This window comes from Phytophthora sojae, assembly GCF_000149755.1.
Source record: "Phytophthora sojae unplaced genomic scaffold PHYSOscaffold_12, whole genome shotgun sequence".
NCBI lineage: Eukaryota > Oomycota > Peronosporomycetes > Peronosporales > Peronosporaceae > Phytophthora > Phytophthora sojae.
Genome location: NW_009258126.1, coordinates 5201 through 538548, shown reverse-complemented (window position 1 = coordinate 538548; position 533348 = coordinate 5201). Strand labels below are relative to the sequence as shown.

General features: G+C 53.6%; 192 protein-coding genes and 1 non-coding gene across 193 annotated transcripts in view; 103 read left to right on the top strand and 90 right to left on the bottom strand.

Annotated features, from left to right (window-relative positions):
- The window catches only part of PHYSODRAFT_528273 (hypothetical protein), a gene marked incomplete at both ends in the record, with an annotated part of 6194 nt that extends 3059 nt beyond the window's left edge, over window positions 1–3135 (top strand). Inside the window, 2 exons of the mRNA XM_009538638.1 lie at window positions 1–85; window positions 2893–3135. The exon at window positions 1–85 is cut by the window's left edge and continues 280 nt beyond it. Of these exons, the coding sequence (XP_009536933.1) occupies window positions 1–85; window positions 2893–3135 (328 nt within the window). The remainder of the gene's footprint in view (window positions 86–2892) is intronic.
- A 2582-nt stretch (window positions 3136–5717) lies between these two features.
- PHYSODRAFT_288881 (hypothetical protein) lies at window positions 5718–6209 on the top strand (the record flags this gene model as incomplete). Its single annotated transcript, XM_009538637.1, has 1 exon — window positions 5718–6209. The coding sequence occupies one exon, from the start codon at window positions 5718–5720 to the stop codon at window positions 6207–6209; it is 492 nt and encodes a 163-aa protein (XP_009536932.1).
- A 5882-nt stretch (window positions 6210–12091) lies between these two features.
- Window positions 12092–12670, bottom strand: PHYSODRAFT_262679 (hypothetical protein; the record flags this gene model as incomplete). The annotated part of the gene is made up of 2 exons (XM_009538636.1): window positions 12092–12123; window positions 12235–12670. The coding sequence occupies 2 exons, from the start codon at window positions 12668–12670 to the stop codon at window positions 12092–12094; spliced, it is 468 nt and encodes a 155-aa protein (XP_009536931.1).
- A 1633-nt stretch (window positions 12671–14303) lies between these two features.
- PHYSODRAFT_262635 (hypothetical protein) lies at window positions 14304–14813 on the bottom strand (the record flags this gene model as incomplete). The annotated part of the gene is made up of 1 exon (XM_009538635.1): window positions 14304–14813. The coding sequence occupies one exon, from the start codon at window positions 14811–14813 to the stop codon at window positions 14304–14306; it is 510 nt and encodes a 169-aa protein (XP_009536930.1).
- Window positions 14814–15453: 640 nt separating this feature from the next.
- On the top strand, window positions 15454–17003 carry PHYSODRAFT_262637 (hypothetical protein; the record flags this gene model as incomplete). Its single annotated transcript, XM_009538634.1, has 2 exons — window positions 15454–15765; window positions 15873–17003. The coding sequence occupies 2 exons, from the start codon at window positions 15454–15456 to the stop codon at window positions 17001–17003; spliced, it is 1443 nt and encodes a 480-aa protein (XP_009536929.1).
- Window positions 17004–28516: 11513 nt separating this feature from the next.
- Window positions 28517–28666, bottom strand: PHYSODRAFT_458696 (hypothetical protein; the record flags this gene model as incomplete). Its single annotated transcript, XM_009538633.1, has 1 exon — window positions 28517–28666. A coding segment is annotated over one exon (150 nt), but the record flags the coding sequence as incomplete, so codon positions are not given.
- A 2827-nt stretch (window positions 28667–31493) lies between these two features.
- Window positions 31494–31769, bottom strand: PHYSODRAFT_450188 (hypothetical protein; the record flags this gene model as incomplete). Its single annotated transcript, XM_009538632.1, has 1 exon — window positions 31494–31769. A coding segment is annotated over one exon (276 nt), but the record flags the coding sequence as incomplete, so codon positions are not given.
- A 650-nt stretch (window positions 31770–32419) lies between these two features.
- On the bottom strand, window positions 32420–32608 carry PHYSODRAFT_390341 (hypothetical protein; the record flags this gene model as incomplete). The annotated part of the gene is made up of 1 exon (XM_009538631.1): window positions 32420–32608. A coding segment is annotated over one exon (189 nt), but the record flags the coding sequence as incomplete, so codon positions are not given.
- Window positions 32609–36047: 3439 nt separating this feature from the next.
- On the bottom strand, window positions 36048–36539 carry PHYSODRAFT_402392 (hypothetical protein; the record flags this gene model as incomplete). Its single annotated transcript, XM_009538630.1, has 1 exon — window positions 36048–36539. A coding segment is annotated over one exon (492 nt), but the record flags the coding sequence as incomplete, so codon positions are not given.
- Window positions 36540–36745: 206 nt separating this feature from the next.
- On the bottom strand, window positions 36746–37072 carry PHYSODRAFT_528886 (hypothetical protein; the record flags this gene model as incomplete). Its single annotated transcript, XM_009538629.1, has 1 exon — window positions 36746–37072. The coding sequence occupies one exon, from the start codon at window positions 37070–37072 to the stop codon at window positions 36746–36748; it is 327 nt and encodes a 108-aa protein (XP_009536924.1).
- Window positions 37073–37641: 569 nt separating this feature from the next.
- On the top strand, window positions 37642–38053 carry PHYSODRAFT_262738 (hypothetical protein; the record flags this gene model as incomplete). Its single annotated transcript, XM_009538628.1, has 2 exons — window positions 37642–37704; window positions 37790–38053. 2 exons carry the CDS (start codon window positions 37642–37644, stop codon window positions 38051–38053), a joined length of 327 nt encoding a protein of 108 aa, XP_009536923.1.
- A 329-nt stretch (window positions 38054–38382) lies between these two features.
- Window positions 38383–38847, top strand: PHYSODRAFT_306553 (hypothetical protein; the record flags this gene model as incomplete). Its single annotated transcript, XM_009538627.1, has 1 exon — window positions 38383–38847. The coding sequence occupies one exon, from the start codon at window positions 38383–38385 to the stop codon at window positions 38845–38847; it is 465 nt and encodes a 154-aa protein (XP_009536922.1).
- A 274-nt stretch (window positions 38848–39121) lies between these two features.
- On the top strand, window positions 39122–39562 carry PHYSODRAFT_306552 (hypothetical protein; the record flags this gene model as incomplete). The annotated part of the gene is made up of 1 exon (XM_009538626.1): window positions 39122–39562. The coding sequence occupies one exon, from the start codon at window positions 39122–39124 to the stop codon at window positions 39560–39562; it is 441 nt and encodes a 146-aa protein (XP_009536921.1).
- Window positions 39563–39655: 93 nt separating this feature from the next.
- PHYSODRAFT_528904 (hypothetical protein) lies at window positions 39656–40096 on the top strand (the record flags this gene model as incomplete). Its single annotated transcript, XM_009538625.1, has 1 exon — window positions 39656–40096. One exon carries the CDS (start codon window positions 39656–39658, stop codon window positions 40094–40096), a length of 441 nt encoding a protein of 146 aa, XP_009536920.1.
- A 479-nt stretch (window positions 40097–40575) lies between these two features.
- On the top strand, window positions 40576–40923 carry PHYSODRAFT_394924 (hypothetical protein; the record flags this gene model as incomplete). Its single annotated transcript, XM_009538624.1, has 1 exon — window positions 40576–40923. A coding segment is annotated over one exon (348 nt), but the record flags the coding sequence as incomplete, so codon positions are not given.
- Window positions 40924–41590: 667 nt separating this feature from the next.
- On the top strand, window positions 41591–41911 carry PHYSODRAFT_527911 (hypothetical protein; the record flags this gene model as incomplete). The annotated part of the gene is made up of 1 exon (XM_009538623.1): window positions 41591–41911. One exon carries the CDS (start codon window positions 41591–41593, stop codon window positions 41909–41911), a length of 321 nt encoding a protein of 106 aa, XP_009536918.1.
- A 127-nt stretch (window positions 41912–42038) lies between these two features.
- On the bottom strand, window positions 42039–42525 carry PHYSODRAFT_410352 (hypothetical protein; the record flags this gene model as incomplete). The annotated part of the gene is made up of 3 exons (XM_009538622.1): window positions 42039–42067; window positions 42130–42411; window positions 42480–42525. Coding segments are annotated over 3 exons (357 nt in total), but the record flags the coding sequence as incomplete, so codon positions are not given.
- Window positions 42526–43360: 835 nt separating this feature from the next.
- Window positions 43361–43902, bottom strand: PHYSODRAFT_306548 (hypothetical protein; the record flags this gene model as incomplete). The annotated part of the gene is made up of 2 exons (XM_009538621.1): window positions 43361–43406; window positions 43460–43902. The coding sequence occupies 2 exons, from the start codon at window positions 43900–43902 to the stop codon at window positions 43361–43363; spliced, it is 489 nt and encodes a 162-aa protein (XP_009536916.1).
- Window positions 43903–44343: 441 nt separating this feature from the next.
- Window positions 44344–49318, bottom strand: PHYSODRAFT_348198 (hypothetical protein). Its single transcript, XM_009538620.1, has 4 exons — window positions 48169–49318; window positions 45110–45700; window positions 44931–45065; window positions 44344–44725 (listed from the first exon to the last, which is right to left on the bottom strand). The coding sequence occupies exons 1-4, from the start codon at window positions 49312–49314 to the stop codon at window positions 44618–44620; spliced, it is 1980 nt and encodes a 659-aa protein (XP_009536915.1). The 5' UTR covers window positions 49315–49318; the 3' UTR covers window positions 44344–44617.
- A 1390-nt stretch (window positions 49319–50708) lies between these two features.
- PHYSODRAFT_528474 (hypothetical protein) lies at window positions 50709–51965 on the top strand (the record flags this gene model as incomplete). The annotated part of the gene is made up of 2 exons (XM_009538619.1): window positions 50709–51602; window positions 51684–51965. The coding sequence occupies 2 exons, from the start codon at window positions 50709–50711 to the stop codon at window positions 51963–51965; spliced, it is 1176 nt and encodes a 391-aa protein (XP_009536914.1).
- Window positions 51966–52006: 41 nt separating this feature from the next.
- PHYSODRAFT_565338 (hypothetical protein) lies at window positions 52007–53186 on the bottom strand. Its single transcript, XM_009538618.1, has one exon. The coding sequence runs from the start codon at window positions 53073–53075 to the stop codon at window positions 52098–52100; it is 978 nt and encodes a 325-aa protein (XP_009536913.1). The 5' UTR covers window positions 53076–53186; the 3' UTR covers window positions 52007–52097.
- A 905-nt stretch (window positions 53187–54091) lies between these two features.
- On the top strand, window positions 54092–55528 carry PHYSODRAFT_340450 (hypothetical protein; the record flags this gene model as incomplete). The annotated part of the gene is made up of 1 exon (XM_009538617.1): window positions 54092–55528. The coding sequence occupies one exon, from the start codon at window positions 54092–54094 to the stop codon at window positions 55526–55528; it is 1437 nt and encodes a 478-aa protein (XP_009536912.1).
- A 145-nt stretch (window positions 55529–55673) lies between these two features.
- PHYSODRAFT_528482 (hypothetical protein) lies at window positions 55674–56102 on the bottom strand (the record flags this gene model as incomplete). The annotated part of the gene is made up of 1 exon (XM_009538616.1): window positions 55674–56102. The coding sequence occupies one exon, from the start codon at window positions 56100–56102 to the stop codon at window positions 55674–55676; it is 429 nt and encodes a 142-aa protein (XP_009536911.1).
- A 280-nt stretch (window positions 56103–56382) lies between these two features.
- PHYSODRAFT_288879 (hypothetical protein) lies at window positions 56383–57158 on the top strand. The gene is made up of 4 exons (XM_009538615.1): window positions 56383–56594; window positions 56680–56768; window positions 56850–56932; window positions 57018–57158. The coding sequence occupies exons 1-4, from the start codon at window positions 56403–56405 to the stop codon at window positions 57080–57082; spliced, it is 429 nt and encodes a 142-aa protein (XP_009536910.1). The 5' UTR covers window positions 56383–56402; the 3' UTR covers window positions 57083–57158.
- A 710-nt stretch (window positions 57159–57868) lies between these two features.
- PHYSODRAFT_529536 (hypothetical protein) lies at window positions 57869–58404 on the top strand (the record flags this gene model as incomplete). Its single annotated transcript, XM_009538614.1, has 3 exons — window positions 57869–57952; window positions 58031–58229; window positions 58301–58404. The coding sequence occupies 3 exons, from the start codon at window positions 57869–57871 to the stop codon at window positions 58402–58404; spliced, it is 387 nt and encodes a 128-aa protein (XP_009536909.1).
- A 401-nt stretch (window positions 58405–58805) lies between these two features.
- On the bottom strand, window positions 58806–59201 carry PHYSODRAFT_397414 (hypothetical protein; the record flags this gene model as incomplete). Its single annotated transcript, XM_009538613.1, has 1 exon — window positions 58806–59201. A coding segment is annotated over one exon (396 nt), but the record flags the coding sequence as incomplete, so codon positions are not given.
- A 1044-nt stretch (window positions 59202–60245) lies between these two features.
- Window positions 60246–60908, bottom strand: PHYSODRAFT_528907 (hypothetical protein; the record flags this gene model as incomplete). Its single annotated transcript, XM_009538612.1, has 1 exon — window positions 60246–60908. One exon carries the CDS (start codon window positions 60906–60908, stop codon window positions 60246–60248), a length of 663 nt encoding a protein of 220 aa, XP_009536907.1.
- A 2621-nt stretch (window positions 60909–63529) lies between these two features.
- Window positions 63530–64212, bottom strand: PHYSODRAFT_306539 (hypothetical protein; the record flags this gene model as incomplete). The annotated part of the gene is made up of 2 exons (XM_009538611.1): window positions 63530–63982; window positions 64012–64212. The coding sequence occupies 2 exons, from the start codon at window positions 64210–64212 to the stop codon at window positions 63530–63532; spliced, it is 654 nt and encodes a 217-aa protein (XP_009536906.1).
- A 4545-nt stretch (window positions 64213–68757) lies between these two features.
- PHYSODRAFT_262741 (hypothetical protein) lies at window positions 68758–69243 on the top strand (the record flags this gene model as incomplete). The annotated part of the gene is made up of 3 exons (XM_009538610.1): window positions 68758–68887; window positions 68937–69026; window positions 69095–69243. 3 exons carry the CDS (start codon window positions 68758–68760, stop codon window positions 69241–69243), a joined length of 369 nt encoding a protein of 122 aa, XP_009536905.1.
- A 4767-nt stretch (window positions 69244–74010) lies between these two features.
- Window positions 74011–75383, top strand: PHYSODRAFT_262675 (hypothetical protein; the record flags this gene model as incomplete). Its single annotated transcript, XM_009538609.1, has 3 exons — window positions 74011–74135; window positions 74178–74544; window positions 74619–75383. The coding sequence occupies 3 exons, from the start codon at window positions 74011–74013 to the stop codon at window positions 75381–75383; spliced, it is 1257 nt and encodes a 418-aa protein (XP_009536904.1).
- A 2026-nt stretch (window positions 75384–77409) lies between these two features.
- On the top strand, window positions 77410–78377 carry PHYSODRAFT_250352 (hypothetical protein; the record flags this gene model as incomplete). Its single annotated transcript, XM_009538608.1, has 2 exons — window positions 77410–77989; window positions 78040–78377. The coding sequence occupies 2 exons, from the start codon at window positions 77410–77412 to the stop codon at window positions 78375–78377; spliced, it is 918 nt and encodes a 305-aa protein (XP_009536903.1).
- Window positions 78378–85380: 7003 nt separating this feature from the next.
- On the top strand, window positions 85381–87538 carry PHYSODRAFT_340440 (hypothetical protein; the record flags this gene model as incomplete). The annotated part of the gene is made up of 8 exons (XM_009538607.1): window positions 85381–85398; window positions 85473–85775; window positions 85857–85928; window positions 86001–86192; window positions 86269–86346; window positions 86421–86630; window positions 86724–87065; window positions 87254–87538. 8 exons carry the CDS (start codon window positions 85381–85383, stop codon window positions 87536–87538), a joined length of 1500 nt encoding a protein of 499 aa, XP_009536902.1.
- A 573-nt stretch (window positions 87539–88111) lies between these two features.
- On the top strand, window positions 88112–88759 carry PHYSODRAFT_528454 (hypothetical protein; the record flags this gene model as incomplete). The annotated part of the gene is made up of 1 exon (XM_009538606.1): window positions 88112–88759. A coding segment is annotated over one exon (648 nt), but the record flags the coding sequence as incomplete, so codon positions are not given.
- Window positions 88760–90012: 1253 nt separating this feature from the next.
- PHYSODRAFT_528437 (hypothetical protein) lies at window positions 90013–90570 on the top strand (the record flags this gene model as incomplete). The annotated part of the gene is made up of 1 exon (XM_009538605.1): window positions 90013–90570. One exon carries the CDS (start codon window positions 90013–90015, stop codon window positions 90568–90570), a length of 558 nt encoding a protein of 185 aa, XP_009536900.1.
- Window positions 90571–91344: 774 nt separating this feature from the next.
- On the top strand, window positions 91345–91929 carry PHYSODRAFT_288877 (hypothetical protein; the record flags this gene model as incomplete). The annotated part of the gene is made up of 1 exon (XM_009538604.1): window positions 91345–91929. One exon carries the CDS (start codon window positions 91345–91347, stop codon window positions 91927–91929), a length of 585 nt encoding a protein of 194 aa, XP_009536899.1.
- A 1963-nt stretch (window positions 91930–93892) lies between these two features.
- On the top strand, window positions 93893–94850 carry PHYSODRAFT_390062 (hypothetical protein; the record flags this gene model as incomplete). Its single annotated transcript, XM_009538603.1, has 4 exons — window positions 93893–94003; window positions 94067–94119; window positions 94196–94253; window positions 94386–94850. Coding segments are annotated over 4 exons (687 nt in total), but the record flags the coding sequence as incomplete, so codon positions are not given.
- Window positions 94851–98550: 3700 nt separating this feature from the next.
- PHYSODRAFT_528574 (hypothetical protein) lies at window positions 98551–102531 on the bottom strand (the record flags this gene model as incomplete). The annotated part of the gene is made up of 3 exons (XM_009538602.1): window positions 98551–98630; window positions 100887–101165; window positions 101226–102531. The coding sequence occupies 3 exons, from the start codon at window positions 102529–102531 to the stop codon at window positions 98551–98553; spliced, it is 1665 nt and encodes a 554-aa protein (XP_009536897.1).
- A 2222-nt stretch (window positions 102532–104753) lies between these two features.
- PHYSODRAFT_340435 (hypothetical protein) lies at window positions 104754–105080 on the top strand (the record flags this gene model as incomplete). Its single annotated transcript, XM_009538601.1, has 1 exon — window positions 104754–105080. One exon carries the CDS (start codon window positions 104754–104756, stop codon window positions 105078–105080), a length of 327 nt encoding a protein of 108 aa, XP_009536896.1.
- Window positions 105081–105285: 205 nt separating this feature from the next.
- Window positions 105286–105777, top strand: PHYSODRAFT_402222 (hypothetical protein; the record flags this gene model as incomplete). The annotated part of the gene is made up of 1 exon (XM_009538600.1): window positions 105286–105777. A coding segment is annotated over one exon (492 nt), but the record flags the coding sequence as incomplete, so codon positions are not given.
- Window positions 105778–106050: 273 nt separating this feature from the next.
- On the top strand, window positions 106051–106527 carry PHYSODRAFT_306532 (hypothetical protein; the record flags this gene model as incomplete). The annotated part of the gene is made up of 1 exon (XM_009538599.1): window positions 106051–106527. One exon carries the CDS (start codon window positions 106051–106053, stop codon window positions 106525–106527), a length of 477 nt encoding a protein of 158 aa, XP_009536894.1.
- A 1161-nt stretch (window positions 106528–107688) lies between these two features.
- Window positions 107689–108582, bottom strand: PHYSODRAFT_528554 (hypothetical protein; the record flags this gene model as incomplete). The annotated part of the gene is made up of 2 exons (XM_009538598.1): window positions 107689–107832; window positions 107890–108582. 2 exons carry the CDS (start codon window positions 108580–108582, stop codon window positions 107689–107691), a joined length of 837 nt encoding a protein of 278 aa, XP_009536893.1.
- Window positions 108583–113421: 4839 nt separating this feature from the next.
- Window positions 113422–114387, bottom strand: PHYSODRAFT_340430 (hypothetical protein; the record flags this gene model as incomplete). Its single annotated transcript, XM_009538597.1, has 1 exon — window positions 113422–114387. The coding sequence occupies one exon, from the start codon at window positions 114385–114387 to the stop codon at window positions 113422–113424; it is 966 nt and encodes a 321-aa protein (XP_009536892.1).
- Window positions 114388–114534: 147 nt separating this feature from the next.
- Window positions 114535–114948, bottom strand: PHYSODRAFT_340429 (hypothetical protein; the record flags this gene model as incomplete). The annotated part of the gene is made up of 1 exon (XM_009538596.1): window positions 114535–114948. The coding sequence occupies one exon, from the start codon at window positions 114946–114948 to the stop codon at window positions 114535–114537; it is 414 nt and encodes a 137-aa protein (XP_009536891.1).
- Window positions 114949–128344: 13396 nt separating this feature from the next.
- PHYSODRAFT_340427 (hypothetical protein) lies at window positions 128345–128929 on the top strand (the record flags this gene model as incomplete). Its single annotated transcript, XM_009538595.1, has 1 exon — window positions 128345–128929. One exon carries the CDS (start codon window positions 128345–128347, stop codon window positions 128927–128929), a length of 585 nt encoding a protein of 194 aa, XP_009536890.1.
- Window positions 128930–135046: 6117 nt separating this feature from the next.
- On the top strand, window positions 135047–136547 carry PHYSODRAFT_340425 (hypothetical protein; the record flags this gene model as incomplete). Its single annotated transcript, XM_009538594.1, has 4 exons — window positions 135047–135123; window positions 135173–136190; window positions 136229–136295; window positions 136381–136547. 4 exons carry the CDS (start codon window positions 135047–135049, stop codon window positions 136545–136547), a joined length of 1329 nt encoding a protein of 442 aa, XP_009536889.1.
- A 2076-nt stretch (window positions 136548–138623) lies between these two features.
- PHYSODRAFT_447230 (hypothetical protein) lies at window positions 138624–139004 on the top strand (the record flags this gene model as incomplete). The annotated part of the gene is made up of 1 exon (XM_009538593.1): window positions 138624–139004. A coding segment is annotated over one exon (381 nt), but the record flags the coding sequence as incomplete, so codon positions are not given.
- Window positions 139005–140564: 1560 nt separating this feature from the next.
- On the bottom strand, window positions 140565–140807 carry PHYSODRAFT_529182 (hypothetical protein; the record flags this gene model as incomplete). Its single annotated transcript, XM_009538592.1, has 1 exon — window positions 140565–140807. A coding segment is annotated over one exon (243 nt), but the record flags the coding sequence as incomplete, so codon positions are not given.
- Window positions 140808–144240: 3433 nt separating this feature from the next.
- Window positions 144241–144411, bottom strand: PHYSODRAFT_527987 (hypothetical protein; the record flags this gene model as incomplete). The annotated part of the gene is made up of 1 exon (XM_009538591.1): window positions 144241–144411. A coding segment is annotated over one exon (171 nt), but the record flags the coding sequence as incomplete, so codon positions are not given.
- A 3220-nt stretch (window positions 144412–147631) lies between these two features.
- PHYSODRAFT_306530 (hypothetical protein) lies at window positions 147632–147991 on the top strand (the record flags this gene model as incomplete). The annotated part of the gene is made up of 1 exon (XM_009538590.1): window positions 147632–147991. One exon carries the CDS (start codon window positions 147632–147634, stop codon window positions 147989–147991), a length of 360 nt encoding a protein of 119 aa, XP_009536885.1.
- Window positions 147992–148626: 635 nt separating this feature from the next.
- PHYSODRAFT_262752 (hypothetical protein) lies at window positions 148627–149460 on the top strand (the record flags this gene model as incomplete). Its single annotated transcript, XM_009538589.1, has 3 exons — window positions 148627–148807; window positions 149111–149180; window positions 149232–149460. The coding sequence occupies 3 exons, from the start codon at window positions 148627–148629 to the stop codon at window positions 149458–149460; spliced, it is 480 nt and encodes a 159-aa protein (XP_009536884.1).
- A 333-nt stretch (window positions 149461–149793) lies between these two features.
- PHYSODRAFT_319237 (hypothetical protein) lies at window positions 149794–150355 on the top strand (the record flags this gene model as incomplete). The annotated part of the gene is made up of 3 exons (XM_009538588.1): window positions 149794–149886; window positions 149962–150036; window positions 150059–150355. 3 exons carry the CDS (start codon window positions 149794–149796, stop codon window positions 150353–150355), a joined length of 465 nt encoding a protein of 154 aa, XP_009536883.1.
- Window positions 150356–150844: 489 nt separating this feature from the next.
- Window positions 150845–151642, top strand: PHYSODRAFT_306527 (hypothetical protein; the record flags this gene model as incomplete). Its single annotated transcript, XM_009538587.1, has 1 exon — window positions 150845–151642. One exon carries the CDS (start codon window positions 150845–150847, stop codon window positions 151640–151642), a length of 798 nt encoding a protein of 265 aa, XP_009536882.1.
- A 1344-nt stretch (window positions 151643–152986) lies between these two features.
- On the bottom strand, window positions 152987–153982 carry PHYSODRAFT_340420 (hypothetical protein; the record flags this gene model as incomplete). The annotated part of the gene is made up of 1 exon (XM_009538586.1): window positions 152987–153982. The coding sequence occupies one exon, from the start codon at window positions 153980–153982 to the stop codon at window positions 152987–152989; it is 996 nt and encodes a 331-aa protein (XP_009536881.1).
- Window positions 153983–156967: 2985 nt separating this feature from the next.
- PHYSODRAFT_528593 (hypothetical protein) lies at window positions 156968–157429 on the bottom strand (the record flags this gene model as incomplete). The annotated part of the gene is made up of 1 exon (XM_009538585.1): window positions 156968–157429. A coding segment is annotated over one exon (462 nt), but the record flags the coding sequence as incomplete, so codon positions are not given.
- A 2055-nt stretch (window positions 157430–159484) lies between these two features.
- On the top strand, window positions 159485–159829 carry PHYSODRAFT_431179 (hypothetical protein; the record flags this gene model as incomplete). The annotated part of the gene is made up of 1 exon (XM_009538584.1): window positions 159485–159829. A coding segment is annotated over one exon (345 nt), but the record flags the coding sequence as incomplete, so codon positions are not given.
- Window positions 159830–167294: 7465 nt separating this feature from the next.
- On the top strand, window positions 167295–167750 carry PHYSODRAFT_306522 (hypothetical protein; the record flags this gene model as incomplete). Its single annotated transcript, XM_009538583.1, has 1 exon — window positions 167295–167750. The coding sequence occupies one exon, from the start codon at window positions 167295–167297 to the stop codon at window positions 167748–167750; it is 456 nt and encodes a 151-aa protein (XP_009536878.1).
- A 409-nt stretch (window positions 167751–168159) lies between these two features.
- On the bottom strand, window positions 168160–169858 carry PHYSODRAFT_319235 (hypothetical protein; the record flags this gene model as incomplete). The annotated part of the gene is made up of 3 exons (XM_009538582.1): window positions 168160–169240; window positions 169344–169478; window positions 169554–169858. 3 exons carry the CDS (start codon window positions 169856–169858, stop codon window positions 168160–168162), a joined length of 1521 nt encoding a protein of 506 aa, XP_009536877.1.
- Window positions 169859–170843: 985 nt separating this feature from the next.
- Window positions 170844–174834, top strand: PHYSODRAFT_262749 (hypothetical protein; the record flags this gene model as incomplete). Its single annotated transcript, XM_009538581.1, has 2 exons — window positions 170844–174626; window positions 174784–174834. The coding sequence occupies 2 exons, from the start codon at window positions 170844–170846 to the stop codon at window positions 174832–174834; spliced, it is 3834 nt and encodes a 1277-aa protein (XP_009536876.1).
- Window positions 174802–175707, bottom strand: PHYSODRAFT_348194 (hypothetical protein; the record flags this gene model as incomplete). The annotated part of the gene is made up of 2 exons (XM_009538580.1): window positions 174802–175149; window positions 175230–175707. The coding sequence occupies 2 exons, from the start codon at window positions 175705–175707 to the stop codon at window positions 174815–174817; spliced, it is 813 nt and encodes a 270-aa protein (XP_009536875.1). The 3' UTR covers window positions 174802–174814.
- A 141-nt stretch (window positions 175708–175848) lies between these two features.
- Window positions 175849–176901, bottom strand: PHYSODRAFT_565325 (hypothetical protein; the record flags this gene model as incomplete). Its single annotated transcript, XM_009538579.1, has 2 exons — window positions 176107–176901; window positions 175849–176034 (listed from the first exon to the last, which is right to left on the bottom strand). Exons 1-2 carry the CDS (start codon window positions 176878–176880, stop codon window positions 175849–175851), a joined length of 960 nt encoding a protein of 319 aa, XP_009536874.1. The 5' UTR covers window positions 176881–176901.
- Window positions 176902–178036: 1135 nt separating this feature from the next.
- Window positions 178037–183432, bottom strand: PHYSODRAFT_340414 (hypothetical protein; the record flags this gene model as incomplete). Its single annotated transcript, XM_009538578.1, has 16 exons — window positions 178037–178394; window positions 178504–178754; window positions 179416–179454; window positions 179565–180514; window positions 180601–180790; window positions 180875–180949; window positions 181023–181153; window positions 181337–181677; window positions 181742–181795; window positions 181866–181934; window positions 182002–182106; window positions 182177–182245; window positions 182322–182393; window positions 182467–182538; window positions 182608–182751; window positions 183257–183432. 16 exons carry the CDS (start codon window positions 183430–183432, stop codon window positions 178037–178039), a joined length of 3096 nt encoding a protein of 1031 aa, XP_009536873.1.
- Window positions 183433–183739: 307 nt separating this feature from the next.
- On the bottom strand, window positions 183740–186275 carry PHYSODRAFT_352879 (hypothetical protein; the record flags this gene model as incomplete). The annotated part of the gene is made up of 3 exons (XM_009538577.1): window positions 185022–186275; window positions 184820–184951; window positions 183740–184744 (listed from the first exon to the last, which is right to left on the bottom strand). The coding sequence occupies exons 1-3, from the start codon at window positions 186264–186266 to the stop codon at window positions 183740–183742; spliced, it is 2382 nt and encodes a 793-aa protein (XP_009536872.1). The 5' UTR covers window positions 186267–186275.
- Window positions 186276–187139: 864 nt separating this feature from the next.
- Window positions 187140–188037, top strand: PHYSODRAFT_319228 (hypothetical protein; the record flags this gene model as incomplete). The annotated part of the gene is made up of 2 exons (XM_009538576.1): window positions 187140–187211; window positions 187276–188037. 2 exons carry the CDS (start codon window positions 187140–187142, stop codon window positions 188035–188037), a joined length of 834 nt encoding a protein of 277 aa, XP_009536871.1.
- A 56-nt stretch (window positions 188038–188093) lies between these two features.
- Window positions 188094–190706, bottom strand: PHYSODRAFT_362198 (hypothetical protein; the record flags this gene model as incomplete). Its single annotated transcript, XM_009538575.1, has 2 exons — window positions 188094–190001; window positions 190167–190706. The coding sequence occupies 2 exons, from the start codon at window positions 190704–190706 to the stop codon at window positions 188265–188267; spliced, it is 2277 nt and encodes a 758-aa protein (XP_009536870.1). The 3' UTR covers window positions 188094–188264.
- Window positions 190707–190991: 285 nt separating this feature from the next.
- PHYSODRAFT_340410 (hypothetical protein) lies at window positions 190992–191678 on the bottom strand (the record flags this gene model as incomplete). The annotated part of the gene is made up of 1 exon (XM_009538574.1): window positions 190992–191678. One exon carries the CDS (start codon window positions 191676–191678, stop codon window positions 190992–190994), a length of 687 nt encoding a protein of 228 aa, XP_009536869.1.
- A 496-nt stretch (window positions 191679–192174) lies between these two features.
- Window positions 192175–193278, bottom strand: PHYSODRAFT_528031 (hypothetical protein; the record flags this gene model as incomplete). Its single annotated transcript, XM_009538573.1, has 2 exons — window positions 192175–193028; window positions 193086–193278. The coding sequence occupies 2 exons, from the start codon at window positions 193276–193278 to the stop codon at window positions 192175–192177; spliced, it is 1047 nt and encodes a 348-aa protein (XP_009536868.1).
- A 2778-nt stretch (window positions 193279–196056) lies between these two features.
- Window positions 196057–197955, bottom strand: PHYSODRAFT_340408 (hypothetical protein; the record flags this gene model as incomplete). Its single annotated transcript, XM_009538572.1, has 4 exons — window positions 196057–196435; window positions 196471–196547; window positions 196919–196979; window positions 197045–197955. 4 exons carry the CDS (start codon window positions 197953–197955, stop codon window positions 196057–196059), a joined length of 1428 nt encoding a protein of 475 aa, XP_009536867.1.
- A 2844-nt stretch (window positions 197956–200799) lies between these two features.
- On the top strand, window positions 200800–201840 carry PHYSODRAFT_528849 (hypothetical protein; the record flags this gene model as incomplete). The annotated part of the gene is made up of 1 exon (XM_009538571.1): window positions 200800–201840. One exon carries the CDS (start codon window positions 200800–200802, stop codon window positions 201838–201840), a length of 1041 nt encoding a protein of 346 aa, XP_009536866.1.
- A 1182-nt stretch (window positions 201841–203022) lies between these two features.
- Window positions 203023–205285, bottom strand: PHYSODRAFT_528750 (hypothetical protein; the record flags this gene model as incomplete). Its single annotated transcript, XM_009538570.1, has 4 exons — window positions 203023–204489; window positions 204575–204890; window positions 204960–205055; window positions 205191–205285. The coding sequence occupies 4 exons, from the start codon at window positions 205283–205285 to the stop codon at window positions 203023–203025; spliced, it is 1974 nt and encodes a 657-aa protein (XP_009536865.1).
- Window positions 205286–207062: 1777 nt separating this feature from the next.
- Window positions 207063–207851, top strand: PHYSODRAFT_528728 (hypothetical protein; the record flags this gene model as incomplete). Its single annotated transcript, XM_009538569.1, has 3 exons — window positions 207063–207469; window positions 207543–207651; window positions 207735–207851. Coding segments are annotated over 3 exons (633 nt in total), but the record flags the coding sequence as incomplete, so codon positions are not given.
- A 348-nt stretch (window positions 207852–208199) lies between these two features.
- PHYSODRAFT_527930 (hypothetical protein) lies at window positions 208200–208538 on the top strand (the record flags this gene model as incomplete). Its single annotated transcript, XM_009538568.1, has 1 exon — window positions 208200–208538. The coding sequence occupies one exon, from the start codon at window positions 208200–208202 to the stop codon at window positions 208536–208538; it is 339 nt and encodes a 112-aa protein (XP_009536863.1).
- A 381-nt stretch (window positions 208539–208919) lies between these two features.
- On the top strand, window positions 208920–209781 carry PHYSODRAFT_352876 (hypothetical protein). Its single transcript, XM_009538567.1, has 3 exons — window positions 208920–209106; window positions 209257–209538; window positions 209611–209781. Exons 2-3 carry the CDS (start codon window positions 209265–209267, stop codon window positions 209658–209660), a joined length of 324 nt encoding a protein of 107 aa, XP_009536862.1. The 5' UTR covers window positions 208920–209106; window positions 209257–209264; the 3' UTR covers window positions 209661–209781.
- Window positions 209782–209885: 104 nt separating this feature from the next.
- Window positions 209886–215580, top strand: PHYSODRAFT_528841 (hypothetical protein; the record flags this gene model as incomplete). The annotated part of the gene is made up of 4 exons (XM_009538566.1): window positions 209886–210939; window positions 211033–211212; window positions 213407–213688; window positions 215531–215580. 4 exons carry the CDS (start codon window positions 209886–209888, stop codon window positions 215578–215580), a joined length of 1566 nt encoding a protein of 521 aa, XP_009536861.1.
- A 246-nt stretch (window positions 215581–215826) lies between these two features.
- PHYSODRAFT_459857 (hypothetical protein) lies at window positions 215827–216380 on the top strand (the record flags this gene model as incomplete). The annotated part of the gene is made up of 2 exons (XM_009538565.1): window positions 215827–215874; window positions 215931–216380. Coding segments are annotated over 2 exons (498 nt in total), but the record flags the coding sequence as incomplete, so codon positions are not given.
- A 111-nt stretch (window positions 216381–216491) lies between these two features.
- On the top strand, window positions 216492–216731 carry PHYSODRAFT_448741 (hypothetical protein; the record flags this gene model as incomplete). Its single annotated transcript, XM_009538564.1, has 1 exon — window positions 216492–216731. A coding segment is annotated over one exon (240 nt), but the record flags the coding sequence as incomplete, so codon positions are not given.
- Window positions 216732–218782: 2051 nt separating this feature from the next.
- On the top strand, window positions 218783–219404 carry PHYSODRAFT_529158 (hypothetical protein; the record flags this gene model as incomplete). The annotated part of the gene is made up of 3 exons (XM_009538563.1): window positions 218783–218837; window positions 218993–219027; window positions 219195–219404. Coding segments are annotated over 3 exons (300 nt in total), but the record flags the coding sequence as incomplete, so codon positions are not given.
- Window positions 219405–219565: 161 nt separating this feature from the next.
- On the top strand, window positions 219566–220521 carry PHYSODRAFT_262759 (hypothetical protein; the record flags this gene model as incomplete). Its single annotated transcript, XM_009538562.1, has 3 exons — window positions 219566–219579; window positions 219698–220285; window positions 220479–220521. 3 exons carry the CDS (start codon window positions 219566–219568, stop codon window positions 220519–220521), a joined length of 645 nt encoding a protein of 214 aa, XP_009536857.1.
- A 2313-nt stretch (window positions 220522–222834) lies between these two features.
- On the top strand, window positions 222835–223650 carry PHYSODRAFT_529347 (hypothetical protein; the record flags this gene model as incomplete). The annotated part of the gene is made up of 1 exon (XM_009538561.1): window positions 222835–223650. A coding segment is annotated over one exon (816 nt), but the record flags the coding sequence as incomplete, so codon positions are not given.
- A 416-nt stretch (window positions 223651–224066) lies between these two features.
- PHYSODRAFT_528544 (hypothetical protein) lies at window positions 224067–224860 on the top strand (the record flags this gene model as incomplete). The annotated part of the gene is made up of 3 exons (XM_009538560.1): window positions 224067–224145; window positions 224215–224514; window positions 224673–224860. Coding segments are annotated over 3 exons (567 nt in total), but the record flags the coding sequence as incomplete, so codon positions are not given.
- Window positions 224861–224952: 92 nt separating this feature from the next.
- On the bottom strand, window positions 224953–225839 carry PHYSODRAFT_565311 (hypothetical protein; the record flags this gene model as incomplete). The annotated part of the gene is made up of 3 exons (XM_009538559.1): window positions 224953–225136; window positions 225212–225459; window positions 225527–225839. The coding sequence occupies 3 exons, from the start codon at window positions 225837–225839 to the stop codon at window positions 225026–225028; spliced, it is 672 nt and encodes a 223-aa protein (XP_009536854.1). The 3' UTR covers window positions 224953–225025.
- A 2462-nt stretch (window positions 225840–228301) lies between these two features.
- PHYSODRAFT_306504 (hypothetical protein) lies at window positions 228302–228691 on the top strand (the record flags this gene model as incomplete). Its single annotated transcript, XM_009538558.1, has 1 exon — window positions 228302–228691. The coding sequence occupies one exon, from the start codon at window positions 228302–228304 to the stop codon at window positions 228689–228691; it is 390 nt and encodes a 129-aa protein (XP_009536853.1).
- A 66-nt stretch (window positions 228692–228757) lies between these two features.
- Window positions 228758–229855, bottom strand: PHYSODRAFT_348186 (hypothetical protein; the record flags this gene model as incomplete). The annotated part of the gene is made up of 4 exons (XM_009538557.1): window positions 228758–229063; window positions 229137–229304; window positions 229380–229459; window positions 229546–229855. The coding sequence occupies 4 exons, from the start codon at window positions 229853–229855 to the stop codon at window positions 228926–228928; spliced, it is 696 nt and encodes a 231-aa protein (XP_009536852.1). The 3' UTR covers window positions 228758–228925.
- Window positions 229856–230145: 290 nt separating this feature from the next.
- On the top strand, window positions 230146–231228 carry PHYSODRAFT_528518 (hypothetical protein; the record flags this gene model as incomplete). The annotated part of the gene is made up of 2 exons (XM_009538556.1): window positions 230146–230249; window positions 230322–231228. 2 exons carry the CDS (start codon window positions 230146–230148, stop codon window positions 231226–231228), a joined length of 1011 nt encoding a protein of 336 aa, XP_009536851.1.
- Window positions 231229–233261: 2033 nt separating this feature from the next.
- Window positions 233262–234673, bottom strand: PHYSODRAFT_319218 (hypothetical protein; the record flags this gene model as incomplete). The annotated part of the gene is made up of 6 exons (XM_009538555.1): window positions 233262–233672; window positions 233745–233809; window positions 233884–233996; window positions 234092–234213; window positions 234287–234404; window positions 234474–234673. The coding sequence occupies 6 exons, from the start codon at window positions 234671–234673 to the stop codon at window positions 233262–233264; spliced, it is 1029 nt and encodes a 342-aa protein (XP_009536850.1).
- A 342-nt stretch (window positions 234674–235015) lies between these two features.
- Window positions 235016–236190, top strand: PHYSODRAFT_348185 (hypothetical protein; the record flags this gene model as incomplete). Its single annotated transcript, XM_009538554.1, has 3 exons — window positions 235016–235025; window positions 235154–235201; window positions 235313–236190. The coding sequence occupies 3 exons, from the start codon at window positions 235016–235018 to the stop codon at window positions 236188–236190; spliced, it is 936 nt and encodes a 311-aa protein (XP_009536849.1).
- A 61-nt stretch (window positions 236191–236251) lies between these two features.
- PHYSODRAFT_262632 (hypothetical protein) lies at window positions 236252–236986 on the bottom strand (the record flags this gene model as incomplete). Its single annotated transcript, XM_009538553.1, has 1 exon — window positions 236252–236986. One exon carries the CDS (start codon window positions 236984–236986, stop codon window positions 236252–236254), a length of 735 nt encoding a protein of 244 aa, XP_009536848.1.
- A 6519-nt stretch (window positions 236987–243505) lies between these two features.
- Avh1b-131 (Avr1b-1 avirulence-like protein) lies at window positions 243506–243946 on the top strand (the record flags this gene model as incomplete). Its single annotated transcript, XM_009538552.1, has 1 exon — window positions 243506–243946. One exon carries the CDS (start codon window positions 243506–243508, stop codon window positions 243944–243946), a length of 441 nt encoding a protein of 146 aa, XP_009536847.1.
- Window positions 243947–245037: 1091 nt separating this feature from the next.
- Window positions 245038–246732, bottom strand: PHYSODRAFT_565301 (hypothetical protein; the record flags this gene model as incomplete). The annotated part of the gene is made up of 4 exons (XM_009538551.1): window positions 245829–246732; window positions 245575–245726; window positions 245393–245463; window positions 245038–245332 (listed from the first exon to the last, which is right to left on the bottom strand). Exons 1-4 carry the CDS (start codon window positions 246670–246672, stop codon window positions 245038–245040), a joined length of 1362 nt encoding a protein of 453 aa, XP_009536846.1. The 5' UTR covers window positions 246673–246732.
- Window positions 246733–246874: 142 nt separating this feature from the next.
- On the bottom strand, window positions 246875–252058 carry PHYSODRAFT_528113 (hypothetical protein; the record flags this gene model as incomplete). The annotated part of the gene is made up of 5 exons (XM_009538550.1): window positions 246875–247018; window positions 247337–249274; window positions 249341–249589; window positions 249632–251217; window positions 251374–252058. The coding sequence occupies 5 exons, from the start codon at window positions 252056–252058 to the stop codon at window positions 246875–246877; spliced, it is 4602 nt and encodes a 1533-aa protein (XP_009536845.1).
- Window positions 252059–254877: 2819 nt separating this feature from the next.
- Window positions 254878–255045, bottom strand: PHYSODRAFT_420928 (hypothetical protein; the record flags this gene model as incomplete). Its single annotated transcript, XM_009538549.1, has 1 exon — window positions 254878–255045. A coding segment is annotated over one exon (168 nt), but the record flags the coding sequence as incomplete, so codon positions are not given.
- Window positions 255046–256013: 968 nt separating this feature from the next.
- PHYSODRAFT_340394 (hypothetical protein) lies at window positions 256014–257585 on the top strand (the record flags this gene model as incomplete). The annotated part of the gene is made up of 4 exons (XM_009538548.1): window positions 256014–256603; window positions 256669–256749; window positions 256813–257178; window positions 257267–257585. The coding sequence occupies 4 exons, from the start codon at window positions 256014–256016 to the stop codon at window positions 257583–257585; spliced, it is 1356 nt and encodes a 451-aa protein (XP_009536843.1).
- Window positions 257586–260615: 3030 nt separating this feature from the next.
- On the top strand, window positions 260616–260819 carry PHYSODRAFT_370933 (hypothetical protein; the record flags this gene model as incomplete). The annotated part of the gene is made up of 1 exon (XM_009538547.1): window positions 260616–260819. A coding segment is annotated over one exon (204 nt), but the record flags the coding sequence as incomplete, so codon positions are not given.
- A 1648-nt stretch (window positions 260820–262467) lies between these two features.
- Window positions 262468–262656, top strand: PHYSODRAFT_419219 (hypothetical protein; the record flags this gene model as incomplete). Its single annotated transcript, XM_009538546.1, has 1 exon — window positions 262468–262656. A coding segment is annotated over one exon (189 nt), but the record flags the coding sequence as incomplete, so codon positions are not given.
- Window positions 262657–263572: 916 nt separating this feature from the next.
- On the bottom strand, window positions 263573–263953 carry PHYSODRAFT_340392 (hypothetical protein; the record flags this gene model as incomplete). Its single annotated transcript, XM_009538545.1, has 3 exons — window positions 263573–263697; window positions 263776–263850; window positions 263929–263953. The coding sequence occupies 3 exons, from the start codon at window positions 263951–263953 to the stop codon at window positions 263573–263575; spliced, it is 225 nt and encodes a 74-aa protein (XP_009536840.1).
- Window positions 263954–264809: 856 nt separating this feature from the next.
- Window positions 264810–265864, top strand: PHYSODRAFT_340391 (hypothetical protein; the record flags this gene model as incomplete). Its single annotated transcript, XM_009538544.1, has 3 exons — window positions 264810–265086; window positions 265169–265302; window positions 265349–265864. 3 exons carry the CDS (start codon window positions 264810–264812, stop codon window positions 265862–265864), a joined length of 927 nt encoding a protein of 308 aa, XP_009536839.1.
- Window positions 265865–266182: 318 nt separating this feature from the next.
- PHYSODRAFT_414659 (hypothetical protein) lies at window positions 266183–266422 on the bottom strand (the record flags this gene model as incomplete). The annotated part of the gene is made up of 1 exon (XM_009538543.1): window positions 266183–266422. A coding segment is annotated over one exon (240 nt), but the record flags the coding sequence as incomplete, so codon positions are not given.
- A 117-nt stretch (window positions 266423–266539) lies between these two features.
- Window positions 266540–267082, bottom strand: PHYSODRAFT_419255 (hypothetical protein; the record flags this gene model as incomplete). The annotated part of the gene is made up of 1 exon (XM_009538542.1): window positions 266540–267082. A coding segment is annotated over one exon (543 nt), but the record flags the coding sequence as incomplete, so codon positions are not given.
- Window positions 267083–268069: 987 nt separating this feature from the next.
- Window positions 268070–268729, top strand: PHYSODRAFT_529406 (hypothetical protein; the record flags this gene model as incomplete). Its single annotated transcript, XM_009538541.1, has 1 exon — window positions 268070–268729. One exon carries the CDS (start codon window positions 268070–268072, stop codon window positions 268727–268729), a length of 660 nt encoding a protein of 219 aa, XP_009536836.1.
- A 94-nt stretch (window positions 268730–268823) lies between these two features.
- Window positions 268824–270809, bottom strand: PHYSODRAFT_529368 (hypothetical protein; the record flags this gene model as incomplete). Its single annotated transcript, XM_009538540.1, has 4 exons — window positions 268824–269932; window positions 270004–270285; window positions 270368–270420; window positions 270502–270809. 4 exons carry the CDS (start codon window positions 270807–270809, stop codon window positions 268824–268826), a joined length of 1752 nt encoding a protein of 583 aa, XP_009536835.1.
- A 598-nt stretch (window positions 270810–271407) lies between these two features.
- PHYSODRAFT_306489 (hypothetical protein) lies at window positions 271408–271779 on the top strand (the record flags this gene model as incomplete). Its single annotated transcript, XM_009538539.1, has 1 exon — window positions 271408–271779. One exon carries the CDS (start codon window positions 271408–271410, stop codon window positions 271777–271779), a length of 372 nt encoding a protein of 123 aa, XP_009536834.1.
- Window positions 271780–273131: 1352 nt separating this feature from the next.
- Window positions 273132–274804, top strand: PHYSODRAFT_340385 (hypothetical protein; the record flags this gene model as incomplete). The annotated part of the gene is made up of 3 exons (XM_009538538.1): window positions 273132–274130; window positions 274191–274611; window positions 274686–274804. The coding sequence occupies 3 exons, from the start codon at window positions 273132–273134 to the stop codon at window positions 274802–274804; spliced, it is 1539 nt and encodes a 512-aa protein (XP_009536833.1).
- Window positions 274805–275070: 266 nt separating this feature from the next.
- On the top strand, window positions 275071–276407 carry PHYSODRAFT_529541 (hypothetical protein; the record flags this gene model as incomplete). Its single annotated transcript, XM_009538537.1, has 2 exons — window positions 275071–275646; window positions 275673–276407. 2 exons carry the CDS (start codon window positions 275071–275073, stop codon window positions 276405–276407), a joined length of 1311 nt encoding a protein of 436 aa, XP_009536832.1.
- Window positions 276408–276480: 73 nt separating this feature from the next.
- PHYSODRAFT_528508 (hypothetical protein) lies at window positions 276481–276693 on the top strand (the record flags this gene model as incomplete). The annotated part of the gene is made up of 1 exon (XM_009538536.1): window positions 276481–276693. The coding sequence occupies one exon, from the start codon at window positions 276481–276483 to the stop codon at window positions 276691–276693; it is 213 nt and encodes a 70-aa protein (XP_009536831.1).
- Window positions 276694–277367: 674 nt separating this feature from the next.
- Window positions 277368–277820, bottom strand: PHYSODRAFT_529042 (hypothetical protein; the record flags this gene model as incomplete). Its single annotated transcript, XM_009538535.1, has 3 exons — window positions 277368–277408; window positions 277458–277670; window positions 277769–277820. The coding sequence occupies 3 exons, from the start codon at window positions 277818–277820 to the stop codon at window positions 277368–277370; spliced, it is 306 nt and encodes a 101-aa protein (XP_009536830.1).
- Window positions 277821–282635: 4815 nt separating this feature from the next.
- PHYSODRAFT_415688 (hypothetical protein) lies at window positions 282636–282872 on the top strand (the record flags this gene model as incomplete). Its single annotated transcript, XM_009538534.1, has 1 exon — window positions 282636–282872. A coding segment is annotated over one exon (237 nt), but the record flags the coding sequence as incomplete, so codon positions are not given.
- A 699-nt stretch (window positions 282873–283571) lies between these two features.
- On the top strand, window positions 283572–284153 carry PHYSODRAFT_529537 (hypothetical protein; the record flags this gene model as incomplete). The annotated part of the gene is made up of 1 exon (XM_009538533.1): window positions 283572–284153. One exon carries the CDS (start codon window positions 283572–283574, stop codon window positions 284151–284153), a length of 582 nt encoding a protein of 193 aa, XP_009536828.1.
- A 4035-nt stretch (window positions 284154–288188) lies between these two features.
- Window positions 288189–288947, top strand: PHYSODRAFT_528111 (hypothetical protein; the record flags this gene model as incomplete). Its single annotated transcript, XM_009538532.1, has 1 exon — window positions 288189–288947. One exon carries the CDS (start codon window positions 288189–288191, stop codon window positions 288945–288947), a length of 759 nt encoding a protein of 252 aa, XP_009536827.1.
- A 33-nt stretch (window positions 288948–288980) lies between these two features.
- Window positions 288981–290135, bottom strand: PHYSODRAFT_528906 (hypothetical protein; the record flags this gene model as incomplete). Its single annotated transcript, XM_009538531.1, has 3 exons — window positions 288981–289337; window positions 289404–289732; window positions 289847–290135. 3 exons carry the CDS (start codon window positions 290133–290135, stop codon window positions 288981–288983), a joined length of 975 nt encoding a protein of 324 aa, XP_009536826.1.
- Window positions 290136–290917: 782 nt separating this feature from the next.
- PHYSODRAFT_529464 (hypothetical protein) lies at window positions 290918–291901 on the top strand (the record flags this gene model as incomplete). Its single annotated transcript, XM_009538530.1, has 3 exons — window positions 290918–291049; window positions 291097–291107; window positions 291163–291901. The coding sequence occupies 3 exons, from the start codon at window positions 290918–290920 to the stop codon at window positions 291899–291901; spliced, it is 882 nt and encodes a 293-aa protein (XP_009536825.1).
- A 26-nt stretch (window positions 291902–291927) lies between these two features.
- On the bottom strand, window positions 291928–292218 carry PHYSODRAFT_528319 (hypothetical protein; the record flags this gene model as incomplete). Its single annotated transcript, XM_009538529.1, has 1 exon — window positions 291928–292218. A coding segment is annotated over one exon (291 nt), but the record flags the coding sequence as incomplete, so codon positions are not given.
- Window positions 292219–292804: 586 nt separating this feature from the next.
- On the bottom strand, window positions 292805–293158 carry PHYSODRAFT_319209 (hypothetical protein; the record flags this gene model as incomplete). The annotated part of the gene is made up of 1 exon (XM_009538528.1): window positions 292805–293158. One exon carries the CDS (start codon window positions 293156–293158, stop codon window positions 292805–292807), a length of 354 nt encoding a protein of 117 aa, XP_009536823.1.
- Window positions 293159–293572: 414 nt separating this feature from the next.
- SOL4B (elicitin) lies at window positions 293573–294046 on the top strand (the record flags this gene model as incomplete). Its single annotated transcript, XM_009538527.1, has 1 exon — window positions 293573–294046. One exon carries the CDS (start codon window positions 293573–293575, stop codon window positions 294044–294046), a length of 474 nt encoding a protein of 157 aa, XP_009536822.1.
- Window positions 294047–294161: 115 nt separating this feature from the next.
- On the bottom strand, window positions 294162–295586 carry PHYSODRAFT_348181 (hypothetical protein; the record flags this gene model as incomplete). Its single annotated transcript, XM_009538526.1, has 1 exon — window positions 294162–295586. One exon carries the CDS (start codon window positions 295584–295586, stop codon window positions 294162–294164), a length of 1425 nt encoding a protein of 474 aa, XP_009536821.1.
- Window positions 295587–295864: 278 nt separating this feature from the next.
- On the top strand, window positions 295865–299341 carry PHYSODRAFT_340380 (hypothetical protein; the record flags this gene model as incomplete). Its single annotated transcript, XM_009538525.1, has 1 exon — window positions 295865–299341. The coding sequence occupies one exon, from the start codon at window positions 295865–295867 to the stop codon at window positions 299339–299341; it is 3477 nt and encodes a 1158-aa protein (XP_009536820.1).
- Window positions 299342–299530: 189 nt separating this feature from the next.
- PHYSODRAFT_262700 (hypothetical protein) lies at window positions 299531–301280 on the bottom strand (the record flags this gene model as incomplete). The annotated part of the gene is made up of 3 exons (XM_009538524.1): window positions 299531–300359; window positions 300433–300508; window positions 300578–301280. The coding sequence occupies 3 exons, from the start codon at window positions 301278–301280 to the stop codon at window positions 299531–299533; spliced, it is 1608 nt and encodes a 535-aa protein (XP_009536819.1).
- A 1665-nt stretch (window positions 301281–302945) lies between these two features.
- Window positions 302946–304709, top strand: PHYSODRAFT_366831 (hypothetical protein; the record flags this gene model as incomplete). Its single annotated transcript, XM_009538523.1, has 2 exons — window positions 302946–303733; window positions 303815–304709. Coding segments are annotated over 2 exons (1683 nt in total), but the record flags the coding sequence as incomplete, so codon positions are not given.
- A 303-nt stretch (window positions 304710–305012) lies between these two features.
- PHYSODRAFT_528314 (hypothetical protein) lies at window positions 305013–305522 on the top strand (the record flags this gene model as incomplete). The annotated part of the gene is made up of 1 exon (XM_009538522.1): window positions 305013–305522. One exon carries the CDS (start codon window positions 305013–305015, stop codon window positions 305520–305522), a length of 510 nt encoding a protein of 169 aa, XP_009536817.1.
- Window positions 305523–305784: 262 nt separating this feature from the next.
- PHYSODRAFT_383648 (hypothetical protein) lies at window positions 305785–306833 on the bottom strand (the record flags this gene model as incomplete). Its single annotated transcript, XM_009538521.1, has 2 exons — window positions 305785–306393; window positions 306486–306833. Coding segments are annotated over 2 exons (957 nt in total), but the record flags the coding sequence as incomplete, so codon positions are not given.
- Window positions 306834–307261: 428 nt separating this feature from the next.
- Window positions 307262–307901, top strand: PHYSODRAFT_528689 (hypothetical protein; the record flags this gene model as incomplete). Its single annotated transcript, XM_009538520.1, has 4 exons — window positions 307262–307321; window positions 307416–307563; window positions 307633–307715; window positions 307776–307901. 4 exons carry the CDS (start codon window positions 307262–307264, stop codon window positions 307899–307901), a joined length of 417 nt encoding a protein of 138 aa, XP_009536815.1.
- A 2913-nt stretch (window positions 307902–310814) lies between these two features.
- Window positions 310815–315269, bottom strand: PHYSODRAFT_319201 (hypothetical protein; the record flags this gene model as incomplete). Its single annotated transcript, XM_009538519.1, has 1 exon — window positions 310815–315269. One exon carries the CDS (start codon window positions 315267–315269, stop codon window positions 310815–310817), a length of 4455 nt encoding a protein of 1484 aa, XP_009536814.1.
- A 644-nt stretch (window positions 315270–315913) lies between these two features.
- Window positions 315914–317320, bottom strand: PHYSODRAFT_319200 (hypothetical protein; the record flags this gene model as incomplete). The annotated part of the gene is made up of 1 exon (XM_009538518.1): window positions 315914–317320. One exon carries the CDS (start codon window positions 317318–317320, stop codon window positions 315914–315916), a length of 1407 nt encoding a protein of 468 aa, XP_009536813.1.
- Window positions 317321–318684: 1364 nt separating this feature from the next.
- Window positions 318685–319713, top strand: PHYSODRAFT_340373 (hypothetical protein; the record flags this gene model as incomplete). Its single annotated transcript, XM_009538517.1, has 1 exon — window positions 318685–319713. The coding sequence occupies one exon, from the start codon at window positions 318685–318687 to the stop codon at window positions 319711–319713; it is 1029 nt and encodes a 342-aa protein (XP_009536812.1).
- A 1201-nt stretch (window positions 319714–320914) lies between these two features.
- On the top strand, window positions 320915–321694 carry PHYSODRAFT_262726 (hypothetical protein; the record flags this gene model as incomplete). Its single annotated transcript, XM_009538516.1, has 3 exons — window positions 320915–320985; window positions 321114–321220; window positions 321318–321694. The coding sequence occupies 3 exons, from the start codon at window positions 320915–320917 to the stop codon at window positions 321692–321694; spliced, it is 555 nt and encodes a 184-aa protein (XP_009536811.1).
- Window positions 321695–322125: 431 nt separating this feature from the next.
- On the bottom strand, window positions 322126–323940 carry PHYSODRAFT_528364 (hypothetical protein; the record flags this gene model as incomplete). Its single annotated transcript, XM_009538515.1, has 3 exons — window positions 322126–322467; window positions 322900–323494; window positions 323540–323940. 3 exons carry the CDS (start codon window positions 323938–323940, stop codon window positions 322126–322128), a joined length of 1338 nt encoding a protein of 445 aa, XP_009536810.1.
- A 511-nt stretch (window positions 323941–324451) lies between these two features.
- PHYSODRAFT_306472 (hypothetical protein) lies at window positions 324452–326434 on the bottom strand (the record flags this gene model as incomplete). The annotated part of the gene is made up of 2 exons (XM_009538514.1): window positions 324452–326051; window positions 326202–326434. 2 exons carry the CDS (start codon window positions 326432–326434, stop codon window positions 324452–324454), a joined length of 1833 nt encoding a protein of 610 aa, XP_009536809.1.
- Window positions 326435–327944: 1510 nt separating this feature from the next.
- On the top strand, window positions 327945–328588 carry PHYSODRAFT_340369 (hypothetical protein; the record flags this gene model as incomplete). The annotated part of the gene is made up of 2 exons (XM_009538513.1): window positions 327945–328213; window positions 328255–328588. 2 exons carry the CDS (start codon window positions 327945–327947, stop codon window positions 328586–328588), a joined length of 603 nt encoding a protein of 200 aa, XP_009536808.1.
- Window positions 328589–328723: 135 nt separating this feature from the next.
- Window positions 328724–330282, bottom strand: PHYSODRAFT_262654 (hypothetical protein; the record flags this gene model as incomplete). Its single annotated transcript, XM_009538512.1, has 4 exons — window positions 328724–329278; window positions 329340–329658; window positions 329696–330177; window positions 330253–330282. The coding sequence occupies 4 exons, from the start codon at window positions 330280–330282 to the stop codon at window positions 328724–328726; spliced, it is 1386 nt and encodes a 461-aa protein (XP_009536807.1).
- Window positions 330283–330589: 307 nt separating this feature from the next.
- PHYSODRAFT_340367 (hypothetical protein) lies at window positions 330590–334045 on the bottom strand (the record flags this gene model as incomplete). Its single annotated transcript, XM_009538511.1, has 5 exons — window positions 330590–330852; window positions 332049–332410; window positions 332481–332682; window positions 333483–333699; window positions 333740–334045. 5 exons carry the CDS (start codon window positions 334043–334045, stop codon window positions 330590–330592), a joined length of 1350 nt encoding a protein of 449 aa, XP_009536806.1.
- Window positions 334046–335331: 1286 nt separating this feature from the next.
- On the top strand, window positions 335332–337172 carry PHYSODRAFT_262664 (hypothetical protein; the record flags this gene model as incomplete). The annotated part of the gene is made up of 4 exons (XM_009538510.1): window positions 335332–335400; window positions 335499–336116; window positions 336499–336907; window positions 336946–337172. 4 exons carry the CDS (start codon window positions 335332–335334, stop codon window positions 337170–337172), a joined length of 1323 nt encoding a protein of 440 aa, XP_009536805.1.
- A 783-nt stretch (window positions 337173–337955) lies between these two features.
- Window positions 337956–338720, top strand: PHYSODRAFT_528597 (hypothetical protein; the record flags this gene model as incomplete). The annotated part of the gene is made up of 1 exon (XM_009538509.1): window positions 337956–338720. A coding segment is annotated over one exon (765 nt), but the record flags the coding sequence as incomplete, so codon positions are not given.
- Window positions 338721–344857: 6137 nt separating this feature from the next.
- On the bottom strand, window positions 344858–345550 carry PHYSODRAFT_461742 (hypothetical protein; the record flags this gene model as incomplete). The annotated part of the gene is made up of 1 exon (XM_009538508.1): window positions 344858–345550. A coding segment is annotated over one exon (693 nt), but the record flags the coding sequence as incomplete, so codon positions are not given.
- A 34-nt stretch (window positions 345551–345584) lies between these two features.
- PHYSODRAFT_528599 (hypothetical protein) lies at window positions 345585–346481 on the bottom strand (the record flags this gene model as incomplete). Its single annotated transcript, XM_009538507.1, has 3 exons — window positions 345585–345700; window positions 345846–346237; window positions 346300–346481. 3 exons carry the CDS (start codon window positions 346479–346481, stop codon window positions 345585–345587), a joined length of 690 nt encoding a protein of 229 aa, XP_009536802.1.
- Window positions 346482–354308: 7827 nt separating this feature from the next.
- On the top strand, window positions 354309–363629 carry PHYSODRAFT_306469 (hypothetical protein; the record flags this gene model as incomplete). The annotated part of the gene is made up of 1 exon (XM_009538506.1): window positions 354309–363629. The coding sequence occupies one exon, from the start codon at window positions 354309–354311 to the stop codon at window positions 363627–363629; it is 9321 nt and encodes a 3106-aa protein (XP_009536801.1).
- A 378-nt stretch (window positions 363630–364007) lies between these two features.
- PHYSODRAFT_262769 (hypothetical protein) lies at window positions 364008–365699 on the bottom strand (the record flags this gene model as incomplete). Its single annotated transcript, XM_009538505.1, has 1 exon — window positions 364008–365699. One exon carries the CDS (start codon window positions 365697–365699, stop codon window positions 364008–364010), a length of 1692 nt encoding a protein of 563 aa, XP_009536800.1.
- Window positions 365700–366612: 913 nt separating this feature from the next.
- PHYSODRAFT_529493 (hypothetical protein) lies at window positions 366613–368394 on the bottom strand (the record flags this gene model as incomplete). Its single annotated transcript, XM_009538504.1, has 1 exon — window positions 366613–368394. The coding sequence occupies one exon, from the start codon at window positions 368392–368394 to the stop codon at window positions 366613–366615; it is 1782 nt and encodes a 593-aa protein (XP_009536799.1).
- Window positions 368395–369577: 1183 nt separating this feature from the next.
- On the top strand, window positions 369578–370186 carry PHYSODRAFT_262732 (hypothetical protein; the record flags this gene model as incomplete). The annotated part of the gene is made up of 2 exons (XM_009538503.1): window positions 369578–369756; window positions 369799–370186. The coding sequence occupies 2 exons, from the start codon at window positions 369578–369580 to the stop codon at window positions 370184–370186; spliced, it is 567 nt and encodes a 188-aa protein (XP_009536798.1).
- Window positions 370187–370881: 695 nt separating this feature from the next.
- PHYSODRAFT_417649 (hypothetical protein) lies at window positions 370882–371436 on the top strand (the record flags this gene model as incomplete). Its single annotated transcript, XM_009538502.1, has 1 exon — window positions 370882–371436. A coding segment is annotated over one exon (555 nt), but the record flags the coding sequence as incomplete, so codon positions are not given.
- Window positions 371437–372170: 734 nt separating this feature from the next.
- On the top strand, window positions 372171–375386 carry PHYSODRAFT_528925 (hypothetical protein; the record flags this gene model as incomplete). Its single annotated transcript, XM_009538501.1, has 2 exons — window positions 372171–375305; window positions 375351–375386. 2 exons carry the CDS (start codon window positions 372171–372173, stop codon window positions 375384–375386), a joined length of 3171 nt encoding a protein of 1056 aa, XP_009536796.1.
- Window positions 375387–376073: 687 nt separating this feature from the next.
- Window positions 376074–376598, top strand: PHYSODRAFT_527908 (hypothetical protein; the record flags this gene model as incomplete). The annotated part of the gene is made up of 1 exon (XM_009538500.1): window positions 376074–376598. One exon carries the CDS (start codon window positions 376074–376076, stop codon window positions 376596–376598), a length of 525 nt encoding a protein of 174 aa, XP_009536795.1.
- A 741-nt stretch (window positions 376599–377339) lies between these two features.
- On the top strand, window positions 377340–379068 carry PHYSODRAFT_402638 (hypothetical protein; the record flags this gene model as incomplete). The annotated part of the gene is made up of 3 exons (XM_009538499.1): window positions 377340–378621; window positions 378684–378965; window positions 379037–379068. Coding segments are annotated over 3 exons (1596 nt in total), but the record flags the coding sequence as incomplete, so codon positions are not given.
- Window positions 379069–380948: 1880 nt separating this feature from the next.
- On the bottom strand, window positions 380949–382671 carry PHYSODRAFT_340354 (hypothetical protein; the record flags this gene model as incomplete). Its single annotated transcript, XM_009538498.1, has 4 exons — window positions 380949–380989; window positions 381060–381341; window positions 381401–382309; window positions 382371–382671. 4 exons carry the CDS (start codon window positions 382669–382671, stop codon window positions 380949–380951), a joined length of 1533 nt encoding a protein of 510 aa, XP_009536793.1.
- Window positions 382672–383536: 865 nt separating this feature from the next.
- PHYSODRAFT_306464 (hypothetical protein) lies at window positions 383537–383917 on the top strand (the record flags this gene model as incomplete). The annotated part of the gene is made up of 1 exon (XM_009538497.1): window positions 383537–383917. The coding sequence occupies one exon, from the start codon at window positions 383537–383539 to the stop codon at window positions 383915–383917; it is 381 nt and encodes a 126-aa protein (XP_009536792.1).
- A 1361-nt stretch (window positions 383918–385278) lies between these two features.
- PHYSODRAFT_340353 (hypothetical protein) lies at window positions 385279–385584 on the bottom strand (the record flags this gene model as incomplete). The annotated part of the gene is made up of 1 exon (XM_009538496.1): window positions 385279–385584. One exon carries the CDS (start codon window positions 385582–385584, stop codon window positions 385279–385281), a length of 306 nt encoding a protein of 101 aa, XP_009536791.1.
- Window positions 385585–386409: 825 nt separating this feature from the next.
- Window positions 386410–390156, top strand: PHYSODRAFT_340352 (hypothetical protein; the record flags this gene model as incomplete). The annotated part of the gene is made up of 6 exons (XM_009538495.1): window positions 386410–387255; window positions 387342–387545; window positions 387657–387771; window positions 387838–388094; window positions 388394–389663; window positions 389738–390156. The coding sequence occupies 6 exons, from the start codon at window positions 386410–386412 to the stop codon at window positions 390154–390156; spliced, it is 3111 nt and encodes a 1036-aa protein (XP_009536790.1).
- Window positions 390157–390371: 215 nt separating this feature from the next.
- Window positions 390372–392216, bottom strand: PHYSODRAFT_340351 (hypothetical protein; the record flags this gene model as incomplete). The annotated part of the gene is made up of 6 exons (XM_009538494.1): window positions 390372–390404; window positions 390474–390635; window positions 390711–391543; window positions 391635–391798; window positions 391910–391974; window positions 392058–392216. The coding sequence occupies 6 exons, from the start codon at window positions 392214–392216 to the stop codon at window positions 390372–390374; spliced, it is 1416 nt and encodes a 471-aa protein (XP_009536789.1).
- A 289-nt stretch (window positions 392217–392505) lies between these two features.
- PHYSODRAFT_565275 (hypothetical protein) lies at window positions 392506–397373 on the top strand (the record flags this gene model as incomplete). Its single annotated transcript, XM_009538493.1, has 11 exons — window positions 392506–392646; window positions 392738–392818; window positions 392928–393214; window positions 393922–394267; window positions 394346–394690; window positions 394982–395021; window positions 395186–395644; window positions 395732–395824; window positions 395910–396501; window positions 396570–396669; window positions 396777–397373. The coding sequence occupies 11 exons, from the start codon at window positions 392506–392508 to the stop codon at window positions 397371–397373; spliced, it is 3081 nt and encodes a 1026-aa protein (XP_009536788.1).
- Window positions 397374–398739: 1366 nt separating this feature from the next.
- PHYSODRAFT_340347 (hypothetical protein) lies at window positions 398740–399072 on the top strand (the record flags this gene model as incomplete). The annotated part of the gene is made up of 1 exon (XM_009538492.1): window positions 398740–399072. One exon carries the CDS (start codon window positions 398740–398742, stop codon window positions 399070–399072), a length of 333 nt encoding a protein of 110 aa, XP_009536787.1.
- Window positions 399073–399338: 266 nt separating this feature from the next.
- Window positions 399339–401325, bottom strand: PHYSODRAFT_528823 (hypothetical protein; the record flags this gene model as incomplete). Its single annotated transcript, XM_009538491.1, has 4 exons — window positions 399339–399395; window positions 399438–400745; window positions 400819–400911; window positions 400990–401325. The coding sequence occupies 4 exons, from the start codon at window positions 401323–401325 to the stop codon at window positions 399339–399341; spliced, it is 1794 nt and encodes a 597-aa protein (XP_009536786.1).
- Window positions 401326–401954: 629 nt separating this feature from the next.
- Window positions 401955–406743, bottom strand: PHYSODRAFT_288871 (hypothetical protein). The gene has a single exon (XM_009538490.1). It carries the CDS (start codon window positions 405851–405853, stop codon window positions 404387–404389), a length of 1467 nt encoding a protein of 488 aa, XP_009536785.1. The 5' UTR covers window positions 405854–406743; the 3' UTR covers window positions 401955–404386.
- Window positions 406744–409158: 2415 nt separating this feature from the next.
- Window positions 409159–412330, top strand: PHYSODRAFT_348172 (pepsin-like aspartic protease A1; the record flags this gene model as incomplete). Its single annotated transcript, XM_009538489.1, has 2 exons — window positions 409159–410969; window positions 411951–412330. The coding sequence occupies exons 1-2, from the start codon at window positions 409226–409228 to the stop codon at window positions 412328–412330; spliced, it is 2124 nt and encodes a 707-aa protein (XP_009536784.1). The 5' UTR covers window positions 409159–409225.
- Window positions 412331–413502: 1172 nt separating this feature from the next.
- On the bottom strand, window positions 413503–414946 carry PHYSODRAFT_262757 (glucosylceramidase; the record flags this gene model as incomplete). Its single annotated transcript, XM_009538488.1, has 3 exons — window positions 413503–413596; window positions 413641–414157; window positions 414310–414946. 3 exons carry the CDS (start codon window positions 414944–414946, stop codon window positions 413503–413505), a joined length of 1248 nt encoding a protein of 415 aa, XP_009536783.1.
- A 716-nt stretch (window positions 414947–415662) lies between these two features.
- On the bottom strand, window positions 415663–416166 carry SOL9 (elicitin). Its single transcript, XM_009538487.1, has one exon. The coding sequence runs from the start codon at window positions 416075–416077 to the stop codon at window positions 415721–415723; it is 357 nt and encodes a 118-aa protein (XP_009536782.1). The 5' UTR covers window positions 416078–416166; the 3' UTR covers window positions 415663–415720.
- Window positions 416167–416445: 279 nt separating this feature from the next.
- PHYSODRAFT_529135 (hypothetical protein) lies at window positions 416446–417012 on the bottom strand (the record flags this gene model as incomplete). The annotated part of the gene is made up of 1 exon (XM_009538486.1): window positions 416446–417012. The coding sequence occupies one exon, from the start codon at window positions 417010–417012 to the stop codon at window positions 416446–416448; it is 567 nt and encodes a 188-aa protein (XP_009536781.1).
- Window positions 417013–417454: 442 nt separating this feature from the next.
- Window positions 417455–418156, bottom strand: PHYSODRAFT_319180 (hypothetical protein; the record flags this gene model as incomplete). The annotated part of the gene is made up of 1 exon (XM_009538485.1): window positions 417455–418156. The coding sequence occupies one exon, from the start codon at window positions 418154–418156 to the stop codon at window positions 417455–417457; it is 702 nt and encodes a 233-aa protein (XP_009536780.1).
- A 548-nt stretch (window positions 418157–418704) lies between these two features.
- On the bottom strand, window positions 418705–420581 carry PHYSODRAFT_529150 (hypothetical protein; the record flags this gene model as incomplete). Its single annotated transcript, XM_009538484.1, has 2 exons — window positions 418705–418971; window positions 420423–420581. Coding segments are annotated over 2 exons (426 nt in total), but the record flags the coding sequence as incomplete, so codon positions are not given.
- A 1105-nt stretch (window positions 420582–421686) lies between these two features.
- PHYSODRAFT_528649 (hypothetical protein) lies at window positions 421687–422526 on the top strand (the record flags this gene model as incomplete). The annotated part of the gene is made up of 5 exons (XM_009538483.1): window positions 421687–421814; window positions 421879–421948; window positions 422041–422097; window positions 422173–422254; window positions 422321–422526. The coding sequence occupies 5 exons, from the start codon at window positions 421687–421689 to the stop codon at window positions 422524–422526; spliced, it is 543 nt and encodes a 180-aa protein (XP_009536778.1).
- Window positions 422527–422867: 341 nt separating this feature from the next.
- On the top strand, window positions 422868–423697 carry PHYSODRAFT_262765 (hypothetical protein; the record flags this gene model as incomplete). The annotated part of the gene is made up of 5 exons (XM_009538482.1): window positions 422868–422964; window positions 423050–423132; window positions 423197–423275; window positions 423345–423539; window positions 423573–423697. 5 exons carry the CDS (start codon window positions 422868–422870, stop codon window positions 423695–423697), a joined length of 579 nt encoding a protein of 192 aa, XP_009536777.1.
- A 308-nt stretch (window positions 423698–424005) lies between these two features.
- PHYSODRAFT_565255 (hypothetical protein) lies at window positions 424006–426417 on the bottom strand (the record flags this gene model as incomplete). The annotated part of the gene is made up of 5 exons (XM_009538481.1): window positions 426176–426417; window positions 426000–426112; window positions 425343–425915; window positions 425201–425273; window positions 424006–425130 (listed from the first exon to the last, which is right to left on the bottom strand). Exons 1-5 carry the CDS (start codon window positions 426404–426406, stop codon window positions 424006–424008), a joined length of 2115 nt encoding a protein of 704 aa, XP_009536776.1. The 5' UTR covers window positions 426407–426417.
- Window positions 426418–426584: 167 nt separating this feature from the next.
- On the bottom strand, window positions 426585–428282 carry PHYSODRAFT_528595 (hypothetical protein; the record flags this gene model as incomplete). Its single annotated transcript, XM_009538480.1, has 5 exons — window positions 426585–426829; window positions 427016–427082; window positions 427158–427446; window positions 427534–428097; window positions 428194–428282. The coding sequence occupies 5 exons, from the start codon at window positions 428280–428282 to the stop codon at window positions 426585–426587; spliced, it is 1254 nt and encodes a 417-aa protein (XP_009536775.1).
- A 598-nt stretch (window positions 428283–428880) lies between these two features.
- Window positions 428881–429988, bottom strand: PHYSODRAFT_348169 (hypothetical protein; the record flags this gene model as incomplete). The annotated part of the gene is made up of 1 exon (XM_009538479.1): window positions 428881–429988. The coding sequence occupies one exon, from the start codon at window positions 429986–429988 to the stop codon at window positions 429128–429130; it is 861 nt and encodes a 286-aa protein (XP_009536774.1). The 3' UTR covers window positions 428881–429127.
- Window positions 429989–430248: 260 nt separating this feature from the next.
- Window positions 430249–431459, bottom strand: PHYSODRAFT_306444 (hypothetical protein; the record flags this gene model as incomplete). Its single annotated transcript, XM_009538478.1, has 3 exons — window positions 430249–430435; window positions 430641–431261; window positions 431386–431459. 3 exons carry the CDS (start codon window positions 431457–431459, stop codon window positions 430249–430251), a joined length of 882 nt encoding a protein of 293 aa, XP_009536773.1.
- Window positions 431460–434314: 2855 nt separating this feature from the next.
- PHYSODRAFT_306443 (hypothetical protein) lies at window positions 434315–435209 on the top strand (the record flags this gene model as incomplete). The annotated part of the gene is made up of 2 exons (XM_009538477.1): window positions 434315–434556; window positions 434681–435209. The coding sequence occupies 2 exons, from the start codon at window positions 434315–434317 to the stop codon at window positions 435207–435209; spliced, it is 771 nt and encodes a 256-aa protein (XP_009536772.1).
- Window positions 435210–436175: 966 nt separating this feature from the next.
- Window positions 436176–437434, bottom strand: PHYSODRAFT_528683 (hypothetical protein; the record flags this gene model as incomplete). Its single annotated transcript, XM_009538476.1, has 5 exons — window positions 436176–436201; window positions 436304–436331; window positions 436408–437118; window positions 437183–437281; window positions 437366–437434. 5 exons carry the CDS (start codon window positions 437432–437434, stop codon window positions 436176–436178), a joined length of 933 nt encoding a protein of 310 aa, XP_009536771.1.
- Window positions 437435–437748: 314 nt separating this feature from the next.
- On the top strand, window positions 437749–439881 carry PHYSODRAFT_529434 (hypothetical protein; the record flags this gene model as incomplete). The annotated part of the gene is made up of 4 exons (XM_009538475.1): window positions 437749–438146; window positions 438273–438647; window positions 438726–438828; window positions 438919–439881. The coding sequence occupies 4 exons, from the start codon at window positions 437749–437751 to the stop codon at window positions 439879–439881; spliced, it is 1839 nt and encodes a 612-aa protein (XP_009536770.1).
- Window positions 439882–440199: 318 nt separating this feature from the next.
- On the bottom strand, window positions 440200–441131 carry PHYSODRAFT_340333 (hypothetical protein; the record flags this gene model as incomplete). The annotated part of the gene is made up of 2 exons (XM_009538474.1): window positions 440200–440495; window positions 440573–441131. 2 exons carry the CDS (start codon window positions 441129–441131, stop codon window positions 440200–440202), a joined length of 855 nt encoding a protein of 284 aa, XP_009536769.1.
- A 1444-nt stretch (window positions 441132–442575) lies between these two features.
- PHYSODRAFT_340332 (hypothetical protein) lies at window positions 442576–443543 on the bottom strand (the record flags this gene model as incomplete). Its single annotated transcript, XM_009538473.1, has 2 exons — window positions 442576–442904; window positions 442985–443543. The coding sequence occupies 2 exons, from the start codon at window positions 443541–443543 to the stop codon at window positions 442576–442578; spliced, it is 888 nt and encodes a 295-aa protein (XP_009536768.1).
- A 453-nt stretch (window positions 443544–443996) lies between these two features.
- PHYSODRAFT_262743 (hypothetical protein) lies at window positions 443997–444933 on the top strand (the record flags this gene model as incomplete). The annotated part of the gene is made up of 3 exons (XM_009538472.1): window positions 443997–444017; window positions 444056–444778; window positions 444847–444933. 3 exons carry the CDS (start codon window positions 443997–443999, stop codon window positions 444931–444933), a joined length of 831 nt encoding a protein of 276 aa, XP_009536767.1.
- A 1463-nt stretch (window positions 444934–446396) lies between these two features.
- Window positions 446397–447605, bottom strand: PHYSODRAFT_389346 (hypothetical protein; the record flags this gene model as incomplete). The annotated part of the gene is made up of 3 exons (XM_009538471.1): window positions 446397–446840; window positions 446904–447343; window positions 447386–447605. Coding segments are annotated over 3 exons (1104 nt in total), but the record flags the coding sequence as incomplete, so codon positions are not given.
- A 1571-nt stretch (window positions 447606–449176) lies between these two features.
- PHYSODRAFT_565252 (hypothetical protein) lies at window positions 449177–450880 on the bottom strand (the record flags this gene model as incomplete). The annotated part of the gene is made up of 7 exons (XM_009538470.1): window positions 449177–449522; window positions 449589–449694; window positions 449779–449956; window positions 450034–450185; window positions 450260–450325; window positions 450409–450643; window positions 450726–450880. 7 exons carry the CDS (start codon window positions 450878–450880, stop codon window positions 449284–449286), a joined length of 1131 nt encoding a protein of 376 aa, XP_009536765.1. The 3' UTR covers window positions 449177–449283.
- Window positions 450881–451087: 207 nt separating this feature from the next.
- Window positions 451088–452915, top strand: PHYSODRAFT_444736 (hypothetical protein; the record flags this gene model as incomplete). The annotated part of the gene is made up of 4 exons (XM_009538469.1): window positions 451088–451876; window positions 452198–452202; window positions 452277–452503; window positions 452578–452915. Coding segments are annotated over 4 exons (1359 nt in total), but the record flags the coding sequence as incomplete, so codon positions are not given.
- Window positions 452916–452954: 39 nt separating this feature from the next.
- PHYSODRAFT_565245 (hypothetical protein) lies at window positions 452955–456030 on the bottom strand (the record flags this gene model as incomplete). Its single annotated transcript, XM_009538468.1, has 1 exon — window positions 452955–456030. One exon carries the CDS (start codon window positions 456028–456030, stop codon window positions 453073–453075), a length of 2958 nt encoding a protein of 985 aa, XP_009536763.1. The 3' UTR covers window positions 452955–453072.
- An 819-nt stretch (window positions 456031–456849) lies between these two features.
- PHYSODRAFT_288866 (hypothetical protein) lies at window positions 456850–457843 on the bottom strand. The gene is made up of 3 exons (XM_009538467.1): window positions 457827–457843; window positions 457644–457711; window positions 456850–457540 (listed from the first exon to the last, which is right to left on the bottom strand). The coding sequence occupies exons 1-3, from the start codon at window positions 457827–457829 to the stop codon at window positions 456997–456999; spliced, it is 615 nt and encodes a 204-aa protein (XP_009536762.1). The 5' UTR covers window positions 457830–457843; the 3' UTR covers window positions 456850–456996.
- A 125-nt stretch (window positions 457844–457968) lies between these two features.
- Window positions 457969–460967, top strand: PHYSODRAFT_528320 (hypothetical protein; the record flags this gene model as incomplete). Its single annotated transcript, XM_009538466.1, has 5 exons — window positions 457969–458160; window positions 458228–458716; window positions 458807–458959; window positions 459018–459431; window positions 459840–460967. 5 exons carry the CDS (start codon window positions 457969–457971, stop codon window positions 460965–460967), a joined length of 2376 nt encoding a protein of 791 aa, XP_009536761.1.
- A 2061-nt stretch (window positions 460968–463028) lies between these two features.
- On the top strand, window positions 463029–464514 carry PHYSODRAFT_356005 (hypothetical protein). The gene has a single exon (XM_009538465.1). It carries the CDS (start codon window positions 463176–463178, stop codon window positions 464286–464288), a length of 1113 nt encoding a protein of 370 aa, XP_009536760.1. The 5' UTR covers window positions 463029–463175; the 3' UTR covers window positions 464289–464514.
- Window positions 464515–464709: 195 nt separating this feature from the next.
- PHYSODRAFT_t1546 lies at window positions 464710–464782 on the top strand. The gene has a single exon. It is a non-coding gene; the product is annotated as a tRNA-Arg (tRNA).
- A 315-nt stretch (window positions 464783–465097) lies between these two features.
- PHYSODRAFT_306431 (hypothetical protein) lies at window positions 465098–467264 on the bottom strand (the record flags this gene model as incomplete). The annotated part of the gene is made up of 3 exons (XM_009538464.1): window positions 465098–465271; window positions 465311–466841; window positions 466903–467264. The coding sequence occupies 3 exons, from the start codon at window positions 467262–467264 to the stop codon at window positions 465098–465100; spliced, it is 2067 nt and encodes a 688-aa protein (XP_009536759.1).
- A 747-nt stretch (window positions 467265–468011) lies between these two features.
- Window positions 468012–469070, top strand: PHYSODRAFT_306430 (hypothetical protein; the record flags this gene model as incomplete). The annotated part of the gene is made up of 1 exon (XM_009538463.1): window positions 468012–469070. One exon carries the CDS (start codon window positions 468012–468014, stop codon window positions 469068–469070), a length of 1059 nt encoding a protein of 352 aa, XP_009536758.1.
- Window positions 469071–469224: 154 nt separating this feature from the next.
- Window positions 469225–469755, bottom strand: PHYSODRAFT_386607 (hypothetical protein; the record flags this gene model as incomplete). The annotated part of the gene is made up of 1 exon (XM_009538462.1): window positions 469225–469755. A coding segment is annotated over one exon (531 nt), but the record flags the coding sequence as incomplete, so codon positions are not given.
- Window positions 469756–470478: 723 nt separating this feature from the next.
- Window positions 470479–474785, bottom strand: PHYSODRAFT_550155 (hypothetical protein). The gene is made up of 3 exons (XM_009538461.1): window positions 474739–474785; window positions 473819–474648; window positions 470479–473575 (listed from the first exon to the last, which is right to left on the bottom strand). The coding sequence occupies exons 1-3, from the start codon at window positions 474762–474764 to the stop codon at window positions 470532–470534; spliced, it is 3900 nt and encodes a 1299-aa protein (XP_009536756.1). The 5' UTR covers window positions 474765–474785; the 3' UTR covers window positions 470479–470531.
- A 416-nt stretch (window positions 474786–475201) lies between these two features.
- On the top strand, window positions 475202–475432 carry PHYSODRAFT_528635 (hypothetical protein; the record flags this gene model as incomplete). Its single annotated transcript, XM_009538460.1, has 1 exon — window positions 475202–475432. The coding sequence occupies one exon, from the start codon at window positions 475202–475204 to the stop codon at window positions 475430–475432; it is 231 nt and encodes a 76-aa protein (XP_009536755.1).
- Window positions 475433–476022: 590 nt separating this feature from the next.
- PHYSODRAFT_362173 (hypothetical protein) lies at window positions 476023–476707 on the bottom strand (the record flags this gene model as incomplete). The annotated part of the gene is made up of 1 exon (XM_009538459.1): window positions 476023–476707. One exon carries the CDS (start codon window positions 476705–476707, stop codon window positions 476099–476101), a length of 609 nt encoding a protein of 202 aa, XP_009536754.1. The 3' UTR covers window positions 476023–476098.
- A 3299-nt stretch (window positions 476708–480006) lies between these two features.
- On the top strand, window positions 480007–481104 carry PHYSODRAFT_319165 (hypothetical protein; the record flags this gene model as incomplete). Its single annotated transcript, XM_009538458.1, has 1 exon — window positions 480007–481104. The coding sequence occupies one exon, from the start codon at window positions 480007–480009 to the stop codon at window positions 481102–481104; it is 1098 nt and encodes a 365-aa protein (XP_009536753.1).
- Window positions 481105–482599: 1495 nt separating this feature from the next.
- Window positions 482600–483277, top strand: PHYSODRAFT_446131 (hypothetical protein; the record flags this gene model as incomplete). Its single annotated transcript, XM_009538457.1, has 2 exons — window positions 482600–482836; window positions 482927–483277. Coding segments are annotated over 2 exons (588 nt in total), but the record flags the coding sequence as incomplete, so codon positions are not given.
- An 818-nt stretch (window positions 483278–484095) lies between these two features.
- PHYSODRAFT_340315 (hypothetical protein) lies at window positions 484096–484636 on the bottom strand (the record flags this gene model as incomplete). The annotated part of the gene is made up of 3 exons (XM_009538456.1): window positions 484096–484334; window positions 484416–484498; window positions 484551–484636. 3 exons carry the CDS (start codon window positions 484634–484636, stop codon window positions 484096–484098), a joined length of 408 nt encoding a protein of 135 aa, XP_009536751.1.
- A 35-nt stretch (window positions 484637–484671) lies between these two features.
- Window positions 484672–485527, bottom strand: PHYSODRAFT_262753 (hypothetical protein; the record flags this gene model as incomplete). Its single annotated transcript, XM_009538455.1, has 4 exons — window positions 484672–484803; window positions 484826–485065; window positions 485105–485218; window positions 485291–485527. 4 exons carry the CDS (start codon window positions 485525–485527, stop codon window positions 484672–484674), a joined length of 723 nt encoding a protein of 240 aa, XP_009536750.1.
- A 986-nt stretch (window positions 485528–486513) lies between these two features.
- Window positions 486514–487086, top strand: PHYSODRAFT_306425 (hypothetical protein; the record flags this gene model as incomplete). Its single annotated transcript, XM_009538454.1, has 1 exon — window positions 486514–487086. The coding sequence occupies one exon, from the start codon at window positions 486514–486516 to the stop codon at window positions 487084–487086; it is 573 nt and encodes a 190-aa protein (XP_009536749.1).
- A 2162-nt stretch (window positions 487087–489248) lies between these two features.
- PHYSODRAFT_306424 (hypothetical protein) lies at window positions 489249–490794 on the top strand (the record flags this gene model as incomplete). The annotated part of the gene is made up of 3 exons (XM_009538453.1): window positions 489249–489549; window positions 489643–490238; window positions 490525–490794. The coding sequence occupies 3 exons, from the start codon at window positions 489249–489251 to the stop codon at window positions 490792–490794; spliced, it is 1167 nt and encodes a 388-aa protein (XP_009536748.1).
- Window positions 490795–493578: 2784 nt separating this feature from the next.
- Window positions 493579–494147, top strand: PHYSODRAFT_288863 (hypothetical protein; the record flags this gene model as incomplete). Its single annotated transcript, XM_009538452.1, has 2 exons — window positions 493579–493765; window positions 493875–494147. Coding segments are annotated over 2 exons (216 nt in total), but the record flags the coding sequence as incomplete, so codon positions are not given.
- Window positions 494148–509794: 15647 nt separating this feature from the next.
- PHYSODRAFT_528736 (hypothetical protein) lies at window positions 509795–510127 on the top strand (the record flags this gene model as incomplete). The annotated part of the gene is made up of 1 exon (XM_009538451.1): window positions 509795–510127. A coding segment is annotated over one exon (333 nt), but the record flags the coding sequence as incomplete, so codon positions are not given.
- Window positions 510128–516117: 5990 nt separating this feature from the next.
- Window positions 516118–520004, top strand: PHYSODRAFT_262684 (hypothetical protein; the record flags this gene model as incomplete). The annotated part of the gene is made up of 5 exons (XM_009538450.1): window positions 516118–517128; window positions 517450–517941; window positions 517971–518015; window positions 518200–519751; window positions 519790–520004. The coding sequence occupies 5 exons, from the start codon at window positions 516118–516120 to the stop codon at window positions 520002–520004; spliced, it is 3315 nt and encodes a 1104-aa protein (XP_009536745.1).
- Window positions 520005–522282: 2278 nt separating this feature from the next.
- PHYSODRAFT_306423 (hypothetical protein) lies at window positions 522283–523532 on the bottom strand (the record flags this gene model as incomplete). Its single annotated transcript, XM_009538449.1, has 3 exons — window positions 522283–523198; window positions 523235–523330; window positions 523363–523532. The coding sequence occupies 3 exons, from the start codon at window positions 523530–523532 to the stop codon at window positions 522283–522285; spliced, it is 1182 nt and encodes a 393-aa protein (XP_009536744.1).
- A 413-nt stretch (window positions 523533–523945) lies between these two features.
- PHYSODRAFT_529066 (hypothetical protein) lies at window positions 523946–524545 on the bottom strand (the record flags this gene model as incomplete). Its single annotated transcript, XM_009538448.1, has 1 exon — window positions 523946–524545. The coding sequence occupies one exon, from the start codon at window positions 524543–524545 to the stop codon at window positions 523946–523948; it is 600 nt and encodes a 199-aa protein (XP_009536743.1).
- Window positions 524546–530082: 5537 nt separating this feature from the next.
- PHYSODRAFT_262626 (hypothetical protein) lies at window positions 530083–530479 on the top strand (the record flags this gene model as incomplete). The annotated part of the gene is made up of 2 exons (XM_009538447.1): window positions 530083–530131; window positions 530201–530479. Coding segments are annotated over 2 exons (328 nt in total), but the record flags the coding sequence as incomplete, so codon positions are not given.
- Between the last annotated feature and the right edge of the window lie 2869 nt (window positions 530480–533348).

Here is a 533348-nt window from a genome sequence, read left to right as displayed (position 1 = left end):
TGACTACAACAACGCCGTATCGTCCGTCTCGTGGTCAGGACTGCCGACGTCGGCAAGCTACGACGGCGAGAAGAATGCACACATCGTGTTCTACGTCGACACATACTGCACGGGCTAGAGCAAGAGCTTCTCGACTGCGTGGAACCGCGTGGCGTCTTTCGTGGATACGACATCAACGATGTGGTTTCGTCTTTCATGGTGCTCGAAACCTCCGACGAGATCGAGAATGGGAAAACCAGCATCTGCAGTAACTCGAGAGCCCTCCGTGCCAGCGTGAACTCACCGTCTGAGTCCATCTTAGCATCGGCGTCTTGTTGTAAGTGAATCAACTACGTGTTTTGGGCCCAGTAACACATTTAATACATCCAGTTGTGTTTGTTTGAACCTGTAAGCGCCCAATTCCTCGTTGCGTTGGTGTTTGGGTCCTGGTTGACGCTGAGCCGGGTAACAGTCTTTATCGGCAGCGCACGCGCTACTCAGTTTGTAACTTGCGCAACCCACAGATCATGGAGTTGCTAGCAGCACTAAGCTACTTCATGGCAGTGTTCCTGGTTACCGCCGTCCACAGCACAACCCCTTACACTATTGATGCGACTTCGGAAGACGAGTCCGCGGTGAACGGCTCTACGTGGACAGGGCAGCTGAAGCTCTACAAGGACGCGAGCTTCCGGTCACTGCTGATCACCATCACGTTCAACACGGCCAACTTGTGCTTCAACTTGGCCTGCGGGGACATCGAAGACGCGATCTCGTCGGCTTCGTGGACAGGTTTGCCGCTTGCAGCTTCCTTTCCTGGCGGGACGACTTCACTGCTCAGGTTCTACCGAGGCATCGACTGCACAGGAGACAGTCAAGGGTGGCCGACCTCCTTTGAGAAGGCCCCGAACTTTGGCGCTGTTGGAATAAACGATGTGGCTTCTTCCTTTATGTTTCTACAGTACGCAACTGGAGTGGAGAATGGCGTCCAGAAGATCTGTGACTACACGATGACCAGTAGTAACGATTGACTACAAGCCTAGGATATTAAAACAGAATGTGCGCCAGTAACATGCTGTGCATTATTTTTTAGTTAGTCTCGTGTAAATTACTCAACGCTGTGCAAATTTGTAGCTCGGGAGACAAAGAGTCCATTGCACCGAAGCGATCAGATCAGAAGGAGAGAGCTAGAGTCGGGTCTTCTTCGAGAATCCCATCCGTGCCCACACTGGTCCAGTCGCAGACATTCGACTTACCCCGCTTGGAGATTGCAGCACTCGTCGTGTCCTTCGTCTTGACCATAAAGGACGACACCTTGCCGGCCAACTCGTTGAAGTTCCTAACAGCCACAAACTTGGAAAGCTGAACGGTTCCTCTGAGGCCCTTGCAGTTGCTTCTGCTGTAGAAGACGAGCGTGTCCGAGCTGGAGGTCGGGATCTTGTCCCACTTGGCAGACGCTGTTTTGTCGTTCAGAGAGTCACAGACCAAGTTGTAGCAGCGGCTGGCGTAGTTGAACTTGATGGTGGCGAACGAGTTCTTGTATTTGGCGCCGGAGTACAGCTTGAGGACTGCGTTGAAGTCTGCGTCACTAGCAGCGAGCGCGGAGCCGAGAAGCCCCAAGCAGATGCACCAGTACCAAAGGGGCTGCATTGCTACTAGTTGAACGCGAATTGGGAAGTGAAAACGGTTGGGAGCTGCAAGGCGCTATGTATCGTGAGGTAAAGCTTCGCAAACTATGCTTGTATCTGCGAATCGTGAACATACAGGATCTGGTGATTTTCATATTTTTTGCAAATAACAGGTTGGTTAAAAATCTGCATGCTTTCTCAACTTATATCAAGCAGAATTTTACAGTCTTTCACGCTGCAAACTCCGATGGTATCGATAATTGGAAAAACCGTATGTGCGGCAAATCAACCCAAAATATAGATTACGATTCCCGTGCGTTAGTTTTAGCTGGGCTAGCTGGGTTAGAACAGTGGGTTCGACGCAGCAACTATCTTCTGTTTTATTTTTTTGTGCTTGCAGCGAACACTAGTTGAATCCATTCTGAGATATTTATGGCGAGCTTGAGGTCTACCCCCACATGGACGTTAAAGGTAGAGGTGCCCAGTCAGTGCTAATTAATTTGGTCTGTGGAAAACGGTGAGGCTTCTTATGTGCATTGGCCTGGTCCCTTTTCGGCTTTTACTATAAGATTCGGAACCAGGCGTCGTTTCGGAAACTTGCATCATACAGAGCATTTGATCCTGCTGAGTATTTCCTGATACATAAACTTCTACCAAAATGAGTTTTGTATATGACCGCACACACCAGCAGAGAAAATCAGGGATGCGACCTATCTTCGTCAGTCATTACTGATTTCATCTTGTGGGCAGGGGGCACCGGTCTGGATCGGTCTCTTCCATCCCTTTGAGTGAGGCACCACCCTTAATTATACGCTCGTCAAAGGAAGCTCACCAGGAATATTAATCAAAGGGCACTCCGAGGTACGTTCGTACGTCAGATAACTGCATACTTCATGGAATTCGAAGAAGCAGCGACGAATTCTTTATTAACATACTGGGAAAACAGATATGGATAGTCATGTTTCGATATAAATGCACGGATGACGATGAATATTACCAAATACATTGTCTTATGCTCGCATTCCTCAATCTGCGCCCTCCCAAGACCAAGAAGTGTTCACGGCCCTCTACAATGTGTGAGTTGATGGCCTCGTTCCTTCTCACCCTGACTGTCGCCGCCTCACTCGCTGCAGGTGACTTCTCCGGACAGATGGAGCTCTACCGAGACACCTACTATCGCTCCAGCCTCGCATCGATCAAGATTACCAAGTCGAACCGCTGCTTCAACTTGGTGTGCGAAGGCTACAACGATGTGGTATCATCCGCTAAGTGGACGGGATTGCCGAAGACAGCAACTTACGCCTATGATCCCGACGCGCACGTGGTCTTTTACATCGACGGGGGCTGCATTGGCGTGAGCAAGCGCTTCAGGACTACTATGGGCGGCGTGTCGACCTTCGAGGATATCGTCATCAACGATGCGATTTCGTCTTTCATGGTGGTCGTAACCTCGAATAAAATCGAGAATGGGGAAACCAGTATCTGCGACGAGTTGACCACCTTCGACACCAGTGTGAACGCGACAGCGTGAGTCCATTCAACAACGGAGGGTTGTCGTAAGTGTGTCAACATCGTGGTTTGGGCCTCGTGACACATTTTAATACAGCCATTTGGTTCTGTTTCAACCGACGTCGTCGAGCGGACTTGAAAAATGCGACAAGGTAGATGTTCTACCACTACCTGTGGCTCACGTGGGTTCACCGTCGCTAGCAGCGACACGCTATCGGGTCCATGACTGCGGTGATACCAAGGTGAAACCTGGAATACACTACACCAGGGGCGGACCCAGAACCAAAATCTGAGGGGGGGCCGGGCCAAAAACAGGGGGGTAAGTCTATATGCGGCTCAAAAATAGGGGAGTACGTCGATCCGACAGCTCAGAAATAGGGGGGGGGTAAGTGTGATGTCTTCCCAAAATCTGGGGGGGGGGGGGGCCCTAGTTTGTATGTAGGTCCGCCCCTGGGTCTGCCTCGCTGTTCTTGTTCTGCTGAGGAGACAGCCAAGGGTAGCCGACATTCTTCGAGAAGGCTCCTAGCTTTTGCGTGGTTGGCATAAACGGCGTAGCTTTTTCCATCATAATTCTGCAGTTCACAACCGAGCTGAAAAATTACATCCAGAAAATCTACGACTACAAGGTGATTAGCGTCAAGTATACTACAGATGGTATTCGGACTGCGGCAATCTTAGTGTCAAGGCTCGTTCCGTGAATTGGGCTAGCCACCCATTAGGTTCTACGTAAATCGCATTTTAAAATGACAACAGCTGCCCCGGTCACACCGTACCGTATAGTTGGGAGTCAAATTAATGACAACATTTCGTCTATCACAGTGCTACATACCTCTGCGAAGAATGAGAACGGAATTCTAAGCATGTATGTGCACGAATGAAGCGATGCATTTCAGTCGTTTTGTTTTGTAAACGGTTGAACTCTATTCATTAATTGGTACGCGGTGCTCCTCATTCGGTAGCAACGAGAGCTATGCGTAGGCTGGAATAGCTAACGAAGTTTGTGTGAGGTCAGTGGGGGCATCTCCACGCCGTCGCAATCGCCAAAGCAACAATTCAACGAGTAGCAAAGTGGCACGTTGCACGAAGAAGCTCTAATCCCTACTAGTTACTTGCTCACTACAATATGTTTTTCTTGTAAATTTGCGTTTCCATTATCTCCTGCGCTTGCTTCGCAGCCGCATTCTCTGCTAAATTGACTTAAAGCCTACCAGGATGCTGACGAACCTTTCACCCGTTAACCACCATCATATCTGCGCACGCAAACGTTGTTGGAATATACAATCAGACAGTGTCAAGTCCCAGCCCGAAGGGACGACGACCGGGGCGCCTGTATGGTGTAACGGTCTAACGAGCTATGTTCTACAGGTGTGTTGTGAGTTCAATCCCCGCGGCGCCTCACCTTTTCCAACAAACGTTTGTTTGTTTCTTCCTTTAACGTTGACTTCAGCAACTTGGTACTAGACGCACTTGTGCGCGAGGGGATAAAAGAAGTGAGGGTTCGTTACTGCTGACCGTACTTGGTGCGCGCGTTCGGCACTAAGTCCAGCACTGAAAGCACGCGTTGTACTTTTTTACTTAAGAATAGTTGAATTGGCACCGCGCGCGGCGACAACTGACAACGCTGATCAAAAGGACTTGTAGGGAGCTCGGTATTGCTGATCTCGACAGCCCTCGCTTTCCAGATGTTCTCCATCTATCACGATGGATGGAAATGGAGAGCACAGGCGACAATCAGTTAGCTTCGGTTACCAGGACCAGTTTTCCGGCTTCACGCTTCAGTTACCGAGGTGCCTAATTAATCCGTGTTGGGCTCGCCACAATAGGGTTATTGCTATCCCAGAAATATTTTGTTGTTGAAGCGACATACCGGGTAGATACAGCGGCTTCTAGGCGAACCCAGGAGATCCCAACGGATAAAAATACTTCGAAGTAAGTATACTACTTCGTACTTCCTAGCTCAAGATGTAATTAAATAAAATTTAACCCGACACTCTTTTTATCCTAGCGTTCGAGGAGCCTAGCGTTCCGCGTCAAGTAGTCACAACTGCAAATTGAAAAATATGGTGTAGCTAGCTCAAAACACACGGTTGGGTATTGCCGGGTATGTCCGTATTGTCTGAATTCCATAGAGGTGTCATATTGCTCATGAGAACTACGAACCACCAGTCCGTGTACCCCGAACTAAACACCTCCTCTCACTCAGTAGAGCTGTGGTGATTCTGCACAACATGTTTTATCATGAACCTATTTGATCATCATCTTGTAGGTTCGTGGTGACAAAAAATGCGCACAGCATGTCAACACTGATGACATGCAGTGTACTTTGGACGCCAAAGTTTGTACTCCTCCCAGCACCTCTCGACACGTATGGAACCTTTACTCATATTGACGGGACACCCAGCGTTCTGTCTAAGCAGCTGTACGAAATTTACTCATATTGATGCGGTGCATCAGGGCCAACCCTCCATTCGAGTCCAGGCCCCAACTAAGGGCACCGTTCGTTCATTCTACAACTTTCTTCGTAGCCCTCAAAGCATACTATCGTCGTAGGGCCGTCCCTACCTTCGACTCGTCAGCCCCTCCCCCGATCTATTCAAAGCAAGCATGCGCTCTGCCGCTCTCGTGGTCAACGCGGCTGCCATCCACTCCAACTGCACCGCCCAATCCACCGCGGCATCGGTCCCGGCAGCGGTGGGGCAGCCGGATGCGGTGCATACACCCGGTGATGCCCTTCACGCCAAAAGATTCCTGCGTACGAGCCCTCTGGACGACGACGAAGAGAGAGTGAACTGGTTCAAATCTAAGCTTGACGCCGGCTCGGAAACGTTCAGCAAGACGAAGAACAAGGCGTTGGTGGATAAATTGAACGACCCCACGTTTTACAGCGAACTTGTGATGGCCGACAAGGTCAAACTGTACGAAACGTTCGCGTCGTGGAAAGGCTTGGGGATTACGCTAGAGCACCTCACTGCAAGTGTAACGGGGTACAATCAAGTGTCCCATTACATGAGGAGTGACGGGTGTCACTCTCCCGAGTACATGGTACATGGTACCAGTAGCTCCGCAAGCCAATTGCGTGGGCTTTTGTATAGTTAACTTGTAGTTTGTATTACGACCAAGTTAACCTCTACCAAAATACAGTCAGTCATATAACCTACTCCTTTGTAGCAAACCGTTCCCTTTGAGGCCGGGAACTGGTGAACTGCTGTTCACCTGGATAGTAATATCCGCACGCACTTCCTCTGTGCATTGTGCTGTGTGACCCCGTCGCACTTGGTAGCACTTGTAGTCAATTCTACGCCTACGCGGGTAGATTGGTCTACCTGAATCCTCGGTGGCTCAGGTCTGTGAGCCACGATGGCCCGAAGTGAGTTTCCTCACTTGACTGACTCGCAGTTCGAGTCGGTGCGGAAGATGGCGGGCATCTTCGGAAGAGATGCCCTCCGGAGCTTGGCGGCGGCGACGCCAGCCGAGCAGGTCGAGCGGGTGAGCGCGTTTGACGGGTACGAACGCGGGCTCATCGCTCATGTGCAGGGAAACCTGCTGGCTCAGATGAGTGAGCCCAAACGGGTGCAGCCTAAGCCTCTGCGGCTAGCCGTGCCTCCGTTCGAAGGGAAGGAAGGTGAGAACCTTCACTTCTGGATCCGGGAGACCGAGATCGCAATGAGCGCAGGTCTCATCTCGGCCGAGAACCTTCGAGTCGCCTTCGCGCTCTCCAATCGTGGCGGACGTGCAGGACTTGTGTGTATACGCGCGAAGCGATGTCGCCTGGATGTTTCACATCCTGGGCTCAGCTGTGTGAGCAGCTTCGAGCCGCTTTTCTCCCGGCGAACAACGAGTTCCGCCAGCGCTCGCGCTTCCTTGCCTGCAAACAAGGGGAGCGCGAGCTGTACGCGTACGTACAGGAGATGCGCACGTTGGCAACCTCGCTGGTGGGGAACCCGCTGGCGGAAGACGTTAAGATGACAGTCTTCGTGGACGGCCTGAAGGTCGGTCCTGCGCGCACGCAGTTGTTCCGCGTGCGCACCGCCACCATGGAGGAGGCGATCCAAGTCGCCCTCCAGGAAGAGTACAGCCACAAGCAGGCTGGTGCTCTGGCTGTTGTACAGCCTGTGGTCGCTGACAGCGAACCAGAACCCATGGATCTGAGTTCGGCTGAGCAGTACTCATCCCGCTGCTACGGCTGCGGCGGACTAGGACACTATCAACGTGTCTGCCCATCGCCTGGGTCTGGGAAGAAGACCTACCCGAAGACCAGAGGGTCGAGGGGGCGCCGACGCCATGCACCGTCAGGTGCTCAAGGGGGACACAACCACCAGTAAGGACGAGGGCCTTGCTGGGGTTGGCCCGAGTCTTTGTGATGGGTGTACGGAAGGCGTACACCACAGAGACCCGGGGTCTCTTGCGAGCACTGACGCTCGTGAATGACAACGGTGGGTTGTCGGTAGTACACGTGCGCGTGCGGGGGTAATGGTATCCCTAGACATGATTGAGTCTGGGACGTCGTGTACGTCGCCAGATGTGTCGGTTGGAATAACGACACAAGTGCCGAGACTCTGCGAGAGAGTCTAAGCACAAAGTCAGGTCTCATTGACTGAGGCTGGGCCGAAGAAGAACCTTGGGGTCCGCTGTGACCCTGGCTGCCGCGCTCGAGGGCGCTGACAGCAATGGAACCGCACATGGTCCCGGACATGGAACCGTACATCGTCCCGGACATCGTGCCGAAGCCGGCCCTGGGCATGGAACCGTATATGCCCTCGGCTTGAGCAAGTATGACTTGGCCCTGAGTGCGCCGTGCATGCTGCACAGGCTCTCGGTCGAGTAGCGCGACAACGCCTTGAGGCTAGGTCGGCCCTCTGTGTCTGACAGAGCATTGGTGAGTCATGCTCCCACCTCTGGACAGACACAAGGGCGTCCGATGGGACCGCCAGGGCGCTGGATGCGTCCGACAAGACGAAGAAGAAGAAGGGAGGCATCATTGACATGCTGATCTCCATGAAGAAGGTGCATTGTATCTGCAACCGAGGGCTGTTATGCCTGGCATGTGGAGCTGCCTCAACAAGCAACTCCAGTGCTGAGAGTCATTGCTCGGCATGAGCATTGACAAGGGTGGTGTTCGATGACACCACCAGGTAGGTAACCAAGGACCACTGACTAGCGGGTAACTTAGTTCCGCACAGAGCATGTAATACTGAGGAGGCCGCTCAAGGCACCTCCGGCGTGGGTAACCAAGTACCACGGACGGTCGCCCAGACCTTAACTGAAGAGGAACGCGCTGCATGCGCTTCCTGTGTGGGTAACCAAGTACCACGGACGGTCACCCAGACCATAACAGAAGAGGAAGGCACTGCAGGCACTTCCTGTGTGGGTAACCCAGTTCCACACCAGGTCACTCAGACCTAAACTGATGAGGAAGGTGCATGATGCACTTCCTGTGTGGGTAACATAGTTCCACACGCGTCACTCAGACGGTAACGGATTGTGAAGCCGCATGATGCGCTTCCTGTGTGGGTAACGTAGTTCTACACGATGCCGTAAGGCTCCGCATGAGCCGGAAGGAGTCGCTCGAAGCGACTTCAGCGTGGGTAACTTAGTTCCACGAACGGTCTGTATGACCAAGACTAGTGATCAGGTCACTTGGGTCTCCTCGCGTGTGGTGGATGACCACACGGAGTTTGAGAGGCTCGTGACACCGTCACGATGTCATAGCCGCACGGTCCTCTTGAAGGCGCCGCGCGGCTTTGATTTTAAGCGGGGGAGGAGTGCGCGGAAGCACTTCCTTCCTCCAAGGGCTTGGCACCCGGTCATCATGGATGACGTTCGACTGGGTGTCGACCAGCGCAGCTGTGGCCATGCGCACAGAAGACGTGGCTTGGGTACACGACGTACCTGCGGCGATGCATGTTGCGTCGCCGCCGACTCGGCAAGCATGGTCGATCACGAGTGGAACGTGTCTGCCGGAGGGCGACACCTCAATGACCACATGCAGGAGCATGCTCGGTCTGAAGGCAAAGGCCGCTGCACGGCAGGGATCGTTGGTACGGTCTGTCGCGCCTAGCACTGTGCGGCGTTGGGACAACAAGTGTCCATGACTCGGTGCCGAGATGGCTGAGTCTGAGTATGCGTGCATGCCATGCAGCTACTCTGAATGCAGGACAAGCCGTACGCTGTCATGGGTGTCATTGCCCGAAGACGTGGGTAACAGAGTAACACGTCAAGTCACGCAGACTCAAACTGCATCCAGGCTGGTAGATGCCAAGCACTGGTCGACGATGTTGACCCAGAGCCAAAGAAGGGTAGCTGCCCGTGCCACCGGAGTCTGCTGGCACGGTGACTCGGTGCTGCAGGGCGGCGCGAGGTTAGGCGGCCGGCTAGCGCCTGACCCGCCGGGGCTCAAATCGTAAGTGGGGGAGGGGATCGGAAGTGCCCTTCCTCCCGAGGTCTCTGGCATGAGACTTGCTTCGTCGTAGAAGCCAGTGTAGTGGCTGCATGGTGTAGCCACTCACGAAGTATTGCACGAAGGTGCTGGACCTGATGCATCGCTGCTCAGGTCCCATGGTCATGGCGATCGATGGCCAGCAACCTTGGCAGCGGTTACTGTCGCTGCTGGGCCGAAGATGGCGCGGGCATTCGCTGCTGGAATGCTGCCTCTGTCAGGCAAAGACATGGCAGCCAGTCTGCGGCTTGGTCCGCGGACGATGGCATGTGTACATACGCAACACCATGCCACAGCGTGATTCTGTCGCAACACTGGATGCGGTACGTCTACCGGCCAGGTAGCCATCAGCACCACGCCATAGCTCCAGGCTGTTGCTACGCTGGGCGGGGCACGTCTGCCGGCCAGGTAGCTATCAGTCCCGAGCATGGGTGTTGCCCACGAGGGGAGAACCCGAACGTGTTGCCTTTGCAGACATTCACAGTTGGCGCGGCACGTGCCGCACCTGTAAGGCGCGAAGCCATACGCGTGCATGTGGCACATACTACCTGTGAGATAGTCGCGGTGCGTGACGCTCACTGTGCGCGTGGCACTAGGTGTACGCGAGGTACCCCTAGTGCACGCGACACTACTTCTGCACGTGGCACTTGAGGTGCACGAGGCACTTATGGCAGTCGTGGTACGTGCCATACACGCCGTGCCTTTGATGTATGAGGTGCGCCCTCGTACACCTTGAGGTCCTGTATGACTGTGTGCCATGCGGTCTTGCACGCACACCGACCTGGTGTTGGTCGCCGCGACGCAGGATGCGATCGCCGGTGACGGAGGGCAATACACCCCACACCACGATGAAGTACCCTTGCGGTACCCTGGTGTCGAAGGAAGACACCTTAGCGTCGGCGACGTGATGGCCGTGACGCGCTGCAGGGCTTTAGACATGTCCGCCGCGTTGCTCTGTATGATGAGCGGGTTGCTGGAAGCAGCCATGGTCGCTCAAGCAAACACGACGTTGAAGCATGACGCTTCATGGCTGTGGTCAGCGTTTGACCATAGCCCATGGGTCGAGCCGACGTATTAGGCCGACCGGCACACCGTGCTGCGACGAGCGGGGCCCTGTCGGGCCGCTGTCATGACCAGAGATGAGCAGCACAGCTCTCTCCATGGCTACGCTACGCGCTGACCGGAAAGGTGCTGTCCCTCGCGGGAGGCACTGCAGCACGAACGTGCCAGCGGGGCCCGAGGGCCATGCGACGCCAACTGCTGGTTGTCTACGAGGGACACCGCAAGTTTGGAGGCACATGCATCCCGTGCCGAGGCACTCTGCTCCTGCTAGCGCTGTGAATACGGCCACTAAACGCGTCGGCTTCGCGGCCAACATCGCCGAGGGCAGGGGGGTTCCGCGCGGGGTGCCCGCTGCGGGCACAAGTCACTGTGGGCGTGACGATGAGGCGCGCCAGCCTTGCGGCGGCAGCGCCCGAGAATCCGACCTTTGGGTGTTCGGATTCTCTCGAAGCTGATTGGAGAATCAGATGTGATTCTCAGATAAGTGGGGGAGGATGTAACGGGGTACAATCAAGTGTACCCATTACATGAAGAGTGACGGGTGTCACTCTCCCGAGTACATGGTACATGGTACCAGTAGCTCGGCTTTTGTATAGTTAACTTGTAGTTTGTATTACGACCAAGTTAACCTCTAAAAAAATACAGTCAGTCTTATAACCTCCTTTGTAGCAAACCGTTCCCTTTGAGGCCGGGAACTGGTGAACTGCTGTTCACCTGGATAGTAATATCTGCACGCACTTCCTCTGTGCATTGTGCTGTGTGACCCCGTCACAGCAAGCATGAAGACGGCTGGCTTCGGTGGTCCGGAATACGAGAAGTTTGCGAAAGGCTACAAGAACTTCCTCAACAGTGGTATTCAGATCCAATAAAGCCCGAGAAACCGGGGCGAGAGTGGCGCCTATTGAACTTCAATGAATACTACATCCTACTTCTTTATATTCTGCCATACTTAGGTGACTTCTTCGTCACTCAATAATTTCAACAACCTCGCAGCAGTGAAGGAAAATGATGGCGCTAAGCGACTGCGACTCTTTTCGTTGTGTGTTCACTCTGTTGACAGTGAAATTAACATTCCGGCAACCACGGTATGTGACAGCTCCCTTCTTTCTGGCTGCAATCTGTTTCACAAGTCTCAAGTCGAAGATCAAGGTGCGAATCCAGCTAGCAGCCAACATCATTCACATTCAAGTAGTTTAGCTGTAGCTAGGACAAGACGCACGAGCACATCAATTTATTCTTAAATTTGCCAACTATGGATCACCGAGCTCTTACTCCGGTAGAGTTCGTGACACGGTACCACTTGCAATAGGGTGGCCCAATTGTAAACTGGAATAGTTTTAGCATGACTGTGAAGACACGAATGTTAAAACAAAGCCGATAAAAACGATTTCTTTCAAGGATATAATAAAGTAAAAGAATGTTTGGGTTCTCATCCGCCTCTAACGCCAATTTCCATTTTGAAGACATAAAGAAAATGAATTCAAGGATATTCCAACCGGTTTTTCGCAAAAACTATAAGTATATACTACTTCGAAGTTTGTGCGCAATCATCGTTGAATTTAAAATATAAGAGCAGGCGTGAAGTTGACAACTTCAAGTTGTAGCCGTCTTCTTCGAAAATACCTTCGGTGCCCAAACTGATCCAGTCACAGACGCTCGAACTAATTCGCGTGGTGGGTGCATTACTCGTAGTCGCCTTTGTCTTGACCGTGAACGATGACACCTGGCCTGTCAACTTCTTGAAATTGGTAACCCCCGCGGCCTTGGCAAGCTGAGCTGTCCCTCTGAGGCCCGTGCAGTCGGCGTTACTGTAGAAGACGAGCGTGTCCGAGCTTGAATTCGGGAGCTTGTCCCACTTGGCAGATGCAGCCTTGTCGCCCAGCGACTCACAATCCAAACTGTAGCAGCGTCCGGCATGCTTGAACTTGATGGTGGCGAACGAGTTCTTGTACTGGATGTCCCAGTACAGCTTGAGAACTACGTTGAAGTATCCATCACTAGCAGCAAATGTCCAGCCGAGAAAGCCCAAGGAAATGCACAAGAACCAAAGCGACTGCATTGCAAACTCGAGAGCGAAACGAGAAATGACAACACTGTCGGAAGACGCGGTCACGGGGAATAAAACCTGACTAGGTCGTCTTCGACTTGGCTGGGAACACCAGTGGTATAAACGCTGGTGATGGTACCGGTGCTAATTGCCATGATAAGGGAGAACTGTGGCCCGTGTGATTCAAGGGCGTGGCCCCTGCGGGGCCACGCCCTTGAATATCGCGCGTGCCGCAGTTCACTTTCTGAAGCTGGTGCATGGGTCTGTTGGCGTGCATTTCCTTCCTCAGTCAGTAGTTGCCGTTGAACCTGTTCGGTCGACATCCTTCTGGCTGGTGTAGTACGAAGGTTGCGCCAGGTTACGCTTACACGCCCAATTAATCCGTTGGGAGCTGTCCATCCCCTCATTCTTCGGGAGTTCCCAGTATAAATGATTTTGTATGGGGATTAGCTGTCCATAAGTTTTGTCACCTGGGCAGAACCAGTGATTTGTATGTGAGCTACCTGAAGAAGCGCAAAAGCGCGCGTGTTAGCAGCGTGCAGATCTTTATCGGCGTCTTCTGCAACTCTAGTCCAAACCGCACCTCAAAACGATAAAAAACGACGAAGTTACAGCCACTTTTGGTGGTGTCCATATCTTTTTGTCGTGGAGTGTACGTAATGTTCATTTTCGTACGGAAAATGGACATTGTACTAGTGAATTTGGCACAATTCCTCATTTTTCAGTGCGGGTATAAACACTACGCCTCCTCGTTTCGTAGGTACTCTGAAGTTAGAAGTTTCCTCAAAATTCAGACTTGGCGAGCCTTTCCTCAGAAGTTAGAAAAAGTTCCTCAATAATAAGTAGCACCCGATCGGCGTCCACGTAGATGCCTGTTTGACCATCAGGGCCGGCAAAGCAGGTGACCACAAATGGGTTGATGACAAGTGTCGCGAGTGCCCTGGATGGGACGGTCAAGCGTTGTATGGAAGCTAGAACGGTTAGGCAGTGACACAAATAGCGAGAAACAGAGCTAATATGCAAAAGCAATCAACTTGTTCTCTCCAGTGCAGATTCACGACTGACCCTACTTCCTTACCGCGCACGGAGCCTGACAGCTCGTGCTTCCTTCTTCTTTCGGCTCTCTGTCGGCTCACGTGCCGACTTCAACACGTCACCGGCTCACCTGGCTCTCGTTTCACCCCTTCGTCCTTGGCTCACCTCACAGCTCACGTCCCGAGCCACGCGGTGCTCGTGACCTCCGTCCTGCCCTTCGCGTAACTGCTCACCCATCGCTCGCGTCACTGCTTCCATCGCAGCCGAGCGCGCCACCTAACCGACGCTTCGCCAGTCAGCGCCCCTCCGAAATGGATGACTGCCCGCTCACCGCATCGTCCCACAGCTGATCCTCCAGAAGTCGATCGCTGGTCGAACGGTCATCCGTGTAGTAGGAACGGTGGTGACCGTTCCCATCCTCCCCGACTGAAACTCGACGTCCTCGTCGAGCAGCTTCCAGCTTGTCGGCTTGCATTTTGCCACGCAGCTCTCGCTGTTCGGCGCGCAACCCACTGAGCGTCCTCACAGGTTTTTTATCGCCTATGCAGCCGTCCGCACGCCAGAACGCTTCGCTCAAACGCTTAGCTTGCTCCAGCTCTTCCAAGTCCTGCTACCATTGCGAGTAGCGGTCCTCGGCCATCTTCAAGGGCGAACGCCCACCCGAAGTCGCCTCATACCATTTCAGCAAGTGGCTGGCCACGCAGGTCGCCACCACATAGCTACTCCACCGCATTACCGTCTCGTCGGGCACGAGTCCGTCGCCGACGACCAGACCTCCATCAGCCAATATGTAGTTCAGCGTCAGCAGGAGCACTGCGACGCCCACCGTTCCTTGGCACACTCGCTCCACGAAGTCGTACACGAACACGACCGTGTAGAAGAGGGCATAAGCCAGCAACGACACGAACGCCCAGAACCCTCGACACACAGAGCTCGCACGGTCGACCGTCCGTCTGCACTCGGCCTTGGATCCTTTCCAGTACTTGGCTGTCGGCTTGCAGCTGAGCTCCAATACGTCAGGCAAGAAGACGCACCACAACGCGTGATACGCTTCCAACCACTTGTGTAGCAGCCTGCCGACGACTTCGGTGTGCTCTCCACGAGCCTCCAACACGATCATGGGCGTGGCCCAAATTGCTTCGAACGCTTTCCATCTCCGTTCCGCAGCCGGTCGACCTTGTACGGCCGGACCGTTCACAAAGCGACGGTAGCGCCTAGGGCACACCCGCGCCAGCGTAGACCACTTGTAGACGAAGGGGGAGATTGCGCCGAGCAGTCAACCCGCGATACTCCACAGCGGCCTCGTCACCACTCCGCCAATCGCGCCAACGACCAACAAAACGGTCACCCATCAATATTTGCACAGCACCGTGAGGGCGACGCGCCACAGCACCAACGAACTCCAAAAGCACCACTCGATCACTTCAATAGTCGTCTCCATCTCGCCACCGTACGAAAGATAAAATGCAGCCCTTGGAGCAGCATGAGTCCACCGTTCCTGTTTACTGGCGAGGTCTGCAGCCGTCGCACTCAGTAGTTCGGTAGATCCAGCAACCCACCGTTACATTTCGTCAATTCACCGTGCTAGACACGACCGTGTCGCTCGTCAACCACGTCTCTCCCTTCCCCGAAAGGAAATCACAGTCCTTCAACTTCCAACGGTCGAGTCGTTGTCCATCAGTTGCTCACGCTCATTGGCTTCTTGTCCTCATTTCAGCTTTCGCCGAGACAAGAGCAAGACGCCCAAGAAGCCCACCACCATGGCCAAGTCTCGCGCCGAGAACAAGGCCGTTATCATCCGACGACTGCGCTCGCGCTTGGACCGCACGACGCGCGGTGCCAGCGCCGAGGCCGACGCGCGACTGCGCGCGCAAGTCGATTTCTACGCCCGGCTGCGCAGCTCCATCTTCGTTAACGGCGACTCGCTTGGTATCACTGCCCTCGACGATGTGGTCGTGGACGTGTTGGCCGATGACACGCTGTTGCCCGCGGAGCTCGCGCGCACGGTGGTGCTGTTGCCAGCGCCCACTACGATGGACACGGAGCCCGCGCCCGCGCACGACCTCTTCGCTGTTCAAGCAGTTCCTGCACCCGCGACCAAGCGTTCGACCGCTTCGAGCGCTGATAACCAGAAGCCCCCGCCGCCAAGAAGCAGCGCTAGAGCTCGCGCACCCCGCAGTACCTGTTCGACTTGCCGGACACCTGCCCCCGCGACGTTCAGCGAGACGTCGAGAAGCTGGTGAAGGCCGCCGCTAAGCAGGGCAAGTCCCCGCCACGAGCAGCGTACCCCTGGGCCGGGCCGCGCGCCTGGTACGACCCGGAAGAGTTTCCGGAGCTCCACCTGATGCACTGGCGCTACTACATGCGCCACCGAGACACGTTCTTCGACTGTGCGCTGTACGCGCCAACGGACAACTCGGACGCTCGCCGCCGTGACAAGCTCAACGCGAACCAAGGCCGCCTCGTGCTGGTGAGTGCGAACGTCTGCCTCTTCGGCTGGTACGGCTTTCTCGACCGTTTCGAGAACACCGTTCACGACAATCTCATGTGGCTCGGAGGCAAGGCCGCCAAGCGTTCCGTGTCGGCCAAGGGCAAGGACAGTTCGGCGACGGGCCTCGTCACGCTGTGGCGCCACGAACGTTCCCGCTACGACAGCCTGATGGCTCACCTCCTGGATCCGTGCCGCGTCGACGAAGACGGTTACCAGAGCATCCGTGAGCTGCTGGAGCAGACGGAGGCTTTGGACCCGACTCGTCCCCCGCACCTTCGCCTCGGCGACGAAGCTCTGGCTCGCATCGCGCTCGACGCGGGCCGCAAGCCTCCCAACCCGGCCTGGATCGGCAACAAGAGCGGCGGCATCTGGAAGACGCTGCTGACGAACAGCCGGATCCGCGCGCTCCAGGTCAAGATTGCCAAGCAGCTCAAGGAGGGCACGTACAGGGTCGGCATGGACTTGAAGCCGTTCCCGCACAAGGAGCAGGGCGACAACGACTCGAACTACACCGACGACACGCTCGCCGTGGAGCCGCCGTCTCCACCCGTCGATGAGGAGCTCGAAGACGTCGAAGAGAACGAGTCCGAGGAGAAGCCGTCCACGCCGAGTCCCACGCAGGCAGACGAGCCTGACGACCAAGAGCAGGACGACGCCGACCAAGATGACCAAGCCGAAGCCGACGAAGGCGGCCGCAGCTTGGACACCCACGACGCTCCCGAAGACGACAAGAAGAGCAGCTCTGGCGACGACAAGGGCGACGCGTCGGCCAAGAGCAACCCCAAGAAGAAGAGCTCCGACTCTTCGAGCTCCAAGTAGTTCTCCGTGAATCAGGGACGCTCCTGACCGTTCATTCTTTCCGTATTACTCCGTGTGTCCCTCCAATTAATCTCAATAACAACATGCAAACCGTTTTCCACTCGTTCCGTTCTTGAGTCTTGTAGTTCGACCGTTCATAACATCATCCACGACCGTTTCCCCAAAACACAAACGCTCCCACCGTTGACCGTGCTACGCCATTAGCATGTCGTCGTCCTCCACTTCTTCATTGGCATCGGCCAGCCGCGAGCTTCGACGCAACTCGGGCAGCCGCAACTTCTTCCTCCGGGCTTGTTCAAAAGCCGTCACTAGGGCCTCGTACTCAGGCATCAACTCGGCCCGAGCCACCCAAAACGTTTCATAATTCGCAACCAACACCAGGTACTCCACGGAACGGTCCACCGTTCGTTTCCCACACACTGCTAACAACGGCGAGTCGACACCCGTGAGGACCGTGTCCCCCTTGCCAACGGTCAGTCGTTCCGTGAAACTCGACGTGGGGAGGTCGGACTCCTCCAGCGGCCCATCTTCAGCCTCCCCTTCACCGTTTTCGAAACCGTCCGGCACGTCATTCATGTACGGCCGTGTCCACTTGCCACGAAACTTCTTCAAACGGTTCACGTTGACCGTGACCACCTTGTCAGGATGCGACGGGATGTCAATCCGGTACGCATTATCGCCCACTTTCGCCACAACTCGGTAAGGGCCGTGCCACGCGAACGCTAGCTTCTTCATCCGAGCCTCCCCTCGCTTCTTCCGGAACAGTTGATACACCCACACCGGGTCTCCAACTTCGTACTCCACGGCTACACGGTCACCTAACCGTTTTTCATGACGATCTTGAGCCTTCACCAGTTGACGCTCGACCAGATGACGAGAATCCCGCAGCGACCGGTATAACTCCCGTCGATACAGAGCCACTTCGTTGCTCTTCCACTTCTTCCCCAGGTTCAGGAACGCGACGTCCAGCGGTAGCGTAGCATCACGCCCGCAGAGAGAAAAGAACGGTGTATCGCCTAACGTCTCATGATAAGACGTACGGTAGGCAAACAACACTCGAGGCAAATACACATCCCAGTCCGTTTGCGCTTCACTCACGTGCATCTTGAGCATTCCCATGAGCGTTCCGTTGAACCGCTCCACGAGACCTTGAATCTGCGGGTGATAGGCAGAACCGAACAGCTTCTTGATCCCGAGCGTTTGGTAGAACGACTTAGCAATTTCCGACGTGAAATTCCGACCGTTGTCACTCAACAACCGTGAAGGAACACCGTGCCGGGACACAACACCGTTCACCATAACGTCAACGAACGTGACGGAGTCCAATCGGAGAACTGCTAAGGCTTGGCCCATCTCGTGAAGTAGTCCACGAATACAAGAATGTACTTGTTGCCTCGTTCAGTCTCCGGTAACGGTCCAACGGCATCGACCACTAGTAGCGAGAACGGTCCCGTGAGATCGGCTACGGGCATCCGTTGCACCTGCCCCGCTTGCCACGGTCTCGAGCCCTTCCCACTACCACAACGGTTGCACTCCCGGACGTACTCCGTGACATCCTTTCGCCATCCCGGCCAGAACGCATGTCTCCTCACCTTCTCCAGAGTCTTCGTCAATCCCAGGTGAGAGGACAGAATGTCAGAGTGAGAGTAGTGCAACACGGTCTCCACATACGGTAACGGAACCACCGGAGCGGTCAAGGACCGTGCAGGTCTGGTAGATTCACACGCCGCATCAATAAACCGTTCCGCACTTCATATCGACGTCCCATCTTGACGACAGTCGCTCGCAGGAAGGGGTCGAGAGGCAAGGCACCGTCCAGCAGGAAAGCCACGAGAGCCTTGATCCACGGCACCTCTTGCTGCGCTTCTACGAACTGCTCAGAGTCGAGTCCGAACCGGTCCACAGGGGATATCGGCGCGTCCGTTTCCGGACCGCTGCCAACGTCCTCGTTCGGACGGTCAGATTCGTCATCATCCACACGTCCATCTGCACGCTCGCCAGCAACATCCTCACCGTTCGCAAGTTCACCGTTTGTACCAGGCTGCTCCCCGACTGAAGCCGGAAGCACGTCATCGGCCGTGATCTCAGGGTTCAGGAGGTCACTCATCGTCAGAGCCGCAACCGTGTCCATCGGCAATCGTGACAGACCGTCAATGTGACCCAAAGAAGCACCAGGCTTGTGATGAACTTTGAACTGGAGGCTCGAGAACTCCATCGCCCACCGTACAAGCTTAGCGTTCGTCGTACGGTTACCGGGGCTGAACATCCACGTCAGCGCCTGGTGGTCCGTGTACAAATCGAACTCACGCTTGTCCAGGTAGCAGCGGAACTTCCTCGTCGCCCAGACAACTCCCCAACACTTAATCTCCGAGATACCATCTTGGTTGTTGATCCAGTTCTTCTGCGATCCAGTTAACAGCTTACTAGCGTAGGCCACTACACGGTCGCGACCGTTCACTTCTTGCATCAAGCAAGCGCCAACAGCGTACCGTGACGAGTCCACGTACAACTTAAACCGTTTCTTGCCATTAGGATAGACTAGTATCGGCGGCTTCAAGAGCGCACACTTCAACTGTCTAAACGCAGCTTCACAGTCCTCGTTCCACACGAACGGTGCGTCCTTCACCTTCAACCGTTCCAGGGGCGCAGAGATCGACGCATACCCCGGGATGTAGCGACAGAAGTAACTCGTCAGACCCAGAAAAGAGCGGATCCCATGCACGTCCACCGGACGCTTCACGTTCATCACAGCCTTCACGTTCTCAGGATTAGGCAGGATCCCAGTAGGAGTCACAATGTGCCCCAGGAACGCTACTTGACTACGCCCCCAGTGATACTTCTTCATCTTGAGCTTGAATCCAGCCTGCTGGAACCGTGTCCGCACTTGGCGCACAGGAACCAGATGGGTAGGGAAGTCCTTGCTGAAAATGACACAGTCATCGAGATGAACCAAACAGATTCGCCACTTGACGTCCGCCAAAACGGTCTCCATCAACCGTTCAAACGCTGGGACAGCGTTGCAAAGGCCAAATGGCATCACCAACCATTCGTACAGACCGTATTTACACGTAAAAGCGGTCTTCGACACGCTGTCCGGGTGCATCGGTACGTTCCAGTAGCCAGAAGCGATATCAATCGTCGAAAACAGTTGAGCGTCGCCCAACACGTCCCGAATATCATCAATCAACGGCATGGGGTAACAGTCCTTCACCGTTACCGCGTTCAACTTACGGTAGTCGATGCAGAATCGTATTCCACCGTCCGGTTTCCGAATCATCAGGACCGGGCTCGCCCACGGACTGTTCGAAGGTCGAATCAGGTTCAGCTCCAAGTACTGCTGGATCTCCGCTTCCATGACTTCACCTTCAGCCAACGAGACACGGTACGGCTGCTGCTTGATCGGAGCACTGTCACCGGTGTCGATCTCGAATTGCAACAGATCCGTCCGTCCGGGCGTCTTAGAAGAGTCCACAAACATGCTGTGGAAAGCGTTCAGTTCTCCTTGGAACAGTTCCTTCTGCTCCGGCGGCAGATTAGCCTCCGAGAAATCGGCCTTCATAGCTTCCGCTTTGTCGGGCGGGATGTCCGGCTTCGTAGCCTTCACCTTCTCGCCGACGCCCACTTCGCGCGCTTCTGACACTGACGCTGCACGCTCCCCCTTGGGCTCGCCACCTTCGGCTGGCACCGTTCCCTTCGGACCAACCGTTTGACGCTCCACACCCTTCGGATCGACCGTTGGCGGCTCGAAAGCCGACTCCGGGATCACGGAAGTGCACACAATGACCGTTCCTTTCCGGATCCAGTACTCATCCGTAGACGCATTACAGACTTCGACGATGACCTGGCCTTCCTCGACCGTGCACAGCGACCGTGCCACGCACATCGTCGGAGGCAGACCCAAAGATCCTTCGACCAGAACGGTCGCCTTGTCGACGACGGCTCCCACGGCACGAGTCATCACGAGAGCTTGGCCACGCGGCGGCAACCGCACCGACGTCGCCATCGTCGTCATGTACGACTCCTGCACCATGGTGAAACCCAGCGTCAACACTTCGCCCGTACTCTTCAGAGTCAACGTCCGTTCTGAAACGTCGATTACGACACCGAATGCTCCTAGGGCATCAACACCCAGGATCGCATCGACGTGGAGACGGTCAGCGACCAACAAGCTCATCGAGACTTCGGCCGTTCCTAGACGGAGAGAGAGGGTAATCCAACCACGAATCCGCAAATTGTGCCCCGAGGAGCTCCTCACCAGGCCTTCGTACGGTTCCAGCGGCTCGGACGACCGTCCTAAACGCTTCAGCACGCGTCGATCCACGAGACTTAGAGTAGCGCCCGTATCCGCTAGCATTTAAGACGGTAAGCAGTCAATATAACCGCTCGAGAGAGCCTCAAAGTTGCCAACAGCACACACCACCCGGCGACCGTCCTCGACAGCGCGATACACGTCACACTCATCTCCATCTTCCTCACAGAGTCCAAATCCGTTGGGCAAGTTGACCGTGTCGACTTCCACGAGACCGGTCCTTGGTACCGGTGTCCGAGCCGGACGCTCGCACCGTACCACCTCTACGTAATGAGAAATTTCCTCTTCACGCTCAGGGTAGAACTCCACGTCTCCCAGTACTTCGGCATACGGTTTGTACAACGACGAAAAGTCAAAGCAACCCTTCTTCTCAGGCTGACGGCGACGGCGGCGCCTAGTACCAGGCGTCCTCGACCGCCCCGTACGGTCCCACAGTTTCGTCCACACTTGACCCGCGTTCTCCTCGAAATACGACTTGATACACGGTTTCAACCGTTCCCAGCAATCTCCCTTCAGCCCATACTGCTCTACAACACGGTTGACGTGCTCGCGTAGCCGTTCCCAATCGGGATCAGGCACCTTGTCACGCAACGGGGGAACATCCATTGTTCCTCCTTCACCGTTTAGCACTTCTTCAGGACCGTTGTTTCGACCTCCGTAGTCTCTCGCTTCCTTCTGCAACCGGAACACGGCTTGACGCGCGATCGCTTTCTTGATCTTCGGATCGACGCGATGTACTCCACTTAGGACAGGAATCCCTTCCTCCACCGAGACCGTTCCTCCCGGATCATCGGGAGGGCGCAAGACATTCTCGCACACGAAAGACTCGACGACCGTGTTAACCACGCTTGTGACCGTTTCATCTTCAGAATCCGATCGTTCGGAGGAGCCATCAGAGCTGCGGGTATCGTTGTCGATGCCTGACCGCTCCGAGGCCTTACCCACCGTTCCACTTGACGCAGTTTGTTCACCATAGACGACATTCGCCACCGGAGTCCGGAATCGCACGCTTGGCTTCCTCCGACTTCTCCAGCATATCACCGTACCAATCTTGCCAGTACTCAGGCGTTCCAAAGGAGTCGGAGGCAGCTTGGCGCGCCCGCTCCAAGACCTCCAGAGAGATACTCAAAATGCGAGCCAGCTCTTCCGCAGACGGTTCGGTCTGAGCTTCAGCGTTCTGCTTGACACGCTTCAGCAACTCGACCTCGTCCAGCGGATACAACCGGTCCTCAAGCTCCTTGTCGTACTCTTCCGGCTCGGCGGCGACATCCGTTCCAGCGAAGAACAGACGTCTCCTGCCCGGGCTCACAGCCATCTATAGCATCCAGTTCTTCGTCCGTAAATAAACGGTCGTACTTCGAAGTGTCCTTAGCCTCAACCGTTTCGGTTTCGACCGTCCTGGCCTCGACCATACCGTTCACTTCCTTGCTCTCAGCAAGAACGGTCTCTTCATCCGTCTAAGCCGCGAACAAGCCGTCCGACACATCGTACTCTTCATCCTCCCATACTTCCATGGGCGCCACCACCTCTTCCGGCGACGTCACTTCAACCACGGCACTTCGTTCTTCACGCGTCACAGTAGGAGGCTCCGACACGGTGCAATCCTCAGACAGCCCCGTGACCGCTGTCTCCCCACCGTCCCCAACCTCATCACACCGTTCAGGACTCGCAGCGACCAGATCTTCGTAGACCACTTCGACTTCCTTGCCTTCAACGTCCGAAACCAATCCTTTTCCTTCTTCATCCGTTCCCACGATCTTGAACCCGACTTTCTTTTTCTTGTTTTTCTTTTCCGCACATGAAGCTCCACACATGGCATACACCGGTGCCTGCTTCCTCGATGCATCCACACAAACATCAACGGTAGTCACCGTTCCGCCTTCACCTTCACGGTCGCGATCATTACCACTCGAGCCATTTACTAGACAAGAGGAAGGAGTGACTCTCTCCTCCCCTTCCTCCCGCCCCCGTCATTGGTTCGAAGCGGTTTGTGCAGACCTGGTCCTCAGCTCCCGGGTCGCACCACGGAGTGCCACAATGCCAGGACACGCACCGATAAGGTGACCTTCTTCCTCGCAGAACACGCACTTGGTAACGCCACGACCACCGTTCCGGCCAACCGTTTCAGGGCCGCGTTGGTAGTTGGTGGGTCCCGCCTCACACTCCACAGCGATATGCCCGTGAACGCCACAGTTGTGGCACGTCATGGACTGGCGGCGGCAGGTCTCTCGCGAGTGACCCACGTAGCCACACCGGCCACACACAGGCGCCCCCTCTTGCGTTCGACTGTCAGCTCCCATACGGATTCCTCGGACAGGTCGGCCGTTCCCATGAGGACCTTGACCGTTCATTCCAGCGCCAGGGCTCGAAGTCGTAGCCGAAACGTTGGGCATGCGGTTCCGCGGCGAGCGCGGAGGCTGCCAGCGGTTCTGCGTCATCTGCTGCTGCCACTGCTGCTGCTGCGTCATGAACGTCGTCATCTTCTCCGCAAGCACGCCCACCGCCGCCATCGGGTCGTTCGCGGGCGAGGCATCGCTCCCGCTCGACTTCTTCTTCTCGTCCGAGAACTCGTCTTCTTCTTCAATGGGACGCGACATCTCCTTAGCCAATAGCCATTCGCAGGCCTCCAGAATATCGCGCGCCGGTCCCGAGTCGAGACACGCCAATATGCGCTTGTTTCGGAGTCCGCGACGGAACAGCTGATATCTCATCTTCCGGTTCGGATAGTCCAACGAGTCACAAAGATCCGTCACACGGTCACCCCACTCCTCAACGGATTCGCCACGCTCACGGTGAGCGGAATGCAACCGTTCCCAGAGCTGGTCAGCCGTTCGGCTGAAGAACAGGTTGTGGAATCGGACCTTCAGAGTCGCGAACGTCTTGATAGTCCAGTTGTTCCACCACCGTTCAGCTTCAGAGCCCTTGATCCGTTGTTGGAACACTAGCAGCCGAGACTGGTCCGGGAGGTGGCTGGTGTGAGCTTCGAACAGCTACACGCCTTGTCTATGCTGGCCGTGTCCGAGTAGAAAGCGGGTAGGACCTTGATCGCATTGGAGACCATAGACGACAAATCACGGTCATTCCGAACGGTCGAGTTGTTCATGGGGGCACGGTAGCCACCGTTCCGAGCTTGGGTAGGCATCGGCCGGCCGTTCGTTGAGGCACTCACCGCAGTTCTGACAGGTGCTTTGTAGTGCGCGACTGTCTTCACTGGTCCCGTCGGTTGGGTCTTCACCGGTCTCGTAGGTTGGGACTTCACTGTAGGCTCCACATTCACCTTCCGCTCCATCTTCACCGTGGGCTTCGGCACCGTTCCCCAGCCACCGTAGCCTCCTTGCTGGGCACCGACGCTCCAGCCAAATACAGGACCTCCCGGCAGACGCTTCTCCATTCCCGTGTACATCGGGATGAAGCCACTCGGGGTCCTCTGCTGCTGCACTTCTTCAGGTTCATCCTTCACGTAGTCCGTGTAGTAGGACGGTTCGTACTCAGCGAGTTCACTGTAGCCGTAGTCCTCCGCCGACCAGTACTGTTCTGTTTCATCAAATTCGGCATCCTCACCGTTTTCCTCGACCGTTTGCACAGCCTCGGGGCCTGGCGACGGAGCCATCTTCATCTCGAGCTCTTGTTCTGCTTGAGCTCCGGCCGCATCACCGTGTTCATCTGCGGTCTTGGTTCATCATCGTGTTCATCGGCCCAAAGCGCCTCCCTCGTTTCCTAGCGAAGCGAGTAACGACCAGCAGCAGTAGCTACCTGCGCCGTCGCGTCCACTCCGCTCGCATCTCCGGACGATCGCGGGCGTCGCTGCCCCAGTAGAGCCGACGTGGTCCCACCGTGTTGCAGCCGTCGCAACCGTTCCGCTTCCAACAGTGCCACTTCATCTTGCACGGACCGCTGATCCCCATTCTCTCCTTGCTCTCCAACAACCGTCATCTTCTTCAGAAAGTCTTCTTCACTCGACCTTCAGCACGCGATCTTCTTCACTCGAACGAGCGAAACAAACTCCAATCTCCAATCTCCAAACTTCAAACTTCCAGACTTCAAACTACTTCAGGCTCCGAGCGAGCCGACCAGAATTACCGGCGGAACCGAGCGTTCCGTTCACCGTTGACTTGACCTTGACCTTGACCGTTAAGGGCTCCGAGCGAGCCGACCGTTTTCTTCTTTACCTTCTTGACCTTGACCAGTGGGGGTACTTCGCGTACCGTTCTTCCAACCCCACAGCGGCGCCGAGCGCACCGTTCACACGACGCAATTCCAGATCCAGACCGTTCAAGCGTCCGAGGCTCCAGGCAGACTCCCGAAGACCAGACGAAGCTCCACCGACGCGAGGACTTGACTCGTACTGCCGTCGCTCGGACTTCACAACGAAGCCCGTACCCTGCTTCTCCACCACGTGTCGCGAGTGCCCTGGATGGGACGGTCAAGCGTTGTATGGAAGCTAGAACGGTTAGGCAGTGGCACAAATAGCGAGAAACAGAGCTAATATGCAAAAGCAATCAACTTGTTCTCTCCAGTGCAGATTCACGACTGACCCTACTTCCTTACCGCGCACGGAGCCTGACAGCTCGTGCTTCCTTCTTCTTTCGGCTCTCTGTCGGCTCACGTGCCGACTTCAACACGTCACCGGCTCACCTGGCTCTCGTTTCACCCCTTCGTCCTTGGCTCACCTCACAGCTCACGTCCCGAGCCACGCGGTGCTCGTGACCTCCGTCCTGCCCTTCGCGTAACTGCTCACCCATCGCTCGCGTCACTGCTTCCATCGCAGCCGAGCGCGCCACCTAACCGACGCTTCGCCAGTCAGCGCCCCTCCGAAATGGATGACTGCCCGCTCACCGCATCGTATCCTCCAGAAGTCGATCGCTGGTCGAACGGTCATCCGTGTAGTAGGAACGGTGGTGACCGTTCCTACTCGGGACACAAGCGTGAGATCCAAGCGTTGGAAGCTCGGTGTTTTAGGTGTTTGTCACTGCGAGCTCGATAGCGTGGCGTCGGCAAAAGCCACTTATAATAGTATTGAAAAAGAAAAGATCAGCGACTACACCAAGCTGCTGAGCATGGAGAAAACCCATATCTTGGCACGAATTGATCGAAGAAACCGCCGGCAAACGATCGTTGTTGGCGCAGGGGGCACTGAAAATGACCACTTTGTTTTTTTTTACAAAAATATATTTTTCAACTGAGGTCGCAAGCAGAGCGAGGTGTTTTGTATTCGTTTGCATGATATGGGCCGATGCTCCAACAGATCGCTTAGGGGTAGAACGTAGATAAAAAAGTCTGGAGGCGAGACAGTCTCTCGCCCAAGCCAAACTTGGATATTGCAGGATTAAGACATGGACATTCTCACTGTAACTCGTAGTATGCAAAGTTTTCTTTGTCGTTTTGGAAACTTGATTCCAGCAACGTCTGTGCGACATGATTCGTCAAACGCTTTAGCACAGCTCTCTATCGATTGAAGTGATCATTTCTACCAATCTTCTCTAGCCGACAAATTGTATCCTCCCGACAAAAGCAGGATGTATTATAAATACAGTCGTACCTCTATAATTGGCACCCAGTTCGCTCGGTCTAATACGCTGTTTGAGTTAAAGAATTGATCAGATAAGAAATGGCTACACTTCTAATGGCTACATTTTCATATGTTAGGTGCACAAGGGCTCGGTACCCCTCCAGCATTTTCGTACTCTTGTTTTGTTTCGTCTTCACACAAACAGAGCTCAACCAATAACGGTAGGCGCCGTATTGCCTGTTCCTACTCCTTCTTCTCATTGGTAGTAGCAGAATCGCATCCCCTCAGGTTGTACATGAGTTTCAATACAGTGTGGTTATAGGAATGTTTGTTGTCCCGATATCCTGCCACCATGCCTGCAGTTTATCTTTTGCTTGGTATCTACTGCATAGCCCCTAGTTGTCTCGACATCATAATATTTTAGTTTTTCGTAAAATATATATGTACGCTGCGCTGATTGTAAACATACTGTGGCTAGTTTATTTATCAGTATTTACAAGCTTGCAGTTACTGCAAACTCTTTGTTCCAACTTAGCATCCCAAATACAATTTCTCTCTTCGCTCGATTTGTTGTGGCGGGAGTAGTGGTAGCAGTGGCATACGTGGGAGGAGGCAGGCAAGTGATTGAGAAAAATATATGAGTTTGGATCTATTACTACGGCGTCCATTTTGAGGGTTGAGGTGCCAACAATGGCGACCATTTAGAGAACTAGGTCGTCTTCGACTTGGCTGGGAACACCTGTGGTATAAAACGCTGGTGCTAGTACCAGTGCTAATTGCCGTGATAAGGAAGAACTGTGGCCCCCGCAGGGACCACACCCATGAATATCGCGCGTGCCGCAGTCACTTTCTGAAGCTGGTGCATGGGGCTGTTGATGCCGCAGTGCATTTCCTGCCTTGCTGAAAGTTGCCGTTGAACCTGCTCGGTCGACATCCTTCTGGCTTGTGTAGCACGAAGCTTGCGCCAGATTACGCTTACGCACCCAATTAATCCATTGGGAGCTGTCCACCCCCTCATTCTTCGGGCGTTCCCAGTATAAAGAGGTTTTTGATCAGTTATAGAACACCTATAGTGAAACCCATATAATCCCGTTTGCAGTCGAGGAATCCTAACCAGATAGGGAACACATGATCAGTTAGAGGGGTTCATTTAGGGAGGTGTCACTGTACTTTCAAAACCTGGGACGGATGGCCGAGGCGGATTGCGATAACGGGAAACGTGGATGAAGAGGGTCTGAGGTACTCCTGCGTCTGGATTAACCTCAGGCAGCTTGATAAGCGAACCATAGCCAGACCTCATGCAAAAATGCGAAGTATACTGTTGTGCCAGACTCCAACAAAATCGGTGGTGCTCCTCACCTTGTTCCCTACTCGGTAAAGCTCGTCCCCTGAAAAGAGTGCATACATTTTAGTTGTACAATACTACTACTAGTACGGCGCGTTTGGCCCAAAGGACTCGAAATGTATACCCCGGGAAATATTTCCGTATGCAAAGTCGCATGGATCATGAATAACGGATGGTTGCTTCAACGAAGCAAACATTCCCTCACGATCAAGCTTTGATTTTTTTTATAGTATTTCTAGATCGTTGTCCAGAAATTCTAAGTGCTGCTTTGTTCTAAAATGCATCACTTTTCGCAAGTGAAAGAAGGTAGTCGCAGACTCATCCGAGCTACTTCGTAACCGCGTTTTTCGCTTTCTCGGCCGCCTTCTTGGCTTCTCGGCCGCCTCGATGAGTTTGCTCAGTGCTACATCCGGCACGTGGACGATCTTGTTTGTACCCTGGGTGATGGATTTCCATATCCCACCGTACCCGTTCCCCGTGCCGCTCTGGACAACCTGTTGGCCTGCACGAATGACGCCCCCTGCAGGGGATTCTTAACCACAAGAAAGCTCCAGTGACTATTACCGTTGACTGGAAGAATAACAAACCGGTACGATACCCAGTCAAATTTCCCTATGTGACCAACGAGGCGCTCGTCCCTTGCAGCTTTCTCCTTCGTTCTTTTCACGGCTTGCATCGTTCGGAAAAAAAGAAGTTCCGCGGCAAAAATTAAGCCATTCTCCTGAGGCATGAAACCATACACAAAATAATCAACGGCGGACTCTGTCAAAGTCTGATGCGGCATTAGGCTGTCTAGGTCCTCGCGATAGATCCAGCTCGTATCATCACTACGCGTCCACTCCAATATTGGCTTCTGCTTCCGCGACCTGGTAGCAGACTGCCTCCGAGGCAAAAAAGTGTTCTTAGCAGCTCTAGGCACCTCATACTCGCTCTCTTCGAACTCGTTACAATCCATACTCTCGCTACTGTTATCGCTTTCATCTGATCCAGCGCTATCGTAGCTGTCTTCATCGCTGTGTTCATCTCCACAGCCATCGAAGGGTACAGCGCCGTCACCGGGGGTTACACCATTATCTTGCTCGTGCTCACTGTCCTCACCAGGGGTTACGCCGCCATCACGAGGGGTTACTCTATCATCAGTAGCGGTTACTCCATCATTTTGACCGCGCTCACTGTCGACACCAGGGGTTACGCCGCCAGCACCTCCATTCTCCTCGTGCTCACTGTCATCGCCACGGGTTACACCGCCACCACCAGAGGTTGCACCGCCATCTTTCTCGTCCTCACTACCATCGCCAGAGTGTACGACGCCGTCACTAGGGGTTACACTAGGGGTTACGCCGCCAGCACCTCCATTCTCCTCGTGCTCACTGTCATCGCCACGGGTTACACCGCCACCACCAGAGGTTGCACCGCCGTCAGTAGAGGGTACACCGCCATCGTCAGGGGGTACACGTGCTGTGTAGCGTTGGATAAACCGTTTTACCCATGTTACTTGGGACTCTGGAATATCAAAATCCGAGTTGAACTCTTCCAGGCTCCGGCAATAAAACATCACATCGTCAAACGTCCAGTTGTCCTCCATAAGCTCATCAAGGTATTCGATTACTCTCCATTCGTACGGCTTCATCTTGTGTTTTCGTCCTCCGCTTTCGTTGCGCTTGCGATCTGAGCCAACCGCTTTGTCACAAACATCCCAGTAGCGCTTCACCCAGCCTCTTAAAGTCGATTCCTTGACCTCAAGCTCGACAGCGGCTTCTTCTAGAGTCCAATCTGGGTTATCTACTTTCCAGCGCCTAAGAAGCGCAAGCTTCTCCTTCTCAGTGCAATTCACACACACCCGCCTCTTCATTCGGAAAAGGGGGGAAGGGAGGGGGAATTCTCGAATGATAGTCAGCCGTATATGGCCAATCATTTCAGGTATCAGATTTAATCAGATCAGGAGTAAATATCAAATTAACTCGCGCGAGTTGTTCTGAATCCAGCACTTTGAGGTTAGTATGAAGTACTTCGGGGTTAGTATGAAGTAGTGCGTAACCGACCTACAGCAGGCCAGGGGGCTCTATGAGGTTCGAACTGCAGTGCTTACATTCCCTAAGGCCGCATTTGTGGCGATACGCTTATACTTGAGCAGTGGTCGTGAACTTATCCGGTTAACACGAACGCCTACTCAGCCAAGTTGCCTTTCCGTCCATTGTAGCTAGTAGGGGGTTGCTTGTACAGGATGACAGCAGCGAGGCCCAAGACTTATTGACGCCTGAACAGGACAAGCGCGAAGCGACAAGTGCCGAGCACGAACTAAGTCAAGGGATGATCCAAACTACACATGTGGGCTTTATATAACTCAATGGAAACCTCCATTTTGATATATGGAGAGTAACACATAGTGACCATGTTGCGTTGGCGGCGCCAAGTGCTAATAGTTAGCAGGCGCTTCCAAGCCGATGAATTCTAAATTATTAACACGGAAAACGCTGTTGATAAATCAAGATAGATTCCGGGAGAGCTCGAAAGTGGTTTCGTTACGCGAGCCTGATTGTTCTACTCACAAAACCAGAAACACCTACAGAGTGGCATTCGAATACATACTATGTGATTCATCAATTATATCGCTTTGTGACGTAGATGTTTGTAGATCTTGCGATATAAGCAAGGTCCAGGAAACAACTACATGGTATCGGTGGCAACAACCAGCCTCCATTTCAACATTACCGACCTTTCGGGAATTACTTCAGTCGTAAAAGATGTAATATTCCTATAGACACGCAGGTAGCCTCTTGCCGGGAACTAATCTAACAAAAATTGCATGTCGAGGGCCGCCGTGGCCAGGGTGGGGTGGCCAATTCGGCGTCTGATGGGGACGGGCTCGGTTGGAGGTGGCAAATGCTCAAATTTGATTGACTTAGACCATACATATGGCCCAGAACTGGTAAATGTTTCTTGCCAAGTCGCCAAACTAGTCTGAAATGAATATGGGGGAGCTGCAGGACTTGGCTGTGTAATCGGCGGGTAGAGAGGCTGAAAATGCTGTGGATCGAGCTGGAAAGCCACCGGGTCTGGTAAAGTCGCCGTGTAACCAGTTGGTCTGTAGGCATATGCTGTGTATCTGGTGTGATCTTGCGGACAAAGGTTGAAACCAGGTGCGAAGCCAATATCGAACCCGACTTCTGCCCCGACCACACCAAGACTTTGAGCTGGGAAGTTATGCGCATGTCTCCTAAGATCGGACCCGGTGTGATTGCCATGCAGCGACACTTCGTTGGCTGCCAGCAGTAAACCGGTAGCTGAATCATCTACATGCACTGTAGCCGCACTGCTCACTTGTGGACGCATCTGGCGCACACGCCTATCCTTGAATCTTAAATTGGACCCATTAACTCCAGGCACGCTGAGTCCGTAAGCCGCACGCCCACAGATTATGTGGGCACAAGACAGGAACTTCTTATAGAAAAGACATGAGCACTCAAACGTACTCAGGTGCGCCGCCCACCCGCCTCGTGGCATGCCAACGTGGTGCGCGCGGCGTACAGACCATTTCACAGCTTCCCGATAGAACTTGGCAGCGGCAGCCTTTTCTGCATCTGTTAAACACTCGGGCGATATGATGACAGGAGTTTTAGCGTTGCTGGGGGCCTTCAACTCGTCAAGATCAGACAGTTCGGGGCGGTCTTCCAAATGATCACCGCAATGATATAGCACGCGAACAACCGACTTCTCGGTCGTAGCGTAAACGACGACTCGGTTGGTCGACACTAACGTTCGGGCCAGCTGCTTTGCAACTTGAGGCGGGGCGTTTGGTCCAGATGCCATGGGAGGTGGTACACACAGCGAATAATCTTCTGCAATCGTCAGTAGCTTCATCAACAAACGGCACGTATCCGCTGCCTTCCGCTGCGTATAGCGCTTGATGCTGGCATTGAACACTTCACATGGATTGTTGGTTGTAGCGTACCCCCCCCCCTGGAGAGTGATAAATCTGTCATCTACAGAAGCGGCTATGAATCCATTGTGCCGCGAAATATGTCAAAAAGACGTGCAACCTTCTATCGCATTGCCACTCTTGAGATACACGCCCCCACACGTCTGGCGTCTCCATCCACCGACTACACGGAAGGAAGAGAGCCAAGTTTGATGTACGGACACTAATAAAAAGGGAAGCCGTGCTCATCTTCACGATTTCCAAACACAATCGCGGTGTCGGGATCCACTCCAGCAACGATGGCCTTCGCCTTCACTAACTCCTTCGTCCTGACAATAGAGTTTTTAGACCCCTGCAGCCATCGATTGTACTTGACACTACGCAGAACTTGAGGGCACGTCGGAAACCCAAGCACTGGAGTCAGTATTTCAGGTGCACGAAGCATGTTGCTCCAGATTAAGCGTGGTGGTACCGCGTTTTGGTCCATTCGCTGGATGTAGTCGCGCATTTCACGTGTCACCTTGGCGCGAGGAGGTAACGATCACGCTATGTCTCCACGCGCGTGTGGCTGGCCATTTGTGTACGCAATCCACCGCTTCGAAGTCGGGCACTCATGCACTTTCCAGAGCGTTGCACATTTAACAGTTCCTTTGCAGTCTGGACTCTGACAGCGAAGGCGCCGCTCAGCCATCGAGTGATCCCCGGGGCAAATCATGCACCAGCGCGTCGTCACCCAAAATATGGCAGAACAGCAAAATCGCTCCCAGCGAAACTTGACGAACGCATCTTCGCCTTGGAACTCGGCTAACTTCGTCCAGGTGTGGTTTTGAGACATCTGAGGTGGGGACAGCTGCAGCTAGGTTCTCCGCAAACTCTCGAAAGGTTCTGGCTTGTTGTGTTGTGTGGGGAGCTGTTGGCCGACAGTAATCTCGTGTAGATTACACCAAGGTTGTGATATTTTGAATATTTGAAAGTCTGAGCGTCAGATTAACTCGCGCGAGTTATTGTGAATCACGAAATTCAGATTAACTCGTGCGAGTTATTGTGAATCAAGGAATTCAGATTAACTCGTGCGAGTTATTGTGAATCAAGGAATTCAGATTAACTCGTGCGAGTTATTGTGAATCAAGGAATTCAGATTAACTCGCGCGAGTTACTGTGAATCAAGAAATTCAGATTAACTCGCGCGAGTTACTGTGAATCAAGAAATTCAGATTAACTCGCGCGAGTTATTGAGAATCAAGGGGTTTAAGCTGCGCCACCTACACGTTAGCGCTGGTCATCGCCGCGGTCAACGTTTTGTATGGTTGCCGTGCTTTGGAATACTGTACCAAACAGCTCTGGCAATGAGGCAGAACAACAGATCAAGCTTGGGAACTGACAATCTGGCTACCGGTACCGGTACGATGCTTGAGAAAGTACAGTTAGAAAGTGCAGGTTGCTAGTGACCCGAAAAGTGGTTGTTGACGATCACTTTCCAGCTGTTGAAGAAGGTTGTTTGTGGTCCAAAGTTGGTACACTGGCAACCCGGACTCGTGCAGCATCAACTCCCCAGCAGAAAATAGATCACAGATGGGTGTTCATAGCCGCGGCTTTAACTGGTGCGAGTACACTGTACGTAGTGTACTCCGCAAACATGTTCTAGTGATTTTCGCAACACACTTACTTACAGTTAGTGTTGTTTGCAAACGCTTTTGTATGTTTGCTGCTCTATCACTAGCAGATCAAATTAATGGCTACTGTCCGAGGGGTCATCCTTATTTTTGAGTAGATTTCGCGGACTTTCGAGTAATGAGTACTGTGCTCGGACTTCCGAGTACGTAAATTTCATTTAAACTCGTACTTGAAGCTACTGACTCCACTCTAAAGACGTTGCTTCTTGGGATGCCATTCACGAACACAAATAACGTGCTACAAACCCTTTAGGGCAAATTATCTTTTATTTTCTGCTTGAACTCTCTATTAGCTTACTCACGTCCGCATCAGCGGATCGACGCGTTACTTCCCCAGATGCATTCACATTGTATCCTCCTCCGGTCTGGTCCAAGGTGGTGGTGCCGGACTTCTAAGTCACATTATGTGGAATTACTCATAATGAAGCGTACTCACAGTTAAGCAGCACCCGTTTTCGAGTCACACTAACAAACAGTTTGCAAACACTAGTGCTAGCTATGCAGTTAGTGTTAGTGCGAACACTAATTGTACGTACCAAAACCAGCGCGGTATTTGCGGAGGCGGGCCCAGCGCCGAGCTCACCGTCGTACTGCCGTTATAGGTCAGCTGTACGCAATGGCCATTGGAGCTGTTGATACATGCATCCATCTGCGCGCCGGGCGCAGTCTTATTCACACCGACGTTTTGGTCCAAGATGTACATTGACAAGTTCCAAAAGTTTTGAAATTTGTCAATGTACATCGCCGAGGTGTCGTTCGTCTTGAAAAGCTTGCTGCTGCTCACTTGATCGGCGTGGGACGGCCATAAAAATGCTGCTGATTTCTGAGGAAAGCATATTCTGCTCGGAAAAAAGAGTAAAAGCTACAAATCGCTACTCCAGCGGTACGCGCTCTTGCAACCGCTGGTTTCTGAGGAAACGCTGCGACACCAACCCAGCGATGCTTGGCGAGGCCTTAGAGAGAGGCTCCTTGACAACCGGAGCGAAGCGGAGGTTACGGCGCATAGACCGGAGGAGTTGCGCTGCGAAGTAGGTTCTATCTTTACATGCGACCAGGATGCACACCGGAGCGTAGCGGAGGTCGTGCGTTCCGCGGTCGACCTGAGTACATAGGTTCCCGTCGAGCCCCGTAGCGCAGTGGAGGGCGCGATGATGGGACCTGGAGTACAGTATGTGCCCGAATGGATGGTTTAAGTGGCCTTCTATTTGAGCTTAATTAACTGACCTATAGAAGCCTTGATATGTAGTGAGACGTGCCTGTATGTTGACCGTCTTTGAGTGGTATGTGCCCGAATGGATAGTCACGTACATTCCACGACAAAAAGATATGGACACCACCAAAAGTGGCTGTAACTTCGTCATTTTTTATTGTTTTAAGGTGCGGTTTGGACTAGAGTTGCAGAACACGCTGATAAAGATCTGCACGCTGCTAACACGCGCGCTATTGCGCTTCTTCAGGTAGCTCACATACAAATCACTGGTTCTGCCCAGGTGACAACACTTATGGACAGCTAATCCCCATACAAAATCCATTATTAACCAAAACCCCTTACAAATGATACGACTTGGACTTTGTATGGGGCGACAAAGGAACCCATGATTTCTCCACTCTACCTTAGTACTGAGCGTATCATTTGTATGGGGCGACAAAGGCTCAGTACTAAGGTAGAGTGGAGAAATCATGGGGCCCCATACAAAGTCCAAGTCGTATCATTTGTAAGGGGTTTTGGTTAACTAGGTCGTCTTCGACTTGGCTGGGAACACCGGTGGTATAAACGCACCGGTGCTAATTGCCATGATAAGGGAGAACTGTGGCCCGTGTGATTCAAGGGCGTGGCCCCTGCGGGGCCACACCCATGAATATCGCGCGTGCCGCACTTCACTTTCTGAAGCTGGTGCATGGGGCCGTTGATGTCTCTGTGCATTTCCTGCCTTGCTGAAAGTTGCCGTTGAACCTGTTCGGTCGACATCCTTCTGGCTGGTGTAGCACGAAGGTTGCGCCAGGTTACGCTTACGCACCCAATTAATCCGTTGGGAGCTGTCCACCCCATCATTCTTCGGGTGTTCCCAGTATAAATCATTTTGGTGTCGATCCATGAACATACAGACAACGACTGAGATAAGTTACCTGAAATATGGCCGATTAAATCGATAACAGGTTGATTTAATTGGTGGTGCTAGCTTCATTAGAACTCAATTCAAGTAGAAATTTACGCAATCCCTCACACCACTCGCTAATGCACCCACCACACACAAAAGGTGAAGCATTCCAGCCATCCACCTACGTCGGCTTGGCCACGACCATCGAGATCGAATCATCTTGCGAGACCGAGCCACCCACAACGTCAGCCCCCGTCCAGCTGCACACGTTGGAGAATCCGTTGTCGACGTCCGAGGGTTGCGACTTGATCATGAAGGCCGAGATGATGCCGTCCACCTTTTTGCCGCTGAAGTTCTTGATGCCGCCGGAGTTGGGCAGAGTGATGGACAGCTCCGCTCCGCCGCAGTCAAAGTCCTCGTAGAAGACGATGTACGCCTTGCCGTCGACTCCCGTAGTCGGGAGGTTGGCCCACTTGGCAGACTCGACCTTGTTGTCCAGCAGGCTGCAGTCCACGTTGTAGCACTGGTTGGGGAACCGGACGTTGATCGTGAGCAGGCGGTTCTTGTGGTCGGTGGAGCTGTAGATCGCCACCGTGCCGTTGATCTTCGTGGCGGCCGAGCAGACGCTAAGCAGCGACAAGAAGCAACACAGGACGGCAACGAAGTTCACACGCAAAGCCATTGTCGAGTTTGACGCAAAAGGAGAAATGACAAGTGTATGATAAAGCTACAAGACTTGAGTACATGTATGACGCAAGGATCGATACTGTCATTTTGCATTACTCTGTGCTATCCAGGCGTATCATAAAACTAAAAAAATAACTAGTACTTCGAAGTACAACTTTTTAGATAGAAGTTGCCTACATTATAGAAGCCTAAGAGCGAGCGTCAACGACTGTCGTTCTGTTCTTCGGCCACGTAGCCGCCGAGAGTTTCGGCGCCGGTCCAGCTGCAGACGTTGACAATTCCGTGCAGTCTTCTCCTGGACTCCGATCGCACCATGAAGGAGGAGATTCCGTCGGGGTACACGAACTCGCGGACGCCTCCGTTGTGAGGAAGCAGCACCGTCGTTTTGTTCCCTTTGCAGTTGACGTCGGCGTAGAAGGTGAGATAGGCCTTGCCAGCCAAGCCTGTGATTGGGAGGCCGTCCCATTTCGCGGACTTGATGTTGTCGTCGATGTTGGTGCAGTTGACGTTGTAGCAGCGGTTGGGCATGTTGAAGTTGATCGTGAGCAGGTTGTGCTGGTAGTAGGTGCCCGAGTAGAGTTTCACGTAGCCAGTGAACTTGATGTAGTCTTGAGCGAGCCCAACGCATTCCTTCGCCCGCACCACTAGCATGTAAAGAACGAGCTGCATTGGGAGCGAAGCCATTGCGAGCAGTGAGATTGAGAAATGACCTAAAGGAGGCAGAAATTCCCCACCGAGTATCTGAGGTAGACTTCAAATCCGGAGAAACAGCCCGAATATTTAACTTGATTCGTACGCTGCAGGGTTACGAGCGAATAGGCCGGAGGCCACAAATCACAAATTTTAGGAAGAGCCGGGTGCCCGCAACGTTCGCGAGATAAACTGTACGTTAAAGGGGAGCAAAGTTCGTGTAATCCATGACTAGGAGGAATTCATCACCCATTTATTTAAGCCCACGGGAATGCACCTTATCAAATACAAAATACATAGCTAGTTTGCCAATAAGCGGGACAAAACTGCAATCATCAAGGCATATTCGTTCACTCGAATTGAATTCATTTCCGCTTTCCCACTCTCCAGCCTACCACCTTTTTGTCATGAGTTTTCTCACGTCGCTGAGTGCTGCTGCAGCCATCGCCTTCACGGTGGCTTCTTCCAAGGTCCAGGCATGGGAAGGCGTCGTTATCCTTTACGAGAAGACCCACTTCAACGGCCAGAGCTTCCCGTATCAACACAGCGCAAAAGTGCTACGACCTGAGTTGCTTCAACGACAAAGTGACGTCGATCAAGTGGCAGGGCTTACCGCAGAAGGGCAGTTTCCACGGCAAGGCCCACATCGCGTTCTACAAGAACTCTGGCTGCACCGGACACCACGTAGAATGGACGACCAAGGAAAAGAACTACCCCATCGACCTCACTCTGGACAAAATGAACGACGACATCTCGTTCTTCATGGTCTGGGTCGACAGCAGCGACAAGAAACACGGGGAAGAGAGTCCCTGCAACTAGTTGCCAGCTTGTACCGTGTAGAGCATAGGGCTGTGCTTTACCAAACAAATATTTGGAACCGTAACACGGCTAATACACTATTTTCTTAGCCACACAAACTAGGTGAAGAATTTATGTTTTAATGGTCGGACCCTAGAATGATGCAAGGAATTTATCTATGTGTACCGCTCAAACGAGAGAAGTGGATGTAGAAATCGGATGTCTTTTCTTTAAAAGAATAGGAATATTTGGGGTTTCCATTGCATTAGCACGAGTAGGATACCACTATTCCATTCTCTTCCGTGTACGCAGTGCAACACTTATCAACCGCCTCTCGTGCATCACCAGTAATGTTCCCTTGTGGAATACCTTTTCTTTTCCTTCTCGCTGTGACACTTGTCGCCAAAGTCGCTTCGGCATGGAATGTCACCGTGACATTCTACAAGAACGCCGAATTCAAGGGGGCGTCCTACGCATGGACCATCACAGAGACGCAGCTGTGCTACAACCTCGCCTGCTTCGACAACCAGGCTTCGTCCGTCAAGTGGGAAGGCATTCCGGCGCTTGGGGAATTCAAGGGCAAGTCGCTCATCGCCTTCTTCACAGGCCACGGCTGCAAGAAAGACAGCCGCGACTGGCCGACCGATGGGGTCATCAACGGGATCAAGGACAACTACCCCATGAATTTCGGGCTTGATGGCATCGACGACGCCGTCTCATCGTTGTTATCCGGGAGGACAACCAGAAACTCACGAACGGCAAGGAGACGCCTTGTCCGTGGGGCACGGACCAAAATCTACTCACTGGTTAGGTAACCTTACGCGATCGCCCAAAGAAGCACCACTGCGAGTGTTTCGCTTGAGAATCGTAGCTGATTTTTTAAAATATTTTAAAAAAATTACATCGCTGGTTTAGCATGCTCTTCCGTAATTTATTCTACGCAAAGTGGTAATCGGACACCAAGGTACCGCACAACCAGACACAAACGATCCTATGCCACCTAGAATTTGTGGTATTGTCTATCTTGTAGTCCGCTCCATTTCTTGACATACCTTCTTCGAGCACTTCTCAAATCGCATTGGGTGTGCCATGCAGACATTTGTCCTCGCCTTGGCTTTGGCATTTGCTCTGCTGTCCAGCTGCGTTTCGGCTTGGTACGGCACGGTGACGTTCTACCAAAACGTCGAGTGGAAGGGATCTACGTACCCGTGGGGGATCTCCAAGAGCCAGCGCTGCTACAACCTCTCTTGCTTCAACGACAAGGCGTCGTCAGTGAAGTGGGAGGGCCTGCCCAAGGAGGGGAGCTTCAGCGGCAAGTCGCGCATTGCCTTCTACACGTACAGGAACTGCAAGGGCGAGGTGAGGCACTGGCCGACGGACGCCGCAAACGACGACGGAGACACGGGCCACTACCCGAAGGACTTCACGCTGGATTTCGTGAACGACAAGATTACTTCGTTCATGGTCTGGGAGAGCAGCGAGAAAATCAAGAACGCCTATGATACGCCGTGTCCGTGGGGAACCAGCTAGTTCGAAGGTAGAATTACCGTCGGTGAGGATTAAGCTAGCGTTTGCAATCTCAGCACACAATTCATTGTACCTGCAAACCAACAACCCGCCCCAATGCACCGACAACTTGTTAGTGTTGTGATCATCTTTGTTGCTTTTCTCAGTGACTTTGTGCTCGCCTGGTATGGAGTCGTGACGTTCTACCAGGACACGGAGTTTGAAGGAACTGACTTCCCGTGGGGGATCACGATGACCCAGCGCTGCTACAACCTCGGTTGCTTCAACGACAAGGCCTCCTCCGTCAAGTGGGAAGGTCTACCGACTACTGGGGTGTTCAACGGCCAAGCGCGCATTGCCTTCTTCACAGGGAAGGAGTGCACTGGTGACAGCCGCGATTGGCCGACGGACGGCGTGATCAACGAGAAGGAAGGGAACTACCCGATGAATTTCAAGCTAGATGGGATCAACGACGCAATTTCTTCGTTCATGATCTGGGAAAACAGCAAGAAACCCACAAACGGCCAAGATCTGTCGTGCCCTTGGGGCATTAGCTAGATGCTCGCACCACCTCGAGCACTTACAACGAGCGCAGATCCACGTACCAGAGTAATCTATATCATTTTTCAATGATTTGAATTCATCAACAACCGAATGTTCCGGGCTTTCATACCACCGATATCCCTAGCGTTGAAGCATTAATTTGCTTGCATCATAATTAATGAATTGATGCCTGGTTGCCCTGCCCTCCTGTTGCTACCAGCATTTTCTTTCTAACAGAGCAGCTAGATATCCCAGAGATTTTACGTAGCAAAAAATATTTTTCGTAGCCAGTTGAAGTTTGATGGAGCCTTCCACAGTACTTGGCTGTCTCTAGCCACCAACATTTTGCAACTAGCGCCGAGAACAGCATGACTCCTGCCAAGGTGAATGCACTGGTAATCTTTCTTCTGCTAGCGGTAGTAGTGCTGCCTGCTGGCGCCACCGACTTGTGGCTGTACGACCACGACGACTACAAGCACAAGACCTTCAAGAGGTTCAACTTCGGCACGTCTGAGCGCTGCTACAGCGTCGGCAACTGCTTCGACGACAAGGCTTCGTCCGCGACGTGGACCAACGCCCCATCCGCCGCGTGGTTTGCTTTCTACGACAGTGACGACTGCACCGGGACGCAGTACGTGTCGAAGTCCACTCCATCCGGCCAGATCAAGTTCGCATCCGTGCGCCTCGACAATAAAGTGTCGTCGTTCATGCTCTGGGAGTACGGAACCTTCGCGCTCAAGGGGTTCGTAGACATCTGCGAAGCTACCACCCTACGAAGCGCTAACGCCAGCTCCAACTTGACGAGTCTGGACAGCGAAGGCAGCTCGTCGAACGGAAGTGTTCGTTTTTACTAGCCGAGATGTTTTTAGCTAGAACATTTACAACTGCTTCAAAGGGCCCAACATATCGGCGACGTGGCAGGGGGTCAAGCGCAACACCAACGTCGTCTTTCACAACTATCCGTTCTCATGCAGTGGGGTCCGGGACTCCAGACGGCGCGCTCTACTTCTCGGGCGCCAAGCTCGACAGAACAGTGAAGGTATGCATGATCTGGGCTCTGCCACGAAGGGGGTGTTGGACGCGTGATCCAAACGGCCAACTCTACAGCCAAATCATTCGCTTCACGGTCGAGAATTCCGCTCTGAAAAAAAAAATCGATCACTAAATTCTGCTCCGGCATAAATCTAGTCAGCCAGTTAAAAAAAAATTAAAAAAATGAAAGCCTGACACCGGGAACACCGTATCTTGGGTAAGTATCTATCAAGTGTCGTGCCTTCCAATTGTTTTCCGACCTTCCATTATATATGGTGTTCCATGCGCACGACACACGGCAGCACAGTATGACTTCTTACACGTCACTTTTCAACTTGGAGGCGTTCCACCATGAGTCTATCACTGAACGTGTTGTACGCAGCCGTGTTCTTCCTACTCCACGCTGTTCCTTGTCTCTGCTCTAAGATGCAAATCGTGGTCTACGCTGGGCTCTACGTCGGCGCCGACAGGTGGTCGATGAAGTTTTCCACGACGCAGAAGTGCTACACGTTCAGCGAGTGCCTGGACGATGCTAGTGTTGGCGCCGACTGGGAAAAAATCAAGGGGCAGGCGATTGTGTTCTACGAGGAGGAGCAGTGTCAAGGGACGAAGCTCATCAGCCACACGCTCCCCAAAGGTCAGGTCATGTTCCCCTCCGTCAAAGGGGCCAAGTCGTTCATGGTCTGGGAGCAAGGAGTGTACCCAACGAATGGCATCGAGCACGAGTGTCGAGAGCGAGCGATTCTAAACACGACAGGCAACTCTTCTGAGAGCACTGAAGTTACTCAGCTACCATAGAACTCACTCAACGCAGTTTGCTGGAAAACGCTTAGTTTTAAGTTCAATTTTCTTCAATCGTCATGAGCGTCGTAGATAATGTGTTTCACATTTACGTTCCCCCGCTTGATTTCAGCTTCCGAAGTGAGTACGCAAACCGGAAGCTGTAGTCGTAGCCTAACAAATATTAACTTAGTTTCCTTCTAGCAGAAACAAAGCAAAAGCAGGTTTTGGTTTACCACAGTGCTTCAGAGATGCCTGGACGTTGTAAAAGACACAGAAAACGAGGCTAGTCTGCACCCAGTGGAACTGCTTCTCCAGGACAAACGCTAGCTGCCTTGTTGGTGGAAGCCCAAGCATTCGCCTTAGCATATAGATTAAAAGTAGCAATGACGCCAGCTGCAGGGAGCAGTAGAACATTACGTTTTGCAAGGTCTGGACGAGCTGTGCTCCATCCATGCCGTCAAATACAGCGTAATAGTCTCTGTTGGGCAATTGATACGTGACTATCAAGTAAATTGCTGGATAAAAACAAAATGAGTAAGTCGTAGACGAAAATAAAGCTCCTTTGCAGCACGAGTACACTTACTGAAGACGAGCGGGATCACTACTTCGACGTAATTGAGAAGGATGAGAAATTCTTCCATATAGAGAAGTCGTTGCACCTTGCACGTGTACCTTAAAGAGTGTGGCACTTTGGCTAGGTCATTGTCAGCAGGCTTGGACTCGTCCACAGTTGGATGGACGACAGCTCGATTCTGGCTTTGGCCTAAGTAGCACAGTGATCGCGAAGATGACGAGAATATCTTCTTCGGCATTACTCTTAATGATGCCTGCTTCTGGCCCGAATCAGTTTGGTGGTTCTGGGGCTGGTCTAGCGTGGCATCGTGATACGAAGCAATGCGTATTATTTCAGCCATAGTGGCAACCCGAGTGCTTGTTTCAGTTCCTTCCTGCTGTAGTAATGCACATGCTCGCTCCAGCGTTGTTAAACGCCGACCACCACTAACGTTATAGCTGACGCGACCTCGTAGACTGCTCCACCGCCTCGCCTTGTCAATATTTCGCTCAATACATTTCAGTCCACGACGAGCGAATTCAATATCGCGCAGTGAAAACGCCATCGTCACAACATCAGCAATCGTAATCAGTAAAGTGGTCATAAATGACGGCGAGTTCTGCATACAGTACGAAACAAATAGCGAGTTGAAGAGTTCCGCATTGAACACGACAATCTCTGGCGTCTCGTCCTTCAAATGGTCCGCCATCCGCGCGAAAAGGTTTCGCATGCACAGCTTGAGCACAGGCAATAGTAGAGAAAACGCCGTCTGGCCTTCGCTGGAAAGCGTTGTGAAGATGTAGAAATAGATCGGATAAATGAAAGCCAGGAGGGTGTCGCACAGCCACAATTTGACCATGTCAACCACCATTTTGGCTGCCGCTGGGTTCACCCGTGTTTTATTCACCCACTCAAACGCCATAGCCGTCGACGTAAGCAAAAGCCACAGTGGGGATACTGTAAGGATCGTGAATGGTAAGGGGAATCCAATCGCCCCGATGAAGCCGTACGTAATAGCCACCGTCATGGCTGAAAACACAATCGAATTGCCAATTGTCCTTGTAATAGGGAAGGGAAGAGCACGAACGCCGATGCGAAACTGGTGGATGGCAAAGAACGTCATCACTAGAAAGTTGTAGTACTGGCGAACGAAAAACAGTTTGTTGGCGCCCACACCTCTTCCATAGGCAGCAGGTCGATCAGCACCGTCACGGCCAAACAGGGTAGAGGAGTCCCCAGCAGCACCAGCAGCACGTGAACCCAAGAAGTCGAGCTTTCGTATTTCGCCAACTCCAAGACACGCGCAGCCGAGTAGCTCCCATGCAACTCCACTTGTGCAGACTCCCATAATGCGATGGGGACGGACCAGATAGACGTCATCGATGAGCAGCGAAAGGGAACGAGCGAGTTCGTAGTACAGTCTGAGCTTAGCAGACCGGGGTGTTTTGCTCATCGCTACAAAGATAGCTTCGTTCGATTCTAAAATTCACAGATGACGAAGGGAATGCAGCAATCGAATTTAGCATTTTATGTGTACTAAGTAGTCAGCAGCGTAACTATTTTTTATTCAAGCCTTCCAGCTAAATAAGGACATGCACGATGCTTTTGTCTATCCTTGAAACCAATGCATCTTCCACGTGGTCTTGATTCACAGGAATCAAGGTGTACCTGTTTTCTTCGCGTCGTGGGCTCAGGGAGAGAAGTATCTTTGACATTCCGTAACAATTCTACCGTAGCGTTTATCCTACTGGCGGAATCCGTGGCTGTAATCCAGTATACGTGGCTTTCAGCCCACACTTTAAGGTTGCACGAAAGGCATTTAGCGCTTGGCATTTCTCAATTGTCTTCGTGGACACCAGGTGTCATGGCTCCGAGAAACCCTGCAATTCTTCTACTCAGCCTCGTCGTGCTGGTCGCAAACCACCCTGCTTCGGCTTGGTCCGGAACCGTGACGACGACAGCGGCGGCAAGTACACTTACCAGATCGATCAGTCACAAGAGTGCGTCAACCTGAGCTGCTTCAACGACCGCGCTACGTCCGCCAAGTGGAGCGACATTGTCAAGTGGGGCGCCTTCGACGGCGGCACTCGCATCGCCTTCTACACGGGGAAGGACTGCACGGGCACCGTGAAAGACTGAGACATCAAGCATCCGAACGGATTCCCCGGCTACTTTTTCCTCGACGGTATCGACAACGCCATTTCGTCCTTCATGATCTGGCAGTTCCACAAGAAAGCCGAGTCCACGACGTTGCCGTGTCCTTGGGACTTCCAGCGCTGCCTAGGGTAAAACCATCTTGATGATCGAAGGTTGCCGGAGTGATGAACGTTTACCAATACAACAATCTAAGCACCTAAAACAATAGCGTCTTCCTTAAACTCTACCCAGCCAGAATGCGACCAACCCACTGTGAAATTTGAGCCACCGTGTTTCGTGTGCCCTTGGGCTCCATCCTAAAGGTGTGCCCGTGAGGGATAACACGGTGCTGAGCGCTGGGAAGCGCAGCTGGTACTCCTGCATGAACTCGCTAGGCACCCACTCGTCCATTGTCGCGTACACGAACAGCATTTTGTTTGCGTGCTTCGACACCAACTCGCTGTCCAGCTCGACGGCATCCTTCATTCCATTTGCAGCTATGCCGAACATGATCATCAACACACTTGTTCCAGAAATCCCACAAACATCACGACCATCTCGTAGTTGTTGAACAGAGGCGTCAATTGTCTGCCCTTGGGGGACAGCGACCTGTGCATGATCATCGGCTGCAAGAGCACGAGTTTGTCAAGATGTTTAGGAAATCGTCGCTCAATATCCAGCAGCATATAGCTACAGATCGAGTGTCCAATGACCACCAGGCGCAGGTTCGGGGTTTCTTGTAGTCGCTGCTTGACGTAGAAATCTTTCTGGTCCAGCTGGTCCAGCAGGGAGAAATCCCTGTTATGGTTTTTCCAGGGCATCACGTGGTCTGCGTGCGAGAGACATCGGACTTCATGATGGCGTCCGTGCTGTTTGACAAACTGCTGCATCATCGGCAGATAGAAGTACGGATTTCCTGGGTTTCCTGAATTCACCAGCACCAACACCTCAGTAGTCTGGTCCTTCTCCTCTTGCTCGGGGTAATACGCTAGTGACAGCGCCTTTGTGTCATATCCGTTACGAGATTCCACTCGCTGATGGGGGATACGAGCTGTCTGGAAGATCGTCTCTTCCTCATCGCCATCTTCTTCGTCAGAGTCGGAGCCGGCGGTCAACTACCGAAACTGGGTTTGATCCTGGTGAAGTTGCTCCAACTGTGCTTGACGACGCTGGTACAGTAAACGAGCGACAGCAACTAGTGCGAGGAGCGGTGTCGAGAGGTCGTGCTTTTGGAGATCAGAGTGGAAAGACTCAAGCCAGACAATGCTGGCCTATTCGTCGACGAACATCGCGCGAAGCCGGTAGGAGACAACATCGTTGAATTGGTCAAGAAGTTCGTCTGCAAACTCAGACTGCACGTTTCCATGCCAGTCTTTCACGGAGTAATCTCGCATAATCTGTACACATTTAGCTACGAGCGGGGTGTGTACATTCAACATGGTATACATGATTGCTTCGAAGTACTAACTACGGCAGCCTTGCAATCGATCAGTTCACTGCGTTTAGCCAAGCGAACTTGAAGCTATAGTCATACCCTGCAAGAAAACGAAAACCTTCCGGTCATATAACGAACTAAGCAACATAAACTATTGTTTTAACATATCAGCGTGCTGAAGTGTCGTCTGGACATTGTAGAATAACCAGAATACAAGACTGGTTTGCACCCAGACAACTCGTTTTTCCAATGAAAAGGCTAGAAGCTGTGCTGGTGGAAGCTTCAGCATTCGCCCCAGAATTCCCATCAGACACAGCAGAGAAATTAACTGTAGGATGAAGTAGAGCATTACAGATCTGAGTGTTCGAGTAAGTTGATTTTGATCCATTCCTTCAAAAACAGCATAGAATTCTCGATTCGGCAACTGGTAAGTTGTAACCAGATAAACCGCTATATACAACGACAAACCACGGCGGAGTTTTGTTATTGCATAAACAAATTGTTGATACTAATAAATATGATAGCAGTATTGTACGTACAATAGACGAGGGGGATAATTACTTCGACGTAATTGATGAAAAGAAGGAATTGTACCATGTAGAGTACTTTCCGCAACTTGTGAACGTACTTGCGTCGCAGCGGTGTCTGGATGCAAGTAGAATTGCCTTTATCTGGAATGATTGTTGATTCGGGGCAAACGGTTCCTTTCGGTTTGGAACTTCCTTGAACTCCCATACTCGTAGCCGTCATAGCACTTGATACAGTTATGCATGCAGCTAAGGAGGCTCCCTGTTCTTCGGCTTCTAGCAGAACATTCACAAATTCCATCGTCGATAGACGCTGGGTACTTCTAGTACCACTTGGGCGGACTCTGCTGCTACCATTGACCCTTTCAATTTCATTCCTTGTCTCAGTCAAATCTTGATATTCGTGTATTAGATCACGTAGGGCAATAGATGTCACCAAGACGTCGATAAGCATGAGCACAATCGTGGTCCACACGGGCGGGGATTTCTGCATGCAGTACGATACAAAAAGAGCATTGTAAAACTCCGAGGTATAAACTACGATTTCAGGGGTATCATCTCGTAGATGGGCAGCTTGCCGAGCTATTCGCCCCAGAAGACTCCCCATCAATGTTTTCATGACTGGCAATAGCAATGCAAACGCTATCTGACTGCCACTCGAGAGCAGCGTAAAAATGTAGAAATACACCGGGTAAACCATAGCCATAAGTATGTAGCTTATCCAAAGTTTAAGCGTATCGATGACCATTTTCCGAAGTCCTTCACTGCTTCGAATTGCTTTTGTCCAAGTCCAAGTTAGTAGAACGATAGTTTCCACGAGCCAAATGGGTGAGACCGCCACAATCGAAAACGGTAGGGGAAATCCAACAGCTCCAGCCAGCGCGCGAATTATACTGACTGTGATCCCCGCCGATACCGTCGATACCACTAGGTAGGGATGGTAATGAGTGGCACGCAGACGCGGAATTGAAGGATAGCCGCGAAGTTCAGCACAAAATACGTAAGTAGTTCACGAAGCCAGAACGCTTTGTTGACTGCTATCCCTTCGGAAGGTTTGGCAAGTGGGAGTACATCAACCAGAGTAGGCACTACCAAACACGGAACTGGCGATACCATCAAAATCACAACTGATCGGAGCGAGCTGGCATTCCTGCAGTACTCTGCTAGACAAGTGATCCGTGGTGTTGAATAGGCACCGTTCAATTCCACCTGCAAAGATGCCCATGTCGAGATAACGTGCTGCCACAGGGACTTGATAAAGTTGAGACTCCGATCACGATTGCAGCGGGGCATGACAATGGAACTGCGGCGCCGGAATCACCAATTGAGGAGTCGACACCAGATAAAAATAAAATGGAACTTTCGGAAAACCAGACAACGGGTTAACACAACTGCCGATATCATTAACCTACGGCAGCCTGAATACGATAATTCTAACCAGGTAAACTGAAGCAGACACGTCAAGTAGATTCGGCTACTACCTCTGAATGCAAAACGTCGCTTTAACTCGACTTCAATACAGCCCCATAAAACAAGAAAAAAAATGCAACCTGTTAGATATGCAGAAAAGTACAAACCCGAACTGGCAAGCCTACGCTGCTGATGCATCAACATCGCGCACCTGCTTGGCATCGAGCACATCACCAACCCACTGCGAGATGTGTGCCGCCATGTCGCGCGTGCCGTTCGTCTCCATCATAAAGGCGTGCGCTTGGGGCACAACACGGTGCTGCGAATTCGGGAAGCGCACCTGATACTCCTGCATGAACTCGGCGGGCACCCACTCGTCCACCGTTGAGTACACAAACAGGGTCTTGTCCTCGAACTTCTTGATTAGTTCTCCGTCCAGCTCTGTGACGTCCTTCATCTCGTCCGCCGCCATCCCCAGCACATTGCGCATGACGGTCGAGTTCACGAGCGACAGCGACGCGAGCTGCAGCGTCTCGGAGGTCTTGGACCCCACTACACGACGCACGATCCATCGACGCAGTCCCGTCGGCACCAAGTACTCCACCGCTCCAACAAGTGTCACTCCACGCTCGTAGTGGTTGAACAGCGGCATCATCTGCTTGCCCTTGGGGGACAGCGCCATGTGCATGATGGTGGGCTGCATGAGCACCAGCTTGGCAATGTGCTGCGGGAACCTCCTGGCCACGTCCAGGGCGAAGTAGCTGCCGATCGAGTGCCCAATGACCACAAGACGCAGCGTCGGGTCGTCCCGTAGTCTCTGACTGAGGTAGAACGCCTTGTGCTCCAGCTGCTCCTTGAGCGAGTAGGCTCGCCCGTCGTTCTTCCACGGCATGAAGTGGCTGGCGTGCGACAGGCAGCGCACTTCGTGGCGTCTGCCGTGCTTCCTGACGATCTCCTGCATCAGCGGCAGGTAGTAGAACGGGACTCCGGGGTTGCCGGGGATCACGAGCACCAGAACGTTGTCGCCTTCCTCCTCCTGCGTCTTCTCCATGGGGTAGTACACCAGCGACTGGGCCTGTGATCCGTCCTCATCCACGACGTGCCACTCCTCGGCTGGAGCGGCGATGGGGCTGGGGGACGCGGCCTCGTCGTGCTTGCGCGGGTCGAACTCGGTGGTCAATTGGCGACTGAGTGCGCGGTGCAGACGCAGCTGGTGCAGGTGGCCGCGACGCCGGTGGTACACGAAGCGAGCCAGCGCCAGGGCCAAGATGGGCGCCAGGACGCGGTGGCGCTGGGCCTGCAGCTTGAGGCTCTCCAGGAAGCTCGCCACATGGGGGGGCAGCGACGGAGACGCCATGGCTGCTTGGAGGGCGGATCCTCAAGTGAATGGCGCACTTGGAGCGGCTGACGTACGTTGGATGTATTACGAAACATCGTGTTCATTGGTTAAAATATAGCTAGGCTGTGATTGGAGGAAAATGGATTTGTGTCGACTCGACTGACAAGTTCAAGCTCGCATTAGTCATGACGTCGGCGGAGGAGGAGGACGTCTGGGGTGCCGCTGCGTCGCGGCCTACAGAGTCGCGCCGCGCAGGGTTGGAGGCGCTGATGATGGAGGAGGTTGTGGCTTCTATCCGTCTGCTGAACGCGGTGTCTGGGGAGATTCTGGGGGATGAGAACCATGAGGAGCAAGAAGGTGTGGCACAAGCCATGACGCGCGTGCTGGGCTGGCTCCACGCGCAGATTGCGACGCCGCCGCTGCACACTGAGGCGTTGTACCAGGCTGTGGAGGAAGAGAAGAAGGAGACGGAGCTGTCCGCGTTGAAAGAACTCTCGCAGGTGTTTTTGTATTGGCACAAGCAGCAGCGGACGATGAGCTGGAGACTGTGGATGCTGTGGGTGGAGTTGGGCTGTTCTCTCGACGTTCTGCGGTGCTGCAAGGCGTCTGAGGCGAAGACGAAGAGTTTTTCAAGTGTTGTGATGAATGCGCAGCCCCCGCGCGGTTTCCCGACATCAGAGACGCATTGCAACAAGGAAAAGCAGGTGGCCTTCAGTTGCGAGCTGTGGGAGGCGGTGGTGGCCAAGCCGCTGCATGGAGCTCCAGCTGGAGTTGTTGGTGACGTTTCAGGAAAGCTAGTTGAGCTGTATCTGCACTGGATGACTGCTGCTATGCGAGGATATGAGGTTGCGTTCATTGCGAACGTGGCAGCACCGCTGCGTGCTCATCTTCGTGGATCGAGCAACTCGCCTCTGGTGGATGCATGGTTAAAGTTTGCAAATTTCAAGATGGGGCCTAAGAGTATCGCGAAGGATGCTGCGGGTGTGGCTACTACAGTGATGATTTTAAGTGCCTTAACTTCAGCGCATAGGGCGCCAGAAGTAATGGGGTACCTGGAGTCGCTGGGCGACGTAGTGATTGACGAGCTGTCGCGTGGAGTGTTTCCTCAGCCGCATATCCCCGTTGCTATTGCTGTTATGGCGCTGGGCCTTGCAGCTCTCGATGATGCTCGACTGTCCAGTGCTCAAGGGACTCAACTGCAAGGAGGAAGCACGACGCTTCTGTGTCAGTTTGCTCTGCTGCGGCTACTTAATTTGCCGCTATTGTCTTCGCGCTTGAAGTCATGTGACGATGCGACCATATTTGACTATCAAGTGGAAGTTCGTCGAAGAGTACAAGTCTTAACTGCGGAGCCATCCCATGCTGTCCTCCTGGAGCACTCACTTCGAATGACGGAAGCGTGCATCGAGGAAATGGTCGGCTTTTTCCAGACTTCGCTCGGGGCACACCTCTCTCTCGTTGAAGCTGCTCAGTCTGTGCTTCCGGCAGAGCTCTTCCGCTCGAGGATGTTAACCAAGCTCCAGTCGACAGTTGACCGCGCAGCCCAAGATGAAAGTCTGCTGATGTCTGTGTCCGAGATTGTAGCGTTCCTCAAACAGTTCTACGGGGGCGTAGCGCCGATCTTGGAGGTTTTGTCGACTAGTCACCTTGTCCGGGCATTTCTCGCGCTTTCCCGGGTAGAGTTTGCGCGCGAGGTGTGTGCTTCAGCAGCTGCGAATGCCCCGATGCAAACTGTCACACAACGGTTGGAGCAGGCGTTGGAGCAGACGGCAGCGTCGCCTGAAGCGATCTTCGCACCAGTCTTGCGCTCTCTTGCGATGCACTCGATGACTGCGAACGCCGCTATCCCTACTGAGGTCGATATCATTGCTGGATGCCAGGCGTTGGCTGTGGGCCTTGTCATGCAGCGCAAGCTTCGCGTGTTGCTCTTCCAGTGCGCGTCTCTAATTGACGATGCGCTATCAGTGGTCTTTTCGGGGCTCTACAACGTGTTTGAACCGGTGGACGCCTTCGCGCACCGGTTTCTCGGAGTTTGCCTCACGCACCTGGCGCAGTTCACCCCGCTGTTTACAGTCTTCCCCCACTACTTACAAGTCACGCTCGCTGCGTACCCAGCCAACGCATCTCGCCAAGCGCTCACCAAAGCCTGCGGCGCCATCTTCGGCTCACTGTTCTACTCGGAGGCTCTCAGAATGCCGATAGGAGGTGACAGTGAAATTACGGAGACGGCGCAGCGCTTGGTCCTGTGGGCAGTCCGCAAGTGCTGCGAGCGGAGCTCCGAGCTACTGACCGAGGAGGCCAAGCGCGTTACTGAAGCTGCACCAGTTGATAGTTCAAAGACCAAGTCTGGAGAAAAGCCTAGTGCCAAGGATGCGGCTACAAGCGAGACGGATGGATTGTACCTCGCAGGACTGGTCTTCGAGCTGATGAAGATGACGCCGATGAATATCCTGCAGGCGAGTGCAATGGAAGCGGAGCGGCTTTTGGCTCGCTGGAGGAGCAACCCTCGGATTCTGCGCGAGTTGAAGAGCGCGCTATTTGCTCGGATCTCTCAAAACTGCGAAGCTGAGAAGCGAGCGTGGTTCGCCGCCTGGTACATCGAGGTCGACAGACTCTATCCAGTCGAACCTGAATCGGCCGCCAAGCCCATGACGTCGTCTCGCCTATAGGGAAAATGGTACTGCGAAGCGAAAAGGAGTTGGTAAAAAGTGAGTTTTTCAAGTTATTTGAATTGTTGTTCGCCTACGGGTGGGTAGATAAATGGATGCTCGAGGTACGCAAAACGTAGTTCTTCCATCTACTTACAGCCGCTTGTCGCCGTCCCACTTGTAGAATCCCTCGCCAGTCTTGCGTCCCAGCTTGCCCTCGGCCACCTTCTTGCGAACGATCTCGGGCACGAAGAAGGCCGGCTCGTTCGGGTGGTCGCGCACCCAGCCCTCGAGGATGAAGAGGGTCGTGTCGAGACCCACGTAGTCCGCCAGCGTGATGGGCCCCATGGGGTGTCCGGCGCCGAACTGCATGCTGACGTCGATGTCCTCCTTGGAGGCGTCTCCGCGCTCGTAGAGCGAGATGGCCTGCGCCAGGTAGGGCACCAGCAGCCTGTTGACGATGAAGCCGGGCGTGTCCTTGCAGCTCACGGGGTGCTTGCCGATGTCCAGCACCCACTGCTTGCAGGCGTCGAAGATCTTGGGGTCCGTGGCGTCCGTGCGCACGACCTCCACGAGCTTCATGAGCTGCACGGGGTTGAAGAAGTGCAGGCCCACGACCTGCGACGCGCGGCCCGAGGAGCCGGCGAAGTCCGAGATGGCCAGCGACGATGTGTTGGACGCCAGGATGGCCGAGGGCTTGGCCACCTTGCCCAGGTTGGCGTAGAACTCCTTCTTGACCTCGACGTTCTCCACGATGGCCTCGATCACGAGGTCGCAGTCCGCGAGCCCGTCCAGCTCCGTCGTGGGCGTGATGCGCGCCAGCGTGGCGGCGGCCTGCTCGTCCGCCTGCTGCTGCGTGAGCGTGCCCTTCTTGACGCCGCGGCTCAGCAGCTTGGCCAGCGAGCCCTCGATGCGCTTCATGCCGCTCTCGAGGCCCTTGGGGTTGGCGTCCAGCGCCACCACGTCGAAGCCCGCGCTCGCCGCGGTCTGCGCGATGCCGTGGCCCATGAGGCCGAGCCCCACCATGCCCACCTTCTGGATCTTGACGTCGCCCGCGGACGTGGCCAGCGCGCGCGCCAGCAGCAGCGACGGCGCGGCGCGGGGCAGCGAGCGGAGCATGGGGCGCAGCATGGCGGTAGTCTTCGGGGTGTGGATAGAAGAGCTCTCGGTGCGGCGCAGTCGGAGGATCGTCGAGTGACGCGCTTCAAACGGGGTGTTTACGAAGCGGACCCGACGTGGGAGAGATCTTCAACCACGATCGGATTCGAGAGGGATTGACGTCGCCGGCGTCATTTGCGTTTGAAATACATGAGGCCTGCATCGAATAGAGGACCCTGTTAGCCGTTTGTTGTGCACGAAGCGATCGTCGTTACTCCGAGTGAGATTTCCTCGGAGCAGGGCTGCAGTCAGCAGTTGCAGTATTTAGACGATCATTGAGTGAGATAGCCTCACGCGGTGAGCCTCAGCGAGTGTTTTTGTAATTGAGAATCTCAATTTGAGATTAAGACGGCGTCGCTTGTTGCACCGGAATGAAAGTGGCTGGACTCATCTCACCGTTCTTATTCGGCCGGGGGAGCGGCTTCAACATGTTCAGCTTTGCTCACCTACGAACACTGGAGCCGCAGCTCTGATAGCGCCAGTGGGCGATGCAAGCGAGTGAGTTTGTCGCCCATGAATCAGCGAGGCGCGCAAATCGCGAGTCGGCGACGCCGCCGGCTCCACACCGCGCAGCAAAGCGCGGCGCAATGCCGGCAAGACCGCAGTGCCAGTCTTTGGCCGCAGACCTTCATTCCGGCCTCGTGCAGAGCGCTGCAACTCGACCAACCAAAGTTAAACTTTGAAAGAAAAAGCATCGCCGAGTTCATGCCATCACCACGGCGACAGGAGCAGGAAAAATCGTGACCGCTGCGGCTGCTGCAGGCTGCAGCTGTGCTCGCCACATTGCTTGCCATGCCGATCTCCGCGGGCTTTCTCCGACCTCCTCCCTTTGCCAGCCGTGTCCTCAGCTGTGTGCGTCCGTCCATCCTCCATTCCTGAATCAGCTTTCGCAGGGTCCAGTGACGTATCTTCGTCCACGAGCGGTCATTTCGGCAAAGTCTCCGCTCCCAGCAAGCAAGTAGTTCCTCGCCCGGTCGCACGACGTCGCCATGGCCGCCAACGAGAACACGTACCTGCTGACGCGCAGCCTCAGCGGCGAGTGGGACGGCGACCACATGGCGGTGAAGCCCTACAGCCCGGCCGTGACGCTGGCCATGGCGCTCAACTACATCATCGGCACGGGCTGCTTCGGCCTGCCCTACGCCTTCATGGAGGCGGGCATCGGCCTCAGCCTTACGCTCATGATCGTCGGCGTCATCGGCTCGCTGCTCACCATGAACTACACGCTCGAGTCGCTGGCGCGCGCCGAGGGCGTGTGCGCGGCCACGGGCGGCGGCGTGCCGCGCCACCAGATCACGTACCGCAAGTTCGAGTTCGCCACCATCGCCGAGATGTTCGTGGGGCGGTGGGGCAAGGCCGCCGTGCAGCTGGTCATGGGCTCGTACTGCATCGGCTCGCTCTGGTCGTACGCGTCCGTGTTCTCGTCGTCCACGGCCTCGCTCTTCTTCTCGTACGTGCTGGGCGAGTCGTGCGACGTCTACGGCGACGCGCCGTCCAGCGGCTGCCTGGACGGCTACTACGTGTTCATGGCCATCTTCTCGGCCATCGTGCTGTCTATGGTGCTCATGGACATCAGCGACCAGGCGCTCGTGCAGAAGTTCCTGTCCGTGTACCGCATCGTGGCCTTCGCGCTCATGCTGATTACCATGCTGGTCAAGGTGCTGAGCGACGGTGGCGACCTGGTGGCCGCGCGCTACTCCGCCATTGGGCTGGTGAACTGGGGGAACTTCGGCAAGGGCTTCGGACCCACGCTGCTGGCGCTCAACTGTCAGTACAACATGCCGGACGCGCTGCAGCCGCTGAACCCCAAGTCCAAGGCGCGCTTCGTGGCGTTCGCGGCTCTGTTGATTGCTGGTGTCTGCTACCTGCTGGTGGGACTGCTCGGTGCGCTGGCGTTCGACAAGATCAACCCGTTGGCGACGTTGATGTGGAGCTCGTACACGGGCTGCGGCAACGGATGGGAGGAGTGCGGGCACGCCAACCCCGTGGGTATCATCGTGCAGCTCATTATCCTGCTCTTCCCGGTCGTGAACGTCGTGTCGGCGTACCCGATGGTCGGTGTTACTGTGGGCGACAACATGCTCATGTCGTTCCCGTCGCACCTCACGACGCGCTTTGGCGAGAGCATCACGCGCAGCTTGTGCCGCCTGTCGGTGGCTGTGCCGCCCATTCTGTTCGCCATCGTGTTCAAGCGCCTGGACTTCATCTTCGCCATTGCTGGACTGTTCGGATTCCTGCTGGGACTGACGATTCCGTGCTGGTTCCAGGTCATTGGCAGCCGCTACTGCCAGCGCGTGTGGGGATTCCCTGGCGCAGCGATCACCGAGTTCACGGAGCCTATCGTGAGCTCCGTCCCCTTCGCGAGCACTTTCCTGGCCCTGACATTCGTCATCACGGCCGTCGCTATTGCTACGCTCAACGCATGAGGTGTGGCAAACCGTGGTGTAGCACCCTACAGATAGAGACCGACAGGGATATACATCACGCGTTCAATTGATAATAGTGCAATCTAAGTGAAAACGATTCCATTACTCTGATGAAGCCTCCGGACCGAAGCACGTAGCTGGGAACTCAGCTCGTTCCCCACGGGCAGGGCGTGGCGATGCCGTTCGAGATCTTCTTGCCGTACTCCCACACGATGAACGAGGACACTGCGTCGTTGATTTTATCGAGAGTGAAGTCCATCGGGTAGTTGTCCTTCTTGCCGTTGATGACTCCGTTGGTCGGCCAGTCTCGACTGTCCCCAGTGCAGTCCTTGCCGGTGAAGAAGGCGATGCGTGCCTTGCCGTCGAAGCTGCCGACTGTCGGCAGGCCGTCCCACTTGACTGACGAGGCTCTGTTGTCCCAGCAAGCCAGGTTGTAGCACCGGTGCGTCTTCGAGATGCCCCACTCGTACTTGGAGCCTTTGAACTCGACGTCCTGGTAGAACGTCACGGTGCCGTACCAAGCCGACACGGAGTTGACGAGGAGCAGCAAAGTGGACAGTGTGAGGAAATGCATGTCGTTAGATGCGAAGCGCAAGTTGAGAACTGAGCGTGACGAGCATCGCTTGCAGTGTGCACGTTATCGCCTCATCAGAGGCCATGCTTGATTTACTACAGTGCAGTGCAGTTCCACGGATCCAAACGACATACCTATCCTGTAAGTTGCAGTTCATGTAGCCATCTTCAGTCGATGTAGCCATCCTCAGTTGGTGTAGCCATCTTCTGTTTACGGAGCATTCCTGATACGTTTATAGAGCACATTTCACCACACCCCTAAAAAGTCATGGCCGACAACGTGAAGGATGAGCTGGCTGCGATGCAGCTCGGCGAGAGCGAGGACGTGACGATGGCGGACGTCGACGCGGCCGACGCGGGTGTGATCACACTGGATAAGGTGTCGCTGCTGCAGGAAAGCGTGGACAAGATGGCGCTGAGCATGTTCAACGCGCTGCGGCTGCTGCCGGCCGCCACTGGAGACGACACCAAGAAGCAGGAGACCAAGGACGCGGTGCGGCTCTGAAGCTGCGAATTAGCAGGGATATTGTAGCGCTTAAGTGGCTAATTCGGTGGTGTGCTGGGCCTACATTTGGCAGATTACGACGCTGGCGAACGACGTCCTGAAGATGGTGCAGGAGACCGACGCGCTCATCGACGACCTGCCGGGGCTCGACAAGACCGAAGCGTGAGTTTTTAGTGTACTGTAGTTGAAGTGTGATAGGACTTTGAGCTGGATCTGATGAAGTGGTGGTGTTCTGTGCTTCAGTGAGCAAATGGAGGAGCTGCGACGACTGCAGATCCAGAGCGAGGAGGAGGCCCAGACGCTGCGTCAAGTGGCCGAGGAAGCAGGTGCGTTGATCCGAGGCATACTTGTAAGACTGCGACAGTGAGTTAGGCTGATGATTGCTGTGGTGGTGGCCCATTGTCGTTGCAGAGCGGTGGATGGATCGCGCGCGCGACTCGCTGCGCGTCATTTCTGAGACGCGTCTGCGTCGATGAGCTTTATAGAATATGGACGACGCAAAGGTCAATCTGCTCGTCTGCATTACGATGGAAGAGCCTAGTTAGATGCGAGAAAGAAAAAAAGGTTGCTATCGATCGCAGTCTGCTGGGCGTACGCAGGTGCCCATGCCGACGTCATCTCTTTCCTGATTGGTCAGTAACCCCAAATAACAGAATCCGATTCGCGGAAAAGACTCTTTTTCGCTTTGTCAAGTCATTTAGCACTGTTCCCGGCAGGAAGTGAGGACCATGGCCGATATCTACGGCGGCCGCGTGCTCGCAGGAGAAGACAGCGAGGAGGACGAGGATGAGGAAGGTGGGCGACAAACCTTACAACATACTGCCAATTCTGCGTGCTTTAATGCCTAATTTCCCGTCTTTTTCACTGCAGAAATGAGTTTCCAGTTCAATGGCTTCGGCTCGCAGACGTCCCCAGCAGCTCCACGCTTTGCTGTGCCCACGGTCGTTGCACCGCCTGCAGGGGCAGAGGGTGAGGAGGACGAGGAGAGTGAGGAAGACGGTGGAGACGAAGAACTGCAGCTGAAGCTGGAGGGGAAGGCGCCGCCGGTGGAGAAGCAGGTGACGGGGGAAGAAGATGAAGAAGATGAGGACGAGGAGGACGAGGAGCAGGAGAACGAACCACCAGAGACGCCTACGCCGGTAGCAAGTGAGGCGCCAAAAGCGCCAGAAGTTAAGAAGATTGCAGAGGTGGTTGCTGGGAAGACGGAGGAGCCGCAGCAGAAGCTGTGGCAGGTGGACGAGAATGTCAACGGCATCGAGGTCATGAGCAACGCGTTCGTCGATACCGTGCAGCCCTCGCTGGACGCAACGATCCATCGGATAGCGGAGTTAAAGGAGAGTCAGCAGGTAAGACTGAGGTGGTTGTGTTGTGGCGCGTGTTAATTGCTGCTGACGCGCGAGTTTCAATGTGTGTGACTGCCGCAGCGCCTGCTCAAGTTACTGACGGAGCAGAACGCTGGAATCAAGTCCAACAAGCAGCTAGAGGACGCGGCCGTGGTGCTGGAAAAGTTGCCGTTTTATGTCAAGAAGCTGCAGGGCGTCAAGATGGCCATGCAAGAAATTTCAGTCAGCACGGAGAAGATGAAGCGCCGTGCCGAGGGGCTCCGGATCGACGCCCAGTCCTGTACGTTTAAAATTGATTTGAGATGTGGTCATGCTCAAGCTAACCTGGTGTTGTGCGTGCATCTTTTGCAGATGCAATCAAGAAAGAGAACAAGCGGGATGCGCAGTCGCAGTGGAACAAGTTATACGCTGCGAAGAGCGCACCGAGTCCAGGTGCACCTCCTGCCCAGTCTTAGGTAGCGTGTCAGTGGAGCTAGAGCATGAATGGCGAAGCGGACAATATAACTGCGTGCCAATAGACCATCGTGCTATGCTGCCCGCGCATTGATCCTTACCGAGGTGAAGCTCTAGAGCTTGTACAAGTCTACCCGTTCGCGCTCCAACCGTCGCGACATGGCTACACCTTTGCCCATCGTCAAGATAGCCATCTAACCACAGCGCATGCGCCACGTACTTCCCCTCCGCAAGCGGCATCAAAGCTCGTTTACCCGCAGTGCAAAGCCAAAAAAAATGTCATATTTAGTATATCCCGGCCCCGAAACATTCGGCGACACCTCGGCGCGCTGTCAGCCACTCACTCGCCCACTCGTGTGCTCCGCGTGTCTTGTCTGTCTTGGCAGCCGGCCCCGCCGCCTTACTGGTACTTGAAGTAGAGCGCGGCGAAGGCCACCACGGCCGCCAGCACGGCGTACAGGGGGCCGTTCTGGCCGCTGATGTCCTGTCGGCCGCTGGCCGAGGTCTTGGAGCCGCCGGCGGCCGCGGCCTTGGCGGGCTTCTCCTGCTTGACGTCGCCCTTGATCTTGCCGATCTCGTACTGCTTGAGCTGCGCACGCGCGTCGTTCGAGTGGCCGATGTCCTCGAACTCGTCGGTGGCGTCCTGGCCGGCCACGTCCACCATGATCTCCGGGCCGCCCGGGTGGTCGTCCAGGAAGGCCGTCACGTCGTACACCTTGCGGATGCCCTCGTCGCGGATGACCATCCAGCAGTCCTCCGCCGTGTTGTGCGGGGCCACGTCCTCCAGCGTGAACTCCTTCACGGGCGTCGCCTCGGCGGCGGGGGCGGCGGCGGTGGTCTCGGCCATGGTCTCTATGTGTGGGAGGGTGGGGACGGGGATTCCGAGGGTTGGTGCGTAGCTGCTCGCGCAGAAATGATGAAATGGGAGGACCGCGCGAAGTGCCCGTCCACACCAGCTGTACACAGGTTAATATAGAAATATTTCTGAGTTGGCGGCAGCCTTGTCACTACTTTTTCGTATGGCGTGAAATCAGAAACGGATCGGGATTCGCGGGTTTCTGTAGATATAGAAATCCTAAGAATCAATCAGAACGACGCTGTCCAAGCATCCCACGAGCTGAGCGGGAGCACTGCTCGCGGGAACAAGCACGAGCAGCTAAAACCTCATGAGCGCGCTCGCTGATCTGTAGCTGCTCACATGAAATCGATTTAAAGGGGGGAGCGCGAATCAAAGCTCCACACATTAATTGGATAATAATAAATTTACTTTAAGAAATTGTGCCTAACTTGCACTCAGAGCAGTTGTTCATGCTGATGGGGGTATCATCGGCTTCTGTAGTTACTGTAGCTGACGGCCAAACCCGTATCAGTATTATGGGGCACCTCTGTTGAGTGTGATGCTGCCACAAAGCTGAGCCATTTTAGCCTATCAGTTCACTCCTCAAACGAGCTGCTCGTTGGGGTCGTACTTATCCGAGGGAGCAGCAGAACCCAGCTCGTGATTTGAAGTGAGCGGGCTGCATTTCGCTCGCTCATGCCCGATGCTTGACGCTGTTCGTCGGTCACAGAAATCGTCACACTTATTCGCTAAGTACGATTCCCACTAAGTTCGATTAGCTGCCGAGCAGGCGGCCCCCAGTAATGGCACAAACAACCTTTTGCTGCCGAAGGCAGACCCCCCTTGCGATGTACCGCAAAAGCCTGATAGATTTAGCACACTGAAAGATTTGGCAGGGATGACCTCGCCTGTATTAAGAGCTGACCAATCAGTGCACACCTAATGTATTAACCCACCTTGTTTTGAAACGATGTGGTTCACATACACTATGTACCTACACAACTACTAGACCGAAGAGCTTGGCGGCGGCCCGAACGGAAAGAACGGACCGGCCTCTACGAACGAGGCCCGGATGGTTGCTGCCGTGATAGTTCCAAGCGCGTGCATGGAGCGCTGGAACATGTCGTAGCGGCGTTCCCAGTTCTTGCGTGGCGGTGGGCGGTGCGTGTACAGCGCGGTGTAACGGGCTGTTAGACTGCTTTTGAAAGGAGACATGACTCCCACATCTAGCGGCTGAGCCACAGAGGTACAACCTGCAGGGACGTACACAGTGTAGGTGCCCATTTCTGCAAGCCGTTGCCGCACGGCAGCACATTTGTGCACTTTAAGGCCGTCCAGGATGAGGACGGTCGGTCCGCTCACCTCAAACTGCCACACCTTTTCGATCCACTCAAGCATGACACGCTCGTCAAACCACGCCTTCGTTTGACACGAAAACGTAGCGACGCCCGGCTCACAGTAGGTCGACACTTCGGCGTACACGTCATTGTCGGGCTCGCCCGCAAACACGAAGTGCGGTGGCAGCATGCGGCCATCCGTGTATGCGAGCAGCGCGACGGTGCAACGGTAGCTGCCCTGGCCACCTCCAACAGCAGGGACGCGAGTTACCCCGACGAAGTCCACCGTTGTCTTCGATCCCACGTCGCAGTAGACCGCAGTCTGGTCCATATTGTAGAGTACATAGGGCGGCGGCGTCGACGTGGCAGCATCCACAAAGTGGTCAGTCAGCACCTTGGTCACCTCGCACGCGAACGCATCGCGCAGCGCTATCAGCTCCCGCAGCTTCTTGCGGCCAGAGTGCGAGATGCGCCTAATAGTGAGTCCATTTCGCCGCATGAACTTGCTGCACCACGATTTACGTGCGGTGGCTGTTTTGCTGTCGAGGAAGCCCGGCAAAATCACCATACAGTGCGCAATGATGCAATCCATCGACACGGCCCGCTCTTCACGCCTCTCGTCCTTGATCCAGCCCCGTAGTTCTTCCTCGACACATGCAGATGGCGAGACGCGGCCACTACCACCTACAGTCAGCTTCTTAGATCGCTTCTTGTCTTCAACAGCCGCCTTCATGGAGGCATAATGGTGCTCTCAGTACTGTAGCGTAGGACGCGAAAAGTCTCGGCCAGTGCAAAAGGCCACTCAGGTTTCACCCGATGCAGCGAAGTCCTCGACGGTCTTGATCTTGAATTCGATGGTATGGGCGAGCTTAATGCGATGCGGAGGCATTTTGCCAATGGGCCGAATGCTCTTTCCCCAGATTTATCTACCTTCTTTTGAAATGCGCTCACATCCAACCACCTCTATACGCAACTTTGATTGGCCAATGAGCGACAACCTTGACTTTCTGAAAGACTTGGCACCCGGCAAAACTGCTTTAGTGAAGGGTGCCAAATCTATCAGGCTTTTGCGGGAACGGGGGCGATAAGATCACCCCCGTTCGGATCACCGCGTTATAGCATAGCGATAGGTAGCTGGGCCTGCCCTACTACTTAGTATAATGGTAAGGTAGCGAGGTTGGTTCATATAAACACATTGTAAGCCATAGCAGCGCATAGTTAGTTATAGCAGCATGCAGTCAGCGGCATGCACGTATAGTTAGCCATAGCAGCACGCAGAAAGTGATAGGAGCACGTAGTAAGTGATAGCAGCAACGTTGTAAGTGGTAGCAGTGCGAGTACATGTAGCGCAAGGTGAGCTGAAGGTGGTTAAGTATTAACAAGGAGCCGAGCTTATTTCACTATAGTAAAACTACAGGGACAAATTAATTACAACTACCGCGTACTTGGCTCTCAACGTGATAAACATCCTTCGAAGCATCTGCTATTGCTAAAAGGGGTTCATGTGTGTGTGAATAAGGTGTATTTAGGTTACTTACACTACGCTGGTATTTATTCTTCCTACCGCGCCATGCTGAACCTGAATTCCCTTCCGTTCTCTGTATAGCATTGGAGATCGGGATACAGGCTAAAGGCTAAAAGTGGTTCATGCATCGATAGCTTATGTTATGTGTCGGTATGTAGTATAATGAGATCTGAATAGTAGACGCTGACATTCAATGAGCTGGAGTTCTATGATAGATAACCTTGGATGCGCTCTACCTGTATGCTAAACGCTGGAAACGGAACTTGCATAGTGCAACGTGTACTTCATAGATACGAAATGCAAAGTCGTTACTTTCAATGTCTTAGCGGCTGTGGTGCAGGTGGTGCGCTAATGTGCTTATGTACTCCGCTTAGACTAATACTTCAATAAAAATAAATTTTGATGAAGCCACATTATCGCAGCCCGAAGTTGAATACATTTATGGATCATATAAATGCCGAAACGATCCCGATATGTATATGTTCACGATGTTTTAATAAGAACGAAGCACTAACGATATGCTAAGGAGAGGCATTGCGAAGCGTGGATTGTTATTTAGGCTTATAGCCTTGATACATAATGTAAAGGCTATACTCTTGGACCAACTAACAGAAACCATGGCAGAGTGATACACTTGGTAAAATAACACGTATACAGACTTATGAGAGCACACTAAACACGAGCTGTTCTAAATGCAGATACTTTGCAGTTTGGGTTGAATACCTGCGACGATTTGGACATGGTTTACAACACAGTACCGTGCGATAGAAAATATATTATCTTGCAAGTGCATCTACTTATAGTAACACTGACGTGATGAAGCTGATACCAGCCACTTTTAACCATACTAAGAGTACTCCCAACATACAAACACCTTCTTACGTGCATACAATCCAAATTAATGACATTTGACTGAAAAACAGCCCACCGGAGCGAAATGGAGGTGGGCGGCCCTCACTACTACGACTAACCTAAACTTACCGCCGCGTAGCGTCGGCTAGAGACATGCAATTCCCACGTGGCTGCAAGCACAGGTTGCAGTCATATGGCGGCACCACCGCTTTCTGGCTGGTGCAACGCGAGGGGCAACAGCTTCCCCCCGCTCACGGCGTTGGCTCCCTCGCAATGCATCGCATTGCAGTGCAGTGCAGCGCCTGTAAGCAGAGCGAGATACCGAGACGATGCCAGGGTGGCCGAGGCCAATCAGGTGTTTCGACGACCGTCGTGCAATATGTGACACGCACGTCGCCTTTCAAACACGTCATGTGCAACTTCGATCGAGGAGGGGCTTCGTGAATGATACGTTCGCGATCGTTCGTGCGATCGCGAACGAATCGGGCCAAATAGTCGATAGGCAATTGACAAGCTTTATTCACGAGCTCCTACGGTGCAGACTGAAGGGTTGGTGGGTTTCTCCTTTCACCAATTCAGTGGGCGATTTTTACCAAACCGTCGCCAGCATCTACAAAACGAGGCGGGCGAAGCGGGACGTGCCTGATGTCGGCGGCCGGAGGCTTGACATGCGGGAACATTTTGTAGAATGCCTTCACCCAGAACGAATCCATTGACGCGGAAGGTTTGACAAGAGTCCTCTCTTCATTCTCAACCACTTTTGCAGATGGCGAAAGTTCTTCGTCACTCGAGTCGGTGTCTTCGACGTTGCTGAAGTCGAGGCCATCGGCATCGTTAACCTTTGATTTCTCGGTCCACCGGGTTCCGCTCCGTAGCGACGGGTTGGTAACGGGCTCTACTGCGGTTGTTTTGGTTTCGATAGCAGCATCGGCGGAGAGGGACGTGCTGAGCAGCACGACGCCGGCCGCTAGCGTGACGATACCGATACGCATGCGCGTTTCTTGGCGAGTGAGATGGACTTGATGGCGCTAGATGGTAAAAGTGAATTTGGACTGACTGTCCCGCAGAACATCCAAGAGCAGGCAAGAGCAACTGTACCGTTAGCGGTGGGAATCGCCCCATAATCAATCACCAGCGTAAACGAGATCGTTCGTCCAGAAGCCAGTCTGTTTGGAAACAGACTCTCGAAATACCGGTACCTTTTGCCAAAGTGTTTACAGAAAGCCTGGCATAAAATGGCGAGTGAAAATGAAAGCATTTTGTAGACTGATAGAACTCCTCAGCCGAACTTCTGGTCGGTTAACGGTACCCTTCAATTTTTTTTACCGCAACCATGACCGCGGGCATGGACAACTATTATAGCCACGACCGTGGATGTCCTATATTCATGCGGATGAAGGTAGCGTACGTCAATTTTTCTCCGCTCCCGACTCGATTCTCGGAAGGTTTTCAAAATTTTCAATTGCGATACGAAGCAGTCGCAGCATTGACCACTTGATACTTGACGGGAGGGAACTATATATTACATGTCATAAACGGATTTGGTCATGCTCTTTGGTCACGCCATCTTGTGATTGTTGAAGTCATCTACGCTGCCTGTCCTGCCTGGCGAGACCTCAAATCTGCTTTAGACGTGTCGTGTTGCATGCAAGCATCATGTTCAGATGCTTCGAAGCTGCCATCTTCGCCAAGGGTGCGGTTTTTCAACTAGCCACATAATAATTTTCGACTAGCCACTTTTATGACTACGGTTCCGACTAGCCACTCGTTACGCTCAATACTCATAAAGTCGACCGTGGCCCCAGGATGAATTATCGTCTGGGGTCAGAATTGACAAATGGTGCAAAAAATATCTCCACTTGAGTGCCCCCAAAATGACCAAACCATTTCCAAAATATCACCCCGGTCAGATATGAAATGGCCGGTCATTTTTTAGAATCGCTCATCTCCTGCTATTTCTATCCTACAACAGCCGGGTCAGAACCGTGGGTCGAACACGGTTGCCAGCTGACCCGCCTGTGACCTGACGGCTTGAAGTTGTTGGTAGCGACCTGGAGCGCGAAGTCTTGACAAACGTCGTCCTCTCCTTCTTCCAGGAAAACTTAATTTCCGTCTTCGCCGGAAATACCGAGAAATGGCTAGTCCACGCCAAAATTCGTGAAATCCACAATACCATTACCGTGTTATCGTTGAGTGTATTGCCCCAGAGCTTATTATTATAATAGCTTACCTATGACCTGAGCACCATTGTATTATTATATAATATTATGTTCTATTGGCGATGCCTATTATTACTTCAAGAAAAATATCCGTCTTTATTATCCGTCTATATGGACGGTACGATGTGCTATTGTGAAAACCGCTTCATTTGCCTATTTTGCTCGTAAATCGATTGGTTAGCACTATGATTTAGCTCGATCGATTTGTAAATCGATCGCGCCCTGCGATGCATATGCGAGTGGATGTGCAGATTAGTAAGGCCCTGGTTTCTCCGTCGGTGTCTGGGTCTGGGGATAAAATGCAAGCGAGCCTATTGGCTAATCTCAAATCTCCATCGAGATTTGTCGGGAGAGTTAGCACTCAGCCAAGCATGTGGCAAGGCTACGTACGCGATTGTAAAATTGAATATCGTGCTGAGAATTGATCTAGGTTTTACAGCTTGTGATACTAATCAGCTCGTCACATCTAATACGCATCTGGGGATATTATCCTCCATTTATTCTCACCCCCAAGGGGGTGGGAATTATATGCAAATCCTGGGGTTTTCCTGGTTGGGCCCCAGATATCCCCAGACCCACGGAGAAACCAGGGCCTTAGGCGATCGTTTTATGGAAGCCAAGTCGATATAGCCGCGCTTGGAGCAGAATGCCCACCTTTTACTGGGCAATCGAGCAGTCAAGTGATGCATCTAGATCACGATCGATTTCAGCCCTAATTTGTACTCTGATTAATTAGGCAGATGAGATCTAATAATTCTCACAATAACATGTATTATTGAACTGGCCCCTCGCATAGATACACAAAAGATCTTATCTTTGTTGTACATCGAAGACTGCAGCTCCAGAGGCTTCGAGTGTTCTTCCTAACTGCTTTAATAACTATGGCATTTACGAATTGTAGTCACAACTCTGTATTGGTTCGCGATCATATGTAGCAGCGATCACACTACTAGGAAAGTCTGGCATAGTTGTGACCTTTTTAACTCGCAATTCAAGGACAATACGAGGAACCTCCTCAGGAATCGCCTCGGGCGAGATACACTAATGATCGCGCCGATGCGCTCAATAAGCAATGCTGCGTCAAGTAGTTAAACGATTTGAAGGGTTGTGGACGAAAGGGGGGGCGATTCACTCACCCTAGGACATTGATAATTCGATAAGGGTATCCAAACCTGATAAAGCAATCTAAACAGCAAATAAATAACTGCTGCTAGCATTGATTCTATTAGAGAGGAGACAAAACCAGGTAAACCTGGAATGCGGCATCTACTCTAAGCGTAGCATTGATCGACGAGCGCGTCAGCGCGAGCATCAAGAAGCACGACGCAGGGGTTTGAAGGCAGACCTCGCTACCCATGAATAGATTTTCAGCATAAAGTTGTTGCGTGACGAAAGTGGCAACACCAGGTCAGCCTTCGCTTGGCAACTATAGCCCCACTGACACATGCGCCAGCATTATCATCGCTCTTCTGCTGTAATCTAGTCTTCTAACCTATCTAAGGCGTTACCAGCAAACTTAGCAAAGATAGCATTACTTGTCGAGCGCAACGGCGCGATCATCCGTGCGACGCATTCACAATACCACTTTTGACTATCTGGTAGTCATTCTATCCCGACCACGTGGTCGGGATACACCATTTCAAGGTCAAATTGAGAAAAACTACAATCAAAACGAGAAACCGTACAATCAAAACAAGAAAACCTCTATGATTACGTGAAGCTCAGAAAATATATCCTTTAGCAACTCATAAAATATTATTTATGTCGCATTTGGACACTCTATGCGACACTGATCGGAGCCTCTGGAAAGCAATAGCCAGGACAGCAAATCCTATTTTGTTATCTTCTCGTTTTGATTGGAGATTTTCTTGATCGTTCAGATTCTCAATTTGAGGTTGAAATGGTGTAAGTGCTCCCAAGAACTAGACCGAATTTCTAAAGAGTACAGATATCAATAGATTCGTCTGCGTCTCAAGAAGCTCGCTCTTGTGTAAGTAATCATATTCACTTTTCGGCGTCCCAAATGGTCAAAATATACATGTAACGTAAATTCCCGAATAATACCCCTTACCCGGCAAATTCGGAAGTGAGTTGGAGTGTTGAGGGGCTGACGAAGGGCGCCGTTATTGACTTGGTGTTTATGAGTTTATGGGTATGCCGTACTGTATTCATCCCGTCGTGATTCCCGCTGTTGGTCAGCGGTTTCGTGACACAGCCTTGAACTGTGCCTGCCGACCGAGCGTCGCATTGTTCGAAACCATACGGCTCCAAGAATGATGGGGATTTAGACATGACCATCATTTCTAATGCACTTATCACTGTCTCGATACTGTATGTACCCTCACTTCCGACATCGGTTTTTCTATCGGATTTAAAGGGGGATTGTATTTGCTTGGGTTTATGCTGTATTTTGGCTCATAGAGGTCAAGCTCATCATGGTCGCAGATGCATTGAGAGGCAAGACTACATGTATGGATAGCACCAGCAGTGCGAGACGAGTTTAGCGCACATCGTACCGCAGATTACCTCACTCCATTGCATTGGCGTTAGCTGGTCTTTGTAGGCCTTCTCCAAAAGCTCCGTCCGTGGGCGGCTGCAGGCTCAGCGCCCCGAACACGACTCAGCTCCAGCCCCAGTAGCATGGGCTAAGATATAGCGCAGGTACTTCGCGCCTGAGCGCTCCGTTTCGCTGCACGAGGCACTGTCGGCGCACGTGCTGGACGCGTCCACAGGACGTACGTTTCCTGGATGGCGTCGAGCAGCTTTTTCCTATCCGCGGCGGCGCTGCTCTTCGCCTTCGTCCCGCGAGAGGTCTACCAGGAGCTGGCGGGGTGCCACACCCAGCAGTAGCAGCAGCAGCGCAGAATTCTTCTTGCGTCATCGCCGTGTCTTCATCATGCTTCTTCACACTTGCCCCCGATGCTCCTCACTGCTGCCTGCCAAAATGTGAAATGAATGGTTTTGGCGCGAAAACCTCGTAACGATCATAATATATTAGCTAGGTCTTCTGCAACCTTATCAATATAAACACATTAAATCTCAGAAGTAATAAGGAGTATTAGGTGTCGGAAGTGAGGGTACCTACAATAATTGCTAGATTCCGGACCGGAATCCGTAAACCTGTCAAACCTGCAATAGAGACACACAGGCGACACATAAAATTACTTGCGCCAATCTGCGCCCACTTATTCATTCCGGACGGCAGCGGATAGTGTGATATTTGCACTTACGTAATGTTATATTTCTCTCAATCTTTCTTTGGAGTGGCGCAGGATGCAATGGAGGGCAGTTAAGCTCGCCGCGGCGGCACGACGGGCAGCCTGCAGCCGTGCCCGAGCAAACGGAGGATGTGTCGCGTACATTGAGTGGAAGGAGCGGCGGGCCGGCGCTGTCGGACGCCAGCGCGGCGCCTAACTTGTGGGCATGAGCGACCGCGGTACGGTGCGCTGATAAGTGGCGGTTACATCTTCGTCAAGACTTACGACGCGCACCCAACCGCGCCTACACCAACAATATTCAAGACAACTGGCCTATATCCGCTCGCGCTGTGCTCGGCGGCGTCCAGCTCGGCGTACGCGGCGAAGATGAGCTCTCCGGGCGGGCCGGAAGTGGACCAAGAGTCGCCGGAGCGCCTGGCGGTGGTGCTGTACGCACTAGCGACGGGGAGGAGATGCAAGAACGCGTGCATCGCCGACTCGGGCAAGAGGGAACGGCGTGGGATCAGCAGGCGCAGACGCGCGGGCAGCGCGAGGACGAGCTACAGTTCAAGTGGTGCGGGAGGAGAGCGCTTCGGGCGAGACTTTGACTGCGGGGCCCCTGGATGTAGTGCAGCAGGAGCAGGAGGACGTCGAAGGTGATGAAGCTGGAGGAGGAGCAGGCGGGTGCAGAATGAAGACTTAGAGGCAGCCGACCGCGTTGCAGCAGGTGCTGCGGAGGCTGCGGTGCAGACGGAAGACCACATCCCCGAGGAGACGACGAAGGAGAAGCCCGAGAAGGCCGCGACGAAGGAAGAGGCTCTTGCGACAGCAGCAAGGCGGCCGGCTTGTCCGCGGATGCCAACGGCGCTGTGAATGTCTTGGGTACGGCTGGGCGTGCCGCCCGCTTGAAGCGATGTCCGCCGACCAAGACGACGGAGTCGATGCCGACCAAGGTGGCGAGCGCAGTGACCAGCGAGTACGTGAGCGGTGACGCGACCCGCAGCGCGCTACTACACCTGGACGCCCACTGAACGAGCGGCAAGGGAGCAACCTCGACCCCAATGAGAAGATGGAGCATTTAATTTCGTCAAGCGCGAGAGCAAGACCAAGGACCTGGGGCGGCACTTAGCGCGAACACGCAGCTGCAGGACGGCCAAGCGCAGTGTAGCTAGTACCAGTAGACATCAAGCCCTTGATTGTTTGATTGTTTATCGATCAAGATTGCTACATATTCTTTCATTTATTTACTTGACCATTCTGTCTTTCATTTACATTACTACCGCGCTTGCTGGGTTGTTGGAGTCGGCCTTGACCTTCCAGCTACAGTGTCGAGCAGCTTGGGCAAGTCTGGAAGTGGCTACATCCGGCAGGTTTTGCTCTTATCGAATAAGTACGAGAAACATCTTTAGTTTTGTATGGTTACTTTATTTGCGCGAAGAAGAAAATTCCGGACGATTCCAGAAATAAGTTGGAACGAAATAAACCTAACCCTAATGAGCGACGATTGGATGAAAATAGGTCACAAATGATAAGAAACAAATCGCTGGTTGGCTACAGCGAGGTGGCAAGCTTATCATAGGGGTCGGGTTTCCGGCCAAATACTACTTATCCTACAGTAATGGCCCTCTTCAGCAAACGCTGGAAGATAGTTCGCGGTTCCAGGGAAAATTGCCTTCAGCATGCTCATTTTTACCTGAAACCGCGAAAAATGTTCCAAGATTACCTCGTTTTAGTGACAAAGTTTCAGCTCTGGGGCTCCCTGAAGCTTGGAACTTTTTAATCGAATAGAAGGTCGTGTGGGCCACACCACCAAGGATGGCGTAGCCGTGCATGCAGCGGAGACAGCTCAGCTCGACTGAGGGCGTAATAACAGCATCACGAACTCTGGGCTGCTTGTCGAAGGCAATCCTTACTTGGCAGTGACCACTAGGCAGTGGGAACGTCTCTCTCCTTCTCTCCTCTCTCGCTGATGGCGTTCATGCCGCACGCCGGCGCTCGCGTGGCCAACGAACGCGTGGGAAAGTGGAACCGAGGGAGGGCACTGCAAAATTTTATGTACAGAATGAATGTTGTAAAAGTGTGCGGTTCCAGGTGAATTTACCTGAAGTGCCTCGAAAAACCGCATCTTGGAACTTTTACCAGGTTTCAGGTTCCAAATTTGCTGAAGAGGGCCAATGTGTCGCTCCTGAAACCTCAATTCAAATTTGGTCATGTGGATAAGTAAACCATGTATGTCCCTTCTTTTCGGGTTGGTTGGACCCAGTTGACTATATTTGTCCGAAGTGGATCGACGAGCGAAGCCACAAGTGCATTTTGGTTCAAGCGGCCTCAAGCGCTATCATATAGCCTTTCACGGAGATTCTGCAGTCGTGAGTTTCGTGACAGGTATATTGAGTTGGAATTGTGATTATGTCGCGGTGTATGCTCTCTGCTGTAGGAGAAAACTATGCGTAGAGATCAGTGTAAAAAGGCAATTTGGTTATGAATCTCTGGCGGATGGTAGCTCTGACACAAAGGCTCATTTGACCAAAAGCACAACGCCCCGGGAGCGACCCAATGTCGACGTTACACCTTTAGGGCTACCGGTATAGAGTATCCAACTATACGGTTTCAACCGTATCTGTATGTTGCGCGAGGACGTACGGTTATCGGTGTACATACTTCATATTTGATGTAAAACAGGCATGATACATAATACCCTGCGAGCGAAGCGAACCGATCCCCAAGCGCAAGCGCGGTAGCTTTTTTTTGTTCTTCAGATACATGGGGTTGTTTGGGTACGCATTGACCGTGAGTAGGACCGTATTGTTTTAAGCTCTATTGCTGTACGATTTTTATTGAAGATGCGCGGAATATCCTACATAACTCCCCAGGGAGACTAACTTCTACAGCCTTTCCTTTGCCTTACAGGTTGCTACGTATACTTTGAAACAATATGGCAAAACGTGTATAGCCAAAGAAAGATTGCAAATTAACCACCATGCCAAAGTTACGATAACACTGCTTCTTAGTATTGCCTGTGGTAAGTACAATTGTGCATCACAAAACTGCTTGCTATCCTTCTCGTCATCTACATTATTTTTTAATCCTGTTTATCGAGACATTTGTATGTATTATCCTTACCAAATGTACATCCTTAACATGTCGCGCTTCCGTGTTATGGTGTGTGCATCCCATACAACTAGCCGAGCGCCGCCGCTACGCGGCGGTCAGTTTAGGTAAAACTACTGGGTGTGTACGCCCCCCCGTTCCGCTCTACAAAGGCAGTACCCTCTAAAACCTAACCCAATGTGTATCCCAGGGTTACGATGTTACTTCCATACAAAGATCAAGTATATCGTTATGAATTTATTGTCGAAAGCATGTTTATACTGTGTATTGCCGTTTGTAGATATTTTGGCCAACACATGCTTATTATCTCGTTAATAATCTCGATTTTAATCCAGCCAGCTCTTAATTAAGACCTAGGTCTGATTTATATATCTCGCCAGTACGGTCTAAGATCCGAGCTTGGGGCTCTGTTTTCTCGACCAAGGCGCTTTTCTACGGCTTGGAAACGCAGAAATGCCATTCTAGACGGGCCAAACCGAGTTTCTGGGCCTAAAAGCGGCCCCCAGCAAAGCATAAAGCTAAATCAGCCCTCGCCTATCTCGTGTCCACTCATATTAAGAGACAGGCGTGGTCTATTTTAGAGGGCAAAGTATTTGCAAGCGGCAATAATATCCATAATTTAGCATATTTGTTGCACATTTATCATAAAGCGCACTTTCTATTAGCCAATCATAATCGCTTTTACTATCAGCAATCACACGACAAAGTATACTTAAGGGATCCCTTATAACCACAACCCCCTTGTAGATCAGGTAGGAACTATGACTTCGGCGATGCGGTACTAATAAATAGTGCCCGGGGTATTGTTCGGTAATCTCCGTTAGCTTGAAAAAGCGCGTCTCCTCGTTTTCAGTTTGGCGTTCAAGGCAGAGTTAGGAGCACGTGGCTGTCGTCAGTTAGAGCATTTGTTTTGTATTCTTTTCACGAAATGAAATACAGCAACCAAAATTTTAGGTTACGAAGTTGGTTTCAAGTTGAGTGTGTGGAGTGAGTTAAAGTTGTCTCACAGATGTATGTTGTAAATGCATTGACGCAACGCTTATCTTTCTTTTAAGGCGTGGTGCCGCTAATAGGGCGCTGTAGTTCCGGAGAAACTTCAATTATAAAAATGTGGTGTATCTATGAGCGTGGCCAGTACAATACATGGTCAGCTACGCTTGCAAAGTTACAGAGGATATTTCTCACGCACATAAAAATAGGGACGTTCGTTAGTCTATACAATTGGCGCTCCCACTTCCGACACCGTGGTCCACCTTTAATTGTCAGAGTGCTAAATTCAATAAAAGTCAATAAAGTCTGGTAGGTAGAAGACCAGTCACCACATAGCTCATGGAGCGGGGCCGAAGGTGCTGCAGTGTGCAGTGCAGAACTACGTGCCCACGCGCTTCGAGGACGCGCCAGGCCGCACCATGGCGAAGAGGGAGGTGCGCTTCAAAAACATGCCCATCACAGCCGACGTGGTGGAGTAACGAGAGTAAGACCGAGCTGCTGACAATCTAGAAAACGGTCAGGAGTCTGGCCGCTAGCTTTTACTCCAGTGGCGCTGGCGCCGGTGTTGCGCAAGCCCGGCGGGGCGAGATAACATACAACAGCGTACCACAGGCCGGCATCAGGCGCCGTCTACCGCAGTTCCTGCCGCGAACTACATAGCGTAAGTGATACGGCCAAACCCGGCTGGCGCCCCGTCATTATTGGAGCCCATGCGCCTATATAACTTTATAATTCTATATATATTAAATTTGAAAAATAATCAGGAGATCACGGCGTCGGAAGTGAGAGCGCCAATTGTACCGGTACAAGTAGCGTTGAAGACGTATCGAGGCAGTGATAAATGCTTATGGAAGCGCATTATAATACGTAGACATGATGACAATGCCCAAAACCCATCGTTCTCGGAGCCGTATGGTTTCGGACAATGCGACGCTCAGTCGGCAGGCACAACTCAAGGCTGTGCCAAGGACTCGTTGACAATCACGAACCACGACGGGATGAATACGGTACTGTACATCCCGTCGACTCATAAACACCGAGCCAATAACGAGGCAATCATCACCTTTGTCAGCCTCAACAATCAAGCTCATTTCCGAATTTGCCGAGTAGCGGTAAATGCGTCTCTACCAGCTCTTCGCGCTCGCGGCCGTCATCGCCCAGACCTCGGCAGCATCCGACTGAACGGCTGGTTCAAGTGCACCGATTTCACCTTCTCCGATGAAGGAAGCTCGACGGGGCAGTACACCGAGAGCGCCACCTTCAGTGCGCCCTTGTAATCTGTAAGGCGCCCAAGTTCGCCGACCCGACGGTTGATGTCTTCGTGAAGCGCATCCCGGCAACCAACGCAGACCCAAAAACCGCTACGAACGTTTGGTTCCTACAAGGAGGTCCATCTTCGTCCACTGATTGTAAGTATGTTCCGTACGATTTCGTAATTCTTGTCATTTTTTCTGACTTAAGCTGTGGTTGTCGTTTCCAGTGGAATCTTCGATGATTGACGTGCTCACGCAACTAAATGGCACTGCGAATATGTACACTATGGACTACCGCGGTCTTGGTCGCAGCACGTACCTGGACTGCGTTGCCGCGCAGGCTACTACCACGGGATCTCCGCTCGGTAAGGACTTCGACTCATCGGAAGTTCCGGCCTGTGCTCAGGAACTGTAACATAAGTACGGTGATCTCGCTGCCTTCTCGGTGACAAGCTCCGCCACGGATTTGGCGACCTTCATCGCCAAGTATACGAACAGCGCCAATACCATCTTGTATGGTGCCAGCTACGGAACACTGTTTGTGGAGCGCGTGATGCACTTGAACCCCCCAAAGGTGACGGGGTACGTTATGGACGGCGTCGCCACAGCGTCGGGAGCGTCAGCGGACAAGTTTTTCTACATGTCCAAACGGGATGTTGACTTCGGTATCGTGGGCGACCGCTTCTTGGTGCTGTGCGCGGAGGACGAGACCTGTAGCAGTTACTTCAAGAAGCCCAACACGCTGCCTACAACCCTTCGAGGCTTGCTTTCGGACTTCGACAAAGACCCGAACTCGACGTGTGCGAGTATGCTGAAGGACGTGAAAGGCTACAGCGATGTTCCACCTTCGCTGCGTTAAGAATTGTGTTCGGCATGATGCTGATGGATGCGGAGCAACGAAAGCATATCCCTCCGGTTGCCTACCGCATGAAGCGCTGCGACTCGAATGACGCTGAAGTGTTGGGCCAATACATCGCCTACTACAACATGCACGCCAGCGCATCATCCCAAACCGCAGCTTTCGACTCCCCACTTCTATCCAGCCTCATCTATTTCTCAGAGATGTGGGAGCGCCCGCAGCCTTCGCAGGCCGAAATGGATAAGCGGTTCGAGAACGCCCTTATCTCCACCGGGGCATTCGCTGGGCAGCCTGAGCAGTACTGCGCCTTCTCCAAGGAAAAGTCCAAGGCGTGTGACGAATTCAACGTCGGCAACTATCCTGCGAAACCCATTACCTACAAACGCGACCAGTACTGGAACAAGACCGCCACGATCCCCCGCCAGGCCAGCGTTCTGCTCTTGAGCAGCAAGTTGGACGCTCAGACGTTGCACGAGTACGCTAAGGCGTTGCTGGAGACGCTGGATGGAGACCAAAACGAGATGGTCACCTTCAACACCTCCATCCACGGCGCGCTCATGTGGACCCCATTGGATTCTGGTAGTACTTGCGGCGCGAAGATTCTGGCTTCGTATGTCAACAACAAGGGAAACCTCAAGGGGCTGGACAAGTCTTGCGTGGGCGAGATGCCGGCGTTCAATCTGGCGGTCCCAGTCGACTACCAGACTATACGGATGATGCATACGATGGCGCCTTCAACTCCAGTCTGGGTTACTACACCCAGTGATTTCGATGAGCTATGGGACTATGGGAGTGATTAACAAGCGCTAATGCGGTAGACACCAATCCAGGCTGGACAAGTCTTGCGTGGACGAGATGCCGGTGTTCAATCTGGCGACCCCAGTCGACTACCAAACCATGTACTTCTGCACGAGTGTGCATCGGTATTATTCATTGACAGCGGCTATCTGCATGATTAAATCCACCACAGAATTGTGCATCTCATTTCCATTTTTCGTTAATTCCTTTCATGACGAGTTTCACTGGTAATTTGATGTTTCTCAATGGGAACGCGAGCGCGAGCACGTAATGAATTTACCGCATGTACAGACGACACAAACGAATGCCAGGTAAAATACCATGAAAGAGTCGTTCTGGTCGGGGAAAACGTTTGAAACCGTATAGTTACTCTGTTGTATAGCGTTACCAGTATGCATTACAGTTAGTGTATTCCGCAAACATGTTAGTGATTTTCACAACACACTAACTTACCGTTAGTGCTGTTTGCAAACGCGTTTGTATGTTTGCTGCTCTATCATTAGCAGATCAAATTAATGGCCACTGGTACCGTTGTCGAGGGATTACCCTTACTTTTGAGTACATTTCGCGGATTTTTGAGTAACGAGTAATGTGCTCGGACTTCCGAGTACGTAGATTTCATTTAAATTCGTGCGCTGCGTCAACTTGAAACTATTGACTACACTTTAAATACGCTGCTTGTTGGGATGCCATTCACGAACTAAAATAACGTGCCACAAACCCTTTAGGGCAACTTATCTTTTGTTTTCTGCTAGATGATGCTTGAATTCTCTATTATCTTACTCACGTCCGCATAATTGGATCAATGCTTTACTTCCCCAGATGCATTTACATTGTATCCTCCTCTGGTCTGGTCCAAGACGGCGATGCCGGACGTGGCATCTTTCCTAAGTCACAGTATGTCGAATTACTCAGAAGTCAGTGAAGTGTACTCACAATTAAGTAGCACCCGTAGCCGAGTCCACATTCCATGTACGCACCACGGCGTAGCAAGAGTAATCCAGTGCTGCTTAGTTTCAAGAGATCATGGTTGGTGTAAGGAAGAATACCTTTTTCTCGTGTGCAAGTCAGCTTCCCGACAAGTGACAAGAGCTTCGACTCTTTTAGTTCAGGATACTTCCAAGTAAATAGTTTAAAATTGTCTAACTCCACAAACATGTAAGCCATATTCACAACACACTAACAAACAATTTGCAAACACTAGCGTTAGCTATACAGTTTGTGCTTGTGCCAACACTAATAATACATGATTGGGGGGGGGAGCTGAAATGAATTCAATTTATCCTGGACTGCATAGCATATCTTACTTTATCTAGCCTGATGTGATTCTGGAACATGCCTTTAGTTAATAAGCTTGGCGGTAGATTGACTAAATTCCTCGTTGTAGTTGCCGATGCAGTCTTCCAAGTCCACTTGAATTATGGCCAGCGCATCATCGCCCCTCGCAACATATAGTTGTTATAATGTCTAGCGCAACAGTGAAGTTGTATCTAGCGTTTTGATCACGTGTCGAGTGCAATACAAGATCACCAAGTGTGTGCCGGGGCACACAGCACTTCTTAACAGAGGAAGCAGGAGTATACAAACTCCAAGTGAACAGCCGTTCACGTGTCCCTGGTCTGAAGGGGACGACTTGACTTGAAAAGCGGTAGATCTAAGACTGAATGTATTTATAGGTTGGTACAGATTTGGCCTGCATACAAATCCTAAGTTCCCTATAGTTTGTGTCATACAAAATGTATCTGTTGGCTCCGAGGCCACTTGGGTCACTATCCAGGGAAGTGACCAATGTAGCCATCCCGGAATAGTGACAGGGTCACTATTCCATGTAACCCCGTTACATCCTCCCCCACTTAGATTCGATCTTATCGACCAATCAGAGCGAGGTTACGCCGGCGACTCACATTTCACTCGCAAAGTCGAAATCCATCGACAACGGCGCGAGCTCTGGTGCCTCGGCTCCCGGGCCTCACAGAGCAACTGGCGCATCGCCGAGCAAGCCGCAGGGTCTCCACGTTGACCGGAAGCATGCCTCCAAAGCGCAGTGCGCGCAGTGCGAAAGCACCTCCGAAACCGCGGGCCGTAGGGCCGAAGACCAGGGCGGCCAAGGCCAAGGACGAGTCGTCCGCGCTGATGGAGGCCACGAAGGCGGCCGAGGAGGTGGTGCGCTCTCGTAGCAGCACGCCGGAGAGTGGCCGTCAGGCCGGGGCTCGGAGCAAGTCTCCTGACGCCGCGCAAGACAAGGAGGAGAGTCCTCGGGGTCATAAAAGCCCGGCTCGCGACTGGGAAGCCGCCGTCTTTGACTGCACGATGGTCCTGTGCTCCGGTGAGAGTTCACCCGACGACGAGAACGTCTCGGAGGGCAGCACGCACGCTGCCGAAGGCACGGAGCTGGCGGCAGGCGACATGACCAACGCCTCGGCCGACGCAAAGGCCTCGTCAGAGAAGGAGGCGGTGGACGCCAAGTCCGGCTCAGGCGACAGCAAGCAGTCGCACGACGAAGTCACCATGGCTGACGCTGGGGTCGTGGTCGAGAAGTCGCCGAGCGACGCGGGCTCCAAGCCCAAGGAGGTGCTGGCATCCAAGCATCTGACGCTGGCACAAGGTCGTGAGCGTGCCCAAGCGTCGAAAGCGGCTGCCGCTGCGAAGGCCGCCTAGGCCAAGGCGAAGCAGGTTCAGCTTCCAGGTCGCCTCGCGGGTCCAGCTCCAAGCTGTTCATCAACTCGGAGTCTGAGGACGAGGAGGGTGCCGTCCACGAGCCCAAGGAGCTCTCCAACAACCTCGACGAGCAGCAGCAGCAATACCACGCTGCTAGCTCGGGTGCGTATGCCAGGCAGCCGACTGCCACGACTGCCATCGAGTCTTCTTCAGGCGGGGATGCCACGTACCCGCAGGGCTACTTCCCGCCCGAGCCTGGCACTGGTGCGCCAGCGCTGTTGGAGAAGCTCTCGGCTCCTCGTGGCCTTATCGGCGGGTACACCTCGAGGGGTTCCTAGGAGCGTGCTCTTGTTGAGAAATAGCCACTCTTTCTTGGTGACGTTGAAGTTGCCCGGTGTGTGCTACTAGCACCACACAAGCTCAAACTCAAACTGAAGGAGTTCACCACGCTTCGCAAGAAGCCGGAGGACAAGGGTGGACTCCATCCTGTGTGGGGTTTCCACTGGGTCAAGCCGAATGACAACATGACCTGGAGCGAGGTGGAAGACTTCTTCTGGCGCTACGTCCAGCGCAAAGGGTATTCCGACCAAGAGTTCAAAGAACTCCGTGAGGATCGCACTCTGTCCACAATCCTGGACGTGCGTGAGTTCCGCATCGAGTTCGCTCTACTCGTGAGCAAGCGCAAGCTCCACTCGAAGATGGACGAGCTGAAGCAAGAGGCGAGAGCCAAAGCTCGTGAAGAGCGTGGGCGTGGTGCGACTACGTCTGCTACCGCGTCCCGGGTACCGGCCAAGAAGCCAAGGACTACTTACGAAGCTGCCGCTGCTTCTCGTCCCATATCGCAACAGCCTTCGGGCAGTCTGCCTGGAGCTGCTCAACGGGCTCCCACGAGTTATCCGACTCAGGGTAACCCCTCCACTTCACGAGCAGCTGGCGCTTGCCATGGAGCCGCCGCTCCCGGACGACTCGTTCCACGTGGTAGTGGATCTGCCCATTACGATCAAGGAGGGCCGGCGGTGGCCTCGCACGGCCATGGCTACGAGCCTGAGGTGACGCAGCCGGATGCTGGGGCCCCGAGTCAGGTGGTCGCCCTGCAGCAAGAGGAGATTCGTCTTCTCCGGGACCGTGTGTACGTCCTCGAGATCGCGCTTGGCGTCGGCCTTGGTGGGGAGGCTGCCGCTCGTGCTGGTCAGCCTGGTGCCGTGGAGCGGCTCCGTGAGGATGTTGCCTCGCTCTATCAAGAAACTCGCAGTCTCCATGGCCGTGTGGATCGTCGAGCCGACCTGTCGTCTAACAGCTCGCTGGCCTTCGGGCCGAGCTTCATGGCCACGCGCCGTATTCGGAGCAGCAGCAGCCCCACTCGTATCAGGCCCAGTTTGGCCAGGGCTCGTACGGGGCCCCTGCGTATGCTGCTCCGATGTACGCCGCACCGTCTTACGACCAGCGCGCGTATCAGGCGCCTTACCGCGACCCGACGCCGTGCTTCGAGGAGCTGCGCTCTTCTCCACCGGGCCACCCACCGCTTCCTGCGGGCAGCCAGAGCCAGAGGGCCACGGTACCTCTTAAGACGACCCACGTAAAACGTCGGGTGAGTCGTCATCGAGTTGGGCAAGTCTATGGTGTACGCCGCGCCATGCCGGCTGAGGACCGTGAAGGGTCCAATGAAGCGGTGCTTCAGCTTGTTGCTCTCGACCGAGCTAACAGTGTTTAGCGGTAGGTTTCTAGTATCTAGGAGAACTAAATCCCCAACCTTAAACACGTTCATGTTTCCTCTTCCATTTCGGTCAGAGTACTCCTTCTGTTTATCTTGGGCTTGCGCCATGGTGTCTCGCACCCTGCTGATTATGTTCAGCCTGTCTTCGGCAAACGAGGACAGTTGTTTCCGGAAGGTGGCTGGATTCACGTCCGAGACTTGGGAGGAAAAGGTTTTCCGAGCCTCTCCCCCACTTAGGACCGAAGCCCCGGTACTGCCTCGTAATGTGAGCGGCACCTGAGGGTGGCCCAACCCGTTCAGGTAAAAGGGCGTAAAGCCCGTCGATGCATGTGCCGCATTGTTGAGTGCGAACTCAACCATGGGCAAGCGATCAGCCCAAGAGCGGGGCATCTCCGCGCAGATACCGTGGAGCGTGTCGTCGAGCACGCGATTGACGTGCTCCGTCTGGCCATCCGTCTGCGGGTGGTCCGCCGTCGACATCGACAGTCGTGTGCCGAGAAGGCGAAACAGCGTCTGCCAGAACGTAGCGGTGAACCGCGGGTCTCGATCAGAGACAATGGTCTCGGGCAGACCGTGGTGTCGGAAGACACAGTCCATGAACAGGCGAGCGACCTCGTCGCCAGTGACGGTGTCATGAACTGGAGCAAAGTGGACCATCTTGCTCAGACGGCACACGAAGGCAACAACACCAGTGTTGCCACGGTCATCGACCGGAAGTCCGAAGACAAAGTCGAGACTCATCGACTTCCAGCAGTCCGTTGGGACCGGCAGGCTCTGCAATGGTGCCGAGGCGTGACCGGCAGGCTTCACGCGCTGGCACGTCTCGCACGTACGGACGTAGGTGGCGACCCACTTGTACATATGACGCCACCAAAACATCTGCGAGACAGACGCGTACGTCTTCTCACGGCCAAGATGGCCACTGGATGGAGCGCCGTGCGCCTCCATCAGGATGTCGTACTTGAGATCCTCGTCGTTGGGCACGACAATACGGGGAGGATCCTCGGGCTCGACCCTATAGTGGAGCAAACCGTCAGCCCACTCATAGCGGTGCAGCCTTGCACGTTGTCGGGGCGTGAGCCACTCGGCCTTGGTTTCCGAGCCAGCGGCCAAGAACCGCACAAGAGGTCCGAGACTGGCATCGTCTCGGTACCCCAGCCTGATGCGATCATACAGATCCGTCGTGACCCGACTAATATGAGCAAGCTCGTAGTCGGGTCAGCGCGACAGCGCGTCGGCAAGCACGTTCAACTTGCCCGGCTTGTACTCGACACGGAAGTTGTATTCCGCAAAGAATGACAGCCAACGCGCCATCCGCTGTGAGAGGTGCGGCGTGTTGACGGCAGTCCGCAAGGACGCGTGGTCTGTATAAACGACAAAGGGCGTCGAGCCCAGGAGGTGCACTCGGAACTTGACAAGAGCGTACTTCATGGCAAGTAGCTCCTTGTCGTGGACTGGATAGTTCCGTTCGGCTGCCTTGAGCTGCCTGGACTGGAACGAGATGACCCGTTCGCGGCCTTCATCGTCGGCCTGCAATAGCGCACAGCCAATTGCGTAGTCAGACGCATCACAGACGACGCTGAAAGGCTTCGTCTCGTCCGGCAATGCCAGGCCTGGCGCGCGCTGTAAGCTCGCTTTGATGTCGTCAAAAGCATCTTGATGGCGACGCTCCCAGCGCCAGTCGACATCCTTCTTCAGGAGATCCGACAAGGGCCGTGCCAGCTCGGCGTAGCCTGCACTATACTTGTGCAAGTAGTTGGCGAGGCCCAACCACTGTCGTAGGTCCTTCTGCGACCGAGGTGGCGGCCAAGCCGCGATGGTTTTCACCTTCTCCGGGTCCGCCCGGACCCCGGCGCTGCTGACGATGCAGCCCAGAACCTTGATCTCCTCAGCTGCGAACACGCACTTGTCGATGTTGGCGTACAGCTTGTTCGCCCGCATGACTTCGAACACACGTCGAAGGTGCTGGAGATGCACCTCCATGGCCGTCTGGCCTGCCTCGGCACGGCTGTGGACGAAGATGTCATCAAAGTACGTCTGTGTGAACGCACGCAAAGGTCGGAACAGTTGTGTGACCAAGCGATTGAACGTTGCCGGGGCGTTAGAAAGACCCTGAGGCATGACCAGCCACTCCCAGAGCATACCGCTTGGCGTGCTCACCGCCGTGAGTGGGATGTCGCTCTCGCGCATCAGGATCTGGTAGTATCCGTCCACCAGGTCCAGCGCGCTATACAGCGTGCAGCCGGCCATGTTGTTGAGCAACACGTCCTTTCGCGGGATCGGTGTCTGCGCAGGCACTGTCGCGCTGTTCAGCTTGTTATAAGCATGAACCAGACGCCATTTTCCGTTCGGTTTGCGAACACAGAAGGTAGGCGTCGAGTGCGGGGACTTCGAATCCCGCACCATGCCTGCCTTCGCCTTGGCGGCAAAGAAGGCATCAATTACTTCACACTGCTCCCGGGGAAGAGGCCATTGCCTCGTGACACAGTGCTTCGTGCCCGGCACGAGATCGATCTCGTGCCTGATTCCCCTGTCCGGAGGGAGATTGGACGGTGGATCCTTGGACACCACGTCCTCGAACTCCTTCACCAAGAGGTACACCGGGTCCCGGGGGTTCTTAAGAATCTCAGAGCCCATGCGCGACGCGCGCTGTCTCTGGAGCTCCTCCAGGACTTCCTGGTCCATGACCGAGGACGAGTTCAACTCGGCCAACGTGGACTCCGGTCGGAGGAGAACCAACTCTGCGATCTCCCCGGCCTTTAGCTCGGCCAAGAAGTCCTCCATGGCGAGCTCCTCAAGGTTCAGCAACTCTGAAACCTCGGGCAGAGCTGTAAGATCGACAGCTCCTGTCTTGACCCGACGACCGGTCACGCCGTCGAAGATGTGATAACACTCTTCGGCGGCTGGAGCCTTGGCTGGAGGCTCGGAGTCGCTGGCGACTGGCGTCGTCGGCCACACGACTAGGCCCGGCTTACGACGTGACCCTCGGGTGTCTTCGTCTCGTGGCGCCGCCTTGACGGCACCACCGATCTTCTCGATCTCGTGCGGAACTACGTTACCCGCCTTGTCCTTGAGCGGAACTTGGTTACCCGCCTTGTTCTTGAGCGGAACTTGGTTACCCGCCTTGCTGGGTGGAACTATGATACCCACCTCGCCGTGTGGAACTTGGTTACCCACACCAGGAGCGCTTCCAGCGACGACCGCATCAGTTATGGTCTGAGTGACCTCCTGTGGAACTATGTTACCCACGCCAACGTCAGCGGCGCCTTCTCCAGCAGCCCTTGCTGCCTGCGGTACTTCGTTACCCGCGTGTGGACCTACGTTACCCACCTAGTAGGTGCTGTCCGGCACCTCCACTCTCAGGCCTTCTCCGGCCCGGTCGGAGTCGTCGTCAGTCTCGACGGATCCCAAGACCTCATTAGACGCTGCTGCGCCCTGGCGGCCCTAGCGGGCGCCCCAGCAGCTGCCAGAGGTGGGAACATGACTCACCAAAGCTCTGTCAGAGCGTGGGGGACGGCTGGCCCCGATGACCTTGCCGCGCCAGTCGATCCAAGGCTCGTGTTTCTCCAGTCACGGCATGCCAAGGATCAAGTCATACTTGTCCATGTCTAGGACCAAGAACGGCTCCGTGCTGTCGAAGTCCTCGAACTTGACAGTGAGGTCCATGTGGACCCGAGGTACTTCTACCACCGTACCGTCGGCCAGTCTTACCGAGACCAGCCCGTTGCCTTTGCTGCCTCGTAGCGCATCGGCGTACTTGTCGCGATTGCGTGCGACAGCCTGGCGGCGCGCAAAGTTCTTGGACGCCCCGGAGTCGATCAAGATTCTCAAGGGATGATCGTATCCCGGTACACTCGCGTGCACCACAAGCAGCCCACCGCTGCCCTTCTCCGCTTCGAGAGTACAGAGACTTTCAGGGGCTAAGTCCCCATGGCGTGCGCCACCCGCACGCCCCTCATGAAGACTTAGTGTTTCCCCAGTAGGGCGCCCTGCCCCTACTGGTGTCCGGCGTTCCCCTGGTTCCTGGGGCGCGGCTTCTGCCAGCGACCCCTTGAGCCAAAGGGCTTCGAAGACAACTTCTTCTTCAGTCCTCCCGCGGGACAGGCACGTTTCATGTGCCCAAGCTTGCCACAGCCGTAGCAGCGAATGTCGCTCTGCTCGGCCATGCCCAGATCCATGGGAACCGGCCCGTTGATCGCTCCATTGCCAGAGTTACCATTAGGCGCACCGCCAGAGGCAGGGTTGCTCTGCCATACCGTGGCGGGGGTACGAGCCTGCTTGTGGCTGTACTCCTCCTGGAGGGCGGTCTGAATCGCCTCCTCCATAGTGTTTGCTTGCACACGGAACAGTTGCGTGCGGGCAGGACCGACACGCAGACCGTCCATGAACACGGTCACCTTGATGTGTTCAGGCAGGGGGTTCCCCACCAAAGAGGCAGTGAACACTCGCATCTCCTGGATGTACTCATGCAGCTCGCGCCTTCCTTGTTTGCAGGCGAGGAAGCGCGAACGCTGGCGGTACTCGTAGTTCGCCTGAAGAAACGCGGCCCGCAGCTGCTCGCACAGCTGGGACCATGATGCGAAGCATCCAGGCGTCGTCGCTTCGCGCGTATACACCCAACTCTTAGCGCGACCACTAAGGTTGGAGGCGCAAAGGCGACACGGAGTCGCTCGTCCGAGACGAGAGCAGCGACCATCGCGAGCTCAACCTCTCGAACCCAGAAGTGAAGGTTTTCTCCTTCCTTCCCTTCGAAGGGGTGAACCTTCAGCCGCAGGGGCTTCGGTTGCACCGGCTTCGTCGCAGCCGCAGTGGCCTGCAGCCCTTGAACGTGGGCGATGAGCCCTCGCTCGTAGGTGTCGAACGCGTTGATACGCTCAACCTGCTCAGCCGGCGTCGCCGGCGCTAAGCTACACAGGGCATCTGTCCCAAAGATGCCTGCCATATTACGAACGGACTCGTACTGCGAGTCGTTCAGATGGGGAAACTCCGTACGATCCATCTTGGCTCACTAGATGAGACCATGGAGGATTCAGGTAGTCCAATCTACCTGCGTAGGCGTAGGATTGACTACAAGTGCTACCAAGTGTGACGGGGCACACAGCACTTCTTAACAGAGGAAGCAGGAGTATACAAACTCCAAGTGAACAGCCGTTCACGTGTCCCTGGTCTGAAGGGGACGACTTGACTTGAAAAGCGGTAGATCTAAGACTGAATGTATTTATAGGTTGGTACAGATTTGGCCTGCATACAAATCCTAAGTTCCCTATAGTTTGTGTCATACAAAATGTATCTGTTGGCTCCGAGGCCACTTGGGTCACTATCCAGGGAAGTGACCAATGTAGCCATCCCGGAATAGTGACAGGGTCACTATTCCATGTAACCCCGTTACAAAGTGCCTAACCGGTACGGGTACCTCGAACAATATTGTACCGCCATTATTGTTCAGATCTAGATACCGACGCCTCTGGATAGTGATAAAAAGTGGTCCCCGAGGCTAGCACTTCAAATAGGATCGTCTGTATATTTTTTCTCAAATCTGCTCAGCACGATTCCACATGAAGATTTTCACGAGTGGAGCAGTGAAAATAGCTTTTTAGAAGGAAGGCAGGAGGTTGAAACCAACGCAGATGAAGACGGAGAACAGCGTTAGTTTCAGACTTCCTTTACAGCGCTCACAGCTTTAGAAAAGCGACCCTTCGGCTCTCTGCATTCGCCTCAGCGTCTAACGTCGCGATCGACACTGCATCTCCTGCCTGAGGACGTAGCGGCAGGCGCCTTCCCTCTACCATTCTATGCCCGAGTCGTCGGTATAGAGGGGGACGAGGTCAAGTTCCGAAGCTTTGACGGGGAAGAAGGAGCGCTTTCGCGGTCCGTCGCCGCTCGCCGAACAGTCACGATAGCGGCCGTGAACAAGATGGGGAGGGTGTCGCTGCTTCGCCGGCCAGTGGCCGTCACTACGGGAGATCCGGAGCCCAAGACTTTCCATGGTCAAGTCGTTGGTGTTGAGGATGGCGAGGTGACAGTCGAGTCCGATGGTACCTAAATCGTTGGTCAAGTCGACGCGATCAAGGTGGTGGCGCCTGTGGTGGCTCTACTTCTGCAGCATGTCGCGCTCGACACGAGCGAGTGGAGTTCTGCGGACGTCGACAACATGCAGACGGCCATACTATCGAGGGTATTGGGAGAAGGGAATAACGAGGGAAGCCGGTCTATCAGCTGTATACTTAGTGGACTGATCGACGAACAGAATCATCCCGAGCCGTCTGCAATCTGCAAGTGGGTGGATCCTCAGTCGGGATCAGAGACACAATTTCCTCTCCAACACGCGGTCGACTACGCCTTCTACATCGACGGTGAAGCCGGTGGCGCGCCGGCGGCACTTGGCGAATCGTTTTGCCGCGCACACGACGAATATGTGGTGTCCACCGGTACACATGAGGTACAATGCCAATCTGGCAATACCGAGTCATGTGAACTTTTCGACTCCTTCAACGATGATGACGACGGTTTTCCAGATGCATCGGACCCGATCGCCAGACCGGTTCCAGCCACTGTGCAAGCAGCAGGATCAAAACGCAGCCAATCCCTTCATGGTACCAGTGAGGAAGTTGCTGAGCCTCCACACCAAAGACGCCGTACCACAGAGGCCACTGATTCTCTCCACAAGGATGCCCTGATTGTAGCGAGGCTAAGTCACGACCCCGAACTACTCGACCGTTTCCTGAACCTCCGTGAGCAGTCCAGGACTCAAGCGTCCAGTGCATCAGCAGATGATGAAGAAAAACAACCGCTACCACCATTGGCGTCGCCGTGCAAGGCCAAGAGCACGACCAAGAAGTCCAAGTATGCGTTTTCGCCACAGCGAGAGCGCCAGGAAGTTCACGACAAGCTAACATCGGAGCGCCACAGAGGTTAGGACCCTGATACTTATGTGCCTAGTCAAATCCGATCCGGTGCCCTGCTTTGCAAGTCTCTCCCCGGCGTGTTGACTCGCGCGTACGACTACCAGTTTGACATTGAAGGTCTCTCGATAATGCACTTCAGCTTTATGGACAGAAAGAAACGTATGGAGTGGATAGACTCGGGCAGTGCCAATTTCTCGAACTTTTCGGCGACAGCGGACTTCGAACCAGCTCCAGCAGCCACCAGCATCAACGACGTGGTTGGTGCGGTGCTCGTTTTCCAGGTGTTCGCGCGCGAATACTGCGTCACTAGCGCGATTGAGCTGGTGGATGCCATCATTGGATTTATTGAGGCCAAGATTATGGCTCTGCGCTGGGAACCGGAGGACATACCGGCCTTTGTTTACTGGGTGAACGACGTTCTCGAAAGCTAGTCGCGTCTTCGGATAAAGATCCGGGTGCTATTCGACTTCGATGCACGCTGGATGACCCCCTTCTGCGTGAAATATTGCAAGAAGTCCAAGAACGGCGAATTCAGCAATTAGAACAGAAGAGCTCAACGAGTAGAGCACCTTTTGGCACGGTCGAAGCAACGCAGGCCATCCCGGGCGGTTCCGCCTCGGCGAGACAGCGAGGAAAAAGGAAAGGACACGGCCCCATTCCGCCCAAAGTGCTGCAAAAACTGCCGAAGCTGAACGACTCGCAGGGAGGAAGTCGCCGGCTCTGCATGCGGTTTCTATCGAATGCAGGGTGTGATACCGATCTTCACGAAGGAGCTCACGACGGCCGGGCCCACTTTGTTCCGAAAACGCTAGACGCCTTGGTCAAAGCCGAGATCGAGAAGCGCTTCGATGGACTGAAGCCGCAATACAAACACTTATGACTACCTGTGGCTGCTCGGTCGCCATCGGCACACATGACGCTCCGATCCGGTTACTCCCCAACGAAGCCTGCCAACGTTATATCGAATCGATCAGAATGCCGAATAATTGAATGCAAACCCAAGTTGAACGACGCTGAGCCTACCCCCGCTGATGTTCGTTCTCGTAGTGCCTTTGCGGCACCTACAGGCGATATTAGTGTGGTCGCTGTAGAAAATCTCCGTTCCACATCAATGTCATCTCTCACAACCTGCACTCGAATCTCGAACGATGCTGAGCCTGCCCCCAGCGCTGATGGTTGGGCTAACATCCACGGAATGCCCCAAGTATTGGCTGCTTTGGATGCCGCAGAAAATCTCCGTTCCAGATCAGACATCAAAATATTACGCACGGTTGCTCTTATGAACGACGCTGAGCCTGCCCCTAGTGCCACTGCTTGGGGTAACACATCTGTGCTGCCTCAAATAGTGACTGCTGTGGATGCTGCAGAAAATCTCCGTTCAACACCTGAGCAAAGTCCTCACCATCCTATCACGGCGTATGCATCGAATTCTATTGCGCCTCATCAAGCCAGGATGGCTTCGTCCCATGATAATGCTGCGCATGCCTACAGCTCCACCGCTTCGCAGAATCTGGTATCTCTCTCACGGGAGTCTGCCATTACCATACAGCACGAGCTGGAGTTAAGGCTTCTTCGAGACGAAGCTCGAATATCCCAGCTTCACCGTCACTGGGGGCTGCGACGATCGCATCCTAAATCCGCTGACAAATCGGTCATCGACATGGTTGCGTGCCGCTCGCTATCGGAGAAAATTCGATCGAGACAGCTAAGCGTGGAGGACGCGGCAAAATTATTGAGAGGCGAAACTCTACCTGACTGTAGACCAAACAAGGCGCTTGACCCGGATCGTTTGCGGTATGTACTACGTGGGTACCCACACTTAGACCTCCTGATCAATATCGCCACGAAAGGTATCGAGGCACGCTGGGGCTATGGCCCCATACCAGTTCGGCCTCCACCCAAAAATCACGGGTCGAGTCGTCGACATCTGAAAGCCGTCGGTAAAAGCATCCGCGCAGGCCAAGATAGCGGGCAGTACATGGTTGTCGACGCCGATATCCTGGGGCGATGGTCGAACGTAATCTGCAGCCCACTAGGAGCGGTTGAGAAGAAGGACGTGGATCCCTCCGTTGAAGTGAGAACCATTCACGACCTATCGTACCCATTTGGTAATTCTACGAACGATTACTACCAGAAAAAGTCGGTGCCAGCCCTCACTTACGAGCCAGTGACTAATATTGCTCGACGTATCGAACACTTGGCTACGCGTCATCCTGGTGTCCGCGTATGTATCCTGAAAGGCGATGTGAAAGGTGCATACCGACATCTAATGTCAATAGCATCTCAAGTATTTCGTATGGCAGCTCTGGTGACAGACCTCAAGATTTTACTGATCGACTTAGCAGCCCCCTTCGGATGGTCCGGATCCCCACCATTTTATGGGCTGTTTGGACGTGCCATCTCGTGGTTGATGACAACTAATTCACCTGCCACCGTCGCTGATTCCGAAGATACCGAACCCTTTTTTGGCTACGAATGGGTAGATGATCATATTTTAGTCGAGCTGGACGTCAATGATCGGCTACATCTCGCAGAAGCAACCCTACGGCATGCGATGTTAGCCGTGCTGGGACCCCGATCAATTAATGGGGCCAAGTTCTCGAACTGGAGCACCGAACTCGTCGCCCTAGGTCTGCTCTGGAACACGGAAAAGCGAACAGTATCGATGCCAGCTGACAAATCGCTAAGGCGCTACAACGAGTAAATACGATGATTCAGCATCAAGCAGCTACAAAATCGGATCTACAAAAACTCCTAGGGTCGCTAAGACATGTGTCAACTTGCCTGCGGGCCGCCAAGCCATTTTACCAACAGCTGCAAGCACTTGCAGTCGCCGCACCACGGTTTGCAAAAGTAAAACTCTCCGCCGGGGCGAAGGCGGATCTACGATGGTTTCAAAACATCCTGAGTCATGGGAATTTCGCTGCGCTACCCCTGAGCATGTTCGGTGATCTTCCTTCATCCGATGTGGAACTGTACATGGATGCTTCAAACATGGGTTTGGCGATTCTGGACCCTGGCGCAAATAAATTTATCCAAGAAAAATTTGACGAGACCGAGACTCTTCTAATCGCCAACGATGACACGCATTTCAACAGCTTCTCCATTAATGTGCGGGAGCATCTGTGCATCGCATTGGCACTGTGGACCTGGGGTTCGTCGTGGTCGAGCAATTCGTCCGGCCAAATGCTTCACGTGAAGTGCTGGAGTGACAATATTTCAGCAGTGCAGTGGAGCAATCGACTTTCTTCAAAGAATGAACTCAGCCAAGAAATCAACAGGGCAATTCGTCTAGCCGGAGCCTACTTCAACTTACGAGTATCGGTGGAGCATTTACCAGGGTCGACCAATACCATGGCAGACGCAGCATCGAGGGCCTGGACGGATCCTTATAAAACTGTGTGGACTAATTTTTCTGTGTCCTGGGAACAGACAGCCGTGCCGCCAATCTTTCGCAAACTCTACACGAACTTCTCGAAGGACTTCAATCCCGCTCACTGGCCTCGTCATCAAACGTTAAATACTCAGCTACTTGGTCACAGTGGGTGCGATGGTCCACGGAAATGCGACTGCCTAAATGGTTACCCACTTTTCGCAATCTACTGCTGGAAATTCGGATGGAACTCGTCCGAAAGAGGCAACTCTACCTCCACCGTGCCCTCCAAACTCTGCCACATCTCGTGGTATCACAAGCGCTTCGTCAGATACAAAGTCGGACTGTCCCCCGGACACCAGCTTGCTGTCGTCGGCATGCGCAGAGAAGACCCTCCAACCAACCCCAAGGCCCCGTCACCATGCATCTCCTCGGAAAATTGCACAGCTCCTTCGATTTTTCCTGTGCCCAGCACCGAGTCATCTGGGGGGCTTCGGTGCTGGGCTTCTTCTTTCTTTTGCGCCGCTCCGAGTGTCTAGCTGACGGCACGAGGGTAAAAGAATATGCTATTCAAAGGTCCGATGTACGCTTCCTGGATGATCAAGGCCGCGACCAAGAATTGATCGATCGAGTGAAAAAGGTTCAAATTCGTTTTCGAGGCAGCAAGACTGACCAGTTTGGCGATGGATGTACTCGTGTGCTGGGTCGGTCTGGTCACGCCCAATGCTGCCCAGTAATGGCGTGCTGGTATCTCGTTCAGCATCACCTATCCATTGGCGCGAAGGCGGACACTCTACTCTGCAAAGTTACGCGGACCCACAACTTACAAGTCCGAGACCTCGTCAGTGCTTTGAAACACGCAGCTGAGCTCGTTGGGCACGAACTAGACAGTTACGGCTCCCACTCACTTCGTAGCGGCGGTGCCTCAGCACTCTTCAATGCGGGCTACGACAGCTTGGCCATCAAGCTTTTCGGGAGGTGGAGATCGGACGCCGTTGAGCGGTACACAAGAATGAGCTCACAACTAACAGCACGGATGGCGGGCGACATGATGGCCAAGGCAACATTGCAGCGTAATCAAGGGGCAACCTCCACGCCACACCCCGGCTGTGGAGGCGCTGCAATGTAATTTTCAACTTTTGTGCCAGGTTCGGCACGCCCCCAACAAGTAAGACGACGACGACTGAAAGTAATGCTTACGCGCACTGTGTGGCTGTGACTGGCTCTGCAGCAAAGCCGAAGTCTCCATCCCCACGATTATTCAAACTTTCACCTCCCGACACAAAAGTTCCAACATCTTCCGCCACGACGACATGCGCCTCCGTCACTCAACTCTCGTTACCGTGTTACTCGTGTGCGTCGCACTGGTCGTCGACGCCAAGGAGTCAAGCGATGCGAAGATGCCTACACTCGATTCTGCGTCTTTGTCACGTATAGCCACCGATAATCTGGCTGATCGATCCTTGAGAGCTGGAGACAAAGTGGAAAAGAATGACGACGGAAATGCCAACAGGGAAGCAGCAGCCACTGAAGAGATGGGAGGACTTCCTGGACTCCCTCAAGTAAAGGGATTGGGGGCGACGGTGACGTCAAAGGCCAAGATGCCCGAGCAATTCAAACTCTGGCTCCAGTATTCCTACTCGATGGACGAGACCTTCAAGATCCTGAAGCTAGACGACGAGGCGTCCAAGCTGCTAGCAAACCCACACCTGAAAACTTGGATGTCTTACGGCCGAGTCGTGGGGGAGGAAAACAAATTGACGGAGTCGCCAGTTATCACAGATCTGCTCAAGCGATTCGGCGCGGCGAAACTATCGGAGACAATTGAAGCAGCGAAGAAATCCGTTTGGACGAAGACTATTGCCGAGGAGTTGCAAGACCTGCTGCTTAGTCACTGATTGCAGGCCAAGATGGACCCAAAGATCGTATTCCGCCTGTTAGATCTGAAGATGTCGAAGTCAGTGCTTGAAAGCAGCCCGAACACTCCAGTTTTTGCCAAATATTTCGAGAAATTCAAAGAGGCATACGGGCATGTCTATTGAAAAATTAAAATCGGCGCCACTTATTATAATAAGTAAGCATTTGCTGTCGAATGCGCTTCCACAAACTCGAGCTCCAAATAATACTTCGAAGTAATTTTATTTTTCAGTTTTGCTTGTAACCTAGCGTCCTGAACCCGATACTCATCAAGCAGCATTCTCCATGTACGAAAATAATACCTGTACCATACAGGTATTGTATTCACGGGCGAGGCTTTTCATGTGGGGAAAATCTATGATCCATCAAGCTGTCATGCAATGTTTTATTATTATTATTATTATTATTAGATGTGTTGTAGTCACTTAGTTACCTAACGACCGCTAATCACACCTCCTACCTACGCCCGTTTCCGTCGCCGGCAGGTCTTCAGTCCGTGTATGCGATGGACCAACCCGGAAATTTTTTCACAGGTTGTTAGAGAAACTTGTTTGTGGTACTTATGAGTAGCTTGAACAATCTACTGGAGACTGTGGATTGGATAACATGTACTGTACTCAACTTATGCGCCGAATTTACTTGCGTTTCGTCGTTAGTTACGGTAAATACTCCTCTACCTTCATACAGTAGTGTGCATTCTCGCTCTCGCATTTCGTTTGTAAAAACCCTCTCGCTCCGAACGGTTCGAATTATGAAGGCAAAAAGTCAGCAAAAGTGACGTAGGATGCTACATATCGTGCCGATGTGTTGTCAATCGTCAGCTATGGCATGCATTCTACTTCGTAGTGCATTGTAGACGCAACTCTCTTATCCTTGCCTTTTTGCTTCGAAAGACGCTCGTTTGAAGTGCTAATGGCGTTAGCTGGAGATACATACTGGTGCTACTGTACATGTTTATACCAACACATATTATTACATGTACATGTAGTATCGTAACGTTTGCACTTCTTACGACAGCAACACCCCAAAAGTGCACTACCTCTCGCCTATTGCAACATTTCGTTTCGCAATATTCCTACTGCGATTTTTCGATAAGCATCGTGAATGATGCGTGTCCGGCATCGTCACTTGCGCGGCCTCTTCCTGCTCGCCCTGCTGGGGCTCTTCGGGTCGTATGCATTGCTGTCCCAATCGGCGCAATCTGCCCCCTCTGATGCCAACCAGCTCCCGGTTGTGGACGTCATCGTGGCGGGTGCCACGGGGGACTTGGCGGCCAAGTATCTGTGGGTGGCACTGTTCCGCTTGGCGCTGGAGGGGGCGTCCACCGGTGGGCGGACCTACCGCTTCTATGCTGGAGCTTCGCAGTCTCTGGAGCGTGGACGAGCCTGGCGCAATCGCTTCTTCGACGAGGGATTTGCTCGGCGCGTGTGTGGAGCTGCAGATGCAGAAGTCCAGCCAGGGGTTTCAACAGCACAGACGCGGTGTCTGGAGTTTCTAGAGGAAGAGTTCAAGCCACGTGTGGAGTATACGCCACTATGGAAGGAGGAGCACTATCGAGATTTGGGGGAGAAGCTGGATCAGGTGGGCGCGGAGATCACTGAGGAGGGGAGGATGGTGTACCTCGCTATTCCCCCGCAGTTCTTCCAACAGGTTCGTGTTAATTGGAACGGCGTAGGCTTGCTTGTTCTGGCTGCTGATAGTGAGAGCTTTTTGTTGTTCAGAGCTGCGAGCTCATTCATCGCTGCTTGCGGCCAGCGACGTCGGAGGAGGAGCCTTCTGGTTTTCTGCGAGTGGTGGTGGAGAAGCCTTTCGGTCGAGATTTACAGTCAGCTCGTCAGCTTGCCACACACCTGCGGGCGTTTTATACGGTACGTTTCGGAGAGTGGGAAATGTTTTGGGGTGATACTAAGTTTTACACTGGTGCAGAGCGACGAGTTGTATGTGATGGACCATTACGCTGGCAAACTGGTTGTTCACGGGCTTCGCAGCTACTTTCAGCTTAATGCTGCTGCGCTTCGACCAATCTGGAACAGCGATCATATCCGTGACATCCATGTAAGTGTCATCTGGAGTTTTTTTTAGGGCCGATTGCAACGTACTAAGATGACGTTGCAACAGATCGAGATGACTGAAAAGGCTACACTACAGAATCGCGTGCACTACTTTGACAGGTATTTCCACGCTTTACACCACCGACGATGCCCCTTTACTGACACCTTCTCTCTCTCTCTCTTTCTTAACTTATAGCGCTGGCATAATACGCGACGTCATGGTAAATCATTTGCAACTGCTACTCAACATTGCCGTATCCCCCGCCTTCGATGCGGCGATTTACGATGCATCTACATCCTCGAGCGAGTTTGCTAGACGCTCGCATGTGGCCCAGCTGAGGTTTGTTGAGTCACTACAGCTCCCCGGCCAGACGTCTCACCGACAGCCACCGCTCGTGGTGGGGCAATACGATGAGTTTGCAACACATTACCAAGACGAAATGGGTCGAAGTCTGGATGAAAGCGGCCACTTCACCCCGACCGCCGCGATGGTGGAGCTCAGAAGCTCATTGCAGACATGGAGCAACTCCACGTTTCGCCTTGCTGCGGCGAAGGCTACTGAGAAACGAGTGCTGACAGTCGTGATTACCTTCACACAAGAAACTTTCCCAGCTGGAAACTCTGCACCGTGCAGGCTCACCGTTACGATCCAGCAAGGCCATAATGCTGACACCCGCCACAGCCATAGAATCGAATGGTCTTGCGATGTCAGCAACGTGCTATCTCCTCTTAATCTCCCAGAAAACTGGGAATACTCGGATACCCACGACCATCGCGTTATTACGCCTACCAAGCCCAATCTGCAGACGGTCAAGGCGTCTTCGTGGGATCTGGGCGATGAATTATCGGCGTATGACGTGCTACTCCGGGACGTAGCAGCAGGTAGATCCGGTCACTTCGCGGACGTGGACGAGATTGAAGCAGCCTGGGCGATATGGACACCTATCGTGGAAGCTGCTGAAGGATATAAAGACCGATCGAACGACGAACAGGACGCTCAAGCAGGATCAGTGCAGTATGTATCGTACCCAGCGGGGACATCACCTTGGGAACAACTCCAAAGGAGTTACCAACTAGTAGAAAATACGCTAACAGCTAGGGAAGAACTCTAGTTCATTAGACTGTCGAACGGAATTCGTGTTTCAGTTTGTTTCAAGTGAAAAAAAAGTCATCAGCTACATACGACGGCGTAGTACTGGTTCGTACGCTTGAACCACCACTGGCTTTTGATGCGCTTGATTACAGGCAGCAGCGCTCCTCCAGAGTCGTGTTTACGAAGCCACTCCCCTCGGTAGCGTCGAATGGGACGAAGGTCTCGGGGACATCTTCCGCGTGCGCCAGCTGGACGGTGGCGATGGCGAGAAGAAGGGCAGCGAAGAAGGCGAACTTGGCCATTGCAGTTGGTAGTTGATGGTGGGGTGGGGTCGGGACTTGTGCTCGGCGAGAAGGATTTGGGAATGGCACTGAGTGGCATTGGCAGGTATGCATGGATGGAATATGCGTGCAGCTGGTACAATCACGGGTAGCGAAGCTATCTGGGTTCCAGTAGTTTGGCTCATGCTATCAGGGGGACAGACTACCTCGTATCCTGCCATCCATAAAGTAGCGCTATAATTTGTTGAGTCTGATCGAGACATCTTCAACTCAGGCAACCCTACATACGTATCAGAACAAAACCACACATGAAACAGTAAGGAAAGACAAGTCCTCGGCGAGTTTTCAACGCAACAGCATTGAAGTGAACGAATAGCTGATTAGCAGCAACAATTGCTGGTAGCTGCAAGATCGTTTCGCGTAGTTCCACGCTAGGTCTAAGTCGGTACCTCGAGCAATGATACCGCTGCGCAACAAATCCAAAATGGTTGTGTTGTTCCGGCGAATACCATTTGGCTCGCGTCAATATCTCCCGTGGGTTGATGAATAATATTCATCCTTCAGTTCGGTCGTCGAGTTGGACAACGAGATGGTCTCGAAGCACACTGCTCGTGTGCTGAGTGACGAATTTTTCCAGGAGTACGAGCTACGCCTTCCTGAGCTCTCAAGACATCGTGCAACCCAGTACGATCACGAGTTCATGATAGATCCCAAGTGCTGACTCCCATCTTCCAGTAGCTTCGTGAAATGTTCGATAGCGAGTGACTTGCACTTAAGATTTTGCTTGAATATTCTAGATCTGCAAAATGTAGAGTATGTACCGAGAAGTTCATTTTGATTTTTATTGCGTTCGAAATTGCTTGGAACCATGGCCTTAAGACTCACAACGAAGATAATCGTAGAATAGTCGTTTTATCCTAGGCAGCACTGGAAGTCTCACGGGCATGGGAACCCCGTGGACACAACAAATAGGCGATACGATCGCAGAAAGAAGTTGCCTGAGTATTTGCTCTCGGTTGGTGATAGTATCTCACTTTTCTCACTGTGTTCGTGCGGGTTATTCCTTGTGTAGAAGGCACTGGCTACAAACCAATTTGTCACAGCTCTGACACCTTGGCATTTTACAACCCCTGATACTGTAGCACGACGATAGCGGTGGCAAGTACACTCACCGCATTATTCGCAAGAGTGCGCCAACTGATCTCCTTCAACAAGCGCGCTACGTTCGCCAAGTGGAGAGACCTCGTACATTGACGCGCCTTCGGGGTGGTGTAGTTTTATAGAATTCGTTACCTTATTCCTCCTTAACAGCGAACAACACCTGAAGTTCTAGCCGTTGAATGTGCAATGTTCCGCAGAACAAGGGCGTGCCAGAAGTGACAAGTAAAGTTGACAGACTAGAGTGAGAGTTAGTTGGTCCTCCAATCGCCTCAGTACCGAGGCAGCATTTCATTCTCCAATTAAAATTATCCTTCCTCACAAGCCTACAGTACACAGTTAGATAAACTGCTATTAATACAAATTACGCAGCTCATAAATTTTTTGAAAACCGCTTTGTATTGAACTTTACTTAAGCAAGAACAAGTCGTCCGTGGGGTTTCAACCCCAACAGCATTGAAGACAGCAAGACCGTGATCTGCATCGCAATATAAATTGCAGTCGCTCGCCACTTTCGTCTTAGAGGCAGCACTTCTCCTCCAGCGTCGTGTTCACGAAGCCGCTTCCCTCAGTAGGGTCGAGTGGCGCGAAGTCCTGCGGGGCCTCTTCGGCATGGGCCAGCTGAATGGTGGCGATGGCGACCAGGATGGCTGCGAGGAAGGCGAACTTGGCCATGGCTGTAGGTAATTGGTGTTGCTGCTGTGGGGATTAGCTTCGACGAGGGAGATTGGTGTGAGTGACCAGCATAATACGCATATCTACGGTGAGCCTGCTAGTACAATCAGAAGTATCGAAGCCACCTGCGTGCATTTCAGACTTCGTTCATGCGAGCAGAGGTACGTGCGGCTTGTGGCACCCACTTCTTGGGGCTAATTGACATCGATATGGAACCTTCATACACCCCAGGTGCATTCAGTCGAAATCTTAAAACAACCGGATGTTAGATGAATAGCGGGGAACGTTTTCCAGTTTGTTGGTCGCGGTGAGTACCTGCATCTTAAATTGGCTTAGACAACTCTCAGCGCTGCCCAGTGGTGCTTCCGAATCGCCTCTTGTTGGACTTTGGGGTCGCGAAATTTCTACCTTTACCGAGATCGAGCCGCTCGAAAACGGCGGTGAGTATCATTAGCTTGGTTGGGTTGAATTATGCCAGCTATGAGCACGATGGGGGAGAAGAAATCTACAGCAGCTTCTGCTTTGGATGGTAATACTAGGCGAGTTGTTCACCGCCTTAATCTCAGCCGGACGAGCTTAAACAAGCAGTCCGAACCTGCCCTGAAGCCAACTTATATGATTGGGGCAAAGCTGAAAGAAGCAGAATCGTGGTGTTGCATGATTGATAACCCAAAATCGACTTGCACACCGGGTGACTGTTTCTCTAAGACGGAAGATACTTGTTGAATGGTGACGAAACGAAGTCGACACTGCACTCACTTCAGTGTCATCTCTGTGCGAGGCAAGGCGAGCGGTAAATTCGTCGAGTAATCTTTTAGATGGATCAAAAAATATGAAAGATGAGGGTGAAACAAACCAGGTTTTATTGAGAAGACAAGGTGTCTTAGACACTACGTATCATGTGGTTTTTGAGCTTGCACTTACCCTGTAAAGTGCCACCGTGACCGTGCTTACAGGCAGCACCTCTCCTCCAGCGTCGTGTTCACGAAGCCGCTTCCCTCAGTTGGGTCAAATGGCGCGAAGTCCTGCGGGGCCTCTTCAGCCTGGGCCAGCTGAAGGGTGGCGATAACGAGAAGAACGGCTGCGAAGAAGGCGAACTTGGCCATGGTTGCAGGTAGTTGGTCGGGTGTTGTTGGGACTTGTGGTCGGCGAAGAAGGTTGGAGACTGATAGCTGTAAAGCGCGAAGCGACTTGACTCAAGTCAATTCAGCAGATAATGTTGTACGTAGCTGGGGCAAGCAGCGGTATCGACGGCATCTAGCGCCCATTCCAGATTTTGCAAGCCGAGGTACTTTGGCTAGATCCAGAAGTAATGTGTGGCGTAGCTGCTGCTATCACCCCCTTCTACGAGGTAGTGAAGTTGTTGGCCATCATTGCTACGGATTCTCCATGCAGCCAAGCGAACTTGAAAGTATAGTCGAAACCTAAAGTTCGACGTATCGTAGTAGCAATGATGCGAGCTTCAGCAAGCCGTTGATTAAAATGCTGTTCAAGGCGTCGTTGAGTCCATCCTCTGTGAGATCGGCGAGTTGCGCGTAGTATCTTCGATTTGGCAGTCTGTACATGGCGCCCATGTAAATTGCTGCCTTCCATGTAAGCATTAGAGTTTAAACGTTGGTATGTCTTTACGCAAATACAGTAAGTTAAAAAAATGTAGTTAATAAACAAATACTTACAGAAGATTAGCGGGATGAAGACACCCACGTAGTAAATGAGAACAAGAAACTCTGTTAGATACAGGAGTCGTCGTACCTCAAGTACGTAATTGCGTGAGGTAGCAGACATGAATCGGGAGTAGCGTCTTGGTTCAGATTGGTGTGACCCGGGGGCTGGGTAGATAGATACGAGGAGTTCCAAACGATACCAGCTTTTTCAGAGAAGCACGCGAGTCGAATCTAAGTCCTGTACCATTCGAGTGACCGCGGTGTTTCTCGTTTGAGATAACTACTTGAATCCGACTCATTGGCGCGGCACATTCTTGTTCACCTGAATTTCGGAGTAGTATGTCTGCGTACTGCAGCACACTTAGCTTCCGTCCAGCCCTTCTCACTTTCATGATAACATTTCCTGGGTCACTATGGTCCTCCCTAACTTGGCTCCCGACACGTTCGGTCCGCTGAACGGCTTCATTGATATCTCCAAGTGATAGTGCCAGTTGAGCCAGTAACGCGGCTGTGACCATGAACGTAGTGCCGATGGAAGGCGAGTTCTGCATACAGTACGAGACGAATAGTGCGTTCAAGACCTCTGAGTTGAACACGACCACCTCCGGCATCTCGTCGCTTAGATGCACGACCGTCAATGTGAAGATGTTGCGCATGATCAGCATGATCACTGGCAATAACGAGGCGAGGAGCGTCTGGCCGATCCTCGATAGCGTCGTAAACACGTAGTAGTTTGGCGGATACACGACGATCAGCAGCACTTCGCGCATCAGCACTTTTATAGTGTTAACCAACCATCTTTCCCGCGCCGGGGTTTTCTTGAATCAGCTTCAGCCATTCCATCGCCAAGAAGAGCGCGATAAACGCAACCCACGGTGGGGTTGCAATAATAAGCGAGAACGGAACTGGAAAGTCAACCAAAAGGGACAAGCCGTACAGGACAGCGACTGCGAGGAATGCCACCACGATCGTATTCCTCACTACACTCCTGTTCGGGTACGGCAGGATGAGCACGCTTGTTCGGAACTGTTGCATGCATAGGAAGCTAAAACCCACGAAGCTGTCGATTTCCCGCGCCTGGAAGCTTTTGTTTAATGATGCGCCTTCGGACGGATGATCCAGAGGAAAAACGTCACTGAGCACTGTAATGGTCAAGCACGGCAGCGGAGTGGCCACTAAAACCATAATGATGTGCACCCAGCTCGTTTCACGGGTGTATTTCGCCAGTTGAAGAACGCGATCGATCGAGTAGCTGCCATGGATCTCCACTTGGGTGCGCTCCCATGCGTTGATGAGCCTCTCCTTCAGCCTTGGCATTCACTTGGCAGAAGATAGAAATAGGTGGAGGTGACAAACTAGTGCTATCTCAACTTCGTCTAAAAGGAAACGATTCAAGTTTGTGATTTCTGGATGATATAAAGAAAAGTTTCTTGGGAGTTAAGACCCAAAACTCATTAATCACCAATCCTTACTTGATTTGGGTGGGTGGCTACTTCCGGCTGCATGCTCAGAGGCAGCATCTCTCCTCCAGGGTCGTGTTCAGGAAGCCACTGCCCTCAATGGAGTCGAACGGCGCGATGTCTAAGGAAGCATCTTCCGCGTAGGCTAGCTGTACGGTGGCGATGGCGAGAAGAAGAGCGGTGAAGAATGCGAACTTGGCCATTGTTGGAGGTTGTTCGAGAGTCTGTTTGTCGGGGCTTGTGCTCGGCGAGGAAGATTGATCAATGGCAACATCAAGTTGTTCGGCTGGAGCATGTGCATGCGTTGTAGCTGGTAACACGAGGAGCATCGAAGCTATCCAGCTTGTTATTCGAGGTGCTCGTTACTCAGCTTGAAGAAATGGGTGACGTATTCGCTGCCTGCCATCCAGTCCTACGACGTAGCTGAGTTATTCGCCATTTCTACGGAATCTTCGTACAACCACGTGAACTTGAACGTACAGTCGAAACCTAAAGTCGACCGTATATTAGACGATGAAGGGTAATAATAACAGAATGGCATGACCACCTCACGTACCGTGTTCCAGCGAGGCCTGTACGTTGTAGAAGACCCAGAAGCAAATTTTGGTCTGCACACCGGGCCACTGCCTCTCGAGAACAAAGGCGAGTTGGCGAATAGCTAAGAACCGTAGTCGATGCTGCAGAATGCCGCATAGTAACACCAAATACGCCAACTTTAAAGCGCAGTTGAACATGACGTTCTTCAGAGCTTCCGACAGCTCGTCTGGAGTCAAGTCGGCGAGCTGCGCGTAGTATCTACGGTTCGGCAATGCATACATAACGCCCATGTAGACCGCTACACAAAGAGTTGTGTGAGAATTAATCTGAACAAAATAACGATACAGAGGAGACTTACAAAAGATGAGCGGGATGAAGACGCCAACGTAGTAGATGAGCACGAGGAACTCGGTCAAATACATGAGTCTCCGCACGTCCAGCACGTACTGAAGCGAAGCAGCGGACATCGATCTGGAGTCGCGTTTTGCCTTCACAGGAGGACCCCATTTAACGACCTCTGGTGCGGGTTGGATGCGAGCTCCGATCGGTTGCAACTGTAGTGTGCCGCGCGACTCGAACTTTAAGTCTCGGTCTACGATGCCACCGTCCTTGGATACTGAAAGCTGAAGATTACTGGCAGACCGCACGTGAATACTGCTCATCCGTTTCACTCCGTCTTGAACCACGCCATCAAGTAAAAGGGAGTCTGCGCGCTGCAATGCACTCGGCTTGCGTCCGCCAATACTGGACTTAGCAACGAACTCGCAGGGATCGTTAAACTGTTCGAGGAGATGCCTCCCCACGAGCTCCGTCCGGTTGATGGCAACATTTCCATCTCGAACTGACATCGCCAGCTGTACCAAAAGCGCAGTCGTCACCATCAGCGTAGTGCCAAACGACGGGGAGTTCTGCATGCAGTACGACACGAACAGCGCGTTGAAGACCTCGGAATTAAACACGACCATCTCCGGCATCTCATCGCTTAAGTGCACCATAGTGAAGATGTTGCCCATGATCAACTTGATCACCGGCAATAACGAGGCGAAGAACATTTGCCCCGTCTTGGGCAGTGTCGTGAACACGTAGTAGTACGGCGGATACGTGACGACCAGCAGCACCTCGCACAGCCAGACCTTGATGGTGTTGAACACCATCGTCCCCGTCCCCGGGTTCTGTTGGATAGGTCGGAGCCACTCGATCGCCATGGCCACAGTGATGATCACGACCCAGACGGGCATCGCAATGACGATGGAGAAGGGGGTGGGGAAGCCGATCCACGACGCGAACCCGTACAAAACCGCAGACATAAGAGCCGCAACGATGCCAGTGTCTCTGACCACGTTCCGGTTCGGGTACGGTAGTGCCCTCACGCTGGTGCGGAACTGCTGCGCGCACAGGAAGCTCATGACGACGTAGCTGTAGAACTGCCGCACTTGGAACACCTTGAGGCCTTCGGACAGTTCATCAAGAGGCAGAACGTCACTGAGCACTGTAATGGTTAAGCATGGTAGTGGCGTGACGAACAACACCATGACGATGTGAGCCCAGCTCTTCTCACGAGTGTACTTGGCGAGCTCGACCACGCATTCGGTCAAGTAGCTGCCGTGGAGCTCCACTTGCGTTCGCTCCCATGCCTTGACGAACTTCCGGTGAAGACTTGGCATCGCGGTCGATTGAGGGCGAGAAGGCTCTGAGTGGTTCGACAGCCACACGAACACGGCAAGTTAAAAAGTGAGAATATAATGTTGACGGATGAGAACGGACCGAGGCCGCCATTTCTGACACTGTAAATCGCCGCATGTTACGCTAGTACACAAGTATAGTCTCGAAACGAACTTTTGCATTTCTAAGGTCGTCCGTGGGTTCTCATCTCAACCCAACGGCATTGAAGCCGGTCTGCATCGCAATAGAAATCGCAGACGCCGGCCACTTGAGGCTTACAGGCAGCACCTCTCCTCCAGCGTGATGTTGACGAAGCCACTGCCCTCAGCGGGCTCGAAATGCGCGGAGTCCTCGGGGACGTCGTCCGCGTGGGCCAGCTGGACGGCGGCGATGACGGCAAGGAACGCAGCGAAGAGGACGAACTTGGCCATTGTTGGTAGGTGGTGGCAAGGTGGGGTCGGGGCTTGTGCTCGGCGAGGAAGATTGGTGAATGACAAGTTTGGTAAAGCAACCAGGTTGATGCACATGGAGAACTTCCGTAATTATTGCTGGTGCAATCCGCAGTCTCGACGAGATCCAGCTTGCATTCCAGATATCATCCGTACTACGACGCACCCCTTCCAACCATTTTTAGCTGCAATTACCTGGAAGGGCCTCGCTGTTGTCAACCCAGACCACGGAGGACGACATGTCGTCGTTCATTTTGTCCAGTGTGAGATCAATGGGGCTGTTCTTCTCCTCGGTCGTCCATGCTTATTTGTTTGTGAACTTCATATACGTTAGTTGTATTTTTGTAGCTGTCGAGGTACACTCGAATTGGCTTAAATAAATGGGCGATGAAGTCCTCCTAGTCATGGATTTCACAAACTTTGCTCTTCGTCATACAATTTATCTCACGAATGTTGCGGCTGCCCAGCTCTCTCTAAAGGATTTTGCGGACTACTCGCGCGTAAGCTTGCAGCGTACGAATCAAGTCAATTATTAATTAATCGGACAGTCTGCCTCAGATACTCATCCTTTATGGTGCGCTCGGAGTCAAGAAGACGACTTTATGGGATTGGTGGTCAAAGAACTGAAAGACAGTCGTTGACGGGAGAATACTTCTATGATGTAGGCAACTTCTATCTAAAAAGTCGAACTAGTTTTTTTTCTTAGTTTATGATATGCGTGGATATCACAGAATCCAGTCGACATGGCGGTATCGACCCGCGTCATATACGCACTCGGTCGTTAAAGCTTCACTACCCGCTCGCCATTTCTCCGTTTGCGTAAAACTCGACAATGGCTTCGAGGCCGTCACGAAGCTCAACGGCACGGTGCCGCCATATCTGACACTGTGTTTTAATGAAGCATCGGCAAATAGAGCGCCACACATACAGGTATAGATCATACGATTCTCAAACGAACTTTGTATTTCATTTTTGCTTAATGAAAAACAAGTCGTCCGTGGGTTCTCACCCGACTGCATTAAAGATAGCAAGAGTGGTGGTGATCTGCACCAATTTGCAGACGCTTGCAAGCTTAAGCCAGTGCTCTCGGCGAGGTCGAAAGAGTTCTCGGGGACATCTTCAGCTTGGGCCAGCTGGACGGAAATGAATTAAGTTTTGCTGAGGGAATATGCGTTGTATGAGCGTCGTTTTTTCAGCTCGCTTGTGGACTTCGTATAGAGTTCTGTAATCTGTGAGGTGCCGTGGAATGGGCTTAAATAAATGGGTGATGAATTCCTGTTAATCGTGGATTTTACAGACTTTCTCTCCTCCATCGTACACTTAATCTCACGGACTTTGCCGTCCAGCTCGCTAAAATTCAGGACTTCTGGCTTACTGGCGCGTAAGCCTGCGATCGGGCTGTTGCTCCTGGTTTGACGTCTATCTCAGATTCATGGTTGAGAATCTCTTCTTCCTCTAAACCATTTCTCAATTTCACTGCTCGCAATGCCTTCGCTCCCAACGCAGCTCGTTCTCTTCATTATGGCACTCTGGGCGAAGGAATGTGCTGGGCTCGCTCAAGATGTTGTCGTCGATGTTGATGCAGTTGACGTTGTAGCAGCGGTTGGGCATGTTGAAGTTGATGGTGAGCAGGTGGTGCTGGTAGTAGGTGCCCGAGTAGAGTTTCACATACCCGGTAAACTTGATGTACTCCCGAGTAGAGTTTCACATAGCCGGTAAACTTGATGTACTCGGGCACCTACTACTAGCACCACCTGCTCACCATCAACTTCAACATGCCCAACCGCTGCTACAACGTCAACTGCACCAACATCGACGACAACATCAAGTCTGCAAAATGGGACGGCCTCCCGATCACAGGCTTGGCTGGCAAGGCCTACCTCACCTTCTACGCCGACGTCAACTGCCAAGGCAACAAAACGACGTCACTGCTTCCTCACAACGGAGGCGTCCGCGAGTTCGTGTACCCCGACGGAATCTCCTCCTTCATGGTGCGATCGGAGTCCAGGAGAAGACTGCACGGAATTGTCAACGTCTGCAGCTGGACCGGCGCCGAAACTCTCGGCGGCTACGTGGCCGAAGAACAGAACGACAGTCGTTGACGCTCGCTCTTAGGCTTCTATAATGTAGGCAACTTCTATCTAAAAAGTTGTACTTCGAAGTACTAGTTATTTTTTAGTTTTATGATACGCCTGGATAGCACAGAGTAATGCAAAATGACAGTATCGATCCTTGCGTCATACATGTACTCAAGTCTTGTAGCTTTATCATACACTTGTCATTTCTCCTTTTGCGTCAAACTCGACAATGGCTTTGCGTGTGAACTTCGTTGCCGTCCTGTGTTGCTTCTTGTCGCTGCTTAGCGTCTGCTCGGCCGCCACGAAGATCAACGGCACGGTGGCGATCTACAGCTCCACCGACCACAAGAACCGCCTGCTCACGATCAATGTCCGGTTCCCCAACCAGTGCTACAACGTGGACTGCAGCCTGCTGGACAACAAGGTCGAGTCTGCCAAGTGGGCCAACCTCCCGACTACGGGAGTCGACGGGAAGGCGTACATCGTCTTCTACGAGGACTTTGACTGCGGCGGAGCGGAGCTGTCCATCACTCTGCCCAACTCCGGCGGCATCAAGAACTTCAGCGGCAAAAAGGTGGACGGCATCATCTCGGCCTTCATGATCAAGTCGCAACCCTCGGACGTCGACAACGGATTCTCCAACGTTTGCAGCTGGACGGGGGCTGACGTTGTGGGTGGCTCGGTCTCGCAAGACGATTCGATCTCGATGGTCGTGGCCAAGCCGACGTAGGTGGATGGCTGGAATGCTTCACCTTTTGTGTGTGGTGGGTGCATTAGCGAGTGGTGTGAGGGATTGCGTAAATTTCTACTTGAATTGAGTTCTAATGAAGCTAGCACCTTTAAATCCAACCTGATATCGTTTTAGTCGGCTAGATCACAGACGCTGTTCGTGGATTGATAGCTGTATATTTCATGAAGTTTTTTTCCCCTGACAATACATAGCGTTTGGCGTCCTCCTGTCGTTGTCATTTCTCGATTCGCACTCGAGTTCGCAATGCCGTCGCTTTGGTATTTGTGCATCTACTTGAGGCTTCTCAGCTGCATACTCGCAGCTAGTGATACAGACTTCGACGGAGTCCTCAAGCTCTACTCCGGCACGAAATACAAGAGCTCGTTCGCCACCATCAAGTTCAATTACGCCAGCCGATGCTACAGCTTGGATTGCGACTCTCTGGACAACAAGGCTGCGTCGGCCAAGTGGGACAAGCTTCCGACCTCTAGCTCGGACACGCTCATCTTCTATAGTGAAGCCGACTGCACGGGACACAGAGGGACAGCTCAGCTTTCCAAGGCCGCGGGGGTTACTGATTTCAAGCAGCTGAGCGGCCAGGTTTCGTCCTTCATCTTCAAGACGAAGGAAACGACGAGCGATGCGATCACCAAGCGAGGGAAGTCGAATGTCTGCAGCTGGACCAGTGTTGGCTCAGACGGTATTCTCGAAGAAGACCCGACTCTAGCTCTCAACTTCTGATCTACTTGCTCGGATACAGCGGTCTTGAGTCTTTGGTCCTCAACTCTCCGCATTTATGTTTTCAAATTCGCAGAATAACTAGTTAACCTCTGAGTAACGCACTGCAAAGAAATGAAGGAGAAATCCACGTCGTTTTTCTTTTCTTTCAACCTGCGCTAAAGTATTCTTGAATGATGTGGACACCCTCATAGGTTAAGTTGAGCTCAAGTTGAGATGAGTGTGATCAGCAGTGGACGGAGCGTCGTGTCCTTGCAGTTCTTCTGATTCCCTGTCGTCGTGGAGCCCGTTAGCCGCGGACTTGTCTTCCGTTGTCGTATCAATGGTGTAGGTATTGCTGTGGACAGTGGCAATCAAGTAGAAAATGATGATCCTTGGGTTGCGCTAGTTGCAAACTGAATGAAGCAGCAATGACTAACTTTCGACTCAGCGTCAACCACCACCTATAGCAACAATAAATTGTGTGATAATAGATTCAACTGGTATTTAATTTGAAGCTGGGCCCACAGATAATGTTGACGCACTTCGCCAAGCCCCCGTTGCTGAGGTAGACTCAAGCGGTCGCGGTCACGGTGGTATTGAGGCACCGCAGATGCTAGTTATTCCACTCTCAATCTCTTCTGGAGTTTGCAGCACCATGAAAGACGAAACCTATTCGTTGATGGCGTAACTCGAGAAGTACGACACCCGTCCTGAAGACGTCTTGAAGCGCTTGCTCGGGCCCGAGCAGTCCGTGTCGACGTAAAACGAAACTGAGGACGATGCATTTCATTCTCAAAGTTGCTAGCTTTGCATTCTTGTCGGAGGTAGCTTCGATCGACGAGCGAGAAGAACATATAACGGCGAGTTAAGCCACCTCGTATTCGGCCAGCTAGTTAAACGCGAGCCAGTGGATCGCGACACAATTGCAAGAACACACCTCTCAACTACTCGAGGGTGACAGCTTCGCCGTGTGGCAAGGCATGGAAAACTACTCACTGCGGCGACTCTACAGGCAACAACACAAAGAAAGCTGCATTGGGACTGACGTTGGGCTGCTTGTTGTGATCACTATGATCTCCATGGCAATTAAATAGGTGTATCTACGTCAACAAAAGTCCTACCATCTGTCCACACTAATCCGCGCCACTGCTGTCAATATCTCCGCGCATCAACAAGCTTGCCTCACTCCCACAGCTCCGGCGTCAGGAACCTGTTCCCGAAGATGAACATCAAGTACGGCGCCATCTGAGCGGGGCACACGACTTCGAACAGCTCGAGCTTGCACATCCGCAGCGGGAAGATCCAATCCCTCGGCACTCGGAAGTGCTTCACCAGCGTCGCGTTCTCCGCTCGCATGGCGTCGCTGTCCTCGTCCTCCCCCACCACGGGGCAATGCATACATCGCTGCCAAATCTCCGACGGCTCGGGCCCCATCAGCTTCTCCACCACCACGCCATTCCCCACCACGTCCTCCTCCACTTCCGGGGCAGTCGCCGGCCTCACGTCGTCCTTGAAGAGCCCCTCGAACTCCTTAAACGCGAAAATGTTCGCGTAGAAGCCGAATTTCGTGTCCACGAACCTCGCAGGCACCGCCGTCGACGTGTCTCCCGCCTCGTACAGTGAGCTATTGAACACGGTAAGCTCGTAGCCCTCGGGCACCTCAAGCTCCTCCTTGTTGATGGTGCGGAGGTACTCGAGTCCGGGCATGGTGACCCCCATATCGGCGTTGTAGTCCCACGGAACGAGCTGTCGAGCCCTGTAGACCCCTAATAAGGTGCCGCTGTCGATCCAGTACGCCACCTTGGCGTTCTCCAGCATCACCTTGAGCGCGTACACGAGGTCCTCCAGCGCGCGCAGCCGCTGCTCCGACGTGACGCACACGCCCGGTCTCACGTAGCGCAGGTCGCGGTGCGCGCTGGAGATGCAGCGGCGCAGCGCGTTGGGCGGCGGCACGCGGCTACTCAGCAGGCCGCCGTCATGCGCTGGCGCGTAGAGCAGAAAGAGGCCGAAGAGCAGCAGCTGCGCGGCCACGATCAGCGCGAACTTGAGCTCCCGGCGCAGCGGGAAGGACACCATCGCGCACGTTTAGAGAGGGGGCGTCGCCCCGTTGGTACAGTTTCTCGCCAAAAAAGACTGCTCAGAAAGTTAGTCCACTACGCAGTAACTTGTATAAAGTGTTTCGTATGGAAAAGAATCCTATTCGAATTGGCAAAGGTCTCGGCTGATTTCGAGCCCGGTCCACCGCCGCGTTGTATCGGCATCAGCTCTCGCGGGGTAGGAATCCTTTGGCGCTACAAAAAGGTGTCGCTGCAGCGGACACAACAAAACAGAGGTCGATCGACGCAAAAATCACAACAACATCCAAGTAAATGACAAATCAAAATCCAATTGCACTAATCTAGTGCATTATTCAAGAATGATTCTTAAATTTTTCAGTACGTGGCGGCTTATTTGAGTGTTTTTAGATATTTGCTTTTGTTTCAGGCTGTTTCACTTTAGTTTCCTAAAGTTTTGGAAAGCAGCACTTTACAGTTTTAGTGCATTTCTTGTTTTATAATTCCATCGCTTTGAAAGACAAGTGGCTGATGTAGATGTTCTTACAGGGTCAACAATTGGCGCCTCTTCCATGATGTAGTTCTTACAGGGTCAACAATTGGCGCCTCTTCCATTTGAAGTCACGAAGTAAAGGAGCCACACCATATATAACCGGATACAAAAAACCTCCATGTATACTAATACAATGTGCTCATTATACAACTGATAGTGACGCTTATTAGCGACCAACAGGTCGTGAAAGTACTCGCTAGTCTTGCTCTTCTTGTACTGTTCAAAGTACGAGGTGCGCCAAAGGCATTCATCTTGATAGCTGACCCCTTTGGTCTTCTACATCCCGCACTCGCTTCTCTTTCGAGCCTTAATCTTAACCTCCTAGATTCAGGTGATGCGGTTGGTAGACGCACCCGTGGTTGGAACCACAAATTTCTTGGAGTGGCTAACCCCCTGGTGAGTGTACCGCATGTCGAACGACTCCCCGTGCCAACTACCAACGGCTTCAAGTTGAAAGTTGCGTGGTCAAAAATCTTAGAATTCCTCATTTGGCGGCATTCAGCACGCACCGAAAGCTTCCACATCTCTCATTTCCATATTTGCTGGGAAGAACCAACGTCTAATTCACGCCAGCAAACTCAGCAGCAGCAGATTGGACCGGATGGCTGGCACGATCGCAGAGGTGCACCTCCAGAACTTCCTGTGCTGCCGCGACCTGCACCTGCAGATGAACCCGCACCTAAATTTCATAACTGGAGATAATGGCGTAGGGAAGAGCGCCCTAAGCATTGGAATTAAGGTCTGCCTATGTCAGGCTCCGATGCGGTGGGGCCTGCCGTAGCGAAAGTGCGTGGAGTTGTTGTGGTTGCTTGCTTGCTTTTGGGTAAAATGCAAAGTGAGACTGATGGCTTTAAGTCTTCGGGCTAGCTACGGGCTCTAGGTCTTCCTCTTGCTTTCTCCTTAGTGTCGTTCTAGAAGCTGAGCTAATCTATACTAAATGCAAGTGTTTTCTGTTTTCGTAATCCTATATATGCATGTTTGTATACTTGTGCAGGTAGAGTTCTGGATTCCGGGCGCCAGGCAGTCTTGCGCAAGCCTGGCGCCAGCCTTCAAGCGACGCTGCGCGCAAGCTACTTGTGGCGGAGGAGGAGGCGGCGCTGCGACGCCTGCCTTCCTAGCCACCAGGTACGTCTTCCTTGAGCATGTCTGTTGCTGGCGTACCCGCTTGCGTGGGTGCCAGCAGCAGACATGCTGCATCATGACATCCCCCCGGACTTTTAATCGCGTTGGCGCTGTTGACGGAACTTGTGAAGAAGGTCACGCCAATGCGATACACGTTTGAGCTTGACCTCGTACTCCCAAGTGTTTTCAGAATCGGGAAGTCCGTGCCACTTGACCAGCCAAAGCCGTTTGGTGTTGCGCTGTTTCTACTGGAGCAAAGCTTCTGGGAAATGTAGTTCTTCGTCGGTGTCATCGTCGAGGAGTACTGGTGCAGACTTAGGCAAAGGTCGTGACGCGAAGCGTTGAGGGTTCGGAACGTCATGTTTGAGGAACGCCACATTGAAACTCGGCTGAAGGCGACTCATGTGGCTTGGTAACTTGAGCCGTGCTACGTTGGAGTTGATCATCTTCTCGATTTCGAATGGGCCGATGTATCTCATCGCTAACTTCTCACGGTTGAGCTCCGTGTTAGCCGTGATGCGCTTGAGTGGCAAGTTACGCGTGTCCAGCAGGACAAGGTCTCCTTCCTTGAACTCCACGTCTCGGCGCTTCCTGTCGTAGTACTTCTTTTGACGTTCTTGAGCTGCCAGGAGATTCTTGCGCGCCAATTCAATGATCTTCTTGCGTTCTTGAGCAAACTTCTGCGCAAAATCAACTAGCGGGACATCTTCATCACGAACTTCACCAGATGTGATCTGGGATACCAAGTTCCTGACCTTGCGTCCTGTGTCCACTTCGAACGGCGTGAGCGTTGTCGAGGAGCTCTCCAGCGTCGCATGTACGTACTCGATTGTTCCCAAATGCGTAGCCCAGTCTCGACCATGATAGGACACCATGCACCGTAATGCATCTTCCAAGACAAGGTTCTGACGCTCAGTCTGTCCATCCGCTTGGGCTCGATATGCCGTGGTGAGCGACAACTTGACCCCCATGATATCCATGAGCGACTTCCAAAACTTCAATGTGAACTTGGGGTCTCGATCACTGATGATCACCTTCGGCAGACCGTGATGACGAACGACTCCTTCAAAGAAGATTCGTGCAACCTCCGGGGCATCTGCCGTCGTATGTATCGGAATATACTTGGGTCGCTTGGACAGTTTGTCCACCACTGTCATGATTGCATCGAAGCCATTAGAAACAGGTAGCCCTGTCACGAAGTCCATAGTCACTACTTCCCAGCGCTCACTCGGAACTGGAATTGGCATCATAGTGCCTTTCTTGTGTGCGGTACTTACTTTCCCTCTAGCACACGTCCCACAGCTTGCCACGTATTCCTTCGTGTCCTTCTCCAACGTGGGCCAGAAGTACCACTGAGCAACCCTCAACTGCGTTCGACGGATTCCAGGATGAGCTGCCGTATGTGCATCATGGAATTCTTGCAAGATGTTCGTGATCAGCTGAGCGTTATTGGGGACACACAGCCTCATGACTGAATGATCCGAACACTTGTACAGGAGCCCATTCGATTTAACGAAGTCTGCAGATTTGCTCGGTCGGTTCCATGCTTCTTTGAACGCGGGGTCTCGCTTGTATCCAGCTTGGAACTTCTTCTTCTGATCTTCGCTTAAATTCACGCTGGATGTCGAGTACTCGACGTTCTGGACTTGTTCCACGTGAACATTGACTTCTTGCTGAACCCCAAAAGGGCGACTCTCCCCCCCCCGCAAGTCCAGATCATCGAGAAGAAGACAGCGGTCGTCGGACGGAAGCAAGCGAAGCATTGCTGCGTGGGCACTGTGACGTCGAAGCCTCGAAGCCTGATGCGTACAGAATGACGAACAATCATGAACTGCTGGTAACTTCCAAGGCTCGGGCTTGTCTGTAACTTCATCGTCGGAATCAGTCGCCGGGAGCTGACTTGGACGGGATATGGCGTCGGCCACAACATTGAGATGCTCTTCTTTGATCTTGGAAAAGACGCAGATATCGTCCAAATAGACCACGACGAAGTCGAACTTGTCAAACAGGACGCGCATCAGTCGTGACCAAACCCCAGGCATACCCGAAAGACGCGGCTTGACCCGCATCTGGTGGTAACCTTGGGCCAGGTCCAGAACCGAAAACACTGTGCAGCCGACCATCTTGTCAAAGATTTCCTCGATTAGCGGTAATGGAATCTTCGGGATCTTCGTCTGACTGTTGACATAGCGGAAGTCGATGACCCAACGAATCGGAATGGAACTATTCCCGGATCGCAGCCATTCTGCCCGCTTCGGGATTTGACCAGTCGCAGGATCTTTCTTAGGAACACCGAAGATATTGGAGACCCAGGGTGAATTGGAGACTTCTATCCACCCTTTGTTCATGTTTTCCGCGACGAACTTTTCCAATGCTTCTTGCTCCGTTTTAGACAGTCGAAACGGTGCTCGGGTGCTAGAAGCGGCGTTAGGCTTCATCTCCATGTCGAACTCGACGATGCGCTCGGGAGGTAGGCCATCTGGCAACTTTCTGGGAAGACATCACCAAACTTGTCCAGCAAAGGTTTAATGTAGTCTGGTACATTGTCAGATTCCACTGCTACACAGACCTTGACGAAGAACAGCTCCGCAAACTCCCTGTCCTGCATACGACGACGAAACTTCTTCGTGGACCCAAAGACGCCATTACGCCATGCCCTCAGCCAAGGCGAGATGTGACCGATGACGTGCGCGAACTGCTTCCTTTTCCGCTTTCTTTCGTTGCTCTTCTGCCGACTCCGACTCTTCAATTTCGCTCGGGTCCATTGTGACGGCGCCTTTCTCACATTCTTTCTGGTCTTCCATCTTGTTTGCGTTCTTGTCCGTCTTGGGCCGTGGTCTCTCTTCCATGCTCGGAAATACTACTTCATGCGTTCGCCAGTTGATTGTTGGCTGATATGTGGTAAACCACGGCTTACCCAAGATAACGTCATGTTCAATCGCCAGTAGACTCTCTGCTAGACGCATCCTCTCGAACGTCTTGTCTTCCATGCTGATGTCCGCTTCCACTACCTTCACATCGTGATACTCCTTGATCTCTCCATCGAAGCCCTTCCCCTGTACATCCTTAGTTCCTGTCACCTTCGACACCATTCCTGGCCGTACCAGATTTAACACCACAGTCAAGCAGTATCGTTACTGGGCGCCTTTCGATTCTCCCGGGTTTGCGCATGAGCTCATTATCCGGTCAAGCAACCATGTCATGCATGCTGACTTCCTCAAACGCATCCACAGTGTACTGATCGTACGCGATTCTTTCTTCACCCTCGCTGACGTGTTGCTCCACAGCATTGACGTGCTGCGAGTCTCGTTGACGCTGATTCGGACCTCTGTAGGGGCGCTGGTTCCGACGAGGAGCCTTGTAGTGGGCTGCAATGTGACCACCACGGAAGCAGTTGTAACATTTTCTCTGCCGACGGCACTCTTCTGGACTGAGCTCTTGCGCATTGTCGATCTCCATTGGCTCAGGGCCATTTGATCTTGAAGTCGACTCGTTTCTGCGGAATCGTGGGTGATCACGGTCGCGACGTCCCGTGCGCGCCGGAGCACCGAAGTGCGAGCGCTCATAGTCCATCGCTACCGTAATGGCATCCGTAAGGGTTTCACAACGCTTGTACAGTACTTCTTGACGCGTATTTGGCATCAACACTTGCGAGAAGTACACCACTTTGTCGATCTCCGTCATGTGTTCCACTGGTAGTACAATGTTGCGAAACCGTGAAACGTAATCACCCAACGACTTGCAAGATTTCTGGCTCAGGTGTCGCAACTGCTCACGCAGCCGCAACTGAAGATCCGCCGGAACAAACGCGCGTACCAACTCTCGGAGTAACTGCTCCGCAGAGTAGATCTCATGCTTCCGCGCCAGATACCACTGACCAGCCTGCCCCTTCAACGTGCTCCCGATAATGGCCAGTACCCTCGTCGGCCAACGCTCGTTCTTCCAGTCAATGTTGCGGGCCTCAAAGTACTGCGACAGCTCTTCTTGATACAGGCAGAACGACTCAGACTCATGCCCCGTGTACTTGGGTAGTCTAATCCCATCCAACTTGAAGTCATTCATTCCTCGTTGCTCGTTCATTACTCTCATCATCTCTTGTTGCTGCTGCATCAGCTGCAGCACTCCTTGCATGAGCTCCGAGACGTCCGCCATCTTGTTCGCCCTCCTTTCACACGCGGAAGCCTTAACCCAAACGTCTAACTAGTAACAAAGCTGATTCCCTCTAAAACGTTATACCCGCGAAGGTATTCGTTTTCACACACTACGATAAATTGCCGTAAAAAAGCGACTAAAACGTCTTTACTGCTCGCTAGACGAGTTAATCAGCTCCCTTACAGTTGCTAGGTTACGCTGGCGGCGGGCTTCCTCGCGGTCACGGAGACGGTTGTCGTGCTCGAGTTGCTGACGGGTGGTACGAGGGTCCAAAATCCTGGCTACACCGAGGTTGATGAGGCCGGTCGCCTTGCCGAGTTTACGCTGGACGCGACAGAGCTGGTGGATGACCGCCTTTTTCTGGTCTCTTTCCTCCGAAGTCAGTGGCTTGACCTCAGCAAGATCTCTCAGCAGCCGTTCGGTCGTTCGCACCGCGTGCTGGATTTGACGGTAGCAATCGGTGCGCAACTTGTCGATGTCGGTGGCGTCGATTACACCCAGCCTCTCAAAAGACCCGTCGGGAACAGCGTTGTCAACGCGACGACCCCTACGTCCAGCCATCCAATCAAAGAAGCGGCCCGGGCAACTCAGAGCGGACTGCACTACCCCTAACCGCCGAACTCGAAAGCCGGACTGGATCGGGTGCGCCGCTACAACTGGTGCCTCGTACTTATGCCGACGTTCCCTTGACAGATGTCTGGTGGGTCCGAATTACAGCCAATCACCGGTGCCCGTAGCCCTCTCCGAGGTTGAGCGAAGCGCGGTCAAAAGCGAATACCCAGCCGGTGCCCGAAGACCTCCCTGAGGTTGAGCGAAGCGCGGTTGCGAGGAGATCAACAAGTGCTACCAAATGACAGGCTCCGATGCGGTGGGGCCTGCCGTAGCGAAAGTGCGTGGAGTTGTTGTGGTTGCTTGCTTGCTTTTGGGTAAAATGCAAAGTGAGACTGATGGCTTTAAGTCTTCGGGCTAGCTACGGGCTCTAGGTCTTCCTCTTGCTTTCTCCTTAGTGTCGTTCTAGAAGCTGAGCTAATCTATACTAAATGCAAGTGTTTTCTGTTTTCGTAATCCTATATATGCATGTTTGTATACTTGTGCAGGTAGAGTTCTGGATTCCGGGCGCCAGGCAGTCTTGCGCAAGCCTGGCGCCAGCCTTCAAGCGACGCTGCGCGCAAGCTACTTGTGGCGGAGGAGGAGGCGGTGCTGCGACGCCTGCCTTCCTAGCCACCAGGTACGTCTTCCTTGAGCATGTCTGTTGCTGGCGTACCCGCTTGCGTGGGTGCCAGCAGCAGACATGCTGCATCATGACAGCCTGGGTGGCCAACTCGGTCGGCGCTACCACCTTCATGACCTGATCCGCGATCGTCAAGAACTCGCGCAGGTGTCCGTCACTCTACGGACCAATGGTGATGCGACGCTCACCGTGCGGCGACCCATACCTAGAGTCGGGCAACCACACTACTTCATCGATGAAGCGCCGACAACCCGAATGGCCCTGAATGAAACTCTACTTGGCATGAACATCCAGCCGAGGGAGAACTGGGCTATCCTGACTGAAGGCCAGCTAGAAGCAGAAGTACGAGCCCAAGGTATACGAAAACGAATGAAAATAGCTTAACCTGGGTGTGTTCTTGGTAGAGGCCTGTCCTTCATTATCAAGTCGCACGACGGTCGTCAGGACGCGCTTCCTGATTGAGATCAATAGGTACCTGTGCACCGTTGCAATCACTCGGATTCAAAGCTCAGTCACAAACGACACCGCCCAGCGTTTCTTGCGCAAGCTACGGACCGACTCACGCATAAGCGAACGTGTCCGTCTGAAAAATACAAATCCCAACTCAAATCTCTTGGACGGGTATGCGTTTAGTATAGGATTTTGTATGTTCCTATTTTTGGTCACTTGGCAAAATTGTGTTATGTATGCAAGCTGCCATTTAGAGTGTAAAAACGCGAGTGCATGTTATGTCTTTCCCAACATGTGTTCTAGCCTCTGTCCAAATCGCACATTAAAATGATAAGAATTGACTTAGTTATGAGGGCTTGGAGCAGCCGCGTTCGTATAATTTTGACCGGGCGTGTATATAGGAAAAGGAAAGCATGAAAATAATAGAAAGAGGTGAGGGTAGGCACATAGCTCATAAAAAACAAGCAGAATTACGCAAATGTCTCCCATGGTTCGTGTAGGTGCACAGCAAGGCATATGCCAACTGCCCAGACACTAGAGGGTATGTTAAAGGCTGTTGCGGGGTGGATCTTGAGTGGTTGCAAGTTATACCGCTGCCCAGCTTGTTAACCCCTTGGGTCCCGGGATTTAGGCACCGAAACACGTAATCTACGGTACTGTACGTCGTAACTTACGACGAAAAAAGTAACTACGAGTTTGTATTGGCGCGCCCTGTCCGCAACAAGAGAAGCCCCATCAGACATATTAGATTGTAGAGATCTATGGGGGGAACGTACGACATAAGAGTCGAAAACGACGCGAAGCACGCCGGAACTTACGACATTGAACGTAGATCGAGTGCATACTAATCCCAGATGGTGGATCAATAGGATTGGTGAACTGCACAAAACATCCATCTTTCGCGGTGTTGATAGATGACTGCGAGGTTGTAATCACCAAATCATCTATATATAGCCAATCAAAACATTTTCCCTCTCACTTATGCACAGGTCAGGTAATGGGGAACCGTATCCCATTCAAGAAAAATGGGTAATCACTAGGGGTACTTGGAGTGCTGACTTACTTTGTATGTCAGTGCTAAAGCGGTTCTATAACCGTAGAACCAGCTTCACTTCTTCGCTTTGTTTGTCAGCTTTACGATATATGCCCACAGCTCGCCCATTTCTATAGAGTGTTGTTGCCGAGGCAACGGCCTACACCGACGGCTTTTCTCAATCCGGAACACTGAAGCAATGCCGAAATTGCTTCGTTTTACCGTTCCTAGAAAAACTTGAAGCCTACCACGGTTATTCTAATTCGAAGCAGGTATATTGATGCTGCTCTCGAGGGTGGCCGCACCGGTAGCGGCACTCGGGCTTAGCGTACTATAGAAATCGCCTCGTACACGGAGACTGTCAAAACAGCCGAAGAGGATCTCTATACGCACAAATAAGGCGTTATGGTCAGATTGACGCGCGTACGAGCCAGACCTCCGTCGTTCCCGGCGATACCGAAGTATACGTCGTGCTTAAGTTGGTTAGTAGTAGGATACTCTCGTCATCTTAGTTTAGTTATTGGGAGAGGTCATTGTCGAATATACGCACGATCAAGGTTATTTACTCACTACTCCATGCCCTTGCTTCCAATCCGGCATTTACGTGGCGCGAAATACCCTGCAACACTGTCGCTGCCAAAACCAGCTACACCGTACAGTTGTTATAAGGCTGCAAATAAATATTTCTTCGTGTTAGAAGTCTCGGCAGACATAGTCTACTTCCGGTTATACTTACTTTGTATATTCGGCACCTAAACTCGAGGAAATAGCAGCAACAGCCCTTGGAGAGTTATTTAGGCGCCATTCCATTCATGGTTTTTATCGTTTACTTGTTTATTGTGTGTTCGGGCGTTTAGAAGCTATTCTACGAGCTCGTGGGAGCTCTTGACAGCCGCATACGCCGTACTCTCCCCTTCAAGGTCGCTGTTGTGTTTGTTTGAAGGTGGGCACTCGCGCAAACCTTAAAAGGGGATGTTCGTCTGTCTCTATACAAAATGCCCCATTAGCCGCCCCCGGCTTATGCACAACCCATCTCTGATGACAGCTCTATATCCGTGTTTTTGTGCAATTCTGATTTTTACCTCTCTTGCTTATACTTTCGCCGACGAAAATAAACTTGATTAAAGTATAGCAATCTCGTTTCGAGCCAAATGCTATTGTTAATCGAGCTATGTCGTATTGTACGACATTGAGATTCGGCAAAGTCGTAACTTACGACGTTGGGAACCAAGGGGTTAAGTGGGCCGTTTATCAGGCGTAAGAGTAGATATATTATATCCAATATTGTAACGGCGCACCAGCGTCACGGCCCTCGGCTAGGATGCGTCTAGTGCAACTCGTTGCATTATCTACCACTATGCTACCCGACAGGCACATGCGTAGTCGAAGATAATCGCTATGTTTGGAAGAGCAAATTAAAGAGTGCGCGGCCATGGCCTTCATTCTTTTCATTTGAAATTACCATAGAAGGTCGACGCTAGACCGGTTCAGGTGAACCGCGTCCTCGACTACCTTCAAGATTCAGTATCAAGAACTACGGAGAATCTAGTATAGTGAAATGCATATAACTACGTAGGGTAACTAGGGACTACCTCCATGAGGTATCTCGTAGCCGACAAACAACTAACTATTTCAATCTCACTTTCCAATTTACCAACTTCGGCTCGAGTCTTCCACAAGACTCGTAGCCGCCCCCGCCCAATACCGCGCCACACGACTCCTCGACCCATCTTCCGTGGATCTTCGCTCGAGTCATTTCTTCCTCTGCTTCCACCAGCCGTCGCAAATATAAACATTATAAAAGATCATACAGCAGAAGTTCATTTATAATCTTTCTAAACGTCCTACAAGGTACAAGTTGTGTGGTTAGTTTGTCCTTACAGTTTATTGAGTCTTAGAAAAGCAAAACCACGTTCCCGGTCAGAGATTCTGTAGATGCGTGTCTGACACCGTAGTCGGGCTAGTCATTCAGCGAATCGTCTTCACAGATCTCAAGGATCTGCAATTTAAATGATCCCAATTTCATGCTATGTTTACTGTTGCGCTCACGCGCTTGCCAGCGCGTCTGCGTGGCATCTTCTCCCCGCTGGGAGGAAGAGGGAGGGGTGGGGGGTGGCATGCCCAGCGCCACAGCTACCACGACCATGCGCTCATGATGCGGTTTGGTCCGCGTCTCCGGCGGTATGGTATCTGCGGGCGCGCTCATGACCGGGCTATGCTGCTGCGACACCAGTCTGCAGGCGGCGCCTGTCAGGCGCATCTTTTGCAACTGCGTGCACCGGCCCTGGTGTCGGGCGTTGCAAAGACCCTGCTGGACGGCAGGGGCTTGCAGCACCCATATGGTTCAGCTCGAGGCGCCTTGGAGGTCAGGCAGTCGAAAAGATCCATTGAAGAAGTGAAAAAGTGGTAATAATAGACGCAAAATATAGGCCAATCTTTTTAACTCCGGTTGTTGGTTAATAGTCGCCTTCTCTGCGCTTGCCGGCAAAAGTTGATTACCATTTCTGGGGGCGTCTTTTCTGCGCTCGGCAGCAAATTTGAAATTCGTGGAATAATTGTGAGAATTTTTAGATGCTGACAGATACACTCTGATTAATGGTTTGGATACAATTCATGCCAATGGCAATTATTTGTGATTGGTTTTGCTACAGATGCCTGCCCAGCCTAAATTAGTACGGGGTAACTTATTCAGCATCTATCGAAGCAGTAGTTACCTGTTTAATTATGTACAGTTTGTTGCACAGCTACCTGCTTATAAGCGAGGACCCGAACGACGATCCCAAGTGGCGCTACATCAACGTCACGCTCACATGCCTGATCTACGCTTTAACACTAGCAACGGTCCCGACGATGAACCGACCAAGCTTTTGCTATACGTCGAGTTCCCGGTTATGCCCCCGATGCTGAATCCGGTCGGCCTTGCAGTCTGGCTAGTCCATCGTGGCGACAGGATGCTGGCCGTGATCGAGGCCAAGCCATGCGGCATTAGGAGGGTTCCGCTACTCGCGATGATGGAAGCACTATTGGAATCTCATTATTCCGTAGTACAAGATGCAGGCCATTTGCACCGACTTCCAGAACTGGTTGTTTGTGGAGCTATCTAGCAGAAGAAATTAAAATTTGCGGTGCTAAAACCATGTTTGATATCTTGGAGCGCGTGTACACCACGTTTTTACATCTATACACACAACGGCATATACAGGCGAAAGATAAAAATCTGAAACCTCGAATTCGACATCGACTTCGACGAGCTACCGCATCACCCTCCTGATCACTACTACATCGTCCTAGATAAAGCGTGGATGGACGCTGTAGGGTGGAAATTATACGCAAGTAACTTCCTAAAAAAATCGTAGGCCCCTGTTCTCCTCCTCGATATTTTTGACCCTCGTCTTTCAGGGGGAGCGTCAGTGGATCGTTAGTTACCAAACCGATGCTAGGTTCCTATTTCGCCTAATGCGGCTGCGTTTTATCAACCGCTCGATGGTGGTGTGATATGATCCCTTAAGGCCGCAGAGCCAGGCTCTGCGCTCTCCCGCTGAGCTGCGTCGTCAGGAGAGGGGGGTAGAAGCTTGTGTGGCCGATCGCGCAGGCTGGACAGCCTCAAGGTGTTGGAGATCCGCGCAGTAGGGCTTAAAAAATGGCGAGGGTGGTCAAGGCGGTCGCTGTCGGCGAGCTGTGCTAGTCCTGATTTGTTTCGTGAGGCTCACAGCCACTTGTTGGCCGCGCGGTCTTGTGCTTATAGCTGGCACAAGTTCATTGGCTGATCATCTACCAATAGATGGTGCAGTTGGTGTGTGGCTGTCGTTGCAGCCCAAATATAGGACGGCCGCCATAATAGTCGACCCTGCCACGAAAACCAGGGGCTCATTGTTCAATTTACTCGCCCGAGAGCACATGGTTCTCGAGCCTAATTTGCATGTTTTTAGTTTTTTTGCGTTTTTCTCAACCCACAGGCCATTTCCTTACGCCTAGCAACAAGTCAAAACAGGCTCTCTACCGACCTTCCGCATCTTAGCCGATCTCTCCTAATCACTAGTAAACTACTGTGTTGTCACAGTCAAATCATATTGTACAGTCGTGTTTTATGTAATTGGTACCATTGATGTGGTACAGGCCCGGTAGGTCCTCTGGTCGGATATTTTATCGTATGGGAGGTACCTCAAAACAGAAGCGCCTCCGTGCAAATAGTAGATATGATAGAATAACAACTGCACCTTTTCACAAAACAGATGGATATTTTTGGTGTTATCTACAAACATTAACATTATCGTCCAATCAGAGCTCTGCTGGGTTGTCAATGTTCACATTGATTTATTACAGAGGATATAATTCAGTCCGCCTGCTTTGTATAGCGTTGTCTGTGCTTACACTTGCTTCAGGGACATATTGAGGCGACGTGAGGGGTTGACACAATATTATAAAATGACACCAAGCGAGGACATTGTCGCTACTATGATACAATGGTGTCTACCCAGTCAACACGAACCCTAAGTGTACGATAGCGATAGGACGCGGCTATGGCAGCACCAGAAGGCATAGTACACTAGACACGCAGCGGAGAGACGAACTTATCTGCTGGCCAATAGCGCAGCAACGCGAGCTCAACTGTCTTCTATAACCGTTGGCTGACCTTTTCTCAGTATGAGCATCCCATAAGTCTTGCAGATTCTGCCCATGTTGGTTTCATATAGCTTTACCTGGTACGCATATGAGACATCCGTAAAGACCCTGAAAAGTACATATACGCAAAGTCAATCCGTAACGTTATAAATTCCCAGTAACCACATTAGGTGAGATCATCTGTGGCATGAACTATGTCGACCCCGGGAGCAATTGGAGATAGCTCCTAAAGCTTCATGACGGGCGAAACTGCAGTTCGCCGTTTTGATGAAGTTCATCGTCACCCCTACTGAGTACGCAAACCTGTAACACTCGATCTGCTCCCACTTGTAACGACTTCAGTAAAGTCCTTCTTGCACGCTTGAACGTACGCATCCCAACTATCTGCGGTCTCTTTGTCACCAAGCCCCAACAGATACAAACACGACTGGAATACAGACTTGGCCAACAGGTTGCCCCCCCCCCTGTTCCCCCCCGTAACTTCGTCAAAAATTTGAGTTCGACGCTCAAACTTGGACCAATTAGCGTGCTCAGCGCGCTCGTTCTGCCAATCAAAATAGAGCCTAATTAGCCCAATATTGAGGAACTTTTAATACAAACACTCGAAAACGAGGCTAGCCAAAAGGTTGGCCCACTTTTTTAACTTGACTTTTGAATTGAAAAGTTATGTGCACCACATCACATAGACATAATCAATACTTGATTGTCTTGCCGTCCGCCTTGAGCACCTCAATGTACCGCTTCTTCATGAACAGCACGAGCTTCTCGAGGTAGCTAACTGGCATGTTCTCCCACCGGAGCTTAATTTCGCGAATGAGGTCTGCCTTGTTAAGGTACTGACGCCCTCCTTCGTGCACTTTCCTCGCCAGGTAACCCCATATATTCTCGATGGGGTTGAGATCGGGGGAAAGTGTCGACCATGACATCGCGTTCCTTAAGTGTTCGTCCAAAAACGCCTTGGTCGCCTTCGACGAGTGAATGCTGGCAGTGTCGTGTTGAAAGGTGAACTCCGTCCCGAAGCGTCGTTGAGCTGCAGGTAGTAAGAACTCAGACAGCGTGGAGATGTAAGCATGCGAGTCCTGCCTCCCATCCAAAAAGGCAAGTATGGTGATGCCATCCGCCCAGAAGCCACCCCAAACCATCACCAACCCTCCGCCGTTCTGGCGGCTAAAGCGAACCTTGGGTTCGTCCTCCAGGCACCGCCAGTAGCACTCAAGCCCATCAGGGCCATCTAAATTCCACTTTTTCTCGTCTGAAAAGACGGTAGAGCGCCAATTTGCCTCTCCCCAATCGTGGTGTTCCTCCGCCCACTTGACACGGGCCTCTCGGTGCGCCGCCGTCAACTTAGGCACCTTGTTCATCTTGACGAACTTGAAGATCCGGGTGGAGCTCAAGAAGCGGCGCACCGTTCGGCTGGAAACGGTCAGCTCGAGCTTCTCCTTGAGCTTCGAGCTCAACGTCCCCTTGCGCGGAGTACGAGCTACGCGTCGGCAATCACGGGGCTTCAGCTCTTTGGGCGTCCGTTGGCGAAGCGCGCCCCATACGCCTTCGGGCCGCTCAGGTAGTAGCTCACAGCCTTTCTAGAACGACCGACGGACTCTGCAATCCAACTAACGGTCATCCCTTGGACAGCATACGCGTCAATCTGCCCCCGTTCGTACGGCGTGAGCTGGCATTTCGTACTCGCAAAGTGATGGATTATGTCTGTGTGATGTGGTGCCCATAAATTGTCAATACAAAAGTCAAGTTAAAAATGTGGGCCAACCTTTTGGCTAGCCTCGTTTTCGAGTGTTTGTATTAAAAGTTCCTCAATATTGGGCTAATTAGGCTCTATTTTGATTGGCAGAACGAGCGCGCTGAGCACGCTAATTGGTCCAAGTTTGAGCGCCGAACTCGAAATTTTGGCACGGGGGGAACAGGGTGTGTGCCAACCTTTGGCCAGGTCTGTACTTCCAAAAATCAACGACCTGCAGCCGCAGATGTGGCTTCTGACTTTAAAGTCTTGTTCTATTCACGTAAAAGAATCAGTCCATTTGTTGAGCGTGCTCCCTTGGCTTCAGTGCGTTTCCATGCATCGACATCACTCATGAATCAATTGCAGTTCTTTTCAATGTCCTTTTCTCATACCCACGTTCATTGCGGATTATCAGTTTTCCACTTAACCAACTAGACAAGCTTTAATGACTTACCCAAACGATCGAGAAGTATTGCCACTGAAAACACCTTTTTTGAAATCGGTCGGCCCATTAGGATCATAGCGAATAATCCCGTTGATTGGATAATTTCTTTTTCGAGAGGGTGGTTGCTCATTTAATGTTCTCAAACGGTATCTCTCCAGCTAGCAGCTCCTTCCTGCTCAGTGTTTCAGATCGTATCCCCAGAAGTACCGCCAGTCAGCGCGCTCGACTCCTCCATACCAGTGATTCCTAATAATATATGGTGGTTTCAATAATTGCCATAATTCCCCTCATAATAATGTATTTTGGAATCTGGTAATCTCCATGCCATAATTGAGGAAAGACCGTTGGTAGAATAATTTTGTAGCCAATGCGTTTGTGCATTTTTGACCAATCAGATCTTTTATTTCACTTCTGCATAGTGTATGTTGGTAATTACGAATATGCCATTATGTATTTCTGCGTTTGACCGATTATACGCCATACTTTATTTGTCTTATTGCCCCCCATCCCTATCCATACTATTCTAGGAATCACTGCTCCATACTGACCACACGGACGGTGCACCTGACTCATCACCATCATTCGCATGATCGTCGGCCCCCATTGCTCTGTGCGTGGATCTTCTACATGGATGCTATGTTGGTTACCGTTATGAAGGTGAGGACGAGCGCGGCGACGACGAAGTGTGGTGTTGGTAAAATGCAGTTTCCAAGGTGGTTGTCCCGCCAGCCCAGATTCAAGTTCAATCAAGGGCGATTAAGGAGCAGTCAAGCAAGAGGCGGCGATGGATGCTTTTGCTTGGATGACTACATTATCCTCGTTAGACTGACGGTTAGTGGCCGAAACCTCGTCGGGGCCTAATACAACCCCAAACAAAGCTTCACGGTATCCACTTTTTGGTACATACGCGTTTAGTTGCTTACGTCGACTGCACTTATTAAGGTGGCCGCATCGTTTGATGTGTCCAGGATTGCAGCATTGCGATAGTTCACACTTGATATTTGTATAGAGACATTCGACTAGCCAAGGGATGAGGCTCCCAGAGCCTCATAAACTCAATAACAAAAAGCCAGTCTTCTCGCAAAGCCAACAAGGGTCAAGTCCGACTTCGGTAAGTGTAACTAGCTTATTGTAGTCCCTGGGCATGCTTGGCCGCATGTAGATGGCTGTCGGGGCGCTTATCGTGCATTGACCGAGGGTTTTCTTGGCGGCGCCAAAAGTTGGCGTGGCCGGACAGGCATGAACGACATTGGAGTGTCGTTCATTTGTGGGACGAGAGTATCCCTGAGTGTATTAGTTTACCTACCGAGGTCCCCCTGTATAATGCCTATCACGCTAGTACCCTTCCTTTCTGAGGGACCGCAGTGGGTTTGCTCGAAAGCGCTACATAGTATCCTAGCCATAGCTCGTGACTAGTGGTACAGGTTTTTGGGTTGACCGAAGCCAACCTAATGTGCACAGAGGCGCTTGCAACCGACCCGGTGCATGGGAGTGTTCCTGGTCTTCAGGTTTTGATCAAATAAGCGCTTACCTTTGCGGGTTAGCGTGTTGTTGGAGTCTCGAATATACTTTAGTATAGGAGGATTCTAGTGTAATTACCACACCACAAAGCCTCAAGCGGCGATAACGAATTAGATCCCAAAGGACGAGCTTGACAAAGATGAGTACGATCGAAGTGACTAGGAACGCACCAGGGATCTTCCATAAGTAATTGAAAGTTAAATCACAGTGATTGCAGTTCTCACGTATATGATGTTTTTTACCATGATTATGTAAACAACAACAAAAAAGAAGGATATTGCTATTCGGATGACGACAGGCTCCCGATATTTTTCCAGACTGCGATGGCGACCCGTGCAAATCAACAGAAACGTCAGGGTTACCTCCGGATTGGATCATATATGGAACGAATCAGGTTCGTGAACACACATGTGTTTTGCTTGGATCAGTTTTGGGATCGGGCATTGTTAGGTTGACACAGCGCGACTGCCTTACGGCTACGCCTGCTGCTCACTCTGCAAGATGAACGGGCAAGCGCCAGTGGTGACACCGGCCTCACCCCAAGAGCCACAGTCGGAGGGTCGTGGCGCCGCTGGGGCCGCAAGCTCGCTGCTGGACGGCGTAGCCACCCATCCTGCCACACCACCCGAAGCTGCTACTACTTAAGCTGCTACTGCTCAAGCTGCATCGCTAGGACGGGCCGCCGCGCCACCGGCCGTACTACCCGAGGATGTCACCGTCGCTCGAGCCGTGCCAAGAGGTGGCACCGCTGTAGCACGAGGCGCGCTGATCAAAGCCGCCAGAGCCGCACAACTTGAAGGTGGTGCCACGAGGCGGTCCCCAGAAAATTGATGACGATGTGCCGTCACCTGATGACTTGGAGTTTGTATCGGATGCTGATTGGTGGATAACTTGGATACGGCGCGGCTGTACCCGTGTGACATGGATGGCGACTGTGGGAGAGAAGTGATTTCTCGGGATGAATCCAGCGCCTGACCGCAGATGGGCCCAACTGGCTGGAAGTGTGAATCCTGGGAGTGCACGCCCAGGATTTCAGAGAACACTCAGTCCAGCCGCGGACTTTCACTTACGATGAGTGCCTAAAGTCTGGCGAAAAGTGTCTATGGAGAATGTATCCCAGAGTACACCTCATCTTGCTGTGGCTCAGAGTGCCCCAGAGAATCAAATTACCCTGAGAATCAACCCACTACCACCATGATCATGGGCAGGAGGCCGCTAAACCCGCTAAAAGTGTGGCTTTGTGGAGATGCACGCGAGCCTGCAATGCAGCAGACTTGTTACCCAGAGTGCCACACGGAAACCCAGAGTGCCGCACGATGACCCAGAGTTCACCTCCCTGAGTGCAGGTGACCCAGAGTTCCAATGATGATTCTCTGGGTTTGGACCATAAATCCAGACTCTCTATACTGAACTTAAGTGTTCCCCAAGCCAACACTCAAGAATCCCCACAGCTCCCCAGGATTCCTCAGAATTCCCAGGATTTCAGAAGATGACCCTGAGTGCCACATGATTTTCAGGGACTCGAGTCAGTTCGAAGCCAGTCTGCAATCAAAGTGATGCGTAACCTTGAAGAACCGTTGTGGATGCGCAGACTGGATACTTTCGAGGAGTCGAGAGGGAGTCCTGCACCATACTAAACCAAGTCTAAGGACCCACAATTGGCACTTTCGACGCCGTGCGACAATGGATTCGCAAGCAGATCGCAAGTTTGGACCGCTGAACCCAAGGTATACTCAAGACAAGACATTTGACCCCAAGCATAGTGAACAGAAGATATTTTCCCGAAGAAGTAAGAGAGAGAGAGAAGTAGCTGATAAAAGACAAACAGAGTTCAATTTTCACTGTACTGCGCAAGTGACTTCGGCCAAGCCTGCCGACGGAAATCCGGAGGACCCCCGAGACTACGACCGCGGGACGCTAAGGGCACATCAACGGCGAAGGACAGCCGTCTGTGTGGACTCCATCAACTCAAGTCCAGTTAGGTGGGGGCCAGCGACGGCCTTGGGCTTCCTGGAGTGATCCATCTATTCCATATCCTCGTTGGGTCACTTGCTGTGCCGTGGTAGCCCATTTCATATTATTCCATAGGGTATTCTGGGGTGCTAGGTAGTCGCCTCCAGGATTTTGTATTGACTGCTTGTGTGAAGGGAAGTTAACTGATAGTGATTGTATTTTCCTCCTTTATTGGAGGTGGTGCGCGTTTGTGTGAGTCTCAGGGGAGCTAGGCCCCTGAATTTCAGACTCGAGTGAGCCTAGTGTGTGTGTGACCCACCGTCCAAGGGTCCAAAAGAATAAATGACGGCTAGTTGTAGTGTTTGTATACTCTGTATTTGTTGGTTTTATCGAGCTAGGAGGGCATTTGGGTAAGGTGTCTTATGAGTTCCAAGTCCCAGAGTTGACTGAAATCCTGGACACTGAATTCGTGATATTCTGGGTTTCAGGGGGTCTGATTCTCTGGGTTTGCCTTTTGGTGTGGAGGTGCGTTCTGAAGTAGACGTGCGCTTCCGCACTTCTTCGAGGCTACATTTTCAACCGGTGGAGTGCCGTTCCGTCGAAGACAAACGAGCCGACAGGGATTACACAAGGTACCCACGCCAACCAAGGAGTGTGCTTCTCAGGGTTTAAAGCTTTGCGGCTGCGAATCTCTGGGTCTATCTTCTTGCCGTTGACTTTCAAGTCGATTCTCTGGGTCTACCCCTGGGGAACAGTCTTGGGCTGCGCTATACGAACCCCCCTAGGCGATAAAGGTTTCATCGGTCTCGCCTCAGTGGCGCTGCCAGCAACCTCAGCGCCGGCGAGCGCGAAGAGCGTACGACGTGTTACTACCGCGGGTATAAGTACGTCCGCGCATGGGCGTCGTCACGCTAGATCTCCTACCGATGCAGCAAGTTCCGCCAAGGACAGGGGTGCGCCGGCACGATGGAGTTCACCATCGCCGCTATGGGGTTTGCTACAGGCCGTCCCCATACGTGCCGTGTGCCGTTGGAGGCTAGCAGTGTCGTCAACATCGCTGAGGCCATGAAGAGAGAGGCGGATACGCTGGCGATCCAGCAGGTTGCGATGCCGGCGCGCTACATCTGGGAGGTGCTCCGCGATCAATTATACGGCTCTGGCGATGCCAACGTCGTGCGTGGCCTGGCGGAGCAGCAAGTGCTTCGTCGAGTGTATCGAACGCGCAATCAACACTTCAGCGGTGACGTGCATGGGACCGTGGAAATCCCACCCCTTTCACTGGCATTGAATGAGACTGTGCCCTTTTTTCAGCTTCACTACGTTACTATCACTCGCAACAATTTGAACAAGCCGACACGGTTGTTGGGGTGGGCGCATCCGGCGCTAGTGAACCTACTTCGCTGCAATGGGGTCACACTGTTTGTTGACGGCACGTTTCCCAGCGTGCAGCGTGGCTACAAGCAGTGCGTAATATTCATGGTCCACGATCGCGCATCGGGTTTGTTCGTCCCGGTCTACTATGTACTGAGCACCTCGCACACGGGCGACTAGTACTGGAACATGATGCACTTTGTGCTGCAATCCACCGACCAACATCTCGAGCCAGCAGAGGTTATTTGCGACTTTGAGGGTGCTCTCATTATTGACGCCGTGCAAACGCAATTTCCGAATGCCATGGTACTGGGCTGTCTGTTCCACCTAAAACAAGCACTCTGCCGTGTCATGAAGCGATTCGCAATCCCAGATGAAGAGTGCAGCATCTGTAGTGGGCCTACCTTGGCTCACTACTATGGCGTACACGTATGCGCACGTGTATGAGAAAGCGTAGGTTTCTTTTACTTGAGTTAAGTATACTCGAGATCCACGAGTATACTTTAAACAAGATAAAGACTCCAAGTAGCGGGTTTTGGTAAAAGATGAGAACTGCTATTTGTGTTTTTGTTTCTGACTTCCTCTAAATGTAATATTTTAAACAAGGAATCTGCCAACGGCTGGAGGACAGAATTCCAATGCTATGCATGTCACTCATTGGCTAAAAGATGCTGCTTTCAGCCAATAGGAATCCTAAATGTGTATGGACCACCCGTCGTGGTGGTCGAAAATGTATGTAGCCATTGGTGTACCTTACACCAAGGTCGAGGAAGTGTTCAAACCTCTAACAGACATCGCATCTGTTAGAGTAACAAGTGACTGTAGCCACTTGTGCGTGTAACCCCGTTACACCATCCCCCCCGTCAAGGTTAGACGTGCCGGTCCGGGCACGTCAACCACCATTGACCGCTTGGTCAATGCGTGACGTTTGAAGAGAGCGTGCTCGTTCCGTAACGAGCACGTCGAAGTTGAAGACCCCTGGCGCAGCAGCAGAGAGGTTCTCTGCTGCTGAGTAGCATGCGCGGCAACGTGCGAAGCGCGTCGGTGCCGCGGGGGCAGGTACCTACGTCTGCCCTCGAAGTGTCTTCGGGCGCTGCTGTTAACAGCAGCGCTCGCATTACGTTCCAGTATGTAGCGCATGGTGGGCTTCGTATGCCCTCACCATGTCCGGGACGTCTTCGAGCAAGACGTTCCGCGGCTCCCATGTATCTTGGTTGGGAGGGAATCCTCTCCAACGGATACGAAAACGAACTGGTTGCCTGTTCGTTCTCGGGATACTGTGATCAACAATCCGCTCAACAATTCATCGAGTTGAGCCGTGTGCATCACGAATCGGCGGCGGTGGTGGTGGAAACATGCCCCGTGTGTGGTCAACTTGGTGTTGACCCTGATCTCGCGTCTCCCCACGACCGAGTTCCGGTCGTGGAGTAGTTCCAAAACGCTGGATTCGGCGCTCTGAAGTATCCTCAGGTTGCGGCGGCCTCCCAGACCGCCTCGATCGGTCCGGCCGAGCTGGGCCATTAGCTCGACCCGCTGCTCCAGCGCGACTTCGCGCTGGAGAGGATGATGGCTTCCGCCGAGTCTTCTGCTTCGGTTCAGCCGAGCTAGGTAGCTCGTGCTGCAGATATGGCTTCAGGCGTCTGACGTAGAACGTCGGATGGAGGCACATACTAGACGGTATGTCCAGTGTGTGGGCGTTGCCGTGCCGTGCCAGCACAGTGAACGGTCCGATGAAGCGCGGCGCGAGCTTGCTCGCCCCGAAGTCGGAAACTGCATGTTTAGGCAGGTTTTGAGTAGCTAACAAGACTAATGAACCCTTCTCGAATTCATTAGTGCTGTCCCTGCCAACATTGTCTGCGTTCAGCTTCTGTCGGTCGACAGAAGCTGCAATAGCGTCTTGGACAAACCGAATGACGGCTTGTCTGCGCTGCACGAAGTTGATTGCGTCCGAGCTGAACTCGTTCAGCTCGTTTCCAGCAGCAGGCCCGGCTGCGTTCGTCTTCGTGGTGTCTGTGCCCTGCACAGACACGTTCATCTTGTTCTTGTTCTTGTTGGTGTCTGTGCCCTGCACAGACACGTTCATCTTGTTCTTGTTCTTGTTGGTGTCTGTGCCCCGCACTGACACGTTCATCGTGCGCTTTTCGGCGTCTGTGCAAGGCACAGACGCGCGGTTCTTGGCTTTACTTCGTGTCGTTGCGGCTGACACTGTGCAAGTGTCAGAGGCATTCTGCCGCTGCTGCGTTGCAGTCGTAGATCCTCCCCCACTTAAGGAAGGAGCCACCATCCCGAGTAGACTCGGGAGGCGTGGGTGCCTGATGGCATTCACGTAGAACGGTGTATGCCCGGTCGAGGCATGCACCGAGTTGTTGATGGCGAACTCCGCCATCGGCAGGCAGTCGCTCCAGTGTTGGAACGAGTGAGCGTAGCTCTTAAGCACGTCTACGAGCACGCGGTTGACGCGCTCGGTCTGCCCGTCCGTCTGCGGATGGTCCGCAGTCGACATCGAAAGTTGACTCCCAAGAAGTGTAAACACTTCTTGCCAAAGGTGTGCAGTGAAGCGCGGATCTCGATCCGACACAATGTCGATTGGCATGCCATGGTGTATGAACACTATGTCAACGAACAGACGAGCCGTCTGTTTCGCAGTCACTTCAGCGGGTACCGCAGCAAGATGTACCATCTTGCTGAAGCGGTCAGCAAAGACCACAACGCCCGTGTTCCCCTGGCTGTCCGGGGGAAGACCGAACACGAAGTCCAAAGACATGGACTGCCAACACTCCCGTGGGGTTGGTAGTGACTGCAAGGGAGCCTGCGTGAAAGGCGCAGGCTTCACACGTTGACAAACCTCGCAAGCACGGACGTACTTGCGCACCCATTTATACTGGTGGGTCCAGTAGAAGTCTCGCGTGAGAAGAAGGTATGTTTTCTCACGGCCCGGATGCCCCGCAGTCGGTGCATCGTGATACTCATACATGATCCTGAGTCGCAGGTCATGGTCATTGGGCACGACAACGCGGTCCGCGTTATCGTCGACGGCACTGTAGAGTAATAACCCGTCGTGCACCCGGTAACGGTGTGCACGAGCACGAAGATGCTTCGGCAGCTTCTGACGAGCTTGGTCAGAAGGCGCTGAGCCGTAGGCCAGCAAGAGCTTCGCGTCCGCGTCGTGCGCGTACACGACCTTCACGTCGTCCAACAGTAACGACGTCGGGGTGCTCGATCGCATGGCGTCAATGGCATTGACGTCGGCATCAGTCGTGGCGTAGTCAGGTCGACGCGAGAGCGCGTCGGCCACCACATTGACTCTTCCGGGTTTGTACTCAACCCGGAAGTTATACTCTGCGAAGAATGAGAGCCATCTCGCCATCCGTTGCGAGATGTGCGGGGACTTCACAGCCGTCCGCAGCGACGCGTGGTCCGTAAAGACCACGAACGGTTTGCTTCCGAGTAGATATACTCGGAATCGCGAGTGTGTACTTCATGGCAAGGAGTTCCTTGTCATGTACCGGGTAGTTGCGCTCAGCTAGCTTCAGCTGACGCGATTGGTAGTAGACGACACGATCACGGCCCTCGTGATCGTGTTGCATCAACGCACATCCGATTGCGAAGTCGGATGCGTCACACACAACGTGGAATGGGCGATCTTGGTGGCCACCTCCAAGATCGGCGCCTCAGTCAAGCCCCGCTTGACTGCATCAAAGGCCTGCTGACACTCAGCAGTCCAAACCCACTCGGCGTCCTTCTTCAGGAGCTGTGGCAGCGGGCGTATCATGCCCGCGTAGTCCTTCACGTACTTGCACAAGTACGTGGCCAAGCCAAGGAACTGCCGCAGTTCCTTGACGTTCGACGGCGTCGACCACTGATTGATCACTCTGACCTTCTCAGGGTCAGGGCGGACACCGTTCTTCCCAACGAGACACCCGAGCACGGGTATCTCGCTCGCTCCGAAGATGCACTTATTCAGGTTCGCATAGAGCTTGTGCTTGCGCATGAGCGCAAGCAGCTTCCGGAGATGCACCTTGTGCATCTCAACATCGCTCATCCCGTCCGCAGCCCGGCTGTGGACGAACACATCGTCGAAGTAGCTCGGTCCGAAGTCGCGCACCGAGCGCAACAACTGGGTCACGCACCTGTTGAAGGTCGCAGGGGCGTTCTTCAGACCCTGTGGCATCACTAGCCACTCCCAGAGCATGCCGCTCGGCGTGCTCACAGCCGTGAGAAGGATATCGCTCTCACGCTGATAGAACCCATCGCGCTGATCAAGAGCACTGTAGATAGTGCTCCTGGCTATCGAATCGATGATTACATCTTTTCGCGGTATCGGTGTCTGCGCCGGTATCGTCGCATCGTTCAGCTTGTTGTACACATGAACGATGCGCCAGCCGCCCTGTGGCTTCTTGACTCTCAAAGAAGTCGTCGATCGCCTTGACCTGCTCTCGCAGCAGTGGCCACTGCCGCGTGACACAGTACTTCGTCCCCAGCACGAGATCAATCTCGTCTTGGATGCCCTTATCCTGCGGAAGCTCCGCAGGAATCTCTTCCGGAAGTACGTCCGCGTACTCCCGTAAGATCTCGTAGTAGGGACTCGTCTTCAACGAGACCCAGCTCTGCTCCTCAAAGCGCTCCTTCTTCGTCTTCGCACTGAGAGTGTCCTGGCTCTCAGTGGTGCTCTCCTTGAAGAACTGCCTCAGTTCTTCATTTTCGCTCTTCGTTCTCTCGGCGTCCGAGAGAATGCATATTTGCTCGATGCGTCCATCGTGCAAGTCACGCGCGAAGCGCTTCCAGCTCATGACTGGAAGCGAAGTCAACTCCGACGCTTGCGTCGGAGGGTTAGCGAGAGTCATCTCCCCGTACCGGAATCCGGCACAGGTACGCGTCAAGACGTTCAGCGTCTCGACGTCTGGCTTCTCAGCCTCCTTCTGCCCAGCAGACATTTCTTGTAGCGTCTCGGCCCCACGCCGAGACTTGCGCAGCGATCTTCGCATGCGCCGTCTTTTTGTTTTGGGGAGCCCGGCTTCGCTTGGTTCTTGACCTCGCCCAGGCCCAGCCGTGGACGTGTGACGCGGTGTCGATCCCTAAATTCGGGTGAATGCACCTGAACCTGGGAAGTCCCAATGATGTGGAGCTTGGTGATACTGGATGATTTGGAGTCTCCTATAAAAACAAGGGTAATGTCTGCGAATGGACGCTGAATCCCGGAAGATAGATCAATGTGGGCGAGTTGATCCCGGTCCATGAAGTGCAACGGAATGCGAGCGATCCTCCCCAGTATATCTAAGTACGGCGGAACTCGACTCTGGCTTACAACCTGGGAGCTGAGGCACTTCTCAGATTCCCCGTTGTTTTCCCGGAATAACGATTCCCAGACTTCGCGTTCCCAGACTTACCTCCCACAAAATTCCAAGAACGACCTCGGCTTGAGGCGTTCCGAGGCTCCAAACCCAAGAACACTTGGTTTCACTATGGCATCTTCCAAGATCCTAGGTGTACCCAACAACTCCGAGAAGGTATCCAATTTGGCGACCCTTCAAGGCCAGACCAACACTCCGCAGAAAGATCGCAGTCTCCGAAGGGTCGCTTAGGAAAGATTTCGTCTGCATGTGACCTTTAACCAAACAGAGTTCGTTTTGCTTCTAAGGGCACAAGTGTTTCTTTCAGAGCCTGGAAGGCCGTTCTCCACGACAAAATTCAAAGTACTTTAGGTAAGTGATCCACTGCTTCAGCCTGGAGGTGATCATATCTATTCCATATCTGTATATTTGGCGGATTGCAGACCGTCTTTGTTGTATATTTGCCGTCTATTGGACCTGTGTCGAACTGAAGAAGTTGGCGACAGGGTAGATCGTTTCCTCTCTCCGAGAGGTGGTGCGCGTCCCCAAGATTGATCAAGTGTCTTGGATTTGGACCAGTTGACTTGTATTTTGGCCTTAGCCTTGGGCCTAGAGAAAGAAGAGAGGGCAAAGAAGTATTTGTGTGATTGTATAACGTGTATAACTCTATTCGGGTTGGATTGTTCCAGCGTTAGCCCGGCGTAGCTGTCTGATTCACGGGGTCGATACTAACCTCCTGGTGAAAAGAACCGCTACCCAAGGGATACACATCGTGCGCCTGACCAACAGCGTGTACTGGACAACACACACCCTGTGCCAGCCGAGACGGATCCAAAGCTCTAGTAGCCTGAGGTCTGTTAAGGAGGGCCTATAACTGTTTTCTGGGAGAAAACACCGCATCGCCTCGTCACAACTGGTGCGCGTGCCCGGATCAGGGGTTGGAAGTTGAACGTGCATTGTGAGAGTTATGCCTACTAACGCTAACGCGATTGTGCCTGTTCGAGTCCTGGAGGGCGCGGACGAGGTCGTGGACGCGGTCAAAAGGTAATCAACGAGTGTCAAGACCACTGCAACTCCCTGTCCCGCCGCCGAGGCCCGGACAAGATCCTGCGATGTCGACGAAGACCGAACAACAACTGGCGCTGGCCGAACCAGCGCGCCCGACATCGACCCATTCGACGCCAAGACGAGCTTCTCAACTGATGGTTCCCCGTTCTGTGCAGTCCAGCCCTGGACGGCCCCTAGACCGTGGTTCCGACGCTCAAGCAGCACGTCTGCCGACGGAGTTGGCGCTGAACCCTGCGGCTGCAAGCGCTCTTGGAAAACGTGATCATGTGGTGCTGCGAGAGTGGCGCGAGACGAGGGTCCCGGATTCCGGTGCACCACTACGTCTTGGGCCTGCTCCTGGCACTCGTGTCTTCGGACCTGAACTGCCAACCACGCTGCACTCGACGTTCCAAGATCCGCTTCCGCTGATTCCACGGGGCACGAGTGAAATCCCAGGATCCGACGTAAACTGTCTTGCTGACGACGAAGCCCGAGCGTATGGAGCCGAACAACTGATCCGCTGGAGCTCTCTTCCAGGGGAAGTCATCTCTCCAGTCGACGTCGTCTACGACGAGGGAGAAGAAGAGTACGACATGGAGGCTTGGGTCTTCGCTGCATTCGAGACTGGGAAATACTTGGGTCGTGTGAACGCTGGACGGACTTCCGAGTCCTGGATTAAAGCGCTGTCCGCCAAACGCAGACGGCAACCACTGGTCTCGGACATGAAGGCTGTCAACGTATCGCCCAAGTTGCTTCCGGCTGCTGCATGCGTCGCTGTGCTCCAGACCATGTTAATGGAGGCCGGCTTCGAGTTCCGCAATGTGATTCCTACGTGGAGGGAAGTCCGCGCGGTGTCCGAGGTGTCTGAGAATCTGATCCGCCGAGGTGTTGAAGAAGTTCAACTCAGACTCGCAGTTGAAAGTCTTGAGTCGAACAAACTGATGGATGGCGTAGGGTTTCACATCCGACAGCCGCTGGAGCCTCTCCCAGCTGTGCAACTATCCGAGCGAAGTACAAGTTCCCCGACTGATGCCGATGGAGATGTCCTAATGACGGACGACGCCGTGGAACTGCTTGGCGAAGAATTGTTGCGCCGCTTGAGGATCCCGCGGACCAGAAGAAGAAGTCCTGCGACATTGTCGTCCCAGAGTCTGGTGCCCTAACCATCGGTATCCCAGAACGTCGTGCCTCGGACTCAGAGCCTAGTCCCTAGAGAGCTCCAAGTCTTGAGGCTGATGGCTAGTGTGGACTCAGTTCCTAGTCTGGTGGGACCAAGTGGTGCTTCCGATGAGCCGATGAACGCGGCCGCTGAAGGAACAGACCTGTCGGGGCACAGCTCCTCAGGATCGTCGTTCTTGTCCGCGGCGGACTACATGGCTGGCAGTGCATGCCTGGACCAAGCCCGATGGCGATGGAAATGATTGCGCAGGAGAGCACGGTTGCAGCAGCTGCCGACCCGGGTTTCGGTGTCTCGGCAGGTGCTGTGCAGTATCCAGTGCCGGTTTCAGCACGCCCTGCGCCTTCGCTGCAGCCCCTTCAGGAATCGCCCGCGCATGTACCGCTGCCCGAGTCATCAGAGAGCAGCGCAAGTCTCCAGCCAGAACACTCGACGCAACCTGCTCCCGGGTTGCATCCAACGTCCTTGCCCCCTCCAAGCTTCGTGTCTTCCACCACACCCGCAGCCGGCATGAACCGTGGCGTCTCCGCATCAAGTGCTATGCCATGGACTCAAGCCACTTCGACAAAGGTCGCGGACCCGGAGTCTGAGAAGAAACCACAGAAGTCCGTGCATTCTGGGAAGTTATCGCGATCCGGGAAGTCCGCCGCGAAATCTGCGTCGTCCAAGTCTTCGATGTCAGGAATCTCCTCTCGCGTGTCGTCCTCGAGGTCGTCGCGTTCCGGCGCGTCCGAGGTCGCCCTGGTCATGATGAGGCAGCAGGAGGCCACCCTCAACCAAGTACGCGCCGACATGGCTGCCGAGTTGCGTGGCATTCGCCTAGACAACCAGCAGCAGACCGCTTCCCTCATGGAGCGTCTTCAACGGAGCGAAGAAGACCTTGCCGCCGAACGTATGTCCCGCCGTCGCGACGCCGAAATTGCTGAAGCTCGGGTTGCTACCGCGGTGAAGGTAGAGCAGTCCCCAGTACCATCGCGACCGGAGGCGATTGCAGCCTCGGCGCATTCGCATGTAGTTTAGCCTGCCTCAGACTAAACTCTTCCTGCATCGCAAGAGTAATCGCAGCTTCGAGAGTACCTGGGTACTCACGGAAGAGATAGGTCTTTACAGGCCCATCTCTCAGACCCTTCATGGACGTGACGACCTTGGTCGCCTCGTCTATCGGGTTGGTCACAATGTTTGAGACCAAGTACCGTGCTCTCTGCGCGTAAGCATGGACATCATGCTTACCCTGCTGCAGGTCGAGGAACTCCGCCCTCGACCGGAACTCGTTTTTTTGGGGGCTCAAACGTTTGTCTGAGCTCTTCCTTGAAACCCTCGTACGTGCTAAAGCACGTAGGATCCGAGAGTCGGCGTCCATACGCCCAACTTCTTGCACGTCCGCCAAGACATGACATGGCAAACGCGACCTTCGACAACGGGTCGACGATGCGTCGAGCCGCAATGGCAGTGTCGAGTTCGACAAGCCAACGGAAAAGGGGCTCGCCCTCTCTTCCAACGTAATTACTCACGCTGAGCTTCAGCGATTGCGCGCGCGGTGTCGTCCCTGGTAGATGAAGCAGCATCTCGCTGCTCTCTCATGATGAATCCCAGAGCAACACCATGTTGCTCTGTCGGCGTTAGCGTGCGCAGCATCGTAGCTACAGCCGCGTCACCAATGACTGTTGACAGTCGTTGGAGAGCTTCCTACTCTGGGTCCGACAGGTGGGGACAGTCAGCGCGTGCAACGTGAGTTGCACGCGTAGTGGAGCTTTCCATGGACACCTCCGTATCCATGGGAAGGTTCTCAGCTCCGCGTTCGTGCGGTGACGTACGAACTCAGGTAGTCGGTCTTTGGACGGACTACAAAGTGCTACCAGGTGTACTGGGCCTACCTTGGCTCACTACTACGGCTTACACGTATGCGCACGTGTATGAGAAAGCGTAGGTTTCTTTTACTTGAGTTAAGTATACTCGAGATCCACGAGTATACTTTAAACAAGATAAAGACTCCAAGTAGCGGGTTTTGGTAAAAGATGAGAACTGCTATTTGTGTTTTTGTTTCTGACTTCCTCTAAATGTAATATTTTAAACAAGGAATCTGCCAACGGCTGGAGGACAGAATTCCAATGCTATGCATGTCACTCATTGGCTAAAAGATGCTGCTTTCAGCCAATAGGAATCCTAAATGTGTATGGACCACCCGTCGTGGTGGTCGAAAATGTATGTAGCCATTGGTGTACCTTACACCAAGGTCGAGGAAGTGTTCAAACCTCTAACAGACATCGCATCTGTTAGAGTAACAAGTGACTGTAGCCACTTGTGCGTGTAACCCCGTTACAGCATCGCCAAGACGCGTGGCGTTCTCGACGCGCTGACTGTGATCGATCCCAGTCAAGTGGAGCAAGGAACGAAATGGGTCAAACGGGAGATACGGCAACGTTACGCAGTGGCGGGGATTGTCTATTCTAAGGCAAAGTGGCGCGGCTTTTGGGGATATTTTGATCGGACGTGGGTCGAGCAGTATGGTGTGGGTGTGTGGAACGTCTTCGGGCTGAGCGACGAGCTCATCGCTCGCACAACCAACCCCGTAGAGCGCTATAGCAGAGAGTTAAACGGCCGTTTTCCCAAGTCCCATCCAAGCATGACGACGTTTGTGGGCGTCATCAAGACGTTGTCTGACGAGTATGTTCGCCGGCTCGCTGATGTTCCGCGCGGACGTGCACGCCGCCCTCCCCGCGAACGGATCAAGGTACCTGACCCAGTCGAAATTCCGGCCGACATCCAGGACGACTCGGACGATGACGAACCTGCTGTCGTCGAGCAGCCGTCCGAGCAAAGCAACGACGAAGAGGAGGACACGGCGAGTGTCGAGCTGTAGATGGTGTGTGCGAGGCTTGAGTAGCTTTGGTCGCTGCTTTTTAGTAACCGAACACAGTTGACATCGTTCGCAAGACATCTAAATAATGAGAGAGATTGATGTCTCCAATGCTACTCTAACACTCCCAACGTTCTTGAACCTGCTCCATCATCTGATCACTTACAAAGCTAATGAATCTGTTCAAAGAACAGATCAGTTCCGTATATGATCACAATAAAAATCTACCAACGTAAGAGCATAAGGGTAATATCATATTCCCCATTTATGTCGTAGCGCCATCTACCATCTCAGCCGATCAATAGTGCTTATTTTGGCGAAAGGAGAATAGCATCACTATATTGATCGGCTGTAAATTGTGTCGTTTTTGATCATTGGAGGTACCCTTTGCGGATCGGCCGGTTTCAAAGACAACCTCAACGTTCGTGATAGAGGATGGAAAACCCATGTACGTGATCGAGGGGCTCGATCGGAGGGCCACGGCGGTGCGCGGATAGATGGGAGAGCTGGACTTGTATAAAACTGAGAAGTAAACCCACCTGTCCGAGGTGGCGGAAACTCGCTGTTGGTTCGTATTAAATTGTTCCCTCTTAAATAGCCTGGTTGGTTATAGGTAACATTATAGATGCTCAGTTCATCAATTATGACTTATGATTCCACATATTATGCCTTTCTAAGAGATTAGCGCATATACCTTGCCAAAATTAGGAGCCCTGCATGATTGGTTCATTTCATCTAGAAAATAAAATTTCTTGGACAAAAATAAATATGCCTTTTGTTCTGTACGGACTCGAAGTCACTGTCTTGGGTTTTGTTGTTGCTGATGTCTCTCTTGACTAGATCTTCAATAGATTCCGCAGTTCCACCTTTTTCAGCTGGAGCTTCATCATGTTGGAGAAAATAAGCACCAAATTCTTGGTGTTTGCGTCCTACAACAGATTGCGAGGTTGCGTGCGTACAAACTTGTGCGCAGGGAAGTCTCTTTCGGCGACGGCACTTGTGCACGCTGAGGCGAAAACCGTGGCCACGGTGTTCCGTAACACCGCAAAGCCGTGTACTCCACCCCAAAATACGCTCTCAGCGGCTCAATACAAGCTTGATTTGGCGTGTTTGTTGTTGGGCGGCCGCTTACAGCTTGAAGCGATCAACCACTGTCGTATCCTCGTTCTCGGCATCATTCAACTTGACGGCCCGTGATTCTTGGCCCATGTCATGCCCAGCGTAGCGCTGGTCGAGCAGATACGAGACACCATGTGCGTCGCCATGGACGAAGTCGAACTAGTGGCGGATCACTTCGGTTATGACTCCAAACTCGGAGACGGGCATCGTCCTCTTACCAAACAAGACTGCCCATGCACGTCGACAGAGAACCTCATCGCGTGTCACCGGGTAAAGCGAGTTTCTTCAAGCTTTTTGCCTCATCTGCCGGTGGGGTCGAAACCACACTTTGAAGTTCGTTTTGCTGAAGACCACGAGCCGTTTGCACTCAGATTGAAGCTTGTCAAGCCGCGGAATCTGTGCTACCATGTCTTTTGCCAGTAAATATAGTCCCCGGCAACAATATCCGCGGAAGAAGACGTTTAGGAAATCGGGCTGCAGTTCATCCCCCATCGCGTTGTTAGCTGCCGTATTGTCGGTCACGATTGCGTTGAGAAACTTATACTTGAAGATGAGACGACGAGCGTCGTGCGAGAAAAGGTTAACCACACATACAAGATAAGGAATGACACTGGTCTAGACAGGGTCAATCCACGGAAAGAATCAATCCACGGATTCACCCTGCCTAGACCTGTGTCATTCCTTGTTGTGTTTTACGCTCTTTTTATTTAACCCCTTGAAACCGGGGTAGTACCGTACCCCATCTGAACCGAAGCCCCAGACGCTCTAACATGTATGAGCGGGGAAGGGTTCAAATACAAAGCTCTATATGATTTCATACCTTGTATTGGTGACAGGCGCAGGATAACCCAAAACCTCGATGAAGACCTCTTGTATGATTCACCATTTAGAATGCTTTAGCAATTTCCATATAAATCATTAAGGGATTAACGTGTATGTTGCACAGCAAAGCCATTACGGCAATGTGTTACAAAGGTGAAAAGCTAATCACAGCCGCGATTGAAGTGTGTAGAATAGCAGCAGCAACAACAGATGCGGCCTGAGACGGATGATGTGTCCTATGGTTATACAAACCCTCCATACAACTTGACGGACGCAACCAGCACATACGTCAGTCACCTCCGGGCGGAAGTGCTTAGACGGGTGGGCACCCATCACAGCGGACGCATCATACGATTGCTCCTGGTACTCCCTCAGTGAGGGGTCCTCACGCACCGTACCGTAGTGTTATGCAAAGCGCCCATCAAGTTGATGGCATCAACTACATGTCATGGCATGCCCGTTTTGCTTTTTATGGTGTGCCATTCCATCCCTAAGCAGAACATGGGCCACCATGTATCTTCGTACGTTGAGCTTATTTAATTGATTAAGGCCAGAATTGCCACTAGCGAAAGTAGTTTGAGTAGTACGACCCTCAACTTCGGTTGATGCAAGTGCATGATTCCGGTGGCAAAGCTTGTTATGTAGCCTTAAAGTGTATTATACAAAAATATTTACTGTTATGATGTACTATACACGGTAACGGAACTTAGAGAAATCAAACTTGGGTGCGACCTTGGATACAGTACTGCCCACTATAACTATTCACCATTGAAATAGCAGAGCACGCCCAAACTTCACGCGCGTCTCTATCGGAACCCCATTGTGTCTCAATACAAGTATCATTACACGGTTATGCTACCTAAACAACTATGAAATCTATCTTGAAATATACTCCGTCCGCCGGACCATGGATTGCTGTGGCTTGTGTTTGCTTAGTACGCTCGGAGAAGCAATCGATGTAATAGAAAACCATTTAGACGCTGCGCTCCTGCCAACCCCACTTGACTTTCGTCAGATATGATACGACAGCGAGCGGTGCGCCCTGCGTCCCGAACGGTTTTGAAATAATAGCCCCTTGATCGCATTGCCGGCTAGAACCAAGCACCACCACCACGTGTTCTTGAGGTGGTCTTGAATGGTGGAAGCAAGATCAAAGCGAACCTAGTTCTGGAACACAGAATAACCACCACATATACAAGATTAGACAGATGATATCTTGGACCATACTCGATATGAACTCGTGGACTTCCACTAGAGCCTCTGCACCGCTCCAGCGTGAAAACGGTAAATCATCGAACCAGTGTGGGTCAAAGTGAGGCTCTACCTGGTAGGGGTCAAATCGGGTGAAGCGGCGTGAAGAGAGAAGGGTAATTCGGCCTGCTGGTTGGGATCGAAGGGGCTGCACCACGCTGCGCAAATACACGGTAGCACGAAATGCGTACGGTTAAAGTGAAAGAGCGAATCAATTTTGATGAATAGCGCGAGCCGCAGACTTACCATTGCCTCGACGACTTTGGTATCAGCATCCAGTACCCTGAGATCAGCCTTTCTTCGATTTCTTTGCCGTCTAAATCTTCACGCACATCAAACACAGTCAGAATAACTTGCAGAATTACCTACGGCTTATTAGCACTTACCGATGCAAATACGCCTTGCCTGCGGGTACCCTTGTCTTAGCAGCTTTTTGCGGGACGCGGCAGGTTCTGTGGAGAGTGGCGAGGTTCTGTGGGGGAGCGGCGAGGTTCTGCGTGCGAGCGTGAAAATCTGCGAGTGAGGCAGTTTCGTGTGGCGCCGGCTGAACTCCGTCAAGACCACCGATCTTCGGATGGGATGATGGCCTTTTTCGAGGTATAATTTATGTCTATAGTAGCATTGTTCGGGAAAGCATGGGTACGCTCCCTAACCCTTGTTAACTTGAAATTTGTAACAGACTTTACAAAAATCAAGTATAAAATTGCTTAACTTATATGGTTCACGTTAAGAAAGTGTTGCTAACTTGTAGGGTCCAGGCTGTCGGGTTCAAGGGGTTAAATTGTCTTGGAAATCGAATTAACGTAAGTATCAGTTTTTGTGCATTTCTTGTATAATAATTCCATTTCTTTGAAAAGAAAAATGGCTGATATGTACTGGGTAAGGGACTGGCGCCTCATTCATTTGAAGTCACAAAGGTAAGGGGGCCCACCAAATATTTGTAACCGGATACAAAGATAACCGTCATGTACACTTATGTCGCAATTTGACGTGTCGGCCAGAGCCCGCAAGCGCCCGCGCGACGGCTCCTGGCACCTGCCGACGCGGCGCAACATAAAGATGGCGACCTCCGGCAAGTGATTTCTCAACTCCTTTGTCTGCGAGACCTGGATGAGTTCAACGACCGCTATATCGAAGCCCTCGGGGGGGGGGGGGCAAAGTCACGGTGGTTCGCACGATCGGGTTCGTCGCTAAGCTCGACGATTGCTACTCTGACCGAGTCTCTTTCTCACTTCACTGTAAGTGCCGAGATGCACGGGAAGAGTAGAGTCACGCACATTCGGCCACCGACATGTATATAAATAAGCTACTGCATCTCGGACTCCTCTCGTGGACTTCACTCCATGGGGGCCTTTGCGCTGTTAGCACCACGCGCAAATCACGCGACAAGTACGGAGCTTTCTATCGTCGAGTGATGACGATGAAAAGATCCCGATCGCGCGAACCACCGTGACTTTGACTCCCCCCCCCCCCGAGAGCGTCGATATAGCGGTCGTTGAACTCATCCAGGTCTCGCCCACTAAGAAATTGAGAAATCACTTGCCGGAGGTCGCGGATTCCCGCAGGAGTCAAGTCTAGCTCAAGGAAGTGAAACAATCGTCGTATTCCCACTTGAAACTCGAGCCACTTCTTCCAGCCTCCCCCTTGAAAGAGATTTGCTTCCTTGGTGCCCTTGTACCTCCCTCGGGATTTGAATCTCACACTCCCTCCGTGTTCGTCTTGGCCTGTCATCGTAGGTCTTCACACGATTGAAATTTCAATTTGATGTGCTAGTGGGGGTTCTAAGGCAAATCACAAAGTGGCAAATCGTTTAGGCTTAGCTTCTGTCCCTCGAGGGGGTTGCCGATTACCATCAATCTAAGCCTTCTGAAAAATTAACACAATGCGCTTATTCCCAGAAACGGATAGTGACGCTTAATAGCAACGGCCAGGTCTTCGTCTTCTTGAACGGTTCAAAGTACGAGGTGCGCCAACGACATTCGTATAGGTAGTTGACCCCCTTGGTCTTCTTTATCCCGCGCTCGCTTTTCTTTCGAACCTTAATCTTAACCTCCCAGATTCATTTGATGCGGTTGGTACACGCACCCATGGATGGAACCACAAATTTCTTGGAGTGGCTAACCCACTGGTGCGTGTAACGCATGCCGGTAACGAACCTCTTGTTCTCGAGCGTGTAGAGCGTCCACTTCTTGTAGCCGCTAGACACCTTAGTCACGTAAGACTTAAACTGGTCAGACATTAAAAGTGTTCTTAGCAATCAAAGTTAGCATGCATAAGTTTGTACCGCAACATTAAAAATACACGTACCTGGGTTTGATGTACGTCTTGATAGATTTGGGCAAGTTGCGCTTGGTTCGGCCGTCGTATCGACCTAAGCGGACCAATTCTTCGTAGTGAATCCACGGCGCCAAAACCCCAGTAGTCTCCATGCTTTTTATTCGTGATTGCGGTTTTGCTCTTCTTCATGCTGCTTTCGTCAATTTCCACCAGGTGCCCTTTTACACTGACCTCTATATCCTAACAAATTTTACAAACGACACACAGCAAAGTTCTATTTAAAAAAATTACGCAACTTCATATCGCATTGTAACATCACCACGGAGCACGTGCCAATGTCTTGTAGTGTTCAAGAGTGGGGGTCCTTGAAGAAGAGGTGAGCGCTGGTGTTTTCGTGCCTTTCCTACTGAATGCTTTTTCGCTGTGCATGCTGACCGTCTTGGGCCCTGACCACGATGGAGCCCTGTCGAGCCCAAGGGTAAATTCCAGGTGGTGTCCTGCGCGGCGCGGGACATTCGGCACATGCTCATCTTCCAAGACGAGATGGCTGGCTATGACAAGGGCTCAGTAATGACTCAAACTGCCGTGCCCTTTCTGCGAATGGAGAACGCGGTAGGCGGTAGCGTATTGTGACGCATGTGGCCTGAAAATGGCAGAGGTCTGATCGGGAAACAGCCACCTAGAAGCAGAAGTACGAGCACAAGGTAAACGAAAACGAATGAAAACAGCTTAACCTGGGTGTGTCCTTGGTAGAGGGATGTCCGTCATTGTCAAGTCGCACGACGGTCGTCAGGACGCACTTCCTGATTGAGATCAATAGGTACCTGTGCACCGTTGCAATAACTCGGATTCAAAGCTCAGTCACAAACAACACCGCCCAGCGTTTCTTGCGCAAGCTACGAACCGATATTGAACTCCTCACGCATAAGCGAACGTGTCCGTCTGAAAAATACAAATCCCAACTCAAATCTCTTGGACGGGTATGCGGTTAGTATAGGATTTTGTAAGAGGATTGGGTGTTCCTATTTTTGGTCACTTGGCAAAATTGTGTTATATATGCAAGCTGCCATTTGGAGTGTAAAAACACGAGTGTCAGTGCATGTTATGTCTTTCCCAACATGTGTTCTAGCCTCTGTCCAAACCGCACATTAAAATGATAAGAATTGACATAGTTATGAGGGCTTGGAGCAGCCGCGTTCGTATAATTTTGACCGGGAGTGGAAACGGAAAGCATGAAAATAAAAGAAAGAGGTGAGGGTAGGCACATAGCTCATAAAAAACAAGCAGAATTATGCAAATGTCTCCCAGGGTTCGTGTAGGTGCACAGCAAGGCGGCATATGACAACTGCCCAGACACTAGAGGGGGTATATTAAAGGCTGTTGCGGGGTGGATCTTGAGTGGTTGCAAGTTATACCGCTGCCCAGCTTGTTAAGTGAGCCGTTAATCAGGCGTAAAAGTAGGTATATTATATCCAATATTGTAACGGCGCACCAGCGTCACGGCCCTCGGCTAGGATGTGTCTAGTGCAACTCTTTGCATTATCTACCACTATGCTACCCGACAGGCACATGCGTAGTCGAAGATAATCGCTATGTTTGGAAAAGCAAATTAAAGAGTGCGCGGCCATGGCCTTCATTCTTTTCATTTGAAATTACCATAGAAGGTCGACGCTAGACCGGTTCAGGTGAACCGCGTCCTCGACTACCTTCAAGATTCAGTATCAAGAACTACGGAGAATCTAGTATAGTGAAATGCATATAACTACGTAGGGTAACTAGGGACTACCTCCATGAGGTATCTCGTAGCCGACAAACAACTAACCATTTCAATCTCACTTTCCAATTTACCAACTTCGGCTCGAGTCTTCCACAAGACTCGTAGCCGCCCCCGCCCAATACCGCGCCACACGACTCCTCGACCCATCTTCCGTGGATCTTCGCTCGAGTCATTTCTTCCTCTGCTTCCACCAGCCGTCCAAATATATACATTATAAAAGATCATACAGCAGAAGTTCATTTGTAATCTTTCTAAACGTCCTACAAGGTACAAGTTCTGTGGTTAGTTTGTCCTTACAGTTTATTGAGTCTTAGAAAAGCAAAACCACGTTTCCGGTCAGAGATTCTGTAGATGCGTGTCTGACACCGTAGTCGGGCTAGTCATTCAGCGAATCGTCTTCACAGATCTCAAGGATCTGCAATTTAAATGATCCCAATTTCATGCTATGTTTACTGTTGCGCTCACGCGCTTGCCAGCGCGTCTGCGTGGCTTCTTCTCCCCGCTGGGAGGAAGAGGGAGGGGTGGGGGTGGCATGCCCAGCGCCACAGCTACCACGACCATGCGCTCATGATGCGGTTTGGTCCGCGTCTCCGGCGGTATGGTATCTGCGGGCGCGCTCATGACCGGGCTGTGCTGCTGCGACACCAGTCTGCAGGCGGCGCCTGTCAGGCGCATCTTTTGCAACTGCGTGCACCGGCCCTGGTGTCGGGCGTTGCAAAGACCCTGCTGGACGGCAGGGGCTTGCAGCACCCATATGGTTCAGCTCGAGGCGCCTTGGAGGTCAGGCAGTCGAAAAGATCCATTGAAGAAGTGAAAAAGTGGTAATAATAGACGCAAAATATAGGCCAATCTTTTTAACTCCGGTTGTTGGTTAATAGTCGCCTTCTCTGCGCTTGCCGGCAAAAGTTGATTACCATTTCTGGGGGCGTCTTTTCTGCGCTCGGCAGCAAATTTGAAATTCGTGGAATAATTGTGAGAATTTTTAGATGCTGACAGATACACTCTGATTAATGGTTTGGATACAATTCATGCCAATGGCAATTATTTGTGATTGGTTTTGCTACAGATGCCTGCCCAGCCTAAATTAGTACGGGGTAACTTATTCAGCATCTATCGAAGCAGTAGTTACCTGTTTATTTATGTACAGTTTGTTGCACAGCTACCTGCTTATAAGCGAGGACCCGAACGACGATCCCAAGTGGCGCTACATCAACGTCACGCTCACATGCCTGATCTACGCTTTAACACTAGCAACGGTCCCGACGATGAACCGACCAAGCTTTTGCTATACGTCGAGTTCCCGGTTATGCCCCCGATGCTGAATCCGGTCGGCCTTGCAGTCTGGCTAGTCCATCGCGGCGACAGGATGCTGGCCGTGATCGAGGCCAAGCCATGCGGCATTAGGAGGGTTCCGCTACTCGCGATGATGGAAGCACTATTGGAATCTCATTATTCCGTAGTACAAGATGCAGGCCATTTGCACCGACTTCCAGAACTGGTTGTTTGTGGAGCTATCTTGCAGAAGAAATGTAAAGATACGGCACCGTCCGCGGAGAGGTTTGAGGATACCCTACTTGAAATCTAGGGGCGCGCGTATACCACGTTTCTTTATCAATGTAGATAACGACAGGCGGAGCTGACAGACTCAAAAGGCCGGTATTACAAAAAAGAGATGAAACACAAATACAAAAAAACAATTTTGAGCAAGTTAAAGGCGGTAGATTATCTTTATCTTTTTAATGAATCATTGCTCGTACAGAATCGGCTGGATAACGTAAGACTCGGTGCCCGCCACACCTAATTCCGAGAGCCACGTCTCCAATGGTGATGAAGCAACACCGCTACACCGTTCAGTAAAAGCGTGAAGGCGTTCCGCTAACCATTATGATTGGCGCCGAATAGGCTGCGCTCGAACTCGACCGGCTTCGTGAAACCCTGTTTGGGCGGTGCAAGCGCCATAGCGTTTTCGCTCTTGTAACATTCACGAAGGCAACTTAACTCGTTCAGTACCGCTAATCCGTTACAGGTCGTTCTCTACCTGTAAGAATGACCAATGACATTTACATTTAAAAGAGTTTTCAGCCAATCATTTTGTAGCAGTGGAATGACGTGTCCAATCTGTTTTTACCTAAAGCGAGGCGCTGCACCGACTAATAATGCGTGTGCGCTTTGGAACCTGCTGAATACTTGACAGCCCACATCCCTACATCCGCTCTGCACATGAAGAGACTCGCCGCTAGCTGCTGCTACTGCTGCTGCTCCTGCAGGAGCTGCAGACGATGTTGCTACGGCAAGGAGCGCTGGCAGCCCGTGACCGGCTTCCTCGTGGTCGCGTGCGACCTGCTGAGCCGCCTCCTGTCGCTGCCCGACCTGGACGCCAACACGGACTTCTGCCTGCAACGTGAGCCAGAACGGCATGGTCGCCCCCTGCTAACCCCGAGAGTACGCCCTCCACGCCCTACCGTCTGGACGACGTGAGCGGCTAAAAGGCACTCAAGGCCACGCTCTGTGCGCTCAAATATATCATCAAGGGTAGCGGCGAGGCCTTCCTGTAGCAGCAGGCGGCGAAAGACGGGGCCTAACACTTCGTCCACCTGACGCCGCAGATCCTGGAGCTCGTGGTCACCAAGAGCGGCTTCCGCATCAACTGCCAGGTCCGTGCCATCGGCCTGGATGCGATCACAGAGCTGTCGGATGTCCTTAGAGGTGATCCTGACCAGCGCGAGTGACGTGCCGAACAAGTGCAGCAAGCGGAGCGAGACAATTAGTGCCAGGTGCGCCTCGCAACCTTCTTCTCGGTGATCACCTTCTTACTGAAGCTGCAGGAATCGGGTCGCGTCGGGCGCCAACCCGCGTGCAGAAGTTCTCCCAGGAGCCGTGAAGCAAGATCATGGGAAACCAGTGGTGGCCAGGTACGCCAACGAGGTCAGCAACTACTACGTGGACATGAACTACCACGGCGTGCTTGGGCGAGCATGTCAGGTCGGCGCCGAGCTGAAAATGCAGGTGGACTCGAGTCGGGTCACCCGACGGCTCACACGGGGTGCCCCATGAAGGCGTTGCGAGCCGCTTTGGGCTCGAACATTCGTACAACCTTTCAAATTCAATATTATGTAGTAATATTACGTAGTATATAATTCAATATTATGTTTTATAAAATGCGGTTCTCTGAAGTGTGGTTTACACAATGATCGGTTTCCTCAAGCCAAGAAGTCGAAGACGCGGCTGGCTAAATGAGGAAGGCTGGTTTTTCTGATCGTGAGAAGTAGCAGATAGAACGTAGATTTAGGCTCGACAGAGCTCCGTTTTGGTTTTCCTTCGTTCCGATAACCTCCAAGGCTTGACGACCCTTCGCCCGCACCTTTTGGACTACTTGTGCCAGAGAATATGGCTGCCCTCACGCGCTATGCGCTGCTGAAGCCCGCCACGCTGGAGACAGTCGGGAAGGCCGTGTCTGGCCCTCAACAGGGACAGCTGGATGTCGAGCGCGTAGCGAGCGGTAGATGGAAGGAGCTGGGAGACTGCAGCGCGAAGGTGGATGCTAGAGATGTGAAGATGAGAGCGGTTACGGAGGGGGAAGCGCTTAGTGGCATTGGAACTTACGTCGGTAGCGCTGTTTCTGTAGCAAGAGTCCCCTACGGGAAAACCAAAGGTTTGGGACTACGGCATTGCGGTGGGTTACAATTGGAAGTCGGCGGACCGCAAGGGCACCCTCCAAGTTACGTTCAATAACGAAACACTGGAGCTGGAGTACCGGGAGGGCGAGATTCAAGACCTGGCATTGGAGACTTATGCTCTGAGGCCGTGTTGGTTGCGAAGTGTGATGGAAACCATGCCCGGGGAGATGCGTGCGCTTCATGACACGGTGCAAGATCACTTCAACGGGATTGGCCAAGCTGCTCGTCGCAGTTCGGCTACGGTGCTGAAAAAGGCAAGCGGTTGTGCATGAAGTACGTCTCTGCTGAAGGATGCCCAGGGGAAGGAAAGACCTGCGTGTATGATTATCGCGGTCATTTCGTGCCTACGAAGTTACCCAGCATCGTTTCAAAGTTTATCGAGAAAGCGTACGGCGGTCTTCGGGCCGTATCGACAGCGGACAAGAAGGAGGAGTCAACCGCTTGAAGGTGCCATGAAGTGGAAATGGAGGTGTCCATCTTCAGGCCACCAGAAAGCCTCCCCCTGCTTGCCCAAGTCTGCTTTCCGCAGTCGTCCCTGTGGAAAGGGATAACGGTCTGCCGCTACAACTCGCTGATAGGTCGATATCCGAACCATTGTCGAGTCTTATTCCCGTTGTAGGTGAGGAGAAGCTGCCGGCGGTGCATTGTAGGCTGGTAAATAGCCCCATCGTGGATAAAGGTCCTGATGAAGGCCGCTGCACGATCAGTGTAGGCAGGTAAATAGCCGCATCGTGGATGAACATCTCGATTCAGGCGATAACATGCCGCTGCATGATCAATGCAGGCAGGTAAATAGCCGTGACGTGGGTTTAACTATCTACGGAGGCAACGATGCGCCGCTGCAATTTCGTTGCAGGCAGGCTGACAGCTGGTATCCATGTGCGACGCACAGCGGTGGAGCGGAATGGCCTCAGGAATTGTCAAGGCTATCTCGGAGCGGGACAACGGAAACGTCGAGTACCGGCCTGCGTGTAAACCGGACTTCACCGACTGGGTCAGCGCCAATGCAGCTGCACCACTTTATCCAAAAGCAGGAACACCGATACGCTTTGTCTCTGTTAGCCAGAGAACGCTTGCTCTCGCTTGATCGAACGAAAGGGCAAACAGAGCTTGCCAATGCTCTGCGTCGCTTTGGAATTACTCCACCAGGACCAAGTCCGGCATTTGTATTGAAAAACGGTCATAAGTGCCACCTGATCGACAAGACCAAGCAGTATGCGCTCAGCGAGCTGCTACGTCGATCTCGCCAAAGCCTCCCAGAGTTTATTCGTCTCGTACGAGGTGAGTCACAGAGCGACCCCCGCCCTAATAAGGCGCTTACGGTTCCTGGCCATCTCCCGTGCTGGCGCCACTACCCATTCAAAGATCAGTGGCGCGACATCGTCGCACACGGTGTGCGTCCTAAGTGGAGATCAGCATTCCCGAACCAATCTAAACCTCCTCCGAATCATGGATCGGCTCGGCGAGCGCTAAATGTCGTGATAAAGAACCCAGGATGCGAATCGCTACTTGGTTTTGGATATCGACTTGCTACCAATACTACAAGGTGTCACATGTAGCCCATTTGGTGCTGTCCCAAAAGGAGACGCAGATCTGACTGTGGACGGCAGAGTCATCCATGACTTATCACACCCGAAAGGCGCGTCGGTAAATGATCAAGAATTAGAGGAAAGCGGTGTGGTTGTAACTTACGACGGAGCGGCGATTCTTGCAAAACGAGCGCTTCATGTAGCTGCACTTCATCCTGGCGCTGTCCGGATGTCGACCGGTGACGTGGAAGGAGCCTTCAGAAACATCCGGATTGCTGCGGAAGCGGCTGGCCGGTTCTCAGCAACTATACCTGAGTTGGGAATTTTGGTCATCGATTTGTGTTGTTCCGACCCACCACTCCTCAACCCGCTAAAGGACGAATGAAAATCAAACTTGCCCCACGAACTCACGATCAATGAAAACCGCTTTTGCAATCCTCGAGGGAGCAGCCAAAAACAAGACGTGCGGGCTGTTGGCGCCGTGCGGGACGGCGGGTCGTAGTGCGGCTGGTCCTCGGTCGGGGATGCGGCCGTCGAGGCCGGCGGCAGCAGCAGCAGTGAGCGTAGAACAAGGAGGAGGAGATGTGGGTGGGGACCATCAGCAGCAGCAGCACCAACGACAACAACAATATCGTATCCTCGCTGTGGCCGCGGGTGCCGCAAACAAGCCGAAACCCTGTACGTCTCCTGAACAGCTGTCCGCTGGCTGTATCGGTGGAAAGGTGGCCATTTATGCGACCCACAAGGTAGTGGACACACGCCATCAACGTACTGCTGCGGCAAGCAGCGCTCCCTCCCCCTCCCCACTGCACATTGCGCAGTCTGCAATCTGCATCAAGGGCCCCACTCAAGCACAAGAAAGGCACGCGCAACCGGCTCAACAACTTCCTGTACCAGAACCACGAATTCGATTCGTACGTGGACCTGTCGACATTGACTGAAAGGAGCGCAGTGATTCGGATAGCCGTTCTTCCAGAGGCAGGGCAAGACGATCGCGCTGATGCTCGCTCAAGAGGTGGGGATCACAACGTTGTGCACGGTGAAGGACTGCGTGAGTACATGAGCGTGAAGACGCGCGTGGTGTTCCGTGCGCACAAGGACCTGGGTGGCAACGGACTCGATGAGAAGTAAGTGCTGACCAACGACATTGCTGGTGCTGGTGGTGGACCTGCTCCCACTTTTGCTGACCAACGTACTCAAGGGGGCATAGTGGTGATCAACGATATTTCTGAGCTGGACTACGCGGACAGCGCGCAGTGAATCGGCCTCCATCTACAGACAGCTAAGGTACGATTCTCATCGAGTTGACCGATATTCAAAAGCATTTGCTAACATGTACTGAATGATGTATTATGCAGATTAATGGACTCTCTTCTACGTTCCACGCCTACGCTTCTGCCGAGCCTGTTTCTTTTGCTTCTGTGTATGTGCCGGTTTGTTGTTGGACGATGACTTAGGCTTCCGAGCTGGTACTTCTTTTGCCTCGAGGTCGACGAACTTGCGCACGAATCGACGGTCCTCGAAGCGAACAATCTGCTCAGGGTTCAAGTGCTTTGGCGGCTCCCACGTCGGCTCCCAATCCACCAGGTACAGTGTGGTTCCATCTTCTGCTCTCATCTTCCACAGTATGCACCTTATTTGCCAAGTCAGGTCTTGGTCGAGCGCCGTCTTCACGGCCCTCGCAGCATCATCGGCCCCACGATTGCGTATGATCGAAGCGGCGAGGACCCAGGCCGCATGGCAGACGTCGAGTGCAGCCTGCTCAGCGTCGGTTTCGTCCATGGTGGACCGGGCCAGAGCTGTTCCAAGTGCTTTTCCGGCCTCATCAGACGTCTGTAGCGTGTTGCCCTCCTTGTGCAAGGCTTCAGCAAGGTCCGTCCACTCGCGCCGCTGTTGTCGCTCGTCGTCGGAGGTCGACATCGCCACGACGCCCAGGGCGTCGATCAGATTGGCCCCGCAGGCGTATTTTTCCTGGGCCGCCGGCGTGGCATCTCCCGCTGTCGTTGTGATGGTCGCGGTTGAGTCTGTTGCCGCCGTGCCTTGTGCCGTCGTGCCTGTTACCAACTTGTGGCCACCGGCGTTGACTGGAGTCCCCAACCTGGCGGCTTCGCGTGCAGCTTGCAGAAACTTGCGAATGTGATCTTCCTTGATGTCTTCGACCTCTGCGTCCTGCTCTAGAATGGTGCGTAGTATTAAGCCCACTAGTTTAGCTCCTGCTTCCTCATCAGCTACTTCTAAGTCCTTATACATGTAAATAATTGCTTTCTTGTCTATTGAAACCTCTCGATCCGGATAGGTAGGATAGAACACGACCTGTCTGCAAAAGTCAATGAACTCCTGCCGCGTAAATACTTCTCTTGCCACTGGCATTGTGGTTTTTGTTGTGATGCAGGGCTTGTCGCCGCGCAGTATGCCCGAGCGTCTATGCAGCTTTCTTGTAACCACCGCTAACCGCTTCAATCTCAAAATAAGACTAACGCTTCAACCTCAAAACCGCTATGAGGGTTCTTCCAAATAAAAGTTCATGAGATGGTACCCCGTATTGGAACCTGATTATTTTATTACCGTGATAATATTGATTGCGGATTTGTTCATATAATTGTGTTTTTTAGCATGACCGACACAGGATCCCTCTCAGATCCTATCGGATCCCGGTACAACTACTGAAGAGCTTGGGCGTTTCAAGATTTTACGTGCTCTATGTATCTCCTGTGTGAGTCACACAGACTTGCGCAGCAGAGGACACTAAGTCACCGGAGCTGCAGTCTCCGAAGCCATGTCGTCAGCAGCGTTCATGGCGAAGTGGGTGCAGGTGCTCGTGGCGGGATTGCCGGTGGTGGCCAGCTGGGGACGGAGCTCGTGTTGGCGGCGATGGCATCAGTTCGCCGAAGACCTCCTCGTCACAGCTCTCTTCGCTGTCGTTAGAGCCATGAACAATGTCGAAGTCTTCGCAATCGTGACTCTCAGCGTTGGAGCATAAGTCTAAGCGTCGGTTTGAGTGGAGTAGACGAAAGCGCCTGTCCCACTGAAGAAGACGTACTTGCCTGGGCGCTGATGCGTCTTGCTCGGAAGCGACAGAACAAGCGCAGTTCCGGCCTGCTAGCACTCTAGGCAGCCCATGTGGTACTCAAAGCTGGATCCACCGGGCGACAAGGTTATGATCAAAACGAACGACCGGTGATCAACTGGCATCTGATGGGCATCACCGTCGACGCCATCAAACTTAAAGCTGGGATATCCAGCCGCACTGACCGACTATATTGTTTTGGCCATTCTGGACTGCGTGGAGGTGACAAGCTAGCACGTAAACCCCGGGGAGGTGTGCAGACTCAACGCCAATTATGCTGATCGCGATATCACTGTCGACTGTATGGACTGGTTGTTTCATCTGCTAAGTAAGAACCCGCGTATCGATGCCGAATTGTTCGCTGAGGCACTGGTCAAACTCACGTAGCTCATGGCATACAAGCGCTATGTTTCATCGATGAAGCGCCTCAACAAGGTTCCGTACCTCGAGAGCTGCTTCCGGGAACCCCCACAATTGCCAGGTCCTCTGATCACTACGTCCTGCGTCATAGGAACGGGCATCCCAGGTGGCGCATTCGTACCGGCAAACAAAGAAATTGGCACCGATCTGTTCTCATTGACGAGAGGCTCTGGCGAGGGGCGGCTTCGAGAACAAGTTCGATCGCTTCATCGACAGTATATACTTGATTTCAAGGAAGCCATGCTTTTATGACGTTTCCAAAAGTAAAACAAATATGACTTGGTGAACGATAGACTATCAACCTCCAGGACCTTTACCCAACCGGATCATTTGGGAGTTTTCATGGTACAACCACCGCTAGACTCTCGTCAAGCTCACAGCACCACTGTGACGAGCCTACGAGTTGGGGGGACGCTCAGTCGGCGATGAAGCTCGTCTCGGATGAAGAGCGGAAAGGGATGGGTGTATCATTGTGTATACGATTCCTCGGTAGTGGTGTTCGGGCCGCTCACCAGTTTGCTGTTATGAAGCGGGAGGCAAGTTGGTTTACTCTGGAGATCCGGGGTCAAATGCAACCAAGTTGGTAAACTACTTTTTACCTGAAACGAGCTCAAATTATTTATCTACTAGCTCAACACTAACGGCTAGCGACCATGCATGTTTACGGGCGTTTCTGCAGCGCAGAGTCACATTCCAATCGTGCTACAAGTAGTTCGGTAAAATTAGCTTGTCAAGCGCGGTTGTGGAGTTGTTCAGGCGTCGGCGTGTCTTCGAGGGCGCGTTTCCGTTTTCGGCATCGCTAAGGACTTGCAAAGCTTTCGCAACACTTGGAGTTGGATTGGTAAATTGTTCCCTATGGTGCACAACAGCGAAACATGCAACGTGGTAGCCAATGAGGCATTTGGTGCATCCATAGCTTGACTTGGAAGTCTTGATGTCTTCAAGACTGCACAGATAGCAAACCAACTTCCCGCTGGAATGTTCGCGACTATTTGGCGTAAGAATGTGAGGCTCGCTATCGCCTCCACTCATAGTTGTGAGCGATTCAGGTCTGGATCGGTTCGGCTCAGCATTTTTCTCCTTTCTTGTAGCGCACTGAGCAGCCGCCAAAGATTCACACACTCGGCGTTTAAATTCACGTAGCGTCTGCGGTGCCTTGGGCTTCTTTTGGATGTGTTTCATCAGCGCGAACGAATTGATGATCGAGAGGTCCAACAACCAAGTGAACAAGCTCATCGAGAGTCGCATTTCCTTGCGTCGGGTAGGATTGGTGTAGCGCAGTTGATCCACGCGGTCGACACCGTTCATGCCGATGTTGTACGCAGCCACAATAGCCGGGCCATAATGGTTGTTCGATGCATGACCTCAGTTCCCGTCCATCGTCGGATCGGATACAACCCGTGGCAACACTCAATGGCTTCCCTCGTGTCGCCACCAAGCACACGTGCGCTTGGGGTTTTCGCGAGATCGTTCGTATAAAATAGAACCGGTTTCTTGTCGCGAAAGACAATGAATCCAGCTCGATCCGAAAATTGGCAAAACGGTGAATACTTAGTGCGGAGACGCGGCGGCAGCTTCTTTTGTTCTTCAGCGTGGGCATCTCTTGCTGTCTTTGAATCGATCTCGTTCACTGCAGCAATGAACTCCCATGATCCACGCGGCATTTGACTTACCCGGGCAATGGAATCGGCTACCGCCTCCAGATTCAAATGGCCCATCCAGTCCCTCCTGACGTTTCCAAGTATGCGTACTCCGCCGTCCGTCATCGCAAGAACAGCTTTAGCCAAGTTGTGTCTGGTGTAAAAATTGTCGCTGACAATCAATCGCCTGCCCGGGGTCGCAGGGTGTAGCTTGGTTTGGTGTGCGATCATTGTCATCCATAATGCGGACGCAGATTCAGGCTTGACGTGGATGTTGGGTTTCTTGAGGGTGACTCGGAGAGGTAGTCGCTGGCTTGGGAATAACCGGGTATAGCGTTGAACTGCCGTTGTCGGCATGGTGTTACCAGATCCGTTATCCCAGAGCGAATGAACATAAAGCGAATGCCATCCTACCACCGCGTAAAAGCGAATTCCGAATTTATCAGGCTTTAGTGGCAAGAACGACTTTGCCAATGTATGGGCTTTAGTACGGACCCCGATTTCATCAACGCTGCTGGTACTGATTGGAACAGCAATTGTAGCAAACTTGCGCTGGAAATGTTCGAGGAGCAGGCGGCTATGCCGAAGTGGATCTTGCCTGACAATCTCCTCTGCAGCCGAACCCTGCGCAATCCATTGTAATACCTCCGATGTATAATTTTGCTCAACAGCCTCTATCGTTGCCTCCATTGCAATTTCCGCGCGCCGACGAATTGATGAAGCGTTTGTTAAAGTCTTGCGTGCAGCGATCCTTCGCTGAGGAAAGCCCAGACGAAAGTGGATCGGCTCCAACAAGAGAAGTACGTTTTGGCGCAGCTGAAGGAAGTCGAGGAGAAATCCGCAAGAAGGGAGACGAGATTGCGGAGTTGCTACGAGAGGGCAAGACGCATGCCGAAAGCAGAGAGAAACAAGCCAATCAAAAGGTACAAGATCTCCAAGAGAAGCTGGATGCTATGACGGCTCGGGTGGCGCGTGCGGAAAAGGCGTTGGCTGAGGCTAATCCGACGAAAGCTGAAAAGACAAACCCCGAGCAGCCAGCAATCGAACCGGGAGCGGTTAACGCTAGTCTTGGCGAAGATGAGAGGACGCTCGCTCAAGAGCTTGAGCAAGCGAAGAAAGACCTCCAAGCTGCAAACAGCCGTGTCGACCGTTTGGACAGCCTCCTCCACAGCTCGTACTCCTTGGCATCATCAGTTATCGCAGCTACGCATGTACTGCACGAACGAGTAGCTCCATGTTGCGAGGAGTTGGGGACTTTACTCCGCGTATTTGAAGCCGCTGGCAGAAATGTGACTGCTACTCTCGAAGCTTCTCGAAATGGTGTCCGTGTTGTGGTGCACCACCAACCGGAACTGACACAAGTCAGGTTTGTAAGCGGAACGGAAGGTGCGACAGCAACTGAGATGGCCAAGCAATGTTGTCAGCCCCTCGGGCCGTTTCTTCGTGGAGTTCGACCCGCTGGAGGCGAAGGCACAAGCAGCACAGGCAGGACGGCAACTGATCAAGCGTAAGCTGGCGACCCAGGTACGGTATCATCGAGATATTTGTGTCTGATGTGAAATTGAGGATGACAAATGGTTCAGTGTGTAGATTATTCCGATGGTAGGGAGAGGAAAAGAGCGAAGAAGCGATGTGCCACGGTGAACAGCTCTTTCAAGACTTCACGTGGATGCCTGCAACTGCCGCGCTCAGCCACCAAGAATTTCTCGAGTGCTGCAGAGACGCCGTTAGCGCGTTTTCCGAGAAAGCGCATACTGAGCAGCTGGAACGATTGATTATTGGAATAACGGAGCAGCTTCAAGATGTTTACCAGAAACTGTTACCAGCTCAAGCTGCGCATACGACCTTTGCGAAAATGGTGGACGACTGGCGCATCAGCTGGAAAAAATGGGTGAAGAGCAAATGAAGGGTTTGCACGTTCGGATCGTTGAGTTTCCTCCGTTTAATCGTTTTGATCAATCGAGTGATGATAGATCTCGTAACTTCGTATAATCACTGCAATACCTTAGAACAGGTTTGAAATCATGAATTTTTAGCCGCGTGTGTTTTTTTCACTTGCTTCTCCTGTTCTGTCCATTGTAACAGATCGATGTCCTTCGAAAACCGCTGCTTCTCTCGACTCCCCTCTGCCAGTTGTACGTTGTGCAACTTGTACTCATTAGAGTTCAATAAAGTGAACGGGACGCCCTCGGTATCATGGTGATAGGTCGCTTCTGCTGTGTCAGCGATGTACGCCGTCGTGGTGTACCTTAGTCGCCTTCTGGTAACGATCCGTAAATAATCGGCAGGTCTCCTTGCCTTTTGCACTTCTTGTGCTGCCCATTGAGCTCTACACACAAACGTCCATCCCTGTAAAAAGCTTGAAACTCCTTGGTACTCTTTGCACTGACCCCGAATCGAATCTCAATTGAAAGCTCGTTCACGGCGTCATTTTCATTACAAATCTAACCACTTGGATTTGCTCAACGGATACTATTCGTCGCACGTATTACACCCCCATGGACTGCGATGACGAGCTGCGGACACTGCCAAATAGTGGAGACGACATTGTTCCAGCCTTCAACATATTGTAATGAGATGTGATTGGATCAAATGCGGTTCATGACAGGTTGGTAATTGAAAGGAGGGCGTAGACACACAATTCCCAAAGCCTCAACTCCTGTTCAGACGATGGAGCTCGACGCGATATTGGGCGAGTGGGATCCAGACGACTGGGAACATGTTGCCGATGAAGAGACTGGACTAGCGCCTACGAAAAATGCACAAATCTACATCGGCAGCCTGATAAGTCAAAGTGGTTTGCACTTGCGAAAACGAAACGAAACCGAAGCTACCTACAGGTCCCATTCGGAGAAGGTGCTTTTCGGGCTTTTCGTCACTGAGAAACTGAAGGCATCGTGGCGAACTTGGACGAATGCTGTCCTTGTTGAAAAAGGTAAACGTCCAGTTTCGGAAATCGAATTGGACGCGTGCATCGGTCTAGAGATGGCGATGAGCTTGGTACCAATTACCGATATCAAGGAATTCTGGTCCGACAAGAAATTTCAAGGCCACGCCGACTTCAAAGCCACGATGGGCCGAGACCGTTTTTAAGCGATTTGAGGAGCTTTTCAAGTCCACCCACCGTTTAAACCCAGTGACGTCGTAGATACCGCTGAATGCTCGGACACCGACGCAGCCGCTGGATCTGCCGAGGCTGCCGCCACCGCAGCAGCTGCTGTTGCTGCTGCACAAGCCGCCGAATCCGCTACCGCGGCTGCAGAAGCCGCTAAAGCAGCTGCCAAAGCTGCCGAAGTTGCTATTGCCGCCGCGGCTGATGCCGCTGTGGCGTCAGGTGGTTCGAGGCGTCCCAATGCAGCGAGCTGTGATCGTTGAAGATCGAATGAGCTCACATAAGCAGCGTACGCGGTGCACTGGGTACACTCGAGGAGGCCATCGCGCTTCGTGGTATGCTTCGGGGCCTTCATCAGGACTGTTGAGTTTGTCTTCTCTTGATGCTTGTCTTCTCGCTCCATGTGGACGATTGATCTGGATATTTGAAATGACCCCGCCAAAAAGGGGGGATTTGTAGATGCGGTTTGTTTTTCAAGCAGACCGCTCTCACTCTGTAAATTTCCTACGACAGAAAGGCGTCCTTTTGAGTACCGCATAAATCCCAGTAAATCGGAAGGTGTGGGGATATTAGCAAGAAGCCAACATGGTAAAGTGAATTTCGTATTAGAACACTTCGGCAATTCTTCCACACCTACAAATAGTGGCCGACGTTACTACGACCCGCATTTGATGGTCTGCCGAGAACCACTACCACTTGAGTTGTGTGTCGCTCTGTTGTAGAACATGTTGCATGAGGTTTCTAACTCTAACCCAAGTACGAATGCGCCAGGAGTATTTCTATCCCATACAGACCGGAAGAAAACCAAATTCTAAAGTTATGAAGTAGCGAATCCATTCAATCCTTATTTATCGACCGACCCAAACAACATAATCGTTTACAAGCGATACCACCCTACTGTCGTCCGTCAACCGTGCTTCTTGATGAACACACTGGACTCAAAACCAGTTGCAATTTTGTGATTTCTTCGCTGAGTCTGCGTACAAGCCAGCCTGCTAAAATCAAAGCCAATCCGCCAGTCAGTCCTAGTGAGCATCATCTTGCGCAGCTAACATACCCCATGTAGGTGCCTTACTTCTTGGAGTCAAAAAATTAGAAAGTGAGGTGCCAATTGAGTGTGGAGCATTTATACTACAGACAACGACGGATAAATCCGGCACCACTGAATGGCATCCTCCATAGTAAATGTGCCAGAATTCTCTGTCTGGAACGATAGAGATTGTACAAGGCGATGACATAAAATATACGTAATGGAGCATAAAGTACACACAAATTTAGAGAAAGTACTTAAAACCATATGGAATACAAATGTCAAGTGTAAATCTCGAAGTTGATTGGCTATCTGAATTTCTTATTGTAAAAAGTACAACATATGTGTGCCGGGTTTTGCGTTGCCGTATTTATCCGTCGTTGTCTGTAGTGGACTTGCGGCTCCAGCGCTTACGCGCCAGTTTCGTGACGTCAGGAGCTCATGCGGCTGACGTCAGAACTGACCAAACCATACATAATGTAGTACTTCCAATACAAAAAGCCAAAGTAAAAATGGGGATAATTGCACTTGCGACATCTAGAAATGCCCATTTTTCAGTTCCCAAATCAGCATACACTAGGACAATGTGAGGGGGAGATGACGTCATTCGCCGTTGGGTTGTGTCCATCGACATTTGATATCCTGCTGTATCTGTTGCCACGGTTCGCCCAATATTATTGTTATTGGGCCAATAACCGTAACTTGGCTGCATAATCGATTATTCCCTCTAGAATCGATTCATCTGCCAACGACGGCTACCTCGCGAACCACCAGTTGCACTTCCGAAGTACGAGATTTGGCCTTTGCGACTGACGCGCTTCCCAGCACCAAGCACTACGTACAATCGATGCTGGAAGCGCCAAAGGTTTGCTTCTGCTCACGAAGATTGCTCAGTAGGATCGTGATTTCTGTATAAACGTGTGGCTTACCCTATAATGCAACAGTGCTGGTGTGTTTTGTAGCAAGAAGGAGTTTTGATGCGGGACCGTTTAGCATCATTTGAACGCATTGTCAGTCCCCCAGGCGCATTGACCTTGATATGATGTCTGTGGATGCCGCGACCGCCGCTAAGCTGCTCAACAAACCGTCCCCGGCCAAGTCAAAATCGCACAATAACCAAGGGTGTGTTCCGCAGCGGATGTGCTTTTCCGCTGGGAAGAGGCAAACCGATGCTTTGGGGATTCCGCTAGAAGCGTTTGCGGAACACACAGATTTCAGTCCACCAGACGCTGAATGGCACTGTAGGTTGTTGGTGCAGTATAAGCGCAAGAAATGTATATATGTTTGAAAGAGGAGATGACGCGGGGCGCTCATTTGTTATGTACTCTCTCAGAAGACTTGCACCTCCGTCATGGCTGCTCGGTGCGCGACCACGAATGACGTAGAATGTATACAGCGGGCAAGCCCCTGTACGGTGCTAAAGCAATACGCACAAGACAACGTCAATCGTGCGGCCACAGAGCTCCAACAGATCACGACCCTCGGCACCATGACTGCCATGCAGCTCATGATTCCAGGTCATGAATAAGCTGGAGGCAACAGAGCTGCAACCTGCAGCAGTCCATGGCAGGCCTAGTAGTAGCATCGGACAGCAGCAATAACGACGAAACACGCGTACAGCGATGCAGTCGAAATCGACTTGCAGCACATTCAATTCAATAGCTCTCAGACACGCCACGAGGTACGGAGCCGCATGAATGTCCTGAAATTGGCCCTGATTTGGGCGGGTGAGCAGAGAGTTAACCGCTGCTGTCGTTGAGGCTTTCACGACACATCTTTGCTATCGTAAAACGGATAATACATTATCGCCACGGGCAGGTATGCCGAAAATACGATATATATCTATTTTCTCAAGTTCACGAAATACGTATTTGTTTGTATACCAAGGAGAGAAGAAATAAATAATCTGAAGACCCCGTGCTGACGCAGTAAATTATTCAGTAAATTGCTGCAATCGTGTTACCTTCATGGGTTCTTACAAACACTGCCCACGGTCGCCACATCCGTGTTAAGGTTGCTGAACAACATCATTTTAGCATAAAGGGAAAATTTGATGGCGTTAACACAATGAAAATTAGGGGAAAAACTTCTCAATTATGAAGGATATATTCAACCGCAGAAATAAAATCTAGAAGTTTTGATCTAAGCTGGAATAAATACCGGATAAACCAAGGAGGTATACCTACAATAAAATATTGATTCCGAAAATACAAATATATTTCCGGGCGTATTTATTTTTCGGGATCCCTGCCCACGGGGCATAGCCACCGGGCTTGCGGGATAAACTTTTGGACGCTTGGAGTCTGCCGAACGAGATGCGAATCACTTCAGTAGTAGTAGCAACGATCCCTGTCCCAAGGAATTATTAGGCGGTAACGCTACATCCAGCTCGTCAGCACCAATCGGACATCTTATTTGTGGAAAAAAAAACTCGTGAACACCGGCAATGCCAGGCGGTTTTTACAGTTCGTCCAAGAATTTCAAGCTTTAGGTCTAGCGAGAGGAAGTGCTTCACGGGTTCAGGCACGTCGTAATGGAAAGGAGAAACACGCTTTGATCCCGCGCAGCATCTCCAGGATACGGGTTACTGCATTGACCACAGTTTGGGGTTGCAATGCTAACCGGAAATTATAATATTCATCACTGCTTGAGTTTCCGCTCGCCATCAGAGCGAACACTTTGTAGATCCACCACGCGTCTGGTATACATCCTCGTATCGATGAAATCACTCTTGAATACACGTGCACAACATATCTTAGAGCTTTGCGTAGTTTGCGTAACCCCACTTAGCCCAGTCCGTAGGACAAATGGAAGGACCAAAAGTTAGGCGCCTCGCTCCGTATAACTAGAAACAAATAGGATCATGTGACTACATGGGCACAATCCCCCGTCCTAGCTGTCCTTGTGGCCTTATCGGTTTAGCGTCCTCCATTGGCCTTCTCGAGATATAAGCCGTTGAAAACTTGTCTCTTGTAACATCGAATTTTGCCGATTTGTCCTAGCCTAGGACAATTTTGACTTGATTTCAGTATGGTCTCAGCTGGAGCTATCTTTAGCGCCGATTTCCCTGCCCGATGCGCCTTATAAGACACACCTTTGGGGGATCAAAAACACCCCATACAAATATTAAGTCATTTTGGTCCTTTTTCGGGCTCCCTAGGACAAAAACGACCGGTGTGTGCCACACCAAAACACGATTTGGTCCTATCTCCTAGGACAAATCTAAGTGGGGTAAGTTCCATTTTCGCATAAGTATTCTGAACTTGCAGGTTCACTGTTACTTTATTTGTACTGTTGCTCAGCAAATATATATTCACATGTGCGAACGACACCGCAAGAAGCAGCTCTGGCAAAATACCACTGAAGGGAACGTCTCTGGGAGACAATGGATTTACCCGTAGGCTCGACTTTATGTAGCCAGCACTGCCAGCACCTGCAGGGTTGGTGCCTTAGATTCTACACTAAAAGCGAGTCCCCAAAAAAGTCACTAACAAGTACTGGTGCTTGTCGACCTCGCGGCTCATGGAATGTTTAGCGCTTGCTACCAAGCCGACATGTTTTCTCGTGTTTCTTTGAGCCAGAGTCATTGATGCTTCCAATTTCGGAGGCTGGCACTGGTGGTTGATCAACTTGGAGATGTAGGTCTCCTCGGTTGCATGCAGTATGTAGGGTAGTAGCCGCCCGGGTGGAAAAGATGGATGGATCGAGCGCCTTGTACGCTAGATGATTTCTTCCGTGCTGCGAATCATAAGGTGGCACGCTCTTGGGGTACAAGGCTTGCGAGTGCAGCCGTTCGCGACCCATTTCATTCCACGACATGGACTCAGGGCAAGTATCACTACCGTTGCGGACTGACAGTTAAATCGGAGGGGTGATTAGCTGACGATTCAGGCCCATGTGGGCTGAGTCGGTGCAGCACGCAGTAGCTGCCGGTACTTTTCATGGGATGGCCTCTGCGAGTCGGCTGTGGACTATGCACGGGCGAAACGGCGTCTCGTGAGCGGCAAGAGCGGTGTGCCAAGACCAAGCGTACCAAGAAATTTCGTCCAGGCGAGTGCTAGAAGTCTCGCGACTCTATGAACGGCAAGCGCCCCCGGGGACGTCGTGGCCGAGGTGCTGATATCTTCCTTGAGTCGCTCGGCACGCGCGCGCGCCGAGCAACGACAATTGAATTCTCTTCCAAACGTTTATCAAACTACTTCATGAGCGGCGACCGCTTTACCGGCGCCAGCATCCAGACCTATTTGGTGCGCCTCGTGTCGGGCGAGCGCACCTACCGCATCCTCGAAATGGTGATTGGCGCTGACACTGCAGCCCGCAGACCGCAAGCGCTGATTCCGGGATCTGTCCAAGGGCCACATGATTCGTTTGTTTGTCGCGCGATGCGGCTGTTGCGTTAATGATGGTGGATACAACCAAGCTCGTGCGCGCCGTGAGTGTGCGTCGAATTTGCGCTGGTACCGACTGTGTTGTGATACACTCATCGCGCGCTCAATAAGGCGCTGTAGGGCACGCTGGCCAGCTTGGAGCAAGTGAGTGTGGTCATACACAGCATCACTTGTTTCAACTGAAAGCCAATCATTACCTTGGGCCAAAGCGTCCCTACGGCCTTGTAGGCCTCGGTTGGTATATGCCGCAGCAGGGTCTGCCTTTGTTGAGCAGTGAGCTGCTGCGCGCCACGAAAAAAAGAGGTACTTGTTATCTTGTCGTTGCTGTTCTCGAACGGTTCACGGCCAGTAAGTGTTGGCGTGGATCTTGCTCAGCAAGAAGTGCGCCTCAAGCGACAGGATCTTCTGGTATGGTCTAGTTCGATGGGACCTGCGTCAGGTCATCCATATCCAGCTTGAGAACCGCCCATGAACACGCGCACACGACCACGCGTCGAAAATTATCGGTAATGCTAATTTTACCTTTAATTTTAGTGATTCCTGATTAAATAACGATAAGGTTGGCATCAGCTTCAGCATTGGTGAATTCCAGGGCCTGTTACAGGTCATATTAGTCCTGTAAGTAACAGCCACAACTATCTGTATTAATTTCATCCAATTATATCGCTGTATTTCAATGGTAGAGGTCCGTCTAGCCCTATTAGAGGGGTCGTGCCCTGGACGTACTGAAAGAGTTAAGGTATGCGATAACGTGCCTTTTCAACGTTAGTATTGACTATTGTGACGGCTCTCTTAACTCACGCAATGATTGACTCCATAGGGGTACACGAACCCGACCGGTGTGTACACTGCATGAAAGAGTACGAAAACGCCCGTAGCAGTCCCTAGAGCGAATGCGCCAGCGTATCTGATAGCGGTAAAAAAGCTATGTTGGCAATATTTGTATTTTAATAGATTATAGCCATAATCCTGACTGTAGAGCCGTTGGGAAAACGCGCCAAGTTCAGGGTTGAGCTTTGGTGCAAGTACTGTTAATGGTGCCCTAGTCGACAAAACTACCAAATTTGATATATCGTCGACAGGTTTTTGGGCTATCAACGGCTGTAAGAATCCTGCTCAAATCGCAAAGATGATCGAGGACACCGGTAGAATGACAGCAGTTCTTACCGTTTGTGAAGACGGTACGCTCTAACATTTTTCATTGTTGAAAAACTGTTTGTAATCTATTTTATTGCTGTTTCTGGGATTCTAGCTTCAGATTCTTTTCAATATCCGCGGAAAACTTGGCGACGGTATCCACTGCGACGAGCTACCGCATCCCCTCCTCGTCACTACTACACAGACCACTTAAAAAGTGGGACAAGTCACTTTTTCCACATTCTATCAGGAAGTGACCTATTCTGGAGGCAGGATGTGGGAAAAGTGGGAATCAATACATAAACACTGATATTCCGAAGATGGGTACAGCTAAAAGGTGGGAATGTTACTAATATTTGTTTCCACCCTATGTGGGGCGTTATTAGAGATTGTATCGGATTCGCAATTTGCCAAAAAAATGGGAAATGTGGGAATTTTTAAAATGTTCCCACTTTTGAAGTGGTCTGCTACTACACAATCCTAAATAAGGAATGAATAGACGCTGTAAGGTGGAAATTTTACGTACGAAACTTGCTAAAAAGCAGTCATAGGACCCACGGTTCTCCTCACCGATAATTTTGACTCTCATGTTTCTGAGGTCATGGATTTGTTAGTCACCAAAACTATGCTACGGTGGTTCCTTTTCCGCCCAATACGGCTGCGTTTTGTCAACCGCTCGATATTGGCGTAGCGCTTACGTGTACAAGTCGGAGTGCTGGATGCAGGCAGGCAACCGCGAGTCACCGATCCACATGGACCACGGACGGGTTCGTGTCGTTTCTCCCTCCGTGTGCCAAGGCCGCATTCAAGATATGGGTCTTCTTTCCTCAGGAGTCTGTGCAGCCCACCACGTTCAATTACGGTCACAAGGAAAATTCATTCAACCGGATGCTGCTGGAACCCGGTAGTGGTGTGATGGTGCAACAGCCGGGTGACGTCGTTGTCCTTAACAACCTCGTCTATCACTCGGTCTTCCGGGTCTACGAAAAAGGCACCGCGGAAGCTGACAAGTGGGATGGGATCTTCGGCGACGTCATCGTCTGCAAGCAAGATCGAGTTACTTCATTTCACTACGCGACGAAGGTGGCATGCGGCGCTCAAAAAGGGTCACGAGACTCGTGGGAATCGCTCCTATCTGCGTACAGTGTGATGGAGGACGGCGACTACAACCCGGAGGATTTCGAGGAAGCGAAGAAGTCGGAGAAGGCACGCGTTGGGGCAGCGGCAACGAAGGACATAAAGCGTGAGATGCAAGAGAGGGTGGAGAAGGTGCGCGCCAGAAAGAGGAAACCTAGTTGGCTAAGAGGATTAATTTGGGAATATATTGATCCATTTTGCGCGTAAATTTTGTTTTCGCAGCCTATCTTTTAAAACGAAGTAACCAAACCAGAGCCTTGGTGACTTAGCATTATGCACGCATACCAAATAACTTGTTTAACACCATTTTTCACTAAGTACTACATTCGTCTATCCTCGATTCATTGAGGTTAGTATTAGCTTTTTTTTTCTTTTCGCAGCCTATTTTGATGTGTTGGTTCGTGCGCACACCGATGCTCCTGAACATCTCCGTACCCTATTGTAACCCTCCCGTACGTGTAAATAGCTGGTAGAACAACTTTTACAAGCCCGTTCACCTTTACGATGCATCAATGTAGCTGGATCTACATTTGAAAAAGCTCCGCGTGTGAGAGGGTGCAGTTGTATTTAGACGAATGTTTAACCTGCTGAGTACTGGTTATGAATCTACTCTCTCTCAAGCTTGTCTGTTCTTCTTGGGCCTCCCCACCCTAGCCGATGTGCCTTTTCGAGTGCTAGCGCTGCGGTTCACCAACGTCTCCCTGCCCATCTGGTCAGTAGTACATCGGATCTCCATACCATCAAGTACATGAATGCAGGACCCATAGTTGATCCAGAAGTTGCAGGGGCACGAGCTGTCTTTCATGTTCACTGCCCATCCTGGCGTAGGCATTGCGCGTGTTTCCATGCTAGCAGTGAGCTTGTTGGGCTGAGATGACACATGGAGATCTTTTTGTGTCCTGCGCCGCGTCTCGTTATACACGCGCGGGGCTGGAGAGCTCAAAACCCTCACCACATCCGCCTGGTCTTCGTTTGAGCTATCCGAGAGAAGAAATGCGATGCTACTTTTCATCGTAGAGTGTAGCGAGAGTAAGTCGGCATGTGTCATCGCTCGAGTGCGCCTCACCAGCTTAGCATCGAGCTCATAGACCGTCGCAAACGTCCTTGCAGTCATACCCTCACTTTCACAGAGCGTGAGAAACTGGGGGATCAGGGCGCCAATCTTCAGCTTGCGGCGCAACGTCACGTCCCGCTTGACTGCAGCATTGTAGGTCTCGCATGGATTGTTTGTGGTACCAAAACCACACGGTGTGTGGAAGCACTGCCAACGCCGAAAGCGCTGATTCAACCGCACCCTGGAAAAGTAGCCGAAACACTTCTTCAACTCTTTCGTCATCTCCCACTTTTCTTGCACCTTGGCTAGCTCCGCCTCAAAAGCCTCGTCATTTCTTGCGAAGTGCAAGTCATGGATGTCACTCATCACGGCCGCTGTCGTGTCCGTGCGCATCGAGCGGGTTTTCTCGAAAACCTTCTTAGTCACGTGAAGGTAGCACATCAGATAGACGTAATCGCTGCCCGCACCGAAAACATCGTCCACAGCACTCCACTGGGCTGCGTCGGCGTCACCCATGACGTAACGCACACGAAGCGGCTTGGCAGTCACATCCTTAAACATAAATCGCAGCAGAGCAAGCACCTCGGCGTGCTGCTGCTGCTGCGAGACGATAAAAATCGCCTGTAGGTGGAAGCGTCGTGCTCTGTCCGAGATCCGAACGACGATGCCCGAATAGTCAACTTATGTCAGCTTGTAGGTTGCATCTACGTGTAAGATGAACGACGCTGGGTCTTAGTCAGCGCGACGAAGCATTGTTTTTGGAGCTGATATCCAGCACGAAAGGGTCAGCGTCGCTCCCGTTTCCGGTCACCGGGCGGCCAGTCGCATCACTGTGCGTCGTAAACGTGAATGTGACGGCCTCTTCCTCGTGACCGGTAAACCTGTACCTTGCGCCGCACAGCTTCGCGAATGCCTCCTAGCCGCCCCGAGACGTGGTGATGAACAAAACGCTGCACCATGGCGCCGCCAATTCGTTGAGATTGAAGTGCTGTAGAATCATGTTCCAGATGCGTTTTGGCCTGAGGCCTTGCTGAGCCCAGTCCACCACGACGATCTTCATTTGAGGAGTCAGCACGGGCTTGCGGGGAGCTCGAGCCGGTGTTGTGTGCGTGTACGTCTCCTCAACGGTGACAAGCTCTTGGACTTGGCACGTCATCACGCGAGATCGCCAGGGGCACGTCGCGGCCATCGTCACATCCACGCTCGCCTTGCACGCGCAGAGCAAGCGCTGTAAGCGCATGGCATGGGGCGCTAAAAGCATGCACACGTAGCAGTCGACCAGGTCGCTCTTGCCATGGTGTTCAGTGGGGGGGGGTAGGGATGCTGGGATTGTTGGTAGGGTGAAGCTCGACTCTACTTTTCATTGGTTGAAATTATGGGTAATCTACGGTTCGAATTGGCCAAAGTATCTCGTGAGTGCTGCCCTCAGGCCAATGGTGCTCGTGGTAGTTCTGCAGTTTCGAGTCTCCCTAAATCAGTGGCCCTCAGGGCGCGTTCGGTGCTAGCGAGGGTCTTACGGTGCTGTCAGAACAGTTGTGGTGTTTGCGTTGCGAAAGACGGTGTAGAGAGTAGTCCCTCCCTCTGAGAGCTTGGGAGGTCCACCCTTTTTACTCTGCGGGCGGTAATCTGTGTCACCTCCCGGAAATCACAACAGCTATTGTGGTTTTCAACTATTTTGCTGCCCGATTTGACGTGTTATCTCGGAGTCCGATTTATATAAAATAGAGCTCCTACATGATCGGTTAGTCCAATTTAGCTATATCTGACCTGAATTAGTAGCATAAGGCTCAGAGGGGAGGCATTCCAAGTTGGACATACCTCCCCACCTCTCATGACGCATTAGAACTGCAAGACACTGGGGACAATAGTACACTGTATATAGCCACTTTATAGCACTATGGCCATCTAAATCACCTGTGTGAACATCGCCGCTACAACTCCGTGCACGCCGATCTGAGAGGGCCCCAGACATGTTTTCGCGGCGGTCCCTTTTGCCGGCGAAAAGCGGCATTTCTGGCCCCTGCTTCGCAACTCGCAGCCCCCAGACGCAAATCGGGCCAGATATAGTTTGCTTCCCTCAGCCCCTCCTGCTAAATCGGAGCCCTCCAGCAAATCGGGCCCGATATATCGCGTCTTGGACATGAAAGCCACAAAAACGTAATCTACCATATAAATACCATGTTGTTTGACTGCGTCCCACAAAAACCTGTGCGAGCTACAAACGTTGGTCAACATTCGCAATCATCATGAGCGACTCGAATGGCGTCGACATGGACGCCGAGTTGGCGCAGCTTCTGCGCGAGCAGGAGCAGTTCCTGAGCCAGAAGAAGGCGCCCGCAGCTAAAGTCTCCAGGCGCGGGGCTCCTCCCAAAGTTTCCGCTGCAAAGGCCCCCTCCGCCGCCTCAGAGTCCGCCCCAGACGACGCCCCTCAGGTGCTCAAGCGCGTCGTGGAGCGGCAGGTGGCGCCCGTGGGCCAGAAATCGCTCGTCATCGCCCCAGAGGCCTCGGGATTCCCCGCCGTCAAGCGGCGCGGCCCTGGCCAGAGCCTCTTCGGGCGCAGACGGCGAGAGGCGAAGGCTGCGGCCGCCAAGGAGCCGCCACAGGAGCAGCAGCAGCCTCTGGACCAGGAGAGCAGGGACATCGACGCTGCGAGCAGGGCCAAGCTGCAGGAGATGAGTCCGCAGGAGATCCTGGAGGCCCAGCAGGAGCTGCTGAGGACGCTGGACCCGGAGCTGGTGCAGAAGCTCAAGAACCGACGCAAGAAGAGCGCCCAGAAGACGGTGAAGAGCGAGAGAAGTGCTGTATCTACTGCTGCTGCTGCTGTCTCTAGTGACGTGGTGGCTGAGAAGAAGAAGAAGGTGGTGATTGGAGCGTCCGTGGTGAAGGAGGAGCTGGAGGACAGGGAGCAGGTGCAGAAGGAGGAGTTGATCAAGAGTCTGGCGGCTGTGAAGACGGAGGAGGAGCTGAAAGAGCAGACCAAGCTGTTGCCCGCTGAAGAGCGCGCCAAGTTGGACTGGACACAGAGCACCAAGGAGAAGAAGGACGGCCAGGCTGCACACCACAAGAAGATTGCGCGTCCGGTGGTGGAAGACGCCACGCTGGAACGCTTCGACATGGACGGAAATGTGCTTAACGCGACAAATGAGGAGCTGCCCGCGCACTCTGGACTGTTTCACCATGGCGACGACCCGGACGCTGCGGGGTACACGCTTCCAGAGCTGCTGCACCTTGCGCGGAGCTCCGTCGCTAGTCAGCGCGCGCTGGCACTCACTGTCGTGGCGAAGATCCTGCACAAGCGTCAACTGCAGGCGCAAGCGTCGCTCCCAGTGGCGCCGCGCGTGTTGCCTCGCGACATGGCGATCACGCTGCGAATCGTGCTCGACGACCAGAACTACACGGCGCTGAGTGCAGGAGTATCCGCGCTGCACGCCTTTATCGTCCCCGTTGTTACTGGAAGTGATGGAGAGGATTATCTGCCGGAACTGGTGCGTGGCAACGTGGTTCTTCCGCCCCGAGTGCATCTTCATCGAAATGGAGCTGTGTCTGGAGCGCAAGGCAAGGACTACGCTGCCAACACCGTTGAAGAAGTGGTTTATATTGACACGAGCGAGGCTGACGACGGATCTAGCATCAGTGACGAAGATCTGGCGGCGCTGGATCCGGTGCAGGCGCTCCTCAACATGGACCTGGGCACGCGACTGCGGTACATTCTTGAGACGATCCAGCTGCCAGATCAATTCGCCACGGAGAAGATGCTGGAGATTTTGATCGCAGTGGCTAGTTATTCGCCGCGTGCTGCTCACGAGATCAGCTCGAACGCAAGACTGATGAAGCTTCTGCAGCAGCAATACCTCGAGAATGAACAGGTGCTGACTTTCCAAGAGGGCAACATTCGCTCGCTGCAGCTCACCCTGAAGGCCCTGAAGCTCGTGCGAGTTGTGTGCCAAGGCCAACGCAGCGTGGCTTCTGCTTTGATCTCGAGCGGCTTGATTCAGAGCACAAAGGGCTTCCTCGCGTTGAAGGAAATCCCCAGTGGCGAAGAAAATGAGGAAGCAGCAGCTCTGTTCGGGAAGATGCAAGTCGAGAGCCTTCGGATCTGGCGCGTCCTCCTTGGATACAGCCTCGACTTCCACTGCTTCGCGTATTTGTTCCCCGCTCTGTCGGGCTTCATGCAGAATGCTTCAGGAGCACCAGCTGCTCGAAACTCGGCGCTGTTTTCGGCTTTGGAAACGTTTTGTGGGCTTGGAGCGGTGCATGAAGCGCAGCATTATTTCAACCAAATGGGGTTCTTCTTGAATGCTGCGAAGGATGAGGCTGTCCAACTCATCCGTGCGCTGCTGAACGTGTCGGAGTTGAATAACGTCAAGTCTATCGTGTTGCTTTCCACGACGCTTAGATTCCTCGCCGCGGCAAGCGCCCACGCTACCAAGTACAATCTGGAAACCAGCGCTCTGATCGAGGTGTTCAGGCTGGTGCAGTCACGCGAGGTCACGCGGGATCTCCTTCCGCGGCTTCAGGATACGGTGGCCAAGAGAGATCTGTTGCTTGGGTTTGTACGCTTCCACCGCAAGATTGTGGTGAACGGCTTGCTCTCAGATGACATGGATGACGAGGAGGTCGTGCAGACGTTTTCGCGTGAAGTGAAGGGCTCTCTAGTCGCTGCAGCAACCTCTGCCGTTGCAAGTTCTTCGTCCACATTCAGCACTACGTTGATACAAGCCTGTGAAGTTACGCTACTGTTGGGAGAGCTCATTGCTGATGGTAAGAGTGATGCTGCCAACTTTAACGCCGAGTTCGTGCAGAAGGTGTACCACCAGGCGTTGATCCTGGTGGAGCGTCTTGGTGGCGGTGCGGAGTACCTGATCGCGCGGTTGTTTGCAAGTGTGTTGTTCCACCAGAGCTCGCTCCAGTTGCTTGGCGTATTCAGTGACGAAGCTGACTCGACGCGCATGAGCCGCGTATTGACTCCAATCTACCAGGCGCTTGTGAACGCTCCCCACGAGCAGGAAGCCCACTCGGCGCAGATCTTCACTGGTGTCTCGGCTTCTACCATGTTCTCGCATCATCTGCGCCTCCCTCTAGAGGAGCAGTCGTATATCCCGAGTAACCTGCCACTGCCGAGCTTCTGGATGGTGTGCCCGTTGTCCCGTATCGAGTATAGCAGCAGCAGTGCGGATGGCAAGTCTCAGGCTGATGTGGGTCCGACGAGGGCGCAGAGCGAGGAGATGAAGCTGATCGTGAGTGCTACTTGCCGATTTGTGTTCGAGTTCGAGCGACTGGCGCCGCAGATGTCGTCTATCCCCTCCATCGCTGAGTTGCGCCCGGAGGACAAGCTTTTCCACTTGATGCACGTGTTCTTCGCTGGCAGCGACGTACTTTTCGATGACCACGTGGACGCGGCGCTGCGTCAACTGCTTCCGAAGCTGGTCCAGCCTATCCTGAGCTCACCTGAAGACTCGCGGCTGCTGTACGAAGGCATCCTGCGGAATCTCAAGCGCTTCCAGAGCCTTGAGTCCGGGGAGCAGGTCGACCCGGCTCCGACGAGTAACGCGGTGTCCTTCTCGTCGGATGACCAACAAGTGCTGACGTTCGTGGAGAAGTTAATGGCCGAGTTCACGGCGTCTTCCTTCGGCAACACGCACTTCGCGCAGTGCGTCACGTTGCTGCTGGCCCGTGACTTCCCTCTGCAGTTGCGCAAGTTCGTGTGGAAGGAGTTGCAGGATTCGCATCAGCTGCACACGCTGTCACCCTTTGAAGTGTCCAGCGCGCAGCTACTGAAGCGATGCACGCGAGGTGGAGTATCACCCGTCGTGGATGACAAGTTGCTGCAGCTCATGCAGCTGGCCGTGTGCCAGCAGAAGCTGTCGCCTGCCAAGGGTGTGTTCGGCTACTCCGTCGCCATCCACCACCTCGTGGCCTACTTATTCGCTGAGGACAGCGGCACGCTCAGTTTCGCGCGCCAGCATTTCGCGCAGACACTAGCGACCGAGGCGTCTCCAGCCATTTGGGGCCACCTTCTGAGCTACGACGTCAACAGCACAGTGCTGCTAAGTGATGAGCGCGGAGTTGTGCGTCCTGAGCGCGTTGCCAAGATCCGGACTCAAGCTGCGCTGTCTTCAGACCAACTCCTCGCCTTCGAGGCCACTGTGTCACTGCTTGAAAGCATGAAATAGACCCAAAACGCAGGTGATCTCGAAGTCTTTTGACCTCCATTATCTTACACCAGCGTCGGTGTGATCCTTTTCCTCTTCTTCTCTCCAGCAACAGGCTTCTTCGTCACCATGGGCGCTGCAGTCTTGGCGTATTTGAAGTAGAGCAGCGGACGCACCGTGCTCTCGCTCGTGTTGGCGAGACCTCGGTGCCACACTCTATAGTCCATGACAAGGGGCGTCCCAGCCTCCACATAGGCCGTGACACTGGCCAAGTCTTCGTACCCTTCGAACGCCGTGCCGCGAGCTCCGTTGTCGTGGATGTGCGACTTTTTCTTCATCTCCGTTCCCCCGGTCAGCTCCGTGATGGCCACCAGCGGCACAAACACATTGAGCCGGTCAACTAGAAGACATGAGTTCGTCAGAAACCTACAGATCCTAAATAATGAGGAAAATATTGACCTTGATCCTAACACTTCTTACCAGGTTCATGGACTTTTTGGTTGCGGTGCACTCCATCAAGATGCCAGTTCTGGTCACTATCTCCCGGTCGAGACAGCACGCAGCCAATGTACTCGAGGTGGAATTTATTGGCAGGGCCGAAGAGCTCCTTGAGCACGGGCTGCCACTTGTCCGCCATCTCCTCCAACAGCTTCATATCCACCGAGTGCACAGTCTCCACCGTGTGCGGCGTCTGGGGCCGCGTCTGGAAGGCCGACGTGCTCAGCTGCATGTCGATCCGCCCGCCCTCGCGCGCGTAGAAGCCCGGGAGTCGCTCCGAGTGCTCGCGCAGTGTCAAGTCCAGCTGCTGCCTGTCAGCTTCGGCCAGGAATTCCTCGTAGCGGGCGAACACTTGAGTGCGCATCAGCTCCACATCGGAGGACGAGGGTCCATAGGCTGCAATGGGCAACGCCACGAACCCGTCGGCGTGGACACTCGCAGCCAGCTCCGCAGCGCTCATACATGTACTTGTAGGCTCTTGGCAATCCTGAAGTGAGACCGTGCTCTTTTTATGGCCGTTTGGAGCAAAGTTTTAGGATGTTTTTTAGGATAAGAACATGTATCTTGACTTGATGCACATGTATCAACGAGAGTCTTCACCTTAGCAGTGCGACTGGGAACGCGCTAACTTTCCGTCCTTGTTGCCTTCCTTGGACGGGTCTGAGATGAAGGAGAAGTCTGGCTCCGAGTTGCGGTCGTCTTCGTCTTCTTCATAGTCGTTGCTGTTGTTGGAGTTTTTGGCCACTTCGTGCGGCGACGGCAGGTAGACCATCATCTCTTCTTCGGTCTTCTCTGGCTGTTCGTCCTCCTGCTCTTCGCCTTCCTCTTGGTTGTTACCGGTAACGCTGACCCTGACAACCTTGTGAGCTTCCGACAACGATCCTAGCTCCTGGCTGGCAATGTGCGCGCGCAGGTCCACGCCGAGAAACTTGCCCAGCGTGGCAACGAACAGCCTCTCACTGCGTCTGCACGCCGGCCACGTCGTGGCGATGCGCACGCAGTAGTCGAGGAAGATCTCGAGCATCTGCGACCGCTCCTGGACGTCCTGCAGACTCGGCGGGAACAGCGTGCGCCGCGGGAACTTGACGGCCGCGAGCTGCTGGTACGTGGACTCGCACTCAGGGCACTGGATGCAGCGCGGGCGCGTGAGCATCTCGACCAGCTCCGCACCGGCGGAGATCTGCGGTTCATCGCCGTAGCCGACCACTGTGCTGCGGCGCACAGGCAGCCGGCCACGGCAGGTCTTGAGAACCTCGAGGAGGCGCTTACGCAGCAGGAAGAAGCTCTGGAAGCGCTGGATGCAGCGGCCGCGCAGCTGCAGCTCGGCCACGGCGACGTCCATGGTGTAGCGCACGTGCTTGGACTCGGTGGGGCCGCGCACGACGTAGAGCCCCGCGAACTGCACCATCTTGTCCTGGCCGTTTAGATAATGGTTCTCGGGCATGCACGCGCCCAGCACGGCGGCCGACGCGCTGGCTTCGCGTGCTCGCAATTGCTCGGCGGCGACTTTCTGCGCGACGGCGTGCTCGAGTTGCGTGCTCGTCGTCGAGTCGGGCTTCAGGCTTGGGTTCGAGCTGAGCGCGACGGCTGTAGCGGCGCTCAGCGGCTGGATGGTGTCCACGACGACCGGCATGGAGTTGCGTTGAGTTGTGGCGACCTGTTGGTGCTGTGGGAGACTTTGAGCTGCGTCCGCTGTGGAGGATAAGAAAGTGGTTGCTTTGCGAGAGGCAGAGGCGTCCGTGAGCTTGAGACTACACAGGGAGGACCTATTTTTCGAGCGAATGTACAAGTCCGGAGTGGCGAGATGCCAATTGTGGTGTGGTGGTGCCGGCAGAGGCTGCCTTTCCACCGCCCGCGCGCTTCCTGTCGTCCAGCTGGGCGTTGCAAGTGACAAGGTGACGGATGACCAGCTAACTCTCGTGAACGAGCGAGCGGCATAGAGGCGTAGATAAGTGAGCGAGCGAGTAGAGTGAGTTTCGCCGCTTGCTTGCACTTGCGCGCGGCGGCTGGGCTCAAGTCGAGTCAGCGCGAAAAACGCCTCGACGTTGGGAGTTTTGCCTGAAGCCTCAGCTGTGAGACCGTCCCTCGCTCTTCTACATGAGCTCCAGTTGTTGCAAAGCGACGTCTCGCAGCAGGCTCTAACCGCTTAAACTCGAAACTTGGGACGTCATGAGGCGCTTGCCGCGCGCGCGCGAGGAGCGGCTCATTATATCGGAGCATTTGCGACGGCATGCTGTCGTGGTGACGAAGGGATCAGCAACGCTGAGCTAAGTGTAGCCATGTCGAGAAGTGCAAGTGTAGGTTGCAGTTTGAAACGGCTCTCGTCATGTGCGTCACTGAGTTCCTGAAGTTTGCCGATACGTGAACATGAACATGGAGTCCGTCCAGCAATAAGAACACCAAGTCTTGAGGAGAAGAGGAGGAGGAAGAAGACGATGGCAGCGACGTCCCAACGTTCAAGTCCACTTCTTATCTTACAGCCAGGTACTGTACTGTACAGTTCGTATCAACACAACCAAGAGGCAAACGCAAACTTATATGCAAGTGGCTGGGTAGCTACCGTTCTCGTCCTGCTCTTATAATACACGCGCCAGCCAGCACCGCGCCCACGAAGAGCCAAGCGCAGCGCTGCGCCCCGCAACACAACGCCGCATTGCTCTTCTCCCCCTCCCGATCCTCCCGTCGTGACACTTGGCCAATAGTGAGGGCAGCCAGTCTCCCTCATAAAAGAAAGCGAGAGAGATGATCCCCTCAACTTCCCTGTAGAAACCGTTCCAAATCCTCCACTCTCAGACCCCCAGGAAGTCCATAGCAGAGGACAGCGCCTGCCGCGTGCGCACAGTGGCGGGTTTGGCGTCCTTCGGGTTCACGGTCGGGTCCAGGAACCCGTTGGCAGCGCTCTGCTGGGCGCGCTGCGAGTCGGACTGCAGGCTGCGCACGATCACGGCCTCGTGCTTGCGCTTCTCGCTCTCCTCGCGCCGCACCTGCTTCTCGATGTCGTACTTCTTCTGGTGCATGCGATACAGCTCCTTCTCGGCGCGGCGCAGGCGCTCCTCGGCCATGGAGCGGCGTCGCGTCTCCTCCTCGAAGCGCGCCTCCCAGCTCTTAAGTTGCTCTTGCAGCGCCGCCTTCTCCTGTTGCCATCGTCTGCAGCAAGTAGTTCACATATCAGTTAGAGAGATGATTTTTTTTTCGGTTTAGGTGTCACTTAAAGCGACAGGGAGGGAGGGGAAATGATCGGATTTCGTTTACGCACTTTTCGTCCTCGGCCTTCTGTGCGTCCAGCGTGATGCGGTCGAGCGCCTCCTGCTCGAGGCGGCGCTCCAGGTCCTCGTTCACGTACTCGAGGTCGTTCTGGCGCCGCGCCTGCGCCTCCACGAAGCGCTTGGCGTCCGCCAGCTCGTTCTGCAGGCGCTGCACCAGCTGGCTGTCGTTGCGGTGCTCGCGCTCGAAGAGCGGCACGCTGTCCATGTCCGTGCGCAAGTTCCCCCAGTTGCTTGCCGGCGCCTGCGTGCCCAACATGGGTCTGTGTGTTCTTTAAACACTCTCTAAAGCGAGAGGGCGGCGGGAGGAAGCTGCGCGCGCTCGTCCTCCGGGTCTGCTCGCGTTCGTGCCGACTGTTGCCAAGTGAGTGACTGGCCACCTCAAAATAGTGCTTTGGTCAAGTTTCAGCTCCCCTGTTGACGCGTCGTAAAATAGTCATCTATAGTGAAACCAAGTCTGGCGGCAAGGGAATTCTGGTGCAACAAGCGCAACATGGTTTCTCAAGCCGCGGGTGGTTAGAGACACCTGGGGCCAAATCCAGCGAGAGCTGGAGGCAAGTGAGCGGATGTATTGCATGCTTCCTCAATCGATTCGGTCGATAAAAATTATTCGCAGCCTTCATGGCTGAAGTTGTGACCGGTAGCGCATCCTGTGATGGCAAAAGGTGGCACCTACAATGAGTGCGAGATTTTCACTGCGGCCTGGACGCAGTAAAATATTCTTCAATGTTTCAGTGTTGCGACGCCGTGATGTGTTGCACGAATGGAGCCACATGAGCGTTCCGACATCTTGCAACATTAGTTCATTTTCGTCTGCACTGATACACATGCAGCTTGCATCGGTCTCAGTTAGCAACGACCAACTGGAATCCTTCGATGGGGGAGCTCCAACTTTAATTCAACACTCCTCGGTGGCCGAACATCGTATCCGCCGAGACCTCGCGCTGCAACAGCAACAACAAAATTTGACAAAGTTGTCGACAGCAACTTTTAGCCCCCCCCCCTTGCCTGCCAGTCATAATAAAAAGAAGTGTTAAACGGCATCACAACTTACCATCGGATCGTACCGCACTTGGTCCAAAGTGCGACCATGAGCTCGCACGGCCGCCATGAGCGCCACGCTTTCGTCCTGCTCTCGCTGGCCACTGTCACCTGCGCTCCACGTGCGAACCTTCCTGCAGATCGTGCGCAATAGTGCAGCGCCAATACACAGAGCGACGACCAGGTCGGCCCAGAAGCCCTTGCAGTCGTAGGTGAACCACGAGCACGCCACGCAGGACGAAGCTCCAGGCGCCGAATCAGACCCCGCGGGGCAAAGATCGCACTTTTCCTTCCCTTCGAGCGCCGAAAAAGTCCCTCGAGGGCACGACGCGCACTTCAACGACCCGCTCGAAGCAGAGAACGACCCCACCGCACACGGAAGACACTCGCGAGTTGAATACTCAGCACCTAGAGAGAAATACGTCCCCGGGGTGCAGGCCACAGCACGGGTTGAAGTGAACGCGGGGTCGACAACTGAAAGGTTTACCATGTCGGCCGTCAAAGCGCCGTCAAACAACTTCAAGTGGTCGAATTGCCGCACCAAATCATTTCGGAACGAACTTGAAGTTGCCAACTCCAAAACTCGCCGCTCTTCGCTTTGACTTGCATTCCCATAAATCGAGCCATTGAGCTCGTCCAGCAAGGCGCCAAGCGCACTTTCAGCCGCTTTGACAACATTTCCAACTTTACCGGATGATTTTTCACCTGCTGAGATTTTCGTCTCTATCGCGACGAGGATCTGTGTGGAAGTTGTAGACACGATCGAGTGGGCGACTTGCAGTACGTGCAACTGGTAGTTAGACGCCGTGTAGCTCGTCAAGACGTCGGTCCACGTCTGGGTCAGGTCTTCCAACGTTTTGCCAGCAATTTCATGTAGCACAACGCCAACCAATGTCAATGCAACACGGGGCCACTCCACTTGCTCGTACACCTCACCAGGTTTTGCCGAAATGCACTCGACACCTCCAGGCAGGAAACTGAACGATGGTGGTGTGCATTGAGTGCAAACTGCCGAGCCCTCCATAGCAGTTATGTGGTTGGGTGGACACAGTTCCGCTCTCGTTGCTCCTTCACTGTTAACATACGCTCCAACTGGGGCTTTTTCACACGTCGACGAGCCTTCACTGGCTGCGAAGCTTCCTTCGCCACAAGGAGAACACGCTTGGGCTCCTTCATCTGCTGCAAATGTTCCCGGCGTGCAGGGCTGGCAACTTCGTTTTGTACCATCGTTAAACGTTCCTGCGTCACACTTCACAGCAACTGAAGTAGCTTCAGAAGACTCGAAGCCCCTTCCGGGGGAGGCAACGGCAAGACACTTCTCACTTCCAGCACTCTCTGCGACTCGTCCATCCCCGCACTTGTTGCACTCAGTCTGTGCCGCTGCAGCAGTAAACGTGTCTGGACGACACAAAGTGCAAGCTTTGGATTCCATGTCGAAAAAACTTCCAGGTGAACAAGGTACGCACTTCACGTGCCCAACGCTGGGAGCAACATACCCCACTGGGCACGCCGTGCACTCCGCGGATCCAGCAACATCTTGGTACGTGCCCTTGGAGCACAACAAACACCCCGCCTCACCTTCAGTGTCTGCATACGACCCAGCTGGACAGGGAGAACACACGGTTGCCCCCATGAGATCAGAGAAGGTTCCCACCGGACAAAGTGCACATCGTGAGGATCCTTGGCCTGCTGTGAACTCTCCAGGGTCGCACAAATCGCATGAAGTCGCACCGATACCAGTCGAAAATGCCCCCGGAGGGCATGGAGTGCAAGCGTTTGACCCACTCTCGTTGCTGAACGTGCCAGGGAGGCAAAACTCGCAGTGATCTGCGACTCCATGAGTTGAACGCGATGGAGCAGATCCAGGAGGACACAACGCGCACTTCTGGTTGGTGCTGGCATTCGAGTACGAGCCCCCGGGGCAGGGTAGGCACAATTCAGCAGCTTCGTTGGCAGGCATCGCTTCTTGTCTGGAATCGCCATTTGAGTTTGTTGCAGTAAGTTGGCTCGACTTTGTCGTGTATCCGTTGCCGCAGACGCAAGTAAGGCTGCTCGGTAGCAAAGCGGGCGGAATCGGGCACAAGAAGTCATTTCCACTCAAATCTGCAGGCTTCACGTGCTCCAGTCTGCAATGCAATACACAATTGTTAGTCTGCTTTGTAGGATTTCAACTAACACTAGTTGACCTACAAAGACGGCGGGAGCTGCGGTATGAAGCCACTGAGCTTGTTGGTGTGAACATCGCTACGGGGAAACAGGAAAAGTTAGCGACGCTATCTTTTGATAAGCCACTATAGAATTGTGCTTCGCTTACAATTGGTGCAGGGACGACTGATTCAAAATCGTCGGCAGAGCACTCGTAAAAAGATTGTTTGACACGTTCCTGTAACGCCAACAAAGGTGAGGACAAGTGGGCAAGCAAAGCAGAATCACAACAATGATGAACTTACACAATTGCCAGAACAGAATCCTCGTCAGGGTCGTGCGGATCTTCTCGCCCCCAGAGCGACATGCTTTGAGGAAGCTCCCCAGTGAAGTAGTTCGACGATATATCGCTGTACATTTTGAAGCAACACGGTCAAGATGCATCATACTTCCTTCCGATAACCGATTGTCCACACGTACAAGAACTCCAAGTGCTGGAATCGCGAGAGCTCTGGTAGATCTCCATAAAATGCATTGTGACTGAGATTTCTGGAGCACGACAAGCATTATTACCAACACATCAAGGAGGGGGAATTTATTCTGCTCACATGCAGCGCATGCGTACATGGAGCGCAGGAATTCACTTGCAACTAGGTTCTTCGGTAGTTCCAGTGCGATTTTGTTGCTTGATAGATCTCTGCTCGATACAAACACAGCAAATGCGTGTCAAACCGGATAGGAAAGCTTTCAAATACAATAATCAATCGCACAGGTGCTGAAGTCGATGGAATGCATCGAAAAAGCTGAGTGTCGTCGCCGTGAGATTGTTTCCTGACAAGTTGCTGCATTGCAAAGCACGCACTGGTGAGAATCACAAGATGAAGACGCCATCGTTATAAAGGCTGGCTCACATTAGCTCTAGGGCATCGTTGTCGGCGAAGGACGACGGGATATCGCCGTTGAGTCGATTGTCCTGGAGGTTTAGCAGCCGTAGCAGCGTCATCTCGCCTAGCCACGCCGGGAACGCTCCGTAAAGCTGGTTTCCCGATAGATCTCTGTTGCCAGGAAAACAATACACCATTCCAGTTAAACGATGTACCTGACAACTAAGTCATGCACAGAATGACACCCACAGCTGCTCTAGCGACACCATGACGCTCAAACCTAACTCCGCTAACTCGCATTCCAAGCCCTCGTTCGGAAGATAGCTAAATTGTTGTGCGGTTGCATTAGGACCTCAAAATCCCCGCCAATGTGATAGCAGGTGCTTACATGTGAGTCACCGTAGTCGGATCGGTGAACGCATCGCAGCGAAGCCCTTCCCACGGCCACAAAAACTCAACTCTATCCTCTTCAGCGCTTCTGTTGGCGTGGAGTACGCGACCACTGCATGGATGCGTCTGAACGCCCTGCGGACACAAAACGTCATGGTCTCTTCCAGCCCCAACGGAGTCCACGTCACTGCCAGTACACCACGTTCTCATCGCAGCAGACCTCTCAGTACGGCACGTTCGGTACATCTGCATCAATACTTCTAATTCCTCTGACGCCAATGGATACGTGGTGTCGACGGGCTTCGAAGCAACCCCATCCTCCGACGCTTCTCTCGCAGCTTGCTCTGCTAGCCCTTCCAGGTCAATGAACGACGCCAGCAGGTCCATGATCCCATCGCTAGCGCAGCCTTGGATCACCAACAGCACGAGAATCACCAGGAACCGCAATGTCAGCACCTTCATCTTCCTCCACAATACTTGAGTCGCGATAAGCCTCACTCTACACGAAACAAATAAGAAACAAATAGGATGGGGACAGTCCACCACCCGCGTATTAGTCAAAGGCAAACTGCATTTTCTTGGCACTTTGCGGTTTATTCTGTCGGTCGATCGTCTCGCAGACGAGTGGTCTGTAAAGGTACATGGGGGAGCGGTCATGTAACAAGGAGCAGAGTAGACCAGGCTGCTCCGTCGCTGCTGTCCCCGCTTTTTGTTCTCTTGGGGTGGTTCCGGCACTCGTAAGTGAAGTTCGGGCTTGGACTCTATCGCCTTAGGAGTGCGTAACTGGGTTAATTGGCTCCGTCAGCGGCCGGGTGTCACGCTTCGGCTGGAACGGTTTGACCTCTGGAACAGGCCGCGCGTGGAAAATCATCTCTTTGCGGCGCATGCGCTTGATCTCCTCCTCCTTCAGCTGACGCTCCTGCTGCTCTCGTTGCTCACGGAACGCTTCCTCTCGCTCGCGGCGCTCTTTCTCGGCCGCCTCAAAGGCAGCGCGTTCTGCCGCACGGGTTTTAGTTGCCAGCATGGGGGACTCAGTCTGAGTGAGGGGCCTGGCACTGGAGACTACTTGGACGCTGTCAGACTCGAACACTGGCATGGGCTTCGCGCGAAAATTTCCTGAAGCAGCGGCGCGCTCTTCCTCTTCCCGGCGCTTCTGCTCTAAGCGCTCGCGAGCTTGCTCGTGGAAGCGTTCTCCAGGCAACTCGAACGGCTTCACCTCAGTCAGTGGCTTTGTCGATCCCTCGAATCTAGCAGGAGTCGACGTCACACGCATTGGCTGTGCTCTGAATTGGCGCTGCTTCTCTTTCTCCTCCTCTTCAGCCTCAATCTTGCGGCGGAAGTTCTCCTGGTACTCCCGATGCAATTGAATGCTTTTGAGCGGTGGGGTTTCCGGGATCACAGGGCGACGGACAGACGGTGGGCCCGATCTTAGCTGAGTAGTTTGATCCGCTTGACGAGCTTTCATTCGTTGCTCGCGCTCTTTACGGTGACGCTCCATTTCCGCGGCGACTGAAGCAGCTCGATCCGTTGCGCTTTGACGGGTTACCGAACGTGCACTAGTCGGCAGCTTCGGTGCCACTGGCTGAGTTAAACGGGCTTTGCTGTCCGATTTCGCCGGAGAGTACCGAGGGTACGATTTCGGCTGCAGAATGTTCTTGTTCACAGGCCGAGCGTGAAATTTCTTGGCCAACTCTTCGGCGTCGTGATCGACGACTTCAACTGGCCGGCGATGCGTAGCTGCTCGTCGACTTGTTTCTAGCTGCGGAGTCATTGGCTACAGTAGAATAGCAAAATATTAACAATACGTAAGCTTACAGCACAGCAAGGCGCACTCAGAACGAACTCGAACCTGTGTAAGACCACCAAATTTCGGGCGACTGTAACTAGTCACAGCGGGCTTCTTTTCCTCACGCGACAGTGGAGCTGGTGGTGGGCGGTGAGCTGCACGCGTAGCCGTGTGGAGCTGCGGCGAGTGTGGTGTCTGCAACATTATCAACGAGCACATCATTAGTCTCAGAAGCATAACACTCTTGTCACTAAACGCCTCTTACCGTCAACGCGTGCCGAGTTTCCCGGGTATGTGGCGGCGCCGGAAGTGAGAAATCTCGAGACAGCAGTTTCTCCGCAGCAATGGGCGGTTCTGCCGTCTCCTTCGCGGATCCATCACTTCCAACACTGCTCTCACTGTTACTGTGCAAGCGACGAACTCGATTATCCACTTGGAAGTGCGGCGTCTGCGGGACCGTGAGCTGCTTGGTCGACCGCTGGTGCACGTTGGTGGGTGGGCGCTGCACCTTGGTCTTCTCGTGGAACTCTCGGATCTTGAGCTTCTCGAGCTGCAGGTGCAGTCTTTCCTCCTGGATCTTGAGCAGCTCCCTGCTGGTACTGCTCATGCGCGACGGGTCCTTCGGGTTGCTCGAGCGCGGCTTAGAGTGCAGCTTGGGGCTTCTCGGGCGCGTGACGCGGTGCGGCTTCTCCTCCACGGGGACGTCCTCCATGAAGCTCTGCTCCCTCATCCTCTGCTCGGCCTGCAGGCGTCTCAAGTACGACTGCGTGGGCTGCATGAGCTTGGACGAGACGCCGTCTCTGCTCTTGGACGGTCCAGCGCTCGAGTCCGTTCCTGCTCCTGCTCTCAACGCTGCAGAGGACGACGAGGTCTGCGAGCTGTGAGGGGAGAAGTGTCCTCCTGCTCCTCCGTGGGTCGAGCTGTGGGTGGACGTGTCCAGCTCGTGCAGCAGGTACGAGGACGTGGCGGACGACTGCGACGACGACGCGTAGTGCCTGAAGACCTCCTCGAAGCTCTCCTCCCGGTCGTCCAGCAGGTTGCTCCTGTTCATCACCTCCTGCACGTCCTCCTCTTCTTCTTCTTCTTCTGCCTCCTCCTCCTCCTCTGGGCCGGCCATGGTCGTGTCCAGCATCTTGGTGGTGGCGTTCATGTCGTCCACCTCCATGTCCTCATTGTTGTCAGCCTCAATCTCCTCCTCAAAGCTTTTACTGGAGTTTTTATTAAGTTTGAAGGACGAGGAGCTGGCGGACGGCGCGGGCGACGAGAAGTAGCCGTCCGCGTTGTTGACGTAGCGCCGCTCGAGCGCCGGGTTCTTGAGGTCGTAGTAGGACGGCGCGTTGAAGTGGAAGTCCTCGTCGTCGTCGTCCTCGTCCTCGGGCGCGTCCGTCTCGGGCTCGGCGTCGGCCGGAGACGTCGAGAGCAGGTGGTGGCTGCTGCTGCTGCTGTTGCTCTGCGCCGCGTGCTGCTCGGGCTCGGCCGCCTCCATCGTCGTGTCCAGCAGCGACGCCATGGCGCCGAGAGCAGGAGGAGTGCGGAATGGCGGCACCAATATTCAAAACGCGGCGCAAACCTGCGAGAATAGATGGTAGAGGAGGCCGCAGAGATATAAGTACGCAATATATCATTATACGGAGGCATATTAGTACGGATTGGGGTTCACATTTTAACCTATTTGTGATGCTGCGATTATTTGAATAGACGGGTATCGGTGTTCGAGGGTATTACGTTTGACTCGTCGCCGGACTTTTCTTGGTTCATGCCGTTACCCAGGCCCTCTTATCCAGCATCTCGCCAGTGATCGACCGACGGTACTGTATGTACCCTCACTTCCGACATCGGTTTTTCTATCGGATTTAAAGGGGGATTGTATTTGTTTGGGTTTAAGCTGTATTTTGGCTCATAGAGGTCAAGCTCATCATGGTCGCAGATGCATTGAGAGGCAAGACTACATGTATGGATAGCACCAGCAGTGGAGACGAGTTTAGCGCACATCGTACCGCAGATTACCTCGCTCCATTGCATTGGAGTTAGCTGGTCTTTGTAGGCCTTCTCCAAAAGCTCCGTCCGTGGGCTGCAAGCTCAGCGCGCTGAACACGACTCAGCTCCAGCCCCAGTAGCATGGGCTAAGATATAGCGCAGGCACTTCGCGCTTGAGCGCTCCGTTTCGCTGCACGAGGCACTGTCGGCGCACGTGCTGGACGCGTCCACAGGACGTACGTTTCCTGGGTGGCGTCGAGCAGCTTTTTCCTATCCGCGGCGGCGCTGCTCTTCGCCTTCGTCCCGCGAGAGGTCTAAATCTCAGAAGTAATAAGGAGTATTAGGTGTCGGAAGTGAGGGTACCTACAGTATCAATTATCCGAGCCAACGTAAGCGTGAGGTGCTCATGGAGCTGCTGAGCTCGTCGCTGCGTCCGCGCGCCGCGCGCCTGCTGAACGCGGCGTCGCGCAAGTGTCTGGTAAGGGTTCACCTCTCCACCACCTGTGCACCCTCCTATTTCTAATATCCTTCCTGCGCTCTAGCACACCGTGCGCCGCGAGGGTCAGCCTGGCACGCTGGACTGCCGCTACTTCTTCTACGACTCGCTGGGCCGCAAGCAGTCGCCGTGGCACCACGTGCCGCTGTACGCGCCCTCAGCACTCGACCACCCTCAGGAGATCACCAGCTCGGCCGTGTTCCACTTCGTGAACGAGATCCCCAGGGGCTCGCGCGAGAAGATGGAGATCGCCGGCACGGAGGAGTTCAACCCCATCAAGCAGGACGAGCGCAAGGGCGCGCCCCGCCTGTACCACAGCGCGTCGCTCGTCAACTACGGCTGCCTGCCGCAGACGTGGGAGGACCCGAACCACGTGGACGCCGCCACCAAGCACGGAGGGGACAACGACCCCATCGACGTGTGCGAGATCGGCAGCCGCGTGGCCGCCATCGGCGAGATCTACCCCGTCAAGGTGCTGGGCGTGCTGGGCATGATCGACGGCGGCGAGACGGACTGGAAGGTCATCGCCATCAACGTCAACGACCCGCTGGCCGAGCACGTCAACGACCTGCGCGACCTGCGCGACACGCCGCTGCACGACGTCGTGGGCCAGGTGCACCGCTGGTTCCGCGACTACAAGATCCCGGACGGCAAGCCGCCGAGTGACTTCGCATTCAACGGCGAGGCGCAGCCCCGGGACTTCGCTGTCGAGGTGATCCAGCAGACCCACGAGAGCTGGAAGCAGCTCGTGGGCGACGAGCTCGCCTTCAACACCAAGCTCTGGACCTGCACCCGCACAGACATTTAAAGCGGTGGTGTGGGTAGAAGATCGGCTTCTATTGCGTGACGGAAAGAAATACACACTGTGCAAAGATTTCGAGCGGGTCAGTGCTTTTGCTTGCAGTAAGTGGCTGGCAGTGGGTCGTCGTGAACAGGTGAGGGATGCAACTGGAGATCATCACTATGCAGTACCTACATGTACCTACGCTCTCCTTCTTGAACAATGAAACTCTATTAATGCTTTACGCAGTCTCCTCAGTCGTCAGCACTGGGGGCCTCAAACTCCTTTGGTGGGGCTTTTCGAAGATTGCCAGTAAGGCGGTCACGCGTAGCAGGGTCCACCTCCACGTAGCACAGGAATTGGATGCCGAACGAGGCCTCGCCCTGGGTCTTGGAACGCAGCAATGTAGCGTAGCCGACCATGTGCGCCAGTGGCACGTGCGCGTGCACGATAGAGCGGCCCTGGTTGGCGATGGAGTCGCCTCCATCACCACCCGAAGCAGAGCCCACCTCCTGGATATGAGCACGCCGTTGTGAGCTCAAATCGGCGAGCACATCGCCTACACATCGATCGGGAGAGCGGACTTCCAGCTTCATCATCGGCTCCAAAATCACAGGCTCCGCCTCCTTAAGAGCTTGCTTCAACCCCAGAGCAGCCGCAGCACGGAAGGAAGCCGCGCTCGAGTCCGAGTCCCATTCGCAATCAGCTTCGTCCACCGTGACCTTGACGTACGCAACGCGGTTCGGCGTCAAGACACCGCGGCTGAGTCCAGCCTTCAGACCCTCCTCAATAGCAAGAGCGAAGGCGTGCGGCATCTTCTTTGCGCCCTGGTTCTTCCAGTGCACCACGTTGCTGTTGTTTTCATCCTCCTCCTCGTCGCCACCTTCCTGGCTGTCTTCTTGGTGGTCAAGCAACGGGTCAACGTGCACAGTGAGCTTCGCGAAGTGGCGGTCAGTGCCCAGCATGACGTCGTGCGTGTACGGGAGCTCAACTGAGTTCGTAATGCTCTCCAGATATGCCACACGCATAGCACCGACAGAAGGCTCAAGCTTGTACTCGGTGCGCAGCCGCTCCTTGATAATGTCTAAGTGCAGCTCGCCCATGCCAGACATGAGCGTCTGGCCCGTCTCGTCGTCCACAGTGATCACGAAGCTGGGGTCCTCACGCTGCAGGTTCTCCAGAGCAGTGTCCAGGTCCTTCTGCTTCGCAGACGACTCGGCCTCGATGGAGCACGTGAACACAGGCTTGGGGATCTGGACACCAGGCAGCACCAACTGGTGGGCTGCATCCTTGGCGCTCACAAGCGTGTCGCCAGTGAACGTGTGCTTCAAACCCACAGCAGCGCCGATGTGACCAGCTGAGATGCTCTCCACAGCCTCCTGGTCATCGGCAGCCACATGCATCAGCCTCGTCAGTCTCTCCTTCGTGCCACCACGAGAAGCGTTGAGCAACTGCGACTTGGCAGTCAGCACGCCGGAATACACGCGGAAGAAGACCACCAGGCCGCGCTGCCGGTCGTGCTGCACCTTGAAAGCAAGTGCACACAGCGGCTCGTCCGAGGAGGCCTTCAGCTGCACCACCTTGTTCTCCGCGCCTTGGCCACGACCACGGGTCTTCTTCCCGCCCACAACGGTGTGCGCTTCAAATGGAGACAAGTCCAGGGGCGACGGCAAGTAATCCACCACAGCGTCAAGCAGCGGCTGCACGCCCTTGTTCTTCAGCGCACTGCCGCACAGTGTGACGACAACCTGCGACGCCATCCCACGCTGCATCGTGATCCGTCGCAATGCCGCCTTCAGCGTCTCATTATCGATCTCCTCCTCCATCAGGAACAGCTCTCCCAGCTCATCATCGAAATTCGACGCACGTTCAATCAGCGTCTGCCGCCCCTCCAGTGCCTTCGCATACAGGTCCGCCATCTTGCCGCCGGCGGAGGGCAACAATGGCAACCGCTGAACCTGCTCGCCCTCTTTGTCCACCCACTTGACCAGCTGCATGTCCACCAAGTCCAGCAGCCCCTCGAACTCCGATTCCTCGCCGACTGGCAGCTGCACGCACAGCGTCTGCACTCCGAACCTAGCTTCGATGGACTCGCAGGACCTGGCAAAGCTCGCTCCTTCACGGTCAAGTTTGTTCACGAAGGCGATGCGCGGTACCTTGTACCTATCCGCCTGCTCCCAGACCGTCTCGGTCTGCGCTTCCACGCCGGCGACGCCGTCTAGCACCGCCACAGCACCATCCAGCACGCGGACAGCTCTCTCCACCTCAATAGTGAAGTCCACGTGACCCGGCGTGTCGATGAGGTTGATGTGGTGCTCGCGCCACGGGAAGCTGATGGCGGCGGCACCGATGGTGATGCCGCGCTCGCGCTCCTGGGGCATAAAGTCCATGGTGGCGTCGCCGTCGTGCACCTCGCCCATGCGGCGGATAGCCCCAGCATAGAACAGCATGCGTTCCGTTGTCGTGGTCTTGCCGGCGTCAATGTGCGCCAGAATACCGATGTTGCGGATGGCGGCGACGCTCGCGGCGTCCTCCTGGTCGCCCTTCGAGGCGGTGATTGACGCCGAGGAGCTCCATCGACGCGCCTGATGCCGGCGCAGAAGAGCAGACCCGGAGAACGGTGTGGTGGTCGCTCGGGACGACGCCAGCAGCGCGGACGCGCCGCGCGGTCGGGTCCGCAGAAGTCGACCCAGCATTTTGTTAGCGTGTGGCTGAAAATGCAGCAAATGACAATTATTGGTATAGCTTTAATTTGGATTGAGTGATCCAGAAAATTAAATTCAGAATAATTAAGAATCTACCTTGGTGATTGTATCGCGCTCAATCATTGCAGTGTGGCGAAATTAATGGCTACTTTTATTTGATGTTGAAGTGGTACGTTAGCGACTGCGATCGTCGCCGAGTTCATGGGTATGGCTCGCCGGTGGACGAGCGCATTGGCTGTGTATGCAATATTGATCTATCCTGCATTGTATCACCGCTCACTGGTAGCGAGGCAGCGTGTCCACGGGAGCAAAAGAGCACGATCCAGGCTTGTAGCTCTTGATGTGCGTGGCCATCTGCGCCGTCGCGAAGCACGGGCAGCAGGTGACGGACGTGCAGTCGTTGGCGCTGGAGCCTGGGATCATGAACTGGCTGCGGATGCGCTTCCGCAGTACCCACAGCGCAGTGGCGAGCGTCGCGTGGGCCAGCACTGCAACCGTCACGAGCATTCCGTTGATCGCTGGGCGGGGCTCGACCACGCGGTGCGCGTGGAAGTAGTGGAACGTCTCGTTGTGTCCGAGGATCGCCACGGAGACGAACTGCTGGATCGTGAGCACCACTACGAGCAGTTCCAGGGAGCACAGCAGCGCGAAGAACAGCAGCGCCGTGTTGAACGGCACCATGCCCAGTCGGCTGGAAATCTGGGCGAGCGACACGCACGGACACAACGTCGCCATGAACGCGTTCGGCACAAGGTCGTCGAAGCTGTCGAAGAGGTTCGTGCTCCAGTATCCAGTCGCGATGCCGAGCACGATGTCGTCGTCGATGCGCTTGTAGGCACTGGGGCCGTCGCCCTCGGGCGTACAGGGTACAACCACCTCGGGAACTAGCGTATCGTCCAGCTGGATGGCGTACGGAGCACGAGGAGTTTCCTTGGGAGTCACGACGGCGAGCGGCTCAGACATGGTGATGGTAGATGAACGAGGATGTGGTGGAAGAGCTAGCAAAAACTAGAATGGTTGGGTGATGCACTTGGATCGGATCGGCGCGAGCAAGCAACACGTTGGCGGGGCTTGCCGTCCCATGAGTGGGGCCGCGAAGGTGCATTGCTTTGGTGTCCGATGCTGCATCATCCCGTGCGTGAATGTTTTAGTGAACTATTCCACGATCCGCGATGCTCAGTTTCCGTCCAGACTCCATGCGATGAAACGCGTTGGCGCTTGGTCGAGCATCGACACGCAGTTAATGCAAACCCGTCAGTTTCAACCTTCATGAATGGTGCTCCACGTAGGTTTCACGTCAAAGAGCTCGAGGCGCAGTGCACATAGAGAAGTGTGCGCGCGCGAGCCAACCCGCTCTTGGGAAGCGTGCTAATACGCAAGTGATCCTAGTCGCAAGATGCATCAGCCAACGGAAACCCTTTCTTGCTGAGCAAGTGCATTTAACGGTTCTTCAACTCAACTACAGGACACCGCTCTCGAGGATTCTGAACGAGTTAGTGGACGAATCCAACGAAGTCTGGCACCCCAGTGGGATGGTTGCGATTGGGTTGGTATGACCGACGTCCACGCCGTACAGAATGGGGAAAGTTGTGCCTCGGGTGTGATGGCGGATCAACAGTTGAAGTTCCTCCACCTGTGCTTCTGAATAAGCAAACGCACGACCCACAACGAGTCCTTTGATCTTGCCGAACGTGCCATCGATTCGTAGCCATCCAAGCGCGATGTTGACGTCCTGGAGCGCCATTCCCTGGTCGAACTGCGCTCCTTCGGGCGTCTCTATCAGTAGAATGGTGTCCTGCAAGTTGGGCATGTACTCGGTGCCTCGCACTTGAAGCAGAGTGGGCAGACAGCCACCCAGGATTCGCCCAGTAGCCCTGCCAGGCCTCAACCATTCGTAACCGGGGTTATCCTTCATCAACTCTTGGTACGAGACATCAGCACGCGTCAACCAGTTGGCCGTCTTGTCGTCGGTCCACTCCTCGGACGGCGCCACCTCTCCAATCGGCTCTGAAGGTGACAGCACCGCCTTCCAGAAGAAGTCCATCGTGTACGACAGCGGCGTTGGGAATTCTCCAAACTGAACAATAGCCATTGGTCCGTAGAAGCTGCAAAACTGCGCTTTCGCGTACAGTGCCAGATGCAGTGTCGTGATGTCCGAGAACCCGCAGAAAATCTTCGGGTGAGCGGCAGTGACGTCGAAGTTCAGGTACTCCAAGATTTCGTGGGAGGTGAAGCCTCCGATAGTGCAGACAATAGCCACCACCTCTGGGTCCTGAAAAGCCTGCATCAGTTCATCCGCCCGTGTCTCGGCGTCTGCGGAACTATACGAGCTGCACGTCGCTCGATCAATCGCATCGACCGATTCGCCACCTTGATCCTCAGCATTGTCTTGAGCCGTGCGAGTGACGGAGGGATAGATTCTCACTCGAAATCCGTGTCGCTCCAATTCTTGACGAGCTTTTGCCAGTCGGTGTGGCACTAACGCCGCAAGACCGGAAGCGGGTGCCACAAATGCGATAGTGTCACCCTTCTTGAGGGCGGGGGCGCGGCGAAGTGGAGACATCGATTTGCGTGTTTGGTTTGAAGCTTTTCCGGATGTGGCGAGGGGCTGCAATACATGTAGCTCATCCTGTCAGTAAATCCAACCGATTGTGGACCAGAAGAATGTTCGTGGATTTTCTCGACTACATAAAAGCTTTGTGCGTTGTACCGTACGAGTAGCGATGCACTTCATCTGCAGTCAGCTTCAACCTGCAAGTATTGTCAATTCCGTTGAAAATTTCCAAATCGGGCCGATTTCGAAAATCGACCAATACAAATTCAAGTACAGATCGAAACCGCTCCAAACAAGAATGCCATATGTAAATCGTACTTAATCGAGTTCCAATAGACAATCCAAGTGGCCGGGGCGATTGGGGAGCGATTTGGCTCGGGCGATTGCAATCGGCCGGTTCGGAAATTTTGAGTAGAACCCACAATATTAATACTTAATGAGTATCATCTGCTTGATTATATGGGTCCGGACCCGAGTCATTATCACACTTGTGACCTAAACGCAATATTTATTTTTGGTATCGAAACCACATTTTCACAAGAGCACCATGGCGAAGAAGAAGAAGGCAGGTATCTCCATCCGCGCTTATGCTGCAGCATCTTCAGTGACAGCACGGCGCGAGACACAGACCCCTGTTCGGCAGGAAGCACGCCTTTCACGTCAAAATGATAGTGCACTTCAAATGCTCATGGAAGAGCGAGAGCAAGCCACCCTTCAGAAGGCTATCAACAGTCGACCAATTAATACAAAACGGAAGTACGAGGGCTACCAAAAGGAGTTTGCAGAGTGGAGCCAATCGATGGGGTTTAGCGTTGGTGTTACGGTCACTGGTAGCAAGCTTCATCTCTTTTTGGACACCCAAGTCGTAGGCAGAGAGTCGAAGAAGAAGAGGGTAAAGTCATTGGCGCCTCAACCGTGTACGGCTACGTCAACGCTATTGTAGACCTATACAATCAGCAGGTCGCCAACAAGATGAACGCTAACGATCATCCTCGCACGTATACGGTGAAGCAACTGTTGTCGACTGTCCAGGCAGAAACTACATCGACACGAAAGAAAAACTACACATGGGATCACTGCTGGACGGCTATCAGTCCGAGGCTCAATTCACTCAGATTTGTGATACTTTTTTCGTTTTGGATGATCTCATGGGGAGGGCTGCGTTTTTGGTATCGCATTTTGGCTTACTACGAGGCGAAAACATTCGTGATCTGGGGCTGGCTGATATGTTTTCCCAGGAACTTGACAAGGAGGGTTTTCAGCCGTGCATTGCGTTGATCCTGCTAATCCAACATGGGAAAACGAATACGTTTGGAAAACTTCAGCATGTCGGCTTCATGCGCAATAAGGCTGTTCATTTATGCCCTGTTGGAGCGGTTGCTTTCGAGCGCTTTCATCTCAATAGTGAACCATTTCCCTCCTTTCGGAGATCGGAGGACTGGTATGACATCAAGTTCCTAAGTGGCCGAGATCGAAATAAAGCTATATCCTACAACACTCACAAGAAAAGCTACGAGGCTGTTTTTGATCATCTCAGCCTTACGTTCAATAAAAAGACTCATATCAACCGCCAATAGGGCGTACGACAACTGGAAGGTGCTGATGTCGACATCTCCCAAACTCGCCGACATGGCCGATGGGGCCTTGACACCGTGGAAGCAGTATATTCCGCTCCTCTGGCGCGAGAAGCGATTCGTGCTCTGTCAGGACACCCCCCACGCGCACGTCTTTATTATTTGGAACGCGCCATTGTGGACCCACCCAATGATCTCAAGCAACAGATTTTCCCTGGGCTTGAAAGTTACAAACAGAAGCTATTCGATGGTGAGTGGGAATGCAACCTCGCCGCTCGAGGGTTCATTGAATTGTTGGAATTCTTACGCACCGTGTTGCTTCAAGATGCTGCATTTTTATTTGACGTCCTTCCTGCTCGACTTCGCCGCCATCCGATCTTCGGTGGACCGTTTCAACAATTCCGCGCTCAAGCACTTGCTAGCGTTCAGGCGACGCAGCACCCGGTGGAAATGCAGCTTCAGCTTGCCATGCCAGTCCTGTCGCAACAAATTAGCACGCAGCACGCAGCAACTATGCAGCGGTTAGAATCTCAGCACTTGGCTCTCGTTGACATGGTGAAGCAATCCCAAGATCAGCTTGCTTCATTTCTCCACGGTGACGTCCTTTACCGACTTCTTCCCTTATCTAACAACGCAGCTGGAGCTGATCCAAGCCAGCTTCCTCTACGTGACAGCACTCCTGTGTCAACCTCGGTAAACGCAACGCTACAGCAACATGAACCTGCACGGTATGGAGAGCATGGTGAGCATTGGCTTGAAGGAGCTGGGGTGACATATTGATTTATGGAAAGGTTCACATACGAGAGATATACTAAGTAGTCAACATAGCTCGGCATCTAACATCGTAAGTGTATTACCGCGACACATGCTAGGTACGATGGCAGATATCCCGCTGCGCGATAATGCGCAAGGCAACTACCAGGACGACAACCCGATTCGAAATGGCATGGAAATGCCAGTAGAATTGCTTAAATACAAGACAATGACATGGTCCTTTGCAACGCGTGAGTGCTCCAATTCCCGAGCGCAAACGGCAACGCCGGGTCACGTACGGATGAAAAAGTAAGCACTACTTCATTATTGAGAATAAACTATGCCGTATTTCCCCATACCCGTCACCAACTACGCATCATCACGGGGCCATTTCTGCTTTTGCAATCGGCGCTCTAGTAGACGGCTATTGAGGCAGCGTTATGTCGTTCCTAGGCCCATCTTAAAGCCATCGCGAATGAACTTCCTCGTAATAGCCCACATACACTTGATCAGAGCACGCCTGCTGCGCCGCCAGCACTTCGGGGTCAGAGGTGAGCATGAACTCCTTACGCGCTGCAAGGCTCGAACACAGGGCGATATACAGCGGTGGGTCAGTGTCGCCGGCTTGCTTGGCGTCATCAGGGAAAAAAATGTCGTTGAGCTTCGTCAGTTCGGACCTCCTAATCTCGTGCTTCTTGGCGCCTGTGATCTGCAGATACACCACGTTGCTCTTCTTTCCGGAGGAAGCCTTAGCCTTGAGCTTTACAATGCTGTCGATGTTGGGGAAGTCGTCGCAATCCGGGACCCAGTACGTGAAAGCACTAATATCCTTCCACTCCCTCAAAACGCGTTCGTAATCTTGTACTGCGCCCACCTCACAGCTCCACCGTGTTGCACCTCCATCTTCTCCATAGGCTGCTCCAGGTTTCTTGCCACCGTCACTAGTGCAAACTTGGATATGCGAAGTCAAAGTCGATTCTCGGCAGCAAGGCTGTGAATGTACATTTCGAGAGCGCATCCAGCCAACGGTGCGACTCCAGCACCTCGAGCCCAAGTGTAAGCTAGAAAGAGATCCTCCGAACACAGCCTGAAAGAGAGAGCGCGGAAAGCGAATTCCGAGTCAATGACTTGTTCCCAATGACGTGGCGAGGTGAACTGAGCGATTTCACTCGAGGTTTCTACAAACGTGCGACGCAGACGATCAAATTGTGATTCTCCATACAAAATCGAACCCCTCGAGGATACAAGCAGCGACACATTCTCCGGTTTGCCAACTACGTGATCGACGCCTCGACATATGTCGTCTACCGTGTCCATCGCACACTGCCACCGGAATAGTAGAACCTAGTCTCCATTTCGTCCTCCTCAAACTTGTACAGCGATCTTCCCAACGCCACCAGATCCGTCTTTGACCAACTTGGCAACAGACAGCAATGCATGCTAAGTACTTTAGGTCCGCTTGCTGCGATGTCGCGAGCATCTTAAATTCCCACACACCCCGACGGATTTGATCGAGAGGAAACCCATCCAATAAGCCCCAGACGTTTTCGGCACCAATTTTTCTAGCGAGCGCTTTGTAGATCTTGTTGGCCCGAGTGTCGGCACACAAAGGGATCGCGAAATAAACCACTTGGCCCGCGTCGTGCGTCATGTAGAGAAGACTATTTCCTTTCTTCGGTCCAAACCCCCGTCGATACAAAAACACATTCTTCTTGTGCTTGAACACGAGGTAGAAGGCCATCAGGCACAGCAGAGTCGACTTGCCGATTCCCGGGGACCCAATGAGAATACTCGTCTTGTTCGCAAAGGCATTACGGTTGTCAGGGGTGGACTTCCGAAACCACCCATCCATGATCAGCGACACGACCTGCTTGTCTTCCAGACGCCAAAAGATCTTCCCAGTCTCGGTACATCCACCCAACTGGCTCATAAATCTGGAGATGGCTGGAATCTCGTGCACAGTGCCGATGCTCCAATCGTCAAGTGAGCTGCATTCCTGAGCAATCTTCTCCTGGTCTTTCAAAGGCGTTGCGGGAGGTATCGGGTCCGTCTTCGGCACTTCGACGATAAGCGCATCTTTCACTGATCCACCACGCATGTCAAGTGATGCGTCCTCGTCCAATGGCGCGCTGTTCTCGTCAGCGTATCCCTTTCTGCTCTCGTAAATTTTTAGCCAGTTAGGTGGAATATGGGTCAAGACGTCCTTCCCAAGGGGCGGAAAGCGATCATAGGCTGCATGAATCTTCGCGCGGACGTCTTCAATATCACGGACGCCGTCAGATTGAACCGAAGCTGGCCTGCAACCCTTGAAAGGGAGTCCGGTGTTGTCCACCAACTGGAACCACACTTTTCGACTCATCGCGTCCGCGTCAACCCTCAGAGGAGATGAGAATTCCGGAATGAGGGCGACCTAATTGATGTGGCGGACACAACGGACAAAGTCAGTTGCAAACCGCGACTGTACCCACAACTGGGTACAGTTCTAGCCAAGCAATTCGCAGTTCGAAGACATCGAACGACATTCGCGCTACATTCGTAGGTTCCCCGCTAGCGGATGACATCGAACGACATTCATGCCACATGAAACCGTGGATCTTCCTCAATCAATCAGCGCTCGGATTGACACGGTAGATAAACAGACAACTGGAATTATAAGTTGAAATCGTAGCCTGTTAGCTCTGTAATAAAGTTGTGCCTGAAGTCACATCGTAGTCGCGGAGCTCGTGCAGTGTGCCGTTCCGCCAAGCTGGGGGCGAAAGACTTTCAGAAGTTCAAACGGAGTAGCCACGCACGTAGAAAGCCACGCTTGGCTTGGTGACCATTATCATACACACTTGCTCAAGAAAATTATGAAATTATGCGTAATAGATCGCCTTACTGGTATTATTTGAAAAAAAGCACCTCCAATTTATGCTAGGCCTCGAAGATGGTTTGAATCAGTTCTCGACCCTAAAGTTTCTAAAGTGGCCCGAGTCGACGATTACTTGACTCATTCCATTTCTGGGCTTGCTCGCAGAAACGAAACTTTAATTTAAAACTGGGCCTGTTTGTTGAGCACTTGCCTGATCGGCTTAGCCGTAGTTTGTTTTTGATGTAAACCAGATTATTCAGTTTAGACATGAACACACGGGTTCTACAGACTACGACGAAATATCCGGCAAGATGAAGTCCGGTAGACAAAGTCGTGCAATGAACAACAAGAAATTCGCCTTCCAATATGATGTGCTGTTTTGTACTTCATACTTTTGTGCGTATTTTATGCCGTGTCACAGTATTTTCAAAATTTACATATACCAGGTGTCGAACCGCGCTGAAGGGCAAGAACGTATGCAACCCGAGAAAGTGGACTCCATCAAAATACACGTTTTATGGAGAAAGAATGCAAGAATGCAGCCCGTGCTACTTTGTTCGTCGTAGTAGCATGCATCGTATAGCTAGCTACTGACAACTATATTCTACAACGTTGAGCTCAATGTTGGGCATACGTCCTGATGATGCTGATCGTGAGCCCAACCACAGCTTCCAAATAAACTATACGGACGTTATCACAGCACTACGTCGTACTTGTACATGTAATATGTTCAGAGCACTTAAAATTGTACTTTACTGACCCCATTGGCTATCGATCCGATCGTATTCTATGACCTCCTCTTTCAGACACACTAGAAGATGATATTGCAAACGTACTCCACATGCATAGTTCTGTGAGCCGATTGCCTACGAGGAGGATTAATTGGTCATGTAAAATTATCCTGGAAGAGGATCTTGACAGGGTGAATTCCTGCACATTCATTAGAACCTGTCTTTGTGGATTGAGCACCCAACAAGACTTCCACGAAAAATATTAAAGTTGTGTGAGCCAAGGTAGATTGCTTGCTACTGTTTCTTATTTGCCGAACCCCTTTTAGGCACAAGCAAACCATTTTGCGATTGAGAGGATACCATGTTGTCACTGAATGCGGTGTATCCGTATTTAAGATGGTTCCTTCTGAAAACGCCTTACACAGCGGCAAGTAGAGCTTTGGCATATGCATGTATCAAGCGAAAACTAATTATACCGATTTTTGCAGCACTGGCAAAGTTACGACCTCTTAGTCAACTGCGTTTCGTTTAGATCCACCAGCTGCTTTGGGATTTTTAAGGCATCTTCTGTTTTTGAATAATAATTTTTGAATGATTAATCAAGGCTTGATCTCGACAAGAGCTCATCGAGTTTGGTTTCATTTTGTAGCATTTTATCGGTCCAAACTAACCAAACAAAAATCTTTGTTAGGTCTGACCGTGAGCTTGCAGCAGACGAACCGAAAGCACCTTACCAGGTATGTACTCCCCGACTTGTGAGTTTGAAGCAGATGCAACGTGTTCAAGCTGTAAAATTCACTACAGGCGGGGCCAGCGCTATAAATTCGTCACGATGGCAGCTAGTCTGAGCAACATGCATCCACAATAGCGGTCTAGTACAGGTACAAAGCTAAAGAATACTTCTAATATCTATCCCCTGCACATCACCATACCCGGCAGATGCTGCGGCTGCGAAGCAGGCGCAGGAGATGCCTGTGAATAGCACAACTTTGATAATGTTAACAGGAAATTGCGCGCGCGGAGTCTGCTGCTTGTTTTACTTTTAAGTACTTACTTGGCTACGAGATATCCGACGATGTAAGCAAGCGTCGCAATTTTAATCTATGTTTATCTACATGTACGTGTAGTATCCACAGGTTGATTTGGTTTTATTTTTCTGTGAATACAGGCAGTCTACTGGGCGAACCTCATCTAGAACTATTTCGGCGTACATTCACCTTCATTAGCTCTAATGCTTCATGTAGCTTCGAACTGCGAAACCCCCCCGGGTTCACCACCCGGGTCACCAATATTCTTTCTGTCCGCCACACCAATTAAGCCGCCCAAAATGTTTTCCCCTTCTCATTCGGGAATCTCTTCCTGGCTTGGACTGGATGAGTCAGAAAGTGTGGTTCCAGTTGGTGGCTCCCTTTTCAAGGGTTGCAGGCCAGCTTCGGTTCAATCTGACGGCGTTCGTGATATCGGATCCGTCTGCGCAAAGATCCATGCAGCCTATGATGGGAAACAACCTTCTGGGAGAGACATATTGGGCCATCTTCATTCCGATGAGCTAGGCGTTTACGAGAACAGAGCCATGTATGACGCGAAGAGCGACCCACTGACCGAGGATACGCTGATTGAGATGCGTGGCGGATCAGTGAAAGATGCGCTTATCGTGGAAGTGCCGGGGAAGGATCCAGTGATACCTCGCACCGCTACCATGGACGACCAGGAGAAGATTGCTCAGGAATGCAGCTCACTTGACGATTGGAGCATCGGCACTGTGCACGAGATTCCAGCCATCTCCAGATTTATGAGCCAGTTGGGTGGATGTACCGAGACTGGGAAGATCTTTTGGCGTCTGGAAGACAAGCAGGTCGTGTCGCTGATCATCGATGGGTGGTTCCGGGAGTCCACCACTGAGAATCGCAATGCTCTTGAGAACAAGAAGAGCATTCTCATTGGGTCTCCGGGAATCGGCAAGTCGACCCTGCTGTGCCTGATGGCCTTCTACCTCGTGTTCAAGCGCAAGAAGAATGTGTTTTTGTATCGGCGGACGTATGAACAGGGGTTCAACAGGTGTCTCCTATATATGACACACGACGCGGTCCAAGTGGTCTGCTTCTCAGTCCCTTCGTTGGAAGACCCTGAGGCGAGCGAAATCTATGAAGCGCTCACCAGTCAAATCTGCGCCAAGAATATCTGGGTCCTGTTGGATGGGTTTCCTTACGGTGAAATCCCCGCGGGTTTCGAGCCATTTGACATGCTCGCAACATCGCAGCAAGTGGACCTGAAGTCCCTGGAGGCAGTTGGCTCGTATTGCTGCCTTTTGCCTAGTTGGTCAAAGACGGATCTGATGTCGTTGGGAAGATTGCTGTACGAGTTTGCGGAGGATGAAATGGAGACTAGATTCTATTATTCCGGTGGCAGTGTGCGCGACTTCACGATGGACACGGTAGACGACATGCGTCGAGGCGTCGACAACGTTGTTACCAGATCAGAGAATACGCAGCTGCTTTTTTCGTCGAGGGGTTCGATTTTGTCTGGGAACTCACAATTTGATCGTCTGCGTCGCACGTTTGTGGAAAACTCGAGTGAAATCGCTCAGTTCGCCTTGCCACGACATTGGGAACAAGTCATTGACTCGGAATACGCTCTCCGCAGCCTCTCTGAGCCCGGATGATCTATTTCGAATGTATACCTGGGCTCGAGGTGCTGGGCATGTGGATGGATTTTCGCAAGGTCCATTCACAGCCTTGCTGCCGTGAATCAGCTCAGACTTCACATATCCAAGTACGACCGACCAATGCCAAGAAAGCCGAAGCAACCACGGCATCTGGAGATGAAGTCGCAAAAGTCGTGCTCCTTGGCGACAGTGATCTGCAGATACGCCACGTTGCTCTTCTTCCCGGAGGAATATTTTAGTTTCACGATGTTGGGGAAGTTGTCGCAGTCCGGGATTCAGTAAGTGAAAGCACTATCCTTCCACTCCCTCGAGACCTTTCGATTTGCTTTTTATTCATAACTTTACCATTTTGCACGATCAACTAAGCCGAGCTGTTTCTTCCCAGATGTCGTCAGTGACACTGACCCACCGCTGTATACTTAAGTATTGCTCTGTGTCCGAGCCTTGCAGCGTGTAAGGAGTTTGTGCTAAAATCTGGCCCTGATCAAGTGTATGTGGGCTATTACGAGGAAGTTCATTTCGGGATTGCCCAAGGAACGGCGTGCCTCTGCGCGACACAACACCCGGTCTCAAACGCAAAAACGTCCCCGTGGACCACGGGGACGTACCACGGGCCGTGGTGGTGCGTAGCTGGGAAAGATGTCCCACACCAAGTAACAGTACTTTATACTGCATAGTAGTTTTTTTTTCGCATTGTAGGTGCAACCTCCGCTTAGCGGTGTCCACTTTAATATACTCAATTGCAATGCACCACCTCGTTGCTCTTCATAAGCTACATGACAAGTGGCATGTCCTCATCCAACGGCGCACTCTTCTTGTCAGCATGCGCCTCCCCGTAAATCGCTATGATAGTCTGTTAGGTGGAATATGGGTCAAGACGTCTACCGAAGGAGGTGGAAAGCGATCGTCGGCGTGAATCTTCGCGCGGACGTGCTCAATATCGCGAACACCATCCGATATTAGTAGAACCTGAATCCCCGGTAAGGGCGTCGAGTCTCCGCGTCCATCAACTGGAACCACACGTTGCTCGCTCGCCAAACCCATCAATAAGTCGAGGGTGGGCCAATTGTTTTAGAGGGCCAAGGAGTTGGGAACTTCGGAAAGCTCCACGAGAAGGTCGTGAAAGCCATCAATGGAGTTGGGAACCGTAGGTATTGCATAGTGGTGATCTACTGTACCTCACACTAGGTAAAAATTCCAGACACAAATGCACGAGTCAGCGCCGACGGACACTAGCTGTCGCTCATCGGGGCTCCAAGCTAGCGAGTTGACGGTGTTGGAGTGTCCGCGTGCCGATGCAAGCAGCGACGAAGAGCCGATATCGAAGAGCTTCACTTCGCAGTCTTCGCCACATGTCGCCAAGAACCGCCCGGAGGGTGACACGACCGCACACGAGACTTTGAGACGGCTGGGGTCGACGATCTGCTGGACGGGCTCCGGTTCGTCGCAGTCCCAGAAGAGAAGCCTGCCATCAGCGCCCGCCGTCACGATCTCCGTCTCGCTGTCCAATCTCTGGGTGATCCCGTGGAAGGCGCCTTCGCGAACTTGTTGCGCTACAATCCGTCGAGCCCCTTTCAGGTCGTAGATGAACAGAGCCTTGTCAACTCCGCAAGAGTGAACTCGATGAGGCAGCTTGAGATCGACCAGGACCCCCGTGACCGCGCGCTTGTGCTCGTGGAACTGAAGCACTAACTCGCGCGTGGCAAAAGACCAAATGCTGACTCCACCGTCACTAGCACCACTCACCACATACTGAGCACTGCAAGCGACTGCGTTAACCTCTCCACGATGCGCCATCGCAATGTGCCACTTCGGCTGTGCAGTTACAGCGTCATACGCCCGAAGCCAGCCATCAGCCCAACCAGAGATCACTAGCGCCGATTGACTCGACGCAGTCGGAGTTTTAGTGATGGTAATGCACAGCCCTGCCACGGCCTCGGTCGCCATGCACTTGAGGTGGTAAGTGGAGAGATCCCATACGCGTAAACTGCCGTCCGCGGAAATGGTGGCAAACTCCTCGCATGAATTCCCGAAGGCGCAGCCTGTGACGGACCCCAAGTGGCTGCTCGCCAGCTCGGAAGTCACGAGAGTCGTGGCAACGATGTGGTACATTTTACCTGCAGAGGTTCCGGCAAACAATTGCGCTCCGCCTGGACTGATCGATATGCTGGTGATGCCCCCGACAAGTTGAACTTGACCCACGAGGTTCCAGTCCGAGTCGCGGCCTACCAGTTTCTTGAGAACACCGTCTCCAGCGCCCACGTACACGTATCCGGTGTCTCCACATGCAGCGACGCTGTGCACGCCATTCCTGACGACGGGCACTGCGTTGCGGTACACCAGCGATTCCGTATTGAAAACGACAAGCTCCCCAGCAGAAGTGCCAGCCAACACGTCCGTACGTGTCTGGGTGATCGTGGCGCAGATATAACTGCGTGCGATCCCAACATTGGGCATCGAGAAGGTCGACACCTCGAGTCGGTACTGCATGCCGGCAATGTCGTAGGCTAACTCGCCGAACAAGAGCTGGCTAGAGTGAGCAAAACAGAGCGAGTACTTCGGACGACGACACTTTTCGTCCATCTTGCCCCAGTTGAGGACCGTGACGGGAGTCGGGAACGCTTTGGTCAGCACCACCTCGGATGTCTGACACGGAAAAACAAGCAAGCATGCACATCAGTCTAACCCTGGCGACGAGTTACGATGTGCTTATGAATGCTACAGTACTCACCCGCATATCCCAGAGAATGATGCGGCAATCTTCAGAGGAAGCAGCGAGGAAGTGATCGTCCGGGGAGAAGGCCATTTGCAGCACGGGACGGAAGAACCCTTCGAGACGGTAGCGTTCTCGTCCCGACGCCAGATCCCAGATGACAATGAACGCGCCGCCTCGATCCGTTCGACCCGAGTGCGGAGGGATCTGCGCTGATGCGAGCAACGCGCCCGTGTTCGACATACTCAGCACGTTGATTTCCTCCTCGTGCGCGCACAGCAGCTCCTGACTCTGCGAGTCGTGGATCTTGCCGATCACCACAGCCGAGCCCATACTGGCGTGCAGCACCAACGCCAATGTTAACTCCTCCCCATCCTCCTATTGCCTGCAAATTCATACGTACCAGGTGATGTAGCTGTCCGGGTCCGTCGGGTGTGCGTGGATCGTGCTTTTGCCTTTGCCGGTGTATCCGCTGAGGTGCTCGAGCTCGATCGAGAGACTCGGGTGGCCTTGGTGCTCCGGCAATACCTGGTTGTTGCTCGACGCGTACATGTCGTAGTCATTGCGGTAGCCGCTGTGCGACGACGAGGACGAGCTGATGCCGCCGCGCGAGTCGAAGCCGCTGGAGGCCGACGACGGAGCCTTCGCGTACCTATCAGCACTGGCGGAACTCAGCGCGCTGGGCGCGAACAGCTCTGGATCGATGCCGCGACTCTGGCGGTGCGTCATGGCCGTCGTCAATGACTAAAGTGCACATGGAGGGGTGCGTCGCTTCAAGATCGAAACTGCTTGACCATGGCGGAAACTTTTGTGGAAGAGAGTACTGCGCGATTTGTGCCCACTTTTTGGGTGTGGAGCCGGTGCAAAAATACGGCTGTGACTCAGATCTATCGCCGAAGCTTCCCGCTGAAGTGCACGTGCACAAGAATGGGGAGAAGACGTCAAGGGCGAGCGCTTCTCCAGGCTCAAAGGCTTTCAGTGCTACGTAGTGCTCGTCCAGTCGCTCTGCCTTTGACGTCCGTTCGGCCGGAAATCAGGTCAGCTTCGGCACCAGCCGTCGGCTAGTGCCGAAGCGTTTCGCAGCGGACCAGAATCAGGACCCAATTGGTGTATCCACCTGCGTTTTCCGCCAATCGTAACGCGTGAAAAAGCATTTCCGCCAATCTCAGATGGGGGCGTGGATCTGCGAAAAATACGTCGGTCTAAAAATTAGAGCGCCCTTTTTCACCCCAAGAGAGACCGCATTGCTACGAGAACAAACGACGATCAGCCCTAAAGCGCTTGCTGTGAGGTGAGGTCGCGGGGAGCAAGGGCGATATCTCGTCTCCCAGGTCGCGTCCGCAGGTGCCGCCGGTCTCTGAGTGAAGCCGAGACGCCGCTGCGTCCTCTCATCCGCGCGCGAGCCTCCCCCGACGCCTGTAGCGCGCGCTATCGCTGCGTACAGCTCGCGCCCCTTTTCGCCAGTATACCAACCAACCCCCGAGATCCCGCGGTCTTTTAGCCGCCCCGGGGGCCTTAATTAATCCCCACAGATACCGTAATGCTGCGCGCCAAGCACATGGGCTTCAAGAGCGTGCGCCGCGTGGAGGTGAAGGCCGAGACGACGACGCCCGGCGAGCTGCGCGCCACCACGGACGCGTCGGGCGCGCGCGTGGGCACGTCGCGCAGCCGCCGTACGCTGCCCAAGCTCGAGTTCACGGTGGACGAGGAGGGCGCCGTGCTGCACGGGCCGCAGCGCGGCTCGTACCCGTTCTACGCCACGTCGGGCAACGACCCGAACGTCGCGGTCACCGCGGCGGACGCTGCGCCGTTCAACTCGGCGCTGGAGAGGGACCTGGCCGCCAGCTTCCAGGCGCTGCACATGCGCGACTTCCCGTCGCCGCCGGGAGGCAGTAGCGGGGAGAACGAGGAGAACGAGGGAACAGAGGGCTGCGAGGTAGAACGGCGGGAGAACGACGACGACGCAGCGGGGGCCCCCACGCCGCCCCCGCAGATGAAGGAGTGCGTGCTGAACGACACACGCGCCACGACGCTGGCGCTGAAGTACGACAACGCGGTGGGGAAGTTCGTGTGCGGCTCGTCCATCGAGCGGTTCTCGGGCCACACGGGCGTCTGCCGAGTGCTGGGCAGCAAGAAGTACCCCATCATCCCGCACAGCTTGAGGCTGGGCGATCTACTGAGGATCGGCTCTGTGGGGCTCGTGGTGTGCGAGCTGAACCGCACGGCCAGCGAGGAGACGGAGGAGGCGCTGACCAACGAGCAGTACGAGTTCTTGAAGGAGAACTACCTGAGTCTGCCCCTGCAGCAGACGTTCCACCCGACGGAGAGATCCCCCGACATGGAGGACGGAGAAGAGCACGACGACGACCAGAAGGACCATGAGCGCACGATGCGCGTGGGAGGAGACACGTCGGACGAGGGCGAGTCGGAGGAGGACAAGGACAGGAAGGCGGCGAGACGCTCCAGTGCCGACGCCGGGGACAGCGCGGACGCCCGCCACAACAACATGCCGCTGGGCGTGGCTGGCACCACGGGCAAGAAGTTCTGCTACATTTGCTACGACGGAGACGAGTTCCCGGACACCAACCCGCTGGTTGCCCCCTGCCACTGCAAGGGCGACACCAAGTACGTGCACCTGGACTGCCTGCAGCGCTGGAACAACAACTTGGACGCGGACGGCACCAACCCGAACCAGAAGGTGTGCGCGGTCACCAACACGGACGGACTGGATGTGTGCAGCATCTGCAAGGCCACGTATCTGACGAGTGTGCGTCTGGAGGATGGCCGGGTGGTGTCGCTGCTGGCCAAGAAGCTGCCGCCACCGTACGTCACATTCGCCGTTGTCACGCAGCACGAGACGCGGAACCGCTCGACGGCACTCACAAACACGCGTTTCCAGCTCAGCTTCGCGAAGTAAGTTCGTGGAATTTGGGTCGTACTGGTTAGATTTTTCTGATACTGACGCTGTTGTGGTTTGTTCACACAGTTTGCCGCGTAGCCAACAATTCCTGACCATCGGTCGGTCGACTACAAACAACATGACGCTGCGGTACCGCACCGTGTCCCAGTTGCACGCCAAGGTCAAATACCAGGATGTAAGTGTGCTGATTCGAGGGTGCGCTGGGTTGCGCTACGGGGTGGATGATCTAATTTTGTGCTTTGTTATTCGTGCTGTTAGAACAACTTCTTCCTTTTTGATTCTTCAAGTTCGAACGGCACAATGTTATTCCTGAGCAAACCTCTGGAACTGGAATGGAACAAGACGATGCACGTGAAGATCGGACGCACGATCCTTACCCTCAAAGCGAAGAAAAAATGGAAATGGGCAGGACCCGGATCTAGCGACGATGAAGAAGACGAGGAAGGGGGGCGCGTGTCGTCACCGCGTATGAGTGCACGGGATTTTGAGAACCGTCTTTCAAGCCCGGGGTCGGCAGCGAGGAGTAATGGATTCGGTATGAGCCGCAGCAGTGCGATTAATGACCCGAGCGCCGAATTAGTGACTGCACCGTATTCCAGCCACCTCCCGCGGACATACACGGCGCCGAATGTGCTCGGCTCGCGCTGGAATCGCAGTATGCCGTCCAACGCGCTGGGATCCAGACCACCACGCCAGCGGTCTCTGTCGAGCTCAGCTCCAGTGATGCTGCATGGAGACAACAGCATCGATGAGTTGGACATCCCCTCGGCCTTCCACGTCGACGAGCTGGAGCCTGACGAACCGGACACATTTGCGACGCAGGCTGTCCGTGAGCCGGTGGCGTTATCAGCATCATCGACGAGCTTCCGCGATTTCGCCGCCGCGAATGCGTCACCCTCATTGACATCTCAGCTCGCTGGTGAAGGGATCGGTCGGACGCACGTGGACCTGCCCGTTCAACGGCGCAGTCTTTATGACATGGTGGACTCGCTGTCCGAGCGCGGATCAAGCCCCGTCGTGGCAGCGGCGAGTCCTGCTGGCCGCCTCACGGAGCAAAACTAACTGGGAATGGTGTTGTTGCCGTTCGTTCCTCTTCCCTTCGCTGGCGACGCCGTGGGGCGACTGGCGCCCTGTTCTGTTTCCTGGATGCTGGCGGCGGCGTGTGCTTTCTACTCGTATATTTAACCACAGAAGGACCGGCAAGAGCACCGCACGTAAAACCACCTCAAAGACTGTGCACATTTTTCATTTTGGTCTGTTGGATGTCTTACATAAGTTGAATATCGTACACAAGCGGATATTAGTCAGTACTTTACTACGTATACATGCAATACCCTGCATATTCTCATCGCTGCGTGTACGATCACTTCATCTGCTATCAGCTTCACAACAACACAAACCGGACGCGAAGGCGACATCAAAAGAGAAGACAACCACAGCATTGTCCAAGCGTGGGGTAAACACAATGAGCACCAGATCCCTTGTCATGGCGATGGGTAAATTCCAAGGTGCGGTAAAACCACTCCCTCTTCCAGGACATGTAGTGAAGTCCTCGAGCTCTCGATACAGCACAGTGGTCGTTCCGACGAGTGAAGCGGTCGAAAACGTTATGAAGAAAGTGTCGGTGAAGGTGAGATACACGCACAAGGTCCAGCAACTGCTGTACATGGCAGAGTTCCTTGTGCTTCTCAACTACATGGAGGTCGCCGTGCCTCTCGTCTTCTGTAAGTGATTTAACCTACATATTCCACTCATTTGTTCAACGCTCTCTATTTTGCAGCGATCTACATGCTCACGACTTATCTGCTGCCCAACCGGGAATATTACGCTCAACTCCGCGGAATGACGCAGAATGAGCTGATCCAAACGTTGGTGAGCGTCATGTTTTACTGCACACTGCAGCTCGGCTCGTTGCTGCTGCTATTCTTCATCTTACAGCGGAAATTGGGGCTGCCACCGATACACCAGTTGGCGTTTGTGTTGGAGAAGCAGTACGTCGGTGTTCAGGTCCGGTTCATCTTCTGGGTGTTTTACCATGCGCAGGCGTCCCTGCAACATCTAGGTCTGTCCACAAGCTCCTTTCTTCTTGAGTGGAATACAGGTAACGCTAACGCGCATTTTGTGTGATTTCTAGGTTACGACTACTCGTTTCGATTTGCATGGTTAGACAATAGGATAACTTAAGTGGCTCCAGCTTGAGTTTTGTGTTTTCGCTCAAGCCCTACAGCTTCAAAATAGTGTGATCACGAATTAATCGTTTGGCTTGATAAGCCAACACGCCAATTCTCACTTGTGACTTACCCTCAGAATCGGCGCTAACCCAGCTAAAAGCGGAGGGCTCGAGCACGTCTTCACTATATTTGTGTGCGAACTGCCTCAGCGTAATCTCTTACCGCCACGTCCATATCGATGCGGGTTCAATGGAATCGGCTCGTTCAGCTGTGGGAATCGGCGCAAGTGGAGCTGCATGGGAAATACTCGACCGAGCGCGTGCTGCAACTCGCCAAATACACGCGTGAAACCAGCTACCTCCACGCCTTCATCGTTTTAGTAGTGACTCCGTTGCCCTGTTTGGTCGTGACTGTGCTGGTTGACGTTATACCGCTTGCTGATCCGTCCAAAGGAGTCGCAGCCAACACGTTGTTCTTCGTGCGAGACCAGCTCATCACGTACGTACTGACGTTCATCTGCATTAACCAGTTTCGCGTAAGCCTCCCAGTCCTCCCGTACCCCATTTACAAGGCGTTCTGGCACTCGGTGTGGATTTCTGGGCTTAGTATGGGGGCTTTGTACACTTTATCCTCCACTATTGGCTTTCCTTTTCCATTCTCGTTGATGGTTGTGACCCCGACTTGGGTCACTTTAATCTCGATATCGATGGCATACGAATGGCTGAAGAAAATACGGGAAACTCCGGGGGCTCCAGCTATGGTAGGCAACGTGATCAAGGTCTGGATGTGCCAAGTAATACTGGAGTTCATCTACCCGCCGTACTACTACATCTTCAGTACTTTACCCGACAGGGCTCAGACAGTGTTTGCTATACTTCTGCCGGTAATTAAGTTGACAATGAGGAACGTTTTCGCTCGAACTGTGGTCCATCTGAGCGACGAAATGCCCGAAGTAATTTTGTTTAATGTGGAGCTCTTCAACGCGCTGTTTGTGTCGTACTGCATGCAGAATTCGCCGTCTATTTGGACGACTCTGGAGCTGATGCTCATTGACATCGGGATGATTATTTTTTCGTTGCGGGACATGGAGAAGGCTCGAGTTGGCTTGAAGGACTTGGAGCGACGTATTGAGGAAGATAAACGCTGGAATGATTATTGTAAGTCCATCGGCTACAGCACAGAAAACCGAGCGGTAACTACGTTAGAGCGGACGAGAATACTATTGGAACAACAACACAAACCGGACGCGAAGGTGACATCAAAAGAGAAGACAACCACAGCATTGTCCAAGCGTGGGGGAAACACAATGAACACCAGATCCCTTGTCATGGCGATGGGTAAATTCCAAGGTGCGGTAAAACCACTCCCTCTTCCAGGACATGCAGCGAAGTCCTCGAGCTCTCGATACAGCGCAGTGGTCGTTCCGACCAGTGAAGCGGTCGAAAACGTTATGAAGAAAGTGTCGGTGAAGGTGAGATACACGCACAAGGTCCAGCAACTGCTGTACATGGCCGAATTCCTACTGCTTCTCAACTACGTGGAGATAGTCATCCCTCTCGTCTTTTGTACGTGGGAAATATACCAATGAATGAGGCGTGTAGGTCGATGACTATCTAACTTTTTCTTTATCCCTCCTCTCTTTTTACAGCGATTTACATGGTTGCTACGTACAAGTTACCTAACCGGGAATACTACGCATAACTCCACGGAATGACGCAGAGCGAGCTGATCCAAACACTGGAGAACGTCATGTTCTACTGCTCCCTACAGGTCTGCTCGTTGCTGCTACTGGTGTTTATCCTGCGCAAGCAATTGGGGCTGTCCCTGATCCACCAACTGGCGTTTGTGCTGGAGAAGCAGTGCGCTGGTGTTCAAATTCGACTTGTGTTCTGAGTGTTTTACAACGCACAGGCCTCCCTACAACACAACGGTTCGTCTGCCGCCTACAGTTCCTATTGTCTTCGAGCCGTACAGTATGCTGACACACATTGTTTGCCGTAACTTGTAGGCTACGACTACACTTTCAGATTCCAGTGGCTCCGTAGTGCCAGCTCTAGTGGAAGCGGGTCAACGTAAATCGCAATCTCAAATTTAAATGCTGCATAATTATTTTTTTAACGTATATTGAAACATGAGGGTTGCATAGACTAAGTAAAAGTTAAGGGTTTGTCGAAATGATCGACATGGATCAGTAGTGAACTCTATCAAAGACAGTCACAAAGCGTTGAAGTCGGTGTCATCCTGCTCCCCTTTAGTTCACGTATAGACCAACAAACTACCGCGCCTGGAATAGCACTGCACGTACTGCACTACACAGTGTTGCGTCCAACCAGGTGATCCTGTTCTTCCAGTCCCCAATGCGTCTCAGGTTCGGCACTTTCATCGAGCTATGGGAGGCGACTCAAGTGGAGCTTCACGGCAGGTACTCGGCGGAACGGACCCTCGATCTGGCAGAGTACGCGACAAAGCCTCCGGGGCTCGAGTTTTCGCGGTCTTGCTCGCAACCCCATTGCCATGTTTGGCTACAACAATCCTCATTGACATTCTACCGCTTGATGACCCGTCCAAGGGCTTGAAAGCCAACACAATGTTCCTTCTGCGCGAATACTGCAGCTACCTCGTGATGAACTTCCTCTCCATCCAGCAATTTCGCACTAGCGTCCGAATTTTGCCTTCCCCCATGAACCGTGTTATTGTGAATACGACCATAATATCGGCGCTTTGTCTCGGGTCCTACTACGTCTGCGCACTGATTATGGGGTTTCCGGTACCGTTCTCGATCGTGACCGTGATGCCGGCTTGGGCCTTATTCATCTCGACTTCGATGGCTATTGAGTGGTTCAAGAAAATTCAGGAGACCCCGGGGGCAGGGGCAATGGTGGTGAATGTACTGAAGGTCTGGACGTGCGAGATGCTGCTCGTGCTGATCTACCCGCCGTACTACTACTTGTTCACCACTCTAACCGAGACCAGCCAGATGGGGTTCGCTCTACTGTTGCCGTGTATCAAGATCCTCATGCGCAACGTGTTCATGCACACGGTGGTGCATCTGCGAGACGATCTGCCAGAGGTGGTGATCTTTAACGTGGAGGTTTTCAACGCCCTGTTCGTATCCTACTGCATGCAGAACTCGCCCTCATTCTGGACGACGTTGGAGCTCATGGAGGTGGATATTCTACTACTGGGGTTGTCCTTGCGGGATATCGAGGCCGCTCGTCGGGGCTTGGAGGAATTGGAGCTACGCGTTGAGCAGGAGAGCGGGTGGGTCGGTAATGTCCATTCTACCGGTAACTGGTCTACAAGGACGCTGGAGCGGGTTTCGAGGCTTCTGCAACAAATGAATGAGGGCCCCCAGGCCCTCGATATGTCACGGACGGTATCAATCGGTCCGGGGTTAACAGCTTTGGCTCAATTCCGCCAAGAGCAGCCAACCCCGATGAAAAAGTCGCTTGTGGTCATGGCGAGAGATGCGTGCAGTACCTTCGCGCTAGCTCCGCACCCCCTCCGAGCTGCCAAACAATTACTGAACAAGGGCAACATCCACCCCGTTGTGGAAGTTGTTCCAAACGGTAAGCATACCCCTAAAATTTCCGCCAAGCTGAGCTACACGAGGAAGGTTCGGCGGTTGTTGTACATGGCCGAGTTCGTTCTTCTCCTCAACTACGTCGAGGTGGTCATCCCGCTCGTCTTCTGTACGTCTGTACTGCCTTTAGTGCGTTATTTTACACTTGGTTTTAACTCTGCTTATGTCGTTCCCAGCGATTTACTTGGGCGTCATGTACGAGCTGCCAAACCGTCGCTACTACGCTCAGCTCGAGGGCATGAACCAGGACCAACTCTTCCTGACGCTCAAGAACGTGCTGTTTTACTGCTCGCTCCAGTTTATCTCACTGGTATTGCTAATTCTCACGCTACGACGCAAGTTGGGTCTATCACCTACTCGGCAACTGGCTTTTGTCCTGGAGAAGCAGTTCACCGGCATTCAGATTAAGCTCGTCTTCTGGGTGTTTTACAACGTCCAGGCATCGCTCAAACACGCAGGTTCGTGGAAATTACGGGAATTCACTTACTGTACGTACTGCACTAACCTTCGGAGTTTGACATTGCAGGTTATGAATATTCCTTTTACTTTGCCTGGCTTCATGGCCAACCCGACCACCCTAGGCACAATAAACCCGATTAGTGCGTTTATTAAAGCAGTATCCGTGATAACTTCAACAGTGAGGTCACAGTCTTTAGGAATAAAAAACTGTGACCTCACTGTTGAAGTTATCACGGATACTGCATATCCGTCTCTCGTCGTAATACTGGCAACCCCGCTTCCATGCCTATTAGCGACAGTCCTCGTCGACGTGGTGAAGCTGGACGATCCGTCTCTAGGCCTTCAAGGGAATACAACCTTCATCGTGCGGGAGTATGCCAGCTACTGGCTCATGAGCTTTCTAGGTGCTCAACAATTCCGAACCAGTGTACCGATTCTCCCGTACCCGATGAGGCTTGTGGTATTTAACACCTTTATTGTTGCGGCAATCAGTGTCGGCGTGCTGTATGGATTAGGCTTGATAATAGGCTTTCCAGTTCCATTCACGATCATCGTCGGGTGCACGGGGTGGGTCACCTCTCTCTCGGCTTCGCTGGTGCTTGTGTGGAGGAGGGAAATTCGAGAAAAACCCGAAGCGTGGCCGATGGTGATCAACGTCTTCAAGCAGTGGATGTGCCAGGTGACGCTGGTGATTGTCTACCCGCTGTATTTCTTCGTGTTCACGACGCTATCGCACGTCGGCCAGATCATTTTTGCGCTGCTTTTACCGATTATCAAGATTTTCGCTCGTAGTGCTCTCACGCGTACGATGGTGCACGCTCGAGACGACATGCCATAGGTTGTGATCTTTAACGCCGAGATTTTCAACGCGTTGTTCGTATCGTACTGCATGCAGAACTCTCCATCGATTTGGACGACGCTGGAGCTCATGGCCGTGGATGTGATTCAGATGATGTTGTCTCTGAGGAAGATGAAGATTGCCCACCACAAACTGGAGACACTATCACGCCAAGTCGAGCAAGAGAGCAGCTGGGAGACCCGCGTACTCTCGTCCAAGCGCAACGGCAAGACAGAATCGGTATCGACGCCGTTGGGACGAGCTCAGTTGCTGCTGAGTACTTCTCACGGTGGTGTAGTGGAAACTCAATCTGCTGCAGTTTCCCCCTTGGTGCGAATGACGAGCGTGCTAATTCAGCCTGCGGTAAAACGGGAGAATGAAAAGCCTAATGGATCAACGGAGCAAACTCGTAGCGGGTTTGGAGTTACGAACCGTTTGATGATCTGGTCGAGGCGGAATAGCGTGGCGCCAACACGTTCCTTACCGCAGCTTCCGATTACGATGCAGTACACGATGGAAGTCCGGCGTCTGCTATTACGTCGAAGTGATCATCCCGCTTGTCTTTTGTACGTCTTTTAAAGCATCCAACGATCGTTTGTGCTGCCCTCCTCTGTAGCCTACTAACTTATGTTTTTATTAATAATGGTAGCAATCTACTTGGCGATCATGTACCAGCTTCCGAATCGCAAGTATTACGCTCAATTGACCGATATAGACGAAGGCGAACTACTTCAAACGCTGCACAACGTCTTGCTGTACTGCGTGCTCCAGTTCATCTCGCTACTGGCAATGGTTATCATGCTTCACACTCAGCTCGGACTTGCACCCATCCATCAGCTCGCGTTTGTGTTGGAGAAACAATTCGCTGGGGCACAAATCAAGCTCATCTTCTGGGTGTTTTACAACGTCCAAGCCTCGCTTCAGCACTGTGGTAGGCATGCTCTCGTTCTACCTAGCTAGCTATTTGATATTCTTTCTGAGTTCCCGCCTCCCTAATGTGCAGGTTTCGATTACACGTTCGAGTTTGCGTGGCTGAATCAAGACACCAAATAGTATAATGTACTACTAGAAGTAGCAGATTTTTGCCGTAAAACGTTCTCCGCAGACTTATAATAATTGACTCTGCTTCTGTTACACAAGTTGGCGGGCTGAAGACGATAGTGTCGGTCTATCTTGAGCTCTCTTTTATAAGAGCTTCTTCCTCAGTCCAGAGACAATTTATCACCAAGACGCAGTGTTCGTTTTTGCCGTGTTCACTTGATCACGGTGACTGGCAACTAACTACCACAAGCCTTGGGGATGCCCAGTCCGCAGCAGAGGTTCATCAAGGCGTGGGAACGCACCCAGGTGGAGCTCCATGGCAGCTAAGCTACTCCACCGATCGAGTGCTGGCGCTGGCTCAGTACACTCGAGAGAAGAGCTGGGCCCACGTTATCATGGTCTTGCTGGTCACTCCGCTGCCGTGTCTGGTCATCACCGTGATCAGTGACGTGCTCCCTTTGAACGACCCGTCGGAAGGCGTCAAGGTCAACAAGATGTTCCAGGTGCGCCAGTACTACAGCTACGTGGTCATGACGTTCCTCGCGGTGCAGCAGTTCCGTACCAGCGTCCGAGCACTACCGTACCCAAACATACGCGCCGCTAGGAACACCGTCGTCGTGGCCGCTCTCATGGCTGCGGTCTTGTATGGGTTCGCGTCGTGGATCGGCTTCCCGACCCCGTTCTCGATCGTCGTAGTGATGCCCGTGTGGGTGGTTATTCTGTCGGTAGCCATGGCGATGGAGTGGCTTCGTCCTATTCAGCAGAACCCGGGGACGGGGATGATGGTGTTCAACACCATCAAGGTCTGGCTGTGCGAGGTGCTGCTCGTGGTCACCTACCCGCCGTACTACTACGTGTTCACGACGCTCTCAAGGACGGGGCAAATGTTCTTCGCCTCGCTGTTGCCAGTGATCAAGTTGATCATGCGCAACATCTTCACTCTGACGGTCGTGCACTTAAGTGACGAGATGCCGGAGGTGGTCGTGTTCAACTCGGAGGTCTTCAACGCGCTATTCGTGTCGTATTGTATGCAGAATTCCCCGTCATTCGGCACTACGCTGATGGTGACGGCGGCGCTTTTGACGCAGTTAGCCATGTCACTTAGAGACGTGAACGAGGCAGTGCATCGCATGGATAAAATCGGCCGAAAGCTGATTCACGAAGAGATTTACAGTAATCCGGACCAAGGGGTCCCCAAGTCGCGCACGGGCATCCACGTTGCTACGTGCTTAGAGCGAGCGGAGATGATGTTGCTGGATCAACGAGAGGCGATGCAGGTGTATGGAGCCAAGTCGAACAGCGGACCGTCAACACCGCAGAATGTCCAGGGGGCTGACCCAGACTTTAACTTTGAAGCTCGAGGTGGAGCACGGATCCATCCAGCACCTGAGCGCCAAGCGACAACGAGGGATAGTGGTGACACAAAGGAGATCACTGCGACGTCGCTTCAGTACGTGCTAGAGGTGCGACGACTGCTCTACCTGACGGAGTTCCTCGTGCTGATCAACTACGTCGGCGTCTTCATCCCCCTCATATTCTGTAAGTGCCGTACCTACAGTAGCCCAACGTGTTTGAACTTTTTACTAAAGATTTTTACGGGTATTTTGTTGTTGTTGTTTATACTAGCGATCTACATGGGCGCGATGTACAAGTTGCCCAACCGACTGTACTACGCTCAGTTGGCGGATTTGACTGTGGAAGACCTCACCCAGGCGCTGCAGAACGTCATGTTCAACTGCTCACTCAAGCTCATCTCCCTTCTTCTGCTGTGCGGTGTACTGCAGTACCGACTTCATCCGCCAACTAGCGTTTGTATTGGAGAAGCAGTGGCCCGGCGTGCACACCATAATCTGCTTCTGGGTGTTCTATAACGTACAAGCGTCACTGGAGCACCACGGTACAAACAGCCCGTCTTATATTTTACGCTACGATTGACCATCTAACTTTCATGGTTGGTTCTAGGCTTCGACTACACGTTCAAGTTTGCGTGGCTGAACGAGGATTCGACGTCCATGGCCAGTAACTCAACCAGCACGTAGGATTCAAGAGCCATCCAGTTATATGGTGTGTGAGGTAAACCCTGGGATGATGCAAGGGTTTTCGATACACCTGATCGCACCAGCAACTATCGTACTATACTACCTCACCTCCAGCGTTCACCAGAGTTTGTCATTCTCCAATCTTCCCCACCGAGCGCAAGTACCACCACCAACCGACCCAACAATGACCAAGTTCGCTTTCTTCGCAGCCATCCTTGTCGTCATCGCCACCGTGCAGCTGGCCCAGGCTGAAGAGGCCCCGCAGGACTTCGCACCATTCGACCCTGCCGAGGATGGAAGTGGCTTCGTGAACACGACGCTGGAGGAGCGCTGCTGCCTGTAAGAAGGCCCAAGCCTCTCCTGAAATTTGAGGGCAGTAGTGGCTACCAGACTTCACTTTCTCTCATGAAACCATTTCACCTATGACCTCTAAACAAATTAAAAGAACTACAAACTTCTGGTCAACGACGTCGAGCTTAGAGCAGGCCATCAACTGTTTCTCTACTGTTTCTTATGTTGGTTAAGGATATTATGGAAGTGTACGGTGGGGTGGGGTGCATCGTGGCTTGTTCCATTCATGTTCGAAATAGCGAGACCTCCAAAGTTATGCGAGCGCTGAGGTCCTCCGTGCTGGTCTTTGCTACTGAGACAACACGCCCGACATTGTTATCGATATCCTCGGAGCAATGGAAACCTTCAGCCTCGCTTGTGGCAGGGCATCAGACCGTCCTGATAAGTCCAATTTGAGGATGAAGAATATACTGCAACATCCCGTCACACCCACGACATCTGCACGACCTCATCACCTCACTACCAACTCGTTCGTCTGATCAGCTCATTAGACACCTTTTGCTCACGTATTTTACGGATTCTGCTGCCTCTCTGAGTTTCGTAAATTGTAAAATTGCCAACGACACTTTTTGCCCACGTATATTCAATTAAGTACGAATATCAATCTTCGACAGGGAATCGAGGCCAGCTAAGTACCACACGGACTTTACAGCTCTAGTTGATGGCCCCTGGCGCTAGGATAAAGGGTTTACACTATAGCTGGAGTCGTCCGAGGTGACGAGAGGAAGTCGGGTTGGTGCTGCTCTCGTCCTGAGTGCTCCCAGCGTTTTCCCGCAAAACCTCAAACACATAAAAGTAAAAACCTTCAGTATTGACACCGGGGAGCCTCGAACTACGTGTACATCGGGCAGATGAAGAAACTCTCGTGGATACTCCAGCGTTGACACTCGGTCCAGGGCCAGCTCCTTCCACCCGAAATGGGTCTTTCGTCACGCGTTCTAAGACGGTGACGGTCTTGAACCCCATCGTCTACACACAAGCGCCTTATATCGAACATAACGTTTCCACCGTGTTTCCGATTGATTTCAGCTAAGCTGAACATGTTCGTAGATTCAGACGATTTTCATCCGTTCATCATGCAGCCACTCGGAAATGTAAAAGCTGAAATCTGCTCTCCTTGAAAAATACTTCTCTAGCTACGCCTTACGGCGTACTTGAAAGATCGATTAGACAACCGGTACCGCATGCAGTTTGCTTGAAGGGCTTTTGGTGTTAACGTAGACTTATACTACTTAGAGCAGCAAACAACGGACGCGTTGGCAATATATACATATCGTTGGTAAATTGTCAAAAGCTCGAACATGTTTGCAGAGTACACTATTCTGCAGCATGTACGTCATGCGTTTGTACTACTCATGCAAGATTCACAAGCGGATCAGCTTTATCGCGCTTGACGAACAGCCCATCCAGCACAAGATCACCAAGTGCGTTGAAGGATGCGATTAATGGGATACACAGAAGCCTGTTCAGAGCCAAACTGTTGGTTATGAGGCCTACAACGAGTTTTTGACCGCCTTGCGGTCAGATATGGAACTATATAATAACTGTGTGCGGTAGAAAAAATATGTTTGGCCCAACTGACCGGAACACGTCAATTTTCATCAACTATGATCAAGGACAAGTGAGCATAATACTCCTCGTTCGGCTTTACCTCGATACAAGCACAGCGGCGCTGCCGAGATCGTGCGGCTACGACGCGTTGATGCGCATGCCGTCTTATTTGTACAACTCCACGGCAGCTACTCCACCGACCGGGTGCTCGAACTAGCGCAGTACACTCGAGAGAAGAGCTGGGTCCACATCGCCATGGTCCTACTGATCACCCCACTACCCTGTCTAACCATCACAGTGCTCAGCGACGTGCTGCCTCTCGATGAACCGTCCGAAGGCCTCAAGGCTAACAAGATGTTCCAAGTTCAACAGTTCTACAGCTACGTCGTCATGAGCTTCCTGTGCGCGCAGCAGTTCCGCACCAGCGTCCGAGCGCTCCCATACCCGAACCGGAACGTGATCAGAGACACCGCCATCGTTGCAGCTCCCATGGCTGCGGTCTTGTACGGATTCGCCTCGTGGTTCGGCTTCCCGACCCCATTCTCCATCGTCATCGCGATGCCCGTCTGGGTCGTGATCATCACTGTGGCCATGGCGATCGAGTGGCTCCGACCTATTCAGCAGAACCCGGGGACGGGCACGATGGTGATCAACACCATCAAGGTCTGGCTGTGTGAGGTGCTGCTTGTAGTCACCTACCCTCCGTACTACTACGTGTTCACGACGCTCTCAAGGACGGGGCAACATACATCGACCGAGGTACTGCCGTTTTTACTGTACGTACTTGGTTTGCCTGAACTTGTCATTCGCCAATCTTCCTCGCCAAGAAACAAGCACCAGCACCAACCGACTCAACAATGGCCAAGCTTGTTCTCTTCGCTGCCATCCTTCTCATGGTCGGAGTCGTCCAATTGGCTCAAGCTGAGGAGGTACCCAAGATTTCGCTCCCTTGGACTCCGCTGACGGCAGTGGATTCGTCAACACAACGCTGGAGGAGCGCTGCTGCCTCTGAGAGCGTCCTGGTGGAACCCAGAAACCAGAACCGATAGTGGGTCCATCGAACGCCGTTGAGAGGAGAAGGTCGTAGTAACTATAACTACCCCGCACCTTTTTTCCTAATCTGGGCATCCTCCACTCGCTTTTGGACGTGGCTGTCCTGTTCCTATCCTTTCCATCACCACGAAGCTCGCCATGACTTCAGCAAGTTGGTACCAGCGGCTTGTTTCGCTTTGGGAGGCCACACAAGTCGAGCTGCATGGGACCTACTCTGCCGATCGACTGCTTTGCCTCGCGACATCTACAAGAGAGACCAGTTGGCTTCGTGTGCTGGCCATTGTGCTGCTGACACCAGTGCCCTGCCTGCTTTTGACAGTTATTATCGACATTCTACCACTTTCAAACCCGGTGGAAGGACTGCACGCCAACTACGTCTTTGTATTTCGAGAATTTTACACGTACCTGATGTTCACGTTTCTGGCTAAAAACCAGTTCCGATATACTATACGGTAACGGTTCTGCCTTACCCTCTCGCGAGAACGTTTGGTAACACGGCGGTGGTATCGATCTTTAGCGTCGGTATCTTCCTTAGGTTCTCCTCAGTTATTGGGTTCCCACTGCCGTTCACAATGATAACGCTGACCCCATTGTGGGTAACACTGATCGCCATCACGCTCGCTATTGTGGAAGAGAACAATACGAGAAATCCCGGGGTCGAGCGTGATGGTGGTTAACGCCATTAAGTTGTGGATGGTCCAGGTCCTAATGGTTTTCATCTATCCGCCGTATTTTTACGCGTACACGACGATGTCCAAGAGTGCTCAGACATGGTTCGCAATGTTGCTTCCGGTTATCAAGGTGGCTATGCGGAATATCTACTTTCGCACTGTCGTTCACATCAGCGACGAGTTGCGGGAGGTGATCAATTTCAACATTGAGATTTTCAACGCGCTATTCATTTCGTACTGCAAGCAAAACTCGCCGTCAATTTGGTGCAATTGGTTCTATCATTACGAGATGTACACGAAGCTGTGCGAAGAATTGATTTGAAAGGCCGTCAACTTCAGGAAGAGAGTGGAAATGTGGTCAATTCTCGCATATTTGCTCCACGCGCCAATCCTGCGAGCATCCGCACGGATTTAGGGCGTGCCGAGACAGTTTTACTCGAAATAAAGAGAGTTCTGCAACGAGAACGACAACCGAGTAGTGGCAATTTCCAGCGGTTTAAGACTTTCAGCAGGTTACAGCAAATAGCGCCCCAGGTGACGGTGGTGAAGCCCTACGCGCAAAGCAGCGGTGGACCCCAACTTACAAGACAGTTCTTGGACGAAAATCGAGTACATCCTACTCCAGAAAAGCCACACGAGTTACGTGGTGCGCACCGTGAAATATCGGCCGCGTCACTGGTGTATGTTCTGGAAGTGCGACGACTATTATTTCTTACGGAGTTTATCATTCTCCTGAACTACGTCGGCGTCTTCATTCCTCTCGTTTTCTGGTCAAGGCGCCAAACATATTTGCTGTTATAGTTGACACTAACTCTCTCCTATTGACCAGCCATTTACCTCCTAGCTATGTTCAATTTGCCCAATCACTTCTACTACACGCAGCTACTTGACGTGGCTCTACCAAGCGCTGCAGAAAGTGATGTTCAATTGCTCAATGAAGCTACTGGCTCTACTACTACTATGCGTTGTGCTGCAGTACAAGCTTCGGTTTTCGGCGATTCACCAACTGGCGTTCGTCTTGGAGAAGCAGTGGGTAAGCGTACAAACGAAGACCGTCTTCTGGTTTTTTTTACAATGTTCAAGCTTCATTACTGCATCAAGGTAGCTGTCGTGTTTTTACCTGCACTGAGCGTCCGCCCGAAAACTTCACGAACTCACACTTTGTATTCCCGTAGGTTACGACTGCACGTTCCAGTTTCCATGGTTATACAGCGGCCCATCGATTGCTCCAAACACCGCTGACTCAACACACACCTAAGAGGCATCGGGCAACAACTTCCATGTTGTCGAAGAACTGGGATAAGAAAACACAAACCATGTAATGCCAATGTTATCGTCTTCAGATAATTATGGCGTCTATTTTTTTTAGACTGGAGGCAGCCTGGGTCTACCCCGGTCTGCCAATAGCTCCTCTGTCGTGTAACGGATAGCCGTCGTCGGGGATGAGTTCGTGACAATGAAGATAAGAGCATCCCATTGAGTTCCCTTTATAGCATTGCTGCGTTTCCAATTTTGACAAACTTCCGTGCCCTTGACTCATACTTCGTAGTAGGAATCTATCAAACGCCATTCTGCCAATACTGGGATATCGTTCGTGTACGATGCCTTTCGTGATACATGCACCTCGCTTACACCAACGCCTGATCAAGATGTGGGAGTCCACCCAGGTGGAATTGAATGGGAGCTACTCGTCCGAACGCGTTAGTGACCTCGCCCAGTACTCTCGAGAGACCAGTTGGTTCCACGTCCTCGCTGTCATCTTCCTGACACCGCTGCCGTGTCTACTAGTGACCGTCGTGATCGACGCTTTGCCTCTTGCAGACCCATCCGAGGGAGTCTACGCCAACGTCGTCTTCTGGGTCCGTGAATACTACACGTTTCTAGTCATCACCTTCCTGGCCACGGAGCAGTTCCGCTACAGCGTCCCCATCCTTCCGTACCCGCTCAAGCGCGCGATCGTAAGCACCGCAGTCGCGGCAGCTCTCAGTGTCGGATTAATGTTCGGCCTCACTGTGCTCATCGGCTTCCCGCTACCGTTCTCAATTCTGTTCGTGACGCCCCCGTGGCTTTCGTTTATCGCTTTCTTCTTAGTTATTGAATGGGCGAAAAAGATTCGAGAGACGCCAGGTTCAGCGTCAATGCTGATCAACGTCATCAAGCTGTGGATGTGCCAGGTTTTGATGGTGTTTATCTACCCTCCGTACTACTTCATCTTTACGACGTTGTCTCCCAGTGGCCAGACTGCGTTCTCGATGCTATTGCCAGTGATCAAGCTGGTCATGCGCAACATCTTCGTGCGGACCGTTGTTCATTTGAGCGACGAGCTGCCCGAAGTCATCACGTTCAACATCGAGATCTACAACGCGCTCTTCATCTCGTACTGCATGCAGGACTCTCCGTCTTTTGGAACGACTTTGATGGTGACTGCAGCGCTACTGGTGCAGTTGGCGATGAGCTTGAGAGACGTTCACGATGCTACTCACCGGATGGAGTACGTGGCCAGACAGCTCAGTGAAGAGCGCCAGTATGGAGACCCGCGCTACTTGATCTTGAAGTCAAGTACTGGCGCCCGTAAATTGAGCGCTTTGCAGCACGCAGACACGCTTTTAGGCGGCGAAGCCACTCGACAAGGGCTCAAACCAATGAGCAGCATACGAGTTCGGTCAGCGAGTAATCTTCAGCAAGATGGGAACGTTTTAGCTGAAACGAGCAGCCAAAGTTTGATTCCAGGGGACGATCGAGCGTTCAAGTTTGAATCGCGTGGCACTCTACAGTTTCAACCACCTGGAGCTCGGATTCTACCCGCTCCGGAGCCCGTTAAATCGGCGCGTATCAAGCCAAAACCACATTCGAGCAGCGTCGAGTGCAGTCGCTACAGGACGAAGACTGCGAACTCCTGGTGCACTGCTCCGGTACCTATTTGGTGTAGATATCATCAACAATTCTTACTGTCTGAATAACTGGTGGGGTGTACTCTGCAGGTTTGGCGGCCAAGCACTTGGCTGGAGACGATTCGGTCTTCCCAATCCGCGGCCAGATCATCAACGTGCACAACCCGAAGCTGAACCAGCTGAAAGTGAGTCTCGACAAGGATGGAGAGCACGCATACATTATCCCTCGGCCCAACGGCGACGTTGTCCTTGGTGGCACAGTGCAAGAGCACAACTGGAACACTGAGAACGACGAGCAGGACGTCGAAGGAGTGTGGGAGCGCTCCTGCCGTCTGTGGCCTGAGGTTCGCAACAGCAAGGTGATCGCCAAGATGGCGGGGCTTGTAGGAAGTACTTGGAGCATGCATGTCAGTGGCTTTACCAATCGGCGGTCGCCCCTACGAAGCTTCTCGAATCTCCTAAGGATCTGTCGTGGGTACGACTCTGGTGTCGTAACCGTGTACCCCCACCATGGGGTTATACCTACGTGCCTGCAGCACTTCCAACAGGGCTTCGTCCAGGACGCGCTGGAGGCGTGCGCCTCGAGATGGAACCAGCTCCCACCCGTCGTGGCGCTGTGCTTGTCCACAACTACGGGCACGGTGGATCAGGCCACACGCTGCACTGGGGCTGCGCCCAAGAGGTGGTCGAGCTGGCCAAGCAGCGATTCCCCGATGAACCAGCCAGCAAGCTCTAGTCTTCGTCTGAATCCGTGTCTGATCCCAAGCGGACAATGAAGAAAAGCAGGTCAATAATACATTGGTACCTGCGCACGAGTCGCCTCCTAGTTCGTCGTCCAATAAACTTCATAAACCTTGGGGGTTAGTCCTAATTTTCCCTAACGATGCAGTCTGCCACCACCCTACTCGAACTTCTTCAGGTCGGCGTGGCTCCACTCCTTGAGTCCCTCCGCCCCACTCTCGTAGTCCGCCACTATGCCCTTCGCCACCGCCTTCACCGTGATCTGGTACGACTGCGACAACACGAGCACAAACTGTTAGACAACTACCCCCACGTAAACGTCAGCTGCGTAGAATACACCACCCACCCCCGGGATCATCCAGCCGAACATCTTCTCGTTGCCTCGCAGCAGGTCTCCGCGCTGCAGCATGCCCGGGCGGAAGATGGAGGTGCGCGCGAACTGAAGTTGCTGCACCTTGTCCTCCACCTCGCCCTTGGTCTGCGGGTACAGGAACCAGCTGTTCTTGTTGGCGCCCTGCGACGTCAGCAGCCCCATGTACGGCACTTCGGCAGCCTTGGACAGCTCGGCAAACTTCGTCACGTACTCGAGATCAACTGCAACAACACGCCAGCACCATTAGCGCAAGTTAAGCTCATATCTCGGGCTATAGAGCGGCTCTACCTTTTCGGAAGGCCTCGGCCGAGCCTGCGTCCTTGCGCGTCGTTCCCAGGCACGAGAAGGCGGCGTCCACCTTGTCGTTGGCTGAGATATCGGCGTCCGAGAGGCTGTCGAAGTCCACGCGCCGCACCTCCAGCTTGCCCTTGGCCGCCTCCGCGTCCAGCGACGGGAACGTGGAGCTCCAGGCCGCCTCGGGCACCTCGCGGCGCGCCAGAGCAATGACCTTGGAGCACTTGGCAGAGGCCACGAGCTCCGCCACGACGTCGCGGCCCACGGCGCCGGTCGAGCCGATCACGAGCGCAACGTAAGAGGGCATTGACACACTTTGAGAGAGATCGCTAAATGAGCTCTTCGTTCCCGACTTAAGGTGTCTGTGACATGTGAAAATAGCGTTTATCGCTGTCGCAGAAATGATGATCTGGATGTTGGGTTTTGTATGATTGGTGAATAGTTATGGGGATCGATTAGCCGGGATAACATGAGCTAAACATCGAGCGCTACAGAATCAAGCGGCATGGGTGTTGCAGCTTCATGTTGCAGCTTCGTGTAAGGCAGAACTAAAGTGTAGTGTAAGCAGGGGCTAATGTTAACTCGGAAATGGGTAATATTGATATTGATATAATACCAAGCACCTTCGGTTTTGATATGTAACATATTATATGATATTTTGATACCTCGGGAAAAGTAATATTAATAATAATATTGCTATATTATATGATACATTAAGATCTCATTGGGGACGAAGTCCCCACTTATAATCATCTATCACTCCTCTTTACTCTATTTCTTACCTCTCTTTACTTACCTCTCTTAATCTGAGACATGAACGGTTAGGGTTTACATCTAAAATCACTTCCCCGGGGCCAAAAATTGCGCAAAAAACCTCGGTTGAACAACCCTCTCTTGATCCATAGACACGCTTAACTGCGTAAGAACTGGAGTGACCCCTTCTGAGAAGGGGTCGATGCCATTAAAGTGGGGGGACACGATTTAGCCTCGACGATAAACGCTAATTAAACAGGCATCGGGAAGCGAATCGCGGGTTTAGATAAATTGCTACACTTTAGATAGCACCGAGCGCAAAAAAATCGCCACCAAGTCCTCGGCTTCACTCTGATTTAGAGCGCCAAGTCAGCGCTTGTATCCATTACTACGAGTGAGTTAGTGCTGGGAAGGGTAGAATTAGTGCACTTCAACTTGCCTGCATGGATACGTGCTACGCAAAGCTCACCATGTCCAACACTCTGTGAAGCTACAGCCTGTTGCCTACAGATAGCTCCTGGCAGTGAGGCAGGTGGTCTCCTTACACCTTGGGGGCCCGCACCCCACACTACGGAACTAGCTCCAAGCCGCAACGACGGGTTCGTTCGCTGCCCTGCTGGTTGCTGGGCCCTCCTACGCGGACATGCTTCACGGGCACCCCGCGCGGGTTTGCTTTAGCTGTGCTCCTCGCAACCACTTGCTGCCGATAGAATAGAGAATCTTGCGATAGTGTAACAATTTTTAAATTGTGTTATTAATACCGGTAAGTGATATGGTATAAGTGATATGGTATGTAGCACTAGAGAGGAAGTACGGCGGGCATCGGGAGCCGAGATGCTGTATTGAGTACGCTGGAAACCGAAACTGAATATTATAGCTTTTAACAACAATTATCCCTTGCTACATGTATTTTGCTTTGGGCTGTCGGCTACCACTAATTGATCTTGAACCGCTGGTGCTGCAGCTCACCCTTGCGGTTAACCGTGATCTAGGGTTTCGCGAGATATAGTCCAGCATCATTAGTGCTCTCTTGCTGCTGGTGTGTAATTGCCGTTGATTATCTTGACCTCGCGATAGATAGTAACGATATTTGCTGATAATGAAGACTTCATCATGCAGCTCCACCAGTGTTGCTAATTGCTTATTGGTTTGATGGCCTGCACGGGTTAAACTGAGACTCTAAATTGCAACGGTCGCGAACACGTCCTTAGCCCTAAGTTTGCTTCACTACACTACAAAAAATAGTAATGGTGATTGATAAGATCGATTAGAGGGTGGGGACGTCGGCCTGAAGTGGAGACTCCACTGCAGGGTGTCGACCCCCGAAGCAACTCAACGGAGCAACGCGACTGAGATGCTCCATTACTAGTTAAGTACGAAATGATTACGTATATCTAGTCTTTTTGGCCAATCGATAGCTAGCTTGAGGCAGGAGTTTAAAAACACGAATAAGTATATAATAGTAAGAAGCCAATGGCTTCTTACTATGGCTTCAAGCCATTGCAACCTACTTTTGTTGTGAAAATATTACAGAAATCGAGCTGAATTGTAATAGAATGCGATATACTAAAAACAAAAATTTCGAACCCTAGTGAGGTTTGTAAGATCTGAATTACAGGTGCATGGAATCTAAGGCATGCTTTGGTAAGCGTAGGATATGCTGTACGATGATGGGTAACCGAAATAAACTATTCACACGAGCTAAACACTTTTGTTCTTCTCCCCTTTATGCTCAACTCTTTTTTAACTCTACACTTGAGTTGTGGCTACATTAGTGAGGGGAAATAAGAAAATAACCCAATTATTAATTGGGGAAGGTTGGAGAGTCCAATCAATATCATATTGTATTTTGCTTAGCCCGACTCGGGCTACCTTTCAAGACCGGCTACATGACCTGTAAGGGTGCACATGGACACCATGCAAGACAAGTTTATCACTACAAACTCACTTTGTAAGCAGCTCTCAAACCCGCACAACGTTCGCCACAGATCCCAAGTCTACTCCCAGCTTGGCACCATGCGTCTTCGCTACTTCCTTCTCGTCACGACGGCCACTCTTCTCGCAACTGTCTACGCCTCTCCAAAAACCTCCAGTGTCATGTCACCCGAAACCAACGCCACAGACGACTCGTATACTCTGAAGCTCCATACAGCTGCCACCAAAGATTCGAGTATTCGCGGTGGAAAATTCGCACTGTCAAGTACCCAAGATGACGATTCAGACGACAAAGAGAAGCGTGCGGCCTGCTGGGACAGTCTTGACGCTTGCCAAAGCGGATTCGACGAAGAAGTCGTCGTGGCTGAACGCTCTACTGGTAAGGCTTGCCAAGAAGACATCCTGGGGCCTAAAATCGCCACCCCAAGGAAAAGGCAACTATCGCCACCACATACCGAAGGTGAGGTTTGAGTAAACGAATTGCCATGGGCCATGATTGGGCAGGTAGTTAAAGCAATGAAAGAAAACCCACGAAGTACGCGTTGTCATATAGCCCCTTGGCCAATACGAAGTACTTAAGTATCAGTTGTGCAATTCGCATGCCCAGTGAAAAAATATCCCCGCCGTGAGCTGCCATAGTTGTAGCAAGTCAGAGCTAACTTCCTATCGTAGTACATGTAGTAGCTTCAGCTTGTCTGGAGAGTCCTAAAGCTCGGCTTGTTTGTCACTCGCGACCGGAACAGGTTCGTGTTGCTTCAAGTCAGCATTGCTCCACTCCTTCAGCCCCTCGCTTCCACTTTCATAGTCCACCAGTATTCCCTTTGCAATAGCACGAGTTGTCACCTGAAAACAGAAGACAAATCAAATCAATATACTCCGTCGCTGTAGAAAGCAACCACAAAAACAAAGAACTCACACTGGGTAGGAGGTAGCCAGCGATCGACTCTACGGTACGCGCCAGTTCACCACGGTTAATCAGCCCCGGTCGGAAAATCGACGTGCGCTCGAACTCCAGCTTCTTTATGTTCTCCTCCACTTCTCCCTTAGTCTGTGGGTACAGAAACCAACTGTCTTTATTGGCATTCTGCAACATCTCACACCACCATTGTCAGTATCAACCCTCCCCCCACTTTCGACACAATTCATCACAATATCTTACACTGGCCGTCAGTAGACCGAAATACGGCACTCCTGCGTCCTTCGCCAGCTGCGCGAACTTCGTCACATACTCCAAATCGACTGAACAACGTAAAAGAAAGAAATAAAAATAAATAAATAAAAAATAGTTCCCGCTTTTTGACAACCAAGTCCAAAATTTCCCCCACCTTTGCGGAAGGCTTCGGCCGAGCCCGCATCTTTGCGGGTCGTGCCCAGACACGAGAACGCAGCGTCGACACTGCCCGCGACTTTCTTCCAATCGCGATGCAACTCCTCGAAATCCACCGGAACAATTTCAAGTTTCGTTTGGGCAGCAGCGACGTCCATGGAGGGGAACGCTTGCCCCCACTGCGTCTCGGGGATCTCCCGACGCGTGAGGGCGACGACGCGACTGCATAAGGGGGATTGCACCAGCTCAGCCACCAGATCGCGCCCTACAGCGCCCGTGGCGCCCTGTACCAACGCGACGTATCCCATTGTCGATGATGAGCTTTCGAGAAAATGAAAATGACACGCAAAATCAGCGACAAGAAATGCTTATGTTGCGGGAAATTCATGTCGACCTTATGTTGCATTAGGAACTTATTGTGCTTTAGAGTAAAATTTGCTCAAATTTTGTCGGAAGTCTGGGACTTTGATGTGCGTTCCTCTTTATATAGACTTGACGACTATTTTTGCTTGCATGCACGCTCTTGTGGCTAGCGCGCTCGACATTTCCATCTTGGCGCAGAAGCGCTCAGGCCGGGGCGAGTCAAAACTCAGCAAGGATGGCGGACGACGATCAAAACAGTGTCCGGGAAGCCGAACTCGCGAATGAAAGCGAAACTCCGCACTTCGACGCGTTGTTTGCTCAGTACGATACAGGAAAATGGTACGCAAGCTTCGTATTTTACTTCATAATTTCCATCAGCGTTTTCATACTTACGCGATGATATCTGCTTAGCGTATTCGGCACGGAGCATCTAGGCAGCCTTCTCATCGACATGGGCTTCAACGCGTCCCCAAAGGTCCTCGACCGAGCGCTCGACGACATGGACCCGAACGCGACGGGGGAAATCGCCAAGCTGACGTTTCTCGAGTGGTTCGAAGAAAACGCTGACGACATCGACGACGCTCCCCCCGCGGCGCCAGCGCAGACGTCGCTCCCCATTTCACCGCGCTCGCAGCAGCAGGACGAAGCGTACTCCGAGCTGCAAAGTGCCATGCTGGATGCAAAGAATCAGCGCAGACAAGCGGAGGTTGACGCCCAACTGCTGGCCAACCGCTTGGCGCATCTTCGGGCGGAGGACGATCGAGCGCAAAAGCGCATCGAAGAAGCCAAGCGCCGAGCGCGAGAGATCGAAGCCATCAAGAAGCGCAACGAGAATCGACAGCGCGCCAAGCAGGAGGCCATGGAGCAGATGCAACGAGACATCAGGACCGCCTGCGAGTACAACAACATGATGCAGTCTTCCTCGCGAGAGCGCCGCAACCAGCTGATCGCTGAGTACACTTCGCAGCGTGTCCAGATTGTCCAGGAGACACGCGCCGAGAGGAAGACGCACCTCGACCAAATCCGTCGCCAGCGGGAGATGGATCGGTCGTGGCTGGCCGAACGCTCCCAGGAGATCCGAGACAATGAAAAACGCGCGGTGCGGCAGCGGCAGATTGCGCAGAAGAACTACGAGAAGGAATTGCTGAAGAAAGCTCGCGATAATCTGGCGCGCGAGCACGAGAAGCGGTTGCTGTCCGAGAAGAAGATCCACAGGATGGAGGCGGAGGAGGCCGAGTTGATCGCCAAGTTGCGTGTGACGCAGGAGCTCCAGCGCGCAGCTTATGAGGAGCTCGAGTTTGTCATGCAAGACGAGTGACCACGAAAGTTCCTCACGGGAGCGCTCAAATGGGTAAACATTGAACAATAATAAAAAATAATCACGAAGCAACGATGAAGCTTGGGTTTATCGTGGTGGAACTCGCACAATTACTTTAGAAAGTGTTACTACATGCAATTTTTTACTTTAGCGTCGCAGCGCTTCTGGCTCCTGCTCTATTAGCCGCAGTCATTGTTGGCAAACTGTGCCTGCGATACATATTGAATCGAAGTTCCATTCACCGTTTAATCGTTCACTGCTTATCGCTCTTTGCAAGCAAGTCAGTTGTTGTTGGGGATCATTAAAAACTTGCGTCGATACTTGAAGGTTCGGCCAACATCTCCTTCATTATGGAGTCCATATGCGTATCAGAACGTTCTCGGACAAAGTCAATAGTGAAAGCAGGTATGTAAGACTCAAAAGGTAGACTCTCATTATTTTATTTGTTGTGTGCACTTCAAGATAAACGCGGGTTTCCTAGCACGAAATACCACACGTGGATCCCACGATAAAAATTGCGTAGTTGCGCTGTCATTCGGTCATGTGGTTGGCTCGTTCTACCCACTTGTAGCGCGGGACCCTCCAATACAATACATTGCGATATTTCTTGGCTATCCGGTTGAGAATTGTAGTAGTGGCCCACTGATTACTTGGTACATATACTCAGTATTGCGGTGCCACTGGTAGCAGTGATGGCCAAAAATGTATTGCAGATATTGGCATTTACCAATACTTATTGCAATGCCATACTGCAAGCTTGCAAGCTATTGCAATACATATTGCGGCAAGGCTGTCAATGTCAAGATAATAATGTTCTCAAAACCCAGTTCCGACGGCATATGTGCTATCGGCGACCTCTACGACGACAGAGTAGTATGGTTATAGTATTGCAGTAATTATTGCAAGAACGACCAGTATTGCAGTTATTATTGCTGGTGCCTTGGTACTGCAATTCATATTGCTACAGATCGCTTTACCTCCAATGCCTTCCCGTACATTTTTGGCCATCACTGACTACTGTAGTAGTGACACCGTAGTACTGAATAGATGTACCAAATAATCTTCTCAGCGAATGTATAATGCAACACTTTCCAACATTCTCGATGTGGAACAAAAATGACATGTTGTAGTTCTTGGAATAAAGGTGCAGTGGTAGGCTAAAGAGAAAATCTAAGAATGAGCTACGCTAGATCTGGACAAATTGTCCCTGCGAGGTCTCAACGCTCAGGAAATCATCCAAATAACAAGTACAAGGAACTTACACTTGATCGGTGCATATCTTCGATGATCCCCGCATCGTAATACTGAAGGTAATCCATGCCTTCAATCACAGCACGTGTCTTCTAATTAAATAATGTCCTAAGTAAGAGCCACCACTCTGGCTGGTGTGCTACTCTTATCCATGGTACAGAAGTCTCCGTGGGACTTTGACAGTGCGTGGATTTCGTTTCATTCTGCGATTCGCTCCCCAACGCACAGCAACAAGCAGTACAAGCTCAACCGCCGCCAAGAAAAACATTTTACCATGCGTCTGGCCAGCATCGTACTCGCAGTCGTGGCTACATGTAGCTTGTTCGTAAGCTCCGATGCCAGCGATTCTGCACATGTGGTCACGAAAATCTTCACGATCACGTCTGGCAAAACCGACAACACGTTTGAGGGAGCGTACGTCCGGAGCGGCGGCAAGTCGTTTACGATCCCGAATCTTCGAGTGGCCAAGAAGAGAGAGGTCTGGGTGACACCTTTACGAAGATCGCGGACAAGGTCGCCAAGAAGATTGTGCCGTCGGCCGTCAAGAAAAACCTCCCGACACCCCCTCGAATCCCGGCACGCCTTCGTCCTTTCAGGGTGGACGGGTAAGCCCAATTGGCATCGTGTTGACGGCAACCTATAGAAAAGCAAGGCGCTCGGCCGATTGAAAATGCACTCATTGAAGTATTGCCGACTAATCCCCGCATGCGGCACGATCACTGATGGTTGTTTCGACGCTGCGATGGCTTACGCGGTAGTTACCGCACACTTGAAGCCCATGTCTACAGCTTACTGACATTTTTGATGGGAAAATGCTGCGCGGCGAGGGTAACCACATCCTGTGCGCACCCCCAGTGAAGCGTGTGGCCCGACCCGCCGTGTGCGTAGTTGTGAATGACGAGAGCTCCACGTCTCGTTGGACGGGCCTCCGCCTCCAGGCGCACGCCACCAGTACGTCCAGGACGCAAGCCGGCCACGGGACCGATAACGTTGCTGTTGCGCACCTCTGGCCACAGCTTGCAGCAGCGTTCCCACACGCCCTCCACATCTACGTCATCGTTTTCTGTGCTCCAGTTGTGAGGCTGCACTGTTCCACCCAGGACAACGTCACCGCGCGGTCGAGGGATGATGTACGTATGGTGTCCGTCCCGATGAATGACAGCTGCGTACTTGTCCAGCTTGGGGTTGTGAACCTGTCGTTTAGATAAAAAGAAACATCAGTACACGCAGTGTAGATTCCAAAACCAAAACAGGCAGCAGCCTACCTTGATGACCTGGCCACGAATCGGGTAAACTGTGTCATCTTTAGCTAGCTCTTTCGCCGCAAGCCCTGGAAAACAGATAAAACTTCAATTAGTAAAAACAACAGCTAGCTTCAGGACATGACATTCGGCCGAATCGCACCGGAGCAGTTCACCAGCAGGTCACAGTTCTCCTCGTCGAAGTCAGTCACACGGCGTTGCTCGAACGTGCCTCCGAGCTGGCGAACCTGCTTCTGGAGCCACGTCATGAACACGCTGAAACCACACCAAACATTCAATCCAGAGATCGTAAGAACGACAGCAACTAGAACATCCGACGCACATAATAAAATGACCGCAAGTATCGATACCCTGTGTTGTAGATGATCGTTCCGAACGCGAATCCGTGCACCGCATCCGGTGACACTTGCTCCGCCTCCTCTCGACTCAACAGTCGAAAGTTCTTCACACAGTGAGCCCAGTATGGGTGCACCTGGTAAAAGAAACAAAAACGTTACTAAATAATAATTGTGAAGAAATGTGGCTACGCTAGTGTCCAGACTCACCACCAACGGGGGTCCTTCACTGGACACCTCCACGCCATCCACTACATGAATCCCCGCTTCCTCTCCGTCTTTCTCCATCACGTGGGCCAGCCACTCGTAGCTCACCTCGCACCACTTTCTGCATCATATTACTACCAAATTAGTACATAAATATTATACGAAGTCGAAATAAACAATTATATTGTACCGAGCCTTGGTGGGGTCAGCGTCGTCCGGCAGCGAGAACGGCATCCACAGTCCGCCAGCCACGTGCGACGTGGTGTCATCGAAGCTGTCGGCGACCACATGCACGTGCTTGAAGCCGCTTTGCAGCAGCGCCAGGGCCGAGGTGAGGCCGATCACGCCGCCGCCAACAACCCGCACTCGACACTTAGCGGCGCCCTTCATCGTCAATTGCTTCAAGTCTTAATATAATTTTGATAGTAAATAATATTGTTCTATTAGTTTGTACTTCCTGGTTTTTGCAACGCGGATCCCACAATAATTGAATCCCACAATAATTGTATTCTATAACAATTGTATATCATAACAATTGTAAACCAAAACAATCGTATCCCATAATAATTGTTTCCCACAATCCCAGTGTAATTGTATCCCACAATAGTTGTGACGGTTGAAATTATGAGGTCATTTATGGTACTAGTAGTTCGTTTAATTTGAAATTGGATCCGAAGTTAGCCCGAAATTAGAGCACCTGTTGCATTCGCAAATTGGTGCTGCGCCGCCAGCATGGCGAATGGTACGCACTTCTATTGCGCTCTTCGCCGCTGCGTAAATGCACATTCCCGTGCCCGTCCGCAACTGGCCTGCGCTCTGCCGACAGCTGACCCTCTCCTCTCTCTGTCCACCCCCTGCTCTCCTTCTCAGCTACGCTGGATCCGGAGCAATTCTACCTCGTGCGTGGCGCTCAGAGCAGTACGTTGTTCTCCTCTATCTTTTATCTTTCTTCTTCTTTCTTCCTTCTTCTTCCTCTACGTCCTCTGCTAATCTTTATTCTGTCACATTTATTATTTTCCATCATCGCAGTCGAGAAGGATGAGGTGGACTACCGCAACCTCATGACGCACTACAAGCTGGAGCCGCAGCTCGCCAAGATGGCGGACGCGACGCTGCCTAGCACGTACCACCACCTGCTGCGCGGCGTGGGGGAGGCGCGCGACTCGCTCACGCCCGGGGAGGCCACAGGCGACCTCTTGTCGCTGCTGGAGGGCGTGCCCTTCGACCGCCCCATCGAGCCGCTGCCCGAGAGCGTGGTCAAGAGCGCGCTGCAGCTGCCGGCGGGCAGCAAGAGCGGCCCCGTGCTGCACCCGCTGAGCAGCCGCAAGACGGCGGGGCTGATCCACGCGCCGCCTCCTACGGGCGCGGAGCGAGCAGCGCACGCTGAGAAGCAGAAGGGCAAGGCCAAGGACGACAAGGACCGCAAGGAGAAGAAGGAGAAGAAGAAGAAGAAAAGGGAACGAGAGGACGCCACTGTGCTGCAGAAGCTGCTGGCCCCGCTGGTCGCCGAGCTGCGTGGACTCACGTGGGCGGGCTGGGTCGTCAGCGGTAAACCCGGCAACCCGTTCTTGCAGAAGTTCACCAAGGAGAACTGCAAGCGCCTGGGCGTGCCCAACTACTTCGACTACATCAAGAACCCGATGGACCTCACGCGCATGAAGGAGAAGGTCGAGCGCGCCGAGTACTCCAAGATCGACCAGTTCTCGTCGGATATTAAGCTCATGGCTACGAACGCCAAGACGTTCAACCGCGTGGGGGAGCCCGTGCACCAGATGGCCATCGAGATCGAGCAGCTCTACGAGTCCAAGCTGCCGACGTACAAGAAGATGTTCGACGACCTGCAGCAGGAGCGCAAGAAGCGCAAGAAGGAGAAGAAGAAGCGAAAAGAGAAGAAGAAGGAGAAGTGAGGGGAGGAAGTTAAGCTCTGGACAGCTGCAATGGTTCATAATCTCTTTGGTTTCTATTCATTCACTCCACCACTAGCTGCAGCGTCTCCTCTCCTTCGTTATCATCGTCACGCTCTCTTCTTCCTCCCATAGCCGCGTCCAGCATGGGCGTCGTAGGCAGCCACCAGCTCCCTACATCCCGACCAAAGTACACCGTCACGTTGTGCGTGAAGCTGCAGTCCGCGAGCTCTCCCCTCTTGCCGGCCAGGAACTCGAGCGTCGTCTTGCCCTCGCGCAGCAGCCACAGGTGGAAGACGAAGTAGCCGGCCAGCAGCAGCCCCACGCCCAGCGACAGCACCCAGCCGCACTTGAGCAGCGACTCGTAGTAGCGGAAGCGCGGGTCCCACACCAGCGGAGACGCCATGGCGTTGAACACGAGGCAGCTCAGCGACGTGTAGAGCAGGAAGAGCAGGAAGAACTTCTTGTTGCTCCAGGCCACGCAGTTGCCCGTCCAGGGGCAGTGGTGGTCCATTCGGTACACGCAGCGGTTGCACACACTGCAGTGGTGCACGTGCTCGGCCTTGTCGGCGTCGCAGCGCTCGCAGTAGCGCGTCACGCGCTCAAACTCGACGCTCGCGGGTCTCCGGCTGACGGGGCGAGTGCGCATCGCGCGCGCGTAGCTCCAGAGCATGAGCGCGGTGAACAGGAGGTAGAGGCCGTTGAGGGGCAGACTGGCCTGCGCGCGCACCACCGCCGCCCACGTGTAGAGCTTGAGCAGCATGAGCCCGAGGGCCACGGCCACGAAGCCCCCGCTCATGGCTCTAAGTGGCACTGAGTAACGGACTGGGAGGAATCTTCCTGTAGAAGAACGTTATATCCTGTATAAAGGATCACATGGATACATCTGTGACGTGACGACAGGACAAGGCGCACAATACAAGGGGCTTTGCGTGAGGCTGGGAAGACAGTTAAAGTAGTATATGAAGTGGAAACAGTGTACTTATCTTCACGGATCCAAAGGTTAGAATGTTGTGAACCTGCGATGACCTCGACAATAAGCAAACAAAAGATTCAAGGGTGCGGCAAGCGGGTAGCGCATTATTTCCCGTTGCACCTCTTTTTTGAGTATGGGGTCAGCTCGATTATGCATATCGTTTCCGTGTCCGGGCACGACGACAAGGCCGATGCATTCAGGGATGGACATTGAGTTAGACTCTGCGAGTGTAGCTCCGTCGTAGCTTAGAGCACGTAGCCCTAGCTCTCGCTCGTGGCCAGGGGGGGAAATTGCTATGTAGTTAACTTCGGAGCTGGAAGCAACGCTTCTGCGATGCTGCGCTGTTCAAGTCGCGGTGAGCTTGAACTTGTTAGCGTACAGCTCCAGTCAAGCTGTGTGAACGTTATGTATCACCGATGTGATGTTGTCCGAATGATGCTTGTGGTACGAGCAACTGTTTTTGGACGAATTAATGTCTGTGAGGCTGTCCATACAGCTCTTCTAGCTGTCTTCCCAGGGTAATGGTGTAAGTTTGTGGGCATGTAATTCACTGGTACACTGCGTGACGACTTTTTGGGGCCATACAACGGTAAGGTGTTTTCACCCGATTCCGATGGGCGAGCGCACGAACGATACTGTACGTACCCTTTGTCATCACATACAACCCACCTACACCTATTTACCCTAACCGCACTAATCAGCTGAAACTCGATCTACACTTGGAGCAATGCAAGGCAAGCATGTGCATCTATTTATCTAGCAACAAAAACTCTTCGTCGAAGTCGTCAGTCGCAGATCTTGGCCTACCGCCTTATCAACGCCAAATAGACAATAAGCTAAGACGCCTGTTTGACCAACGTTGCACATTTTGACACCCTCAGCTCTATTGCCTTTAGCTGGCAAGCTCCGCAGCAAGTTTAGCGAGGATCTGTCCTTGCCAAGCGGTGTCAATACGGTACCTACACCCACCGTCTGGACTTTTCGCTTGTCTGCTCTGCTTGGCTCTGCGTACAGCAGCTCGATGCTGGCGCGACCGCGCTTCCAGCTCTGTGTGAGTGTTTGCCGACTTTGGTTGGGTAGTGTAGGGTAGAAATTGTTGATGGTGGCAAGGAAGGATATTGTCAAGTACTTTGAGCTTCTCGGCAGCCGGGGACGACGTCACCGAGTGCCTTAATGTCTTCCTCTCCTTTGCGTCAGGCAAGCGAGGCCACCCGAGTCAGTCCGCAACTGAGCGTAATTGGTAGGCGAGGAGTGCCTGTATGCGCTCAGGTGAAAATGCCATTGATTGGCTAATATTAGCCTGTATGTCATAACAAGCAGTATGTGATGACAAAGGGATGCCGGTACTTGCAGGCTACAACTTGCAGATCTAACGCGATCAGCAAGTTCAGCTTATGGAAAAGAAGGCCAAGACAAGCCGTGTCGAGAGCTGGTGGTAAGTCACTTATGCGTATGTTTCATTTGGCTTGCACTCTCAAGAAGCAATGGCGGCATGGTGCCAAGACAACCCATCTTGCTACCTCTGTTCACCAGACGCCACGTTGTATTGAACATCCATGCAGGAGAAAGAACCTGTAGCGTGCATCGGGTCTCCTTGTGCGAAAGGTAAGCGATGAAGCAAGAACACATCGCAGTCGACCTATTTAGAACATATGCACGAGAATATTGCACGAATAACAGGTCTTCAAGGAAGAAGAGCGATGACGAGCTCCATCGGAAAAAAATATATAGGACAGCCTTGGGGCAAAATAGTGCTATGAAGTGGACGCTACGCACCAAGCATGCCTGGATCTACACATATTACTGTTAAAACGTAGTGTGGGCAAATGCATGCAGCACCAGTTACTCGTGTTCAAACAGTATCAAGGGAATACTACAAGTGTGGGGTAAGTGGGTACAGTCGTTACAGTAGAGCTCGAACGATATACGGTACTGTGCTTTGATATGTATTTTGAGCAGATACTATTCTGCTGTGTGGCAGGCTGCCAGCACTTCCAAGCTGCCTGCTGGGATGGGGATCCCATCCCAAAAAACTATCCTGTAGGCTAACGACCTCCCTGTCAGTGACAGGCTGTCACTGACTCTCAAGCTTTCATCGCCACACCACTGTACAGTACGCTCACGTGCCAGTTGAGTTTTTGCTCTCCAAGACCCAAGACCAAGAAAGTATCTCTGCAGACGTAGCAGGCCTTCTTCGTCCTTCTCGTCGCAATCATCCTCTTCACGAGCGCTGAGGCTGCCGGAGTGAACGCTGAAGCTGTTGCCAAGCTTACGAAGAGCTCGTCCACGAAGAGCAATTCGGTCATGAACAACCTCCTCAGGACGGTTATCAGGAAGATGATCCCCAAGAACTACAGAACGTCGGAGGCGAAGATGGGGACCCACACTGGACGCTATCACCCGTTTAGGCCGACCTTCGAGGGGCAATAAGGGCATCTTGGAAGCTAGTATCGAACGCTCAAGTAATACACGCAGCTAGAACAAGTGTTCTCTTCACTGTCCTTGCTAAGTCGTCCCCGAGACAGCATCCAGAAATCAAGGTAAAACATTCGAAGCACAAGCTGGGGTTCCAATGGTTGTCAATTTCGTCATTGCCAGAATGCACTGAGTCGTGCAGGGAAGCAGGGAAGCACATTCACGTCACGTCGAGGATTTAGTTAAAGGTACTTCTGCCACTTGGCCGCACACCTTGTTGAAATTTCTCGGGTTACCTTAAGAGTTTGACTAGCACCCAAGCCCCCCCCCCCACTTCACGATATTTATCACGTACACGGATCACTCAATATGTTTCATGCTGAGTCACCTCGCGAACTTCCGATATCCAGTTGTGCTAAGCAGACATCACCTTGTTTCACTCCGACCCGAATGGCGTGGACCACGAACAGAACTTGGCTTACGTGGAGGCGCTAGTTAGAGATGCAAAGATAGTCGTAGTGGCAGCTTTGGAGCTCCTGTGTTTCTTGAATACCTCCCCTCCGGCTCCTTCATCGGCTAGGAATCAGCGCTTCGTCCTGGCTTATGAGGACATTTCTGCTTCACGATTCCGTACTCGTACAATGACTACTGTATGCTTGACCAACTGAGAAGCTTCGCCGCTCTTTCAAGGGATCAGGGAGCGGCGCTTAAGAGTAAGCGATCGACTTCCTGGGGACGTTGTTAATACCACTCTGCACGACGGTGGGGACGAGAGCATGACATAGAACATTACCACGGCGAAGGTCACAAGCAGTAGATCCACCGTTCTGTCGTGAACAAAGTACATGTACAAACGAGACGCTAAAGTTCACAACAACGCGCGCCGTTTAAAATCCAACATTCCTTATAAGAAGGTGAGTTACTCCAGCTACGGTTTCTCAATCTTGCGAAGCCAGTTAGGGTGCATCTTCTTGAAATACTTCAAGCACTTGTACCAGAAGAGACGGCAGAGCGTTGTTTTTGTTCTCATCGCAAGTTTCGGGTTGAGGCGCAGCGTGGTGAGCACATCGTCTGGGTCGTGGTGTATTTCTTCGGAAGCGCTGACTTGGATCGTGTCAGCTTCTCAACCACCGCGTTTTTTTTTCCTTTGTGGGAGGGACGACATGTAGTTCACCGCGGAAAAGCGAGAAATTTACTGGATCGCTCCACATCAGCTCAAACCAGCGTTCAGAGGAAGGATATGTCCTACACCGTATGGGGTCGATTCGACAAGCGGCTAGATGATATTACGTTTCTATCTTTTAGGCCAACTAACGAGCGAGAAAAAGCTTGTCTTGTCGAGGACTACGTGTGCAATCATGAAGTGAAGAGAAGCATGACGGAGGTAATAGGTATCTTGCTCTTCACAGTTTAGGGTTAATACATTGCCGAAGACACTCGCCAAACTCGTGTCACCGAGCTGCTGAAAGCAAGCTGTAGTCGAATAACTTCTACTTAAGTACACCAACATCGATAGACGTCGAGCTCTCCTTTCGTCTACGACCGCTTAGCAATCGACAATGTCATGAGCTTATGAAACTTAAGACACGGAGAGTATTAGCAGGGTTCAGAAAAAAATATAATTGCACTGTAATACATGTACAGCAATTACTGAACGTGTTGAGAGGAATTCGCACTAAATTCTTATTAGAGTCGAGCTGGCCAATGCGACGCAGTATATGCATATGGTTGTCTTCCAAATCGGTTGCTGGTTAGTTAGATCTAGCATTTTGCGTTTGCGTGGGATTAAAAACAAGAACTTGTGGCTCATCTACAGATCTACATCGTTCATATTCGTCAACGCTACGGGTACGGCCTAGAATGATGAAATTTGCTCACAACTTTCGAGTTGCCACGATAATTGGTGCGTGAATCACATGTCTTAATTTGGTTTTGTATTCGAAGCAGCAAATAAAATTCAATACAGAAAACAGGGTGCCAAGCAGTACACTACAAGTATTCGGCAAGAAATCAGGGCACAGAGGTACTCGAAAAAAATTGCGGTACCACGATCCTCTTCGTATTTGTATTGTTTCTCGCCGATGGATACGGTGCAAGTGCTCTGAAATTGCTGAGCCATCGACAAAGAACAATTTAGTTAGTAGAGTGCCGATGCTGAGTTTCTACCTCATTTTTCATGGCACCTAAGTTTGTCATCCATAGCGTGACTACAGTAGATGCCGTCTGCACGTATGGATTGCGCGTAATGTAAATCTGTATAGTATGTCGGCGTTACGGCTGCAGCAAATAGGCAACTGGAAGCAGGGACGTTATCAACTCGACCAAATCTGTCGGCGGGAGTTTTGAGCTGCTTCGCATTCGAATCTCGTATCAATACTACATGTAAATATCGTAGCACATACAGTGCATGATAAACAGTGTAATGGGCATGAAGACAAACGAGTGAATCGTTCTTTTAGGTTCATGAGTGCATGAGGAAACTTTTTCGTGGTTAGGGCTCATTAACTAATAAGGTTCCATCACTTGCTTTGGCATTTATGTTTGTTTAACCCTTAAAAGTGAAAAAATTGGCGTCCTATATTAGTTACCATCGTGACATTTATTAAGTAAATAACCTTTTTACTCGAAGTATTATTTGAAGAAAAGAAAACACATGAATTGCATATTACGGTGTAACTGAAGTGCATCGCCCGACAACAATATTACATTGAGCAGTTTTGATTTTAGATTATAGTCATGGTTGCGAGAATACCGAAAAATCGACAGAAAGTCGTGCGTTTTCTACTTTGTAGAATAGGACAGCCCAGTTGTGCATGCAAAATGCTTTGAGCAGCTATATATGGCACGCAAGCGTAACGTGCAGCTATGATAGCTGCACGCTGAGCTATCACAGCTGCATAAACACGATGGAGGACGGCTCAATCACCATTCGTTGCACTAATCGCAGTAAAGAGCTATATATATATCTAATAAAATAGCATTTCCCTGATGCTTAAATCTTGCGCCTGTGCCATCGTAGCTCGTCCACCTTGGGAGCAACAAGTCTTCAACTCATTAGCAACGTTGTCACGGATTTATCGGCGCTTGAGTTGTATTCAATCCGTAGTTTGCTTTTCCGAAACGCTTGTGAATTCTGTGATGATCGAGGAGTCGTTAACTGCCATGTAAATCAGGATAAAGACTTCGTTAGTACGCCCACCAGGGCCTCGATGACACGAAATACGAAATGAGCTTGTCGGATAATGCAGTTAACGTTAGTAGATTTCGCCGCTTTTATACTGTTCTTTCGGAGAGTGAAACCGCGGGTGCACTGCTTTAACAATGTCGCGCGACTGTTGCGAGAATGTCGTTCGATGGCAAACTCCCAGAAGCAAAATCTGAGGGGGGTCGGGGGGGGGGCTGTAAGTCGCAAGAAAGCGAACCTAGCTCATCAGGGTCGAATTCGCCGTTCGAAGAACTGGCCCAGGTGCTTAGACCAACAACATTTGAGTACCATGCGGCCAAGCTTCGCCGTCGCGTCCGCAGCATGCATATTGCAGATTTATCATGTTTTGCTGATGCGTGTTCTGACAAAAAGTCATAAATGTACAGACCAACGGAATGCAAAAGTGATGTTGGTACATATGTACATGTATCACGCATTTGCCGCGCGCTTGAATATCAACACCTTGAAGTACCTCTCGTCCGTAGTATTTAGATAATTGCGTGGCAGTGCTTCCCACCACAACAAGCCGGACGAAGTCCATCACTTTCACAACTTGAAGGTATGCACCACAAGATAAATGTACGATCTGCTGGTGGTGGCAGACGCTGCAATATGGAGCTGGGCTTTCAAAACGTTCAACGCGTCCGATCAGATCAATTCAACCTCTTGGTCGATTCCCTCCCATTTCCCAATTAGCGCGCTATCGATCGGACCCTCCCACAATGCGCGCCGTCTTCGTCTTCGTCCTGCTCACACTGCTAGTGTGCTCCAATGGGATCGCCAGCGCCAAGAGTTCCGCCATGGTGAGCGCCCTGCATTCCGAAGCTGTTGAGGCCCCAGTCAGTAGCGACGCCACTCGTCGCAGACTCAGGGGTACCGTCGTGGTCGATGAAGAGCGAGTGCTGGGGCTGGAGAAGCTGGCGAACAGCGTGGCGAGTATTTTCAAGAGGAAGCCGGGTCTCATCCAAAAAGTCGAGAAGCTGCAGAGCAGTCCCAGCGCGGTCAAGGCGTTGGAGAAGGCGACACTCTCAGGAAAGAGCTCAAACAAGCTGCGCGCGTACTTCGCGAGACTTGCAGCGAACAGCAACAAGGCGCAGCAGTTCTTCATCCTCGCAACCATCGTGCTATTCGCGGCTGGTGTTACAGTAACCTGGTTGACGTAAAATATAACGAGAGCGACCTGGCACCTCGAATTATACTACTAGTTACCTTACAGACTGAAAAGAACTCTGCTTGCAATGTATTCCGACATCGCTACTGTACGTATTTCAGAGCGCGTATGGACTGCGACTATTCGAACGCGACTTCCGAAAGAGTACGCTACGACTATTGAAAGAGGAGGTGGTGCCGCGAGCTTTTGGACTGGGAAGCACGGACAACTATCGGATACTACCTGCAATCCTTCTGCATTCCAACATCTTCTACACGTTCATTAAGATTAATGCTTCAAAGCGTGAGCTCTCTGACCTCCGGCAGCATTACTAAGGAATTTGTAGGAGTTTGCAGTGATTGTAAAATCTTCTTGCAATTAGCAGGTGAAAGCTGAGGAGGATATTGCCATGCACATGTGAATGTACTTCGGGGGTATTACAGTCCAAATGCTTACTGGCGAGGAGTAAGCGTGCGGGTTGCCGTTGTCGCGTTTCTTGATCCGTGTACCGATTTCACAGCACGTTCGGCGTACGCCAGCGTAATACGTTGCAATACATGGCACGGGTAGTCTTTCACTCCAACTCATTTCAGCTTTCGCTCCAAGACTAAGAAGACACGAGGCGCACTATCGACATCATCCCTCTGCAGCTCTAAAGACCGTGCGCCTACTCTTCACCGAGCGTTCTGGTCGCTACCATCCTTTTCGCAAATGCCGAAGCTGCTGCAGTTAACATTAAGGCGATTACCAAGCTTACCAAAAGCGCGTCTGCGAACTACGCTTCGCTGTGGAACAAGTTGGCCGTGAAGTTGTTAAAGGGGATTACACCAAAAAGATTCCAGGTAAAGGGGGAAAACAAGCTCGCGAAATCCCCATCGAATCGATTTCAACAAACAGTCCATCCGGACTGCTGCTGAGTAGACTGGAGGCAAGTCGACGTGTGCATATATGTAGCACGCAGTCGTTAATACATTGTTGGAGACACGACCCCTTGTGACCATTATTGAAACTTTTAGTGCTCCAACACTACTTCACTAATCGATTCCAAGCACCCAAGTTTCCATTGGTTTGGATACATGCTCCACTTCACTGGCCCGTCGTCTCTCATGCGTGGGGAGCGATCATCGGAGCCTCATGCTGCTGCGAATTGTTGTTCTGCTTCCGCAAGCCGCGCTCAACGCGTGGGCGCCTGTTTTCCTTGGACTTGTTATTCTTGACGCCCTGCGCGCCGCTGTTCTCGTCACTTGCACGCGGGGCGCGAGGACGGCGCGGCTTGGATCCGTTCGTCGGAGACCCGTCCGCGGACTTGTTGCCACTGTTACTATTACTACCCTTCTCCCCCTTCTCCTTCCAGCGCCGGCCCTGCCCTCGACGACGTTGGGTGTTCTTGCCCCGTGGGCTGTTCTCTTCCGAACCAGCTTCCTTCTTCTCAGTTTCAGACGAGCCCGACGAGCCCAACGGAGACGGCGTGCGCTCGCTCGTCAGACCCGCAGTAACTGCGGCAAACGAGAGCGGAGGGGCAGGAACAGACTCCGGCGCAGGCGCAGCCGCAACCGTGGCTTCAACCTGCTCTTCGATCTTGACATTTTGCTCGATGATTTCTTCCTCCGCAGCTTCGATCTGGACATCAACAGCGACGACTTCGGCAACTTCCTCGCTCTGCTCCACCTCATCAGCGGCCTCTTCACCCTGCACCGACTCCAACTGCGACTCAGTAAAGAAGCTGATCTCCGGCATGGTGTTGATCTCGGCGGGCACGACCGGGACATCCGACACTTCTGCGACCACGACCACTGCCTCTTCAACGGTCTCCTCCACCACTTCTTCGTCCTCCTCAGCAGACTCCTCCTCCGTCTTCCCTGACGACACGTTGGCCAGCTGGTCCACGGACGCACGCAGGCCGCTGTACGTCGTATCGCACGCGAACACCTTGTCGCTGTCCGTCAGATACTTCTTGGCCTCCTCCAGCGAATCCATCAGGTTCTCCTCGTACGACAGCTCAGCGGGCGGGCGCGTGTTGCCCAGCAGCACCTTGGAGAAGAAGTCCAGCACCATGGGGACCTCCTTACCCAGCGCCTGGTGCAGATTCACCACGTGCAGCGTCTTCAGCAGCTCGTACACGTCAGCAAAGCTCTTCTTCTCTTGCTGCTCCGTCTTCTCCACGGCCTCCTGAAGCTCCTGGGCCTCCTCTGGAGCTGCTTCTTGCTGCTCTGCAACCTGCTCCTCCTGCTCTGTCTCCTGCACCTGCTCCGCAGCCTCAGTCTCCTCTCCAGACGCCGCAATCTCCTTCTCCTTCTTCGCCTCCTCCTGCTGCTTCTTCTGCTCCAGCTCCTGCGTGAACACGCCCACGAACTGCTCGCGCAGCAAATCGAGCTCCGCCACGAGCTTCTCCAGCGTCGCCTTGCTGCCCATGAGCTCCAGCTGCTGCGCGTTGAGGCGCTTGTCGCCCGCGGCCTGCGCCGCCTCCAGGCCCTTGATCTTCTCGAGCTTCTTGCGGTGCGAGCGCAGCCGCTTGTACAGCACGCTCAGGTACGGGTGGTCCAGGCTTAAGTTGCCCAAGGTGTCGGCCTCGTCCATCGAGGCTTGAGTTGCCACAACGGCCGCAACAGCCGCCTTGTCCTTGCTGGTCTTACTCTTCTTAGCCTTAGCGCCCTTCACAGAGGGGGATGGAGACTCGGACAAGGACGCAGCGACAGCCACGGACTCGCTCTTGTCGACGCTGGGCGTGGCGCTGGCCATGGTGCTCTCTGGGCGGCAGGACGGCGGCGGCAAGGGGGCGACTCCGGTACGAGGGTCGCGGCTTGGGCGCTTTTCGAGAAATGAGGGTGTCATGGAAAAGGAATCCTGTGGAAGGTTGGTGTGGTGTACACAACAAGCAACATAAGGAAAAGTCTATGGAGGAATGGCGTGGTGTACACAAAATGCAACATTTGAATTTCAATTACACAGCCTCGGTGATCTCGTCCACGATGACCTCGTCCACCTTGATGCCGAACGTGCCGTCGCCGATGATGACGGTCTCGAGCGTCGTCGTGGACGACGGAGGTCCACTTGGTACCGGTACGGGCGACTGGATTGGCCCGGCCTCGGATTCCACGGCAGAGGTCGGCTGTTCGTCTACAGGTGGAGCAACTTCAACTTGACCCTCCTCCGTCTCGGGGATCAGCCTGGCCAGCGCCTCCTCGTCCGCCGAAGTGTCTTCAGTCTCCGTCACTTCTTCAGTTGTGGCAGCAGTCTCTGTCTCCTCGTCATGAGTCGCCTGGTGCTCCATTGGCTGGTCCTGCTCAGCCTCTTCCGTCTCAGCTGATGCTGCTTGGTCAGCGGTGGACTCGGCGGTGGGCTGCTCCTGCTCTGCCTCTTGCTGTTCTTCTTGCTCACTTCCGTCGGTGGCTGTGGCCGGCACCTCGATCGCGACTTCTTGTGGCAACAGCCCGAGCTGCTCCTTCAGCTGCGGACACACGGCGTCGATCACTGCGCACGTCTCGTCGAACAGCGTCTGGCTACTGTTCTCGGTGCTCGCGCGCTCGAGGATGTCTTCGGCCTTCAACACCAGCAGCAGGTTGTACAGCGACTGCAGCGTCGTCTCGAACACGACGCTCGACTGCTGCGACCGCATCGTGGAGGAGCTGGAGGGCACGAGCTTGTTGGCCAGTCGACGCAGAACCTTCAGCCACAGGTCGGGGAAGTCCTGCAGCTCCATCAGCACGTTGAGGTTGTGAAGAAACGTCTTGGACAGCAGCGTGACGCTGTAAAGCGGAGCTTCGCGCGCTTTCCTCACAGCGCCATCATTGACCTGGTCATCGAACGCAAAGATGATCTCGTCGAAGCACTGCTTCCACGTGTCCTTGGCGATCGGCACTCCAGGCAACAGCAGCGAGTTGCGGAGACAGTCCCAAGCGGTCTTCGCCACCGGCGGTCGGTCGTCATCCAGGTACTTGAGCATCACGCGCATCACTTGCAGCCACGAGCTGCCGTTCATCTTGTACGTGTTGTCACTGTTGGCCAGTCCTTGCAGCAGCTTCAACGCGTCCACAGCGTAAGACGTCCGGTGGCGCACAAACGCGCAGCACAGAGACATCCACGGCGCGAAGTTGTCGTCGTTCAAGTGTCCTCCTTCAGCGAGCACCATGACGCTTTCCCAGCAGGCCGACCGGCTGTTGATGTATTCGACCACGTTCTCCAGAATACCCAGGAGCACCGCCCAGTCGTCAAAGTCGTGCATGTACACGAGATTCGCCTTGAGCAGCATCGTCATTCCTGACGCCAACCGGTCACTCAGCGCCTTGTACATCTCCCTGTCCATCGTCAATAGCAGCTCGATGGTCGCCACCAGCTTCGGTCGGACCTTCTCGTCGTGGAACAGGCGGATGCTCACGCGCAAGATATGCACAACCACGCGCTCAACGAGTCCCTGCATGTGCAGTTCATTCAACGGTGTTGAGAGGATGCGCTTCGCGTACAAGTGGAACGAGTCCCACAGGTTCAGCGCCAAGATCCGCTGCGCGTTGACCAAGATAATGTCCACACTCATCTCCAGCACCAGAATGGCATTCTCCTGCATCATTGCGTCCACGCCCGAGTCCGACGGCTGCATGATGCACTTGAAGGGGTCACGGCATGAAATCAATGTCTCCAGCAGACTCGTCAGCGAATTCTCCTGTAGTTTACGCGTCAAGCGCAGCCAGTTTTCCTTCTCGAGAATTCCACCGCCGAGCTTCAGCACCTCGTCGCGGAGCATCTGATTGACGAGCGAGAAGCTTTCGTCAACCTTCTCCTCCTCAGCCCAGAGATAGTATGATAGAGAGTTCCACAGGGATCCGCTATTCGCGCTCTGACCATGGCTTCCGTACGATGCACCATTGTTGGCTTGTGTCATGCTCTTCATGCGACTGCGAATGGCAGCTTGGCGCTCTGCCTGTCGACGAGAACGCTCACGAGTCTTACCCGAAAGACCCGCTCCGCCCTGACCACGACCTGGGGACAACTTAGGCGGTGACGGTGTGTGAGTCGTAGCACCTCCCTGCATGGGCGGCAACGGCACACCGCGAGAGTCCACGAAATCGTCGATCTCTACCAACGAGGTAGGAACCGCATCCAGCTCGTTGAACATTAGCATGCACTCCACCACGTTGGCCCAGCCCTTGCGGAAGTACTCGCTCTTGTTCTGAACAAACTGGAACAGCAATTTTAGTGACAGCAGAGCACGACGTGTCTTGGCACCTTGCACCAGATCCTCATCGATTGATCCACCCGGTTGTTGCGGGGCTGCCAGGACTTCAATTTCCGAGCCATCGTCTTGACGGCGAACAATTCGTTCTCCGATAGTCTCCGCTGATCCATGCTCGGACGAGGAAGGCAGGGTAGACGACGCCGAGTGCTTCAATACGTTGCTGGCGCTTGGGGGCACGTACACCTTCTCACCGCTCAAAATTCCGTGAGCGAACGTGAGGAAGTACGACGACAGGGCTCCCATGATCTTGTTGAACTCATCAGCCATGTCGTAGTAGAGCATGATCTTGGCACAGTTGCTCAGTCCTTCGAGCGAACGCTCCATGTTGTTCAAGTCGCACGTCTTCTCAAAGGCCAGCAGGATGCTCTTAATGGTGCTCTCGGAAATCAGGTTGAACATGTCCTTCTCGTACAGACCGGCGCGAAGCTTCAGGATGCTCGAGTTCGAGGTGAAGCTGGCTCCGACCACGTTCTCCGAGCGCTTGAGCACGCCGTCCCACTGCATGGAATACCGGTCGACGGTCGAGGATGGGGACTCCATGAAGTCTGACACATCGTGCTGCATCTGGATCTCCTTCTCCAAGATGTTGTAGTACAGGTTGGTCAGGTACTCCGACGGCAGATCTTGGCCCGCGTTAATGCCGCGGTTGTTGCGAACGAACTCCTCCACGGTCATTTTCTTCGCAATGTGGTCCGAGTGCAAGTCCGTGTTGAGCATAATGATACTGAACGCCAGCACATAGGCCGCGTCAGCATCCGCCAGTGGCCCAGACGAACCTGCTTGTAGGTAGAACTGTTTCGAGAACGCTTCCATCATGCGGTCAATCTTCTGCGCTTCACCTGGCAGACGGAACTTGGCCAGAAACATTCGCAGCGCCTCATCCAGCGACGGCGCCGAGCGGAAGTCGAACATGGCAACGTATGCGTCTCGCACCGCGGCGTTAAATGGGTACTTCTCAATAGGTCCATCGCCAATATAGTCGCCGATCAGCGTCTTGTTCAGCCCGGGGGTGTGCAGCAGGAAAGACGCAACGGATTCTGGGGTCAGCTTCTCCGGTAGAAGACCAATCTGCTGCGAGAACGCCATCCAGTTCTTCTGGTCGTTGTTGAACTTTTCAGCGGCCAATGCGTAGCGCTTTTTGGCATGCTTGCGCTGCTGCAACACTTCAGCGGTTCGCTCTCGCGCTGTGTGCAGCCAAGCCAGCTGGTCCGCCGCGTTGTCGGGCTCACTTTGCTCCGAGTCCGAGTCGCTCTCACTTCCTGACATCACGAGGTGCATAAGATCCCGCACTGAAGACATGGGGGAAATGTCCTCCATCGGGAACTCGCCGGACGAGCTCTCAGTGACAGGGGAAGCTCCAGCCGTAAACCGCGCAAGGTCAGAGCCCTTGAGGCTCAACACGCCCGAGTTGCTTCCGAACGTTCTGGACCCTGACGTCTTCGCGGGAGTGTTCAGTGGGCAACGTCGAGCGATGGACTCGATAACAGCCAGAAGACCCTCGAGACACAGCAGCGTGAGAGCGTTCAAGCTGCCGTCGGCTCCGGACATGGACTGGCAGTTCTTGGCCAGCGACTTGCACAGCACCTCGAACAAGTTCGTGCAGTGCACGTCGCAGTCGTAGTTGATGTACAGGTCGAGCATAAGCGCCGGCTCACGGCAGAACTCGAGCAGCGACTCCAACGCCAGCTCCTTCTGTTCATCCGAACACGACGGCGAGTCGATGATGCGCATGTGGACGCTGGTGAAGAACACCTCCAGTTGCACCTTGAGATGGTCCTTGATTGAGTTAAACAGGTTGAACACCACCCGCAGCGTCAGCGACAGAATCCCGAGCTCCTCCGTCTCCGAGTTCTGCAGCAAGAACTTGGACAGATCTCCCTGCAGCACCGACACCAGGCACGGGTGATTGCCCAGCCCCGTCCCTGCCGTCTCCAAGACGACGTTAATCAGTCTCAGCCCCAGGACGCACGTCGCCTCCTCGTTCTCCGTGGGGGAGATCAGACCCGAGATGAAGTGCAGGATCCGCTCCAGCAGCGGAATCCCGTAGGGTTTATCTGCCGCCTTTGCGACCTCCACCGTCGGCTCCACGGGCGGAGCCGCCACACTCTGCTGCTCCTCCATATCCAGACTCTCGTCGTACTCGGGCAGCTCCAGCTGCAGCTGCAACTGTTGCGGCTTCTCCTCCTTCTTCTCTTCTTCTAGTTTCTGACTCTTAGCTTCATTGTGCGGCGACAAGGGTGCGTCATCATTGTCGTTATCGTTGCCATTGTCGTTGTCGTTGTTCTTCCTCTGCGGCTCCAGCTCGTCGATCCGGTCGAACACCGTGAGCACCAGGTGCGACAGCGTGTTGTCCGCCGACCTGCACAAGTGCATGGAGGACCGCGGCTGGCACCTGATGCTGTAGCACAGCTGCAGCATCTTCCAGAGGTTCTCGCCCGAGATCAGGTGGCCGGCGTCGCAGCGCACGCTGTACTCCACCAGCTCCAGCAGCTTCATGAGCACGGCCTCGTCGTCGGCCCGATGGGTCTCCTCGAAGCGGCAGCGCGACACGCACACGGCGATGCGGTTGATGGCGACGTCCGCGCGCAGCGACTCGCACGTGATGAGCCCGTAGAGCAGGAACTTGTTGATGGCCGAGATGGCCGCGCCCGTGATGAAGCCGCTCGTGCGCTCCGACTCGATGACCATCACGAAGGGCAGCAGGTACGTGACCGTGTCCACGTCCGCCAGGTCCGTGACCGACTGCAGCTCGTAGTGCAGCTGCTTGAAGGCGCGCATCATGGGCGACTGCGTGGACGCCGGGATCTCCTGCGTGAAGCGGTCCACGCTCGCCCAGCGCGCGTTCACGCGCATCATGGACAGCACATTGTGGATCTCGCCCTTGACGCAGTTCATGGTCGTGGCCCGCCGCGCCAGCAGCAAGCAGGAGGAGTGCTGATGCTACTGAATGAGTGACGTGTCGGTCGGATATATGGTACAGTGTACCACTGATAGGGTATAATTGGGAGCTCTCTCTCTCTCTTAGTTGTTGTAGATATCTGCAAATATTGTTATTTGGAGGTCGTCCACTGCGATCAGACGAGAAGTCGATGAGTTTCGTAGGTCAGTTGAAATGTGAGCTACAGTGTTCATAATGGTATAATATTTGGTAAACTTAAAAGGCAAACAAATCGATAAGCATTGTAAGGCGTTTCCAGTGCCTGAGGCTTGGTCCTCGTTGCGGAGTGTAGGCTCCCGGAAATTGGGCATTAGTCCTCTACAACTTGACTGCAGGCACTTCGATTGTCAAGGTCGCATTGTACGGTTGCATGCTATCCATCCAACGGTTGACTAGGTTACATCTACGCCAAGGGTACAAACAAAAAGAGAGACATCCAGGGCGATTCCTTGCACAAGAATGAAGCACGTCTAGGCTCATACAAGCACGCATTAAAACTTTTTAACTTAAAATAGTGATAATGTTTAGATCCAACACAGAGGTTATGTTTTGTGTATTCAATAAATTTATCCAAAGTTATGAGAGTTACACTACGGTTTCGCTAAGGTTACATTCTGGTTTTGACGCGTCGCCATACGAATTAGAACGAGTTTGAACGCGTAAGAAAGTTATTATTGTGAATGGGAGGGATTTGCACGCCCCCTTCCAACTTAGCTCACTTTACAATGTAAAGTGACATGTCATGTTACCAAGTGCATTCAGCTCGATTCTTATTTATTTAATATTAAATAATGCGTGACCAAGGGACTCGAAGTTTTGAATGGGTATGAAGAACTCAAAATGGCATCAACGAATCTCAAGCTAGAATGAGGAGTAGCAGAGCATTTCACTTTGAATAAAGGCTAGTAAGAGTGCGTATAAACCTATTCTTGAAGCCAAAGAATGCATCAATCAATACTCGACTCAAGGGGGACCTCCGAAATCTCGCCTGACCGCGAGAAATGACCCATGTTAAAAAAATGAACACTTTATCTTAAAATGGTGCACGACGGTCTTTATCTACAGTACTTAACTCGATCTAATAGGGGGTTCCAGTTAATCATTCCTTGAAGGAATGAGCCGAAGAGAAATTGGCGGAAATCAAGGAATGATTTTCATGGGGGGTTTCAGTTTATAAATAGCCACACAAATCTTTTGATCGCAAGGAATGAGCCCAAATAATGAGCTCATTCCTTGGGCTCATCGTTTGAACAAATGATTAACTGAAACCCCCTATTATGAACACATTTGAGGTACTATAGCTCACGTTTCAACTGGCCTACGAAACTCATCGACTTCTCGTGGACGACCTGTGCAAAACCCCAAATAACAATATTTGTAGATATGTTAGATATGTCAAAAAAAAGAGAGAGAGCTCCCAATTATATCCTATCAGTGGTACACTGTACCATATATCCGACCAACACGTCACTCATTCAGTAGCATCAGCACGCTCGCTGCTCCTCCTGCTTGCTGCTGGCGAATGACCTTTGTTTCAGGTAATACATATATCATATACTCGTAAACAAGTGTACTAACGGATTTTCCCGAATACAAGACCGGTAGAAAATAGAAGTCCGATCAGGAATAGGTTGGAGTTACTGAAAATAGAAGTCCTGTACCAAATACAAGACCGGACATCTTTTTTTATAAATGTACTCAAACATTCAGTTTTTAAAATGTTCGCCCGAACTCTGCTTTAGTTCGAGCTCATTCTAACCGTATTGGTTTTGCTTCACAACGATACGATGTACCTGGAAAAAGCAATGAATTGTGGCCGTCAACCGATCTCGCTACATGTACTCCATCAGCATTAATGCTTAGACAAAGATCTATAATACATGTAAACTGCTAAATAAGATGAACTGAACGACTGTTTATCTTTTTCGTGACGAGCATTGAACGCCTACTTGCGCTTTTGCAGCGTCTTGCACGGCCTAGAACTTACTTGTGCGGCCCAGACACTTCGTTCAAAACCATTTTAAGCTGCTGCAAGTGCAGGCAAACGGATAGCGGAAGCGGTTAAACCCCCCACGGCTAATGTACTCGAGGGGCTGCTTCTTACCCAAAAGCTTATCGATGTGAGCTTGAGCATACATCCAGGCACCCTGATTTAGCGGCCCTACCTAAGCCTAGACAAAACTTCTTGGCATCTCGACTTGGCCAGCTTGTCAGTCGTAAATCGGAACGGTGTCAATTCTTTCAGACGAACCAATGCGATGATCTTGGGGTTCTTACTACGAGTGAGACGCTCCTTTGCGAGCTCAGAGAGAATTTGACGAAGAAAAGTAAATCTTCCTTAGTACAGAACCAGCCTTGATGCAACACTTCCATGAAATATAAGTCCTCACCCCAATACAAATCCCCTCCGTCAGAATCGTTCGGTTTGCAGGGGCTTATGAGAATTAGAAGACTGGCTTATATTCGGTAAAATCCGCTACTAGTATATTGGGAGGCGAGAACCAAAGAAGCGCTTGTTTCGCGTTGACAGGGATGTCCCGCCTCTTTTAAACTATATTAGTTTTTTAGCTTTTTAAAAAATGTCTTCCACCTTCTTTTCTCGCAATGGTACATCTTGCCTACGTCTCACGGTGCTAGGCTGTATAATAATTTGACAACAGCATGAAAAAAACATGTCCCAGACAAACACCCTCCCATTCTGGCCGTCAGCTTGGCAGCGGCTGAAAGATTAAGCCTCGACAAGTCTTCGGAATCGTTTGGCACGGGCACCTTCTTCCCTATTGCACGTGCCTTCGAGTAGAATCGTCCATCCCTTGTTGTCGCAGTTGACCACGTTGAAGTAGCATCCATTCTTATAGGCGATACCGTTGCTTCCACAGAGGAGCGTAAGGTTTGCCTCCCACTCGATATTTGCGACACCGGCGCACTCAAAACCTTGAGCAGAGTTTCGCCGACCAGCAGCGAGGTGAGGACGGTCGCAATGATGGCAAACTTCATTACTTCGAGCTTGAGACGGGGGGGGGGGTCTTTGTTGTTCGCAAAAAGCAAAATGAATGATGAATCGGACCCGAGCACGGTGTAAACCAAATCTACGGTGCTTGTGCAACCATTTGACTCGTTGGATGTGCTCTCCAGCAGCCGCTGCGTCCATTGCACTCGAGTCGAATTCACCCTTGAAATACTTGCCCAGCCATCTCATCATCCACAAGGTTTCGTTTCTAGCGGCACCACTTCACTACGTCGAAATGATCGCCATGGATGGATGCATTTACTCCAGATCAGTTGTGCTCGGCACTGCCATAACCAATGCCACAAGAATCCGCACATACTTCATCTTACTTCATTCATCACGCGAAATCCTCATTCAATGATAAAGGGATAGCAAGTTCTGCTCTGTTGGGATATACTCTAAGTAGCTGTCGGTCGTCTACGCACGGAGTTGAAGACGACCAGGTTTTTCTGTTTCGTTGCTTGATCTACAGGACAATGCTACGAAGGACGAGGTCGAAATTTGTTATTATCTGATAGCCTTTTTCCGACACTTATTTCAGAGTACGAGTTGAGTTGCAACCTTGCTCAAGTTCACGACTAGTATCTTGAACCATCTCAGCTTCCCGAATTAGGACACGAAAGGATCGGGCGGTCTTGCTTCAAGACTCTTGAAGAAAGGCACAAAAGGATCTGGTTACCCAGCGCTACCACCACTCGTTCTTTTGACAAAAAGATTTAGCCTATGTGGGGCCTCGCCTGTGTGTCAGTCTCCAATTGTCGTCCATACGTTCAAGAAACATGCGCTTCTCCGTGCTAGAGTTGTTGTTCTCTGTGTATCTGTTGCTCTGCGACCTCACTTGTCCTGTTGGTGGTCAGCAGACAACCACTTGTCCCGGCCGAATCCGAAAGGCATGGGACGACATGACGGCGGCAGAGCAGAGTTTGTACGTGGAGGCGCTTGGTGTCGGGATGCAAAGGGGGTACCACATTCTGTTCACGGAGATGGCATCGGAGATAACTTCTTTTCAGGAATATCTCTACACGGGCGGCTTCTTCTACTGGAATCGTCGCTTCGTCCTAGCCTACGAGAACATGTTGTGCACTCTGGACCCCAAGTACGCGTGCCTCACGATTCCGTACTGGGACTTTTACGCCGACTACGCTCGGTCCATGGGGAGGAAATGTCCAAACGGAGGGACGTCACTGGAAGCTTGTTCGTCAATTCTCCGTGGATTGGGCGGTTCTCAGGGTTCCAGGCGTACCGTCAACATTAACGGGAGATTGGTATCTGGCAACTGCGTGACAAAGGCACCCGCTAACTATTTCTGTGAGAGCTCGACGATCGCAGCATCCACTCAATGCGCTCGCTGCATTCCACGCTCCAACTGGGCCAGCATCGACTTTCCGTCGGGATTCGGGTATGGTGGGTTGGGAGATTTGCTGGCTGGGGCTAACGGGTTCCGAGATGTGAGCGACAAATTTAAGAAGGCCGTATTGTGTACGTACATTGTGTAAGTTTTGTTTATTGGAATGGTTGTGAATAGATTGGCCTGGAGCTTTTGAATTGTGTGCGCAGTTCCATCCACAACTCACTCGGGTCTTCCCTCTCCGATTTCCCCGCCGTAAGCCCAGCCGACCCGCTATTCTTCAGCATCCAGTACGTGCTATCGTGAGTTCCGTCACAATTTGGTGACTGCCCCTACTTACTTCTACGCTGCAGTGCTACCATGGATCTAGTGCTGCAGGTCTACATTGAGTGCCGACTCGGAGACAACCTAGTCCCGACCGACACGGGCGTATCTCGGTGGGCATTCCAGAAGAGTTCTGATCTCTTAGGTGTCGTGCCCCCAACGGAGACGTCACTGGTGAAGCAGCTGTGGATGCTCAACGAATCTTACGCGGCGTCCAGGAGCCCCATCCGGGTGGAGGATCATCCAAAACTCGGGCAATTCTTCAAGCCGCTGCCGACCAAATACTGGGAATTCGTCAACAGCAACCAACTCGGACAGTATTCCTACAAGTACCAGCGCGACGACATCTTCAAAAACATCACGAGCTACCCCTCTGCGTGTCCTAAGCTCGCAACGTCAACGACGACCGCCACCCAGACTGGCATTTCTCCCGGGACCGTAGCTCCAGCCACCCTTCGAAGTAGTGGACTTGGATACCCAAAGCGGCTCGACAACCGGGTCGGACGGAGATATCGCAACATCAAGCAACTTTCGTCGCTCTGCTGGTTCGGGGGGAGTTGAGACCAGCTCTATTGACTCTGACGACGCGCAGGAGCTAGCTATCGACTTTGTAGGAGCTGTTGTAAATGCCACTCTCCATGCCGGCGGGACCGAGAAAATGGCATTCAACCAGGCCGAGCTCATGGAATGCCAGTACTACAATGACAATATCGCCGATGTGGAGGATTATACGCCTGTGTTCCGCAACAACTTCGGCTTAAGTCCCGATGACCACCCGCGCTGCTGGGATTTTACTCAATAAAATATGGGCGGGTAACCTTCGAATCCGCATCCCTGACTGGCGCGACATCATGAATGACCACTTCAACAGCAGCAACGACAGCGGATCCTTTCGAGAAGAAAGTGGTATCTAGTGGCAGAGTTGGGAGGATAATGGATGCGTTGAGTTGAAATACAGCGTGCCGCCCTAGCATTCATTGGAAATATTTTGCTTTCCTTGTAGCGATATCCAGCAGCGGGTAGTGCATCCTTGCACAAGTAAGTGATTTCTTTTCGCTGAACGCTTGGCTTCCGTTTAATTCCTTATCCGTGGGATTCTGCGTGTTTCCTACTTCGAAGTAGTAAATACAACAAAGCTGCTTGTTCATCAGACGGTGGGTCGTCGAAGAACAGACCAGCAAATGGTAATCTCCTACAATAGATTACGACTGCTTTACAATGATGCAATCGATGAGACCACGATCACTCAGCTTCACGTCATTTCTCATCTACATCCCGAAGTATCACATGGTTAAGAAAACTGACTGCAGCGTTCGCCTTCCAGCGTTGATGTGCTTTTTGATCCAGTCGTAAGGGGACTTGCGGGTCGTGTCCAGTTGCCGGGCTAGCGTCTCCAACAGCGTTGCAATCGGCTGTCAATCGCTCGAGGTTTTGCTGGGGAGTTGCGGTCGTGGAGTGGTTTGCGCCTGACTCGATGAGCTCAGTGCATAGAAAATGTGAATGGTGATGGTCCATCAATATCCATTACCCACTAGTATAGCAGCATCCTCACGGCGAATTTTCGCCCCGGTTGCTAGAGGCGCATTGATTCGGGAAATGTTGTATCTTAGCTTCTCAGCACCGCCCCAAGTATCCTATACACACTCATACTTTCACCAAATTGGTTTCAAAAATATAGCACGAAGTGCCGGGTTTGCATCAGATTTTATTAAAATGACCGGGCTTGGAGTTTAATACTTATATATAAGTATGGAAAACGGTATAGGCAGCACGGGGACCGATGCCACGAGCAAGCGCAGCGAGCACTGGTAGACAACGCGCGTGTTCCCGACGTTGCACACATGCTGATCAACTAGAACTTGCATGTCCGAGTCATCCGTCGCCGCCATAAATGAAGACAGGAAAGAGGCTTGACGTAACAGCAAGGGATCTCGTGCCACATCTGGTAGTGCCGTCGTAGCTTTCGACCTCTTTCAACCGTAAATCAATGTATAGTCTTTTACTTAGTCCTGGTTTCCATGCTACAGTAGTATATAAACACTTTGCGAATCATTATAAGTGGCTTTGGCGTTGCCACCGTTGGCCGCTGAATCGATTGCAACAAATTTCCGGGTGGACATCGTTAAATATCCCCCACAGTACCAGGCTAAATCGTGCTCGAGCATTCAGCAAGCCAATATATCAGTAAGCTTGTAACTCATGGCGAAAAATTCAGTCACATTACATTCAACAACCACCGGTATGCACATTTGCTCTTACATTACATTAATTTAAAGCTCATTGAAACAGCGAGACCAGCAGTGTGCCCCCAAACACGTAAGTGCTTTTCACAATAACACAAACTCACTGTAAGTGATTTAAAAGAGCTTCAAGATGAACGACTACACGTCTGACTTCACATACATGTTCGCCAGATTCACTATACAGTAACAAACATTTAACAAACGCTAGTGTTAGCTATACATTTGGCGTTTGTGTAAACATGCAAGACCAAAAGTTGGTGCCAGAATTGCACATTGCTACTTTAACTTGCTCAGGAAATAGCATGCAATTTTGGAGAGCAACGACGTCTTACTTCCTGCGCAAATGACAATACTTCGTCTATTTATCAAGGTTGTCAGAATAATATACCAAATGTCAGGGCAAAAAGAGAATTCTCCACGTTTTCTTCACAGCTACAGAGCATACATCCTGGCTATTGTCTCCACTATATGGCACGTCTGGCCTAGTCACCGCTTTCTGTATCATGCCAATCTTCGCAATCGGTTGCCCCCGCTGCTGCAGAACTGTGTGTAGCAAGCGATTTATAGATTTCTTCAGTCAACGATTGCAGCAACTAATATGGCAACGAATTCTAGTGCTGCCTTCTTGCTTCCGCATGAGTGGTTCGTAATAGTTAGCGGTAGCATAGTATAGCCTTTGGATTTAGACTTCACTGATCCATGCCAGTTTTGCCAAGGACCTATCAGTGTACTGACCGATACCTTGAATTAGGTTATCTATGAATAACTTAATCCAAACGACTCTTCAGTACATTTTTCGTACGTTAGCGGAGACTTTTTATGGAGCTGCCTGACCTCTCATAGGGTTTTTACGGCGGGCTCCACTGTCATTTGCCTCCGTTTAACCGGAGTTCAGCCACCCCTTGAAAAGGGTTCCACGGTCCATGTGCATAAATCGTCGGTCGTCAACTCTTACCTTAAACTTCAACGATTAACGCAATCGTTTGTTTGCTGATACAAACGGGGCGATCTCCGGTTCGATAAAAAGTTGACCTCATTTTAATAACTTGTTATATTGTGTGTTCTGTTCCAAATTTCCATGGGCGGTTTGTTGAACCGCCCGAGCCAAATCTCCGGCCAATCTCCGGGGCCACTAGGATTGGTTATAGACACCCGTTTAAGTACGTATTGGCCTTGAGATGCACCATATGGTTTGGGCCCGGAGATTGGGCAAATGACTTGAGTTTTGTATTTAGCGATTGGAGCGGGGTCTCCAAACCGCCGCGAATTGGAAATTTTGACCGGAATTCACAATACCTTCGACAAGGTAACATTTGAAGGGTCGCGTTTGGGCGCCGTTCAACATGAGTTCGTGTGTTCTTTCAAAGAGATAAAATTCGATCGAAATCGCCCCCGGGCAGGCTATGATACAGTTAATATCCCGAATAAAACGATGTAATCTATTTGGAAAGGTTTAATTTTACTAAACCCTGGCGGGAGTTTTGGCGCGAACTACTGCGCACCAGTCATTGCCACATAGCAACAGCAGCAAGCCCGAAGCAGGTCTTCATACCAGAATTTTCACTGAGCCAAACAAGTACAAGCACGCCATGGGGGCCTGGATGAAAATACATCAGAAGCGAGGCCTCATACAGAAGGCAGCCGACTGCCCCACGATGTCACAAGCAGCGCTCGCAGCGTGGACAAAAGCACACTACAAACTCAAGCGCGCACCAGCCCAGTCGACCGTGTCCGACATACTCAAGATGGCTGCGTTGATCATGAGCAAGGACTACGGCGATGGCAACCCCCGCAAGCCCCTGAAGGTGACCTCGGCGGCGCTGGAGGCGCGACTGTGGGCGTGGATTCAAGCGGTGGAGGCCCAGAACGTCTGTCTGTCCCGCGAGCTGATAAGGATGAAAGCGATTGACATTCAGCGTGAGCTGTGCGACGCATGGACCTGGGGTTTTCCGACGGCTGGCTCACTGCATTTGAACATAGGCATCGCCTTCGCTTCCGCAATCGACTCGGCGGGTCTGGATCCGCTGATCCCGCTGTTGTAGCTCAAGGTCGTCAACGACTCCAAGAAATCACGGATCTCTACCCTGCAAAGGACATCTACAATATGGACGAGACGGGGCTTTGCTACGCAATGGCCCCCGCTCGGTCTATTTTTCGAAGCGGGCGCGAGGAGTCAAGAAGAAGAAGACCCGTATTACGCTTGCTCTCACGGTGAAAGCTGACGGCACGGACGCACTACCGCCGTTGTTCCTGGGTCGCGCCAAGCAGCCTCATTGCTTTGAGAAGCGCTCGGCAGAAAGCCTCGGCTTTTCATACCGGGCTAATGCGAAGGCCTAGTTCATTTGCCCTACCCTTTTCTCAATTGTAATACAGGGGTTCATAAATTGGAGTAAAAAGTACCTGTAAAAAGGGTAAAAAGTATTTATGCACATTTCATTATATGGGGGGTTATGCCCCAATAACCACTATTAATGGGGGGAATCGTGTCTCAAGGGACCTACCCTAAGGCCATACAAAAACCAAGTATAATGACCCGCTGAGACCTTGAATTCTAAGCTGCTTGCAGCTCAACGCCAAGACTGCTCTGTTGCTCTCGTCCTATTGCTATTATTTCCGGTTTCGCGTTCCACATCTCAATGCACCCTCTCCGAGCCCGATATGTCCTCGCTTCATCTGGGATGAGTGTCACCTCCTGGAACAGCGCGTGTTGGAACCATGGTGCGACCAGTGACGAGGTACTGTACAGCAACAACCTTGTCCCCGTGTGATGCTCGTTGCTTGGTTGTAGATAGCTGTTCAAGAGAGGGCTACCGTGGGAAGAAGGCGCTTAGCAGTAGGTCTACTCGAGGATTGAAGTGGGCGACAGTATGTAACGCCCTCTGACTTGTGCAGATAGTCGTGGGGGCCAGGACCTCTGAGTCAGAGACGTGTGTGTAGGCTTCGATTGCACTTACGCCGCCGACAGCGAGGCTTCGGGCGTCCAAATCGCTCAGCATGGAAAAGTACGAAGCGCGAATATAGACCTGTTGATGATAGCCTGCGTTACTGTATAGTCTGTAGCTAGGGAAACTACCATAGGCCTATGGAGTCCATAGGCCTATGGTAGGGTCCATAATGGACCCTATCCGAAAGATATTGATGGCGCCTGTTCCCTCCGCTTTCCCTGATTATTTTCGAAGCACTGTGTGAGCTTCGTCCAGATCCGCGAGACGCAGAGTGGGGAGGACGGGGCCGTGCTCTACGTGGTGAAAGTGCATCAAAATCAGCCAGACCCACCTCCGCCTCCAGCGCTTCAAGGCGATGACACTCCCGCAGCTTCGCCTCCGTCAGCCCGTTCGGCCTCCGTGATACACCGGTCGTTTTCCAACTTTGAACAACTGCGCGACCGAATGTTGAGGGCAGTGAGCGTTGTGCCTCAGTGCACATGTCAGTACTGTGCTGTATATGCGCTACAAACTCAGCCAGCCTCGCACCATCGTCAAGATCACCACCGGGCAGGAGAAGCGCAAGAAGATTCTCACCCAGTTCATGAACGACTTGGTGGCCATGGGCAAGCGTCGAGTGCACAAGACTGGCAAGCGTCGGTGCGAAGCGCAGACTCTCGTTCCGATACTGCTGGAGGACTTTCTACTTGGACGCGAATTGCACAAGCACCAGCAGTGAAATTTTCTAGCAAAACTCTCAGTCAGTCGTTGTCGATCGCGCTGGTCGAGTTGTTTGTGAGACTTTCATGTAGCCACGCGAATGTAAATGTGTAGTCGAAGCCTACAACGGCGTCAGCGTCTGCATCAGATACCTCGATACTACAGTTTAACCAGCAAATGAAAGATGACTAGGTGTAAGACAGTAACGTGGTGTTGCAACGAGGCTTGAACGTTGTAGAAGACCCAGAAGCAAATTTTGATCTGCACACCGGGTCACTGCTTGTCGAGTACGAAGGCTAGTTGACGGATGGCAGAGAACCCCAAGCGATGTTGCAGCACGGCACAGAGCAGCACCAACGAGATGAACTGCAATCCGCAGTTGAACATGACGTTGATCAGCGCTTTTTCAAGCTCAGCCTCTGTGAGTTTGGCTCGGTTGGGCAGTGTGTACATGGCGCCCATGTAATTTGCTGTCAACGTGTAGATTCCGTCAGAACATTTGTTTTAGTCGGAAGATATATTATCATGGATACTTACAAAAGATGAGAGGAATAAAAACACCGACGTAGTAAACGAGGACGAGGAGCTCCGTCAAGTACAACAGCCGCCGAACTTCCAGAATATAATGAACAGAAACAGCAGCCATTTCCTGAGAAACACGGTGTGGCTCCACCAATTCTGCATTGATGGCGTCTGGTTCGGGATGGATGCGACCTCCAACCGGTTGTAGTTGTAGAGTACTGCAACGAGTCTGCTAACGCCAGCTCGCCAGCGGGCCGCCGCCCGTAGTGCTTTTGCTGTGTCCACGCCAAGGTCCGCTGCCATGAGGGGTTTGTCACTTCAACATCAACACCTGTGGGCCACCGCAAAGCAGCCGGGACCTACGCCCCTATTTATTAACCTCAGTACAACCAGGGCAGCTCGTTGTCGTTCTGCGACTCGCTCTCGTCGTTCGTCAGCTCGTCCACGTCCGGCAGCTCGTTCTCGTCCGTCAGTTCGTCCTCGTTCGTCAGCTCGCCGTGCGCCGCTGCAAGGGCTGCGGGTGCCCCCACTTGCTCTCGTCCGGGTACAAACCCAAGTGAGCGCCGCTAGCTCGCGCGGCGACGGAGCACGCCACCCGTCGCGCGCTGCTCACGACTCTCTTCGATCCGTTCCTCGGACCGCTGCCCACGGCGACCCTCTAGCCCAAAGATCCTTCATGTGCGGTTCTCCGCATGGTTGCCACTTCGGGCTGTCGTTGGCGCTTGGGCTCTGCAACCGCTGCCGCGATCACCGTCTGGCATGGCTACATTTCATACCTGTTACAGTACTGCGCGAATCTAAATCTTTGACGTCCAATTTACTGTTTTACACGTGAATTTTGCTCATTCGTTTGGTCTCAAATTGGGTTACCTTTTTTACTTCCCTTATTTCACCCTGACCGGAACTTTTACCCGGAACTCTTTCTTAGTGAAAAAGAGCGCATGTTTTCAATGACCTGAGAATAACCCGGAGAAGATATATTTGCCAAGTTCATGCGGGCATATATATCATCTACATCGCCATCTACTCTAAGAAACTATTATTATCCAAATCTCTCACAAAACTATACTTATCCGCAGCATTCTCGCATGGGAAGGCCCCATGGCAATACTGGTAAGGCAGCAGCACATACCATCTTCCTGCTTTCCGCACAAGCGCAGCTCCCTGTTCAACCACAACCAACTCTCGAGACGTCTAGATGACCCGCCAGGGCACTCGTGCCCAGCAAAAGATGAAGCGCTCCGTCCGTCGCAAGGTCGGCGATGATGCGAGTGGGAACACTCGAGTTGCAAGCGCTGTCCCTTGATGATCCATCTGACCAAGTCCAAGCTGCCGGTGATCACGTGATGCTACCCCCTGCTAGCCAGGAACCCATGCCACGAGCCAAGAAAAAGCGAGGGTCGAAAACGATCAAGATCTACAAGGGCTTTCGATATTGCAAGAACTGGTACTCGAAGAAGCACATTGCATATCGCTGCAGTACTTCGAAGACTTCTGGCTGTAAGGCCACGCTCAAAGTAACCCCGGCCGCTGTTTGATGGGTGGAGGGTGAGCACAAATGATGAGACCGACGCAATGAAACGAACTACAGATCAGCTAGCAACCCAAAATCCAACAATGCCAGAGGGCGACATTTGGGAGCAAGTATGCGAGGCGTTCTACGGTCCCGATAGAGAAGAGCTGTTAGACGGATTGACAGAGGAGCAAGTTATCGGGCGTATCCGTCGCATTCGCCGCCGATACTACGGTGGTGATATTCACGGAGTTGTGGAAGTCCCTCCCTTCTCCAAAGTGAAAGACTCGGCCATCCCATTCTTCCGGTTCCATTTGGTGACGGCCCACCCCGATTCTAAGGGCCCATCCTGCGTTGAAAGAGCTCCTACTCTACAACAGCGTATCTCTTTTCCTCGACGGTACTTTTCGATCTGTACCACGAGGATTTCGCCAGTGCTTGATCTTAATGGTGGATGACCCAGCGCGTAACCTGTTCACACCGGTATACTTCGTGCTCTGTACGTCCCAGACTGAGTCCATGTACGACGATATCCTGCATCTCATCTACCGCGACACCGGCAAAAAGCTCAATCCTACAATTGTCCATGCTCACGCCGTGAGTGGAAACATTTTTGGGTTTACTTAGAAAAACCTGGCTTGAGCGATACTACATCACAGAGTGGAATGTGTTTGGTATCGCCAATACTATCGTGGCGCGCACAAACAACCCCTTGGAGAGGTTTAACAGGGAGATGAACGCCGCGTTCAAGCCCCACCCCAAGCTTCGACACTTTGTTTCTACAATTGCCAAAATTTCAACTGCTTACGCGCAGCGGCAAGCCAACATCACGCGCGGTCTACGCAAGAAGAAACAGCGTCCACCACGCGTTGAGTTGCCGGCTGCCCCCGACTTAGCAACATTGGAAGTTCCGCCTGAGTCGGAAGATGAAGGTGACTATGATGAGCTTGGCGACCAGTCCGACGGCTCAGTCGAATCAGCTCGTAGTGGCGAAGCTGATCACTCTTCGGAGGAAGATGAGCCACCCCGAAATGCGCAGTCGGCCGAAGACTTGCAGCAGGAAATTGATGAGCACGCTAACACTTACAACTTCTTCCTTGACTCGGACAGTGACCACGATCCAGATGAAGAAAATGGCGTGGAGGTGTGGTCATTCTAGCCCCCAGACTGCGATCATGCTGCGACGCGCTGAATAGTCGAGCTACGCACCTGCATAACTCAACACACACCATAACTTACATTAAACACTGCTATTAAATATCACTTCAATGCACACTCTTGCTTTACCCGGATGTTTGGCCTGACCTGGTGTTTTACCCGGGAAAAAGGTCCGGGTAAAAGTTCCGGTCAGGGTGAAATAAGGGTAGTAAAAAATCCTACCTCAAATTGAATGGCGCCAGCTAGCAGTACGCTCCAAAGTACTCAGCTTACGCCCACCACCACTGGACTTCGCGACATTCTGGCGCGGATTGCCATGTTCTCCCGCGAGATGCTTCTCCAACAATTCCGTCCTGTGGGCTGCAATATTCACGTCTCGCAGTGACATCGACAACTGAACGAGAAGAGCTGCGGTCACCATCAGAGTCGTGCCGAACGACGGAGAACTCTGCATGCAATACGACACGAAGAGCGCGTTGAACACCTCCGAGTTGAACACGACCACCTCCGGCATTTCATCGCTCAGGTGCACCGCCGTCATAGTGAAGATTTTGCGCATGGCGAACTTAATCACTGGGAGCAGCGCCGCAAAGAACATTTGACCCGTTTTGGACAGCGTCGTGAACGTGTAGAAGTACGGCGGGTAGATCACAACGAGCAACACCTCGACCGTCAGAACCTTGGCCGTGTTAAGCACCATGGTTTCTATCCCAGGGTTCTGCCGGATCAACCTCAGCCATTCAATCGCCATGGAGATCGTGATGAACACGACCCACGACGGGATCGCGATTATGATCGAGAACGGGACAGGGAAACCGGTCCACAATGCCAAGCCGTACAGCACGGCAACCGTGAGGAAAGCGATGACAATTGAGTTCCTGACCACCCTCCAGTTGGGGTACGGTAGCGCTCGTACGCTTGTTCGGAACTGCTGAGCACACAAGAAGCTGATGATCACGAACGTGTAGAACTGCCGCACTTGAAACATTTTGTTGGCTTCAACCCCGTCGGATGGGTCAGCTAGAGGCAGGACGTCACTCAGTACTGTGATGGTCAAACATGCCAGTGGGGTGACCAGCAACATCATGGCGATGTGAGCCCAGCTCTTCTCTTGAGTATATTGTGCCAGTGCCAGCACTCGATCCGTGGAGTAGGCTCCGTGTAGCTCTACTTGCGTTCGCTCCCAAGCGTTGATCAGTCTGTCGTTAAGACCTGGCATCTTGAGGTAAAACCAGCAATGCTAAAATGAAATACTGATGCGGTGGGATGCAGAGCGATGAATAGCAATGATAAACGAGGTGATAACAACGCTGTTGAGTCTTGATCATGATTGACTGTACTAAAAATGAGCATTCATCATTGAGTATAAATGGAGTTGAAAGACAGGCATTTGAATTCGCATCGGTGCGCTAAGATTAGCGGTATTGTATAATCCTGCAACAATGACGCTTATCCGGAATGCGTGATCGACGAAGGGAACGTCAATTAACTATAATAAGACGACTGATCGATCACTTATTCCCTGAGCGTAAGGCGCACTAACGTTCACAATACAATACAAGACGACTGAAAGACACGATGCTCCGCAACATGTATCTAGTTTTTCACAGCTTGAGCTGCGGCTCATTCGGATGCACCTCCACCAAAGCACGGTTCCGGCCCCGTCAGGGCAAGTCTCGCAAATCTTGATGCAATTCACGGTACTCAGGAACTTAAGCGCGACTATAGTCTTCCAGCGTCGATGAGCTTCATGATCCACTCGTGATTGGGGTTGTTGTTCTTGCGTCGGCCGATCACTTGAGGATGTATCGTCGTTGAGAGCATGGCAGTCTGCTACCAACGGCGCCAGATCCCGATGGGGGGGGGATGGCAGTGGTTGCCTCCATCGTGGTCCAACGAGCGGTAATGAAGAACCCAACACCACCATGCATCTACATGTAGATACCTACATTTTCTCAGCGCCGTTCCAGCTGATGAACAGGGTTAATCGATCACTTAAATCTATAAAATAATTATCCTTGCATGGAGAATGTTTTTATGGATACACGTACTTACGTTTGCAGTTCTCCTGCAGTTGAGACGTTCAATTTTTGGGTCGAACTCCCTGTATTACAGGTCACAAAAGGAAGGAGGATTTGGGATGGTGAGCGTCCCCACCGAGGCGGTACTTTACCATCTTCAAGCGTGTCAAAGCCGAATCGACGCAATGGAGACGGTGTCCACCCGTGGCAGCCTGGCGCCGCTCTCGCCTAGCTCGCCCCCTGCGACGGTGACTCAAAGCGGCGAGGCCATCGAGGTGACGAGCACTCCACCGCTGCAAGAGCCCCGCCGCCACCTCAACCCCTTTGCCCACCGGCGCTGGAAGGCGAGCACGTCCGTGGAATTCCTGACCAGCATCAAGCACGTCGACATCATCGGCACCCACGTCAACCCCAGCAAGGATCGAGCGGTGGTTTACGACCTGGAGGTGCATCTGAAGCGCCCCACATCACGGTTGGCCCCCTCAACCGATACCCCCTCAACTGATACCGACCGCTTGACGTTCGTGGTCGCTCGGAGCTTCTCGGACTTCTCCGAGCTGCGCGACGGAGTGAAAAACGCAGTGAGTGGCACGCCCCCGTGCACGTGCGAGTACTGCCTGGAGCTGCTGATCTACGTCCGCTTCAGCTTGACCCAGCCGCGCGGAATCGTCAAGCCCTTTGCAGCTACCGAGACGTGCAAGAAGATGCTTGCGCAGTTCATCAACGACGTGGTGTTCTTGGGCAGACGTCGAGCGGAGAAGGTCGGCAGTCGCGCGTGTGAGGCGCAGTTGATCATTCCAGGACTACTGGACGATTTTTTACTGGGGACGACGCGTCAAACGTGAACATTCTTTGGTGTGTGAGGTATCTACGCTAACTGTCCTCATTAGATCAACTATGGTGCCGTGTATTATTCCTATTCATGATAACTCACTCCTCTTAGCTGAACGTCTGCGTCTTGGTGGGGGACGCTCGCTTGGCCTTGATATGCTGCTTCTGCAACTTAGTGAGCACCGCATTTGTCACCTTGAGGCGCAGCGCACGCTCGGTCAGCGGCGCTTCTGCGAGCAGGTCGTCCGCCTTGTCAGCGAATGTGTTGAAGAACTGCATGATCTCGTCGATGGGTTTGTCCATGACGAACTCATTGGACAGCTGCAGTAGCGCCACCGCCACTCGCAGCATGATCTTCCAGTTCCGTTCAAAGAGGAAGATATCCCAGATCCGATCCAACGCCTCGGCGGGCAGCACGTTCAGGTACAAATACAGCGTCTGGAACCACCCGACGGCGAACATCTCGATCGGCATCTTCTCGCTAGCGAAATGCTCGGCCAGAGCGGGCTCTGTCAGCTCCAGCAGCCTCTGCGTCTGGAAGCAATGCACGTGCAGCGTGTGCAGCCCCGGAGCAAACATGTCGTGCAACCCATAGCGCTCGAACAGAGTCACCAGTAACCAGAAGGTACTCTCCGCTTCGGCCTTGGTATCAGCAGCGGAGCCGCTCTTCTTGACCTTGTACAGCACGTGAGCAGCGATGTAATCCATGCCCTGACAGTACCCAACCGCTGGGAATCGGCCCGCCAACGCGTGCAGAATCTCGCTCAGTTGTGTGGTCAAGTCTTCCTCCGACACTTCGTCCTTGTGATTGGCCGCTCGCTTGTGAGGCGCCACTCGGCCGTACGTGCGGCGCACGTCCGTCATGATCAACTCCGTCGTGTCGCCCTTGGACAACGCCATCTGCAAGTACGTGTCGTAGTCAAACTCGGACGCCTCACGCGTCTTGCCGAACTTGGTCGTTTTCTCCCAGTACGCGAAGCGGATGCTGGGCGGGAGATAGCCGTAGCGTACGCAGAACTTCTCCAGTTTTCGCTCTGAGGCGATAAAGTCCCTGCAAGCTTTATTCACGCAGGATACTCGAGCTAGGACGGGCAGGTCGCCGCAGAAGAGCAGGATGGTGCCCAGTACGTAAGGCGTGGCGAAGCACTGGCTCGCTGGTGTGGTTGGTGCTGCCTCATTCTCAACCGAATGAGTGCTGGAGTTGCTGATAGCTCGTGCTGCGTCGCAATAAGTATACATGTCAGCCTGACAGGACTATGAGTTATCAAGAAACAAAGGCTCAACCTACACATTCTCAAGAGCCCCATCGCCGCCTTCGAAGGTGATTCGGCCGGAACCGGTACATTGGAAGTCTTGTACTTCTCCAGAAAAAAGCAGCTGACACTCCTTGGGTCCTCCACGCATACGAGCGCCTCCACTGTGGTGTCTCCCAGATAAATGTCCGTCATGACGTTGAGCCCCATGGTGTGGATCCTCTCGGCCACAGGCCCCGCCGCCGCCAGCTTGGTCTTCAACATGCTCCAGCCTTGAGTGGATCCCTCCTTCATCTTACTCGCCGCTGTCGTCAAGCCTAGAATCACCCCAAAAAGTACACAAAAACTAAGTATCCGATACCAATATCCACCCCCTATAGGATCCTAAATCCTACGAACCTGCAGTGGCGGACGTCTTGGCCTTGACGATCGTGGGCTGGTACTTCTCCAACCTGTCATGCACAAAGTGTAGCCATTTAGAAACGTCCATCCTAAAATCCCCTAATGCCCCCAAAAGGATCCTCCTCACTCACTTCTTGCTCGTCATGTCCTTCATGTTGAGTAATTGCGGCCCGAGCGTCTTCTTGGCCGTGGCCGCGCGATCTTTCATCATCCCAAAGGCGCCGGCCAGGCCGTGCGCGTTGCCGGTGGCCGTGGGGGCGCTCGCCGGATCCAGCGGCTTGAGCACCGGCGCGGCGGGCGGCAGTTTCTCGCTCGGCTCCTCTCCGCCGGAGCTCGAGGCCGGCGAGGACGCCGCGGGCGACGCCAAGTCGGCGGGCGTGGGCGCCACCGGCACGGGCGACGCGGCGACGGCGGCGGCGGCTACCGATACAGTCTCCATTGCGCCAGAGTTCGAGTGACTGACGTCCTAAGCCAGCAAGCAGCTCCTGCTCTTATGCGAGAAACTGTCGAGCTTTTACGGCCGGATGGAATGGATGATGATGATGAGGCGGCTAAGTCTGGATTTGTAGCGAGCGAAAATAGGCGGGGCGGACTGGGAGCTTCACCGAGATGGCCGACGCCAGCTAAGAGCAGAGGACCGGGCTGCCTAAGGTGTCGATGGGCCTCCTGACTCGTTGCTTCTACGTTGGAGGAACGCATTCGAGCCACGACTTTGGACTCCTGTTCCGCCCAGTTGGGCAGAACGACTCGACGAATGCGTTATCTGCGCTCGCTCCTCTTCGGTTGACCACCAGCGTGTGGCAACCGTAACTCACGCTTTCCTCGCCGAATCCATGATCCATGGTCGAGGATAGATTGGAGAGGTCGTTCATTGCAGGCTTCACACTCGAGGTGCTGGTGAAAGCCACGGCCAACGGCGCTATACGAGCCTGTGATGTCTCCAGCTTTTTGCTAGAATTTTCAAGCCGTTTGGCTTGCTGTAGTCGCGGCTTTCGTCGCATTCTCCCTTCCAGCTCCGTGGGACGTCGATTCAAGCCATGGCGGCGCTGTTGCTGCGCGTGCTCGTCGTCCTCCCCGCATTCTTTAGCGTCGTTGCCGGCTCGGCGGCGTCCTGCAACACTTCGGAGCTCCTCTCTGCGCTGCAGCCGCTGCGATCCAGCGCCAACTACTCCATGTGCCAGGTGGACGCCAACGCCGCCGCCATCTGCGTCAGCTCGGCCTGCAAGTCCCTCATGGCACCGCTCGCAGGGCTCAACCTTCCCGTCTGCCAGCTCGCGCTCAAGGGCATCGAGTTCAACACGGCCGCACTCCGCTCGCTCTCGTCCGCCTCCTGCCAGCAGCAGCAGCAGTTCCAGCAAGACGCATCCGCCGCCAACATGTTGTGGACCATTCTCCGCCTCATGCGCTGACTATGAAACGGACAGAAGGACACCGGCGGACATCTTCAGACTCAGATACCCAGAATTATGGTACCAATCTGATAAGAGTAAAATGACCCCAAAAATGAAGCATTAACGAACCCATTTTCCCCATTAATCTCCTAAAATGGACATGCTGAACGTGGACGTCCTCCCGCAGCACGACGGGGACGACGAGGGCGGCGACGACCACGCACTGTTGCGTCTACACGTGTCCTCCAGCGGCCTCCAAGACGGCAGCGACGACGCCGCAGCGTACGACGCGTCGCAGCCCTCGGAAGGCCCGTCCCCTTCCTCTCCACTCGGTCGCCGCTCGGGCTCGGGCGCGCGCCGCCGCCGCAAGGTCAGCAAGGGCCTGCAGCTCATTCTATTGCGCAAGTACGTGCAGTGCGCCAAGCAGTTCAACCGCGTGCCCGACCGCCTCACGACGGAGCAGCTGCTGGACCAGGGCTACGACGAGTTCTACTACCAGGGAGGCAGCCTCAGCGAGCCGCGCATGAACTACACGGCGTTCCTCAAGCTCGTGCGCAACAGGAGAAGCGAGGTGGTCAGGCAGACGAGAGGAGGCGCACCCATTTCGCAGCGGTGAGAGCTCCTTTTTGCGGGGTTTTAGAGGTTCTGGAGAGGAATATTGATGGAGTTATGGGTGTTTTTGGTGCTTAGAGGAGGAACGAGGCGATACCAGAAGGAGCAGATGGAGATCCAAGCGCTGATTGATGAGTTGGAGCACGTCCGACATGGGCAGCCAAGAGGAGCGCTGGAGTATGACGCTCTGGGGGCGGGGACGGCTGCTGATCACATGCATTCGGTGACGACGGACACGTCCGTGCCGATTCTCTCGGACTCGTCGTCGATCATGGGCGACGCCGGCACGGACGGAGGAGTGTCGGCCGGGGACCTGTCCACGGCGGAGACGTACACGTCCGTAATGGCGGGCGCCGCGGGAGGCGGCAACGATGACGTCGTCGTTTCGAGGTCTAAGCTGGATTTGATGCTCCGGGTGGCGCAGGAAACGCTCCTGGCGCAGAAGAAGATTCTCGAGGAGGTGAGAGCCATGGAACAGCGCGTCGCGGGGATTCACTAGGCAAAGCTTTTCTGATTGACGGGGAGGTGATGTATGCGAACAAGGGCCAGCCCTGCCGTGGTCGAGTATTTTTTCGGTAATGTATCATGTTTAATCTTGACGGTTGGGTCTCAATGCTGGTGTGAAGTATCCGATACGTGTGGGAAACGAGTCAAGTGTGTTGTCTATCTATCTATGGTGGTTGTGTACGAAGCGTCGGTTGCATCCAGACGGCGGCACAAGTCTAGGAAGCAGTCGCAAAAGCTCGATATCTTCACCGATGGCGAACCTCATCGAGAAGATCGGTCGCTTCTTCGCGGAGCAGGAGGCGCAGATCCAGGAGTCGTTCACGCAAGTCGCTCAGGCCCCAGCTCGGGCATCGTCACCATTGTCCAGACCCCAGCCTCCTGTACACAAGGTTCCCCAACCGTACGCGCATCCACCAGAATTTGGGCAAGGATCTCCGGCTTCAAGTGCTGCACAAAGGCCACCTCGTGGTCACTCGCTAGTTCGGCGACGTATGCCATTCAAGGCTGCTGCGGAGCCTACCCCAACGCCAACGCCGCAGTTTCCTCAAAGCTCGGAAGAAGGTATCGATCAGCTACTCGACGAACTTCAACGCCAGAGCAAAGCCCATGACGTCTCGCCCTCGATTCCGAGCATGCCAACGCGACCAGCAAAGCTTTCGCTACCCCGAGACGACATTTGGAACCACCATTTGAGCGGCGACGTAGTTTCATGGGCTTCGTCTCCCTCTTCGGTATCCACAACCAGCACCAAGATCTTGAGCACTAAAGATGAGGACGCAGCTGAAAGAGCTCGCAAGCCACGGCCGCCACAGCAGAAGCATCGCAAGCGTCTCCGCAAGAAAAAGAGTGGAGTGTCAAAGCGTCCAGGCAACCAGGAGGACGACCAACCCGATCCCAAACAGCTAGCGAAAGAGAACGCTGAGAAGGTCGCAGCAGCGCTAGTTCTCGCTCAAGAGCGCGCCAAGCGTATTCAACAGGAAAAGCTCCAGCTGGATCGAGAACGGGAGCTGGAACGCCAGGAGGCAGCGCTGAGGCTGCAGGAGCAGATGCTGAGGATTGAAGCAGTCCGTGCAAGGTCGTTCAGACAACCTTCGACATCGACGATGACGACTGCGCGCTCGTCGCTATCAAACGGTGAGCCCAGTCATGACACGGAGTCGGTTTGGACCGCGGATACGAACGATATGATGGGGCATCACAAACCACCGAGCGACTTCATGGTGGAGCTCGAAGCTCGGCTTCGAGACAAAGTAAGCTATGCCGGCTATTGGTGTGAGTTTCTTTGTGTACTAACAGTTATTTGTTGCTAGATGTCGCTGGAGATGCACGTGAAGCAGAGCAACATCGAAAAGCACAGGCAGCGCGAACGCGTGCGTCTAAAGCTCGACAAGGTTCTCCAGCAAAATATCGCTCAACGCTCCAAAGTGGCTCGACTGTCAGCTATGAAAGCTTCACTTGAGATGGAACTCGCCGCTGTCCTGGACGACACGGCTCAAACACGTCAGCAACGCCGAGAGCTTGAGCTTGCTGACGAAAAAGAACGGCTTAGACGGCAACGAGAAGCGGAGAGGGAGCTGCAGATCCGTCTGCGGGAGGAAGAGTGGAGTAAAATGATGGAGGAGGAGAAGGCGCGGTCTGAGGTTGCTGCTGAAGCACGAGAGAAAGCCAGCAAGCGGGTGGAAGAACACTCCGCCAAGCTCAGGAGAATGATGCAGTCGAGCCCCGCAGCAGGTCTTTGAGAAATTCGTCATCCACTTCAAGCACCAGCAACAACGGCGAGCACAGCGATGGCGACGGTGATGAAGGATGTAACGTGGCGATGGCTGAGGACCAAGTGAGTGAACCTACGCAGCCGTTCAAGATGAACTTCTTCCTGCCACCGGAGCTCGCAGACTTCGAAGAGGATGGATGCAGTAATACTTAGAACACTACGCCGGCAGTTTTTTTCCTTACCGTAATTTACCAACGAGCACATTCCTGAAACCTTCTTTCGGGACAGCAGCGATTTCAAGACGCAACCTCTCGACCACCTTAGAGCGAAAGCAGCGCCTTTACAATATTAGGGTAGTTTTAGAATCGCTCAACCGCTGAGATCTAACAGCTGTTGGTTTCAACGACGCACCTTCATGTCCGCTTAAGTACGCCAGAAATTCTCCCTCCTCATTCCAGAATCTGCCGGCTCGAGAAAAGATGGTGAAGCTCGTCTGTGCGATCGTTGGTGTGGCGGGAAGCGCTTTCCCTGTGGACATCGACGCGAGTCAGCTGGTCGGAGACTTGAAGAAGGCGATCGCGGAGGATCAGAAGTATGACTTCGCGGCGAGCAAGCTGCAGCTTTCCCTGGCGAAGACGGCGGACGGCGCGTGGCTGCCAGACGACGACCAAGCTGCGCTGGATCTGGAGGACGGAAAGGTTCATGAGGACATTCAAGCGTTGATCGACGGCGAGAAGATGAAGGCTACGTGGACAATTGAGGACGTGTTGACAGCTAACAATATGACCAAACGGAAAGGGCGCGCTCCAAAGTCGAGACAAATCCACGTGCTGGTGGTGGTTCCGGAGGGTGCATTTGGTTCAGCGAGCGAGACTTCCAAGATGGATCAACTCGTCGAAAAGGTTGACAAGATCTACGAGCAGACTGTGCTGGGGAAACGCAAATATGTCCACTCGGAGGTAACCTCGACCCAGGGCAGGCAGCTTCTGAACGACTTGGATATTCGGGTGGAATTTGTGCGCACAGTTCCATTTGATGCTGGAGAGGGATCTTCAGTTGACCCATACGAGTGATTATTGAGAACGGCGAAGAGGTCGTACTCACTGAGGAGCAGCAGCGCAAACGATATCGCCGATACGTGGAACACAACATTGGCGCTGTGCTCAAGGAGAAGCAACTTTGCGTGATTGGCGTGGAAAGAGGCACAAACATCCTCACAGTTAAAGTTCCTGGTCGCGAAATTGAGCTCGCTGGACGTACAGATCTCCTCATACTGAGTGATCTTGTTGAGATGAGGCCGACCGAGGTGCAGTACCTGCCTGGTGTGAAGATGCTGATCGAAGTGAAGAGAGACGTTAAGGCAAGCAACGACTTCCAGGCATTGTCGGAGCTGATCGCTTTGGATCTGCTCGTTGACGACCCAGTAATGGCGCTCCTTACTGATTTGAAAGGAGAGTGGATATTCTTCTGGGTGGCCGAGAAGATAAACAGTTCTGCCCGTATCCACAAAGCGGCGATCAACAAGCCAGGTGAAGCCTTCGAGGTAATTAGAGCGCTACTGGTGCAGCCACCGACTGCACCCGCTGATACTGATACCACCGAGATCAAGCTCCCGTGTTTCCAAAGTCCCGTGAAGAGATTGAAGCTGAGAAAGGCGTTACCACCTATCGGAGAGGGTGGTGACAATGGCGGGATTCGTGAGAGCATCGAACGATACTATGACATCGCCAGTATGTTAGGTCCCGACATTGAGATGGCGCGTGCTGTGGCTCGGCAGGTCACTCGATCTATTCCCACGTTTAGTTATTTCAGCTGATTCTTGTTTGATGCAGCATTAATACATTGTTTTTTATTGATCCTGGTAAATATAAAGTTACTAATATACAACAATGACGTACTCTCCTGAGCAATACCAAGCTAGCAAGGAACGTATCAAAGCAGCGCAGAAGCGCTACTACCAGCGCACACGCGAAGCCCGTTTATCTTATCAAAAAGACTACGATGACAAGAATAGAGACCAGATTCGAGCTCGCAAGCGTAGACCCAAAACCGAACTTATTGACGGTGAAGTCGAACCTAACAACGAAACCGAACTTAATTAATTAATTAATTTTTTTCTCAAATAAAAAGTCAATCCCAATATAGTCAAAGACAATGACTTAAAACCTCCAAAAAGGTATAAGCCAAATATTTGAATTAATTAATTTCAGAATATATTGTAAATGACTAAGATATAAAGTCGATCCTGATACAAGGTCAAATAATTATAAAGTCATATCTACGGAGAATAATATAGTCAAGCATATATAGGCAACATGTTTGCATACGAACTCGAAGGATTAAAGAGATTAAATATTCAACCTATCAAATGGGGTAGTAGCTACCGTGTTAAGGTGCGTGGTAGAACGGGCAAGATGGTTTATGTTAGCAACGTTTCGCGTCCAATCAACAAGAGATTAGTATCTAAGCAGTACAGTGTTTCGATTGAAACCCTTGAAAAACACTTGTCGCCCGACTACAAGGCTGATCCTAAGTACCGCTTTTACAATGGTAATCACATGGAATCGCACCTATATGAGGGTGTCGAGCCATCTGATTTCTACAACAAGCTCGAGAACGTTCTTTCCACACAAACGAGTGCGGTTAAGGTAAATATTGCTCTCGGGTACGAACTTGTAAGCAAGACCGATCCTGACGACACTCGCTACTTCTACCCAAATCTCGCTAATACTCATGTATTCAATAATCCTATCGCTATCAATAGCAAGGCTGATATTCAAAAGAAGGTGATTTCGGAAATCCGTTCTATGGAGTTGGCTGACAAACTGAACTATCCCAGCTCTGGGTATAAGCTAAAGGCGATCACTGCATTCAAGATTTTCATCTACCATCGCGACCATGCTCTCGGGGATAGCGAAGCTGTCATCCCTAAGATTATTCGCAAAAACAAGCATGTGATCAACTTCCCCAAGACCAACAACAAGTGCGTCTTCCACTGTATCGCCTGGCATACATTCCAGAGCCCTAAGAAGGAACCTCGAAGAATTCAGGCTCAGGTGAAGGAGGCATTCAAGCGCTACTGTTCTTTCAAGGGGGTTAAATATTCGTTGAGCCTGTTTAGGAGTTTCAAGCCCATTGACCTACTACAACTCGATGAGGTTGAAGACTGCTTTCAACTTGGTATTAACGTATATAAGATGGATGTAGTTTCTGGAAATGTAGAATGCATTCGTAGATCTGACAAGGGGTATGAGACTATGGATATTTTATCGTTCGAGAATCATGCTCTTTACATCAAGAACATCGATATGCTTCAGGCTAAGTATCAATGTCCTAAGTGTGAAATGGTTTTCGTCAGCGCTGAAAGGGTTAAAAACCATAAAAAGAATCAGTGCGAGCTCGTAAATATCGAAAGCTTCCCAGCTGAGCCAACTATCTACAAACCAGCTCAGAACGCAATACGATCACTACTTACGAAGTATTCAATCAAGAATGCTGACCAGTACATTGATCACTTCATCGTTTATGACTTTGAGGCCATCCTTAATTCTACTGCGACTCAACACGGGGAGAATACTGTCTTCACGAACGAACACATTCCGGTGTCTGTATCAGTAGCTGATAGCCTAACCGAGGAGGTGCGTTGCTTTGTAAATATGATCCGATGATGCTACTTACGGATATGTTCAAATACATCGGTGATGTATCTGTTAAGATCCAGCAGTACAATGTCAATAAGTACAAGTTGCTTCTACAGAAAATCATCAACGCCCACGGTCTGACAGGTATGGAAATTCCAGGAGTCAATCTTGGTAAGACCTACAAGATGTCTGATGTCGAGGGTTGGATCAAACAAGGAAAGAATGCCAGCTTCTTTGACTTCCATAGCGGTCTTCGCTTTGGTAAGCAAAGATCTGATTACGGGAAACTAAAACAGCAGCTTGATCAGGTACCAGTATTTGGTTTCAATTCTGGTCGATACGATATTAACTTGATTAAGAAGGATTTGTTTGCCGTTATCGGTACCGACAACATAAATCTGTCATCAAGAATCCCAGCTACATGTGCATTGCTACATCGAACATAAAAATGCTCGATATTAGCAACTATGTACCAGCTGGTACCAGCTACGACAAGTATCTTACAACATATCTTGGTGGCTGCAAATGTGATGACAAAATTAGATGTGTCTGTGGTCTTGGTAAGGGTCTTTTCCCATACGAGTACATCACCGCGTTCAATGTGCTAAACCAGACTACTATTCCGCCTAAGTCAGCTTTTGATAGCAAGCTCCGTGGAACAAGCATCACCGGCGATGACTACGAACGAGTGAAGTTCGTGTGGGATTACGATGAGATGAAATCGATTAAAGACCTGCTGATCTGGTACAACAATCTCGACGTAGTCCCATTCATCAAGGCTATCAAGGCTCAACGAGAGCTCTTTAAGCGTTTCGATCTGGATATGTTTGCGGATGGAGTGTCGCTACCTGGTCATTCGGAGAAGGTGATGTATCAGACCTGCTTCAATAATCTCCAATACCCGGATAAGAAGCCAGCTAACGCATTCCAATTCCCATCTAAGCGAATGAGTGGATACAAGAGTCAGGATGTTAAGGCAAAGCGAAAATTTGGTATGACACTCGAGCACTTGAATACATTGCTGCAAAAGCAAAAGTATCTGTGTGGTCTATGCTACTGCCAGCTAACCGCTGATACCGCTTCAGCTGATCGTATCAACAATAAGCTTGGCCACATCGACGGCAACATCTTGATCAGCTGTGTGAAGTGCAACCCCGCGCGTAAAGATATGTCCCTCGGGGGATTTCGATACAAGAATTTGCTTGAGTTCAACTCGGACAAACTGATATATTCTATTGATCGAGAGGAAAAGGATATCTACGCTAAGATGAAGGCCAACATCGCCGGAGGTCCATCCATTATCTTTAATCGCTACGCTAAGCGTAATGAAACCAAGATTCGCGGTGGTAAGGTCTGTAAAAAAATTATCGGATTCGATGCTAACGCTCTGTATCTTTGGGCTCTTGGTAATGAGATGCCATGCGGTCGATTGACTACCGTTGAAGCGTATAAAGGTATCATCGACGACATCAACACCGATAAAATATTTGGCTTTCTTGAATGCGATATTCGTACTCCAGACCATCTAAAAGACTACGTTAGTGAAATGACCCCCATTTTCAAGAATGTACTAATCGATTGTACCGACGAGAGTGTCATTGGTAAGCACGTGTTCGATCACAATGAGGCGCGCATGCAAAGTCGAGCAGAGCCAGCTCGCAAGTTGATTGGTAGCTACTTTGGTGAAAAGATTCTCATCTACACTCCTTTGCTCAAGTGGTACCTTTCTCATGGTATGGAGATCACCAAGACTTACTGCTTTATCAAGGCCAGCTCTCACAAGGCTTTTGCTCCATTTATGGAGGCTGTATCAAACGCCCGGCGAGAGGGTGATGTTGATAAGTCGAAGGCGACGATTGCTGAGATGATGAAACTTGTAGGCAACAGTGCTTTCGGTCGATCTGGAATGGATATGAGCAAGCACAAAGAGGTCAAGTGTGAGTCGAATGACAAAGCTATAAAGAACAAGATCGAACACTTTACGTTCCATGGGTTAGAAGAGCTTAATGATGCGTGTGAAATCACCATGAAGAAACGCCGTCTTAATAACAAGAACCCAATCCATTTGTCGATTGCCATCTACCAGCTCGCCAAGCTACGCATGCTCCAGTTCTACTACGACTGCATAGATTTCTACTTTGACCGCTCTGACTTCCAGTATCAGGAGATGGATACTGATTCAGCTTATATCGCTTTCAGCTGTGAGAATCCGTTTCAAGACTGTATCAAGCCTGAGCTACGTACCCACTTCAAGGAGCATAAATACGATTGGTTCCCACGCGACTACAACACTGAGGTAGCTAAGTTTGATCGCCGTACTCCTGGTTTGTTCAAAGATGAATGGTCAGGTGATGCTATGGTCTCACTATCGAGTAAGAACTATATTTGCTATCTACCCGACGAGTCTTACAAGGTAAAAGTTTCAGCGAAGGGTATTCAGCAGGGAGGTGGTCGAAACAATGGTGTTCTTAATCCCGATGGGTTTGAGACTGTTGTACGGGATCGCATCACGCTACAAGGTACAATCAAGGGGTTCAGACTATCGAAAGAAACCAAGTCTATCATCACCTATACTCAAAACAAAACAGCGCTCAACTACTACTATGACAAACGTCGAGTACTTGATGATGGTATCACGACTGAACCACTTGATATTTAAGCAGCTAACCACTGGGGGGATTTTTTTAATGTAAATACAGATCATGGACGCGCTATTAAAGAAACTCTACTATGATCCAAAAACCGGTTTTATCGGAGCTCAAGCTCTGTATCAGAAGGCAAAGGAGTTTAATCCTAAGATAACTTTCAAAATTGTAAAGGATTGGTATGCGAGTCAGACTGATATTCAACGATATCAAGAGCAAAAGAAGAAATTCAATGGCTTCAAAATTGCTTCGCATAACCCCAACTCTTGGCAAATTGATCTTGCGTTTTGGGAGAAGCGACCAATTTGGACTGCTATCAATATCAACTCGAGGTTGGGCTTTGCGAAGGTCTTATCAAACAAGACAGCAGCAACTGTGTTAGCAGCGCTTAAAGCGTTTGTTCGACTCCATAAAGTGGATATCATTACAAGCGATAATGGTAGCGAGTTCATGAACTCGCAGGCTCAAGAGTTCTTCAAAACCAAGAAAATTGAGCACTACAACAACGAGCCCGGTGATCATGGTACTATGGGGAAAATTGAGCGATTTAACAGAACGCTGAAGCAGAGACTAACTAAAATGTCCTCCAAGAGGATTCGCAAAAGCTTATCACTGACGTTATTGAAAACTACAATAGCACGTTTCATCGTTCGATTGGTATGACCCCGAGTGATGCCAAAGGTAAAGTAATGGATGCGGATCTGAGTCATAATCAGGCAGAAGCCGATAGAATTGAGAAGGAGTTTGAGGTCGGATCAAGCGTATTATACCGTCTCAAGAAGCAGGCATTTGGTAAAGAATCGGCTCGGTGGAGCAATGCAGTCTATACGATAGTTGGAATTGATGGCTACCGAGTCCAAATCCGTTCAAAGAATGGTCATACCCTCTACAAGGCCCCAAACGATCTTAAACTGGTTAAAACAGATCCATGTGCTGTTGTATCCATCTTGAACGAGATTGGTAGAGTCAAGTTTCAGAAAGCTTGCCATATTGATTAGTATATGATTCTAATCATATTTTGGATCAATAAATTGGAATTAGTTATAACTGGGATAGGTCGATAACTCTGTCAAAGTTATAACGGATTTGCCCCTTAACCGAATCACATAGCAGGATTTGTCCCTTAGACGCCGTGGCTTTGTTATAGGCAATCATAATGTTCCGTTTGTTTAGTTGAGGGATATTAAAGTCTCGTACAACCATCTGTAAATCACGCTTCGAATTAGCCTTTAAGATTGCTACATATTCTGAATTCAATCGCGGGAGTTTGTCAGTAGGAAGTAGCTATGAGCAATAAATATTGTACTTAAAAAGTGGTGGCGACCTCTAATAAAGAATCCACTAAATAAATTTTTCTGTAGAAGTTTATTCACGCCATAGTCATCAATGATAACTAACTCAACCTTTTTACTGTTTATCGGTGTGCTACGAACGTTATCTACGTTAGGAGGTTCGTCGTAGAATGTGATAAAGCCATCAAGCTTTTCTCTAAGGAAATCGTATATAGGTTGATCTTTATTGCGAGCAATTACATGCAGGTGAGCGAAAACATTGGGCGAATGCTTGAGAATGAACATCACTAAATTTGTTTTGCCGGAATACCTTGGACCGAAAATAAGCATTCTGAACAAGCTTTTGATATCCAATTCTGGGATTGTTTTAACCGATACCCCTCGGTATTTCTTTGGAATAGCATCGTCGTAGTTTGGAATAGCGCTCATGATTGAAAATAGCTGAATCTATATAGGATTAAACAAAATGAGTTCTGGTTTTTCATATCCACAACCAACGTTCCAATCATCGATCTATAACCCAGCGTTCTATTTGACATTGGACGCCAGTGGTTATCTAACCTTTGATTACGCGCAAACTCTGTATTTGAGTAAGGATGATTACAGGATGAGCTACCTAAGCGGAGTAGTGCCAGGAACGGCATCGATAGGATCTGCCCTTGTTCTGGGTGCTTCAGGTAATATCTCCGGCATTTCATCGCTAAGTGCCATTAACCTTACTGGCACGCTACAAACAGCTTCTCAACCGAATATCACTTCGGTTGGAAATTTATCGTTCAATGGATCATCGCGCTCGATATCGATAACAGGTGCTTCAAGCTACATTGATTGTCGGGAATATCGCCAGAACGGGAATACGTACGATCTAAGCCTTCTACAAAACATATCCGGAGTTAGTTTTGGCAGTGCTACTGCAAATAAATTTTTACTATGCGACTCGAGTTTAAATATCGCAAATATTAATACGGTATCAACAACTACACTTAGTTGCACGAACTTACAACCGGGTGGGACGTATTATGATCTCTCTGGGTTCCTAACATCTATTCCGAGCTCGCTGACATTATAAACCTTATATACGACAGGAAACATCGATTGCGGTGGGTTCATCAATGGGTTTTTGGCTTATGGCGACCAATCAAACATAACAACAGTAGGATCGCTGACAGAGCTCGGTATCAACTCTACAGCAACGAATGAGTATTTCTCGATAAAGGGGTCTGGATTATCATATTTAGATGGCAGTTATACGCGAATGCTTACGTTTTCGGGTTCGAATATTACTCCCGTTGAGTTCCAAATTCAGGTCCATAATGGTACTAATTCCACACCCAGCAATGTCACATGGATAGGTAATTACACTAATAACGATCTTCGTTTTGGTATCAATAACTCGACGTCAATGATTTTAACTACGACAGGGCGCTTAGGACTTGGAACTACAACACCAAGCGCTCCTCTGCATATATCAGGTAGCAACAGTATTGTTTTTGGTTCCGATGGTTTAACCATTTATAGGCTCCGAACAGACTCTGGCGCGACAGAGTCGGCTCTTGGGCCGATCACGTACAGCGTCGCCGGTATATTTAGCGGGTACATTGCCTGTACAGCCATGGCGATGACAAGCGATCGCCGATTGAAGCGAAATATTCAATCATGTCCCATTGATCGAATCAAGCGTCTCTATGATCAATGTGAGGTCAAACTGTATGACTGGATAGAGAGCGAGGGTCGCCCTGGTCAAGAGGTAGGCCTCATCGCTCAAGACTTTGTCAAAGCTCATCTTACCGATTTGATCAGTGTCTTCTATCACGATGATATCGAAGAAGGAGAAGACCAATCGTTAGAGCCCGCTAAGCAACAGCTCAACGTTGATTACAGCTCAATTAGCGCTTATAACATGAAAATGATTCAACACCTGTTAAGTGTGAATGAGGATCTCCAGAAGCCAATAAATGAACTACGCTCAATTATCTCAGAGTGAGTATAGAAATCATGCGTATCGAGTATTGGGAAATCAGCCCGTTAGCAACGAAGAAATATCGAGTATGGATCAGACTTGATACTGGAAAGCTACGAAAGATTGATTTTGGTGATAGTAGATACCAACAATTTCGGGATCAAACCCCTTTGAAAGCGTACTCACACCTTGATCATAACGATCCAGAGCGCCGTAGGAGATACTATCTAAGACAAAAAGTTGATTATCCTCCGTATAGTGCCGATTTCCTATCAAAAAAATATCTTTGGTGAATATAACCATGGGTTGTGGTCCGAGTAAAGAGCTCAAAACTAATTTGACTACTGATAAACCTAATCAGATTGTTGGATCTACCATGCTACAAGCCGATAAAATTATTGTTCTTGGCGATTCTGTGTTCCTACCAACACAAAGCCCCGATGGGGAGTCTGCCATACTTGAGATGAGTATCAATGATAGAACAATGAGTGTCTATCGTGGATATCGAAATCGACTTGTACGAAGCGGTATTGCTTAGATAGCGAACGTCTTCACCGTTTTAGTCTTTTTTTTCGGTTGGTAAGCCCAGACGCGACCACCCTCTGTCTGAGTCGATGCATCAACCTTCCTGATAGACTTATCAAGGTCAGTAGCCCAAACAGCTGCCTGAGTCTTCTGTGGGCGATCATTGATGATCAGATTTTTCATAATGGATTTGAGCTCAGCAACGTTGAGATCAGCGTTATCACCATAGCTACCAGCTGAGCTGGAAATAATGCGTGGGTTGAAGAAGAACATTGTTATAGTATATTGTATAAAATCGCTGCGTACATGAATAAAATAGGAACGAGCATAGTTTATGATAGACGCGTGATAATTTCCTTAAACTCTTTATCGTTAATCATTCGGTTGCTATACATATCTACGGTGAGAGACTTGAGCTGCTTGATGATACTTGGATTGTCATTCCCTAACTCCATCTCTCCTTTCAGCTTATCATACTCAGCACGAAGAGTCTCCAGAGGATCTGTGAGTTTATCATGGAAATTGTACTGAAGATGAGTAATGGCGAGGATCTCCTTGAACAGCTTTTTATCATCGATACTGAGCTTATCGTAAGCGGCTTGATCGATATGGTTCTTATACACAAGGGTTCCGATCATGGTTAGAGACTATCGCTGATCTGGCACTTAGGTCCGCATTTGCGTCGGTTGGGCTGTACAATCACGAGCGTTTTGGCATCCAGATCAGGCAAACGGATATACTTGCTACCGAGCTGCTTATAGGTATATGCTGACGGAGTTGCTAAACCCTGAATCTCATTGAGATTATAGGTTCTTCCGCGACGAACTGCACCTTCCAATGGAGCAACACCTGCCCCTCTAAGACCACGCCCCTTCAAGCCACTCCCATTCACTCCTTTTACCCTTCGTTGATCTTGTCGGTCATTAAAGTCTTCTACATCTGTTTTTCCAGGTAAAGCTTGAGTGTATTGCTTCGACTTCGCTGAATAGACTGCCTTTGTCGCTTTCATTATTGATGTCGCTGCCTTCAACGCTGATCTTGCTGATTTTGAGTTTGACCCCTTCACTACCTTTTTAGCTTCTTCAATCGCTTCTGAGCTTCACCATAAGCTTGAAAGGCTGCCTCCGAGTCATCATGAAGCTTTTGCAAATTATCGTCGTGATCATACTGCTCATTACTTTGACGCTTGATATCATGGGCCGATTTAAGGATTGCCTCATTTACTATTTTAAGGTTATCATCAAGGTTTTTACGTCGTTGCTTATTTAGTTTGTTCTCTTTAACCAATTCAGCTGCTTCTTCATCACTTGATGGAAATGGATATTCAACATCCTTGAGATATTTATCCAAATCCTCAAAACCGTTGAGTAATGATGTGAATGTATTCATCCAACTGATAGTTCTCATCAAACCCTTCCAAGCTACACCGGATACTTGTTTATACTGTTTGAACTTTTTGAGCTCTTTATTGTTATCTTCAGTCAATATGTTTAAAGGTTTGGAATCAGTTGGCTGACCAAAATAGTATGTTGGATGAGGTTTAACCCCCTTTTTTCTGAATAAATAATGGGTATTAGTCTGAAAGGGAGTTTAATACCCTTCGAATGAAGTTCTGTGTAATAATCAGGTAAAATATTTTTAGCATCATTGTCCGCGTTGCTCAGCTTTGGGTTCATATCTTCATCGATACCACTCATTGTGCCATATTTAGCTTCTCCGTCGCCTGGTGTGAAATCCTTTACATCAATTTCCTCGTCATTCTTCCCAATTACCTCTAACTGAAGTCCTCTGTCTCTGATCATATTGATAAATGAACGTAGCGTAAGTTGCCAATTGACCTCCTTCGTGATCGCTTGTTTTGCTCGATTGCTACTCTTACCAAAGACGCTGATTGAATTACAATCGACCCATACATAGCCATTATCATCAACAGGTGATGATTTGGCTGTCCCTTTAAGGATGGGAACAATCTTCTTTCTTAGTCCATTGGATTCAAGCAATCCCTTATTTTTACTAATGGTCCAAAACAATTTGAGTTTGCTATCAGACTGATCACTCGCTGTTGAAGTTGAGTTATCGAAGATAAAACTGTCCTCAAGTCTCTGTTTGGTGCGATCAGCAATATCTCCTTCTGAAGCATTGACTCTTTTCCTTTTTGATCCAATATATTGCCACATCTGTTCGGGAGTATTTTTATCATCCTTCCCCATTTCGTAGCGTTCCCTCTTTTCATTGATGTAGTTGAGAAATCGAACGTCATTAGTTAGAACCACACGAATATGGTCATATGTCTCTGACCAATCGATGCTTGGAACTAAAACAAGCTTCTTCAATCTAATACTGTATGTCTTAGCGCCATTTCCAATATAATACTTCGTTAGCTGACGTCCGTTAGACGAAAGAGGATGGATACCCAATTCTGCAAGAATAGGATAAACCTCATATATATCAGCAACCGCTTGTTTTGATCGCTTCTGTTCTTCGATTTCACCGCTGTTTTCATCACTAAATAAGTTCTCATCCGCTGGCTTTTCATCCTCACCAACCTTGACATCAACTAATGAAGGCCTTGCTTGTGTTCCAGCATGATAAGTATCAGGCTTAGCAGTAGATTCGGCATCTACCATAGTTGGAGTTGATACGTCAGGGTTTGTCTGGGAGTATTCATCAATCAGCGTTTTTTTAAGGACTCAGATGACTCGGATGTTGAGTCTGTCTGAGTTGTTGCAGTTGTTTTACTGGGGGCTGTAGTAATCCCATTCGCGATATCAGTAGCCCACGATGCGCCTTGATACATCTCACGCTTCGCTTTAGCTTGACGAACGCGACGCTGAGCTCTTTCAAGAAGCTCTTGACGCTTCTGCTCTCGTTGAGCAAGTGATGTGAAATTTGGAAACATCGTGTCTATATGTTGTGAGCCATAAAAAAATGAGCACTCAAATTACCAATAGCTTGGCATAACCGAATCATGACGGAAAGGTAGATACGAATGACAGATACTGTTTCGTTCGTTTAATAGATTCAAATAACGATCTTTGATACAATGGAAAGGAACGCCAAATATTGCTTCCAATTCGTGTCTGTATTTACGATTGACTACTGTCTTACGAAAATTAGCGGCTGCATCAAGATTCAGCAACTCATTCTTGATTCGACTTACTTCTTCGATGATCCACAGCTTGCGTCTAAGCTTCACAAGCTCACGTTCTTTATCTAAACAATATGGGCACATTGGTATCTATATATCAAGTCAGATAATTTTAAAAATCTCTCAAAAATAGATTGGATAATATACTTGAGTCAAAAAGCTTACAGAGGATGTCTCTTTCAATTAAATTTTTAAGCTAATCACGTCTCATTTTTTTAGCGCCGGGTCAAGTCTGAGCTTCAGCTCTTTGACTTCCAGTACTCGTTTTCAAGAGTTGATCTCTTGTTCTTGTTAATCAACCGTAGGTTATCTTGTGGCTCCCAGGAGTCAGGCTCATTACCAAGCCATTTTAGCAAATATTTGTACTTCCCAGAGCGTGTCTTCTTATGATCCAAAATCTTTTCCGCCTCAAGAATATCGCCTCGATTAATAGTAGCAGCTGTAGTAGCTTTAAAATCGACGTTCCAACCGCTGGAACCACATCCACTGTATCTGTTAGCTTACCTGATGGCCTTTACAGCTATACTGATATCAATCGAAGTATCCAGACTGCTCTCGTCAATGCTGGAGCGTATTTGATCAATCCATCTGGGGGAAATGTCTTCTACATCCAATTATCGGAGAACAGTGTGTATTATGCTGGTCAGTTTGATTTCAGCCCTACACCATCGTCTCTACCTACTGCTGGTGGTACTTGGACAAGACCCGCGATAGGATTGTACTCTCCTGGAGGTACTGGTTTGCCGACTACTACTCGCGTTCCTCGTCTGATCATTGATAACGCCTCTTTTGGAAAGGTAGTAGGGCTGACTGCTGGTACGTATCCTTCTACGTCAGCGACGGTTGCAAGTGCTCAGCTCTCGAATATCATTCCTCAGATTCACCCTACCAGCTCATACATCGTTCGCTGTGATCTGATCAAAAATGACTACGTTGCATCTGGTGATATTCTGAGTGCATTCGATCGAGGTGATGCTCAGGTAGGTCAGCTAATTTCATACAAACCGAGTCAGTATGCTTGGATGAACTGTCTCAATGGCTCGCGTACCTCAATCACGGTCAGTATCTACAATCAGAATGATCAGAAGGTCAAGTTCCGTGATACGTCAGTATCAATCATGCTACTATTGAAACCAAAAAAATAGGGAGGGTAGTACTACTTTTTTTTAATCAAAAGCTCATAATCGAAATGAACCAGCTTGCATAGGCTTCTTCCTCATAGCTCGAATCTTAGCCATATGATCCTTCGCTTCTTGAGAGCCCTTCGCGAATTTCTTACCCTTCGTGGCTACTCCTACTCCATAACGACGACAGACCTCGCCTCGGATAGACTTAATTAGATCCCCATGCTCAGGCTTCGTGGCCTTACTCAGTAGAAACTTCTCTGCACCATCAGCTGCATCGGTTAGAACTCCTTTGCGTTTTGCATATGATAGAGCATTCTTTGCTGTCTTCCTGACATCAGCAATTGATAGACGACCACCTTCTTTCTCCACATCACTGTCAGAGTCGTATATACCGACTCCTGTCAATGACTTAATTGCTGCTCTGGCAGGGATTGCGGCTTGAGGAGCTCCAAATGCCGTTGCAAGAGCTGGTACTGCTGCATCAAGTCCTTTGCTGAGTAATCCACTATCCTTTACGAATTTGAACGCGGAGGATAGACCAGATTTAATCTTACCCCAAATAGAGCCTCCTTGGACTCGCTTATAACCCTTCTTAATTTCATGTCTGGTAATGTCAAGATGCACACCGCGACCTGCCTTGCGAGCTTTGATCGCCTTCTCATAAGAGGCTGGATGGAGATGGATAACAGAGCCACTGCCCTTGAGTTGATCAGCTGTCAGACTTCGCTTACCAGTCTTGAGAGCTTTGGTCAGCTTGGGAGCTCGTACGTCGCTTGAAATAGTTAGTTCGCGATACATTATTGCTATATACCTTGAAACATTTTATGAAAGAATTGTCAAATTTAGATCTTTAAATCGATTTAGGATATTCATCTTATTGTTTTGCTTGCAATATAGCCATAGGATACAGAATGGACCGCAATAATCGCCATACGTACCTTGGTATTGTTTGGGGTTGTATCGTCCTATTCCAAACTTCGTAGGGGCTGCCTCGCCCATTGAATCGAAGTAATTATTATCACAAACACAAACCCAGTGTCCTACATCAAGATTAGGCGGTCCAAGTAGAATCAGATATGTACCTTTCTTTGGGAGCTGCTTCGTTATCTCACTTGATTCAAAGATATCATCGAGATGAACATTTAATTGTTTTGCGAGTTCAATCAGATCATGATCGCTGGTGATTGATTTGATGAGATGGGACATAATATTTAATTTCTCAAAAGTATATTAGAAACCATATAGATTCAACGATGTCTGAAACACAACTTTCCGACCAATACCTTTACCAGAGCTCGCTCAAGAGTGATCCGGAGATTAAGGTCTCCTCTGGCAAGCGCGTGCCTTTTGTTATCGATCTTAACCAAGGTTCGTACCAAGACGGTGTTATCACTATCGATGCTACGTCCCAGCTTAATGGTAGTGAAGGATTTGCCTGCCTCCGCGATGCTTACATCATGCTACCATACAAGGTTTCGATGAAGAACACGCACGCTACAAATGTACAGAATGCAGCCAACCGATTTTGTGTTGGTCTCAAGTGTGGCAACTTTAACGTCATCGATTCGATGTCGCTTGAACTCAATGGTAAAAACATTGTCTCGATGGCAGACTACTAGCTGTTCTGGAACAATATCCGTGCTCAGACCGGGTACAGCCCTCAGTATGTTGAGAAGCATGGTGCTGAATCGTTTCTATACCCGGATGCTGCTCAATCAACCAAGTACAGTAGTGCGACCACTACTACCGGAGACGGGTATTCGAATAACACAGCAATATCTACTACCTTCACCGCCGGTACTATTTCTGCTACGGCATCGGTAGCAAATGATGGTTTTACTAAGCGTCTTCTCTCTAACCCTCCAAATGCTGGAGCTGACTCATCTACGTCGTGGCCGCCTACTGGTGCTGCATCTGCCACCACTACCATTGCTAATCAACTTGGTCGCGGTGCGTTCGTAGCTGGCGCTGGTTCACCTGGTGCTATTATGGGGACGTGGAACTATATGCTTAAGATTAAGCTTACTGATTTACATCCGATTTTCAAGGAGCTTGACTTGATGGCTAATCCACAAATTCGTCTTCGTTTCCGCGTTAACCAGGGCACTTCAGCTATTGATGTTGATGCATCGAGAAATATGACGCTAACGGGAACAACATTATCGAGTGGCAATGTATGTCCAGTAATGGTTGCTTCTGCGACCAGTCCAAACCCAATGTACAATGCTCTTAGTGTCGCTGGTTCCATTGCAGTTTCTTGGGGTGCTGTGGTTAACTCGCTTGAGCCTACAATTGATGGAACCTACATGCCTTTCACGACTTCTCGACTGTATGTTCCTTTCGTTCATTTGGAGAACCCTCAGGCTATCATCTCTAAGCCCGTTAAGAAGGTTCGATACAACGATTGCTATGACCAATGGTTCTACCAGCGCGCTGGTATTGGTAAGCAGTCGACTCAGCTTAATGCTGCATTTGATCTTCAGCTTTCGGCTTCTGTTAAGAACGCTAAGTATGTTATCCTCCTTCCTTTTGCCGAACAGACCGGTAGTTTTGCTTCTGCTGCTATCCAAGAGTTTCAGAGTCCTTTCGATTTGGCTCCTTGGACTCTTCACCCTGGTTCGAGCATTCGCAACTTCAACGTCCGCATTGGTTCGCAACAGACCTTCGACATCAGCCATGACTATGACTTCCACCACTTTACTAACGAGATCGCTAAGATTGCTTCGATTAACGGTGATCTAACTCCCGAGCTGGTGAATGGTCTTCTTGACTATCAGACGTGGTCTCTAACTAACCGCGTCCTTATCGCTGACGTTAGCCGCCTGACGGAGCGTGATGTACCTCAGGCTATTCAGGTCCAGGGTGTCAACGCTGGTTGCCAGGAAACCAACATGCTTGTATTGGTTGTGAGTGAGCAAGAGCTCTCCTACGATCGTCTAACGGGTGAAATTCTTGATTTTACCACTGCTTAGATTTGGATTTAAAAAAAAGATATTTTTTAATTAGGCTGTAAAGCCTCGACAAGCTTAGGACATTTCTCAATTACGAATGGGTTCTTACGAAGCCAATCGATATAATTAGAATCGGTGCGACTAATTTTTTTTAGCGTCTTACCCTTGTACTTGCCCCAACTCATCATATACGAGTTATCATTGGTTAGAAACTTGGAGTGGAGGAATATCTTGATTTCCTCACTAATATTGAGACTTGGTAGGTTGAGCATCCAGCGACAATAACCAGGATCAGAAGTGGATACTTCTTCGATCGGCGTGTTCTTGTATTTCCAAAAGTTAGTTCGTTCGTCATGTTATCGGGGGTATCTATATACCTAGCTACTTTAATTTTTTGAGAAAAAAATAAATTAATTCTGAAATTCAGACGAAACCAACGGTTGTCTGTTCTCAGTGGTCGAGCGATTCTAAAACTACCCTAATATTGTAAAGGCGCTGCTTTCGCTCTAAGGTGGTCGAGAGGTTGCGTCATTGAAATCGCTGCTGTCCCGAAAGAAGGTTTCAGGAATGTTCTCGGTGGTAAATTACGGTAAGGAAAAAAACTGCCGGCGTAATGTTCTAAGTATTACTACTGATGGACTATGCAATAATAGCGAACAACAACCAGCACAAACTCTGGACGACTGTGAATTCAAGTCATCGCAAAACAACGGCGACAATCCCGAGAGGTGCTTGAAATCGACTGCAAAAGGAAATGCAACATTCAAATGGCAAGTCCCGAGCTTCCCCGACCAGACCAAATTCACGGAAGTACTGTTAGAAATGGTCAGCGATGACGACGACGAGTAAACTGCGCAAAAAACACTGCATTTAAGCTCTTGAACTGGTTGACTTCGGGCTGTGGTTATCTACCGCGCTTCACTTCTACATCCACGCTGCCGAATCGTTAAAAGGTTTGAAAACGACGTCACCCTTCTCATCGCACGAGTGCACGATTCCTCGTGTTGGTTCATGACGGTCCGTTGTCGACAGGATAAACGACCGAACTTTGCGACTCGAGGCGACTGCAGCGAACTCGGCACCTGTCGTCTTAGCCCCCACGACGGATCTTCCTTGACACTCGACGTCATCGAAGACCACAAGCTGCGTGCCTCGGGGCTCGGCATCCCAGACGAAAGCTGCAACAGCCTCGCTGGCGGTGCAGAGCGGGTAGCACCGATCCGCGGAATCGAAGCGTACTTGGCCGACGTAATCGTCGAAGCTGCTGTCCCGGTACATGAGGACAGTAAACTCGGCCGTCGCGACGCTGAAGATGAGGATGATAGCCGAAGCCACTGAAGTTCGCATCGTGTGTGTGTGTAGTACGCGGTAGATCGAGGACTAAGCGAGTCCTTCGGCGTCGCTGGCGTGTAGGTTCGAGGTACTGGAGACCGTGTCATCCCGGGTGGGTGGGATCTCGGAGCATGGTGTTATCTCCATCGAACGCTGGTGTCGTAGTGCGGGACTACCATGAGATCTGGCTGTTCGAGGATTGTGCAAAGGGAACAGCCACGGAATCGAGCTGCATATGCAGTTAAACGCTTCTCGTTCCGTGTAAGACAAGAGTAGAACGAGTAGAACTCCTCCATACCAATGTGCCTTGGTCACTCTTGAATTTGCACCGTTCAACTTCAGTATTCAACGTCCCCCGCAATGCAGAGCGTGGCAATCTTCCTGACCGCCTTCCTGGTCGTCGTAACATTCGTGGCCAACGCTGAGAACTGCACGGTGCTGGAGGTGTACACCGCTCTGGAGCCTGTCGCATCCGACGCCAACTTCGCCGCCTGCCAGACGGACAGCAACTACTCCTTGTTGTCGTTCGCGGCCCCAACACTGAATCAGAGCGAGGCGTTCTGCGCCAGCTCCGCGTGTCAGACGCGGCTCAACACGACACTGTCCTCGGGACTGCTGCCGGACTGTCAGGTGGCCATCGGAGCCCACAGACTCAACCTCACGAATGCAGTCACAATCGCCGCGAGGTGCCCAACGAGTCTGATGGAGCGTGCAGTGAGCAAGGAGGAAGACCACGACACGATCGGCCACACAGCAGACAACGTGGCCACCGTCGTGGGCCACTCGGTGCCCATGGACGAACTGGGCGCGGCTCTCTCTACCCTCGGAATTTGAGCTGTGCAATAGTCGATGTAGTCTGTCGATGTAGTAGTGTGCACTACATGTTGAACACAGATTAGTGCTGTATGTACAAGTGCCAGAAGCCTGTATTAACACGTCCCCTTATCGTTTACTCCTCGGTCTTCTGCTCCGTGCGGTGCGCGAAGATCTTGGCGGCCCACTCGCGCACAGTCTGCTTGACCTGCGTCTCGTCGATGGTCGTGAGCTTGTGGTTGTCCAGCAGGTGCTTGCCGTTGATCCAGACGTCCGACACGTGCTCGCGGCCGGCGACGTACACAACGTGGCTGATGGCGCTGTACATGGGGATCATCTCGATGCTGTCGCACTCGACGGCGATCACGTCCGCGCGCTTGCCCACCTCGATGGAGCCGATGTCCTTGTCCAGGCCCAGAGCACGCGCGCCGTTGAGCGTGGCCATCTGCAGCGCGTCCACGGCCGGCACGCTGGAGCTGCGCAGCGTCTGCGCCTTGGCCAGGATGGCGGCCAGCTTCATCTCGGCGAACATGTCGAGCGAGTTGTTGCTGGCGGCGCCGTCCGTGCCGATGCCGACGTTCACGCCGCGGTGAAGCATCTCAGTGACGGGGGCGATGCCCGACGCCAGCTTGAGGTTGGACGACGGGCAGTGGGCCACGTGCGCTCCGGCGGCCGCGACCTCGTCGATCTCGGCCGGCGTGAGCTGCGTCATGTGCGCGCAGATGAGGTGGTCCGAGAGCAGGCCGAGGCGCTTGAGGTTGGCCAGCGGGCGCAGCTTCTGGTCGCTCTGGTGGCAGCTCATGGACGCGCGGTTGAGCGCCTCGCTGTCGCAGCACTCGCTGGCCGTCTCGTGCAGGTGGATGTGCACGCGCGCCTTGTGCTCGCGGGCCAGCGCGTCGACGCGCTGCAGACTCTTGTCCGAGACCGTGTAGGGCGCGTGCGGGGCCACGGTGGTCGTGATGAGGTCGTGGCAGCCGGGCGCGTACTTCTCGAGGTTGGGCGCGGCCTTGGCCAGGTAGTCGTCCGGGCCGGAGCCGTAGACGCCCGGGAACTCCATGACGATCTGCCCCACGGCGGCGCGGAAGCCCGTCTGCTCCAGCACGGCGCAGGCCTCATCCGGGAAGAAGTACATCTCATTGCAGCACGTGGTTCCGCAGCGCAGCATCTCGGCCACGGCGTGCGTCATGCCGTCGCGGATGAAGGCCGGGCCCACGAACTTGCCCTCGGTGGGCCAGATGTCCTGCGTCAGCCAGTCGCACAGCGGCTTGTCGTCCGCCAGGCCGCGCAGCAGCGTCATGGGCGAGTGCGTGTGCAGGTTCACGAGGCCGGGCGTGACGATGTGGTTGGGCAGGTGGCGCTCCTGCGCGCCCTCGTACAGCTTGGCGGCCTCGTCGCGGGGCAGCAGCGCCACGATGCGCGAGTTGTCCACGACGATGGCATGGTCCGACAGCACCACGTCGCGCGGCGCGACGGGGATCACGTGGGCCGCGAAGATGATGAGGTCCACGCGCTGCTTGGTGGCCGGGGCGGTGTCGTCCACGGGGGTCTGGTGCGGCGCCATGGTACAGTTGGTCGAGCGGATAGTTGACGTTTAGCGGAGCGAGCTCCGAGCGTCCACCATTGTGGAGCCATCTATCTTGTGGTTAGGGAAGTCGACGGAGCTGATTGGCTGCTATTTTCAGATCGACTATTCGATTGGACTAAAATTTTGCTTTATCTTTGTGTGCGCCACACCACTCGGCAGCACCAGTAATTCTTGGTCTCCAACCCAACCGCCGCCATCACTCTCGATTCCTTCCGCACTCGCAGACGTCCATGGCTCCGTCCGCCGGGCCGGGTATGGCGCCGCCGGCGTCCGCCGTGTCCATGGAGGAGCTGGAGAAGCCCGTGAAGAGCGTGCAGGACAAGTGGAAGCTGCTGCCGTACTTCCTGCAGCTGCGCGGCCTCGTGAAGCAGCACATCGACTCGTTCGACTACTTCACGTCCGTCGACATGCGCAACATCGTGCGCGCGCAGGCCAACAACGTCGTGCGCAGCGACGCCGACCCCAAGTTCTTCCTGCAGTACACGGACATCCAGCTGGGCGCGCCCTCCATCGACGAGGAGGCCTTCGTCAGCGCCAGCGTCACGCCGCACCAGTGCCGCCTGCGCGACCGCACGTACGCCGCGCCCGTCTACGTGAGCGTGCGCTACCGGCGCGGCAACAAGATCGTGACCAACAACAAGGTGCTCATCGGCCGCATCCCCATCATGCTGCGCAGCTCGCGCTGCGTGCTGGCGGGCAAGAGCGAGGCCGCGCTGGCCAAGCTCAAGGAGTGCCCCTACGACCCGGGTGGTTACTTCATCGTGCGTGGTGTCGAGAAGGTGGTGCTGATCCACGAGCAGCTGTCCAAGAACCGAGTCATCATCGAGGAGGACGGCAAGCGCAACGTCTGCGCCAGCATCACGAGTTCCACGCACGAGCGCAAGTCCAGGACCAACATCTTCCTGAACAAGGGCCGCGTCTACCTCAAGTCCAACTCGTTCGGCAGCGACATCCCCATTGTCATTGTGTTCCGCGGCATGGGCGTCGAGAGCGACCAGGAGATCGTGAGCCTGGTGGGCAGCGAGCCGGACATCTGCGACGCCATGTCCGCGTCCTTCGAGGAGGCCTCGGACCTCAAGGTGTTCACGCAGCAGCAGGCTCTCGAGTACATTGGCTCCAAGATGAACACACTCACGAAGATCGGAGCCATGGGAGGACGCAACCGCGGTGGCGCTGGACGGCCGCAGCAGGACCGCAACTTGGTGGATGCTGCGCGCTCGGCGCTGGCCAACTTGGTGCTGAACCACGTGCCCTGTGAAAACTTCAACTTCCGTCTCAAGAGCATTTACGTGGCGCACATTGTGCGTCGTATTCTCTTCACAGACAAGGACCGCACGCGCTTGGATGACAAGGATTACTACGGAAACAAGCGTCTGGAGCTCGCAGGTCAGCTGCTGTCGTTGCTGTTTGAGGATTTGTTCAAGCGGTTCAACAGCGACTTGAAGCGTCAGGCTGACATGGTGCTGAGCAAGCCGAACCGCGCGTCGGTCTTTGATATCATCAAGTGCGTCCGCACAGACACAATCACGCAGGGTTTCTACCACGCGCTGTCCACCGGTAACTGGACGCTGAAGCGTTTCCGTATGGACCGTGCTGGTGTCACCCACGTGCTTTCGCGACTCTCGTACATGTCGGCTCTCGGTATGATGACGCGTATCTCGTCTCAGTTTGAGAAGACCCGCAAGGTCTCTGGTCCCCGTTCGCTACAGCCGTCGCAGTGGGGTATGCTTTGTCCGGCCGATACGCCTGAAGGTGAAGCATGTGGCCTTGTCAAGAACTTGGCGTTGTTGTGTCACGTGACTTCAGATGAGGAGCCTGGTCCGATTAAGCGATTGTGCTTTGACTTGGGTGTTACGGACGTGTCGTTGAGCTCTGGCGAGGAGATCAACCACGCATCGAACTACCTGGTGATGCTGAACGGTGTGATTATCGGTACTCACGTGAACCCGCGTGCGTTCGTGACTCGTCTGCGTCGTATTCGACGTGCTGGTCTCATCGGCGAATTCGTGTCTGTCATGATCCACGACGTTCAGCGCGTTGTGTACATCGCTTCTGACGGTGGCCGTGTGTGCCGCCCGCTGCTGCTTATTGACCCCGTCACACACCGTACTCGGTTAACTCAGCGTCACCTGGACGAGCTGCGATCGGGAGTGCGCGACCTAAGCAGTCTCATTGTGGAAGGTTGCGTGGAGTATGTGGATGTGAACGAGGAGAACAACTGTCTTGTGACTCTGCACGAAAGTGAGATTGGAGACCGCACGACTCACTTGGAAATCGACCCCGTGACGATTTTGGGTGTTGTGTCGGGCCTTATCCCGTATCCTCACCACAACCAGTCGCCACGTAACACGTACCAGTGTGCTATGGGTAAGCAGGCCATTGGTACGATCGCCATGAACCAGTTCGAGCGTATCGATACGCTGTTGTACACTATGGTGTACCCGCAGATGCCTATGGTGAAGACTCGTGTGCTGGACCTTGTGAACTTCGACCGTGTGCCGGCAGGACAGAACGCCATCGTGGCTGTTATGAGTTACTCTGGTTATGATATTGAAGATGCTATCGTCCTCAACAAGGCCTCGCTGGATCGCGGCTTCGGACGCTGCATGGTGTTTAAGAAGTACCAGACCATGATCAAGAAGTACGCTAATGGCTCGTACGATCGTATCGTTGGACCACCGGATTTCGACAGCCTGGCTGCCCCCGGTGGCGCTGGCATGGGTTTCCGGAATGCCAAGTACTCGTCGCTTGATGCGGACGGTATTAGCCGCGTTGGAGGCATTGTTCAGAATGGTGCGATCATGATCAACAAGGAGCAACCCACGCAGTTTAACGACTCGGTCGATGGGCGTGACCCACTCGATGTGACGTACTCGCCTTCACCGACGACTTACAAGGGACCTATCCCAGCTTATGTCGACAAAGTGCTGCTGACTTCATCAGAAGCTAACCACTTCTTGGTGAAGGTGCTGATCCGCCAGACTCGTCGTCCTGAAATTGGTGACAAGTTTAGCAGTCGTCACGGTCAGAAGGGTGTGTGCGGTACCATTCGCCAGCAGGAGGATATGCCGTTCAACGATCAGGGTATCTGCCCCGATCTGATCATGAACCCTCACGGTTTCCCCAGTCGTATGACTGTGGGTAAGATGATCGAACTGATTGCAGGCAAGGCAGGCGTCCTCACTGGTCGTCGTGCTTACGGTACTGCCTTCGGTGAAAAGTATGGATCGGCTGACCATGTGCTTGATTGCTCGCGTGAGCTCGTCAAGAATGGCTTCAACTATGCTGGCAAGGACTACCTCACGTCGGGTATTACGGGCGAGCCGATTGAGTGCTACATCTTCATGGGACCGATCTACTACCAGAAGCTGAAGCACATGGTGATGGACAAAATGCACGCTCGTGCGCGTGGTCCGCGCGCCGTGCTCACCCGCCAGCCTACTGAAGGTCGTTCACGCGATGGTGGTCTGCGTCTTGGTGAAATGGAGCGCGATTGTCTAATCGGTTATGGTGCCAGTATGCTACTAATGGAGCGCCTCATGCTGTCCAGTGACGCATTCAGCGCAGACGTGTGCCAGGGCTGCCGCATGCTGGGCTACGAGGGCTGGTGCCAGCACTGCAAGTCAGAAGAGAAGGTGGTTAGTATCCGCATTCCTTACGCTTGCAAGTTGCTGTTCCAGGAGCTGCAGGCCATGAACATCGTGCCGAGACTGACGCTCAAGGAGTATTAACAAGCTATCGATCGCAAGTAAGTTCCTGCTCTGTTGCGCGTTTTGTACTACTACACCGGTGCTGTGCTAGACCGTGTTTGCTTTAGACGACAGATCTTGGTGAACAATCAGATTAAAAACACGCATATGCAGCCTGTACACGACTCGACTCTGTCTCTCCCTCTCTTTTCCTGCTGGAACAGCTCAACTTCAAGGGGATTCGCTGCTGCTGCTCCCGTCGAAGTGCTCGCTCATGATGTCACGCCAGTTATCGACACGGATCTCCGCTTTGCCAGTCTGCATCATGTGAAGCAGCTGCCAGCAACGCGTGTGGTCGTTGGGGCCCAGGCCGTAGTTCATGCGGAAGACAGGTGAGTAGTCCTCCACTTCGGCGATGTTGTCATTGTAGTACTGGCACTCGATGAGCTCAGCTTGGGTGAATGCAGTCTTCGCAGTTCCGTCGACTTTGATGGTCGCGTTCAAAGTGGTTTCCAGGAGGTCCGTCGCCTGCTGCTCAATGTACTCACGCTCCTCTTGCTCCGACTCGAACGTTTCGGTCTCCATACTCCCCGATTCAGCTAGCTTGCGGGCGGTGCTTGGTGTCTCAGTAGTTGTTGCATCCAAGGTCGTGGTTGCTTCCACAGCTCCGAATGAGAGGGACGCCTGGATGGGAGTGGTGCGCTTAGGACAGACGAAGCCATTGTTCACCATGTTCGTGATCAGGTCGTTGCGCTGGTACTGGTACGAGAATTGCCCGAGCTGGTTGATGTTGACATACTCCCAGTACTTGGACGGCAGCGGCGTGAAGAACTGGCCAAGCTGCGGGTGGTCTTCCGCGCGAATGGCGGTCGTGGAGGTTGGGTAGGTCGTATCGACCATCCACTGCTGCAGTACGTTCGACGTTGCGGTCGGGCTCACAGCGTCCGGGTACAATGTGCACGTCTGGAACGCCCACCGCGAGACGCCCGTTGCGGTCGGGACGACGTTGTCGCCGAGCTGGCATTCGAGGTAGATCTGGTGAAGCAGGTCGACGGTCGCGCTGGATGGTACACAAACACAAGGGTCAACGTCAGTCGGATACCTCGAACTATGGTAAGTTAGGTAATTCGTACTGGATGCTGTAGAAGACTGGATCCGCGGGGCTAACGTATGTGGCGAGCACGGACGACAATGCGTTGTGAATGGAATCTGCGCACAACACTTCCAGGTTAGTCATCTACCACCGTGCACCAAGCAACCAATCCAACCTCAACGTACTGTGCGTCCCGTTCTGGATCTTGATGCTTACGTCTCGGAAGCCGCTAGCCCCGCTCAGCGTCACCCCCAGCCCAGCGTATCCGAAGCCGGATGGGAACGTCGTGGTGGACCAGTCGGAGCGGGGAATGCAGTGGGCACATCGAGTCGGGTCCGTGATGGTGGAGCTCTCGCAGAACGAGTTGGCTGGTGCGTTGGTGACGCAGTTGCCCGAGATGGTCCTCCCGTTGATGTTCATGGATCGCACCGCTCCCTGCGAGCCGCCGAGTCCGCGCAGAATCGACGAGCAAGCTTCCAGCGAGGTGCCGCCGTTCTCGCACATACCCTCGATGAACCGCGCGTAGTCGGCGAAGTAGTCCCAGTACGGGATCGTGAGGCACGCGTACTTGGGGTCCAGACTGCGCAGCATGTTCTCGTAGGCGAGCACGAAGCGCCGATTCCAGTACAGGAAGCCGCAAGTGCGCAGGAACTCCGATGACGACGCCTTCTCGGACGCCAGCTCCGCGAACAGGATGTGGTATCCCTGCTGCATGCCGACACCAAGCGCTTCGACGTACAAGTTCTGCTCAGCGGTGGTCATGGCCCCCCATGGCTTTCGGACGCGACTGGAGCAAGTGGTTTGAGCACCGACCGAGCGACCAAAGTGCGCGATATCACTTAACGCCAACCAGGCGAGGAGCAGCAGCTCGAGGACGCAGAAACGCATGAAGAAGAGCCTTGCACCGCAGCGCCTTGGAAATGGGCACACGCTCACGATCGACGAAGTTGAAAAGTGAGCTCTCTACATCGCCCAAAATCTTCTTGAAATCTAGGCGAGCAACAACGTACGGCGCTGCGGCGTCGGCATCTGGCATCACCAGTCGCGTGGTGCCGGTTCGAGACCGTTCGCTGCGGATTCCCTTCGTGCATTTGAAATGCGGCGCGAAACTGAGGGCTGGGCTTGCTGGGTCGACTACCCCGAGAACAAGTCGGTTGGTGACATTGACTAGGGGGTGCTGGTTCAATGGCACAAAGAATCAAACCATGTTTCGAGTCACTTGTTGCAACTCGACAACCCGAAGCAAACCGCCGCCCAACCGCCACGTACGAAGGAGCAACAACTGAACTTGCCCAGGACAGGCGCTACGCTGCTCTTCTCCCGCCGATCCGTGACTCACGTGAAGGCACCCACGGGGCCGGAAGAAGTCGCGGCTGGTGAAACACCAGTCCGTTGTGACCAGACGACGTGGCGTGATGGGCGGTAAAGCGACCGGAAGTCAAGTCTCGGGTGATACCAAGGTTGCGGTGCTCGATGTGGTGGCAGGAATCGGTGGAGAATCGAGCTACCTACTCGACTTGATCCGTCGACAGGAGCTGCAGGCAACCGTCTACCGTTTTTTGTGAGTCACGGTGACGCTACTGGCCACGTTGCAGTGCTGAGCGGGGTCTACAGAACTCAGCACACGCCAGCCATTTTCGAGCGTGGAGATGCACACGCGTGAGCGTTTATGGTTTCAAAACAGTGATAGATCGAAGACGTTGCCGACTTCTAGCGCCTATGATTCCTAAATACGTACGAACGGAGAAAGCGGGCTAGAGCGGGAGTCGGATGGCGCGGGAATTGTTCCCGGGTTTGTTGGAGCGTGACTTCGATCATTCAAGCTGACTACTTGACCGCGCCCAAGCCTGTCAACTGGAACGCGAGGACATACATGCTGCTGCCTACGATAGAACGCAGGAAGCTCCACGAGTGAGTGCTAACGTCGGTGCTGGTGGCTCTAGATGTAGATGTTCATCATCTGGAGATGAGAAAGCTGCGTGTCGGGGCGAGGATAAGGTGTTCCATGATGGATCTGAGCCGCATTGGCCGGTTGGTTTCGACTCGCGGACGGGATGAAACACATCCTTTAGTCTCGGCCATGGGTTTGTGATAAGCATTCTCGGGGAGGTGGCCAACTGGACGCACCACTCGCTCAGGTCTGGATCATGTCGCCACACGCCTGTAAGATGCCGCAACAGCGTTGCAAACCATTTCAAGGCGGCAGTAATTTGGCTGAGTGACTCCGTTTTTCGCTGTATCGACTTGCTCTCTGGTACCAAGGTCCGAAACGAGTTCGCCTTTCCGCTTCAAGTCTTCGCGCGCTCTTCGACCATAGACACCAACCGGTCTGGCGCTCTTTGTCCGAGGCGATTGCACTCTGCGGAGGTTACTATTGCATGTATACCAGTGGGCGGGCATCTTCGGCGAAGAAACCTTTGGTGCTTTTCCACCGTTTCCCGTCTTCCAGGATTCAAAGGCGTGCGTGTGACTGCGTGTTGAGCCGGTGAACTGCCTTTGGCCGGATCCATAAACGACGAACACCTGCTGGGTTCGATCTCATTTGCAAACATCATGGCTCCGCGCCACGCAAAGTCTCAGCTCCTCACGCTCCTCGTCTCCATTGTGCTGCTGGTAACACCCTCCAGCGCCAATGTGTGGCCGACTACCGGAGTGTGCGGTCCTCGCGTCCGATATTCGTGGGACGCGCTCACGTCCACCGACAAGCAGCTCTACCGGGACGCCATCTCCACCGCCATGAGCACCGGTTACCACGCTCTGTTCGTGGAAGTGCACTCGGACCTCACGTCCTTCCGGGAGGCGCACAACACGTGCGGCATGATGTTCTGGCACCGCCGCTACCTGCTCGCCTACGAGGAAATGCTGCGCAGTCTCGGGACGAGGTTCGCGTGCATCACGATTCCGTACTGGGACTACTTCGCGGACTACGCCAAGTTCTTGGCCAACACGTGTACGACGTTCGAGAACTGCTCAACCTTCTTGAAGGACATGGGAGGCAGCTCCGGGCCTTACGCGTCGCTCTCGATCAACGGTTTTACGGTGAATGGGAACTGCGTCAACGGGTTGTCTTCCCCGTACGCCGACTTCACCAATTTCTGCGAGAAATCGACAATGAGTGGGTCTGCCTGCGCTGGCTGCATCCCTCGAGGCTCCTGGTCGACGACAAACTTCCCGTCGGGCTTCTGTTACTCCTCGCTCGCAAAGTACCTCAGTCTCCAGTACGGATACGCTTGGTTCTCCCAAAACATTCACTGGGGAGTGCACCAATCGATCCACAACACGGCTTTAGGTGCCCTCGTTACCTACCCGACGTCCGCAGACCCCGTCTTCTACAGCCACCAGTACGTTACTTGTACTGTACATCCATCTTAACTCCTTGTTTTGGGGTGTTCGTACTAACGCATGTGTTGTCATTTAAACAGCGCCACTGTCGACTTGATCCAGCAGCTCTACTTCGACTGCCAGATTGGACGAACCCTGAGCGACTCGGAGAAGCAGACAGGAGCCTACGCGTACCAAACGTGCTCGACCGCCAACTACCCCGGCGTGCCTCCGACTGCTCAGTCGACCATGACCATGTTTTGGAATGCCACCGGGCAGACGCGGATCCCCGTTGAAAGTCACCCGATCCTTGGCAAATTCTTCGCCTACCAGCCGAAGGAGTACTGGCGCTACGTCAGCGCCAGAGACATGGGGAACCTCTCGTATTCGTACGCGTCGGACGACCTCTTCGCTCTTCTGCAAAGTGAGGGACTGTCGTGCCCCAAGAGCAACACCAGGAGGCTGTTCGATGCCAGCTACGTGGACGTGCCGGCCACCGCCAGCTCCAAGGCCAAGGCCATCGGTAGAAGCTACAACCTCTACCAGGACATCATGGAAGCCGCCTCCGCCAACACGAGCACTCAGACGGACGCGATCGACCAGGGCGAGACGCTGGATTGCCTCTGGTATGACGACAACTTCGGCGTGGACGACTTCAACGCGGAGTTCCGCGAGAACTGGAAGATCCCAAGCACCACGCACACTTTGTGCTACAGCCGCGTGCAGGACGTCAAGTACGGCCGGCGGCAGGTCAAGGTGAACAACTGGAAGGACAAGTACATGTTCCACTACTTCCAAATGACCGACTCGCAGTTGGCGAGCGCGTCGACCATCACATCAACGGACGAAACAGCAATGATGAGCTCCGGGTCGACGGCCACCTCGTCCCCGACGACAGCTCCAACCACGGCACCAACCACGGCACCAACCACGGCACCAACCACCACTACTACTTCGACTACCGCGACTACATCACCAACTACTTCTCCGACCTCTACAACATTCACGCCCGTGGCCACCACGGCACCGTAGACGTTGATACTGTATGTCAAAGAGCTCTCTCTCTCTCCATTCCCGTCCTTCCATTTTGACCCAAGACAGTTTGATACAATTGACGCTGTGGTAGTGATGAACGTCAGCAGACTAAAGCCCTCTATGTAAAAGCTCTTTCTATCTCTTACTCTTATAAACACATCAATATCCTTTCACGGTGTGTCTTCTTCCTTCACGTGATGCACAAACAAACTACTTCTCCGCACCTCCGGAATGGGCACTTTTGATATTACTCCGAGCTCCATCATGCAGCTCTCGACGACGGTGATCACTACTTTGCTGTTCGCATCACTTTCGACGATAGACGCAGAGAATTGCAGTGTTCGAGCAGTCGACGACGTTCTCCAGCCACTTGCGACCGACCCGAGCTTCGCCGGCTGCCAGAGCGACAGCAACTACACGCTGTTGTCCTTCGAGACCCCGACGGTCGCTCAGACCAGACGCTTCTGCGCAAGCTCCGCCTGTCACGCGTTGCTGAACATTACGCTGTCTTCGAAATTATTGCCGGATTGCAGCATAACTGTCGGAGCTCTCTCTCTCAACTTGTCGGACGTCGTGAGTGCCGTCGCCTCCAAGTGCGCTCCAGCTCCGAAGAAATTTCTGTCAGAGCGCGCTGTCGACAAAAGTGAACACCAGGGCAAGGTGCAACGAGCCTCGGACCACATCACCTCCATTTTAGGCCACACAGCGCCAATGGACGACGTCGGGGGCGTCGCGGAACTTGCGGGTACGCTGCTGTCGCTGCTGCGGCGATAGTTGACGGCCACTTCAACTTCCGTTTTTGCCTAAAATATGAGTCACAGTTTTCGATTTGGGTAAAGAAAAATGTAGCCATCTGCTTCAACTGCAACGCATGCGCAGTGCATGCAGCCTCGACGCTAGCCTTACTTTCCCCCTATGCAATGGTAATTAGCTTTGGACACTTTGAAACTGATAGCGCGCTTCTGCTACGAATGGCTGCTGCTGCTTGGTGCTGGTTCACGTGGGACTTGATCTCATATATCTTCACTCACACCCCGTGCGTGTTCATGGCCATCTTGGTGCTCCGCAAGTGCGCGAGCAGCTCTGTAACGAGGGACCCCTGCGTGCTGAGCACGTCTAGCAGCGCCTGGCGCTCCTTGCCCTCCTGCTGGGCCTTCTGCTTCTCCCAGGCCAGTCTCTCCTCCTCCAGCGCCACACGCCTCTCCTCGAGACGCAGTTTCCGCTCCTCGAAGCTCAGCGCCGAGTCCACCGTGACCACCGTTTTCTCGACCCGCGCTCTCTTCATCTCCTGACTACCGGCAGCTCCAGCAACTGCCACAACGGGGGCACGCAGCGGCCGCTTGTTGCTGCCGTTCTGCTGTACGCTGGTGCTCTGCTGAACATTCTGCGGCACTGGACTGGGGCTCGGACTCGCGCGACTCGGCACGGCCGCCACCGCCACAGGAGCCGGGGCGATCGGCATCAACGGCGTTGACGGCGCGGGCGGCGTCGAAGCAGCAGCGGGCGGAGGCGTGAGCCCCACGGACGGGGGCACCACCATGCCGGCGGTGCCCTCCAGCTCTGCGAGGTTGCGCAGCGCCACCTGCAGCGCCGCCTGCACGCGCTTCTCGCGCATGGCGCCCTTGTTGAGCGTCTGCTCGTCCACCTGCAATGGCAACCCACACAAGCGTCCATAACTCGGTCAATTCAACTCCAACCCCGCCCCAACCTTCCAGTACAGCAGCAGCAGCGTCTCACCACTCTGGCCAGGATCGCCAGCAGCTTGTTGCGCATGTCGAACTCCTCGGGCGTGCCGGAGCCGCGCAGCCCCGCCATCTCGTTCTTGCGGAAGGCCTCGAGCAGCATGTCGACGCGCCGCTTGACGATGGCGTGGTCCAGCGCGCTGCCGCGCGTGAAGGCCACGCCCTTCATGCTCTCGAGCGTGGACTGCACGCGCGTGGCCACCGACATCCAGGCGGAGCGCGTGCGCCCGTAGCCCGCGGCCCACGGGAAGCAGCGGATGACCTCGCGCACCAGCACCACGTCGAAGGCCGGCTTGAAGCGGAAGAGCCGCCGCTTGGCGCCGGCCGCGTCGCAGTCCTCGTCCTCGGCCTCGGCCTCGTGGGCGGAGGCGCGCAACTCGTCCATGATCTCCATCTTCTGCGCGACTTCCTGCTCCTCCATCTGCATCATGGCGGCGTCTGCCATCAGCGACTGGCGCGCTGGCTGGAGCTGTAGCGGTCTGCGAACTGCCGAATATGGGGGCCAAAAAGGTGGGTTACGTACCGTGTAACCGCTCGCGATTGACTGCGCCATTTGATTACATGTTTGCATCGTGACAGGGGGCTATCTTTTGAGAACGGAAGGAGGCGCGAATTTTCAAATTTCGCCTTCTGCGACAGACTTTGCGCCTTCTGGACCATACTGAACGCAAATGAAAGAAATTCGAAAAAATTGCAGCTGGTGTGGCGCACACACAGGCACAGCGACTCAGTTGCCTTTTTTGTATCATCATTTCGTCGCCGCAGTGACGCATGACGCTGCCCGTGGTGATCGTGGACGACCACCACCACTGTCTGGCGGACATCCACCTGGTATGCACCTGTCCACCTACTCCACTGCATAACATTACAGGCCTTGCAGCTCGGGTTTATTACTGCCGTTGTCAAACTGACAAGTGTACCGCAGGCCATCCGCCAGCGCCGCCTGCCATTCTCCGGCATCCACGTGCTGCATGTGGACGCGCATCCGGACCTGTCCTTCCCGCCTGCAATGGACACAGAGGTGATCTTCCAGCCCGATACGCTCTACGATGCGTTGGACGACTCAGTCGCAGGTTCGGATCCGACGCGAAAGTCTGAAAAAAAAATCCAGCGGAATGATCAATTTTCTGGTTTTGGTGCAGGCATCGCCGAGTTCCTGCTGCCGTTGGTGTTTGCAGGACACGTGAACCAGATCACGTGGCTGAAACCCTCGTGGGCGACGCAGGTGTGATCATATTTGGTGTTAGAATATGAGTGGGGCAGACTGACGAACTTTGAGTATTAGATGCCGACAGGGGCATTCAAGCAACTGGCGATCGGAAAGAGGAAGGCGAACGGTGAGTTTGTGTTGAAGATATTACCCGAAGTGCGCTTAATCTGTAACTCATTGGTGGCAACGCAGCAGCGCTAGGGGTGACGAGTGAGTTGCCTCACTTCGTGGAGGACGAACTGTTTTGCCCCGTGGACGAAATGGACGCGACTTCTGTTCGGTGCGAATTATTCTTTTTAGAGGAAATGCGGGCGTGGCGATGTTTGCACCTGAATATTGTTGCGTGTACGGTGGCTAGATATTGGGACCTGTTTGCTACGGAGACGAGCTCAGCAGCTGAGGCTTCTGCGGTGGCTGCTGAAGCGATCGATAATGCTCGCCAAACCTCAAAAGGTTACGTGCTCGATATCGACCTCGACTATTTCTCGACATGGGATCCATTTCGGAAAGGTGAGTGATAACAACCAGTTGAGTCTCGAGATTTACCGCTGGAAGAACTTACAATATTACTTTTTGTTTGTTTTCATAGACTTGGAGGCGCGGATTGGTGAATCGGCTGTGAAAACCGTCGCCCAAGTGTTTTCATCTCCACGCTATAAGCGATCTCCGCTCGAATCCATAGCGGCAATTGAACGAGATTCAGAGAGGAAACGATTCTGCGAACTCATTGATCGTCTCAGGGCTGTCGGCATGCAGGCAAATCAGCAAGAGTGGATGCAACTTGTGAGTGAACTTGCACTGTTGTATGCAGACGGTGTCGATGTGAATGAGCTTTTCGGCGACTTCGCTCAGTTGTTGGAACGATATCGCCATGACGAAGCTACACGACGCGAGATTTGGGCTGCTGGACCCTTTCTAGGTCTACCCCACCACGAAAGCTCCCCGGGAGAGATAGAGTGCATGGTGACCGAGCTGGAGCGATTCCTGCACTCGCATGCACTGGACGCTACCAACCCTCCTGCTATCGTGACAATCGCCAAGTCCACGGGTGACGAGTATTTACCGCCGCATCAACTGGATGAAGTGCTGCCAAGAGTGCTGCAGATGCTGGAGAGAGTGTTTGGGAAGCTATCGACAAAAGTTGTGGAGTATGAACCAGTCGAAGATGCGGAGGAAGATATTCCAATTTAATACACACTGGCTAATGTCAAAACACTGTACTGTAGACTGGTAATGCTCCTTACAGCACGCGTATAGCAACAGCATTTCGAGTGTACTCGTGGTGCTGGTAGCATGATTTCCGGTCAGAGCGGTTCTCGGATTGATGCTGAGAGTTTGAGACCCCACAAAATTCTCGGGCTTCACCACCACACTACCAGCCTCTAGTTTGATCATCGCCGCAGTCATGTCGTTGCCCGTGGTGATCGTGGACAACCACCACCACTGTCTGCCAGACATCCACCGGGTACCTGACCACTTACCCACTACATGATAATATAGGCATGCGCATTGCTGCTGTCAAACTGACGCCGATATACTGTACTACAGGCCATCCGCCAGCGCCGCCTGCCATTCTCCGACATCCACGTGCTGCATGTGGACGCCCACCCGGACCTGTCCTTCCCCCCTGCAACGGACACCGAGGTGATCTTCCAGCCCGATACGCTCTACGATGCGCTGGACAAGTCAAACGCAGGTTCGGGTCCGACGTGAAGTCTGAAAAATCCCAACGCAATGACCATTTTTCGTGATCTGGTCTGCTCTGGTGCAGGTATCGCTGAGTTCTTGCTGCCGTTGGTGTTTGCGGGGCACATGAACCAAATCACGTGGCTGAAACCTTCGTGGGCGACGCAGGTATGTTCGTGTTTGGTGCCGGTATGCGAGGTTTGGCTGACGACCTAGACTGTCAGATGCCGACAGGGGCATTCAAGCAACTGGTGATCGGAAAGAGGAAGTCGAACGGTGAGTTCGAGTTGGACGTGTGAGTGCTGTCATTTTTTAATCTGCAACGTTTCGGTTGTAATGTAGCGGCACTAGGGGTGACGACGGAGCTATCTTACTTCGTGGCAAACGAACTCTTTTGCCCTGTGGGCGAAATGGAAGCGTCTACTGTTCGGTACGAGGGGTGTTAGAGGTTACAGTTCTGCAGTCCCTGTAGATCAGCTTTGTTTGGTGTGTGTGTGGTGCTGGCTAGATACTGGGACCTGTTTGTTGCGGAGGCGGGCTCAGCAGCTATGTGTGCTGAAGCGATTGATAATGCTCGCCAAAAGTCAAAAGGTTACGTCCTCGACATCGACATCGATTACTTCTCCACGTGGGACCCATTGCGCAGAGGTGGGTGGGTACCAATTGAGTCTTGAGATCGACCGCGTTACGCTTACTGTGGTGTCTTTTGTTCGTAGACTTGGAGGCATGGATCGGTGAATCGGCTGTGAAGGCCGTAAAGCAAGTGCTCTGGTGCTACAGGTGGTCTCCTCTCGAATTGATATCGGCTGTTGAACGCAGTTCAGAGAGGAAAAGTTTCTACGAGCTCATCGATCGCCTCAAGGCTGCCGACACGCAGGCGAACCAGCAAGAGTGGACGCAACTTGTGGGTAAACTCGCCTCGTTGTGTGCAGATGGTATCAATGGCGAGAAGGTTTTCGGCGACTTCGCTCAGTTGTTGTAGCGGTATCGCCACGACGAAGCCACGCGACGTCAGATTTGGGCTGATGGGCCGTATATGGGTCTACCTCACCACGAAAGCTCTCCGGAAGAGATAGAGTGCATGGTGACCGAGCTGGAGCGATTCCTGCACTCGCACGCACTGGACGCTGCCAACCCTCCTGCTATCGTGACAATCGCCAAGTCCACGGGTGACGAGTATTTACCGCCGCATCAACTGGATGAAGTGCTGCCAAGAGTGCTGCAGATGCTGGAGAGAGTGTTTGGGAAGCTATCGACAAAAGTTGTGGGGCATGAACGTGTCCAAGATTCAAAGAAAGTTACTCCAAGTTAATGCTGGGGTAGCAGTAAAGCCCGATTATTTGAAGCCGAACGAGGAAGCCTTCCGTCGGAGTTAACATTTAATAAAATGGACAAATCCGATAGCTTTGAAGTGCATACTCAACCGTTTCATAGTACTATAAACTGGTAGTACTCCTCACACCACGCGTACAGCAGCAGCATCTCGAGTGTGCACTTGTTCACTGCAGCGGCGGTGGTAGTCGCACCGCAAGATGATGCCCACTGGGCCTTGTACGCCGAGTTTTCCTGTCTCCACGCGCAAACCGTGAGTCTTCTCGCCTTCAGACGGTCTCGTGGGAAGTCTTCGTCCAGCTGCGACAGCTCCAGACTCCACAGATCGTCCAGCAGCGTCGTATCGTCCTGTCCACCAAAGAGGAACACGCGCGGCACGCTATTGCCCGGCGGGGAGAAGATGAAGGCGCTAGCTCCCCAGTAACGCGGTGCCGGTAGCTGTTCATCAGTAGAGTCTAAACTTGCTGAAGCACTCACACGAACTGAATGCCACCCGTCGATCATATCTTCCAGTTGCTTCAAGCGAACGTCGAGCTGCGCCTCAAAGCGAGAAGCCGATACCGGTGTGCTCGACCCTAGTGATGCTCGTCGAGGCGGCTTCAGGCCGCGACCAACAGCCATCAACTCGTACGGAGTAAGCAGAGCTGCTCGTCCAACATGAACTCGTCTCTCTGCAATACTGGGACTTTCACTATCCGTTAGTGAGACGAGTTGTGTCCACTTTGCAGTGGGGGCGACACCGAAGGCCACGCTTGGGGTGTAATCCAGCCGATACAAGTCGTTCAACTCCAACCCGGTGCCCCCGCGCGTGCCTCCAAAGACAAACATACTGCTCTGATAGACGACAACCGAGTGCTGGAACCGTGGCGCTGGTGCTGATCCTGTCGCTAGTGCGGATAGGTTGGTCCACGTGAACGCCGGGACGCAGGGTTCAAGGTCGAAAGCGACATCCCACGAGTCCAGCGTGCCGACGTAGCCGTCAGCCGCGGTGTCGGACAGCTCAAGTGTCCAATTACCGGCGACGGGTAGCTGGTGAAACACCGAGAGGGCTTCGAGTGGCGTCCCTGACGTACCAGAACTACTGGCAGACGACACGAAGCTCAGCTTCTGGGTCCCTGACGAGCACGCGATTTTATCGGCAGCTTCCTCTGGACTCCGCAGTAACACTGGGAACGCTCTCGAGTTCGGAGCGGTGTCTGTCGCTCGGTGATCTCCCTGGAAAGCTCCCAGCCCCTGACGATCACTCCACGTTGTCTCCCGAGCCTGTGAATCCACTGGGAAGTGGACACTCTGTTGGCGCCCTGGGAACGTCGCTGGTCCGGGTCCGAATAGTTGTATTCGCAGCTTGTGAGGGCACGCGTGGGTGACCTGCACAGTCACAGACACGTTGGTGACGCAAAGCTGCTCCCCACTGGAGCTAACGCTCTTTGTGCCAACAGCGAAAACTTCTTCTCCATCAGGAATAGCGAGACTGGTTGGTTGTTGGGTATCCAGAGACACGGACGTCTGCTTTGCCGTCGTGGACGACACCGACAGCTCCCACAGATCGTTCAAAGCTTGAGGCCCCCAGGTCGACGCATCGTTGGCGTCCGAGGCATCACTCTGCCGTCCTCCGAAGAGCAGCAGTCGGCCACTCACTAGAGCCATCGAATGTTTTTCACGCGGAGGGGGCAGTATCGCTGGCTGCAGCACTGGCCACCACGTCTCTGTAAGTAAATCGTACCGCCAGAGCTCGTTCGACACTGCGCGTGGTCGCTGTTGCAGTAGACACGGTACTTTGTGCGCCCGGTTGCACTCGTAGCTCTTGGCCAGTCCCCCAAAGAGATACAAGTAATTGTCCATGGCCGTAAGCGAGTGTCCCCGCCGTGCGGACGGCAACCGTAGCAATGGAGGCGTGTTAGTGATCCGCATCCCAGCCCTCGTGGCCTCTTCATCCAAGCTCCGCGTGACGCAACGCTGCCATGTATTTGCTGGCTTCGGAGGCATCCGGAGCGTGATCACATCGCTGTAGACGCCATGGCCGTCGAGCTGCAGTGGCCTCACTCGAAACCGATACGCAGCCGAAGGCGATAGTCCGCTGATCGTGAGATTGCCGCTATCCTTCGTGACTGCAGCGTTGGGGAGAGTGATCAAGCGGACGACTCGGAAGTCTTCGTTTGCCGATCTGTTCGCCATCTCGACCACGAAACCCTCCACAAGTTGTGAAAACCCGTAGGGAGGTGCTTTCCAGCTCACGCTGACGCTTGAAGATGTCAACGGGGTTACGTCAAGTTGTCTTACAGCTTCGCCAGTCGTCTGCGGTCGAAGTCCGGCATCGCTAAGACCAACCTTGGAGGAGTTAAACAGGTCTCCGAAAGAGACGTAGCTGCTTCCGCCACCACCCCCTGCTCCATCGACGCCTGCGCCACCGCCCCCACCGCCGTAGAATCCACTACCACCTCCCCCTCCAGCTTGCTTTCCGCTTTGCCCACTTCCTCCACGTCCGCGTTGACCCTGCGACGGCCAGCGAGCTGCCATCAGCGGAGACACCGCAACTTCCATCAATGACGTTCGCGGGTTAAACAGACACACACCCTCTAGAGAATACTGGTAGGAGCCCGCTGTCCCTGCAAGACCTGGAGCCGTAGGCGAAGCTCCCCGGCCGCCCGTTGCTAGTACGGAATAGTCGGCACTGCTGGCACCAAAGCCCCAGTCCAGGTGCTGATGCCGCGCTGGGAGCCCCACGAAGTCCCGATCGTCACCTGCCACGTTCGAGGAATGGTACTCATCGCGAGGCGCCTGCCCCGTGACAGCCAAGTCCAGTGGAATGGTCGTAGCATCGGCCGCAAGACCCAATTCCGCTTGCTCCAGTCCGCCACCGGCGCCGCCGTGCGCACAGCAATAGTCGGTAGACCCAGCGCCACCTCCTCCAGCAGCTACGAGGATTGTGCGTCCATTAATTCGCACCTCGGAAGACCCACCGCCGCCTCCACCAGGGAAATCCCCCGTTCCTCCATTGCCGCCTCCGTTGAATCCACCACGACCGTCTTCATGCCCTCCACCGCCGACTAAAACGTGAATAACATCCCCCGCGTTTACTCGGAACAGCCCACGCGCAAAGGCACCACCTCCACCATTGCCCAAAGCACTCGAAGATGCGCTTGAAGATCGAGCGCCAGCACCCCCAGCACCCCACGCGTATATGTCGAGCGCAACGATGCGGAGAGCTAATTGTCCGGCTTGTAGCTGTGAGACTTGGTACGCTTGAAGGCCCCCACTGAAGAAAAATGTGCGCTCAGTGAGTCTCTCGCCCGACCAGGTCACGGGGAATATGAGTACGGCTCCGTTCTCACCAGGTTTCGCTGCGAAGCCACTGGCAGCAGAGCCCCCACTGCCGCCATTGCCGGTCATTTGAACGTAGTACCAGTCCTGCTTGTTCGCGCTTTGTTGGCGCGAAGCGGCCAAGACCATTTGCCTTGTTCCAAGGGTTGAATGAAGATGCTCCTCAACGTCATCGACCGTGTAATCTGTCAAGAATTCTGGCGACTGAGAGTAGCTGCCAGCTTGGTTCTCCGCATGAGCAACAGCTCTGACTCGTGTAACGTACGTGGCGTATCCTTCAAGCGACACCATCGAGATGTTCGCGGTGCGTTTGCTGTTGTCAACCAGCGAATCTGGCAGTCGGGTCCACGTGGAACTGCGCGCAATACGATACTCCACCTCGTACGTTAACGAGTCCTCCGTGTGTCCTCCTACTGCTGCAGGAAGGTCCCAAACTACGGTCAAGGGGTCTCGAATCACGCGTAAATTCTCAACGGGGCTTGGAGCTGTGCGGAGAGTCGTGAACGGAGCTGAAACCACGCTAAAGGGGCCTTGGCCATTCGTCGTCGTCGCTGCTACACGAAAGGCGCACGTAGATCCAGGCGGACGCTCCAACGAGGCTGCAACGGTGGAAAATGTGTCCTTGTTCCCACTAAAACCCGGCACAATGCGCTCGCTGATCGTGGTCCAGCCAACCTCATCGTCACACTGCTGCTGTGCATGAAAGCTCACAACGGGAAACAACTCGGTAGCGAAAATGCCGTTGCTCTGCTCCAGATCCCGCCGCATCCGCCACGTGATTGTAAGGAGTGAGGTTGTCGCGCCTAGAAGCGTTGGAGCCGAAGGTGCGCGCGGTAGCTGGGTGGCTGGGATCTTTAACGGCTCGCTGCTCGCACTCCAAGAACTCCAGCCGATGTCGTACGAGTACTGAGCTCGCACGCGGAAGACGAACGTTTTACCGGTTTGCAACGCAGAGACCTCGTAGCTGCACAGGTCTGAGCACATACGACGGTGCTGACTTGGAGAGCTTGGAGCAACTCGCAGATACTGAATAGCCACCTGGTCGCCGTCTCCAGTCCATTGAGCTGACAGTGTCTCGGTGTACAATGACAGCAGTGGAAGGGGGTCTTCGGTGTCATAGTCGATATTGTCAAACAAAATGATCCACTCGAAAGCTCCATTCGCGTCCAGCGCATTCCGGAACACCTGCGCCTTGGTGACCTGCTCCAGCGACTCGATCGCAGCCTTCATCGTGTCTGCGCTCGCATCGAACGCTATTGGAGGCGTCACTACCCCAGCCGTAGCTCGTCCTCCTAATGGGCTTGGACTCGAGCTCTCGTACGACAGCGTCAACCTGAAATACCCGTCGTTGATGGTCTCGCCGGCGTCTGCTCGCGTGAACACGCGCTGCTTGGGCACAGGCTCCGTGGCTTGAGCATTCGGGTCAATGAGAAGACCGCTAAGCGAGTCACTCAACGATTTCCAGGCCCCTGAACCAGACACCGCGTACTGCAGCTCATACGCTTCGACGCTGGTGATGCCGCCGGAACCTTCGAGAGCGTTATCGAACGCTGACCAGGTCACCAACGCAGCGGCAGACCCTGGAATTCCACGGACCACACGCAGCAACTCAGCGGATACTTGTCGATCTACCAGAACCAGCGAAGTCTGCGCGTCGACCTGAGTCGTGAATAGCGTCGACAAGAGCCAAATAATTGTCCAAGGAGTCTGCATTGCCTCCGATGTCAATCAAATGGAGAGACTCACTCCACGCCCATTCGCCACGCGGGCGACTCTTGCCAAAGATTCTGCTGATAAATGGCCACATTTGGTGATCAGGATAGCTTGAAACACGCCTTCACTTCGTTAATTGGTTCCTCTTCCTCTATCTTCTACTACCCCTCCACTGCAGCGACAGCGAGCTTTTCAAAATCGTCCAGACAGTTGTAGACGTGGGCTGACACGCGGACGTAAAGCTTGCCATCCACGCACTTGACCGGCACTTCAATGTGGTGAATGTAGTGGAGTCCGTCCTGAACGCGCTTGGCATCGGTCGAGGTGGCCTTGGGGCCCTTCTCATCCACCACGACACCACCGCAGAGCCGTCGGGAGGTCGGAAGTTGCACGAGGCGCATGGCATGTCGCTTGTGCTGCGGAAACTCGCGCTCTCGAGCGAGGTGGCCGCACATCCCCCATCGCGAATACAGCAGCTCTGCAGCTTCTTGAGCCAGCGAGTGCATGTACTCGCGCGTCTCGTCGACACCTTGACTGCGCCAGAAGGCAAGACATTGCGGCAGCGCGAGCCACGCGCTGTAGTCCTCCAAGCCCGTCCACATGAAGGCGCTCTGCATACCGTAAAAAAATCCGTGCGAGATCACGCGCGGCTCGATAGCTGGTCCATTCTCCCTCGCAACGTGCAGGAAGGCGGCGCCGCGTGCGGAGCAGAACCACTTGTGGCAGTTGCCGACGTAGTAGTCGGCGCCCAAGTCGTCGAGGTCCAGCGGCAGGTTCAGCAGACCATGCGCTCCATCCACGAGCACCGGAACGCGGTCCCTTCGGGAGTGACAGCGCTGCACAATCTCCTTCACAGGCATGGTCACCGCCGTGTTGGACGTGATGTGGTCCACCACCACAAGCGCCACGCGCCGTCCAGCAGCTTCAACAGCTTCCAGCGCGTTCTCCAGCTTCTCCACCACCTTCTGGTCGTCGTACGACTCCTTCAAAGACAGCGGTTCCTCGTGGATATGCACCTTTCCGGCGCTGGAGCCTTCGACCGCTTGCAGCATCTTCCTCACAGCGCCATACCTCGTACTGAACAGCACCACCGTCTTCTCCTCTGCGGCCTCACTCTCCAACACCGAGGCCAGTACAGAATGTAGCCCTGCTGTTGCATTGGGCAGCAGTACCAGCGTCTCCGGCTTGGCAACGCCCACGAACCCTGCGAGCGACTTGATGGCCCTCACCACCAACGGGAACAGCTCTCGGTCATTGAAATTCAGCGGCTGCGCGTCCGCCTGCGCCCTCCAATGATTAGCCGCTTCAATTGCCACCTTCGTAGGAGCTCCGAAGGCCCCGTGGTTGAGGTACGTCCACGTCTCCAGGTCCAGAGCGAAGAGTGAGCGATTCGAGGCATTGGGCGCTGAATTGCTCTGGAGCTGCAAACGCCGCGACGCAATTTCGGACGCGAACACCATTGCCGGATCTGATTCTGTGTCGTCTCGGGCGAACAGCGCGGCGGTGGACGGCGTGTGGAACGAGCCGAAGGCTTCGTACCCGCCGGAAGAAGAGGCTGAGCCGGACATTGTAGACGTTGACTTGAAGCGACGATTCTGATGCCTCTGCGCCGCGGTGGAGAGCGTGTAACGGTTTAAGATGAAGCTACCGGACTGGGGAAGATTGGGAAGCGATCGGGAGGCGGATAGGATGCGTGGGGGCGTATGGAGCGGCGACGCGAGCGAGCGCATGCGCTGCATGACTGCAGTGTCGAGGGAACTGTGTGGATGTGGATTGTGTAATGCACATCAATTTAGGCGGATAAGGCATAAGTTAGGTTTCGCGATTTGATTGGTTGATGGCCAGTGTGCTTTATAGGGCGAGCTGAGAAGCAAAAGTGAAGACCAACAATCCCAGGAGAGCAACTCCATAGGAAACGAGTGAAACACGAGCATGCGAAAGTGCATGAGCAGATGTGTAACGCTGTCATGGCATCGTCATGACGCACAAACTTACCCTATTGTGTACTGTACATGCATGGACATGTGGCCAGCTCGCCACGAGCCATGGATGGCACGCAAAGATGTTGGAGTGGAAGGAGCCGATTTGGCAAAACCAGAGAGCAACTGGAGCCACGCTTTGTTCACTCACCCACGCATTGAGTGAACGGGCTGGTAGGTTGCGTCCAGCGAATCGGTTTCGGCGGCCAAATGGACCGTTGCCGCAGCAGTTGCATCAGCACGAGGTGCTACGATAAGGGGTGCTATCACGAGGCGTGCAATGGTTCTCCACTCCGACGCAGGCCAGCCGGTTGAAGCATGCTTGTCGCCGCGATCACGGGCAGCACTCGACCAGGTTGATGACGAGATGGTACGCAGTCCCGGCTGGGCCCCCCTGACGCGATCTGCGATGATGTGTGCTCCGTCCGAAGCAGGACGATAAAACTTCGTCACCCGTGATAACTGGCGGGCCACAACTGAGTAGAAGACCAAAGTAAAATAACCGCCGCACTCTCAAAAACAGCTCAAAAATAAAACAACTTAAACGAAACAAATGGGCTAAGCTCCTTGACGTGCGCTGGAGTCTATCGCCCTGGGGGCCTCTACACTACGGGGCCGGCCCACATCATCACTGTTGCGTTACCCTCCCAGTCAGTCGCTTGTGGAGTTTTGTCCGCGGGAGCTCCGCTGGTAAACGTAAACGCCGTGGCTAAACGAACCCTAGATGAAAATTTCGGCCAATCGCAGGAAGCTCTCAAAATAGGTTCGTTGACCAGATGCTTTTTCTTTGTCAAAGGCAGACTAGGGTTGATGACATACGAAATCCCCGTCGATCGGGCGGTTTTGGACGCAGCCACTGTTCTGGGCCTTCACTTCCCAAAAAGAGCGACGACCGACGAGCGGCCAAAGTCACGACACAGGCCGACAGACAGACAACCATCCTGCCTAGAGCCATGACGCCCGTGTCGCTGCCCTCGCTGCGCTACGAGCCGCGCCTTGCGTCGCCCTTCCCGGCGTCCGCGCTGCTGCCCGTGCGGCAGCTCCCGGTGCTCAGCAAGCGGCTCTGCCAGCGCCCCGAGGCCGTCAACATCTCGCCCCAGAACTGCGCGCAGCCCGAGCCCACGTGGCGATCCAAGCTGACGCCCGACCAGGCCGCCGCGCTCGCCATCGCGCGTGAGGAGACGGGCTACGCGTCGCCCGTACCCAGCAGCAGGTTGCAGAGCGTGAATGCGAGCGCGGGGTCGCTGCACTCGCCGCCCGCTGGCGCCTCCGCCGAGGCCACCGAGGACTGGAAGAAGGCGCGCAGGAAAGAGCAGTGCCGCATCAACCAGGCTAACTACAGGAAGCGCAAGCGCCAGTACGAGCAGAAGGTGGCGGGCGAGATCCAGGTGCTGGAGCAAAACATCAAACAGCTCGAGGCCCACCGCGCCTCGGCCCTGCAGGGAGGACTCCAGAGCCCCGTCAAGGCCATCGGAGACTTCTACTACGCCGTGGGCGTCGACGGAGAGCAGCAGCGAGTCAACGTGCACAACTTCCGCCTCGCAGACGGCAGCTCCCCGGCGCTGCAGTGTCTGCTGGACCTCCAGAGAGAAGAGTTCGACTCGGTCGAGTCCCTCAAGCTCCACTGGCTCTGGTACCGCGAGCAGTTCCGGGTCTTCCAGCTCTCGATCTCGTCGTGCGAGCGCATCGAGCTGGGCGAGCACGTGCTCATCAAGATCACGGGCCAGCTCGAGCTCGACATCTTCTACGACGCCGAGCACCAGGGCGCAGACTGCCGGGGCTACGGCACCGTGACGTGCCCCATCCTGCAGCAGTTCGAGTTCGAAGCGGGTGAGCAGATTGTCTATCGCATCACGTCTGAGGTGGACCTCATCGGCGGTATCACGGCCGCGCAGGACCAGAGCGCCCCCGAGTGCACGCTGAGTGTGCTGCGCGCCTTCTCCGAGGGCTTCACCATGTCGAACCGCTACAACCAACTATAAAGGCACATTAATCTATGTCTCTGTTCGCTGTACGAACCAATAGAGCTTCCTTATTCCTTATTCCACACATGCAGTTACTGTAGTTGCCTCTCATCGATACAAGCGACAAACAAGGCAAGTTCATTCCCAAGGTGGTCAACCAATCGCCACGATTACCGACGATAGCAGGGCGTCGCAGAGAGCGTGAGCGTGCAGCAACTGAGTAGCCCACAGATAAGTCAAATCGCCACGATAAGGGAAACATCCAGTTGCGATTACGAACATCTTTCCTCGACCGTCGACCAGGACGAACGACCGACATCAAAGGCGACACTAAGCCGCCGGATGTCGGTTGTGTCATCTTGCTGCTCAATGCAGACAGCTGCACGAGAGCAACCCCACGGTGAGTGGACCAGCACTGCTGGCAGCACGTTATCGATCACAAGATCGCGGCTATCCCACTTTGATCACGATCGGGTCGTATGTCGCTCCCAGCAGGGAGGTACTTGGCAGCAGCATCGAAGTTGGTGCTCCAACCTATTGAGGTTTCCGCGGCATATTTTTTTAAGTCAAGGGTGGTTCCTAGAGTAAGGTTAAATCAGCTAGGTGCTGACAGTTTCTACAAGCAGCCTATCCGGAGACCGTTGGTCTTCTTCAGCGAACGAGAAGACTGAGTATATCGTGGCAAGAAGACCTAATGATGTAACGAGAAGCTGACGACTCAAAACGCATAGGACCCCACACATTTACGTTGGGTCTCCCCGGTCGTTACGGCGGTTTGACTTTTGCCGCGGCGTCTTTGCCGAATTCCGCTCATGAATATGCAAAACGCCGCGCACTGGCCTTGGTCGGTCTCGTTCTTTTGACGTCTTGCTGAAAACACCACGAGCCTTTCGTGTTGCCGATGGCGGATCGGTTGCCGAACGCGTTGAGTGTTCAGTAGCGCCAGTGGGTGCACGATGAGCGCAGTTTTGTATCGTGCCTTCAGCTCGCCAACAGCGCTGCGCTGAGTCCTAACTAACCGCAGCCTAGACTCGCACACCCTCACTCGCAAGGCACTTCACTTCAACTTTACCTTGTGCAAGAGCTTGCCTTGTGTGAGCTACTTAATAAAGCGTGGACCACCTGCTGTACATAAAAGCTGATCGGATTGTTCCAGAACCTTCACAATGAAAAGTTACAAGCAAAAACAAAGTTACACTTTACCACTTTACCGCTCGACATGAACGTCGCCCCGGGCATCGCGCAGTTCGGACTCGTGATCGCAGGCCGCCCCGTCATCACCGACTTCCGGTGCGTCATCTTGCTGCCTCCTACCAGCTGCGGGCGAAAGCGTCCGCCTGTAGCAGAGCCACCGGCACTGTAGCAACGGATTTTAGTTTACCTTCGATCTGATGTGTCGTGTATCCGTCGACAACCAGGGAGATCGGGCCGGCGCACTATGTAGTGGACATCGTGGAGCCTACGCAGGTGACGGATCTCACGTTCTTCCTGCTGCCGGGCTCCCCCGTGCCCCCAGGCTTCGGAGGTGCGTGAAAGGCATGAATGTAGCCATGTGGTAAACCAAGCTGATAACTGTTTGCATCGTGTAAATTCTGGATCTGTCGTTCTGTATCTGTGTCCAGCCGTGCTGTACTTCGCCGTGCCTGCGCTGCAGAACTGGCAGCTGCTGGGCACCGTGTTCACCGAGAAGCCGAGCGCCATCTTCCGCACGTCGTGGCCGACCCACCCGGACGTGGTGGGCCAGCCCGTTCTGCAGCTTGGCGTGTCCATCGAGAGTCTGGACAACGTCAAGAACTTGGGCATCGAGGCCAGCGGCCTGGAGGAGCGCAAGGCGTTCGCGCTCAAGATCGCCCAGGACCTATTTAACTACCTCAGTTCCTTCTCCACGAGCACCAACCAGAGCTACATGACCATCCCCACGAACCTGCTGGACAAGTGGATGGAGCGGTTCGAGGCCAAATACCGGCGCGACCCGAATTTCATGATGAAGATTCAGTAGGGGGGGGGGGGGGATGTGGAGAGAGTGGAGTCTAGAAGTAGCGGTGAGTGGTGGAATTTTGGTGTGTGCTGGGCTGTCGTACTGATGATGTTGTGCAGTGGTTACCTTGTTTTGCTAGATCAAACAACGAACAAGACAGCAGTATGGACACAATGACATTTATTTGCAACCGAAAACACTGTTGGACAAGGTTATCACATTTAAATCGCGGGGGCGATTGACTACAGCTTTATGAAGTACGCAGATCGACTGAAGCAGTGGATTTTCAACGGCCAACTTCGTGAATTTCAGCCAGGCTTTATGTGGGGAACCTGTAAGTACCGGTAGTCGATCTCGTACACAACATCTATTGCACTGACATTTTACTACACCTACATCTACGACGTATAGCTTCTACAGAGATATATAACTGTGGCAGCGCACAGCCTACATCAATTGCGTCCCGTTGCCCTAGCGATCGTCTCATTCGCCGGATGGGGGCAACCGAAATGCGCTTCCATCTTCTCTTTCCACGACGAGTCCAAGATTTGCTGCTCGCCGCGGTTGATGGCATTGACGATGGTCCTGCAGCGCGGCTCCTCGACCCCCCAAAGAGCCTTGAACTCCTCTGAATACTCGACGATCCCGCCAAGACAGAGCTCCTGGAACATGCACACTTGGCGCTCCATGTCGGCGATGTTATCCTGAAACTTTCCTCCATTGGATACCAGAGACTGATTGTACCAGTTCATCACGCGCTTCTCTGGTCGAGTGAAGTGTGTAGCGATCACCAACTCCTGATGGCTGCTTGGGGTCGGTGATGGCGTGGCTTCATCAGCTATTTCCTTCTTCTTGGTGGCACTGCCGGCGCGGCAACTTGAGAGTCGACGCCTTCCAGATGAGCCTCGATGGAAAAGCCAGTCGAAGAAGCTTCGGAAGCCGCTGGTGCGTGGTTCCTGTATGTCACGATCAGAATCTGCTTCCGCTGCCGTTGTCGCCGATCGAGGAGATACTGGGGACCGGGGATGGGTAGTCTGCGGCGGTCTGGTGGTCGGTCTTGGAGCGGGAATTCTACGCGGTGGCGGACGACGGGCGGCAGTCGGTGGTCTATTAGGCGGTCGTGGAGCAGGAGCCCTGTGCGATGGCAGGGCCGCTGATGGACGATGAGGGGTTGTTGGTGTTCTCGCGGCCGGTCTTGGAGCTGGGGCTCTATGCTGAGGCGAGACCTTCTTAGCTGCAGGAGCGGCAGGTGGGTTGTGCCTCTTTGTCATGCCACCGCAATCCCTGTACATCGTAGCGAGCAGGCCGCTGATCTCGTACGTATAGCTGCTGCGACCAAGATCGCTCCCGTCCAACATGTCGGCGAAGCGGTTCGGCACGCCCCGGAAGTACCGACCGATGAGTGGGTCCTTACTAGCGTCTATCGGGGTCTTGCCTTTCTGGCCGGTCCGCATTGTGATGACGTCCGTTGGCTTGAATGGCGGTCCAGTGGCTAGTTTCCCCCCACCAACTCGTCGCCTACAAGATGCCCAAGCAACTGGATCCGCCGCCTTCTGGGCGAACGTCATGCGTCGAGTGCCGACCCGACACTTGTGGAAGATGGTGATCAGCGCATCCAGCATGGCGTGGTGTGACCAGAAGATCGGATCTGCAGGTGACTGGAACTTGGTCATTGTTCCTCCAAGAATCGAGTGGATATCGGCGTGACAACCGCGCTCTACAGTTCGAGAGACTTTGTCGATGTTCGTCCCGTTGAAGACTTGTCCGATCACCGACGCGTAGCTCACACTCGCCGGGACCTTTGCTGATCCCCAGTTGCCTCTAGGCAAGCAGCGAGCGCAAGCAAAGCCTTTCGATGATGAAGACTGGCAAAAGTGGTTCAGTGGGTTCGTGGCCACGCAGTTTCCGGTCACTGGGACGCCGTTGATGGTCACGGTTTTCTGCGAGTTGCCTGCGTACCCGCCCAACTCTCTCAGGATGGGTGAACACTCGCCCAGCGTCTTGCACTCGCCGGTTAGAGCTCTGTTGCTCGCTGTCATCCAGTTAAAGTACGGCACCGTGACGCACGCGTACTTGGAGCCCTGGCCGCGGAGCATGTTTTCGAACGCGACGAGGAAGAGCCGATGCCAGTAGATGAACATGCACTGCTTGTGCGCCTCCATCTCGGACTTCATTTCGGTGTGGATCTCGACGAACTTGATGTAGGCACCCGAGTCCATCGCAGCAGCCAGCGCGCCCTTGTACGTGGCCTTATCAGCCGCAGACATGGAGTCCCAGTTGCGTCGTATTCGAGGACCGCATGCCCTTTGCGCATCCGTCGATAGCAGAGTCAAGAAGAATAGCAAGACACCGAGGCTGACGGCGTGTCGACATTTCATGACGTTTGTTGGAAATAATGCAGGAGTGGAAGTACATACAATGTATGCCATGCACATGTAAGGCAAGCAAGGAAGACGAACCGATTACGGGCTGCTGCTGATGGTCCATCCAGTATGGTGTCTGAATATCATCCAGCAACGACGCTACAGTTCCCAGGTGCCATCGAACAGCAAAAGCTTGACCAGATCAGAACTGGCGAGATCGGCATATGGCTCAAGCCTGCTTAGGTAGCCACAATACACTGCAGCAGCTACAGATGATGATCTGACTAAATGTTAGCAAGGAAAACTTAACACTGAAAGTTAGATGGAAAGCAATACATTTAAGACAAGACATCAGATACGTTGACATTGAACTAGACCGTTTAGAAATGGCTACGAGGTTAAAACGCGCGTACAACTAGAACGATTGCACCGCGCTTTGAATCGAATCCACGGATTGCTGGGCGGTTTGAATCGTGTCCGCAGTAGAGTCATCAACATTGCTGTAGCCATCGTTCTGGTCAGCAGGTTGAGTGGCATTCGCAGGCTTGGGGCAGCCGAAGTGCGCCTCCATGTCCTGGCGCCAGTTGTCGTACGTGATCTTCTGCTGGCCGCTCTTGATGGCGTTCACAATGGTCAGGCAGCGCGGCTCCTTGACGCCCCACGTCGCCTTGAACTGCTCCGAGTATTCAGGCGTGCCACCGAGACACTGGTCCTCGAACATGCACGCCTGACGCTCAATGTCCGCCATGACCTTAGAGCATCGGCCTCCCATGGCAGCCACAGTCTGGTCGTACCAGTCCGACACCTTCCGCTCGGCCGCGCACTTCTTCTTGTTCTTTATGATCACATCCACGTTGTTGTTCTTGGTGCCGTCATACTGAGGGGAAGGAGCCACCGTAGCGGAAACAGGGGCGGCAGTTGGGGTGATTAACGGAGCCTGCGCGTGGGCTGAAGCCACGTTGGTAGGCGTAGCGACGTTGTTCGTGACGGGGACATCGTCGCCCAGGGCAGTGTTCGCACAATCCTTGCCACGAATGTGTGCTCCTCCGTGGTTGTTGTATCCGTGCTCAGCCTCGAGGCGACGGTCGTTGCCCCAGCGACTGCGCAGCCAGTCGAACAAGCTGAAGCGAGGACGGCGAGTTATCGGCGCCGGGGCGGGCACGGGAGCGGGAGCGGGCACCGGAGCGCTGGTAGTTGGGGCCGGCGCAGGGGTGACGGGAACCGGAGCGGCAGTCGAAGCCGGGGTGTTCTGAGGAGCAGGAGAAGGCGGGGCATTGGAAGGCGCCGCAGTCGTAGGCGTAGGAGAGGGAGTGGACGTGCCGTCGCAGTTGTTGTACATGTCTGCAAGCTGGCCGCTGAGCTCGTACGTGTAGCTGCTGTCGCCCAAGTCGCGAACGTCCATGAGACCCGAGAACTGGTTGGGAACACCCTGGAAGTACCTTCCGATAAGCGGGTCCTGACTTCCCTGGATCGGGTTGTTGCCGTTGACACCCGTGCGCATGACGATGACCTCCGTGGGGCTGAATCGGCCACCGTTTCTTTTCGAGCACGAAGTCCAGGCCACGGGGTGCGCTGCCTTCTGAGCGAACGTGAGGCGTTCCGTACCGACGCGGCACTTGTGGAAAATGGTGTGAAGCGCATCGACCATCGAGTGGTGCGACCAGAAGATGGGGTCGGCCGGAGCTGCAAACGTCGCCATGGTGCTGTCTAGACTCGAGTGCACGTTGTTGTGGCAGCCGCCCTCGATGTTGGGGGACATTTCACCGATGTTACGGGCGTTAAAGATTTGCTGTTGGACCGATGCGTAGCTCGTGCTGGCAGGGACCGACGCCGATCCCCAGTCGGAACGAGGCACGCAACGCGCACACGCGGCTCCAGACACAGTCCCGGACTGACAGAAGTGGTTCAGTGGGGACACGTTGTTGCAGCGGCCAGAGTTGTCGATACCGTTAATCCGCACCGTACGCTGAGTTCCAGTCGTATAGCCACCGAGCTCCGTCATGATTGAGGAGCAGCTACCCAGAGACGAGCAGGAGCCAGCGAGAACGCGGTTGTTGGCGCCAACCCAGTTGAAGTACGGCACCGTCACACAGGCGAACTGGGAGCCTTGGCCGCGCAACATGTTCTCAAACACCACGAGCAGCAGTCGGTGCCAGTAGATGAACATGCACTGGCGGTGGGCCTGCATCTCCGACTGCATCTCCGTGTGCATTTCCACGAACTTGATGTACGCGCCAGAGTCCATGGCCGCAGCCAGCGCACCCTTGTACGTGTCCTTCTCCGCCGTCGTCATGGCGTCCCAGTCCTTGCGAACGCGAGCGCCACATTGGGCCTCAACCGGAGCAAGCGTCGCGATGATCGCAAGCAGCGCAGCGCCCAACACCCACGCAATCTTCATGGCTGGAAGGTTGGTTGAGAGCTTGGGTTGGTCTCCACGAGAGAGGGGTAAGACGCTAGGCGAGTGGCCAGCGAAATGGAAAATGGAAGTCGCAATCACGAGGTCGGTGGGCTGGTTGGTTGACGGACAGCAAGACGAAGACGCAGGCGGGGAGAGAGCAGGAGAACAAGGTGGCGACCTACACAGTTGGTCATCATTAATATCGAGCTGAAGCCCATCCACGCTCTGCCTCTACTAAGATCATCGTGTAACAAGCAGAGGGTGACTGCGATAAGAAAACTGTTATATCGATGTGATGTCGACTTCAGCTTAACAAAGCCCAAGTGATTTGAATTCGGTCGGTCAAAAATTGGGCAAAGAACTTGAGGTTGCTGGCAAACAAGACTCGCCACCTGGTAGGCATCAGGTGCGTTGAACAGAGTGGATAACTCGAAGTGGCGTGGCGGCTGGAGAACTCTATACAGTTCGAGCAGCGTGAACGCAACAAGTAGTTTTTGGAGAAGAGAGCTGACGGCACATGGTCCGGCGTGCTCAACAAGCTTGGATAAATGATTCCCTCTGGAAACCGGCAACTTGGCGTGCGTGACTAGGTAGACAACTGCGTCCGTTGCCTTGCACCAAGTCACCCGAAAGCGACAGGAAGAGGCACTGCATGTAGACCCACGGAGCAATGATATGTGAAGCTGCAACCACAGAAGTTTCTTGCGTGTCGGACTGGCGTCTGCTGTAACTTGCTGCAGCAAAAATTGTAGATGCTATACAATCCTATCCATCGGGCTACAACTTCCAGTTACAGGTAGGCAACGAGCCCTTGGGTGACTGACCGAGGCAGTCGTTGATGGTAATCGGCGTCATGGAAACGCTGTGCCGGGGCCTATTCCGGTGGAGCCTGCTGCTCAACGCTGGGCTAACCTCCGCAGCAGCTGATGATCCTCCGTTTCTACGTTGGTTGGATCCTAGTTGTTGTAAGCTCACCCCATGTTCGGCCTTGAAGCGACTCGCTTCAACCTTCAGCGGATCCGAGAGGGTTGCGACCGGTGGTGCCGCGAAGTGGAAGGATACTTGAGGAGTTTACCCTTATCACGGGATTTGCACAAACGAAGCTATGTCCGTGCAAGGGCATTCCTTGCCATAACCAACTTGGTTGCCAAGGCTGAGGGCTTTGGGCACGTCATTCCTAGACTTCTTGGATGCTCTAGACCTCACAGGGCTTCACTTTCGAAGCGACTACGTATTATAATTCAGCTGCGCAGTGGAAGCGTACGAACTTAATGTAGTGTAGATCGAAGATGCTGCCACTGTAAGCAGAATTGCTGCCCCTCATCGAAGGACCACAGTTCTTGCGAGGCCCTCAATCTGAAGTCTTCAGATGAAGGACCCTCATGATATTGAATGAGTGTCTGCTGGTTCAGCAGAACGGCCACATCAAGAGACCTCGAGCTCATCAATGCCGTCCCTCCCAGTCCACCACTCCCCAACTAGCCACCTCTCGGAACAACGGTGAAGAGCGATGTCTTCTTTATTCTCGTCGTTTGTGGTACTCCTCGGAGCATTTGTGCTGCATCCAGCGATAACGCGTGCAAACCAAGTCGTCCACATCCCCGCGCCAACGTGGACGGCAGCGAACTCGACGACAGATGAGCAACGCAAACTGTGGATGCCGCTGGCTTATCAGGAAGACCAGGGGTTCAACACCTCGTCGAACTTCACACAATGGCAACTGACCAACGGCTTCAAGACTCTCCGCGACTTCATGGACAACGGCAACTACTCAGTCACGTCGGGGGCTGATTAAGCGTGCGGCTGGACCGACCTAAAAGGAGTCCGCAACAGATTCCAGACGATAACATCATGCGCACATACGGCTACACCCGTGACGGCCCATGCGAGATCTGGCTGGACAATACCCTGGCCTACTCCAGCGTTGACTGTCTGGTGTCGCTGCCTAACATGACGTACACGCTGGACTACAGCGGGTGCGGCGCGAGCTGCGTCATGTACTGGTACACTTTGGGAGTCGCTAAACCGGATCGCGTGTACTCGTGGGAAGTTTACAAGGAGTGCATCCCCTTGTATATGAACGCAACCACGACTACTGCGACAGGTTCCAGTTCGTACGATGATACCCCAGGTACTGTGAAACCTGCGAGCTAAGCTGTACCGAGTGGGTAAACCCAGTAATTTCAAGAGGCGAAAAGTCAACATTTTGTCTCTATTGGTGTAAGTAGTAAGCTGAAATCCTCTCAGCGTCGAACCTAAAACGGTCTACGAATGATCGAATGTTCCAGTCTACGCCATTGGGCGGTAGGTCGCTTCAACTCCACTTTGGACAGCATCGTCCGGCAGCTGGATCACGTCGTTCGATTCCTGCGACCCCACTACGGGATAGCCATCCTGCGAGGAGCCCCACGAGCCCGAATACGAACTCGAGTTCGTCGCGTTGTTCGGCTTGGGACAACCAAACTGAGCCTCCATGTCCTCGCGCCACGACTCATAGATGATCGACTCCGAGCCGTTCAGGATGGCGTCCACAATAGTCTTGCAGCGCGGCTCCGTCACCTTCCAGAGCGCCTTGAACTCGGGCGAGTAGTCCTTCGTGCCACCCAGACACACATGCTCGAACATGCAGGCTTGGCGCTCAAGGTCGGCCATGTTGTCGTGCGAGTCACCCCTCATGGCGTCCATGGTCTGGTCGTACCAGTTGATGACGCGCTTCTCGTCTTCATCGGAGACATATGCGTCAATTGGCGCGTTAGCTTCGACCGGTTTGCCCGTGCTGTCGACGACGATAACGTCCTGGCGGCCGTCATCCTGGCCATTGTAGTCGGTCTCCGGGAAGTTGTTCTGCGACGTAGTCGTTGCCGTCGATGTCGTAGCCATCGTTCTGCGCCATGCCGCACATAACGGGCTTGGACGTGGTGTTCGTAGCGGTCGTGTCCTCCTCAAGCTTGCGAGACGTAGGAGAGGCGTCACAGCGATCGTACATGGCAGCCAGTTGACCAGTGATGGAGTACGTGTAGCTGCTGTTGCCCAAGTCGCGGACGTCCATGAGCCCCGCGAACTGGTTGGGGACTCCGGCGAAGTACTTGCCGATCTTCGGATCAGTGGAGCCAGGGATCGGATTAACGCCCCTCTCGCCCGTGCATGGTGATGCCATCCGTCGGACGGAAGACGCCACCGCCACGACGAGCACAGGACGTTCACGCAACTTTGTTCGCCGCTTTCTGAGCGAACGTCAGTCGCGCAGTCCCCACGCGGCACTTGTGAAAAATGGTGTGCAGCAAGTCGATCATCGCGTGGTGCGACCAGAACAGCGGCTCAGCAGGAGACGCGAAGGTGCCCATGGTGCCGTCCAGGTTGGCGTGCACGTTATCGTGGCAGCCCTGCTCAACGAGCGGCGACATCTGGCCAATGTTCTTGCCCTTGAAAACCTGCTGGCGGACCGATGCGTACGTCGTGCTGCTAGGGATTGGAGCTTGGCTCCAGTCACTGCGAGGAAGGCAGGCCGTGCCATTGAGGGACGAGAGCTGGCAGAAGTGATTCAGCGGCGGCTCAGCCACGCACCGACCGAAATTCTCCTCGCCGTTAATGTTGAGCGTAACTTCAGCGCCAGTAGCAGATCCGCCGAGCTCCTTGGTGATGGCCATGCAGTCAGCGAACAACGAGCATGTCCCCGCAGTCACGCGGGCTGCGGCAACGATCCAGTTGAAGTAGGGCACCGTCACACACGCGAACTGCGGCCCCTGTCCGCGCAGCATATTCTCAAACACGCCGAGAAAGAGGCGGTGCCAGTCCGTTCTTCGAACTTGCGGACTTACTGTGGCATAACTTTTCATTGAATTGCCCATTCTGAAATCTGATTGGGCCTGCTAAATCTGCGTGTTTAGGCTGAATTTATGCACTTCACGCTGGCCCGTGTCTATTTTGCAGGATTTCTTGTTATTGTTTTGAAAAACTTGTTGATTTGGAGTGAGCTGCCAGTTTCCTGCCTCTTTTTGATAGCACTTTCGTATGCTATGCAAATCCTAGGAGGATCATCACGGAAATTGAAAGTGACGCTGGATAAATCAACCAATAGACTACGAGAGTTTAACAAGGAGAAGATGCTAATTGGCTTAAACAAGTAGGCACAGAACTGGTTGTAGGCACTTTACCTTACGTGAACATGCACTGGCGGTGAGCCTCCATCTCGGATCGCATCTCGGTGTGCATCTCGACGAACTTGATGTAGTCGCCGGAGTCCATCGCAGCAGCGATGGCGTTCTTGTATGTGTCCTTCTCCACTGGAGTTAACATATCCCAGTCCTTGCGGATACGGGGGCCGCAGGTCGCTGGAGCTTGAGCTTCCACGTTGGAGAGACGTACGAGCAGCGCGAAGAGAGCGACGCTTAGAATCAATAGAATCTTCATGCTGAAGCCTTAGTCTTGCAGTGGAAGAGGTTGACGGGCTTGCGCCGGTGGCAAGGAAATGAGGAATGAAGTCCCAGGCGTGGATGAGCATGACATATCGTATTTTTCAGGAGAGCTGGAGCATAGGAACGGATGTATGGGTAATGCCGGCTGCGATCGTGGTGTCCTTGCTATATTTTATAGGACACGTAGCTCGGAGTCTACATACAGCACATGTATAATGGTGCTATGTATGCATGAACTCTGGTCAAAATACAGATACGTATGTATACAGTATACTTAGTGCTACTGTAGTACTGTACATGTGCATCAGTTGCAGCGGACAGGACCGTTGTACATGTAGCCACCGTCAACATGCTACACCGCGTCACCATGTTCCACTTTAATACCTGTACATGGTATTTAATACAGAGTGATACATGTTTGCCTCGCCGCGGCATCCTTGCTGCAGGAGCACTATTCTCCGCATGTAACACCGACTACTGTCTATTTCGATAAAGAAGCTTGTGTACTAATAAGCAGCGCTGCTCTAATTTTGTTGACTCATTAATCAGATCTTTGATCAATGTGGTGAATTACACCTCATCCCGGTGGTGCGTGCATGCAGTGCATGTACCAATGACACGGGTTGGTACCGGTACTGTACAAACCAGGACAGCCGACAACAGCGAAATGCTTCGTCGCCGGCACGCGCACTCTGTCGGAAATTGTTGGTCCGGAGCTTTCGCTCGCAATCAAGAACAGCTCAAGACTGTCTGATGCCCCGCCACACTGTGGCCCACAGCCTTTGAACGTTAACTCGCCGTCACGTCGAGATAACGCTGCGTGATCGGCACAGTACCAGCTGCCGTCGCACGTGATCCCTCAAAATCCCTCTACACCAGTGTTGGCAAAAAAAATATCGAAGGATTTTTATCCGAATAAAATAATAAATAATAAAATAAAAATAGTTTTATTTTTATGTGATTTTTAAATTTTTATCGAGCAAATCCCGCTTAATCGAATAAACCGGGAGCTGCAGAGGAACTGTAGTTGCGCTAATAGTAGCCTGTGTCCTCGCTGCAGACAATCAGAGCATGGGCGGCAAGTAGCACAGCGAGCGCGGGCGGCTAAGCGTAGACGACGAGCAGTGGTTGAGAGTGGTTGAGGGGTAAGCGGTCAGCGGCGTCACAGTGCCAATGTGCCTCGAGTCTGTTGCAGCAACAGTGTTGCTTCGAGGCGCGTCGTTTGCGTCGTTCATCCGTGGCGGAGGCGAGTCCGGGGCGCGTCGGCGTGAGATCCGTGAGCAGGGGCACAGAGTCGCTGATGGCGAAACCTGTCCGGCTGGTGCTGTCTCGATCGGGTCTAGCGCTCGCAAGTACTTGCGGATCGGTGCGAGTGTCCGGCGCTCGCATCTCGGACGACGTGGCTTTGGCTGATTGTGTTGGTGCGACGGGTGGTGCAGTGGTGATGTCTGACGGTGCGTGCACGTCGGTCCGGCGCAGCGGAGAAGGTCCGAGCAGCAGCGGCGAGGTGCGACTGGGCAGCACGTCCAGAGCGGCGACGGGTGGCGCGTGTAGATTTCGTCTGGCTCGGCGTCTGGATCTTGCGGTGCTGCTTTCGCTGGCAGCATCAAGCTGTTGGTGGTGGTGGCGACTCGTAGCAGGATGGGTCAAGTGGCGTCGTGTTGGTGGGTGATTCGTCGCTATCGACAGCGTCTTCGTCTGGAATCGTGGCGAACGTTTTTCGGCTGGAGGACAGCAGCTCTGCTGTAGACATTGCCGACGGCCATGTATCCGTGTCGAGCGGTTCGGCTCGGTACTCGGGCTGAGCGGCAGCGGCAGTGATGCTGCTGCCATCTGCGGTGACGCGACGCTGGGGTTATCTACCCCTGGTGTGAGCCGAGCCTTCGCAGAAGCAGAATTTCCTGACACTGTATACACATATAATTCCGATCGCGACTAGCATTGAATACTCAAACCTTTTTTCTAAATTGAACTCAGCTTTCATCTCCGTAGGTTGTTGGGATTTATACATGGTTGGCTACCGTATCCGTACAGTACCGGTAGTGTCCGCACGAACATTAATGGAGATGGCGTCAAATCGCTTAGCACATGGCGCTCGACGAGCGCCATGTGGCTCAAGTGGCGCCGCATCTGCAGTCCAAGTCATGTTCATTACCCAAGGTTATAATATTGAACACTTTGTTCCTCGAGCTGTCACCATCGGCGGTACAATACCAAGACGCAATGTTTGTTTTTCTTCATTTGTTGGCGTGCAGTACTGGCATCAACCGAGAAAAGGATACTGCTGGTAAGGCCCATTTGTAAAAAAAAAGAGGTTGCTGGCCTACTTATAAGAGTACAATAGGCCATCGCACTAAGCGAGCGATTCGACCCCCCCCCCTCTACATGTATCGTACAGCACCCCAGTAGCACCCCATCTCATGTGTCTGTGAAGAATTTTCACAGAAAGCCACTTTTTAAAAAAAGGTGGGTTTCAGTGATAATTCTTGCAAGCTGCATACAGTAAGAAAGTCAAGTTGAACCATGGTAAGTTCTTTAAAAATAAAAAGTCGGATTTGTACATGTAGTGAATACAGTAAGATTTTAGATCTACTTTGCATTCGATCCGTATCTACATTTTTTGACTCAGCTACGGTGGTCCAACTTAGACCCTAAGTACAACCACAACGCAAATTCTTGAGCGGCTGGCATGTTTTCGTGCGAGTCTCCGCCCATGGCGTCCATGGTCTGGTCGTACCAGTTGATGACGCGCTTCTCGTCTTCATCGGAGACATAGGCGTCAATTGGCGCGTTAGCTTCGACCGGTTTGCCCGTGCTGTCGACGACGATAACGTCCTGGCGACCGTCATCCTGGCCATTGTAGTCGGTCTCCGGGAAGTTATTCTGCGACGTAGTCGTTGCCGTCGATGTCGTAGCCATCGTTCTGCGCCATGCCGCACATAACGGGCTTGGACGTGGTGTTCGTAGCGGTCGTGTCCTCCTCAAGCTTGCGAGACGTAGGAGAGGCGTCACAGCGATCGTACATGGCAGCCAGTTGACCAGTGATGGAGTACGTGTAGCTGCTGTTGCCCAAGTCGCGGACGTCCATGAGCCCCGCGAACTGGTTGGGGACTCCGGCGAAGTACTTGCCGATCTTCGGATCAGTGGAGCCAGGGATCGGATTAACGCCCCTCTCGCCCGTGCATGGTGACGCCATCCGTCGGACGGAAGACGCCACCGCCACGACGAGCACAGGACGTCCACGCAACTTTGTTCGCTGTAGTGCAGGCAATATCCAGCCTGCCCCAGCTAGCAGTAGTACTATTGGTAGCAGTCAATCTCGGCAAACGTGATGACTGCGACAATGAATCTTGCGGATAACGCAAAGTAAGATTACAGTGCCCCGTGCATAACGGAATCCTGATGATCAGGCAGAAATCAAGTGAATGTCGTGTAGGAAAACACGAGTTTACGAGTCCTCGCCCTGTCAATCGAAGTCTCTAGGACGAGCCCTGCCGTCTCCGAAGAGTCGGCGATAGATTGTCGGGATAATAAACCTGAAGACCAGGTCCGATCCCTTATACGGGCTGGAATGTGCCTCCCTGTGTGTTGCGGGTCAGGTAGGTTTACCCTTCGTTAAAATATAAGAGCACCCTTAGCCACGAGCTACGGCCAGGATGCAATGTGTAATACGTGCTTTCGCACTAAACCTCTGTGGTCCCTCAGAAAGGAAGGGTACCAGGCCAATCGAAGCCTCTTACAGGGGCGCCGGGGCGAAGCCTCGGCTAGAAGTCAAATACACTGGGGGGTCCTTGCCTCACACCCAGTCAAACGTACCACTGTACACAGAGGTCTCTAATACCTCCCAACACTCGGCCACCTACTCACTCTTGGCCTTACCAGGATGAACACTCGGTCAATGCACCTTATGCTCACCGGCAGACATACCCCGTGCAGCCGAGTGTATCCAGACCCTACGCTAAGCTTAGCGACTTACCGTAGACGGACGTGACCCTTGTGTGGCTTGGGGAGGAAATTCTGCTCTGTTTAATGGTTTAGAGGCTATCAGGCCTCTCCTATAGCTAATCCCTAAGGTCTATACAAATATCAAGTGTGGACCGAGCTTTCGAGCTGATCCTACAACCGGACGAAACTTCGTCCTAAATCCGAACTCCTACTGGGCATAAAGTTTACCCACTATGAAACTTCGGAGGCCTCGGCAGGCGGTTTATTTTGACCCGCCGAGACCCTTCTGTCACTCCATAGTCTCTATCAATCTTCTGGGCACTAAAGCGCGGGAAATGTGACCGACCAATCAGAGCCCTCGGTCAGCCATCACTCAAGGCAGTCTACTCTTGCTAAAATGTAGATAGTAGTTAGACCTCGGCCGGAACTCGCCCGGCCGCAGTCATTTCCCGATCTCACAGCGGCCCCCAACTCGGCCCGAGCCGTCCCAAGTGGTGAGTGCCGTGTTGCCTTCGTGCCTCTCTGCGCTCCGACGCCATGCAGTCCTCTGGCGGTCCTGGCAGCGCACCGCCCTTCACCTTCCCGGACCTCGGTCCAGTCATCCAGGTGAGTCTTCGTGTGAGGTGCTTGAGTGCTGTGCTTGATTTCTTCATCGCGTCTAACCGTCTTCAACTTGCTGCATCTTGCTGCAGGACACTCGATAGCGTGGCCCCACAGGGCAGGTCATCGACCCGTCGGCGCCGGCCTCGGAGGCCTCGGCGGTGCCAACTCCCGCTTCTGCATCAGCAAGCGGGGCGCCCCGACGGCCCCAGGCTTCGGCCGCAGTTCCTGTAGCTTCAGCGCCATCGTCTGGTGCTGGTGGCAGCGCCGGAGCTGCTCCGTCATCAACTCCCGCCTCTGCAGGAGCACGCGGGGTGGCGGGCGGTCTCCAGGCCGCACCATCGGTCGTCGCGCACCATGCTTCGGCTGCAAGCACCGGAGAGACCTCGGCTTCGAGTGCAGTGGCTCCGACGTTGCCAACTCCCGCTTTGCCGTCCGCTAGCGGGGCTTCGTCGGACCCTGCGTGTACTCAGCTGGTCCCCAGGTCCTCGCCCGACTCCAGTCCTCTGCACGAGCCTTCGTCAAGTGCTGCGCACTTCTGCCACACGGGTGACCCGCTGCCTGCAACTGCGTGCGAGGCTTCGGGACTTCCCCCGCGCTCCTCCGCGCAATGGTATGCTGTCGAAGACATCGTTCACCACGAGGTGCAGGCTGCGGTCGAGGAGCTCCGCGAGCACACGGAACGACGTTTCGCAGACTTCGCGCAGCTGATGGTCGGCTTGGTGCGTCACCCTCCGCTTCGTGTCGACTACGAGCTGGACCAGAGGCTCGAGCGCGCTCAATCCCTCGGTGAGGTAGTCGAGGCACTCAATCCGGACCCTTGCGGGCTGCCTACGGGCTGGGACGAAGAGATGCGCAAGCTTCGGTTCGAGGTTCAAATACTTCGAAAGGCGCGCTCAACACTTCGAGTCGCTGCTCAATCAGGAGACGGACCTCAAGAACCAGGCTCAGGTCCTGTGTACCCGAGCCTCGTTCGAGCGCAACGAGCTCTTCGAGGTGGTCAAGTCGCTTCGCCACGAGCGCGACGAAGTTTCGCGTCAGCTGAGGAAGCACAACACTGCCATGGCTACGAACGACGAAACGATCGCTCTGCTGAGGTCACAGTGTGAGCGCTACGAGGCTTCGCTCAAGGCTTCGGACTCGCTTCTGGCAAAGGATCGTGAGCTCTTCAAGTCGGGTCTCCAAGAGTACAACCGCAACATGAGGCAGCTCCGAAGTCTGCTCGTCAACCAAGCGCGTGGTCAACCGAAGGCTCGAGAGCTCGTTCGTCGCATGGATGACAACGTCCTGCCCAGAGCATTCGATGCTTTCCTGGAGGTGTTCGATTCTGCGTACTCCGCTTCCGGTGCGGCTCCTGCAACTCCAAGTTCTCGTGAATCTTCGTCTCGAGCTGGCACTACTCGCCATCGAGCTGCTGCTCTGGCTGATGTCCAAGCCGATGTCTCGATGGAGCCTGCTGAGTCAGGCAACGACTCGGATGACGAGTCGACCAGTCCTCGCCCAGCCAAGCGTCGTAAGCATGCTCATCGCAAGTCTCGGGAGACACAACAGGCTGCATCCAACCGAGCTACAAGACTCGGTCGTTCTTCTGTCAACCTGCAGCAGAGAGCTCGTGCCAGGTCGGCTTCTCGTCCTTCGTCACCCACGACCCCAGTCGAGTCTGCGGCTCCACAGGCTCGCCCTGTGGCGTCACATTCTTCGGCGGCTGGTTCGGCTGCTTCCAGCACAATTCCTCCGGCTTCGACTACGTCTGCTCTCCGCTCCATGTCAGATGTTGAACGTGAGAATGCGCTAGACGACGAGGTTATCGGTGACGCTACTGCACCTAGTGCTAGCGAGCCTTCGGCACCGGCTCCTCCTCCACGTTCACGCTCTCAAGGTTCGGCAGGCAGATGCCGGCAGCGCAATCCTCGTGTCCAAGTTGTGGCAACTCTCTCTGCGGCTAGCACAGCCGAGATATCAAGCTTCGCTCGGGCGTCTACACCGCCAGCCCCAGTCCACGGGGAGCAACCCCTCGTTCGGGTGTCCCGCAAGCTGCCGGATACTGCGACTCCGTTCCTCGACCCTCTGTTCCAAGCGTATGGGACTAAGTCGTGCTGGTGCATCATCCAGAACGTTCGGATGCCTCGGCCTATTGCTGGTGACGTGATGATGGAGTGCTCAGTCAAAGGCATAGAGGAGTGGTCGGGTTGGACAAATCCGAATCACCCATTCCAGAGGGTTCTCGCCAGCATGCCGGACGAGCCTTGCCTGTTTGAGGTTGCGGCGTTCATGCCGGACGTTCCAATTTCGGTTCGCGCCGAGGTTCGAGCGCTGTTGGTTAAGCTCTGGCGGCAGTTCACGGGTCGATCTGTCGGTCGTACTGAGAAGAACGACCTAGCCTTCTCACTGTTCGAGCGAGGGCATTGGATTTCGACGACTGCCGTGGAGCGTTTCCTCCGGTTTATGGCAGAGACCTTCGATGAGGACTCGCCTGAGTACTGCGCGATCCTGGCGGCGTGGGTCAAGTACAACCGCGAGCGCAACACCGTGCAGATCGCCTGCGTCTGCAGATCCCGAAGCGCTGGTGGCAGTGGTGTTTCCCAGACTTCGCTGACCACATCTCGTGCGAGACCGAGACTATGCTCGAACCTTCGGTGTTGCAGTACTCGTTCGAGAACTTGACGTGGGCTCCCAGCTCGGGCGATTGGGTTTCGGAGTGCTTGGAGCTGGATGGACACCAGCCTTGGCGCAACTGTTGGGTGGATGTGCCGTCCGAGCACCCGTACAACACAACCTTCGCTCCGTGCAACCCCATGGTTCCACTCTTCGTTCCTCGTGGCATGACTGTTCGTGAAGTCGCGACAGCTATTAAGGTCAACCCAGTGCTGGACCCTCGCCGTGTTACGACCCCATGGGTGCGCGCGTTCACGAACTTCCACGGACCTCCTTTCGGTCTGCAGGAGGACGGGCAGCCGGGTGAAAACAAAATCTCGGAAGAGGAGGAGGTCAAGGAGCTGATCGAAGCGATCGAGTCTCCGGTTGCTGAAGAGTCTTCGGAAGAGGTTCAGGACGAATCTCGCCCCGCCGTGGATGCGCAAGAGACTTCGGGCGAAGCTACACAAGCGCTAGGAGCTCAAGATGAAGCAACAGCAACGCAGGACTCGGTTCAAGATCGCGTCGCGGCTTCGGAGGCCCCTGTTGAGGAGGCCCCAGCCAGCGAGCCTCCGGCTGACGCGCCACGTTCGCCTCCAAGTGCTGCTGATCAATCTGCCGCGCAAGCCGAAGCTTCTCAGGCTGCGCGTCTCCGCGTTTTGGCCAAGGTTGCCTCGTCTTCGGACGCCTAAGCCTCGTTCCAGTTCTCCATCGTTCCTTCATGTTTAGGTCGGGCTAGATCAGGGTATTCAGACAGTTCGTTCGTAGTATAACTAGCTCACCCATGCAATTCAGTAGTCGTTTGTCCTTCTTCAGCTGTTCTCCATAGTTTCTCCAGTCGTGATCTCCACTTCGTAAAGTCTTGTCCACTTCAACATACAAATATACAATCTTCTTTCCGCAGTAACATGTTTCGTCTGCTGGGACAGGCTGCGTAGCCCTGCCGGCAGTTCATCATGATGAGAGGGATGCAACTAGTCCTCGTCAGCGACTTGGACCATTTGCAATCTTCGGTCACGTCGTTTCTCGCGTAGATAGTCATACAGCAGTCCGCCACAAGACAGATTCGACGCGGGCTCCCACGAGGGTTCGTCATAGCCGACCCACTTCACCTTGAACTCTCGAACGGCTCGCTCAGTGCTCGTCGAGAGGGGAATTCGGTCATCCAAGATGGCTTCAACCTCATACTCGCCCGCCAGGTGGTCGGGTTCCCAACTATCCTCCGGGAGTAACTCCTCGTCGAAGTCTAGTCGCGTCTCCTCGGTAACCTCCGCGGCGAGTCGAGTCTTCGGTCGATCGCCAAACTCGTTCACCGCCTTCAACCGAGACACATGCACTACCGGGTAGATCCGATAACCACTCTTGTCAGGCAAATCCAATTCGTACGCATACTCGTCAACCTTCTGTTTGATGCGGAAGGGACCATGCCATCGATGGGCCAACTTCTTGGTCAACCCTGGCTTGACGCGTTCCATGTAAAGCCACGCACGATCTCCAGGCTGGAAGAGAGACTTCGGTGCGGGATCTGGTGTGTCACCCTCACCCTCTGCACCTGTCGGATCATCTTCCGAGGTTTCGCCAGTCGCGGAAGGTGGAAGCGCAGCGCGTTCCGCTCGGCTCAAAGCCTCGTTGTGCTTTTGGGTACGCCGAGCTTTCTCGACTGCTTGGTACTCTTTAGCCATTTCCAACGCAAACTCCTGTTGCCTGTTGACCGCTCGGCGCCACGCCAACGCATCGGACTGTCGTCCGACACCTCGCTTCAGTGATGAGGTCATTGCTCGGAGGGTGGACCTTGCGTCCCATCCGTGCACCAAGTAAAAAGGGGTGTCCTTCCTCATGGTGTCCTGCGAGTTGTTAATCGCGAAGATCAACTTCTCCACAATTTCATCCCAGTCTTGTTGCAGCGGGTGCTCCGCGTACACTCGCACCGATTGCATTACGGTCTTGACCGAGCGTTCTTGCTGGCCGTTAGCCTGCGGCCGATAGCTCAACGTAGCCCTAGATCTCGACTGCATCATCTCGGCGAAGGTTTGGAAGACCTCGCTCATGAAGCGCGGGTCTCGGTCATGCCTGATCAGCGTCGGCGCTCCGAACCTTCGGTACACGCACTCTTCGAATGCTTGTGCTACACAGAGTGCAGATGTGTCCGCCATCGCCTTGCCCATGACGAATCCAGTGAACGCGCACTGAAACAGTAACAGTGCGGTATTGCCCCGCCGAGTCTTCGGTAGGGTATCACAAAATCCATCGAGACAATTTGTAGCGGGCGCTCGGCCAAGATGTTGCCCGGCGAGTACCCACGTAGTTGCGGGCGACTCTTGCTTGAGCTACAGTCCGGGCACGAACGTACGTGCTTCTCCACGTCGGCGAATAAGCCAATCCAATAGTAGTCAGCCTTGACCCGGTGGTAGGTTCGGACGATACCTTGGTGACCGCCCTCCAACGAGTCGTGACAGTTCTGTAGGATCTCCTGAACCATCGTTGTTGGCACCACTAGACGTAGTGTCGTCTCCTCGGCCCGGTCGCGACCCCACCGACGGTTCGCACCAAGGAAATACAGCAAGCCATCTTCGCTTAACACGAACTTGTCAGCCATCTTCCAGGCTTCGCGTGCAGCTTTGTAGGCAAGTTTCGCTTCTTCTCCCTTTAGCACCGTCTTGAGGTTTGACCATCGGAGCTCCTCATCCTGGGCTGTGCCAATGCGCCTGCGCCGTTCTTCCTGCACCACTAGTGGGTCGATGTCGTCAGCACTCGGTTCATGGACCACCGTTGCGTCAGGTCTCGGTTGGTCTGGAAGTTCGTTGGACTCTTCGTTGCTGACATTATTAGCTTCGTCTCCTTCGGTTCCCTCTTCTGGTTCATCACCCGAAGTTTCATCGGCAAAGCGTACTTGTTTCCAGCGCGCGCGGGCTTGTTGCCCCGTTACCGCGGCTACATGTCCAGTATCCCGTACAAAATCGAAAAAATTCTTACTGCGGTCACTGTCACGCGTATCCATCACACGTATCGAGTTCACGTGACGCGTTACGACTTCTCCAGAAGCTTCAGAGGCTTCGGCTGACGGTTCATAGAGCACTTCTCGGATCCGATTCAATTCCATCAACTCTCGTTTTCGGTTTTCGCTGTTCACCGTCATCGACACCTTCTTTTCCAAGGTTTCGCTCGCCAAAGAGTCTGCAGCTGCATTGAACTCTCGGATAGCATGTAGGTACTTCACGGACCGAAGTCTCGTGGTCAGTTCCTTGTGCTCGTTCAGTTGTGCCATCAGCGACTCCTTACGGCAAGCGATCACCCCTAGGGATCGCTGGATTGCGAGTCTCGAGTCCCCGACGATGCCTAAGTCCTCGGCCCCATGTTCTAGGGCGGCAGAGACCCCGTTGTTCATTCCGGTGTACTCAGCGAGGTTTACAGTCGTGGTCTCGAGATACGCACTCGCAGCGATCACTACACTCCATTCAGGAAGTCGCCATAGTATCCAGGCGCAACTGCCGTAGCCACCATACTTCTCGGTCTTCGCCGAGCCATCAAACAAAAGTACGTAGCCACTGTATGTAGGTGGCAACCGTGCATAAAGCAAATGCGGATCCATCCGAACACTCGGCGAGCCTTTGGCTCGAGGGGTCACTGGTGCCAACGAGTCTTCGAGGTCAACGAAACTTGTGATCGTCGACTGCAAAAGCTGCGCGAAGGCGCAATCCTTTTTCTTGACTCGTTGCACCACTAGACTCCACGGAGACAGTAAGACGGTAAATTGCGTTGCACGTCCGAAGAGTGTCTTCGACTTGTGGACCCAGTCGAGCGTCGAAAACAGCGTGTAGACATGTATGGTCCGACCGGCCAGCTGGGTGTAAACACACCTTCAACAGCTGTAGCAAAGCCAGTACCTCCTTTTCCGCCGGGTGGTAGTTCATCTCGGCGTCCTTGAGCACCCGGCCGCAGAACCGCACCGGGTGCATCAGGCCATCGTGCTCCTGCATGAGCGTGGTGCTCACTGCCCATTCATTTGCAAACAGCGTCACATGGACCTCTCGGTCACGGCGAGCTAACTGCAGCCGAGAAAGACGCATACGATCATGTGAAGAACTTATTGGCAAGTTCCGCCACACTATCTCTGCCGGACGATGCGTCCACGACCTGCGTATTCACCGACGCCTCGGATACAGGCTATTCGGTCATCCTCACCCAGGTGAAGGACTTTGACCCAAAGGTTCCGATCACCACGCAGAAGCATCAACTGCTCACGTGCCTGAGTGGAACCTTCCATGGCTCACAGCTGAATTGGACCGTCATTGAGAAAGAAGCCTACCCTATTGTGGTGGCCTGCGAGAAGCCAGATTATCTACTGCTGCGTGCAAGGCCTTTTCGGCTATTCTGTGACCACCGAAACTTAATCCACGTCTTCGCACCTCACATGAGTATCAAGAAGCACATACGTGCAAAGCTGCTTCGATGGGCGCTCAAACTGATGACCTACCGCTACATTATCGAACATGTCGACGGGACCGCCAACGTTTGGGCGGACATGCTTTCAAGATGGGCTGGCCAGCCCACGACTACAGTCAAGTTGAAGCGATTCTCCCAGAGGAAGGTAAGAAGCAGCGGTCATCGACGAAGGCGCCAGGACAGCGAGCCCTAAGGCCACTCGACTCAGATGGCTTCACGTGGCCAGCACTGGACGAGTTCAGGACGTCACAACAGTAGCACCAGGCACCCGCAGGTGCAGTGCGTGACAAGGACAGTGTGCTACGAGTCGACCAGCGGATCTGGGTCCCTCGAGCATGCAAAGACCTCACTCAACGGCTCTGTGTGATCGCCCATTGCGGGGCCCAAGGCCACCGCGGCGAGCAGGCCATGGTTAACCACCTGCGCCGAGTTTTCCACATCCCTGACCTACGGAGCGTCGTGCACACATATGTGTCGGCGTGCATGTTGTGTCCACATGTAAAGGGAGGAAAGATGATTCGTCGCCCATGGAGCGAAACTATTGAGTGCAATGAACAAAACGGAATCCTACATTGGGATTTTTTTGTCCTTAGGAGAATCCTTTGGGGACAGTAAGTACCTATTGGTGCTGAAGGACCATGCAACACATTTCTGCGAGCTCGTAGTGTGCGATGCGGCGGACAGTGCCGTTGCCACTGCAGCCATCCTCGACTGGCATAGCCGTTTTGGAGCCCCACCAACGTGGGTGAGTGACAACGGCAGCCACTTCAAGAACGAAGTGGTCGCAGAGCATTCGATTAGACTCAAGAGCCAGTAAAACTTTACTTTGGCGTACAGCCCATGGATCAACGGATCTGTTGAACGCGTCAACCGCGACATACTACAAGTGCTAAGAGCGATGACTCTAGAGTACAAAGTGTCAACGAAGGACTGGGCCTACCTCGTACCGTTAATTTAAGCCAGCTTGAATCACACTGCCCTACCTTCGCTCGGCAATCGAGCACCTGTTGAACTTTTCACTGGACTACCATGTCCATACCATGTCCATCGCCTCTCGCTGAGTTCTATCACCCTGGTGACCACAAGCTAGTCACACTGCCGCACAATTCGGCAGAGATGGACAGATACCTAGCAGAGCTGCGAGCCAGTTTGTGCGCAATGCACCAGCCCATCGCTGACCAACGCCTCAAACAGCGGCTTCTTAACAAGAAAAAGGAGCGAGGTGAAAACGTGGTCAACTTTGACGTGGGGGACTACGTCCTACGTTCACGCGTTGATGAGAAAAAAGGCAACAAGCTACTCGTCACGCGGCAAGGACCGTACAAAGTGGTCCGAGCGGACGCTCATTCTTTCCGAATCCGTCATTTAGTGACAGGGGATGAGTATGATGTACATGCATCACGTCTAAAGTTCTACGCGGACAACAAGCTCAACGTAACGGAGGAAATCCTTGAGCATGTTGCCTCCCAGGGCATCATACTGGCCATCAACGGGTTCAAAAAAAACAGATGGAACACCTCCATCAATGACTACGAAGTTCTCGTAAGCTGGAAAGGGTTAGAGTCTGTCGAAGACTCGTGGGAACCGCTCAAATCACTTGCCCATGAAGTCAAGGTTCTACTGGGTCACTACATTCAAAAGCAAGACGCCAAGCTGCGCAAGTACTGGAAGGACCTCCAGTAAAAATTTCAATACAACCTGATGCATGCTTTTGCCAAAATCAACATTCTTCTCCAATATCGGATTCGGTTACGCCACCATGTAGCGATACCGTGTCGTATTACACAAAACTTATTCCGATGTTCTAAAACCCCATATTGGCTCCACAACAATTCGGAACGGGCAACTTCAACACGTTGCACCTGTAACACTTGTTACATAGTATGGACATGGGTACACCTGACCGTTACCTCTGGTACATAAACCAGATTAATATAACTAGTCGAAACGACTTAATCGCCGCTAGCTAGACCAGGCTTGGGGGGGGGCAGTGTAGTGCAGGCAATCTCCAGCCTGCTCCAGCTAGCAGCAGTACTATTGGTCGCAGTCAATCACGGCAAACGTGATGACTACGACAATGAATCTTGCGGATAACGCAAAGTAAGATTACAGTGCCCCGTGCATAACGGAATCCTGATGATCAGGCAGAAATCAAGTGAACTATAACGACAAACTAGATGCCCATTTAACGAAAACTTGGATGACGGCAACTGCAGATCCACTGGTTAGCAGGAGCCGCAGCATTAGGAGTAGATCGTGTCCTCACTTTGACTTTTACCAAGTAATTCACTTCGGCCACACATTCAGGGAGCTCCGCCGGCTCCCCCATCCGTGTCTTCATTCTGCAGACACTACACGCCGCTTTTTGAGCGAACGTCAGTCGCGCAGTCCCCACGCGGCACTTGTGAAAAATGGTGTGCAGCAAGTCGATCATCGCGTGGTGCGACCAGAACAGCGGCTCAGCAGGAGACGCGAAGGTGCCCATGGTGCCGTCCAGGTTGGCGTGCACGAGCGGCGACATCTGGCCAATGCTCTTGCCCTTGAAAACCTGCTGGCGGATCGACGCGTACGTCGTACTGCTAGGGATTGGAGCTTGGCTCCAGTCACTGCGAGGAAGGCACCGGGCGCAGGCCGTGCCATTGAGAGACGAGAGCTGGCAAAAATGATTCAGCGGCGGCTCAGACACGCACCGACCGAAATTCTCCTCGCCGTTAATGTTGAGCGTAACTTCAGTGCCATTCGAAGATCCGCCGAGCTCCTCGGTGATGGCCATGCAGTCAGCGAACGACGAGCATGTCCCCGCAGTCGCGCGGGCCGCAGCGACGATCCAGTTGAAGTAGGGCACCGTCACACACGCGAACTGCGGCCCCTGTCCGCGCAGCATATTCTCAAACACGGCGAGAAAGAGGCGGTGCCAGTAGACAAACATACACTGACGGTGAGCCTCCATCTCGGATCGCATCTCCGTGTGCATCTCGACAATTTTGATGTAGTCGCCGGAGTCCACTGCAGCAGCGATGGCGTTCTTATACGTGTCCTTCTCTGCAGGGGCTGACATATCCCAGTCCTTGCGGATACGCGGGCCGCAAGTCGGTTGAGTTTGGCTACATTTTTCAGTGTCCGAGTCGCGGCAACAAGTCCGACCCACGGATGAACTTCGTGGTGCTTGTCACCGTTGGGAAGCTTTCTGGAGGTGCTGCATACTTACTCTCGATCTTGTGGGAGGCCGCTCGGACTCGCGGCAACTCGCGCGACGTGTTGGTCCGGATGACACTCGTGGACGCCCTCCAGCATGCGCAGCTCGCTCTCCTGCTGCTGGACGCCGTTCAGATTATGCCGCTTTTGTCGTTGATGTGCCTTTGGCGGGGAGTGACTGTGAGTATCGTTGCCGTTGCGCTTGCAGTTGGCTTGGAGCTCGAGCTGCTTGCACTTTTGCTTCACCTGGAGGCGTCTGTCGACTTTCGACAGCTGCTCGGAGAAATAGCGGTACTTGGCAGCGTCTGCTGCGAGCTGCTTGGTGTCAAACAACGATTTGGTCTGGTCCAGTCTCCGCTTCATCTTCCTGTTCTCCTCGGCAATTCGCTCTTGCTCGCGCTGCCACAGCGGGAAGTTGGAGAGTCGCTGTGCGTTGAGATGCTCCTCGGTATGATGCGAGACGTCGAACTGCTTCGGCAGCTTCTTGTGGATGCGCTCGAGACGTTGAAGCAGTATTTGGTTGTGTTGCAAGATCTCGGTCTTTCTATCTACCCAATGTGAGATGTATAAGCTTCATGGTCGAAATGCTAGATAGAGTACATCGAGGCAGACACGGACGCACCTAGCTCCTACTTAATCCGTTTGGCATTGTTCATGGTGCGTTCATCGGCCTCCGTATCGAGGACGGACTGGGCGTGCTTGACTCGCTGTTGGTTGCGAAGCCGCGTCTCCTCATGGTTCGTCGCAGTTAGGAGATTGTCGTCGCCAAACTCATATTCCGCCGAATATGCCAGTGAGCGCCGCTGCCTGGTCATGAAGCCGCCACAGCGCGCCAGCGGACTGTCGTGGGGCTCGTTATCCTGGCTGCGTCGTGACGGACTCACTCAATTCCTTCGCAGGGTAAACCTGAAAATGAAAAAGACATCGCTATTTCCGGGAGGGCATAAGACTCGGGAGCAAATGTCGGAAATACCGTCCCACGAATTCTTTTGGCGAGGCTTGGAGGACGCCATGCGTCAATGGTTGACTCGACGTTCCGGTGTGAGACCTGCCTTCACTCGGCGTAATTGGTCATAGATCACGCCTGAGCCAGCCATGTCAGCAGACCCATCGGCTCCTATGCTCCACGCCAAAAAATAAAAAAGATGTATTCTGTAATTGCCCGACTCTTGTAGCCTGGCTCGGACATGTTGGTGTCCGACAATGCAGGTCCCTGCCCGACTGTCGATCCCCAGCGCTCACGGGCCGAGCCCAGAGCCTCGGGAACGATTTTGTATCCAATGCAAACTCAATCTAGCGAAGAGCCAAATAGAGCTGCACCTGATGGTGTACAGTATGTCTTTTCCTGAGAAAAGGCTAAAAGCTAGTGCAAAAAGAATGTCGAAAGTGTACGAAATCAGAAGAAGACTAGTTGAAATTAATCGAGCTATGAATGGCTCCTGAGAGCCCATTAAAAACCTAGCTGCACTCGCTCAGGCATTTTATCTACGAAGTCTTTGTATGATACTATGCTTGCTTTGTGTGAGACGACATTGCGATCCGTAGGAATACACCGCCCCATTTACTACTGGGGTGTATTAATGCAATTATGCACTACTTGATCCTGTTCTTGTCAAAACAACTTTGAAGTACATCGTCACCGATATTAGTTCAGAACATCCTAATGCTACATGAATACGGTACGGCCAGCTTAATACTTCATATATGGCGATCTTGGACGAATAGAAGCAGACGTTTTTTGGTGTTAGATATTCAGGCGACCCGGACGCAATATGTGTGCGACTGCGCCATGTTTGATCAGAGTTTTAATGCTTCTAAGCTACGTCGTCACTGTACTCCCAGATTCTTGCGCGAGAGGGAGCCCGAGCGGACAGCGTCAGGGCAAAGGACAAATACCCGGTGTATCCTACTCCTACACGCGATCGAGACCTGCTAAACCTCAGTTTTGACTTATCAAACTTGAAACAAATTGCTGGTTTCATCCGTTTACCCAGCAATTCAGTTGAGTAGTTAGCCTGCACGGAGTTTTCTCCTTTTGTCGCCATCGGTAAGTTTCTGAGCACAACACGGCAAAAGATTCTGCCTTGGCATCAGCGCACATTTCAGTGGCAGGAAGGAAGGAAATTACGTCGATTAGCTAGTTGTTGATGATCGTTCTGCTTACTACAACATAATCAAAGTTAAAACTAAATCCGCGGAATCTTGATCTGACGAGCAGGAGGAGCTCGAAGCGTTGAAGTACCAACTCAACTAACTCTGCGTTCGTGTTCAATTTATCGGAGTGGCGATATAAAGACTGGCAACGGCTTTGAAAAGAAGCGATCAAACTTGGTACACTTGGCTGCATAGTGGTAGATTAGGCAGATGCTGCGGCTGCGAAGCAGGCGCAGGAGATGCCCGAATACATCGTTTCGTTTTCGTTCGTTTTAAGTTGAGGTGGATTGCAGTCACTTAGCCGAACTAACGACCTAGAGAATGCCCGATCCTTCAGCGCTTACAGGTCGGAGAAGGATGAGCTGCCTACTCGGTTATGGTAGCAGCAGATGTACACGTGTTACTGCGTGCCAGTGAGCTTGGAGGCTCGGCCGATGTCCTCCTTATCTGGATTATTGTCCATCCAGTGCTCGGCAAAATACCGAGCTAGCTTCGAACTGCGAAACCCACCCGGGTCCCCAATAGTTTTATTGCTATTTTTACTTACGCAACGCTGATGCTCCACGCCAAAAAATAAACTAGGGCTCCGCGAAGGCTGGGATAGGAGGGTTTTGGAATAAACCCTTTTATTAGTTGTTTTTTTTTTTACGAGCCACGGTCATCTCCTGCGCCTGCTTCGCAGCCGCAGCATCTGCCCGGTAATGGAACCTGCACCGGTTCCGAGCACCTTGGGCCTACGAAGGATAAAATGAAGACTGAATTGATGGAGCGTTAGCTGCTCACTGCCTGAGCTCCTACCAACACTCACGGGTTCCTACCCGTTCCCATACAACGACCTGTTTTTCTCTGCTTCTCAGCTTTCGTCTCAACTGCCATGACCAGGTCTCAGATATGCATTCCAACACGGCCTCCTCGAAGAGCACTCTTCGCCTATTGCACGCTTCCAACACCGGCCAGCAACAGCAACGCCTTGAGTCTCTTCTTGTCAAGAGGCTTAGTGAACGTGTCGGCAGGGTTCTGCTCACCCTTCACCTTGCGCAGCTCAATAGCTCCTTTCTGCACTTGCTCCCGCACATAGTGCCAACGTAGCTCAATGTGCCGCGTGCGGCGGCTGTAGGTTGGGCTTGTAGCCATCACGTGGTATGGGAAGCTTGTATCCGCCACCACTTCATCACTGCTCGGCGCCAGACGCACATTCACCTCCATGGGATTCCCAACAGCATGAGCCTCACTGTAGCCAAACTTATTCAAAATCTCATTTGCGTACTTCTCCTGTCGAATTGTAATCCGCTCCGTGGTCTGCTCGACCTCAACGCCCAAGTACTGCGCGAGCTGCCCTTGGTCCTTGATCCCATACGCTTCGTTCAGTTCCTTGAACAAGCGCTCCTTGTACGGCTCGTCGTTTGTCGCAACGATAATATCGTAGACTAGCACGTACGCAATCGTCTCACCCTCGAGACGATAGTACAGACACGGCTCCGTCAGAGATCGCAGGTACCCGTGATCCAGAAACCACTGGTTCAGTTCCGTATTCCACTCGCGACCTGACTGCCGCAGTCCATACAATGCTTTCAGTACCACTTACACATGCCCCTTCACTTTACAGGGATAACCATCGATCGATCGTAGGTACTGCCGAATACTCAGACGAGCATTCAAGTATGCGGTGTTTATATCTCCACCAAACACACTCAGTCCCAACTCTGCTGCTATCGCCAGCAGCAGTCGAAACGACGACATCCTACCAACGGGGGCGAACGTCTCACGAAAGTCTATCCCGGGTCGCTGATAATTGCCGAATGCAACAATGCGAGCCTTGAAGCGGATCACATATCCTTGGTGGTCCGTCTTCAAGTCATACACCCACATCGTATTCACCAGCAGTGCATCCTCAGGCATCTCTTCGCCAGGAATCTCCATGATAACGCCTTTAGCTTTCAGCGCTGCAATCTCCTCCATTTCGCCCATCAGAAAGAACTCTCGCCACTTAGAGCGCATCATCTCACGGTGGTTCCGAGGAATCTTCACATTACTTGCTCTTATGGGTTGTCCATTCTTGTCCAGAATACGCGAGGTATTGAGCGCAGCGTTCATCACATAGTCCTTCAAGTAACTGGGACGGCGACGCTCGTCGTACTCGCGAGGACCGGTGCGTGTCTTCTTCACATCTGTCTTTGCTGCATCTCGCTCGACGCGCACCTCTTCCGACGGAGTTTCGTCACGATGCGACCGCTTCCCGATAATCATCCGCAGGGTCGGTGGGAACATCACACTAGCGTCAATAATCTCGCCAGCCGCTGCATGACCACTCGAATGCACCCTCTTGACCGATTCGGTCTCACCGAAGTCCTCTTGCAGTGACTGAGTGCGCGACGGGTTTGCATCTCCCTCGTGCTCGTCCGGAGCCAAGACACTTGCCACAGTAACATCATCATCATTGAGAATTTCATCGTCATCCTCTTCCTCAGCATCACTATGCGCTCCTCCTACCAGCGATGACCCACACGTTCCGGTTACCTACACGGCGTCGTCACTCCCAGCAGCACCGTCGTCTTCATCAGCAGCGTCCTCACCGCTGTCAGTGACTTTCTCATCATCGTTCGCAGGAGTCGTAAGCGTACGAATTCCACACTTGCCTCCATCGAGGCGCTCGCCAGTGCCGCCAGTCTCGTCGGCACCACCGCTGTTGTCCTGCTGCTCTTCATTCACTGACTCTCCATCAACAACAGCTTGGCTTTCATCTCCCGCCTCGATAATAATATTCTCGACAACGGCGTCCTCAAAAGTAGACTGCATTTCACCGCTTTGCTCTAGTCCCGCCACTGCTGTACTCGCCCGTGTAGCCATGTTCGTATTTGAAGCCTGATCGGCATCACCCCGGTGGCACTGGCGTCGGTCACCGTGCGTCTGACGAAGTGCAACGACTCCAAGTCCTCGTCATCCACGTCCACTTCGTAGCGATCACGGTACATGACGTCCTCAGCCACTCTCAGATCAGGAACAAACTTAGCAGTGTGCTCGTCAGGAAAATAGACCTTACATCCGATCACATCTTCTGCATACCCGAGCACAAAGCCAATTCTTGCGTTATTGTGGTGCTTCTTCCGCTGAGGAGACACCGGCACGTGTACATAAGCCAGTGCACCAAACTTCCGGATATGGTGCACGTCCGGCTGAATCCCAAACATCATCTCGTAAGGAGCACCGCCTGTGCCCTTATTGTACACACGATTCTTCACGTACACCGCGTTTCGCAGTGCTTCCGGCCATAGGCTCCGGGGGAAGCCTGCTTGCGCCATCGTCGCCTTCGCCATGCCCTCCAGCGACTGATGAGTCCGCTCGCACAAGTTGAGTTGTGAGGGTTTAGGGCCGACTTTCACATGTTCAATCCCTTGCGAATCGTACCAGGTTGTCATTTCATCGTTGAAAAACTCTCCGCCCTTATCCGTCAGCACTTGCTGTACAACGCACCCCTGACATTACGACCCGCCTGCCGCTCGGCCCAGAGAACATACTCCTTCATGAGTCTGTTGATCACAGGACTTTGCTTGTCACTAAGCAGGTGTACCGTGACGAAGCAAGAGTATCCGTCCATAATGATCAGCACGGCCTCATACCGTGTACCGCAGTCTTTACTGGGGATTAGGAGGTCAGCGTACACAACCTGGTTCGGCTCCTTGGTTGCCCGATCCAAATTCTTCCTGTACGTCTTCCTCTTCTGTTTGCCCAGATGACATGCATCGCATGTGTCCTCTTTCCGCTGAGTCAGCAGCACCCCACGTACTAGGCCTTTGTCCACCATGGTCTTCAAATATTGCGGACAGACGCTCGTGCCAAAGTGCCAGTGAGCCGACTCCCTCTGCAGCAGTGTAGTTGCACAGGGCACGATCCTGAGGGGTGAATTGCTCTCGCTCACCAGGGCCAATCACCTGGAACCCCCAAGTAGATTCCTGCGGAGTAGCGACAGCCACTGCTCTCCCCTCTCTTAAGACGACGAAGCTTCGAGTTGCAATGTCATAGTCAAACTCAAATCCTCGAGCGTACGCCAGTCCCGGTGAAAACAATCCATACTCAGCTCCAGGGATGAAAAACACATCGTCCAGAAGCATTACAACTTGTTCACCACCGACTTCTGTGGCCAATGTCACCGTTCCTACGCCCGCAATGCGTGCAGCAATGGTTGGAGTCACTCCACGGACAGTCCGTATGCCCGCCGTGTCAGCTGTGAACGACACAAATTCCGAGCGATTCCCCGTCACATGTGAATTTGACGCAGTGTCGAAGAACCACCACCCACTGCCGTAGTCCGCAGCACCTTGATCACTGTCCTCCAGTAGTACCTCAGTACCTTCTGCACCGTGATCACTAAGTAGTTCCTCCTCACCATGTGGTTCAACGTGCTCGTCATGTGCATTTCGTAGCTCCTCGTGCATCTCTGGCTGCTCCTCCGCCACTAACCCCGTCACAACACCAGGATCCGCATCATCCTGCGTCGGACTCGATGAAACACCACTCTCCTGGCGCAGGGTACAATTTCCCCGCGGTTTTCGCTTCTCCTCAAAGTCATCAGCACCGCTTTGCTTCTTTGTCCTCTCCGGGCAATTTGCTTTGAGATGTTTATCACTCCCGCAGACATAACATAGCCGCGTCTTCTTTGACCCACTAGTCCTGCTCTGCTCATCTCCTTTGCCACTTCCACCTCGTTGCCCACCATGGCCCCCTTGCTTCTCACTACGCTTGCCTCTGAACTCTTTCTGTCGAGCGGCCACAGCAAGAATCAATTCTCGAACCCGCTTCGGTGTGTACACGCTCGGGTCCGCGCCATAGTAAATGGAAGACTTCAACCGCTCAAACTCAATCTGGTCCGGCAAACTCTCAAGCAGCATATCCACCATTGTATTATCGGCAATAACATGCTGCAAGTCCGCCAACTCGGTCTTGAGGTTGAACATCCTGCAAAGATGGAGGTTCGTGTCTCCTCCAGGCGTCAGCTTCATGCTCCACATCTCGTTCTCCACGCGACGAATCGTGTAGGCCTTGATGGCTTCATTCTGCTTGCCCTCGTACAGGTTGCAGAGATCCGCCCACATCTCCGATCCTGTCTCCTTGTCGCGTATCTGCTGAAGAGCGTCCGGCGGCACGGACGTACCTACCATGCGCATGATCTTGAGCTGCTCTGCGTCGAAAGCCTCCAGCCTCTCCGCACTCGCAGTCGCGAGCATCGCCCTGGTCAGGTCTCCGACCGCGATCTCCTTGAGCTTGTTCTCCTTGAACATGTTCATCATGGCCCACTTGTACGTCTGGCAATCCTTGCCGCTCCAGTTCTTCGGCACCCCTTCGTTCGTGTACTTCAGGGGCTTCGACATCCCGAGTAGCTGCCGCCGGCAGCATGCTTTGGGCTCATAACCCTAATGGAACCTGCACCGGTTCCGAGCACCTTGGGCCTACGAAGGATAAAATGAAGACTGAATTGATGGAGCGTTAGCGGCTCACTGCCTGAGCTCCTACCAACACTCACGGGTTCCTACCCGTTCCCATACAACGACCTGCTTTTCTCTGCTTCTCAGCTTTCGTCTCAACTGCCATGACCAGGTTTCAGATATGCATTCCAATACCCGGTACTTCACCTCAACGGCGAAGATGCAAGATATGACTTGGCAGTAATTATATACAGTAATGAAATGAACCTTTCCCAAGATCTGCTTGTAGCTTGTAGAAAAATGAAAATGCTTGCCTTTGCATGCTACTGGAGTATCCGCCCGCTTCAATCATTCATTTTACTTCACTCCATCCCGTTCGATATATGTTACTGACTCATACCGGTTCAAACTACCCGAAGGGCCCAGTGCGGCACCGGAGCCGTACCGGTTTCAAGAAAATATACAAGTTAGATGTCAAGAGGCATCATTTGACTTGACGTACCACGGATATAATCCTATGTGGTCTGCGATGGCAGTACTAACGTTGCTTCCTATCCCAGTAAAAGATGTATTCTGTAATTGCCCGACTCTTGTAGCCTGGCTCGGACATATTGGTGTCCGACAATGCAGGTCCCTGCCCGACTGTCGACTCGCCAGTGACCAGAGACTATCAAAGAGGTTTGAGTCGGGGACTTGAGAGGGCCGAGTTAGCGGCAAATATCAAACGACAAAAAGTGGACAAAGTCGATTAACCAGGCTTTGGGGCTCTAACAGAGATAGCGACGGGCTTATGTTCGAGAGGTGCAGACTGAGCAGGTCGATAATACTCGGCGTGCTTGCCGGTGCTGCCCACTGCAGGATGCACTGGCCGGACATGCGGAAGACTTCAACTTGAAGCCGGTCCACCCACAAACTTTCCGCATCAACTTGACGTGCACCACACAATTCCGCGCGGGCGTTGCCGCCTCCAAAAAGCTCTTGGCTCCGAGTGCGGAAGGCGCGTGAAGGAGGCGGCGTCTTGCGCGGTCGATTCTGCGTCTCCCAGGGCTCCTCGGAGACCCGCCGACCATGCATTTCGCGTGTCTTGTGTGCGAGCAGGTAGTGGGCGGCGTCCTCGCGGCGAAAGCGCGCGATCCCGCCCACAAAAGAGCCCGGACTGCGACTGATGCGGAGCCCCTCCGTGACCCAGAAAATTCGTCGTTTGGCGCCCCCAGCGGCGCGATTTCGGCGGGAAAACACGCCCAGGCACCGTCCACGACGACAGAAGACGCTCAGGTATCCCGCTGCTGCGTTTGTGACGGTATTTACCACACGCCGTGCCTGTCGAAGCTCGAGGGGGGTCTGGAACAAGGGCTAGCAGCGATCGGAGCGGCTTTTACGTGCGCGAAATGCCGCTTTGAGGCCAAGAAACAGACGGACTGTGGGGACGAGACATTCGACGAGGAAGCGCTGCCGATTCTCGTGCCGGCGCTGGCTTTCCCGTACGTGAGGCGGCCCTGGAAGGCCCGCAACGACGGGAATTTCACGAAGCACAGTGGAATTTCAGTGGAGAAGGAGGAAATTGACGATGAAGAGATGGACGAGAGTGATGGCCATGGGTGGAGCGTGTTCTCTACTGCTGTGGAGGTGTGCACGACCTGCCGACAGGTGCAGATCGCTACGGAGGAAAGGGACAGCTGTCCGAAGTGCCATGACGCCAAGCTGCATCGACGCTGTGTGCTGCACCATCAAGCGGAGCATGGATCCACGAAAAAGAAGATGAAGAAGGCGTATCGTGCAACGGGAAGGAAGAGACGACGTACCGAAGGCACGTTGGAGTGGTGCGCACCGTGCCTGCAGCAGAACGGCAAGCAGGCCAAGCAGCTGGGGGATGGATCTATTGAGACGCGCACCATTGCAATGCTCGTGCGTGACGAAGATAAGACGGAGGAGCAAGTACAGTGGTGGAAGGACTGCAGTGTGTGCAAGGGACGCTTTTGTTTGCAGGAGTTCTGCGACCCACAGGAGACGGATGCGAGTCTGGACGAGGTGCTCGAGCACGCGCTATTGGATGATGAAAGTGGTGCTGAATGGCGTTGTGGACGTTGCGCTCAAGAAGCTGCTGTAGCTGCCTCGGTGGCAGGTGTTAGCGCAGCGGATGCACTGGTTACGGCTACTCCCGAGCTCGTGACCGTGCTGATCTGTGATGGATGCGATCAGGAGTTCGATATGGCTAGCATTTCTCCACCCCTGTCAAGCATTCCAGAAGGTGATTGGTTTTGCAGTAACTGCGTTTCCCAGTCAAGGGGCGCTGCCACCGGTGCTGGCAGTTCGACGGCGCCACTAGTTCCCGTGACGCTGTTGCTTTGTGACTTGTGTGACGGTGAATTTGATATGATGGCGTTGGATCCACCGCTAACCGAAGTGCCAAGTGGCGACTGGTTCTGTTCAGCTTGTAGTTCCACGCAAGACACCCCGAGTCGAGGCACAACCCGCCGCCTGAAAACAAACGCTGGCCCAACTCATGATCCTCCAAGTGATGTGTCCGCCACACAAGACACCCCGAGTCGAGGCACAACCCGCCGCCTGAAAACAAACGCAACTCATGATCCTCCAAGTGATGTGTCCGCCACACAAGACACCCCGAGTCGAGGCACAACCCGCCGCCTGAAAACAAACGCTGGCCCAACTCATGATCCTCCAAGTAATGCTTCCGTCGACGATAATGCTAGTGTTGACCCGCGCGTGCTCATCCCACAGCCAATCACCATGGTGGTATCGTCTGTTGGTATCCGGAATGAATTTGATGGAATTAAGGCTACGAGTGGGTGGAGCTATACCAATCCGACTGTGGTGGTTGCAGACCCAGACGACAACCTTGCTGCCTTCAAAATTGATGACGTCGAGGAAAGCGAAATTTGTATTGTTTGCGATATCTGCTTTGGTGAATTCAAGATGACCGACGTCTTGGGTACCGGTGATGCATCTGCTGTTCCCGCTCGCCCGTGGTTTTGCAAGCCGTGTCTTAGAGCCCTCAAGCGAAGCAGAAAGAAGAGGCCTCGGTTTTCCAAGCAAATGGTGCTGGAGATGCAAGTCTACGGCCGTCTTTTACGACCGACTGCCGAGAAGGTTTCGGATATTGGAGAAGTTATTCGTCTTGGAAATCCACCAAACTCGCGTGCAGAGCGGCGCAAAATGTACGAGCTTGTTGGGAAAAGCGTGGGGGTCTTTTTGCAGTGGGACAAGCAGTGGGTGATAGGGCGCGTTACAGCCTTTCACGCGACACACCCTTCAATGCACCACACTGTCTGCTTCGACGACGGTGTAGTAGCGTCATTGCCGCTGTACGCGTTTCCGATGGTTATTGGAACGCGCACGATGCTTTATGTCAAGGTTCCGGCACTGCAGAACCGGTGGTGGCCTGCACAGGTACTGCAGCTAAATGCTCTTGCGCGAAAGCTGCTTTTTACGACTGACGAAGAAGAGGTTGGAGCACGAGCCAACTTTCGCTTCGTGCGGATATTTGCTGGCAATGACGAGCACGTTGAAACGACTCAGTACATATCATGCTGGGTTCCCAAGTACCTGTGTCGAATTATGAAAAACTTCGTTCCGCCGCCTCCAGAAGAACCGACGACAACAGGAACGATGGACACTGTGAACGACATGTTCGCGACGTCGTTGGAGCGGGCGCACCATGAGACGCAAGCCGAAATTGATCATTTAGACCGCGTGTTTCAAGCATTGCTAGTTGGGTTTCAGCGAGCGATGAAAACTCCAGTGGCACTAGTACTTGAGAAGCCTGGAAAGGGCACGAAGCGCGTTGGTGGGCAGTCGGATGTTGGTGAGCGCTATGCTCAAATCGCCGAAGCCATGCTTGGTAAAATCATTGAGATCACGTCAGTGGGCTCACGCAGCGATGATTTATCCCCAGAGACGTATGTGGTTAAAAGGTTTGACGCCGTCGCGAAAAAACATGGCATTGTACTTCACGATGGTGGAGCGTGTTCGGATGACGAGAAATCCGAGACGATGGTGGACCTACTTCTCGGTACTGATGAGATTGCATACCATTTTGACGATGCCAGTTCTTTCAGCGAGCTGGCAATTATGCTCGAGTTGAGCGGTTCTGACGTGGGTGGAGGTATTCCCGGAGAGTTTCACTCGAAAGAGCTGCTTGAAAGAGCAATTATTCGCGAGACCAGCATACTTCGTGACAGTGCTGCTTTGGCGAAAGCGGACGGGGAAAATAAGGATCCGAACAACTCGTGCAGCTGCTGCTTACTCGGGCCAGACGAACTCCGGGGTGGTGTTGATTCAAATGAAGTTGTGGGAAATGGAGAACAAAAGGAGGAGTTGGTAGAGTGTGCAAAGTGTGACCGAAGATTCCACACTACTTGTTGTGATCCGCCGCACGCGCCAATCTCGCTTGTGAACCCAGAGGATGGCGAGGTTTTGATATCTGATTTGAAGGTACCGTTCGTGTGTAGTGATTGCACGTCGTGCGCGGGCTGCCACCGCCAGAAAGAGAATGAGGACCAAGCCTTGAGGACTGCGACAGGCAATGCCTCTGACGAACTGAGTCCACGTTGGTCACAGTGGCGTCTTCCGTTGCAATCCGCCGCACTATGCTCAAAGTGTATTCCATATTACAAGGCTAACCGGTTCTGTGGTGTCTGTAATCTGGTGCTGGACGACGAGCAATTGGCGACAAGTGTGGATATGCTGACATGTTCGACATGCCACCACTGGATCCACGCGGACTGTGAGCCAGATCCTCACCCGGCTTTCCACGCATTCAGCGCTAGCAGGGATTTCACGTTGGATGTTATCGTCGATGATGAACCAAGCCTACCGAATTCAGAGGGCAACGCGGGGCCTACCGCCACTATCGCCCAAGCAAGTCGTGAAGTTGATACTGAGTCGAACTCAAGTGTAAGGACCCCAGTGGGTAGCCGCAGCCCGTCTGTGGAACGGGAAGCGCCAGCTAATGGGAGAAATCTTGCAATTAGAGATGACGGATTCAAGACGGCCAAGCAGATTGAAGAAGACTTTGCCCATTCCCTTCGGTTTGGAGCTTCGTACGACCCGAAGGTGCTGCACAATTATGAGTGCCTTACGTGCCGTAAGGTTCGTATGCTTCATGTACTCCACCGCCTTGGCGTCGAAGACAAGCTGGACCTGTTCAAAGAGCCTGTAACAGAGGCGATTGCCCCTACATACTTCGACATCATCAAGTCCCCTATGGATCTCAGTACCATGCGGCGCAAAATTCTGGATGGCAAGTACACTTGCGTTAACTTCCGGTCTTTCCGTGACGATTTCGAGTTAATGTGCCTGAACGCTGTCACGTTCAACTCGAAGGAACGCGATTTCTTGATTTGGCGCGAGGCTTGGAGGTTCTACGGCCAAGGACAGAGAATTTTCCGCCAAACGGCACCCAAGGCTCGCATGAAGCAGCGCGGAGGACGCCATTACGATGCCCTGTTAGTCGCAGCGAAGCGGCAGTTGCCTAACAATTCAGCACTAGCTGGAAAAGCGGATGGTGATTCAGTTGAGGCAAACCAGAATGACGGCGATGGTGGAGACAACGACGATGATGACGACCTTGATGATGATGAAGATGGCGACAATGGCTCAGATGCGGGATCAGAAGCAAACACACGAGGAAATGGCCAGCAAGAAAATGCAGGCTCTTCCGTTGGGTCAGCAAGTGCCATGGCATCAGATGCAGCATCAGTGCACGACAGTGATGCAAGCAGTAATTTACCGGATTCAGCAGGAACTAATCAGCGAAGAGAGCTAACTCGTACCGCTAGTTCGGCTGGAACAGCTAATGGATCAATCTCCGCCGTGAGCACAGCGCTCGGTGACCGACGAATTATCACGAATGATGCGCTGATATTCCAGACAAAACTCCGCGCTGGCAATTCGATCTCGCGCGTCCCGCTCTTCCAGCTCGTACAGACGCGCACTTCAGCTCATACATACAGCTGGTTGGATATGTGTGCTGTGTGCGGCAGTGCTGGCTTGCAAAGCGACTTTATTTTCTGCGTTGACTGCGGCGAAGGGTTCCACTCATTCTGCGCTCCCGGTATGGGCATTGACCGCATGGAAGGCAACGACCAGATTCGTGCTTACTGGCGGTGTCCGAACTGCAAAATGTGCGAAATATGTGGTCAACCTGGAGCCGTTTGTGGGGCTGAAGGCAACCCCGGCCGCGTACCTGCAACAGCAGGAAGTATCGACAGCCCAGCTCCTCCTACTCCTACAGCAAGTGGTGTAGTGGAGGCGGACATTTCCCTGGAGCTTTCTATCAGTGAACCACTTTTACTGTGCGCGAATTGCGATCGTGGTTACCACGGTTCTTGCCTAGTGCCAGCTATTAAGCTGCCGAATTCGAAGAAGCGCGACGGCGATACCCTCACAATTTTCTGCGCAAGCTGCGTAACATGCACAAATTGCGAGGATACCAAGAAGAATAGCGTGGAGCACCTGCATTCTGAAGAGGCTAAGAAGGACCATCTCGCGACCCTCGAGCGCACTTACAGCTACGAACGAAATAAGTGCTTGCACTGCCACAACCGCCGAGAGCGCGAGGCGGAAGCTCTCAAGGAAAAGACCCGACTGCTGACGGAGGTGTGGTCCGAAGCTGCGCGCAAAAACAAGAAGGACGCTGAAAAGTGCCCACTCTGTCGACGTAAATGGGATGCCGACTCCGAAGAACTTATGCAGTGTGATGCCTGTGAGCGTTGGGTGCATCCTCCGTGCGATGCCTTGCTGAAGGCTGAACCTAAGCGGTACCAGATCCTCGTGGACGATCCCAATGCTGTGTACGTGTGTGCTGCGTGCCGTCCCCAGGAACGTGCGCACCTTACCAGCAAGGCCTCTGATGGTGAAGGTTGGCGATGTCAGGTGCTCATTGCCGATATTCAGCGTAAGCGTTTGCAGTGCGAGTCCAGCTGGAAGGAGACGCACATGCAGCATGAACAGGTTGAGCGGTGGAAGCGTTTGGCCGACCACACGCCTGTTTACTTGTACGTGCTGCGCCTTGGAGAGGAATGTCTCCGGAATTTCGCGTACCGCAGCCTCAACTTTCAAAGTGACTGGTATCGCTTTACGAAGCAGCAAGAGCTAGATGCGAGTGGGGTGACTTTGCCAGATTGGCTACTGCGCAAGGCCAATCGGTACATGCGGTTCAAACGGTACGTTCGAGGACCTCGCGCAGCAGCCCGGCGTCAAGAGCGGAAGACACAAAGCTTCTACTCTAAGCAAACTGTCGGCTTAAACACTCGCAAGGATGCGAGTGCCATCTGCACAATTGTATCCGAAGCTGCAAGCTGCGCTGCGCTGTTGGCATGCGTACATCTTCTCTATGGGTGGCGCCCACTTCCTGAAGTTGTACTGCACTTGCTATCGTGCGACGAGGACGGAGTGACTGGAACTGAACAACGCAAACTGGGAGAGCCGCTGTTAAAGCGTCTGCGAGCTGGTGAGAGTGTTGACGGCGAAGAGACGAAACCACGATTGAAACTGGAAGAGGAAATCGCTGCGATCAAAGAACAATACGATCGTCGCGTAGCTAAAAGACACCTCGTGCACGAAGCTACTTCAGAAATCACGGTATTTGGCGCCGGTGATGCTGCAACTGGAACTGTAACCTCACCGAACAATGGATCGAAAACAGAGAAGGAACCTTCTTTAAAGGACGGAAGTGGTGACCCACCTTCGGATGCGAAGAGGCCTACGCCTCAAGTGAGTATTGACACGCTACCTGCCTCCAAAGAACACACGACACCTTTGCCAGCAGCATCGCCGCTCACACCGTCCCGCGGAAAGCATGGTGTGATGGTCCAGATGACGACAGCGTGTCCCTTACATGGTTGGCCCACCAGCGCTGAAGGAGAAAAGGACTTGGACGACAGCGAATCCTCTGGCACCTTGACCATACCATTCGAAGACTCTCGATTTTGCGCTTTGTGTTTCATGATTGGCGACAACACTGCGTGTGGACGTCTGCTCTACACCGAGTCCGAAACCTGGGTGCATGTAAATTGTGCGATTTGGTCTATGGAGGTGTACGAGGACGCGGCGGGTGTGCTGCATAAGTGCAACAAGGCAAAACACCGCAGCCGCCTCGTTCGCTGCGACGCATGTGGGCTCATGGGAGCCACTATCGGTTGTACCATAGCACGCTGCACGACACACTACCACTTTCCGTGCGCAGTAGATGCTGGAGTGGCGTTCTTACCGAACGGTGAAACTTGCTGCCCATTTGCACCACACTTGGATATCGTGGCACGAAAACTGAAGGCTACTAACGGAATGCCGTTGTCAATAGCCGCTACGCCTCAAGTCGTTGATGTGAAGGCTGAAGAACCGCAAGCTGTTGAGAACGGAGACGATGAGATGGCCAGCGCAGTATCAGCTACATCTGATCGGAATGCATCGAGTGTAACAATTGATGAAAATGAGTCTGCGGACGCGGTGAGTTCAGCGGAGGATAGTGGAGGCAAGAGCGATGAAAATGCAGACGACAGTGAACCCAAGATGCCGGTCAATGAAGATTTGACGACATCGAGGCTCCCAACAGCTTCGCCCGACAGTGCTGCGGAAGCCGAGGCACCCTCGATTGATGAAATTAAGGAAGAGAGTGTTGATGCACCTGCAGACAAGAAGACGGGCGAAGAAAATTCGCAGACCCCCGCGCAGGACAACAAAACAGCCAGTGACGAACCTGTGGCAGCTCCAGAATATGTGCTACCAGTGATTAATCCGCGTCCGGAGCCGCGAAGAAGTCTATTCAGTGACCCACCACTCGTGACAGTGTCTGATTTGAAAAAGAAGAAGCGTGCCGAGATCAAACGCGGCATCAAGCCACGTCCGATGTGCTACCGCCTGGGTGCGCTGACGGTTCACTCTCTTGGTCACGTGTTTGTTGGCAACGGAAGCTTCCATACTCGAACGGCTATTTACCCGCTGGGATTCCGTAGCACTCGCATTTTCTGGAGCACACGTCACCTGGCGACACGTTGTCTCTATGAATGTGTGATCTCTAGCACCGAAATTGAAGAGCGACGTGCCCGCCGACTAAAGGGTGAAGTTGAAGCTGATGATGGTGAGTATGATCAGCATCGACAACGACCGCGCGTGGTGTTTAAGATTACAGCGTCGGATGACCAAGAGCGACCAATTGTAGCATCTACACCGGAAGATGCGCTGATCGAGTTACGGAGCCGCGTGGTGTCACTCTATGAAGAGCAGAGAGGATTCTCTGCGACTCCCCGATGTGGCGGTCGAAGGCACGGCTCTGCTGCGGTGGAGACTGAGCGAAATCCATTCTTGAAGCGCAGCTCGTGGTTCTCGTTTGCACTGAGTGGCGACTACTTCTTTGGATTCGGGCTGCCTGAAATCACACGCCAGATCGAGAAGCTCCCTTACGCGCCTACTACTGCGATTTGCCGCCGCTCTATTGTGAGGAAGCTCCGACAACAACAGCAGCGCCAAGGGCAAAGCCCGCTGGCTGGCTCAGCCGCAGCGACGTGGGGGTCTGGCTCGCGAAAGCGCAGCCATGACACGATGCAGCAAAGTGCAGCTAGTGCAGCTGACGTGATCTCCGCAATGTTTGAGGATGAAGTGGAAGCGGAGCCGTACGAATTCTCGCAAGTGCTACCGTCTGCCGAAGCATTCCAGACTGCCGAAAGAGTGATGGAGCAGCTCATCCGGGCTGAGCAGCGTGCGCGACAGTCCTCTGGATGTGCACGAGCCGATGGGTTTGAGGGCAATAGGCTGTTTGGTGCACCAAAGAAGGCCAAGATCATGCCGAGACGCCAAGCACTCAACAAGGAAGCCACCAACGAGCCCTTAGCCGGAGCAGCGAACGGCAATGCGACTGGAAGCAGCAATAGCGGTGGTGTAGCTATGGATATCGAGCATTTACCGATCACGATGCAGTACCGAGAGCTGCGTCGTCGGCCGTTCGACGAGCGCATGCTGGTTCGGAAGTCATCCATCCACGGCTACGGGTTGTTCATGAAGGAGGCTGTGAGCGAGGGTCAGATGATCGTCGAGTACCAGGGGCAAATGATTAACCAGGCCGTGGCGGATGAGCGGGAACGGCGCTATGAAGAGCAGGGCGTTGGCAGCTGCTACATGTTCCGTCTTGACGAGAAAACGATCATCGACGCTACAAGGTGCGGCAACCTCGCTCGCTTTATCAACCACTCGTGTGACCCCAAGGCTTTCGCGCGCATTGTGGCCGTGGAAGGCGGAGAGAAGAAAATTGTGATTTTCGCCAAGCGGGCTATTGCGGTGGGAGACGAAGTGACGTACGACTACAAGTTCCCGATTGAGGACGAGGCCATCCGCTGCGACTGCAACGCACCGAATTGCATTGGTCGCATGAACTAGTGTCGTCACCATAGCGCAAGGCGAGGTTGATGTTATGTCTGTATACATTTCAAGAAAAGGATAATGAAGATTATGCCGTCATGTAAGGGTACACCAGGTCATCGCACTAAGCCTCCTCCCCCGCCTGCGTGAGCCGACCCGAGATATCCACGCGCTATAATATCAAAGCGATACATTACTTGTGTACATCAGCTCCTCATCTCATCGATGATGTGTGCGTGAAAAAAATCCCTGTTTTCCTTTTTTTACTTCAGCTTTTAAAAAAAACTTAAAGAAAAAGTCAGCTGTGTAACATGTAGCGAATACAGTAAGATTTTCGATCTACTTGGCATTCGATCCGTATCTACATTGGGCAACGAACACTCCCCAATACCCACTCTACCACGCTGTATCGAAGGCCGGTTCTGGATAGTTGATTGTGTCATTCGAGTCCTCGACCGATTCCTGCGATCCCACCATAACCGAGTAGGCCACGGTGCCATCCCCCGACGATCCCCACGAGCCCGAATACGACGTCGAGTTCGTCGAGTCCGTTGGATCGGGGCAACCGAACTGAGCCTCCATGTTCTCGCGCCACGACTCGTAGATGATCGACTCCGAACCGTTCACAATGGCGTCCACAATGGTCTTGCAGCGCGGCTCCTTCACCTTCCAGAGCGCCTTGAACTCAGGCGAGTAGTCCTTCGTGCCACCCAGACACACGTGCTCGAACATGCAGGCTTGGCGCTCGAGGTCGGCCATGTTTTCATGCGAGTCTCTACCCATGGCTTCCATGGTCTGGTCGTACCAGTCGATGACGCGCTTCTCGTCTTCGTCGGTGATGTAGGCCTCGGTGGGTGTGTCGGCGTCGATCTGTTTGCCCGTGTTGTCCAGGGCGATAATGTTCAAGTAGTTGCCGTTGCTGCCGGATTCTTCGTCCTGGGTGACCGAGCATTTGGAAGTACCGTTGGTCTCTGTGCTTTCCATCATCTCCTCCAGCTTGCGGGTCGTGGGTGCAGCATCACATTGCGAATACAGCGTTGCTAGTTGTCCACTGAACGCATACGTGTAGCTGCTAGTGCCTAAGTCGCGAGTATCCATGAGACCCACGAACTGGGTCGGCACTCCAGTGAAGTACTTGCCAATCTTCGGGTCGGTCCGGCCTGGAATCGGATTCACTCCCTTCTCTCCGGTGCGCATGGTGATGGCATCAGTCGGGTTGAAGGTGCCAGTGTCACGACGAGCGCATGATGTCCACCCTGCGCTTGCTGTCTTCTGGGCGGTGGTCAAAATGGCTGTCCCCACGCGACACTTGTGGAAGATGGAGTGCAGCGCATCGACCATGGCGTGGTGCGACCAGAAGAGTGGGTCCGCTGGGGAGGCGAAGGTGCCCATTGTGCTCCCAAGGTTGGCGTGGACATTGTTGTGGCAGCCTTTCTCGACCAGAGGAGACATTTGTCCGATGGTTTTCCCGCCAAGCACTTGGTTACGCACTGACGCGTAGCCTGCAGCCGTCGGCACCCTAGCAGCACTCCAGTCACTACGCGGGATGCACTTGACGCAAGCTGTGCCGGTGATGGACGTTAGTTGGCAGAAGTGATCCAACGGCGACACGGCCACACAGCGACCGGAGTTGTTGATACCGTTGATGGCGAGCGTCCGTTGCGTGCCCTTCCAACCGCCGAGCTCCCTGGTGATGGCCATGCAGCTGCCGAACGAGTTGCACGTACCCGCCGTCACGCGGGCCGCGGCCACAATCCAGTTGAAATACGGCACCGTCACACACGCGTACGCCGCGCCTTGTCCGCGTAGCATGTTCTCGAACACGACGAGCAGCAGTCGGTGCCAGTAGACGAACATGCACTGGTTGTGCGCCTCCATCTCGGACTTCATCTCGGTGTGCATCTCGACGAACTTGATGTAGGCGCCGGAGTCCATTGCCGCGGCGATGGCGTTCTTGTACGTCGTCTTCTCCGTGGCGGTCATGGCATCCCAGTCCTTACGGACACGTGCACCACAGGTAGTTTGCGCTTGAGCTACGCTTGCGACGATCGCCAGGAGACCGAGACTCAGAATCCATAGCACCTTCATGACGAATACAGGATCTCGACGTCCACCACGGCAGCTTGGAAATTGAGAACTGAGGCCTTCGTTGTCCCCGAACCTACCGACTTTGTCCGTTTCCGACGGGCAGCAAGCAGTCCTCTCGTCGCGATAGAAAATCGGCCGAGGACAGTTTCGCAAAAATCAGCCTTCGCGATGGGTATCACGAGTTAGCACGACCCCATTGATCCCTATCCTGCTAACTTCTGGTGTTACTAGCGCGCACGATAGGATTCGGCATCCGTTGCCGGTGGTGTGCCTGCGACCGCCATGCTATCCATAAATTACCAGTAATTTATTACTTATCTTCGCGGAAATTCAACTGATATTGTATTCCTGAAATTTTCGATTAATTGATCGAAAACAATTATCATTCAGTTTTGTTGGTTCAATAAGAATATATTGTGTATATTTTTGTAATTCATATACAAAAAATAAAATTCCTGCAGTCTAACAGTTTTCAAATGAAATTATGATAATCTATTTAGTTTTAACGATTATTGTTCGAATTTGATTGAAACCACTGGCAATATTGACAATACCAACATTGACTCCAAGTTGACGCAATGAATAATAAATATCTAACAATCGATCGCAAGCCAGTTTCAGAGGTATCGCTAGGTTGGGCTGGGGCCTACTATAGTTTCTTGCGTTTTGGTATTTAATGATTCGTCCGGAGAGCCGCACCGTTTTCTAGTAACTTCCGGCGAAGTGACTTCATGAGATACCAAACGTGTAACACCTCCGTCCAGTACTCATCCATTTATATTCACTATAGATACCAGTGAGTCCACCGGACTAAAAAAATCTAAGCTCTACATGCTCAAAGAGCATACAGGCGCAACCAAATATATGGAGGGGTCTCCCCTCGTTGCTGCGTTACAGACCGTCCTCAGCTTCCTCAAGCATCCCAAGTCGTGTCGGTTGGCAGATCCACTTCACCATCGGTATCCGGGAACTGGATCGTGTCATTCGAGTTCTCGACCGATTCCTGCGAGCCGCCTACAACCGGGTACTCCACGGTGCCATCCTCCGACGATCCCCACGAGCCCGAGTACGAACCCGAAGACGAGCTCGAGTCCGTCGGCTCAGGGCAGCCGAACTGAGCCTCCATGTTCTCGCGCCACGACTCGAAGATGATCGACTCCGAGCCGTTCAGGATCGCGTCCACGATGGCCTTGCAGCGCGGCTCCTTCACCTTCCAGATGGCCTTGAACTCGGGCGAGTAGTCCTTAGTGCCGCCCAGACAAACGTGCTCGAACATGCAGGCTTGACGCTCGAGGTCGGCCATGTTCTCATGCGAGTCGCCGCCCATGTACTCAAGAGTCTGGTCGTACCAGTTGACGACGCGCTTCTCGTCATCGTCGGTGACGTAGGCATCGATGGGCGTGTCCTCGGTGATCGGCTGGCCGGAGTTGTCGACGACCACGATGTCCTGATGACCGTCGTCCTGGCCGGTGTAGTCGGTCTCGGGGAAGTTGTTCTGCGACGCGTAGTCGTTTCCGTCGGCATCGTAGCCATCGTCTTCGGCCACGCCACACATTTTTGGCTTTGGGGCGGTGCTGTTGGTTGCCATCTCCTCCAGCTTGCGGGACATCGGCGCTGCATCGCATTGGGTGTACATGGTCGCGACCTGTCCGCTGATGTAGTAGCCGTAGCTGCTGGCGCCCAAATCGCGCACGTCCATGAGACCTGCGAACTGGTTGGGGACCCCCGTGAAGTATCTGCCGATTCGTGGGTCGTTCTGGCCAGGGATCGGATTAATGCCCCTCTCGCCCGTACGCATGGTGATCACGTCGGTCGGGCTGAAGGTGCCACCGTCACGGCGGGCACAAGACGTCCAGCCGACACTTGCCGCCTTCTGAGCGAACGTAAGCCGAGCTGTTCCCACGCGGCACTTGTGGAAGACGACGTGGAGCAGATCGATCATCGCGTGGTGCGACCAGAAGATCGGGTCGGACGGCGAGGCGAACGTTCCCATGGTGCTGGCGAGGTTGGCGTGGACGTTGTTGTGGCAGCCCTGCTCGATGAGAGGCGACATCTGACCGATGGTCCTGCCGTTGAACACTTGCTGGCGCACGGACGCGTACCCTGCAGAGGTGGGCACCCGAGCCACGCTCCAGTCGCTGCGAGGCACGCACCGGGCGCAGTTGGCTCCGCTGAGGGACGAAAGCTGGCAGAAGTGATCCAACGGCGACACGGCCACACAGCGACCGGAGTTGTTGATACCGTTGATGGCGAGCGTCCGTTGCGTGCCCGTCCAACCGCCGAGCTCCCTGGTGATGGCCATGCAGCTGCCGAACGAGTTGCACGTGCCCGCCGTCACGCGGGCCGCGGCCACAATCCAGTTGAAATACGGCACCGTCACACACGCGTACGCCGCGCCTTGTCCGCGTAGCATGTTCTCGAACACGACGAGCATCAAGCGGTGCCAGTAGACGAACATGCACTGGCGGTGAGCCTCCATCTCGGACCTCATCTCCGTGTGCATCTCGACGAACTTGATGTAGGCGCCGGAGTCCATTGCCGCGGCGATGGCGTTCTTGTACGTCGTCTTCTCCGTGGCGGTCATCATATCCCAGTCTTTGCGGAGTCGGGACCCGCAGGTCGTTTGCGCTTCAACTTCCGCCAGTCGCGAGAGCAGCGCGAAGAGAGCGACGCTCAGAACCAATAGGATCTTCATGGTGGATCGATCCGCAGTCGAAGGGGTTCAATGAGCTGCCACCTGCGCGGATGGCAATGAAACGAGGAATGGAGTCGTGGCGTGACGGCATCTGGGGGCACCTTGGTCCAGCGAGCGTGGCAGTTTTTCTCCGGCGCGCCTGAATATTCCGCCGGCCAGAAGACAGCGCTGGCGCGTGGAAACCGCTGACTTTTCGATGAAAGTGATGGTTTCTATGGCAATTGCGAGGCATTGCTATGCCGGTATCGGCTGTCGCCGCCACAGCGTTCTGGGCGCACCCTCCGGGCATAGTAGCAGGAGTCCAGACGGAGCGTCCTAGGTTCAACGCGCCATATGCGCCACGTTGTGCCCCGTGAGGACAGGCTCCATGGGCCCACGTGGAGTGCAGTCCGTTCGGTTTTAAAGGCTCGTTGCTAATGGGTCCGCCGCACCACGCGTTGGTCGATCAGCTGCAAATGCAATGCTTCCTTCAAACGCTCTACTTCTACGATAGAAGCGTTGGCTTGGGTCCCTGGAATTTCAAACGGAGCTTGGACTCGAATTCCGGCGGTTGTGAAGCGCGACTTGCACCCAGTCGATTACCAACGGAATGCACCCTCGCATGGCCACTCCTAGGGCGCTTGAGACCATGTGAGCTAACTCACGTCGTGGGTGCGCTGGATTCCGGCGCAGTCCCATTCAGTTCCTCTCTCGGGGGTCCGTCCAGCCGACAATATGGCGAGTGGCGTTGGCTTTCTTGCCTGTGGGGCATCGGGATCGGGAGGGGATCGCAATCCCCGGTTGACACCTCGTCGCCCGAGACGGACAGCAAAGGCTATCGAACGCCGAGAAAACGTTGAGTGATCGGCTGCAGACGTCCTCAGAGGACTCCTCTACTGCTTGGATCCGACGATCTGGACTGGATCGCCAGATTTGATGACCCTAAAAACATGTGGTCTGTCTCGAACATCTTGATCTTGAATACCACACCATGTCAGTCGATGAGCATTTGGAGCTCCTTCCGCTCCACTACATGTAGAGCCTTGCTCGGGTCGCGAAAGCCATATTGCAGGGTCATGCTGCTTCACCCGGCAAGCTGTCAATTCGAATCGATGCGCTGCGCTGCGTGGCGTGCTACATGGACTTCATCTCATTCCCCGATTTTCCATTGGCAAGCAAAAGCCCACTCCCCACACCGACGAATATGCTCACTTTCCTCATGTCCCTGGCTGTGGTCGGCAGCGCGCTTGTACTGCAGGCCGAAGCGCATCAGGTCGTGTATATTCCGTCGCCCACGTGGACGCGTGCGAACTCGACGGCCGCAGAGCGTCGTGAGCTTTGGAACCCGTTGGCGTTCCTCGAGAACCAAGGTTTCCAGACGCAGTAGAACTTCACCCAGTACCAGGTCGACAACGGCTACAAGAGCCTGCGTGATTTCATGGACAACGCCAAGTACACGGTCACGGAAGGAGCCGACCAGGCCTGCGGATGGACCGACCCCAAGGGCATCGCCCAGCAGATTCCATCGGACGGAACCATGCGTACGTCGGGCTACACCCACGACGGCCCCTGCGAGATCTACATGGGCGACAAGCTGGCGCTGTCGTATCTGAACTGCCACGAGTCGATCACGGACCAGACGTTCAAGCTGGACTACAGCGGATGTGGCGATAGCTGCACCTTGTACTGGTACTGGCTGGGCGTGCGCTTCCTCAACAACAAGTACTCGTGGCAGGTGTACAAGGAGTGCATCCCCATCTACTCGGGCTCGGGCGGTGGCGCAACGATGACGACGAACCCGAACGGCAACTGAGTGAACCTCAACTACAGCCAACTCGTCGATCTCGACCAGTATTTGTGTACAAGAGGCACTGTGTGTCAAGTCTAGAGTTTAGATGTTCTGTTAGACAGATAGCGATAGCTATTCTAACTATGAGTACATGCACCTACTTCATCGTGTACACCAATTTTATGTCTTTAGGTTTCGCATGCGTTGCCGTGCCCGCGTGCGAAGTGCGGGGTTTCATGAAGCGTGGAGCCAGGAATCCCGATCGATTTCCACCATCGAACCGACAATTTGACCCAGGATGGACATACATACTGTACACTCGGGAAACCAAAGTATTACTGTACGAGACGCATTGTTATGAAGGCGCTGGCACGAAAGCCCTTCGCCCGGACAGTGTCATCGGCATGCTCAAGCTCCAATGCATCTCTCGAGCAGCAGCACAGCAGCTGGTGATCGTCCTCTACATGCCCTTAGTAAATTTCTGTAAGACAGGGAAGTGCGATATCCCTTGATGCGATTCCCCCCACATCTGCTCGTGAAGAAACGCTGCCGCGAAAGACAAGTCAAATTGAACCGAGTCTGTACAAACAGTAAAAAGCAGGCGTGTTAGTTCGTTTCTCCCCATCGAAATGCCCCTTGCGCGACGCTCGGCTTTCCAGAGTTCATTTCTCAATTGACCCGCGCTCGAACTCATCCAGGTGACACTGTAGTGGACAATGTTGACGTCCATCGCAGTTATCGGTAGTGCTCTGGCGTTGCAGAGTCTCTCCGTGGAGGCTCACCAGGTCGTCTACGTTCCGTCGCCCACTTGGACGCGAGCCAACTCGACGGCTTCCGAGCGTCGTGAGCTCTGGAACCCGCTGTCTTTCCTCGAGAAGGAGGGATTCAAGACGCAGGAGAACTTCACGCAGTACCAGGTCGACAATGGCTACAAGAGTCTCCGCGACTTCATGGAGAGGGCCAAGTACAAGCTGACGGATGGAGCCGACCAGGCCTGCGGATGGACCGACCCCAAGGGAATCCCGCAACAGATCCCCGAGGACGGCACGATGCGCACGTCGGGCTACACCCACGACGGACCGTGTGAGATCTACATGGGCGACAAGCTGGCCCTCTCGTACCTCAACTGCCACGAGTCGATCACTGACCAGACGTTCAAGCTGGACTACAGCGGCTGCGGGGATAGCTGCATCCTGTACTGGTACTGGCTGGGCGTGCGTAAGCTGAAGGGCAAGTTCTCGTGGCAAGTGTACAAGGAGTGCATCCCGCTCTACTCTGGCTCTGGCGGCGGTGGTGGTGCACCGGCCCCCGCTACGGGCTCAGCTGCGGCTCCTGAGGCTGATTCAACCAGCAGCAAGGCTTCGGGCTCCTCGAATAACACTCCGACGACACAGTCAACGGATGCCCCTGCGACCCCCGAAGCTCCGTCCACCGCCCGATCGTCCCCTTCAGCTCCGTCGACCGAGTCGTCTCCCTCCACTGAGACGACGCAGACCGAGGCGCCTTCAACGGATGCGACGACGCCGACTCCGGACAAAAAGTGCAATGCACCGGCGCGGAAGCGCATCCGTGCTTAGAGAAGCAGGGACCAGTAGCGTCTCGTGTTGTACCGAGCACGTGTTGTGGACGCACGAAATCGAAATGAGTGGTTCACATGTTGTTGTTTGGTCGCTATAGATGTCAATACCTTTTTCATGCGCAACTTTGTATATTCCTGAAGAGCTCACTCAAAAGGCAAATACGGCGACGCGGACTCGGCTATCGAGGTGTGTTGTATTCAAGTTGAAAGTTAAAAAAAAATCGAGTTGAGTTAAAAAAAAAGTTTCATGAACATATTACAAGCACGAAACCGACTAATTACCTTATTTTCTTAGCGCCACCTTCCGCGCACATCGCATCGCGCCACAACCGTCACACGTTTCTCCAGTACCCTCAGCCACCAATCGGTGACCCAATAGACTGGTAGCGGAGCCATTTCCACTTCCACTTCGCGTCACCTCCAACCGCCATGGCCGACGAGGAGCTGGACCTGTTCGGCGCCTTCGACGACGCGACCGCCACGCTCACGGCCGAGGAGCAGGCCGCCACCTCCGCCAAGCGCAAGGAGGCGCCCGCGCCCGCCGCCAACGACGACAAGGCGGCGTCCCCGCCCGCCAAGAAGCAGCAGCAGCAACAACCCCAAAGTCAGAGTGATGGTCGTCCGGCCTCCACGGCGCTCAAGGTCGTGGAGGGCAAGCGCATCGACGCGACGCCCGTGGACGGCAGCGACAAGGGCTCGGGAGGCGTCGTGTCCACCGGCACGCAGCAGAAGAACCTCATCTCGTTCTCCGTGTACCCGCCGGACTACGAGATGACGCCCACGGCGGGCGCCGCCGCCGAGAACCCGGCCAAGACGTACCCGTTCACGCTGGACCCGTTCCAGCAGCAGGCCGTGGACTACATCGAGGCCGGCGAGTCGGTGCTGGTCTCGGCCCACACGTCGGCCGGCAAGACGGCCGTGGCCGAGTACGCCATCGCCAAGTCGCTGCGCGACAAGCAGCGCGTCATCTACACGTCCCCCATCAAGGCGCTGAGCAACCAGAAGTACCGCGACCTGGAGGAGGAGTTCGGCGACGTGGGCCTCATGACGGGCGACATCACCATCAACCCGTCCGCGACGTGTCTGATCATGACGACGGAGATTCTCAGGAGCATGCTCTACCGAGGCTCGGAGATCATGCGCGAAGTGGCGTGGGTCATCTACGACGAGATCCACTACATGCGCGACAAGGAGCGCGGCGTCGTCTGGGAGGAGAGTATCATCCTGCTGCCGCACAAGGTGCGTTTTGTGTTTTTGTCGGCCACGATCCCCAACTCCAAGGAGTTCGCCGGCTGGATCTGCCACATCCACCACCAGCCCTGCCACGTCGTGTACACGGACTACCGTCCCACGCCCCTGCAGCACTACATCTTCCCCGCTGGAGGCAACGGACTGCACCTGGTGGTGGACGAGAAGGGCAAATTCCGTGAAGACAACTTCCAGAAGGCCATTGCCACGCTGTCGGCGTCGGTGGACGACGCGGCGGCGGAGCTGGCGTCCTACGGCAGCAACACCAAGCGACGCAAGGCCCAGAAGAGCAACCCCAAGAAGAAAGTCGGCACGGACGTATTCCGCATCGTGAAGCTCATCATGGAGCGGCAGTATGACCCCGTGATCATCTTCTCCTTCAGCAAGCGCGAGTGCGAGTCGTACGCGCTGCTCATGTCCAAGCTCGACTTCAACACGGAGGAGGAGAAGCAGTCCGTGGACCAGCTCTTCAAGAACGCCATGGACTCGCTCTCGGACGACGATCGCGCGCTGCCACAGGTGGACTCGATCCTGCCGCTGCTTCGTCGTGGCATCGGTATTCACCACGGTGGTCTGCTGCCTATTCTCAAGGAAGTGATCGAGATTCTGTTCGGCGAAGGTCTGCTCAAGTGTCTGTTTGCCACCGAGACTTTCTCAATGGGTCTGAACATGCCTGCCAAGACGGTCGTGTTCACCAACTGCCGCAAGTACGACGGCAAGGACTTCCGCTGGATCACTGCCGGCGAGTACATTCAGATGTCTGGTCGTGCTGGTCGACGTTCGCTGGATGCACGTGGTATCGTTATTCAGATGCTGAGCGAGCAGATGGAGCCGCAGGTGGCCAAGGGCATTCTCTACGGCCAAGCCGACCCGCTTTTCAGCACATTCCACCTCGGCTACAACATGCTGCTCAACTTGATGCGTGTGGAAGATGCCGACCCGGAGTACATGATCAAGCAGTCTTTCCACCAGTTCCAGAACGAGCAGGCCGCGCCTGCGCTGGAGGAAGCGCTTGAGCGCGCCAAGGAGGAGAAAGACCAGATCGTGATCAAGAACGAGGAAGAAGTCGCGCAGTACTATTACCTGTCCAGGTCGCTCGTGCGTCTTAAAGAGGAGTTCCTGGCTATTCGCAACAAGCCGGACTATGTGGTGCGCTTCCTCAACGGTGGTCGATTGGTGAAGCTTTACTGCCCGGACAGCGATGATGGCACGACTAAACCCAAGTGGGACTGGGGCGTTGTCGTCAACTTCACCACCAAGAACGCCAGCGACTCGACCTCTGCGACGCCTGACACGATTGTGCACGTTCTCCTGAACTGCGTGGCAAACAATGGCAACGCGAAGTCGAACGATGCCACCAACAGCAGCACTGCCTCGGAGCTGCCCACTCCGGCCCCGGAAGGAATGATGGGTCTGTCGTCGTCAACTACCTACGAGATGAAGATCTGCCCTGTGCCGCTCGAGATGCTGGACCTGCTGTCGTCGCTGCGTGTGTATATTCCCAAGGACTTGCGTACGTTAGAGAGCCGTCAAACTGTAGGCAAGTCGGTCAAGGAGGTGCTGCGCCGATTCCCTCAGGGTGTGCCGCTTTTGGACCCGCGTGAAGACATGGACATCCAGGACGAGCAGTTCGCACGTGTGATTGAAAAGACGGTCGAGGCAGAGAAGAAGCTGAAGAGCTCGGCCTTCCACAATGCAGCTGACAAGGAGGCTAGATTTGCCCTGTACAACCTGAAGATGGAGAGCGAGGCCAAGATGCGTGAGCTGGAGCGTAAGATCAAGGAGTCCAAGTCCTTGGTGCTGCGTGACGACCTGCGCCGTCGCCGACGTGTGCTGCGGAGACTTGAATTCGTGGACAAGGAGGGTGTGATTCAGCGTAAGGGCCGTACGGCTTGCGAGGTGTCTACGACGGACGAGCTTTTGGTGACGGAAATGATCTTCAACGGTCAGTTCAACGACTTGTCGGTGAACGATACAGTGGCGCTTTTGAGCTGTTTGATTAACACGGAGAAGAAGAAGGACAGCGACAAACCGCCGCAGGCCGAAAGCTTAGAGATCCCTGTTCGCCAGCTGCGCGAAAGTGCGCAGCGCATTGCAAAGGTGATGCAGGACGCCAAAATTACTGTCGATGTCGATGAGTACGCCGGTGCGTTCAACACAAGCCTGGTGGACGTGGTGATTGCCTGGTGCCAGGGGGCCAAGTTCTCGCAGATTTGCAAGATGTCGGACGCGTTCGAGGGCACGATTATCCGTTGTTTGCGTCGCCTTGAGGAGTTGCTGCGCCAACTTACGCTGGCTGCGCACTCCATCGGTGACGTCGAGCTCGAGAAGAAGTTCGAGGAGGGCGGCAAGAAGCTCAAGCGCGACATCGTGTTCGCCGCCTCCCTCTACCTGTAGTTTACCAACGCAGTTGTTATTCTCCATACAAACTTTTTGACTTGTGTTGTTAACTGTTTTTGGCAGAAAAGTCCTGACCAGCGCTTCAGTTCTCATCTTAATGAAGGCAGAGGCGTATTTAATGTGCGTGAACAGGACGGTGGCATCAAACAAAGCTCTCTAGGTTGTTTAGTACACGGCGTGTATACACGTAGCAGTGTTCCTTGGGCCTCCAACTTGGGGACAGCCTGGCGATCTACGATTAAGTATGCACGGCGTACTTCCAGCATTTATGTTGGTCGATCCCACGAAACATCGAGCGTTCTCTCGTACCGATCTACGAAGTCGGGGAGTCTGCAAACACGGATGACGTGGTCCTACCGAGGTTTATGGGGCTTGTGGAGTTTTGCAAAAAGTCATTACCTATCGTGTATAGAGCCCCCTACGACCACTGCGGTCACTGCTCACGTGCGTCTTTGTCATGGACGCTGACGATGGGATCGTCCTCCGTTTCCAGTCTAAGGTGTCCTTCAGGGGTCAACCTTGATGTTATCCTCACATCTGCTCAGGAGGAAAAGCTCCACGACCACCAAAGCTTTGTCAGTGCAACGCGCTGGAATGCTCTCCCCCGGTTAAGACTCAATTCCGTGGCTGTCACTTCTCAATTTACCTCCTCACCAATTCATCCAAGCAACCAAGCAAGCGGCAATGCTGACGTCCATCGCAGTTCTAGGCAGTGCCTTAATGCTGCAGAGTCTCTCCGTCGACGCCCACCAAGTCGTGCACGTCCCGACGCCAACGTGGACGCGAGCGAACTCGACGTCGGCTGAGTGCCAGGAACTGTGGAAGCCCTTGGCGTTCCTCGAAGGTCAGGGCTTCACGACTCAAGCAAACTTCACGCAGTTCATGGTTGACAACGGCTACAAGAGTCTGCGCGACTTCATGGACAACGGCAACTACTCGGTCACGAAAGGAGCCGACCAGGCCTGTGGGTGGACCGACCCGAATGGGATCCCCCAACAGATTCCTGAGGACGGCACCATGCGCACTTCGGGTTTCACACACGATGATCCCTGTGAGATCTACATGGGTGACAAGCTGTCGCTGTCGTACCCGAACTGCCACGAATCCATCACGAGCCAGCCGTTCAAGCTGGACTACAGCGCGTGCGGAGACAGCTGCGTGTTGTACTGGTACTGGCTGGGCGTGCGCTTCATCAAGGGCATCTCGTAGCAGGTGTACAAGGAGTGCATCCCGATCTACAACGGCTCGAGTGGTGCACTGACGTCAATTAATGCCACTGAGGCCCCGACAACTCAGTCATCTGTAGCTAATGAGGCTGAATCATCGAGCAGCCTGACGTCGAGTTCGTCCTATGAAACTTCGATGACGGAGTCTGCGGGTGGATCTGCTTCTGAGGGCTCGACGACGGAATTGTCCCTTTCCACGAAGACCTCACAAACAGAAGCGTCTTCAACGACAGCAACTTCGATTCGGAAGTGCAACGCAGCTCGCAAGCGTGTCCGTATCCACCAGTAGAGATGAAACTGGGGCGTTCCGGCACAGCACTACCAGGGAATGCAGATGATACCTTCGAGTTTTTTTTCACTCTTGGCGTCCACAACTGCATTTGATCGTTGTATTTACAATAGCAATTTGTTGGATCGGTGTACTCTTAATTGCTCGTGTTGGTTTGCGTCCGCCGTTCGGGCGTCGGAGTTTTCACATTCACAGCAGCCATTTCCCCCCCTGAATGATGTTAGTAAACAGAATCGACCGGGTAAGTAGGAAAAGAACGCTGTCGCTGTGGTAACAGGCTGAGTCCATTAGCGTTAATCGTGATGACGTTATTATCACGTAAGTATACCAGATAATAATGGCCGTGATATTTCGAGACAGTGTCGACATTTCCTCTCTCCTTCAGACTCGGCACCAGCCTCGATGTCGGCAACGTGGCGCGGCATTTTCAACCTCTGGGACTCCACTCAAGTGGAGCTGCATGGACTCTACTCGGAAGCGCGCGTGTTGGAGATGGCCAAGTATTCCGCCGAGACGAGCTGGCTACGGGTGATCGCCGTGCTATTCACCACTCCACTCCCGTGTTTAATCGTGACAATAGCGGTTGATGTTCTACCGCTCGCCGATCCGTCTGAAGGACTTGGCGCTAACAAGATGTTCTTCGCAAGGATATTTTACACCTTCATAGTGGTTTCCGTTCTCGTCGTGCAGCAGTTCCGGATGAGTGTACCGCTACTTCCGTACCCTTTAAAGCGCATCTTGGTCGAGTCGATGCTTATATCAGCTTGCGTTGTTGGGATTTTCTACGGAGTTGCCCAGACTATTGGCTTCCCGGTGCCGTTCGGGCTACTGATGATGGTTCCGCTTTGGGCGACTCTGATCGTGATCGCTATGACAGTAGCTTGGGCAAAGAAGGTGAGGGAAACGCCAGGAGCAGCGACGATGATTGTCAACGCCGCTAAACTGTGGGTATGTCAAGTGTCGCTGACTTTCACGTACCCTCCGTACTTTTACATCTTCACGACGTTGCCCAAGGGCGGGAAAACAGCGCTTGCGCTGTTGTTGCCTCTGATCAAATTGTTCATGAGAAATGTTGTGGCACGGACAGTGACTCACCTGAAGGACGAAATGCCTGAAGTCGTGGTATTCAACTGCGACGTCTTCAACGCGCTTTTCGTGTCTTACTGCATGCAGAACTCGCCGACGATTTGGATCACGCTGGAAATTATGTTCTTCGATGTAGTGATGATGACGTTCTCACTCCGCGGTGCAAGAAGCAGTCGTCGCTACCTGAAGGATCTAGAGCTGAAAATTGAACAACAACACAACTTGGATGGTATCAAAAGTTTTCGTGACCACAACGGGGAGGCAACTACTACGTTACGACGAGCTACTTTTCTACTGTGCCGTGCTGGTAACTTGACACCAGAAGTGACCCTGGTATCCCGAGCTAGAAACCCCACGCGGATAGCCCCGAGTCCTATTCTCGTGAATGGAGCGGCAGGAAGCAAAATTGCTAAACAATCTTTTGTAGCTAGGCCGAAAACTTTGGAGAATGCGCTTGTACCAGCGCAGAATTTGTCATTGGAAACACAACTAGCCCCAAATCTGGAGCATGTTGTACACGAGTTTCCCAGACTTCAAGCACGCTATATCCACAAGGTCCAGAGGTTGCTCTACGCAGCAGAATTTCTGCTTCTTCTCAACTTCGTCGAGGTCGTCATCCCATTGGTGTTTTGTAAGTATCTGCTTATTTGGTAATACTTGTACCCCTCCGGCTAATCGCTCATTATGTTCCAGCTATCTACATAACCTGCATGTTTTATCTGCCCAACGGCAACTACTATGCTCAAATTCACGGGATGAACCAAACTGAGCTAGTGGAGACGCTAAAAAGTGTGCAGTTTTACTGTGGCCTCCAGATCGCATCACTGCTTCTGCTTTGCGTTGCACTGCACCAAATTTTGGGACTTTCTCCTGTTCATCAGCTCGCATTCGTATTGGAAAAGCAATTCGTTGGAATTCAGAACAAAATGATATTTTGGGTGTTTTACAATGTGCAGGCTTCGTTACAGCACAATGGTAAGTTAGCCCAATCCTGTCAATGCGGTCAATCCAGATACGAAGCTTATTTATCTCTTCTCTCTCCCCAGGTTACGACTACACATTCAAATTCCCTTGGCTGCAGCACGTATCATCTGAATGAAAAATCTAGAAATGTGCTAAACACTGTTGAGGCACACTGGAATGCTCTTGCTGTTATTTTTCTCGTTGGCCGAATGGCGCCTATATGGCGTGTGTTCATCAACCTGTGGGAGTCGACTCAAGTGGAGCTGCATGGGAAGTGCTCGGAAGAGCGCATTCTGGAGCTGGCCAAGTATTCCACCGAGACGAGCTGGCTCCGAGTGCTCGCAGTTCTGTTCATCACTCCACTCGTGTGTTTAATTGTGACCGTGGCAGTGGATCTCCTCCCTCTCGCCGATCCGTCTGAAGGAGTTAGCTCCAACAAAATGTTCTTTGCTCGGACATTCTACACGTTTGTGGTGGTCACGGCTCTCGTTGTCTTGCAGTTCCGGGGCAGTGTTCGGATACTTCCGTATCCCCTCAAGCGTGTGGTAGTCAACACAATATTGGTGTCTCTTTGCGCCGTGGGCCTCATGTACAGCTATGCACAGACTATCGGCTTCCCCGTGCCTTTCGGGTTATTGCTGGTAACCCCTCCCTGGGCGATAATAATCTCGATCACTATGGTAATTGAGTGGGGGAAGAAGGTGAGGGAGACGCCAGGGGCAGCGACAATGCTCATCAACTCGGGTAAATTGTGGTTATGTCAATTGCTTCTGGTTTTCACATACCCGCCGTATTTCTTCGTCTTTACAACACTCTCGAAGCGTGGCAAGACGGCGTTTGCGCTATTGTTGCCAATCATTAAGATGTTCATGCGGAACATTTTAGCTCGGACTGTTACTCACCTGCACGACGAGATGCCCGAGGTGGTTGTGTTTAACTGCGACGTCTTCAACGCGCTCTTTGTTTCGTACTGCATGCAGAACTCGCCATCGCTCTGGATCACGTTGGAGATCATGCTCTTTGATATTGTGATGATGGTGTTTTCCCTTCGAGGAGCAAGGAGCAACCGTCAATACTTGAAGAATCTGGAGCAGAAAATTGGTCCTCACCAAAGCTCGGGTGGGAAGTTAACCACGCTACAGCGAGCTTCGATACTTTTGGAGGATAAGTCAAAGCCAGACGCGGCGACGATACCTCGACTTGTTGTTAAGCCCACCCGTATTGCTCCGAGCCCAGTTCTCGTAAATAGGGTGGCGGGAAAGCCCAGCAGCAAGAAAATCTCACCGACGGTCGTGGTTATGCCCAAAGCTATCGGGAATATGTTGGAGCCAGCGCAAAAATTGCCACCAGCAGTACCGATGCAGAGACCCCCAGTTCTGGAACAGGTTGTAAGTGGATCTCACAGACTTCAACTGCACTACACACGCAAAGTCCAGCGGTTGCTGTACGCGGCCGAATTTCTTTTGCTTCTGAACTACGTCGAGGTCATCATCCCTCTTGTGTTTTGTAAGTACTTTTTTCGTTGAATGACAGTCCTTGTTCGAAATAATTGATCTAATTGCTTGATGGCTCCCTCCAGCGATCTACTTGATCAGCATGTACTACGTCCCAAACGGCAACTACTACGCGCAGATTCACGGAATGGACCGGGCTGAGCTAGGCGACACATTGAGGAGCGTGCAGTTCTACTGCTCGCTCCAACTGGCTTCGCTTCTTCTGCTATTCGTTGCGTTGCAGAAAATTCTGGGGCTTTCTCCTATCCACCATCTCGCGTTTGTGCTAGAGAATCAGTTCCATGGGGTGCAGATTAAACTGGTCTTCTGGGTCTTTACAACGTACAGGCTTCGTTGCAGCATAATGGTAAGTCTGCACAATCCGCCACTGCCGCTGGTGATACGAACGCTAATTACTCCGATTTATGTAGGCTACGACTACAAATTCAAGTTCCCGTGGCTCCAACAGGCTCAGTAAAGTGGCCACAAAAGAGAGCATTCATTATTGACGTAGCCAAGCGAATTTGAAGGAGTAGTCATAGCCTTATAGAGCAATATCCATAAGTTAAGAAAAGTATATCATACAATACTGCCAAGCAACGCGTTAACGTACCAGAGTACTGTAGTGAGGCCTGCACGTTGTAGTAGACCCAGAACACTAGCTTGAGCTGCACTCCGCTGTACTGTTTTTCCAGTACGAATGCCAGTTGATGGATCGGAGAAAGTCCCAGAGTGAATTGCAATACGAAAAACAGCACGAAAAGCGAGAGCAATTGAAGCGAGCAGTAAAACAGCACACCTTGCAATGTATGGATAAGGTGGTCGCGATCCAAGCTCTGAAGCTGAGCGTAGTAGCCACGGTTCGGCAACTGGTACATGACATACAAGTAGATCGCTGTGACAAATTGTTAGAAGTGTAATAGCTTTTCGAATAGAATTTAATGCAGCACTTACAGTAGACCAGGGGGATGATAACCTCCACGTAGTTGAGCAAGAGGAGGAACTCCGCCGCATACACAAGTTGCTGAACCTTGCGCGTGTAGCGAATCGGCGGGTTCTCGCCAGTATTGGTTGCCGGATGGGCACCAACCTTGCCAAATAGTAGCTTAGGAGAAATCGGTACAATTGACCGGAAGTTCTTCGCTGTTGCCTCATTAGACTTTGCAGCTGCGGGCAGTAGAAACGCCAGCTTGTGGTCATCAACCGAGGGGGGTGATACAACCTCGGACTTTACGGTATAGTGCAACAGCATGCTGGCCCGGTCCAAAGTGGTCAGTCTCGTGCTTGAGCGCCTCGTACTCGAGTGGAAACTACCCCAGCTTCTCTCGGTTTCAATCCGTCGCTCCAGTTCCTTCAAGCTCCGACGTGAATTCCCCGCGTCGCGTAACGAGAAGGCCATCATCAAGGCGTCGAAGATCATCATCTCCAGCGTGATCCAGATTGACGGCGAGTTCTGCATACAGTACGAGACGAACAACGCATTGAAGATTTCCGCGTTGAACACCACGACTTCCGGCATTTCGTCAATGAGATGAACCACGGAGCGAGCGATGATGTTCTTCATAACCAGCTTTATCACGGGCAACAACAAGGCAAACGCCGTTTTGCCCTTCTTGGACAGCGTTGTGAAGACGTAGTAGTACACTAGATACGTGAACACCAGCAAAACCTCACATAGCCACAGTTTGATCGCGTTATAAACCATTTTCCCTGCTCCAGGCGTCTCTCTGATCTTCTTCGCCCACTCCACAGCCAGAGAAATGGCTACAAGTGTCGTCCAGGCTGGCGTCACCGTCATCAACGAAAATGGCAGCGGGAACCCGATAACCGCGGCCAGTCCGTAGTGCACGAGTACACAAAGTGCTGATACTACCACCCGTGTTTCGAATCGTCCTGTGCAAAGGGTACGGGAGAACTGGGACACTGAGGCGGAACTGGTGCGTCGCCAGGAAGGTGATGACCAGGAAAGTGTAGAACGAGCGCGCGAAGTATAAGTTGTTGCCCTTCACTCCATGAAAAGGGTCATCAAGCGGTAAAATATCCACGAGGACTGTCACGGCCAAGCAGGACAGCGGGGTTACCAGCAAAATCGTAACCACCCGGAGCCAGCTCGTCTCGTTCGCGTACTTTGTCAGCTCTAGCACTCGCTGTGTGGAGTGCGTCCCATGCATCTCCACTTGCGTCGCGTGCCATAGTTTGGCAAGGAAGCGACAAACGCATGCCATGGGTGTAGAGTGCTACGTTACTGCGTACACAACGTCCACAAGTACCCCGTGCGACCTCGGGTGACCCCCACCTACTTGTGTGCTGATTTTAGCTCTGTCTTCCTTTCTTTAGGTAAGGTTTGCATCGTTTTAAATATTCCTGCTACGTCACAAAAAGTCACTATGAACTCCTGCTTTTAGGGAAACAGCTTGCCCGGCTCGTGGTAGCTCGCCGCGCTTGCATGGCAAAACTTTTCAACACGATAAGAGACTAGATAAAGAAAAGGTCTCAAAACCAGGGATGCAAGCGAAAATCTTGACAGTTCCAGCGAAGTAAATTCCAGCATTGAACACTGATTACTGGTTCGCTAACTGTAATTGATGGAGCAAGTGAATTCCCCCGGGGATTTTTTTTTTTCTCACAGGGACACAAATGAAATTGCTTTGCAAGGTTGCAGATACACCGTTGGTCCTCTAGGCGAAGATGACTATTGAAGCAAGCATAACGCAACCAGAGATGATGCCGACACTTCAACCAATCCGATAACGCTAGCAAAGACGACGGCACTGGAAGTCATCTCCCAGCGTCTCTTTGGGTCAACTTGTCGGATATTCGGCCACCTGATGCAGTACGGTAACCAGGCACGCGATCACCGCAGACACATTCTATGATACTTACTACTGTAGTACACCGTTCCAAACGAACCCATTACAGTATAGTGGAGGCAATCGAGAGAACGTAACATTACGTGCTGCAAACGAACCGGAGTGTGTGGGCAAAACAACCCTGCAGTGGTGTACCAGGATCTCCATCACTTTTAATTCTGCTCTGCCGCGCCCAAAGGGCCCAGAAGAGAGGGAGACAAAACAACTAGCGTCTGGAGTTATGCGCACTCAACTCTGGGTTTTGCTTGTGGCTTTAGTCACTCTGCTGGCAAACACGGCAATGGTGTCAGCAAAGAGCGCAACGTCGGATCTGGGTCAGACGTCGGGATCGAGCTCCATGACATCCATGGACCAAGTCCGTGCTCTTCGAAGTCTACGCCAACTACGCCGCGATGTACCGGGCGGTACTAGCGATTTGGAGGGCATCAAGACCGTCAATGAGGCAATCACGGCCGGAGAAGAGCGAGGTTTCAGTGATGGAGTGTCAAGAAACTTTTTCGCACGATCACCGCTGATCGACCAAAAGCCAAGGGCGAAATTAAAACCTTTCACGAAGTGGAAACTAGCCTTCAGCAAGTGGCAGACAAGATATTGGGTGTAGGCGACAAAATGAAGAAACTCCGAAAAATGCAGGATAAAATAATGTCGAAGAAGTTCACCAAGTTGTACACGAGTGGACACGGGCCTAGCAAGTTTTTTGAGGAGGCGAAGAAGCAAACGACTAAACTGGGAAAGAGCAGTATCTCTTAGTGGGAGAACGCTACAAGAAGTGGACGAAAGACCATAACTTGGACTACTTCTAGCGAGGCGGCAACTGGACTTGTATCAGCTCATCGGGACGCAGTTAAACGAATGACATTCATTCGTGCCAGTCAATACAAGGAGCAACGTGTTCGTTCATCTGCATGAAGAATGCCAAACCAATCGAGAGTTTTCTGCTTGAGGTGGCTGACCAAGTGCTGGTTGTCGAAGGATGTCAGAGACAACTCAGCGAAGCTCAAAACCACACGAAGCTTTCATAGAATTATCAGGGTCTTATTGCAAATGGTTGTACTTCCCGCTGAAACCAGCTTTTGGTCGAATTTACCCACTACAAGTGACGTCGTCTTGGTCATGTAGCCACGAAAATTGAAATGTGTAGTCATAACCTGCCACGAATTAAGCAGATTAGGTACCCAAGCCCCTCGTCAGAAGTGCAACACTCGCACCTGAGTGCTGCAGTGAGCCTTGAACACTGTAAAACACCCAGACCACGAGCTTCACTTGGATCCCGACGAATTGTTTATCGAGGACAAACACCAAATGGGGAATCGGAGAGAGCCCGAACTTTTTGGTGAGCGCGTAAAAGAGCAGCAGCAACGAAACGAGCTGGAGCGAGCAATAGAACAACACGTTTGTGAGCGTCTCGATTACCTCGCGCTCACTCAGTTCATGAAGTTGTGCGTAATAGTCTCGGTTAGGCAAATTATTCATCGCAAACAGGTAGATTGCTGTAGATAAATAAACACGAAACAAAGGTCAACGGGTACGTTCGAGATACCCCTCCCCTTGCTTAGTTCTCTACTTACAGAAGACGAGTGGGATGATCACTTCCACATAATTCAGAAGGAGTGAACTCCGCCATGTACAAGAGCCGTTGAACCATGTGTGTGTACCTAACCGTGACCGGAAGCTGTGCCTGACCTTGAGCAATTGGGTGGACGCAGGCTGAAGACCTCATTGATGGTTCACATTTGGGTTTCTGAACTCTAGATGTGTGCATGCAGGGCTTTTCTCTTCGCCGTAGCCGCAGCAGTATACTCGCTCGGCCCAGTGTCGACAGAGCACGGTCTCCCATGAGTTTGATGTCAAGTAGTTAGTTCGATATGACCATTGAGATCCAGAGGTCTCTCGGTTTGATTTGATACTCCAAAGATTTCAGCCTCCGTCTCACGGGCTCTGCATCCCTCAACGAGACCGCTATCATGAAGAATCCACAATCATTATCTCCAACGTCGTCCTAAGAGTGGGTGAGGTCTGCATCCAATACGCAACGAAGAGCGCGTTAAACGCGTCGCAGTTGAAGACCACGATCTCCGGCACCTCGTCGCTCAGGTGCGTTATCGTCAGCGCGAAGAGGTTCCTCGTTGCCACCTTAATGACGGGCAATAACAGCGCAAAAGCCATCTGAGCCGTCTCTGAGAGCGTCGTGAAGATGTAAAAGTACGGCGGGTAGATGAAACCGAGGAGGAAGTCACACACCCACACTTTGGTAGCGTTTAGGATCATGGAGGCAGCTCCCGGCGTCTTTCGGACTCTCCAGCCGCATTCAAACGCTAACGTGATCCCGAGAAGCGTAACCCAAGCAGGACTCGTAGTCAACACAATAAAAGGCAGTGGGAAGCCTATCTGAAGAGAGAGTAGGTAGGAACATACCATGCTGAGAGCAGACGTCAGCAATGTGCTCACAATTAAGCGCCAGACTGGGTACGGAAGCAGCAACACGTTCATCCGGTACTGTTGCGTAGCCAACAGGATAACCACGAAATACGTATAGTACATTCGAAGGAAGAACATGTTGGTCGCCTTCGTCCGGGACGAAGGGGACGAATCGTCCCCTTCGCCGGGTCAGCCAGCGGTAGGATATCAACGAGAACCGTGATGAGTAAACAGGGGACGGGTGTGGCCGGCCACCATTACTCCAATCACCCGCAGCCAGCTCGTTTCATTCGTGTACTTTGCCAGGTCAAGTACGCGCTGCGCCGAGGACCTCCCGTGTAGCTCCACCTGCGTCAACTCCCAGAAAGTCGCCAGCGTGTTGCAGATTCTTCGCATTGGGTCTCAATATTAAAAGTCCTCCGAGGAGGAACGAGCTCAGCTAACGTAGTCGTCCGTAAATACCCTCGACTCGCCCATGTCAAACCTAGGATAGTTGTCCCGTCATGAACACCCGACTCTGGCAGAACGCTTTGTGTGATATTTTGACTGCGGCCAAGTGCGTCATGCTGGTTGCTAAATGAAGCAGTGAGCTGATCAGGACACTCCCTATATAGCCTACGTGACGCACAATTCGCGGAGTCAAGCGAACCTCAAGCTGAAGTTGTACGTATGTCCATGAAGCTCAGGTGCTTGGTCGTGACGCTTTGGGAAGCCACTCAAGTGGAACAACGGGGCAGGTACTCGACCGAGGGCATCTTAGAGCTCACAACCTACGCGAATGAGGCCAGCTGGATGAGGGTTATCGCAGTGCTGGTGGCCACTCCACTTCCGTGTTTAGTGATGACTGTGATCATTGATACTCTGCCGCTCGCTGACCCATCGGAGGGTGTTGCAGCTAACTCGATGCACTTCCTGCGGTCGTACTACACGTACCTCGTCATGACGTTCCTCGCGATCCACCAGTTTCACATCAGCGTGCCAGTACTTCCCTGTATTCTGTGGCGAGAGGTTGGGAGCACGCTGGTGGTGGCCGCCGTCACTGTTGGGATTCTCTACGCGCTCGCTACAGTCGTTGGCTTCCCCCTCCCGTTCTCCATCCTAACCGTGACTCCTGCGTGGCTGCTGCTCATCACATTTACGCTGACACTTGAATGGGCGAAGAAGGTTAAGGAGACTCCAGGTGCAGCCATGATGCTGGTTAGCTCTATCAAGCTGTGGATGTGCCAGGTCCTTGTGGTGTTCACGTATCCCTCCTACTTCTACATCTTCACGACGCTCTACAAAGGCGGCAAGACGGCGTTCGCAGTATTGTTGCCGTTCATTAAACTCTTCATGAAGAACTTGTTCGCTCGCACAGTCGTTCACCTGCGTGACGAGATGCCGGAGGTCGTTGTGTTCAACGTCGAGCTCTTCAACGCGCTCTTCGTATCCTACTGCATGCAGAACTCGCCTTCCCTCTGGATCACCTTGGAGCTTATGGGGGTTGATATCGTCATGATGGGGCTCTCGTTGCGGGGAGCCGTGAGTGCCCGTCGGAGCTTGAAAAACTTGGAGCGGCGCATCAGCCAACGCAGTAGCTGGGAGAGCTTAGATGATCGATACTCTAGTGTCGCGACAACGAGGACGTCGACTCCAGTACGAGACTCACGACGTTAGATCGAGCGAGTTTGCTGCTGCATCTCGGTCAGACACCGACGATCACTCCGTTTAATGTCCCAACAACCACGGCGGCCCCCACAACGTCGTTAATCTCTGGAGTTATGGGGCGAACGAAGTCCAAAAGGAAGAACGCCATCAAAACTTCGCTTAAAGTGATGATCAAGAACTCGTCCAGTACGCGAGGACCTACCCAACATCCCATTCGCCTTGCCAAAATATTTTTTGGAAGAGATAAAATCCACCCTGCATTTGACGCTGATGAGAACGGGATGGCAAAGCTCCCCGTGCGATATACGCACAAGGTCCAGCGCTTGGTGTACGCGGCCGAGTTTCTGCTACTTCTCAACTACGTCGAGGTTGTTATCCCGCTCGTATTTTGTGAGTATATTTTACTTACTGCTCATTCTGCGTGGGCTCTCGACTAACGCTGATTCTTCTCTGCAGCCTTCTACTTGCTGGTCATGTACAGCTTGCCCAACCGTGAGTACTACGCACAACTGCGTGGCGTGACTCACTTCGAGCTCTTCCATACACTGCGAAGCGTGCAGTTGTACTGCTCACTCCAGCTTGTGTCATTGCTGGTGCTGTTCCTCGCGCTGCAGCGAGTGCTCAGCCTCTCGCCGATCCACCAACTCGCTTACGTTCTGGAGAAACGCTACAGCGGCGTGCAACTCAAACTCGTCTTCTGGGTCTACTACAACGTGCAAGCTTCATTGCAACACTCTGGTACGTAAAGATGCAGTTAAGGATGCTAGCAATTGTGTTGCTTATTGGTCGATCGTTGTCGTAAGGCTACGACTACTCGTTTCAATTTCCGTGGCTCTCGCATCGAAACGCCTCGATTTCCAGCTAGCGAGACACTGGAAGTCAACCGAAGGTCGCGGAGGAGGGCTCCTCCACAAAGTTTTCTCGTTTTAGCCTTCTCCTTTTAGGTGCAAGACTCACCCAAACCATTCGACAATACTTACCAATGGGGTCCCTCTCGCGCTCCTTCTCCAAGCTTTGGGAGTCGACGCAGGTGGAGCTTCGAGGAAGATACTCGGCCGAGCGCGTACTGGATCTGACCAAGTACACGAACGAAACGAGCTGGCCACGCGTGATCGCGGTCCTCCTGGTCACACCCCTACCATGTTTGTTGGTCACCGTCCTCGTCGACATCATCCCACTCGCTGATCCGTCGGACGGCATCGAGGCCAACAGCTCGTACTTCCTGCGGTCGTACTACACGTTCTTGGTCATCACCTTCCTGGCCATCCAGCAGTTCCGAATGAGCGTCTCGCTGCTCCCGTACCCGTTATGGCGAGCCATTGGCCACACCGCCTTGGTGGCGGCTCTCAGCTCTGGGATTCTCTACGCGTTCGCGCTGGTTATCGGCTTCCCGTTGCCGTTTTCACTGCTGACGACGACCCCGCTGTGGGTCACGCTCATCTCGATCTCCATGGTCTTCGAGTGGGGGATCAAGATCCGGAAGACCCCCGGAGCCGCGACGATGATCGTCAACGCCATCAAACTCTGGATGTGCGAGGTGCTGCTCGTGTTCATCTACCCGCCGTACTTCTACGTCTTCACGACGCTGTCCGAGAGGGCGCAGATGGCGTTCGCGCTGCTGCTGCCGGCCATCAAGCTCTTGATGCGCAACTTGTTCTCCCGGACGATCCTCCACCTGACGGACGAACTGCCTGAGGCCGTGATCTTCAACTGCGACGTCTTCAACGCGCTGTTCGTGGCCTACTGCATGCAGAACTCGCCGTCCGTCTGGACCACGCTGGAGATCATGGCGGTGGATATTGTTATGATGGCAGTATCGCTGCGGGACGCGGAACGTACCAAGAAAAGTTTGCGGGACCTGGAGGCACGCATCGAGCACGAGTTTGTATGGGACCGATACGCCAGTATCCGTAGCAGGAGTCGGTCTCCCACTTCGTTAGACAGAGCGAGTATGCTCCTGCGCCTGCGTCGAGATGCCAAGCCAGAGATGAGGATCTCGTCGTTTCTTGAGCTTAAACGCGTCGCACCAGTCGTTGACTCGATCGTCCCAGGCCCGCCGCTGCTAAAGCCAATTATTGAAGTCAAGAGGAAGACCTCGTTGGTCAGCAAACTCTCGAGTCAGACGACGAAGCGCATTCACCCAGCAGTTCGAGTTGCTGGACACGATCTGCCCAAACTTCCGGTCACGATACGATACACGCGCTTGGTTCAGAGACTGCTGTACCTGGCGGAGTTCATCCTGCTGCTCAATTACGTCGAGGTCATCATCCCGCTCGTGTTCTGTGAGTATGAAGGAACAGTCTTGTGAGTTTTCTTTTACATAGATCACTAACAAGTTGTGTGGCAATTCAAACAGCGATTTACCTGTACGGCATGTACCACCTGCCCAATCGCGAATACTACGCGCAACTCCACGGGATGACAGAGAACGAGCTGGTCCAGACGCTCAAGAACGTGTTGTTCTACTGCTCGCTCCAGCTCGTCTCCCTGATGCTGCTCTTCTACGCGTTGCAGAGGCAGTTGGGCTTCTCCCCCATTCACCACTTGGCGTTCGTCCTGGACAAACAGTTCGTGGGCATACAGGTGAAGCTCCTCTTCTGGGTCTACTACAACGCGCAAGCATCACTCAAGCATTCGGGTGAGTCAATAGGCACTCACTCCCTGCTCACGTTGCAACTGCGTCCGGCTAACAGCGTCGTCGTTTCCGCAGGTTACGACTACACCTTCCAGTTCCCCTGGCTACAGCAGCAACCTCATCCCATATCTAGTAATTAAATGGATAATGGAGAGCGAGTGGCAAGGGAAGGCTAACAGGATATTCACATCTCAAGTTACGACATTGGCCTTGCATGCAATGAAGCGCGTACTGTACCAATTCGTCCCCCACCTCGTACTCACACGACTGACGAGAGCACAAACCACAGGACAGAACAAAACAAAATCGATCCATTAATAAAATAGGGATCGGAAGCCAACTAGCAGCAGCAGGCCTAACCAGGCATCGCGGCCTCTGCGCCCGCCAACTGCGCATCAAGGACGATCGCGCTTGCCGTACAGTACCAGCCCTGCCACTAATCCATGTCGACAGATACGTAATCGGAACGCGCAGTCGCACCTTCTTCAGCCGACGGCGTGCTCCGGACGCCGCTCTCCGCAGCAGCAGCAGCCTCGTCCTCCGGTACGCCAGCGTCCTCCGGGTCATGGAAGCTGACGCACGAGATTGCGCAGCAAATAAAGCAAAATACGAGCCCGACCTGCAGCAATAAAAGACGAAAAAACATTGAGCACAACCCAGCAGTACCAACTGAAATTCCAGTGCAGTAACGCACCACAATGAGCCACGGCAGCAACACGTAAATACTGGAGAACGATCCGTCCTGCAGTCTCGCCGACAGGATGAAAAACGGCGACATGAGCGCGCAGATGACCAGGATCGTGCACAGAGCATCCAGCGCCGGGAACTTGGACAGCTCCTCCTCCTCCTCGTCCTCCGTCACGGACTCGCGCGTGTAAGCGTCGTGCGTGTGCTGCTGAGTGGGGGACTTGGCCTTGGGCTCCTTGGCCTTGGCCTTCGCGCGGAAGTACTTCCGGACCGGGAACGACACGAAGAAGGCGACGTAGAGCCACACGGGGACGAACACGACCCACCAGCTGGCGTCTCCCAAGCTGCCGTCCACCTTGAGGCCTAACAGCACTCCCTGGGCGATCCGCGCGAGGTTCAAGATCAGTTTCCGCGCCACTGCGAACACCAGCGCCGAGCGCGCCTTCTTGATGTCCTCGGTCTGAGTCATGCCCGCTCCTTCGCTGTTCTTGGTGAGCATGTTGTAGCCCAAAACTCCAGCCGCCAGACCCTCGAGCAGGTTGAGCCCGTCGTACACGAAGTACGGGATCAAAACCTCCACGAGCGTCCAGCTGAGGTCTCCGTTGAGCTTCAAGGCCAGGAAAATCTGCAGCACCAGCAGCAGCAGCGCCTTGAGGAACGCGTAGAGCTTGTACAGGGGCGGCTTTTCGTGGGACTTGTCCTCCGGGTCCACTCCAGCGTCCGAGGACGCGTATATGCAGCCCAGACAGCAGTAATAAATGGTGTCCACGATCCAGAGAGGGATGCAGACCACGGCCCAGTTCCATGATATGGTGGAGTCCGCGCGGAGACACCAGAAGACTGTTGTTTCGATAGACACACAGGTTTCGTCGAGGTTAGAGAGTGTTAGAACATGATACGGATTTGGACAATAATTTGTTGCCGGACGTACTGGGAATGAGCAGGAAGAAGCCGAACAGCAGCGACACCAGCAAAATCAGCAAGCACTTGCCCCTGGCGCCGAACGCGCCCATGGAGCGGAATAGCAGGATCGACATCTCCTCCGGACTCATGTTGCCATAGTCCTCCATAAGCTTAATACCGTCTTCACCCACTCTGCAATAATATTAAGGTAGTGTTAACGAGGTAAAAATATGGTTAGATACACGCATAAAATAATTGGCAACATGGTGAAATGGTAACAGCGAGAAAATATTGGCAACATACTGGTCATAGACCTCGCGCTTCTGCGGGTCCGAGAGAACGTCGTACGCCTGCTTCATGCGCGTAAACTGGGAGCAAAATAAAATTAAATAGCAACACCGGTTAGCACTCTCTAACCTGGGTTACGATAGTGTTAACCACTTTTTCTCACCTCCTCCTGCGACTCGGGCGTGTTGCCGCGCTTGTCCGGGTGCAGCTGCAGCGCCTTCCTGCGGTAGGCCTTCTTGATCTGCTCGGGCGTGGCGTCCGCCTCGATGCCCATGAGGTCGTAGTAGACCATGCTGGCCACCTTCTTCTTGCCGCCCGCCATCGTTAAAGACTACGGGAGGGAGGGGGCCGCGGGTCGCTTCACCTAACTTCGCCTATGGTTGAGTTCTTGGCGTCAAGGGGGTCTCATTTTGCACTGACTTTCGATTAAGTACGAGGATAGGTGGGATGGGCAGCGGCCGTTTCGCAGGGTTTATGCCCATTATATACGCGAAGCAGCCAATCAGCTGCGTGCGAATCCAAAATGGGCGGTCTATGCATATGAGCTTACGCATCATAGTGAAACCAAGTCAAGTCCGACCTGTATGGCCCCAATCGACATGGTGTCGCCAATGGAGTGGGTGGCGGTGGACCGGGGCATGCTCTCGCGGCTGCTGTACCCGAATCCGGTCTGCCTGCTCTCGGTGCGCAGCAAGGATGGCGGCGCGCGCAGCCTCATGACCATCACGTGGCTCACGGCCATTAACAACCAGGTCCGGCATTAGCAGTGTACCATTATTCTGTTGCCATCTGCCGTGAGACGCCTAACATTTGCCACTCCGGTTTTGTGGGAGCAAAACGCAGGGGGGATTCATCTGCTCCATGAACGCCACTCGCCACACGGCAAAGTTCATGAACCAATCGGGAGCCGTCTTCGGTACACTGGTTGCAAAGTTGAAGTGGCCCCACCGGTTAAGATACACTTTTCCTCACTTGTTGCCCTATTTTCAATTTATGTGTTGCAGTGTTAAACGTCCCGGTTAGGGGCATGGAGGAGCTCGTACTGGCCATCGGAGGCAGTACGGGAGCTGATGCCGACAAGTTCGAGCAACTTCACGTTGCTGTGTGTGCCCCTGGCGGTGGGGAGCTGCAGCCTGCAACTTCAACATCCGATGACCAAGTTGAAGCGGAGACCAAGAAGAGAAAGCTGTCCAAGAAGGAGCTGGCTCGTCAGGAGATTGCCAACGCTGCGGCCCAGAGTATCGCGCTGCAGGACTGCGTGGCGCACTTGTTGTGTCGCGTGGAGACTGTGACCGAGGACGACGGTCATCTGCTGCTCCGGTGCACGCAACTGGCTGGCTGGACTCGACGCGCATACTGGGACGGGCGGAACTTCATCCCCCAAGAGGGGACCAACGCTGAGCCGTACCTGACGTTCCTGGGCAGCAAAGTGTTTGGCTGCGTGCTGCCCTCAACGGGGTCGGAACAAGCTTAACGGGTGCAAGCTCCGTCCGGACGGTGCGCGCGCAACTCGCAATTCAGCAGTCGACCGGTTCCAAACAACATGCAATGCTGAACCGTGTCACGTCACTCACTCACTCACTCACTCCTTGCCGCTGCTTTCGTATCTGGGTGTGCCTGCACACAGCTTGTGATATTTTGCGTGTCTAGCGATAGTCTGGCTGGCGTCGCCTGTCCTGCACTGGAACCAAGCAAAAATGGCGTCGTTCTCGTTGCTAGTCGCCACTTGAGTCCGCGACGCTTTGCTTGCTTTGGGAGAAACCGCTCACCGTTGCTGCTCGAGATGGCGTTGCTGCGGAAAGACCCCAGAGCGCTCCGGATGCTGCCGTCATTGATCATCTCCACGCAGTCCACGTCCACTCCTCAAGGAACCTCGACCGCAAGGTATTCACTTCACCCATGTTCAGCGCCAGCGGCATCCTCTCCCCGACGCTGCGGACGCTCGCTCTCGAATGCGCGTCGGAATTCATCGGAACGTTCGTGCTCGTCTTCTTGGGCACTGCAGGAATTGCCGCCGCCGCGTTCAGCACTCCAGGACCCGATTTGGCGCTGCAGCAGGTCGCAGTTGGTTGGGGCGTCGCCGCCACTCTCGCCACCTTTATCGGCAGCCCCGGGTCGGGTGCGCACCTCAATCCAGCCGTGACATTAGCGATCGCGATCTCTCCTCACACTCGCGGCGGTTTCCAGACATGCAAGATCCCTGCCTACATGCTGTTTCAGCTACTGGGGGCTACGTTTGCTGGACTAGCAGTGTATCTCGTGTTCGGGTCAGTAATTGCGCGTTATGAGGCGCGGTTGGGTCTTACTCGTGGAAGTGGAAGCTCATCACTGTCAGCGCTAGCGTTCGGGGCTTCGTACCCGCATCCTCAGCTCGTGTACGCCCCGGGTGAAGAAAGCACAAGTTTCTGGAGCAAAAGCGATGTTTCGGCTGTAGGCGCCGTCTTCTTGGAGGCTCTAGGGACATTGCTCTTGGTGTTGGTGCAGCGCGTGATCCGTCAGCCGCAGCAACCGACAGGTGTCGCCGCCTTTACCAATTCAATTGCAGAGGCTCAAGACATCAACAACGAGGTGCCGCCGTCACGGATGCCGACGACGCCTCTGGCTCCGTTCTACGTCGGCGCGACGCTGGCAGCTCTGACGATGGTGATGGCGCCATTCACGCAGGCGTGTCTGAACCCCGCGCGAGACTTCGGGCCTCGAGTGGTGGCGGCCATTGCCGGCTGGGGCTCCGTCGCGCTGCCTGGCGAGCGACCAGACTCGTGTTGGGTGTATCTCATCGGGCCCATGGTCGGCGCCGTAGCCGGCAGCCTGCTCTTCGACTATGCGATCCACCCGGGCCTGCAGACCCGCGACGAGGCCGCGGCCGCCTGGATGCGGCACCAGCAGATGGAGGGCGAGGCCATCTTGGAGCAGCTCGAGAAGAGCCAGACGCTGCTGAGCATGACGGCGGGAGGCGGCGGCTTCGAGTCGCTGGCAGCAAGGGGCCTGCACCACAGCGACTTCCGCGACAGCCCGACGCCGCACAACTACCGGCTGTCGTCTCCCGGCCACCTGCACACCTACGCCGCCTAACCGAAGGAGCGCGAGCTGTACAACCCCTTTGCGACCGAAGCAGATACTGTAGTCCGTGTGCGTGGTAAGCCCAAAACAATCCCACAACAACCTTGACATGTTAGTTGAAGTGCATTCGCACTTAGTCGAAGGCTGTGTTGCGCGCAAGTTGCTCCAAGCTTGCAGTTTCGTATCCTCGCGACGTCCAGCTCACAATAGAACTGTTCTAGGATAGAGGAGAGATGCCGCCGCCCGCCGACAAGAAGAAGCACTACGAGCTGGTGGTGCAGGACGACTTCCTGGTGGTGCTGCACCCGTCGCAACCGCTGAGCCTGCAGATCCCGCGCTCGGCGGCGGGCGACGCGTCGCTGGGGCTGAGCGTGGAGCACGTGGAGGACTTCCAGCACGTGCACGGCCGGCGCATGGCCTTCGACGCCATCTACGGCGTCTTCTGGCTGCTGCGCGGGCCGTACCTGGCCGTGGTGACGCAGTCCAAGCTGGCGGCCAGGGGCGTGGGCGACGCCGAGATCCGCCTCGTGCAGAAGCTCGAGCTGCTGCTCATCCCGACGCAGAACCTGCCCACGCTCACGCCCCAGCAGGAGCAGGACGAGCAGACGTACATCGACATGATTACGACGGACATCGAGAAGCAGAAGCTGCACTTCGCCAAGCACTTCGACCTCACGCACTCGCTGCAGCGTAAGGAGGCGAATATTGGCGGAGAGGTGGTGCCAATAGAGGGAGAGAGAGCAACGGACTCACCTTGGTTGCTTCGTTCTATTGCAGGCATCGCGGCGTTCGACGGCAAGAAGGGCAGCATTGCCGAGCGCGCGGACGACCGTTTCTTCTGGAACAAGTCGCTGTGCTCGGCGTTCCTGGGTACGGCAAGCGTTGTTGATGGATAGGAGTGCTGGTATTGAGTAGTTGCAATTGACTGTGTGCGGGTGTGGGTTGATTGTTGCAGAGCAAAAGTTCTTTGAATGGGTCACGCCTATGGTGCAGGCGCACATCGAGGTGACAGAGCAGCTCAAGGTCAAGGACAAGTCCTTCCGCATCCTGTACATCTCGAGGCGGTCGTGCAAAAGGCAGGGAATGCGCTTCACTATGCGAGGCATCGACGACGACGGCAACGTGGCCAACTTCGTCGAGACCGAGCAGATCTGTCTGTTCGACGACGGTAAGCAGACTTCATTCGTGCAGATCCGTGGCTCGATCCCCGTGTTCTGGAGCTCCCCGGTTACCATGAAGTACGCTCCCAAGGTATACCAGGCGGGCGACGTGGAGCGGAACGTGACAGCCTTCCAGAAGCATGCGTACGAGCTCATGTCGCTGTACGGCCGGGTGCTGTTCGTGAATCTCATCGACAAGAAGAAGGAACAGCTCAAGCTCGGAGAGGCGATGGCCAAGACCGTGACCGACGCCGCCACCAAGGACTCGCACATTCTGGCGGCCGTGCGTCTCGTTTGGTTTGATTTCCACCGCGAGTGCCGCAACATGAAATGGGGCAATCTCGAAAAACTGATCAAGCAAGTCGACGACGACTTCCTGGACCACGGGTGAGCTACAGCACAGCTCAGCGCGACTCATCTGAACAACTTTTTAACCCTTTCTGCTGCTGGTTCAGATACTTTTGCAAAAGTGCGGATGGCGCTGTCGTGAGCAAGCAGTCGGGCGTCGTGCGCACGAACTGCATGGACAACCTCGACCGCACCAACGTCGTTCAGGTGCGCACGTCTGTCAAAGATACCTTGAGGGGTATCTTGCCTGCCGTATGTTCCGTGTTGAAGTCGTTGCTAACCCCGGTCATGTGTTGCATCTATTTGCTTGCTAGTCGCTCTTCGGCCGGCGCAGTCTGATGCTGCAGCTCAACGAGACTGAGGCGCTGCAAGGCAACGTGCTCAACTCGCCGTTCGAGGACTTCGAGCGCACGTTCAAGCGCGTGTGGGGCAACAACGCCGACGCCATCAGCCTGTTCTACGCAGGCACGGGCGCGCTCAAGACGGACTTCACGCGCACGGGCAAGCGCACCAAGAAGGGCGCGCTCATGGACGGCTACAACTCGTGCGTGCGCTACATCATGAACAACTTCATGGACGGCTACCGCCAGGACGTGCTGGACCTGCTGCTCGGGCGCTTCTCGGTGTCGCGCAGCAAGCCGTCGCCGTTCCAGACGCAGGGCGAGAGCCTCGAGTCGGTGCTGACCAAACTCATGGGCCTCGTGGTGGCCTTCTTCCTCGTGGAGACGTACCGCAGCGGCGGCCAGAGCTACATGTTCGAGCGGCTGTTCCGCTCGGTGCTGCTGACGCTGCTCATCTGCACGGGTGTCTTCAGCGTGCTGGTCAAGAAGGGCAACTCGCTGGGCAAGAAGCTGGTGCGGCTGCCGAGCTTGCGTCCGCAGGACGGCTGCATGACCACGTGGAAGCGCTAGCCGGCCGGCCGGATTTTGGTACCGGCGGGGTCGATTGCTCAGAGTCCGCGGGGATGGTCTCTCGGTCGCGGGAACCAGTTAGAGGAGATGCTGCCCCGTGCCGTGCACTTCAACGCGATGACACCGGGAAGCGGCCCCAAACGGCCCTTCCGTTGCCAACGGATGCAGCGTTTGAAACAGCGATCCCTGTATATAATTGTTTTTGATGGATACACCTGCGAGAGACGATGCGTTAGAAACTGCCCAAACCTGAGATACACGATGACCCTGTGGCGGTGAATTTATTCAAAGCATTTATGACAGGCTGTGGTGTCGCTTTCTGAAGCGCAAGTCCGCCCTGAACTTGACGCATCCCCGCATCCAAACAGTTCGATTACAGCGGCGGCACCTGATTCCGCCGCGACTCAGAAGCCGAGAGCGGAAGCGCGAAGTGCCGAGCGCGACACTCGCTTCGGGGTATGACGGTCTCACCCCCGTGGCTTCTCTTGCTGGGTGTGTATGGTCCCCCCCCACCTATCACTGCCAGCGCCACGTTTGAACGAGCTGAGCGCCGGCTCACGAGCATTTTCCGCGCGAGACTCGATTTCTGTATGTCGCGTGAACCACCGCAAAGTGCCACTTTCCGTCCGGCATAGCCGTGCGGCGATGACGCGCATTCTGAGCTCGGCGGCGGCGATCAGCCCGATAGGAAGAACTCGCTGAGGCAAGCCGCCCCGACCGACCGACGGGACGATGGCTGGAGCAACAAGCACCAAGCGGACTGCGGCGGTGCAGGTTGCAGTTCTCGGCGCACGACCAAGTCGCCCGCGTCACCGGCAGGCGTTGCAGGCTTGAAGTTAAAGCCCAGCCTTCAATCGCGGACATCGCCGCGAAACGCAAGACTGGGGCCCAGTCAAAATGGAGGCGGACGATGTCGAGTCCGCATTGGCGCAAAATCGGTTAGGTGCAGAGCCGGGCCCGTGAGTAATCATATACTGAGCCCAAGATGTAAGGCGCATAAACAAGGCGGTTAACGGGCCCTAGCCCGCCGTCTCCGCAAGAACTGCAACATGCAGAGAGACACGAAACGACGTTTCGCCATTACCATTTCACCGGTTACCCTTTGTATACGGATAAACCCGTCGTTCTCGGATGGATACTTTGCCCTTAACTATCAACACAAACCGTACACAACTGATATCCTGCAATACCACGGCATAGTTTACGAATTCTATTTGACAGGAACACGTCCGCTTGCGTATTCGATCTTCACTCTGGCCCGCTCATCACTTGCATTGGAGGCGCGTTTTGGCTCACTTCCGAATTCACTCTCGACCCAGCAAGCCGCAAGCCGCCGCCCACAGCAACTACAACACCAACTACAGCCATGCTGGCCCGCAACTCGCTCCGACTACCCAAGGCCGCCGCCCGCTGCATCAGCTCGTCCACGCCCGCGCGCGTACTACAGCAGACGCCCGCCACCTCGGGCGGCTCCGCCAAGACGAGCGTGCCGCCGGTTTCCCAGGGCGAGAAGGCCTGGTGCGACATCTACGGCGTGGACTACGAGAAGCAGATCCAGGAGGCGCTGCACGAGTCCCCCGCCGCCGCGCAGGGCTCCGCCAAGCAGGTCAACTACCCCACGTCGGGCGCGAACCCGGTCGCCAAGGCGCAGAGCAAGACCGACATTTGGAACGTCGTCTTCGGCCAGAAGTCCACGTAAACGTGCTGTCAAGGCTGGAAGATTCCCTCGCAGCCGACAGACAAGACCTGGAGGAACGTGTCAATGCGCTGGACCTGCCTCCGTCCCCGCCGTATTTCTATATTATCGACACAACCATAAACCATCCTAAGCTATCGTAGTAGTAGTAGTAAACCAGCAGGAGATCCTCGCTCCCCGTCACTGGCCGAACTTTTAAGCCACGCGCAGCGCTCTCCTTCGTATCAATATACCATGCTGATTGTCCCCCATTAAAGCCCGCCTTCACCTCACGCGTCCTCGTCTTCGTCGTCCTCGAGTGTGAAGTCGTACTGCTTCCATTGGCTCTTGAACGTCTGCGTGAGCTTCTCCTCCTCGGGCTTGGGCACCACGCAGAACTTCCAGTTGGCGCGCCGCGGCATGTCCAGCAAGCACGCAGCCGCGTGGCGGCCGAACTGCACGTAATGCTTGCCTTCCACGTGGTGCAGAAGCTGCGTGGTGCCGCCCTGGCCATCCGGAACCTCGGCGTACAGGAACGGCTTGCCGTTTGTCTGCTGGCGAAGCAGCTCAAGTGGGCCTGTACACGCCGCGGCATCGGCGGCGCTGTCGTCGTCTGCTTTCTCGTCGGGACCGCGCTGCAGCTCCTCGAACTTGACGTGGTATTTCTCGCCCTCCGTCTCAAAGACGCGGCGAGCGGCCTCGGCCTTCGCCTTGGGCACGCCCACGACCTGCAAGTGGCAGTGCGTGGCTCCCAGCGTGGCCACGTTGCGGTCGATCACCAGCAGCTCCTTGTCCTGCGACGCAAAGTAGCGGCGCAGCGCCGACTTGAAGCGCTCCATCTCGCGCCAGGTATCCTCGCTAAGCGCCATTGTGGACGCCTCGTGCGCTATGGGCACGATGAGCAAGTGATCCCCGCAGATAGCGCCCTTGGGCATGGCCAGATATGCCTCCTGGCCGATGCTCACGATCAAGTGGCGCTCCAATGTCGGCGTCGACAGGCAAAACCAGCACTCAGTGCGGCCCGGTACCACGGGTCGATTATTTCTCCGCTGCTGCTGGTCACCTGGGACCAGCCCGCCCTTGCGCTGGCCCTTGGCTGCGAGTCTTTGGTCGTAAAAGAACTGAGCGTCACCTCGGCTTTTAGCGGTGAGCTGCTCGATCTGCTCGGCGGATAGGCCTCCGGTCGCAGCGGGATCCAGCTTCCTTCGCTTCGCGTCTGGTTCACCACTTCGTGAGGTCGCTTCTTCGAGTAATGCGTGAAGGTATGGGTTCTGTGTAGTGCCTGCGGGGATATCCACGCGCTGGCGCTCCTCTGCGCTCTGCTGGGCGAACGGAACGACTTGAAGTGCATGCAGATACTTGCGCGTCTTGTCCTTGACTTTGTTGACACCGCTGAGACCAATGAGTCGTGTGAGTTGCTTGCGTCCTGTTCCAGTAACTTCGCTCACGTAGGGCAGTCGCTGGTAGAACACGTCACCGCGTGTACCGTCGCCTCCGCGGCTCGTGATGTGATACTTGGGGTGCACCTGCTGCACAATCTGCCTTATCGCAGAGCTGCCTCGCATCGCCTGCAGTCCATGAGGCAGTTGCTGCTCCGGCAGCAGAAGCTGAAAGCTCGTCGGATACTCTGCAGTAAACAAGAAGTCCACGTCTCCCTGATCTCCATCTGCAAGTAGTTGCTGCACTAGTGCTTCAGTCTACACGCAAAAAGCAGATACCAGTAAGAATTAGCCTCAACCCGCCAGAAGTTGTGAGGCCCCAACAACGTACCGACGCCTTGGAGTACGTCAGCAGCGTCCCCTTCTCGTCCTCCGAGCCGTGGGTCTCCGTGCCGGACATATACGCAACCTTCAGTCCTGCGATCTACAGAGTGGACAACAATAAAACACAAATGCATTGGCAACCACTCAGCCGACAGCTCGCCACTTATGCAGCTCTTACATTGGCGACTCCAGCTCCAGCAAGGCAGAAGAATCCTTCTCCGATCTGCACAGGCTCGCTCGACTGATTCTCCGCGCTTAACTGGTCGAAGACTTGGGTCTGTTTGGCGTCTTCCTGCCACGAACGCGCCGCCTCGTGTCCCGGCAGGAAGTACGTAGGCAGCGGCACCTGTTTGCTGCCTCCTGCGAGGTACTCGACGGGCAGCGGGAAGCAGCGCCCCACGCACACGAGCGCCTCGAACGGCTTGTCCTTGGCGGCCGCGTTGAGCTTGCGCGCGCGCTCGAACAGCAGCTCCCAGTGGCCCTGCACGGCGCCGCACAGCAGCAGCTTGGGCATCTTGGTGGCGAGTGTGCGTACACAATGACTACTACGGTAGTACACTGTACCTTGGTGGTACAATGTACCGCCTCAGTTGAAGTTCATTTTCGAAGATGGCGGCTCTGACGCAGCACTGGAGCGACGGCCGCGAGGACCCGCTGGGGGACTCTTCGTCTGCTCTCCTGGCCGCCAGCGCTGCCGGGGACGAGGCCCGCGTGGCGTCGCTGCTGGAGCAGGGCGCGGTGGACGACGTGCTCCTGGCCAACCGCTTCTTCGGCGAGACGCCGTGCGAGCAGGCGCTGGAGCACGGCCACGTGGGGGTCGCGGAGCTGATCGTGTCCGCCGTGCTGACGCACCCGCAATGGGCCGAGCAGGTCTCGGAGCTCTTCTGGCGGCGGCTGCTATCTGCGGCGCTGCGCAGTCGGCAGCTGTCGGTGCTGGGCTTCGTGCTGGGCTTCGAGCCCGACCTCAACTCGGACGTGCGCCACAGCGAGAAGCCGCTGTTCGACGCCGCGCGCGCCGACGAGGCCGAGATGCTTAAGGTGCTGCTGGCTCACGGGGCCGACGTCTCCGGTAGGGACCCCGTGGGCAGCAGCGTGCTGCACATCGCAGCGAAATACGGAGCTATGGGTGTGCTGGGCGTGCTCAAAGGATCCAGTGTCAGGGAGGAGGTGAACGCCACCGACTCGCTGGGCAACACAGCGCTGCACTACGCGGCGGACTGCGCCCAACTGGAAGTGGCCAGAGAATTGTTCGGCATGGGTGCGGACGTGAATCTGGCGAACAGGAGGATGGCCACGCCGCTGCACATGGCGGTTAGCAAGGCGAGGCTTGGCATGGCCAAGCTGCTACTCGAGGAAGGACAAGCGGACGTGAACGCGACGGACTACCAGGACAACACAGCACTGCTGCTGCTTGCGGCCATGACCTCGTCGGATATGGACGAGTACATCAGTGACAGTGAGGAGGAAGAGGAGGAGTCTGTGCAGCTGCAGATGGCCAGGTTGCTGCTGGAGCATAGTGCCGATGTGAACGCCGCGAACACGGCGACGGCCACGCCGCTGCATCACGCCATGCGTCGCTACGACATCGAGCTGATGGATGTACTGCTTGCCCATGGAGCTGATGTGAACCAGCGCAACCGCTTCGGGGACACACCCTTGCACCAGGCGGCGCGTCTAGCGCTCTTCCCGATCATGTGGCAGAAGCTGCTAGAGCACGGCGCCGACCTGACTGCTGAAGACAGAGGCGGCCAAACGCCCATGGAACTCATCCCAAACAATGTGCTGCGAGCTTCAGTCGCAGAGGTCGTGGCGAGCTTGGCCGACAAGGGCAAGGACAAGTGAAAGGCATATCCTACCTACCAAGTTGAAGTTCACTCCAACACAATCACCACCACCTCTATCTACATGTACAGCATGACAGTGATGCCCCCAGACGTTAGCAGACAGAGCTCTCTACCAAACCATATCTATCAGACAGGAACAGCAAATGGAGGTTACCTGTCTTTTGCGAACAGCTTTACAAGCCTGCTTCTCTATATAGACCGCAGCTGTTCAGCCAATCAGATCTCCCCCATCAACTGATTTCCACACCTAGCCTTCAATTGGCATTTCGCCTGACGTGGTGGGCCACCCCCATCAACCAAGTTGCCACCACGGACGCCGGAGCGCAGTGGAGTCCTCGCCTCAGCATGAGCTTCAACGGCTGGAGTGTCGAGGTGCGCTGCTTGTGTAGCAATTGCCCGCGCACTATTGTATCTAACTAAGTGCATTTATTGCATCGCGCAGGACGTGTATGAGACCGTGAGGGGTTTCGGCTTCCGCGGGCGCTGCCTAACGCTGCTCCTGGCTATGGTGCACTTCTTCTTCGTGCTCGCAATCCCCAGTACGTCATGCTACTCCATACTTTATACCAGCAGAGTGGCAACTAATTGTGTGACTTTTTTCGCTGCAGTTCTGTGCTGTCTGAAAGCGGACGAGTTGATCTCCAACTCGTGGAGGGTGGTCTTCACCCCTCTGTGGGTGCTGAACGTCGTTTACTACGGCAGTTTGCTCTTCTCACTGGTGTTTGCAGACGGCAAGCTTTACTCCTTTGTCAAGGAGTTGCTGCTACTGGTGGTGCAAGTTTTCATCGCGCTCAAGTTGGATGGAGTTGTGGACTGGAGCCTCGTGGCGGTCTTGGCGCCGTATTTCGTCTACGAGGTGCTCAACCTGCTCGAGACGGTGACAGGCGGCGTACTGGGCAACTATATGCTCGTGAATGACACGGTCGGCGCCAGTTTCTCGGAGACGGCGGCCATTGTGGAGGAGCGGAGGATGCTGGTGAAGGCCGTGGTGCGCAAGTCGATCATGACGCTGCTGCGCATCGCTCAAGCGCTGCTCATTGGTATGAAGGTGGATGGCAGCTTGGACGCTTCGAGCTGGTGGCGCGTGTTGACGCCTGTGTGGATACTGGTGGCCTATCTCTGCTGGTACCCAGTCAAGAAGTACATCAACTCGACGTCCGCGCACCGACTCCTGGACGCGGTCTTTACTGCCGGCATTATCTTGATGCTCGTAGCGCCATTCTTCCTGCTCGCGGATCGCCTGGAGGGCAAGAGCATGTCCAGCTTTGACATTATCATGCCGTGGATGTTGCTGGTACGTCGGTGATGTTGGAACTTGTTGTGATCTTTCTCCCACGTGCTGATGTATTTGCGTTGCTGTTCGTAGATGGGGGTATCGTTCCTCTTCTTGTTTTGCGCTATCTCGTTGGCGGGATCCGAGCGACTTGTTCAAAGTGGTGTCCAGCCTACTCGCAGGCACGCTCAAAGCCCCCCGTATCGCCACGATTACGTTGCTGTCGACATGGACTGAGCTTTCGTCTTCAAGTCTGCAGGATTGACGAGACATTTTGTAGTGCAGTCTCGTTGCCCAGTGTCCCTGCGTGTGGATAACCGAAACCCCCCTGGATGAAATGAACAAGCAGTAGCACGTGAAAAGCCGAGTATTCCATTAGGCGCACCATTTACAGCTTACTTATGTTTGCTCGACTATCAAGCATATCAGAGCTCCTTGTTGCCGACTCCTTCACCCCCTCACAGCGGCAAATAAAATACGGGGTGCAGCGCGGCGGCGCTCTGGTTGGCCTTGCACATCTCTGCAATCTCCTTCTCCACGCGCTCGGCCTGAGCGTACCGCTTGGCGGCACCAGCCTCACGCTTTTCCCAGTTCGCCAGCAGATCACCGTACGAGCGAAGCACGCGAGCGAACTCGACACGATCTGTTGCAGAAAGCTTGGATTCACGCTCAAATGACTCGACCACCGTAACAAAGAGGCCCTCGCTCGTCACGGCCTGGCCCATGGTGTGGCAACCGCGGGCAATCTGCCCAAGTACACGCGTCATCGCCAGCGCGCTGCCTCCGACACCGGTCTGCTCTGCCTGCAGCGTGCTCATGGCTTTGCCCAGCCACTCCATCGCCTCCTCAGGCTTGTTCTTGCGCAGCAGCAGCTCGCCAAGGTTGGTCTCAACCCACGCTCCAAACGGAGCGTTCGGGCCCGAAGCCAGCAGCGCGTCCTTGTCATCTTCAGCAGCCGTCTTCTCCACCCACGCCAGCGCCTCCTTGTACAGAACTTCAGCCTGGTTCAAGCTCACAAGTTGCGCGTCAGACGGCGGAGCCTTGGGGTCCGCCTTGGGGTCTCTCTCCAGCGCGCGCGTGCTGGCCACCGACAGCGACGCGTACTGCGCTAGCAGGTACGGGATCTCGCGTCCCAGCTGCACCTCACTGGCCTTCAAGTCGCTCGCCTCCTCGTGCTTGAGCACGACGTCCTTCTTCTCTCTGAGCGTCTCCACGGCCTGCACAAACAGCGGGTCTTCCACGGCCTTGGCCAGTTGCTCGGCTCCGCCGCTGAGCTCCGTGCCGATGAGCTCGTAGAGCGACCACTTGAGTGGCACCGTCGCGTCCTTCGGGTAGAGCTTGGTGAACTCGTCCTTCTGGCACCAGGCCGCCGCCTCCTGGGGCAGGTTGGCGCGCAGCAGCAGCCGCAGCATGCGCTCGTGCTCCGCCACGGGCCACTGCATCACGTCGCCGCGCTCCTGCATGACCTTGCGCGCCTCCGCCACGTCGCCCTTCATGAAGAGCGTGGCCACCAGGTGGCGCAGCGCCGCCTGCAGGTACACGCTCTGGAAGCCCATGGCCGAGCGGCAGATCTCAACGGTGCGCTGCAGCTTGGGCAGCGCCTTCTCGGCGCGCTTGCAGTTGGGCAGCAGCCGCGCCTCGTCTCCGCCCTGGCCCAGCAGCACTTGCGCCGCCTCCTGGAACTCCGGCAGCGAGTTGAGCAGCTCGCGCTCCGCCTGCGTCTCCTCAGGCGCCAGCGGGAGGCTGCCTATACCCACCGAGGGATCCGCGAAGACTTGGCGCGGCGGCGCGTTGGAAGCGTATCGCGCGCTGTAAGCTGCACCACGAGATAGAGGAGATCCACGGCTACAAGATGCACCTGCGCGCGCAAGCAGAGCACGCGTGCAGCCCCCAGGAGGCAGCAGTGAACGCACAGGAAGAACCATGGTCGCGGCGCTTGTGAGCCTCAAAAAAGCTAATGACTCAATGAAATGATCGAGATGAGCGATGATAGGCGCTAATCCCTTTAGAAGTGATGATATCGGGATTGACAGGTGGTAGCTGATGAGACAGAAACGGCAACCACTCTTCAACAACACAGTACGTTGAAGCGGCCGATGGACGAAAGCTGTAATACATTGCATTAGTCCGAGGCCTCTGCTGTGTTCTCGGCCTCCTCGCGCGCGCGCTTCTTCTGCTTCCAGAGCTGCGCAGCCTGCAGCAGCTTGAGGTGCGACTGGGCCTGCTCGTCGTCCGGGAAGATGTAGTCCGTGTACTCCTCGAGGCCCAACTCCGTCTGTGCGCACAAACAATACACAGCAACAGCGTTAGAACCATCCATACATAGCAGACCCAAGCAACACAAACAGCTCCATGCATACCCCGTCCTGCGCGTACGCCATGCGCTGCTTGGTGACCTTCCGCGGCAGCATGTCGCTGACCTTCTGAATCATCTTGGTGTCGCCGCCCTTCTTCTCCATCTCCAGCCACGTCTCCATGCACAGCACGCGGTCCTCCTTGAGCTCCTCTCCGCCCTGGTCCTTCATGTAGCGCAGTGCGCGCTCAAATACGTCGCGCGCCGCCTCCAGGTTCTCTCCTTGCGTGTCCTTGTCGTCGGGCGATGATGCCTCGAATTGAGCGAAGCTGATCCAGACCTTCACGTGCTTCGTGCGCTCCAACAGCCGCTCGTACAGAGCGCGAGTGTTCTCACGCTCGTCATTCTCGATTTCAAAGTCGATATAGTGCTTCCAGATCATCTCGGGCATGTCCAGTACGGGCTGCTTGATAGCCAACTCGTAAATTGCGCGAGCGCGCTCCGTCTCGCCCACCTGGCGCTCGAGCATGGCGTACTTTTGCCACGTCTCGCAGTTCTGCGCATCAAACTCGAGGAAGCGCATGTAGATCTTACGACAGCGATCGATCTCGCCCATCATGAGCTCCAGCTCGATGTAGGTGGTAAATAGTTTCTTCTTGGGGCAGCGTCCTAGAGCTTCGCCAAGTGTCATCCGAGCTCCCTGGACGTCGCGCTGCCGGATGAGGAACTTGGCATAGAGAACCCAAATCTTCGCGAACGTAAACTTGTCGTGCGGAATCAGCTTCAGGCACGTCTTATAAACCTGTTTGCAACGCTCAGACGAGTTGCCGCTGTCGTCGTTGTCACCAGCCAGCAGCTCTTCAAACAGCGCGTACTTAATCCAGAGGTAGATATACCTGCGCCAGTACTTCTTCTCGGGAATTGGTGGCACGTTAGCGATGGCGCGCTCATACACCTCACGCACCAGGCCAAACGACTGCGAACCGGCAGCCTCGTTCTCCTCGAGCTTGATGTACTCCAGCCACGAGTCATAGTCCAGCGCATTGGCGGTCACCTGCTGCTCGTACACGACACGTCGCTTGGCAATGACCACCTCCTCGATCCGTTCCTTATCGCCGTGCTGCTTCTCGAACGTAATAAACGCGCTGTACAGCGCCGGCGCCTCCTCCTTCGGCAGCGTGTCTAGCGCGTACTTGAACACTGCGCGAGCTCGCTCCAGCTCGCGACACCTCTCTTCGAAGAGCGCAAAAGCGAGATAAATCTGCTCCGTCTTCTCATCACTGCGCAGCTCCTCCAGAGCTCGCTCGTACACTTTCCTGGCCAACGCTAGCTGCTTCTGAGACCGCTCCTCCCACTTGGCGTACTTGATGTAGGCCTTCTCCCCGGGGTGACACATGACGTAGCGCTCGTACAGCGCCCTCGCACGCGGGATGTCGTTGGCGCGCACCTCCAGTTTAATATACGAGTACCAGGCCTGGTCGTTTGGCTGCCACTCCATCCAGCGCTCGAACACACGCCGCGCGCCGTTGAGGTTGCCCAGGATCTCCTCCATGAAGGCGTACTTGTACCAGAACTGCGCCACGCGGGGCAGCAGCGTTACGGCGCGGTCCCAGACGTTGCGCGCGTGATTGGCGAACTTGTGGCGCATCTCCATCTCGGCGTACTTGAGCCAGATCGTGGTGGCCTTGTAGTCCACGTCCAGCGCGCGCTCGAAGACGCTGCGCGCACGCGCGAACTCCTCCTGGCTCTCCTCCCACGTGGCGTACTTCATCCACGTGCCCACGTGGTGGCGCTGGCGGCGCAGCTCGTCTTCGAAGGCCTTGCGCTTGCCCATGCGGTACTCGGCCAGCTCGGCGGCATCCGTGATGCGGCGGCGCGGCGGCTGCGCGAGCTCCTCCTTGCGCTGGTTGGCCTCGAGCAGGATCTGCTCGGCCGTGATCTGGATGGGCGCGGGCGCGCGGTTCTTCACCACGCTCTTCTTCATCATGGCGGCTGGCGGGCGGCAGGCGGGGCGGGGCGGGGCTAGATGAAAAGCAGGCGAGGTGATGTCCGGCGGGTGGTCTAAGTGGCGAGCCTAATGGACGCGAACTTAAGACCAGATGCGTATTTAGGCAACCTTTAAAAATTATGAATTATGTGGCACACACAATGGGGTGGGGTGTGCACCACACAGACTTGCTGCAACAGTTTCGAATCGAAACTCGAAACTTTCGATACAGGAAGTTGAAGTGCGTCTGGCGGAATGGCAGATTCGTTTACACAAGGTCCCCGATTTGCGCCGCCACTGCGGCCGCCGCAGCTGAGCGCGTTGACGGCATCGATGACGGACACTGCCAAAGAGGGGACGGACAGGTTCGTCTTCAGCCGCGCGGGCTGAAGACTGCGCTGAGGTGTCCCACACGCCCTCGGGTTGCGGCGCGGCGAGCACCAGTGCCGATCCATCCTTGCGAGCTCCGCTCCGTTCCTGCTCATCTGGGTGAGAGCGCGAGTCCCGATTGACCGCTGAGTGCTTGTGTGTCGGGGCTCACCCCGGTGTGACTGAAGTTGGCGCTCGCGAGCGGAGACCGCCATCCTGTCCAGCGGCGCTGGCACGAGTTCTGCAGCGCAACGTCATAGAGACGACTTCAATCACATGGTGAGCGTTTGACTGCAGGCCTCGTTTACGCCCCGCTCGAGGTGTCCACTAAATGTGGCCCAGTGGACACCATATTCCACCGCTAGACGATCGCCACATTCCTCTATTTGCGGCACCAATCCGCCACAATCGAGCGTGTTTGCGCGGCAAATACCACAAATAGCCTGTTTTCGTTCCAGGCGTGCAGGGCACATCACAGGCAGAAAGTGGCCAGGATCTGTTGGGACATCCCGGGCACATGGAGCTCGCGCTGGTCGACGCCAAGTCAAGTCAAGGCGCCTCGCTCGCAGTGTGGATTTTGCGCCACTCGCTGCGTTGACCAGGCGTGCAGTGCAGTACCCACCCACCCACCCACATACATACATACACATGCAGGTGGCGGCAATACTTCCGATGGCGCTGAGCCTGTCGCTGGCGACGACGGCGCAGGCCGGCGACGTGCTGCAGCAGAAGCTCTGGGGCCTCTCGTCGGGCCTGGCCTACTACGTGCAGGTGAACGTCGGGTCGCAGCTGTACTCGTCCAGCTCGGGCAGCTCGGCCAGCGACTCGTTCAACCTGCTGCTGGACACGGGCTCGGCCAACACGGCCGTGGTCACGGCCGATTGCTGCTCGCTCACGAACGAGCACCTGTACTCGTGCTCGGACTCGGACACGTGCGTGGACCAGGGCACGGCGGTCAGCGTCACGTACGTGAGCGGCTCGTGGAGCGGCGAGGTAGTGGAGGACACCTTCTCGGGCGAGGGACTGGGCACGGTCGAGAGCATGCCGTTCGCCGAGATCACGGCCGAGGACAGCTTCATCTCGTCCGGCTACGACGGCATCGTCGGGCTCGGCTACAAGGCCATCGCGTCGCCCTCGAGCGACCCGCCCACGCCCTACTTCGACAAGGTCCAGAGCGCCGACGGCCTGAGCGACGTCTTCAGTTTGCAGATGTGCGGCGCGCTGCAGGCGCTGAGTCTCAGCAACGTGTCGCTCGCGGACGACTCGTACCTGTACGCGGGCGAGTTCGTGCTCGGAGGCACGCACGGCGCCAGCGGAGAGAGCTTCCACAAGGGCGACATCGTGTACACGCCGCTGGTGCAGGAGAAGTACTACAACGTCCTCGTCACGGACATCGGCGTGAACGGGGAGAGCCTCGGACTGGACTGCGAGACCATCAACTCGCCGCGGTCCATCATCGACTCGGGCACGAGCAACATCGCGTTCCCGTCCAGCGTCTACAGCGCCGTGATCGCGGAGCTCAAGACGCAGGTCGAGAAGGTGACGACCGACGTGAGCGACAGCTTCTTCGACGACGACTCGACCTGCTGCTCGAGCGAGTGCGACCCGACCAACGCCGACTCGATCATCTACTCGCTGCCCGGACTCACGATCTCGCTCGCAGTGGACGACGACAAGTCGCAGCAGATGACCATCACCATTCCAGCCGAGTACATTTGGCGCCCGCTCGTGGTGTCGACAGGCCAGGGCGAATCGGCCTGCCGCGTCTTCGGCATCTCCGAGGGCAGCTTCACGCTGCTGGGCGACGTCTTCATGGACGGACTCTTCACGGTGCACGACCGCGAGAACGAGCGCGTGGGGCTCGCGGTGGCCGACAACTGCCCGAACGGCGTCACCTCAAGCAAGAACATCACGGTAGAGACCATGACTTCCGAGGACTCGTTCTGCAGCTGCGTCGGCTCCTCGGACCGCAAGAGCAGCCTGCTCAGCAGCTACGTGCCGTTCTCGGGCAAGCCGTGCTTCTTCTGGCAGTGGTGGATGTACGTGGTGCTGGTGGCGATCGTCATCATCGTCCTCATGCTCGTCGCCTACGGATACTACTGCTGGAAGCGGCGCAAACTCCTGCGCCAGATCGAGGAGCTCCGCCAGAGTCAGAACCAGCCGCGGGTGCAGCGCAGTCTGTACACGAACGACCGTCTCGACCGCAACCTGCTCCAGACACCAACGCAGCCGAGCTCCGTGTACATCGTGGAGGCCTACACGCCCCCCACCGCCGCCACAGTTCCAATTATGAACGGCGGAGTCCCCGCCACGAATGACTACAGGTTGGCGTCCTCGCCGTCAGTCCGATTCAACCCCAACACGACAGGAGCGCCAGCCACGGCCGCTCCGGGTAGGAAGGTGTAAGGCGCCTTCCTTGCTTAGACAGCAAGTCCTATTGTACCATAGTATTAACAGCGAAAAATCGAAGACTAACGTATTGAAGTGTTCATGTTGTATTTACAACTCCTACGACGGCGCGCCGACCAGCTTGCGGAGCCCATACTGAGCGCCAGTCAGTCGGCGAGCTGGTTGGCCACGGTTTCCAAAATCGAAAAGCAAAAGCGGCCATCTTATGGTCTTTCTTTGCTCGATCTATCTTACGCAGACGAAGTCTCGCAGGAAATTTTCCGACGTCTTGTTAACATTTTTACACGAGTGCAAAACCTACTCGTGAATGACGGATTGTTACGTTATTTGTGCAAATCTTCGCAACTCATTGACCACGAACTAACATTAACTTTCAATGTAATGCATGTTACATGCAGCATGTAACCTTAGATGCGTAAGAGGCGCAGGATGGCTTTAGCGATACATATCACGTGCGGGTACATGGAATTAATTAATTCAAGAAAATAGCACTACTACTTCGAGCTTGATGTTGCCAGTACAGTGTATACGTGCATGTATGGACGTTCTCAATACATGAAGAGCACATTTTTGGCTCGAACGTAAGCAAATCCTGGGGCTCAAAGCCCACGTGTTTCCTTGGAGCACATCACTTATTTCGCGTCCATCTGCTGGTTCAGCTAGAGAAAAGGCCCCAGTGTGCAACTTGATGTTGCAGATCTTTTAGTCAAAGTCTCTACTAAGTACTGTGTACTGTGCAGTGATAACCCTCGCGCCTTTCACACGAGCAAAGCAGGTATTTTCATCCCGAGTGAAGCTCCATGCCAATGCTCGTCTAGGGTTGCTCGCGTCTCAAATTTTAGTCAGAAAGCCGAACCCTGTGTCTTGTGTGTGTGGTTTCGTCGGTCGCCGTCCTGCAGGGCCACGGCAACGGAGGAAACTCTAAAGCTACGGCCCCACTCACTTAAAACTTGCCTTCCACAAGCAACACCAGCCTCCTCCTCCACCATCACCAACCACCACTACCAACATGAAGACCACCAGCTTCGCCGTCGCCACCGTTGCCGCTCTCTCCGCCATCTCCGCTCCCACGCTCGTTGGCGCCGAAACGTGCTCAAGCTCCTGCCGCTCCTGTCGGATGCCAAGAGCTGCGCCGACGACACCGGGTACACCATCTACCCGTTCTCCGGCAAACCCACGGACGAGCAGATGAAGGCCATCTGCGCCAACCCGACGTGCACGGGCGTGCTGCAGGACGCCATCGACACGGACCTCCCGGACTGCACCATCGACTTTGAGGCGACGCAGCTGAACGTGTGTACGGAGCTGACCGACTACGGTGCGAGGTGCGGCGTGTTCGAGTAAGAGCCACTTTGCCACCACGATATCATTCTAGAGTGTCTTCCCGAATGAAAGTGGTGCCTGAACAAGCATAAATTTGCTGCAGTAAGTGTATTACCACATGGAGATCACGAAGGGGTATTTGCGCGCAGACGACAGCAAAAATGTCCTTCATAAAAAATGAATCAGACGAGCACTTCATCTCACCAATTATTTCTTGAGATTAGAAGAGCAACATAGCACCCAGAGGAGAAATGCCGCTTGGCTGCAGTGGCTTCACACCTGAAACCAGACTGCAACAATTTCACGACAATAGTGTCATCGAGTTTCCCTAACACATTACCTTCTATATGGATAGATAGATGTACGAGTCCGTTAGGCTAAAATATTTAACATGCAAGTTTAGATCTAAAAACAAAATCTTTCCACACTTAGAACCAGGAATTTGAAAAGAAAATATACTTTGACCTACACCATAAGCGCGCCATCTTCAGTGACATCGTATCCGCATCGCCAATCCATACCCCTGAGATAAACCACACTACACAATTATCAATCTACCTCGGTTAACCGATCTTGTTTTTACTTTCACAATCTATCGTGAGTACTCAGTTTCTAGAAGTATTCCTTGCAATCGATGCGGGGTACGGGGTACTCTGCTGTATCTACCCGTTCACAGGCGAACCCACAAACGAGGGACATTACCGCGAGCTCGGCGCGCCAATATCTTCAAAGAGACGCTCCGTACGGATCTGACCGACTACGCTGCGTAGGTGCAGGGAGTACGAGTCGTGCAATGCCATTCAGGCCATCAGATACGAGAAACAAAACCTTACTTGTATTTGCTACCAAGCCGATAGAAGTGCAACATAGCTGAACACAAGATCCACTAGAAGGACATGTGGTTGCGAGTTTCGAAGCGAAGGGTGTGAGTTATTTGCAACATTCTCTAAAACTCCACATAGGGCCTGTTCCGCAACACCGCTGTTCGCAAACAGTAGAATGCTCTTTCCGCTGGAAAGAGGAAATCCGCAGTTTTGAGGATTCCGCTGGAAGCGTTTGCGGAACACACAGATTTCAATTCGCCAAGCGCTAAATGGCACTGTAAAACATTGTTGCTGGTGCAGTATAAGCGAAGGAAGTGTCTAAACGTTTGAAAGAGGAGATGACGCGGGGGCGCTCGTTTGTTATGTAGTCTAGGCCCCTAGTAGTTGAGAAGACTTGCTGCGGGATGCGTTCGTCGTTTGCTGCTCAGTGCGCGCCCACGCTGCTTCACGAATGGCGTAACCTCTGTAACGAAGCATTGGAGTTGAAAATGCACGACGACAACATACAAGATTTTGGTGTCCTCGGATGACGGCAGGATCACTGTTTGCATCGAGTTCGCCGGCAACGTCAGCGTGAACGTGTTGGAGTCCGTCTGCTTCACACTGACTGTGACCTCAGAGCTGTCACGGTTCAGGAACTGCATCACAACCTGGTTGTTTGGTGTTACGAAAGCGCAATGGTGGAAGTCGTCCAGCGTCTCCGTCTTCGGGAACTCGATGCGCTTCGACCCCGGTGGCACGAACTTGGAGAAGTGGCCCATGATGTAATACGTCGGCTGCTTGTAGAACTCGGCGCCATTCTGCTCATACACAAGAATCGGTGCGTCCACCATGTTCTTCGCCCAGTTCGGGCCGCCGTCTGTGTCCAGGAACAAATTCCAGTCGACCCAGCCCGCAACCATGTTGTTGATGTCCTCGATGATGTCGCGCGCGTAGTTTTGCGCTCGCTTCCAGGCCTTGTCAGGGTCATCGAGAGAGGGGCCCTTACCCGTGCCAACGAGTGAAGGCAGATACCCCTCGCACGCTTCCGTTCCGAGCATGAACATGTCCGGGTACGCCTCGTGAAACTCGAGCAGATTCTTGAAGTTACCAGCGCCAGGTAGGATAAACTCGACGTTTTGGTACCAATGGAAGGCGAGTCCACTCAGATATTTCTTCGACTCGGGATCCTCAAACGGCGCCGCGCGATCCATATTCCAGGTTTCTGGTCATCATTCGCCATGATTTTCAAGTCTGGGTGGTTTTTGGCCATCATGGGGCTGAGGTTCAGCTTGATGAAGTGTCTCTCCTCCTCCGCAGTCATGCGCAGTATTTGCCATTGAGACACAGCAAGAGGAGGCTTTTCGGGCTCATTCTGGACAGTCATGGGCCAGAAGTCGATTCCCTCTTTCTTGTAGGCGTCGAAGAACTTGGAATAGTACAGTGCCAGCGCCTCCCAGTACTCCTCGCCAGGTTTGCCCTTGATCGTGCAGTCGACGACTGAGTCTCCGTTTGTCATCCAGAGCGGGGGCGCCCACGATGAAGCAAACAACTTTAACGTGGTCATGTTGAGCGCGCGCTGGATCATGTCGATTTTGTTCGAGTGTGGCGCCTTGTCCGCCGTGAAGTTGGCCATCTTAAAGTCGTCGATCTTCTCGTTGTAGGTATACGTGCTCGTCGAAAAGTCCGTTGATCCGATCGGCACGCGAGCGACGTTGAACTCCAGGCCACTCTTCCCAAAGTACTGGTCCAGGGCCATGTCTTGCAGCTTGGCCGATAGTTTGAAAACGTTGATGGCTGCAGAGTCCGTGAAAGCCCCGCCGAAGCCCAGCATGGTCTGAAATTAGGTCGTAACATCAATGGAGAAGGTCGGTTCGTCTTCGGAGGACTCGTCAACGTTTGCCACCGTGTACGTCGAGCGTTGGCCATCCTTGGAGGTGGTACTTGGCCCGCCGTAAGCTTCGTGTAGTCGCTGACAATGGAATCACACTGAGTCTCGTTGCAGACGCAGACGCCGTCAAGTACGTCTTGGTATAATGATGACCAACTGGAGCATGCCGCTGTCACTCCGCGTGGCGTGAGAAGCAGGCTTGAAACGAAGGCGATCACTGGAGCCAGTACCTTCATCGAGGCACGAATCTGAAAATGGCAACGACGAATGCCGTTGCCTCGACGTTAGTCACCACGCTGTCCATACTGCCTTGCGTAGAGCATAAGAATACGTTTCAAGATCTGCCTTGCTCGGTGCATGTACTGTCGAAGAGGCGACGTTCGGTTCTGCCGGTGCATTTACCAAGTACAGAACAAGCTTCGACGCTTCGTCCAAGACAATCTTCCCACAAGATATGTTGTTCTCGATGGGATCTTGTGTACAACCGCTTGTAGTACTGAATTATCTGTGCAGTTCATCGTTGGCGAAAGAATTCTCAGCTCAACGTGTACGATCGATCACCTTGACTTCCATTCTCTGCAGCGATTCAATCTCCTCGCGATTCTTCACCTCGATGCGCTTGAGGAGAACTGTAAAAATGCGGCTTGAACAAGTTTGTTGTGTAGCTTAGCGGAAACTTTGTATTGGCAAGCCAGTAGGTACAGGGTGATAGCAATTCTAGGATGCGACCTTGTTAAGGTCGATAACCTCGCAGCCTGCGAACATGAGCTCGATGCTCTCGTGGATGTTGTACGCGGTGCCGTTGAAAGTCAAGTCGCAGTCGGGCATCTCGGAGTCCCTGGCCTCGTCGAGCAGCTTGTTGCAGGCTTTACTCTTGCACATGGCCTTCATTTGGTCGATCGAGGGCATGCCGGTGAACGGGTACAGCTTGTACCCCGAGTCGGCGGCGCAGAAACCTGACTGGGATTCCAGCGGCAGCAGCGCGAAGCTCAGCGTGGTGGACGCGCACTCCTCGGCGACCACGAGGGAGCCGAACGCGGTGGCTACGGCGGCAACGACTGCTACGGACTTCATTTACGGACTTGCGGGCGCGAACGCTGCGGTGATATAGCACGAATGCCACCTCGCAGCCGTTTACGAGCAGCATTAATCTGCGCATGGCAGTTCCAATACCCCATCCTATGATTAAACCATTTGGAAGCAGCGCACTGAATACTCCCCTAATATCAGTACATATAATTTCCGATAACTTGTCATTTGTAAGGTAAGATTCTGACTACTGCTGAATTATGTGAGATACACCTGCTGCATTGTGTGTTTTGAATCTAAACTTTTGATGATCGAGAAACTTCGAACAGCACTGCAAGACAATGAAAAATCCATTGATGAAACAAACCGACAGCATACTGAGCTTATTGGAGTCCATGTCGTAGTGATGGAGCTCACTTCCGAGCCGCACCGCAGGCGGTCGCGTAGAGCGTGATCTGGTCCTTGACGTTGTAAGCGACCGCGTTGTACGTCACAGTGCAGTCCGGAAGATCGAGCGCGGCGGCCTCCGACAGCACCTTGGTGCACGTGGTATCGGCGCAGATGAGAGTGATCTCTTCGGCCGTCGGGAGTCCAGTGAACGGGTAGAGCGAGTAGCCCGTGTTGGACGCGCAGGTGTTGGCATCGGTCAACAGCGGCAGGAACGTCACGACGCGGGTGAGCGTGGAGCACTCGGGGCGGTGATAGCAGCGAGGGCCGTGGCGGCAGCAGCGACGAAAGCTCCGGTCTTCATCTTGCGGAGGTGGTGGATGTAGTGGTAGGGGCTTGTTGTGCGCGAGGCAAGTTGTAGAATGAAAGCTCGGGATGACCGACACCAACACCGGCAGCGATCTGCAATTTTTGACCTGCGTCTGGTCTGGTTGGCCAAGGTCAAGTGTTTGACGCTCGGCTGACTGTAAGACTTGCACAAACGTGTAGCACTCGTGCCTGCGAGCTGGTCTGCAGCGTTGCTGTGGTATCATGTCGAGGTTGCCAAGTAATAGATGACGAAGATGGTAAAACTGGGCGCTATGTTCGATTCACGACATATCTTGAACGGGTTTGGCTCGTCTTGTTGGACTGCGCCAACTTTAATTCGCTTTACGAAGATCTACGAGGTTAAAAGTATGCTGGGAGACACAGTCAACCACGCATTCAGCAACTCTGACTCGGGATACTTCCACTTCAAGGTCTCTGCTTCAACCTGGTGCGGTTGTTGGGTCAGAAACTTGATACGTTATTGGATTAGTGTTGCAACAACTCTCATTTTGCTGAGGGGATTCATCGGCAAATGGCAACGAATACATCGGCACCGGAATTTGATTTTTTGTCGGTTGCGTTACTGCATGTTGGAGCTGGAGCAAAGGAAAATCACACAAAGTTTTCACGAATTTCCATTCCTCCATTATTGATGACTTGTCATTCCTACATGACTGCATACGGCGCCAACGTATCCATCTGACGACTAGCGTTGACGCCTCCGTCGCCTTGGTGATGGCAGTATCGTGGAGTTCTAGTCGTTGCCGGCTCCTCGTTGTGACTTTTGAGTTCGAGATGAAGTTGCGAGATCACGCAGAAGCAGCAACAGAAGCTGGAGAGACAATCAACCATGTGCGAGCCTTGGATACCGAGGGCGTATCGAGTCTGGACGCGGAGTCTCCACACGCCGAACAAAAACGTCATAAGAAACGCGAGCGCCGCAGCTTCCCACAGATCCGAGCTGGTAATAACACCACCGTGGTGGTGCGCTGGAGGAGGCGTTGAAGCCATATCGCTATCCGAGTGTTCATCGGAGTTAGTCGAAGCCGCGTACCCGATGCAGAACAGCACGCCGAACGCCAACGCTCCGTAGTACACCAGTGTCCTCTCGTATCTACCGCCTAAGCTTTCCTTCACTGACGCAACGGTAGTGCACGGGCAACAGGTGACGACGCAGCAGTAGGTCGGAGCCACGGAGCAGCAGCAGTCGCAGAAGCCGGTATTCCACGTCGAGGTCGGGTTCAACTCGCGTTGACGAGTAGCAGCAGCAGCAGGCCCGCGTCTAGCTATAGGGCGGACCGGGTTGGCATCAGGGACGATAGTGATCACGGGGAGCTTCGGCACCAGCTCCGCCTGCTTGGACAGCATCGCCTCCGTCGAGCACTGAGCCTGGGCGCACGTGGCGACAGACTTGGACGTGCTCACGCAGAGCCTCCTCCGTTGTGGAATTGTGTGTACTGGGTCTTCCAGTGTGGGGTGGGAATGCCAATGAAAGGCAAATCGAGGGCACGTCCTGCGGATTTGTGAGCCTCCCAGGACGTTCGGTTCAACTTGTGAGCTCTTCGGCATAGGCGGGTGTGTAATAGTACTCGTGCAGGCACTTGTATAAGCGGCCTCCCAACAGCCGAGGTGCTGCTGCCCAACTGGCGAAGCTGTAACGATGCAAGAGCTTGGGGTGCCTTGTAATCAGTTGTAGCCACGTCTTCGAGCGGAGACAAATCGCTCTTTGCATGGCGTAGGCATCAACTTCAACACGTTTGTCCAATGCGGTACGATCATATATTCTCGTGGATAACGCGGTGTTGGTGTTGTATCACTCCGTTGTGCTCCTAACGTTAGATTCCAATGCGGTACGATTATATATTCTCGTGGATAACGCGGTGTTGGTGTTGTATCACTCCGTTGTGCTCCTAACGTTAGATAAACTGCATCGCTGGGGTTACGGGGTATCCGGGCAGCGTGTCGACGACTCCAGGCTGCTGGAAGCTGCAGCTTCCGGGCGTGTAGCTCTGCATCTGCGACGCCATTTGCGCCACGGTGCATGGAGCGCAGCACGTGGACGCGAGGCAGTCGACGCCGATGCTTCCTTTAATCTCGAACTCCTTTCGCACTTTCATGCGCACCAGACACAGCGAGAACGCGTAGAACAGCACGAAGAACGCGGCGCCGCACAGGAAAATGATCTGCCGGCCCCGCGACGAGCGTTCAACTGCATGCGGCTCGCCGTCACGAGGCGAACGCTGCTCGACCACGTCTTCAGTGGTGCTGTGCGAGATGAAGAGGATGATGCAGACCACGAGACCGAAGATCGACGAGCCGTGGCTCAGCAGCGCTGTCTGGTAGCTGTTGCCCAGTCGCGCTTGGATTTGCGCGACAGCCACGCAGGGGCAGACCGTGGACATGAAGCAGTTGGGCATGATGCTCGCGAAGCAGCCGAAGAACGGGGCGTCCCAGCCTTTCCCGGTGTCAATGTCGGCTACGTGCGTGCCGCCAGCCAGTTGGTTCTCGTCGCGCAGCTTCCGCTCCTTCGGGTCGTCCGCGCCTGGGAGCACCACGACGCTCGGCTGCGGCGTCATGACTGGGATGGTGTTGCTCGTCTCGTTGGTCAGTGTCTGCACGGTGTGTGTCGGCGGTTGGGCTTTGGAGGTGCAGGCCGCAAATTCCGAAATGGTTTGCCAGTTCTGACAAGCGCCAAATGGGAACGTGCGATCAGCGGCCAGCAGCTTTCGTTAAACTTGGGTGCGGTCCATTCCGTTCGGGGCGGATGTCGTCGGTGGTGCCATATTGCTAGTTTACTTTCTGCATATGCCCACTTTCGAGAAAACATATCTTCTGGTCGGAGGCCTGAACCCAAAAAACCGTCCGTGGTTGTGGGTGGATAGTTTTTAGCTGTGCCGCACGCGGTGGCTTCGCGGTTTAACATGCTGCGCAGCACGACTGGTCTGGTTTGGGCTCGTCATGAGGCTGGCGAACTGGTTTGCTAGTGACGACAGCAACGAAGTGCTTGAGTTGAAACTTCTCTTGCTCCATAAACGACGCAGCCTACCCAGCTTTCCGGTCACTGCATATGATTTATTGACAGCAGCGCACCTGGGTTGCCTTCGACTATTCAGACTTCGACGATATTGGGATCACTCTGGCTACCAGTCCAAGCTGAGTAACTACTTCCAGCAAACTGTTTCTGTCGCCCGTGGTGTCGTTCATAATACCGTTCAAGCCCTACAACTTAGAGCTTCCTAAGCTCTACGACTGATTGCATGATATCACCGTTAGGCAAAAGTCATCGGTGGCGTGGCCGGATAGCCCGGAAGAGTGTCGGCACGAGGTTGCCGGAAGCTGCAGTTGCCAGGGATGTAGCTTTGCGTCTGCGATGACATTTGGGCTATCGCGCACGGAGGGCAGCAGAGGGCCACAACGCAGTCGGTGCCGCAGTTCCCGTCGATTTGGACTCCCGTCGAACGCGCGTCCGAAGTTGCCCCACAGTAGCAGCGTAGACCAAGTAAAAGAACACGGTGCCACATAGGAAGAGGATTTGCTGGCCGCCTGCTGGTTGCCTCGCCTGAACTGCACCACTCACTTGAGGCTGGTCGTCTTGCTCGGCAGTATTGTGCGTGATGAAGAGCAAAATGCAAACCAAGAGGTCGAAGATCGTGCTGCTGTGGCCATACAGCGCCGTCGCGTAGCAGTTACCCAGACGCGCTTGGATCTGCGCGATGGCCACACACGGGCAAATAGTCGACATGAAACAGTTCGGAACGAGGCTTGAGAAGCAGCCAAAGAACGTGACGTCCCAATTGCGGAGGCCATTAACTTGAGCAGTATCCAGGCGAAGGCTGGGTATCTTGAAATTTGCGCTCCTCCGCGCCCGCACAAGGCAGCAGGACGACACTCGCTTGGGGTGACACCCTTATCGAAACCGTAGCATAGTTGGAGTCGCTGCTCGGAGTCTGCATCGAGATCAGTTGTGCGCTTCGTGTGGGACTGCAAATTCAGGAATGACAACAGAAAAGAGTGCACGAGCAAAGGTTGAGCGGGCGTAGCAGAAGCCATCGGAGAGGAAAACCGAAGGCAGTAATTGAACATATCTTTACCAGCATGCGCCTGGACAGTCTTACTTAATTTTAAGTACGGTGCTAGTGCTCACTCATAGATCATTCCAAACTAATTCAAACTGCTAGCGCTGACCCCGCGACCCTGTTGCGAACGGTACAATTGGCGCTCTCACTTCCGACGCCGTGATCTCCTGATTATTTTCAAATTTAATATATATAGAATTATAAGTTTGTATAGGGCGCATGGCTCCGGCGCCAGCCGGGTTTGGCCGCGTCACTGACGCTATGTAGTTCGCGGCAGGAACTGCGGTAGACGGCGCCTGATGCCGGCCTGTGGTACGCTGTTGTATGTTATCTCGCCCCGCCGGGCTTGCGCAACACCGGCGCCAGACTCCTGACCGTTTTCTAGATTGTCAGCAGCTCGGTCTTACTCTCGTTACTCTCTTACTCCACCACGTCGGCTGTGATGGGCATGTTTTTGAAGCGCACCTCCCTCTTCGCCATGGTGCGGCCTGGCGCGTCCTCGAAGCGCGTGGGAACGTAGTTCTGCACTGCACACTGCAGCACCTTCGGCCCCGCTCCATGAATGTGGTGACTGGTCTTCTACCTACCAAACTTTATTGGCTTTTATGGAATTTAGCACTCTGAAAATTAAAGGTGGACCACGGTGTCGGAAGTGGGAGCGCCAATTGTATCGTGATCGGTATCTCAGGATTGTTAGCTAGAGCAGTGATTCGCCTGTCCTGGTGTGTGGCGGAGCGCATATTAGCACAAGCTGAAGTTGTAACCTATGAATAAGCATATAACGAATGCCGCATCACAGTGCAATAGTGCTCGATTAAAGGAATGGTGGCAGCGCGCGACGCATGCTGGTGGCTGAGCCCGTGGAAGAAGCTGGACCAAGAGTGGCGGGCTGGCTGCGCGCGTGGACAGCTGCACTTGGCTAAGGTAGCCGACAGCGTGCAGAAGACCTCGTAGGTTGCTCGTCTGCATTGGAATTGCGAATGGAGAGCGGGCTAACGAGATGTTTCGGACTAGATACCTGACTGGGGAGCATTGGGGGTCGCTGGCCGACTGCGACCAACTTCAGGGACGTGCGTCGTCAAGGGTGGGTGCTGAGTGTGGATCTGCAAAGAGGGTAACAGCTAGTTATCTGACTTAGTTGTGTTCTACTTGGCGTCGGAATGCTTGGTCTGTTAGTTGTGGGATTTGGCGCACCGCTGCAGCAAGCGCCTGCAAGATGAAGTCGACAGTTTGGTACGTTCACTTACAATAGGGCATTTGTGGTGGTTTTGTCTGACTTAACGAGGATTCGCGGGGTTTTGCGCGTAGGCAGACATTTACGCGCGGATGAGGCGCCTGCTGACGGACGGTCAGGCGGAGGCGCTGGACGAGAAGCGGAGACAGCGATATGGTGCGATAACAACATGATGCAAGCTTGACGAAGGCAGCTGAGTGCTGACTGTTGTGGTTTCGGCAGAGCTGCTTCTGCTGGAGGTGCTGGCCATGTACGAGCACGAGCTGGTGGCCAAGTCGCTGATCGCGAGCGACATCTTCGAGTGCTCCAAGCACGAGACAGTGACGGTCTACCTCGCGTCGTGGCAGATGCAGCCGCACATCGACCGACAGCGCCTCGAGGAGCTCGAGACGTTGATCCAGAATGACAGCCATTATCAGGCGCGGTAACATTGGGCTCGACCAACGAAATGATGTGGTTCACCGCAGGAACCCAAAATACCGCGCCCAAATTAACGTCCCTGATTCGAATTAGACATGGGTCCACTTCACCCATACAAACACGCCGTGTAAATCTGATACGAACTTTATTTTGGTGTCCACGTCCAACCTCGTCACTCAGCTCGCGCCTCCCGCCGCTTCAACGATGCCATCCGCCCCGTTTCCCTGAACAACGCAACTGTATCAGATCCAATTGAGGAGGGCGGTCACCCCCACAGACCCTGCCCCGACGCAGTCCCAGTCTCAATATACCAATCGCAACCGCACAGGAAGAACCAGAAGCGCAAGCGATGGCCGACCGCATGGACGCCAAGCTCGTGGCCTCGTCGCCGTCCAACAAGCCCAGCAGCTCCGGCACGGCCAACTTCCGCACCGAGGAGATCCGCGGTGCGTACGCGCAGCACAGTCAAGTCTGCACTACGCGGCGGAGCAGGGCGATGGATTAATCGGCGGTTGTGACCATTTTGCGCAGGCTATTTGTTCAAAAAGACGCGCGAGGGCAAGTGGCAGAAGCGGTGGTTCGAGACCAACGGCTGCTTCCTCACGTACTACAAGGTGCGCGCAGCGGAGTCGCCTTTATGGCAGTGAAACGTGCATCTGACCGACTTGAATGCTGTAGAAACAAGGCCAGAAGCTGCTGGCGGCGCTGAACCTGCCGCAGGTTGGAGCCATCACGTTGCTGCAGGAAGACCACGTCGGTAGGAATTGGGGAATGGGATCTTTGGGTTTAAAGCGTCATTTAACCGATGGTTATTGTGTTGATGCAGATGGCCCCGGACTCTTCACCATCGAGCTGAACGAGCGCGTGTACACCATCAAGGCGCGGTCGCATGACGAGGCCGCCTTCTGGGTGGACGCACTGCTGTGGCGCCAGGCGGGGGGCGTCGTGACGCAGAAGTCCCCCGACGTGAGCAAGCAGAAAGTCGGCAACATCGCCGCTGTGCCCGCCGACGACTTAGATAGTATGCGCAGCTCTGTCGCCTCAACCACCGCAGGATCGATGACCAGCTCCATGCACGTCGAGATGGCCAGCAAGCAGCACGTGGATGTGACGACGGCCAACCCGGACGATGTCGGCAAGGACGGAGCTCCGTGTGCCGCCTGTTGTGTGGTGCAATAGACAAACGTTGACGACGGACGGACAGACCGCTCCACTGAGAGAGGCAGCCATTCATATCCCTGTGCTTCCTGTTGCCTGCGATTGGATCCAAAAGCTCCGTCCGCTAGCTGCTGGTGATGCGTGCCCCCAATTGTACCGAGCGCTTCTCACTGCACCAGCTATTATATCAGCACAGACTCCGGAAAAGGAGTTAACGCACGAGAAATTGCAATCTATTCATGCTAACTGAACCCGCACTGTAGTAGATGAACCAGGGCTGCCAATTTCTCGTCTGACATCCTAGCCACGCTACAGATATATGCTGGCAGCTACACACCCAGTTCGTGCAGGTAACTCGCTGGAGAAGGCTCGCGGCCAAGCATTTCGACCAGCAGATCGTTCGGATCCTTGGCACCACCATGCACCATGAGCTTCTGGTACAATTTCTCGCCTGCCGCGCGGTTCAACGGGCCCTTAGGTCCGGCAAAGTTTGTGTGCCAGATATCGGCTGCAAACACGCGCGCGTACAGGTAGCTGTAGTATCCCGCACCATATCCGATGAGGTGGCCGAAGCGCGTGTGCCAGTACGTCCCATCCACGTGAGGCACCAGAGTGCTCGAGTTCTGCAGCTCGTGCAGCATCTGCGTAGTCGTGTGAGGCGAGCAAGGCAAGGGCTGCTCTCCGAAAAGCTGGAGGTCCAGCATCGAGTAGAGGCACTGAGTCTGCGTGTCCATCGCGGCGAACATCGTCTTCGAGGCTCGCAGACCTTGCATCATGGAAGCAGGTAACGGAGCGCCTGTCCGGTAGTGGTGCGCGAACTCACTAACCACTCGGTAGTCCCATGCGAAGTACTCGAACAGGTGCGACGGGGTCTCCACAAAGTCTAGCGTTGCGCGCGTGCCTGACAAGTGTTGGAATTCGGTTCGAGACAGCAGCGAGTGCATGGCGTGGCCGAATTCGTGGAAAAGCGTCTCCACTTCTGCGTGCGTCAGCAACGATGGGCTGTCCGGGGCCGGCTTGTTGAAATTGCAGACCAGCGCAACGATGGGTTTCTGGTACGACGAATCGCTTAGGCGCTTGCCACAGCGAATGGTGAAGTGGGCTGCGTGGTTGTACTTGTTCTGCCGCGGGTACAGGTCGAAGTAAATGTATCCAAGCGTCTCGCCGTTCCGTGTGAGTGCCAGCTTGACGACATCTTCGTGCCACCGCTCGCTGGTGTTCAGCATGGGCTCCTGTTTCAGCTCCAGACCGAAGAGCCTTGAGCACAGCAGATGCAGACCCTTCAAGCAGTTCTCGAGAGGGAAGTAGGCAGAAATCACGCGCGAATCGATGCGGTGCTCCTGGGCCTTGAGCATTCCCATGTAGTAAGGCAAGTCCCACATGTAGACCTGGTCGACAGAGTGACCTTCATGCTTCCGCTTGGCCTTCAACAGTAGCTGCTGCTCCAGTTTGGCCTACAAGTATATGACACGACTGAGCTAAATACAACAATGTAGCAATGAGAAACACGACAGTTCGACGAACCTTAGCCATAAGTTGGTTTGCGATGTCGTCGATGAAGTTCTCCACAGCTTCTGGAGATCCGATCATGCGGTCGCTGTGACATCAATGCAAGCAAACTATCGTCAGCATTGTGTCAGGAGCGCAATATGCCGACGCATCTTACCTCGTAGCCAGATGCGCGTACGTGGAGAAGCCTAAGAGTTGAGCCAGCTCATGTCGCTTTGCCCGCAGCTCATCCAGAACCGGAAGGTTGTCCTTGGCGCACGAATTGGCAGCGATATACATCTTCCGCCGAACTTCTGGGGCGCCGACCCACTTCAGGATCGTGTTCATGACGTGCATGTCCGTAGGGACACGCAACGTGTCGCGGCTCATCCACTTGCGCTCACACACGGACGTGATGCTGTGCGGCATACCCCGGATGAGTTTCGCTGGCACGTCCACATACTCCCGGGCGCTGTACATCGTCGACTGGAACTTCATGCTGAGGTGAGTGATGTCATTTTGCAGGGAAATCACTCGCTGCCGATCCGAGCGCGACAAGTGAATGCCATCGCGTTCAAACTCGTTGCGCAGTAGAACCCCCATCCTTCTCTGCTCAGGTGTGAAGCTCTTCATTCCGATCTTATCCTCCGTCACAGTCTTCAGCGCTCGGTACAGCTCTACATCCGCATTTAGGTTCTGGATAAAGTCCGACAGCTCCGTGAAGCACTCGCTCGCAGCCCGCCGGAAGTTCCTGGACCACCGCAACGCCATCAGCAATCACCCACCACTTAGTCATCAGTCAAATTAATATTTGCAATAGCCATTCAGCTCGTACTCGTTGGGGTGCACGTTGCGGCAGAGCTCGGCGGCGTCGATGACGGAGCAAATGGCGTTCGAGATGTCGTCGAGTGTGCGCAGCGTCTGCAGTCCTGGAGGCGACGCTGCCAGCTGCAACAGCAATGATACGTTAGTACAGCTCCACAAAATTCATATAGTGAATTACTACAATACCTCTTGTCGCAGCTGATGGCACTGCAGCTTGACGTCCCGCGTGAGTCGCGGGAAGTCGGACGGCGTGTGCAGGTCCGGCAGCTGGAACAGACCTGGCTTGGCCTCGGAGCTGGAACTGACGCTGGCGGCTGAGGAGACGCCCTCGGGGCGGCCTGGCGTCCCTGCGACGGACAGCAGACGCGCGTGGCGAGCGAGCGGCCGGCGCCAGGCTGCGGAGCGGAGCGGCAGCATTGTCTCCTGTGCCCTCGTGTGTCAATTGCTGAATGAAGACGCATTTAGTGTGGCGGATGGTGAGATACTATCGAGCGGCATAGTTTGTATCACAGGTTACGGATTATCGACCAATGATTGAGCGTTGTGATGTATTTTGGACGAATCAGAGAGGACAAAGATCTGTGATTTGTAGGGATCACTTTGCGCTTGACGACGGCGGTGGCGCTGTAGTTGAAGTGGCCGATAATGCCGACAGCACAGACTCGAGCTTCTTGATGACGAAGGCTGGGTCGGCTTCGTAGACGTAGACTCCGGTGGAACTGGCGACGAGCAATTCGGGAACGCCGTCGTGGTTGACGTCTCGCCATAGGAGACTGTAGATGGCTCCGAACGTCTCCAAGTCCCAGCGGCTCCGTGTCAACCGCTGCCACTTCCGTCTTCCTGTCAACGTAGATCCGGGCGGTGAGTCGATCGTTGAATCCGAGACTGGAATCGGCTCAGTTACGCTCCAAATGTTGTGCGAGCTGTCAGGAGACTCAGCGCTGGACTTGACCAAGTCTTTCGCCACATCTTCAAACACGGCGTCGCGCTTGCTGTCGTCCGGGGTACCTTCATTGAGGTCACCACCCTTTCTTTCTTCGTATGCAAGCAGCACTTGGCCATCCGTCCCCAACAAAAGCTCGACCTCTCCGTCCTGTCGACAAGCATTTGCACACATACCACGAGGTTAGTACTGTGCTGCGTACACATGATTCGAGGGCCAACCTACCAGGTCGATGTCAGTAGTGATGCCCGCGAAGATTGAATCAAACGTGTCAGAGTCCACCAACACTTCGCCATCACCGCTACTTCCATCAGCAGAACTGTACAGATCTTCGTAGACCAGCGCTTGGCCGATCGCACATGTTACCAGCAGATTACACTGCCATGATGAAGAAACAGCTCGCTTGGGGAAAAGAGCAACGGACGTCACTGGCCCGTTCAGCTGTAGTTCTTTTGTCTTGAACGGCCCTCCAAGGCATCCTCCGAGCACTTGCCCCTGGAGCACACGCACCAACCTAGCCATGGCAACAGATTAGCGGGCACGAGTTACTACGGTCGGTCGCACTAACGCAAATAAGTGTCCGCCGTGTTGATGACAGTACCCGTCAGCACAGCCAAATGCGATCCAGCCTTGGTCTCTCTCAGGTGATGTGAAGATATCCACCGCCAGGACTGTGTGGGAGAACGTTGCAAACTCGGGGAAGAAAGCAGCAAACTGCTCGCTGTCCAAGCGCGCACATCCGGTACTAGACCCACTGGAATGGGTTCCTTTCCCATTCTCAACATACCCAAATGCCATCATGGTGTCAGTACAACACACCATGACGCCGTAGAACACGTCTCCGGTGCTCCCTGACGCCTGCACACTGAACATGTGCGTCGGTGCCGCCTCCAACTCGAACTTCCCGCAGCCGGAAACTTGGGCAGCTTCTCCGTTGCCCAAAGACTCGTGATGGGGTGCCACAACCTGCAGGAAGAGAGCGTCTCCGACAGCGTACGCGATCGCCACGCGCGACTGGAGCGCTCCTAGTCGCTCAATGGCTGCACTGGCCACTACGCCCGCCTTCCCAGCATGGAGAGCGTCCACCTCGAGCTTGTGCAGGCTATAGCCAACATCTCCGTAGCCCAGAAGCGACACAGACCGATCAGTTGTCACCAGCGTGTAGCTGTTGGGTCATGCACAACAGCGCGACGTACAGTGAGCACTCCAGCGAGTTTAGCATCGGAAATGCGGCGAGGAGGAGGATAGGACACGTGCGTACCTGTGGGAAGCCACGGAGCTGAGCGTGTGCAGACTGGGGGCGCCATTCGGGTACGCGAAGAAGCGCTTCTGGTGGAAGCGCATGGCCATGTTACTTTTTCCGGGAGTGGTCACTAACTAATGTGGGAAACTACCTTACGGCATACAAAGACAAAGCGTCCATCTTGTACCAAGACGTCAGTTGACTTGGTTAAAAGCAATCAACCTCGCTTTGGCCAGACCTTTGATAGGAAATGTTGGAGAGGAGACCATCTCCGATAAGCTTAATACAGTCAAACTATCGAGTGTCCGACTGCACTTGGCAAGTCCTGCATGGCACCATGAAGCCTCGTGACGTTGTGGCCTGGTCCATCGCCGTAGCGGCGGCATCCCAACATTTCGGTGCGTCCTATCGATGGGGGCCACGTACGGACTTGACTCGACTGCACTTTGCAAAAATTGCAAGCGTATCTGGTTCAACATCCAAGCTCGTAGCGTTTGCGCCAGTGAAGCGTAAACCAAGCAGGCACGCGCCCAAAGCAGTCCCGAATGATCTTGTGGACGCAGCGCACACGAAGCAAATGTACGCACGAAAACAAAATGAAATCGTTCAATAACAAATCTTTACTATACCTGTACCAATATGATCAACTTTTCTGGATGCAACAGCGTGTTTTCCGCATGTACACTACTAAACTACTTCACTCTTCTTCAGACCTGTCTTGCTTACATGTTAGCTCTATCCGAGTCGCGCTACCCTTGCTCTCGGCAGAGCCCAGCCTACCAGTCTGGTCCTTGTCTTGACCCGAAACCACCTTGGTCCGCGTAGGTTCGTTGCCCGAGCAACGGCCGCCGACTGGCGATATATAAAAAATGGATTTAGACCTCCCTCTCGACTTGCGCCGCCGAGCTCTTCTCACAAGCGCTTAGGAGGCCTTAGAACACTTTGCGTTCGCTCAGTCGTAGTTGAGCATGTCCTCGGAGAACAGCGGCAACTGCCGTCCGGAGTCGTTCAGCAGGTAGTCCATGCCGTAGGACTCGGTCCACTCCATCAGCGACATCTCTCGTGCCCGCTGGTTCTGGATCTTGGAGACAAGGTCAAGCATCATGTTGGGCTGCGGCTGCCGGGGCTGCGGAACGGGCATGGGCATCTGCTCCAGCTGCGGCACGTAGGCCTCGGGCATGACGTTGGTGGGCGGGGAAACCGACATTCTGGGCACCGGAGCCGGGGCTTCGCTGATCTTCATGCGCTTGGGAGCGCGTTGCGGCGGCAGGGACATGGGCGCCTGCTTGTCCTGCAGCAGACTCTTGACGAGCCCCGTGAGGTCCGAAAGTTGGCCCATGAGCTCCGACACCTGGCCCTGCAGACTCTGCACCGACTGCTTGAGCGTCTCGACCTCCTCGTGGTCGGGCGAAGCCGGCTCCGAGTACGTTTTGCGGCGGATCTGGGCCATGAGCTCCTGGCGGCCGCGCAGGAACTTCTCGTGGTAGAACTCCCACCAGTTCTTGCTCTCGTCCTCCTCGGTGGAGATGACGATCTCGTCCTTCTTGTGTTTGCGGAAGCCGTAGAAGTTGAGCTGGCGCACGAAGCTGCTGAAGTTGTTGTGCTTGAAGTAGCGCGGCAGCATGGTCTTGGCGAACTCGCGCGGCAGCTTGATGATGAACGAGGTGCCGGCGTCGCTCCAGCAGGCGACGGCGGGCGGAGAGCTCTCGATCATGTCGTACGTCTTCTGCAAGAACACGGGCGCGGCCGAGGCGCCGGGGCGGGCGTCCGGGCCCGAGGTTGCCGGGCGCTTTCGCATCTTGTTGTCGCCCATGGTGAAGTTTGACTTGGTTTGAGTATACGCGGTTCCTTCTTTTTTTTCTCGCGCGGTGCCTGCTTTGGCCCTGTGGTGGAAAAAGCGGAAATGAGCTTCACCGCCTCTTGGTCCTGAAATACTTCTGACCACCGCGGCGCGTCTTTTTCTGCGTCGCAGGAGTGGTACTGATTGGCTGGCGACATTTACAGCCAATCGATGCGTTGGGAGCGCGACGCTGTGATTGGTCTCCGCTAATTCGCCGGCGAAAACGGGTAATTTTACAAGTCGGCCAGTCTGGGATAGACACGGGGACCGGCGCGCCCGACAATCGTGGGGTAGGACGGACCAGCAAAACCGGCAACATGAGCCGAGCCGGGCTTTGCGGCGGCGTCGCCCAACCAGTGCTTTCGGGCCCCGCTATCGGTGCACCGCAAACAGCACCGAGCATCGCTCGGCGCATGTAACCTCTACATGTATACATGTACAAACATGCCGTTGTTCATGCCATCGCCACGGCGGTATGTTTCAAATCCCGCGCGCGGCGGCAGTGAAAGAGCGAGTCTCGCCTCGGACGGCGCCGCGACTCCATCTCCTGCTGCAACCTGCTGGTTGGGTTCCGCCGCGTTCACGCGAGCCACGTTCGGCTCGCCGGCAGCATCGGAAGGGTTACCTACGCGCTGCTGGCCGTGGATCTTTTCCAGTGCCGGCGCGCTTTGCCGCCGCCATACGCTTTGCGTTTTGTAGGGACTCGCCACTCTTGCCTAGCAAGATTTGGCTCGCGCGTGAAATTTCGGTGAGGAGAACCTGGGCAAGCAGGTCTGGTCCCACCCCGACGCTGCTGCTGCTGCTGGCAGCAACGATGCTTGGTCGGCTGGCAGTGTGCTCGCGGCTGTCGGCGCCATGCGATGCTGCACGCGATGCCGGCCGGCGGACATGTAAACGCGCACCGATCTGTCGCCTGCGGTGAGCAGCCATGTGCTGAATTTGGCGCTGCCCAAAGCTTGCGAGACAGCCCAGACAGTCCAGCGGCACGGATCGTGGTGCTCCGCGTCGCGTGCTGGCGGGCGGCGCAGGCGCACCACGCTTACGGAGCGCAGCGAATGGGCGCCATTCGGTCGCCGGCAGTGAAGGAATTGGCAATTCGCAGCGGAGCCGCTGCGCCGGAGCGTTGCTGCCGACGAGAGACGACGCGCGGGCAGCGAGCGAGCGAGCGAGCCCAGCGCGCTCGCCAGCCCCTTGCCGCCGGTGCGTGAACTCGTCTTCGCGCTGTCTCCGCACTTGAAGTGCCCAGCTGCGGGTCCGAGAACAGGCGTCGGAGAGCGTAACAAGCGGTCATCGGAAGGGTTCTTCGGTGTTCTATTCGTGGCTGCGCGGGGCTAAATCGCTACATCCGTCGACAACGCGCCCGTTTTTACCGTAATTCGCGACGCTTTAGCGCATCCTCGTAATCAAATCTCCCCATCATGCCGCGCTCACCTCTGGCGGGCATGTCGCAAGAAACGCAATGGATATGGCTGCTGAAATTTGCACCACTAAGTTGACGAAGTATCCACGCACAGGATCTCTAAGTAGCGTCCAGGCCCGTTCGTCTACCAGCGCGAGACGCTCCTGATCAAGTTGCGTGTTGGGGGGAAGGGGATGAACTTGGGGCAACATGGTATGAGTAGGGGGGCACAAGTATGCTTGCCACTGATGAGCGCACTCGGTAGCTGCTGGTGTAAGAGGGTACAGGAATACTATATCGCCCGACACAGTATTGCTTTTCTTGTTTCGCAAAACGTATTACAAGCAGCAGTGCTTGCTTTATTTGAGTAGCTATGTATTTGACACTCAATCACTTCTCGATACAGTTTAGTATGGAGGCGAATCGAGCTAAACTTTCTTGTTGTGAAATAGCAGCTGCAGCAAGGTGCTGTGACCTTCGTTAGCGATCGTATCACTGTAGCTAAGTGACACCAATGGAACCTCAATTAAAGAAAAAAGGTGCTGTGACCTCCGTTCGTAATTAGAAGCTCCACTACTCGGTGCAGATGAATCGGGATGTGGATCTCGCACATGCTGCGAAACTCAACTATAGCCTCGAGCCAGCGTGAAATTCTCTATAGTGTTTATCAAGGAAGCCTCACCCGCTTGGAGCCGTACTGGTTGGTTCATAAGATAACTGTCTTCTACAATACACTAGTTTTGTACCCGCCATTAAGCGATCTGTAAGCATGAGATTGACGGATATTTTCTTGGTTGTTAGCTGGGCTAAAAGACTGAAATGAAAAATCACTAAAAACCAATTTTGTACCTCCAATGTCATGAGTCTAAAAAGTAAATGCTGGATGTCATTACGTTCAACTACTGTAATATCAAGCCATTATCTAAGTTAGAGTCGAGGTGGAGCTGACCATCTTAGATCAAGTTAAAAGTTCCGCCATCTAGCCCACCGCGGTTACTCAGTGATCGCGCTTGATAAGCCCATTAAAACCACAGAGCTTTTTAAAATGTTCTTCCTTGAATAATTTTGCTGCGACTCTTGAGATAAGTTGTGTCGATTTCAAACAATTTCGATGCAACATGATCTCTACAGTAAATAGCCAGAAGAAAATGCCCAAAATGTTGTCCTGAACGTATGGTGAAAATCTAGGTGAAAAGATATACCACTTTGGTCACAATTGATTCAGCTGCAAGCAGCTGCAAATGCGACAAGAGCGATGTAATCTACCACATAACTCGGAAAGTTTTAAGCGGGCTGTTAAACGCTCAGGCAAAAAAATGGGGACTTCAAATATGCCACGAGCTCTTTCCGGGGGCTTCGTTGCGTTGGAAGTTGCGGAAGCTACCTGGTAGGATGTCGTTTTTTTTTTTATTTTGCAGGTTAGGTATATTGTGTTCATTTAGTACGTAGTCCTAAAGGATGTCGGGGTTGCTGACGAAAGCACGGCTTCACACTGTGCGTCGCTCTACTATAGATTGGTTTGATAGCGGCTCGAGGAGTGAGGGAGCTGGGAGTTTGCTCATTTTTGAAACTCCTCAGTTAACATGTCACGCCACGCCCTTCAAGTGTGGTAAAATGAGCGGTTTTTATTTGCCGCAAACGCGACTCAGCTGGAAAATACGGTTGGCAAACACGCCTCATTCCCCTCAAAGCTCGTCTTATTAGGCGGGGGATTAGTAGTCATGGGGGGGGGGGTCAGAATTGACAAATGGTGCAAAAAATATCACCACTTGAGAGCCCCCAAAATGACCAAACCATCCAAAATATCACCCCGGTCAGATATGAAATGACCGGTCATTTTTTAGAATCGCTCATTTACGACATGCAGGCTGCAGCTTGCTGCGCGTGCCTGACGGCTCGGGCAGCAAGCTGCAGCCGATGAGCGCCTCTAGGACAGCAGCGCTGCCTAGAGGACGCAATGTAGGGACGAAGGAGCATTAGTGGTCCGCATGCGCTTATCCGAAGGCGCAGCACACCGCGGATACAGGAAGGTGGCTCCATCCGCTGCTTGTCAGAAGAGCACGGAGCCTTGCAGCACCACAGTGCACGCGCGAGAGCTCGCGCCAACTCGTGACGTCGATCTTCGTGGCGCAGGGGCGTCCAGAACGGCGCCGCGGCTTGCTCGCTGCAGGCGTGCAGCAAGCGCCGCCCGTGACAATTGTGAAAAATGGATGTAAATACATTTAGCAAGATAAGCAGAGTGAAGGTCACCAAAATATGGTCAATCATTTCAGGAATGGTTCGGCCAAACAGGTGAACCATTTCGCGAAATGGATATGTCGGCTGACCATATTTTCTAGGCGAAAACGCTAATTCTGACCCCCCTATTGTTTCGCCATTGCTCACCCCTAATGTTAATATCTGTTACGGTCCTAGCGCCGCCAAAGTTTCTTTTTTAAGATTCCATAAACACTACAGAGAATTTCACGCTGGCTCGAGGCTATAGTTGAGTTTCGCAGCATGTGCGAGATCCACATCCCGATTCATCTGCACCGAGTAGTGGAGCTTCTAATTACGAACGGAGGTCACAGCACCTTTTTTCTTTAATTGAGGTTCCATTGGTGTCACTTAGCTACAGTGATACGATCGCTAACGAAGGTCACAGCACCTTGCTGCAGCTGCTATTTCACAACAAGAAAGTTTAGCTCGATTCGCCTCCATACTAAACTGTATCGAGAAGTGATTGAGTGTCAAATACATAGCTACTCAAATAAAGCAAGCACTGCTGCTTGTAATACGTTTTGCGAAACAAGAAAAGCAATACTGTGTCGGGCGATATAGTATTCCTGTACCCTCTTACACCAGCAGCTACCGAGTGCGCTCATCAGTGGCAAGCATACTTGTGCCCCCCTACTCATACCATGTTGCCCCAAGTTCATCCCCTTCCCCCCAACACGCAACTTGATCAGGAGCGTCTCGCGCTGGTAGACGAACGGGCCTGGACGCTACTTAGAGATCCTGTGCGTGGATACTTCGTCAACTTAGTGGTGCAAATTTCAGCAGCCATATCCATTGCGTTTCTTTGCGACATGCCCGCCAGAGGTGAGCGCGGCATGATGGGGAGATTTGATTACGAGGATGCGCTAAAGCGTCGCGAATTACGGTAAAAACGGGCGCGTTGTCGACGGATGTAGCGATTTAGCCCCGCGCAGCCACGAATAGAACACCGAAGAACCCTTCCGATGACCGCTTGTTACGCTCTCCGACGCCTGTTCTCGGACCCGCAGCTGGGCACTTCAAGTGCGGAGACAGCGCGAAGACGAGTTCACGCACCGGCGGCAAGGGGCTGGCGAGCGCGCTGGGCTCGCTCGCTCGCTCGCTGCCCGCGCGTCGTCTCTCGTCGGCAGCAACGCTCCGGCGCAGCGGCTCCGCTGCGAATTGCCAATTCCTTCACTGCCGGCGACCGAATGGCGCCCATTCGCTGCGCTCCGTAAGCGTGGTGCGCCTGCGCCGCCCGCCAGCACGCGACGCGAGCACCACGATCCGTGCCGCTGGACTGTCTGGGCTGTCTCGCAAGCTTTGGGCAGCGCCAAATTCAGCACATGGCTGCTCACCGCAGGCGACAGATCGGTGCGCGTTTACATGTCCGCCGGCCGGCATCGCGTGCAGCATCGCATGGCGCCGACAGCCGCGAGCACACTGCCAGCCGACCAAGCATCGTTGCTGCCAGCAGCAGCAGCAGCGTCGGGGTGGGACCAGACCTGCTTGCCCAGGTTCTCCTCACCGAAATTTCACGCGCGAGCCAAATCTTGCTAGGCAAGAGTGGCGAGTCCCTACAAAACGCAAAGCGTATGGCGGCGGCAAAGCGCGCCGGCACTGGAAAAGATCCACGGCCAGCAGCGCGTAGGTAACCCTTCCGATGCTGCCGGCGAGCCGAACGTGGCTCGCGTGAACGCGGCGGAACCCAACCAGCAGGTTGCAGCAGGAGATGGAGTCGCGGCGCCGTCCGAGGCGAGACTCGCTCTTTCACTGCCGCCGCGCGCGGGATTTGAAACATACCGCCGTGGTGATAAATTGAGCATTTGAACCACTAGACTTGCGTGGAGGTAGTTTGGTCCGTGGTACTGCCGGTGGAATGGAAGTAGGCTCCGAAAGGGGTTGGCTTGTGCGACGTCTCCAAGCAGCGTGAGCCCACGGCGGCTGTCTTAGCCAACCGTGTCCAACTTGGACCTACCTGCGTTTGTCGGACCATCGGTAGGATTTGGTGCTACTTGAAAGGACCACGCAGGATGCGTTGCATGTGCCCTAGTCACTGTATACTTCGTCAACTTACCGAGATAATTTTCGGCAGCAGATAGACTTGCGTTTCTTTGGGACATGTACAGTCAAGCAGTCAAGCATGATGGGAACGATTTGATTCAAGATGCGACCGCGATATCGTGCCCACGCCGTGGCAAGCGATGCGTGGTGCATGTCTGCCGCTATGCTGACCTCGCGATACCCGGTAAAATGTGTCTTCGTTGGATGACGCACGGCCGCAGTAGTGACGCTGGGTTCTACGTCATAATCCGAGTGCCTGCAAGTGTAAGTGACGTCGAGTACGTGCATCTAATTGAGAAGGCTTGCCTACTTCTATTCGAGCCTGGCACTGCTGTGTACATGCCGAGACAAGCAAGCCCAATACAAATCTATTCCTCAGTTTAACTGTAAGCCCGTGAAGCTGTGATCCTCGTGGTGTCCTGGTGTCCCCGAGCTGTTTTCATGATTCACACGGGTGTGCGATCACGAGAAAAGGTTGGAAAACACCACTTTCTTCTTCTTGCCAGAGGATTTCTTCGGAGCGGAGGAAGTCAAACTTGATGCAACACCTGACGATTCGGAAACAGCACGGCGGGAACCACTTCCAGCACTTCGACCCATCTTCCGCTTCTTTTCGGTCTGTAGCAACAAGCATTATTAACGAAGTCAGTATTCATATCAAAAAGGCAAACCAACACTGTGCACGCTAACGTACCGGTGCGTCGACGTGAGAGAAGATACCACCCGTCTTGCCACCGATCTTCTTCGGTTCGCGCGGCGTTGGAATACGGTGCTTCGACTTGTCCAACGAGAGAATGTCCTGCACTGCGGCGAAGTTGTCGATCGAGCCAACGTTGTCGGCGCGGTTCGCCTCCATCTCGCGCTGCCGCTTGCGAATCTTGTCCTTGCGCGACGTAACCACACGCACGAAACGCGACTCCTCGAACTCCTTCTTCTCTGCCTCCTCGCGGGCGATCTCCTTGTCCACAACGCTCGTGCCGCTGGCCAAAATCTCCGTGGGTCGCTCGCTGAATTCCTCGCGCAGCTCCGCCAGGATAGTGCTCTTCTGCAAGCGCTTGCGGTTGCGCTCATCCTTCTTGGCCTGCTTAACCTGCGTACGCTCTTCCTCCTCGTACGGCACGGCTGCCAAACGCGGCGCCCGGTAAATGCCATCCTTCGCACCAGATCCACCTTCCCCGCCATCCTCGTTGTCGTCCTGGCCATCCTCGGCAGCGAGCTCGTCGGGGTTGGGTGCGTAGCTGAGCGACTCGTCGAGGCCCTTGCCACCAGACAGAGCCACCTTCAGCATCTTGTCCACCTGATACCTCATCTTGCGGTCCAGCGGACGAATGCGCTCGAGCAGTGTGCGGTAACGCACCAACTCTTTAAACACGGGGTGGTCCTTCACCTTCTCCGGCTCCTCCAACTACGTAGCCACCATATAGTCAGCAGACACACCCACATTCTCCACCATGTTAATGGTATATTACCTTGAGAAGTGCGAAGAAGAGCTCCATCTTGGTGTACGTCAGCAGTGCGTGGTTCTTCACCTGCAGGTACGTCATGCCCGACTCGGTGGACAGCTCCGTCTACCAATAAACACCACATCCGCAGCAGCGCTAAATGTCAGACTAACACAAACATAATATACAAATCAACAGAAGCAAACGCACCTCCACCGCAGCGTCCATATCGGCCACCTTGCCACGGACTTGGACGACGTCGTCCTTGAGTCGATCCATAGGGTGTTTGTCTGCTCCGTTCCATGGCCAAAACACACGCAACAGTGGCAATAATTCAGTCACAATACCATAAAACGTATACGAAGACAGTCACCCCATTGCATCGAGCAACGGGGCTCCCAAGCGCGAGGAACGCACCTCCGGCGGTCGCCATGGTTGCCCTGATCTGACTCGACTATCGGACGTGTGCCTCTGCCTGAACCAATGACTCGTATCGGTATTTCGACCAATTGTCGGTCGTTATAATATTGGCCAATGAATGAAGAGGTTAATCAGATCTGAGGCGACGAAACGACGCGAAGGCACCAGCATCAATGGACCCGGACCATGTTGCCTGCTACGCTCAGGCCCAAGTGGAGCTGCGCGAGTTGTTCCATGAACTGGAGTGCAATGGCCAGGTGAGTGCCGCGGAGCTTCAGCGGTCGCTGGTCCCTTTCACAGCTGGAGACGTCAAGCGGGACTTGCTGGGGCTGCTGGCTGAGCTCAAGAGCAAGCGCCAGAGTCTGGACGAAGCCGACTTCCTGCGCGTCATGTGGCGCAAAATGTACTTGGCAAGCGCCATTGACGCGACCAAGGGCAGCACAGCGGGGCAGCACAAGCCCATCAACGTCTCACTGGCCCACGTGATTGTCTCTGTCAAGCGACGACAACAGCTCCGGCAGTTCGCGAGCTACTACGCGAGTCGAGGGATCTCCGGCGCTGACCATCTGACGTCTCAGCCAAAAGGGACAGCGTCAATGAAGGGCGAGACAACATCGCTCAAGGGCTCGCCACTGCACTCGCCAGTCCGCAAAGAGCCTTCGTCCTCCCGAGGGCAATCGCCAGTAGACAAAGCCAGAATTGTTCACATCTCGTGTGAGTCAATCGCGGCCCTGCGACGGCGTGTCTCGGTGTGCTACGATGTTATTGCCTGCATGTTTGATGCAGACGAGCTTCAGATGCGGTCGCGGACGCTGTTGTCGCGCACACGCAGTGCAGAGGTACGCAACTGCTCACAGCTCTACTGCTTGCTGTTCACCAAAGACGCTGGGAATTTCATTCTAGGATGTACATACTTTGGGGAGAATGCGCGGCGCGACCACCAGGACGAGAAAGCGGAGTATGGAATTCCAAAGGAATCGGACAGCGATCTACTCACCGGGTCTTCACTTTATCGAACCCTATCATGGGGTGATAGGGACGATAAGGGCTTGCTCATGGTTCGGATGGAGGAGTATGACGATGCCTTCGTGGAGCCTGGATAACCTAGTGGGGCTTGGACTAACAAACGAATGTATGGCTTGTGGCGTAGAGTTGGGCTAAGGAATATCGTCGCTGCAGGATCCAGTCGGACCGCCTTCGCAGCTAGCACCGGTCGTAAAATGCACCAATGGAGAGCTCTTGAACCACACCGAGTCCTCGAGAGCACAAGCAGCGAGATGTTTAAGTCCGTCCAGTCTCAGCCGCAGCTAGGTAACTCGTACGGGGAAGTCGCGGAAGGTCAGGGCCAAAACAGTGACGATGCTGGGCCTTCGGAAACGTCTACCGGAGTGAGAATGTTGGACACCGATCCGAGTGGCGACTGCTTTGGGCTGTTAGGTGGGAAACCGCTTCTCGCGCGTACCAAGACCATTGCCGATGTAGGTGATCTTCGGCAGCTCGCAGCGGGTGAGCATTATTTCATGGCGGTCTCGTCGACGGGTGGACTCTATAGCTGGGAGAGCTGTCCCAACGCGTCTTTCAGCTCGCTACCTACAGCTCCACCTTTAGGCCGCGGATGCGCGGTCCCCGAGCGAGTGCCGTGGTTTTTCCCGCCTGAAAAAGTGTTCCGTGTAGCCTGCGGCAGCAATCACACCATAGCGCTCACCAGCAACGGGGTTTACGCCTGGGGATCAAATATCTACGGTCAACTAGGACTGGGGGCTCACTCATTTCCGGCCGACCTGTACACGCTAGAGCCAGCTTGCGTGAATCTTCCAGTCGATTGCACCCCAGCGTTAGACGTTGCATGTGGTGACACACACTCGGTTGTTTTGTCAGGGTCGGGTCAGGTACTTACCTTCGGCTGTAACTGGGAGGGCCAGCTTGGTATCGACGATTCTCGACCTAGTGACAAGCTTTGCGATGTTGCTGCCGTGGGGTGTGCCTATGAGCCCCTGGAGGTGATTCAACCTGAGACGAGTGGAGATAAACGCGTCTACTTGATCGCTGCGGGACCTCAGACGACAGTGGTTGTCAGCACCACGGGGCAAGTTTTTCAGTGGGGAAAGTGTGTATCGGATGGCATTGATGGAGTTTGCGGACGGGTTAGCCGGAGAGTACCCGAAGAACTAAAGGCCGTTCACCAAAATCCTTCAGACTCTGCGCCTGGCCCAGTTTGGCACAGCGTCGCCATTGCTGATGGTCTGGTGATGCTAACGAGGCATTCCTCTCCGGACAACGCTGCTCTGGGGGTCTCAACCGTGTAGCAGAGGATGCCATCATTACAGTAGTGTTGGTGAAGGAAATGTTTGCACTGGATGAGACCCGGTCTCGTCAAAGCATGCAAAGCTGTCGGAATCGGATACTACTTTACGTGGCTGAACCTGGTTGAACTGTTGTCGCACTCACGAAAACCTTTCTGTCGGTTCAACCTCCCTTCTTTTCTCTGGAAAGGGTGAAACTCGTTCAGACCAGCGGTACAAGAATACTCACATTCCATTGAACTTGTATCATATACCGTCTACATGTAAGTTTTGGGGCGAGGGGGGGGCAGTATCTTCACTCAACACTGGTAAATGGTGCGCTTAGTCGCGACGCTTGCGGCCGTTGCACTTGGACGAAGGTGCCGGGGTGACCTCGGGGGTCTCCGCGGACGAGCCCTGAGTCGTGGGGGAGTCGTTCGAATCCGGCGCCGGGGTAGCCGATTCGCCACTCGAAGGGCTGTTAGAGTCACCGCTGGACGGGCTGTTGGAGTCGCCGCTCGAGGGGCTGTTCGAGTCACCACTTGACGTTGTCTGGGAAACATCACCCGTTGACGAGGACTGGGTCCGCGACGTCGACGAACCTCCGCCTCCCGATCCCTTGAGAGGAATGCAGTCCTCTGTAGTTGCACAGAATCAAAGTTGGTTAGTCAAAACTCTCCGGATTGCCACGAAGTCGGCACCACAGGGGACTTACTGTAGGATTGCCACACGGTCTTGCCATCGACACCCTGGAACGCCAACCAGTAGAAGCGCATCTCCTTGCAGCCACCGTTGTCGCATGATGAGTAGTCCACCGGGAAGACCGACTTGATGTCCTGGTTCTCGTTGCCGTACTTGCTGAAGCAATCATCCTCGTACAGCACCTTCTTGTCGTCCAGCCAGATCTCACACGGACCCACGTGAACAATAGCACGCGAGAAAGTGGCCTTGCCGTCCGTCGGAATGGGCTGCGGCGTGCCGTTCGGGTCCGTGAAACCGCAGTCAGCGCCGTACACCGAAGTGTCGTCCATGAGGGTCTTGAGGTCCTTGAAGTTGTTGGCCGTCTTCAGAGCCTTAAACGCGTCCACGCTTCCAGCGTTGTTGCCATCCCAGTCGTTGCTCGTCCAGACCGGGTCGATCTGCACGATCCAGGCCGAGGTAGCAGAGCCCTTGAACTGCGACTCGGGGATGAGCATGTAGCCGTGGGCATCGGCGCTCGGGATCGAGGCCACTAGAAGAGCAGCGACTGACGCGAGGGCAGTAGCAGCCAGCATGGTTCTGAGAAGTCTGGAGGCTTGGTGGACTCAAAGTCGACCTGGCGGCAAAATTGAGAGTGGACGTCGCGAGTGGCAACTCGCCGAAGCTGCTAAGGTCCCCGTCGCGCCATGGTGCCGGGCGGCCCTTACGTAATGGCGAAATCGTCATCTCGAGATAAAAAGCAACGCTATGATTGGGGCCTGTACAGTATGTTTTGTTATCTGTAGTCAGGTGAAGTACATGTAGCGGACAAGTTTGTGGTGATCGTTTTGACGATACGGTGCCGTGCCACGATGTTCTGCCCTTGCAGATGGAAACTACAGATACTTTCCTAGATTATAGGTAACTCAGCACGGCTCAGCGACTCAATTCTTTCCGGCGGTTTTCATACGACGAGAATCGACGGAATTTCAGGTGGGGCTTCACAATTTGGTGCCATGCATTGACTTCAAAAGCAGTTTAGAAGCCTCAGCTCATGTATTGTGCTTCCCGAACCTCCCTGCAAATTGAGTCAACGAGTTGCTAAAGGTTGAACAAGTTGTTCTGACTGTCAAGGATACTTTTGATCGCCGGCCTCGTTTCTGTAGTTGGTCACCAACGTGCGAGAATCCTCGCCTTTTCATCGCCGAGGCTGCACCTCATGCATTGCCGCAGTGAGATTTGAAGACGTTGAGCGGTGCGCTGGGTGGCCCAACTTAGGTCTCAACAGTACGGTAAGCTCTATCCTCCGTTGGAAACCCTCAAAACATCCTGCGAGCGCCAACATCCATCCTGTTTTCTAGTAAACCTCTAGGGAATTGCATGGTGGTTCCAGCCACAGCTTGGTGTTCGCACTTGTTGAAGCATTTGGCCGCTTGTTCTCGCGGAAATGCTACTTTACGATTTCAAAGTGGCCGGTTTTGCTGTCCGCGAAAAGTCCTAGACTGTTGAAGCAAAAGCATACCGCTCTGTTGGTGTACAGATATTACCTGGGGTCGAATCGAGGAAGGTATTATTCGGAATTGGAGAAGATCAAACACAACACAAACAAAATTGTACATGCACGTTTGGCCGCAAAGAAAGATGACCAAGCGATCGACTTACGATGAAGGTAAATGCCGTGCCGGGAATCGTTGCGCCTAAGACTTGATTGAAATCTACAGTTACTGCCCAGGGCCTCCTCAATGCACCCACACACTTCGCCAAAACAATTCCTGGGCTACCTTAACTTTCGTTGCAGAAGCCGCACACAATGTAAAGAGCACGGTTGTTAACGCGGATTCTTTCGTCTGAAAGTGCCCCCCCCTATCCTTTGGTGTCCGTATTTTCGCCGTACGCACACGACACAATCCCAGACCAGCGGTAAAATAATACTCACATTCCATTGAACTTGCATCATATACCGTAGCTGTCTACACGTAGAATTGGGGGAATCCCAGTAGCACGACCAACATCTTCACTCAACACTGGTACGCGGTGCGCTTAGTTGCGGCGCTTGCGGCCGTTGCACTTGGACGACGGGGCGGGGGTAACCTCAGGGGTCTCCACAGATGGAGTCGCCACAGATGGGGTCTCCGCTGACGAACCCTGAGTCGTGGTGGAGTCGTTCGACTCAGGCGCCGGGGTAGTCGATTCGCCGCTGGACGGGGTGTTCGAGTCACCGCTCGAGGGGCTGTTGGAGTCGCTGCTCGGCGGGGTGTTAGAGTGGCCGCTGGAAGGGCTGTTCGAGTCGCCCGTCGATGAAGACTGCGTCTGCGAAGTCGACGAACCGCCGCCGCCACCTCCCGTGCCCTGAAGGGGAATGCAATCCTCTGTAATATCACCACACAAAGGATATTAGTAAACTTGCTCGTCAACCTCGACATGGAATTCCTCGCAACAACAAACTTACTGTAGGACTGCCACACGGTCTTGCCATCGACACCCTGGAACGCCAACCAGTAGAAGCGCATCTCCTTGCAGCCACCGTTGTCGCATGATGAGTAGTCCACCGGGAAGACCGACTTGATGTCCTGGTTCTCGTTGCCGTACTTGCTGAAGCAATCATCCTCGTACAGCACCTTCTTGTCGTCCAGCCAGATCTCACACGGACCCACGTGAACAATAGCACGCGAGAAAGTGGCCTTGCCGTCCGTCGGAATGGGCTGCGGCGTGCCGTTCGGGTCCGTGAAACCGCAGTCAGCGCCGTACACCGAAGTGTCGTCCATGAGGGTCTTGAGGTCCTTGAAGTTGTTGGCCGTCTTCAGAGCCTTAAACGCGTCCACGCTTCCAGCGTTGTTGCCATCCCAGTCGTTGCTCGTCCAGACCGGGTCGATCTGCACGATCCAGGCCGAGGTAGCAGAGCCCTTGAACTGCGACTCGGGGATGAGCATGTAGCCGTGGGCATCGGCGCTCGGGATCGAGGCCACTAGAAGAGCAGCGACTGACGCGAGGGCAGTAGCAGCCAGCATGGTTCTGAGAAGTCTGGAGGCTTGGTGGACTCAAAGTCGACCTGAGAGCGAAATTGGGAGTGAACTCGTCGAAGCATGGAGACTGGAGACCTTCGGAAGGTTGTCCTCGCCAAAGGAGACTTCACCGTACGTAATGGCGAAAAGCACATCATGAGAGCAAAATCTGTAAAATCTTGACAGAGCCAAAAGCCTGAAGGATTGGCAATGTAGACTTCGAAAGTCAATGGTGATGATACTGACGATGCTGTGACCTGTTCCGACTTTGCAGATGGAGGTCGGAACTAGTGTTGTTTCTTACCAAGTTAATAACTCTTAATAACTGGTATTAGTAATTTTAGGCATTTAATAACGATGGTATTACCTTTGTGTATCATTTGTGTATCGTAATACTTAAATATTAAGCATTTTAACTTCTGGAAGAGCAAGCTTTTGCTCATATCAGCTTCCCACACAATGCTAGCCTGCGCGCGCGCGGTGCGTTCTCCGGTCCCAGGCTGGAATCTCTCCCCTAGATCTACGCGTCGCTCGGCACCAGCTCGTTGCTCGGCCAGGACGTGAACGGCGCCGGCGCCACGCTGGCCACGGGGCTCGCAAAAATAGGCCCAAGGTGCTCTACGACGCGTACGTCGCCCCACATTCAAGCTGACCAGCAACGGCTCCGCAACGCAGTAGTCAAACGCCCGCTGGATGTCATCAAGGAAGCCATCGTGTACCTGCACTTCTGCTTTTCGGCCCGAGACGATGGACTGCGACAAGGCCACTCAGACTGCTTACAGAAGACCTCTTCACGCGCCATGCTAGTGGACATGACGGAGACCGAAACCATGACGCTCGGCCTGGCCCTCGCGGACCCCATGTATACGTTGGCGGGCGACCTGCAGGTCGACGGCTCGTTCACCAAGGACCTGCGCTTCTTCAGTGGCCAGAAGTCAGCCATGCACGCGCTCCGTGCCGCCGGTGTGGGCGTCTACATCATCGGCGCGTCACCCGAGTTGTACACCGTTGCGACCGGCAGTTGCTTCGGACTAGGCGACATGGTGCCCAAGGAGAACAGGTGCGGCGTGCGCTTCACGACGGACGAGGCCGATGCTTCACTGCTGAGCGACAGGACCTGCGAGTTCTTTGGCACTACGGAGTCCGGCACCACCAACACCTATCTCCTGCAGGGCGGGCCTAGCCATCAGTACGTGGACCACGTCACGTGCCTGCTGGCCGAGGGATTCATCAAAAATGAAGTAAGTGCCGGTGGGAGAGCGTGTAGCTGGATATGGTGGATCTCATGAGTTTGTGTGTTGTGCTGCAGATTCGTAAGAGAGGGAAGGGCTTGAAGAGTTTCATATACATCGCCGAGGTGGCCATTATGCTGTTACATGAACGAACAGCTCGCTGATAAGGGTTGGACGAGGCCTAAATGTTGCGCTACAAGCGTTGATGTTACATTATTACTGCATTCTTAACCAAATATGACGCTTCTTTATTTGTGGGAGTGCTAGTGCGCGTTCTGCTGTGCCAATGTGCGCCGTTGCGCTGGAAGCTCAGTGACAGAAGTTCAAGTTGAGGTCATCTCGTAGAAGGGCAACCTGTTTCGGCGGGTACGGCACGATGCACTGAATATGTGAGCTAACTGATGTGAAGCTCTACGATCATAAGAAGAGCAAGAAGAGCTGGTGTTTGCATTATTTGAACTCGGATTAGTCAGGGCAAAAGCGGTTTAGCCCTCCACCTCTCCTTCACCCCTAGCAAGTTCGCCACCACTAAGGTCACCAAAGTGTTCTGCGACCGCCATGGCCACGGGTCCACACGCAGCTTCACCACGCACAAGCACAGAAAGGTTGTGTGCGCGCTGAAACAGGGTGGTGAGGCTGGCAAGAGCAAATCGAACATCCTCGGCTGCGTGCATGAGTGATCAAGGCTCGAGTAGCGCGACGACGAATATGCCGTCACGTCCGACAAGCACCATCAAGTCTACCCCTATCATGAACAACTACCCAATTCCGCAGCAGAACCAAAACTCCTCACGAGAAAATGAAGCGGAGGAAGCTGCTAGAAATACCATCAGCCGAGGCAGCATCTCGAAGAAATTCGAAAGAGGTTGAAGCCAATGCATTGATACACATTTGCATGAGGACGACGACTCTATTGACTAACTAGTGCATAATATGTAATCAAGAAGGCGTGAACGGAATGAAAATATGGATCGTGTTGCGGGCTTAGCTAGCGTGAACAAAGTCAAATATGCTAATGCTCCCAGGTTGGACCAAACAGCACCCTCGGCGAGTGGTGGGTGCGTCCAGTGCTCGACTGTGGAGTTGGAGGTAGTCCACGACGGCCGCTGCTAGCCCCTGAAAATACGAGACGATCGCTAGTTGGTAGACTCGGTGTTGTTGCACTTGCCGATCCGGGCGGCCTCACGACCGGTGGCACAAGCTGGCGCTCATCAGCACGCGTGAAAACGGTTCCGCTGCTTGTTGACTGCGTAAGTGCGACTGACTGCGTAGGAGCGACCGACTGCGTAAGAGCGACCGACTGCGTAAGAGCGACCGCAGCCTCGTCACTGCATACTGTGCTGGTATTCGTCGCTTGGTCGGGTAGCGGGTTGGCTAGTGCAGGCGAAAATAGTGTTTTTCGAGCTAGCGGGGGTGGGACAGCTTCACGTTGGTCGGTCTGCGAGGGCGTGAAGAATCGTGATCGGCGCGCCGTATTAGACCGACTACCGCGCATGCGACTGGAGCTGTTGGGAGCAATTGGCGTAACGACGTCATCATCGCTGTAGTCGTCACTCGCGCTGCTTTCGCCCTCTTCTTCTGCATTGACGTGATAGTGCACTGCACTGGTTGCAGCCTTGTCACCCGCATTCGAGTACAAATATGCTAGCTTTTCCACGCGATCGGGTTTCAGCCGATTTCGTCGCTTGGTGCGGATGAAGGAGTGAACACTCCACGAGCGCTCACTCGCAGCGGACGTCGTCGGGATGCTCAAAACGCGGGAAGCCAAAGCATGTAGGAGCGGAAACTTGTTAACCTTGACCAGCCACCAGTCTAATGGCGTGTCCCTCGCGTTTTTTTCGTGGTCTTCGGCTGTCCAGGACTTCTTCACGCGAATAAAAGCCATGACAGTTCGGCAAACCGCATTTGGAGATACGTTGGAGGGTAGACCAACTCGTGTAGCTAGATCTACGCATGCATCGACTGCATTGTCCAAATCATCACCTTCAAAGTCGTCCGTAGACTTAGTTGGGTCCAGTAAAAATGCAGCGAGGATTGATTCGCGCTTGAGGGTGTTCCAGCGGGAGCTAATCTGGCCTCGGATCGTGTTAAGAATACCAGAAGCAACATCATCAGTTTCGCGGTTGTAGATGACGTGGGTTTTCAGTCCACGAAAGTATTCATACACCATCGAAAGGCAACACCCATCCTTTTCGAGAGCGCCGAGAGCTTGGATTATCGGGTTCACCAGTCGCATTACGGCTCTGGCATTCACCCAAAACATGCTATCAGCCAAAATGGACTCGACGCGATTGAGTTTGGCAGCAGCATCTCCGTAACGAGCCAGAATTTCATGGTTGGAAAACAACTCACGCAGCACATCTTCGTTCCTCACGACACTGGAAATACAATTTGTGCTCGAGTACCACCGCGTCGAAACAGGGATGATTAGCGCGCGTCGTCGCTGCCGGGTACCAAAATACTTGCGTTGCAGAGCCCGAAAGCGATAAAGAAGCGCTGCACGTTTACGCACAAATTTGGTAACTAGGACGGCTTTCTTGAAGACGTCACTCATGAACTCCATCCCGAACATGTCTTTGAGTAGAAGATTGATCGTGTGTGCCGCGCAGCCGTTACACGTTAGACTTGGTATCTTGGCCATTAGAAGCTCCCATGACTTACGCCTGTTAGACGCGTTGTCCGCCACAACAGCGCATACCGATCCTTTTCCGACGACATTTTCAACAGCTTGAATCACCTTGTTCAACTCTGACGCCATGAACTCCCCTGTATGCTGTTTGTCGGCGCAGCGCTCCGATGACCAAAATATGGGTCGGATAAATGGAGACGTCACCATAAAGTTGATAATGGACTCGCTGTTGGGATCGGACCATCCGTCGCATACAATGGCAACGTACTGCTGCTCCCTCAGCACCTCCATAACGCTGGCAACTTCCTCCGCGTACGCGCTATCAAGCAGTGAGGTCGCCAAATCTTGGCGTGAAGGGAGCGTCATTCCGGGCCGGTACTTCGTCAGGATACACCTCATGGCTCCATTTTCGATGACTCGAAACGGAATGCCGCAGGCATAGAACGCTTTGGCAATCTGAAGATGGAACTCCTTCTTTTCAGTCACTGAGACCGGTCCTAGCACACTCGTAGCCATTTCAGGCCGCGAACGCTTGGACGGACTGTGGGGCCTATCGGAAGTGTCGGGACGATCTCGCTTGGAGGGTGTTACAGGGTAATTAGCCCGGACGTCCGCTGGGGCGCAGGGACAGCTGCGAATGTGTGGGCGGAGGTTTTTCTTGGGCTGGGCATTCTTGATGAGCTTGGAGCAGTGCCTGCACGTCACGTCGCGGTGCTGCTTCTTCGGGTTGGCCCAACGTGGCACAACCACAATGTACTCGGTCCACACGCCAACTGAAGGGCGACCAAGGCCAGACCTTCACTGCTAGCCCGGTCCTCGTTGCGGTGGCCGTTTTGGTCCATGGAGCTTGCAGGCTCTACAGGAGCAAGTTTGCGAATGCAGCGACGAGAATAGGCCCCGTGCGCGAGCTGCCTGCCACGTGGAGCATACGCAGATTCATGTCGGTAGACCTCCACGTACGTTGACAACTTCACGAAACGCGTTGACCGAGTATTTCTGCCACACCAACTATACACATGAGGTATTACCGTTAGCAGATCGAATATTTCTGCCACACCAACTATACATAAAAGTTATTAACGTTAATAAATGGTAAGTACGAAGGTAATAACGGTAACTGGTAATAACTGGATAAGGATTTGACCAACTCTAGTCGGAACCCATGCTGCAACGGCCATGCACGGTTTCGACAGTGCAGACAGCACCGCCAGGAAATTCGCGAGGAGCCTCACCGAGACTTCCTTTACACGTGTATCCTCCTCGACACTTCTCGGCACTTCGAAGACAACGTGTACTGTACGTCTATAGAATACTCTTGATGTATACTGCAGCCCGTATGGTCTCCTGTGCCGAATGCCTTCGAGCTGCCTCACTCGACGAATTGCACTTTACATGTACACAGGAATAATGAAACTCGATGGTCGATGAAGATTAAATTTTCGAATGTTTTATTAGTCAATTTTACGTGAGGATAGCTTTGAACGTCTCTACTGTGACGTTTGTCAGCTTCGATGACCTCAGCTAATAGGCTTTGCATCGCATTTGCAGGCAATGACGCCCGCACCACAAGCCGAACATGTTTGGGATATTAAAATGTCTCTTTCCCGTTTTCACAGCAAAAACATGGGCTGTATCAACGGGTACCTAAAACAAAGATCATACCTGTCGTCTTTGTCGGTCTTTTATTGCTATGAGAAAGGTGCAGTGCAACGCATAAGGATTCCAGTCTCTACTAAGCGTGAGTTTGTCCATTATCCTGAATCAGGCTACACGACGTTGTTCAATGGCTTTCACGAGATAAAATTCTGCATCTTCGTTTATCTCCAAATTCGAACAAAAGGGTCTGTTCATGCTGCCCAACTATACGAGCATGCCAACACTGTATCTACAGTTTGCTGTTTAGAGGTGCGACAGTCACTCTCTCGAAGTGCTCCCGCTGCATGTTCTTGAGGCGATAGCCGTTGCAGAAATCCAGGGCGGTGCCAATCTTTCGATCCGCTTGCTGCAGCTTAGTAATGAGCAACCATGAGTCCTTGGCACACCGCAGCCAGAGCGCCTGGCGTTTTTTCTCGAAGAAGAAGGTCCCCGTTGGTGCTGGGCCATTGCGAGCTTCGTCGGCTTCAACTACGAACAATGATTGAATCAGAATGACTATTTAACCGAGTGCAATTCTCGGGCCAAGAGACTTACCGGATTGCAACTCTTCTGTCAACGGGAGTCGGACTTCGATAAGCTTGACGACCTTTTCTCGAAACTGGACGCACACCCCCACCGAGTTGCTTAGGGCTTGCCATCGCTAATGAGGACAGGAACGATACAAGGGGAAACAATGCAGCGTTAGTACATGCAACCAGTTCGGTTTCGGTGCTGAAGTTCTTACATGAAATATTTCAGTGGCAGACTCATCGAGGCCAATAAACCCATCCTTGAGCGTCAGCTTGGGGGCTTTACACGCAATTGCATCATCCTGAACAATTGCTGCCCCTTTACGGGCTGGCAAGTCATCCAGCGTCTTCACGATGCAATCCGCTCCGAATGCAGCGAGCTCCTTTGCCAACCTGTACGATAAGTCGACCACGAAAGGTTAATTAGTTCGCGATTACCGGATCAAGTGCATCCAGTGGCTCGCCCGTACTCCTGACACTGGATGCCGGGCGTGATATCGTAGGGATCTTGGAGTAGAATGCGCCCCACATCGAAAGCTTTCGGGTCGATCTCAATCACCGAGACACCCGTGGTCTTGTCACCGTTCAGCAGAGCATGGTGGATCGGCGCAGGACCCCGGTACTACTCCAATACAGCAAGCGTTCTAATGAGATGTGGCAGTCATTTCCTGAGCACCTCAACAGTGTTTACAGCACCTTGGGAAGGAGCGACGGGTGCATATTAATCGCCCCGTGGTGCAGGTTCTTGAGCATGTGCGGGTGCTGCAACAAAATCAACACAACCAGTACCAGCTAGAGTTAACAGTTCGCCCACTCACCGATCTCCTTGCAGTTCACCAACGCACCAGAAAGTAGCCGAAGGACACGACCACGCCCACGTCGAATTTGTCCGCCACGGGGAAGTTCCAAGTCTTGAGCGACTTCAAGTGCGCCGGTGTGTCGAAGACCTTGAGCCCGCAGCGCTGCGCGAATTTCTTGACGGGCACGGGCTCGTCCTTCTTGCGGCCGTTCATGGGGCGGTCCGACGGACACACGACCGCAATGTGCTCGACGAGGCGGTCAGCGCCCAGCTCCTCATTGCTGCGGGGACGTAACGCGGCTCAGTTAGTTAGGCGGAGTGTACAGGAGACGAATTGGTGGCAGCCACACGATCCGCCGGCACCTGTGGGCGTGCAGCGCCTTGAGCGTGGCGAGCGACACGTCGTCCGTGCCGAAGAACAGAACGCGGTATGGCAGCTGGCCCGGAGCTGCGAGCGAGAAGCGTCGGCTTCCCGCCGAGGACCACGCGCGACCAGCCTGGCGCCGCGCCAAGGACATCTTTCGCGAGTGCCGTGCGTACCCTCAATAGTAACCGTACCCTGGTGTGTGGCTACACCGGGGTTACGGTTACTTACATTGAGGTTACGGTTACAGAACCGAATACTTGGCACTGAATTTTCCGCGTCGTAGCCTCTTCCGACGTTGGCAGACTCGAGCGCAGCGGACATGATGAACGCTTCAGGAAACGCAGGCGAGCAGCAGCCTCCAGCGCCGCCCTCAGCAGACGCCACGGCTCCAGTTCCGTCCTCCAGCACGAGCGCGACGACTGCTACCACCACCCAGGAGCAAGTGCAGGCGTCCAACGCGCCGTACATCGCCCATGCAACGCCCGCCGCAACGATGAAAATGGCGTCGACGCTGCCGCCCATTGCAGTGTCGCAGCCGCTGGGCAACATCGGCCAGATCCAGTCGCACCTTCCCGGAGGCAGCAACATCCCCGTGAACCCGAACGCCCCCCAGGGAATCTACCAGAGCGGGCCCAACACCAATTCGAACCTTCCCTACGTGACGGTCATGGCCATGGCCCCTGGTGGAGTGTCGGGGGACGCAGAGGCCGACAACATGCGCTTCGCGTTCCTGCAGAAGTGTCGGTGGATGGCCGGCTGCTTGATGGCGTACTACGCGGCGACGTTCCTGTTCCTGCAGCCGTTCATCCTGGGCACGCTGGGTCTTATGACTGCCTTCATAGGCTACTACGGCTCGCGCCCGCCTGTGGACTCGCAGCGGCTTAAATGGCTTCGCTGGTACATTTGGTGCAACTACGCGATGTTGGTCTTCAACATGTGGCTACTGGTGATGACGCTCGTCTTCTCGGGAAGCACGTACAGCTACGGGAACAACAGCACCGCTGGCAGCGACGGCGACAGCATCGACGACAGCGAGTACGGGGAGTCCACCTACTACTACTCGAGCAGCGTCGGGCTCTTCGTTGGACTGCTGGTCGCCGCCAACACCATCATGCACCTGCGCTGCCTCCGCACGGCGCAGCTGCTGGTCGCCGAGCTATTGACCGCGGGAGTCGATCGTCAGCCGGCGCCTGTGGTGATGCTCGCCACCTCCAACCCCACCGCGGCTGTGTAAGGTAAGTTTTATATCGACGAGCTTGCAGCATTTTGGGTTCGAGAGCTGCAGCGGGTGACAATGTGTAGATCCGGACTGTAACAATACAACTAAGCGATGCAGTACTAGTGCAGTGTGCACGCTGCGCTGCATCAAGTTATTGTTTGCCGGCCATGATGTGCGTTCCATGCTTTGAGTGTTGCATGAAAGAGTTGGCATCAACGCGTAGAGGTGCCATCGTGAGCCATGTTATAGTTGCCGTTGCACTGCTTTCTGAATTTCGTCCAATCACACCGCGTCATTTCTCCCCAACAATCGACTTGAGCGCACAAAGCGAATATCCTCCGCGTGGCAGCATGTACTCGGTCTGGACGCGCGCGAACGCCGTGTTCTTCACGTCGCTGATGGCGCTGGCCATCATGTGCACGCTCACGGCCATCAGCACGTTCCTGCACGAGCCGGCGCCGGTCGTGCGGCGCCTGGAGCTGACCAAGATCCACTCGCTGCGCAACTACCGGGACAAGGCGGACCGCGCCACGCTCTCGTTCGACCTGGACGCCGGTGCGTTCTCTCTACTGTAAGTAAGTTAACTGTCCATCTGTGGCTAAAGGTGTGGTATCTGTATGCGTGTCCAGACCTGAGCTCCGTGTTCAACTGGAACGTCAAGCAGCTCTTCGTGTACGTGATGGCTGAGTTCGAGAGCGCCAGCAACTCGCGCAACCAGGTGGTGATCTGGGACAAGATCGTGCAGACCAAGGAGGCCGCCAGCCTGCTGCAGTTCGAGGACGAGGGCGTCAAGTACTTCCTGGCCGACCAGCACGACGAGCTGCGCGGCGCCAACGTGACGCTCAGCCTCGAGTGGGACATCATGCCCGTGTGCGGCCGCCTCTTCGTGCACTCGAGCGACAACAAGGCCAACTTCCTGCTGCCGGAAAAGTACCAGGGCAAGGCGCCCAAAGGCGGCGGCCGCTTCTAGACGATAACGGGACGGGAGGAGGTTGGAGGCTCTTCTAGATGACAGTCGCTAAACTAACTTGTTTCTCTTCCTCGAAAGCGCATTCATGTGTCTAGCAGTGAAGGTAATTTATCTTCGCTTTGCTGATCTCACTCCTTTTATTCTACTTAGTGGGTCATTTGTTCTCGAAGCGAGCGCGCAGAGCTGCTACGCCTGACAGTGTCGTTTCCGGCTTCTTCTCCGGTGTGGGAGGGTCTCTGGACGCATTAGCTGATGCAGAAGCCGATTCGGTTGCGTCGCTTTGAGCGCGTGTCAGCGCTACGAAGTTGATGTTGCCGCTGCTGTTCTCCTTGCGTCTCTGCTTCATTCGAGCGGCGATCGTTTTGATCTGGTCCATGCCTGAGGCAGCGCTTGCTGCAGAGCGACTGCTGTTGAATGCCTGCTCATTCTCGGCCCTTAGCACGGACGTGTCGATGCTGGCAACGGACCGCGCCTTGTGAAGCTTCCTGTGTCGTCTCCTCTCGGATTTAGCATTGCCGTTCTCGTCCGTAGCGAACACGTGATCCTGCCTCAAGCTGTGAAGGTTGGTTCTGTGTGTGGGTGGTAGATACCCGGCCTCTTCCCGAGCTGCCACGAACACGTTGTCTGTCGAACGGGGTCGTAGCAGGATCGGGACCGACGATGGCGGAGGAGGACCCGGAGGTAGCGGTGGCTGCTTCTGCTCCGACTTTGCTGATACTGCAGCTGTTGCAGTGGACGCGGCCGCGTTCGCTTCCTCCTCGTGGATGCGGAGACTGAGAGGGATACTGCGCGCGAGCCGCAATTGATCGTTATGTTTGCGCGAATTCTTGCGCCGCTTCATCAGTTTATCCTTGTGTTTATCACTTGCGTCGGACCCGTCATCGTCAATGCCCAGGATCGACGGGGTGGGCTCCTCGCCTGCGGCCGTTGAGGCGGGGGCTGACGCTCCAAACAAGTTTTCCCAGGACTCGTCGCCCTCTTCACCAACAACAGTCGACGCGATTATCTTCATCTCTTCCAGATCGCGCAAGCTACCGACATAAGAAGCCGTGGTTGAGCCCTCTATAACAGTCGTTGCGTTGGATGCACTTGACTCTCCACGTCCTCGGCCAAACTTCGACACGCTTCCATCAGCCCCAACACCACTAATGCCACCACCACTCGAGAACGATGACCAGTCCGGCAACGTAAATGAGGTGAATTGAACGTCAGCCGTTCGCGCAGCAGGAACCCTGCTGATGCCGCGGTCGGACATTTCACTATCGCGCTCTGATGGACATTGCCAGTCATCGTCTCCCAGCCCCATAGGCTCTTCTCGCTTCTCCTCATATTCGTCTTCTTGCGATGCTTCCAGAGCCATACCTTGAACTGAGGCTAGTAGACTGATGCGCTGATCCTCGCCCAGTTCGTAGGCAAAACACACGTTACGCGCGTACTGAAGTAGCTGTCGCCGCGTAAAGCCAAAGCTAGAAAGGTGATACAAGTAGGCAGACACTTGGCCGTAGACGACATTATGCAGCTCCAATACCTTTTGAGCACGCTCAGGGTCAGCCAGGAAGTACCACGGAGTGTCCATCGACGTCTTGCTAACCTCCTCCGCCACACTTTCCAGCAAAGCATCTCCCCAGAATGAAGCAACCCGCCAAGCCGCATGGTCCTTTAGCGCTGCATGAAGATACTCTTGTCCATCCTTGCTGGTCTTGCGGTAAAAAGTCTGCAGCATGTTCATGACGTGCTTCGTAGTACGTGTGTCGTGTTGAGCCACACAGGCGTCTAGCAGCAAGCGCAAAGCTGCCGAAAGTCGAGAGAAACCTTCGCGCGTGAGTTCACGATCGTGTGCTCGTTGATGCGTGAGGCAATCCAGTATCACACGACGGACAACTTGAAGGCGATACATGGACTGTGTGGCTGAAGCGGAGGCGTCTGTGAACTTGGCGCGGTGCTTTGACGAAGGACCAGCGCTGCCTGACGAGGTCGACGTAGCTGAAGGAAGGAGTGCTGCTTCGGGTTCTACAAAGCAGCTTGAGACAAAATCCTTGATAACCTCAACGTCCTTCTCAGACACACCCGAGGCCTTCAGCTTCGCGACATCTTCTTGGGATCCCGCAACCGCCAAATAGCTGGCCGGCTCGGCAGCTTGCCGCGATTGCTGTTCGTACCGCCAAGACACTCGGTGCCACTCCATCAGACTCAGAGCCTTAGCGTGTCGATGCGTGAGTTCAGGCGCCATACTATCCACAATATACTGTTGCACAACTGAGTCACGGTCCATCGCTTTCAGTGTGCGCTGCAGGTCGGCCATAGCCTCAATCTCCGCCTGTAAGATCGCCACTTTGGTCTCGACGAACTGCTCGATGACAATGAGCAGCGTATCCAATCGATCTTCCTCCACGCTCTGTGAGAGCTCAGACGCTTCTTCGACGACTTCATCTCGCCTCGCAATCGCGCTCAGCAGCATGGTCCTCGCGTCGTCGTATTCTGCGCCAGCCGCTTCATCTTCCCCAAAGGCGTTAGAGAACCGGTACTGCGCTAGCTGGAACGCGCGTTTAACCTCCGGGTTGTTCGGCTGCACTTGGTAGGTAGCTTCATTGGCCTCCAGCACGTTCTTCCAGTGCGCCAGCTCGTCGGCAGCTCGCGATACGCGAAGTCTGGCCTTGTCCATCTTCTTCTCCGCTGCCTGCACGTCCGTCACGCAGCGCTGCACCAAGTTGTACACGTCTCGCGCCCAGCGCTTCGACTTGCCCGAGTTCTCCAGCGGCTTGGTCATATCCAGGTACGCCTTGCTGGCAGCTAGGTGCTTGTTGCCCAGCACCTGGTTGTACGTGCGCATCTGCGTGAAGAACTCCTGGAAGCACGACTGCGCCACCTCCTGCGGCTGCAGCGCCGGCAGACACGCGTCGCTGAGGTGGCTCTGCGCCACCATGTGCTGCGTGGCCGACGCCGCCTTCAGGTACTTGCGCAGCTGCTTGCGCACCTTGACGCCGCTCTCCACGCGCTCGCTGGCGCGCACGAACGGCACCTGGCGGAAGGACGGCGCGCCCGAGCCGCCGTGCGCGGGCGTGGGGCGCTCGCCCAGCATGTAGGGCGGCGCGGGCACCATCGTGGTCGCCATGGCGGAGCTGGAGCTGCTGGAGCCGAAGGAGCAGAAGGAGCCGAAGGAGCCGACGGAGCTTACAGAAGTTGGACTGAGGCTGCGCGGGCGGCGACGTCGCAGCCGCCGAGGAGCCAGAAGCGCGAGCGACGCGGAAGGCAGCAGCCGTCGAGGGGCAGACTCGCTGCTGTCCGAGTCGGACGAGGCGAAGCGCGCGGGGGGAGTCGCGTCAGCCGCGGAGCTGCTGCGCCGGCGTCGTCGCCGCTTGAGTCCGGGCAGTCCGGGTAGAGCGCGTATGCGAGTAGAGAGGGGGCGCATATGGCAACGTACCTAAGAGGGGCTCTTAGAGTCGGCCGGCCCCGGTGAAGAGATGCGAGCAGCTCTCTCACTTGAAGACGAGCTCTGGCTGGGGAGCCGCCCAGCGCGCGAATGCCATGCAATGCTGCGTGCATGGAGAGCCCCGGGCGTGGACCGTTTGCGTGTCGTGCATTGTGCGGTTGTGGCGAAGTGACCGACCGGCAAAGCGTGACAGTGAGCACCCAGCCAGCTGGGCATGGCTGTACCGGCATTTGCAGGCTTTGAGAGAGCGAACGACCTGGAGCTGCATGGCAACGCTCGCCTCTCTGCGATGTCTTGGTGCTCCAGGCAATGGCGCAAGGATCGAGGATGCTGAACTACACTTGCCTGTAATCATTTGGTCGCGATGCCCTCGGTTGCCGATTGTGCTACCCTACGAAGGTCCAGGTGGATGCCAGGAGAGCGAAGATTGAAGTAGTAGTTATGCCATTTCCACGATCTTGCCTACCTGCACAACAAAAATAACGATCTATTCGCAGTGTAGGAATGTCGTTATGCCTGTATTCGTCTGTCGCCTTATTGCTTGCACTCGCCCAGTGCGAGCTCTTGTGTTCATTCACCGCGAGCTTTCGCCGAGTGTGCACCGCACGGCGTCCAGAACGCAGCAGCATGGTAAACTGGGTTGCACGCCTAATCCTGGCGCGACTGCAGCTTCTTCGACGTGATGCCCTTGGGTGTGATGATGTGCACAACAGCGCCCCAGCCGGAGAGCGCGTCGCGGTTGCAGGCCGACAGCAGACACTGCGAGAGCGTCTCGAACAGGTCCTCCTCCTCCATGTCGGGCTTGTACATGGACTCGCACATGCCGTAGAGCGCCTCCTCCATGGTGCCGGCCACCACAAAGTCCTTGGTCATCATCTCGCAGCCCAGGCAGTCCATGCTGGAGAGGAAGGGCTTGTTGTCTTCTGTGAGGCCGGCGATCACGGGCTCCACGAACCAGGGGCCGAACCGCTTCTCGTACATCATGGACGACAGCAGCGCGCTCAGCGTCTTGGGCTTGATCTCGCGCTCCTCGTTCATCTTGTACATGTTGAGCTTGAACTTGAGCAGCTGCGAGACGGACTGCACGTCCGTGGCGAGGCCCGCCAGACCCAGAAACGTCTTGTCCGTCACGCGGAACACCTTCTGGAAGTCCATGGCCACGGTCTGCGCCTGCATGCCTAGTCTGGTGTCGCTGTCAACGCGCGTAGCAGCAGTAGGTTAGTCACCGCACTGTCCGAAATGCATTGCTGAAGAGCCTAAGACCCAGTAATAAGCAAAGCAGCCAGCGAGCGTACCATGCGATACCGACGCAATCTTTGCCCGCCATGGCGATGATCGCCGCGCCGTTGTAGGACAGGATGGACTGCAGGGCGACGGAGTAACAGGTACACAACAAGCGGATGGGTTAGTCCTCCATTCGGACAGCTAGATTAGGGGTCGCGCAGGCCCACACGCGATGCACACAGCCAGCCACGCACCATGATGTCGGTCTGCTTCCTCGCGTAAGATTTCTCTTCTTGAAAAGAGGGGGAGCCTCGATCTTTAGTGCTAATGTTGCGCAACATTACCCATTTCAGGTGTCGCACACAAGCAACTCATCGTGCGGCACTTGTCGATCTCATGGGGCGGAGACGCTCGAGCCGCGCTGAGGAGGAGGACGCGGAGCCGCCCGCGGCCGCGCCGGCTCCGCAGACGCCGCTGCCGTGGGGCATGGAGAAGACGGAGATGCAGCCCAGCTCGCTGACGGCGCTCACGGACGACAAGCTGGCGCGCTTCGTGCTGGGCCACCAGAAGAAGACCAAGTTCCAGAAGGTGTTGCGGCGGCGCGCCCTGCTCGATGGAGGTCCTCTAACTCACTGACGACGCCGGTAACCTGCAGGAGCGCGAAGACCGCGAGGCCAAGAAGCGGCAGGCGGACGAGGAGGCCGCCAAGATCTACGCGACGTTCGTGGCGTCCTTCGACAACGAGGACGAGACCAAGGGCAAGGCGTTCGTGCGGGGCGGCACGCAGGAGAGCGGCCGCCAGTCGGCCGGACTGAGCGGGGATGTGTACAGACTGAGGGCGAAGGATCCGCCGTCGGCGGCCACAGCGGCGGCGGCGGGCAAAAAGGTGTCGGAGATGGACAAAATGCTGCAGGAGATCAAGCAGAAGGACGCGGAGCACCGCGAGCAGCTTCAGACGACGCAGAAGCAAAAAAAACGGCGAGCGATCGACGAGTTCCTGGAGGAAATGAAGGAGCGAGGCCCAGCACCTGTCTCGGTGGAGGGGGCGGCCATGACGAAGGGGTCGTTCGACACCGGCGACCCGGAGACGACGAATTTGTACGTGGGCAATTTGGCGCCGACGGTCACGGAGGAAGTGCTGGAGGTACGTTGCCTGAGGAAGTGGATGTTTGGTGCAGGTTGAGGAGGACGCTGATGCCAGATGTGTTCTCCCTTGCTTCTTGTGTGTGTGCAGAAAGAGTTTGGTCGCTATGGCGACGTGTACTCGGTCAAGATCATGTGGCCGCGGTCGGAGGAGGAGCGTGCGCGTAGGCGCAACTGCGGCTTCGTAAGCTTCTATGAGCGGCGTGATGCTGATGACGCCCGTGTTAATCTCGACAACAAGGAGGTGAGTGCTTTTCGATAATGTGGCCAGGATCCATTCTAACCTTTTAACGTTATTGTAGTTGGAAGGTCAGCCGATAATCGTTGGCTGGGGCAAAGCTGTTAAAATTCAGCCTCGAGCTCGTGCGCCGGGGGTGTTGCTCCCATCTCCTGTGACCCCACCGTCGGTCACTACCCCTACCATTCCTTCGGCTAATGTCGGAATGCGGACAATTACAGTCGAGATACCTGCCGATGGATCAGTGAAGCGGCGCGTGGATCGCCTCGCTCGTTACGTGGCAGCGGATGGACTACAGTTCGAAAATGCTGTCCGCATGCGCGAGGCCAACAACAAGGCCGACTACGGATTTTTGTTTGAGCCGCAATCGCCTTTAGCACTTTACTACCGGTGGCGAGTCTACTCCTTCGCGATGGGAGACGATGAATATTCGTGGCGTGAGAACCCGTTTCAGATGACAGCCGATGGTCCTATATGGGTGCCACCGAAATCATCTTCTCGAGGGAGTAGAAGGCAAGATTCGTCCTCTCGATCGTCTGGACGGACCAGTTTCCGCGAGAGAAGCTCCGTATCACCCCGGCGACGCTACAGTAGAAGTCGAAGCTCTAGTCGCAGCAGGTCACGAAGCCCAAGTTCAAGTCCCAGGAGAACTCATCGGCGACGGGGTGGAGATCGCCATCGTTCTCGAAGTAGCTCAGCAAGCTCTGATGATAGCCGGGATGATCGAAGAGGCCGTCGGCACAGATACCGCAGTAGAAGCAGAAGTCGAACCCGTGGCCATCGCAGCAGGTCGTGGTCCTCTGAGGATTCAAGCCCGCGGAAGCATCGTCATCGCTCGCGCTCACGTTCTCGTCGGGAAGACCGACGTCACAGAGACAACTCGCAGGATAGAAGCCGAGATAGAAGACATTTTGACAGTCGGACTACCCGTGAATCCACTATCGTGGTCAAAGATCAAAAGCTGCTGACTGGCCAACAACTGGCACGCGCACGCGACTTGGAGCGAGGACGGGAACGCAACCGACTGTCCAATGAGGATTATGACGATTTCAAGGAATTGCTCAGCGAGCTGACCCTGGAAAGAGAATCCGTCAAGAAAACGATGGGTTTCGCACTCGACAATTCAGAGGCAGCGGTGGATCTCGTCAACGTTATTCTAGAGTCTTTCAAGAGCTCTTCAGCTTCTGGCGTCACGCTAGTTGGGCTGCTGTACGTGACATCCGACATTTTACACAACAGCTCAGCTGCCGTGAAAAATGCATCGCTCTTCCGCACAACATTCCAAGAGTGCCTGCCAGAGATTATGGACACTTTGCATGTTGCGCACAAGAGCATCGTCGGTCGTATGTCTGCCAACGCCATGAAGGACAAAGTGATGAATGTGCTGAACGCGTGGGAAAGCTGGAGTCTGTTCCCACCGGCCGTATTGGTGGGGCTTCATGCTACTTTCCTCCGAAAGGTGGAAGAGGACGAGTACATCGCCACACACAGCCTGACGTTTGAGGGTATTGGAGAAGCGGATCTGGAGCGACTACGCAAAACATGCCGACAATCTGGAATTTTGGCCTCAGGCGACGTGAATCAGTTGGCAGCTCGTCTCCACTGGCTGAGAGAGTTCACGTCTCCAACTGCTACCAGTGCACCAGCGCCGGCGATGGCTATCAAGAAGCCCAGCTCCCAATTTACCAGCAACTTCGTCTCCGCAGATGAACCAAGGATTGACACAACGGACGCGGCAGAGCGAAAGTCTGAGAAGGTGGGCGAAGAAGATAAAGAAAATCTAGATGGCGAACCGATTGATGAGGAGGACTTAGACGGAGACCCTATGGACGAGCAGCCGAGTTCTGAGCGTAGCAACGATGTCGACGGGGAGCCGATGGATGACGAAGCGCTGGATGGCGAACCACTTGACGGCGATGTAGTTGACGATGCGCTAGATGGAGAACCTCTCGACGACGAAGATTTGGATGGGGCCCCTATGGATGAAGATGATTTGGACGGGGAGCCGATCTAATCTCCTGTGATTTTTAGGTGTTGTGCCGCTTGCAACATTACACGTAAGAGATTATGCGAGCTGTTCGGATAGCTCAATCAAGTCCATGGCGTCATAGTCCACGAAGTCAAGGTGTCGCTCTTGTTCTTGCTGCCACTCTGTTTCATTTGCGTTGGACGCATCGACGCAATTGTCACCTTGGTCGCTGAGTTGTTGAAGACAAAGCAGGTTAGTCATGGACACACGACGCATGTTGAAGTCGTTGTCATGCAAAGAAGGACACGGTACATTTCGGTGGGGGCCTTCGTGGGTATGACGGCTTCAGCCGATGGAGGAGCTCGTCCTTCCCGCAATAATGTAACCTGGAGGGTGCGAAGGTGCGTCTCGCGCTGCTGTGGGGCATGTTAAGGAGGACTACAATGTGGCCAATATCACGGTAGAATGTATGCAATGCGAAGTGCATGTCTAAAAGGATATTGCAAAGGAGGTGGAGCTGTTGCAGCTTCTGGAGGGCGTGGACGTCTCCTTGGTAGACTTGCAGCGGCGTCAGCTTTTCGACCACCTAAAGCAAGGGCGATTGATTAGATCCCATAGTTGGGTGGGCTCGAAGTATACGATGCCCTGCTGCGTACCTCGTTCACCTTTGTCCACACCTGGCAGCGATCCGCGAGAACCTGTTCCAGGGTGGTGTCCTTCGAGTCCAGCTCCGCCAAGGAATGAGATGAAAATACCGGCTTAACCGGCCCCGGGAGGCAATCAGCTAGCGTTGGCGCGTTCTCCAGCGACATACTGGGGTGAAACTCGACGAATCCTCTTGCTGCCGTAGTCAAGCTTGCAGCAGGAGCATTGCCCCGGCCCCGCGTGCTGACCGAGGACTTCCGAGCCATCATTGCCTCGTTCGCTGCGATCACTAATGCGAAAGCGACGTGGAGCCGTTACTCACCTCAAGGTGCTGCGAACAAATATTAGCCCGAAGTATGCAAAGTATAGGGAAGCATACATTAGCCTCCACTGCATATCCTGCAGTGCACACACCCGTTTCTGAAGTTGCGTGTGTTGCCATCCCACGCTTTAGCAGTTGTCTACATCCTGCCTTTCGATCGACCGCCACGATTTGTAGCACGACACCATTGCTGCAGACGCAGCCACACATGGAGCTTAATCGATGCGTAATGGCGCGTTAGTACTGTAAAGGTCCGCCCCGAAGTCACCGCCGAGCTGCTGACCCGATCGGCCACGGACACTTCTCTTGTCAGAGCGTAACGGGGTCTGGCACGTTTCCTCCGCGCCTCGAAGGCACATGTCCTGCGAAAATGGGCACGCGCTGCAGGGCACACCCGCCACATGGGCGCTGTAGCGTTTGACTTTGAGTCAGCGTGGCGCGATCCCGGGATCGGCAGGGGCCCTGTCCAGAGCTCGAAAGAGCTCTGGACAGGTAGCGGCGCAGCTTGAAGCTACACGGCCATGCCACGAAGCCCTGCCATGCTCGCCGTTGCACACGAAGTCTCACCTGACAGCGAGGAGCCATCGAGAAGCAAGACCTGCTAGCCATTGGCCCAATGGCTAGTGCACTCCGATTACAGTACGAGAAGCACGAGGTCATTGGGCTCCGCTGCGGACTCCGCACTCCGCAGTGCGGAGTGCCCCCGCAACGTGAAGGCGACTGATAATTGCGTGCGTGATTGGCATGGACGATCCGCGTGCACGCAGCGTGGGGCTCCCGCGCTCGAAAGAATGCGACGACCGTCTTGAGGCCGCAGCCGTTTCCGGCTCACCTCGATCGTGTGCCCGGCCGCCAAGAACTGCGAGCGCCCCGCAGCCGCATGTCCACGACAGTCGCTGCTGCTGCGCAGACAAGCTGGCGTATTAAAAACCCCTATATAGGCGAGAATTGCCGTGCAGCAAGTGGCCGCAGCGTTTCATGTGCATTTCGTCGATCGCCGGCACCATCTGGCCCGGTCGCGTCGTGGGGTTGCGCCTTCTCTTGGTGGGAATGGGGCACTTGGCTTTTACCCGACCGACTCTCTCGGCCGCCCTCCCTCGCCTTTCATTCCGGCCGCGGCGCGCAGAACTTTCGCTCTGGTCAAGGCGCCCGCACTCGCGTCACAAGCACTCACTCCGCTTCGCCGGAGTATCAACCAGCCCCTTCTCACTTGGACGGACGGGAGGACGGAAGGGTAGGTAGACTGACAAGCAGGCAGGCAGGTACTGGAAGACACACACGCACACATGGGCGTGAGAAGACTCGGCGCGCTGCTGCTGCTGCTGGCGCTGTGCGTGCTGGCGCTCGTCATGGCGCAGGACACGACAAGCAACTCTACCACCTCCACCACGACGGCGGCATCTTCGGACGCTGCTGACACTGACAGCTCGTCCGACACGGCCACGACTGCAACGATGGCGCCGGCTACGACGACTGCCACGCCTGCCACGACGACTAAGACGCCCACGACGACGACCAAGACGCCTACTACGACGACTAAGACCCCCACAGCCACTACGCAGACACCTACTGCGACTACTGAAGCTCCGACAGCGACGACCGAGGCACCGACAGCTACTACTGCGGCGCCTGCTGCCACGACGGCGGCCCCCTCGGCCACGACGGAGGCTCCTACTACGTCGACCGCTACGTCGGGATCGACGGACACCACGTCATCCGCTGCGCTGGACTCGTCCGCGACAACTTCCATCTACGGTACGGCGGCGCCCAGCAGCTCCGGCGGCTCGATGAGCGCCGCCAACGGCAGCTCGAGCACGTCCAGTTCGTCCAGCTGGATCGTGCCGGTCGTGGTGGCCGCCGTGGTGGTGCTGGCGCTGGTCGTCATCACCTTCTACGTGCGTACCCGCAAGCGCGAGGACCTGGACCTGGACCGCCAGAGCGACATCTTCTTTGAGGCCCCGCGCTCGAACACGAACAACTACGCCAACGCCGCCGGCACGGGCGGCGTGTCGGCCGAGGAGCGCGCGCAGAAGGAGGTGGTGATGGCCATGCGCAAGGAGTCGGCGGTGACGGCCGCGCCGGCGGCCATCCCGTCCTCGGCGTCCAAGATGCGCAGCGACTCGGTGACCGGCGCCGCGCCGCTGCAGACGCGCAACCGCCAGGACTCGGTGCCCATTCTGGCGGAGCGGCCAGAAGCGCCTGAGCCGCGCTTCACGCTGCAGCAGCAGGTTGAGCTGGAGCAGTCACAGCACTCGATGCGCGTGGCCGGCGTGCCGCGCTCCCCGCAGGCGATGGTGAGCCCCGTCGGGTACGAGCCGGGCACCTCGTTCGACCCCGGACACTCGTACGAGCCGTCGCACCCGGCGCCGGGCGCGTCCGTGCCGGGCGTGACGCTGTAAGAGGCGTGTGCTAGCAGACTACTGTGGGGGAGGAGGCGGCGCGGTTGCAGTAGAAGGCGGGGTTGCGCCGGCGTGCCTTGTACACTCTTTTTTTGCTCCTAGACGCGTGGCGGCGGTGCCGCGCTGCTCCCTCGATAGCTTTAATGAACCATACCTAAATCCGACCAAGTGGTGATCAAGCACTTGATCAGAGAGTGGATCAAGTTGCTTTGTTTTTCATGTGCAGCCAGAATGGCATCAAAGCACAGGCTGCCTTGTGTCCTTGCAAAGCTGGAAACAATTATTGCTATGCAAACGCCGTCGCTACAATCTTGAAAGACCAAACTGCTGAAATGACAAGCAGGTTCTCATTGTACGAACTATCTCCACCTCTTGAACTCTAGGTGTTAAAAAAAATCAAAACAAGACAACATATCGGCATGTCCGCGTGGCCTAATGGATAAGGCATCGCCCTCCGAAGGCGGGGATTGGGGGTTCGAGTCCCCTCGAGGACGATCTTTTGTATAGGGCTTGTCCCTGCACTTGAACAAAGCACTGGAATCAAAAAGATTGACTTGGCTCGGCGTTGAGATCGTGAGTACTTGTATTTGTAAGCACTCCTATCCGTGGATCTATCTAGCCATGGGTACCCATAGAATACTTGAACCCACCACCACAATATACGAGGAATTAGATCGCTCTAGCAGACATGCATTTCATGCAGGGCTCTCCCACAATTCAGGCCCTGAATTGTGGGAGAGCCCTAAAAAGAATACAAACCCTGAAATCCAGTGTTTGTATTCTTTTTAGAAATGGAAAATATCAACAGTTTACGTTGACGCAGCTTGGGCTAGGCGCGCTACTTCTCGTGCCTTCTTCTCGTCAAGCGTTGGGTCAACGCGCATGAGTGCCTCCCATAATTCCAATTTCTGGGCACGTCTAGCTGCTAAGAACTGGATGCGTGGGTGACCACCAGAAAAAACAAAGATCATCAGTGAGTGAAACTACAGCAGTAATCGACCAGCCACTCAAGATCAACGTACCCGCTCGGTGCCTCGCAAGGAGGTATACTGGAATGAAATCCGGTCCTGGACAATGCGTTCAGTCTCACGCTTCTTCTGCAAAATTTGTTCCTGCAAAGCAAGTAATTGCTGCTTGTATATCGACGTCGATGCCGTCATGGGCACCTTCAAAGCGTCCAAGCTGTACATTGACGACCCGAAAGTTGATGCTACTGGAGGAGGAGGTGGAGTTGGTGGTAGCTCGCGCTGACCGCAAGCAGCTTCAGGTTCACTTGGAGACACTTGATCTTTCCGGTTTGGAGGCGCTGGGGCTGGTGAAGCAGCGAGCAAATTGTGCATGCCATCTGGGACCAGATCTGTTTGAATAGCGGCGTGGTTTCCAGTGAATTGAGTACTGGCGTCCCGCATCTCTACTCGTTTTCCTTCATCGAGCTCGAAAGCCCTAACGATGGTCACGCGTGGACGCGTCGGCGGGGCGACCTCCTCGAGTTCTGCTTCAGGCGGGGGATCCGACTTTTCTTGGACCATTGGGGCACTGGGGGTACTGGGAGCTGGAGCTACGCTGTCATCCTTTTCATCGCCTGAATCATCGCACGCTGGTGACGCATTTTCCTGTCGTACATTGTCGTCTTCATTTGTACTCGAGCTAACAGGATGAGGAGGTACTGCTCTCATCGAGTCCTCCTCATATGCTTCTTCTCCGTAAACCCCACTTTCAGACTCGAGTGTCTCGCCCGCAATGCATGCAGAGGCGCCGAGGCTCGAGTGGAGTTTAGGCTGTGGAGTGTCTGCTGTCGGGGAATCGGTACGAGAATCGTCGGGCAGATTTGGTAGAGAGGGTTTTTCGTCGTCGAGATAGTTGCTTGAATTGTAATCCTCCTGCTGTATATCGTTGTCTTTGATCGCACTTGAGCTAATGGTAGGAGCTGGTATCGCTACTGTTGATTCCTCCTCAAACATTTCCTCTTCGTAAACCCCGCTTTCAGACGCTGCTGACTGGCCCACCCTCGCTGAAGTAAAACTAGGAGCGCCCAGGCTCGGTTGAAGATCCAACTTGTGGTCAACGACGCTATTATGACTTAGACCAAGACTCTCCTCCTGGAATGAGTCATCGTACACATCGACGCTGTCTTCGTGCTCTTGGTAAGCTGGTTTGGGCAACGTGATCTTGGCTGTTTCTGCCGCAGATACTGACGTGCTACTGTGAAAAGATTCGATGCTGTCACCAAGCTCACTTCCGTTGCTGCTGTGTTCATCATCGCGAGTCGCTATCGCTGGAACCGCCACTGAATGAGTCGTATATGCAGGAGACTCAATGCTGTTTTGACTGCTCTCTCCATTTACATCTTCGCGGTGACTCGCAATCTTTTCATGACTCTTTTCATGGACACTGTGCCATTCAGAACTCTGGAGCGAAGCGCTATCTTGCTCATTCATCACCGGCACACTGCTCAATTTCGTGGGAGGCGCTAACTTTCCTGCTTCATCGTCACCAGAAGAAGATTCCACAGAGAAATCATCATCATCATCTAGGTCCATGCGAAGACGAGAGCTGCGAAACGAAATTCTTTTAGATGATAACAAGATTAAAATACTCGAGTTCGCTTTCTTACCTAGCTGGCAGGTTTGACTTACTACCTGTTGCTGCACCTGAGTATTTGGACAAAAAGCTTTTGGCTTTATCCAGAACGCTCCCCGACGATGACGCAGCAGCAGCAGTCGCAGCAAACTTCGGCTCGTTAAACCTCTTAGATGTCCGGGAGAAGTTTGATTCCGCTCGATCTTGTTGTTCATGATCGGTTCCTTGTTCGCTCTCGACTTCGCTGCTGATGCCACTCATGCTGCTGAGACCCCCGCTAGCACCACTGGCGTCGTCGTCACTGTCACTGCTGCTGCCACGCTTTCTGGTTGATCTGTTAGCAGTGTTCGAAGCTGTAGGCAACGCGATCTCGAAGTCATAAGGATCGTCGCCCATTGTTACGAACACGAGGCACTAGCGTCGGTTCGAGCACTGTAAAAGATAGCAGTTTCACTTATCCAATGCAACCAATACACAGAAACTATGGATTCAGCTAATTGTTCGCAAATTTTGGCCGGGGAGTTTGGACCTCGGGATCAACTGAAGAGCTCGTTTGAGCAGAATGTAAGTGACGCAGTTTTTGAATGCGAAACAGTGGAGATCGCCACACCTGACGGCGTCAGTAGCAACTCTTGCACGATAGCCTTAGCTGGTCCGACGGGAAAGTGGTGATGTTTTGCTGTTTGAAAGTGGAACTGTAGATTCATATTCGTGCAACTGCTGTGGTCATCTTCTACGGTAAGCAATCCCAACTTGAAGCTGTGGGGCTTTACATGAGAACAATGAATGCGCGGACAGTCAGAACATGTACTTGGTCAGAAGGGCAATTTGTAGAGTTTGCGAATCCCAGTGCCGACGCGCTCGACATCATGCTATCTTCTTGCATTCACTGCTGCAGGCACTTGACCTACAACATGTGATGCTCGTTTGGGCCAAACAGCTCGTCATCCCCAAGGTGCAAACTTCAATCTGGTTCGCTGGGGCCTGGCATTCAAACGTGCATGGGGGTTCCCGTAGACCGCAACTATTCGCCCGCACTAGCTCAATCACAAGCACTTGGCAACTCCTCAGTGAGGAGTCCTCACTCCCGAATTGGATCGATCAAGCGCACTCGCTCCACCTTCGCACTCTTCAAGCTTCGGCATGGTCTCTCTCATCTCCTCGGTGACGGCTGCTGCCTTCGCTGCTGCTGCTAGTTTCCTTGCAATCTCGGCCGACGCCGCCTTTGCGGCATGCGCTACTGCCCCTAGCAGCCCTGGTGATCGTCGCCCCAACAAGTCGCAGCTGAAGGTGGCTACGTTCAACGCCGAGTTCCTGTTCCTCGGAACTGAGACCCACACGCTCGTATGTCCCGGAGAGGATTGCAGCTGGACCACGGCCGCCCAAGCTCAAAGCCACGTGAAGCAGGTCGCAACTGTAGTCAAGGCACTGAACGCTGACATCCTCCAGCTCAATGAAGTGGAAGACTGCACGGTGCTGGAAGCGGTGATCACTCAACTTAAGACCCTGGGAGATTCCACCTACGTGGGCTACCTCGTGCGCGGCACTGACACGTCTACGGGGCAGAACGCGGCTCTGTTGACACGCGTGGATCCTGTTGTTGACCTGAAACGCTCAACAGCTACAGCTTCGATCCCCGTGTCCGGATCAACGTGTCCGAGCGCAAGCGGCTTCTCCAGCACCAAGGGCGTGTCGAAGCACTTTTACACCACCTTCAACGTGTCGGGGTTCTCGAAGCCGATCACGTTGGTAGGCGCCCACTTACTTGCCAACCCAGAGAACAAGGCCCGGTGCTATGAACGTGAAGCCCAGGCCACGGTGCTCGCTGGTCTAGCCAGCGCTGCTGTCAGCCAGGGAAACCACGCCATTATCACGGGGGACATGAACGATTGGTCTTACACGGTGCCTGACAAGAACAGCAACAAACCCATCAGTGCTGTGCTCAGCATCTTGACCGGCAGCAACTTCGTCCAAGTGGCCAGCAAGGTTTCGCAGTCTGATCGCTACTCGCAGTGGTACGACGAAGACAACGACTGCGTCTACGAGACGACTGAAGTGAGCAGCCTGGACCACATTTTGGTCTCCAAATCGCTTTCGTCAGCGATTTCCAGTGTCTCGTTCAACCACGACTTGTACACCACCTCGTGCAGCGGATACAACAGCGACCACTACCCCGTGTCCATGGTCCTCAACAAGATCTAAATTAAACTAAGACCTTGTGGCGAACTGCGCAAGAAGATCACTGCAGTGGGGCAGCAATCACTGAAACAAATTACTTTGAAGAAATCAATGTTTCATCCTTGACCGCGATGCCCTCAACCCTCAGAGCAGTAGATACCTGCAACGAGTGCCAGATCCATTTGATCCCGTCGACTACCAACTCGGCCAAACCGCGGTTTTTGCTTTGTTCTTGCTGCAGCCACGCGACCACCTCCGAGTGACCAAACTTCTTGGCATCTTCCAGTGCAAGTCGTCGATACCTGCCACTGCAGCGTGCGTACAGCCACTGCACAACAGATAGATGCCCATGCTGTACCGCAGCTTGCAGGGCCAACCCCGGCCGCCCCTCGCTTCTGTTTCCGCTCAACCATTGCAACGCCTCCAAATGGCCCCGAATTGCGGCGTAGTTCATTGCGAAATCGGAGCAACCTTCAGTCCGATTCGCTTGGAGCCACTTAGCCATGGCAATGTCGCCTCGACAGATTGCCCAGTCCATCGCGTCTGCAGTGCAGCCTTCGTCTCGGTTGTTGTGAAGCCACTGAAGTGCCTGAAGATGACCGTGCCGCGCCGCTGCGTCCATGACGTTGGTTCCCCATTCGCAACTGCTGGCGTGGTTAGCGGACAACCACTTGAGTACGTGCACGTGGCCTCCTGCAGCAGCTCTGACAGCAGCGTCCTTCCAGTCAGACGTCGTTTCACGAGAGGCGATGTACGAGAGCACATGCACTGAAACACCTCGACTGCACGCGCGCTCCACTGCATCCGGACCTGACACCGTATCGAGGAAGGCGTCGATCTGACGGGCCACGTGCGGTAGAGCGCCGACGCTGTGCTTGCCCAGGCATTCGCGGCTAACGACATGAGAGACGGTTAGCACCGGAACGCCTTCAGACAGGCATAGATCGGTTGCCATGGGGTGCTGTGGCTGAGACGAAGAAGATCTTGAAATGAAAGCTAGGGCGAGTAACGTCGCGCGATCGCTTTAACTTGGACGGCTACATCGGGCTCAACTGCGACACAACGAGCAATGCAGATGGAGATATCTTGCTGGGCAATCAATCAATACCCGAGCCTTGCCCGACACCTATTCAGGATGGTGAGCCCAGCCCCCCGACTGAATCGTTGCGTACCTGCGAGAACATGTTGCTGACCATGTATGTGCCTCATGCTGATGGCAAGTGGTCTGTCATGACGGCGGATTTCGTAGCAGCATGCGGCTCTCAGGTCTCTCCCTCACAGCTACTGAAATACAAACGAAAAGTTTCTGTTGAAGATGGATACGATATCCACTCCAGAGTAAGTTAAAGCAGAAATTAAGGTCCACTTCAACTCATGCGGTGTCTGTATGGATAGAAAGGATTGATTCGCACATGACGTTGTAAGCTAAATCGAAATACACAATTGAGTCTTCTCCATTCGATCCAAGCCCTGCATATACAGCACCTAACCGTCCACGGCACGACCAATAGGGGGGAATACTTCTCCCGACCTGCTGCCTGTACTACTGATCGCCAGCTTGTCCTCCAGCGCCTTCACAGCCCGGCGTAGCTCTTCGATTTCAACTCGCTGCCTGGCAATCAGCACATCCGGATCCCCACCCACCGCTTCCAGCGCCGCAGCCAACGTCCTGCTGCCGTGGGTCTTCTCTTGGTTCATGGCTGAGGCTCCTAGACTAGCAGTCGCCATAGTAGCCCGCTCCATTTGAAGATTGTTCTTGGCAGCTATGAGGGCGCTGCGAAGGTCGTTGATCTCGCGGATGAGAAGCATATTGTCAGAGGTTGCTCGCAGATTCTCGCGCTGGTGCTCTTGCGCGTCAGCCGCATACTTGCGCTTGAGAACGTGAACTGACTTCTCCAGGTACTGCTTCTGTCGCGCATACTCGAGCTGGATTTCAGCTTCGACGTCGCCCCCAGAGCCTGCATTGGTTGAACCGAAGCCGCCGGGTCCATCGTCGGTGGTCACATACTTATTGTAAAGCTGTGCCACCTGGAGCGCCAGCTCTTTGGGTGACTGCAGGTGGCGCACGCATTCGTGTAGATCGCAGCGAAAGCGTCTCATTGACGTTTGCTGGTCGCTCAGAACTTGCCGGTGTCCTGCAATGGACTTCTGCAAAGTGTTGATGCGCTGCCGCTGCTCGCCAATGAGCACATCCAGCTGAGCGTTGCTTTTGTGGAAAAGCTCCAGCTCCTGGTCCATCTCTTTGATCTGAGCTTTCATGTCAGCGATCTCGTTCTCGCGCGGCTCGATAGCACGCTTCAACTCCTTAATTTTGTAGTCCAGCACGAACTTGAATTTCTCCAGCTCCTGGTTCTTCTTCTTGAGGTCGTAGATTCTCTTTTCTTTCTCGCCAATGGTTTCGTCGCGGGCGCGAATCTCGCGCTTTAATGCCTGGATCTCCTTCTCCAGTTGCTTGATGGCTTCGATCAGCTCTTTCTCCTTCTCAAGCAGTAGTTTGATTTGGTCGCGTTGGTCTTCGATATCCTTCTGTAGCGCAGAAAACTTTTTCTTCATGATGCCATTTTCCCCTTTAAACCGCAGCGTAGCCTCGCGTTCAGCCTGTAACTTATCTTCGTACTTCGTTTTGAGCGCCTCGATTTCTTCGTCCACGTCGGCTTCGACCTGTGCCACGGTCTCGCGGTACTCCCGACCTAGCTCGTCCTTCTCCTCTTCCATCTGCATTCGCAGCTGACGATCTTCGTTCAACCGCTGCTCAAAATCTTCAGTGACGTCGGCCACATATTTATCGTGTGTAGTCACAAGACGCTGCTGTTCACTTTTCCAATGGAGGCACTGCGCCTCACGCTGGGTCAGCACCTCTTGGTATCGTTCAACTTCTTTCATAATCTTTTGCTGATATGTCGCCTCGGTCTCCTGCATTTGCTGCAGGTGATGCTCCTCCAGTTGCTTAATCTTTTCTTCGTACTCCATTTCAATGTCGTTCTTGTCCTCTCTGAGCAGTTCGTACTTGTTTTTCTCAAGCTCAATTTCGTGCGTGAACTTCTCCGTTAGGTCTTTCAAATTCTCGTTGTACGTCATGTCCTTGAGACGCAGCTGATACTCGTTGTGGAGCATGAGTTCGTCCACCTTGTTCTTCAGCTCGAGCATCAGCGTATTTTTCTCTTCTAGGTCGGACTTGGTCACCAGAATCTCCTCCGAAAACGCCGCCATGCTACCTCCATGACCTCCGAAGCCGTCGTGATGATAGGAGCCGCCAGCAAACCCGCCACCAACGGATGCCGCAGATAACGAAATGTCGCCGTCTTTTCCAGTAGTGCGCGTGGGGCGTCCTTCCTTATCCCGCACCTCAAAGATACACACAGCGCCATCTTCTCCTGCAGCGAAGAGAAATTGGTCATCAAATGAGACCCGCAGCCGAGTAACAGGCGCGCTTAGACACTGGAATTCTGTGGATTCGCCTGTCAGTGGGAATTTGAACGCTCGAATTGCCCCCGGCCGATCGGGCTCAGCTCCAGCACCAAACAGCAGGCGTTGTGATCCAGACAGCACGAGTTGTCCCAATGTAGCATCACACAAAAATTCTTTGGTGAGTTGAGACGACGGTACTTCAATTTCTTTGAGCAATCGATCACCCCCAACAGCGTAAATTGCGGTGCCTTCGCGATTGCAGAGTGCTGAGTAGTAGGAGACTCCTTTTTGCACGAACTCGGCTTCGCGTTTTGCCTCATCAAGGTCCCAGTGATAAACAGCACCATCAAGACCCGCAGACACGATGCTCGAATCGTCAGCATTCCAGAAGAGACTGCGCACCTTGCCGTTGTGACCTCGAAGCGTGGCAACCAACTCTCCCGTGAAGAGTGAGAAGACTTGGATGGTATTGCCATTTACTGCCGCGAAGAGATGCCCACCTGTGCTGAACTGGCATTCACGACAGGCTTTTACGGGTAGCTCCTTGAAAGAGCGGATGTCGTCCATCAGGATATTGAGCAAACGCAGTTTGTCCGCAAAGCCGACGAGCAGGTGCAGCCCAGAAGGATGGCATGCTACACTGAAAGCTTCCTCGTTGAAACGCTTGGCAACCTCGCAGGTGCGGTCGATATAATTCCAGACTCGCACTGTCCGATCTAAGCCGCAGGTCACGAGGAGAGGCTTGCGCACGCACACATCCATGCCCGTCACATGTAGCAAACCACCGGGAATACCCCCGTTAGCTCCCCCCGGTGGCCCATTGCTGGTACTTGGGTCGCTCGGCTGATGAAAACTCGTTACCACGTACTCAACATCTTCGCTCTGAGTAATTGTAGAATCCGACGTAGCTACACCCGGCACTCCACCAACGCCCGCACCACTGACAGCGATTGAAGCTGATTCGTCTACCACCGGAGCGGTAGCTGGTGTACCGGAATGCACTCCTGATGTGTGAATCTGGTACGGAAATGTGAGTAGCTGCGCATTCGAAGTGGCGACGACAATGACATCTTCGTTGGGGCTCACTGCAATAGTCGCAACGTAACCAGATCCGGTGTCGACTCGTACAAGTCGCTGAAGCGTCAAAATCTCCGATGCATCCTCTAGAAAATGGTCCTCCTGGGGTACTGGGGATGATCCAGCCTCCTCCTCGGAATGCGCATTGGGCGATGTTGCATCTCCACTGTCACTTAAAACGACACTGAACATGGCCACTGTGTTATCGCTGAGTCCACATAGCAATCCCTTGGTGGTTGCAGTCAAGCTGTTTACTGCCTTCCCAGGCCCCGGGGACGCACTGAGACGCGTGACAAACTCGCCTCCATGAAAAAGCATCAGATCCCCCGCGGCGGAGCCTGCGACTAAGTAGTCGTCACGCTGCTTCAGCCAAGCATGGGCTAGGAACACGTGGGCCTCCATGCGAGGACTTGGCAACGGGCGAAAGGCTGTTTCGAGCACTCTGAAGAAGCGGACGAGACCAGCACCCGTGACGCACACCAATCCTGCGTCAACATCGCTAAACGAGCAAGCAGAGACCTGCGGCGGGGAAGCTGTAGCTGCCGTCGCCCCCGAGTTGTTTGCACCGGATCCCATGAGGTTGGCGTCGGACGGTGACGAGCTCAAGTGAGCCATGCTGCCACTGATCGTGTGCATCGTTGACTGACCTGCAAGCGCCAGCATCGCCGAGCTTGGAGATGCATGGGGCGCCATGACATGCAGTGGAGCCTTGACGCTGGCCACAGGCTTACCTTTGGACCAATTCCAGCACGTCAGCATCCAGTCGGGGGCCCCTCCTTGTGTGAGAAGGAGTTGGTTGTCGGCGCTAAAGGCCATGCTGACGTAGCTCCGGGCTTGTGCATCGGCCGAGCTCAGCACCTTGCGCTTCTTTAGCGTCTTGAGGTCGAAAATGCTCACGAGCGCTCGTTCGCTGCGCTCAGCAACGGCCAGGAAGCGACGACTTGGGGCCAGCGCTGTGGCGGTGACGCCCTCCGAGGCTTCAGTGCCGGCGATGAACTTCTGGCGCTTGTCGTCGAGGGAGCACACCACTATCTGGTGGCCTGCGGGATATGCCACAGTTTGGTCGTCGACGAAAGCCACGTTCGAGTGGACATCGGTTTTGAGTCCGAAGATGTGGCTGTTAGGCAGACGCAAAAAGAGAGAGCAGGAGCGGTGAGCGATGTGCGCCCAGCTCGAGCGATGGAGCAGATCAAGAAGAGCATCGTACCGAGGTATGAGGTTGACCGTCGTCATGGTGGCCCTCGAGCTCACAGCCGTGTGGAGTTTCGCTTGCCGTATGTGGGGAGGCGCGCCGAAGCGGTCCGAGAACATGGCTACATCGCTGCGGTTTCATTTCCTTGAGGGCGGACCGTCAAGAACACTACATGTACCGGAGGAGCTCCAAGGCTCGCGCGTTGTCGGGCATGGTGCCGGGGATCTCTTTCGCCTCTGCTCAACATGTTGAAGCTTTGGCTGGTGGGGGGAGAAGAGGCTGCGCGGGCGCGGGAAAATGAACCGCCCAGGATCTTACCCACACTCTGGTCCAACTGCTGCTAACTCACTGCAGGCCCGAGTCGGGGGCAGGACTTACGTACACAGTCTATTTTCGGTGATATCTTGGAGTTTGTATTGGCAGCCCATCACCCCACAATGTGACGACCTTCCCGCAGGACGGATGTCATCCGCGGGAAATGGCTTTGCTTCGCTGCGCTCCTGCGATAAAAAGATTCTCTCACCTGGCGAGAACAGTGCTCGGCTCGCTGGAATGCTCGTCGCTGGGCCCGCCTCCGCAAATACCGCGCGGCCCTGCTACGCGGGCACCCCGCGCGGGTTTGCTGCGGCTACGCTCCTCGCAACCGCGAGCCTCCGTTGGTCCTCTTCTATATCACATTCACCCCCCCCTCGACCCCCATCAAAAATGACTGGGTACGTAAGCACTCTCCCGAGTCGGGGCAATCGGCACTTCCTCTCTTTGTGCGTGCCTATCGCGGTGGCAATCGCGAGACAGCTGCGGCGGAAAACACCACCAAGTGATGATATGGCAGGTCTCTGCTCGCTCAAATCCGCGCCGCCATCCTCGGACTGGATCGAGATGTATCTATCAATGCGATGTGGAGTCGCCAGTCGAGCCCTTGGCCGCGCGTTGCCATTGGCCTGCGGCCGCTACAGCTCCATCTCGTTCCCACCCCGGACATAACCCATCGAAAGATGGGCGCTGAGCGCCTGGCCTCGGCCGCCAATGTATCGGCACATCGTGCCCGCAATCCTGCGGAAGATCTCTCGATTTGGAGACGCGAGCACGTGATGGCAGCGCACCGAGAGCAGCGGAATCCGCTCGAGGCTTGAGCGCAGCTGCAGAGGCGCGGTTGATGACCAGCCTCCTCCGGACCGAAGCCTTGATATCTTCCCCCCCGCCCGGCGACAGGGAAGCGAGGAGGAAAACTCAGCTCCGCCCGCCCACTTATGCGAACGAGAAAGAGGACGGATGACACGGAAGCAGGTACACTTGAGTGTGGCAGATATGGTATCGAGTTTGTATTTCCATAGTACTATAGTGCTAATAAATATTGAGCGCCGCCGCCATCGCCTCACAGCAGCTTGGGGTTGAAGACCGCCAGCCTCCGCCGCACGAGCTCGAAGACGCCGTTGCGACGGAAGAGGCAGCAGATCTCGAAGCGGGTCTTGTTGAGCAGGAGGCGCTCCTGCTTGAGCGCGGCGGACTGGCTCTGGAGCTGCTCGAACTGCTGCTCGTGGCTCGCGCGCGCGTCGCCCAGCACCTTGAGCAGCTTCTTCTCCTCCTGGCGCTCCTCGGCCATCTCGGCGAGCGCGGCGGCCACGTCGCTCACGGTGCGCACGTTGCCGGCCTCGAGCTCGCGCACGAACTCGTCGATGTCCTCGATGCGGTCGTGGCAGTCGTCGATGTCGTCGCTGTAGGACTCGACCTCCTCCTGCTCGTCCTCGAGCGCCAGCTCCAGGTCGCCCAGCTCCATCTCCACCTGGCGCAGGCGCGCCACCGTGGCCTTGAGCACCTGCACGAGCGCGTAGTTGGTCACCTTGACGAGGCGCCGCGAGGTCTGCTTGTCCATGGCCACCTTAATCTGCATAGCTGCCTTGTGTGTGTGTGTGTGTTTCTCTCTCTCTTCCTGAGTGTGCTCCGCGCGAGGGGAATCCCAAAATGAACTAGATTGCCATCTCATCGCACTGCGGCGCAGACCAGCCGAACCGCGGCGCCGGCCTCTGCACCTCGCTGAATGAAGTGGCCCAGATTATGCGGAGCCAGGCGGTTACGAATCCAGTCGCAAAATCATGCCGCGCCGAAACGTCGCGCCCATTTTCGACCAATGAGGGCACACAGATACACCGCCATTGGCCGAAAACCAGATCCACATGCTGCATTCTGATTGGTTAATCTCCGCTTCAAAAGGCAACTTCATCCACATGCAGGTCTTCATGGCGAGACATGGCAAGCGGGTCTCGGGCCGAGACCCTCGGCGACCGAGCTCCTCCGCGATGGGTCCGCCCTGCGACTGGGCCCAAAGGCGCGGGGTCAAGCTGAGAAACTTCGATCGCGGCACTGCCGCCGATGCTGCAGCCATCGGCGATCAGTTGCTCTCGAGCCGAAGGGGTTCCGCGGTGCATCTGATCTCTGGAAGGCTGCTGGGCACGGATCACGATAGGCACTTCCCGACAAGAAAGGCTCTGCATCGTCCCTGTGGCTGCTGCTGCCGCTGCTGCGGCAACTCAGAGCGCTCTGCGTCTGACACGGCACGCCAAGGCGCAGTTTGCAACGCTCACGCCTCGGTGATGGCGCGGCGCCATTTGTCCTCCGGCTTCGGCGGCGGAGACCACGAACCCCTGCCGGCCGATGAATCTTGCAGATGGGGGCTCGCCCTGTTCGGTGAAGTCGGTCGCAGGACGAGAACAGCAGGCGAGCGCCTGACCCGGGACGGGCGAAGCAAGTTGGGCGCCGCGTCGGGATCCAAGCCAGCATGGCTGCTGCGATGGCCGAGCCGCCATGTGGGCTCGCCTGTAGTGACCGCTCTTCTCCGCTTCAGCCAACTCTCGTGACGCCCCTGCCAGCAGAAACGAGGCGATTTCGCCATATTGGACACGCACGTCACCGAAAGGCGCAGGCTGCACCCGGCACCGGCGGCGCTGGATAAGACGGTCAGCTCAGCATTGTGCCGTTGAACGAGGCCGGCCGCGATCTTCAGGATCGGCACCGCGCGGCATGGCAACGCGTTTGTCTAGCCGAGACCTGTGATTGAGTGGGGGCGGTCATGCGCTCTGCGCTGCGCGTCAACAAGCGGCGGCGATACCTGTTACATGTAGTGCACGGCTCATTCAGTTGCTGGCAGCAAGTTGATGCTGCAGCAGCAGCAGCAGCCGCCACCACCATCACTTGTTGGCAGCATTGCGTTTAAGTTTTCGAGTCCGTACTGCATCTGTTGACGTTGACAAGCAGCGCCACGTCGTGTTGACCCCCCGACGACGACTGAGGACACCCCCTACGCACTCTACGCACCAAGTGGTCCTCGGGTGCGACTTTGCTGGCCACACTCGATAATCTCGAGTGTGGCCAGCAGACATCTCGAGTCGAGATGTCTGCTCGGCGCCTAACGATTGCAGACACGGCAGAACCAAGCTACATCTACTGTATAAGTACATCTTACTAGCAGGCTGCCGACGCCATGAAGCACTTCGGTGCGCTACATTGTGCGTGACTTACATGCCGCCACAGAGAGCGCAACGCGCGACAAGGGCTAGATCGTTGAGGCGGCATTTTCCTCAACGCCGCGCACGCGGGTGGCCGCCTTGTGCCCTTGATCCCCGGCTCGTGCGGGGCGGGAGATCGATCGAGCGCGCTGCGGAAATGCGCTGAAAGCAGCAGGGGGTGGATCGTGTGGCCGCAGGCAGCAAACTTGAAGGCGCGCTGACAGCGGAGACCGAAACAGGCTTTGCAGTTGTGCCATCGCCTGCTGGCCGGCCCAGCGGGAACCCCGCCACCTTGGTGCTCTTGAAGCAGACGCTATCTCGAGCCGGGCGATCGCTTGGCGCAAACTGGAGTTGCGTTAGCCCGAAAAGCAGACGGTTGGTCAAACAGCGGATAAGAGTGCCTTTAGACATCTCGGAAAAAAACATCAACCGAAGATCTCGAGATCGAGCTTCCCGCCGCGGCTTACAAGTACTTAAGTACCTGTCCAGCGGCGCGGAAGGAGTGGTGCATGCGGAAGTTGGTGCCAGCACATGAAACTTTCAGACGAAAAACGCTTGAAACTTTCAGCATTTCCTCAGATTCCGAAAATGGTACAGAGCGTCTTGCATTTGGCGGGCGCCACTTGCTGCAAGCCTTGCACCCTCGCGGCGCGTGACTACAGTTGCAGTCACACAATCGTTAAACCTCTATCCCCGCGAGAGTTCGTCGCCAAGCGATGAGTGCTTCGACCACGGCAGGACTTACGTACACAGTCTATTTTCGGTGATATCTTGGAGTTTGTATTGGCAGCCCATCACCCCACAATGTGACGACCTTCCCGCAGGACGGATGTCATCCGCGGGAAATGGCTTTGCTTCGCTGCGCTCCTGCGATAAAAAGATTCTCTCACCTGGCGAGAACAGTGCTCGGCTCGCTGGAATGCTCGTCGCTGGGCCCGCCTCCGCAAATACCGCGCGGCCCTGCTACGCGGGCCTCCGTTGGTCCTCTTCTATATCACATTCACCCCCCCTCGACTCCCATCAAAAAAGACTGTGTACGTAAGCACTCTCCTTCGAACACTGCAGCAAGCACACCGCGTCTCCGCACAGCAAATCGTGCGTGTTCATCACGCGCAATCGCGATCGTCTCCCTACAGCGGACCGACTTGGCAAAGCGGTCAGTCTGATTTCTTGGCCGGCTCAACTCGAGCCCCTCGAGCCTCGAGGCCCTCGGGTCGAGGGGCAGCACAGGAGACCAAGGCGCAAGGATTAATGCGCATGTAGTATTCTAACGATCATAAGCGCCGTGGAACGTTACCACGTCTCGAGACTCGAGCCCGTTGCCCAGACAGCTGCTTCATTTGGTGCCTGCTAAACTTTAGCCCTTTAGCCTAAAGGGCCACTCGACTCCAGCCACCTGTTGCAGCGCGCGCCCAACGTCACTGCTGCTCCCATCGCCACCAACCGCACCGAAACAAGTCTAGCTAGACTTGTTTCGGCTAGACTTCTGGGCGATAGAAAACGTAGAGCTGCTCTAAGCGTGTCAGCTCCATCGTGGGGCGGCCAACTGCTTTGGACTATGTTTGCAGCAAAGAGCTACTGTACATACCGGTCGGATCGTTAAGCTAGTGCGGCAGGCGTACTCATTTACGAGTTCGCTGATGTAGTTGACATGCGACTGGCACGTTGGTTGAAGTCTTTCGCAGCTTGCTATCCGATTGGCTCATGTCGGTTGTACCAAATTCAAGGTACAACCACTTCTCGCGCTCAAATTGGCAGGCTGACAACACTCCGTTGAACGATGGCTACGCCCACCCGAGTGCTGACGTTCAAGGGCCACCGCGAGTCGGTGAACGCGCTGCTGTGTGAGGAGGACGTGCACCCCAATGTGTTGGCGTCTGGAAGCGACGACGGCACCTGCCGCCTGTGGGACGTGCGCACCACGCGAGTGACCAAGTGCCTGAACGTCAAGAAAGCGCTGGGCACGGACGACGAGGACGAGAGCGCCGTCAACTCGCTCGCCTTCGGCAAGGCGACCGCAGGCGCGGAGAGCGCCTACATCTACGTGGCAGCAGGTACCAAGGTGCTGACCTTCGATGTGCGGCAGCCGGCGCTAATCGTGGACTGCGCGGACCGAGAGGTGTTTCAGCAGAACGAGGAGGAGATCAACGTGCTGTATCGGCACCCCGTCAAGAACGGCAAGTTCCTGTCGGTGCCCGACGACTCGGGGGACATCTGCGTGTACGATCTGGAGAGCCACCGCCTTTTCAAGACGCTGCGCGGCCAGCACACCAACATCTGCAGCGCTGCGCCCTTCCGTCCGAACGCCCCGTGGGACCTCGTGTCGGGCGGAATGGACGGCTTACTACTCTTCTGGGACTTCTCCCGGGGTCGAGTGAAGTTTAGCATCGACCTGAACACTGGCGTGAATGGACTCCGCGACGGTGCGACTGCGGATGGGGAAGGTAGCGCTCAGCAAATGTTCAACCCGCCGCTAGTGCACTCGCTGACGTTTGCATCGAATGGCAAGTCCTTCGCAGCTGGACTGGGAGACGCCAGCATCGCAGTTGTTGACTTTGGGTCGAAGCAGATCGTGCGCCGTCTAAAGCACCATAATGCTATGGTCTCTCAGGTTCACTTCCCTGCTTTTCGCCCCCAGGACAGGCTCGTATCCACCGCCAACGACGCGAAGGTGTGCGTGTGGGATTACCACGCAGCGCTTTCCCTTGATGCACAAAATGCTGGCAACGACGACGATCCTGCGGTACCCAACCCGTTCGTGGTTGCTGAATTCGGACTCAAGAGCAGCCCGAACGCTGTCACTACAACGAGCCAGCAAAGTTTGGTTGTCGTTGCCGACGTCTCGAAGGAGATATCGGCGTACACGATTATAAGTTAGATAGCATTCTTCTGTCTAGACAAACAGCTTTATAAAAGTGAGAGCTTCGCGTAGGATAGCTTAATGGCTCGTTACTCTCTCATTACAACCTTCGGGTTGTGAAGTACGTAGTCAGACCAGCATAGCCGTGCTTTACAAACTGTAGTACTGATATTAGAGCTGCATCTTGGCTGAGTAAGCGGAACTGCTGGCAGGTTTGTCCCTGCAAGCTGCAGTACATCACGGGCATCTACCTGTCGTGCAGTGGCTGTACACACGCTGCAATCGCAGGTATCGCCGACTTGCGCTGGACGATATTAATAATACCAAGAAGTCTGGTCATTCGGGTTAGAGTTGTTATGCTGCTAAAATGAGTTAATAGCTATGATTGCAAACAATGTTTTTAACGTTTAATACGTTAAATATTTTCTGCGAGAGGAAAAATGGTGCGGTCACTTTCGTAATTATCGAGGTACTTATCCCCTTGAAGTTGACCTTCACACACTCCACTTTTAAGCGCTTCGAATACCTCGATGTGGGCCGCGCTTAAGGCTTCCCGCGCTGTCTGACCGAGTGCAGGGGAATGCTTCCAATGGCATACAGTGTAGACTTTAGGTTGCTCGACCACATCCACCATCTTCTCCTTACTCGTACGCTGCGCGTAGCACGTCTCGAAATCCCCGCAAGTCTTTGCTTCACAAGTCAACTTCCTACGGGCTACACAAGTCCTCTACAACTGGGCCGCGACTCCGATGGGCCGCATGGACGACCCTGTATGGGGCGAGTTCGATGTCGTCGTCCCGAAGTCCAAGCCGACGAAGCCCCACCCCGATGTGTCGCGCCGTCACTGCGGTGCATTGATCAGGAATGCCCAGCCCGGCCGTCATCTCTATCCACATATCCACTTCTGCTCCAGAGCCCCAGCGACAACGAACGCCACCTGGGCAACGTACGACGCGCAGAAGAAGCGTAAGGCAAGGCCTGGGATGTTTTCGCCGTCGAAGAGCCGTCGCACAAGCTACAGTGGCTCTCCAGCAACAAATTCCCCAATCGTACTCAGCAAGGAGGAGGAATCAAGCATTCATCTGGACATCGCGATGGTCTTCTACACTGCTGGAATCCCGTTCCGCGCGATCGAGAATGCGTACATGTGCAAGCTGTTTAAGCGTCTGACTCCTGCGTTGAAGCTCCCAACCCGGCAGGCGCTAGCGACCACCCTGCTCGTTAAAGCCTATGAACTGGAGAAGGCCAACCTGGCTGAGCTTCTTTCAAAGCAAACGTTATGGTTATCATCACTGACGGCTGGTCCAACGTAAACCGCGAGAGTATCGTGAACTACGTGTTGTGGTCACCCGTCATGCGTCCAATGATGTGGTCGTCGGGTACTACGGGTTCTGAGGCACACACGGGGGACTACATGGCATCGGAGCTTCTGCGAGTCATTGCTGAGGTAGAAGGCGTGGCCGGCGCTGGCAAAGTCTCCGCCATTGTGTCGGACAACGCAGCCAACATGAAAAAGGCTGGCCGACTGGTTGAAGCTAAGCACCCAAACATGGTCTTCAACGGATGCTCGGCGCACGCCATGAACCTGCTCCTGAAGGATATCTTCAAGATCAAGTTGTTTGGAGACGTGCTGAAGAAGGCCATCAAGATCGTCAAGTTTGTGCGCGCTAGACACCTGCTGCTCGATCAAGTTCGGCGTTACCGGCGCCAGCTACAAAAAGCAAGAAGGGCAGGCGAGTTAGCGGTCCCTGTGTCAACGAGATGGTACGCTCAAGAAAAATGCATCAAGAGCGTCGTTCGCAACAAAACAACGCTGAAGGCAGCTTTGGCGGACTCGGAGCTTATGAAGCACTACACGGACAAAGAGAGTCAGGTGAAGCTGGACGAAGTTCAAGGTATTGTCAACGATAAGCAGTTTTGGATCAAGGCGAAGGTTGTCGTTCGGCTGACGAAACCGGTTACACGAGCACTAGCTGTCCTGGAGACGGATGCTTGTTCGAACTCAATGATCCTGCACGAGTTTCTTCGGCTGTATCAGGCGCCAGAGTACACTGAAGGTATCGCAGCTTTAGCCGGCAGCTCCGTCCAAGATGAAATTCGCAAGCTGACTGCTAGTCGATGGGACTTCATTCGTCCACCGTCCGATTCCACGACGGTTGCATACCTGCTGGATCCGTCCAAGGACATCTCTAACTTACCGAGTGGTAGCCTTGACGGCAGTGGTGGTGTCGGATCGAGCGGAGACAGTTCTGACGGAAGCTGCCCTATCAACGAAGCTATACCCGACCCTCAAGACAGTCCGCTTCGTAAGGCGGTACGCTCCGCTGTAAAGCTTGCCGAGCGTTTTGGCCTCCCACCCGACGTGAGCTCAGCTCAGTTTCGCGCATCGCTGCTATCTTTTGTAAAGACGAAGAAGAACTGGACTGCTGCTCAGAGGGAGGCTGCTAGTGAGGACTCACCACTGGACTGGTGGACACTCGACGACCAATTTCCTGTTCTTCACAAGTTCGAAGAGAAAATTTTGAGCATCCCGACTTCGTCTGCAGCAAGTGAGCGCCTGTGGAGTGTGCAAGGATTTACATACAGCAAGCTTTGAAACCGCCTCAAGGTCGCAACAGTCGAGAAGTTGTTGTCCATCTACACAAACAACGGAGATGCGAAACCAACTCGACTGCCATTGTACAAGACTTCTCGTCGGCCGATAGAACTCGATAGCGACAGTGACAGCGACAGTGACGAGCAAGAAGCTGAAGATTCTCTGTTTGACATTAACGACATGGAGTTCGAGTATCTCTTGGACGCAGTCGTGAGTGTGGACATTTCGCAGTAATCGATTTCTTTAGTCCTTGCCTTCACAACAATAAACGCTTTGCTTCTGAGCGTAAGGCGCACTAACGTTCACAATATAACACACGCTTTGCTAACACACACTGATATCACATGTAGAGTGCTATTCTAGATTAAGATTTCAAATGTAATCCACAGCAATGACGCAAGCCAACACCCCCACTACTGAGCCGATTCCATGATACAGCTGCAGACGGTGGAGTAGCGAGGTGTCGGGCAGGGCACACACCTTCTTCTGCGTTTACGAATACTCGCGCCCAGCAACGTCTGCGTCGTGGCCATTGACAACAACGAATTGAGCACCCCCGTCCGCGCGTTGTACACCGCGTGGCTGTTGTCGGGCAATGAGAAGCCGAGAAGCGTTGATTCACTTGAGCGCCAGTCCGCGACTCGAACGGCACCTTGCACTTCTTCAAAGTCCTCTCAAGGAGGACGAGGCCGTCCAGCCGGCCGAACGCGAAGACACCTCTTCTCGATCGCACAGCACAGCTGCAGCGACGTCAGATACAGCTCTGTGTCCGTGTCGTTGGGGAAGGCCACGCGGAAGGTGCGATTGGTGCCGTGGCTCGAGCCCTTGTCATGCATCAGCTCATAAATGCTCCAGCAGCAGCTCGCACTTGCCTTCTTTCGTGGCGTCGTAGGCAGCCGCACTGCCAATGAGGCCGGCACCGACCGTCACGCGGTCGTACAGTGGAGTCGCCATCACGACGCAAATCGGGGAATGGCACGAGCTGCATTTCAAGCGCGTTGGAAGTCCTGTCGATCCACGCCCGCCAGTCGAAGCTCCGCGGCCAGCGCCGCCTCCGCGAGCGCCTCAGGCGTGATGTCCGCTGTGAACTGCACCACGTCAGGGGGGTAGCACTTCCCACACTACGCCCACGTGCGTACTAACCACGGAAAGCTCGTATTTCGTAGCCTCCAGAATCGTGAAGTAGAGGCTCTCTTGGCCAGCGAGCTGTCGGTTGAGGAAGATGTGGTCTTGACACAGTACGTCGCGCACTTTGAAGCCGGGCACGGCGCCGTAGAGCGTCACGCAGTAGTGCCGTCGGTGCTTCTCCAGCATCTCCTCGAGCAGCAGCCGTGTAAACCCACTCTCGAGCCCCTCGCGTAATGACGCACGCAGCACGAGGTTCTAGCGACACGTGTGCGAGATTCCGATGGCCGTGTTCACCGAGAACACGAGGAAATTTATGATCTTGTTGAGAAGGACGCTGGCAGCGTCCACGAAGCCGAAGAGCGAGTGATCCGTGTACACGGTCTTGACGTCCAGGTCCAGCGCTTTGGTCTACAGCAGACACTCGTGCATGAGGGTGAGCGTGGCCTGGTGGCCATGCACGATCCGCACCTACTCGCGGACGCGGATGGCCCGGAACAGCGCCAAGTGGCCCACGAACGTCATGTACGTCACGATGTCCAGCAAGTGCATCACCGGCAGGTAGTACAGCTTGTCATGTAACGCACGCCCGCGCGCTGAGTGGGGTGTTGGCGGCGCCGTCGGGGCCACTCTGACCTTGGGTCCGGGAACGGCATACGTGAGCAGGATGACATTGTGGCCGCCGCGCAGCAGGCACTGCGAGAGCGATCGGATGGGCATCTCCACGCCGACCAGGAGCGGGAAGAAGTCGCAGCACAGCCGCCGCACCGTAGTCCAGCATGAGTAGCGAGAAATCTTTCAGCAGCAGCAGCAGCGTACCAAACAGCATGTTCAGCACTGTTAGAGCGTGCTGACGCCGCCACGAGAGCGCGATGTCCAGCACGGGCGAGAATGCACTGTCCAAACCAGACTAGAGCCATCTCCACGTAGCGTTCACGCGTGGCGCTGATGATCACCTTGGCACAGTCGCTGTGCCCACGGCGGCGGTGCCCCCAAGCACGGTCCTTCGGTCTGGCCATCCACAGATCTCAGCCCCACCTCCTTCATCTCGGCCAACTCCGTGCCTTGGGGGGGGGCAGCACGTAGTGCAACGGGTACTGCGCGAAGATGGCGCTAGCCGCAGATGGTAGAGTCGTCGTCGTCCAGGTCAGGATCGAGGGGGCGGCGTCCACGTCGGGATCAGAGGTGACGTCGTAAGGCCGCGTCGCCGACGTACGTCTGCACCGAAGACGATAGCCCTTGGCGCGCTGGTTCTGCGTCAGGTCCTCGCGGGGCTTGCTTCACGTGGCTTTGAGCTTGGGCGGCCGTGGTCCAGCTGCAATCCTCTCCGGGACATACGAGCGTGTGGGTCTCAGTTCCGAGGAACAGGAACTCGGCGTTGAACGTAGCCACCTTCAGCTGCGACTTGTTGGGGCGACGATCACCAGGGCTGCTAGGGGCAGTAGCACATGCCGCAAAGGCGGCGTCGGCCGAGATTGCAAGGAAACTAGCAGCAGCAGCGAAGGCAGCGGGTACGGCTTTTTTCCGCGTGATTTTGCTGTTTTCCGCGTGTGGAGTTTTAGCCTAGGTTTTCCGCGTTTTCGCGCGTGGATCGAAGGTTTCTCGTGAGCAGGTTTTCCGCGTGGGGGCTGGGAGATGCTGTATTCTAGGTCATAGTTTCAGCTTTAAAAGGCTCATGATATCTTTAAATGGAGCCTTTCGCATCGATGGTTACTTTTAGCCCACTTTCTCTTCTTGCTGGTCTTGAACTTCGCGACTCCGTTGGGCTCACAGCCAGTATCGGCGCTTCTGTTGTAGTCCAGCGACCAGGTCAACTCATGGCGTCGGCCGACAGTGATGACGAGTTCGTGGCTGATAGTGACTCGTCTTACGACTTCAACGTTGTGTCGTCGCCACGCTGGGCCGACAGGGGGTCAACCAGTGACGATGGGGACGTGCATCGTCAGGAGTCCAATACAGCTATGGCTACATCATCCAGTACAGCTATGGCTCCATCGTCCAATACGGCTATTATTCCAGCTATGGCTGCATCGTTCGATACAGCGCCAATCGTCTGGAAGACAGCTCATAGTTTGGGTGTATTCTCGTCGCGCAAGGAGGCAAGGATTCAGCGGAGCGAGCTCGATTTAAGCAGAAGCATAATTACAAGACTGTCACCAAGACTATCACGCAGTTCAATTGCAGCTCTCATGACCGATGTGGTCGCAAGGCTCGGATTCTGGCTCCGAAGACCGGACCCCGAGTATTTGAGGTGGTGGTGGGCGGATCTCACAAAATAGCCACTGCAGAAAACCCTCGGACTGGAATTGACAAAAGGTTCGAAGTGGAATGCGACAACCTTCTACTTGGTGCGGCACCGGCGCAGTGCTTAAGCCGTTCTGAAGTTCCCGGTCCCAAGTCCCGGGACGAAATAAAGCGATTTGATTGGCTTTCAGAAAGCGGGCTAGGTTTATTTCCGAGCTCGTTTTGTCCCGGTCGGGACGTGGGACTTTCGCCCTAGCTACTTCATTTCTGCACTAATGCGCGCCAAGTGTGCACCACTTTGTCACGTTTCGAAAGGGCTATCTGACCATGTTCTTCTTTCACCGTAATTCGCGGTAGTTCCCGAGAGTTAGGGGCTTAAAAAATGCTTACAATTATCAAGTTTGACGGACGAGGGGTTCGTCCCCAGCTCCCGGGAACTTAAGAACGCGCCTTAGTAATTCTTAACGAGCGATACGTCCACCAACCAGACCTGCTTGATATCCTACCCGACACAGACCAGCTTCGCAACAGAAACTTCGTCCTCAAAGATCAAGGCCGTTTCGACATTAAAACGTTGGCAGAAGTTAGCCTTTGGGCTTCTCAAAAAATGTGTGAGTCGGTCGATCGGTTTGCCATGGGCGGTGAAAGTCCCGCGTTTGTTGAATTTCGGCAACTGTCCGCTGCGTACCAAGTTGAACTACTAGTGTTACACACTTTTCAAGAGCCTTGCCAAACAAAGAGTTTTCTCTCGGGATTGTTTTCACAAGCCGCCGTCTTTTTCGCAAGGCACTTGCTGCTGCACCCGTCCACCATATGGAAAACTAGGCTGTGACGAGACTATTGTACCCGTTTGCGCCCGACCACGACCGTCAAGAACCGACCAAAACTGAAGCAAGTTGTATACTCCATGTATAGACCAGTTAGATGAAGAATGTTCGAGAAGGCCCAATGCCGACCACCAAAGCGACTAAGCACTTGTTGCTTGATGTTAAAGAGGGTAGGACACTCTCACGTTGGCTCTCGCCTGTGGACTTAGCAACGGCACTTCGAGGGGCGCTGCTGCGCGACCTGCCCCACCCCCTCGAGCCTTACGCTAAGTCCTCGGCTCGACCAGGCGAGGTATCTGGATTAGATAGAAACTCCTACTTAGGCATACCTTCCGGCCCACGCGCCGAACATTGCAGACCTATGCTTTGCTTCGGTTGCAAATGGTCTCTCTGAGGCCTCTAAGTGAAATGACTAAGTGCATAGCTTACGGGGAGCGAATTTTCGAACAGTACAGGACACTACACATCTCGGACAGTCCATTACATTGTTTTTTTCATCGTTCTCTTACGTTAACTCCTACCAACAGCTCGCAAGATTCTTGTGGCCACGCCACGAGCTGTAGTCTTGTACAGGTAAACAACTTGAGCGCATGCGTTGACCTAGCCAAGCAAACAACAAACATCACCACCGGTACCCGACTGAGAATACCGTCACCCGTCACCGTACCCGACTGCCCGACTGGAAGCTTATTTTCCCCGACTGATACCGCTGTACCCGACTGACGATAGCCCCGCCCTCGAACTGATCCCAAACGCTGAAGTCTCACGCATTCTGCTTGCGCTCTTTCGCTTGTTCTCCTGGTAAAGCTGTTTGAAAGCGGAGCAGGAAGTGCCTTCTGACTCCGCCGGTTAAAGCTGGCCGCTGCGCGTACAGACACGAGTATGAATACACCAAGTGATGCATAGATCTCCCCCGAACAGTTACTTGCCTGACAGGACTGAGAGGTGGCCTGATGCTCGTGCATCTCTTCAAACGCGCGCAGGGAGGAAGGGGGGGGGGGCTCTGACGCCTTTTGTGTTGCGCCGACCGCAGTCTTGCCAGCCAGCCAGGGAGCGCTCCACGTCATCGTCGCCACGAGGTGTCGCTGCAGCACCACTAGGCGCTACCGGTAGTCGTCGACATCATGCGCATGCTTGTACGGCCAACAGGGCGACCGCGCGGCGGGGGGGGGATTCATGCGTGTGGCGGCTCGCCGCAGTTTTAGGAATGAGTCGAAAGTATACCGCGTATACGAAGTTCGGATGGAGGCCAGAAGCGTGGTTAGGTTATTAGTGCGGACAATTCAATAGATGACTCCAGTGGACGGGTGCAGCAACCACTCTCTTTTCGCAATTTGATACTTGCTCGAGAGGGGCATCGCCACCATGGTATGGTTGCATCAGGTGATGGCACGTATCGACTTCATCACGGTGGCTGGACTCTCGTCCGAGCCGAGACGACACCTGCCTACGATCGGTTCTTTGGAGTAATCAAACGATGCTGCAACGATTTCTTAGGCTGGAATCCGAGATTTCAGTTTGGAACCCTAGATCATGCCGACTGCATCGCCGCAGCGTACAAGAAGCATTGGCAGGATATCATGCTACTTAGCTGCTGGCCCCATCTTAGTACCAACTTGACGAAAAAGATTGCGTTGCTGAACAACAGAGAGCAAAACGAAAGCAACGTGCGTGAGCAAGTGAACTATCTTCAGAAAGCGCGGTGTCCCGGCCAATTTCGTGCTCTTTCGACTCTCGTCCTTAAGAACTGAATCAAACTCAAAGAAAAAGCCTTCGCCGCCTGGTTCAAGGAGGAGTATTTAGCACCAGACTGGAAGTATTGGTATTACTCTGCCAGTAAATCACCTGGCGTTACTCCAAACCAGAATCCCGTGGAAGCGCATAATCGGGATATTGAACGCGTTGTGGGTCTCGACAAGTATGCGGCAACAGAAGTCGTCCTTCGTACCACCCTTCCCAGACTTTTAGCTTACTTCGGATCAGCGCGGGATCGAAAAGGCAGCAGACTGCCTCGCCCTGAGATCAAACCATATTCATCAGGGCCTGTATTCATTGAATGTGCGCGCAAGGCCATGATTTTAGCGAACTCAGAGAACTACTGTGAAGTGGAAAAGAACGACAATGTCGTGGGACTGCTGTTTAACACGCGCAAGTATTTGGTCGGCGATACGAATATCCAACCAACACGTGTCGACGAAGACAGAGTTGCTATGTTCAAAGCATCGCTGCGTGGAGCATCAGTCAGTCAGGAGATCGTTGAGAACGTGTATCCTCGCTACTTATCCCTCCATTTGGTTCGCATTCAAGCGAACTTGCCGTTTAAGCACAGTTGGGATTCCCCGAATTGGCCGGAGTCTGAGGTATGGTCTAACACTGTTTTGTTTAAGCAAAAACCTCACTTTGTAATAACTAATCTTTTGGTGGGCAACGATATTTTAGATACTGCGTATCAGAAAGAAGTATCGCTGCGACTGTAAGGCATTTTATGTGTCTGGATGGCTGTGCGCTCACATATTGGCTACACTGAATATCCGGGATGGCTTCAATTTGGAGGTTCTGGTGAAGTCGATCCCAGCACGGAAGCCCCCAGGTCGCCCTCGCAAGCAACCAAGGGCGGGGCAGCATGATACGACGTACACAGGCCAGAACGCAATCCCTAAACTATTGACCAAACTGGCCGCCAAGCCAGGATTCCCAACGAACTGGAAGGTTCTTGTTCCTCTGGAGATTGAAGACGAGAGCGGCACGGTGTCTAGAAACTTTGATGGGGTGGTACGACCTTGGTTTACTAGAGACGGCAACTACTACTGGGAGATTGATTTTCCGGACGAAGAGGTTTCGACGGAGCCGTATGACATTCAAGAACTCGCGCATGTCCTAAATTTCACCGCTCGGTCGGGCTATTCTTTTGTCTGATTTGATGCGGTGCGGGGTTTAGTTTGATACCTTTCATGCGCAACAAAACATTAATACATTTTTCTTTGGTTGCATTGCACGATGACGTTGCTCATTATGCGAATGATAGCAAGTGTGTGTAGTAACAAAATGTCACACGCTAAAAATCTCATCACACGCTAAAAACCATCAAATCACACGCGGAAAACCCGAATTTCGCACGCGGAAAAAACCGCCACTCGAAGGCAGCAGGAAGCTTGAAGAGTGCGAAGGTGGAGCGAGTGCGCTTGATCGATCCAATTCGGGAGTGAGGACTCCTCACTGAGGAGTTGCCAAGTGCTTGTGATTGAGCTAGTGCGGGCGAATAGTTGCGGTCTACGGGAACCCCCATGCACGTTTGAATGCCAGGCCCCAGCGAACCAGATTGAAGTTTGCACCTTGGGGATGACGAGCTGTTTGGCCCAAACGAGCATCACATGTTGTAGGTCAAGTGCCTGCAGCAGTGAATGCAAGAAGATAGCATGATGTCGAGCGCGTCGGCACTGGGATTCGCAAACTCTACAAATTGCCCTTCTGACCAAGTACATGTTCTGACTGTCCGCAGGCATTCATTGTTCTCATGTAAAGCCCCACAGCTTCAAGTTGGGATTGCTTACCGTAGAAGATGACCACAGCGGTTGCACGAATATGAATCTACAGTTCCACTTTCACACAGCAAAACATCACCACTTTCCCGTCGGACCAGCTGTGATATCTGGCAGCGTAAGAAGCAGTAGGAAGCGTCGAAGCCGAAGACTGTGCAGAATCTGCATCTGCACTGCAGATGCAGGTAAAACAGAAAATGATGCATTAGACCGAAGACTTATCGGACTGACAAGTAGAACTAAATGCAGGCGATCTGTCTACAGGGAGCCTAGAGGAAGATCGTCAATGTGATGGGAATCTCGCGTGCATCGAACCAATCGCTGTTCCGTGCATGTGCTTCTGCTCCAGTGTTCGAGATGCAGCAGGACTCCAGCGAATCGTAAACAAGTACGCGTGGCAGCAGCCACTCAGATATTACAACCTCCCCGAGTTGAGCTGGCGCTGGCGGTTGTCGAAGGCGTTCTGGAACTGCTGCCAGTGTGAAAGGCGACGAAGTTTTTGGACGGGTTCCCAGGAGTTTTGTGATTCAGGTAGATCCAGCCACTTGACTAGATACTGAAGTTTGCCTTTGCATGTAGCAGTTTTTCGGCGACGTAAATGCGGTTGCCGTGGGTGTCGTAGATAGCAGGAGAAGCTTTCGAGAGAGATCGATTCGCGAAGTATGGCGGATTCTCGATAGACAATTTCAGCTGGTCAATGTTAAAAGCTGGGTGACGCCGCTGTAGAACCACAATTTCCTCGCGTGCACGAACAAACTGTGCATGCGGTCCAGAAACTTCTTCCTGCATTCGAATTGCTGCTGCTGGCTGCCTTCCTGTGTCCAGTTGAAAAGGAGAAACTCGGGTAGAGGAGTGAATTGCGGTGGCGTGGGCATATTCCACCGTCGGCAAAACTGCGAACCAGTCATCACCATAGTGTGAAGCAGTGCATCGGAGCGCATCTACTCCATCAAAGCAGTCCAAAACTTGCTGCAGAACTTGCTGTCGCGGTCACTCACGTTACTCGAGGGCAGGCCGTAGTAGCGAACGACATGATCGAAGAATAGCCGCGCAGTTGCCTCAGCTGTCACGTCCTTCGTAGTCGGAATATAACGCGGGCGCTTACTGAGTCTGTCCACGACGACAAGTACCGCATTGTAGCCATTCGAAGGTGGCAATCCTGTCACAAAGTCCATCGTTACATGCTGCCAGCAGTAGTCGGGAATCGGGAGTGGCTGTAATAAACCCTGGTGGGCTCGGGTGCTGCTCTTACTCCGCACGCAGCATTCACACGTAAGAACATACTGTTCAACATGTTTTCGAAGCCCTTGCCAGTAGAACCATTGCCGCACTGTCAGATACGTGCGCGTCACTCCCGGGTGAGCTGAGATCGCGTTATCGTGGTAATCATGGAGGACTCTTAGCAGGATTTCATCAACGACAGGAAGCACGATAATGCTCGCACGGCCATCAGTCTTCAGCTTCAGCAGACTATCGTGGTATTGAAAACGGTGGTGCTCGTACGCGGAGCTTCTCTGGAAAGCAGCGACGATGGCCTGCAAGTCCTTGTCGCGCTGGTAACCGTCTAGTATCATCTGGTGAAAGTCACTATCGAGCTGCGTAACCATCGTAAGTGGGCTTGCGTCCATGTTAGCTTGCACCACAGATCCAAATGCACTGTTGCCTTGAACAATCATCTTCTCCATGCGGGAGCTGTACAAGTTGTCAAACACGACGCTACTTGCCGTAACGGGAGGTCGCGACAGAGCGTCGGCCACGACGTTAAGATGCCCCGCCCGATGCTCCAGCTTGAAGACGAATTGTCAAAAAAACTCCGTCAAGCGTGGCGACAAGTCCGGATGCGAAAGAAACCAGCGGCATGCCGAGTTGTCGGTGAATACAACGAACTCACGTCCCAGCAGATACACACGCCACTTGCCCATACAGAGCTTAATAGCGAAAAGCTCCTGTTCATGCGTTGGCCACTTCTGCTCATTCGTTTTCGTTTTAAGCTGAGGTGCATTACAGTCATTTACACCTTTGCCAATCCAAGTTGGCAGCAGTGTAAAGCAAAACGGTGTGAAGTAACTTAAGTAGCATCCAAAAATCGGAAAATAATTTCTGAAATTAGTATTTAGAGCAATGTGGATTTAGTGCAGAGCAAACTCAAATCACTGGTCAGATCGTCCAGCGCCAAGCCGCTGATGTCAAGAAGAGAGGCGGCGCGCGGGCGGCGTGCACGAAGTGTACTCCAGAAATGGAGGAAGCTCTCGTGGGCTACCTGGAAGACAACTGCCAGTACACACTCGTGCAGATGCAAGAAATGCTTGCGTTCGACTTCAGGGTGCACATCAGCACTACGTTGATCAGTAAGAAGCTTTGCTATAAGCTTTACACTGTTAAGCAGGTACGCCTTCAAGTTATTATGCTATCACTTTTACCATCTATGTACTGTACTAAGTATGTTCCCTGTGATAGGTTCGCGTAGAGCCCGAGACCTGCAATAATGCTGTAAATATCGAGAAGAGGAGGGTGTTTGGTGAAGCGTTGCTGAAGCATGAGCGGAACGGTGCTTTTATCGTGTATTATGACGAGACCAACTACATGTACAACCTGTACTGTAAGCGGACGCAAGGTCTGTCGCCGCTGCTATTCGTAGCGAGCCCATGGAGTATGGAACTTAGATGTTTGCTGTGGACTAAATCCACATTGGTCTGTACTAATCCTCGAAAATAAATTTTTGAAAAAAATATTTTTCGTATTTACGGGACTCTCGGCTTTGCCTTACACTACTGCCAACTTGGATTGGCAAAGGTGTAGAGTCCCTAACGACCTAAAAAATGCCCGACCCTCTGATGCTTACAGATCATCTGAGGGTTTGCTAGCTACCGCTACTGGTGCCAGCAAATGTGTAGGCTCGGCATCCGTCCTCTTGATCCGGGTGAGTGTCCATCCAGTGCACTTCTGCTCATTCACATTCAGCTTCTTGCTGAAATAGGCGACAGGGTGGTCAAAGCCATTGTGTTCCTGGCTAAGCACCCCACCGACCGCCAACTTGGAGGCGTCGGTAGTCACAATAAACGCCTTCGAAGGATCAGGCAGGCGTAAGATCGGAGCGGAGAGTAGCTGGCGCTTGACGGCGTGCACCGCCCGGCTGTGCAGGGTCGTCCACACCCAAGTAACATCTTTCTTGAGCAAGTCGGACAGCGGAGCCACGAGATCAGCAAAGAGCGGAACAAAGCGACGATAATAACCCGCTAATCCGAGAAAACGCTGGAGATCACGTACATTCTGGGGAAGCGGCCAATTGGCGAGAGCGGACGTCTTGTCAGGATCAACGGAGAGTCCTTCACGTGACCGACAAACGTAACCGAGTCGCGAGCAAAATGGCACTTCGAGCGCTTCACAAACAGTTTTTCTTTGCGTAGCACAGTGAAAACATGGCGGAGGTGATGTGCGTGCTCCTCCAGCGAGCGCGAGTATCTAAGTACACGACAACAAAGGCCGCAAACTCGGGGCCTCCAAAGAGCGCATTCATCAGCCGTGTCCACGTACCAGGCATGCCAGCGAGGCCCATAGGGGCAACAAGCCACTGGTAAATCTCGCCATTCGCCCGGAAAGCCGTGTACATCCGTGAGCGCCTTGACAGCCGCGTCTGATGGTAGCCACTCAGTAGATCCAACGTCGAGAAGACGACAGCTCCCACCATGCGAGCAAAGAGCTCGTCAATGTACGGGAGCGGAATGCGTGGCACCACCGACATGCTATTGACATATCGATAATCAATAACCCATCGCAGCAACTTCGCAATATCGGTGACGTGTACCCAGTCGATGCGCTTGGGAATCAGGCCGGTAGTGGGGTCCTTCTTCGGCACAGCAAAAATATTCGAGACCCACGGAGAAAACGACTTGTCTATCCACTTCTTGTCAAGGAGCTTCCGCACAAAATCATCAAGTGCCACGCGCTCGACCTCTGAGTGGCGAAAAGGAGCTCGGGAGCTGGGCTAAGCGCCTGGTTTCATCACCACATCGTGCTCAATAGGTCGCATCGGCGGGAGACCGTCTGGTTGCTCGTCCGGCATGGCGTCTGCAAACTCGTTCAGTACGCGGGCAATAATATCGGGTACCACCTTGGCCACGACACTGGCATTCATGTAAATGCGATAGACTTCCTCGTAGTCGCCAGTGCGTAGACCGACCAGGAAGTCATCCATACTCAGCACATTGCACTCGCACTGATCTGCAGGGAGCTCTGCACCACGCTCGGAGCTGAGTGTACTGGCGTCACGGGGGGGGGGGGGCACAATCGTCGCTAGGCGGGACGTAGCGGGGGTTGGAGGCGGTCCGCGCGAGATAACACCACGGCCCCAATCAATGCAAGGGTTGGCACGGGGTTACACGCACAAGTGGCTACAGTCACTTGTTACTCCAACAAACACGATGTCTGTTAGAGGTTCGAAAGACTTTCTCGACCTTGGTGTAGACAGACCAAAGACTACATACATTTACGACCACCACGACGGGTGGTCCATAGAGACTTTGGATTCCTATTGGCTGAGAGCAGCATCTCTTAGCCAATGAGCGACATGCATAGCATTGGAATCCTGCTAACCAGCCGTTGGTAGATTCCTATCTTAGAATATTACATTTAGAGGAAGTCAGAAACATAAAACAAAAATAGCAGTTCTCATTTTAACCCAAAAATATTATTTGGATCGTTTATTTAGATTAATCTATACTCGGAGGCCCGAGTATAATTAACTCTAATTTAAACTAGGCTACGCTTCCTCACATACACGCGCACACGTGTAAGCTAAAGTAGTGGGCCAAAGTAGGCCCATTACACCTGGTAGCACTTTGTAGTCCGTCCAACGACCGACTACCTGAGTTCGTACGTCACCGCACGAACGCGGAGCTGAGAACCTTCCCATGGATACAGAGGTGCCCATGGAAAGCTCCACTATGCCTGCAACTCACGTTGCACGCGCTGACTGTCCCCACCTGTCGGATCCAGAGTGGGAGGCTCTCCAACGACTGTCAACAGTCATTGGTGAGGCGGCTGTAGCTACGATGCTGCGTACGCTAACGCCGACAGAGCAACACGGTGTTGCTCTGGGCTTCATCCTGAAGGAGCAACGCGATGTTGCTGCTACTACCGCGGTGCCGTCCGGGACGACATCACGCGCGCAATCGCTGAAGCTCAATGTGAGTAACTATGTCGGAAGAGAGGGTGAACCCCTCCTCCGTTGGCTTGTCGAACTCGACACTGCCATTGCGGCTCGACGTATCGACGTATCGTCGACCCGTTGTCGAAGGTCGCGTTCGCCATTTCATGTCTTGGCGGACGTGCAAGAAGTTGGGCGTATGGACGCCGACTCTCGGATCCTACGTGCTTTAGCACGTACGAGGGTTTCACGGAAGAGCTCAGACAAGCATTTGAGCCCCCGCAAAACGAGTTCCGGTCGAGGGCGGAGTTCCTCGACCTGCAGCAGGGCAAGCATGATGTCCATGCTTACGCTCAGAGAGCACGGTACTTGGTCTCGAACATCGTGACCAATCCGATCGACGAGGCGACCAAGGTCGTCACGTTCATGAAGGGACTGAGAGATTGGCCTGTGAAGACCAATCTCTTCCGTGAGTACCCGAGTACTCTCGAAGCTGCAATCACTCTTGCAATGCAGGAGGAGTTTAGCCTGCGGCAGGCTAAGCTGCCTGCACATGTGCCGAGGCCACAGCCACGCCCGGTAGTGAGGACGGGAGGCCCCGAACCCATGGACCTCTCGGTGCTCGGGAGTGCACGGCCCCCGTGCACCAGCAGGGTGGCTATCGCGCCGGTGCCGGGCACCGTCGCAACCAAACAAAAAACGCTGGACGCCAGTAGGCGCGGGGCGCCCTACTGGTAATGCAGTTCCGCGTGTCGACCTTGGACACGCGACACTGAGGACTGCAATCCCCAGTGAGATTCATTCTCGGTGCAAGAACCAAGATGACAAGCAAGACCTTGTCATCCTGAACGTAAACTCGATGAGAGCAAGCAGCTCTCTTCGCGCTTTGGTAGATTCTGGCGCGTCGAAGAACTTTGTTCGACTGCGAAGTCTATCGAGGCTTGACTTCGAGGATCTAAAGATACCTCGAAGTATGTTGGAGGTACGACTGGCAACGGGTGCCGTCGTGAAGACCCAGAAGCGCATGGTACGCGTGCGCTTCACGTATGAAGACCAAGAGTTTGTCGAGACCTTTATCGTCCTGGATCTGGACGATAAGTTTGACATCGTATTAGGCATGCCGCGGCTTGCACGGCATGATCCGGTCATCGATTGGGAGAAGCGCACTCTCGTGCGCTTCGGTCGCGACAGCGGAACAGTGAGCGATGGCCCTGTTGCCGCTACGCACGCACCGACAGGTGCGCGCGACTCCCCACTCGAGACAGCGCCTAATGCCGCTGTCCCGGAGCGCCCTGGGCGCGCGCGAGCACGCGCGCAAGAGCAGCTAGCGTCGGCGTTGCCGCCGACAGCTAATGAAGGAAATGTGTTGATCTCGGAGGTCGACACCCGCTTTTCAGCGAATCAGGAAGAGTCTCCGGCCTCAAGGGGCACGGATGACGCAGGCGAGTCACACGCCTCAGCCGTGGAGGCTGACGCGAATCTGATTGGATCCGTTTTGGCCAAGAATAAGAGCCAAGGTGACGAGGCGCCGTCGACTCCGGGAGTCGATGGCTTAGGTGAATTTGATTCGTCGGCTCCGGGAGCCGACGCACCCTCTGTAATGGGGGTCTCCGCCAATGGTTGGCGTCGAGGTAAGGATGGCGTGTCGACTCCGGGAGTCGACGCTGCAAGCGGTGCGGACGGTTGCAAACGTCCCGCACCGGAAAAAAACTTGCATGCTGTCGTGCACGACGAAGCGCCGGGCGACAAAGCCGGGCTTGAAGTCGCTCGCCCGCGGGATAAACCCGCCGGTGGTACTGAAGAAGAACACCCGTCCACGGCTGGGCCTGGGCGAGGTCAAGAACCAAGCGGAGCCGGGCTCCCCAAAACAAGAAGACGGCGCATGCGATGGTCGCTGCGCAAGTCTCGGTCTGGGGCCGAGACGCTACAAGGAATGTCTGCCGGGCAGACGGAGGCTGAGAAGCCGGACGTCGAGACGTTGAACGTCTTGACGCGTATCTGTGCCGGGTTCCGGTACAGGGAGATGACTCTCGCTAACCCTCCGACGCAAGCGTCGGAGTTGACTTCGCTTCCAGTAATGAACTGGAAGCGCTTCGCGCGTGACTTGCACGATGGATGCATCGAGCAAATATGCATTCTCTCGGACGCCGAGAGAACGAAGAGCGAGAATGAAGAACTGAGGCAGTTCTTCATGGAGACCACCACTGAGAGCGAGGACACTCTCAGTGCGAAGACGAAGAAGGAGCGCTTTGAAGAGCAGAGCTGGGACTCGTTGAAGACGAGTCCCTACTACGAGATCTTACGGGAGTACGCGGACGTACTTCCGGAAGAGATTCCTGCGGAGCTTCCGCAGGACAAGGGAATCCAGCACGAGATTGATCTCGTGCCGGGCACGAAGTACTGTGTCACGCGGCAGTGGCCACTGCCGCGAGAGCAGGTCGAGGCGATCGACGACTTCTTTGAGAGTCGTCGCAAAGCTGGACAAGTACGGAATCGAAATCCCCGCACAGTGCTCCGACGTTCTGTGTCAAGAAGCCACTGGGCGGCTGGCGCATCGTTCATCCGTACAACAAGCTGAACGATGCGACGATACCGGCGCAAGAGCGCCCCTGCGACCTTCAACAGGTTCGTGACGCACTTGTTGCGCTCGGTGCGCGACTTCGTACCGAGCTACTTCGACGATGTGTTCGTCCACAGCCGGGCTGCGGACGGGATAAGCGATGTTGAGATGTGCAAGGTGCATCCCCGGAAGCTGCTTGCGCTCATGCGCAAGCAGAAGCTCTACGCGAACCTGAAGAAGTGCATCTTCGAGGCGAGCGAGATACCCGTGCTCGGGTGTCTCGTTGGGAAGAACGGTGTCCGCCCTGACCCTGAGGAGGTCAGAGTGATCAATGAGTGGCCAACGCCGTCGAACGTCAAGGAACTGCGGCAGTTCCTTGGCTTGGCCACGTACTTGTGCAAGTACGTGAAGGACTACGCGGGCATGATACGCCCGCTGTCACAGCTCCTGAAGAAGGACGCCGAGTGGGTTTGGACTGCTGAGTGTCAGCAGGCCTTCGATGCAGTCAAGCGGGGCTTGACTGAGGCGCCGATCTTGGCGGTGGCCGACCAAGATCGCCCATTCCACGTTGTGTGTGACGCATCCAACTTCGCAATCGGATGTGCGTTGATGCAGCACGATCACGAGGGTCGTGATCGTGTGGTCTACTACCAATCGCGTCAGCTGAAACCAGCTGAGCGCAACTACCCGGCGCATGACAAGGAACTCCTCGCAGCGGGTTAAGCATGCCCATGAACGCTTCGAGACATTCTCGACGCGCGGGAGGCTGGAGCAGCTCCACATATCCGCAGTAGACGCTGGTATTCCATGCGCTGTGCCCGAAGGACGTTGTGTCTTCCGGGTGCGGCACGCTTGAGCGACCGCGACGTAAACGGGTACACGACGATTCGAATACCTGCGAGTCTCAAGGATATCCGTGCCTAGTTCCTGGCACGCGAGGAACGCGACGATCGCGAAACTCCGGGCGCTGCAGGTGACTACAGCGCTCGCACTCCCTTCGCGTCGGCAGTGCGTGGTGAGCTTCGTACTCCCTCACCATTTCCGGAACGTCCTGCAGCAGGAAGTCCCGCGGCTCCCATGTATCTTGGTGGAGCGGAAACCCTCTCCAACGAATACGATAACGAACCGGCTGCCGGTTCGTTTTCGGGATACTATGCTTTACAATACGCTCAATAATCCAGCGTGTTGAGCCGCGGGCGTCGCGGATCGGAGGCGGCGGTGGTGGGAACACGCCCCGGGTATGGTCAACCTGGGGTTGACCTTGGCCCGACCCTCGAGGAGCGGGTCCCTGCTGTGGAGCAGCATCAGAGCCGGGAGTTCGCCGCTCTGAAGCAGGAGGTGGCGGTCATGAGGGCTCAAGTCGCTCAGGGCTCGCTGAGCGCGTCGGACATCTCTATCGACGTGGGAGGTCGCGTCGTGCGCTTGTCCCAACGTGTTCACGCGCTGGAGCAGAGGTTCGCTTCCGCTGGGGCTTCCGCTTCGGGCCAGCCGAGCTAGGTGGCTCGTGCTGCCGGTATGGCTTCAGCCGCCCGACGTAAAAGGTCGGATGGAGGCGCATGCTAGATGGAGTATCTAGCGTGTAGGCGTTCCATGTCGTGCCAACAACGTGAACGGCCCGATAATGCGCGGAGCGAGCTTGCTGGCCCCAATGTCGGAAACCGCAGGTTTAGGCAGGTTTTGAGTAGCTAACAAAACCAATGAACCTTTCTTGAATTCATTAGTGTTGCCCCTACCAACATTGTCTGCGTTCAGCTTCTGTCGGTCGACAGAAGCTGCGATAGCGTCTTGGACAAACCGAATGACGGCTTGTCTGCGCTGCACGAAGTTGATTGCGTCCGAGCTGAACTCGTTCAGCTCGTTTCTAGCAGTAGGCCCGGCCTCTGCGTTCGTCTTCACGGTGTCTGTGTTCTGCACAGACCCGTTCTTCTTCTTCTTCTTGCTCATGTCGGCGTCTGTGCCCTGCACAGACGCGTGCTTCTTCTTCTTGCGCGTGGTCGCGGCTGACACTGTGCAAGTGTCAGTGGCATTCTGCGGCTGCTGCGTTGCAGTCGTAGATCCTCCCCCACTTAAGGAAAGAGCCACCATCCTGAGTAGACTCGGGAGGCGTGGGTGCCTGATGGCATTCACGTAGAACGGTGTATGCCCGGTCGAGGCATGCACGGAGTTGTTGATGGCGAACTCCGCCATCGGCAGGCAGTCGCTCCAGTGTTGGAACGAGTGAGCGTACCTCGTAAGCACGTCTACGAGCACGCGGTTCACGCGCTCGGTCTGCCCGTCCGTCTGCGGATGGTCCGCAGTTGACATCGAAAGTTGACTCCCAAGAAGTGTAAACACTTCTTGCCAAAGGTGTGCAGTAAAGCGCGGGTCTCGATCCGACACAATGTCGATTGGCATGCCATGGTGTTTGAGCACCATGTCAACGAACAGACGAGCCGTCTGTTTCGCAGTCACTTCAGCGGGTACCGCAGCAAGATGTACCATCTTGCTGAAGCGGTCAGCAAAGACCACAACGCCCGTGTTCCCCTGGCTGTCCGGGGGAAGACCGAACACGAAGTCCAAAGACATGGACTGCCAACACTCCGACGGAGTCGGCAGTGACTGCAAGGGAGCCCGCGCGAAAGGCGCAGGCTTCACACGTTGACAAACCTCGCAAGCACGGACGTACTTGCGCACCCATTTATACTGGTGGGCCCAGTAGAAGTCCCGCGTGAGAAGAAGGTATGTTTTCTCACGGCCCGAATGCCCCGCAGTCGGTGCATCGTGATATTCATACATGATCCTGAGTCGCAGGTGGGCACGACAACGCGGTCCGCGTTGTCGTCGACTGCACTGTAGAGTAATAACCCGTCGTGCACCCGGTAACGGTGTGCACGAGCACGAAGATGCTTCGGCAGCTTCTGACGAGCTTGGTCAGAAGGCGCTGAGCCGTAGGCCAGCAAGAGCTTCGCGTCCGCGTCGTGCGCGTACGCGACCTTCACGTCCTCCAACAGTGACGACGTCGGGGTGCTCGATCGCATGGCGTCAATGGCATTGACGTCGGCATCAGTCGTGGCGTAGTCAGGTCGACGCGAGAGCGCGTCGGCCACCACATTGAGTCTTTCGGGTTTGTACTCAACCCGGAAGTTATACTCTGCGAAGAATGAGAGCCATCTCGCCATCCGTTGCGAGATGTGCGGCGACTTCACAGCCGTCCGCAACGACGCGTGGTCCGTATAGACCACGAACGGTTTGCTTCCGAGTAGATACACTCGGAACTTCGCGAGTGCGTACTTCATGGCAAGGAGCTCCTTGTCATGTACCGGGTAGTTGCGCTCCGCTGGCTTCAGCTGATACGATTGGTAGTAGACGACACGATCACGACCCTCGTGATCGTGCTGCATCAACGCACATCCGATTGCGAAGTCGGATGCGTCACACACAACGTGGAATGGGCGATCTTGGTCGGCCACCGCCAAGATCGGCGCCTCAGTCAAGCCCCGCTTGACTGCATCGAAGGCCTGCTGACACTCAGCAGTCCAAACCCACTCGGCGTCCTTCTTCAGGAGCTGTGACAGCGGGCGTATCATGCCCGCGTAGTCCTTCACGTACTTGCACAAGTACGTGGCCAAGCCAAGGAACTGCCGCAGTTCCTTGACGTTCGACGGCGTTGGCCACTCATTGATCACTCTGACCTCCTCAGGGTCAGGGCGGACACCGTTCTTCCCAACGAGACACCCGAGCACGGGTATCTCGCTCGCCTCGAAGATGCACTTCTTCAGGTTCGCGTAGAGCTTCTGCTTGCGCATGAGCGCAAGCAGCTTCCGGGGATGCACCTTGCACATCTCAACATCGCTTATCCCGTCCGCAGCCCGGCTGTGGACGAACACATCGTCGAAGTAGCTCGGTACGAAGTCGCGCACCGAGCGCAACAAGTGCGTCACGAACCTGTTGAAGGTCGCAGGGGCGCTCTTGCGCCGGTATCGTCGCATCGTTCAGCTTGTTGTACGGATGAACGATGCGCCAGCCGCCCAGTGGCTTCTTGACACAGAACGTCGGAGCACTGTGCGGGGATTTCGATTCCGTACTTGTCCAGCTTTGCGACGACTCTCAAAGAAGTCGTCGATCGCCTCGACCTGCTCTCGCGGCAGTGGCCACTGCCGCGTGACACAGTACTTCGTGCCCGGCACGAGATCAATCTCGTGCTGGATTCCCTTGTCCTGCGGAAGCTCCGCAGGAATCTCTTCCGGAAGTACGTCCGCGTACTCCCGTAAGATCTCGTAGTAGGGACTCGTCTTCAACGAGTCCCAGCTCTGCTCTTCAAAGCGCTCCTTCTTCGTCTTCGCACTGAGAGTGTCCTCGCTCTCAGTGGTGGTCTCCATGAAGAACTGCCTCAGTTCTTCATTCTCGCTCTTCGTTCTCTCGGCGTCCGAGAGAATGCATATTTGCTCGATGCATCCATCGTGCAAGTCACGCGCGAAGCGCTTCCAGTTCATTACTGGAAGCGAAGTCAACTCCGACGCTTGCGTCGGAGGGTTAGCGAGAGTCATCTCCCTGTACCGGAACCCGGCACAGATACGCGTCAAGACGTTCAACGTCTCGACGTCCGGCTTCTCAGCCTCCGTCTGCCCGGCAGACATTCCTTGTAGCGTCTCGGCCCCAGACCGAGACTTGCGCAGCGACCATCGCATGCGCCGTCTTCTTGTTTTGGGGAGCCCGGCTCCGCTTGGTTCTTGACCTCGCCCAGGCCCAGCCGTGGACGGGTGTTCTTCTTCAGTACCACCGGCGGGTTTATCCCGCGGGCGAGCGACTTCAAGCCCGGCTTTGTCGCCCGGCGCTTCGTCGTGCACGACAGCATGCAAGTTTTTTTCCGGTGCGGGACGTTTGCAACCGTCCGCACCGCTTGCAGCGTCGACTCCCGGAGTCGACACGCCATCCTTACCTCGACGCCAACCATTGGCGGAGACCCCCATTACAGAGGGTGCGTCGGCTCCCGGAGCCGACGAATCAAATTCACCTAAGCCATCGACTCCCGGAGTCGACGGCGCCTCGTCACCTTGGCTCTTATTCTTGGCCAAAACGGATCCAATCAGATTCGCGTCAGCCTCCACGGCTGAGGCGTGTGACTCGCCTGCGTCATCCGTGCCCCTTGAGGCCGGAGACTCTTCCTGATTCGCTGAAAAGCGGGTGTCGACCTCCGAGATCAACACATTTCCTTCATTAGCTGTCGGCGGCAACGCCGACGCTAGCTGCTCTTGCGCGCGTGCTCGCGCGCGCCCAGGGCGCTCCGGGACAGCGGCATTAGGCGCTGTCTCGAGTGGGGAGTCGCGCGCACCTGTCGGTGCGTGCGTAGCGGCAACAGGGCCATCGCTCACTGTTCCGCTGTCGCGACCGAAGCGCACGAGAGTGCGCTTCTCCCAATCGATGACCGGATCATGCCGTGCAAGCCGCGGCATGCCTAATACGATGTCAAACTTATCGTCCAGATCCAGGACGATAAAGGTCTCGACAAACTCTTGGTCTTCATACGTGAAGCGCACGCGTACCATGCGCTTCTGGGTCTTCACGACGGCACCCGTTGCCAGTCGTACCTCCAACATACTTCGAGGTATCTTTAGATCCTCGAAGTCAAGCCTCGATAGACTTCGCAGTCGAACAAAGTTCTTCGACGCGCCAGAATCTACCAAAGCGCGAAGAGAGCTGCTTGCTCTCATCGAGTTTACGTTCAGGATGACAAGGTCTTGCTTGTCATCTTGGTTCTTGCACCGAGAATGAATCTCACTGGGGATTGCAGTCCTCAGTGTCGCGTGTCCAAGGTCGACACGCGGAACTGCATTACCAGTAGGGCGCCCCGCGCCTACTGGCGTCCAGCGTTTTTTGTTTGGTTGCGACGGTGCCCGGCACCGGCGCGATAGCCACCCTGCTGGTGCACGGGGGCCGTGCACTCCCGAGCACCGAGAGGTCCATGGGTTCGGGGCCTCCCGTCCTCACTACCGGGCGTGGCTGTGGCCTCGGCACATGTGCAGGCAGCTTAGCCTGCCGCAGGCTAAACTCCTCCTGCATTGCAAGGGTGATTGCAGCTTCGAGAGTACTCGGGTACTCACGGAAGAGATTGGTCTTCACAGGCCAATCTCTCAGTCCCTTCATGAACGTGACGACCTTGGTCGCCTCGTCGATCGGATTGGTCACGATGTTCGAGACCAAGTACCGTGCTCTCTGAGCGTAAGCATGGACATCATGCTTGCCCTGCTGCAGGTCGAGGAACTCCGCCCTCGACCGGAACTCGTTTTGCGGGGGCTCAAATGCTTGTCTGAGCTCTTCCGTGAAACCCTCGTACGTGCTAAAGCACGTAGGATCCGAGAGTCGGCGTCCATACGCCCAACTTCTTGCACGTCCGCCAAGACATGAAATGGCGAACGCGACCTTCGACAACGGGTCGACGATACGTCGATACGTCGAGCCGCAATGGCAGTGTCGAGTTCGACAAGCCAACGGAGGAGGGGTTCACCCTCTCTTCCGACATAGTTACTCACATTGAGCTTCAGCGATTGCGCGCGTGATGTCGTCCCGGACGGCACCGCGGTAGTAGCAGCAACATCGCGTTGCTCCTTCAGGATGAAGCCCAGAGCAACACCGTGTTGCTCTGTCGGCGTTAGCGTACGCAGCATCGTAGCTACAGCCGCCTCACCAATGACTGTTGACAGTCGTTGGAGAGCCTCCCACTCTGGATCCGACAGGTGGGGACAGTCAGCGCGTGCAACGTGAGTTGCAGGCATAGTGGAGCTTTCCATGGGCACCTCTGTATCCATGGGAAGGTTCTCAGCTCCGCGTTCGTGCGGTGACGTACGAACTCAGGTAGTCGGTCGTTGGACGGACTACAAAGTGCTACCAGGTGTAATGGGCCTACTTTGGCCCACTACTTTAGCTTACACGTGTGCGCGTGTATGTGAGGAAGCGTATCCTAGTTTAAATTAGAGTTAATTATACTCGGGCCTCCGAGTATAGATTAATCTAAATAAACGATCCAAATAATATTTTTGGGTTAAAATGAGAACTGCTATTTTTGTTTTATGTTTCTGACTTCCTCTAAATGTAATATTCTAAGATAGGAATCTACCAACGGCTGGTTAGCAGGATTCCAATGCTATGCATGTCGCTCATTGGCTAAGAGATGCTGCTCTCAGCCAATAGGAATCCAAAGTCTCTATGGACCACCCGTCGTGGTGGTCGTAAATGTATGTAGTCTTTGGTCTGTCTACACCAAGGTCGAGAAAGTCTTTCGAACCTCTAACAGACATCGTGTTTGTTGGAGTAACAAGTGACTGTAGCCACTTGTGCGTGTAACCCTGTTACATATGCTGGAGGTAAACGGAGGTAAAGGAGGTTGAAGGAGGTTGAAGGAGGTTCTTCAAGGTTTTTAACGGGTAGGTTTGTTAATGGAGGTTAGCTTAACTGAAACGGCAGGCCTATTAGACATCTGATTTGCGTCCGTCGGAACCACTCGATCTTGATTAGACGTCCCCTGTCGCATCGACCGAGCATGGTCTTCCAAATATTCTGTGTCGCAGACTGGAATTTCGGCCTCATAATCACCCGATGGTCTCTCCGATCCCTGCGACGTGGCGAAATCATGGCGCGATTCTCCCGCTCTGAATACGTCGCTGTCCTTGGGCTGCTCGTCTCTGCCGGGCGTCGGGTGAGACGCGGTAGGGTTGCCGTACGACTCTTCCGGGCTGGAATCGTCGGGGCTCTTGGACGACACGCACTCAGTGTGCACGGTGGCCACCTATCCTCCTTTCGCTGGCCGGGTCAAGATTGCCGTCGGCGTTGTGTACTGCGGCCGCTCCACAGCAGGCACCTGCACGTCGGTGGACTCAGACACGTCCTTGGTAGCGTCGGTGGTTGCTTGGTGCGCCAAGTTCTGCCACCCAGCATACCTGCGCGATCCAACGGAGCCATACCCCGGTAAGCGCGGCACTCGATCTCCGGACAGCCACATCGCGAGTCTTGTACCCTGATGCAGCACTAACTTGCGATCGCTCACGTTTGCCAGTTGATCCTTCCTGGGCCACCAGTCACAGTAGGGACCCATCAATCACCGCGCGTAACCCAGCGTTTCTGATGCTCCGTTGATCTTGTGCGCAGATTCACCTCAGCGGATCCCGCGATGTCGATCTCGCGATGACCGGTCAAAGTCACCTGTTCCACCTTGTCTCCGTAGAGCGGACATCTTCCTGCGAGCTGGATCCGCACCTCGTCCGGCAGGCAGATTGTTCCGTCGGCAAGATCGAGGAGAATACCCGCCGGTACCATAAAGTCCATGCCGAGGATTAAGTCCTGACCGCCGGTCGGCGGACCCACCCACACATCGAATAAATACACGAGTGATCCAGCGAGCGTGATCTTGACCCGTGCGCGTCCTTCCGCCATGTCTGGAGATTTTCCAACGCCTTCACACTCCAATGTCTGCCTTTCGTCAATGCAGCACCCCATCTTATGAGCAAAGGCGTATACGGGAAATCCAATGGTACCACTGGCATGTGCCAGAGTCGGGTCAGTTATCCATTATTTGATAGCTGCTAGTTTTGGGCATACGAAGGTTACGCTTTGGGAGTCGCCAGTTTATCCGTATAAAATACAATTGTAGTAGAATATGAAAAGCGGTGAACATAGTAGTACATGACGAATATGTGGTAGCATTCATAGTGTAAGTATAAGTTGATGGGTAACAGTGGTAACAAACCAAATTATCTACCTTTCAGTCGATAATAAACCAATTTATGTACCATAATCCAAAATATCTACTTAAATGTAATTTAGATTAGGTATGCTGAAGTATATGGTTAGAACTATATCGTTGTTTATTATTTATAGTGGAGTGAGTGATTGCGGAAGATAGTATGGTAAATGAGGTGGATATATGTGGTAGATTGGTGGGTATGTGGTGGGAAGTGAGTGTTTTGGTTGGGGTGTGTGGACAATGAAGAGAAGTAGACTGTAAGGCAGAAAGAAGTAAGGTGGGAGTTGGATGGAGTTGGTTCGTGTAAAAAGGTAGGGTTTCAAAACGATGCGTGTGATAGAATATATGTGGCTGATTGGTGGGAACAAAGTTAAAGTTAAAAAAATGGTTGGTGAGAGTTAATGTGGGTGGTGGTGAGAAATAGATTGTTGGATGGGAAAAAGAAAAGTGGTAGTTAAATGGGATCGGTTGATAGGAAAATGGATTACTTGATAGGCTTGAAAACCTAGATAGGAAAATGGCGTGGGGTGTACAAATCAGATGTGTGTAGAGGATTAAAGCGGTTGTTTGGTAGACATGATGTTGTAGAATGATGTTTAAGTTGGGGGATAAGATTGAAATTGGTAGTGAGAAACGGAGTGTAGGTTAAAGAAAAAATGTAATTAAAAGCAATAAAGGATGAAGTGGGTAAACAAGGTGTGTGGCAAAAGATAGACGTGGTTGGTCAGTATATGATTAGGTTGGAGTATGTAATAGAATGGGAGGAAGCAAACGACGTTGGGTGAGAATATCAATGTGGTGATAAGTGGATTGTAGGATAGGGAAAAGGAAGGCGATGGTTGGATAGATAGGGTGGATACGATATGACAAGTGGATAGTGAGGTTGGAAAAAGGAGTGTAGAGATGGTAGAGGAAAGTGTGTTGTAGGATGAAGAGAAGGGGTTCGTGGTTAAATTGAGGTAGTTGATGTGGAATTAGGTATGTGATGGGCGAATGGGGTGTGGAAAGTAGGCTTGCGATGTTTGAATGATGGATATGAGGGTAAACGAGGTTGGAAAATATGAGAGTAGAGGTGGTAGAAAAGGTGGGTTGTTAATTAAAACGAAAGAGCGAGAGGGGTGGTTAAATGGAGGTAGAGGGTGTGGAAATAGGTATGGGATATGGTATGTGTGTGAAAATGTAAAAATGAGGTGTATGAAGTAGCATAGATGTGTTTTGTTTGGAAGTGTATAATAAAGTAGGAGGTGGGGGTGGTGGTGAAAATGAATATAGAAAAAAAGATAGATGTTGTTGAATAGTGGAAATGAGGTAAAAGGTGGATAGATTTGGTTAAATTGTGGATATAAGGTGAAATGTGAATAACGAGGTTAAGAAATGAGAGTAAGGGTGGTAGATAAAAGTGGTTGTATGATGAAGCGAAAGGAGTCGGTAGTTGAATGAAGTCAGTTAAAGTTGAATTAGGTGTGGGACGTGCGAATAGTGTGCGGTAAGTAAGGTAGAGGTGAATGAATAGTGAATGCGAAGTGTAAAATGGATAATGAGGTTGGAAAATGAGAGGGGAGGTGGTGGAAAAAAGTGAATTAAGAGGAGGTATGCGGTGGTTGAATGAAGATAGTTGATGTAGAAGTAGGTGTGGTTTTTGTAAATGAGGTGGGTGAGGTGGTTTAATGGTGTATATAGAATGTAAAAAGGATATTGATGTTGAGAAAAGAGAGTAGAGAAGGTTGATAAAGTGGGTTGTAGGATAGAGAGGAGGGAGGTGGTAGTTAAATAGAATTATTTGTTGTGGAAGTAGGAATGTGGTATGTAAATAGTGTATGCGAAGTAGGATATGTGTTGTTGGATGGTGGATATAAGATGAAAAGTGAAAATGAGGTTGGAAAATGAGATAGAGGTGGTGGATAAAGTTGGTTATGTATTAACCCTATTGTGGTTGGTAGAATACAAGCAAGAAACAATGGACGTGGGTGTGGGAAGCGGACATACAAAGCAGTTGCAATCGGATGATGGATGATGTCGACGAATGGAAAGCCGCCAAAGTTAAAGGGTGCAAACTCAGCATTGCTGAGTTTGTGCACCATAAATACAAGAGAAGCACAGGAGCTACAGCTGGGGCTTCAGGCCGTTGCTTCTTGGAAGCATTCCATTCATCGCTGTACCTGTTTGGGCTTGGGGGACTGGTAACGGTCGAGCTTTGGAATGCGTACGCTCAAGCTTCCAAGAAGGATTTTTCGGAAGGCGTCACCACTGGAGAGCAGGTTGAGTTCTACAGGTTTGCCTGTTCATAGGGTGTGAAGGTCAACTTTATCACAGCGACGAAGAACCTGCTGGAAACAGCAATTCCATCGATCGAGAAGCTCGAGAAGCTATTAAGAAAACTTGATCCCGGGGTCTACGTCGTTCATGCCGCAGAAGATCTGGTAGATGCGTCGGGGAAGCCACGTATCTCCGATTGCTTTGATGAGTCCAAGTCTCCGCCGTGTGAATTGGGGTCGCTCTCAAACTTACTATGGCTCAACAATGTTATATCAATTCGACGCATCGAGAAGACCGCTGTTCAATTCAGGTACTGGGTTGTCTGCTCTGCCTGCAGCAAAACTACGAGCTCCTCAGTGACTTTGCCCACCATCTCTGGGGCGCCATCCGTCAACAACTCCCGAAAAGCTCCAAACTTCAGCACGACGTCCTCCATCAGAAAAGCTGCCACGTTTTCTGCTGTATGCTGACGCACACATCTCGCCACCGCATATCTGGTGACGTACTCTAGCGCGGCGATCACGTATCGCTCACCACCATCCGCTACGGGGAACGGTCCGGCGACATCCAAAGCCCACCGGTCGCCCACGTCACCTCCTCGAATACTCCTCAGTGGCGGAATCACTTCCCTTAGTCGCGCCTCCCGACTGTCGCACTCCTGGCAGTCGCGCACCCACCGTCCAACCTCACGTTGAAGTCGAGACCACCAGTATGACTGCGCTACTCGCCCATAGGTGTGTGGTCCCCGTAGATGGCCCGCCCATACTGAGCCGTGCATCTCCTTGAAGACAGCGGACCACAGCACCGGTGGCAGCAACACTCGCCTACCGTGCTGGGTCACGATCGTGACCAGGCCATGCGTGCGTTCGATCCTCATGCCTCGACACTGCCCTTCCACCAGGAGGCGCTGCACTAACTGGCTGCGCGCCTGTGCGTCCGCCTGATGGACTGTCAATGCCAGGAACCTCTCCGACTGTCGTAGGCGTCCCAGTAACGCTTCGACTTTCGCACTGACCCCGACTTGGTCTTGTAGTGCTGGTAGGGCTACGGCTTCTACTGGGTTTGTTCATGCTGCTACTAGCAGCATCACCGTGGACACTTCTCACAATCCTTGGGGCGCCGCAATTTTTTCGGCTCGGATGCGCGATGCTTTTCTCTGGATCGCGACGTGGGGGTTGCCATAAAAGCTCTCTCTAGAGCGAATTGGCAGCGCAGCCCACGCTCGTTTATGGGGCAAGAGTGTAGCAATTTCAGTGATTCACTTCGCTTAGCAGCAAAATGCTTGCTCGTATCCATCGATAGTTTTCCTTGGTAGCAGAGGGACTGGTATCTTCGTCAACCGATCGTCTAGGACTCCAGGCATTATCTTATGCTCAAGCGCTGCAATTTAAGTCAAATACTTCTTGGGGGTGAGAATTCATTGAGCCAGGTATTCTTCGCGGGGTGCCGGGAAATAGCATACACGACTCATCGTGCTCGTGCAGATGGTGTTGCATCAGTCGGTGTCACCTTGGGGGGGGGGGGCTCTTTTTGACACGAAGGCGGCTCTGCACCCCGCTGTACAGCCGTCGGCGGCTTGACCGACTTACACTTACAAAATGTATACTACCACACTTGCCCCATGTACTACTATGTACACCACTACTTTCCCGACGCCCAACGGCAGGTGAAGGCGATGTGATAGAGTGGCTACGATGGAAGCTTCAGGTCAACGTGAACTGACTGAATTTCTTGTGACGGTACCTATAGAATAGGCCGGTCTGGAAGCGATGGATATAACGGATGCTACAGAACAACCCAGACCAACCGAAGGGGATACCGCGGAAGGTGCAGAACAAGGCTTTGTGCTGATTTGAATACGACGGATTCTACAGAATAAGGCTGGCTGTTCGGAGGGTTGAGATGGAGTCTACAGAACAACAGATTTGTAGCAAACGTTTTAACAGCACCTCCAAATAACAACTTTACAGTAATGGTCGCATGGGGTGGAACGTGCTTGGTCGATAACATCGGAATCGGCTCCGAATTTTTTTTGACGGTACCGTGATGAAGACCAACTTTAATTGATACTAACAACTGGAATTCGTACCCCGAGAGTGGACAATGCGTTCACAATGCGTGCACTCCGAATGCACCTTGACGCCTATAGTATTTGACATGTTTAACGTTTGGCTGAAGAGTCACGGTGAAAACCCGCAGAATATAATGCCATGGCGATACCATTTGCACTATCAAGTCGCGATTATACAGAATAAGATTACTTGATTAAACTATACCTTAAAACCGCTGGAAGTATGCTATTGCAACCCCCTACAGGATGACGGTACAGCAATCGTGCACTTCCTGCACAAAATAGCTGCGAAAGTGAACAAAAGGTGAACAATGTATCCCAGTGCCCACTCACAGCGCCGAACCCCGACACCAGAACCGCGCGTACCTAAAGCTGCCGGCATAGCACTACCCTCGCCAGTCCGAGGGGCCGACCAGCGCAACGCCATGCTCAACAGGCTGTCCTTGGCCGCGGCCAGCAACCGCCTCCTCCAGCTCGTACAGTACCTACACCCGACATACAAGCACCCCCCCCCCCCCCGACATACAAGCACACACACACATACACACACAAAGGTCAGTGCCCCATTTGCGCTCTAATTTACGGCCACCGAGCCATTGGTGCCATCGCTAGGGGTCGTGTAGCCACTGGTGGTGCTGGTGGGCAAGGCGAGAATCGGGACCGAGGCCTTCTACGCGATTGCAGGCTGCGTGGGGTAGCTCATCGGATGCGTCCGGCCATGGTGATACCATTTGCGCTCTAATTTACGGCCAACGAGCCATTGGTGCCATCGCTAGGGGTCGTGTAGCCTCGGACCGAAAAGGATAGGAGTCGAACGACTATTCCTGGTGTCTGAATATATCAAGAAAATGGGCGGTGTAGACGTCCACGATCAAATTCGGTTCCAGCGCTACTCGCTCCAAAACCCAGTTGCCCTCCGGAAGTACTATAAGCAACTTTTTCTCGGCCCCGTGGACATGGCACTTATGAATGCATTTATCATCTACAAGTTCATGCAGAAGAAGAACGGTGAACAGGGGATCACACACGCGAAGTTCTTGCGCAAGTTGCATAAGGATCGGTTAGCTCTTCAAGCTTCGGACTTCACAACAACGGTTTCGGAAGACAGATATTCCGGTGGACAAGCTGATGTGGAAAGCCACAAACTCGAGCAGGGTCAAGAACGTTATTCAAACCAGAAAAAAACGACGCCAGTATCTTATACAGTATAACACACCATAAGGTGTGTTCAGTTTTCGGCGCGGGCAAGGGCTGCGAAACAATATTCACGTGCCTACATGCTCGGCAAAGTTTAATGAGAGAGTTGCACTTTGTAACACGGTTCGCAGGCTAGCAGCTGGCAATACTCTTACTGTACTTGCTCGCAAATATGGCATGATTTGTGGAATAATGGAACCCAATTGGCGCGGGATGTATCCAAACGGATCTGTTTCTGAAATGGGAAACACAAACGACCTGCTTCAAACACCATTTACTCGGTCGCGACCGTCTAATTCATGGAGGGCCAAGCCGTCTCCAAATCTCCTGCTGTGGCGAGTTGGATGGCTCGATGTTGATGTTTAGCGCTTGCCTCGGTTTTCAGCGCTAGGGTGGGCGTGAAGATGGCATGCGCAGTGAGGGGAGGCGTGGGCCCATGTTTCACAGCTGAAGCGATGTCGCCGTGCATGGTCGTGCGGGATCACGCTGGGTCGTGAACATCCTGATCCTTATTCGGCAGTATGATGAAGGTACCGACGATTCTCACGATGATATGAATGCATTTACTTGGGCTTTTGGGAATAGATAACTGCGCTAAGTATCGGGCTCCTCATGGCGTTGCACTGGTCGACCCCTCGGACTACGTCGTAGGTGGCGAGGGTAGTGCTATGCCGGCAGCTTTAGGTACGTGCGGTGCTAGTGTCGGGGTGCGGCGCTGTGAGTACATGGGGCAAGTGTGGTAGTATACATGTTGTAAGTGTAAGTTGGTGACATCAGTGTTTACAAGCGAAATACCGTGTATGGAGCAGGTTTGGGCGATTTTGAGTGGAATGTTGATAGTGCAAGAGCCGTTTGACGTGATATGACACGAGGCGGTCCCCAGAAAAATTGCCGACGATGTGCCGTCACCTCTGTGACCCAGAGTTTGTATCGGATGCTGATTGGTGGATGACTTGGATACGACGCGGCTGTACCCGTGTGACATGGATGGCGACTGTGGGAGAGAAGTGATTTCTCGGGATGAATCCAGCGTCTGACCGCAGATGGGCCCAACTGGCTGGAAGTGTGAATCCTGGGAGTGCACGCCCAGAATTTCAGAGAACACTCAGTCCAGCCGCGGACTTTCCCTTACGATGAGTGCCTAAAGTCTGGCGGAAAGTGTCTCTGGAGAATGTATCCCAGAGTACACCTCATCTTGCTGTGGCTCATAGAGTGCCCCAGAGGATCAAATTACCCTGAGAATCAACCCACTACTACCATGATCATGCGCAGGAGGCCGCTAAACCCACTAAAAGTGTGGCTTTGAGGAGATACACACGAGTCTGCACTGCAGCAGACTTGTTACCCAGAGTGCCGCACGGAAAACTAGAGTGCCGCACGATGAACCAGAGTTCACCTCCCTGAGTGCAGGTGACCCAGAGTTCCAAAGATGATTCTCTGGGTTTGGACCATAAATCCAGACTATCTATACTGAACTTAAGTGTTTCCCGAGCCAACACCCAAGAATCCCCACAGTTCCCCAAGATTCCTCAGAATTCCCAGGATTTCAGAAGATGACCCTGAGTGTCACCTGATTTTCAGGGATTCGAGTCAGTTCGAAGCCAGTCTGCAATCAAAGGAGAGAGAGAGAGAGAGAAGTAGCTAATAAAAACCAAACAGAGTTCAATTTTCCCTGTACTGCGCAAGTGACTTCGGCCAAGCCTGCCGACGGAAATCCGGAGGACCCGAGACTATGACCGCGGGATGCTAAGGGCACATCAACGGCGAAGGACAGTCGTCTGTGTGGACTCCATCAACTCAAGTCCAGTTAGGTGGGGACCAGCGACGGCTTTGAGCCTCCTGGGGTGATCCATCTATTCCATATCCTAGTTGGGTCACTTGCTGTGCTCGTGGTAGCCCATTTCATATTATTCCAGAGGGTATTCTGGGGTGCTAGGTAGTCGCCTCCAGGATTTTGTATTGACTGCTTGTGTGATGGGAAGGTAACTGATAGTGATTGTATTTTCCTCCTTTATTGGAGGTGGTGCGCGTTTGTGTGAGTCTCAGGGGAGCTAGGCCCCTGAATTTCAGACTCGAGTGAGCCTGACCCACCGTCCAAGGGTCCAAAAGAATAAGTGACGACTAGTTGTAGTGTTTATATACTCTGTATTTGTTGGATTTATCGAGCTAGGAGGGCATTTGGGTAAGGTGTCTTCTGAGTTCCAAGTCCCAGAGTTGACAGAAATCCTGGACCCTGAATTCGTGATATTCTGGGTTTCAGGGGATCTGATTTTCTGGGTTGCCTTTTGGTGTGGAAGTAGCGTTCTGAAGTAGACGTGCGCTCCCGCACTTCGTCGAGGCTACATTTACAACCGGTGGAGTGCCGTTCCGTCGAAGACAAACGAGCCGACAGGGATTACACAAGGTACCCACGCCAACCAAGGAGTGTGATTCTCAGTGTTTAAAGCTTTGCGGCTGCGAATCTCTGGGTCTATCTTCTTGCTGTTGACTCTCAAGTCGATTCTCTGGGTCTACACCCTGGGGAACAGTCTTGGGCTGCGCTATACGAACCCCCCTGGGCGACAAAGGTTTCATCGGCCTCGCCTCAGCTGGTGCGCGTGCCCGGATTCGATTGTCGAAGATTTCACCGGAATCAAGTGTTGAAGAAGTGTTGAGTCCGACAACTTCAAGCTACCAAGATGCCTGGAGGACGAGGGTGGACGCGGTGACGGAGGACGCGGTGCGGCGTCACGTCAGTCGCGTCGTGTTCAAGGTATGGAGCCTGAGGAGCACAAGGACCTGGAAACAGTCGTCCGCGACGCTCGGAAGGCGAAGAAGGCTGCTCGCGAGAGCGAGAGCGAGGCAGTGCAAGGTGGGGACGTCGAGGCGTCTGCAGTCCAAGGTCAGCCTGCTGCTGGATCACAAACTCAGGAGGAAGAAGTTTCCCCTGGGTTCCAAGGTTCGACGGAGGTGAATTCTGGGTCGCGGATTCCTGAAGTCCCAGAGGAGCACACCCGCGAGGGTGGTGCTCAGGCGTCTGAGGGAGGCGTCAATGCGGTCGAGCCCCCGGAGGTGATTGACTTGGTCTCATCTTCGGACGAGTCTGTTGTGGAAGTGAAGTCGGAGCCCGTGCGAGCGAAGGAGGAGGCGAAGACTCAGAGTTCCAAGGTGAATTCTGGGTTCGCACCACCTGAACCCAGAGTTTCAGCGCCAAGTTCGCAAGCGGCACCCAGGAAGACGCCTGAAAGCGACATCCGGGAAGTTGCTGCGCCTGCTCCGGAATCGGGAGCAGCGGCGTTGGACGCCGGGAGCATGGTGCTGTACGTCCGACGTGAAGTTCGACGCTGGGAAGAGGTGAATCCTGGGAAGGTGACGCCGCCAAGTGTCGTTTATGAGTGGCCGACTCCGAAACCGGGTGCCAACTCGTACTTCGCGGCCGCGTACGCAACAGGAGACTACCTCAAGTGGCGTTTGTCTCTGGAGAATCAAGATGAAGCCTGGATCTCTGAGTTTCACCTCGCCCGGTGGGGCGTCGGAACTGCTCAGGATCTCATGGCGACTACGACTCCCCAGAGTATCATGACCACCCGCGAGTGCGTCGCCATTCTGCAGACTCTGTTCTTCGAAGCCGGATTTGAGTTTGTCAATTTGACCCCTGGCTGGTCTTCGACGCGTGTTTCCAGGATTCCAGAAAGTCTGGTGCGCTCTGTCATGGAGGAAACCCAGAATTTCATCGCTGTGGAACTGGTCGAGTGGAGATTGGTGATAGCCGGTGTGCCTTTCAAGGTAAACTCTGAAGATCACGCCGCACCAAGCGCCCAAGAGCAAGCACCAAGACTGGACTACCACGAGGAAGATGGAGACGGTGATCTATTGATGACGGACTACGATGCGGATCTACTGGGCCGACAGTTTGTCCTGAGATTCAGAGTCACTGGACTCAGGATTTCACGGAGCCCACGAGGGTCGAGTGATGGTGCGCCACGATCCAAGCGTACTCAACATGGACCGCCTCGGCCACAAGTCCCGTCAACGCCATCCGCGCTGTCTACACCGTCGCTGTCCTCTCTTCCAGCGTACAAGTCTTCGACTGGTGCCTCGCTACAGAATTCCACTCCCCTGAATTCCATGTCCAATGGACGTGATTCTCTGGAGGCGGAAGCCAAGGACGCTACCCCAGGCGCGGTGCCAAGTGTCATCGGTACCTCGCGCGCTTCGGATGAGAGTACTGCCTCGGGCGTTCAAACGTCTTATGGTAGCTCTTCGTCTTCGTCGATGATGTCGCTTGGACAACGAGTTGGAGCTCTAGCGCTTGTGGCCCAGAGTGCCGGTGGCTTTGCAGCTGCCGGTGATCTTGGATTTCAGGTCACCCGGACAATCATCCCGTCGCGTATTGTGTCAGTCGACCAAGATGACGTTGAGATGGCATCGTCGGTGCACTCTGATCCAGAGATCGCACCCAGGAAGGCCGGTCTCCCCAGGATTTCAGCCACGACTTCCGAGCCGAAACTCAGGGTTTCCGCCCCGATTGCTGGATTTGGTGGTCCAAGGGATGTCAGCGCTGATGAGCGAAGTCAACACCAGAGCTCTAAGAGCGAGGTGCGCTCTCGACGCTCGACGAAATCCAGAATATCACCTGCGTCGAGCCGCTCGAGTGGATCCAGGAATCTTGGGTCAGTTTCGTCCGTGTCCGCGAGGTCTGGGCCCGCCCAAATCGAGCTGAACGTCTTGCGACAACAGCAGGAGTGGCAGGCCCGCATGGAACAGGAGCAACGCGAGTTTCTCGCCAGAGAACGCCTGGATGCCTTGGAGCGCGAGCGCCTCAGGGAATAACGTGACCTAGACGCGCGTCGCCAGATCCAGGAACTTACGGATCGCTTGGTCCACGCTGAGATCGCCCGAGGAGAAGCGGAACGGCGTGCGCAGGACGTGGAGGCTCGCCAGACCCAGAGTTTCACTGAAACTCAGGGGATGACCCAGAGTATCACGGAAGCTGTACGTCTTGAGCGTGAGCGCCTGGATGCCGCCTACGCCGAGCGCTGGCGACGGCACGAAGCCGAAGCCGACTCGGAGCGCGCGCGCTGGGTTTCCGAGACCTACGCCGGTTGGAAGGAACAAATGTCAACTGTGGAGCAGAAGGTCCAAGAACTTGAGGCGGAGAAAGAACGAGAGCGGGAGGCTTCCGAGAATATCCAGCGCTTCCACGCTGGCCAAGTGCGCGACCTTCGGGCAACATTGGCCCAAGTTCAAGCGCGTCGCGCAACCGTCGCCCCTGATTTGGCAACAAATGTGAGGTCGTCAGTGGCTCAGAATCCTGAAGTTGCAACCCGACCCCAAGAATCCAGTGGCGTAATCAACGGAAACGCAAGTGTCACAGGCCAGAGACGGGAGACAGCTGATCCGAAGAACACTTCCGAAGTCGCCGCCTCCCAGCTAAGAGCGACCCTCGCGCAGACTTCCGCCGACACTTCCGGCAGAATCGCGCGCGTCAAGCGGGGACATGGCGCTACGGAGACCAAGGTGACGAAGGATGTCAAGCTCGAGCCTGTGTCTCTGGGGAAGACGTCGGATCCCAGGAGAACAGCGACCTCTAAGGCCTCGCAGGACTCTAAAACAGACTCCAAGCGCTCTGCACCCAAGAAACACCAGCAGAAGAAGAAGCGTCAGGATGTCAATCCACCCTCGGACTCAGACCCAAGCTCCGATTCCAGCGACGATGGCTCGTCCTCTGAGAGTTCGGATGACAGTTCGGACGGGAACCCTGGGGTTAACCTGACGACGGCCTCTACGGCTCAAGCTGGCACTACGCTCCTGACGTTCAGACCGTACATCAACTCGAATACTCTGGGTGGGTTCGATACTAAGGCGTCACTCAGGGAACGCGTGCGTTGGTGGGGGCGTTTTGCGAACGTGGCGGCTCAGGGAGGTTGGTCTACGAAGATGCGAATTCAGGAACTCAAGTTGAAACTCTCGGGAGCTGCGCGTGACTGGTTCAACCAGTTGCCCAAACACACTCAGCGTGACTGGAAGGAGTTGGCGTCTGCATTCAGGAAGAACTACTGCAAAGCGCGCTCGTCGTACTCTGAACGTTACTTCACGATGGAGATGAAGAACTCAGAGAGCGCCCTGGATTTCTTTTATCGTCTGAATTCCGCCGCTGGGAAGGCTGACATTGACTTTCGCAAGTCTTCGAAGCGTCTGGAGAAACACATCCGGAGGTTCATCACGAAACTCAGGGACACGCGCCTCAAGACGTCGCTGCAGGGCCAGAGATTCAGGAGTATCGCTGATCTAGAGTACGCTCTGGAACAGGACGAAGATGTCTGGAGCCGCAGCGACCATGATGCTCCGCCACCCAGAGTTCGTGCATTCCTCAGGGACGTTTCAAGCAGAAGCGACAAGGACGTGCGTATGTGACTAGGGGCGATGTCTCTGACTCTGAGTCAGACGAAGACCCTGAAATTCACGCGCGTTTCCAGGAAATCACGGACGAACCCAGAGTTTCAGCCCGACGTGCGAGCGCGAATTCAGGGTCAACTCGTGAGATCTCTGGAGAAGAAGCTTCTACGCCTAGCGCTGGGAGTCTGGCGAGTATGAAGGGTGCCGAGTGGACTCAGACGCTGACGAACGAGGTCTATCGCGTGATGGATAACATGGGATGACGTCCACCGAACGCCCAACCAGGACCGAACGCGAACTCTGGATTCCGTTCCCCTCGCCGCGAAAACCCGAATTGGGACAAGTTCTGCGAGAAGTGCGGCAAGTGGGGGCACCCAGAGGGAAACTGCTGGAAAGACGTGAAGTGTGATCGCTGCCTGGAAGTGGGTCATCCGACTCACTTGTGTCGCGCGCAACCGTGCGAGAACTGTGGCAAACTGCATCTCGGGAAACCGTGTGAAGACTGGAAGACACTGGAAGCTGTGAAGAAACTCGCCCGCCAAGGTGCACTGAAAGACATGCCGAGCCAAATCCTGGATAAACTCCTGGATGGCGAAGCAAACTCTGGGAGGCCGTCAAACCAATAAGCCCGCTGGGTGGGGACCCAGTACGCGCCGGGCTGAAGAAGGCCCCAGAGTTTTGTGTTCTAGTGTATGTAGGCCCGGAGCTGCGAACAAGAACCCAAGATAACCAACAATGCATGACTACTTTGACTCAGGATTTCATGACTTCCCCGGAAAATCAGCATCCTGAACAAGCGAACTCTGGGTCGGTGAGCCCTGAAGAAATTGTGGAGTACAAGCCGAACCCTGGAGAGCGCTACGGATGGTGGGAAAACAATGATCCTGACCCAAAGAAACGTGATGTGGCGATGGTGCATGGTGCTGTGAACGACTGCCGGACGATAGTTCTCCTGGATACCGGTGCGACTGTGAATATTGTGAGCTTCGACTTAGCGCGTAAGCTCGGACTCACACTCAAGTCGCACAAGTAAACCAAGGTGTCTGGCATGGGAGGCGTTCCGACGTACATCGGTGCCAGTGCTCAGGTGAAGATTACTCTCGGTTCGAGGGTGATATATATCCTGGATGTCTGGATTGCTAACATCGGCGAAGGGATCGAAGTTCTTCTGGGTATGAGTTTCATGTTTGCAGCTGGAGTGAGGATCAGTGTTCGCGATGGTCTCGTGACACTTCCGATGAAGAGGTGATCATGATGTGTGGATGGACTCCAGAGGATCGCCTGGGTGTCGACATGCCCTTGGAAACCACAGGTAGTTGGTACCTGGCCCTTGGGGAATCCAAGGTGGTGAAGATTTCGTATGGACCGACGAACCCACAGCGTGAGGTTGTGTGGGCAGGACGAGGTGACCTATATATATTACGACCCGGATGAACGTTCATCCCAGGGTCCTTTAGGGTCCTTGGTCCGGCTTATTTTAGGTGTTCACGACCCCAATATCATTCATCCAGGGTCCTTCGTGCCCAAATTAGCTTATTTTGGCTGATTTTTTAATTTAGGCTCGGCGTCTGAGGTTCTCTAATAACTGATAGCGACTAAACCCTAAAGCTGATATTTTTTGTAGTACCGAACAAATTATTTAAAATATGTTGATATCAAACTATTCTTATTGGTCCTGTACAATATTTTACTCGTCATATCTAATCATTTTTAATGGCGTGTAAGACGCTGTATTTACATGTAACGCGGCTGCCCCCAGAAGCGAGTTTCGACACCACCAGGCGCATCTTCGTCGGGGAGCGAGCGCGCGTAGGTACCGATCATCACGCCGCGTAACCGCAGCTCGGCCGTACAAAGGCGCGCGTCCTTGGAGGCGCGCCGCATGTCAAGCGCAGAGTCGGCAAACTTAATCCCCCCCTCTCTAAGCAATGTTGGAGGTCTATGGTACTGTATGTCTGCATAACGCTTTGCGGTGGCGACATGGTGGCCGCCAGCAGCGACCTGGTGGGGCCAGCAGCAACATAGATGCATGCATTCTACACCCGAGAAAGCGACGCGGTGAGCGGAGCTGACTGCTGTGAACTGGTAGACCTGAGGGATGATACTGGCAGCGGCAGGCTGCCGATAGCCGCCGTTCTCGGCGGTGTTGGCCGTTCTACTTTACGTATGCAGTACCTACAAACTACCACGGGTCGCGTTGGCGCCTCAAAGCGTGGCGCTGGCGGCGGCCGCAAAAACACATTTTGGCACAGTTTCTAGATTTAGACTAGACCGCCGATACTGGCAACGGCAGGCTGCCGATAGCCGCCGTTCTCGGCGGTGTTGGCCGTTCTACTTCATGTATGCAGTGCCTACAAACTAATGCCGGTCGCGTGCGCGGCTCGAAGCGTGCCGGCGGAGCTGGCGGCGGCCGCGAACAACACATTTTGCCACATTATCTAGATCTAGACCTGAGGGTCGATACTGGCAGCGGCAGGCTGCCGATAGCCGCCGTTCTCGGCGGTGTTGTCCGTTCTACTTCATCTATGCAGTGCCTACAAACTAATGCCGGTCGCGTGCGCGGCTCGAAGCGTGCCGGCGGAGCTGGCGGCGGCCGCGAACAACACATTTTGCCACATTATCTAGATCTAGACCTGAGGGTCGATACTGCCTGCCGCTGCCAGTATCTAGAGTCGCCAGCAGCGAATTCTCCTTGCTGGAATATGCCGTTTGCTGCTGCTGTCGCCATTCTCGGACCATCAGCTGATTAAGCTGGCGGGCAAGGCAGCGCCTATCGTTCACGATCATCTGTAAACGCTCTAACTCTTGCAATCCATTGTCCAGACGTGTTGTGAGAGAATCGGTCAGCTTGCCAAGCTGTGCATGCGAAGCAGTGGGGGCACCTTCAACGCCATCAGTTCTGTCTTCGGCGCGAATAGCGCCCCTGTCGCGAGATGAGGCCTTTTGGGTTCGCTCAATGTAGAGGAATGGTTGTGGCTTCGAACCTGCATGGCCCCCCTTAGAACTCTCTTTCTTAATGTTGCTGGGACGCTTTTTGGAGCGTGATTCGTGCTTGGATTTCTTTCCTTCTCGCAGCCGCAGTCGATGACAAGCAAGCTTCACTTCCGGTGTTGCAACTTTTTGCATGATAAGGACACTGCGCTTCACAAGTTGTTCATCTTCGGTGCCCATATCGAGCCCTCCATCGCTCGCAATATCGCAACTATTTGACCCAGAAATGCCAGATACTTCGTTCAGGAGGAGTACTTGATCCTGCGAGTTAGTCGAAGCGTGCACACGGATAAAATCTCCAACATATGCGTGACCCACGTGATTAAATGCTGCCAAACCATCCGAATTCAGTGTTAGTTTTCGGTCAGCGCGTACAAATAGAAAAGTATGTGCAAACGACGTACACAAGAGGAGTTCAAACGTAGCGTTGTCCAGGCTGCTTGAAAATTCCAACATAAAGAATGATCTGTTCACGTCATTACAGCGAATGCCGAGGACATACCGTTTGTCCGAGCTTTCTTCACACATGCACCACCTGACATCGAGGATACACGTAATACCGGCGTTAAAAGCTTTCTGTTGAGCCACGAGCACAAAGCTTTAGGATTGTCAATGATGAATACAACGTACATTTCGGCCGGTTGTGCAGACAGCATATAGGAGGCCAGCAGAATGTCATTTGTGTGCACATAGATCGTATTGCTGGAAGCCCCAGTGACTACCAGCGTCGATACACTCGTATCCGTGATTGCAGCCCGATACACTGTACCTTTATCCCAATACATGAATGAAGACGCCATTGTAGAAGATGAAGCTGTGAAGTCCCACTGGTTCAACTCCGAAATAAAGCAACAACAGGTCACTTGCTCCGGCTTCCACAAAACTCCACTACACCCGGGTACCGGCAAATATCGACATTCCGTTGACCTCCCATCGCCACAATGCTCTTGTTCATCCTCAACATCAAGGACAAACCAAGTATGGTTCTCACTGCTTGTTGTATCACAGAATACATACACAGACATCAGATACACAGAGAATCACAACTGGAGGATGAAGATCAACTTCAACGTACCTATCGGTGGAAGGGGATGGTTGCAATCGCTGGACATGAATCAGCAAATGGGGCCTGGTGCAATACGCCTCACTGATGTACGCGCATGACACAACTTCACTTGGTGCCAACGCATCGCCCCCGATGCCATTCATCACGTCAACTTGTTCTCGCCAGATGCAAAACCCAACGTCCCCACCTCTTATTTTGATCATCTCCCATAGCTCTAGAGCAGACATCGCACACCTCGTTGACATCGTCAACCGTGCACGGAAAACCCGAACCATCCATTGCCTCTTGTAGTCGTTGCCTCCTGCAGCGGATTTTATCTAAAAGGAATGCCCGTAGCGTACTAAGGGCTTGATATTCGCCCTTATTGCTCGATGACCCCACTGTCAAATGCTTCGAAAAGCGCTGGAAGTATGTTTCACTGTATATGGTGACACATTTTGCTGGCTTACCATCACGCCCCGACCGACCTGTCTCCTGCGCGTAATCGGTCAAGCTGTGGGCTAGTCCAAAATGTAGTACGGTTCGAACGTTCGGGTAATCCACACCCTGACCCAATCCACACGTCGCAACAATATACGAGCAGTTAGGGGACTTCCACAATGACAAAATATTCTTGCGCTCATCGAAAGTCATTCCACTATGATACCGGGCGACCACGTTGGACGTATGGCGCTCTAAATAGTTTGCAATTTCTTCGACCTTCGGCTTTGTCAACGCAAAGACAATGCCTTTGTCAGGATGTGCCATAGGAAGTTTGATCAATGATAGACATGCCTTCATCATATCTGTATTCGATAACAATTCCACCACTTCGTAACGTATTGACTATCGGACTGTCGGCGTTCTCACAGTGACGAAAGGGAAGCCACAAATTGTCATGAGGTCATTTTCCCAAGTGGGGGGAAGAGTTGCCGTCAGTAGTGTCTTCTGGACCGAAATGGACGATGACACATAGACGAATGACATGCACCTGCGGTAATCTTGCGAGGTCATAACCAAGTGAGCCTCGTCAAAAAATATTCTGCTTAGTTTGTCCTGCTCCTGTAGCGACAGTAGGAACGTCCGGAAATTTTGATGCTCCAAGTACGTTACTCGGACGAACAAAATAGACGGTAGCGCTGTGAAAGGACTCGTATCGTGTTGATACTCAGAGCACTCGATTCCCAATTGTTCTGTCTTCCGAAGCGAGTCCAATAAAAGTGCTACCATAGGCACCACAACAATAACAACACGCATAGAATCCGAAAATGCGGCCAAATGAAACAGCAAGGACTTCCCACCATTTGTAGGGAGTACAACGAGTAAATTAGAGACGCTCTGCAAAACCAGTGTCGTTGCAACACACTGCTCTCTTGACCGAAACGAAGCGGTGTGGTCACGAAGAAATGATCGGAGCAAAATCCGAGCTGACCCAAAGTGTTCCGGAAGTAAGCTGCTTATAGCTTCGCCAATAGTAAAAAAGCTGAACGTTGGTACGACAACTGTGATTGGGCGTCCGTGCGGAGCAGGTTGATTGAATCTTGAAACTTGCTGCACAGGTGACGTCGGCGAACTTTTCCTCCTTGGCATTATCTCGGATTGGTCACTTGGGGCGTAACAATTGGTACTGGTCGAGTTACCAGGTCCGAGAAGTTTATGCCACTGGTGGGAACAATAAACAAATTCGGCCATATCATCGCGCGACATAAAATACGGATCCGTGGTAGAACGGCTATACAACGTCGAAGCCGTTGCCGGTGCATGAGCGGCTTCAAAATCAAAAATGTCCTGATTCGCTCTTGTTGATGTAATGTTCTTCTCCATGAATGCGATCGCGACGTGTCTGTAAGTCCGAACAGAAAGTTGGTTACCGCAACTTACAAAATTCATGTTTATTGCAGCACGGCAACCTTTCCCATTCAGTCTGCCCTGCCCTGTAGTGCTGAAGAGATAGTAGAACAAAGCGTCACCTTCTCCAGAACGGTCCGAAGTAAAGCCCCCACGTTGTAGTTGAGTGAAGAAAAATTATTGTGCCGGACGCACAAGGGCAGCATAGATCACAAAATCTAACGTCAACTCCGGCGGCAGGAATCGCGCAATTAAGCGATGCTGTCCCGATATCGTCAGACCTTTATGATATCTTTGTATGATCATGACTTCACGGTTCAAAATATATACCGATCGTTCCCCAGAAACCGTGTTTCTTAAAGTCGAAGCGCTTAGCTCGGCAGCTTGTGATGGCTGCCCTGACGTGATATAAATCAGAGGTGCAAGAAGCTTCGTGAGCTTATCAACCTTTTTGCACCACTGGGACAGCGAAGCAAGTCCAAATGTGATTTCACCATTCACCACCTTGACGAGAAGAAGTTACTTAACCAGATGCATACGCATCGATTTCCATGGATTCCTGTCGTCTTCAAAGAAAGCTGTATCCATAGCTATAATTGCTGTAGTCGTCGTAACAGCACTACTCATCCGACATTAAATGTTTTTCAACCACAGATATATTGTAGCCCAAAATCACATTTTCACGAAGCACCTTACCAAACTGGTCGACAAGCTTTGCTTTTAAGTCGTGAAGCGTCTTCAAGATAACACAATGGCCTTCAACTAGGAGCGCATCATGCGCCGATCCCAGCCACATGATTTGAGGAATTCGCCGTTGCTCAGGTGCCATGGCGACGCTTGAGCCAAAACTTATAACTTCCTGCAACAGATTAAAAGGAGTTCGATACCCGGTCCTAAGATAAAAACGTAGCGCCTCCGCCCTTTTTCGCGTCGCCAAGTTTTGCTCGTTGGCTTCCACACCCCACGACAGCTGATGAAGGTTCATCAGAGCAGCAATTCGAGCCCAATACTATATATTAGCGACTAAACTAGTCACTTGACCTGGTTGTTTAAACTGTACGTAGCCAGCAGCATCTTTTGTCGGACCACTGATAGAAGAGCATACAACAAATCGATGAGTTGGAAATGCATGAAACTCGCTTGGGGAGTGTTCATTTTCCAAATCAATTCGAAAAATCTTTTCAAGGGCACCATCTAGCAATACAAGTTGGTCGACACAAACATGCTCCGCTCTGTAGTGCTCAGTGGAGATCGACGCGAAAGCTTCGGAGCACGATTGGAACAGAGATCCACTTGATCAGCCAGATCATCATCTGTAGAAGAGTTTGAGGTAATAATGTAGTGCTGGGCATGTGTGTTAACCATCTGCAGTAGCGAGGTCATGGTCTTGCAGTACTTTTCGGAACTTGATTGAATGCGTCGCAAAGCCGATGCTGGCTCAATGTCACTTCCTTTTGACGACAGAATGCGCTCAAGCAAATACTCTCGGGTGCCAATAATTTCTTGGTTGAGCTCCCAATACCGACACACAACCGGAAACACTAACTCAACAAAGCTTGAGTTGGGATCAAATTTAACCGAGGCAATGGCTTCAGAAACTTTATCCGTGCAATATGTACGAACAACCTCGTGCCACTTCATCCGGCGAAGGAAAGGTGGTACGAGGCGATCGTCCGTGGAAGCAATATGCAAATGAGATCGTGAAAATTCACTTAGAGCACGGTCCACTGCATCTGAATCGTCTGCATGCGTTGAGAAGCTGGCACCACCTTGTACGCCGAAATATTTTGTCTTTGCACCTGAATAAAGTGATTGCACCAAGCACTGAAGTTGCGATACGTCGGTGGTGAAATCTTTATGCTTCGACTTTAGATGCCTCGACATTGTGTCTTCAAGTGGGCAGAAGTATGCGCAATCGAGACATCGCACACCGGAATTTATCTCAATTCCGTCTACTCGCTCCAATACCTCCTGCGTTGGTTTTAAATACTTGAGAAGAGATGCTCCTGTCGCCAACGAAAGTACGTCAAATTTTTTCTCCTATAGTTTGGCCGGAACGGCCACATCGTGAACTCGTTTAAAGTGAATAGCCACTTCCTTTACACCAGGAGATAGTACGTAGCGACAGATAGCACATATAACCAGTCCAAGCTTCATGTTGTACTCAGTCCCATCTCATGTACCATCGTAGCAGGGTTGCACATTTTCGCCGATAAGTTTCGATCATTTTGCAGTGAATTCTTGCACGACTTGGTGTGTTGGCGCAAAAGTTTGGGATCGCTCGAGAAATATTTGCATTGTGGGCATTTGAATACACCTTCTACGCGTTTGACCAAGTGCGTAATAGGATGATTACCTACATCGTAAACCACACACTTTGCGACTTCTCGGTGCTTATTATGGACGTGATATCGTCGTGCTTCTTGCGAGGCTAACTCACATGAGCATTTTTCGCACGTAAACAACCCGCCATTTCTGACCTCTGACTGTGGTATGATGTGCCACCTTCCCACGCCACAACCACCACGTCGCCTCCAGAAAACCCTCACCACAACGTAATACGAGACAACACCACTTATGCCAACACCAAACTCCACCGAAACTCGTACGAAAAGTCACACAGAGTATATCAACTCCTTTATGCGGTATTGCCGCACCACGGCCTCCGAAACACTAGTGCCTTCAACTGCCACTAATCCACCGTCGAGGTTGAAATAAAATGATGCCCCAGTACTTCCACACAGGATCCACAATCGTCCAGCCACAGTAAAAGAGCGATAGCTTTGTTAGCGCCGAAATACCAATTATATGTAGCAGGCGAGATGGTCAATAGCTTAACTGGCAGGGGTGTGAGGTGTGGGGCTCGGATACTTCTCTTCTGTTGTTCTCGTCCAGAGTGAAAATGTGTTGCGTGCAGCCTATTGGTTGAACAAAGTTGTTACATCGTGTTCTGAACTTTTGTCTCACCACTCGCATACATTTGTGGTACACACTAAAATCGTGTATGCAACACAACTTCCAACCTTTCTAAAGCAGTACTGCGTTTTTACAGTACATGTTATCAGTATGAATTCAAAAATAGCATGTGTTAATTAATAATCTGAGTCCGACTAGTTATACAGGAATAATAATATTTACCGGTGGGCATGGCTGCTAGATAGCCCTCAGGCGATTATATAGCGTGCTCCCACAAACCCTCCCGTTACATTTAGCACAAATAGTATAATCGACACAACCGTTCGGGCATCGATACTTACCCGAAAGTCAAATATGCTCGTGTCGATCTCAGGCGCAGCTCCGTCCCACCACCACCGGCCGCCACCCCTTGCCTCAGAGTGATTGGCCGTGTGGTTGACCTATATGTAATCATTTGAAGGGTAAAGTCGGTCAAATCCGCTCGTGCTTGTGCAGCTCGCACGCGGCATGTAAACGGAGGTCTGGACCACGTTGCATGTCCGGTTATAGCGTCATCAAGAGGCAGCACACACGAAGTCGACACATCTCATGGTAATACGCTCAGGTGCAGCTCCAGCTCACCTCCATCAGCCAGCTGCCCCTGCCGCAGAGTGCCTGTCCGCCTCGATGAACCTATCCGACGCTACATCGTGGTCGGTGAGTACGCCGCGGTCTGGAAGCGACTCGTAAGCGTTTAGTCTTTTTCGTGATGGTGCCGGCAAACCCGGTGTGCGGACTACAGCCCAAAGAAGTAATATCGACCCTCCTGTGGGATAGCGCATGCCTTGTAGAGCCGTACGCGAGATACAACTTCGATCCAGTGGGTTCCCGCATGCCTCGTCAAGCGGCCGGAGACTAGCAGCTACCTGTGGGGTTCGATCACTTTGCCTTAGTGCGGTCCCTTGACCTGTCGAGTAATTGCGTTCGGTGTCGCGTAATTGTGTAACGTGTCGAGTAATTGTGTAACTTGTCGACGAACTCGAGCAATAGTAACACACTGGATCGAAGTTGTATCTCGCGTACGGCTCTACAAGGCATCCGCTATCCCACAGGAGGGCAGATATTACTTCTTTGGGCCGTAGTCCTCACACCAGGTTTGCCGGCACCATCACGAAAACGCCTAAACGCTTACGAGTCGCTTCCAGACCTCGGCGTACTCACCGACCACGATGTAGCGTCGGATAGGTTCATCCAGACGGCCAGGACTCTACGGCAGGGGCAGCTGGCTGATGGAGGTGGGCTGGAGCTGCACCTGAGATGGCCACCTCGGCAATCTCGCGTTACGACCGTGCTAGCGGGCGCACCAACCTCCCCGCCCGTCGCCAACACGGTTCGCGAGGGTTAAACACGCTGGGGACGCGTCCGAGGTGGCGGAGGCAACCCTGGCGACCGTGTCAGATATACCCAACGAACCTCGTGCGGGGTCATTCAACCCTGGCGATGTCGGTGGGGGGAATGAAGGCCACCCGCGGCGATCGCACGTCGTTTCCGGACTGCGGCGTAGCCCACCACCAGTGGCTACACGACCCCTAGCGATGGCACCAATGGCACGTTGGCGGTAGATTAGAGCGGCAATGGTATCGGCATGACTAGCCACATCCGATGAACCATCGCATGCAGCCTGCAACCGCGTGAAGGCCTCGGTCCCGATTCTCGCCTTGCCCACCAGCAGCCCACCACCAGTGGCTACACGACCCCTAGCGATGGCACCAATGGCGCGTGGGCCGTACATTAGAGCGCCAATCGTATCGCCATGGCTGGACACACCCGGTGAGCCACCCAACGCAGCCTGCAACCGTGCAGAAGGCCTCGGTCCCGATTCTCGCCTTGGCCACCAGCAGCCCACCACCAGTGGCAACACGACCCCTAGCGATGGCGCCAATGTCTCGTTGGCCGTAAATTAGAGCGCAAAGAGTATCGCCATGACCGGACGCATCTTGTAATGGGCCTACTTTTGCTCACTACTTTAGCTTACACGTGTGCGCGTGTATGTGAGGAAGCGTAGCCTAGTTTAACTTAGAGTTAAATATACTCGGGTCTCCGAGTATAGATTAATCTAAATAAACGATCCAAATAATGTTTTTGGGTTAAAATGAGAACTGCTATTTTTGTTTTATGTTTCTGACTTCCTCTAAATGTAATATTCTAAGATAGGAATCTGCCAACGGCTGGTTGGCAGCATTCCTACGCTATGCATGTCGCTCATTGGCTAAAAGATGCTGCTTTCAGCCAATAGGAATCCTAAGTCTCTATGAACCACCCCTCGTGGTGATCGTAAATGTATGCAGCCTTTGGTGTGTCTACACCAAAGTCGAGAAAGTCTTTCGAACCTCTAACAGACGTCGTGACTGTTAGAGTTACAAGTGACTGTAGCCACTTGTGCGTGTAACCCTGTTACACCATCCCCCCGTCAAGGTTAGACGCGCCGAGACACGGCACGTCAATCGGGAAATTGACCATTCGTCAATTTTTCATATTGGGAGAAAGAAAACTCGAGCTCATTCCGCAATGAGCTCGTCTCAGAAGAAGACCGCCGCCCCAACAGAGGGTAAGCTCTCTGTTGCTCAGTACCATGAGCGCCAGCAGGCAAAGCGCGATGCGCTCGCGGCAAAGGCCGCGTCGGGGACAACCCAGTCGGAGATTGTCCTCGAAGGTTCCTCTGTAGTCAACGACGCCGTTGACTACGGGGATGATGACGTGGAGATGGAAGAGGGCGAGGCCTCTTCCAACAAGCGCAAAGAGTCTATCGACAGTGATAGTCTCGACTCGCATACCGGGTCAAACGCCCTCGTGAAGGAGACGATTCGGACGCTTCAAGCTCGAAGCGTTCGCGCGGCGAAAGCGACACTCCGCTCTCCGCTGCTGGGGCTTTAAGCTCCCCGCGTGAGGTGGGTCTTCAAGTTCTCCGCGCGCTGCTCAGGCAGCGCGCGATCCGTGGATGCTATCTGCGTCATAGATCGCAGACCGTGTGGGCAACACCGTGCCTCCAACTGAAATCCCGCTGTAGGTATGCAGCGGGATCCACGATGATGCTGTGGCGGAGGAGCAGCACTTTGATCCGTTAACGAATCAAAGGCGCGATTACTATATCGGACTCTTTCAGGAGCTCCGATACTTCTCCAGCAAGAATACCTCTTCTCGCAGCAAAGTGCCTGAGTGGCAGGCACTTTGTCAAAGTTGGAATGCTTTCGTTGAGAACTTCAACAAGAAGCCGGCTGCTTACCGTGAGCGGGTTAAGCATGCCCGTGAGCGCTTCGAGACATTCTCGACGCGCGGGAGGCTGGAGCAGCTCCACAGATCCTCTGTGGACGCTGGTATTCCATGCGCTGTGCCCGAAGGCCATCAGTGCACGTTGTGTCTTCCGGGTGCGGGTGCGCTTGAGCGACCGCGACCTAAACGGGTACACGACGATTCGTGTACCTGAGAGTCTCAAGGATCTCCGTGCCAAGTTCTTGGCACGCGAGGAACGCGACGATCGTGGGACCTCGGGCGCTGTAGGTGACCACAGCGCTCGCACTACCTTCGCGTCGGCAGCGCGTGGTGAGCTTCGTACGCCCTCACCATTTCCGGAACGTCCTGCAGCAGGACGTCCCGTGGCTCCCATGTATCTTGGTGGGGCGGAAATCCTCTCCAACGAATACGATAACGAACCGGTTGCCGGTTCGTTTTCGGGATACTATGGTCCACAATACGCTCAACAATCCAGCGTGTTGAGCCGCGGGCGTCGCGGATCGGAGGCGGCGGTGGTGGGAACACGCCCCGGGTATGATCAACCTGGGATTGACCTTGGCCCGACCCTCGAGGAGCGAGTCGCTGCTGTGGAGCAGCTTCAGAGCCGTGAGTTCGCCGCTCTGAAGCAGGAGATGGCGACCCTGACAGCTCAAGTTGATCAGGCCTCGCAGAGCGCGTCGGACATCTCTATCGACGTGGGAGGTCGCGTCGTGCGCTCGTCCCAACGTGTTCACGCGCTGGAGCAGAGGTTCGCTTCCGCTGGGGCTTCCGCTTCGGGCCAGCCGAGCTAGGTGGCTCGTGCTGCCAGTATGGCTTCAGCCGCCTGACGTAAAAGGTTGGACGGAGGCGCATGCTAGATGGAATATCTAGCATGTAGGCGTTGCCATGTTGTGCCAACACTGTGAACGGCCCGATGAAGCGCGGAGCGAGCTTGCTCGCCCCGAAGTCGGAAACTGCATGTTTAGGCAGGTTTTGAGTTGCTAACAAAACCAATGAACCTTTCTTGAATTCATTAGTGTTGCCCCTACCAACATTGTCTGCGTTCAGCTTCTGTCGGTCGACAGAAGCTGCGATAGCGTCTTGGACAAACCGAATGACAGCTTGTCTGCGCTGCACGAAGTTGATTGCGTCCGAGCTGAACTCGTTCAGCTCGTTTCTAGCAGTAGGCCCGGCCTCTGCGTTCGTCTTCACGGTGTCTGTGTTCTGCACAGACCCGTTCTTCTTCTTCTTCTTGCTCATGTCGGCGTCTGTGCCCTGCACAGACGCGTGCTTCTTCTTCTTGCGCGTGGTCGCGGCTGACACTGTGCAAGTGTCAGTGGCATTCTGCGGCTGCTGCGTTGCAGTCGTAGATCCTCCCCCACTTAAGGAAAGAGCCACCATCCTGAGTAGACTCGGGAGGCGTGGGTGCCTGATGGCATTCACGTAGAACGGTGTATGCCCGGTCGAGGCATGCACGGAGTTGTTGATGGCGAACTCCGCCATCGGCAGGCAGTCGCTCCAGTGTTGGAACGAGTGAGCGTACCTCGTAAGCACGTCT

Excerpts from the sequence above, each read along its gene's own strand:
- PHYSODRAFT_565338 (XM_009538618.1), bottom strand. The coding sequence starts at position 53,075 with ATGCTGCGCCCCATGCTCCGCTCGCTGCCCCGCGCCGCGCCGTCGCTG.
- PHYSODRAFT_550155 (XM_009538461.1), bottom strand. The coding sequence starts at position 474,764 with ATGACGACGGTCAACCTCATACCTCG. Across the intron at positions 474,649-474,738 it reads ACGGTCAACCTCATACCTCG|CCACATCTTCGGACTCAAAA; the intron begins GTACGATGCTCT and ends TCTGCCTAACAG. Across the intron at positions 473,576-473,818 it reads TGGAGGCGAGTTTGTCACGC|TCGACACCGGATCTGGTTAC; the intron begins GTCTCAGTGCGT and ends GACTTGTACGAG.
- PHYSODRAFT_356005 (XM_009538465.1), top strand. The coding sequence starts at position 463,176 with ATGGGCGTGAGAAGACTCGGCGCGCTGCTGCTGCTGCTGGCGCTGTGC.
- PHYSODRAFT_288866 (XM_009538467.1), bottom strand. Across the intron at positions 457,541-457,643 it reads GATTGCGTCGGTATCGCATG|CGACACCAGACTAGGCATGC; the intron begins GTACGCTCGCTG and ends GCGCGTTGACAG.
- PHYSODRAFT_348198 (XM_009538620.1), bottom strand. The coding sequence starts at position 49,314 with ATGGCGTCTCCGTCGCTGCCCCCCCATGTGGCGAGCTTCCTGGAGAGC. Across the intron at positions 45,701-48,168 it reads ATGTGCTCGATGCCAAGCAG|TTGACCGCCGGCTCCGACTC; the intron begins GTGCGCGATGTT and ends CAGTTTCGGTAG. Across the intron at positions 44,726-44,930 it reads GCTTCCCAGCGCTCAGCACC|CGCTGGAAGTCCCAAGGACA; the intron begins GTGTTATCCCTC and ends TACCCTAGGCAG.
- PHYSODRAFT_352876 (XM_009538567.1), top strand. The coding sequence starts at position 209,265 with ATGCTCACGACTTATCTGCTGCCCAACCGGGAATATTACGCTCAACTC. Across the intron at positions 209,539-209,610 it reads GGCGTCCCTGCAACATCTAG|GTTACGACTACTCGTTTCGA; the intron begins GTCTGTCCACAA and ends TGTGATTTCTAG.
- PHYSODRAFT_288879 (XM_009538615.1), top strand. The coding sequence starts at position 56,403 with ATGCAGCTCGGCGAGAGCGAGGACGTGACGATGGCGGACGTCGACGCG. Across the intron at positions 56,769-56,849 it reads GGGCTCGACAAGACCGAAGC|TGAGCAAATGGAGGAGCTGC; the intron begins GTGAGTTTTTAG and ends TCTGTGCTTCAG. Across the intron at positions 56,933-57,017 it reads TCAAGTGGCCGAGGAAGCAG|AGCGGTGGATGGATCGCGCG; the intron begins GTGCGTTGATCC and ends TTGTCGTTGCAG.
- PHYSODRAFT_288871 (XM_009538490.1), bottom strand. The coding sequence starts at position 405,853 with ATGGTTCTTCCTGTGCGTTCACTGCTGCCTCCTGGGGGCTGCACGCGT.
- SOL9 (XM_009538487.1), bottom strand. The coding sequence starts at position 416,077 with ATGAAGTCCGTAGCAGTCGTTGCCGCCGTAGCCACCGCGTTCGGCTCC.